The 561,114-nt window shown below is 46.5% G+C and overlaps 26 protein-coding genes, 2 long non-coding RNA genes, 1 other non-coding gene and 5 pseudogenes across 64 annotated transcripts; 19 read left to right on the top strand and 15 right to left on the bottom strand.

Moving 5' to 3' along the window:
• The first annotated feature begins 254 nt into the window (after positions 1-254).
• On the top strand, positions 255-1,030 carry LOC129145209 (uncharacterized). Its single transcript, XR_008550423.1, has 3 exons — positions 255-572; positions 648-742; positions 960-1,030. It is a non-coding gene; the product is annotated as an uncharacterized LOC129145209 (long non-coding RNA).
• A 2,112-nt stretch (positions 1,031-3,142) lies between these two features.
• On the top strand, positions 3,143-31,223 carry TPM3 (tropomyosin 3). 12 transcript variants are annotated; one of them, XM_037501032.2, is made up of 10 exons: positions 3,173-3,326; positions 3,904-4,029; positions 14,998-15,131; positions 16,933-17,050; positions 17,155-17,225; positions 17,877-17,952; positions 19,264-19,326; positions 19,508-19,577; positions 20,589-20,667; positions 29,789-29,829. In XM_037501032.2, exons 1-10 carry the CDS (start codon positions 3,210-3,212, stop codon positions 29,790-29,792), a joined length of 858 nt encoding a protein of 285 aa, XP_037356929.2. In that variant the 5' UTR covers positions 3,173-3,209; the 3' UTR covers positions 29,793-29,829. The 12 variants fall into 12 exon arrangements, with proteins under 12 accessions (XP_037356936.1, XP_037356932.1, XP_037356935.1 ...); XM_054691737.1 differs by lacking the exon at positions 29,789-29,829 and adding an exon at positions 21,358-23,156; XM_037501039.2 differs by lacking the exons at positions 17,877-17,952; positions 20,589-20,667; positions 29,789-29,829 and adding exons at positions 18,507-18,582; positions 28,584-28,736 and having other exon boundaries at positions 3,143-3,326.
• Positions 31,224-32,135: 912 nt separating this feature from the next.
• On the top strand, positions 32,136-129,459 carry NUP210L (nucleoporin 210 like). Of its 3 annotated transcripts, XM_037501042.2 has the most exons (40): positions 32,136-32,437; positions 34,981-35,117; positions 41,241-41,372; positions 42,804-42,897; positions 43,415-43,565; positions 44,841-44,973; positions 45,946-46,104; positions 52,246-52,314; positions 53,239-53,345; positions 54,022-54,162; positions 60,715-60,852; positions 61,354-61,509; positions 67,665-67,863; positions 70,812-70,957; positions 76,599-76,820; positions 78,440-78,613; positions 80,710-80,902; positions 89,312-89,400; positions 89,596-89,700; positions 90,292-90,393; positions 91,663-91,791; positions 92,742-92,869; positions 93,819-93,951; positions 95,441-95,503; positions 95,869-96,048; positions 96,383-96,463; positions 96,551-96,682; positions 102,098-102,256; positions 103,036-103,127; positions 104,718-104,892; positions 105,323-105,498; positions 105,767-105,984; positions 108,306-108,442; positions 112,989-113,115; positions 115,981-116,130; positions 119,675-119,925; positions 121,316-121,520; positions 128,447-128,551; positions 129,072-129,146; positions 129,228-129,459. In XM_037501042.2, exons 1-40 carry the CDS (start codon positions 32,238-32,240, stop codon positions 129,326-129,328), a joined length of 5,664 nt encoding a protein of 1,887 aa, XP_037356939.1. In that variant the 5' UTR covers positions 32,136-32,237; the 3' UTR covers positions 129,329-129,459. The 3 variants fall into 3 exon arrangements, with proteins under 3 accessions (XP_037356939.1, XP_054547710.1, XP_054547711.1); XM_054691735.1 differs by lacking the exon at positions 89,596-89,700 and having other exon boundaries at positions 32,137-32,437; XM_054691736.1 differs by lacking the exons at positions 45,946-46,104; positions 52,246-52,314 and having other exon boundaries at positions 32,138-32,437.
• LOC119237392 (U4 spliceosomal RNA) lies at positions 84,768-84,835 on the bottom strand (annotated as a pseudogene).
• RPS27 (ribosomal protein S27) lies at positions 128,345-131,260 on the bottom strand. 2 transcript variants are annotated; one of them, XM_054691740.1, is made up of 6 exons: positions 131,220-131,242; positions 131,092-131,106; positions 130,796-130,904; positions 130,143-130,253; positions 129,644-129,828; positions 128,345-128,619 (listed from the first exon to the last, which is right to left on the bottom strand). In XM_054691740.1, exons 1-5 carry the CDS (start codon positions 131,223-131,225, stop codon positions 129,800-129,802), a joined length of 270 nt encoding a protein of 89 aa, XP_054547715.1. In that variant the 5' UTR covers positions 131,226-131,242; the 3' UTR covers positions 128,345-128,619; positions 129,644-129,799. The 2 variants fall into 2 exon arrangements, with proteins under 2 accessions (XP_054547715.1, XP_037356938.1); XM_037501041.2 differs by lacking the exon at positions 131,092-131,106 and having other exon boundaries at positions 131,220-131,260.
• A 5,127-nt stretch (positions 131,261-136,387) lies between these two features.
• On the top strand, positions 136,388-142,726 carry RAB13 (RAB13, member RAS oncogene family). The gene is made up of 8 exons (XM_037500287.2): positions 136,388-136,626; positions 138,185-138,245; positions 139,664-139,724; positions 139,946-140,023; positions 140,133-140,222; positions 140,345-140,410; positions 140,514-140,567; positions 140,759-142,726. The coding sequence occupies exons 1-8, from the start codon at positions 136,503-136,505 to the stop codon at positions 140,834-140,836; spliced, it is 612 nt and encodes a 203-aa protein (XP_037356184.1). The 5' UTR covers positions 136,388-136,502; the 3' UTR covers positions 140,837-142,726.
• Positions 142,727-145,365: 2,639 nt separating this feature from the next.
• JTB (jumping translocation breakpoint) lies at positions 145,366-147,677 on the top strand. The gene is made up of 6 exons (XM_037499052.2): positions 145,366-145,420; positions 145,683-145,784; positions 145,958-145,995; positions 146,197-146,279; positions 146,697-146,776; positions 147,170-147,677. The coding sequence occupies exons 2-6, from the start codon at positions 145,702-145,704 to the stop codon at positions 147,324-147,326; spliced, it is 441 nt and encodes a 146-aa protein (XP_037354949.1). The 5' UTR covers positions 145,366-145,420; positions 145,683-145,701; the 3' UTR covers positions 147,327-147,677.
• Positions 147,378-153,642, bottom strand: CREB3L4 (cAMP responsive element binding protein 3 like 4). Of its 4 annotated transcripts, none has more exons than XM_037499045.1 (10): positions 153,286-153,641; positions 152,788-152,962; positions 152,297-152,543; positions 152,040-152,161; positions 149,063-149,155; positions 148,827-148,933; positions 148,648-148,716; positions 148,463-148,547; positions 148,192-148,288; positions 147,378-148,040 (listed from the first exon to the last, which is right to left on the bottom strand). In XM_037499045.1, exons 1-10 carry the CDS (start codon positions 153,390-153,392, stop codon positions 147,847-147,849), a joined length of 1,296 nt encoding a protein of 431 aa, XP_037354942.1. In that variant the 5' UTR covers positions 153,393-153,641; the 3' UTR covers positions 147,378-147,846. The 4 variants fall into 4 exon arrangements, with proteins under 4 accessions (XP_037354942.1, XP_037354944.1, XP_037354943.1 ...); XM_037499047.2 differs by lacking the exon at positions 153,286-153,641 and adding an exon at positions 153,133-153,273; XM_037499046.2 differs by lacking the exon at positions 153,286-153,641 and adding an exon at positions 153,102-153,121.
• Positions 153,643-159,739: 6,097 nt separating this feature from the next.
• Positions 159,740-163,808, top strand: SLC39A1 (solute carrier family 39 member 1). Of its 3 annotated transcripts, none has more exons than XM_037499049.2 (4): positions 159,740-159,801; positions 160,548-160,766; positions 160,940-161,070; positions 162,150-163,808. In XM_037499049.2, the coding sequence occupies exons 2-4, from the start codon at positions 160,580-160,582 to the stop codon at positions 162,804-162,806; spliced, it is 975 nt and encodes a 324-aa protein (XP_037354946.1). In that variant the 5' UTR covers positions 159,740-159,801; positions 160,548-160,579; the 3' UTR covers positions 162,807-163,808. The 3 variants fall into 3 exon arrangements, with proteins under 3 accessions (XP_037354946.1, XP_037354947.1, XP_037354948.1); XM_037499050.2 differs by lacking the exon at positions 159,740-159,801 and adding an exon at positions 159,880-159,997; XM_037499051.2 differs by lacking the exon at positions 159,740-159,801 and adding an exon at positions 160,011-160,094.
• A 564-nt stretch (positions 163,809-164,372) lies between these two features.
• Positions 164,373-173,914, top strand: CRTC2 (CREB regulated transcription coactivator 2). Of its 2 annotated transcripts, XM_054690970.1 has the most exons (15): positions 164,373-164,544; positions 167,166-167,267; positions 167,344-167,457; positions 167,991-168,055; positions 168,600-168,668; positions 168,788-168,891; positions 168,992-169,021; positions 169,191-169,255; positions 169,345-169,394; positions 169,533-169,777; positions 170,135-170,535; positions 172,036-172,305; positions 172,474-172,554; positions 172,773-172,959; positions 173,088-173,914. In XM_054690970.1, exons 1-15 carry the CDS (start codon positions 164,392-164,394, stop codon positions 173,300-173,302), a joined length of 2,151 nt encoding a protein of 716 aa, XP_054546945.1. In that variant the 5' UTR covers positions 164,373-164,391; the 3' UTR covers positions 173,303-173,914. The 2 variants fall into 2 exon arrangements, with proteins under 2 accessions (XP_054546945.1, XP_054546946.1); XM_054690971.1 differs by lacking the exon at positions 172,474-172,554.
• Positions 173,915-175,211: 1,297 nt separating this feature from the next.
• DENND4B (DENN domain containing 4B) lies at positions 175,212-190,074 on the top strand. 3 transcript variants are annotated; one of them, XM_037500407.2, is made up of 28 exons: positions 175,212-175,264; positions 177,109-177,448; positions 178,041-178,293; positions 178,549-178,618; positions 178,809-178,978; positions 179,051-179,295; positions 179,699-179,765; positions 179,854-179,912; positions 180,070-180,214; positions 180,492-180,667; positions 180,800-180,900; positions 181,269-181,484; positions 181,993-182,138; positions 182,439-182,578; positions 182,668-182,794; positions 183,530-183,736; positions 184,057-184,185; positions 185,632-185,833; positions 186,094-186,261; positions 186,505-186,905; positions 187,042-187,164; positions 187,309-187,478; positions 187,562-187,703; positions 187,866-188,102; positions 188,537-188,654; positions 188,750-188,915; positions 188,999-189,063; positions 189,145-190,074. In XM_037500407.2, the coding sequence occupies exons 2-28, from the start codon at positions 177,132-177,134 to the stop codon at positions 189,288-189,290; spliced, it is 4,506 nt and encodes a 1,501-aa protein (XP_037356304.1). In that variant the 5' UTR covers positions 175,212-175,264; positions 177,109-177,131; the 3' UTR covers positions 189,291-190,074. The 3 variants fall into 3 exon arrangements, with proteins under 3 accessions (XP_037356304.1, XP_037356303.1, XP_037356305.1); XM_037500406.1 differs by lacking the exon at positions 175,212-175,264 and adding an exon at positions 175,762-176,356; XM_037500408.2 differs by lacking the exons at positions 175,212-175,264; positions 187,866-188,102 and adding an exon at positions 175,762-176,356.
• On the bottom strand, positions 186,827-194,939 carry LOC119236524 (uncharacterized). Of its 2 annotated transcripts, none has more exons than XR_005123081.2 (3): positions 194,766-194,939; positions 187,905-188,042; positions 186,827-187,158 (listed from the first exon to the last, which is right to left on the bottom strand). It is a non-coding gene; the product is annotated as an uncharacterized LOC119236524 (long non-coding RNA). The 2 variants fall into 2 exon arrangements; XR_005123080.1 differs by lacking the exon at positions 194,766-194,939 and adding an exon at positions 187,283-187,350 and having other exon boundaries at positions 187,905-188,043.
• GATAD2B (GATA zinc finger domain containing 2B) lies at positions 194,912-308,615 on the top strand. Its single transcript, XM_037500409.2, has 11 exons — positions 194,912-195,155; positions 287,628-287,963; positions 294,984-295,113; positions 297,341-297,472; positions 297,772-297,903; positions 298,344-298,514; positions 298,985-299,300; positions 300,399-300,601; positions 301,452-301,562; positions 301,710-301,827; positions 303,413-308,615. The coding sequence occupies exons 2-11, from the start codon at positions 287,629-287,631 to the stop codon at positions 303,544-303,546; spliced, it is 1,782 nt and encodes a 593-aa protein (XP_037356306.1). The 5' UTR covers positions 194,912-195,155; position 287,628; the 3' UTR covers positions 303,547-308,615.
• Positions 254,615-256,348, bottom strand: LOC119236844 (glyceraldehyde-3-phosphate dehydrogenase-like; annotated as a pseudogene).
• A 314-nt stretch (positions 308,616-308,929) lies between the features above and the next one.
• On the bottom strand, positions 308,930-319,934 carry LOC119236845 (immunoglobulin superfamily DCC subclass member 3-like). Of its 2 annotated transcripts, XM_037500797.2 has the most exons (14): positions 319,650-319,934; positions 318,191-318,493; positions 317,579-317,723; positions 317,369-317,499; positions 313,631-313,768; positions 313,367-313,525; positions 313,077-313,242; positions 312,575-312,819; positions 312,127-312,291; positions 311,862-312,050; positions 311,637-311,744; positions 311,378-311,507; positions 310,864-310,993; positions 308,930-310,777 (listed from the first exon to the last, which is right to left on the bottom strand). In XM_037500797.2, exons 1-14 carry the CDS (start codon positions 319,687-319,689, stop codon positions 310,748-310,750), a joined length of 2,079 nt encoding a protein of 692 aa, XP_037356694.1. In that variant the 5' UTR covers positions 319,690-319,934; the 3' UTR covers positions 308,930-310,747. The 2 variants fall into 2 exon arrangements, with proteins under 2 accessions (XP_037356694.1, XP_054547438.1); XM_054691463.1 differs by lacking the exons at positions 308,930-310,777; positions 310,864-310,993 and having other exon boundaries at positions 311,374-311,507.
• Positions 319,935-331,107: 11,173 nt separating this feature from the next.
• On the bottom strand, positions 331,108-336,282 carry SLC27A3 (solute carrier family 27 member 3). Its single transcript, XM_037500221.2, has 10 exons — positions 335,567-336,282; positions 335,034-335,243; positions 334,570-334,728; positions 334,177-334,301; positions 333,725-333,919; positions 333,530-333,620; positions 333,230-333,428; positions 332,960-333,057; positions 332,707-332,837; positions 331,108-332,453 (listed from the first exon to the last, which is right to left on the bottom strand). Exons 1-10 carry the CDS (start codon positions 336,228-336,230, stop codon positions 332,277-332,279), a joined length of 2,049 nt encoding a protein of 682 aa, XP_037356118.1. The 5' UTR covers positions 336,231-336,282; the 3' UTR covers positions 331,108-332,276.
• Positions 336,283-336,829: 547 nt separating this feature from the next.
• On the bottom strand, positions 336,830-374,636 carry INTS3 (integrator complex subunit 3). Its single transcript, XM_037501422.2, has 30 exons — positions 373,873-374,636; positions 365,008-365,091; positions 364,017-364,100; positions 359,260-359,373; positions 358,980-359,064; positions 357,590-357,656; positions 355,240-355,384; positions 353,863-353,992; positions 352,476-352,573; positions 350,902-351,093; positions 349,866-349,953; positions 349,295-349,374; positions 348,792-348,883; positions 348,347-348,453; positions 347,557-347,676; positions 347,067-347,196; positions 346,573-346,627; positions 346,287-346,390; positions 345,738-345,782; positions 345,410-345,529; positions 343,624-343,777; positions 342,570-342,638; positions 341,661-341,736; positions 341,123-341,236; positions 340,724-340,772; positions 339,533-339,700; positions 339,156-339,256; positions 338,880-338,952; positions 338,515-338,671; positions 336,830-338,411 (listed from the first exon to the last, which is right to left on the bottom strand). The coding sequence occupies exons 1-30, from the start codon at positions 374,014-374,016 to the stop codon at positions 338,334-338,336; spliced, it is 3,123 nt and encodes a 1,040-aa protein (XP_037357319.1). The 5' UTR covers positions 374,017-374,636; the 3' UTR covers positions 336,830-338,333.
• Positions 374,637-377,708: 3,072 nt separating this feature from the next.
• Positions 377,709-378,127, top strand: LOC119236592 (NADH dehydrogenase [ubiquinone] 1 beta subcomplex subunit 2, mitochondrial-like; annotated as a pseudogene).
• Positions 378,128-389,252: 11,125 nt separating this feature from the next.
• NPR1 (natriuretic peptide receptor 1) lies at positions 389,253-403,509 on the bottom strand. 2 transcript variants are annotated; one of them, XM_037499435.2, is made up of 23 exons: positions 403,071-403,509; positions 401,730-401,852; positions 400,906-401,105; positions 400,363-400,476; positions 399,863-399,998; positions 399,403-399,494; positions 398,594-398,729; positions 398,312-398,396; positions 397,053-397,173; positions 396,600-396,674; positions 396,365-396,442; positions 395,888-395,992; positions 395,560-395,631; positions 395,289-395,445; positions 394,895-395,050; positions 394,510-394,678; positions 393,649-393,795; positions 393,434-393,557; positions 393,247-393,315; positions 392,818-392,992; positions 392,631-392,729; positions 389,999-390,090; positions 389,253-389,853 (listed from the first exon to the last, which is right to left on the bottom strand). In XM_037499435.2, exons 2-23 carry the CDS (start codon positions 401,836-401,838, stop codon positions 389,791-389,793), a joined length of 2,574 nt encoding a protein of 857 aa, XP_037355332.1. In that variant the 5' UTR covers positions 401,839-401,852; positions 403,071-403,509; the 3' UTR covers positions 389,253-389,790. The 2 variants fall into 2 exon arrangements, with proteins under 2 accessions (XP_037355332.1, XP_037355331.1); XM_037499434.1 differs by lacking the exon at positions 403,071-403,509 and having other exon boundaries at positions 401,730-402,928.
• Positions 403,510-414,215: 10,706 nt separating this feature from the next.
• Positions 414,216-414,287, bottom strand: TRNAM-CAU (transfer RNA methionine (anticodon CAU)). Its single transcript has one exon. It is a non-coding gene; the product is annotated as a tRNA-Met (tRNA).
• Positions 414,288-414,526: 239 nt separating this feature from the next.
• On the top strand, positions 414,527-426,101 carry ILF2 (interleukin enhancer binding factor 2). Its single transcript, XM_037499291.2, has 14 exons — positions 414,527-414,618; positions 415,295-415,354; positions 415,585-415,627; positions 416,569-416,673; positions 417,045-417,122; positions 417,462-417,564; positions 418,283-418,348; positions 419,956-420,072; positions 420,866-420,944; positions 422,681-422,768; positions 423,671-423,732; positions 424,794-424,908; positions 425,104-425,194; positions 425,609-426,101. Exons 1-14 carry the CDS (start codon positions 414,614-414,616, stop codon positions 425,767-425,769), a joined length of 1,173 nt encoding a protein of 390 aa, XP_037355188.1. The 5' UTR covers positions 414,527-414,613; the 3' UTR covers positions 425,770-426,101.
• SNAPIN (SNAP associated protein) lies at positions 424,526-428,397 on the bottom strand. Its single transcript, XM_037499292.2, has 4 exons — positions 428,189-428,397; positions 427,894-427,940; positions 427,205-427,323; positions 424,526-426,900 (listed from the first exon to the last, which is right to left on the bottom strand). Exons 1-4 carry the CDS (start codon positions 428,329-428,331, stop codon positions 426,799-426,801), a joined length of 411 nt encoding a protein of 136 aa, XP_037355189.1. The 5' UTR covers positions 428,332-428,397; the 3' UTR covers positions 424,526-426,798.
• A 10,991-nt stretch (positions 428,398-439,388) lies between these two features.
• On the bottom strand, positions 439,389-447,638 carry CHTOP (chromatin target of PRMT1). Of its 4 annotated transcripts, none has more exons than XM_037499216.2 (6): positions 447,345-447,638; positions 446,361-446,442; positions 444,885-445,038; positions 442,206-442,389; positions 441,257-441,394; positions 439,389-439,800 (listed from the first exon to the last, which is right to left on the bottom strand). In XM_037499216.2, the coding sequence occupies exons 2-6, from the start codon at positions 446,423-446,425 to the stop codon at positions 439,595-439,597; spliced, it is 747 nt and encodes a 248-aa protein (XP_037355113.1). In that variant the 5' UTR covers positions 446,426-446,442; positions 447,345-447,638; the 3' UTR covers positions 439,389-439,594. The 4 variants fall into 4 exon arrangements, with proteins under 4 accessions (XP_037355113.1, XP_037355112.1, XP_037355116.1 ...); XM_037499215.2 differs by having other exon boundaries at positions 442,206-442,392; XM_037499219.2 differs by lacking the exon at positions 441,257-441,394.
• Positions 447,639-449,111: 1,473 nt separating this feature from the next.
• On the bottom strand, positions 449,112-452,445 carry S100A1 (S100 calcium binding protein A1). The gene is made up of 3 exons (XM_037500015.2): positions 452,368-452,445; positions 450,321-450,473; positions 449,112-449,424 (listed from the first exon to the last, which is right to left on the bottom strand). The coding sequence occupies exons 2-3, from the start codon at positions 450,459-450,461 to the stop codon at positions 449,284-449,286; spliced, it is 282 nt and encodes a 93-aa protein (XP_037355912.1). The 5' UTR covers positions 450,462-450,473; positions 452,368-452,445; the 3' UTR covers positions 449,112-449,283.
• A 1,172-nt stretch (positions 452,446-453,617) lies between these two features.
• On the top strand, positions 453,618-465,966 carry S100A13 (S100 calcium binding protein A13). The gene is made up of 3 exons (XM_037500471.2): positions 453,618-453,731; positions 454,675-454,862; positions 465,724-465,966. The coding sequence occupies exons 2-3, from the start codon at positions 454,710-454,712 to the stop codon at positions 465,865-465,867; spliced, it is 297 nt and encodes a 98-aa protein (XP_037356368.1). The 5' UTR covers positions 453,618-453,731; positions 454,675-454,709; the 3' UTR covers positions 465,868-465,966.
• A 6,022-nt stretch (positions 465,967-471,988) lies between these two features.
• S100A14 (S100 calcium binding protein A14) lies at positions 471,989-474,099 on the top strand. The gene is made up of 4 exons (XM_037499312.2): positions 471,989-472,095; positions 472,440-472,545; positions 472,982-473,128; positions 473,364-474,099. Exons 2-4 carry the CDS (start codon positions 472,516-472,518, stop codon positions 473,499-473,501), a joined length of 315 nt encoding a protein of 104 aa, XP_037355209.1. The 5' UTR covers positions 471,989-472,095; positions 472,440-472,515; the 3' UTR covers positions 473,502-474,099.
• Positions 474,100-475,198: 1,099 nt separating this feature from the next.
• On the top strand, positions 475,199-481,874 carry S100A16 (S100 calcium binding protein A16). Of its 2 annotated transcripts, none has more exons than XM_037498647.2 (3): positions 475,199-475,350; positions 479,906-480,083; positions 480,310-481,874. In XM_037498647.2, exons 2-3 carry the CDS (start codon positions 479,931-479,933, stop codon positions 480,466-480,468), a joined length of 312 nt encoding a protein of 103 aa, XP_037354544.1. In that variant the 5' UTR covers positions 475,199-475,350; positions 479,906-479,930; the 3' UTR covers positions 480,469-481,874. The 2 variants fall into 2 exon arrangements, with proteins under 2 accessions (XP_037354544.1, XP_037354543.1); XM_037498646.2 differs by lacking the exon at positions 475,199-475,350 and adding an exon at positions 479,086-479,200.
• A 28,831-nt stretch (positions 481,875-510,705) lies between these two features.
• LOC119236846 (transcription elongation factor A protein-like 8) lies at positions 510,706-514,674 on the bottom strand (annotated as a pseudogene).
• A 4,461-nt stretch (positions 514,675-519,135) lies between these two features.
• S100A2 (S100 calcium binding protein A2) lies at positions 519,136-524,846 on the top strand. Of its 5 annotated transcripts, XM_054691258.1 has the most exons (4): positions 519,283-519,310; positions 521,028-521,161; positions 523,076-523,229; positions 524,411-524,846. In XM_054691258.1, exons 3-4 carry the CDS (start codon positions 523,089-523,091, stop codon positions 524,561-524,563), a joined length of 294 nt encoding a protein of 97 aa, XP_054547233.1. In that variant the 5' UTR covers positions 519,283-519,310; positions 521,028-521,161; positions 523,076-523,088; the 3' UTR covers positions 524,564-524,846. The 5 variants fall into 5 exon arrangements, with proteins under 5 accessions (XP_037355791.1, XP_054547233.1, XP_037355792.1 ...); XM_037499894.1 differs by lacking the exon at positions 521,028-521,161 and having other exon boundaries at positions 519,136-519,310; XM_037499895.1 differs by lacking the exons at positions 519,283-519,310; positions 521,028-521,161 and adding an exon at positions 520,663-520,723.
• Positions 524,847-525,991: 1,145 nt separating this feature from the next.
• On the bottom strand, positions 525,992-528,479 carry LOC119236847 (NADH-cytochrome b5 reductase 3-like; annotated as a pseudogene).
• An 11,521-nt stretch (positions 528,480-540,000) lies between these two features.
• S100A3 (S100 calcium binding protein A3) lies at positions 540,001-542,675 on the top strand. 2 transcript variants are annotated; one of them, XM_037500573.2, is made up of 3 exons: positions 540,001-540,042; positions 541,676-541,821; positions 542,362-542,675. In XM_037500573.2, the coding sequence occupies exons 2-3, from the start codon at positions 541,681-541,683 to the stop codon at positions 542,524-542,526; spliced, it is 306 nt and encodes a 101-aa protein (XP_037356470.1). In that variant the 5' UTR covers positions 540,001-540,042; positions 541,676-541,680; the 3' UTR covers positions 542,527-542,675. The 2 variants fall into 2 exon arrangements, with proteins under 2 accessions (XP_037356470.1, XP_037356471.1); XM_037500574.2 differs by lacking the exon at positions 540,001-540,042 and having other exon boundaries at positions 541,666-541,821.
• Positions 542,676-544,659: 1,984 nt separating this feature from the next.
• Positions 544,660-547,010, top strand: S100A4 (S100 calcium binding protein A4). The gene is made up of 3 exons (XM_037499727.2): positions 544,660-544,685; positions 545,566-545,721; positions 546,440-547,010. The coding sequence occupies exons 2-3, from the start codon at positions 545,581-545,583 to the stop codon at positions 546,602-546,604; spliced, it is 306 nt and encodes a 101-aa protein (XP_037355624.1). The 5' UTR covers positions 544,660-544,685; positions 545,566-545,580; the 3' UTR covers positions 546,605-547,010.
• Positions 547,011-550,933: 3,923 nt separating this feature from the next.
• On the top strand, positions 550,934-552,915 carry S100A5 (S100 calcium binding protein A5). Of its 2 annotated transcripts, none has more exons than XM_037501044.2 (2): positions 550,934-551,078; positions 552,741-552,915. In XM_037501044.2, the coding sequence occupies exons 1-2, from the start codon at positions 550,941-550,943 to the stop codon at positions 552,879-552,881; spliced, it is 279 nt and encodes a 92-aa protein (XP_037356941.1). In that variant the 5' UTR covers positions 550,934-550,940; the 3' UTR covers positions 552,882-552,915. The 2 variants fall into 2 exon arrangements, with proteins under 2 accessions (XP_037356941.1, XP_054547555.1); XM_054691580.1 differs by having other exon boundaries at positions 550,941-551,078; positions 552,738-552,915.
• Positions 552,916-554,127: 1,212 nt separating this feature from the next.
• On the top strand, positions 554,128-555,532 carry S100A6 (S100 calcium binding protein A6). Its single transcript, XM_037499347.2, has 3 exons — positions 554,128-554,241; positions 554,816-554,974; positions 555,319-555,532. Exons 2-3 carry the CDS (start codon positions 554,837-554,839, stop codon positions 555,451-555,453), a joined length of 273 nt encoding a protein of 90 aa, XP_037355244.1. The 5' UTR covers positions 554,128-554,241; positions 554,816-554,836; the 3' UTR covers positions 555,454-555,532.
• Positions 555,533-561,114: the final 5,582 nt, after the last annotated feature.

Genomic DNA, 561,114 nt, shown 5'->3' on the forward strand with positions numbered 1-561,114 from the left:
TCTTCCCCTGGAAGGCAAGAGCCACACAAAGGAATTGATTGGAACTTGGGACAAGCTATCGATCGAAATCAAGGGCACCCATGGTATATGTTTTGGGGGAGGGGAAGAGAAGTCCAGACTAATGGGAACAAAGACAAATGGAACAGGCCTAGGGGCTGAAACTAAGCTTTCTCCTCCCTCCTCCACACTTCCCCCCAAGCCCCCCACCCTCCAGTGCAGCTATAACCTGGGATCCTCTCTGTCACAGTAGTGAAGCATCTGCCTGCCTCATGACATTCAACAGACCTGATTCCCTTCAGAACAAAACTCCCCCAGAAAAGAACCAAGCCGGATCCCTGTGAGGGAAGAACCTGAGAGAAGCTAGCCTAGAAGAGGAGAGTCCTAAGGACTGCAGGCTGCTTCCTGGCAGAGGGCGTTTCTTCCTTCACCCTTGATCTCTCTCCTAAGGTCTCCAGTCAGGGGAGATCATAAGACTTCTCTAGAGGCCAGGCTGGAGCCTGCCAGTGAGACATGTTGCTCTTCTCTTCTGGAGCTCCAAGGGTGACTTTAAGAAGAATGCCTGGAGGACTCAGGTTCGTGAGAAGATAGTGGGTGGTGGGAAGAAGGGGCCAAGATTTTGGAAATTTCTCATGGCTACTTATCTGTAGTACTACAAGCAGCACGGGTCCAGAATGGTGTCCACTGAAAGGCCCTCACCAGTCCTGTAGGGTGATCTGGAAATGTCAGGAGTTCTGCTGGAAAGGTAAAGCAGCACGTACAAGCCCCCCAGCCCCACACCCAGAAACCCTTGGGGCCCCGTGGAAGGGCATTGGAAAACAGGTGGCAGAGCTACAGAGGAGCCGCTGACACTGCTGATCCCCTAGATGCTGTGGCCGTGACATCAGGGGCACAAGCTTGGGGTGGGAGCTTTGTGAAGGTGCCCGGATATGGAATCCTACCAGATATTCTTCCTGATTTAGGTCAACGTGATCCGGCAAAGGCCAGGCACTGGTAGGAAAGTTGCCCTCTAAGGAGACGGCACGAAGGGCAGATGAGCGAGAGCCAGCTGCCTAGAGAAGGTGAAGAACAGGGATCAGTGCCCTTCTCCAGGGAGGCGACCCTCCATCTAGCCATGCTCTATGCTTGGTGTCTCTATCCTATCCTTTCTTTGCAGTGAGGAGGAAGGCTCCACCACCAAGCTCTCCTGCTTGCTTCTGTGTGATATGTTTGATATTGGGTTGTTTAATTAGGAACCAACTAAATGTCAAACATATTCTCATGGCAGCAAGCAATTTGGCATCACAATCTCCTTCCTCGACCTCTGCGGTTCCTGTCTTTTTCAATGAACCTCTTCTCATCAGGACCCCAGGGGAAGAACAGTGACAGCAACCTCATGGAATTCCGTCTTAAATTGGAGGGCTAGCCAGAGAGCTGAAATTTGAATATCAAATCTTCCTATATCTTCTCCTCATACTAGAAGGGGTCTATCTCTGGCCTCTGTCCTTATATTTTCTCCTCTTTATTCAATTCACCCCCACTCACCTCCCCCCTCCTCCTCCTTCCCCCCACTCCATTATCAACTGTTTCCTATTCCTGGGATTCTCTTGTTCCCTAGTCCCACAGTAGGGAATCTTTGTTTTCTCTACTTTCCTTCAGGAATCAGCTGATGGTCTGTCTGCTCTGACTGATTGGACAGTCTCAAAAGTAGACTCCACTTTTGCCCTCCACCCTGGCTGGTGTCTTGGCATTCCATTAACACTACCCATCTATCCTTGACATAATGCCTAACTAGAACCATTTATATTATTCTTTGATATCTCTGGTCACCTTGAACAGTGCCTATCTCTCCTCTGGCATATTTTCAGATCATGTGGTGCCAGTGTACTGGGATCAGTTGCCACCTGTCAGTAACAAAGTTCCAAATAGAAGAATGAACACAGCCTGGAACAAGTCAGGGAGAATAGAGCCAGTGATGATGATGATGATGATGAGTGTGTGAAGAGAACATGGGGTGCAGGTCAGGGGTAAGAAGGGAACAGAGGGTGAGGAGAAGAGCAAAGAGCAGCACAGACCTTAGTCTGTGTGGGTATAAAAATTTTATTTAGGGGCCTCCCCGGTGGCGCAGCGGTTGAGCGCTGGGTTGCGAAGCTGCCCGCGGCCTCTGCCGGCTGCTCCCCGGCCACTGGAGGAGGGTCCCACATGGCGCGCAGACCCCTCCTGCCGCCCGCTGCTCCCCTCAGCAGTGTACTTCGGTCCTTCTGCCTGCTCTGCTCCCCGCTCTGGCTCTGGTGAATTCTCTCACCCTCCCGTGCTTCTGACTGTACCCAGTGCATGTATAAACAAAACAAAACGAACAAATAAATAAATAAATAAATAAATAAATAAAAAACATGCCTCTATAAAAAAAAAAAATAGCCTTAGTTTAAAAAAAAAAAATTTATTTAAAGATCATGCTGGGGAAAGAGAGGGCACGATCCCATGTGGATTATTTCAACATTCCCCTGCTTTAATCCCCCATCCTACTTGAAACTATGGGATGGCTTTCCAAATCCCAACCTTAATCTCTGAGTGCATCCTTGTGGGCTCTTGAGGGGTGAGGGAATGATATCTCCCTGCCAATTAAAGACTCTCAAAATAGCACAGTAATTTGATCTGGGGATTGGGGGAATTGTCGGGGATCATGAGTGACCTCCCCTCTTCACTGTTGCTCAGGTTAGGAATCTAAAAGTAAAACTCAACCAGTGGAGTTGATCAGAATCCAACACAGTCTGGGTGGGAGTAAGGAAGAAGTTTAAGGGCAACTAGGATCCTCTGGGTGAAAGCGACTATTCTAGAAATGCCAAAGTAGCCTTCTCTGTTACAGTTTGCCCCCCTCCCCTCTTTTAAAACACCCATAGAGAGCTGCCCAGAGCAAGTGGAAAGTTTCAGGGTCAGAGAGAGCAAGTCCCATCCTCCACTTTCCATTGTCTAAAATCAGCCTCAGCTGTTCCCAAACTTTTCTTTGCTAGTGATGTCAGTCCATCAAAGTGTCTCATCCTGTGATACCCAGGAGAACAACGATGGGGTGGAAGGAGCTGGAAAGACCATATTAGGAACAAGAGGTGGAGCCACGATCAGCAATAAAGGGTCAAGTCTGGAGAACCCCTGGCCACCCAGTCAGCCCCTCTTTTTTGTGCCCTAGTCTCCAATTCTCCATTGCTCACAGGTGAGTTCACCAACAGCCACTGCTGATGATGGAGGCCATTAAGAAAAAGATGCAGATGCTGAAGTTGGACAAGGAGAATGCTCTGGATCGGGCAGAGCAAGCAGAAGCTGAGCAGAAGCAGGCAGAAGAAAGAAGTAAACAGGTAAGGACTGGCATTGATCTCCCTCACTTGCTGGTGAACAAGAGATGGCAGAGAGTTTTCATGGGAAAGGCAGTAACCCCTGGTGCCAGCCTGTTCTTTTGAGTAGGAGGGACTCCTCTTCTTTCCCAGCTTCACTGGATTGTCTAGGATATCTGGTCAAACTTGGGAAAGTCAGCGGCTCCCTCTGAACCACAGTGTGTCTGTTGGATTTAAGTAGGAGTAGATGATATTTTGGAAGAATCCCCTGATTCCCAAAGGAAAAGGTGGGAGGTTAGCGTGGAACATCTCTTTTCCCATAAGTGGAGTCACGGGCATCTAAATCTTAAAATATTTACCATCACAGCATCTTGGAAGAAAACCTAAAATGACTTGGTCATGATCTGGTCAGAGATCACAGGATTACAAGCCAAGGCCATAGCACAACTCCTGGGGCAGTTGCTGAAGTGTGTCTCAGTGAGAGTTGGTAACACAGAGGCTGGGCTCAGGGGTCTGTCAGAGCTCAAGAGCCCAGGGCCAGGGTCTGAGTCTGCACTGTTGTGTATGTATGCCATGTATATGACTCTTGCGGCTCCTGTAGCTGGAGGATGAGCTGGCAGCCATGCAGAAGAAACTGAAAGGGACGGAGGATGAACTGGACAAGTATTCTGAAGCTTTGAAGGATGCCCAGGAGAAGCTGGAACTGGCTGAGAAGAAGGCAGCTGATGTGAGTACTAGAAATGGGGTATGGAGTGGGCTTAATTGAAACATATAAATCTTCATGTTAATATAATTAAATTTTAAATGCATTTGGACTTATGTATGCTTGTGGGTTCACAGACCAACGTACATGGATAATTGCATACATATTCTTTCCTAAAGTATGTAGAAGTCTCATTTTTATCCCACTCGCAGCATAGGAACTTAATTATCTTTCCCAGGAGCTAGACAAAGGGAAGGGACTCCTAGTCCAGTCTGCTATCACTTATCCCACCTCCTCCCCCATGCCACATTCCTAGTTTGACATGCAAATATGTGTATTAGTAGGGAATCTCTCATCTCTCATCTGCTCTGCAAAGCCACTCAGATTTCACAATGGAACAAAACACATCACATTGATCCTGTCCTGTGTGGGATTATCTATTTCGGCCAATGTGGGTACAGCCCTTATGCCAGGGAGATGCCACAGGAAGCACTGCTCATAGGGTAGCAAAGAGGACCTTAGAGTGATGTAATGTAACAGAAATAAGAAGGACTCTTAGGAGGTAAAGTTATTACCACTGGACCTTACTCTGTGACCTTGATTAAATTACTCAGAAAATTCAGGGCCTGAATTTTCTCATACAAGAATTAAATAAATTCTCTTTTCCATTTCATGTTATTCTGTAAACAACTACTTGCCTTCATCTTCAACCTTGAAGTTTACTGCAAAGATTAATGAAAGACAAAGGAAAGGCTTCTGGAAGAAAAAGTACCATAGAACTCCTACAGTAATAAAAGAATGTCCCAGTATTGATGAAAATGCAGTCAATTCTCAGTACTGAGTTAGCAGGAAAATATGAACATGTGTTTTTTTAAATCACATTTCGTTTTGCAAAATAGCTAGAGAGCAGGGTGGACCATTCACAAATGTTTTTGGATCCTCACGTTTGGTCTTTCCTCTCTCCTCTTTGGCTTCCTGTCACTTTCAGTGGCCCCAGGAAGAGATGAGAACTGTTGAATACATCATCAAGCTAGAGGTTCAAGGCTCATAAACATTATGTATATTCATAGTTTCCAAAAGTTTAGGCCACTGTAAATTATTCATTCTCTCTTCCTGGAAAACTGCAAAAACAAATCAAAACCCACAGATGACCTCCCTCTGTCCCCCACGGGGCTTTGGAAAAGTGCTTGATGATCTGCTGGAGTTGCCTAACCTAGTCTCCCAGTATAGATAGATAAATCTCTATGGTTCCTACAAACATGCAAGGGGGTAGAAGTTTTCACAAACTGGCACAAGGTCAGCTTAATAACTCTCTGGGAAAACGTCCCTAGGCTGAAACAGCTAGTGTGTGGGCTAGAGGAAGCGTTTCCAGGAGCAACAAAAGAACAAACAAGTCTAACCTGAGATCTCAGGAGGCAGAGGGTGACATTGAGGCTCTAAGGCAATATACCAATATCATCAGAAAGACAAAGGGATTTCCTGGGGATGAATTCTGTGTGCTATAATCACACACACACACACACACACACACACACACACACACACACACACACACACCATCCCCAACCTAGACATAGTCATTTATATATGAATCCAGCAAAACCAATTTAAATATGTAAAGTGTAGGTAAGATAAACTAACTCAACTTATCATCGCCTTGTAAGTTTCTGATCAAGGCAGTAAATAAGTACCCACAGAAACATGTAGGAAAACAAGCTATGGGCAGGAAGCCTGCTAGCACGGGTTAATATGGAAGCAGGAAGACAGGTTTCTTTTCTCAAATCAGCAAACTACCACCTATGGGGTAAATCCTGCCACAGCCTGGTTTTGTACAAAGCTTTACTGGAACATTGCCATGCCCATTCATTTACATATTGTCTACTTGCTCTCTCTACCACCCTAATGGCCGGAAAAGCCAGAAGTACTTATTATGTGGCACTTTACAGAAAATGATTGCTGGCTCCCTATCTCAAATGGTCAAAAAAGGAAAGTGAGGCATTTATTGGAATTGGGGGGAATGCCCAGAATAGGGAAGGAGGCAGCAACAAGGTTTAAAGCAGAGAGCAAGGGTCAGGGTCATCAGCCATATTACATCTTTGAGGGGGAGGGTGCTCCGTTCCAATACAAAGGAAGCTCATGACTATCCTTCTGCCCTTGGGATTCATAAGCAAGTAAAAGGGAGCATATTGCTTTTATGTAGATTTGAGGGGAAGAGAGGAAGGAGGTAGTCAGTAACTGTGTGTTTACACAGGGAGTTCAGGTTATCTGAGATGGCTTTCTGGAAAGCATAGGATTTGCTAGGAAGGCTTAAACAAAGAAAGGACAAGGGTGTGGCAAGATCAGTCCAAACTTTTTTTTCCTGCCTTGTGTTTCTCTAAGCTTCCCCCTCCCCTTTTTTCAATTGTGGCAAAATATACATAACATAAATTTTGCCTTTTTAATCACTTTTAAGTATATAGTTCAGTGACAGCAAGGGCATTCATACTGCTATAAAACCATGTTGAAGGTCCTTTCAATTAGAGATGAAATCAGAAGCTGTTTAGGGAAAAACAAGGGTAAGAGGACTGCAGTGGTTAGGACATCATCATAACACCCCCCCCTTTTTTTTTTAAAGATTTATTTATGCATACAAGAGCTGGGCTACAGGTCAGAGGTGTTGGGGGTGGTGAGAGGATTCACCAGAGACAGAGTGGGGAACAGAACAGGCAGACTGACTGCAGTACACTGCTGAGGGAAGCAGCAGGCAAAACAGGAGAGGTCTGCTGCGCCATGTGGGTTGCTCCCTGGCTGGCTGGGGATGGAAATCGTGCTGCAGAGGCTGCAGCCAGCTTCATAGGTTGCGTCTTAACCACTTGCGCCACCAGGGAGGCCCATAACACCCCTTTTTTTAAATGACAGGAGGTGGGAGGGATGGGAAAGGAGGCAGGAATAGACATATACATACACCTGTTGATATGTTGTATTTTTTGGTCACCAGGAATATAGCACCCCTTGGTGCCCATCCACCATGCTTTTAGAGACTACCAGGAGTCAATCCACCTATTTCTCTGGATCAAGGGAAGATTATCTGTTCAACTCTACTAGCCTCAGGAATGCAGTGGTGCTCTCAACACCCCTTTGGTTTGTTTAAGATGAGATCTTCTGGCCTTTGCTAGGCAAAAGGCAGATGCCATAGTGCCCCCTACTGATCAGCACCTGAAGAAAAAAGCCTCATTTCTGCTTCCACATTCTCTGATCAGACTTCTCTAAAGAGCTGGGAAAATTCTTAGGCCATCTTGATAGAGTTTACTGATAGATTTTTTTTTTAAGATTTATTTTTACTTATTTATGCATACACGAACTGGAGTGTAGGCCAGAGGTGTGGGAAGTGAGAGGATTACCGGGGGGTGGGGGTGGAGGCAGAACAGGTGGATCTACTGAAATACACTGCTGAGGGGAGCAGTGGGCGAGACCGGAGAGGTCTGCTGCACCATGTGGGTTAGCTCCCTGGCCAGGGATCAACCTTGTGGTAGTGATAGCTTGATAGTGCTGCTACTTTAACCCCTGCACCACCAGGGAGGCCTCTACTGATAGATTTTACTGAGGTTCAGAACCTGGGGTGGAGAGGAGGAGGGAAATCAAAGTGTATAGGTAACTCTACCAAGAAAATTACTTAGTCTGCCTGAGCTGTTTGTTTGTTTGTTTGTTTTGTCTATATAGTCTTATTGTTCAGTATTTCCAAAAGGAGATAGGAAGGCAGAGCCTCTGAAGGAGTGTCCTCAAAACCAGGAAATGAAAGTGGGCCTCCCTGGTGGTGCAGTATGAAACTTCCAGCAGCCACTGCAGCATGAGTTTGATCCCCAGCCAGGAAGATGACCCACATCTCCTGTCTGTCCAGCTGCCCGCTTCAGCAGTGTATTTCAGTAGATCTGCCTGTTCTGCTCCCCACTCTGCCTCTGTTGAATCCTCTCAACCCCCCCGCCCCCACACTTCTGGCCTACACCCAAGGTCTTGTATGCATAAGTAAGTAAATCTAAAAAAAAAGAAAAAGAAAAAAACAGAAAATGAGAGCTGCACCTAGCTTATCCACCAATACTTTCAGGGACTAGGAGTATCAATTCTAAGCTCTGTTTTACAAACTGCACGGGAGGAGAGGTTTATTACTATTACTTATGGGAAGGTGGGAGGAATACAAAAAAATAAGAGGGGAAATAATAAAATTCTCATCTCTTTACGGTTCGTGCTTCTAAAATTTCCATATGGCAATGCTTGCCTGTGTAGTTTCTAACTTTTAAATAGTTTTATGGGGTTATCTGGAAGAAGAGGCAGTGAAATTTGTGAAAGTTGTAACACAGAATGGAAGCTCAATTCTTCGGTACAGCTTTCCAGGCAGTGGTATCTTGCCATTGGATAAAGGACTTGGTAACGGTGGTCTATAAGAGGATTTCTTCCTGATAAAATAGGGGCATAAGACACGCTCCTCACCTATCAAAGGAATTGTAAGTGGTGATCAATCCAGAATCATTCAAAGCTTGGTGGGACTACAGGTTGGTAAGTAGCCTACTTACTCAAAAGCTAACAGGGGAAAAGACCAGTATTCTAAATAGAACACTTAAGTTCACAAATGATTCCAAACAGAATGAGAACTTTGCCAACCGGTCTCTTACACTCCCATAATCCCTTTTATTTGCTTTCAAGAGACCTGAGAGAGCCTACCTGAGCCATCTTTGAAAGGAGACTGCAGGGGGTGGCGGAGTCTTGAAAATATGAGACCCAGAAAATCTAGAATTTTCTTAGCACCTAGTTTTAGAGCCTATGTGGGGTGGGTGGCGATAAAGGCGGGAGAGGTTTGTAGAATGTTTTATATTGTGGAGAGGCTACAGAGTGCCTAGCCGCCAAGTTGCGGTTCAGTATTGGGGTGGGGGGCGGTGGGGAGGCAACTCTGGGGGTGTAAGAGCAGCAAAGCGCTGCCCTTGGTTGTAGGCCAACCATTGTGGGCAGCGCGCTTGGTAGGAGTGGCTAGACTACCACGTGCCTTCCGGTTGCCATGGTAGCTCTCCTTCCCAACCCCGCCCCCCTTTGCTGGCCCCAGGGAAAGGCCGGGAGCGGTGGCCCTGGGTGACCGGCAGGTGCGCCCTTCGCTCCCGCCGCGGGTTTCCCTCCGGTACGCTGCCTTCCCGCCTGCCAGACTGGGAGCGCACTGGGGTAGCGTCACATCCGGGCGAGTGGGAGGCTAAGTTCCGGTATTTCAGGGCGTAGTAGGCGGAAGTAGGGGCGAGAAGCGGCTGCTCCGCCGAGCGAAGGAGGCAGGCACCGAAGTGCAAGCAGGAGCTGGGTGGGAACCATGGCCGGGATCACCACCATCGAGGCGGTGAAACGCAAGATCCAGGTTCTGCAGCAGCAGGCTGACGATGCAGAGGAGAGGGCCGAGCGCCTCCAGCGGGAAGTGGAGGGAGAAAGGCGGGCTCGGGAACAGGTACTGAGGCGTGTGAGGGAGGGGCAGGCGCTGAAGCAGCTGGCATTGCGGTCTGAGTCCACCCCCCCCTTTTTATTTTTTTTTTTTTTTGCGGTAGAGCACAGTCCTCCAGGACCCGCATCTCGGAGATTAAGTTGAAAACCAGAGCATGCGTGGGATTTAGCTTCAGTCGGACTTTCAGCCGGCGAGGGGGAGACTGAGTGCTAGGGCGATCGGAGCAACTGGGTGGGCGGGCGAGCAGGTTTGACCTTTGAAGGAATTGAGCCTCACGGGCCCTGGGTGTGGTTTTCCTGCTCTTTTTTTTTTTTTTCCCAGCTCATTCATTCAGTCCCTCCGAGCCGGGCGCGGCCAGAGGAGGGGCTCAGCGGCCTCCCTCCCCCACTTCCCCCTGAAAGGGGGAGGGGGGCTTTGCCCCAGTTTGAGGTTTCCGGTCCTAGTGTGAGAGTAGGTGGGTGCTTCTCTGGTCTGAGAAGTGCCTTGCCGAACTTAACTGTGAAAGGGTGGGGTTGGGGGGGTGGGAACCGCCGGAAAGCCCCCGGCTGGCCTGCTGGCAGCTTTTCCGTTCACTCCTCCTGCTCAGGAAATGAGGCAGCAGTCTGCTGAGAGGAAGCGTGGTGCCCTCCCTGGAGGAGGTTGAGGCCACAGCAGCCCCTCCCATCCTCCGGCCTGGGGCCCTTTCCTCTTACCCGGAGACCGTGCAACTGCTAAACCTGCTCACTCCATCTAGGAGCAGCGGGAAGGGAGGAGATTGTACCTCACTTCCTTTGTTAGTGCAAATGTTGGAGCCAACACAACTTGCCTGACCCTACGTGTGAGGATCTCGAACTTCTGCCAGAATCACGCCATATTACTGAAGAATGTTCAATGCAAATCGAACCAGTCATCAATTCTTACTCCAGGTGGAACCGATAAGCGAGTGCATGTGGTTGACCTAGGCAACTTGGTGGTTGATGGACATAATAATGCGTTCCCAGTACAGCACTAGTGATGTTTGTTACTGTGCTACTTTCTCAGTTATCCACCAGTGTCTTTTTTTTAAAAGTTAAATAAATATTCGTTCAGCTGAAAGCTGGAACATAAATGTTGAAGAGATGAATGGTGACTCTGGAAACCACGTACTGTTCAGAAGTGGGGGACTAGTTTTAGTAAGCCCTAATATTTTCCAAGCCTAGGGTGCAGCCTAGTGGGTGGAGCTGATCTACTGAGTTGAGGCTTTGGTTTTGGAGGATCTTGAGGCTGGAGAGGAAAGTAACTTGCTAAAATTTGAAGAGCTAATGAAAGAACTCTTGTGGTTCATTGGTATTCCTTCTTTCCCTTAGTAATTTCTTCCCTTCATATTGGCTGCTTCTCAGGGGAGTGACTATGAATGAATATTGGGGAGAGACGACAAGGAAGGGGTAGCAACCTGAAGGTCTACTTCAGGTTAATACTTAAGATTGCTAGGATACTGTTTTTATAACTGGGCATGGAAATACTGGAGTTGTCTTCCTCAGTCACCTTTCTCTGGTTTTTTCCCTCTGTTCATTATGCCACTAACTTCTAATTATCAATTATAGTGAGGTTGATCTGCTGGGTGATTGCTTATGACTGGTGACACTTTCTCATTTCCTTTGTTCTGAAGACAAGATCCCCTTAAAGGGGAAGACAGAGTGGATGAAGAAACTAACCTTGTATTAAACTGCAGTCTTAGGCTTAACATTTAAATAATGGCACCCTAGGAGTAGTTCTAGGGTAAATGATGGCCCATTCTCCACCTCCACCCCCTGCCCAAATTCCTCAGGATTTGGTCATTTTCCTGGTGGGAAAATTTGGCTCCTTTCCTCCCACCCCACCCTTAATGATTCTTCAGTGGTAAGTAGCATTGTGAACAAACTTAAGATGTTTAAGCTGCTCGCTCTCTCAGAGCCTACCAATTTGCTTACTGAACTGAGGTCTAGTGAGGAAGTGCTCTGGGGGAAGTAGAGTGATAGTTAAATATTGATGAAACCACTATCTTTCTACTCCTAAGCTTGAGGAAGCCTGATCTTTTGACTTTCTGCTCTGCTCTAATGAACTTTGAACCGGTCCAGAGAAGATACCGTGGGAAAGGGGGAGGGGGTGATTAGGCCACCTGCTATCCTCTTTGGGCTTTCAGGAATGTGAGTTTTGCAGGCGCCTCCCTCTGGAGCCGGAAGCACTGCACTCCCTGACGGTATCTCACTTTGTGGGGTTGTCACTTCTTTATTTTTCTGTTTGCTTAGTGTGAACATCCATCCCTTGTGAACCTGGATGAGTCCAAAGTTTTAAACATCGGGTTCTGGGGCCCCTTTATTTTTCTCTCTTCAGCCGTTGGCAGTGTAGCACCTTGTTGAAACCACTTTCGATTTTGAGTTCCCTTTGCATTTCTTGCTAGACTTAAGGAGACTGACATTTAAATGCAGTCTTTCTCAGTTGTTGATGGTGGCGGTAAAAATACATAAAGTCTGTCATTTTGACCATTTTTAAGTGTACAGTTCACCCAACCTATTTAGGGAGTGGGCTTTGAGCAGCACTTTCGATTCTGGCACTTTCCCAAAATCCTACTCTCTGGAGGGGATTAAAAATGTTTGACTAGTGTGTGTGGCTCTCTCCTATTTTGGGGGGTCTGGTGGGCCCATTTTTCTCTTATTTTTTCAAGAAAAATCTCACTGTGTGATCTTCCATGTAACCCTTTCTTTGGTTTAGAATTGCTTTCTGGTTGATTACCTTTTTCTTCCCCTCATACTAGAGCTTGCACCCGCAGGGGAGAGGCACTTAGCACTTTGCTCTGAGTGCCTCCTTTGGGCTCCACCTTTGTTTACTCTGGGGCTGATATTTCTACTCCCTTTCTTCCCCTTGTGAAAATTTAAAGTCCCCAAGGACACCAGTATCTCTTTGAGTAGATACATTTGTGAACACAGTGACTGGGGAAGTCCTTTACTAGCAGGGCTCAAGATGAACTTTTCTAATACTCTTTTCCTTTGAGTTTCATCTGTGGCTTTTGTCTAAAAAGAGAAACCCAGAGTGGCAGAATGCCAGGTTTAGGCTAATACCCTTCTGCCTTTGTCGGTGAATTGCCTGTGTCTGAGCACCCGGTCCCTGTCAGTTTCTTGCCTTAAAGGGTCTAGTAGGCTTGTGGGGAACATCCTCCTATGTGGAGGATGGTAGCTTTTAAACCACACATTTCCTAGCTGAAGCAGTTGTCGGCCATCTTCTAATGTGATGGAATTGCTGCTGCATTCCTTCCCTCCTGTCTTGGGAATCTTTGCTTCCTGGTCAGTGAAGGAAGGACCTTAGAGAGTGTCCTCCAAGCTGCTCAGAGGTAGGTAGACTGAAAGATCAGAACCACATGCTAAACCTCAGATGATTAGAAAAACATAAAGCATAATGTTTCCCATTATTTCCCCTATTTCTTTCTTTTTCTGCTTTGCAGAAGTTAGTCGCACTCTAAGGCTTGATATGATTTAATTGACCCAAAGGCCAGGCATTGTGGTTCTGGCATATGTTCTGGCTAGAGGCAAAAGTCAGGTGTCTTCCCTTATTCCTTTAAACCAGTACTAACATCTTGATTCTGCAGACTTTTGTTTAATTGTAAAGAGAACTAACCCTCTGTGTGAGTTGAAAAAAGAGAACAGCAACTGACCTCCTCCCCACCCCCACCTTCACCCCAGTCTCCTAAGCTCTTGCTGGGACTCCCATCATTGGGTTCTGCTTTTGATACAGACCTGCTGGCTGTGCGCATGCCCTTGTGAGGGCACGAAGATGTGTGTTCTCCTCCCTTTTCAGTCTTGCTAGGAATTCTATTGTAAATGCCGACTTAACTGCCCGAGCCAGCTGGTTGTCATGGAAACTGCACACCCTCGCCCCCATAGCTTGTTATCTTCTACTTCATTTGGGTAACTACTGGTGAGCTGGATGGGGACTTAGATTTCATGAGCTTCCTCCAGTCTGGTTCCATTCTTTTTTTTTTTTTTAGTTCTAGGCATCTGGGGTGAGGGATGTAAATCTTTGTACTGGCAGTGTGTCACAGTTCTTGTCTGACAGCCTAACTTGTTCTCATAATCTTGACCCATCAGCCTTTTTGAGCTGGAGGCAAAATGTGTGTTGTCCTGTGAACGCCTGCTTTTCCAGAAAAGACACAATGAGAAAATACTTGCCTTTATAGTGTTTGAGTAGTGTAGTTAGAAACACAAATGGCTTCTTAGCTTAAGGTAGACTTCTCGATTTTCTTTTGCTGTGGTTTAGTGGTTACATAGCTCTAGTCCCTTGAACCTCCCTTGTTTGTATTTGGGAGTTTTGTGCTGATAACCTGATTCTTAAAAGGAGCTTTTTGGACTGTAGCCCTCCCTGTAGGGGCTGGTGGCCCAGATTATTTCTATAGCTGCCCCCACCCTTGACTGCCAGGAGGAAATCAGGGTAATAGAATTCAGGTACAATCTGAATCTGGGCTGGAGAAGAAAGATCATGTTTACCAAGCGCTTGGATAAGCATCTGAACTGGGTGGTGTGTAGGGCAGATTAAATTCTTGTATGCTGTGGCAGTCAGTGGAACTGCCACCAGTAAAGGTGTGGGGGAAGGTAGGCTTTGCTGCCATTAGAATTCACCCATTTGTGGGCTGCCTCTGTCTTTCATTTTTTCCTATTCCATGCCTAGGAGGAGGCATGGGTTTGCTTGGACTGTAGCCTGTGCTCATTGTGCGGAGGAGGCCAGGGAGAGGATTGTCATAAGCTGTCCTGCAGGGTGAAGTTAAGGGGATGACTAGAGGAAAAGAAAGGACTCACAATTCAGAAAGTTGGAGGGATGGTGGAAGGCATGAAAGAAACATTCCCTTCTGATCCTTGCTTTTCTGTAATGTCATCAAAGCAGATAATTTTAGCTAGAAGCTCCTTGTTGTCAACTTTTAAAAGGTAGGGGTGGGGGAGAAGTTGAAGGAATGGGATCGGGCAGGCACCCCAGTGTTCTGTTCTTTTTTTTTCTGGTCTGGAAAATACGATTCCCTTGGCTAGTCTTCATGGTGAATTAGGAGAAGGTGAACAGAGGGTTATCCGTTTAAGTCCAACACCAAAGTAATAACGAGTTCAGTATTCTCTCTTTGAGAAACCTTGCTTATTTTTCCATTTTATGAGACACGTATAAGAAGGTTGCTGAAGATTGAGACACCTTTAAGTTAGAGCTCAAGCAGAAGAAACCCTTCACTGGCTGCCTTTTTTTGATCCCAGTGTGTTCAGGAATTTGAACTGAGTCCAGAATGTGGGTGGTACTAACTGACACTGGACTGGGCAAGGAACGGAGTTTTAAAACACTCTTCCTGTGGAACATATGGGAGTTCGTTGATGGGAAAGGGAGGAGATATATATAGACATAAATTTAAATATAACTTGTCTGTTAGATCTTATGTGCATCTTTGCTAAGACAGCTTCTTCCCTGCTAGAAATTTTTTTCCTTTGTAGTCATAAACCCTTCATGGTAGTCAACCCCAGTGTTGGAGTTCTCTTCACTATGCCTCTACTTCTTTTTTCCATTCTTTCATTCAAATGCAGGCTGAAGCTGAGGTGGCCTCTTTGAACCGTAGGATCCAGCTGGTTGAAGAGGAGCTGGACCGTGCTCAGGAGCGCCTGGCCACTGCCCTGCAAAAGTTGGAGGAAGCTGAAAAAGCTGCTGATGAGAGTGAGAGGTGTGTAGAGGGGCCTGATAGAGTGTGAATTTCGAAAGTTCATACTGGTTCTAATCTAGATTTCCTTTTATAGATCTGTTTTTGTTGTTTTTTTTTTTTAAATAGTAACCTATATTCTAGAATACCTATTTTCTCTCCTGCTCTGTGTAGTTTCTCCCCTTGAAGATAGTGTAAGGGTAACTTGGACCCTGTGACTCTTTCGTAATTGGTGTTTTTCTATAAAGAGATCTGTTGATCTTTAAATGGGATCATAGTATAACCTCCACTTTGTGGATCATAAGCTCATAGGCTGTTTTTTATTCCTTTATTTATTTTTTTTTTTAAGATTTATTTATTTATGTATACAGGAACTGGGGTATAGGCCAGAGGTGCGGGGGGTGAGAAGATTCATCAGGGACAGAGTGGGGAAAAGAACAGGCAGACTGACTGAAGCACACTGCTGAGGGGAGCAGCGGGCGAGACAGGAAAGGTCTGCTGCGCCATGTGGGCAGCTCCCTGGCCGGCCAGGGATCAAACTTGTGCTGCAAAGGCTGTGGGTTGCTTCATAGTGCTGTGCTTGACCCCTTGTGCCACCAAGGAAGCCCAAGATCATAAGCTATTTTGTGAGATTAGTTCTTCTAAAGTAATGATTCTCAAAATCATGTCTCAGTCCATCAGGACCAGGGAACTTGATAGAAATTCAAATTCTCAGTTCTTACCCTGATCTGTGAGTCAGAAGCTCTGGAGGTGGAGCTCAGCTGTCAGTATTTTTAATAAGCTCTTTCAACCCTGGCTGCTCTATCAGAATCATAGGAGCGATATATGTAGGGTCATAGGGGAGTTTCAAAATATCAGAATGCTTAGCTCCCTTCCCCATTTCAATCAGAATCCATCGTAGAGGGACCTGGTTTCTCTGATAATTTTAATGTGTGGCCAGGGTTTAGAGCTGCGGTCCTTGAGCCAAATTACAACTCATCTTTGAAAAGAGCTGATTGGTTTTCTGTCACATGTGAGTTAAGCTAGAGCAGAGGCATGGGATGACATGCATGGGATCAAATGAAGGCTTTTCAGAATTGAAAAATGCCCTGCCAAAAGTACTTGAACATAGTGCAGCTATAGAGATGACTAAGACAGCTAGTATACACTAAAGTGAGGAGAACTAGTTGCAGAATGGTATAATGGTCCTTTGGGGCAGGGATGAGTATATTTGCATTTTATCTTTATAAAACATTTCTGGAAGGATTATGAAGTCAGAAAATCTCTGAACAGGACTAGAAGTAGGAAGACTTTAATTTAGGCCCATAGACTGTACATGTAAAAACTTCATTTTTTAATAAATGCATATTAATTTTTTTAAAAGATTTATTTATGCATACAAGAACTGGGGTGTAAGCCAGAAGTGCGAGGGGGTTAAGAGGATTCACCAGAAAGAATGGGGAGCAGAACAGGTAGATTTACTGAAACACATTGCTGAGAGGAACAGTGGATGAGACAGGAGAGGTCTGCTGCACCATGTGGGTCAGCTCCCTGGCCGGCCAGCGATCGAACTCATGCTGTAGTGGCTAGCGATAGCCTGATAGTGCTATCTTTAACCCCTGTGCCACCAGAGAGGCCCCAATGTGAGTGTTAATTTTTATGAGAAAAACTTATTTTTGAGAAAGAAATTTAAACAAAATAAACTAAAGGAGATGGTGTTGGGGAAATTGTTTTTGAGCAGCAAGTTGAGAGGAATGAATTTTAAAATCTTCAATTTTGGGTCCCTTTGAATGTAGCTGATGACAAACCAGGGTGTCGGGGCTACATTTGTCCTTGTTTCTAACAGAGGTATGAAGGTTATTGAAAACCGAGCCTTAAAAGATGAAGAAAAGATGGAACTCCAGGAAATCCAACTCAAAGAAGCTAAACACATCGCAGAAGAGGCAGATAGGAAGTACGAAGAGGTAAGGCACTTTTTATCCATCCCTCTTCAGTGACTTCTGAAGACACTCATGAGTGGGAATGGCTTCTCCTCTGCCTCACCGAGCTATACCTGGGTCTTCTGTAGGTGGCTCGTAAGTTGGTGATTATTGAGGGAGACTTGGAACGCACAGAGGAACGAGCTGAGCTGGCAGAGTCGTGAGTATCTTGCTCCCCAACTCTTATCATACCATTTTGTCCCTTCCCCTTTGGCTTGGGCACGAATGTGAGTAAACTAGCAAATCGCTTCAACCTTGTTACACAAGGCCTAGAGAGTAGGAGTCACCTGTTGCACTTTTCTAGGACTTAAGAATGGTTTTGGGCTTTTTTTTACTGTCTGGACTGATGATGGGGATACATAAGACTTATTTCTTGTTTGGGAAGGTTTACAAATTGAGGGGAAGCAGAGATTAACTGAAGGTGGGCAGTCAGCTCGACAGCCCTGTGGCATGCTTCTATGTGGGTTTGTGGCTCCTTGAGGCACTCAAGTGGCTGTCCTGACTTAAGATCTGTCTCTTTTTCTTACTTTGCTAATTTACTGGGATATTAGGGTGAGGCTAGACACGAACTGCTCCCCTGTTGGCACCTTCTGGGCCTTGTATAACAAAGTCAGTGCTGATGCATAGTTATTTGTACTCCCCTGGTGTTCCCTTTTCCCAGACATGACATACCATGATCATAGTGGTGTTTTCTTCCCATTTTTTGAATTTTTTTTTCCATTTTGCTGCTTGTTTTCTTGCTGTGTTCCTTTTTGACCTTTCTCCCTCCCCACAACCTGGCTTGTGCCATCCCCGTGACTATCACTAACAGCCGTTGCCGAGAGATGGATGAGCAGATCAGACTGATGGACCAGAACCTGAAGTGTCTGAGTGCTGCTGAAGAAAAGGTACTAACCATTGAACCCACAGAGAGGTTATATGTATGGTGTGGTGTGGTTTGGTTTGGTTTTTGTTTTGCAGCTGCCTCCCCTCCACTGGTTGATGTGTTGAGTGCTTTCTCATCTCCTCATGGAATGCTCCATTTCTTTTCCACTTACTTGGCATCTTTCATCTCTTTTTTTCTAGTTGCCTCACTGCTTCTCCACAGGCTCTCCTCCCCTTGGGTGATTTGGGGGACTATTTGGGTTGGGCATCTGTTCCCACCTCCACTCCAGGTAGCAGTTATAACTTGTTCCTGGTAGTGATTTCTCTCAAGCATTTTCTTAGTACTATCCAAACATGCTTAGTCCTAGCCCAGCAGGGCCCAGCTCCTGATATGTCCTAAGGTAGCGGGAGGAGGGTTGATGCTTGCTCAGATGACCTGGGAACTTCTCTTTTCCCCAGTATACCTTTCAACTCTTTCTACATATAGGTTCAATTCATGTCTGTGTGTCTCTCTCCCTTTTTTTTTTATTCTCCTCTTCTACCCTTTCCTCTTCTGCGGTATTTAAAATGTTCACAGTAAGTGTTCTGAGCTGGAGGAGGAGCTGAAGAATGTCACCAACAACCTCAAGTCTCTTGAGGCTCAGGCGGAGAAGGTAGGGGGCTGGTTAGTGAAAGTGACAGGCTTTGGGGCCTGGGCCCAGCCCTGCCCCTGATGAGAGACTGGAGGCACCCATTCTTTACATAATCCAGTGAGAACGGTGCACTTCCTACCCATCTACCCTCTATCTAGATTCTGGGGCTAATGCTAATTCCTGTGCACTTTGATTGCTTTAGTTAAAATAATTTCATGGTCTCAGATGCCTGTTCTGCTCTCTTTAGGCTGATAATGCTGTACTGCACAACAATAATCATGGGACCTTTTGGGTTTTCTAGCAGACAGATAGTGTCAAATCTGAGACCTAATTGGCAATCAAGACATAGTTTCTCTTACCGCTATGTGGGAATCTGCACCATGTGACCTTGGGATGTCACCACATCTACACATTGAGCTAGAAAAAGGAGCAAAACCTCCCTGGGTTGAACTAAATATGACCAAAACAAAGGTCCATTTTAAAAATTAAAAGGCCTGGAGGGTTCTAATTTGAGGGTATCATGGCTCTGAGGACATTGCTTTGTAGATTTGATGCATCTTTTGTCCAGAAATGGGCCTTGTTTTTTCTCATGGACCGTTCAGCACATTAAATCCAAGAGAATATTCAGTGTAATATAGGGAGGGGGGTACTGTCTGTGTGGGTAATTTCTGTTCTGAAACTTTTATTCTACCTCTCTTACAGTACTCTCAAAAAGAAGACAAATATGAGGAAGAAATAAAGATTCTTACTGATAAACTGAAGGAGGTAAGCTGAGGGATTATAGGAAAGGATACAAAACATTCAGAGTTAGGTATAAGGAACTAATAAGAATTGAGTTGGCTAGCTTTGGTTTTGAAAGATGTAGAATTAGACGGTAGAAGCAGTTACATACTTCTCTACGGGTTTTGTTCTTCCTTGGGGCTAACTGATTTCATATCTCTCCCAGGCAGAGACCCGTGCTGAGTTTGCTGAGAGATCGGTAGCTAAGCTGGAAAAGACAATTGATGATTTGGAAGGTATGGATCCTGGGGTGGGGATTAAAATAAAGAATATAGAGGAAGTCCTTGCCCATTGGATGCTAACCTCTCTCCCTGTATATGAAAGGGGTTTGGTAGTGACTTGGCATGCAGCCTGTGCCCTGTCCTATGCCATAGCTATGTAAAGTGGGTTAAACTCTAGATTTAGATTTACTTTACATTTGATTTTTTCCTTTAATAAGGCTTTGCCTAATGTTCTGGAATTTGCGCCCTTTCCTTGGAGGATACTGATAGTGGTTGCATTTACTTCCAGTTTAGTAGTCTTAAGTTCTTAGTCTCTGGGTAGAAATGGTAGCCATACTATCAGAAGGCGACAGAATACGTCATCATCCCACGGCTACTTTTGGCAACCCTGTTTACCCTTCTGTTAGTGGAGCCCCTCTCAAGAGATGCAGCTGTAGAATAACCATGTCTCAGAGTTACTCAACTCATGCTTTCTAAATACTTCCTGTCCCCACAGTTTGGCAATTGCATTCACCCTAAAAAGGGAAAGTGCACTTGCTGTGAGAACTCTGAGATGTGCTTCTTTGGTATTCTCTGGGTAGCAGGAAATTCTTAATGTGGGAGAGGTTGGGGAGACAACTTGAAGAGCAAAAGGGTCAAGAATCCTGGTCTTGCTTGCTAGATAGAAAAGAAGTGCTTGAATATTTATGTGTACTTTTCTCATTTTTCTATTTTTATTAAATTAAGTGTTGTCATCGCTAGAAATTGGGTTAACTGGGTGGAAGCGGTATCTTCTTGAATGTCTTGATACTAGGAATTTCTGTCCAGAGTCTCAACCCTTGCTATGATCGATTAGCGGTATCAAGAAGTTATGGGAAACAGTGGACCTGAAAATGACCAGGCATGACAGTATAGATGTTCTCCTATCTGGTTATTAGACCCACGATCACACTTTTCTTAATTTTTAATGATTCCCTCTCTTCATCTGCTTCTGATACCTTTCACTCTACCCCCTCATTCCTCCCCGTGGTTCCTGTTCCTGTCCAGATGAGCTCTATGCCCAGAAACTGAAGTACAAGGCCATTAGCGAGGAGCTGGACCACGCCCTCAATGACATGACCTCTATGTAACTATCTGACAGCAGAGCGGGGCTGGGACCTTGGCTTGTGGGTGGGTGGGGATACAGGCTGTGCATAGTGTGCTTTGGTTTTGTCCTCTGGAAACTAGACTCTGCGCCCTTATCTTTAAAGCATTGGTGCTGGTTACTTGTTGGCAAAAGCTGAGTTTTAAATTTTTTTTATTCACAGTCCCTTCATTACAACACCATGATTTTTCTATTTATTTCTCAAATTGAGCTCAGAAGGGACAGTGCTGAAGATAGAATCGTGTCATAATATAGCTAAGGAAATAAAGCCCAGAGAGCCAGTGACTTGGGCCTTGACTTTGATAACAAAACTCAGGCATGCTGAGTGTGGTTTGTGCCCTGATACAGAAGTTCAGGGCAGACACCCATGATTGGAAATACCAAATTCACCTTGAAATTGAGTTGAGTCCCAGAGCAAGCCAGGTTGTAAAAAGCACCAAAGAGTCTTTGGGGATTTCATCTGTTTGCTGTGGCCTGATCCTTGAAGCTAATCTGCCATTGTTTCTTTTCCACTAACCCTGAAAAGAAGCCAAATGACTCAGGCTGTAGTGTCTGGCTCTCTTATATCATTTCTACTGCCACTCTTCCCTTTTTCTCTTCCCCGTCTCTCAAAATACTCTCTAGATTGATGCTAGTTCTTCTCACCTAGCGTCTCCTTACTTTTTCATACAGATAACTGTCACCGTTTCAGCTCTGTTCTGGATCAGCTCCCTTTCCTTGGGGAACCCAACGTCCCACTTGCTCTGGATTCCATTTGGGTCGCCTTGGCTGGTCCCCAATACATTACGATGGGGGGGGACACAAAGCAACTTATGTATTCTCTTCCACCCCCACTCCCCTAATTAAAATGAAGCTACTGGAAGCCTCATGCCACCCTGCATTTGTGTCATTGGCAAAGCTGCTGTTGCTAAGCAGGAGCCTTGGGGGTGTGATGTAGCTATGGTAAGACTTTCCTCTGATTTATATAATCAAAGCCACTTTTGTGTGTGTCCATTTTTTCTTGACATTTATACTATTTGAGTCCATTAATATGGACTAGTGGGGTGGCAGCTCTAGTTTTACCACTCAAGCTGAACAAGATCATCTAAGTCCTTTACTTCCAGGTTCTTAAACCATCTCAGCTGGAATGTTGCCATCTCTTCATCAAACTCACCTCCTTTGATATAGTGTGGTTGAGAGACCAGTGAAGTGCCACTCAATGCATATTTTCTACCCTCCTACCAGTGGTTCAAGTGGTGTATCCTCAGAACACCTGGCGGACCCACTAAAATCAACTAATTACATCATCCCAAGTCACAGGAAAACTATATTCAGTAGTTGTGTGTTTTCTTCTTTAAGCCTCTCTTACATATTTGAGGGTTATTACTATTTTATTTGTCTGCTGTTATTTGCTAGTGGAATATAAGACAAGTGATAAATGATTATGGGAAAGCTGAAACAACCAGTCATGCATATTTCAAATATGTGTGTAAGGTCGTGATAATGTATTACATACATGAATATGGTAAATTTCTGCTGGTGAAATTGTTCCCAGTTTGTGTTATGGAATTAAGTATCAATGTTTTGGAAAGTACTATTACAATTTACACAGCAGACAGGGTTCAGACTGCATAGTGTACCTATCAGTTGTACTTATCTAAGCATCTGTGTGTTACAGTACTTATTACTCTAGTTTCTCAGCAGAATATGTATTTGAAACTGGTTTTTCTTTTAAACAGATACAAATAAGTAAAATTTTTTCCTAATTTAAACTTTAGGTCTCATTGAGTTCAGATTTTTTTTCAGTTCATACTATTTCTTCCTGATATATAGCCTTTGAGATTAAGATAAGGTGTCCTTTATTTAGCTGACACTTACTGGTGTCTTGTAGGCACAGGGTAATTAGGTGGGGGCAGAAATAAAGATGGAGGCACCATCCCTACTCTGGGGTTGCTCAATTAGTAGAAGAGAGGCATGTATAGAAAACTAAAAATGATGTGTGGTAAGTGTAACAAATAATAAAGTGTGGGATTTAGAGGGGGCAGGAGACTGATTCCACCAGGGATGATTAAGAGTCTCATGGCAGGAGGCACATAATAGATACTTAATAAACATGTTAAAGCTTGCCTCTTTGTTTTTACTGTGTTCTAAAAGATTGAATTCTCAACAGAGTTCTCTTGGGGAGTAGTGGATATTAAACATTTCAGTCAAAGAGAAATGAAAAGCAGCAGCAGAGATAGAGTTGGGAAGGGTGTGGTAAAAGTGGTTTTTAGATAGAATAGGTGTTGTAGGTAATGAGGATGCCACTGGAGATTTTGGACAAGGATATGTTTCTGGTCTGAGTAGCATATAGGAAGAGTTAATTTGGCAGCTAAGTTAAGAATATATTGGTACAGGAGCGTTTTGTGCAAGTGATCCATTAAGATGATGATTAGTCCAAATTTCAATCACTGACATCACTTGTAATGATTTTTGCCCATGTTCATATACTGCCTACACCATTGTTTTCAAATTTATTCTTGTTTTCAAATTTGTTTTATTACTTTACCAATTCTAATCTGAAAGCAAAGATTGATAATGCAGTGTTTTTGTTTCTTTTTTTTTTTTTAAGATTTATTTATGCATACAAGAACTGGGGTACAGGCCAGAGGTGCAGGGGGTGAGAGGATTCACCAGAGACAGAGTGGGGAACAGAACAGGCAGATGGACTGAAATACATTGCTGAGGGGAGCAGTGGGTGAGTCAGGAAAGGTCTGCTGCGCCATGTGGGTAACTCACTGGCCGGGGATCAAACTCATGCTGCAGTGGCTGCGGATAGCTTTGTAGGTTGTGTCTTAAATCCTTGCACCACCAGGGAGGCCCTAATGCAGTGTTTTATTCGACCGTACATTAAAATACAGTTAATAAAATTTTTTTTAAAGCATTTGCAGTTTTACTTTTTTTTTTTAATTTAATCTTATTTATACAAGCACTGGGTACAGTCAGAAGTGCAGGAGGGTGAGAGAATTCACCAGATACAGAGCAGGGAGCAGAACAGACAGAAGGACCGAAGTACACTGCTGGGGGGAGCAGCGGATGGCAGAGGAGAGGTCTGTGCGCCATGTGGGACCCTTGCCCGGTGGCTGGGGATAGAACTGGCACTGCAGGGGCTGCGGACAGCTTCGCAACCCAGCACTCAACCGCTGCACCACTGGGGAGGCCCAATAAAATTTTTAACGTTCACAAATATATGCTACCTTAAGTAAAACATAGCACTGGTAGTGACTATACCATATTTTAAAAACACTGGGTTAGGCTATTTCAATATCCCAGAAAATAATTTAAACTAGAGTACTAGTTGTGTTTGCAAAAATGGGCATTTTGAAGCGCCTGGTCACTAAAAGTGAGGAGAAAAAATCAAGGGTGACTGGTTTTGAAAAAATCAAAATGGTTGTGTTAAAGATGTGGGAAAGTCATGTTGTCCTGGTTTGGGAAGACAGAGGAAGGTAGAGAAGAATAGAAGTTTCAACAACTGGCAAGTATCCCAGTGAAAATAAAATTATAGGACTTAATGGGGAGAAAGGATATAAGAGGAATTTGGGAGCCTATAAGGTGGCAGGTCTGGTGGCGCAGCGGGTTGAGCGCCGTGCTGTGAAGCTACCCGCGGCCTCCGCAGCGCGAGTTCAATTCCCAGCTGGACAGGGAGAAACCCACATGGCACAGCAGACCTCTCCTGCCTCGCCTGCTGCTCCCCTCATCAATGTCTTTGGTCCCTCTGCCTGTTCTGCTCCCCACTCTGTCTCTGGTGAATTCTCTCACCCTCCTGTTCCTCTGACCTGTATCCGAGTTATTGTATAAATAAATCTTTAAAAAAAAAAAAAAAAAGGGTGGCAGGTAGTTTAGGCGGTGGAAGTGAATTAGAACCCTCAGAGACAACTGCAAATGTAAAAAGACAGGAAATCTGTGTAGAGGAGGAAGCCAAATGGGAAATGAGCTGATTGGAGGGATGGAGGACAAAGAGTAGCTTCCATACTTTGAAAAGGTTAGGACTAGATGATTTCCGGTGGTTCTCAACTTTGGTAGACAGACTGGGAAGGAAGACAACTGCAGATGGAGTGATGTTGCTGATACCATAGGCATTTCAAGGAGAGGAGCTATATTTTAAGAAGGAGCATAAGAGTTAATTGACAGAAAAAGTAAACACAGTCTAGATCAGTAATGAAAAATTGAACTTTTGACAGTGATGTCTAATACGGTAAATATAGTAGCCTCTTCACCACATACGGCTACTGAACACTCAAAAATCATGGCTAGTGTGACAGAGGAGCTAATGTTTTATTACTTTTATGTCCTTTTTTTATGTAACATTGGTTTATAATTTAGGTTTCAGGTATTTAGCCTTGTAAATCAACATCGTGTTTATCACCAGTTAGTTGAACTCCTTTACCTAATTTGCCACACTCTCCCCCCACTGTATCTAAATTCAGTTAGCCAAATGTGGCAACCACATTGATATTGATAGTACATTGATAGTACAGCCAAATGTGGCAACTACATTGGATAGTACAGCTCAAGATTTTTAACATTTGAACAGAAGGAGTTGACTTTGGCATAGAGATTAGCTCTTGGAAAGGAATGAAGTGAGAGAGAATGGGAAGAAATTAGGAGACAAGTGAGGTGTTATATGTTTCTGGTGGCTCCGGTTGAACCTCATGGGCATGACTTGTCAGTCCATAGAGAAACCAGCAAAACAGGATAGCTGATCCAGAAATGCGAAATGCTCTGTTTGCTCTATTTTACTCTTTGATTTAATGTTTTATATCTTGGTAGCCATCCTATGTTACCTCAGCCTAGACCAGCTCTGAGAATGGGATCGAGCGTAGATGCTATTTTCAGTGCAAAGTGCTTGACCTCCTAACTCTCCTCTTAATTTCTAAGAAAGAACCACAGGCTGATGTGTTAGTCAGTTCTTCCCTTCCTTGTTGTTACTATTGGGGTGAGGAACAAAATGTGACTGGGCCCAAGTTAACTGATAGACCCCTAGTTAACTGACCATTTCTGTTGGACAGCCTTATCTTACTTTTAGTCCCACCCAGTCTCTTTATGTGATATTGGTTGAATACTCCCCATTGTTTTTATAAGGCGGGGGCGGAGGGGGGGAGTTATGAAAACAAGCAAAAATCTGTTCTCCATATTTCTTGAACTTTGCTCCTTTAAGGTTGATTAACTAACTTCTCTCTATGCCAGGTACTCCCTCCACTCCCCCTTTCCTGTTTAAAGAATGAAATTGACCTAATTCAAACCAGTGAAGCCTAAGGATGTCTAGCATCCATGGAATTGTTCCCTAGTTGGACACAAGCTAGAGGAACATCAGACCTACTGGATTCCTGGCTTATCTTTTTTCTTTTGCTGTTAGAGAACTGAGAAGTTCAGTAAGCTGCTATCTGTTCCTGAATTTTTAGTCACCAGAGATAATAGAGGGAGAAAGCTTACTAAGTTCAAGGTCAGGGAACAAACTGGTATTTATCTTTGTGACATCATAGAATTCTTAGGGAACTTGTATGTTCGGTGTTTAACCAGACAATAAAAATGCTCTCACTTCTTTTCCATCCCTCATTTTTTCCCTAAATGGAATAAAACTCTCATTGACTAGTATGTTTTGAGGGATAAGATCTTAAGATAGGGGTGGAAGTCACACTAACTTGGCTATGGATGCTACAGAAGAGTCAGGCTGCATATGTAATCTTTTTTTAAAAAGATTTATTTATTCATTCATACAAGAACTGGGGTACAAGCCAGAGGTGTGGGGAGATGAGAGGATTCACCAGAGACAGAGTGGGAAGCAGAACAGGCAGATCTACTGAAATACACTGAGGGGAGCAGTGGGCGAGACAGGAAAGGTCTGCTGCGCCATGTGGGTAGCTCCCTGGCCAGGGATTGAACTGGTGCTGCAGAGCCGCGGATAGCTTTATAGGTTGCATCTTAACCCCTTGTGCTACAAGGGAGGCCCTGCATATGTAATCTTTATGTAATATAACAACATGGAAAGTTTAATAAATTTAAACCTCTGCTGTTTGTTGTGTGCCTCAATGAATAAAACAGACCCAACTAGAGGCCTTGTGGAGCTTATCACAGTTAAAAAAGTATTTCCAAATAGTGGATTTTTATCGTTTAGGCTAGGTTAATTCTGAGATGTTTTCTACCCAATAAATGTCTGTAGGACCCATTACTGTCACAATTAAAACCTGCCCCATACATCCAAATATCTCTTGAGGGGAGTGGAAGGACAATATCACTCTTACTGAAATGGGCAGTGCAATTTTTAAAGTTCACAAATTCTGCCCCTTAAATGCAATTTTTTTTATAGATTTGTTTATGCATACAAGAGCTGGGGTAGAGGCCAGAGGTGTGGGGCATGAGAGGATTCACCAGAGACAGTGGGGAACAGAACAGGCAGATCTACTGAACTATATTTCTGAGGGGAGCAGTTGGCAAGACAGGAAAGGTCTGCTGTGCCATGTGGTTTGCTCCCTGGCCAGCCGGGGATCGAACCTGTGTGGCAGAGGCTGCGTCTTAACCCCTTGCGCCACCAGGGAGGCCCGCAATTATTTTTTATTCCCTCCCAAGGTCTTTTTATTCATATGTTTTGTTTTGATAGTATACATAAAGTAGCAAGTTTTAAGACCATACTGATCCCTAGCTTCAACGCGGAACTGGGGAACCTTAGCCCAGAAGGCAAGGTACCTGAGCAATGCTCACAGTTAGCCCACAAGTGAACGTGATTTTAAGGCAAAAACAAAACATACATTGAGATCCTAGGGCCATTTTGAAACAGACTATAAAACAGGAAGAAACTTGTAAACTTTAGAGGCTGAGACTTGGAAGAAGTTTGACCTCCCTATCTCCAAATTTTCATTATCCTTTTGCTGGTCACATGATTTGTGTTCTCCATACCCTTTTTTAAGGTGTCCTTCAAATAGAAAATCCAGATAAGACCAGGGGATTTAGGCACTTAACTGCTATCTGGAATGCTTTTGGTTATAATAAAGAACAGTAGCTTAAGTAAGTATGAGATTAATTTTTCTCACATAATAAAAGTCTAGATGAGCAAGGCCTGGTATAGCTAGGGGTTCTGTGGTTTCCTTGGCCTTTTCTCTTAAGGTTGAAACATGCAGCCTTAGTCATCACATCTGTGTTCAGGAAGTCCCCTGCAGACTGGCCCCTACATCTCATTGGCCAGAAGTGGATCACATGGTCACACCTAGTTGTAAGGGAGGCTGGAAAAGCAGATCATCTTGATGGACTTATACCAATAATTTACCTTCTCTGGAGCTGGACACACTATTGGTTCTAAGGGGGTTTGGGGTTCTTTTAGAAAAGGGGAAGTTGGGTTTTGCTTGGATAGACCACTATGATGGGTTACTCAACACTTAACAAGAAGAAACATTGGAAAGTATAGAAGAATTGATTAGGTTAGACATATTTAGCACACTCTACCATTCATGATACTGTTGGTGGATGCTTTTACAGAAGAATGTTGACCTGTTTACTTTGTTTCCTTTCAAGCCCAGATTTTGTAAATGTATTTCTTTTGCACCTACTGTATTCCTTCCTTTGCTCTGTTTACTTATCTGAGTTTCTCAACCCAGGGAATCAACACTGTGGAGATGTTTTTTTTCTCTCAAAATGTTGTCTTACCAATTTGTCAGTCTAAGTTTTTTATTTTACTCCTCTATTGGTCTTTCCACCAACTGACTGACTCAATGCGCTCTGTCCAAATCCTCCTCCCACCCATCCTGCCTTACAGATGCATGTTATGTATACCAGCTAGTTGAAAGTCTCAAAATTTACTTCTGGTATTCTACTAACCTTCCCTTTTTCTCTTTCTCCTCCTCTTTTTCCTTTCCTTTTTTTCCCCCTCCTGTCCGTTGCTGCTGCAGAGCGTCTCTACAGCCAACTTGAGCGAAACCGCCTGCTTTCTAATGAGCTGAAGCTAACGCTGCATGATCTATGTGACTGATGGGCAGGGCTCACTGATGCCCATTAAACCGAGCTTACTGCTCACACCACTGACCTGGACCCCAGCAAAAAGCTGATTTTTTAAAATAATGTTATTATTTTGCCCAAAGCAGACTGCTTTTTAATCAGGGCAATTAGTATATTACTGACTTCCTACTGGTGCTGTGAAGTTGGAATAGTTAATACTTCATTTCTCTCCCTTTTTAAGAGATTATCAGTGATCAAGGGAGGGGCCTGAGATTATGATGAGAAAACTTGGGAGTTATCTATTTCTACCCTTTTTCCCTTTTTTTGCTTGTGCACTGACTCTAGGATATGTTCCCTTGCATGAGTGTTTTCTAACAATAAAAGGACTGACTGGACAAGATGTTGTAACTGCTTCATCTGCAGGCCCAGGGATGGGGGCTTCTGATGGGTGGTAAAAACGGAAGAGAAAGAACCGGGTGTGGGATTTAAATAGATCTGTTGCCATTATCCTCTTGTCTGAGTTGAAGATTTTTCCCACCTCTCTGGAGCAGTCAAAGTGGTTTGCTTGCTGGCAGATTAGATTCTCCTTAATGGTCAGCCACTGGTTTTCTTCCTGACATTTTCCCTCCTGCTGCTTTTTCTTGGTTTTATATGTTTAATTACAACTAATTGTGTCATAGGCTCCATGGGGACAATAGCCCTGCAACAATCTCAGTGAAGGTTATATTTGCAAGTTTCTCTTTGGTGTTGTATTCTTGGCTCTTGGCTTTGTTTTCTTCAGAGAGTCTTTGACTTAGCTATGGGGGTTCTTTTACTTATCCCACCAGTTATTCCTTTCCCTTTTAATTTTTGGGGCATGCCTATGGCTCCTGGGATTCTCTGTTACTCTTTTCAAATTGAGAAATTTGAAAGCTTTGATTGGGGGTGGGAAGGAGAAAAAATGACTGCTAAAAGTCTCCAGCTTCCTCCCCCAGAAGTACCTGCAACTTCAGTAGGCAAGCCAGAGGCCCTGCGAAACTGAGCGATGCAATAGCTCACTTCTGTGGCTTGACAAGGCAGCTGCTCTGTTAGTCTGCAGCTTCCCTGCAATGGGAACAGATTGGGTAGACCTTGACATTTACTTCTAGCTTTTGTAACTTTTCTCCTTTACCCCCATTAGATAAACTGAAATGCACCAAAGAGGAGCACCTCTGTACACAAAGGATGCTGGACCAGACTCTGCTTGACCTGAATGAGATGTAGAGCACCCCACTCCTGCCCTGCCGCTGCTCCTCCCTCTGACCCCGACTCCGCCTGAGGCCAGCCTGCCCGAAGCTGACCTTTGAAACTGAGGGCTGATTTTTAACTGGAAGGCTGCTTTCTCCCCTACCACTTTTGCCGCCCCTACCACTCCCACCCCTGTATTTTTTCCACCAAACTGTCTCTGCCTCTCTCCAGAGATTCCAGTTGGGCTAGAGGCTAAGCACCTTTGGGAACAACATTTAAGGGAATGTGAGCACAATGCAAAAGTATCTTTAAACAGCAGTGGTGTGATATACGCATTTTGTAATTAACTTTTTTTTGTTGTTATTGATGTAGCAACCATTTGTAGAACATTCCAAATAATTCCACAGTTCTGAAACAGCATCTAATTCCTTTCTTACTTTTTGGAAGATAAATTTTCAGCTTACTGCATATTGTCCTCTACATAGAGGAGGGAAAGAGTTATGGGCCTGTCTTACTGAGAGCCAAACAGAGCCCAGAGAAAGACTCCACTATGGGAAACCTTGTTTTGTACAAAGTACTGATCAAACCAAATGGTCATTCCAGTAGGAGTTAGCCAAAAAAAAAAATTCTGTTCAGGTTTTCAGCTTTAAGATATCTTTGGCCAACTTCATTTTGGTTTTTTGATTTTGTAAGTTGGTTTTTTTTTTGTTTGTTTGTTTGTTTTTCGGGGTGGGGGCGGAGTTTTCTTTAGAAGTGACCAAACAACTTAAGATGGTGAGACTTCTGAGACCAAATCCTTGTCCCTTCTCTTTACCCCTTCCCAGTTGCTCACAGGACAGATCATGTGCTCCTTATGTTAAAGTGACCACTTACATGCTTCCCTGCTGCCTTGAGAGAAAGAAAATAAAATTATGTTTTTGCCATGATTTAGCCATATGAAACTCATCTCATACCCTTATTTGGGGTCTGAAGCTGCTGTCTCTTAAAGTGCCACCTCATTGTGCTTCATATATTAGTGTTGGAGAAACCTTAAATAGCTTATGTACAAAACTTTTTATATTATTTTGAAACTTTGCTTCTTGGGGTTGGGGCACATTGGCCACCCTATCTGGCTGTGAGAATGACCTACAGTCAGTGGACTGGCTTTGTGCTGATTTAAAATTTTCTTTCCTTACCTGTTTAGTGAGGTTTCTGTGAGGTCTGTTAGGTGTGCATCCTGCAGCTTATTGGCTTCAATTGTACTTTCCTTTGGTGTGGTCTCTTTGGGAGCCGATTGATTGGGAGAAAAAGAAAGCAGTTGTGCAACAGTTTTGATACTGAAAATTGACATGTGTCTTTTTGAAATAAAGAACCAGTTCCTCCAACCCTCAGACCTATTTGAATTCATTTACTAATCCAAATGTGATTTCTCCACAGGCACTGTGAGGTTGGGTTAAAAACCAGAAGTTTCTGGTGGCAGCAAACAGGACTTAAGTAGAGCACATGCTTTGGAAGCAAATCAAAACTGGGTTCAAAATCAGCTCTGAAATTTCCAGTTGTATGTCTTGATACGTCATTTAATTTCATTGCTATAAGATAAAACTAGTATTTATTGTCACGGTAAATGAAAATTAGAAATAATACTTATGTCCCAGGCCTTTTATAGGTAACATTAGCATTTTTAGTATGAGCTACACGTTTTCCTTTACAGCTGTGTCAATTCTTTCTTATAAGTCATGGATTTTTATTTGGGTCTATGCTCCTTAAATAATTTTAACAATATGTAATACTGATCACATATATCTATACTGTGTGGGTCAGTAAGCTCTCCTGAGAACCTTTCAGCTGATAACCTGTTGGCTATTTGGAGAAAATTAATTTGACAAGAGGCACATGCTCTTGAGTATTTTCATACAGACTGTGTAGATCGCTTTCAAAGCTGCCTTTGAGACACCAGTGCCTGGCATTTTCTGCACTCTGGCCTTGAGAGTGGACCATGAATCTGACTTCCTAGAAAAATGGCACAACTCTTGACAAAGTACGCCTGTATATATTAGAGACTGAAAATCTTCCATTTATAGACAGACCAATACTGACTGGAAATTGGAAAATTTTTTTCTCTTTTGGCTAGGAATCAAGCAAGGTAGGTAACAGGAGAAATTAGCTGGGAGAAATGTTTTCAGACTTCCTGCTTGTCCCTTAGTAGTAAAAAGATATGCCATCCAAAATTTAATTTAATAAAGTAGCCCTTTAAGTGGGCAACTGGCTTTGTGCATAAAGTTTCCATAATGCTGGCTTGCTGGCGCACTTCATTAGAAGAGTTCCCACAATTCCCCGTCAGCAGGCTGCCCACGTGTCTGCGTCACGCGTGTGGATTGGCTGCTGTTGGAGGCTGAGGGCGCCGCTACAAGCCCTTGGTCGCCATGACTGGCCTCGGGGCACCAGGACCCCGAGGCTTTGCGCTGATATTCGGCCCACTTCTACACGGCCTCCTGTTTCTGCTTCTCGTTTTGCTTGGGACGTGGGCCAACAAACTTAATGTGCCGCAGGTGTTGCTGCCCTTCAGCCGCGAGCCAGGCCGGGTGCCCTTCCTCCTAGAGGCACAGCGGGGCTGCTACACTTGGTGAGGGGTGTGGGGGTCACGAGGATGTGCATCCCCCACCACCCAGTAATGATGGAAGGTGTTCACTCAGTGCTGTTTGGTCCCTGGGGCGCAAAGGGGTTCTTCCTCCTGAAGTGGGCAGACCTTCCCGGTATGGTCTGCCTTTCTCTTGGGGGATAGCATCAGGTTGTGTGAGGGGTTTTATATGCTAAATTCTCAGGATAGGATACTTACCATTTCATGGGGGGAGGGGGCAGTTTAGTCACTGAGACGGTCAGGGCACAGGGAAGAGTTGTGTGGCAGACCTCTGGTATTAATGGCTGCCTCATATGCGGGACTTTGGCTGTAAACAACTAGAGGGGAGGGAGTTCTCAAGGCCTGAGGAGATTTTGTTATGAGCAGAGAGGCTTGGGATCCCCACTAAGGTGAGATCTTCACAGTGGGGAGATCCCAAAATGCAACTGATGTGTACTTAACTAAGCACTTTGTGTGTATTAATTCATTCAGTTTTTATAGTCTTGTGAAGTAAGTACTATTAGTCTAGTTTTACAGATGAGGGAACTGACAGACTCAGAGACCATGAAGTATAAACTATAAGAAGATCCCTTTTGGGTGGAAGTGTGGCCTGCCTGTAATACGTTTCGCCTTTTAATATAAAGGCACACTCTTGAAGTGTGAGGATAAGTAGTACTCAACTCTGAGGGAGAGACTTTCTTTTTTTTAAAGATTTATTTATTGGGCCTCCCCTAGTGGCGCAGTGGTTGAGCGCTGGGCTGTTTGATCTACGGCCGCCTGCGAGGGTCCCACATGGTAGGACAGACCTCTCCTGTGTCGCCTGCAACTCCCCTCAGCAGTGTATTTCATCAGTCTGCCTGTTCTGTTCCCCGCTCTGGCTCTGGTGAGTTTTCTCACGTCCCACGCTTCTGACTGTACCCAGTGCTTATATAAATAAATAAATCTTTTAAAAAAGAAAGATTTATTTATTTATACAAGAACCAGGGTAGAGGCCAGATGTGCGGGGGGTGAGAGGATTCACCAGAGACAGAGTTGGGAACGGAACAGCAGACTGAAATACACTGCTGAGGGGAGCAGCTGGCGAGACAGGAGAGGTCTGCCTTGCCATGTGGGTATCTCTGCAGCCAGCCGGGATGGAACCTACAGCTTCACAGCGCTGCGGAGGCTGCAGACGACTTCACAGCGCTGTGCTTAACTGCCTGCGCCACCAGGGAGCCCCCCCCTTTTTTAACATTTATGCATACAAGAACTGGGGTACAGACCAGAGGTGTGTGGGTGAGAGGATTCACCACAGACAGAGTGGGGTACAGAACAGGCAGACAACTGAACTATACTGCTGAGAGGAGCAGCAGGCAAGACAGGAGAGGTCTGCTGTGCCATGTGGGTCAGCTCCCTGGTGGGCTGGGGATCAAACTCGTGCTGCAAAGGCTGTGGATAGCTTCACAGTGCTGTGCTTAACCCCTTGAGCCACCAGGGAGGTCTCGAATGACTTTTTTCCCCAAAGATTTCTTTATTTATGTATGCAAGAACTGGGGTACAGGCCAGAGGTGTGGGGGGCTGGTGAGAGAGTCACCAGAGATAGAGTGGGGAATAGAACAGGCATATTGACTGAAATACACTGCTGAGGGGAGCAGCGGGTGAGACAGGAGAGGTCTGCTGCGCCATGTGGGTCACCTCCCTAGCTGGGAATTGAACTCATGTTGCAGTGGCTGCTGTTAGCTTCCTAGGTTGCATCTTAACCCCTTGCCCCATCAGGGAGGCCCCCAAATGACTTTCTAACCAAGGTTAAAAATATCATTTCCTGGTGCAAGAGAATCTCACATAGGTTGTATGGTTACCTAAGGTGTGAGAGCACCTAAGTAAAGTAGGCTTAAGGGTATGAGAGGGTTCATCCTAAATACAATAGATTTCCCTTTACCGTCGTCTCAGAGAGAAGCACTGAGATTTGTTCAGAGGGTAAGAAGTTCATCTCCGGTTTATGAACAGGGAATCCAGCTCATAAGATGATCCCATATGTTTCCTGACTGAGAGACGTATGCAAGGTTTCTTTGTAACATAAAAGCCATTTCTTCTACCCACCAAAATATATTAATTATAAAAATCATTTAGAATTTTACAAATTAATGATTTTTTGGGGGGGAGTATATTTGAGTTGGATTCACATCTCATAATTTAGACAATTTTTTCCATCTGAGATATCAGCAACCCAGTTTCTAGGCTTGGAAGGACTTCCTCAAAATATGAGAAAATCAGAACTCTACTTGGAAATACATTAGTCCTATTTTTACAAACTGCAGGAGGAATGTAACAATTTTAAATACTGAGAAATGTAATATTTCTGTAATTGCACAAAGGATCACTGGGAAAAGGTTTTCGGCTAAGTCTCTTCCACTTAAATCTTGTGCCCCTAAGCAAGGTTTCTATTTTCAAGTGTCATTTAAATATACCTGGTGTATTAACATGGAAAAACTGTAAGAATCTGTACTCCACCACAAGTTAATTTTAACTCATGTTCTTATTTCACGCTCTTAAGTATTTTATTCTGGCAGGCATACCACCCATCATGATGCAGTAACTGTTGAGCCTTTATATGAAAACGGCACCTTATGTTCCCAAAAAGCTGTACTTATTGCTAAATCTACCCAACCGATACGCCTCAGCAGTATTATTCTTGCTCGAGAAATAGGTATGTTGAAAGAAAACACACCGTGTTCCTCTAAAGTAGAATAATCTGATATCTTGCATGGGTGGTTAACACAGTGTTGGCTTCAGATAATAAGCAGGGATTCCTGTGATGTAAACCGTAATTGTCACGTCCAGAATGACTTAGATATATATACACACACACACACACACACATATATATATCCATCCAACATGTAGATAACACAGGAGCGAAAGAAAACTTTAGTTGTTTGATCCAGTGAACAAAGGAAGGGGCCATTTACTGTAACACCTAAGCACTAGCTTAGGTGTTAAGGTCCGAGGTTGGTCTTAAGTGAGGCAAAAAAGCAGTATAAAGACTAGTACTTCTCAAAATGTGGTCTGTGAACCTCTATCATCAGCATCACCTGGGAGCTTGTTAGAAAATGTAAATTCTCAGGCTCCCCTCTTAGATCTTCTGTATCAGAATGTTTGGGGTGGGCCTAGGGATCTTTGTTTTAACAAGATCTTGTGTGATTCTCATTCATACTGACATATGAGTAGCTTTACACTAGTCTATTTTATTTATTTTATTATTATTTTTTAAACAATATTTGCTTCCCCCCACCCCCTCAGGTTGAGTCCCCATAGAATTTCTTTCCCCAAGGCACCCGTGCACCATTTCCACAGTCCCCTGTACTCCTCCCTCCATCCCTCTGATCCCTCTCTCTCCTCCTCCCCTGCAGTATGTCTCTGATTTATAATTGTCTGTTTTTGCTTTGTTTACACTAGTCTATTTTAAAACGAAGCAGCTCAAGAAAAGCTGTTTCTATCCAGCATCAGACTAGGGCTCTCTTCATATCTTGAGTTTCTGGCTCTTTTTTTTTTAAGCTTTATTTTTTATTTATACAATAGCTGGGGTACAGGCCAGAGGCGCAGGAGGGTGAGAAGATTCACCAGAGACAGGTTGCAGAACCGGCAGAAGCACTGCTCAGGGGAGCAGCAGGCGACACAGGAGAGGTTTGCTTCGCCATGTGGGAATCTCCCTGGCTGGCCGGGAATCGAACCCTTGATGCAGAGGCTGCAGACAGCTTCACAGCGCTGTGCTCAACCCACTGCACCACTGGGGAGGCCCAAGTTCTGGCTCTTCATTGCCAAACTGATAGGCCAGCGATATCTGTATGGCTTTTCAATAATTTAATAAATGATATATCTGTAATATGTTATTAAAGAGAAGTCCAAGATGTTTGATATACCATATATCATATAATTGAAAATGACATCTATTGTATAGCTATTTTTTATGTACCACTACTATTTTACGTATCACTAAGAAAGAAAACCATTGCCAGTTAAATTAAACTATGCTTTCTTCACTTAGAATTTTTACTGTATACCTACTGAAAGAACTGACTTAGATGGTTGGTTATTTTTATTTTTTATTATTTTATTTATTTATTCATTCATTCATTATTTATTTATTTATTAAGATTTATTTATTTTTATACAACAGCTGGGGTACAGGCCAGAGGCGCGGGAGGGTGAGAGGATTCACCAGAGACAGGGTGGGGAGCAGAACAGGCAGACTGACGAAATACGCTGCTGAGGGGAGCAGCAGGCGCAACAGGAGAGATTTGCTGCGCCATGTGGGACTCTCCCTGGCTGGCCAGGAATCGAACCTGCACTGCAGAGGCTGTGGACAGCTTCACAGCACTGCGCTCAATGCTCTGTGCCACCGGGGAGGCCCTGGTTATTTTTATTATATATTATTCTCTTGCATAATAAAAATGAAAATATAAGTAAAACAAATGGGTGAAGATATTCCTAAATCAACCTTACCATTTCTGCCTCATCCGAATTACTTTTTGACTGGAAATCACCAATGTCTGTTTATGCTGCAACATCTTCTGCCATGGAGATGGTTAGTGGTGCAGTGTTTCTTAAATGAATTAATTAAAAACAAAACATCTAGGGCCTCCCTGGTGGCGCAGCGGTTGAGCGCTGGGTTGCGAAGCTGCCCGCAGCCTCTGCAGCGCCGGTTCGATCCCCGGCTGCTCCCCGGCCACCGGAGGAGGGTCCCACATGGCGCGCAGACCTCTCCTGCCGCCCGCTGCTCCCCTCAGCAGTGTACTTCGGTCCTTCTGCTGCTCTGCTCCCCGCTCTGGCTCTGGTGAATTCTCTCACCCTCCTGCGTTTCTGACTGTACCCAGTGCTTGTATAAATAAAACATAAATAAATAAATAAATCTTTAAAAAAAAAAATCTAAAAGCTACCTGAATTGGGCTCTTAGGTTGGCATTGCAGTTGTATAGAGTTGATCTAAAAAAAGTATATATATATATATATATATATATATATAGAGAGAGAGAGAGAGAGAGAGAGAGAGAGAGAGAGAGAGAGTTGATCTGTTTAACAACTTTCCCACCTCCTCTCCTTAAGCATTTGGCTCATAGGGGATAAGAGAATGCTTCATTAGTGTTCACCAGATTTTTTCCCAACTATGAATACCCATTCTACAAATTTTGATGCTGGCCCTTTTAATGTTCTCCTATATAAAGCCAATGACAACTCTGTCATGACTGTTGCCTAACTAACAGCAATTGAAAGGTATCATCAGGGCCTCCCCGGTGGCGGTGGCGCAGCGGTTGAGCGCTGGGTTGCAAAGCTGCCCGCGGCCTCTGTGGCGCCGGTTCAATTCCACGGCTGCTCCCCGGCCACCGGAGGAGAGTCCCGCATGGCGCGCAGACCTCTCCTGCCGCCCGCTGCTCCCCTCAGCAGTGTACTTTGGTCCTTCTGCCTGCTCTGCTCCCCGCTCTGGCTCTGGTGAATTCTCTCACCCTCCTGCGCTTCTCACTGTACCCAGTGCTTGTATAAATAAATAAATAAATAAATAAAATCTTAAAAAAATATATATAAAAAAAAGAAAGGTATCATCAGTTATTATCATCATTTATAAGAGAAAATCCCAATTTCAGCAATTTTAAAATGTCAAAGAATGAGCATGTGAGAATCAATGAAATATGTAGGAATTTTCAAAAGGGAGAATCTTTTTTTTTTTTTTAAGGGGGACTCTTTAAGGACCATGTCTTGCAGGGTAGTTATAATGGATAGAGAGAATAGTAAGGTTACAAGTGACACATTGCCTTAGTCACATAGGCTATTTTCAATATGCGTACAATTCATTCTGATATCAAAAAATCATTCACACAAGTGCTAGGAAAAAAATGTTAAATCTGGCTCTCAGCTTAATTTCATCTGACTTGTAAATATTTCAAAATTAAGTATGTTTTAAATTCCCAATTTTGCTGTTGATACAGTTCTGTGTATAGATGATAGAGATTCCCAATGATAAATGCCTGTCTTGGTGTCCTACCAGGTGCGTGCTCATCTGTGTGGGAACAGGCACTCTAAAAATCAGAGGGGAGGAGACATTTTGAAAACAAAGTGTATGCCGAAGGAGAATTGTTTGTCTGAAAAATATTTATTTGTCTGACAAATATTTGTTGAATTGCCTACTCACTATAAGGCATCTGTAAAAGTAAAAAGATTTAAGCATTCCATGATGTTAAAGTGCATACTTTTGCTTATGATGTTTTTTGTGATAGTATAGTGGCTATGAAAGCGATGATAGATAAAGGTGAGAGATGAGGTGGGGCATGTTTTGTTTGCTAAGAGCACTACCTTTTGATTTTTGTTTTGACTAGATATTGCCTCCATTTGGTAAAATATTGAAAGAACATAAAATGTTATATAATGAAAAATTAATCTTTCTCTAATTTAATCTCTCCAAGAGGCAACTACTTTTCTGTATCCTTCCAGAGGTAGTCTATGAATATACCTTTAAAAAAAAAAAGTATTTTTTTATTTTATGTACAAAAAACTAGCTTTGTTTCTGCTCTAGGTAGGTGTCTTGGATGACCAATTCAAGGAAGTTCACTTAGTTCAACTTAATGAAGCCTCTGTCCTTCTCACACTGGTGGAACTTATTCAGACTGTGCCAGTTTGAGCAGAGATGGCAAGTGGCAAACCTGGCAGATTTTTTAAAGGTTTATTTTTATTTATTTATGCATAGAAAAACTGGGGTGTAGGCCAGAGGTGCTGGGGGTGAGAGGATTCACCAGAGACAGAGTGGGCAGCAGAACAGGCACATCTACTAAAATACACTGCTGAGGGGAGCAGTGGGCAAGACAGGAGAGGCCTGCTGCACCATGTGGGTTGCTCCCTGGCCTGGATCAAACTCATGCCTGCAGTGGCTGGCGATTGCTTGATGGCACAGAGACTTTAACCCCTATGCCACCAGGGAGGCTTTATTTGTTCCCTGACATTTTAAACAAGACATTGGTCAGGTATTTTAGAATATTTATATATTTAGAATATTGCTCAGTTTGAGTTTGGTATTTTCAAATGATTATACTGGTTTACAGATTTTCGTTTTTGTCTCTGGCTCTGCATCTCTTGGTTCTTTCAATCCTAGCTTCATCCTTTCCCGCTTCTGCCCCCTTCCTTTCTTTATCTTCATGAGCCAATTTTCCTCCTCTCTATCTCATTCATTTTACTTTTCCTTATTGCTTTGCTCCTGTATGGGCCGGAAGTACACCCGAGGTAATATGGACCTGTAAATTAAGATATTCATTACATTATTAAATAAAATTACTTGTTTTTATTTTTAAAAGGAGGTACATTAAATATTTGCTACTATTCCGAATCACTGTAAATTTACTTATGAATCCTCCAAGGGAATTTTTTTTTTTGGTCAGTAGTCCAGTACTGAATATCTTTGTACTATGAAAGTAGTCAGATGGGTAGAATTGTGTTCACAAGGCTTTTCGTGTTTTTTATGTGAGATTACAGTTGCTTCTGTTTTGCCATTGCCCTGCACATTTCTCCACAGAAGAAAGAGATTTAATTTCCTATTTTTTACTGCTAGATTGTTCAGTGCCTAATTATCGAGTCTATTATCTAAGCTCACCCTTATTTCCTTTGACATCTTTGTAACACTTCCTTAATGATATATTCTACCAGCAAATCTTGTGAGATTTGCTCGTGCTCTTCAATTCTTTTATTTTTTTAAAGATTTATTTATTTATGCATACAAGAACTGGGGTACAGGCCAGAGGTGTGGGGGGTGAAAGGATTCACCAAAGACACAGTGGGGAACAGAACAGCAGACTGACTGAAATACACTGCTGAGGGGAGCAGCGGGCGAGACAGGAGAGGTCTGCCACGCCATGTGGCTAGCTCCCTGGCTGGCCATTGAACTCATGCTGCAGATTCTGCGGATAGCTTCACAGTGCTGTCCTTAACCCCTTGTGCCACTAGGGAGGCCCTGTGATGTTCAATTCTTTTAACTTTAGACTCTGTTCTCCAGTTAAATATTAATCAAGTAGAAGATTAATTGGATTTTTGAACATTTATTTTTAGGTAATTTTAGATTTACAGAAGAGATTAAAAAGTTTAGAGTTCTCATATATCCTTCACCCATTTCCCCCTAATGTTCCATTGTTGTCCTTTTTCTGCTCTAAGATTTAATCCAAGACTCAACATTACTAAACAAAGTTGTCGTGTTTCCTTCGTCTCCCCTAATCTGTCTCAATTCTTCAATTTTTCTTTGTTTTTCACGAACCTGACATTTTAAACAAGAGATTGGCCAGGTATTTTGTAGACTATCGGTCAGTTTGAGTTTGGTGTTTTCTAATGATTATGCTGGTTTCAGATATTTCAGAAAGAAAACCACATTAGTTAAGAGCCCTTCTCACTGCTTAATGTCATGGAGTATGTGATAGCAACATGATTTATCTCTCATGATATATATCTTGGTCACTTGATTAAGGTAGTGTCTGTCAGATTTTTCCAATGTAAAGTTACAAATTTTCTCTTTCCATATACCATTAACTAAAAATGTTCAGCCCATATTCAAAAGAAAATAAATTAAGCTTCACCTCCTGGAGGAAGGAGTGTCAAAATATTAAAATAAATATTTGGGAGAGATATTTTGATATGTTTAGTGTCACTTAATATAAAGAGAAGCTCTTTTGTTTTTCTACTGTTTTCTTCGACAAATTGAAAGCAACTGTTACATTTTTCCCCATATGAAGTTTATGAATGTTTGTGATCTAATAGATTTTTGACCTGTTGAATTAAATTCTCAGTTTCTGGGTTCATTGTAGTGACTGACCATGAACTGCGCTGTGATGTTAAGGTTGATGTGATAGACAGCATTGAAATTGTATCTCGAACCCGGGAACTCTATGTAGATGATTCACCATTGGAGCTGATGGTGAGGGCATTGGATGCTGAAGGTAAAGAACTTCAGAGGACTTAACAAAATTAACTAAAATAAAGTGATGCTCCTTTGTGGTTAGCACTTGGAAAAACAACTTGAGAGATAAAATAGATTGTCAATAATACTTATTTTCTTATATGAAGACTGTACTTGAGAAATTAATAATTCTGAATATGGTTCAGTGTATTAACTACATAGCTTAATAAAATTTTCTTGCTGTATTTTTTTTTAAAGATTTATTTATTTATGCATACAAGAGCTGGGGTACAGGCCATAGATGTGGGGGTGAGAGAATTCACCAGAGACAGAGTGGGGAACAGAACAGGCAGACTGACTGAAATACACTGCTGAGGGGAGCAGCAGGCAAGACAGGAGAGGTCTGCTGTGCCATGTGGGTTTCTCCTTGGCCAGCTGGGGATCGAACTCGTGCTGCAGAGGCTGCAGATAGCTCCATAGCTCAGTGCTTAACCCCTTGTGCCACCAGGGAGGCCCTCTTGCTGTATTTTATTGTTGGTTATCTCAGAAATTTTTTTAACTATCTTAAATTCTCCAGCTTTTCTGATGGTACCTAGATGAACAATTAATAACTTTTTTTGGAATTTGCTACTAGTTTTATTTCAATCAACCCGCTTTCTGTAGGCCAGGAGAGTAAAATGTTAAGCCTGTGGAAGTTTTGTTTTTTTTTTTAAAGATCTATTTTTTTTTTTAATTTTTTTTTTTTAAGAGGCATTTTTTTTTTTTAATTTATTTGTTTGTTTGTTTTGTTTATACATGCACTGGGTACAGTCAGAAGTGCGGGAGGGTGAGAGAACTCACCAGAGCCAGAGCGGGGAGCAGAGCAGGCAGAAGGACCAAAGTACACTGCTGAGGGGAGCAGCGGGCGGCAGGAGAGGTCTGCGCGCCATGTGGGACCCTCCTCCTGTGGCCAGGGAGCAGCCGGGGATCGAACTGGCGCCGCAGAGGCCGCGGGCAGCTTCGCAACCCAGCGCTCAACCACTGCGCCACTGGGGAGGCCCTAAAGATCTATTTTTTAAAATTTATTTATGCATACAAGAACTGGAGTGTAGGCCAGGGTGGGGGGAGGGGTGAAAGGATTCCTAGAGACAGAGTGGGGAGCAGAACAGGCGGATTGACTGAAATACGCTGCTGAGGGGAGTAGGGGCAAGACAAGAGAGGTCTGCCGTGCCATGTGGGTTATCTCCCTGGCTGGGGATCAAATTCATGCTACAGTGGCTGCTGATAGCTTCATAGTGCTGAGACTTAACCCCTTGTGCCACCAGGAAGGCCCCTGCTTTTTTTATTTTAATTCATTAATGATAGTGCTTATATTTGTTAGTGAAAGAGGCCTAAAAATAATTTTCTAATTAAGTTTCCCTTTCTTGTTAAAGATATCTGAATATTTTCAAATATGTGATTCTGTCTTGTCTGCTTTTGGTTTGTTCTACAGGAAATACTTTTAGTAGTTTGGCAGGTATGATATTTGAATGGAGAATTGCCCAAGATAACGAGTCAGCAAGAGAAGAACTCTCTAACAAAATTAGGTAATCTTGAAATCAAACATTAACCATCTGATATTTGAATGAGACATCTGCCACTGGACAGCCACTATTTGTGTGGGTTTTGGTAATGCTGCTATCTAAACTGTTTTGGAACAGATAAGTTTACCAATGATGTAGATGACATATGATAAAATGATATATGATACAGATGTAGGTACCTTTATGATAACTTAATTTGCGTCACTTCAGAAGAATTCATGAACACAGGACTGTATAATTATTTGAACCAGGCAGTTTCATTTTTCAGGTTACCTGCATATATTGAAATAGTGTGATAATTGTATGAAATTTCATCTTCAGTACCAAGAAATATCTCTAGTTAAATCCAAGTCTTAGTTCCATAACTGTTTTAACCAGAGGTACATTCCTTTATCTCTATCTATTTCTTGTGGAAAACAAATTTTAAAACATTGAATATAGTATGTCTAAAGTCTCTCAGGCCTTTTTAGAAGAAGATGAATTTTTTCTAGTAGAAAAAAATCTTATTTTATATCTTTAGGATTCTGAAATACTCTGAAGCAGAGTATTCTCCTCCAGTGTATATAGCTGAGATGGAAAAAAAAGAGAAACAAGGAGATATGATTTTGGTGTCTGGGATTAGAACCGGTGCTGCTGTTGTTAAAGTTCGAATTTATGAACCATTCTATAAGGTAAAAGGTTTGTGTTATAAACTTTCATTTAATAGTGTTGCCTGCAAAAAAATGCATTTTCTCATGTTCACCTATAGAAGTCCTCCAATCTGATATGATTTGTGCTAATAGTTGATCATTTAATTGAAAAAGTCATCTGAAGTAGGTCAATTAAAAAAATGTCTTCCTTAAACATGTTATTACTTAATTACAATTACAGATACAACTGACATTTTCTTTGAAAACAATTGTATTTTATTCCCCAGTCTTTTGATGTAGGTCCAAGATCTTTTTTTAACAATGAACATACTCATTAGAAATATACATGCTCTTCCTTGCATAAATTACATTTCTACTCTTTTTTTTGACTCTCATTTTAAATTTACTTTACAGTTATGTGAAAAATTCAACGTATTTCAACCAATTTGAATACAGAATTCTACCTTTTGCAAGGGCTTTTCCCCCAGTCCTTTACATTTCTCACCTACACTTAATTTGACAGCACATTTTAGCAGCTTGTCTAACTTCTTCTCCAATAAAAAAAAAGTTTAGAAACAGCTCTTTTCACATTAATTTTTTTAATATTTTATTTTATATAATTCTTATATCATTTTTCATTTTTGCACAATGTATGCATTTTCATTTTAGTTATATTCCCCATACAATTGCACCCCCCTTATTATGACCCTAATCCTTCCTCTCCCCGCCCTACCCCCTCATAGTGTGTTTCTGGCTTATAGTTGCTTGTTGATTTTGATTTTTTCTTTATTATAGTTAGTCTTTTTCTTGGTCCCTTTTTTTAGGTTTTCTAAATTCCTGCTATGAGTGTCTTTTCACATTAATTTTTAAAGTAATTATGATTACAAGTGGGGCTGGCATAGTAGGTCTTTTGGTAAGCATTTAATTCGTGACAGTAGCACAAATGTGTGGATATCAAACTACTGACCTTTTATTGGGTAAGAATATATTCACAGGAGATAGAGAATAACTGCATTGGAGGTTAAAATAATTTCTGTGGCATAAAATCTTTTCTCATTTCATACTTGCTTTTTTTATTTATCTACCTCATAAAAATTTGTTATTTTTTATTCTTAGAGTGACTTAGAAAGTTACTTACTGTCTTAGAATGTTAATATCATAAGATTAATGATCACTTTTTAAGGCAAACTGAAAGCAATTTTTTTTATCTTTATGAAATATCTCAAAAGGAACTTAAAAGAAGTAACCTTTTATTAAGGGAGATGGCCTTGAGAAATTTACCTATTGAAATTTTGGTTTTTTTCTTTCCTTTTTTAGAAAGTGGCAGCAGCATTGATACGTTTGCTTGTTTTGGAAAATATATTTCTTATACCATCCCATGATATTTATCTCTTAGTAGGAGCATATATTAAGTATCGAGTTGCAAAAATGGTTCAGGGAAGAATGACAGGTAAGACAATTTATCTTTTCCTAAAATTCACGTTTCTAAAATCCTTTCTGCCGACCATGTGGAGAAGCAACTCCATATTATATCTGTAGAATACTTATGTTTTTAGATTTTGAGATAAACTATTCCTTAATTGCTATATTTGAGCTAATAATGAATAGAGATAGTCCCCATATCTTGAACATGCTAATGCATAGTTCACTGCCCATAGAAATCTGAATCCTCTGTTAAAACAACAACCAAAAATTTACTAGTTTTTGTTGGGCAAGTGAAGAAATTTTACCAGAAGGGAGTTGAAGGATATTGCAGTTATCTTTGCAAAGTCATTTCTTGAGAAACTCAATTCATTAACTGAAAACTTAATACTCTGTTGACCCCTGAAGTCCCATTGCGTTTATAAAGTGTGCATTGGCTCTGTTAACATTGGTCTTTTCCTTACCCAGTGAAGATCCCTGCTGCTCTTCTCAGTTTACTACTTTTTAAGAATATAAATGATAGGAGCCTCCCTGGTGGCGCAAGGGGTTAAGCCGCAACCTATGAAGCTATCTCAGCCACTGCAGCATGAGTTCGATCCCTGGGCAGGGAGCTACCCACATGGTGCAGAAGACCTCTTCTATCTCGCCTGCTGGTCCCCTCAGCAGTGTATTTTAGTCAATCTGCCTGTTCTGTTCCCCACTCTGTCTCTGGTGAATTCTCTAACTCCCCTCACACCCCTGGCCTGTACCCCAGTTCTTATAGGCATAAATAAATAAATCTTAAAAAAAAAGAATATAAGTGATATCAGCAACAAACTTATGTAGTATTTCTCCCCCACCAAATGCCTACATGTAGAAATTCATCATAGTGGGAAAGACATTAGAAACAGATCATACTCTTATTTAGGTCTCCTGATTATCCTCTTAAAATCCAACAATACACCATTGTTTGTTGGAATGTTTACTCTCATTTTATTTATGTATCTTTCCTGTCTTACAGAGGCGGAATTTCCCCTGAAACATTATACACTGGAATTACAAGACCATAGAGTTATACATAATGTGTCTTTTTCTGGGAAAGTGGCTTTACTAGATGAGAAAACAGCCGTGGTGACTGCTGTTCAACTGGGCCAAACTAATCTTGTCTTTGTCCATAAAAGTATCCTTTGCTCAAGTTTTAGCTGCTAGTCTCTGTTTCCCTGAACATACTAGACGAACCTTGGTAAAATAATTTGTTAAGAGTGATTATAATACAACTATACTCATTTTTTGTAGGTTTTTATTTTTTACAAGGCTCTATAAACTATTATTTTCATAATTCCTAACATAGGATAGGTAAAATGTAGTTGAAACTTGGAATCTGTTGACTTCGGTGCTCATTTACAACCTCAGTGAAATTATAATTAGGAGATGGGAAAATAGAGTTTGAGCAAACTGTGAATTTTGTTTTTTTTAATTAATGAAGTACCATTGTTTTACATCTTTGTTAATATTTTAACAGTATAGGATTTCTTCCCTTAGGTGTGGTCTTTGTAACTCTGCCATTACCAATACACCCATAGCCTCTGCCATCATCCATCAGATGTTCTCATTCCTCCCCTTCTATCTCTCTCTCCTTTTCCCATCCTGGATGTTTCTGGTCTATGATCAGTTTTCAAGGATTGGTTTCATAGTCTGTCTTTGACCCTTTGATTGGTTTCTCTATACTCCACATATAAGTGACACCATGCGGTATTTGTCTTTCTTCTTATGTGTGAATTTTATTAAATTTGTTCTTTCCTTTTTAAAAAAAAAAAAGATTTATTTATTTATTGATACAAGCACTGGGTACAGTCAGAAGCGTGGGAGGTGAGAGAATTCACCAGAGCCAGAGCGGGAACAGAACAGGCAGACCGATGAAATACACTGCTGAGGGGAGCAGCGGGCGTGGCAGGAGAGGTCTGTCGTGCCATGTGGGACCCTTGCCTGCGGCCAGGGATCAAACCGACGCAGCAGAGACTGTGGGCAGCTTTGCAGTGCAGCGCTCAACTGCTGCGCCACCAGGAGAGGCCCTGTTCTTTCCTATTTTGACATGAATAACTGAGAAAGGATGGTATTACCTACAGTAGATGATTAATATTTGTTAACTTGAGTTTTAAGACTTATTAAACCTGCTCTGTAAAGATTGAACAGAGATGCAAAGGACTACATTATAGTTTATGAAAGCAAAGTGGAATGGAGTTTTTAATTCTCAAAATTGAAATATGTGGATTCCATTTCTGTGTTTGATTTAGCAGTATTTTCTATGTTTAACTATTTGAATCTGAAACAAATTAACTAATTCAGCAAATATTATATTCTTACTATATGCTGACATTGTTTTAAGCACTGGGGATAGAGACTGCTATTTTACTGAGAGTAGTTAGGGACTTCTCTCTGATAAGGAAATGTTGGAGCAATGAGGCATGCAGATATTTATTCTTTCCAGGAAGAGGAAATAGCAGTTGCAAAGGTTCTATAGCAGGAGCATGTTTGCTATTTTTAAGACAAGCAAGGAAGACACTAAGGCTGAAGTGTAGAAAGTTGGGGAAATAGGAGAGGTAGTAGTAGAGTAGGGTAGGGAATAAATTATATAGGACCTAGTTGGCTTACTCTGAGTAAGAAACTACTAGGCTTAAAAGGTACAGTATTTCAGGGCCTCCCTGGTGGTGCAGGTGGTTGAGAACAGCGCTGTGAAGCTGTCCGTGGCCTCTGCAGTGCTGGTTCTATCCCCCCTGGCTGCGGAGCAACCCACATGGCGCGGCATACCTCTCCTGTCTCGTCTGCTGCTCCCCTCAGCAGTGTGTTTCAGTCACGCCCCGAAACTGTTCCCCGCTCTGTTTTTGGTGAATCCTTTCACCCTCCTGCATATCTGGCCTGTACCCTGGTTCTTGAATAAATAAATCTTAAAAAAAAAAAAAAAAGTAGTAGTAAAACTAAGAGAGTAGTTTCATGGTAACCAAGTTAGGAATTTATAAAGAGAATCTTGAGGTGAAATAGGCATAGATGAAGACTATGATAAAGATAAAACTTGAAAGGTTATAGTAACTAGGAATATTTTTTATAATGTTATTAGAGGATAAAGATTCAGTATGAAGATAGGCAATTAGAAGTTATCAGTTTACTGCTAGGCGATAGTTGAAGCTGCTATTGTAGATAAAAGCACCTAGGGAGAGTATATAAAATAAGAGGAGAAGAAAACGAAAGTGTAATACCAGATTCTAAGGTATATATGGAAGATGAGGAACTCTACGGGAGTCCCAGAAAGAAGGTTTAAAAAATAATAATGAAGCCAGGAGGAAGGAATTTCTTGGTAACCAAGTGAGGAATTTGCAAAGAGAATGTTTCTCAGTTGAAATGGGCAGAGATAAAGACCAAAAGCCTGTAGTAACTGGAAGTCCTGGATCCTTTAATCAATAAAAACAAGTTGGTTTTGAAAACAGGTAGAAGTCTGAGAAAGATGTAAGGAAGACTCTTTTTAACATAGGAGAAACTTGAACATGTCTATAAGTTAAACAGAGAGAGATGACAGAGATAAGGGGAAAAAGAAGGCCCTTTGGTGGAGCAAGTTATTTGGAGGGCAAGAGAAAATGAGATTCTGAACAGGTGGAAGGATTAGATAGAAGAAGATACTTATTCTGATAATGGAGGAATGAATTGTTTTAGAGACCTTTTGAGATCTGTTTTCCCATCTGTAAAATGAAGGGAATGTTGTATTTCTGAATTTCCTTCTCTTTTATTTTATGAATGTTATATTAGAGTATATGTCAGATCCAAATCTATATTGGCACAGAGTTGCCTATACAGTCTTTTAAAAATAGATAAAAATACCATCACTCACATTTTATGGGCAAAAGAGTGAAGCATCTAGAGATATCAGAAAATAGAGTATAAATTATTAATTTAATGAATTGCAATAGAGTGTGGTTGATGACCTAAAAGAGAATTTCAATTTCTAAGAATCATGTCCACATTGTCTGTAGAGGACACCTCAGAATAAGACACTGTAGCGGTGAACTGAAGTTTAGTTAGAAATGAAGATTCTCTCAATGTGGGTGATGATAAAATAAAATGCAATTTATTACAAGATGGTGTTGGATGATATCAGAAATTTCTTGTGAAATAGCTAACTACAAATAAATGTTTTATTAAATTACTGAATAAGACAGGAGACTATTAGGGAGATACTTAGAACTACAACTTAAGCTAAGAAACTTTGATACTGAGATAAATATTACTTGTCTATAAGGACAAGTACTTCCTGTACATGAGAAATGAATACAGTTCTACTGGTCAGTCAGTGCCAACACACCCAGGACATTAAATTCAGCAGACAAAATATGCCACACTTCTGGTATTTTTTTTCTTCGTTGTGTCAGTGAAAAACTTTTCTGAAAGTTCAACGCACTGCTCAGAAAAGACTACAAAAAGCCTTCATTAATTATGATGTCACTTGCTCATGGATTTCTTTCTTTTTTTTTTTTTTTTTTAATAGAGGCATGCTTTATTTATTTGTTTGCTGGTTTGTTTGTTTGTTTGTTTTTGTTTATACATGCACTGGGTACAGTCAGAAGCACGGGAGGGTGAGAGAATTCACCAGAGCCAGAGCGGGGAGCAGAGCAGGCAGAAGGACCGAAGTACACTGCTGAGGGGAGCAGCGGGCGGCAGGAGAGGCCTGCGCGCCATGTGGGACTCTCCTCCGGTGGCCGGGGAGCAGCCGGGGATTGAACCGGCGCCGCAGAGGCCGCGCGCAGTTTCGCAACCCAGCGCTCAACCGCTGCGCCACCGGGGAGGCCCTCATGGATTTCTTTCTGTGTGAAGAAAACTAAACTGTTGATGTATCATTTATGTTCACCAATGAGCTAGGTTTAGTTTTCATAACTAAACAATGAAAATTTACTAGACTGTTAACTAAACTGTTAAAAATTCATGGGCTAACTAAAAAATAATAATAAAAAGATGTTTTTTACAGATAATTTCTGACAGGTGCTTATAGGTAATGGAATAAAAAAAGTCTTTCATATTTCTCAAAAAAAAATAGATAAAAATAACCTTAAATTATATGTCAATTGATTATATATATGCAATGTTTTATATATATACATACAAATATATATAAAATAAATGTCTCATTTAGAGGAGTCTGTAGCAGCTTTAATCCCTTAAGATTTAATATTATTTTACTTCCAATATCTCTAGAGATAACATAGTGATAAATTGTAGCCTAGACCATGGCTTCTAATTAGTATATTTTGAAATAATGAGTGTTTTCTGTTTGGTCATGTCAGTTAAATATTTCTCAGAGCAGGAATTATTTATTCTTAGCTTTTGGATGTGGTATGTTTTTCAGAGGGAAATGTATTCCTAATTAGATTCTATGTAGATCAATAGCAGACTGAATTTGTATTTCTATTAAAATTTAACTGAAGGGAGAGAAAAAGAAATGACAAAAAGGCAGAAAAAAACAAAAAGCAAAGAAAAGACAATAAACAACAAAATAACTGAAGGGGATAGTGGGTTGTGTGATGAATAAGTGACCTCGATGCATCTTTGTGGCAAAAAGTTTAGTATTAGGGCCTCCCTGGTAGCACAGGGGGTTAAGACGCAACCTATGAAGCTGTCCGCAGACCGTACAGCACAAGTTCAATCCCCCGCCGGAGAGGGAGCAAACCAAATGGCGCAAAGATCTCTCCTAACTCACCCACTGCCCCCCCCAGCAGTGTACTTTGGTCAATCTACCTGTTCTGCTCCCTACTCTGTCTCTGGTGGATCCACTTACCCCCTACACCTCTGGCCTGTACCCCAGCTCTTTTGTAAATAAATAAATCTTAAAAAAAATTTAGTATTAAGGATGTACTGAAGATCATAGACGATCAACTAGTGATTTTTAGAATTGTCTGCAGAGCCCATAGCAGGTTGCTGTGCTGGATGGCAAGTTTTACCCCTGCCTGTCTCTCCATTACCACTGTTCATTCCTTCAGCCAGAGAGATGCCATTTTGCCCTGCTTTCCTTTTTGGGGTCCTATGTAAGGATTTATTTGGAGAACACGAAATGAATACAGCTATATCTTATTTTGTTGTCCTTTGCTTTATTGCACTTTTCAGGTAATGTTTTTTTACAAAGCTCTCTACCAGCAAAAAGACTGTAATTCCCTGAAAGCTTAGATTGTGGTTAGCATTTTTTAGCAATAAAGTATTTCTTAATTAAGGTATGTGCATTGTTTTTAATTGTTTTGTTTTGTTTTGTTTTTGCTTAGCCACAATGCTATTGTACACTTAATGAACTACAGACTAGTGTGAACATAACTTTTTTTTGTCTTTGCTTCTCTTTTTTTTAATTTAAATTTTATTTTTTATATTCCCTATACAATTACAATCCCCTTATTCTGACCCCAAGCCCTCCTTTCCCCGCCCCCCACCCGCCATAGAGTGTCTCTGGTTCATAGTTGTTTGTTGATTTTGATGTTTTCTTTCTTATAGTTATTCTTTTTCCTGGTCCCTTAAAGTTTTCTAGATTCCTGCTATGAGTGAGACCATCCGGTATTTTTCTTTTTCTTTCTGGCTTATTTTGCTGAGCATGATCCCTTCCAGCTCCATCCATGTTGCTGCAAATTGCATGTGTTTATCTTTTTTGAATGCTGAGTAATATTCCATGGTGTATATGTACCACATCTTCTTGATCCAGTCATCTATTTTTGGGCATTTGGGTTGTTTCCAAAGCTTAGCTATTGTAAATAGTGCTGCTATAAACATAGGGGTGCAGGTGCTCTTTGGAATTGATGTTTCTGTGTCCTTTGGGTAAATACCTAGGAGTGGAATTGCTGGATCATATGGAAGGCCTATGTTTAGTAGGTCCAGAAATCTCCACACAGCTCTCCATAGTGGTTGGACCAGTTTGCACTCCCACCAACAATGCAGGAGAGTTCCTTTTTCTCGAACATAACTTTTATATGCATGTGACTCGTTTTATTGCGGTACTCTCTTTATTGAAATGGTCTAGAGCTGAAAAAACAATATCTCTGAGGTGTGCTTACATTAAAATCACAGAGCATGATCTTTTTTCTCTCTTCCATTGTCCTCAAATTTGAAGTTCAAGAATACCCAAGTATAATGACTGAGTCCCTCAGACTTTTCTCAGAAGTATACATGGTTAAATTTTTGCTTTCCAAATGATAATAAAAAATAGAACTTTTGTTGTGGATTTTTTTTTTATCCTTTGGCAGTTCATATTTCTATTTTCATCCAACTTTAGCTCATATGATTTCCTTAAGCAAAAATTAAGATGTTCATATGCGATTTGTGTCTGGACTACCCAATTGCACCATATATGTCGTAGAACCTGGATATTTAGGTATTTTCAGATACTAACTTTCAGAAAGCTGAATAGCTGAAAATCCACATCAGTAAAATGAGAGCATTAAAAACTGGAACACTTCTTTAATCATTTTGTGACTTAGCTAACTTACTTACTCTAATATATTTTAACATAACTCTTACGCCAACATATTTTCTCCCACTGTTCTGGTTAAATGCTCTCTTCAAGAGTGAAGTATCTTGAAACAGATTATGAAAAAATTTGGAAGATCCATAATACAATTTTGGATTTGGAAAAGAGATTTTATGCAAGAAAAAAAGAACCCTAATGTTCTTAGGCCATATAGAGATGATCCCTGATTCTTTCTTAGTGTGTATAAAACAAGAAGTCTGGGCCTCCCTGGTGGTGCAGGGGTTAAAGTCTCAGCACCATCAAGCTATCACCAGCCACTGCAGCATGAGTTCAATCCCCAGCCAGGGAGCTAACCCACATGGCACAGCAGACCTCTCCTGTCTCTCCCACTACTCCCCTCAGCAGTGTATTTCAGTAGATGCACCTGTTCTGCTCCCTACTCTGTCTCTGGTGAATCCTCTCACCCCCTGCACCTCTGGCCTACATCCCAGTTCTTGTATGCATCAATAAATAGAAATAAATATTAAAAAAAAATGAGTCTGACTGACAGAAGCAAATATATTGCCTGAAACATTAGAAATTAGCAAAAATTGTGGTTTGTTTTTGTATCTAGATATATATCAGAGAATTTCTTTATACCCATGATAAGTAAATGAAGCTAGGATCTTGGAAACCCAAATTCTTATACAACTAAAGAATCTACTTTGGAAACCTCTCTATTAGCATTTTTTGCTCCTTGAATAGTTTCATTAAAGTTTATATTTTTAAATTCATTATAGAAAAATGTTGGCCTATTTATTGTATTTTTATTTCTTGATTTGTGTATAGGATTCACAGTCCAACCTGGAGACCGATGGAGTCTGGAAGTCGGACAGGTATATAGCTCTACAGTGGAAGTGTTTGATAAAAGTGGCACAAAGGTCTATATTTCAGATGTGAGTCTTTCTTTTGTATTTTTCTAGCCCCTTGTATGAATAACTCCTTGAGTGGGTCATCTTTCTAGCTGGGAAGCCTTCTTTATTTTGCTTCCAAATTTTATCTTTGGAAATACAAGTCACTATTTTTTTAATTTTAAATAGTTATCCTTGAGGAATGCTAAACCAGATATAGAAGATATAATTCGGTCAGAATTATAGAATTGAGTTGAAGAGAGCACCAGTGTTAACACTTTGGAAGGGATCCTCATTCTCCAGCTTTACTTAAGAGATGGTTACCACAGTTTTGTAGTGGTGAGAGTAGTTGCATGAATATCAGGCATGAAGTGTACTGCTTTCCAACATCCATCCCCCCCACCAGAGATGTTAATGTATGGAATGATACAAATTACACTAAAATTTGCATAAGTTATTTCTGATTACTTGTCACTAATGGAACTTTCGAAAACTAGTACCATGTAAAAACACATCTTTCCAACTTAGAATTTTCATGCAGGAGAGCAAAGATTTTGTTTTTAGTTTTTAATTCTTTATCCTCAGGAGACATAGCTGTTTTTGTTTTTTTGTTTTTTTGTTTTTTTTTGCTTTGTTTTGTTTTTATGCTTTGGGATTAAGATGTCTTTTGCGGGGAAAAAACATCTCTTCAGAATTGTGTTGCTGTTGGACTGATTTTCAGAACCTCAGGATTATGTGCCAGTTTCCACAGGAGTACTTCGAAGAGCAACAAACTACTCTGAATGGATCTTACCATATAGTAAAAACTCTAAAAGATGGTGTTATGGTGATAAATGCATCCCTGATTTCCATCATTTCCCAGGTAGGAATTAAATCTTTTGAATCTTTTTTATATTATTTTTTTATTTTTAAACAATATTTGCTTCCTCCCACCCCCTCAGATTGAGTCCCCATAGAATTTCCTTCCCCAAGGCACCCGTGCACCATCACTACAGTCCCCTGTACTCCTCTCTCCCTCCCTCTGATCCCTCTCCCTCCTCCTCCCCTGAAGTGTGTCTCTGATTTATAATTATCTGTTTTTGCTTTGTTGTGTTATATACTGTTATTATTTTTTTTTTGCACTGATGTCTTATTTGGTTCCCCTATATTCCAGCTATAAGTGAAACCATCCGATATATTTTTTTTTTCATTCTGGCTTGTTTCACTGAGCATAATTCCTTCTAGTTCCATCCACGTTGCTGCGAATGGCATGAGTTTATCTTTTTTGATTGCTGAATAATATTCCATTGTGTATATGTACCACATCTTCTTGATCCAGTCATCTATTTTTGGGCATTTGTGTTGTTTCCAGATTTTACCTATTGTAAATAGTGCTACAATAAACAGAGGTGTACAGGTGTTCTTTTGAATCAATGTTTTTGTGTCCTTTGGGTAGATCCCTAGTAGTGGAACTGAAAATCTTTTGAATATTAAGAATAGTAATGAAGGAGCCTCCCTGGTGGCGCAGCGGTTGAGCGCTGGGTTGTGAAGCTGCCTGCAGCTTCTGCAACGCCGGTTCGATCCCGGGCCACCAGGTGAGGGTCCCACGTGGCGCACAGACCTCTCCTGCCACCCGCTGCTCTCCTCAGCAGTGTATTTCTTCTCTGCCTGTTCTGTTCCCCGCTCTGGCTCTGGTGAGTTCTCTCACCCTCCCGTGCTTCTGACTGTACCCAGTGCTTGTATAAATAAATAAAATAAAAACTTAGAAAAAAAGAATAGTAATGAGGGTTGACTAATTTGTTGATTTGTATCTAGATCTATGGCATATCCCACATTTATCTTTTTTTTAAAGATTTATTTATTTATGCGTACAAGAACTGGGATATAGGCCAGAGATGTGGGGGGTGAGAGGACTCACCAGAGACAGAGTGGGGAGCAGAACAGTTGGATTGACTGAAATACACTGCTGAGGGGAGCAGCGGGCAAGTCAGGAGAGGTCTGCTGCACCATGTGGTTATCTCCCTGGCCAGGGATCAAACTCGTGCTTGCAGTGTCTGTGGACAGCTTCATAGGTTGTGTCTTAACCCCTTGTGCCACCAGGGAGGCCTGCCCACACTTATCTTTCACCAGAAAAAAATTGTACACTCAGTAGTTCATACCTATCCACATTTTCTACTCTAATCTTTGTTATTACACATACTGCATTTATGGTCATTGTGGAATTCCTTTAAATAATTATTTTATTTGCACACTTCCAAAAGGTTAGTAACTACTTTTGTAAAAAGCCATGCTCCAACATTGGCCTTCTGCATTATTTCCAGTACTTTACTATTGTAAATGGCATAGTTAAATATCTTTATACAATTTTTTTCCTTTGGTTAATTTCCATATGATATAGTACCAGAAATGGAGTTACTAGTTATAGGAATAAGGAATGAATCTGTTTCTAATGCCTCTAAAATATCTGATTCTAAATTATCTGATTTTTTTTTTAAAGATTTATTTATTTATACAAGAGCTGGGGTACAGGCCAGAGGTGCAGGAGGGTGAGAGGATTCACCAGAGACAGAGCAGGGAATACAACAGGCAGAATAGAGTGGAGCAGCGGGCACAACAGGAAAGGTCTGCTACGCCATGTGGGTATCTCCCTGGCCTGCCGGGAATTGAACCCGTGCTGCAGAGGCTGTGGACAGCTTCACAGTGCTGTGCTCAACCACTGCGCCACCGGGGAGTACCAATTATCTGATTTTTAATGGTCTGTCGAATGTGTTCCCTTTTCCCAAACCTCCTTTTTCTCCAGTGGTCCTTTTATGCAGTTTCTTCCTCCCTCCCTCCCTCCTTCCCTCCCTCTCTCCCTCCCTTCCTTCTTTTCTCATACAAGAACTGGGATGTAGGCCAGAGTTGCGGGGGTGGGGGGGGTGGAGGGGGTGGGGGTGTGACGGGGGAGAGGATTCACCAGAGACAGAACAGGCAGACTGAAATACACTGCTGAGGGGAGCAGCGGACGAGACAGGAGAGGTCTGCCTCACCATGTGTGTTGCTCCCTGGCCGGCCAGGGATCGAACTCATGCTGCTGAGGCTGTGGATTGCTTCATAGAGCAGTGCTTTAAACCCTTGTGCCACCAGAGAGGCCTTCTTTTTTTTTTTTTTTTTTAAGATTTATTTATTTATGCATACAAGTCAGAGATGCCGGGGTTGAGAGGATTCACCAGAGTCAGAGTAGGGAACAGAACAGGCAGACTGACTGAAATACACTGCTGAGGGGAGCAGTGGATGAAACAGGAAAGGTCTGCCTCACCATGTGGGTTCCTCCGTGGCCGGCCAGGGATCGAACTCATGCTGCAGAGGCTGTGGATTGCTTCACAGTGCGTTGCCTAACCCCTTGCGCCACCAGGGAGGCCCCCTTTTATGCAGTTTCTTAAGACAAAATTCTGGGCCTCCCTAATGGCACAGGGGTTAAAGGAACAGCTGTATGAAGCTATCTGCAGCCACTGTAGCACCTCAGTTCTTTTTTTTTTTAAGATTTATTTATGCATACGAGAACTGGGGTACAGGCCAAAGTTGTGGAGGGTGAGAAGATTCAGCAGAGACAGAGTGGGAAGCATAATAGGCAGACTAACTGAAACACACTGCTGAGGGGAGCAGCGGACGATTCAGGAGAGGTCTGCTGCACCATGTGTGTCACCTCCCTGGCTGGGGATTGAACTTGTGCTGCAGTGGCTGCAGTTAGCTTCATAGTGCTATGTCTTAACCTCTTGTGCCACCAGGGAGATGCCTGTACCCCAGTTCTTGTATGCATAAATAAATAAATCTTTAAAAAAATTAACGTAGAATCTACTCTATTAGCAAAATTTTAAGTATACAGTATTGTTAACTATGGTCTTTATGCTATACAGTAAAACTCCAGAAGTTATTCATCTTGCCTAACTGAAACTTTGTACCCTTTGCTTGACTTCTCATACCTGCTACCCCTAACTCCTGATAATCACTGTTCTACTCTCTGGTTCGATGAAATTAATTATTTTTGATTCCTCATAAAGTGAGATCATTCAGTATTTGTCCTGTGTACCCATACTCCATTACCTCTGCCTAGTTCCAAAACATTTTCATCATCCCCCAAAGACACTTGATACCCATCAAGTACTCACTCTCACTGTTCCCTCTGCCCAGCCTTTAGTAACCATTAATCTGGTTTCCATCTCTATAGATTTACCTAGTCTGGATATTTTATAAAATAATACAGTATGTGGTTTCCTGTGTCTGGCTGTTTCCTCTTAGCATAATGTTTTCAATGTTCATGCATATTGTAGCACCATCGGAAATTCATTTTTTATAGCTGAATAATATTTCATTGTATACGTATACAATGCATTTGTTTATCTTTTTATCTGCTGATATACATTTAGTTTTTTTCCATTGTTTAGCAAATGTGAATCGTGCTACTATGAATATTCATATATAAGTTTTTGTATGAACCTATGTTTTTAATTCTCTTATGAATTGAAATATGTAAACATGGAATTGCTGAGTTATATGATGATTATGTTTGACATTTTGAAGACCTACCAAACTGTGTTCAAAGTGGCTGAACATTTCTTCACATCCTTGCCAATACTGGTTCTTTCCTGTTTTCTTTAATTTTTTTTTTTTTTTTTTTTTTTGCTGTGGACAATCTAATGGGTAGAAAGTATATCTCACTGGAATTTTCACTTGCCTTTCCCTAATGAATAATGATAATGACCATTTTTTTTATGTGCCTGTTAAGCATTTATGTATTTTCCTTGGGGAAATGTCTGTTCAAATTTTTTTGTCTGTTTTTTAGTTGGGTTGATTGTCTTTTTGTTGTTGAGTTGTAAGCGTTCTTTATATAATCTGGATACTAGACTCATAGATGATTTGAAAATGTTTTCTTTCATACTGTAGGCTGTCTTTTCACTCTCTTGATATAGTCCTTTCATCAACAACTGTTTTAATGTTGCTACAGTTCAATTTATCTATTTTGCCTTTGATGTTGATTTTGTTTTTTGTGTCTTATCTAAGAATTCACTACCAAATCCATGCCCATGAAAATTTATTCCTATGTTTATGTCTGGAAGTTTTATAGCTTTACCTCTTACATTTAGATCTTTGATCCACTTTGAATTAATGTTTGTATATGATGTGAGCTAAGAATCCAACTATTTTTTTGCAAGTAAATATCCAGTTATTCCAGCCATTTGTTGAAGAGACTTTTCAACCATTGAATAGTATTGGCACTCTTGTGAAAATCAATTGACCATAGATATAGGTCTGTTTCTGGACTCTCAATTCTATTCCATTGGTCTGTATGCCTGTCCTTTTGCCAATATTACACTTTTTTGGTCATGTAGCTTTATATAATGTTTCGAAATTAGGAAAGGTGAGTCCTCTAACTTTTTTTTTTTTTTTGTGGGACCCTCGCCTGCGGCTGGGGAACGAACTGGCGCTGCAGAGGCTGCAGGCAGCCTCGCAGCCCAGCGCTCAACCGCTGCACCACCAGGAGAGGCCCTAATTTTTTTTTAAGATTTCTTTTATTTATTTATGCATACAAGAGCTGAGGTGTAGGCCAGAGGTGTGGGGAGTGAGAAGATTCACCAGAGACAGGGTAGGGAACAGAACAGGCAGGCTAACTAAAATACACTGCTGAGGGGAGCAGCAGACGAGACAGGAGAGGTCTGCTGCACCATGTGGGTAGTTCCCAGGCTGGCCGGGGATCGAACTTGTGCTGCAGTGTCTGCGGACAGCTTCATAGGTTGTGTCTTAACCCCTTGTGCCACCAGGGAGGTCCACCTTTCATTCCTATTTTTATGATTTCTAGTTCTTTTTATTTTGCACTGCTTAGATTGAAGTTTTTTTTATATTCCTAGTTTGTTGAGAATTGTTATCATGAAACGGTGCTAAATTTGGTCAATGCCATTCTACTTCTATTGATATGAATACATATTTGCTTTTTTAGTCTCTTAATATTCTTGGAATAAGCTTCACTTCCTTCTCATGATTTGTTGTCTTCTGGTACATTGCTGGATTTAATTTGCTGAAATTTATTTATTTAGAAATTTATTTATAAATGTATAATGCTGGATATTGTTTGCTAAAACAAAAACACACAAAAAGAAAAAAAGAGAATTGTGTTAATGCTTTTTACATATGTTCTTTTTTTTTAAAGATTTATTTATTTATGCATATAATAACTGGGATACAGGCAAGAGGTGCAGGGGGTGAGAGGACTCACCAGAGACAGAGTGGGGAACAGAACAGGCAGACCGACTGAAATACACTGTTGAGGGGAGTAGTGGGTGAGACAGGGGAGGTCTGCTGCGACATGTGGGTAGCTCCCTGGCCAGCCGGGATTGAACTCTGCTGCAAAGGCTGCAGATAGCTTCACAGTGCTTTGCTTAACCCCTTGCACCACCAGGGAGGCCCTTTTACATATGTTCTTGAAGGCATGTAGCTTTTATCCCCATCTACTTTTTTTTTTTTTTAAAGAGGCATCTATGTTTATTTGTTTGTTTGTTTGTTTGTTTATACATGCACTGGGTACAGTCAGAAGCATGGGAGGGTGAGAGAATTCACCAGAGCCAGAGCGGGGAGCAGAGCAGGCAGAAGGACCGAAGTACACTGCTGAGGGGAGCAGCGGGCGGCAGGAGAGGTCTGCGCGCCATGTGGGACCCTCCTCCGGTAGCCCGGGAGCAGCCGGGGATTGAACCGGCGCAGCAGAGGCCGCGGGCAGCTTCGCAACCCAGCGCTCAACCGCTGCGCCACCGGGGAGGCCCCCCATCTACTTTTTAAAAAAGATTTTTAGGGGCCTATCCCCGGCCAGGGAGGTGACCCGAATGGCGCAGCAGATCTCTCCTGTCTTGCCTGCTGCTCCCCTTAGTAGTGTATTTCAGTCAGTCCACCTGTTCTCCCCACTCTGTCTCTGGTGAATCCTCTCAACCACGCTCCCCTTCCCCCCACCCGCCCCACACCTCTGGCCTATTTATTATCTTTTAAAAAAGGATTTTTTAATTTTTATTTATTTATATATGCAAGATCTAGTGTGTAGGCCAGAAGTGCTGGGAAAGAGACAGAGTGGGGAGCAAAACAGGTGGATCTACTGTAATACACAACTGAGGGGAGCGGCAGGCAAGACAGGAGATGTCTGCTGTGCCATATGTGGGTTAGCAACCTGGCGGGGGATCAAACTCAGGCCTTCTTAGTGGGCCATCATGGTGGTAGCACTGAGACTTAACCTCTAGGCCACCAGGGAGGACCCTTCTATTTTTTTATAATACTGTTTTTGTTGGGCTTTGATCTTAGGATAATAGTGGCTGAGTAATTCATTAGCACACGGTTCTGTTCATGCTTTGAATATGAATGTGTATGGTAAGAACAGTTCTTACAAAATCTGTTTTGTTCCTTTTCCCCTGCTTAATAGGATAAAAGTATTAAGCCTATAAAATGTCCAATCATACATCAGCAAGAAGTGAAGATTTATTTTCCCATCAAGCTTACCCCCAACTTTCTGGCATTTCCTCATCATTCTATTGGAATGTTATATCGTTACAAAGTACAGGTATAGTACCCTATAATATAGTACCCTATAATATAGTACCCTATAATATAATATAAAGAATTCAGAGATAAGCCAGATTCTCTGGTTGCTTAATTTATTGAAATTTGGTTAATGTTAAATTTTATTTCCCCATAATGTTAACAGTATAACAGTTTTTCATGACAGCCAGATCATGTTATTGAATATCATTATCTATAACAAAACTTGATGTATTCTTTTCCCTATATGCTGTCTCTTGTGAGTTTTATAAAATTTTGTCAAGTTCCCTTGTGCTGTTTTTTGACATTTTATGATACTACCATTATATAACCTCCCCTTAGTATCTCTCTTGCCCATATAGCTACTTTATTAAAACATCAGTTTCTTAATGTGCACAGAAAGAACTAATTGTATAGTTTTATTATTTCCTAAACTTTATTTCAGCTGTCAGAGTTTACATTTTCACTTAAATTTCATTTTTCCTCCCAGAGCAATTAAATATAAGGTTGTATTTTTTCACAGGTAGAAGGTGGCAGTGGCAACTTTACCTGGACCTCTTCTAATGAAACAGTGGCCATGGTAACTATTAAAGGAGTGGTGACTGCAGGTCATATCTGGGGGAACAGTACTGTTTTGGCCCGAGATGTACAAAATCCCTTTCGATTTGGAGAAATTAAGGTAAACAACTTTCAAATAACCTTCTGAATTATTCTCTCCCCCTACCCACACTGAAATACTGCTATCTAAATTCAAGTATAGTAGCACGTCAAATATTTTTTCAGGGCCTCCCCGGTGGCGCAGTGCTCGGTTGCGAAGCTGCCCGCAGCCTCTGCAGCTCCGGTTCGATCCCCGGCTGCTCCCCGGCCACCGGAGGAGGGTCCCACATGGCACACAGACCTCTCCTGCCGCCCGCTGCTCCCCTCAGCAGTGTACTTCGGTCCTTCTGCCTGGTCTGCTCCCCGCTCTAGCTCTGGTGAATTCTCTCACCCTCCCGCGCTTCTGACTGTACCCAGTGCTTGTATGTATAAATCAATCAATCAATCTTAAAACACACACACACACACACACACACACACACACAAAATATTTTTTCAGGGCCTCCCCTGGTGGTGCAGCAGTTGAGCGCTAGGCTGCAAAGCTGCCAGGTTCAATCCCCGGCCGCCAGCGAGGGTCCCACATGGCACTACAGACCTCTCCTGCCATGCCTGCTGCTCCCCTCAGCAGTGTATTTCCTTGGTCTGTCTGTTCTGTTCCCCGCTCTGGCTCTGGTGAATCCTCTCACCCTCCCGCACTTCTGATTGTACCCAGTGCTTGTATAAATAAATAAACAAATCTTTTAAAAAAAAATCACTTAAAAAAAAAAAAGCATTTTTTTCAGGTCTCCCTGGTGGCCTACGGGTTAAATCTCAGTGCTATGACCTCTGCAGCCTGAGTTCAATCCCTGGTCAGGGAGCTAACCCACTTATGGCACAGCAGACCTCTCCTGTCTTACCCACTGCTCCCCTTAGCAGTGTATTTCAGTAAATCCATCTGTACTGCTCCCCACTCTGTATCTGATGAATCATCTGACCACCTCCACCTCTGGCCTACACCATAGTTCTATGCAAAAATCAATCAATCAAATTAAATGTGTGTGTGTGTGTGTGTGTATAAAGAATTTTTTCATACTTCTAGTTGGCTATTTAAAAATGATGTTCTGGGCCTCCCCTGGTGGCACAGGCGGTTGAGCACCGTGCTGTGAAGATGTCCGCAGTCTCTGCAGCGCTGGTTTGATCCCGGCCGGCTGGCTAGGGTCCCACATGGCGTGGCAGACCTCTCCTGTCTCGCCTGCTGCTCCCCTCAGCAGTGTATTTTGTCAGTCTGCCTGTTCTGTTCCCCTTTCTGTCTATGGTGAATCCTCTCACTCTCCCACGCATCTGGCCTGTACCCCGGTTCTTGTATAAATGAATAAATAAATCTTTAAAAAATACATAAAAATTAAAATTATGTTCGGGCGACCTCCCTGGTGTCGCAAGGGGTTAAGTCACAACCTATGAAGCTGTCCGCAGCCACTGCAGCACAAGTTCAATCCCCCGGCCAGCCAGGGAGCAACCCACATGGCGCAGCAGACCTCTCCTGACTCGCCTGCTGCTCTCCTCAGCAGTGTATTTCAGTCAGTCTACCTGTTCTGTTCCCCACTCTGTCTCTGGTGAATCCTCTCACACATACCCCCCACACCTCTAGCCTGTACTCCAGCTCTTGTGCACATAAATAAATAAATCTTAAAAAATAAAAAATAAAAATGATGTGCAAATTAAATCTGGAAGTATATATTTCTTAAATATTCCAGAACCTAGGTTGACTATTGCTTCACTTTATAGAGAATAACTTAATGTCTATGTTTGTTTCATTGTTTCTAACATGGGATAACGATAGTATTTACCTCAAAGGTTATTGTCAGGATTAAATGAAATATTTAATGCATTGCTTAGAATATAATGAATACTTAATGTTATCTATTTTTTTTTTTAATTTTTTTTTTTTTTTTTTAATAGAGGCATGTTTATTTATTTATTTGTTTGTTTGTTTGTTCTGTTTACACATACACTGGGTACAGTCAGAAGCACGGGAGGGTGAGAGAATTCACCAGAGCCAGAGCGGGAAGCAGAGCAGGCAGAAGGACCGAAGGACACTGCTGAGGGGAGCAGCGGGCGGCAGGGGAGGTCTGCGCGCCATGTGGGACCCTCCTCCGGTGGCCGGGGAGCAGCCGGGGATCGAACTGGCGCCGCAGAGGCCGCGGGCAGCTTCGCAACCCAGCGCTCAACCGCTGCGCCACCGGGGAGGCCAATGTTATCTATTTTTATTATTCACTTTGTTATATCATATGTGTGACCTTCATAGTAATGTTCTTTCTGGTTTCATATTTTATCAATCTTGTTTGTAAAGGATTGAAGACATTTTTTACTGTTTTAAAAATCATTTTCCTATTTGTTCCCACTTGTAATATGCTAGTGCATATTATATTCTAGGACATTCAAAGAAAGATAGCATATCACCCCTACTTTAGAGATTCTAAAGTCTACATAAATACTTTATATATCTAGTCTATTTAGATATATTCATTTGAAAAATTAAATAACATTTTAAGGAAATGGTATGTGAGGTAATTAAAAGTGATAAATAATTGAGAGCTACTTGAATTGTATAGTAAAATTTCTGTTAGTTTATAAAAGGAAAATCCTTGAGACTATCATAAAGAGGTGGGAACTTGAACATGACTTTGAAACATAGTATCAAACTAAGGTCTAAGGGTCAAAATCACAGCCTGTTGCCTTTTTGGAAAATAAAGTTTTATCTGAATACAGCCATTCTAATTTATTTGCATATTATCTATAGCTGTTTTATTTATTTATTTTTTTAATTTTCTAGAGGCATGTCTTATTTATTTATTTATTTATTATTTGTTTGTTTGTTTGGTTACATGCACTGGGTACAGTCAGAAGCGTGGGAGGGCGAGAGAATTCACCAGAGCCAGAGCGGGGAGCAGAGCAGGCAGAGGACTGAAGCACACTGCTGAGGGGAGCAGCGGGCGGCAGGAGAGGTCTGCTCACCATGTGGGACCCTCCCCCGGTGGCCGGGGAGCAGCCGGGGATCGAACCCCCTGCTCACCATGTGGGACCCTCCCCCGGTGGCCGGGGAGCAGCCGGGGATCGAACCGGCTGCAGAGGCTGCGGGCAGCTTCGCAACCCAGCGCTCAACCGCTGCACCACCGGGGAGGCCCTATCTATAGCTGTTTTAAAGTCACAACTAGAATTGGCTAGCTGCCACAGAAACATATGAACTCCTGATGCCTAAAATATTTGCTATATGACTCTTTACATAAAACATTTGCTGACCCTTTCTGTAGACAATGATGAGCCAACACAGGGTTATGATGACATCAGTAATATGGTGAAGTCTGTGTTTGGAAAGATATCTAATTTTATAGTCAGAGAATAACAACTATAATACTTATAAAAACAGGAATGAAAGATAGTGGTAATATATACTAGTAGATTAGACTAGATTGAAGGGAGAAAGTGAAGACATAGTGGTCACCTTAACCTGAATTAGTGAAATCAGTGAAAGAGAAGGGGACAAATTCAGGGTTATTTTAGATGTAGTCTTAACAACAGTCAATGCCCAGTGGAGTGGGGAAAAGTAAAAGGTTTAAAAATACAGATGTTCCTAACTCTTGTAGCTGGGTGAATAGAAAACCCAAAAAGAAAAAAAAAAAGAGGAAGATGATGAGTTCGGTTTTTGATACATTTAATGTGTTCACCCGTAGAGCATCTAGAGGACTGTGTATAGAAATAGGGGTCTGAAGTTCAAGTAAAAGATTAGGACTGAAGTTAAAAAATTGGAGTTGGGCCTCCCCTGGTGGCGCAGCAGTTGAGCGCTGGGTTGCGAGGCTGCCTGCAGCCTCTGCAGCGCCAGTTCAATCTCCGGCCGCCAGCGAGGGTCGCACAAAAAAAAAAAAAAAAAAAAATGGAGTTATCAGCATATGTTGGTCTGTTGGTCATTGAAGCTTGGAAAGTGAGTAAGATTTCCCAGGGAAAGTGTATAAAGTCCAAAGAGAAGATGGACCTTGTGGGATATGTGTTCTTTAAGGGACATAGGCAGGGGAAGTGGAACTAGCAAAAGAAACAGAAAATGACAAGAAAAACTCTCTTAGTCCTGTAGAGCTACTACTATAAATGCCATAGACTAGGTGGCTTATTAATAGCAGAAATATGTTTCTCACAGTTTTGGAGGCTGAGAGGTCCAAAATTAAGGCACCAACAGTTTCAGTGTCAGGTGAAGGAATCTTCCTGATTCGTAGAAATCTGTGTTTTTGCTGTAACCTTACATGGCAGAAAGGGTGGGGAACTCTGTAGTGTCTCTTTTATACGGACACTATTCAAAAAAAAAAAAGAAGAAAATATAGAAGGGAACTATTCGTATTTATGAGAGTTCTATTCTTATGATCTAATTACCTCTCAAAATCCTCACCTCCTAATGCCATCACTTTGGGGATTAGGATTTCAACACATGACTTGAAATATCACTCTTAGGGCCTCCCGAGTGGCGCAACGGGTTAAGCACCGCACCATGAAGAAACAGCAGCCTCTGCAGCAGAAGTTCGATCCCTGGCCGACCAGGGAGCAACCCACATGGCAAAGCAAAACTCTCCTATCTCTCCCACTGCTCCCCTCAGCAGTGTATTTCAGTAGATGCACCTGTTCTGCCCCCTACTCTGTCTCTGGTGAATCCTCTCATTCCCACCCCTCATCTCTGGCCTGTACCCCTCCCCCCGCTCTTGTATGCATAAATAAATAAATCTTTAAAAAAAATTTTTTTAAAGAAATATCACTCTTAGCTTACAAAAATAGCTTTCAAAAATATCATATCAGGGCCTCCCTGGTGGTGCAGGGGTTAAGACAGCGCTATCAAGGTATCGCCAGCCACTGCAGCACCAGTTCAATCCCTGGCCGGCCAGGGAGCAACCCACATGGCGCAGTGGACCTCTCCTGCCTCGTCCACTGCACCCCTCAGCAGTGTATTTCAATAGGTCTGTCTGTTCTGCTCCCTACTCTCTCTGGTGAATCCTCTCACCCCCTGCACCTCTTGTCTACACCCCAGTTTTTGTATGCATAAATAAATAAATCTTTAAAAAATATATCATTCTTACCTTAACAAAAATAGGTTGTAGTTTGCCAGATATCTGCTATATTGGGGTTTTTTTTGGTTTTTTTTTTTATCTAAAGATTTATTTATTTATACAAGCACTGGGTACAGTCAGAAGTGCAGGAGGGTGAGAGAATTCACCAGAGCCAGAAACAGAATAGCCAGAGTGACGAAATACACTGCTAAGGGGAGCAGCGGGCGTGGCAGGAGAGGTCTGTCACGCCATGTGGGACCCTCGCCGGTGGCAGGGGATCGAACCGGCGCTGCAGAGGCTGTGGGCAGCTTCGCAGCCCAGCACTCAACCGCTGCACCACCAGGCGAGGCCCTGCTATATTGTTTTAGATGCTTTAGTGAAATCAATTAAGGGATGAACTGAGTGACTTATTTAACACCTGTCATACACACACACACACACACAGTATAGGGTATATGTTTTTGTATAAAAAGCGACAAGTAGGGCCTCCCTCATGGCACAGCGGTTGAGCGCTGGGTTGCGAAGCTGCCCGCAGCCTCTGCAGCACTGGTTCGATCCCCGGCCACCGGTGAGGGTCCCACATGGCGTGCAGACCTCTCTGCCTGTTCTACTCTCTGCTCTGGCTCTGGTGAAAGTTCTCTCATCCTCCCTCACCTCTGACTGTACCTAGTGCTTGTATAAATAAATGAATGAATGAATGAATGAATGAATGAATGAATAAATCTTAAAAAAAAAGTGACAAGTATGTTCATGTATATATATGCCTTTAAATATTTAAGGAATGTATTCTTTTATTTTTTTAAAGATTTATTTATTTATTTATTTATTTATTTATTTATTTATTTATTTATACAAGCACTGGGTACAGTCAGAAGCGCGGAGGGTGAGAGAATTCACCAGAGCCAGAGCGGGGTGGGAGTGGGGTGGGGGTGCAGAACAGGCAGAAGGACCGAAGTACACTGCTGAGGGGAGCAGCAGGCGGTAGGAGAGGTCTGTGGGACCCTCCTCCGGTGGCCGGGAAGCAGCCGGAAATCGAACCAGCGCTGCAGAGGCTGTGGGCAGCTTCGCAGCCCAGCGCTCAACCGCTGCGCCACCAGGGGAGGCCCAAGGAATGTATTCTTCCAAGACTTACCAAACATAACTTCTTGAAAGGTGATTTTTTCTCCCCTTCCAGATATATGTCCTGAAACTGAACAAAATGGAACTGTTACCATTTCATGCTGATGTGGAGATTGGCCAGATTATAGAAGTCCCCATTGCAATGTATCACATAAGTAAGGAGACCAAAGAGTCTGTACAATTCACAGACTGTTCTCATTTATCTTTGGCTCTGAATATGGATAAGCAAGGAGTCTTTACTCGTTTCAAAGAAGGTAACAGTATGTTGTTAATTTTGTCCTTTCTTTGCCTTTGAATTAAATGTACAATCTTTGATTCAGAAACTACAAATTTTGGTCTAAATTAACATATTTCTTTTTTTTAAATTGAGGAATGATTAACATATAACATTGTTAGTTTCAAGTGTACAACATAATGATCCAACATTTGTATATATTGCAAAATGATTACCTTTCTTTAAAATTCTTTTCTTTATTCTGTGCTCTTGTAGTCAACTTGCCTTGTAGTAGGTGTTGTGAAATAGAAACAAAGGCAAAGAAATTGAATAATATGTACAGGGTTAATTTTGGGCAGACAGTATCAGTTTTCAACTCCTAAGAAGGTCTTCTGTTTCCAGTTCTAAGTTCTTCCTCTCTTTAATATATGTATCCCATACCTCTTTCTAAGAGGACTATAATTCTGTTTAACATACATATTCGGTATATTCATTCAAAAAGAGAAAACGTATTTTTCTAATAAAAATAATATGAATAAGTTCTCCATAAAGACCAATATAACTTTCTGTGTTGAACTTCATATTATCCTGATCACCATTGTTTTTTCATCAGTAATAATGGCAGTAGTAGTATCTCACATTTACATAGTATTTAGTATTTAGATTCTGTTACTTAGTATTTACTATTTAGATTCTGTTCTGAATACTTTTTGGATAATAACTCATTTAGTTTTCATAGTTGCCATCAACTTGGACATCTCCCTTGTTCTTGCTAATTGTATTATATAGTATCACTCACATCTCTCTTCTCTGTTCTCAGAGTGACTCTCCTAATTCTTAGATTCTCATTATCTCTCACCTAGAATAGAAGAGTGGCCTCCTGCCTGTTCTTGTCTTTAAATCATCACTACCAGATGGATCTTCATAAAGTTCAACTTTGGTATTTCTTTTCCTGCTCAAAAAATTAATGAGGCTTCTCATTGCCAGTGTAGTAGTCCAAATTATGCATACTAGAGAGGGCATTCCAGGCCCTCTATGATATAACCCAACCTACATTTTATAACTTCTTTGTTTTCATATTTGACTCTATCTAAATCAACTGCACTGCCTCCCTGGTGGCACAAGGGATTAATTCTCAGCACTATGAAGCTATTGGCAGCCACTGCAGCACGAGTTCAATCCCTGGCCAGGGAGCTGACCCACACGGCACAGCAGACCTCTCCTGTCTCACCCCATGTTCCCCTCAGCAGTGTATTTCAGTCAATCTGCCTGTTCTGCTCCCCACTCTGTCTCTAGTGAACCCTCTGACCCCCTGTACCTCTGTCCTACATCCCAGCTTTTGTACACATAAATAAATAAAATAAATCTTAAAAAAAAAAACACCACCAAATTCTATAGTTTAAATTTGAGGCCACGGGGCCTCCCTGGTGGTGCAGGCAGTTGAGTGCAGCGCTGTGAAGCTGTCCGCTGCTTCTGCAGTGCCAGTTTGATCCCTGCCAACCTCGGAGCAACTCACATGGTGAGCAGTCCTTTCCAGTTTCGCCCGCTGCTCCCCTCAGGAGTGTATTTCAGTCAGTCTGCCTGTTCTGTTCCCTACTCTGTCTCTGGTGAATCCTCCTACCCTCCCACGCACTGTCCTGCCCACCTGTGACTATGCAGGTGCCTCTCTTTTTCTTTCTCCTTGTCTAATAAATGGGCACTTTTAAAATGTAAAAAAATAGGACTTCCCTGGTGGCGCAAGGGGTTAAGCACTGCACAATGAAGCAATCTGCAGCCACTGCAGCACAAGTTCGATCCCTGGCTGGCCAGGGAGCAACCCACATGATGCAGCAGACCTCTCCTGTCTCGCCTGAAACCTCTGGCCTACACCCCAGCTCTTGTATGCATAGATAAATAAATCTTTTTTAAATATGTAAAAAAATTAAAATTTAAAAATTTCCCATATATTGGGCCTCACTGGTGGCACATGGGGTTAGGCACAGCACTGTGAAGCTATCTGCAGCCTCTGCAGCATGAGTTCGATCCCCAACCAGGGAGCTACCCACATGGTGCAGCAGACCTCTCTTGTCTTGCCCACTGCTCCCCTCAGCAATGTATTTCAGTCAGTCTGCCTGTTCAGTTCCCCACTAGGTCTCTTGTGAATCCTCTCACCCCGCACCTCTGGCCTGTACCCCAGTTCTTGTATGCATAAATAAATAAATCTTTTAAAAATTTCCCATATATCTCCTCCTTATATTCATTTGTGTCTCATTTATATTTCTACTCTGTGCATTCAGCTTGAGATACTCTCCTCTACATATCTAAACCTGTGATCTTTTCAGCTAGAGGTAATTTTTCTGTTTTCTAAGCTTATATGTTGCTTATTGTTTTCTTTTTTTTCTTTCTTTCTTGCTTTGTTTATTTATTTACACAAGCACCGGGTACAGTCAGAAGTGCGGGAGGGTGAGAGAATTCACCAGAGCAGGGAGCAGAACAGGCAGACTGATAAAGTATACTGCTGAGGGGAGCAGCGGGTGTGGCAGGAGAGATCTGCATGCCATGTGGGACCCCCACCGGCGGCCGGGGATCGAACTGGCACTGCAGAAGCTACAGGCAGCTTCGCAGCCCAGTGCTCAACCGCTGCACCACCGGGGAGGCCCCGATGCTTATTGTTTTCTACCAATATTTAAATTTATGTAAATGTTCACTTGTACCTTTAAACTGTTTATGTCCTGAAGTCAGGATCTATGCTTATATTTGTAGCCTCACAGTATATGTCTTACATGTTATTAGAAAGAACATGTTTTCATATCAACTTGATATAAACTGTTATTGGGGCCTAATAGTAGTATGTGAGATCAAAGTAGTTTTTATAATATACTGATATTCTTATATTTTTATAGATTGATGTTATTGAGAACTAACTGCTTGTTTATTGAGAACTAACTGCTTGTTATTGAGAACTAACTGCTTGTTTTCCCTATTAAAAGCATGTTTTTTGATTTACAGGTATTCAAAGACCTGGACCAATGCACTGTTCTAGTGCACATATAGCAGCCAAATCTCTGGGCCATACTCTGGTAACAGTGAGTGTGATTGAATATGAAGAGTACTTGGAGAGCAGTGCCACGTTTGCTGCCTACGAACCCCTAAAGGTGAAATATTTCATGGAAAGGAACTGGCATAACTTTTTTTTAAAGATTCATCTATTTATGCATACAAGAACTGGGGTACAGGCCAAGGTGTGAGAAGATTCACGAGAGACAGAGCAGGGAACAGAACAGGCAGATTGACTGAAATACACTGCTGAGGGGAGCAGTGGGTGAGACAAAAAAGGTCAGCGCCGTGTGGTTAGATCTCCAGCTGGCCAGGGATCAAACCTGTGCTGCAGTGGCTGTGGACAGCTTCATAGGCTGCATCCCAACCCCCTGCGCCACCAGGGAGACCCAGAACTGGCATAACTTTTCATGAACTCCACTTAGCTCCACTTAAGGGCTTCCTAAATATTTATGGTCACTATTAAATATTAGTGATATTTGTGTTCTCTTTACTTATCACTCTTTCATTTTTAGATCTATAATTGTCTTGTCAAACCTGAACATCAGGGAATTTATCCCCTCATGCTTCTGCCACAGGAATGTCTTTGAGTTTTTATTAGCAAATTTTACATATCCCCCTTTCTTCTTTTTTAATTAGGTATAAACTATATATAAGGTACATAAATCTTAAGGTACACTAACCTTTTTTAAAGATTTATTTATGCATACTGGAACTGGTTTACAGGCTGGAGGTGCGGGGGGTGAGAGGATTCACCAGAGACAGAGTGGGGAACAGAAGAGGCAGACTGACCGAAATACACTGCTGAGTGGAGCAGCAGGCGAGACAGGAGAGGTCTGCTGCGCCATATGGGTTGCTCCCTGGTTGGCGGGGGACCGAACTTGTGCTACAGAGGCTGCCGATAGCTTTACAGCGCTGTACTTAAACCTTGCGCCACCAGGGAGGCCCTTAAGGTACACTAATCTTAAGATACTATTTGAATTTTTATATATGCCTATATCTGTAAACATTGCCTTGTGAAAAGAATATAAAATATTGGTATTGGTAAACTCTTTTTTGAAAAACTCTGAATGAAAAATTTCTATTTTAGAGAAGGCACACAATCATCTTTTACCCTTTATACCCATGGATTTTCAGTACAGCAGTCATTTTTTTGTGGTGTAGAGGGGCACTAAGGATTGATCTATTATGGTTGGGACATTATGAAGGTGATGGTTAAAAATAAAAGTAAAGAACCTGGGGGCACTGCTACTGCCTGCCTCTCAGTTCACCTTCAGCCCAGACCCCACTCTCTAATCTATCTCTGTGCTGAGTTTGCTGCTGAGGGACACTAGAACCAGTTCTACCAGCCCCGGAACCTACTCCTGGCCTCCATGGGGGAAGTGAGGAGGCTAACAGAACTCTTACAGTGAAACCCTAGGAGAAGTTTGGCCCCCAACCTGGCCCCCCAGGGTGCAATCAGCCTTCAAGAAGAACTAGTGATATCATCATCACCTACCTGGTAATATTAGCAGCCTGCTGCCAAGTGGATCTGCCCCAAGCAGTCCTCATTGAGATGGACATCAACCGGCAATGCTGCCCAGAGTGTCTACCATATGACTCCACCCACAAGTATACAGACTTGCCCTAGGAGATCTTACCTCCAAGACAAGGCTGTGGGATCTACAGACCTTTCCTGTGAATCCACGGCCAAGCTTCAACCTAGAATACGGGCACAGAACCTGAACTCAGCATGGTATCTGAGACACAAAGGGTGGCCCAACTATGAAAGCTCTTTCTAGTCCTTTCCTAACAGATCATGAGTCTGGGAGCCCCATTTCTGAGGTCTGAGACCCAAGGGTCTCCAGAAAATAGCCTCCTGGTATTTTTTTCTCTCGATAAAATGGTTTTGGTTAGCCAGAAAGAGAGAATACACATGTATGCCCGGTACGCTTTCTACATACTTGTTTCTTTCGGGAACTAAAACTGATGTCTACAAACTCTTGATGACAGAGTCTGACAAATCTTGACTCCATGCCTCTTGGGATAAGGAGGCACCCATTGGGGTCTCCCTGGTGGCGCAAGGGGATAAGCACAGCACTGTGAAGTTATCCGCAGCATCTACAGCATGAGTTCGATCCCCTGGCTGGCCAAGGAGCTAACCCACATGGCCAGATGTCTCCTGTCTCTTCCGCTGCTCCCCTCCACAGTGTATTTCAGTCAGTCTGCCTGTTCTGCTCCCCATGCTGTCTCTGGTGAATCCTCTCACCTCCCACACCCCAGTTCTTGTATGCATAAATAAATACATCTTAAAAAAAAAAATAAAGAGGGGCCTCCCTGGTGGCGCAGTGGTTGAGCGCTGGGTTGTGAAGCTGCCCAGAGCCTCTGCAGCACCGATTTGATCCCCAGCTGCTCTCTGGCCACCTGAGGAGGGTCCCGCATGGCGCACAGACCTCTCCTGCCGCCTGCTGCTCCCCTCAGCAGTGTACTTCGGTCCTTCTGTCTGCTCTGCTCCCCGCTCTGACTCTGGTGAATTCTCTCACCCTCCCGTGCTTCTGACTGTACCCAGTGCTTGTATAAATTAATTAATTAATTAATTAATTAAATCTTTAAAAAAATAAAATAAAATAAAGAGGCACCCATAGTGAAAAAGTTAACACTAATGAAGAAAGAAAACTATGTTTTTAAATTTTAAAATATTAAATATTCATTAAAATTTGCATTTTAAATTGGCTTCCTTGTACATTGTGTAGCATAAGTATTCAATATATCTGATTAGAGCATATTTCATTAATTCTTGAAGTGGGTGAATCATCATATTTGCCTAATTAAGTGAAAGTTACTTAACTGTGGTTGTCATTTCATTGGACTTTTTCTCCTGTTGTTATCCTTGGCCTTATCTTTGGCGTTTTCATATTTATTGAGTATCCACAAATTAGAACTTCCTGAATAAAACTGTCCTGAAAAGTAGTTAGATGATGATCTTTTTCTGCCAATTACTTTGGTAATACAGCTTTGCATTTATCTGCTGAGAAAAAAGGTGTTCTACCTTTGTTAGCGATATTATATTTCAATAAATGATACAGTTCTCACTTTGACTTTTATGTATTAGTCCACTTCTGATTATTCGACTAGTTTTGGATTGTATATCTAGTAAAAAGGAGTGATTTTTTTTTAATTCTTTTTTTTTTTTTAACGATTTATTCATTTATTTATACAAGCGCTGGGTACAGTCAGAAGCGCGGGAGGGTGAGAGAATTCACCAGAGCCAGAGCAGGGAGCAGAGCAGGCAGAAGGACCGAAGCACACTGCTGAGGGGAGCAGCGGGCGGCAGGAGAGGTCTGCGCGCCATGTGGGACCCTCCTCCAGTGGCCGGGGAGCAGCCCGGGATCGAACCGGCGCTGCAGAGGCTGCGGGCAGCTTCGCAGCCCAGCGCTCAACCGCTGCGCCACTGGGGAGGCCAAAAAAAAAAAAAAGGAGTGATTTTTTGTTTGCTTTCTAAGGAAAAATTCTGAGTAGTTTCATTTCTTCTCCTAGAGGCTTGTATGGTAGTCTGTGTTCTGCCTTTTGATAACATTCATTATATCCTTTACCTGCTTTATTTTTTTTTTTATTTTTAAGATTGATTTATGCATTCAAGAGCTCGGGTGTAGGCCAGAGGTGCTGGGGGTAAGAGGATTCACCAGAGACAGAGTGGGGAGCAGAACAGGCAAATCTACTGAAATACACTGCTGAGGGGAGCAATAGATGACACAGGAAAGGTCTGCTGCGGCTTGTGGTTCAGCTCCCTGGCCAGGGATAGAACTCATGCTGCAATGGCTGCAGATTGCTTCATAGTGCTGAGACTTAACCCCTGCACCACCAGGGAGACCATCTTTACCTACTTTAAATCTTCCTTTCCCGACTCTGAAGCAAGATCCTATTTAACTTTCTGTTACTATAACATCAGTGGTCCATCAATAAATATTTGTTGAATTGAACTCTGTGTATATTACTTAAAAGAATACTGCCTTTAGACAAAGGAATGTTTCATTTAATTTTTTAAATTTTTAAATTTTTTTAAAGATTTATTTATTTATGCATACAAGAACTGGGGTACAGGCCAGAGGTGTGGAGGGTAAGAGGATTCACCAGACACAGGGTGGGGAACAGAGCAGGCAAATTGACTGAATTACACTGCTGAGGGGAGCAGTTGGCAAGACAGGAGAGGTCTGCTGCGACATGTGGGTTGCTCCCTGGCCAGGGATCAAACTCGTACTGCAGTGGTTGCGGATAGCTTCATAGGTTGCGTCTTAACCCCTTGTGCCACCAGAGAGGCCTGGAATGTTTGATTTTAATAGAACTAAACAATAAAAATGATTGGCTAGTTCAAGAAAGAAATTCTAAAGCTTAGTATTCTTACATTTTGGAATGATTTCTTCAACTCTGTACTTCCTTTGGTGACTTATGCAGATACTGTGTATCATACACAAATAACCTACACCCTAAGAATAGTTCATACCCCTAAAACCAGTTTCCTCATCTATAAATGGGATACAATTCCTCTGTATATTGGAGTAAATAATACCTGTCTCGACTACCGTTTAGGCGAGAGTTCTTTGAGAAAGAGGATGAAGTGTATAGCTGTACTATTTTTATATAGTAAGGGCAGATGTTCTCTGATACTTTAGTAAAATATCCTGTAAAATATTTATGTTGGGCCTTCCTGGTGGCACAAGGGGTTAAGACGCAACATATGAAACTGTCCACAACCACTGCAGCGCGAGTTCAATCCCTGGCCAAGGACCAACCTACATGGTATAGCAGACCTTCCCTGACTCACTCACTGCTCCCCTCAGCAGTGTATGTCAGTCAATCCACCTGTTCTGTTCCCCACTCTGTCTCTGGTGAATCCTCTCATCCTCCCACCTCTGGCCTGTACCCCAGTTCTTGTATGCATAAATACATAAATAAATCTTTTTTAAAAATAAAATATTTATGCGTGGGGCCTCCCTGGTGGCGCAGGGGTTAAAGATAGCGCTATCAAGCTATCACCAGCCACAGCAGCACGATTTCAATCCCAGGCCAGCCAGGGAGCAACCCACATGGCACAGCAGACCTCTCTGGCCTCTCCAGCTGCTCCCCTCAGCAGTGTATTTAAGAGAGCTGCCTGTTCTGCTCCCCACTCTGTCTCTGGTGAATTCTCTCATCCTCCCCTGCACGTCTGGCCTACACCCCAGTTCTTGTATGTATAAATAAATAAAAGTAAACCTTTAAAAATATATTTGTGCCATCATTTATTTGATACCTTTTATGTGAACATGACACTAAATCATACTGAGAAAAATAAATTGTTCTTTCAAAATTTGATCATAAGATACACTCCACAGAAGTTTTCATAAATAAGAGCATAACAAGAATTATTTGATTTGTACATCTGAAGAATTTGACATATTTAAATGGCATTAGGAAATGTACAAGCATACAAATGAGTGGTAGAGATAAATACTATGAGAACTTAGAGGACACAGACGTGTTTGTGGTCTGGAATGATTAATCATAAATTAATTAGGTATAGCATGCTTTAGTTTGAATGATAGGTGGGATCTAAAATATTGATAGTACAGAGGTTGAGAAGCATTTGAAGTGAGAGATATGATGCACATGTCTCTTAGTGTGGGAATTAAGTCTAATGTCATTTTCAGCACAGATAATCAATTTTTCATTTTGGAAAATGTTTTCATTCCCTAACTAATCAGGGATTTATTTATGTGTCATCAGGCACTGAACCCTGTGGAAGTGGCATTGGTGACCTGGAAGTCTGTGAAGGAAATGGTATTTGAAGGGGGGCCTCGTCCATGGATCTTGGAGCCCTCACGATTCTTTTTGGAATTGAGCATGGAGAAGACAGAGAAAATTGAAATAACACAAGTTCGGCTGCCAGCAAAGAGAAAACAGAACCAGTACATTTACAGGGTCCTGTGCCTGGATTTAGGGGAACAAGTAGGAAAATAATATTTTATGAACATTTCTCTGGCAATAATACTCAAAATCTTTTGTAGTTCCAGCTGTTTCTTCTTTGATTCTAGTTGATTTAACTTAGGGACAAGATAGGAAAATTCTACTTATTGATTAAAGTATTTTTTAAAACTTACTGTCCTTTAAATGTACTCAAAAGTTTCAGTTTACTCCTCTGAGAATTCTAACAGTTCACTAACTGGTTCAACATGTTTTTGTAGTAATGAACTTATTTTACACTATTTTCAATTACTTTATCACAATAATTCATTTTCTTTTTGCTTAAACTAGAGGATATCTGGTTTCTCAACTCCAGATAACTCAAGGAAGGGAAATTTATTTATTTATTTATTTTAAAGATTTATTTATTTATGCATACAAGAGCTGGGATACAGGTCAGAGATGCAAGGGAGTGAGAAGATTCACCAGAGACAGAGTGGGGAACAGAACAGGCAGGCAGACTGAAATACACTGCTCAGGCAAGTCAGGAGAGGTCTGCCGTGCCATGTGGGTTGCTCCCTGGCTGGCCAGGGATCAAACTCGTGCTGCAGAGGCTGCGGATAGGTTCATAGTGTGTTGCTTAACCCCTTGCACCACCAGGGAGGCCCAAGGAAGGGAAGTTTAAAGCATCATCCATGGTTTGCAGTTTTGAAGAACCAGCTAGATCTGTTCTGATAAGAGTAAGTATATTACTCTTTATCAGTTGAATTACTTTTGACTATTTTTAGAGGTAGTGATGGACCTATCACTAGCAATGCACTGCTTCTATCAAAACCAGAACAAAGGTTAGCATTTTGACTAGGATTGAGAATTTAATACATGGTCATAAGCAGAGATCAGCCAACTAGCCTACAAGGAATCAATGTACACTTTAAACTTCACATGAACTGTGCTACAATCAATTGAGCTTTTTAAAAAATCTCTAGTGACCTTTATTGTCTTATGACTAAATAGTGGAAATTTCAGGCCTGATTATCTCCTTTTAAAACTCCCTAACTTCTTTTTATTTCCAGTCTGTTATTCATTAGTACTTCCACCAGTCATGAATTGATCTGACTAAATTTTTCACTTTTTATCAACATATAACAAAATATTTGGTGGAGAAAAAGACTGAAGTAATGTTCCCTTTGTTTTCAAATTTCCATTGTTTCCCTTGTTTCTCCTAGAACACGTAATTAAGAACATAATGCTTTTAAGGGATTTGTCTGATAATGTTCGTGGATACGCTATATCAAAATTTGAATAATAGTCGCACATTTCTTTTTTCTTTCTTTTTTTTTTTTTAATTTATACAAGCACTGGGTACAGTCAGAAGTGCAGGAGGGTGAGAGAATTCACCAGAGCCAGAGCGGGGAGCAGAACAGGCAGACCGACAAAGTACACTGCTGAGGGGAGCAGCAGGCAGGGCAGGAAAGGTCTGCTTGCCATGTGGGACCCTCCCCAGTGGCCAGGGATGGAACTGGCACTGCAGAGGCTGCGGGCAGCTTCGCAGCCCAGCGCTTAACCGCTGTGCCACCAGGGAGGCACAATAGTCACACATTTAGATTGATAAACTGACATCAAGTGTTGGCCCATAATTACCCTGCTTTGATGTTTCCTTAAAGGTCCTGACATTCCGAATTGGAAATCACCCAGGTGTTCTGAACCCTAGTCCAGCTGTAGAGGTTATGCAGGTACACTTCATATGTGCTCACCCTGCCAGCATATCGGTAACTCCAGTATACAAGGTGCCAACCGATGCCCACCCATGTCCCCTGCCACAGCACAACAAACAACTAGTAAGTACAGTATTTGCAACTAACTTGACATTTGTCTTCTGTGCTTTAGAGATAAATAGTCTGAAGTATAGTTTTTGTTTTGTTAAAATTAAGGAAGCTGTTTTGTTGTTTCTCCAATAAGGACTCAGAAGAGGTGATTAAACTAACTTATAATTGAATACATTTGATGGCTTAGTGACTTTACTTACTGTGCTTAGGTACATAGTCAGCTTGTAATTATGGCAGTAGACAATTGAGATCTCTCTAAATAACTTCCAAATGGTTTTGCTAATCTACGCCACCAAATCTTTTATTACCTTTATCATTAAGTAATAAAATGTACCTCTTCTCTAAAACCACAAAGAATAATAAGCAACTCAGTTACAATTATAAGGATACAAATCAGGGCTATTATTTTTATTGAAAACTTGACATTTTACATAACAATATAGCAACTCTAAAATCAGGCCCTTCCCTTAGATTTTGTAGTTGTTACTATTTTTCTGTTATTAAAGTGGTAGCTGTTTGTTTAGTGAATTCTGAACTAGTCCTGTAATGTCTGTGTTCCTCTGTGGTCAGTAACATCTCTGTTTGTGTGTCTTTGTGATCAGTTAATGATTGGGTATAGAGTTCCTTAAACTCATATTATTTTTAATGGGATAAAGTAAAATTGTACATAAATTCATCACAACTGAAATTTTTATGATGTTCAGTCATCCTGGTCAACCTGTCCAAGAACATACATGTAATCAAGATCAAATCTAGATCAGAAATTAAAAAATAAACATAAAAGATATTTTGGGGAAATTAAAATATTAACTGTATCTTAGATGACATAGATTAATATTATATTCATACATATGATAATATTGTTTTTGTTAAAATGTTTTCATTCTTTTTTTTAAAAGATTTATTTCTGGGAGGGCCTCCCCGGTGGCGCAGCGGTTGAGCGCTGGGTTGCGAAGCTGCACGCGGCCTCTGCGGCGCCGGTTCGATCCCCGGCTGCTCCCCGGCCACCGGAGGAGGGTCCCACATGGCGTGCAGACCTCTCCTGCCGCCCGCTGCTCCCCTCAGCAGTGTACTTCGGTCCTTCTGCCTGCTCTGCTCCCTGCTCTGGCTCTGGTGAATTCTCTCACCCTCCCGCGCTTCTGACTGTACCCAGTGCATGTACAAACAAAAACAAACAAACAAACCAGCAAACAAATAAATAAAGCATGCCTCTATAAAAAAAAAAAAAAAAAAAAAAAAAAATTTATTTCTGTTTATTTATGCATATAAGAACTGGGGTATAGGCCAGAGGTGCAGGGGATGAGAGGATACACCAGAGGCAGAGTGGGGAGAAGAACAGGCTTATCTACTGAAATACACTGTGGAGGGGAGTAGCGGTTGAGACAGGAGAGGTCTGCTGAGCCATGTGGGTTAGCTTCCTGGCAGGGAATCCAACTCATGCTGCAGTGGCTGCTGATAGCTTGATAGTGCCCCTTGCACCACCAGTGAGCCCCAAAATGCTTTCCTTTTTTTTTTAAAGGATTTTTTAAAAGATTTATTTATGAGTATAAGAACAGGGTTGCAGGCCAGAGGTGTGGCAGAGGCGGGTGGTTTGAGAGGATTCACCAGAGACAGAGTGGGGAGCAGAGCAGGCAGATTTACTGAAATACACTGTTGAGGGAAGCAACAGGCAAGGCAGGAGAGGTCTGCTATGCCATGTGGGTCACCTCTGTGGCCAGGAATCAAACTCGTGCTGCAGTAGCTACGGGTAGCTTCATAGTGCTGACACTTAACCCCTTGCACCACCAGGGAGGCCCCCAGAATGTTTTCATTTTTAGTCAATGCATGCTGAAATATTTAGGGATAATGTGCCATGATAGCTACATCATATGGGGGAAAAAATGACACATGCATGCACATGCACACACACGTCAAGGGTAGAAAAGTATAGGGAGAAATAGAAAAAGCAAATGGCAAATCCAGAGGAAGTGTGCATAGGTAGTCACTGTACTAATCTTGCAGTATATCTGTAGACTGGGAAAAAATCATGATCCCTAACTTCAGGAATATCCCTTAAAATATTGAGTTTTTTTTTCCTTTTCCTTCCTTTTCTTTTTACTTTAATGCAGATTCCTGTATCAAGCCTAAGGGACACAGTCCTGGAACTGGCAGTGTTTGATCAACACAGAAGAAAGTTTGATAATTTCAGTTCACTAATGCTGGAATGGAAATCTTCAAATGAAACACTAGCTTATTTTGAAGATTGTAATTCAGTGGAGATGGTAGCAAAGGAAGATGGAGGCGGGCAGACCCGGCTACATGGTAATATGAATATTTATGAATCCTTTCTGCTAAATGGCTCTGTACTAAGTATTTCATTATGGGTGAGAGTTAATCTTAGGTTTTATCATAAAATCTAGATTTATATCACATTTCATCTTTGCCCTATGTGTTTTTTAACTTTTTAAAAAGATATATTTTTATTTATTTATGCATACAAGAACTGGGGTGTAGATTACGGGCCTCCCTGGTGGTACAAAGGGGTGAGTCTCAGCACTATGAAGCTATCTGCAGCCACTGTGGCATGAGTTCAATCCCCAGCCAGGGAGCTAATCCATATGGCACAGCACACCTCTCCTGTCTTGCCCACTGTTCCCCTCAGCAGTTTATTTCAGTCAGTCTGCCTGTTCTGCTCCCGGCTCTGGCTCTGGTGAATCCTCTCACCCTCCCGTGCTTCTGACTGTACCCAATGCTTGTATAAATAAGTACATCTTAAAAAAAAAAAAAAAGGGAAATAAATAAATAAATAATTCTTTTTTTAAAAAAAAGTAAAATAAATCTTTTTTTTGAGATTTATTTATTTACACATAGAAGAACTGGGGTATAGGCCAGAGGTGTGGGGATGAGAGGATTCACCAGAGACAGACTGGGGAACAGAACAGGCAAATTGACTGAAATACACTGCTGAGGGGAGCAATGGGTGAGATAGGAGAGGTCTGCCGCGCCATGTGGGTATCCCCTTGGCTGGGGATCCAACTCCTGCCACAGTGACTGGTGATAGCTTGATAGCACTGAGACTTTAACCCCTGTGCCACCAGGGAGGCCCCTTTGTGTTTTCTAGAAATATTAATGTACATGTCTTTGTTTACAAAGCTAGGGTCTGGGCCAAATATTTCTCTAAGAAATAAATTAATTTTAAAATGTAGTGATTGCCTTTTATTTACCTAGTATGGAAGTAATATTAGCAATTTTTAAGATTTATTTTTATTTATTTATGTATACAAGAACAGGGGTGTAAGATAGAGGTGTGGCAGGTGAAAGGATTCACCAGAGGTGCAGGTGTAAGAGGATTCACCAGAGACAGCGTGGGGACCAAAACAAGCAAATTAACTGAAATACACTGCTGAGGGGAGCAGTGGGCAAGGCAGGAGAGGTCTGCCGCGCCATGTGGGTTGCTTCCTGGATGGCCAGAGATCAAATTCGTGCTTCAGAAGGTGCGGATTGCTTTGTAGTGCAGTGCTTAACCCCTTGCACCACCAGGGAGGCCCTAAATAAAATAATACTTAATGCAGGGCCTCTCTGGTGGTCTAGGGGTGAAGTCTCAGCGCTATCACTGCTAAGGTCTGAGTTCGATCCCCAAGCAGGGACTTAACTCACATATGGCACAATACTTCTATGCAAAAATTAAAAACACCTAATGCAATTGTAATGTTTAAAGTCGGGCTTCCCCAAATATACTGTAAGTCTATGAGGATAAAGGCTATGACTGTCCCATTCATGCTATATATTCAAGTACATAGCAGAGGACATTACATGAAGCAGACACTCAAAAAATATTTGCTAATGGGCCTCTCTGATGGTGCAGGGGTTAAAGTCTCAGTGGGTTAAAGTCTCTCAGGGTTTAAAGTCTCTGCCTGTTTTGTGCCCCACTCTGTCTCTGGTGAATCCTCTCACCACCCCTGCATCTCTGGCCTGTACCCCAGCTCTTGTATGCATAAATAAATCTTTAAAAAAAAAGATTTATTTTATTTATTTATACATACTAGAGCTGGGGTATAGACCAGAGGTGAGGGGTGGAGGTGGGGGAGAGGATTCACCAGAGACAGAGTGGGGAGCAGAACAGGAGTATCTCTTGAAATACACTGCTGAGGGCCTTCCTGGTAGCCCAAGGAGTTAAGCACAGCACTATGAAGCTATCCACAGCCTCTGCAGCACAAAAAGCCCTCACGTCTAATTGCTTACCAGCCCTCTGCTTTTATCACATTTACTTATGTACCGTTCAGTAAAGTAAGTCACCTGTTCTAAACCAGAGTCAAGGTAAACAAGGACTAATGAAGGACATGTATACCAGCAAGAATGATGGTCATTTTTATAACTTTTTTTTAAAGATTTATTTATTTATTTATGCAAGCACTGGGTACAGTCAGAAGCGCGGGAGGGTGAGAGAATTCACCAGAGCCAGAGTGGGGAGCAGAGCAGGCAGAAGGACCGAAGTACACTGCTGAGGGGAGCAGCGGGCGGCAGGAGAGGTCTGCGCGCCATGTGGGACCCTCCTCCCGTGGCCGGGGAGCAGCGGGGATCAAACCGGCACTGCAGAGGCTGCGGGCAGCTTCGCAACCCAGCGCTCAACTGCTGTGCCACCGGGAGGCCCCATTTTTATAACTTTGTACCACAAGTCAATCCCACAGATGAAGAAAAAGTGGTACAAAGTTTAACTTTTAGCTTTCTGGTGTGAACATTTGGGTTGAGGGTATAACCATTCAGTGCAATAAGAAACATTAGAGCAGAAGAAATAGGATTTAACCTCTTCTTTACCTATAAGGAGCTCACATTCAGAACACATTTAAGAGCTTAAAGAACATGATACCATAATACTAATGTTTATAATATTGTAATAGTATGATATAGTTAGTGTAAAAAGTAGTAGAAGAGAAACACATGCTCCTGTAACCTGAAACAAACAATAACAAATGCCATCCATGTTACTGTCTATTTTGGGGTTTCATCCCTCTCTCACTAACTCCATCATCTTTATCCTGAATGACCACAGCAACCTCCAAGCTAATCTCACTAATCTAAAGATTTATTTGTTTATGCATGCAAGAACTGGGGTGTAAGCCAGAGGTGTGGGGGTGGGGTGGTGAGAGAATTCACCAGAGACAGAGTTGGGAGCAGAACAGGCAGATGCACTGAAATACACTGCTGAGGGGAGTAGTAGGTGAGGCAGGAAAGGTCTACTGAACCATGTGGGAAGCTCCCTGGCCTATCCGCAGGGGATTGAACTCCTGCTGCAGTGGTTGGCCATAGCTTGATCGCACTGTCTTTAACCCCTGCGCCACCTGAATCACTCTTAAAATTCTTTTTAGGGCTATGATTTGCAATAAACATAGGGGTGCAGGTATCCTTTTGAATTAATGTTTTTGTGTCCTTTGGGCAGATTCCTAGGAGTGGAATTGCGGGGTCATTTTTAATAGTTTGAGGAACCTCCACACAGCTTTCCATAGTGGTTGGACCAGTTTGCATTCCCACCAGCAGTGCAGGAGAGTTCCTTTCTCTCCACAACCTCACCAACATTTGTTGTTTCCTGTTTTTCTAAAATGTGCCATTCTCAGTGGTGTAAGGTAGTTTGTCATTGTGGTTTTGATTTGCATTTCCCTGATTCAAGTGATGGTGAACATTTTTTCATATACCTGTTGGCCATTTGCATTTCCTCTTTGGAGAAGTGACTTTTTAGCTCTTCTGCCCAATTTTTGGACTGAATTGTTTACTTTGTTTTTGTTGAGTCTCTTCAGCTCTTTGTAGATCTTTGTGATAAGGGGTGTGCAAAAATTTTCTCCTAAGCAGTAGAATTTTCTCTTGTAATCCTCATAGCAAACATGAGACTGATATTTTCCCCATTTTGTAAGTTTACTAATTAATCAAACACTTAATGAGTTCTTACTGTATTCTGGGAACACTTTTAGGCCCTGAACAGTAAATAGATACAGCAGCAAACTCTCTGATATCAAAGCCTATACTCTTTTTCTTTCTTTTTTTTATTTTTTGCATCATTGTTAATTTTTTATTATTTAAATATTTTATTTTATATAATTCTTACATCTTTTTTCATCTTTGCACAATGTATATATTTTCATTTTGGTTATATTCCCCATACAATTGCACCCCTCCCCTTATTTTGACTCTAGTCCTTCCAATTAGCAATAATCGCGCCTCGGATAAACCTCATTGGCTACGATACTGCCACTGCGCAAAGCTGACTCTAGTCCTTCCATTCACCACTTCTCCCTCCCCTCCACCCTGTAGTGTCTCTGGTTTATAGTTGCTTGTTGATTTTGATTTTTACTTTGCATTGATTAGTCTTTTTCCTGGTCTCTTATTTAGGTTTTCTAAATTCCTGCTATGAGTGAGACCATCGGTATTTTTCTTTTTCTTTCTGACTTATTTCGCTGAGCATGATCCCTTCTAGCTCCATCCATGTTTCTGCAAACTGCATGTGTTTATCTTTTTTGATTGCTGAGTAATATTCCATGGTGTATATGAACCACATCTTCTTGATCCAGTCATCTATTTTGGGGCATTTGGGTTGCTTCCATAGCTTAACTATTGTAAATAGTGCTGCTATAAACATAGGGGTACAGGTGCCCTTTGGAATTACTATTTTTGTGTCATTTGGGTAAATACCTAGGAGTGGAATTGCTGGATCATATGGAAGCTCTATGTTTAGTAGGTCCAGAAATCTCCACACAGCTCTCCATAGTGGTTGGACCAGTTTGCACTCCCACCAGCAGTGCAGGAGAGTTCCTTTTTCTCCACAAACTCGCCAACATTTGTTGTTGCTAGTTTTTTTAATATGTGCCATTCTCACTGGTGTAAGATGGTATCTCATTGTAGTTTTGATTTGCATTTCCCTGATTACAAGTGATGTTGAACATTTTTCATATGCCTGTTGGCCATTTGCATTTCTTCTTCAGAGAAGTTTCTTTTTAGCTCTTCTGCCCATTATTTTTTTTTTATTTAAAGATTTATTTATTGGGCCTCCCCGGTGGCACAGCGGTTGAGCGCTGGGTTGTGAAGCTGCCCGCAGCCTCCATGGAGCCGGTTTGATCCCTGGCTGCTCCCTGGCCACCTGAGGAAGGCCCCACATGACGCGCAGACCTCTCCTGCCACCCGCTGCACCCCTCAGCAGTGTACTTAGGTCCTTCTGCCTGCTGTGCTCCCCGCTCTGGCTCTGGTGAATTCTCTCACCCTCCCGTGCTTCTGATTGTACCCAGGGCTTGCATAAATAAATAAATAATTTTTTAAAAGAATTATTTATTTATTTATGCAAGCCCTGGGTACAGTCAGAAGCACGGGAGGGTGAGAGAATTCACCAGAGCCAGAGCGGGGAGTAGAGTAGGCAGAAGGACCGAAGTACACTGCTGAGGGGAGCAGCGGGCGGCAGGAGAGGTCTGCGCACCATGTGGGACCCTCCTCCAGTGGCTGGGGAGTAGCCGGGGATTGAACCAGTGCTGCAGAGGCTGCGGGCAGCTTTGCAACCCAGTGCTCAACCGCTGCGCTACCGGGGAGGCCCTTCTGCCCATTTTTTGACTGGATTATTTTCTTTGTTTTTGTTGAGTCTCATCAGCTCTTTGTAGATTTTTGTGATCAGTCCTTTATCGTTAGTGTTGTGTGCAAAAATTTTCTCCCAGTCAGTGGGGTTTCTCTTTGTTTTGGTTATTGTCTCTTTTGCTGTGCAGAAGCTCTTTAATTTGATGTAGTCCCAGCTCTTTATCTTTGCCTTCACTGTCACTGCTTTGGGTGATGTGTCTGTAAAGATGTCTTTGAGGTCCATGTCATGTAGTGTTTCGCCTATATTTTCTTCTGTGTATTTTATGGTTTCAGGTCTTATGTCTAGTTCTTTAATCCATTTTGAGTTGTTTTTTGTGCATGGTGTGAGGTAGTGGTCAAGCTTCATTCTTTTGCATGTAGCGACCCAGTTTTCCCAGCACCATTTATTGAGCAAACTTTCTTTGCTCCAGTGCATATTCTTTGCTCCTTTGTCAAAGATTAGTTGACCATAAATCTGTGAGTTTATTTCTGGATTTTCTATTCGATTCCATTGGTCTGTGTGTCTGTTCTTGTTCCAATACCATGCAGTTTTGATGATTATGGCTTTGTAGTATAGTTTGAAGTCTGGGAGTGTGATGCCTCCATTTCCTTCTTTTTTTTTTCAGAAGAGCTTTGGCTATTTGGGGTTTTTGGTGATTCCATATGAATTTCATTAATGATTGTTCTATTTCTTGGAAGAATGTCATTGAAATTTTTATTGGAATAGCATTGAATCTGTATATTGCTTTTGGTAGGATGGCCATTTTGATTATGTTAATTCTTCCAATCCATGAGCAGGGGATGTCTTTCCATTTCTCAAAGCCTATACTCTTAATCACCATCTATACTTCACTATATTGTCTACAGAGACTCCCTGTGTCTTTCAGGATAAACTCATATGTTGCAGGGCCTCCCTGGTGGCTCAGAGGTTACAGTCTCAGTGCTATCAAGCTATCACCAGCCACTGCAGTATGAGTTTGATCCCAGGCCAGGGACCTAACCCACATATGGCATAGCACACCTCTCCTGTCTTACCCACTGCTCCTCTCAACAGTGTATTTCAGTAGATCTGCCTGTTCTGCTCCCCACTCTGTCTCTGGTGAAACTTCTCACACATACTCCCCTTCCTGGCACCTCTCACCTACACCCCAGTTCTTGTATGCATAAATAAATTTTAAAAAATATCTGCCCACTTCTTTGATTTCATCCTTTATTACTACTTTTACATACCCTGCATTTTTTCTCACAGTCAACAACTTTAAATCCTAGACTACAGATTGTCATACCTTTTTCCATTGCATGCTCTGTTTTCTTGCATCTTCCCTCTACTTTACTGTTGTAGGAGTGATCTGTCCCTCTTTATTTCCAATCTCTAAGCTTTTAAATACTTTCTGCTCCTAAATACTCTGCATTGCATATATGTGCTCTGTATATACATCTATAATAGCACTTACCACACTATGTTGAAGTGGATGGATTATCTATTAAACCATATTTTCTTTGAAGGCAAGAATTTTGTTGTTTTCTTCGTCATCTCTGTATCCTAATTACCTGACATAGTCCCTAGCATATAGTTGGCCCTCAATAAATCTTTGTTGAATGAGTCAGTTAATGAATGGATATAGATTCATGAGAAAATGCTTCACAGATTTAGGTATGATCATCAAATAATAAGGATAAAATAAGAATTGATCTAAAGTGGCAGATTCATGTTAGTTAAAGAAAAGAAAGAACAAGTTAGTGAAAGCAGGGTCAGACTTCAGATACTGGTTTAGAAGTTCAAATTGCTCTAATAAGGGATAGTTAACCATTTAAAATTTTTGAGAGGCCTCCCTGGTGGCCTAGGTGTTAAGTCTCAGTGCTGGAACTGCTGTGGCCTGATTTCAATCCCCAGGCAGGGAGCTAACCCACCTATGAGTTATCAGCAGACCTTTCCTATCTCACCTGCTGCTCCCCTCAGCAGTGTATTTCAATAAATCTGCCTGTTCTGCTCCCTACTCTGTCTTTAGTGAATCCTCTCACCCCCCACACACACCTCTGGCCTACACTCCAGCTCTTCTATGCAAAAATAAAATAAAATCTTTTAAATAAATAAAATGGGAGCCTCCCTGGTGGCACAGGCGGTTGAGCGCAGTGATGTGAAGCTGTCCGCAGCCTCTGCAGTGACAGTTCGATCCCCGCCGGCCTCGGAGCAACCCACAGGGCGAGCAGACCTCTCCTGTCTCACCTGCTGCTCCCTTCAGCAGTGTATTTCGTCAGTCTGCCTGTTCTGTTCCCCACTCTGTCTCTGGTGAATCCTCTTACCCTCCGGCGCATCTGGCCTGTATCGTAGTTCTTGTAAAAATAAATAAATCTTTAAAATGAATGAATGAATGAATAAATAAATAAATAAATTAATTAATTAATTAAATGTTTGAGTAAGGGACTGACATGACATTTACATATACAGAACACTTTAGAAAAAGTGAAATGTCCCAAAGGGCTATCTGTTACTTCTCACTCCCATTTAAGATCAAACAAAAATTTCCCTGTGCACTCTTGCCATTCTAGTTTTGGATTCAGGGTCTCCTTGGTGGCTCAAGGGGTTAAGACACAACCTATGAAGTTGTTCGCAGCCTCTGCAGCACGAGTTCAATTCCCGGCCCCCGCAGGCCAGGGAGCAACACACAAGGTGCAGCAGACCTCTTCTGACTCGCCTGCCACTCTCCTTAGTAGTGTACTTCAGTCAGTCTGCCTGTTCTGTTCCCAATTCTGTCTCTGGTGAATCCTCCCAACACCCCCCGCCCCAACACACACACACCTCTGGCCTATACTCCAGCTGTATATGCATAAATAAATAAATCTTTAAAAAAATAATTTTGGATTTACTGACCAATAGAACCAAAAAATAATTAGATTTTGTCTGGCACAATTCTTCATTTAATAAGGGAACTGAAAAATAAAGTGGTTACCCATTTTATTTCTGCATATAGTGGCAGAATCAGCACAAAAACCCAGTTTTCTGTTTCTTGTGTATTTTCCCATTCAGTGTTTTTTTCCTCCATAATTACACATCATAAGGAAAAAATGAGGACAAAATCTGGTTTTCTGGAGACATTTTTGTATTCTGTGTTTCTCACAGAGTATTTTTGTACCTGTCTCTAGGTCATCAAACCCTTAAAGTACATCAGATAAAAGGGACTGTACTTATTGGAGTCAATTTTGTGGGCTATTCTGAGAAGAAAAGTCCAAAGGTAAGTGTAGATTGTTACATAAGAAATTAAACTAACTGAAATTTCTTTAAAAATCACTCATATCTGATTTAAATATGACTATACACCTCTATGATTCTGCTGTTTCTGCCACTTGAAGGGTAGTGGAATTTTTCTCTCACTAAGTTGAAAAATTAAAATTTATAGTCACCTTTGTGGTTCTTTCCATATTTCTAGGAACTTTCTAACTTACCCAGATCTGCAGCTGTGGAGCTGCTCCTGGTAGATGATGTAACTATAATACCTGAGAATGCCACCATTTATAACCACCCTGATGTGAAGGTAGAGGCTGTATGGGTCTGCTTAAATAGAATCATATCAAAGGGGGAGAATATTGGGTCATTAGAATTAATAGTATAACAGTTTAAAAGCTTCACTTATGTGTTGAAAATTACTGCTGTACATATATAATGCATATATAATAATTATCTACAGTGACCTTAGTAGTTATGCTTTAATAATCATATTTTATCACTGGTCTATTGACCTAAGTCTTTTTTTTTAAGATTTATTTTATTTATTTATATATAGAAGAGCTGGGGTGTAGGCCAGAGGTGTGTGTGGGGTGGGGGGGAAGGGTGAGAGGATTTACCAGAGACAGTGGGGAGCAGAACAGGCAGATTGACTGAAATACATTGCTGAGGGGAGCAGCAGGCAAGACAGGAGAGGTCTGCTGTACGATGTGGGTCAGCTCCCTGGCCAGGGATCAAATTCACACTGCAGTGACAGCTGATAACTTCATAGTGCTGCAACTTACCCCCTTGCACCACCAGGGTAGGTCAGTTATTTGTTCTTAGGTAGGTCAAAGTTATTTTCTTTGAATTATTTATAAACCAAAGGGAATGAAACATTCTTTGTTCAATTTTTATATAGGAAATATTTCACCTTGTGGAAGGATCTGGTTATTTTTTAGTCAACAGTAGTGAGCAGGATATTGTCATCATCACTTACATGGAAGCAGAGAGCTCTGTCCAGGTGAGTTCTAGAGATATTCTCAGATTGATGTCTCAAGTCAAAGGTCATTCTTTTTTTTTTTTTAAGATTTATTTATTTGTGCATACAAGAACTGGGGTTCAGACCACAGGTGAGGGGTGGCGGTAAGAGGATTCACCAGAGACAGAGTGGGGAACAGAACAGGCAGATTGAATGAAATACACTGCTGAGGGGAGCAATGGGTGAGCCAGGAGAGTTCTGCTGCGCCAAGTGGGTATCTCCCTGGCCAGGGATCGAACTCATGCTACAGTGACTGCAGATTGCTTAATAGGTTGCATCTTAACCCCTTCCACCAGGGAGGCCCTCAAAGGTTATTCTTAGGAGAATAATGGGAAATATTCCATTATGTGTCTCAAACTTATTACAAAAATAATATTTGCTTCTTTTAATTAATTTAACATAAATACATTATTTAATCAAAAATGAGAGTTTTTTCCTGCAACTAGTTATAATACTGAGCAATTTTTGCTTCTGGCCAAACTGAAATAGCTCAGGAGATATCCATTTATAACATTTCCATTAGTAAAAGTCCCTGTTCTGTAAATCTCAAAGCATAGAGCTGTGTGGATAGGTAGATGTACTACTGACTTTATAACACCAGTATAAGGTATGTTCAGCTGGGAGATAACAGGTCAAAATATTAAGTTGGCTCCATAATCAGTATGTCAAGGGATTTGCTTTTGTTTGACTTCTAGTAATAAAGATAATACCTTACATTAAAATATGTATATATTCCTTTCTAAGAGCTCAAAGGAATGTAGCTAACATTCATCATAATTTTTGTTTTAAAAAGGAGAGACCAAGGTACCATGTGCAGGCAAAAGATAGATATATTAAAAAAAAATGCTGCTGTACAGGAATTGTAATACAGTAAGAAAAAATAAAGTATCATGCTCCCAGTGCTTTCTCCTCCTGCTGAATGCAGAATAAATAACTTGATTTTCTTTATGAAAGATTTTTTTTCAATGATTTTCTTCCATTGTTTATGATTAAGAAGCTGGATATGCATCTTGGATTCTGCTTGAATTCATCAGCTTAAACTCTGCTCTTTATCAGTTAATCTTTGTTAAGTGTACATATTTTATCATTAACTGAAACATCATGTTAAATGTATATATTGAACTATGCCTGAAGCATATAGTGTGATCTCTTAGAGTTCCAATTACAAAGGAAGTAAGTTGTATTTTCTGCTTCAGGTGAAAATAGTTGCTTGTTTACTCCTTTACCCAATAACCATTGTCTTCCTTCTAGTTAGTTCCAGTACATCCTGGATTCATCACCTTGGAGGTCTATGATCTATGCTTGGCCTTCTTGGGTCCAGCAGTGGCCTATCTCAGGGTATCAGACATACAAGAACTGGAGCTTGATCTGATTGATAAGGTGAGAGATGTTTGCTTTTTTTTTAAAAAAAGATTTGTTTATTTATGCATACAAGAAATGGGGTACAGGCCAGGCTAGAGGTGTGGGGGGTTAGAGGAATCACCACAGACAGAGAGGGGGACCGTACAGGCAGATTGACTGAAATACACTGCTGAAGGGAGAAGCAGGCAAGTCAGGAGAGGTCTGCTGCACCATGTGGGTATCTCCCTGGCCGGGGATCAAACTCGTGCTGCAGTGGCTGCAAATAGCTTCATAGGTTGTGTCTTAACCCCTTGCGCTACCAGGGAGGCCCCATAGATGTTTGCTTTATCTCATAAATGAAGCAGGCTTAATTCTCACTCTCTAATATAGTCTAATATAGCCTCATTCTCACTCTCTAATATCTCTGCTCACCTACTGTGCGTATATTCCAGAAACTTTAGTAATGTTAATGGAAATACCTGCCCTTCAAGAGAAGCTTTCCAACATTAAAGTTGATGAAGATAAAGAGTATTACAGAACAGGGCCTCCCCGGTGGCGCAGTGGTTGAGCGCTGGGTTGCGAAGCTGCCCGCGGCCTCTGCAGCGCCGGTTCAATCCCGGCTGCTCCCCGGCCACCGGAGAAGGGTCCCACATGGCGCACAGACCTCTCCTGCCTCCCACTGCTCCCCTCATCCGTGTACTTCGGTCTTTCTGCCTGCTCTGCTCCCTGCTCTGGCTCTGGTGAATTCTCTCACCCTCCTGGCTTCTGACTGTACCCAGTGCTTGTATAAATAAACAAATAAAAAAAAGAGTATTAAAGAACAACTTAAAATACATACACCTAGATTAGGTTTATTTGATCAAAGACTGCTTGGGAACATTTAGCATGAACAAAAAAATTTGTCACCCTTGAAGAGCTAACCTGTCCTTGATGAATGCGACACCCCTACTAAATTACCTTTGTTTGTTTTTTTTTTTTCAAACTGCTAGGTTGAAATAGGTAAAAGTGTATTAGTAACTGTGAGGGTTCTTGGCTCTTCCAAACGTCCATTCCAAAATAAATACTTCAGAAACATGGAGCTTGAACTGCAGTTGGCTTCTCCCATTGTCACCCTGACGTGAGTACTATTTTGATTCTTCTTTCTCCCTGTGTATGCTTAATATCATGAGAATCTCCCTCCTGGTAGCCTGATCAGTTCTACCTCAGATTATTTCAGATTTTCTTCTTTCCTTTTTTGTCATGGTAGCTTTCAGTATACTCTTTTCCCATACTTAGCTCTCTGTAAAATAACCCGCAAAATATCCTTAGCTGTCTTGTTTGGGGGCTAGCCTCATGTGTCTAACTAATATTTCTATTTATGAAGCTTCTCCTTGAATAATATACTATGGGCATGCTGCAGATTAGAGGACCTCCAAAGTCTTTTTTAGATACAAAAAGGAAAATACAGGAATTCCAAGGCAGTTTATTTAGTATTTGCAATTTATCCGGTCTTATGTTTATATCACCCTACTCCTTTGGAGCCTTAAAACAAATTTTTGCTCTTCAGAAGTTTCCTACCATTGCTATGAACTTTGTTTGTATTGAGTCTGGAAATTTATTTTCCGTTCCCTCTAAATAAAGTTAAAATGAGTTGAAAATGTCAAGCATCTTAAAAATATGCATAACTGGTCACTCTTAAAACTAAATCACCCTGGGCCTCCCCGGTGGCGCAGCGGTTGAGCGCTGGGTTGCAAGGCTGCCCGCAGCCTCTGCAGCGCCGGTTCGATCCCTGGCTGCTCCCCCTGGCTGCTCCCCGGCTCCCCAGCCACCGGAGGAGGGTCCCCCATGGTGCACAGACCTCTTCCTACCACCCGCTGCTCCCCTCAGCAGTGTACTTCGGTCCTTCTGCCTGCTCTGCTCCCCACTCTGGCTCTGGTGAATTCTCTCACCCTCCCGTGCTTCTGACTGTACCCAGTGCTTGTATGTATGTATGTATGTATGTATGTATATATAAATAAATAAATAAATAAATCTTTAAAAAAAAAAAAGCTAAATTACCCTAACCTAAAAACACATGGATCTTGCAGGCTCATGGAGGAACAGGATGAGTACTCTGAAAATTATATCCTTCGAGGTGTGACTATTGGACAAACCACACTTGTGGCCATCGCCAGGGACAAAATGGGGAGAAAATTCACATCAGCTCCTCGGCAAATTGAAGTAAGGAAATAATCTCATGCAAAATTCATACTTCATCATATTACTTAGCATTATTTATCTCTTCTGCTGAGTTTGCACAAGTTGAAAATCATATGATTGAAAAAATGATAGCTGTTTCTTAAAACAATATGTAATTTAGGGCCTCCCCGGTGGCGCAGCGGTTGAGCGCTGGGTTGCGAAGCTGCCCACGACCTCTGCGGCGCCGGTTCGATCCCCGGCTGCTCCCCGGCCACTGGCGGAGGGTCCCACATGGCGCACAGACCTCTCCTGCCGCCCGCTGCTCCCCTCAGCAGTGTACTTCGGTCCTTCTGCCTGCTCTGCTTCCCGCTCTGGCTCTGGTGAATTCTCTCACCCTCCCGCGCTTCTGACTATACCCAGTGCTTGTATAAACAAAACAAAACAAACAAATAATAGATAAAAATAAATTAAAAAAAAAAACAAAAAACAATATGTAATTTATTCTTAGGTTTTGTTTTTCTGCATAAAAGTAATATACTTATTACAGAAAATTTGGAAAGCACACATACAGAAAAGAAAATTGCAGAATGGAAATCAACAATGATTCCACTCCTTCGAGGCAACCATTGTTAAGATTTCAGTGTACAAGGAGGGAAGGGCAGGGAAAGGACGGACTAGAGTCAAAATAAGGGGGGGTACAATTGTATGGGGAATATAACCAAAATGAAAATGCATACATTGTGTAAAGATGAAAAAAAGACTTAAGAATTATATAAAATAAAAATATTTAAATAAATTTGAAAAAAAGAGTTCAGTGTACAGTTAACCATTAAACAACACAGGAGTTAAGGGTGCTGATTCTCACATAGTTGAAAATCCTCATATAACTTCTGACTCCCCCTAAATTTAGGCCTTCTCTTGACCAAAATCCTTAATGATAACATAAACAAACTGTTGGGACTCCCTGGTGGCTTTGGGGTTTGAATTCAATCCCTGGCCAGGGAGCTAACCCACATTTGGGGCAATAGACCTCTCCTGTCTTGCCTGATGCTCCCCTCAGCAGTGTATTTCTCTGGATCCGCCTGTTCTACTCCCCACTCTGTCTCTGGTGAATCCTTTCATTCCCCTGTACCTCCTGCCTTCACTCCAGTCCTTGTATGCATAAATAAATAAATAATTTTTTTAAAAAGATTTACTTATTGGGCTTCCCTGGTAGCGCGGGGGGAAAGACGCAACCTATGAAGCTATCTGCAGCCACTGCAGCACGAGTTCGATCCCCAGCCAGGGAGCAAACCCACGTGGTGCAGCAGACATCTCCTGACTCCCCACTGCTCCCCTCAGCAGTGTATTTCTGTCGATCTGCCTGTTCTGTTCCCCACTCTGTCTCTGGTGAATCTTCTCAACCACCGCACCTCTGGCCTGTACCCCATTTCTTGTATGCATAAATAAATAAATCTTTAAAAATAAAGATTTACTTATTATAAAATTGACTCTAGTTAGTCACCATTATCCTTTTGTTTTTTTCCTTCAGGTGTTTCCTCCATTCAGACTTATTCCAGAGAAAATGACACTGATTCCTGCTAACATGATGCAGGTGATCTTAAAAATAGAAAATAAGATTTATCATTTCACCTCATCTCACCTCTGCCCCATGCCACCTCCACACTCCTATCCCTTCCTGTTTGCCTCTTCTTTTCTACTCCTGACCAACTACAACAGGATTTGATTAAGAAGAAAATCAGTATTTTCCCTGTTCCATGATAAACATGGTACAAACTATGTTTGAGATCTCTAGGATCATTTGTAGTACTTCCATTTCTCCTGCACTGAGTGATATGAGACATGCTGTTTGGGAAGTGGGAGGAAATGAAGAAGTCAAGTTACTTGGACAAAGTGTTGGGAAAAGAAATGTGACTTCTCCCCATGCTCCAGGCATTCAATGGTGCATTTAAATTTCAGGTGATGTCTGAAGGTGGCCCTCAGCCCCAATCTATTATTCACTTCTCCATAAGTAACCAGACCGTGGCTGTTATTAATAGAAGGGGTCAAGTTACAGGGAAGGTGGTTGGTACAGCTGTGATCCATGGCACTATCCAGACAGTAAATGAAGATACTGGCAAAGTCATTGTGTTTTCCCAGGTATTCATTCTTTCTTATGCTCTGCATATACTCTTCCATCTGGGAATCATGTTGGTGAGGGTAGTAGTGGTGAGGAGGTTGTCAGCAGCCTCACCTGGCATTCCCTTAACCAATGTGGGAAATATGTAATCTTTAATGAAAAACTCACAGGGCATTTGGCATTGTTATGACTTACACTCTCTATTCTATAAAATTGTTTAAGGAACAAAAACAAATGTATGGGTGGCATGCTTTTTTTAATTCCCCAAACAACAAACTAGTTATCATAAGCATCTGTGTCCACCCTACAGACACTCCCTCTTAGCCTAAGTTTGTTCTCCACTCTGTTGAGCAGGATGAAGTACACATTGAAGTTGTCCAGCTACGGGCTGTTAGGATCCTGGCAGCTGCTACTCGACTCATCACAGCTACTGAGGTGAGTATGATGGCTCTGTTCCAAACCAATTATTCTGTAATGCCAGCTGGGCCAGATCTATAGAACAAAACCACTTTTTCTTTTCAGATGCCAATTTATGTCATGGGAGTAACCAGTACACAGACCCCTTTCTCCTTTAGCAATGCCAACCCTGGGCTCACATTCCATTGGTCCATAAGTAAAAGGGATGTATTGGATGTAGTGCCCAGGCATTCAGAGGTATGAATTTTATGTTTATCATATTATCTTTGGGATCTTGATGTTATATTTATTTTATTTTGTCGTAAGTTTTAGACTGACTTTTCTAAACTATACAATATTGCTTATCTCCTTTTCCTATTGATCTGTGAAAGCTGGAAACCTCAAATCATATGAAGAATCCAAATTTGAGTACTCAGATAATGCTATATAATTTTGCTGGATAGAGCTCTTAAAAGCAGTATTTCCCTTAATACTGTATTTGTTGTTGTGTAATGTTGTATTTGTGATCACATGACTATGTTCCATGAGTAACACATTATGAATATAAAGTACACAGGTTATAACGAACTATAGAAATGATCCCTGAAAGTATAGTCTTTAAAGTACACAGGTTAAATGTGTAATCTAGGGGGCCTCCCTGGTGGCACAGGGGGTTAAGTCTCAGCGCTATAAAGCTATCAGCAACTACCGCAGCACAAGTTGGATCCCTAGCCAGGGAGTTGGCCCACATGGCAAGCAGACCTCTCCTGTCTCATCCACTGCTCCTCTCAGCAGTGTATTTCAGTAAATCAGCCTATTCTGCTCCCCACTCTGTCTCTGGTAAACCCTCTCACACACACAAACACACACACACACACACACACACCCGCACTTCTGGCCTATACCTCAGCTCTTGCATGCATTAAAAAAATAAAATAAATCTAAAAAATATTAAATATGTAATAAAATCTTTCAACATGTTCAGACACAATTATATTAATAGTGATGTTTGTGCTGCATGGCATGTAGTTGATATTAACAGTAAGAAAGATGGATGCTTAACAGATTTCTGAGTCCATGCTACTGGTAGCTGGAAAAGAACTGGAATCCCACTGGAGACATTTGGGGTGTCATGGGGCTGGTGTGAGCCACTACTGGCAGCTGATTCTGGACTACATGCCTTTATCAATGGCAAATTTAAGGACAGTTAATTAAACCACTTTTACATGGTTCCTCTTGATGGTACCACTCCTCCCAATTCAGTGCCTGCTGCATGAGGCTAAAGTCCTCAGGATAGATGTTGAGGAAACATTTATTCTTATTTATTTATACATACAAGAACTGGGATATAGGCCAGAGGTGCGGGGGAAGGAGGGGCGGTGAGAGGATTCACCACAGACGGAGTGGGGAGCAGAACAGGCAGATGTAATGAAATGTAATGCTGAGGGGAGCGACGGGTAAGTTCAGTAAGTTACAATTTAGTGCCTGCAAGAACAAACAATTAGAGGGGCCTCCCTGGTGGTGTAAGTAAAGCACAGCGCTGTGAAGCTATCCCAACCTGCAGCACAAGTTTGATCCCAGGCCGGCCAGGGAGCTACCCACATGGTGCAGCAGACCTCTCCTGACTCGCCTGCTGCTCCCCTCAGCAGTGTGTTTCAGTCAATCCACCTGTTCTGTTCCCCACTCTGTCTCTTTTAAATCCTCTCTGGACTTTACCCCAGTTCTTGTATGCATAAATAAATCTTTTTTTTTTTTTTTTAAGATTTATTTATTTATTTTATACAAGCACTGGGTACAGTCAGAAGTGCGGGAGGGTAAGAGAATTCACCAGAGCCAGAGCGGGAGCAGAACAGGCAGAACGACGAAACACACTACTGAGGGGAGCAGCGGGCGGCAGGAGAGGTCTGCGCGCCATGTGGGACCCTCGCCGGTGGCTAGGGATCAAACCGGTGCTGCAGAGGCTGCTGGCAGCTTCACAGCCCAGCGCTCAACCTCTGCGCCACCAGGGGAGGCCCAGCATAAATACATCTTTAAAAAAAAAAAAAGAACAATTAGAGTTAGACTGTTGGAAAGAACAGAGGGATTATAGGAACTAGAATTAGTAGAAGAGAAGTCAAATTAAAGTCTAGAAGAGAAGTCAAATTAAAAAAGGAAAGTATGTATTTGTAGTCTTTGTAAAAAAAAAAATGCTAGCCTGTAATCTAGGGAAACGGTAGTGATTGTCTCTTCTATCAATCCTGGGTTACCCAGAGCCAGGAGTTGAGGAGAGTGGAACTGTACTTAGTTTGGTAGAATTCTACACAGGGATTTGCTTTTTTTTTTTTTTCTTTTTCTCAAATCACAAATGGGGATTGTGTGAAAGGAAGGACGGCCAATGCCTCAGCATCTATTCTGCTCTACCTTCTAACAATTTCTTCTCTAAACCTCATTCATCTCTCTAGCAGAAGAAATGATTGAGGGCCACACTAAGATTTTTGCTGCCTGAAACCCCACAAAGGCAAAAGGTATGATAAAATAGGCAATAGAGGGCCTCCCTGGTGGCACAAGGGGTTAAGACGCAATCGTATGAAGCTATATACAGCCACTGCAGCATGAGTTTGATCCTCGACTAGGGAGCAACCCACATGGTGCAGCAGACCTCTCCTGTCTAGCCTGCTGCTCCCCTCAGCAGTGTATTTCAGTAGGTCTGCCTGTTTTGCTCCCCACTCTTTCTGGTGAATCCTCTCACCCCCCACACCTCTGTCCTGTACCCCAGTTCTTATATGAATATATAAATAAATATTTTTTTAAAAATGGGCAATAGATTGTCTTCAATGCCCCACAAAGTAGATTTCCTGCCCTGTAGTGTCATCATTTAAAGATTCATTTGTATCAAACAACTATGAACCACACTTTTTTTGGTATAGACTTTCTTCCAGACAACTGATTGAGACCTACACAAAGAATATGGGAATTTTTATGTAGGGAATGAAGAAAAGGTGACTTGGAACGTGGGCTTCTGTGAGTCAAGAGATCTGAAGGAAAGTCTTGCAGGCCTTGGACAACAAGGAGGCAGGGTTAATAGGACATAAAATGAGTACCAAAAATATAGGCAGATACCTGCTTCAATATTTGCTTAGTTTAGTCCTGCCTTCTCTATCACCAGAAATCTATCAAGGTCTAATCATCCTTATCCAGTCAAGACTAGAATGGTAAGTGAAGCAAGTGGGACAGGCACTAGTTTTAGCATAGTACTAAAATAGAAGTTTCTTTTTTGTCCTCTGCCTTCCTGGTTACCACTGTGAACTCCAGGAGTAGGTTGTCTCACCTCTCTCACAGTTCAGCTTCTATTGTCTGAATCCATTTTATTTTATTTTATTTATTTATTTATTTTTAATAATAAATTTTATTTTTATATTCCCCATACAATTGCAACCCCCTTATTTTGACCCCAATCCCTCCCCTCCCCACGTCCCACCCCCCATAGAGTGTCTCTGGTTCATAGTTGTTTGTTGATTTTGATTTTCACTTCTTATAGTTATTCATTTTCCTGGTCCTTATTTAAGTTTTCTAGATTCCTGCTATGAGTGAGACCATCCGGTATTTTTCTTTTTCTTTCTGGCTTATTTCGCTGAGCATGATCCCTTCCAGCGCCATCCATGTTGCTGCAAATTGCATGTGTTTATCTTTTTTGAATGCTGAGTAATATTCCATGGTGTATATGTACCACATCTTCTTGATCCAGTCATCTATTTTTGGGCATTTGGGTTGTTTCCAAAGCTTAGCTATTGTAAATAGTGCTGCTATAAACATAGGGGTGCAGGTGCTCTTTGGAATTGATGTTTCTGTGTCCTTTGGGTAAATCCCTAGGAGTGGAATTGCTGGATCATATGGAAGCTCTATGTTTAGTAGGTCCAGAAATCTCCACACAGCTCTCCATAGTGGTTGGACCAGTTTGTACTCCCACCAGCAGTGCAGGAGAGTTCCTTTCTCTCCACATCCTCGCCAACATTTGTTGTTGCTAGTTTTTTTAATATGTGCCATTCTCACTGGTGTAAGATGGTATCTCATGGTAGTTTTGATTTGCATTTCCCTGATTACAAGTGATGTTGAACATTTTTTCATATGCCTGTTGGCCATTTGCATTTCCTCTTCAGAGAAGTTTCTTTTTAGCAATTCTGCCCATTTTTTGACTGGATTCTTTTCTTTGTTGTTGTTGAGTTTCATCAGCTCTTTGCAGATTTTTGTGATCTGTCTGAATCCATTTTAAATAACTGTTCCTTCATTTCCGTTTTTCTCCTATCAATGAATTCACTTCAATATAACATGAGAATTCTACACATGCTTTCCAAAAGTAGTTGATTGCTCTTAACAGAGTTTTATTTATTTTGCTGGGAAAAAAAGAAATAACTATGAAAATAAACTCTGGTACTCTAGTTCTTTTAGATAGCTATTTCCAAAATGCCTTTTCCTTATTGTTACAACAAAGAAGGGGGGGTATGTTTATTCATGAATATTTCATTCTTTTTTGCATCCTCTTTAATTAATTGAGGTAACATAGGTTTACAACACTGTTTATGATTTAAGGGAATAGGCTCACACCTCATTAGATGTATGTTACCAACCCAGCCCCACCATCCGGGCACCCAGTAGTCATTCACCATAGAGAATTGTACCCCCTCCCCCCTTTCTTTTTTTTAAGATTTATTTTATTTATTTATGCATACAAGAGCTAGGGTGCACACCAGAGGTTCAGGGGGTGAGCGGATTCACCAGAGACAGAGTGGGGAGACAATGCTGAGGGAAGGAGTGGGCGAGACAGGAGAGGTCTGCTGTACCATATGGGTTATCTCCCGGCTGGGGATTGAATTCATGCCACAGTGGCTGGCACTATAGCTTGATAGCTTGATACCACTAAGACTTTAACCCCTGTGCCACCAGGGAGGCCCCTCTCCCATCTTTTTCCTGACACCTACCCTCCTCCCCATCTAGTAGCCTCAATTCTGCAGTTATATTTCTAAGAGATTTTTTATTTATATTGTCAGTTGCTTTGGATCTTTTGGGGTTTGTTTTTCTACATTCTACATGAGTGAAATCATTCAGTATTTTTCTTTCTCCTGATTTATTTCACTTAGCAGTCCTACCCATGTTGTTGCAAATAGCAAGAGTTCATCTTTTTTTTTTTTACAGCTGAGTAGTATTCCATTGTGTGTGTATACCGCATCTTCTTAATCCACTGCTCTGTTGATGGGCATTTTGGTTGTATCAATATCTTGGCTATTGTAAATACCGCTGCAATCAAAGTAGAAGTGTATGTATCCCTTCCAATTGGTGATTTGTATTCTTTGGGTAGATACCAAAGGAGTGGCATTGTTGAATCATCATGAATATTTCTTTTTTTTTTTTTTAAAGATTTATTTATTTATTTATACAAGCACTGGGAACAGTGAGAAGCGCAGGAGGGTGAGAGAATTAACCAGAGCCAGAGCAGAGAGTAGAACAAGCAGACTGACGAAGTACATTACCGAGGGGAGCAGCGGGTGGCAGGAGAGGTCTGCACGCCATGTGGGACGCTCCCGGCATCCGGGGATCGAACCCGTGCTACAGAGGCTGCGGGCAGTTTTGCAACCCAGCGCTCAACTGCTGCGCCACCGGGGAGGCCCATCTTGAATATTTCTTAATCTCATTGTCTAGGTTTTTCTACAGCTTCCAGCGGAAAATAACTTTGCCATGGTTGTCCACACAAAAGCAGCTGGTCGAACTAGTATCAGAGTCACTGTTTGCTGTATGAACAGTTCCTCTGGGCAGTTTGAGGAGAATGTTTTAGAACTGTCTGATGAAGTTCAGATCCTGGTAAGTCCCAAATCTTAATTTTACTTTCTTGTATCAAGGAGAAAAGTTACATTCTCTTATCATCACTGAAGAGCTTAGTTTGGATAGAGATAGAGAAATTACTAGAGATACTTGGAACAGGTTTATAATTTCTAGATCTTTTTTCATTGCTGCTAATTGCCGTAGAAGCATTCATTTAGAAACTCTAGAACTTGCACTCCCTCAACTCTCCACACAGTAGACACAGGATGTGAACCCCACAATAACTAAAGAGAGAATAATTTCTGAGCCATTCTAACAGCCGTCTTAGTTATGAATGAATGTATTAGAATGAAATCTAATCTTAACTTTTGGTAATATATAAAAGTGTGAATAGACTTTACAGATGTTCTCAGGCTAAAAGATAAAAAGCCCTTTCATTTTTAGAACTGAAAAGATAAATGACCAGTTGTGTAGGGCATCACTGAATTTGTGACTGATTTTTGTTTTTCTCTTTTTCTCCTTTATTTTTGCTTTGATTCTCTGATTCAGTGCAGGGTTCAGGAAAGAAGACCTTACCGAGAGATGGAAGACCTAAATAGTGTCCCTTGTTAATTGTCCCTTATAGACAGAGCAGGACTAATACTAGGTTATATATTATAAATACATTTAAGTGCTTGGTTCATTTTGGAAAGAAATACTGTAGAGCATCGGACCAAATTGAAATTAGGCAGACTATTGATTTGTAGTTGTCCAGGTATGAACAAGGCCATCATTTGTCTTTTCAAAAAAAATGAGAAAACATTATTTTCTCATAATAGGTATTTGAAAAACTCCAACTTTTCTATCCAGAGTGCCAACCTGAGCAAATTTTGATGCCTATGAATTCTCAGCTCAAACTCCATACCAACAGGTAAGGAGAATGGAGAAAGGCAAGTAAGGTTCTAACTTTATCTCAATAAAACATTGCACATGGAAAGAACTATTGCCTTTTTCTAGCCCACAAATAATTTTTTTTTTAGTTGAGGTGAAATTCACATAACACAAAGTTAACCATTTTAAAGTGTACAATTCAGGGCCTCCCTGATGGCTCAGGGGTTAAAGTCTCAGCACTATCAAGCTATTGCCAGGTCACTGTGGCATGAATTTGATACCTGGCCAGGGAGCTAACCCACATGGTGCAACAAACCTCTCTTGCCATGCCCTCTGCTCCCCTCAGCAGTGTATTTCAGTCAATCTGCCTGTTCTGCTCCCCACTCTGTCTCTGGTGAATCCTCTCACCACCACCCCTGCCCCTCTTGGCTACACCCCAATTCTTGTATGCATAAATAAATAAAAAATAAAAATCTTTTTTTATTATTTTTAATGCTAATATTTGGTATTTTATTTCTAATTTTAATGGAAAATTTTTTAAATAATAAATTTTATTTTTATATTCCCTATACAATTGCAACCCCCCCATTCTGACCCCAATCCCTCCCTTCCCGCCCCCCACCCCCCAAAAAGTGTCTCTGGTTCATAGTTTTTTGTTGATTTTGATTTTCACTTTCTTATAGTTATTCATTTTCCTGGTCTCTTATTTAAGTTGTCTAGATTCCTGCTATGAGTGAGACCATCCGATATTTTTCTTTTTCTTTTTGGCTTATTTCACTGAGCATGATCCCTTCCAGCGCCATCCATGTTGCTGCAAATTGCATGTGTTTATCTTTTTTGAATGCTGAGTAATATTCCATGGTATATATGTACCACAACTTCTTGATCCAGTCATCTATTTTTGGGCATTTGGGTTGTTTCCAAAGCTTAGCTATTGTAAACAGTGCTGCTATAAACATAGGGGTGCAGGTGCTCTTTGGAATTGATGTTTCTGTGTCCTTTGGGTAAATCCCTAGGAGTGGAATTGCTGGATCCTATGGAAGCTCTATGTTTAGTAGGTCCAGAAATCTCCACACAGCTCTCCACAGTGGTTGGACCAGTCTGCACTCCCACCAACAGTGCAGAAGAGTTCCTTTTTCTCCACAACCTCACCAACATTTGTTGTTGCTAGTTTTTTTAATATGTGCCATTCTCACTGGTGTAAGATGGTATCTCATGGTAGTTTTGATTTGCATTTCCCTGATTGCAAGTGATGTTGAACAAAAAATCTTTTTAAAATAAAGTGTACAGGGCCTCCCCGGTGGCGCAGCGGTTGAGCGCTGGGTTGCGAAGCTGCCCGCGGCCTCTGCAACGCCGGTTCGATCCCCGGCTGCTCCCCGGCCACCAGAGGAGGGTCCCATATGGCGCACAGACCTCTCCTGCCGCCCGCTGCTCCCCTCAGCAGTGTACTTCGGTCCTTCTGCCCACTCTGCTCCCCGCTCTGGCTCTGGTGAATTCTCTCACCCTCCCGCACTTCTGACTGTACCCAGTGCTTGTATAAATAAATAAATAAATCTTTAAAAATAAATCTAAAAAATTAAAAAAAAGAAAGAGCCTTCAAGAGATACCACTTGCTCCATTTGTTCCCTAGGGAAGGGACCGCCTTTGTGAGTTCCCGAGTTCTCAAGTGTTTCCCTAATTCATCCGTCATTGAGGAGGATGGCGAAGGGCTCCTGAAAGCTGGTTCCATTGCAGGTACTGCTGTGTTGGAAGTCACTTCTGTTGAACCTTTTGGAGTCAACCAAACAACCATAACTGGGGTTCAGGTGAGTTTAGACACTCAAAAAAGTAAAAGTAATACCATTTTTATATCATTGATTAAAAATCTCAGGATACAGGGCCTCCCCGGTGGCCCAGCGGTTGAGCGCTGGGTTGCGAAGCTGCCCGCAGCCTCTGCAGCGCCGGTTCGATCCCCGGCTGCTCCCCAGCCACGGGAGGAGGGTCCCGCATGGCGCGCAGACCTCTCCTGCCGCCCGCTGCTCCCCTCAGCAGTGTACTTCAGTCCTTCTGCCTGCTGTGCTCCCCGCTCTGGCTCTGATGAATTCTCTCACACTTCGGCGCTTCTGACTGTACCCAGTGCTTGTATAAATAAATAAACAAATAAATCTTTAAAAATAAATAAATAAATCTCAGGATACAGTCTTAACTTCTTGCCAACATCTCCTTCTCTGTACCAGTAGGTTTTGTCTCCCACAGGTGGCGCCAGTGACTTACCTGCGAGTGAGCAGCCAACCCAAGCTATACACAGCCCAAGGAAGGACTCTGTCTGCCTTTCCCTTGGGCATGGCTCTCACCTTCACTGTTCAGTTTTATAATAACATCGGAGAGAAGTTTCATACACACAATACGCAGCTTTATTTGGCTCTGAACAGGTATGGAAGTGAAAGGAGTAGTGTTGACACTGTGGTACTTTTGCAGATTAGGCTATAGTCACTCCAATAAATTCCTCACATGTTCTGTACTTGGAATCTGATCTTTATGAGGGTAACAGACCCTTACCCCTACTTTCTTACTTTCTATTGTTCAACTTCTGAAATTTTGAGCTGTAGAATATAAAATACTGTGGCGGGGTCTATCCCAGACTTGTTTCCTAATTATTGTCTCTTTTCAGAGATTTCTTTCTTTCATGTCTACTTTCAGAGATGACCTGCTGCTAATTGGACCAGGGAGTAGAAACTGTACTTACTTGGCCCAAGCTGTGAACATAGGGGTGACACTTGTGGGGCTCTGGGATCGGAGACATCCAGGCATGGCAGATTATATTCCTGTTGCTGTAGAGCATGCCATTGAGCCAGATACCAAGCTTACATTTGTTGGAGATGTCATCTGCTTCAGTACTCACCTCCTCAACCAAAATGGTCTGGATACCTTCTTTCTTAACCTCACAACTAACAGAATTAAAGATTTATTTATTTATGCATATAAGAGCTGGGGTGCAGGCCAGACATGCAGGGGGGTGAGAGGATTCACCAGAGGCAGATTGGGGAACAGAACAGGCAGATGGACTGAAATACACTGCTGAGGGAAGCAGCAGGCAAGACAGGAGAGGTCTGCTGCGCCATGTGGGTTGCTTCTTGGCTGGGGATCTAACTCATGCTGCAGAGGCTGCAGATTGCTTCATAGTGCGGTGCTTAACCCCCTGCGCCACCAGGAAGGCCCACAACTAACAGAATTAGAATGCAACTCACCCTTACAGGACTTTTTCCCAAATTCTACAAAATCTGAGGGAAAAAAACCTTTGGTTTTATTAATTTTGTTAACTGATAATTCTATTTGATGCCCATCCTCTCAATAGTAGCAAATTAGGAGTCAGTAATATTCATCAAGTATCTATTGGATAAAGAGTTCTCTGTAGGGCCTCCCCGGTGGCGCAGCGGTTGAGCGCTGGGTTGCGAAGCTGCCCGCGGCCTCTGCGGCGCTGGTTCGATCCCCGGCTGCTCCCCGGCCACCAGAGGAGGATCCCACATGGCGCGCAGGCCTCCCCTCCTGCCCGCTGCTCCCCTCAGCAGTGTACTTCGGTCCTTCTGCCTGCTCTGCTCCCGCTCTGGCTCTGGTGAATTCTCTCACCCTCCTGGCTTCTGACTGTGCCCAGTGCATGTATAAACAAAACAAACAAATAAAATAAATAAATAAAAAACATGCCTCTATTAAAAAAAAAAAAGAGTTCTCTGTATTGTATTGTGTGCAGTATAGGGTACTATGCCTTGTCCTCCGTTATTCCCAGCTTCTGAAGGATAGTAAATGCTAAGATGAAGAACAGTGGCCCTCCCTGGTGGCACAGGGGTTAAAGTCTCAGTGCTATTGAGCTATCACCAGCCACTGCATCATGAGTTCAATCCCCAACCAGGTAGCTAACCCACATGGTGCAGCGGACCTCTCCTGACTCCCCCACTGCTCCCCTCAGCAGTGTATTTCAGTAGATCTGCCTTTTCTGCTCCCTACTCTGCCTCTGGTGAATCCTCTCACCACTACCCCACACCTCTATTCTTGCATGTATAAATAAATAAAAAATAAAGAACAGTAAAGGTTGAAATAAAAGGAAGGAAAGTGCATTAAGGCTTTTGTTTAAAAACTGTGTGTGTACACTGTTTCATGAGACACATTTGAAGCCCTAACTCCTAAATATATCATTGATACTGGTTTGGCTTTGTACTGGGCTAACCTATCCTCTTGATCAGCAAAGAATTTCTGTTGTAAGAAATATTACTGAGGTAAAGAAAACCAATCTAGAGACTGCGTGTTCTTTGAGCTTAAAGATAGCAAATTCCATAGTGGTATATATGGCCTAGGTATGTGCATCTAAATAATCCATCTAATACCAACCAGGGTGGTATGTGACCTTTGTTTTGAAGCCTTTTCTGGAAATTATGGATAAATGTGTTTGATTAAAGTAATGTAACATTAGACCTGGCTTTATGTATTTTTGAACTTGATACAAAGAGAGCTCTATTCAGCGAATGTCACATCCTCCAAACTTTAACAACTGAATTGCAAGCATTTACTACTCACTAGATAATCCAGTACCAATGAGTTAACCCTGCTTTAAAGTTGACAATCAGAGTTACAATCCCATGTTGTCACTCTCATCAATGAAGCAAAGGCTTTTTATTGTCTTTTGTTAGATTTTGTTAGATACTACCCCTCCGTTTTCCATTCTGGAATTTTTTGGACATCCTGAACCCATATCCTGTGGATAAAAATGCAAAAGGGCCACATGCCAAGATCAGTAATCTAACCTAACCATAGCATTACTCTGCCACTTTGAGACTGAAACCAAAGTAAATAAATCCACTCTCCCACCAGTTGTCACTTTCTTGCTGTCTTCCTACTAGTATCACTCAGTAGCTCAAAGCAGACCCATCCTTAGGAAGGTCTAAGTTTAATCATTATCTCTATGTGTATTTTTTTTCTTTTTCCTTTGGAGAACAGTTATTATTTCTTCAAATAAGTATCTCCTTTTACGATTCTGAAGGTCAGTAGTTCTTATTTTATTTTGCTGGCATGATAAATGAAGGGGAACCTGACATTCAGAAAACGTTATCCTCAAAACTGGGAGTTCCTCCTAGGAAGAGATACCTGTATGGCTGAAAGGTCTACAAATTTGGATTCTGAATAAGGTTAGAGACCATCAACTTAAATCACAGCTTGCAGCCAAGTGCTTTCTTTTGCCTTTCTATAGGTGAACCTGGGCTATGGATGATTTCCTCTGACAATATTCTACAAATAGACACTGCCACTGGGGTAGGAGTGGCCAGGAGTCCAGGAATAGCAACAATCTTTCACGACATCCCAGGAGTGGTGAAAACATATCGAGAGGTAAATCTAATGATAATCAGGGCTGAAGAGACTAGGGTGACAATTCCCATATACGGGTATCTCCATATAGAAAACTCATCCTAGGAAAAGAAAGATACTCATCTTAGATACAAAGCCAGCCAATAAATTTCATCAGAACATAAAGGTAAACAGTCATTAGGATTCATAACTAGAAATGTAGTCTGATTTATGTTTAAAATATCACTGTGGGACCTCCCTGGTGGTGCAGGCGTTAAAGGCACTGCACTATCAAGCTATCACCAGGGACTGCAACATGAGTTCAATACCCTGCCAGGGAGCTACCCACATGGTGCAGCAGACCTCTCCTGTCTTGCCCACTGCTCCCCTCAGCAGTGTATTTCAGTAGATCTGCCTGTTTTGCACCCTACTCTGTCTCTGGTGAATCCTCTCAGCCCCACACACACTTCCTGCCTATACCCCAGTTCTTGTATGCATAAATAAGTAAATATTTTAAAAAATAAATAGGGCCTCCCCTGGTGGCACAGGTGGTTGAGCTCAGCGCTGTGAAGCTGTCTGCAGCCTCTGTAGCACCAGTTCGATCCTGGCCAGCCGGCGAGGGTCCCACATGGAGCGGCAGACCTCTCCTGTCTCGCCCGCTGCTCCCCTCAGCAGTGTATTTCATCAGTCTGCCTGTTCTGTTCCCTGCTCTGTCTCTGGTGAATCCTCTCACCCTCCCATGCATCTGGCCTGTACCCCAGTTCTTGTGTAAATAAATAAATCTTAAAAAAATAATAATAAATAATAAATAAATAAATAAATATCACTGTGGTTACTGACTGGTACTAAACCATAGGGACAAGGGTAAAAGCTGAGAGTCCAGTTGGAAAGCTATTATTTGTTGTTATTGTTTTTTAATAATAGTGATAGTTTATTCTTTTTTTTAGATTTATTTTATTTATTTATGCATATAAGAACTGGGGTATAGGCCAGAGGTGCAGGAGATGAAAGGATTCACCAGAGACAGAGTAGGGAGCAGAAGAGGCAGATCTACTGAAATACACTGCTGACGGGAACAACGGGTGAGAAGAAGAGGTCTGCTGTGCCATGGGGGTAGAGCTCCCTGGCCGGGGATCAAATCGTGCTGTAGTGGCTGGTGATAGCTTGATAGTGCTGAGACTTTAATGTCTGCACCTTCCAGAAGGCCCCCTGGAAGGCTATTATTGCAATAATCCAGATGAGATATGAGTAGCCTACCTTGTTAGATAGAAGGCAAAGAAAAGTTAATGAGATGCTAAATATATTTTATAAGTAATAGAATTCCCTGACAAATATTATGTGCATATGAGAGAATTAAGAATGAATTGAGGGGGCCTTCCTGGTGGCGCAGGGGTTAAAGACAGCACTATCAAGCTATCACCAGCTACTGCAGCATGAGTTCGATCCCCAGCCGGCCTGGAAGAACCCATATGGTGCAGCAGACCTCTCCTGTCTCACCCGCTGCTCCCCTCAGCAGTGTATTTCAGTCAATCTGCCTGTTCTGCTCCCCAGTCTGTCTCTAGTGTCCTCTCACCCTTCCCCAGAACCTCTGGCCTGTACCTCAGTTCTTGTATGCATAAATCAATAAATCTTAAAAAAATGAATTGAGGTTTTTGATTGAATAACTAAAAGGACAGAGCTGTCACCAGCTGAAATGGGGAAGACTATAGGTCGAACAGTTTTGGAGAGAAGATAAATGTCTAGTTGATACACTGAGGTAGCTTGATATAAAAGTCTAGGATTTATTGGATAGAGGTGATATTTATAGACATTGGATTACCAAGAGAATGAGCGTAAATTGAGAAAAGGCGTAAAGACTGAGCTCTAGGGCACTCCCATATTAAGAACTCTGAGAAAGGGGAACCAACAAGATAAACAACCAGTGAAAGGGGAGGAGAATCTAGAAATGCTGTTGTCTTAGAAATCAAGTGAAAACAGTATTTCAAGGAAGGGGTGATCGACCATGTCAAATGCTACTGATAGATTAGGTAAATTGAAAATTGTAAAATGGGCTACCCTGGTGGTGCAAGGGGTTAAGTCTCAGCACTATGAAGCAAACCACAGTCACTGTAGCACAAGTTCAATCCCTGGCCAGAGAGGTGACCCACACGGCTCAGCAGACCTCTCCTGTGTCGCCTGCTGCTCCCCTCAGCAGTGTATTTCAGTCTATCCTCCTGTTCTGTTCCCCACTCTCTCTCCGGTGAATCCTCTGGCCTGTACCCCAGTTCTTGTATGCATAAATAAATAAATCTTCTGAAAAAAATAAATTAAAATAAATTAAAGATATTTGGGGGAAGAAGTTCATCATCTCTCATTGTAATATTAAGCACTTACCTTATATACAAAGGCATGGTGCAGAATGTACAGATAAATTTGGGTTCTAAGCTGAAGAAGTTGGAGTCTAGATGAGGGATTTTAGTAAGTATAAAAATACCTACAGGGCCTCCCTGGTGGTGCAAGGGGTTAAGCATAGCACTGTGAAGCTATCCGTAGCCTCTGCAGCACCAGTTCAGCCAGGGAGCTACCCACATGGCAGCAGACCTCTCCTGTCTTGCCAGCTGCTCCCTTCAGCAGTGTATTTCTGTCAGTCTGCCTGTTCTGTTCCCCACTATGTCTCTGGTGAATCCTCTCACATACACCCCCATGCCTCTGGCCTGTACCTCAGTGCTTGTATGCATAAATAAATAAATCTTTTAAGGGCCTCCCCTGGTGGCGCAGCGGTTGAGCGCTGGGCTGCGAAGCTGCCCGCAGCCTCTGCAGTGCTGGTTCAATCCCCGGCCGCAGGCGAGAGATCCACGTGGCACACAGACCTCTCCTGCCGTGCCTGCTGCTCCCCTCAGCAGTGTATTCCGTCAGCCTGCCTGTTCTGTCCCCTGCTCTGGCTCTGGTGAATTCTCTCACCTTCCCACCCTTCTGACTGTACCCAGCGCTTGTATAAATAAAAAATGAATCTTTAAAAAAAATGCCAACAACATAAAGAACATTACAAGTTGGGGGCCTCCCTGGTGGTGCAAAGGGTCGAAACGCAGCACTATGAAGCTATCCGCAGCCACTGCAGCATAAGTTCGATCCCCGGCCAGGGAGGTGACCCACATGGCGCTGCAGGCCTCTCCTGTTTAGCCCACTGTTCCTCTCAGCAGTGTATTTCAGTCAATCTGCTTGTTCTGCTCCCCATTCTGTCTCTGGTGAATCCTCTTGCCCATCCCCTCCATCTCTGGCTTGCACCCTAGCTCTTATATACATAAATAAATAAATCTGGGGCCTCCCTGGTGGCACAAGGGGTTAAGATGCAGCCTATGAAGCTATCCGCAGCCACTGAAGCACAAGTTCGATCCCCGGCCAGGGAGCAACCCACATGGCACAGCCGACCTCTCCTGACACGCCCACTGCTCCCGTCATTTGTGTCTTTCAGTCAATCTGCCTGTTCTGTTCCCCAATCTGCCTCTGGTGAATCCTCTCACACACACCCCACACACACCTCTGGCCTGTACCCCAGTTCTTGTATGCATAAATAATAAACCTTTTTTTTAAAAAAAGAACATTACAAGTATATTAAAAGAAACAAAGTACTTTGAAGTTTTAGAAAAGGCTGGGATTATATGCAACTAAAGAGAGAGAACTTTTCTAGAGAAAGTTGGAATTGTCTTCAAAGGCGTTTTAATAGGGAGTCACACAAAAGGAAGATATGTCAGAAGAACAGATATGTCAGATATGTCAGAAGAACTATGGACAGGGCCTCCCTGGTGGCGCAGCGGTTGAGCGCTGAGTTGCGAAGCTGCAGGCGACCTCTGCGGCGCAGCGGTTCGATCCCCGGCTGCTCCCCGGCCACCGGAGGAGGGTCCCACATGGCGTGCAGACCTCTCCTGCCGCCCACTGCTCCCCTCAGCAGTGTCCTTCGGTCCTTCTGCCTGCTCTGCTCCCCGCTCTGGCACTGGTGAATTCTCTCACCCTCCTGCGCTTCTGACTGTACCCAGTGCATGTATAAACAAAACAAACAAACAAACAAATAAATAAATAAATAAAACATGCCTCTATAAAAAAAAAAAAAAAGAACTATGGACAAAAGACCTCCATTTAGAAAAAATGTTACTTTCTTCTCAAAGGTGAACAAACATTGTGATTTTCTTTTTTTCTTTCTTTAAAGATTTATTTATTTATTTATTTACACAAGCACTGGGTACAGTCAGAAGCGCAGGAGGGTGAGAGAATTCACCAGAGCCAGAGTGGGGAACAGAACAGGCAGACTGACGAAATACACTGCTGAGGGGAGCAGCGGGAGCAGCAGGAGAGGTCTGTCATGCCATGTGGGACTCTCGCTGGTGGCTAGGGATCAAACCGGCGCTGCAGAGGCTGTGGGCAGCTTCACAGCCCAGTGCTCAACCGCTGCACCACCAGGCGAGGCCCAACATTGTGATTTTCAAATGTGATCATTAGAAGGGCAATTTGCAACATTTGTATGAAACAGATGTTTAAGTTCTGAAGGCTATAAGGGGAGGTAACCAGATTCTCCATAAATTTAGGTACAGATTTTCCTTTGGTTTGCTGACAGGTGGCAGTCAATGCATCATCAAGATTAAAGCTTAGTTATGACCTCAAGACTCATCTCACCAATACCCTAAATTCAACTGTGTTCAAGCTCTTCATCACCACTGGCAGAAATGGTGCCAATCTTAAAGGTCAGAAATCTCTGCATAGATTTAGGCGATTTTTCCCTTATTTCACATCTCCCTCAATTCATTTATTTCTTTGGGCTATTAGTCCAAGTTTCCTTTTATTTTGAAAGTGACCTCACCTAAAAAATAATTTGTTGAATTTCAGAACTTCACAACTTTTGTATTTTCAGACTTCAGAAATTATGCCTGGGTTAAACTTCTGGTTTTTTGTTTTTGTTTTTGTTTTTGTTTTTTAAAGATTTATTTATTTATTTATACAAGCACTGGGTACAGTCAGAAGTGCGGAAGGGTAAGAGAATTCACCAGAGCCAGAGCGGAGAGCAGAACAGGCAGAAGGACCAAAGTACACTGCTGAGGGGAGCAGTGGGCGACAGGAGAGGTCTGCGCGCCATGTGGGACCCTCGCTGGTGGCCGGGGATCGAACCGCCACTGTAGAGACTGCGGGCAGCTTCGCAGCCCATGCCTCAACGGCTGTGCCACCAGGGAAGGCTCTGGGTTAAACTTCTGAAATAGGCTCAATCTGATCAACCAATAGGTTCAGTAGGTACAGCCTATTAATAATAAACTCATTATTGTCTTTCTAATTATAACTGAGAACAGGAGGTACCCAAGACCAGGGATTTTAAACATGGATGTTTTTCAAGGTTACTTCAGGTAATTTTTTTTTTTTTAATACAGATTCATAGGCTTCATCCACCGGTTTAAACGAGGCCTAGGTGACACCTAATATGTTATTTGCTTTGGGAGTTATTTGTTTTGTATTGGGCTATGATTTACTGTGAAAAGGAGGAGAGGGGAAAGAAAACTAAAATACAGGGCCTCCCTGGTGGCATAGGGGTTAAAGTCTCAGTACTATCAAGCTATCACAGCCATTGCAGTATGAGTTCAATCCCCAGCCAGGGAGCTAACCCACATGGTGCAGCAGACCTCTCCTGTCTTGCCTACTGCTCCTCTCTGCAGTGTATTTCAGTCGATCTGCCTATTCTGTTCCCCACTCTGTTTCTTTATTTTTATTTATAAAAATAAATCTTTAAAAAAAATAATATACATGAAGCCACTAAGAGATTCCAAGTGTTTTGTTAGCAAATTTTATATTGTTTAACAATCTATATAGTAATCTTATGTGGTAATTATCACTTAAAGAGGAGAATACTGGGCCTCTCCGGTGGCGCAGCAGTTGAGCGCTGGATTGCGAAGCTGCCTGAAGCCTCTGCGGCGCCGGTTCGATCCCCGACTGCTCCCCGGGCCACTGGAGGAGGGTCCCACATGGCGCGCAGACCTCACCTGCCGCCCGCTGCTCCCCTCAGCAGTGTACTTCGGTCCTTCTGCCTGTTCTGCTCCCCGCTCTGCTCTGGCTGAATTCTCTCACCCCTCCTGCGCTTCTGACTGTACCCAGTGCTTGTATAAATAAATAAATAAATAAATCTTTAAAAAAAAAAAAAAAAGAGAATACTGAGTCTAAGAGCAAATAAGTTATTTTATGGGCCTCCCCGGTGGCGCAGCGGTTGAGCGCTGGGTTGCGAAGCTGCGCGCGGCCTCTGCGGCGCCGGTTCGATCCCCGGCTGCTCCCCGGCCACCAGAGGAGGGTCCCACATGGCGCGCAGACCTCTCCTGCCGCCCGCTGCTCCCCTCAGCAGTGTACTTCGGTCCTTCTGCCTGCTCTGCTCCCCGCTCTGGCTCTGGTGAATTCTCTCGCCCTCCCGCGCTTCTGACTGTACCCAGTGCATGTATAAACAAAACAAACAAACAAACCAGCAAACAAATAAATAAAGCATGCCTCTATAAAAAAAAAAAAAAAAAAAAAGAGCAAATAAGTTATTTTATAAGCTAACAGTGGCAGAGGTGGTAGATATCCTCCCACCCCCGCCCCGCCAAAGTCCATTTATATTCTTTCATTCCTTTTTTCTTTAAAGAACGTGTTCCCAATGTTTTTTCTTGACCAAGAGAATACTGAAAACCAAGCAGAGTAATACAGAATACAATTATTGTCTATAAAACTTAAAATAATTTTAACTCTAGTCTTTGCTTTTAAATTTTTAAATAGTTAATTTTCTTTTCCCAGTATTTAATCTTCTAAATACAACATCAGTATGTATAAGTAAGAATATTTGAGCTTTAAATTTTTCCAGGTTCTTTTATAAAGTACTAAATTTTTCTTCAAAACATACTCATTGTCTATCTTTTTTTTTTTTAAAAAAGCCTGCAAATTCCCCCCCCCCAGAATCTTTCTAAAATTCCAACTTGTGAGATCTCATGGAACAGTTCCTTTTATATTGTTGATAATGTCCAAAAGAGAATGGTTACTGGACTTCTTGCAACTGAGAAAGAGCTCCAGCAAATTGAGACCACTGAGAAACTGTGCAGGGGGAAATCTTGTTAACAGTACAGAGGTTCCTGTTTTTTCTAGAATGCTATCCACTTTCAGCTGATCCTGCTATGGCGCCAGTCCATTTCTTGCTGGCTATGTGGCTCCTGTTTTATTGCCTCACTTCTAATGAAGTTCTAGAGATCTTTGGCTTGAATCATACTGCAATCAGAAAAGGAATCTTTCTAGATTACCTACTATCCATAGTGATGTCCGATATCCCTGTAATCTATCCTAGTTACACTAATGAATTGCAAAACCTTTGAACAGGACACCATTTACATTGATAATGGAAGTCCTACTGTAAGTATTCACAGACTATCAAAGGCAAGGGTGTTATACTATTCTTTTACCTTATAGTAGCAGAAGCCATCAGAGCTGGACAAAATCAAGCAGGACTGATTCTCTCCCTGCCCCCCAATACTAAACTGCCTCAATGTAGGTCTTCCCTTTTATAAATTCTTGCTAATAACAAAGTTATTTACTTCTTTTCTGCTTATTAGGATCTTGCACCCCAAGTCAGGCCTCAGCCATTACAACAATACTACTTCCGGAGACCCTCGTGCTGTGCCATGTACAGTTCAGCAACACTCTGCTAGATATTCCAGCAAGTAAAGTTTTTCATGTCCGTTCAAATTTCAGTACAGAGAAAGGTGGGTTCCATCAGTTGAATCTGGTGTCCCCATTTTTTTTTCATATTTGTACAATTGTCACTTTCTTATTGGATTATATTTATACTTTCCAATTTCATCTGTTATGTAACTATGGAATCATTCTCAACATTTTTTAAAAAATTGGGCTTCCCCTGGTGGCGCAGCGGTTGAGCGCTGGGCTGCGAAGCTGCCCGCAGCCTCTGCAGCGCTGGCTCAATCCCCGGCTGCCCCACTGGCTTGATCCCCCCCTGGCTGATCCCCCGCTGCCCCGCTGGCTTGGGTCCCACATGGCGCACAGACCTCTCCTGCCACGCCCACTGCTCCCCTCAGCACTGTACTTCGGTCCTTCTGCCTGTTTTGCTCCTGGCTCTGGCTCTGGTGAATCCTCTCACCCTCCTGCCCTTCTGACTGTACCCAGTGCTTGTATAAATAAATAAATAAATCTTTTTAAATAATTTATTTATTTATGCATACAAGAACTGTTGTATAGGCCAGAGGTGCGGGAGGTGAGAGGATCCACAAGACAGAGTGGGAAGCAGAACAGGCAGATCTACTGAAATACACTGCTGAGGGGAGCAGCAGGTGAGACAGGAGAGGTCTGCTGCGCCATGTGGGATAGCTCCCGGGCCAGCCGGCCGTGGTAGGTGGTTGATGTGCTGTGGTAGGTGGCTGACGATAGCTTGATAGCACTGTCTTTAACCCCTGTACCACCAGGGAGGCCCCTCATTCTCAACATTTTTATGTAAGTCCATTCAATAAACTTTTAAAACCTCTTTAATGCCATAATTCATTTATGATTTACTACTTTCTTCATTAGTTTCTGTTATTTCTATGAGGGCATGGATTATGTCTCACTCATCTTTTTTTTTTTTTTTTCCCCACCACCAGCAAGCAGTAACATTTAAATATTTGTTGTTGATTAAAGGATGTTCCAAGCAAAATAGTATTAACAAGCCAGAAATTGAAATAGGCATGATGTTGGTATAACTATATATATTAACTGATCTAAATCAAGTAGATTCACATCAAATGTAAGACATAAATAGAATAGTATGACATCATGGGAGATCTTCTACCCCAAGGCCAAGTAGTTTCAGTGGTAATGATAATGAACATCCACTAAAGGAAGGTTTATTTTGCAAACTACAGAACACCAAAATGAAAGCCTGGTACCAGGACAGGCACTGGAGGTATGAAGAGGAGTAAGAAAGGGCTTTTAACTCTTACTAGTACGGCACACAAGGTGGGTTAGTTTCAGAAAAAGATAGACAAGGGACACTGGGGCACTAGGAAAAAAGGAGTATCTACACAGACCTAGGGATTTTAACAGGGGAAATGGCCTTTAGTTGTGTACAGATGAGCTAGGTGTAGAGAGAATAGGACATTCCAGGCAACACAGAGTCATGAAGTTTTCAAAAATAATATAAAAGCAGGGCCCTCCCTGGTGGTGCAGGGGTTAAAGTCTCAGCACTATCAAGCTATCTCCAGCCAAAGGGGCATAAGTTCAATCCCCAGCCAGGAGCTATCCCACATGGTGCAGTAGACCTCTTCTGTCTCCCCTGCTGCTCCTCTCAGCAGTGTATTTCGGTAGATCTACCTGTTCTGCTCCCAACTCTGTTTCTGGTGAATTCTCGTAACCTCCCCACCCCCCACACCACTGGCCTACACCCTAGTTCATGTATGCATAAATAAATAAAATCTTTTAAAAAATACTAACAATTAAAAAAATAAGATGAAAGCAGTTTTTTTTTTAAAAGATTTATTTATGCATACAAGAACTGGGGTACAGGCCAGAGGTGCAGGGGGTGAGAGGATTCGCCAGAGTCAGAATGAGGAACAGAACAGGCAGATCTACTGAAATGCACTGCTGAGGGGAGCAGCAGGCAAGACAGGAGAGGTCTGCTGTGCCATGTGGGTTTCTCCAAGGCCGGGGATCGAACTCATGCTGTAGTGGATGGTGATAGCTTGATAGCGCTGTCTTTAACCCCTGCACCACCAGGGAGGCCCATAAGATGGAAGCAGTTTTAAAGTATCTACTATCAGTACATAGATTGGATAAGGAAGAAAAATGGGAGGCATGAACACTAATGAAGGAGCCATTGAAATAATCCAAGCATGAATAAATAACAATCTAGGGCCTCCCTAGTGGCGCAGGCAGGTGAGCACAGTGCTGTTAAGCTGTCTGCAGCTTCTGCAGTACAGGTTCGATCCCAGCTGGCCGCGGAGATACCCACAGGGCGCAGCAGACCTCTCCTGCCTTGCCTACTGCTCCCCTGGGCATTGTATTTCAGTCAGTCTGCCTGTTCTTTTCCCTGCTCTGTCTCTGGTGAATCCTCTCTCTCACCCTTCCGCACATCTGTTCTTGTATGCATGAATAAATAAATCTTTTAAAAAATGACAATCTAGACCTGAGTAAGAAAGAAATATTAACAAAAATAGGCAGATATTAGGCCTCCCTGGTGGTGCAAGGGGTGAAGCACCACACTATGAAGCAATCCGCAGCCTCTGCATCATGAGTTCGATCCCTGGCCGGCGAGGGAGAAACGAGGTAGACCTCTCCTGTCTCACCCGCTGCTCCCCTCAAGCAGTGTATTTCAGTCAGTCTGCCTGTTCTGTTCCCCAGAACAGGTGAATCCTCTCAACCACTCCTCCACCCCGCATCTCTGGACTGTACCACAGCTCTTGTATGCATAAATAAATAAATCTTTAAAAAAAAAAAAAAAAGAGAGAGAGATCAAGAGATAGCAGGATTTGGGAAATGATTGGCTATAAAAATGAAGGAAAGGATGTGAAAAGACACATGAGGTTTGAAGGTGGATGACTAGAAAAGCAATACATTCAACAGAAATAAAGCCAGTAAGAGGTGGTTTGAGGGCCTCCCCTGGTGGTGCAGCGGTTAAGCTCTGGGCTGCGAGGCTGCCCGCAGCCTCTGCAGCGCCGGTTCAGTTCAATCCCCAGCTGCTTTCCGGCCACCGGAGGAGGGTCCCACATGGCGCAGACCTCTCCTGCCGCCCGCTGCTCCCCTCAGCAGTGTACTTCGGCCCTTCTGCCTGCTTTGCTCCCCGCTCTGGCTCTGGTGAATTCTCTCACCCTCCCGCGCTTCTGACTATACCCAGTGCTTGTATAAATAAATAAATAAATGATAATAATAAAAAAAAAAAAAGAAAACATTTAAAAAAAAAAAAAGAGGTGGTTTGAGAAGTGATTAAACCATGTACAAAGCTTGCATTTCACCCTTTCCTGATCAACTCGATTTCATTCTCATTCTGTATTCCCTTAATTCGTTTGTATTCTATTAAAAGTCCCTACCATGTTGACTTACCAGTAACAGTATTCTTAAAGCAACAAGTAGTTGTGGGTTCACTGAGGCTGTTGTTGCTTTAGCGTCCTCCCCACCTTGTGGCCAAGTATGCTACTTAAGAATATTCAGAACTGAGTTCACATTCTCCTTAATTTGAACGTCACCGTTTTCCTTCCTGTCCTAATTCAACAGGCTCAATCGAGCCTCTCAACCTTTCTCCTCAGTTTTTCCTCTTTTCTTCAGGGGTTTATGTCTGCCTAATCAAGGTTCGACCCCAGTCGGAGGAGCTGCTGCAAGCCCTAAGCATGGCTGACACCTCAGTGTATGGGTGGGCTACACTCATCAGTGAACGTAGCAAGAATGGAATGCAAAGAATCCTCATTCCTTTCATCCCGGCCTTTTACATCAACCAGTCAGAATTGGTTCTCAGCCACAAACAAGACTTGGGAGAGATAAGAATACTGGGAGTGGACAGAGTTCTTGAGAAGCTAGAGGTATGTTAAGAACTGAACCAAAACACAGAACCAGAGATCAGAGTGTTGAAAAGATTTTTTATTCCCAGTCTAAGGGTAAAGACAACAGTTATTAAATGGCCTGATAAAATTCATATAACAGAATGAAGATAATCTGCCCCCTTCACAATACCATTGCGGGGGTGCCCCCCACCCCCCCCACCCCCCCACCCCCGAAGAGTGCAAGGAATCCATAATGGAGTTTTATCTAGTGGATAAGACCAAGCTATCTTAAAACAATTTTTAGAAGTGTAGTTTAAAACTATTTTGAAGGGCCTCCCCGGTGGCGCAGCGGTTGAGCGCTGGGTTGCGAAGCTGCCCGCAGCCTCTGCGGCGCCGGTTCGATCCCCGGCTGCTCCCTGGCCACGGGAGGAGGGTCCCACATGGCGCGCAGACCTCTCCTGCCGCCCGCTGCTCCCCTCAGCAGTGTACTTCGGTCCTTCTGCCTGCTCTGCTCCCCGCTCTGGCTCTGGTGAATTCTCTCACCCTCCCGCGCTTCTGACTGTACCCAGTGCTTGCATGCATGCATGCATGCATGCATAAATAAATAAATAAATAAACAAACAAACAAATAAAAATCTTAAATAAATAAATAAATCATTAAAAAAATAAAACTATTTTGAAGACTATTTTATTCTCACAGATCATTTTGTTCCCTCATCCTTCAGCACATCCAGGAGTGAACAAGTAAATGATCTGTCAAGATAGCAAGAACTATAAATCCAGGTGTCACTGTATGTTTAAGAAGGAATTTTTTTTTCTAAAGATTTGGGCCTCCCTGGTGGCGCAGTGAGTAGCGCACAGTGCTGTGAAGCTGTCCAGAATCTCTGCAGCACCAGTTCGATTCCCGGCCTGCTGGGAAGTATACCCACATGGCGGAGCAGATCTCTCCTGTCTCGCTTACTGCTCCGGAGCACCTCAGCTTACTGCTCCCCTCGGTCCGTCTGCCTGTTCTTTTCCCCACTCTGTCTCTGGTGAATCCTCTCACCCTCCCGCATCTCTGCCTGTATCCCAGTTCTTATATAAAAATAAATAAATCTTTAAAAAATTATTTATTTATGCATACAAGAACTGGGGCACAGGCCACAGGTGTGAGGGGGTGGGGTGAGAAGATTCACCAGAGACAGAGTGGGGAACAGAACAGGCAGATTGACCAAAGTACACTGCTGAGGGGAGCAGCAGGCGAGTCAGGAGAGGTCTGCTGTGCCATGTGGGTAGCTCCCTGGGCGGGGATCGAACTCGTGCCACAGTGGCTGCCGATAGCTTTGTAGGTTGTGTCTCAAACCTTGCGCACAAGGGAGGCCCTAAGATGGAATCTTTTGATACAAAACTGACTTCTTTCAAACAAGTGCCATTTTATCTTTCTTCCAAGGTATTTCCCAGTTCTCCAGTTGTAGTGGTTTTTGGCCAAAGACACTCTTCCATCACACCTGGCCTAGTCATCTACCCTGTAAAAGTAGTCAACTTCACTTCCCTCCAGCAGATGACATCACCTGTTTTCATCAATATTTCCTGTGTGCTGACCAGCCAAAATGAAGCTGTGCAAGTGAGAGCTATGATGGTTAAATCTGATGCAGGTGAGCATTGGGAGCATATTTTAATGTAGGAGGAAAAAAGACAGTGTATTGCTCACGAATTAATAGGAAGCATTCAACCACTTTATCAAAATGCTGAAACTAGCTAGGCACAGGTCTTTATTTTTCAAACCCACCCAAAAACAATCTTTAAATAGTTTTCTCATCACTTGTTAGATTATACTTAGTTGCATCAGTTTAACATGTTTTGTCAGCCTCCTAAGTGTACTACATACCCTTATTTTAAGCCTCTTATAAAAAATGTTCCATATCCTGGGCCTCCCCGGTGGCGCAGTGGGTTGAGTGCAGCGCTGTGAAGCTGTCTGCAGCCTCTGCAGCACAGGTTTGATTCCCAGCCGGCCAGGTTGATACCCACATGGCGCAGCAGACCTCTCCTGTTGTGCCTGCTGCTCTCCTCAGCAGTATTTTCGGTCATTCTGCCTGTTCTGCTCCCTGCTCTATCTCTGGTGAATTCTCTCACCCTTCCGTGCCTCTGGCCTCTGCCCTAGTTCTTGTATAAACAAATATTAAAGAAAAAAAAAAAAAGTTCCGTATCCTATTTAGCAGATCTCTTTGTGTCAGGCAATAAGCAAATGGTAATAGCCCTAGCACCAAGATTTAGCATCCAAAAATCCTAATTCTAGCCATTACCCAGTTTAGAAATTATACCTAGTTGGAATGGGAAGTTATGCAAAGAGTGGGAAGTAGAACAGGCAGATCTACTGAAATACACTGCTGAGGGGAGCAGCGGCAAAACAGGAGAGGTCTGCTGTGCCTTGTGGGCTAGCTCCCTGGTCAGGAACCAAACTCACACCTCAGGCCCTGCAGCAGGCCTTCGGATATGATAGCACCGAGACTTAACCCCTAGGCCACCAGGGAAACCCATTCACCTTTCTTTCCTTTCCTTTTCTTGCTGAGGGGAGCAACAGGTGAGACAGGAGAGGTCTGCTGCGCCATGTGGATTGCTCCCTGGCCAGCCAGGAATCGAATTCATGCTGCAGAGGCTGCGGATTGCTTTATAGTGCGGTGCTTAACCCCTTGCACCACCAGGGAGGCCCTTTAAAGATTTATTTATTTATGCATACAAGAATGGGGGTACAGGGCCTCCCCTGGTGGTGCAGTGGTTGAGTGCTGGGCTGCGAAGCTGCCCGCAGCCTCTGCGGCACCGGTTTGATCCCCCGCCGCCGGCTAGGGTCCCACATGGCTCGCAGACCTCTCCTGCCACGCCTGCTGCTCCCCTCAGCAGTGTATTTTGTTGGTCTGCCTGCTCTGCTCCCCGCTCTGGCTCTGGTGAATTCTCTCACCCTCCCGCGCTTCTGACTGTACCCAGTGCTTGTATAAATAAATAAATCTTTAAAAAAAAAAAAAATAACTGGGGTACAGGCCAGAGATGTGGGGGGTAAGAGGATTCACCAGAGACAGAGCAGGGAGCAGAACAGGCAGAACTGCTGAAATACACTGCTGAGGGGAGCAGCAGGCAAGACAGGAGAGGTCTGCTGCACCATGTGGGTTAGCTCCCTCTCCGGCCAGCCGGGGATCAAACTCTGCAGTGCTGCAGAGGCTGCAAATAGCTTCATAGTGCTGTGACTTAATCCCTTGTGCCACCAGGGAGGCCCGCATCTTTATTTTTAACTTACCTCTAACTGAAGTTGTATTTCCACTACTTATATTTCCACTAAATTGTATTTCCACCAAGTATAAATGTAAGCAACAGCATCAGCAACATGTGACTGTTTCCAACAGAATTCAGGTATCTTCATTTTTCTTTTATTTAAAGATTTATTTATTTATTTATTTATGCAAGCACCGGGTACAGTCAAAAGCTCGGGAGGGTGAGAGAATTCACCAGAGCCAGAGCAGGGAACAGAACAGGTAGACTGACGAAATACACTGCTGAGGGGAGCAGTGGGCAGCAGGAGAGATCTGCACACCATGTGGGACCCTTGCCCGGCGGCCAGGGATTGAACCTGCGCTTCAGAGGATGCGGGCAGCTTCACATCCCAGCGCTCAACTCCTGCACCACTGGGGAGGCCCTCTTTTTTCTTTTTTTAAACATTTATTTATTTATTTGTTTGTTTGTTTGTTTATTTATTTATACAAGCACTGGGTACAGTCAGAAGCACGGGAAGGGGAGAGAATTCACCAGAGCCAGAGCAGGGAGCAGAACAGGCAGACGGACGAAGTATACTGCTGAAGGGAGCAGCGGGCGGCAGGAGAGGTCTGCATGCCATGTGGGACCCTCGCCTGGTGGCCGGGGATCCAACCAGCGCTGCAGAGGCTGCGGGTAACTTCGCAACCCAGCGCTCAACCGCTGTGCCACTGGGGAGGCCCTATCTTCATTTTTCAATTGTCAGATCTCAAACATTTTTTTTTAAGATTTATTTTATTTATTTATGCATACAAGAGCTGGAGCATAGGCCAGAGGTGTGGGGGGTGAAAGGATTTACCAGAGACAGAGTAGGGAGCAGAACAGGTGGATTGACTGAACTACACTGCTGAGGGTAGCAGCAGGCAAGACAGGAGAGGTCTGCTGAGCCATGTGGGCCAGCTCCCTGGCCGGAAATCAAATTCCTGCTGCAATGGCTGTTGATAGCTCCCTAGTGCTGAGACTCAACTCCCTGTGCCCCTGGGAGGCCCAGATCTCAAAACATTTCACTCCCAAAATTAGTTACCAGACCTCAGGCTGAATATTTTGTTACTTAAGCACAAATTACTGTATTATGAATAAGGCTTTTTAACATTTTGTTAACTATGTAACTGTCAAAAATTAATCTTATTTTGGCTTTGATATAACTGGCTTCCTTCATTCCTTTTTGCATTTAAAAACATTGAGGGGACCTCCGCTAGTGGCGCAGGCCATTGAGCACAGTGCTGTGAAGCTGTCCGCAGCAGCCTCTGCAGCACCGGTTGGATCCCGGTCGGGGAGAATCCCACATGGCACAACAGACCTCTCCTGTTGCACCCACTGCTCCCCTCAGCAGTGTATTTCAGTCAGTCTGCCTGTTCTGTTCCCCACTGTCTCCTGTGAATCCTCTCACCCTCCCACGCATCTGGCCTGTACCCTGGTTCTTATATAAATAAATCTTTCTAAAAACATTGAAAGCTCCCTGGTGGCGCAGCACTATCAAGTTATCGCCAACCATTGCGCCAGGATGCCAGTTCAATGCCTGGCCAGCGAGCTAACCCACACAGCGCAGCAGACCTCTCTTGTCTTACTCGCTGCTCTCCTCAGCAGTGTATTTTGGTAGATCCACCTGTTCTGTTCCCGACTGTCTCTGGTGTATCCTCTCACTCTGGCCTACACCCCAGTTCTTGTATGCATAAATAAAAATATTCTGCTGAGATTGAGGAGGGAGGAAACGCTGAGGTGAAATCAATAGGCACTACCAGATTGCCAAAAGCACAAAAGATAGTTAAAAACCCCTGCATTTCAGCATTTTTTTAAATAGAGGCATGTTTTATTTATTTATTTGTTTCTTTGTTTGTTTATACATGCACTGGGTACAGTCAGAAGCGCGGGAGGGCGAGAGAATTCACCAGAGCCAGAGCTGGGAGCAGAGCAGGCAGAAGGACCGAAGTACACTGCTGAGGGGAGCAGCGGGCGGCAGGAGAGGTCTGCGCGCCATGTGGGACCCTCCTCCGGTGGCCGGGGAGCAGCCGGGGATCGAACCGGCGCCGCAGAGGCCGCGGTCAGCTTTGCAACCCAGCGCTCAACCGCTGTGCCACCGGGGAGGCCCCATTTCAGCATTTCATGAAGCTAAGGAGGACCAATGTGAATATTAAATATGGGTAGGTGGGCCTCCCTGGTGGCATAAGGGGTTAAGTCTCAGCACTAAGATGCAGTCCACAGCTACTGCAGCATGAGTTCAATCCCCAGCCAGGGAGGGAGCTGACCCACATGGCACTGCAGACATCTCCTGTCCTAGCGGTTGCTCCCCTCAGCATTGTATTTTAGTTGATCTGCCTGTTCTGTTCCCTATTCTGTCTCTGGTGAATCCTGTCCCTCGCCCTGCCCCCACCTCCCACACCGCACCTCAGCCTTGTATGTACCTCATACCTTTTCTTGTGTGCATAAATAAATCTTTAAAAAATAAACATGGGGGCCTCCCCTGGTGGCACAGGTGGTTGAGCGCCGTGCTGTGAAGCTGTCCACAGCTTCTATAGCACCGGTTTGATCCCGGCCAGCTGGCGAGTGCCCCACATGGCTCAGCAGACCTCTCCTGTCGCGCCCACTGCTCCCCTCAGCAGTGTATTTCGTCAGTCTGCCTGTTCTGTTCCCCGCTCCGTCTCTGGTGAATCCTCTCACCCTCCCGCATATCTGGCCTGTACACCAGTTCTTGTATTAAAAAAAAAAAAAATCTAAAAAAAAAAAACCTAAAAAACATGGGTAGGAGTGGTTAAATATATCCAAAACCAATGTCCAATTCACACAAGAGAATGCGTACCTACTGCAGAAGGCACTTCTTTAAAAAAAAAAAAAAAGATTTATTTATGCATACAGGAACTGAGTATTGGCCAGAGGTGCAGGGAGGTGAGAGGGTTCACCAGAGACAGAGTGGGAAACAGAACAGATAGATTGACTGAAAGACACTGCTGAGGGGAGCAGTGGATGACACAGGAGAGGTCTGCTGCACCATGTGGGTTAGCATCCAGGGCAGGGATCAAACTCTGCTGCAGTGGCTGAGGACAGCTTTACAGTGCTGAGACTAAACCCCTTGTGCCATCAGGGAGGCCCAGAAAGCAGACTTTTGAAATGGGGCCCAACTGCAAAGACAGGAATTAGTTCTGTATTGCCAGAACAAAGGGCTGCTAACCTGAATACTGTCCCCAAGTTTTACTTAGACTCTTATGAACAATTAAAAGCCAAACACTGTCAACAATGTATCTTGATCAAGACTTGATCAGGGATTAGTGTATCTTGTGTTTAGTCTATTCACTGCAAGTAACCTCAGATTCTTCTTTAGAGGGAAGCAGTTTGTAAAGAGTATGAAGTTGTGGGGACAATGTATGGTAAAAGTAAAGACCAGTTTGCTCAAAGATAGAGGGTCTATACCAGGCAGGCAGATAAAAACAAGGTATGAGGGCCAGGTGACAATATATGGGGAAAGCCTGTAAGTGCAGACATTTTGATGGGGCAGGGAATTCATGTCTACACACTGAACAATTTGAAATAAGCGAAGTCTGAAATTAGTTACAAATGAGAATACTCCCTTGAAATGAGCTCTTGAGTAAAAAGACAATCAGGTGGGGCCTTCCCGGTAGCACAGGGGTTAAGCCTCAATGCTATCAAGCAATGGCCAGCCACCAAGGCATGAGTTCAATCCCCAGCCAGGGAGCAGCAGACCTCTTCTCTCACCCTCTGCTTCCCTCAGCAGTGTATTTCAGTAGATCCACCTGTTCTGCTTCCTAGTCTGTCTCCGGTGAATCCTGCCACACACACCCCCACCTCTGGGCTAATTTTTTTTTTTTAAAGATTCATATGCATAAAAGAACTGAGGTACAGGACAGAGGTGTGGAGGGTGAAAGGATTCACCAGAGACAGTGGGGAGCAGAACAGGCAGATTGACTGAAATACACTGCTGAAGGGAGCAGCGGGCGAGAAAGGAAAGGTCTGCTGCGCCATGTGGGTTAGCTCCCTGGCTAGGGATCAAACTTGTGCTGCAGTAGCTGCAGACTGCTTCACAGTGCTGACACTTAACCTCTTGCTTCACCAGGGAGGCCCCTACACCCCAGTTCTTGTATGCACAAATGAAAAGACAATAAGGTATTTCTGGATTTAAAGTCATTGAGGATGCGAAGAAATGTTTCAGAAGTTTAATCACCATAGTATCACGTGGTGACACAATGTCATATGGTGATGGAAGCGTGTCACCTGGAGTACACAAGAAAGGTTAACAGACATCTTAAATTAAATAGCCTTTTATAAGTTGAGGGAGAGAAATAAGAGATTCAAGGGCCTCCCTGGTGGCACAAGGGGGGTAAGCACCGTACTATGAAGCAATCCATAGCCTCTGCAGTGGCTACATGGGGAGGCAGACTTCTCCTGACTCACCCGCTGCTCCCCTCAACAGTGTATTTCAGTCTGCCTGTTCTGTTCCCCGCTATCTCTGGCCTATACCCCAGCTCTTGTATGCATAAATAAATCTTTAAAAAAAAAAAAAAGAGTGCCTCCCCAGTGGCGCAGCAGTTGAGCGCTGGGTTGCAAAGCTGCCTGCAGCCTCTGCAGCGCTGGTTTGATCCCAGGCCACCGGAGGAGGGTCCCACATGGCGCGCAGACCTCTCCTGCCGCCCGCTGCTCCCCTCAGCAGTGTACTTCAGTCTGCCAGCTCTGCTCCCCGCTCTGGCTCTGGTGAATTCTCTCACCCTCCCACACTTCTGACTGTACCTAGTGCTTGTATAAATAAATAAATCTTTAAAAAAAAAAAAAAAAAAACTTGGGGCCTCCCCGGTGGCGCAGCGGTTGAGCGCTGGGTTGTGAAGCTGCCTGCGACCTCCACGGCGCTGGTTCGATCCCCAGCTGCTCCCCGGCCACTGGAGGAGGATCCCACATGGCGCGCAGACCTCTCCTGCCGCCCGCTGCTCCCCTCAGCAGTGTGCTTCGGTCCTTCTGCCTGCTCTGCTCCCTGTTCTGGCTCTGGTGAATTCTCTCACCCTCCCGTGCTTCTGACTGTACCCAGTGCATGTATAAACAAAACAAAACAAACAAACAAACAAATAAACATGCCTCTATAAAAAAAAAAGTGTTAAAAAAATAAATAAAATAAATAAAAAATAAATAAAAAAAAAACTTTAAATGAAAAAGAAAAGAAAAAGAAATAAATAAGAGGCTCAAGAACTGGAGATAATTTATTACTTTGGCAATAGGATGTAGCATCTGCCCTGGAAGTGTTACCAAGCAATCATCTTGTTATGTTCTGGCCAATGCATAGATCAGTGTGAAGATTCAGGTGTCTTCCAGAAGTTCATGGGTTCTTACCAGGTCCTCCTCTTTACCCTCTTTGCGATGTTGGCATCAACAGCTTTCATCTTTCTAGGTAAGGAGTCTTTATATTCAGCACCGTAGACTTTTGACTTGCAAACTGCCTTCATTTTATTTCACAAACTAAATGAGGATGAAAATTAGCCATTTATCACATCTAATTTATAACAGTTTATAAACTGATACAGCCTCCTTAAACCTAGTGGATTAAAATTCCTGCCCAATTTAACTACCAAGAATAAACCAATGTGGAAAAATATCCCACAGAAATGGGAATCAGTTCTAACCCTTGAGATAATGGCTAATTTTGCTCAAATATAGAACTATATATGACTCAATAATATACTAGCACCACTGTTGTCTCCATCTCCATTTCCTCATCTTTTACCCAGAAGTTACTGAAACAAAATTTCCTGTAATCGTTTAACTATGAAGGTTTTTAAAAACTTGAACCACTACTATTTTTCTACAGCAATACTGAGATCTTATCCTGAAGTTAACTTTGTCCCTCATGGCCCACCTCCAATGAAAACATAACTGCCTTTCTAGTGATAACTTCCTTGTTTTCCCTGCAGCATACAATGCCTTCCTCAACAAGATACAGACAGTTCCAGTTATTTATGTACCAACTCCAGTAACACCACAACCAGGTAAAAATCAGTATCCTTATCTTTGACAAGCTCAGATATGCATGCTTTATTTACTTGTCACATCCACCTTCCCTCTTCTAGGTTCATATTATACCTCCAAACGATATCCTCCTCTCATGAGTCCACAACCCCCACCAGCTCAGAGTCGGCTACAACACTGGCTATGGAGTATAAGGCACTAATCTCTTGGACAAGTCCCCTTAACTAAAAGGAATTGAAAATTCCTAGCCCTAGACCAGTGCCTAGAAGCATTTTCTACACTCATAACCTCCAAATAAGGTTTCTTAGAAGTACAAATAAAAGATCCCAAACTTCTGTGTATTAAAGTGTTGTGTTGGATTGTGTTTCTTTAAAAGACCAATTAATTCTCAGAAAGCATAAAAGTAAAAATCTCATTTATGTAGTGTCCCAGGCTTTTTAAAAAAAAAATCCCAAAGATCAATCAATGAGTCTAAATGGATATAATGCCCCAAATGGACAAGTACTTGGCCACTTACTTGCCCTCATCAAATGACTCTAGTAGTCCACTCCTTCTGGCTGCACCTGAACACTTGAGGTAGGAACTTCCTAGCAGTAAAACAAGACAATAAACAGGATGTATCCAAAACTTGTTTATTAGGATGGTTTCTCATTCATCTTGATTCAGGGTGCTTTTAGTGCTGCTTCCGTCTGAAGGAGCATCCTGGAAGAAAAAAGTTGAGGTTAACTGACAGCACCCTATTTACTCACTCCCACTAAACGAGATGCTTCATTGATGAAACATCCATCCCAAAGCTATACCTTCACTGTACTCAACCCCTTTAGCTACTTAAGAGTCTTATCACCTTCAGCTATCATATGAAGCCCCCTTATCAGCCACCCATCCCTGCATTAGAACATAGTGCTTTAAGAGAAGTGCTTTCAAGTAATACTTTGAGAAGACAGGAGGATGTGAAACAGGATCCCCTTCTTTGTAAAACTCAAAGCCCAAAATCACACCTTGAAACAATTATTCACCTTCTGTAAGCCTTGCTTTTCCTCCTGTAGGCTGACAGAGGACAGTGGAGCAGCCAACACACAATACTACCGTTTGTGCATGGCTAAAGACGGTGGTGATTTTATAGCATCCTGGGAAAAAAAAAAAAATCAAAAAACAAGATGTTGTTATTTTCCATGCCTTTTTTCAACTGTATGCTAACGTGTACTAACTGTTAACACATTCACATTCGATGTAAACTCTCGAAATTTACAGTCCTGAATTTAATTACCTGGTTCTTGGTGTACATTAAAGTCACTGAGAAACAATCGGACTATCTGCCCCCCCCCACCCCCAAAGGGTTTCTCGGTAACCAGTGACCACAATCCTAGAGCTCCTAAGGGGAGTGGCGTGTAACCAATAATTAAAGATCAAAAAATAGAAACTGGGAAAAGGCCAGTTTTCAAGTGCATAAACGACCAAAACAGATGCCCGACTTATCATTTTAAGTGTTTCCTAAAACAAATGAATGTTCAAGTTATTACTGCGTTTTGATGGGCAATCACCCTGGGTCATTCCTAGAATGCAAATTTTGTCCATCTCACACATTCGAATTCTAAAATACACATCACAGAACAACTTTTTCAATTCTTGGGTCCAGCGCTTTCCCCACTATTGCAAGCCATGTCCTCACCTGGGCATTTCACATCCATGAAATAGGAATTGGGGCTCTGCACCAGGCGCTTCTTCTTGTGTTTCCTCTTCTCCTCTTCTGGAGAGGGATGAAGGAGATCCTTTGCGAGCTAAGCGAGGCAGAAATGCAGATTTAGAAACCAAAGGCGAAAATGAGTCAATCTAAAACAAGACCCCATTGCCACACACCGGGGAGAGCTCGCCCCTCGCCGCCCCTGGTGTCTGCGCAGCTGGGCCGCCATCTTATCTCCGCTCCGCTCCCGTCTATGCAGGGGGGCCCCGCGGGCCTCAGCGCACCCTGTAGTTAATGTCCTAGGAAGTGCGGAGGGAAAATGAAGACCCTCTGCGATCCGAGACCAGCCTGTGAGGGGGGCGTGCGGGCAGAAGAGCGAGATCTCCGCCGAAACCTGGACCAAGGAACTCACAGGCATGTTCTCGTGGGGAGGTCGTCACCGCCGGAAAGGAGCGAAAGCGGAAATCCTGCTCCATATATACATCATGCAACAGGAAGTGACGTCTGGGACTTCTGCCGCCATCTTGAGAAGGTCCACTAAGGCTATATGGATGGTGGGGCTGCCATTTTTAGAAGGTCCCTAAATGTTAGTGATGCTGATGTGTCGCCATGTTGGGAACTTGCTGTATTAGCAAAGTCTGTGTTTGGTGTCTACCAACGGATAAATGGACACTTAAAATTTTGGGCTACGCGTTGACAACTGAAGCCTAATAAGCAGAAAGTTCTGAGGGAAACACCAGTGAGCCCAAGTCCCATGTTCAGGACTTTTAAATTTATTTACTATTTTTCACTTGGTTTAATTTGCCCTTTTGTAACAAATCAGAAATGTAAACATAAAAAAAAGAAAGTCCTGAGCCTCCCCTGGTGGCGCAGCGGTTGAACGCTGGGCTGCGAAGGTGCCCGCAGCCTCTGCAGTGTCGGTTTGATCCCGGCGGTTCGGTCCCGGGCGCCGGGGAAGGGGCCCACATGGCGCGCAGACCTCTCCTGCCGCCCGCTGCTCCCCTCAGCAGTGTATTGTCGGTCTGCCTGTTCTGTTCCCTGCTCTGGCTCTGGTGAATCCTCTCACCCTCCTGCGCTTCTGACTGTACCCAGTGCTTGTATAAATAAATAAACCTTAAAAAAAAAAAAAAAAGAAAGAAAGAAAGCCCTATTTCCTCCACCCCCACGCTTCCCTAGGGCTAACCATTTGTAAACGCTTTTGCAGCTACCCTTCTGCCCACCTGTGCCTGTGCAGGTACCTCTCTTCACTGACCTCCTTTGCAAAGCAGCAGAGGCAGCGCTCCTCCTAAGGCTGCCCTCCTGTAACTGAGTAGGTCTCAACTTTAGCAAACCTGTCCTGTTCAGGGACAGCTCTTTCTGGCCATTTGGGTCCATGCAAATGTTCTTTACTCTTCTCTCTCTTTTTATAACGAATGTGCCCTATTGGATATTACAATCAACCACTGTTATAGTTCCTACTATGTGAACTTTCCTGACTGCTTTACAACTCTATAAGGTTATATTGTTATTATACACATTTTTGTTACAGACAGGAAAGTGATTGTTACATGGCAGAAGGGAGACTTAGACAACAGATTCTTGTTAGCCCCCGTGTCTAATTAAGTTTCCCTTCTGCCAATGCAACAGGGTGGTCCCTAGGAAAGGGGGAGGTTCCCTGCCCCACCCAAGGGAGGGTGGAGCTGAGCAGCAAGAGGAGAAGCAGAAGAAGAGACTGAGGAAGGAAGGAAGCAGGATGGAGCCAGGAGACCTGGAGGAGGCGCGTGGAGCCTAGAGACACGTAAAGAAACTGCGCTTGTCTTTTGGTTGTGGACTGGGTGACACAGATGTGGGTGAGAGACCCGTGGGGAGGTGACAATGGCAGCTTTTATCTGGATGTTGATTTTGGTCTTTTCCTTCCGGGCTTGTCCGGTTGTTTGTGACCCTTTTCTGTGGGTCCCCACTGGAAGATGTTTTAGACTTGTGGCAGGCTTTGGGGCCTTGCTCTGGGCCGACCCCATATGGATGGAGTTTTACCCACGAGGGGATGGGTAACTTTGGGTGCTTCATTTAGAAACTAGACTCTTTGCCTTACCTGTATTGTTTCCTAGTTTTTATTAAAGTTCCTTCCCATTAAAGTGTCATATGTTTTGTGTTAATGCGGCGGATGGCAGAACCCATGTAGAATAGGCAGGTTTGCGGGGTTTGGGCTGCCCCTCTCCTTGTCCTATAACACCAATAACTTGATGAACAGAGAACTTAAATGAATTGTCCCAAGTACTACTAAGGTTTTTTGTTTGTTTGTTTGTCTTTTTAAAGAGGCATGTATTTTTATTTATTTGTTTGTTTGTTTTGTTTATTTGTTTATACATGCACTGGGTACAGTCTGAAGCGCTGGAGGGTAAGAGAATTCACCAGAGCCAGAGCAGCGATCAGAGCAGGCAGAAGGACCGAAGTACACTGCTGAGGGGAGCAGTGGGCTGCAGGAGAGGTCTGCGCCATGTGGGACCCTCCTCTGGGACGGGGGAGCAGCCTGGGTTCGAAGCAGTGCTGCAGAGGCTGCGGACAGCTTCGTAACCCAGTGCTCAACCACTGCGCCACCGGGGAGGCCCACTACTAAGGTGTTTTCCAAAAAAGACTGCCAATTGTTGGGGCCTCCCTGGTGGCTCACGGGGTTAAGACGCAGCACTATGAAGCTATATCTGCAACCACTGCAGCATGGGGTCAACCCCCAGCCAGGGAGATACCCACATGGCGCAGCAGACCTCTCCTGTCTCACCTGCTACTCCCCTCAGCAGTGTATTTCAATCAATCTGCCTGTTCTGTTCCCCACTCTGTCTCTGGTGGATCCTCTCACACACCACCACCCCCGGCATCTCTGGCCTGTACCCCAGTTTTTGTATGCATAAATAAATAAATCTTAAAAAAAAAAAAGACTGCCCATTTACATTCCCATATTGTTTCCCCACATTTTCAGCAGGACTGCCTATCCAAGATTCTAATCTTGGCAGCATTAATAATGTTGACAGGTAACGAGGGAAAATGAAGATGAAAGCATCATCTACAATAATGACCAAAGGCTTAGAATGTCCATTCTTTATGAAGGAGGAATGAGGATAGCCCAAATAGCATCTGGAGATCTGGCTAACTGCAAAGGAAAGGGGTGGGGCAAGACATGTGAGTCCAGTAAGGAATGTGCTGGCAGAAGTTTAACAACTGACTCTCTGGAGAAAGCCCTGACTTGTCTGTGCTGATGTCCAGGGGGTAAATGCTCTCACGATGGCAGATTTCAAACTACCAAAGTGATATCTTTTGTCATGGAGTTCTTTTTTTTTTTTTTTTGGAAGATTTATTTATTTATGCTTACAAGAACTGGGGTACAGGCCAGAGGTGTGGGGGGTGAGAGGATTCACCAGAGAGAGTGGGGAGCAGAACAGGCAGAACTGAAATACACTGCTGAGGGGAGCAGAAGGTAAGACAGGAGAGGTCTGCTGTTCCATGTGGGTAGCTCCCTGGCTGACCGGAGATTGAACTCGCCTCTGTGGATAGCTTCACAGTGCTGTGCTCAACCCCTGTGTCACCAGGAAGGCCCCATGGAGTTCTCATGAGATGTGTATAATCTGTTCTCATAGTCAATAAAAACTGGTTCCAGCACACCACTGATAGACCAGAAAAATCTGAGGAGGTGAGTCTGGGGAGAAAGCATCCTAGGCTGATAGGAGAGCTCTGGAATACAAAATCCAAGGCCAAAAGGAGCCTTCCATAATTGTTGCCAAAGCTCTCAGAGCTTAGGAGAGACTTCTATGGAGATGAGGTTCCAGATACAGCAGGCATACAATTGCATAAGTACTGTTTAGAAAAGTGAGCAAGAGTAATATATTGTGGGGCATGAAAAGTCCAGATTCAGGCAAAATAAGATGAAAAAGTAACTGATGAATTTTTATCAGTACGATCCATGAAAATTGAAGAATAAAGGACTGGTGAGAAAGAGTGAAAGGAAAATAGAGAAAACTCAGTTCACAATACACCATAAAGACATAATGGGGGCCTCCCTGGTGGTGCAAGGGGTTAAGTCTCAGCACTGTGAAGCTATCACCAGCTACTGCAGCACTGAGTTCTTTCCCTGGCCAGGGAGCTACCCACATGGCGCAGCAGACCTCTCCTATCTTACCTGCTACTCCCCTCAGCAGTGTATTTCAGTAAATCCTGTTCTGCTCCCCATTCTGTCTCTGGTGAATCCTCTCACCCCCCACCACACACACACACACTTCTGGCCTACACTGGAGCTCTTGTATGCATAAATAAGTAAATCTTAAAAAAAAAAAAAAAGACATAAGGGAGGGTGAGACAATGAACAAAAGGAGATTACCGAGTTATGTTTGAGATGAGACAAACGTGGGCATAGAGGGTGATAGAGATAAGAGGAAAAATAGCTGCTGCCTTCTCACAACCAGTATACTATCTTTGTACAAGGATCATGTTGACCTACTGTTAGAAAAGCAGGTGTTTTGAATAACTTTTCCAAAGGCAAAGATAAATTTGTTTCTTTATAGCTTATGTTCTCCATACTTCAGCTTCCTGGTTGCTAAGGCTACACATTCACAGCAGGTTCAGTGGCAGGAGTCTCCCGGCAAAGTAGTTTATTAGAGATGTCACACACAGGGTCCTGGAAGGAAAGTTGTTCCAACAGAATCTCCAGCAGCTAGCTAGGAAAAGGCAGGTTGGGTCCTCCCTGGTGGCACAAGGGGTTTAGTCTCAGCACTATGAAGCTATTGGCAGCCACTGTAGAAAGAGTTCCATCCCCAGCCAGGGAGCTGACCTACAAGGCGCAGCAGACCTCTCCTGTCTGGCAGCTACTCCCCTCTCCCCTCAGCAGTATATTTCAGTAGATCCTCCTGTTCTGCTCCCCACTCTGGTGAGTCTTCTCAACCCCCCACCCCACCCTCTGGCCTACACCCCAGCTCTTGTGTGCATGAATAAATTAAAAAAAATCTTAAAAAAAAGAAAAAGGGAGTGGGTGAGAGTGAGAACTGGGTAGGGTGGGGCTAATTGGCTAGTATAATTAACTTCCCCTCGGGTCCACCAGAGGGCAGACTGACTCAAAAAAATAATTTCCTATTCCAGGGCATCCCGCTTTTTTCAAAAGTTGAGATTCTAAAACTAAGGACTCGGAATACTAACACCAGAATTCTAAGACCGCCTCCAAAGGGCTCTGTCTTCTTTGAATAAACCCTCCAAAAATCAGCTGTTAATTTTTGTCAACTCCTAGTGCCATCCCCGCCGTCACCTGTATTCCCTGGAACCTTCCCCTTCCCCTAATTCCCTACCACTCCTTCCCCCCGGTCCTGCTGGTTAAACCTCTGTTTCTTTCGCTCCAGCCTCTCCGGTCTCGGACTGCAAGAGGGAGGTCAAGAGAGGCGAACGAGAGTAAGCAAAACGTTGTGGGAATTGGCGAGGGAGACAGGCCAGCCTCGGCTGGGAAGGGAAAACCCGGAGCAGCGAAGCCTGGGCTGGCTGCTCGCCGGGCCCCAGCGGTGGGCGGGCGGGGGGTGGGGCCCGGGGCAGTGCCGCCTCCGCTCATTCCCGGAGCTTGGGCGGAGAGGGAGGAAAAGTTCTTCCTGGCCTAGGCTCCGGGCCGCGCTCATCTGCCAACCCTCCAATCCCGCCTGCCGGTGTCCGGCGCCTCCCCACCCCTCCCCCGGCTCCCCCAGTGTCCGCCATGGCCAAAGCCTACGACCACCTCTTCAAGTTGCTGCTGATCGGGGACTCGGGGGTGGGCAAGACTTGTCTGATCATTCGCTTTGCAGAGGACAACTTCAACAGCACTTACATCTCCACCATCGGTGAGCCCACTGGCCATATCCCAGACCCGACTCCCCCATGCTCTCAACCTCAGGTTTATGGTTTACTAATGACCCCACTTTTCAGTCCCCCTAGAGTGAGACTTCTAAACTCCAGCCTCCACCTCTGTCTCAGACCCATCCCCCACCCATGTCTCTGGATGGTACCCAAACTAACCTCTCGGAGGCCGCCAGGTGACTGGTTTTGCCAGCCCCTCATTTTTTTGTTACCAACCATCTCCTCTCCAAATGCACATGAACCCTTCTCTAGTTCCCTCTCTGCTCCTGTTCCCCCACCCCCAATCACCTAGAACTTTAGATCCACTCTCCACATTTCCTGTGTTCCTTGATCCCAAACAGCTCTCTTGCACTTCTGCTAACCTCTTTCTGTCCAAGTGAGTTCCAGACTCCCCCATTGCATCTTCTCCTTAGCATCTACTTCCCAGTCTCCCTGCTCAGTCAACTTAATAGGAATTTGGGGAGGGTGGAACAGAGTGCCTGGATGTGCTGGAATGTAGCCCAAGGACTGTGATCATGATTATGCAGTCAGCCTGGTGCGGAAGATGGGAGTGAGGGGACTTTTGGGGTCTCTGAGTCAGCCTGGTGACTCAGCCTTCTCTCTGGGGTTCTCAAGAGGCTTGGGGGAGGTGCCCAAGTTTCCTCTAAGAACTTTCCCCCCTCCCCCCCCATCTTTCTAATCTTGTCTGGCCTGGGGAATAAGACAAGAAAAGCCTCAAGACAATTCTGATAGGGAAGGGGAAGGAAAAATGACCCTCTTTCCTAGTGCAGTCTCAGGAGGACACTTGTTTAGCTTTAGATTTTCTTGGTTCCAAGCCTGGCTCTCTAATTCACATAGGCATCAGCTATGTTTTTCTTCATTCTTTACCCTATGGGGTCAGGAGGGTGGGTGGGGTACTGAGTAAAGAGGGTGCTAAAGAAACGGAAGGGAAAAGGAACCTGAAGGTAATATTTAGGGAGAGACAAGCTAACTTGAGCTGTTAACTGGCATGGTGAGTGAACCCAAGAGTTGCCTTTTAGGCCTTAAGCCTTCCTATAGAATTTTCAGCACCTTCTCTTCCCCCAAATCTATAAAATCTAAGTAAAAACAAAGTGCTGGCTATACAAATACGGCTTTGGGAAATTTCTCCTAGGTTTTTGTTGTTTTTTTCCCCAAAGATTTCTTTATTTATGCATACCAGAGCTGAGGTACAGGCCAGAGGTGAAGGGGTGAGTGGATTCACTGGAGACAGAGTGGGAAACAGAACAGGCAGACTGAAATATACTGCAGAGCGGAGCAGCGGGTGAGTCAGGAGAGGTCTGCTGCACCATGTGGGTAGCTCCCTGGCCCGGGATCAAACTCATGTTGCAGTGACTGCGGGTAGCTTCATAGTGCTGTGTCTTAACCCTTGGCGCCACCAGGGAGGCCCCAATTTCTCCTAGTTTCATACTTCCAACAAGATTACTTCCCCAGTGCCTTTCTACCACACACTTTTACACACATACACACACGCACCCACACACACACAGGTTTCAACCTCAATATGTACCTTTCCACCCCTAGGAATTGATTTCAAGATCCGCACTGTGGATATAGAGGGGAAAAAGATCAAACTGCAAGTCTGGTGAGTGAATCCTTCAGGCCTCGTAATAGGACTTCCTCGTTAACTTTCCATAACCCTCTTCCTTCTATTTTGCTTCATTTCTCTCCATTTCCCCATTGCTCCTTCCAGCACTGAATTAATTTTTTTTTTAAGATTTATTTATGCATACAAGAACTGCGGTACTGGCCAGAGGTGAGGGGCATGAGAGGATTCACCAGAGACATAGTGGGGAACAGAACAGGCAGATTGACCTGAGTACACTGCTGAGGGGAGCAGCAGGCAAAACAGGAGAGGTCTGCTGTGCCATGTGGGTAGCTCCCTGGCTGGAGATGGAACTCATGCTGCCGTGCCTGTGGATAGCTTTATGGTACTACATCTTAACCCCTTGCACCACCAGGGAGGCCTTGAATTCATTTCTCACTTCACTCAGATGTCCTTCCATCTCTTCCTGCTCTCTCAACTATTTTTAGCTCTTTTGTAACTGCCTCTCCTAGTTCCAAAGCAGTCTTTGAACTTGATTAAAAATGCCTTTTGAGCTATTGTGTAATGTAAAAACAGGCTCTGAGAACTTACATGGCAATAGCTGAATTCACACTTGACTCTAAGATTAGTGTTCTCTCTAAATTATGGGGAGCCCAGAAAACCAAGTGGAAAGATTTGACCTGTAATAGGAAGCTGGAAACTGATTTAAGTGGTCCAAGACTCAGCAGAGGCATTATGATGCCATCAGTAAGAGCAGACCATGGTTCAAATTCTGGTTCTGTTATCTGCCACGTGAATTTCACTAGTTATTAGATCTATTTCTTCATTGGTAAAATAGTGATAACAAAACATATCTCACAAGAATAGAGTGAAAATTAGATAAAATAACACACATATAAAATGATACATGGTGCTTGGCATGAAGGACCATTAAATTAGTAAACAAGGGCCTCCCCGGTGGCGCAGCCGTTGAACACTGGGTTGCGAAGCTGCCCGCAGCCTCTGCGGCGGCGGTTCGATCCCTGGCTGCTCCCCGGCCACTGGAGGAGGGTCCCATATGGCGCGCAGACCTCTCCTGCCGCCCGCTGCCCCCCTCAGCAGTGTACTTCGGTCCCTCTGCCTGCTCTGCTCCCTGCTCTGGCTCTGGTGAATTCTCTCACCCTCCCGCGCTTCTGACTGTACCCAGTGCATGTATAAAAACAAAAACAAACAAACAAATAAATAAATAAAACATGCCTCTATTAAAAAAAGAAAATTAGTAAACAAGAGAGGTTTCTACCTTATTTCAATATCAGCCCCAGGATCTGTCACCCCTTCCCCCCTTTACTGTTCCCTGATTCTATTCCTTAGAGCCCCACCCTGTTGCAAAAGCTAAATTCTTGGGGGTGGGGGAAGGGATTCTCTCTTTGGAGAAACCTCCCCGCTATCCCACCCCATGAAATATTCCACATCTTCAGGGACACTGCTGGCCAAGAGCGATTCAAGACGATAACTACCGCCTATTACCGCGGAGCCATGGTATGAGGTGTGGGTCTGGGCAAGGGATGAGGGCATGAGGTAATGGAATGTATGAGTACAGAGGCGCAGGGTTGGGGGTGTGCACTGAGTAGGTTCCAGAGGCCTCACGTGGCCTACTGATTAGACCTGGGATAGAACTTGCAGGAGTGCTGAGAGAGCAGTGGGAAGCCTAAACAGGGAATGGGGTCCAAGACTTCATTGTGAGCTCTGCCACCTTCCAGGGCATTATCCTAGTATATGACATCACAGACGAGAAATCCTTCGAAAATATTCAGAACTGGATGAAGAGCATCAAAGAGGTGAGGGCTCCTACACAGAGATGGGGGACTGGGCATAACCTGGAAGTTGAAGGGGGTTGTGAGTATGAGCAGCACCCAACTTTTACTTGTCTTACCCTTTTGCTCCCAGAATGCCTCGGCTGGGGTGGAGCGCCTCTTGCTGGGGAACAAGTGTGACATGGAGGCCAAAAGGAAGGTACAGAAGGAGCAGGCTGATAAGGTAAGGGCCAGGCTGGGCAATATTCTAGAACTGGGCTGGGAGGGCCAAGATGGGGTCATATTGGGAAGGACATGGCTATTATTGTCCTTTGTGCAACTCTCTTCCCACATCACCCCCTACAGTTGGCTCGGGAACATGGAATCCGGTTTTTTGAGACAAGTGCCAAATCCAGTATGAATGTGGATGAGGTGAGACAAACCTCACCCACCCCACTGTCCAAAGAGGTGAAGTAGTGAAAGATAGACTCGTCTTCCCCTGCATCTGTCCTGACCATTCCCCTTACTCTGGTAGGCCTTTAGTTCCCTGGCCCGGGACATCTTGCTCAAGTCAGGAGGCCGGAGATCGGTGAGTCAGTTCTGTTGGGGAGAGAGAGAGAGAGAGAGAGAGAGAGAGAGAGAGAGAGAGTGTGTGTGTTGGGACTGAGGAGGGAAGCAGTGCTGAGACTTCCCCAGAGGGTAAGTCCCCTTCAACCAGTTCATAGGCTTATTCTCCAGCCAGTCATTCCCATCCTGACCTCTGTGCCCTTCTCTCTCTAGGGAAACAGCAACAAGCTCCCCAGCACTGAGTTGAAAACTTGTGACAAGAAGAACACCAGCAAGTGCTCCCTGGTCTGAGGACTTCTTTCTGCCTCCCTATCCATGGAGGTTAAACCTGAGGGAGGCAGGGCTGAGGGCCTGGGCAGGTAGTCTTGGAGAGATAAAGATGGACACATGATGGAAGAACGGGGAGAAAATAGAGAAGAAAAAGGGAAGGCACGGAAAGGAGGTATAAGAGAGGAAAGGAGAGGCAAGAAGGGCAAGAACTGAGGAAGTGAAAGAAGGTGAGAGGGAGGTAGGAAGAGAGGGAGGAAAAGGGGGAAGAGATGGCCCTGGACCTCAGGCCTTCCCTGGGTTTCCAGGACAAGCAAAATGTAAATAAATAATTGACTTATTCTGTTACTGGATCAAGTTTTAGGGTCCTGTGAGAGGCTGGCTCAGCACCACCCTCTGAATGTGTGGTCCTGTACTGTTACTCTGCATGGTCTTTCCTGGTATTAAAGACCACCATTTGCACAACTGTCCCTGGTTTGGGTAATTTTCATCATTGTTAGAATTGCTCTCTACTCAAAAACCTAACTCCTGCCTGAGGCAATTGGCCTGCCTGAATTGAAATGGATTCCTCTGACACCAAGACTAGTTCTGCAAGTATCCCTTCCCCTCTGTTTGAGGAGGAAAACAGCAAGGAGCAGAGGTGGGGCAACCTGAGGGTCTGGACATTATGGGGCTTCAAAGACCTTCCTAGGCAAAGCCTTCTCACAAGAGGAGGAGGACTGAGAGGAGGAGGACTCATTCTTGGGCTTCCCCAGGGGACTGACTGACCTAGCCTTAAGGAAATAAAGCGCAGGTGTTGTTTATCTAGTGATTTCTACAAGCTTCTTTGATTCTGCCAGCAATTCCTTTAGGTGGGCATTGTTATCTGCTTTTATATATCAGGAAAATGGGACACAAAAGAGGTTCATGTATTCATAAATATATATTGAGCACCTACTATATGCCATGCAAAATGATAAGTTAACAAATCTTGTAAGTAGTACAAGTAGTACTTACAAGAAGGACATCAAATTTTTTATAAAACAGCTCCTAGCTGAGCTTCCCTGGTTGCGCAAGGGGTTAAGCACTGCACTATGAAGCAATCCGCAGCCTCTGTAGCACGAGTTCGATCCCCGGCCAGCCAGAGAGCAACCCACATGGCAAAGCAGACCTCTCCTGACTTGCCCGCTGCTCAGTCTGCCTGTTCTGCTCCCTACTGTCTCTGGTGAATTCTCTCACCCCAACCCGCACCTCTGGCCTATACCCCAGTTCTTGTATGCATAAATAAATAAGCCTTTTTTTAAAAAAAAAAGAAATTATATTCATGGGGGCTTCCCTGATGGTGCAGGGGTAAAAGTCTTGGCACTATCAAGCTGTGGCCAGCCACTGCAGTGAGTTCCATCCTGGGCTAGAGAGCTGACCCACATGGCGCAGCAGACGTCTGTCTCGCCTGCTCCCCTCAGCGGTGTATTTCAGTAGGCCACCTTTTCTTTTCTCCACTCTCTCTGGTGAATCCTCTTACTCTCCCGCACCTCTGGCCTATGCCCCAGTTCTTGTATGCATAAATAAATAAAAATAAATCCTTAAAAAAAGAAAGTGTATTCATGGACATCAAGTCCAAGACATTTAAGGAGTCCTCAAGTCTGCAGTGTGAAGGTGGATGGCACATTCTTGGAGTCAGCAGTAAAATCTTTTTCGTGCTACTTCTGGGTAAAAAGATAAACACGGGGGAAAAGTCTGTGTGCTGAGAGAACTTGCAAAATAATTTGATAAATGTATAAAGTATGAAAGCTTCCAGAGGGCAATGATCCTTATCTCTGACTTATATTTGAGCTTCATAGTCAACTGCCCAGTTGGTTTAATTTGTTCAAGAGACAAGGGATGACTTGCGTTTTGTGAATCCCAGGAAAAAAGACTGACTGACAGCAGCATATTCCAGATATTTTATTTTATTTTATTTTTTTATTATTATTTTTTAAAGATTTATTTCTTTATTTATACAAGAACCGGGATACAGGCCTGATGCGTGGGATGGGGAGAGGATTCACCAGAGACAGAGTGGGGAACAGAACAGGCAGACTGACTGAAATACACTGCTGAGGGGAGCAGCGGGCATGACAGGAGAGGTCTGCTGCGCCATGTGGGACCCTCACCGGATGGCCGGGATTGAACCAGCACTGCAGAGGCTGTGGACAGCTTCACAGCGTGGTGCTCAACTGTGCCACCAGGGGAGGCCCTATTTTATTTTATTTTTAAAAAAGATTTATTTATTTTTAATATTATTTATGCATACAAGAACTGGGGTACAGGCCAGAGGTTTGGGGGTTAAGAGGATTCACCTGAGACAGAGTGGGGAACGGAACGGGCAGACTGAAATACACTGCTGAGGGGAGCAGCGGGCGAGACAGGAGAGGTCTGCTGTGCCATATGGTTATCTCCCTGGCCAGCTGGGATTCAAATCTGCACTGCAGAGGCTGCAGACAGCTTTATAGCGCTGTGCTCAACCTGCTGCACCACTGAGAGGCCCCATATTCCAGGTATATTAAAATCTAGTTTCAGCATAGAGATCTGGTTCAGTTGCTTGGTATGGCTAGTGGAAGTGAGATGTTACAAGATCTGACAGCTTGTCATGGCACATGATAGGATTTGGAAAGAATTATTGAATACCAGATTTCAGCCAAATGTTATAAACTATTGGAGCATACAACTATTGACACATACATAAAACTATTGACACACACAAATGATAACTTAAAGGAATAAAAAGTCAAAAACAAAATTAAAGTTCAGCCCTCACTGGGTTTTCTTTTTTAGATCTTCCATTTTGATCTTCATCTTTCTGAATGCTGATGCTTTCTACTCTTGAGAAGTCAGCTTTAAGTCTGATGGGACAGAATTTATGTGACATAGGATCAGATGGATTGTTAGTCACAAAATAGTGCTCTAACCCTTGGGGCTATGGGGAAGTTGGGGGAGAAATTGTGGTCTCTAGGCTAGAAAGACTTGTTGGGTGAGGAAAATATGGAGCAGAGTTAAGGAAAAAGTACAGAGACAAGCCTTTTTTTTTTGAGATGTGGGGCCCATTATATTTACATGTAGTTTATTTTAAGGACCACCTATCTGCTGAATGTTTGAGAAACTTAGCTCAAATGGTTCAGTTGTCAGTTGGGTTGCATACATACACAGAGTTAGGAAAGCAAATTCCAGCAGAATTAGGATAATGGCTAACACATTACCAGACAGCTAAAAGATGAACCTAGAGAGGAGATCGTCACTGCAATTCTGGATATAGATCAAGGTTTAACTCCACAGGGAGGGAAGGCAGGCATAAATCTTTGCCCTGAGAGTTGAAAATCTCAGTTCTCCCACTCACTAGCTGGGTGATCTTGGACAAGTCACTTACACACTGAGCTTACTCATAAACGGTTATAATACCAATCCTGATTCCTCAGGGTTAATGAGGAGAGCAAAATGAGCAGATAGAGAGAAACATGAAGTCATATTAGGAGAGAATAAAGTATTTTCATACACATTTACATATCACCAAAAAAAAAAAAAACCAAATGAACCTAGAAGACGCACATTAGCATTTATCTTTTTAAAGATTTATTTATTTTTGCATAGAAGAACTGGGGTGTAGGCCAGAGGTGCGTGCATGTTTGAGAGTGAGAGAGAGGATTCACCAGAGACAGAGCGGGGAGCAGAACAGGCAGATGTACTGGAATACACTGCTGGGGGGAGCAGCGGATGAGACAGGAGAGGTCTGCTGTTCTATACATGGGTTCCCTCCCTGGCGGGGGGATCCGGGATCGAACCCAAACCATAGTGGTGATAGCACTGAGACTTAACCCCCAGGTCACCAGAGAGGACTTAACTCAGCATTTCCATTTTACATAGAACACTAAGAGCCAAATACTGTCCTAAAGTCACGTAGCTAATAAAACACCTGCACCTAGTCTAAAATTTCTTGGGACAACAAACCTCATGCTCTTCTCATTGTGCTAATATACGTGAGCTGAGAACTGTTCTGAGGATTACTTCAGTAATTAACACGAATGGTGGCATTCATCTGTGTAGAGCAGAGCGGGAGGCCAGAAACTGTGAGGATTTCACATTCACAGCGGGCCCGGGTATCGCTCCTGGACAGCGAACCCTGCCTCCCGCCCAGCCCATCCCAGCAGGAAGGACGGGGATTGTGTCAGAAAGGCTGAAGCTTAAAGGTAAAACCCAGGGTTTTAAGAAGGGAGCAAAGTCCTGGGAGGGTGACGTGTTGTTCCTTTCTACGTCTCGCAAGTCTTCTGGCCCACAAGGGGCCAAAGGCGGCAGCCCAGGGAGAAACGAAGCGAAAGTCAAAGCGCCTTGCTGGCGCCATTTCCTCCGCTCCACCAGAAGACTGCGAAGACCACGACGCAACGCTGCGCAGAGCCAATGGGCCGCCTCTCTCCGCACAGGCGCGCTGAGGGGCAGCTCCCAGCGGGCTGGGCGAGGCGCGCAACCCAGGAAGACTACAAGACCCAGCAGGCGGCCTTTCGCCGCCAGCCCCGCGCCGACCGGCCAGCACTGGGAAGGCCGGCCCGCGCCCAGAATCCTCCGCGGGGCAAGATGGCCGCGCCGGGAGCGGAAGCCGAGGTGAGGGGCTGGGCCCTACGCCCCCTAGGCTTTTCCCAAGCACCCTGCGGGGCCGAAAGAGGGAACTCACGGCCCTATCTAGCAAATGCGTTTTGACTTTTTCTCGCCGAGGCCATGGGCTGACCCAGCAGAGCCCTTCCATGACAGGCAGCCCCAGCATTTCGCAGCTCTGACTTCGAACTTCCTGGAGGGCTGCGGAGTAAGCGCAGCCTCTGCGCTCCGTCGGGGGCACGAGGCCAAACAGGTCCCTCTGTCCCGACAGGTGCGACACTGAACACTCCATGCCTGCGGGCGCGGGGAGGCGTGGCCTCCCCCCGGGCCGCCACCTCTGCTGGTTGCTCTGCGCTTTCACCTTAAAGCTCTGGTAAGGAGGGGATAAGCGAAGGAGAAAAGAGGGGAAGGGTGGAGCGGGTGGTCCCGCCCTCCCGGGTTGAGGGAAACCCAGTCCCTGGACCGCGGAGGTGGGTGAGTTACTTCCAATTTTCTGGCTTCTGACTTTTGCCACTTTCCCTCCCCTCCGCCCCTCACCTGCTGCAGCCAGGCAGAGGCTCCCGTGCGGGAGGAGAAGCTGTCAGGTGGGTGATGATCTGGGAACCCGATGCCCCCATAGTTTTCTTTTGCTTTTACTTCTTCCCACATACCAATAATACAGGTGAAAAAGGGCGGCACCTTGTGGAATGAGGGCATTCTGCTGTGCTGGGAAGTTGGATGGCAGAACCTTTGGGAGAAATATTTTCTGAATGATATCTGGGACTAACGTTTCTTTCTCCTTTTAGTGAGCACCTCAAATTTGCCATGTTGGCTGGCAGAGGAGTTTGTGGTAGCAGAAGAATGTGCTCCGTGTTCTAGTTTTCAGGCTGTGAGTATCTGTTTTCTCCCATCTAATCAGTCCTTAAGTCTTATTAAGTGCCCGTGCAGTCTTTTCCTCTTTTCCCTTGAAATCTCAGTATTTGTCCAAATGTGAACTTGTCTTCCAGCTGAAAATGTACCCTTTCCTTTCCAGCATCAGCTAATAACCATATTCTTTTCATTTTTAATCCAGTAGGCTCCGGAATTTATCCCTGCCTTTCAGAAATTACTGCCTCTTAAGAGTTCTATTGTATTCCTAATCATGCAACCACTACCTCCACCATCTGCATCAGAGAACTCTTCATTAATTTTCTGTTGACTACCAGCTTCTGATCCAAAGCTCTTGGACACCTGCCCCTTTTGAGTGGCAGCCTTTCTGCTTCTCCTGCTACCCCTAACATGCGCTTTGGTCCTTTTCTTCTGGCAGAAAACTACCCCTGAGTGTGGACCTACAGGGTATGTGGAGAAAATCACATGCAGTTCATCTAAGAGGAATGAGTTCAAAAGGCAAGTGCAATTTCTATTCTTGAAGCCTAGATGCCCCCTTTGCTCTTAGGACTTTCGGTAGATAGTTCTACATCTTCTTGGTCTGGAGTTAAATAGCAGTTTGGAAAGAGTAGAGGATTTATAACCAAATCCTAGTAGAACCCTTTAGTACTGTATTATTGATCATATTTTCTTATTAGAACTGGTCAATACCAGCTCTGCTTATCTCACCAGAAAATAAGTGATGTATGTGAGTGGGATTTATGTAGTATAAGCATACTATACTGCATAATGGGCTGTATAATGAGGGTTGACATGTTTCCTCTTTTCCCTTCAATATATCTTGGTTAGGCTGAAACAGAGGGAGAAGCTGTCTGGCTTCCCTGGAAAATAACTGTTTATTTCTGTCTTCAGCTGCCGCTCAGCTCTGATGGAACAACATTTATTCTGGAAATTTGAAGGGGCTGTCGTGAGTGTGGCCTTGGTTTTTGCTTGCCTTGTCATCATTCGTCAGCGACAGCTGGACAGAAAGGCTCTGGAAAAGGTCCGGAAGCAAATCGAATCCATATAGCTGCCTTCTGCCTTTTTATATGGATCTTAAGAGACTGTACCTCAGATAAAGTAGAATGGACTAACTTATGCCTCTGGTTCTTTGGGACCTTGTAGAGGCACTCCCTCTCTCCCATCATCCTCACTGAGATCATTGATGAGCAGAATAAAAGGAGTAAAATAACTGCCTTCCCTACTGTAATTTACAGGATATCAGTTTACCAAGTGTCTTCTCCCTCATCTACTTATTTAAAACTTCTGAGATATAATAATGCCAGTAAAGAAGTTTATTTCTCGGCCCAAACTTCTGTTTCCCCTCAACCCTATTACTAAAGAAGAAATAAAATCACAGAGACATAACAAAAATATCTGAGGTGCCCCCTAACATAAGCAGACTTGCCTCTTGGTACATCTAGGGCATCCTAAAGTGATTTCAGACCCCGGAGGCCTAAGAACCCTGAGTAGGAGTCCCGGGGGAAGCAGAACCATGCGGGAGCCCTGGATTCTTTGTTAGTGGGAAGTGGGCCAGGAAGTATTCCAGTTCACATCTCATCTGCATGCAGCACCGTTCTGACATACCCATTAGGCGCTGTGCTGCCATCCATCTTCTCAAGCAGTGTCCTTGTTGAACCATTTGTACCCCTAGCCCCAGAGCCCCCCCCTAATCTGGACTCTATGATTGGAGTTTCCAGATTTTCTGTCATGTCCTTGTGAGTCAGAATATTTCTGGAAATCACTGTGGGGTAAAGAAAAAAGGGTAGTAGTAAAGTGCTTTCCTGGGTCAGGGATCTTAGGACAGGACCTTCCACCCACCTCCTGGCTACCTGGGGAATACACCCCCCAATTTGCTCGTTCGGGTGGAGACCCCCTCTGCCCTTGCCTCTCACCTCCATGAGGCTGGTAATCCTCAGGCCCAACATCTGGTAGACCTTGAAAAGGGCTAAAACTGGGCAAGACAATGAGAACCAAGGAAAAAAGAAGGATCTAGGACAAAACAAGACATTTGGGCTGTGAGACAGTAAAGACATGGAGCAAAGGGTACAATGACTAGAGGGCAGCTGGGGTCATCAGGGATGGAAAGATAGGTATGATGGGAGTGGGGATAACAGGATAGAAGTGTGACACAAAGTGGGGGAAACAGGGAGTAGACTGATGTACCAGAACACAAGTGCTGGTCTGGGCAGCCTTGTTGGAGGTGTGAGCAATAAGCATCTGTAGCTGTCGGAGCTGAGTCACCAGGGAGCTGGGAATGAAAAGTGACATCTCCTGGGAATCAGGACCCAAGAAAGGTGCCCACTTGCGCTGCACCCTTCTTCCACTGTACACACCGTACTTTCACTCACATGTTGTGCCTCTCCAGCTCCTGGACTTTTTTCTGTAGTTCCTGGTTCTGTGCAGAACAGGCAGCCACCCTAGTAAGTGTGGAAAAGTCCATTCTTGTGAGTCCCTGAGCTGACCTGCCTGGGTAAAGTAGGGAGCGAGACTTGGACCATGGGAAGGCAGAAATATGATTCCAACAGACCTGCTCTCCAGTCCATCAATGTACTCTTTCTTCCGCCGCCGACTGTCCTGAGCAGATTGTTTGTTGCGGATTTTCCTCCTGACCTTCTTGAGCACCTTCTCCTCTGCCTGGAAGCCCAGCATTTGTCAGTCTTGGGCTTAACCTTCCCCAACACCACTGCCCCCTGCCCCATCCTGGCTCCTCAGATGCCATGGTGGGGTTGCTGGGTTGGGATACCCTTTGGAGAAGCATGTTACCTTGGTGAGGGGCAGGTGAGAGGGCAGGGAAACCCCTTCCTGCCCCAGCAGACGCTTCTCCTCCTCTGTCAGGAACAAGGTTTGATATGGCAGCTGGTGAGGGGCAGGAGATGAGATGAAAGTGGGGAGGAGTCATCCCATTCCCAGCACTCAGGCCACTCCCCCTACATGCCTTCTAGAGAATGTTTCCCATCTGCACTGAATAACTAACCAAGAGATGAGATGAGGACAGGGACCTTAATTCAGGCAGGCTCAGGATCAAGCTAAAATTACCTCTAGGGGCTGAGAAGGGAGAGGGTAGATAGTTTTGTCATTTGCTTTGCCCACAGATTTTCGACCTATGCACTCTGAGCAAGGTAGGAAGACAGAATCTAGTCCACATCTCCCCAAACTTACGGGAATTTGAAAAGGACATGGAGGAACTAAAGCAGGCTTTGCTTAATCATACAGCAAGCAAATGACTCACTTTTAGCCATTAACCTCTATTGTAAGAATGCGTTACTCCGTCACCTGTCAACCATGGGGGGGCTCTGATGTAGCAACCCAGTCTTCCCTGGAGTCGGAGCCCCATTTTTTAAAAAATATTTTTATAGAAGAACTGGGGTACAGGTCAGAGATGCAGGGGGTGAGAGGATTCACCAGAGACAGAGCAGGGAACAGAACAGGCAGACTGACAGGTACACTGCTGAGGGGAGCTGCAGGCGAGACAGGAGAGGTCTGTCCCACCATGTGGGTTTCTCCCTGGCTGGCTGGGAATCGAACTCATGCTTCAGAGACTGAGGATTGCTTCATAGGTTGCATCTTAACCCCTGCGCCACCAGGGAGGCCCTGGAGCCCCATTTTTTAGACCTTAGCTCTGTCCTCTCACAAAGAATTCCCCATGGACAACTAGACTGAACACTTTTTTTTTTTTTAAAAGATTTATCTATTTATGTATACAAGAACTGGGGCACATGCCAGAGGTATAGGGAGGTGGGGGAGAGGATTCACCAGAGACAGAGTGGGGAGCAGAATAGGCAGACTGACTGAAATACACTGCTGAGGGGAGCAGTGGGCGAGCCAGGAGAAGTCTGCTGTGCCATGTGGGTAGCTCCCTGGCCAGGGATCGAACTCGTGCTGCAATGGCTGCAGATAGCCTCATAGGCTGCGTCCTAACCTCTTGCGCCACCAGGGAGGCCCAAGACTGAACACTTTTCATAACAAAGCATGAAGGGAGAGTGTAGATGGCTTTTGGTTAACGTGAACCCATCAACTGAGTAACTTAACCTTTCTTCTTTTTTTTTTTTTGGATTTTATTTTTGCGTAGAAGAAAGAACTGAGGTGTAAACCAGAGGTGCAGAGGGGGGTGTGGGGATTCGCCAGAGACACAGTGGGGAGCAGAACAAACGGATATACTGAAATCCACTGCTGAGTGGAACAGTGGGCCTCATTCTCAAAGAGTTTGATTCGGTGGATTAGTGGCACATATCTCTAATAGTCCATCAATTACAGGAGCAATAAGGGAACATCAGGAAAATTCAGAAATAGAGGAAGTGGAAATGGTTCAGCTAAAAGCCACAGATCACCAAGAGACAAAAGCAAATTTCTCTTAGGTCAGAGTAAAGCAGAAATCTTTCAAAAAGGATTAGTTAGAAAGGTTAAGTTGGGGGCCTCCCCGGTGGCGCAGCGGTAGAGTGCTGGGTTGCGAAGCTGCCCGCGGCCTCTGCAGCGCCGGTTCAATCCCCGGCTGCTCCCCGGCCACCAGTGGAGGGTCCCACATGGCGCGCGGACCTCTCCTGCCGCCCGCTGCTTCCCTCAGCAGTGTACTTCGGTCCTTCTGCCTGCTCTGCTCCCCGCTCTGGCTCTGGTGAATTCTCTCACCCTCCCGCGCTTCTGACTGTACCCAGTGCATGTATAAACAAAACAAACAAACAAGCAAACAAATAAATAAAGAAAAACATGCCTCTATTAAAAAAAAAAAAAAGAAAGGTTAAGTTGGGCCTACCTGGGGCCTAGGGGTTAAGTCTCAGTGCTACCACTGTGATGGCCTGAGTTGGATCCCTGGCCAGGGAGCTAACCCACATGGTGCAGCAGACCTCTCCTGTCTCACCCACTGCTCCCCTTAGCAGAGTATTTCAGTCAATCTGCCTGCTTTGCTCCCCACTCTGTCTCTGATGAATCCTCTTACCCCCTGCACCTCTGGCCTATACCCCAGTTCTTCTATGCAGAAATAAATAAATGTTAAACACACACACACACACACACACACTCCCCAGAACTTCGGATGCATACCAAATTTAAAGCATCAGACTCTTTAAGGTCTCTCAGCCCAAATTCTCAGGTGTTTGGCTTGGCTTCTGGTCTCAGCTTTGATGACAGATTTGCAGGGAGGCTAGAACCTGCTCCCTACCTTTAATACCCAGGAGTTCCAGGATAAAGGTGGTAACCTGAACAACCCCACAGACACACTCTCCTTCCCCCCCGCCCCCCTTTTGCCATCCTGCAGGAACTAGCCTAGCCATGGGAATGGCTCTGATGCAGTACTCCCCTACACTCTCTAACCTTGGGTTGTGGATGCCTGATGGACAGTTGTATCAGTGGAAACACAGTTGCAGTTGCTTGTCCTCTTACACCCTGTACCCAGTAACCAGTGGACTCCCAGTTGCCTATCTCACCCCCATGTGAGATGAGAATAGCACTGGCTGAACAAATAAGGCTCACAAGTTTCTGGCTTCCTCAAGAGCCTTATCTCTGGAATCCTTCACCCCACCTTCTCCTTAATGAGTCATCACCACCTTACCCCACATGGACTTCTGCCTCCCTTATCCTTTCCTGTCTTAAAGTTGCCCATGTCTCCCTGGTCTTCAGGCCTTATGCCACCAAAATTGGGGCAAAGAAAGTTTAGCATCAAATTCCCCTTCCCTCATCCCCTCTCCCCCATCTCTGTAGATACATGTGTGTATTAGGAAATACAGGATGGACTGACCCCAAAACTCACCAGGGTTGCAGGAGGCACTGGGGCTACAGTGCTTGCTCTGGGCAGGATATGGGCATGAGCATCAAGGGGCAGCTCGCTGATCATGCAGGCATCAGGGACCATAAATGGTGGACGCCACTGATCTGAGGGAGATAGAAGGTGGGGGTACTCCCTGATGGCAGCAGGTCCTGGGTATTGATGTAAGCGGAAACCCCAATATCCCAGGACAAGGACTGGAATGGAAAAGCCATTGTCCCCTTCCCACAAAGAACACTGACCTAGCTGGATGGAGATGAGCCCTACAGTTGGTCCAGCTTCCCCCTGTATCCTCTCCAGGGCACCTGCCTCATAGACAACCTCATAGAGGGCAGGAGGACTAGGTGCCTTGGGGGGAAGAGGACTATCTGGATGGCCAGGCTCCTCAGAGATTCCACTTTCTCTGTCAGGAGATGCTTCTAAGCAGTACACTTCATTGGGATCAATGAAAATCTTCGGAAAATCTTCAGGCTCACTCTCTTGAAGGCCCTACAGAAAAAAGTGTGTGTGTGCGGGGAGAATTTTGGAGGTCCTACCTAACCTCAAACCTAGATCATTTGTGCTTCAGTTTGGGTCTCTTTTGTCTTAGGTGTAGAGATAGTTGAGCTTATGTCTATTTGGGGGGCTCAGTCTCTAGAACCTTTCTCCAAGTGGAGGCTGAAGCGTTCTGGGGCTTCCTGTCATAAGAGTTCTGAGTCTCAATCCACCCCGCACTTCCATTCATCACACTCACATGGCCCCCATTGGATTCCCAGCCTTGTAGCCCCTGTTCTTGTAGTATAGACCCTGTGGCCTCTGGAGGTGCACAGTGGAGTCCGAGTTCCAGGGAGGGCCCTGTTGAGAAGTCTTCTTCTGCGGGCTCCAGCCACACGTCCAGCAGGTCAGGGGCTCCAAAATCCATCCTTCTTCTGGGGGGGCAATGTGGGGAGAAGGGGATGGGCAGTTGCTGATATCCCTTCCCACCCCCCTGCCTCCACATAAACAGCTTCTGGTTTCCTCTTACTCCCCCTTTCATTATCCCCCTCCTCACCTATGCAGCCCCCTCACCTGTCGCCAGGTATTTCGCCTCCGTTCTTACCTCTGGTTCAGATAAACGGACCCCCTTGGGTACCTGTTCCGAAAAGCCCAGTCCTGCCAAGCCACTCTGGTCCTATGACCCACTGCACCTTTTTTTTTCCTCCAGGATCTAGCATCCTGGACCTGCCCAGCCAAGCCCCGCCCCCAGTCTTACGCAAGAAAAGTAGTTGCGCCCCGCGGGAGGCCTCCCCGCGGGGGACGCTGTCTCTGGGAGCACGAGGCACATGGGCTGTGTCCACAAAGCGGACTTAATGAAAACATAGGTAGCCTCGCCCTTTCTGCCTCAGTTTCTTCTAACAGCAGTAAATCTTCCTGAAGGTTTGGTAAACTCCTCAGGAAAAGACATAGCTGTGACGGCAGCACAAGACACTCGAGCGCCGGCCATGAGCCTTACAAGACAGGGACCAGGGCAGAATTGAAAACAAAGGAATTCAGTCAACAGGATTGCCCAAGATTTACGGCAAATCCCCTCCCCCACCCAATGGCGTTAAGCGCTCGAGGCAGGCTTCTCTATAACTGGCCAAAGTAGGTCGTCCGTACGGGAGCTAGACCAATGGGACTGGAGTACTCATTGGTCGGGCAGGGATTGGTTTCCGCTGGATCAAAGGGAGGGCAAGAGCCAGAAAATAAATTGTAGAGAGGTTGGAGAAAAGTTTTGAGAATGGAGGTAGGGGCCGTCTGGATTGTTTTTGATTGCACGTGGCTCCTAAACCCGGGTTATTGACTAGGTAGGGAGTAAATAACTGTTGACCTCAGTGACAAGAGTTTTGACTCAGTGAGCGGAAAGTCCTGTCATCGCAGGTTACAAATTCCGTCTTAGGCTGCTGATAAATAACAGCAGTTATACGCACACAATGCAGGACTCTGTCGCGGTGGAATGAGGTACAAAGGTCTGGGAATCTACAAAAGGATAAATCATTATGGTTTGTTTTGGGTCTCATGTTTGCATATAATTACCAACAACAGTATGTATCCTTTATTTGTTTGTGTGTGTTTAAGATTTATTTATTTATGCATTCAAGAACTGGGGTACAGGCCAGAGGTGCGTGGGAGTGGGGGTGGGGGAAGAGAGGGCTGGTGGTGGTGGTGAGCAGATTCACCAGAGACAGAGTGGGGAGCAGAACAGGACTGAAATACACTGCTGAGGGGAGCAGGGGGCGAGACAGGAGAGGTCTGCTGTGCCATGTGGGTCACTTCCCTGGCAGGGGATAGAACTCATGCTACGGTGGCCTGGAACAGCTTCATAGTGCTGCATCTTAACCCCTTGCACTACCAGGGAGGCCCCTATGTGTCCTTTATTTGTCTGGCTTGTTAAGAGTTTTCATAAACACTTCTCATATATATGTAAAAGATTTATGTTATTTATTTATACATAGAAGATCTGGGGTGCAGACCAGAGGTGTGGGGTGGAGGGGTGTGGGGCTGTGGCGAGAGGATTCGCCAGAGAGAGAGAGTGCGGGGAGCAAAGCAGGCAGACAGGGGAGGTGTGCTGAGCCTTGTGAGTTAGCTCCCTGGCCTGGCATCTAACTTATTTTTTTTTTTTCCTGGCATCTAACTTATAATGCAGTGACTGGGGATAGCTTGATAGGGCTGAGATTTTAACCCCCGGACCACCAGGGAGGCCCTGTTTTCTCATTTAATCCACAACAGCTCTAAGGTTGATAGGGCAAATAATATCCTAATTTAACCTATGAGGAGACAGAAATCCTTGACTAGAAGGCAGTGATAATAAAACCCAGGAGTTTTTGCTTTGGTCTGGTGACTGATGGCTCTGGAATTCATTTCAAGTAAAATAATAGAACTCAGTTGATAGACTTACTGGTTTTGTTTGCCTGCCTCCCCCAGCAGTACTTCAGGTAAAGGATAGTTGAGAAAATTTGGGGGGAGAGGGAGTAGATCCAGAATTCAAAATATTCTTGCAAAAGCATGAATGGGCTGAGAGTAAAGACAGGAACAGGATCCAGTATTTATTTATTATTACATGGTCAGGTGTCAGGCATTTCCATGTACTGATGTAATTCTTGTTGCAACCCATAGCTGTCAGAAAGAAGTAACTTTTCAAGATTAGTCTTAAGTAGCTGAACCAAGATTTGGATGGCTAAACCCATATTCCTCAGGGTATACTAAACTGTCTTGCTTGGGATTTCTCAAATTTCCCGTGTCTTTCCTGCTAATCTCCTCCATTGGCTCAAATAGTGAAGACCAAGCAGCCTTCTTAGATTGATGCAGAATCTATGGAAAGAGCTTTCCTTGCTTAGAGCTTTCCTAGAGCAGTAACAGTTCCAAAGGGCTTCCTGTAGACTGCATGTACAGAAATGATTAAGTGGAAACTACAGTCAGCTTCCGTTAATGTTAAAAGTGGAAGAACCTCTGGCACTATCTGCTGGTCTAACTTCCCTCTTTTCCCTGACTTACCTAGTGCCTGAGAAAATGACATGTCTAAGATCACATCAAATTAAGGTAGAACAGGGACTAGAACCCAGGTGTCTTCACACCCAGTTCATGATTGCTTTTTTTTTTTTTAAGATTTATTTATTGGGGCCTCCCTGGTGGCGCAGGGGTTAAAGACCCGCGCTATTGAGCTATTGTCAGGGAGTGAAATCCCAGCCCGCCAGGGAGCTGACCTGCCAGGGACTACCCACATGGCACAGCACAGCTCTCCTGTCTCATCTGCTGCTCCCCTCAGCAGTGTATTTCAGTAGATCTGCCAGTTCTGTTCCCCACTCTCTCTGGTGAATCCTCTCACCCCCTCCATCTCTGGCCTGTACGCCAGCTCTTGTATGCATAAATAAATCTTTATAGGCCAGAGGCGCAGGAGGGTGAGGGGATTCACCAGAGAGAGTGGGGAGCAGAACAGGCAGACTTACTGAAATACACTCTGAGGGGAGCAGCAGGCGAGACAAGAGAGGTCTGTTGTACTATGTAGGTGGCTCCCTGGCTGGTGGGTGATTGCACTCGCTGCCAATAGCTTGATAGTGCTGCAGTGGCTGCCAATATCTTGATAGTGCTGTGTCTTAACCCCTTGTGCCACCAGGGAGACCCCCCTCATAATTGCTTTTTTTTTCCTTAAAGATTTATTTTTTAATCTATACAATAGCTGGGGTACAGGCCAGAGGTGTGGGAGGGTGAGAGGATTCACCAGAGACAGAATAGGGAGCAGAACAGGCAGACGGACCAAAAGCACTGCTGAGGGGAGCAGCGAGCAAGAAAGGAGAGGTCTGCCGTGCCATGTGGGAATCTCCCTGGCCAGCCAGGAATCGAACCCGCACTGCAGAGGCTGCGGACAGCTTCGCAGAGTTGTGCTCAACCTGCTGCGTCACTGGGGAGGCCCTCATGATTGCTTTTTAATGTAACTAATTATCAATCATCTTAAAAGTGTAATTTACCACAGAAAAACTATACCATGTATGCCCTCTTTGAGTAACCTGAAGTTGCCTCATAAATAATTTTTATCTTTTAAGTAAGAACTTGGGACAGCAATAAATATTATTTTTTAAATTTTATATATTTATGCATACAAGAACTAGGCTCCAGGCCAGAGGTGTGGAGGGTGAGAGAATTCACCAGAGACATAGTGAGGAGCAGAACAGGCAGATTGACTGAAAACACTGCTGAGGGGAGCAGCAGGCGAGGCAGGAGGTGTCTCCCTCACCATGTGGGTATCCTCCTGGCTGGGGATCGAACTCGTGCTGCAGTGGCTGCGGGTAGCTTCATAGGTTGCATCTTAACCCCTTGTGCCACCAGGGAGGCTCTGTTTTTTTTTTTTTTTTTTTTTATTAATTTCGTTTTTACATCATTGTTCATTTTTAAACAATGATTGCTTCCCCCCACCCCCTCAGGTGTAGTCCCCATAGAGTTTCCTTCACCAATGCTCCCATGCACCATCACCTCAGTCCCTGTGCTCCTCCCTCCCCCATCCTCTCCTGCCTCCTCCCCTGCAGGATGTCTCTGATTTATAATTGTCTGTTTTTGTTTTGTTGTGTTTTGTACTGTTATTTTTTTTTTACACTGATGTCTTATTTGGTTCCCCTATATTCCTGCTGTAAGTGAAACCATCTGATATTTTTCTTTTTCCTTCTAGCTTATTTCACTGAGCATAATTCCTTCTAGCTCTATCCATGTTGCTGCGAATGGCATGATTTTATCTTTTTTGATTGCTGAATAATAATCCCTTGTGTATATATGCCACATCTCCTTGATCCAGTCATCTATTTTTGGGCATCTGAGTTGTTTCCAGGTTTTACCTATTGTAAATAGTGCTGCAATAAACACAGGGGTACAGGTGGTCTTTTTTTTTAAGATTTATTTATTGATTTATACAAGCACTGGGTACAGTCAGAAGCGCGGGAGGGTGAGAGAATTCACCAGAGCCTGAGCAGGGAGCAGAGAAGGACTGAAGTACATGCTGAGGGGTGCAGCGGGCGGGAGGAGAGGTCTGCGTGCCATGCGGGACCCTCCTCCAGTGATCGGGGAGCAGCGGGGGATCGAACCGGCGCTGCAGAGGCTGCGGGCAGCTTCGCAACCCAGTGCTCAACCACTGCGCCACCAGGGAGGCCCACAGGTGGTCTTTTGAATCAATGTTTTTGTGTCCTTTGTGTAGATACCTAGGAGTGGAATTGCTGGGTCATATGGTAGCTCCATTTTTAGTAGACTGAGGAATCTCCAGATAGCTTTCAACAGTGGTTGGACCAGTTTGCACTCCCACCAGCAATGTAGGAGTGTCCCTTTTTCATCCTTTCACATCCTCGCCAACATTGCCAACATTTGTTGTTGCTTGGTTTTTTGATATGTGTCATTCTTACTGGTGTAAGGTGGTATCTCAATGTGGCAATAACTATTATGAAATGATGGGATACCAATACTGTATTCACTGATATCCTACCTTAGAGTCCTGATTCCGTTTTCCTATTTCCCCTCCCTCAAGAAGTCCTCACATTCCCTTAAAGAAGTTGCTGGCCTCCATTTCCAGAGTCTTATCAGAATTATCACTCTGCTGCCTTTAGGCAATGAGGTCTTTTCACTTTTGCTAAAAAGAAAAGGCCAAACCCCCTTCATTACTTTCCTCTTTTGTACCCTCTCCTCCCATGAAGCTAGAAGATTCTGGTAGCAGGCTAAGCAACAGTGAAGGTCTGTATTGAAAATACCTTGGTGCATTCAAGGAACAGAATGCACTAGCATTCTGGTCACAAGCGTTGAGGGAGTTAGGGAGTTGGAGAGTTGGAAAGGAGCCTTTTTTTTTTTTTAAGATTTATTTACACATACAAGAACTGGGGTACAGGCCAGAGGGGTGTGTGTGTGTGTGTGTGTGTGTGTCTGTGTGTGTGTGTGTGTGTGAGACAGAGAGACAGAGACAGAGAGAGAGAGAGAGAGAGAGAGAGAAAGGATTCACCAGAGACAGAGTGAGGAGCAGAACAGGCAGATGTACTGAAATATACTGCAGATAGGAGCAGTGGGAGAGACAGGAGATCTGGTACGCCATGTGGGCAGCTCCTTGGTCAGCCTGCAGAGGCTGCAGATAGCTTCACAATGCTGTGCTTAACCCCTTGCGCCACCAGGGAGGGCCTGGAAATGAGTTTGGAAGGGACCTTGATCAGAATCCTTGGGGCATGGTAAGGAGGGTCAGTTGGAGAGTGTTGAGAGAACTGTTCACTGAGTGGGCTTTCAGTACCCCCTGAGTTGGGTCCCATCTTTCCTGTACCCACTGTGAGTGGGCAGAGAGTTGCACAACAATTCAGGGCATTGGGGATCATGGGATAATTTTTTTTTTAAAAAAAGATTTATTTATTTATGCATACATGAGCTGGGGTGGAGGCCAGAGGTGGGGGGAGGAGAAATGTGAGAGGATTCACCAGAGGCAGTGGGGCGCAGAACAGGCGGAATGACTGAAATACACTGCTGAGGGGAGCAGCAGGCCAGAGCGGGCTGTGCCATGTGGGTAAGCTGGGTGTGTGTAGTGGGGGGTGTCCAACTCGTGCTGCAGTGACTGCCCATAGCTTTGTAGTGCCAAGACTTAACCCCTCATGCACCAGGGAGGCCCAAGAAGGGATGATTTTCAACAGTTGCCCTCTCTTTGCTACTCCTTTTCAATTCTGCCAGATCTTTTTCTTTCTCTTGTCTCAGTGCTGGTGAGGGAAGTCAAGCAAGTCAGTCCTAACAAGGGAATGCCTTACCTTTGGCTCCAAGATGCACGGATTGGTCTTAAGATTTCTGGTTAGAGAAGTATGTTCCCTCCCCCCACCCCACTGCCCCAGGGATGTGGGGCGGACTATTTGGGAATGCAGGGGTGAGGGGGCTGTACAGGGAAACACGAGCCTCACCCAGAGCATTTCTAGCTTCCTCTTTAAAAAAATCTCCACATGATCAAAACCTTTGCTGTTCGGCCACCTGCAGGCCATCAGGCTTTCACAGCAGCGCCCGGAGCCCGCACCCGCTACGCTCTTCCCCGGCTCTCGAAGCTCTTCCCCGGCTCTCCGCGAGCCCCGCCTCCACCAGTCTCCTATTGCTCCAGGTTTACGTCACTCTTAATGGGGCCCCCCCCCCGGCGCTGTCATTGGCTGTCGGGAGCCTGTACGCGGCGGCGGCAGGGAAGGGAGGGAGGCTGGGGAGGGGGCGGGAATTCCCGCCTGGCGGCCGGAACCGAGCGGATGCCATGTAGTAAGACCCGGGCGAGGTGAGTGCGGGTCCCCGGGAGCGGGATCCGGCTTGGCCGCCCGGCCTCCTGGGGCCTAGGGGGGCGGGGCCCTGGCTCGCACTTTTCCCTTCCGCTTCCCTGCTGCCGGCGGCCTCGGACCCCGCCTCCGTAGCCTGGACTGCCAGACGCCGCCTCGGTTGTTGTGTCTGCGTGTCCCCGGACCCCAGACCCTTAGGTCTCTGCCTTTTGGGCCCTCGGCCTCGAAGTTCCAGCCGGGGGCCGGAAGCGGCTCTCTGCTTTGGGGGGATGGTTCTAGGGAAACGGAGCGGAGGGTAATCCAGCATCCAAACTCGCCTTGTTCAGGGTGGTCCCGAAGCGGCCCGGGACGCCTCTCCACTACTCCAAATCGCCCTTCCCTTCATCCATACTTTCCCGGGGGCGGCCTCTGTTTTCGTTAGATTACCTCTAATTGGCCTCTGTTTTCTTTAGATTACCTCCACTCCCTAGTTCTCTGGGAGCTCCAGGTGAAAGGGTAATGGGATCCACACAGTCCTCATTACTCTTTCACTTTGCCGAGTAACTGAAGAAGTAACTTAATGTGGAAGGGATCAGGACTGAGGGGAAAGAGGACTGTTCTTAGTACCGGAGCAGATGAGTCACCCTGGGTTGGGGAAGGTCGGAAAGTGTCCGGAGTGAGGGAATTGCACTTCTGCTGATCGCTCTTCTCCTTTCTTTGGCCCCATCTTTGCTCACATGACTATTCCCACACTTCTCTGTCTCCTTAGGTCTGAGAACCATTGGAACTACCACAGCCACCATGGGGCCCTGGGGAGAGGCAGAGCTCCTAGTGTGGCACCCAGAGGCAGTAGCCTCAGAGCCCCCGGTGCCTGTGGGACTGGAGGTGAAATTGGGCGCTCTGGTGCTGCTGCTGGTGCTCACTCTTGTTTGCAGTCTAGTGCCCATCTGTGTGCTGCGTCGGCCTGGGGCCAACCCTGAGACCTCAGGTAAGCCTTTTCTTTTCCCTCCAGCCTTGGACATAAGGGATAGGGAAGGCTCTGGGTCTGAGGAGCGTGTGATCAAAGGAGGGAAGGCAAGAGTCACTGTTGCTTGGGTTGGGAAAATGGATCCTGCAGGGTGTTAATTTGCTCTTTCTCACCTGTGCTCCACTCCTGCCCAGCCTCCCGCCAAAAAGCCCTGAGCCTAGTAAGCTGCTTCGCAGGGGGTGTCTTTCTGGCTACCTGTCTCTTGGACCTGCTGCCTGACTACCTGGCTGCCATAGATGAGGCCCTGGCAGCCCTGCATGTGACGGTGAGCACTGGCTGGCTGCAGGTGACCTTGTGATTGTGGGTGTGTTTAGTCACAATCCTTTAAAAGAGGTGGTTTGTATGGATCTGTTCCTGTGTCACTCCATATTGTGTGGAAGTTTCTTGGCATAGTTACCTATGCATTGTGAATTTTATTTATAGGGAATATCTCTCTTTTTGGGCTCCCTTCCATTCACTGCATTCCCTATGTAAACCTGATACCCTTTGAGGCAGTGTAAGGAACATTATTACCATGTATGTAAGTTATTCCATGGGTTTCAAAGTTCCAGCCTCCAGAAAGCTAACAGTACCTCCCAAATCATCCTCTCACCACTTTCCTGAAGGGTTGGAGACAGTGGTCTGGTGTTAACAGCCCAAGGAGTAGCTAAGGAAGATCAAGGAATAGGAAAGTCACATAGGAAAAACTGAGAGAATTGGGTGGTAGTTTGAGGAAGGCCCCCTGGGTTCCTCCTCTATTTTCCTAAGACTGAGAAAGTAACTGGATGCAACCATTTGTGTCTCTGTGACTGAATGACCTGTGTGACTGTGTAAGCCTGAATGTCACTGCGATAGTATGTGGCTCTGTGTGTAAGCATTTGGGGAGGTGAGTGAATGTGTGGCCCTTTGTTTATGTGTTTATGCTTTGTGTATGTCTACATCATCAACTCTCAACTGGGGCAGCTTTACTTCCTCTCTCCAGGAAACATTTGGTAATGTTTTGAGGCATTTTTGTTGTTATAGCTCAGGGATGGAAAGCGTTGTGCTTTCTAACTAGCATCTAATGGGCAGAGGCTAGGAATGCTGCTAAATGTTCTACAGTGTACAAGACAGCCCCACAACAAGGAATCACGTAGCCAAAAATGTTAATAATGCTACAGTTGAGAAGCCTTGGTTTACATGTAACACTGTGGGTGACACCATAATCTGTGTGATTGTGTATCTTTCTGTGTCACCAAGTGACTGTATCTTTGTGTGACTGAGAGTGGCCATGTGTTTGTGTGGGGCCCCAAATTTGTGTATCTGGGACATCACTAGACTTTGCATTTGACTCTTCTCCCCCATTCTTGGCCTCTTTGCCCACAGCTCCAGTTCCCCTTACAAGAGTTCATCCTGGCCATGGGCTTCTTCCTAGTCCTGGTGATGGAGCAGATCACACTGGCTTACAAGGAGCAGTCGGGGCCACCACCTCGCGAGGAGACAAGGGCTCTGCTGGGAACATCGAATGGTGGGCCGCAGCACTGGCATGATGGGCCAGGGGTCCCACAGGCAAGCGGAGCCCCAGCAACGCCCTCAGCCTTGCGTGCCTGTGTACTAGTCTTCTCCCTTGCCCTTCACTCGGTTTTTGAGGGGCTGGCAGTGGGACTACAGCGAGACCGGGCCCGGGCCATGGAGCTGTGCCTGGCTTTGCTGCTCCACAAGGGTATCCTGGCAGTCAGCTTGTCCCTGCGGCTGTTACAAAGCCGCCTGCGAGTACAGGTGGTGGCTGGCTGTGGGATTCTCTTCTCATGTATGACACCTCTGGGCATTGGGTTGGGTGCAGCTCTGGCAGAGTCGGCTGGGCCACTGCATCAGCTGGCCCAGTCTGTGCTGGAAGGCATGGCGGCTGGCACCTTTCTCTATATCACCTTCCTGGAAATTCTGCCCCAGGAGTTGGCCACTTCCGAGCAGAGGATACTCAAGGTCATTCTGCTCTTAGCAGGCTTTGCCCTACTCACTGGCCTGCTCTTCATCCAAATCTAGGGAACCTCAAAAAGGGAGGGGAAGGTTGGGTAACCTTGACCTTCCACCCCTCTCCCAGTGTGAGGGGAATAGGAAGGAGTGGGGTAGGGCAATATTGAGGACCAAAGAGCTCTCTGGGAGGTAGGGATGGAACCTTTGGGATTATCTGACCAATGAAAGGGAAGTGAGCAGACAAGAACCTGACCCTCAGGCCCAAGGGTCAAGGGATGATCAAGTCAGTAGACATGTTCAAGGCATATTAATATGGGACACTGACTACTAGAATTAGGGGTCAGACACTACATATAGGCACAAGGTTGTCACTTTGGGAGGCTGGAGGTGGGCACAAAGCTGCTGTGGGATACTGGTGTAGAGAGGGCATAGGCCTGGTGGCAGCAGTCCATTTGGTTCTAGCCTGCTTCAGCCATCTGCCACTTGGAGTGGCCCCCTCCTGTTTTTCTTGGCTCCTATTCTCATATGTATCGCCCTCTTCCATTCTCCCAGGGGACTAGTGCCAAATGGGCTCTTCTTGCCAGTTTTGGTACTTTCTCTGGTTTCTTTGGTCCTGCTCACTTCTCGATTTTAAGTGCCAAATAAATCTCCCTCTTTTTCAAAGCACAGTGATGGCACTGAGCCCTGCCCTGCCCTGCCCTTCAGTGGAAGACGCCTGCTTGCTCTCTGTTTGGGTCCCACATCCTAGGGTGGGGCAAAGGCAAACATGTTTGCTGGGGTGGGACGGGGGAGAATTGGCATAGGCAAAGTCCCCTTCCACTGCTGCATCCTAGAAATAGGGAAAATGGACATGGTGCCCCATGTCCAAGTGATAAACACTGAGCTGCCAAAACTTTTTATACCAGAAGAGCCCAAGGGGGAAGGGGAAGGTTCACGCCCCCAGGGTTATTTTTGGGGAGGGAGGGCTGTATATAGGGCCATATTCTCTAGAATCTATTTTACTAACTGACCTGTTTTAGGATATGTTATCCAAATAAAAGATGTTTCTACACATCTGTACCTTCTCTGATTTGTCTGTCTTGGGGAAGGGGTGGGCATGTGGCCAGCCTGAGAGAGCCTGAGTCCCACATGTTCACAGCTGTTTTAATATCCCTGGTCTCCCTGTTTTCATTCGGGCCCTTCAGGTCCCCTACTTCCCTGAGGATGACCACATTTTTCCTCTTTTGTCTCTTCCTTCTTCCCTCCCGGTCTCCTCCCCTTCCTTTTCCTCCCCGTTTCCTTTCTTTTCTCCTAATCCCTCTCCCCTTCCCGTTCGTAGGCTTGGGCTCAATTTAGAACTACTTCTCCCAGCATGCCCCGCGGAGGGAGGCTCCCGGAGGGAGGAGAAAAGTTCTCAGTTCCCGGAGTCAACAGGGCTCCTGGGAAATGGTGTCCGTTTCCTCCCCGTGTTGCTTGAGTGGGGGTGTGGAGGAGTTACGTAAACAAACTACAATTCCCGGCGGTCCCCGCGCGCAACAGGTCAGGGCTAGGCTGGGGCCGGGCTCCCGGTGCTCGCTGAGGCGGCGGCGGCTACGGCTGGGAGAGCCGGGCCGGAGCCCGCGGCAGAGGCCGTGGCTAGTACTGGGAGGGCGGCGGGGAGGGACGCGGGAGGAAGATGGCGACGTCGGGGGCGAACGGGCCCGGCTCGGCCACAGCCTCAGCTTCCAATCCGCGCAAGTTCAGTGAGAAGATCGCGCTGCAGAAGCAGCGTCAGGCCGAGGAGACGGCGGCCTTCGAGGAGGTGATGATGGACATCGGCTCCACCCGGGTGAGGGGCCGCGCCGGGTGCGGGAGAGTAACCGAGCAGTTACGGAGCGGGAACGGAGAGGCGGGGCGGGGGCGGGAGCCGCAATGAGGGAGGCGGAACGCGGCTGGGGCTGCGGGCGCCGCCGTCTGGGAGGCGCGCGGATTGAGGGCCGAGGGGCAGGAAGGCGGATTTGCTGGGGGGTGGGGGTGGGGGCGGAATAATCCACAAGATTGGGAGTTTGGGGACGGCTGGGAGCCTGGGGAAGCGGGAGTGTGTGAAGAGAGGGGCCCCTGAAGCCCCGCGGAGGTGGGAGGTGGGTGGCCCTTGGGCATCCGTGATTGGGTCCTCTCGGCGTCTACTAAAGCATCCCCGGTGTTGGGTGTAGGTTGCGGGGCTTGAGCTGCTGGCTCTTATCCGACTCCTCTGAGTTGGTGGTCTCCAGCGTGTTCCCTCTGCCCGGTTGTGCCACTCTCGGTATTTTAGTACCTCCGGGAAAGGGCCCCTTGAGTGGTTTAAGCAGCCGCGCTGGGTATAGTGGGGCAGGAAGTCCCCTCCTGCGTCCCGTCCCTTTGCTTCCTTTTTCAAATACTTCTTGTGGTTTCCTGACGTGAATGAAGGTGAGGTCCATTGCTCACAGACTCCTGCTTGATGTTCTGCCCCGGTTAGTTTGGAGGAGAGGTAGGGCTTTGACACTGGAAAGCGGGTAACCAGTTGGCTATAGCTTATGTGGAACTCCGTGGTTTGCTGAGATTTCTAAAGAGATGGCTGCTGCCTGGGCCAGTTATGGAGTTCCTTGGAGAGTTTCATGTGTAGGTATGCGCAGGGAATAGTCATTCCTAGGACGTTTCAGAAAGACGACTCCCTGGCAGAGTTGCCTCTGAAGAAAGACCTCTTAGGGCTTGGTTTCTTACTTCCCAGGGCAAGATGTCAGACTGAGCAAAGGGTGGGCGTTTGCCTAGCTGGAATGCAGTCCTAATTTAGGGACACATTATTCTCAAAACAGCAGGTGAGGCAACGACAGTGAGCCCTCATGGCAGGGAGCTAGAAGGAATTTAAGGGATGATGGTGGAACATAAATACCACACTTCAAAGCTCTTACAACTGGTGTGTGATTGCATCTATCTGTGGCTGTGACTCTGGTTGTATTTTTGTGTCTTTCTCTGTCAAAGACTCTGTTAGTCGTTTTTGTGTGGTGGTTGTTTTTTTTTTTTTCCCTTTTGAGTCTCTAGAGATCATGTGCCCTAGTTTGTAGGAGTCAGGAAAGAAAGGTAGGGAAGCAAATCGTGTGTGTGTTCACACATATACACACACACCCACACATATAATCATAATCCATTGTAACTGCATTGAGGATCATGGTGTAACAGTTGATTCCTTCCCTTTAGGAGGTTTTGATCATGGTAGAGGCAGAGGCAGGAAGGTGGGTGAGAGACTGATCTCTAGCAGACAGCTTGAGGCCCTGCCCTTGGACTCTGACTCCAGATCAAGCAAGGTGGCATCTTAGAACTTGTATGTGCAAACAAAAAAAGACTGTGAGAAAGTCAAAGCTGGGGTGTCTATCTTTGTGGTGCCTTGATTTGTCAAAAAGCCCCTTCTAGCCTCTTCTACCTCACAGTCAGCATAGTATACCCACTAAACTCACGGGATTGACTGCCTGGAACAAAATGTCAATTCTAATGTTGTCTGCGCACAATAGTGTGACCCCAGTAGCTTTCAGAATTTACCCGCATTAGCTGCTCTGCGTGTTTATTTGAATGGAGGCACTGACTGGACTTCAGAAATCTTCACTCACCTCTCACAATAGGGACATGAGAGCCGTATGTATACAGACTGGAAGGTGTGTCTCACGCCAGTGCCAGCTATCCCCAAAGTGTAGGGATGAGGCCAGGGAGATGGCTCTAGCCTGGGCTAGGGTAAACTACTGTTTCCATCCCCGTTCTCCCGGCTTCCCTGCCATGTCAGGGGCCTTAGGTCCGAAAAGATCCTTTAGTAGAAGAGTGTTTCTTGGTTTTGACACTGTTTGCCAGCTAGGAGAGCCATCATGCCTTAGATGTTCTAGGTTGAGAGGCACAGGCTCTGTGCAGCCTTCCTGGAGCTGGGCTAATGGCAGAGCCCAGAAGCCTGTGCCCTTTAGAAAGGCAAGGAAAGAGACTGGCAGCCATGGCTTTATGACATCCACCTGTGACCCTCCCTTCCAATTAGTTCTGGACACATCTGGAAGGGAAAGCAGAGGTGCCTAATAGACACTCTTCCCCAGGAGTTAACCCATGTGACTAGCCTGGGGGCTCCTGGCAGCCCTTCAGGGACTGTTTAGATTGATGCCAACTGGGACAGGCCCTGAGCAGACTGTCAGGCTCTGCCTGGCAGAGTATGCCAGGCATTAATACTATCATTGATGAGGTTAGCCTGCAGAAAAGCTAGGCAGATTGTTTGCACCAGGTCTCAGTGGACCTTTCCCCTAACACTGGCTTTTTCCTGACAGATCTGGCTTGCTTGCTCTCTTTCTTTTCTTCTGGCAGGTATCTCAAAAAAGAGCAGCAGTTGGAGCATTTCTTAGAGACAGGAATGGCAAGGGTGGTCAAAGAAACAGGAATAGAGCTCAGGGTCCTTCCTGACTTTTCCACTTGTGCTCCTTGTCTCAGTTACAGGCCCAAAAACTGCGACTGGCATATACACGGAGCTCCCACTACGGTGGCTCTCTGCCCAACGTTAACCAGATTGGCTGCGGCCTGGCTGAGTTCCAGGTGAGTGGACACTGGCTTAGGGAGTACAGGCTCTCGGGCAGCTTCCCCTGTTGACACCCCCTGTCTCCTTTGGCAGAACCCTCTCCATTCACCTTTGGATTCATCTCGGAGCACTCGGCACCACGGGCTGGTAGAACGGGTGCAGCGAGACCCCCGGAGAATGGTGTCCCCACTCCGACGCTACCCCCGCCACATATCCTTCACAGGGGTTTGGGGAGTCTCAAGGTGGACTGGAACTCATCTTTCTCCAGGAGCTGTCCTTCCCTGCTTCCCTGACCATTTGGTCCACATTTCAGCACTGGTGCCTTTGACAAGGCGCTGCTGCTTCTGAGGCTGTGCCCTCCATTTCTGATTGGCTCTGATAGTCCTTACTTCAGCTTGCTTTCTTCTGCCATGGGTAGAGCTTCCCTAATATGTCTCCTACTCTTGGGAGTTTGGTTCCTTCCTCCTCACTTTTCTCCTCACACTTCTGTTCTTAGCTTTCAATCTCAGATGCCTCCACAGACCTGTCTTCCAAAGCCTTGCCTAGATGTTGTCTTATATTTTTCTAACTCCACTAGGCCTAATTCCCTTCTTCTTTTCCACTCCCTAACCCTATTGTTGCCCTGGTAGAGGAGGAAAAAGGGGTTTGTTTCGCAAAACAACTCATCTGCTATCTCTGTACTTCTCTCCTCCAGTCTCTATCCCATCCATCCCCTCCTATTATCCTTAACTGGTGCTGTTCACATTGACAGCTCTCCCTACAGCCCTGCCTACTTATCTCCTCCTCCGGAGTCCAGCTGGCGGAGGTCAGTGTACAGGGCTGGCAAGCTCTCCTGCTCGCTGTCTGCTGTGTCTCTAGAGTAGCTTGGGTTGGGGCTCAGCTGTCATTCAACATAACAGCAGGCCTGGAAGGGGTGGGGGCAGGTGGAATAAATAGGTGGGTCAGAGTCCAGTTCTGGCCATGTTGACACGGTGACCAAGCTTCCCAGTCCCGACAAGATAGGACCAATGGTAACCGTGGCTAGCTAGGGTGTGTGTGTCAAGGGGAGGGGAAGAGGGCAGCGTGGCGGGTGAGAATGACTGCCTTCTGTCAAAAGTGGGTGCCAGGTGGAGAATTCTGGCATCTTAGAGTTCAGAATCTTTCCCCTTGTCCATCTCATACCCAGTATAGTTGCTGGGCTCCAAGATGCCCATTTAGCTTCTCTTGGTAGAGAGTACCAGAATGAAAGAGGCATGTTGCTGGGTGCCCATGCGCTCTGTCTCCACTTTGGCTGTCCTGAATTTGCTAACCCCTGCACTTCTTGTTTATTTTCTTGCCTTCCTCTTCATGACTTTGTTTCTCCCTCCCAGGACGATGCCCTGGGGCAATTTCCCTGCAGAGAAGGGGCAGTTGTTCAGACTACCATCTGCACTTAACAGGTGATGACCCTTGCCTTCTTTTAGCTTTATCTTCTATCTGTAGTTCCTGGGGCTTTGCTCCCTGCTTGGGGGCCTAGAAAGATAGTCACTGGTGTCAGCTCATCTCTTCCCCTCCATAGGACAAGCTCTGACTCTGCCCTTCATACAAGTGTGATGAACCCCAGCCCCCAGGACACTTACCCAGGCCCTGCACCTCCCAGTGTCCTGCCAGGCCGTCGTGGAGGTAAGTGCCCATGTCCCAGGGTTGGGAGTAGACAAGGGTGCTTTTGTTTGACGCGCTTAGGAAAGTGGCACCGCAACCAACTCCACCACATCCTTTGCAGGTTTTCTGGATGGCGAAATGGACTCCAAAGGTAGGTGCTCTTCACCATGTGTGGGTACAGAATGCCAAAGAATTTCTGGACTGGTGTTGAAGTTGTATGTAGGACTAGGAGCAAGACTCCATCTCACCTGCTTCTGTTTACTGTCCTACTTCACTGGCTCCTTCTCCAGCCCTCTCATCACCATTCTTTCTCTTTCAAGTCCCCCCTATTAAGCAGAACTTGCTAGATGACAAGCACTTGCTGAAACCATGGGATGCTAAGAAGGTAGGCCTGGCCCACTATCCCTCTTCTTTATGTGGGGTAGGTCTTCCAGGGTCCTCACTAAGGACTGTCCTTCATTTTTTTTCTCTTAGCTGTCCTCATCCTCTTCCCGGCCACGGTCTTGTGAAGTCCCTGGAATTAAGTAAGTAATTAAGTAACCTTTGGGAAGCTGAGAAGGTGGGGAGGGAATAAAGAGAAATGTGGTGCACTGATTTCTGCTCTTCCCTGACCACACCTCCCTCCTCCCATTTACATCTTTCGTTTCCTTTCCATCCTCCAGCATCTTTCCATCTCCTGACCAGCCTGCCAATGTGCCTGTCCTCCCACCTGCCATGAATACTGGAGGCTCCCTACCTGACCTTACCAACCTGCACTTTCCCCCACCGCTGCCCACCCCCCTGGATCCTGAGGAGACAGCCTACCCCAGCCTGAGTGGGGGTAACAGTACCTCCAATTTGACCCACACCATGACCCACCTGGGCATCAGCGGGGGCCTGGGCCTGGGCCCGGGCTATGATGCACCAGGTGAGTGGCTCTCCTGGTCAGGCATCCATGGGGTGCTGCCTGTATGAACGGATAAAGGGGTGGGTGGCTTGAGCACCTGGGATCCTCCTGTGACTGCCCACTCCAACCCATCACCTGTCCCCTGCAAGGTCCCCTTACATTAGTTTTATGTCAGTAAGAACCGGTAGGTGTAGCTTTTTCTAAAAAGATAACAGAGCAGCTACAGGTGGGCAGTGTCAACCTCACTGTCAGAGATAGAGTAAGGAGGACATTGTGTTGCCACTTCCATAGTCCAGTCACTGCTACCCTTCTGGGCAGAACGGGGCCCAATTCCCATCAGTAATGTTGGCATCTCTGGTTTTTTGTCTGTGCCTGCAGGACTTCATTCACCTCTCAGCCACCCATCCTTGCAGTCCTCCCTAAGCAATCCCAACCTCCAGGCTTCCCTGAGCAGTCCTCAGCCGCAGCTCCAGGGCTCCCACAGTCACCCTTCACTGCCCTCCTCCTCCTTGGCCCGCCATGCACTGCCTGCCACCTCCCTGGGTCACCCCTCACTCAGTGCCCCAGCCCTCTCTTCCTCCTCCTCCTCCGCTTCATCTCCTGTGCTGGGTGCACCCCCTTACCCAGCTTCAACCCCTGGGGCCTCCCCCCGCCACCGCCGTGTGCCCCTCAGCCCCCTGAGTTTGCCCGCGGGCCCAGCCGACGCCAGAAGGTCCCAACAGCAGCTGCCCAAACAGTTTTCGCCAACAATGTCACCCACCTTGTCTTCCATCACTCAGGTATGCATGGCTGGCCTCCCTACAGGTCTGTCTCCCCCTCCCCTTCTCTTCTCCTGCCACGGTCTCGCTCTTCCACCCTTTCTCCCTCAAATCCTCTTATTTCCTGTACCCCTTGTCTCATCCATCTCTCCCACCCACGCCTCTGTCCTCTACGTGCCCTACCTTTTACCCGTCTTGTTTACTCTTTGCTTAAGAGAGCAAATCCTGGGGTTAAGCCTTCTAGGTTCCAATCCTGGCTCCACCTCTCACAAGCAGTCTCCTTGGACGAGCTAGTTAGCTTCTTTGGGGCTTAGCATCTGTGAAATAAGGGTGATACGGTGGGGATCAAAGGAAACCCCACACATGAAGTGCTTAGCCCCATGTGTAGTTTAGACACATACTCCACAAGTGGGAACTTGCTCTTTCCCCTTTCTTTAGTATTTTTTTCCTCAGGTTTCCATTCTGTCATATTCCCTCTTTCTTCCATAGATTTCATAGTCTCAGTGACTCAGATTATGGAACCCTCATTGTTTTTTTTAAGATTTCATTTATTTTTACATGGAAGAACTGGGGTACAGGGCAGAGGTGTGGGAGGTTGAGGGGATTCACCAGAGACAGACAGAGTGGGGAGCAGAATAGGTGGACTGACTGAAATACACTGCTTGAGGGGAACAGGGGGCGAGACAGGAGAGGTCTGCTGTGCATGTGGGTAGCTCCCTGACTGGGGATGGAACTCGAGCTGCAGTGTCTGCCAATAGCTTCATAGTGCTGAGACTTAACCCCTTGCACCACCAGGGAGACTGATGGAGCCTTCATTTTAAGGATGAGGCAACAGGTCCTGAGGAGGAGTGATTTTCCCAAGTTTACACAGTTAGGAAGAGTTGGGAACAGAACTTTCTCCTGAAGCCTGAAGGTCTTAGCTCCCTCCCTCCCTGTCCTCTCCATTTTTGTTCTCCCTGCTCACCTTCTTTTTTCAACCTCATGTTCTTTTTTAACCTTTCCTTCTCCATTGCTGCTCCCTGGAATGTGTGGTCTATGTTCCATCTCTATCCAGGCCCCTTTTTCTGTAGTGAAGAGTAAGGCCAGACCAGCAAGGTTTCACTCTTAGGACTTAGAGCAAACCTAACTTCCCCCTCTCCTTTCTTCCTTTTCCCTTCCTTCCTCTCCCTCTTCCTCTGGCCGCTTCAAGACTTTGGAGCAGCAGTTTTCAAGTTTACTGTTGTACTGTCACTCATTTGTGAGATGTGCCACAAGTGCTTAATTATTAATAAAAGCTATAGTATCAAGGATTCGGAATAGCTGTCTTCTGGAATGGATTAAAAAGTATCTCTACTTGGTCATTTTCATTCTGATATGCAATTTTGAGCAATAGCACCTAATCCCACGGATGACCATGGGAACCTTGTCAAGTTTGTGTGGAGGATGGTTGTAGCCTAAGAGAATGGGAAGCCCTGATAAAGAGTTCCTCTTAGGTGGCACACTGAGGGGTAAGCTTCCCCCTTTTTCCTTGCTTTTCTTCAGGGCGTCCCCCTGGACACCAGTAAATTGTCCACTGACCAGCGATTGCCTCCGTACCCATACAGCCCCCCAAGTCTGGTTCTACCCACCCAGCCACCAACCCCAAAGCCTCTCCAGCAGCCAGGGCTGCCCTCTCAGGCCTGCTTAGTGCAGCCCTCAGGTGGGCAGCCCCCGGGCAGGCAGCCGCACTATGGAGCATTGTACCCACCCAGCTCCAGTGGACACGGGCAACAGTCTTACCACCGGCCAATGAATGACTTCAGCCTGGGGAATGTGAGTACCTGGGTTCCTAGCTCAGAAGCAGGGGAGGAACTGGGGGTTGGTAAGAGGGCCTGACAGATACTGCTGAAGTGGGAGGAAAGATCTTCTTTCCACACAGGTAACAGCACTGGGGCTTCTCTGTTCCGCGTTCGACCCCCAACTCCTGCCCCTTTCCCTCAGCTATCTCCGTGCAGCTTGTACTTTGATGACTACTGCTTTGACCTGTTCTCTTCCTGGCACGCACATGCTCTGTCCCAGCAGGTACGGTGCCCACACCTACTTAGGGCCCCGTGCTTGCTTCTGTCGCTCTGCTTCCAGCCATCTCCCTTGTCTGCTTTTGTTTCTGGGGGGGGGGGGGCGTGTGAGAAGGGAGTGAAGATTGGTGGGCAGAGGGTATGAGTCAATAGGTCTTGGCAGGGCCAGGCAGGAAAAGCCTGTTCTGAAGCCCCCTTCCTCAGGGTCTGTCTGTGTGTCCGTAGTTGGAGCAGTTCAGCATGGAGAGCCCATCAACCAGCCTGGTGCTGGATCCCCCTGGCTTTTCTGAAGGACCTGGATTTTTAGGGGGTGAGGGGCCAGTGAGTGGCCCCCAGGACCCCCATGTCCTCAACCATCAGAACTTGACCCACTGTTCCCGCCATGGCTCAGGGCCAAATGTCATTCTCACAGGTGAGGTGATGGTGATGGGTGGGAGTAGAATGAGGGAAGGACACATTTGTTGGTGCAGCAGAAGTTTGAGGGGTTTTAGAAGAGTGTTCAGGACATGGAGACCTTACCCATCTCTTCTACCCACACAGGAGACTCCTCCCCAGGTTTCTCTAAGGAGATTGCAGCAGCCCTGGCAGGAGTGCCTGGTTTTGAGTTGTCAACAACTGGGTTGGGGCTGGGGCTGGAAGATGATCTGCGCATGGAGCCACTGGGCCTGGAAGGGCTCAACATGCTGAGCGACCCCTGTGCCCTGCTGCCTGACCCTGCTGTGGAGGATTCGTTCCGCAGTGACCGGCTACAGTGAGGGGACTTCATCACCATCCTTCTTGGCCCTGTCTCCCATCACTGTCCCTTTCCTCCCTTCTCCCTGGCCAGTAGAGACTCCAGACTCTGCCCCCAGATCCTCTTTCTAACTTGAATGAGGGATCCCAAGAATGAGAAAAGACCAAGGGGTTTGTCCAGGTGACCTCTGAATTCTGCACAAGGGATGGGCCTGGGGGAGCTCAAGGGAGGGTCTAAAGCACTTGTAACTTTGAACCGTCTGTCTGGAGGTCAGAGCCTGTTGGAAAGCAGGGGGTAGAGGGGAGCCCCGGAGGCAGGGCTTGTCCGGATGCCTTGGGGTGGGCAGTGCCAGCCCCTCCTCACCACTCTTCCCCTTGCAATGGAAGAGAGAGCCAGAGTGGATATTATTTTTTATTAAATATATTATATGTTAATAAAAAAATCATCAAACTTGCGTGGTTGGCTACTGTTTGGGCAGCAAATGGGGATCTAGGGAGTTCTTGGGCATAGGTTCTTTCATCTCTTATGCTTTTAGTACCTTTTCAGCACCACTGATTTGTGGAGCGGACCCCCCAGGATTGGTACTTAGCATTGGACATGGAGGTCTGGGTTGAATGTAGGCTCCCATGGCAGAAGGGAGACCCCTTATATATCCTCCCATCTGTCCAGGCCCTGCTGCAGCATCAGGGACAGGGCCTCTGACTGGCCAGGCAAGTTACTGCTTTTCCTCAATCCTGAGTCCTGGCAGAGAGTCAGGACTTGAAAGAGGCAGCAGCTGGCTGACCTCATAGGTCTGATGTTTCCTGTAGAATGACCCCAGGTTCTCTGGGAGTAGCTGGCCTCAGTGCTAAGGCTCCCAAAGAGAGTGGATTTAACAACTGCTGATGCCCTGTAGGTCTCAGGTTGGTTCTTTTTCCTTGTCCTTTAAGCCTAGAGGAACTAGAAGTTAGGCAAATGATACACAATCAGATTCCCCGTGTATCTAGGTCTCAGCAAAGTGCCGACGTCCCATTTCTGTCTTCTCACTAAGCATGAGTTCACCTCCCCCCTGCCTGTCTTCCCTAACCATGTTTTGAAGGTTTCCTCTTTCTGGTTTGGGGTGCTAGCCCTCTGATCATCTGAGCCTCTGCCATCTTCTGTCTTCCCCACCCAGAAGTCAAGAGTAACAGCCCTCCTCAGTTGCCCCCACCTCTACCATGCTTCCACACCCTACAATCCCGGCCTGCTCTGTTCCTCTTTCCAAATCTCTTCTCATTTTCAAAAATGAGAACTGAGAGCTTCTAGCATAGGCCCAAAGGGAATGAGTTTGCCCTAAACCTGGAAGTGGGACAGCCACTGGGTCTCCTAGGACTTAAGGTTCTTCACCCAGGAACGCGAGCCACATATGACTGTAGGAACTGGGCCAGAAGGGAGCCAGCCTAGGACTGCAGGGACCGCCTGGGGTGGGTGTCTTGTGGCATCTGTTGGATGGGGTTGGTGGGGTGGGGGTAAGCTGTCTGGGTGCAGGGGGCCCTCCCAGCCGCCAGGGGTCGCGCTGCAGGCGGCCGGGCGCTAGGCAGGCGCTGCTCGGGTCACGGCCGCCGGCCGGGGAAGGGGGGTGGGGGTAGCGCGGCGCCCGCGGCCCCGAGAGGGGTGGGGGGAGCAGAGAAAGCGGGGCGCGCGGAGAAGCACCCAGCCCCTAGAGCGGCGGGAGCCGGGAGGATCGCCGGGCCAGAGCCAGCGGGGCGGCAGCACAGTACCCGCGTGGCGCAGCGCGGCGGCCACGCCGGGATCGCCCATCTCCCTCCACCGCGCCCGGGTGCCCTAGGCCGCCTCTTCTTCCTTCACTCGCTGCTCGGTCGGGAGCGGCGCCCCAAGTCCCGGAGCGGCGCCTCAGCCCGGAGCTCCATGTCCGGGGCTGGGTAGCTCTGCCGCCAGCCGGCCCGCCCGCCCTCCGAGCCACCCGCCAGCGGGCCGGCCGGCCGGAGAGTCGCAGGGCCGGCAGGTAGGGGCTGGACCGGGCGGGGCGGCGGGCGGGGAAGGACAGCGCCGGCGGGGCTCGGGGATGTCCCCCCAGCTGTTCCCCGGTGCTGCACATCTGGTTCCGGTTCCTCTCTCCTGGGGAAGTGAAAGTGGAGGGGAGGGCACAGCCGGGAGTTAGTTCGCTATACCCCGCACCCTGCACCCCTCTTGCTCCCCTGGGTCCGGAGCCCCAGCACCCCTCCCTCCCGCCCGGATCACGCGACGGCTGGCACTGCTGCCGTCACGTCCCCGGCCGCCGGCGCCCCTCTCTGTTTTCCTGCTGCTTTCTCAGCCGCTTCCCTCTTGGCCCTTCCTTTGCCCGAACTTCCTGCCCCCTGGCTTGTGGGCATCGCGACCCGGAGTGGTGCCCTTGCCCTTGCCTTCCATCGGGAGAAAGGGCTGCTTACTGCAGGACTCTTCCCTAGCTCGTTAAGAGGAGACCGGTCTGCGCAGATCCTGCAGACTTGGGCCACCCACCCACCCACCCCTCAGCTCATCCCATCTAAAGACTCCTGCCTGCCGCCTGGGGCTTAGGGCTCCCATTCCCCTGCAGTGCACGAGGGACGGGGCTGTGTCCCAGAGCCAAATCAGGAGGCTGACGCTGACTCCTGGCATCACCTCCCAGACGTGGTGGCTATAATTAGGCGTAGTGGGGTGTGAGTGTGGCCAGAGGCCAGGTTACAGGAAGAGCCAGCCTTGCTGCCTGTCTCTAGGGAAGGGTGGAAGGTTAAGTAGGTCTACATCCTAGAGCTATAGAGCACCCCCTGCCTTGCACAAGGTCCTTTAGTCTAAAGTTCTTAGCAAGGTGCTGTTTGACACCTTCAGCTGTACACCCTTCCACTCCCCCTCCCCATACACACCGCATCACCAGACACACACCCATAAGCTGACTTCCGCTGAGCCACAGCTTCCCCTCCACTGTTTCAGGAAGTCACCTCCCTTCCCTTTAGAAGCACCCCCACGCCTTCGGTCGTGTGCTGAAAGCCACCCACCAAGCTCCTTCCCAGCTTCTGCACCCTGGGGTTCCCCAGGACCCTTGGGGCTCCAAGTCTCTGGGTTTGGGCCATGGAGGCAGGTGAGAAGTTACTGAAAGTTCGTGGTGGGCCTGTTTCTCTCTTGGGGCTCCGTGGAGGAGGGCATGAGCTGGCCGGCTGTCTCCCCCAGCACTTTGGAAACCTAACCGGGGCCACTTAAGGATCCTAGAGGTGGAAGGGCACTTTTTTGGGCCAGGTTAGTGGCGTTTGATTAGGAAAAAAGACATTTAAGTCTTGTGAGAAGACTCTAAACCTGGGTTTTCCTGGAAAAATTTTGGGTCCTCACGAAAACTTAGAAGTGGGCTCTTTAAGAACATTAGCGGGCTTGTGAAGGTTATATGATGTCATAATTGGAATAGGAAGGTCAAAAACCCTTAGACTGTAAGATTGGCATGATGTCATGACCAGCATGAATGATGTCATTACAGAAAAATTTGTGATCTTATCTATTATAGTACATGCAGGGAGCGAGGAGTGGGGTCTTTAAAAGGGATACAGCAACAATATGACATCGGAGCCCAGCTTCACTGTATGTAGTGAAGCAGAGTTTCGGTTCTTCGGGGGAAAGGGCTGAGACCACTAAGTGGGAGGGACCTGGTCTCTTTAAGGAGCTGTGTTGGGTTATGAGGGCCTGGTGATGTCACTGGCGGGAGAGTTTAGGATTGGCTGATAGCTTATCCTGCCTTTCCTTGGGAGTACTAGGAAGAGGAGAGGAGGAGGGTGGGCTTGCTCCCTGGTTGCCATGGCAACACCAGCTTCCATGCTTCACCTCTCCCCCTTTTGACTATTCCAGATGCAGTGAGTGAAGGGGGGGCCATGGCAGAGGAGCGGCCCCCCCGACTGGTGGATTACTTTGTGATAGCTGGACTTGCAGGGAATGGAGCACCTGTCCCTGAAGACACGTGGGTTCCTGAGCCCAGCGGGCCCCTGCGCCCTCCCCGGCCAGCGGAACCCATTACAGATGTGGCAGTCATCGCGAGGGCACTGGGCGAGGAGGTTCCCCATGGCTACACGTGCATCCAAGCTTCCACTGGGGGCCACCCCTTGGAACTCAGTGCTGGGCTCCTGGGTGGAACTCAGCCTGTCATCTGCTACCGTAGGGGTCGTGATAAGCCCCCACTTGTGGAGCTGGGGTGTGTACCTCTACCCGTGGTGGCACCAAGGGAGGTTGGGTGGGGTCTGGGGTGAGGGAGAGATGTATGGGATGAGGAGTGGGCAATGGGAAAGGGGAGGTAATAGGCTAGAGTCAGGGAGAAGCTATTGGGGTCGTATGTCCTTAATTGTCACGCAGATTCGGGTTCGTGCTAGTGCTGCTACTTGCTAGCTATGAGATCTTGGCAGCTCATTGAGCCCCACGGGCCTATTTCTTCCTCTGGAAAATGGGGGTAATAATACCTCCTTGCAGTGTGGTTGAGAAAATTCAATGAGCTGATTCATATTGGAGACTTGGCACAGAGTCAATACATGGTAGTTTTTATTCTTAGAATTTATTGATGAGTACGAGAGCCATGAAAGGCTTGAGGGGGTGTTACTGATCAAGATGTAGAGCTGAGGACAGAAGAAAAGGCACAGGACTCTGGAAGGCACAGTTTAGCAGGGAGAAGTGGGCCATGCTCTCAGGCTGATGAGGGTGAGGGTGTATGGTGGATAGGAAGCTCTGGCAGGGCTGGCGGCTTTCTCCTCTGTCCTCAACCCAACATCTCTCTCTCTGCTTTCTGTGCCAAGGGTGTTATATGAGGGGAAAGAACGCCCCAAGCCTGGCTTCCAAGTGGTAGACACAACACCCTACAGTCATTCAGCCAACTTGGCCCCTCCAGGCCCTGGGCATCCCCGCACCTACCTCACTTACCGGCGGGCAGCAGAAGGGGCAGGACTACATGCCCTGGGCATCACTGACCTCTGCCTGGTGCTGCCCAGCAAGGGCGAGGGCACTCCTCATACTTACTGCCGATTGCCCCGCAATCTCAACCCTGGCATGGTAAGTGGGGCCCTGGGGCCAAGAGCTAAGCTTTCACTGTCTGGGTATAAAGGTATGAACACCGAGCACAAAGGATATCCTAGGACTAAGGCCTTCAATGGCAGGAGGAGTGGGCCCAGATGGGTGACTCTGGTCATGAGGGGCCAGGGTTAGTGGGAGTTCTAAAGATGAAAGACTCCTTCGGGGTGGTAAATAAAATTGACCCCCAGAAACGTTAGCTGTGTATTTGCTTGTCTTTTGCCATCCCTGGGGCAGTGGGGCCCAGCAGTGTACCTGTGCTACAAGGTGGGCCTGGCCAAGGCCAACACGCTGGTGTATGAAGCAGGTGAGTAGTTCCTCTGTCCTTCCAACTCCTTGACCCTCTGTGTCCCTCTGCCCTGGTGCCTCTTGGCTGGCATCTCCAGTGTCCTGAGGACTCACTTCCCACTTGGCCCTTCTGGGATCCCTTGGTTTCTTCCCCTGAAATCTGATGAACCCTCCTCCTTTTGGGTACCCCCACTCTGCTGGGGGTACAGAGCTGCTGGGCCGCTACCCAGAGGAGGACAATGAGGCGTTCCCGCTGCCTGAGTCAGTGCCCGTCTTCTGCCTGCCCATGGGGGCCACTATCGAGTGCTGGCCTGCCCAGACCAAGTACCCCGTGCCCGTCTTCTCCACCTTTGTGCTCACGGGTGCAGCTGGTGATAAGGTGGGTTTGTGGAGTGTGGTAAGGGGTCCGGGCTATGCAGGGCCTGCCTGACTGCCCCTCTGCCCCTGGCAGGTGTATGGTGCCGCGCTGCAATTCTACGAGGCCTTCTCGAGGGCCAGGCTGTCAGAGCGGCAAGCTCGGGCACTGGGCCTGCTGAGTGCCGTGGAGCGCGGCCGGGCGCTGGAAGGCCGGGCAGTGCGCAGCCGACGCGCCATTGCTGTGCTGTCCCGCTGGCCTGCGTTCCAGGCCTTCCGCGCCTTCCTTACCTTCCTGTACCGCTACTCTGTCTCGGGCCCCCACCGCCTGCCCTTGGAAGCGTGAGCATGACTCCCCTGGCACTGGAAAAGGGTTCTGAGGGGATCGGGAAGCCCGGGGTGATGGACGAGATCAAGATGGAGCTGGGGAGAGGTGTGGGGAACAGAGCTGTGGTTGTAGTTTGTTCATTGTGAAAATACCATTGACTGAAGGGTGAGGGGCATGAAATGCAGCTACACTAGCGAACCAAATCCTGGCAGGGCCAGGCCGTGTCCAGAGTGCTCTTTTTTGATTTGTTCTAAATGATAATAGAGGCTCCAATGACTGGAGCCATCTACTAGTCTGGAGATGGAGTTCAGAAAGGATAAAGTCCATGTGGACGGGTGAAGGAGAGGAGAAAATGTGGCTGTAGGACAGGGGTAGACTGGGGAAGTCTACCTTTGACGGTATCCCTTTCTCCCCCAGGCACATCTCCCACTTCATTCACAACGTCCCTTTCCCTTCCCCACAGAGACCCCGCATCCTAGTGCAGGTGAGAGCTGCGGCTAGGGCCTGATGGGAGGGGCGAGTTGGCAGGATTTAGCCTTCATTGTCCTGACTGGGGCTCTTTTGTTTCCTAGATGTCTCCCTATGATAACCTGCTCCTCTGCCAGCCTGTATCCTCACCCCTGCCCCTCAGGTATGTGCCTAAGTTGAGGGGGACATGGTACTAGCCAGCTGGGCACAGCTGTTGAGGTCTGTGCAGTCTGGGTCCAGGTGGTGTCTATGTCCAATGACTAGGGAAGGGTCTCCAGGGCCTCCTGGTGACTGTTCTCCTACCTTGGCATTGCCGACAGTGGTGCCAGCTTCCTGCAGCTGCTGCAGAGCCTGGGTCCTGAGTTGGCGATCACGCTATTGCTGGCTGTGCTCACAGAACATAAACTACTCGTCCACTCGCTGCGGCCAGACCTCCTCACCAGCGTGTGCGAGGCCCTTGTGTCTGTGAGTGCCAACCCGCCCAGCCCCCTTACCTAGAGGGCCCTGTCTGGTGTGCCTAACCCTGCCTGGACCCTTTTCCATATTTCCTTCCTTGGGGACTCCTCAGCCTTCTTGGGCACAGCCTACAGGGACATGTAGCTTCCACTGGGGACTCTTTTGGAGCCCACCTCCACGGCTTCTCTCAACAGACATCCTCCCAGGCCAATGCCCCTTTTCTAGCATCCCCCCTTTGCTCCCTGCCTCCCCTCTGCTCACTGCTTCTCACTCCCTGGTGCTTCAGATGATCTTCCCGCTGCACTGGCAGTGCCCCTACATTCCGCTGTGCCCGCTGGTACTGGCAGACGTGCTGAGCGCCCCTGTGCCCTTCATTGTGGGTATCCACTCTAGCTACTTCGATCTGCACGACCCACCTGCTGACGTCATCTGTGTTGATCTTGATACCAACACACTCTTCCAGTAAGAGGGCCAGGTCTCATTCAGGGGGCTGTGTGGAGGGCTACCTGTGCAAAAGCAGCCTCAGGTAAAAAGTAGGGGAGGCTGGCAAGGCGCCCCATTGCCCTTTCTTCCTTCTGCCTCTCTTCTTCATAGGACTGAGGAGAAGAAGCTCCTCTCCCCTCGGACCCTGCCCCGAAGACCCTACAAGGTTCTGCTGGCCACACTGACAAACCTGTACCAGCAGTTGGATCAGAGTGAGTAGCCTGGATGGGCAGGATCACTGCCCTTAAACCTCCAGTTTGGGGAGGCCTGTGGAGAACTCTCACTTGAGGAATTAGAGGAGTCAGGATTTCATTTGATGGAAGTGAGAGAAATTCCAGTTCCAATTTAGGCAACAGGAAGGGGCATACAATATTAATATTTCTCAACACATTGGGATGGTCAGGCTGACCATTGGGGAGACTTGAAACTGTTACCTCAACTGTTACCTTTAAATCAGTACTAGTGCAAGGTCCGCTTGAAGCAGGAGGTGGTGAGGCAGCAGCAGCGACTTCTGTGTGAAGAGCAGGGTTGAGTTAAGCCTAGGTGCCGGCCCTGACTCACAGGCTGTCCTGGTCCCCAGCATATACTGGACCCGAGGAGGAGGCATCCCTGGAATTCTTGCTGACAGACTACGAGGCAGTGTGTGGCCGACGTGCCCGGCTGGAGCGTGAAGTTCAGGGAGCTTTCCTCCGCTTCATGGCCTGTCTACTCAAGGGTTACCGGGTCTTCCTGCGCCCACTCACCCAGGCACCCTCTGAGGGGGCTCGTGATGTAGACAACCTCTTCTTCCTGCAGGGTAAGGGGGCTTGTTTTTGCTCGGGAGGGGTGTCAAGAAAGGAGTGATCAGGCCTGACTTCTGTGAGACAAACAGAGGGGGCTGGGTTACTCTTGACTTCCCTTAGCAATGTTGTCATGGGCACTGGCTTTGAGCCATACACTTTTCTGGGTCTGGAGAGAGGAAGGGTACAAAGGTGAACTGCCCTGACCTGCCCTCTTGGTGGCCTGGCCTTGGGGTGGCCTGTGGTGAGCCACCCCCACGGGAAAAGCTTCTTCAGGGACCTTGCCCTTGAAGGATCCCCTGACAAAAGAGATAAAAGAGACAAAAGAGAGGGTGTGCCACGGGCCTGTGGTGCTGGGGGAGCTTGAGCTGGTTGGTTGGTGTTTGAGGTAATAGTACCCAAGGAGCCAAGAGCTGATAGCTCTGATGCCCTTGGATACCAAGTAAGCAGGGGGTTTGGAAAAGGTGTGGCTTGGGTGGAGAACCCTGGTAACATTTCTCCCTGCCCCATTCTCATCCCTCTCAGACTTCCTTAAATCCCGGGAACGCTCCAGCCACAAGCTGTATTCTCAGCTGCTCCACACACAGATGTTCTCACAGTTCATTGAGGAGTGCTCTTTTGGCTCTGCTCGGCATGCTGCCCTTGAATTCTTTGACTCTTGTGTTGACAAGGTATTGGATATGGTATTCCACATGCCCATTGCCTCTGCTATCCTCCTAGCAAGTGTCTCTCTTACCCCAGGCCGCTAGAAACACAATTCTCTATCTCCTCTGTGAGGGGGTGGTGTTCCTAGAGTTGCCCAGTGCACAGCATGGCCACATATACATTCAGTTCCTTCATTCCTGACTCCATCCCTCCAGCTCTATATCCAGGGCCCTGGTAGGGTCTGAGCACACTTGCTCCTTCCCTATGGCTGTGTTCTGGGGAGATGCCATTTTCTGGATGCCTGCTCTCTTGCCTTTCTGCCTCAGGTCCACCCAGAACAGGAGAAGCCAGAGCCGACCCCCTTAGTGGAGCTGGAGGAGCTGTCAGGAAGTGAGCTCACTGTTTTTATCACACCTCCCGAAGAGCCTGTGGTGCCAGAGGGCAGTGAATCCACTCCCCAGTATTGGTGAGAACCTCTCAGCCCCTCACTTGTTCCAGGCCCCACAGGCTGGCTCGGGGTTCACTACTCCTGATGTGGCCTCTCTCTGCCTGTAGCTATGATGGGTTCCCAGAGCTACGGGCTGAGCTGTTTGAGTCGCCTCAGGAGCAAGCCGGGGCTTTGCCTGTGCCAGGCCCATCCCGCAGTGCTCCCAGCAGTCCTGCCCCCCGCCGTACCAAACAGGTAACCAGCAGGTGGGCCTCACAAAGGCACCTGTTTGCTCAGAGCTATTGCTTCAGTTTTTTTCATCATAGGTAGAATAATGCCTTTTTTTAAAAAAAGATTTATTTGTTTATATATACAAGAACGGGGGTATAGGCCAAAGGTGTGGGAGGGTGAGAGGATTCATCAGAGACAGTGGGATGTAGAACAGGCAGATCTACTGAAACACACTGCCGAGGGGAGCAGCAGTCGAGGCAGGAGAAGTATGCTCTGACATGTGGGTCACCTCCCAGGTTGGGGATTGATCTTGTGCTGCAGTGGCTGCAGGTAGCTTCATAGTGCTGCAACTTAACCCCTTGCGCCACCACGGAAGCCCAGAATAATGGCTTTTTAAGAAATTATTGCAGGTAGAATAGTAATTGCCCCGTAGGGTTGTTAGGAGGCCTAAATTGCCTGGAATATAAAAAGTACTATAAATTATAGCTATGGTTACCACTGTGATCATCATCATCATCTTTATCTTTTGAGAATTCTGGGAATCCAGAAGCTTGCTGCCTTTTCTGGGGCACCTGCCCATGTTTAAGGGCTAGGCATCGCTGCCCGTGGTTCCAGGGCTGAAGCTATGTGTGCAGCACCCCTCCTCCCTCCTCAGAGCACAGGCCATTCTTCAGGGAAAGTGCTACATCTCCCACACCATTTTAAGACCTACCCTGCCTTGGTGTTGTTCTCACATCCGTGTGTTCCCTGCCCATGTAGGAGATGAAGGTCGCACAGCGGATGGCACAGAAATCAGCAGCTGTGCCTGAGCTGTGGGCCCGGTGTCTGCTGGGGCACTGCTACGGGCTGTGGTTCCTGTGTCTGCCTGCCTATGTGCGGTCGGCGCCCTCCCGGGTGCGGGCCCTGCACACGGCCTACCACGTGCTGCGCCAGATGGAGAGCCGCAAGGTGGTGCTGCCCGACGAGGTGGGCACCCATGCCAGTCCCAGGAGGCTTGTGCAGGCCTGGGGGCTGTGAGAGGGAACCTAGGTGGAGACCAGCGAAAGCAGGTGGGGAGCATGGGCACAAGCCCCACAGCCAGGCAGATGCTCCATCACACCACCTCGTGAGCATGAGCCTGGGACAGCAGTGAAGACTGCAGGGAGGGTGGCGGCTCTAAGGCAGCCCTAAGAGCTACCAGGGCAGGTGAAGTCTATGAAAACTGGGGAGGCTGGAAGAGGATGCTTGCTGCAATGAGGATGTGGGTTGGGAGCAGGTCCCCTCTCACCCGGCGCCTTTCCTCCTAGGTATGTTACCGGGTGCTGATGCAGCTCTGTTCGCACTATGGGCAGCCTGTGCTGTCCGTGAGGGTCATGCTGGAGATGCGACAGGCAGGCATTGTGCCCAACACCATCACCTACGGCTACTACAATAAGGTACCTAATCTGGGATCAGGAGCAGGGCGGTAGCTCGGGTGTGTGTAAGTGGAGGATGCTACTCCGCAACACCTGTGCTATTCCCGCTCCTGGAGATTGGGCCTATACAATCTAAGTAGGACCTGTAGCCACTGTCATGGATGTACTTGGCTGCTTCAGTTCTTAAAAGAAACCTGACAAGGGGGTTGGGCAAAGATTACGACCTATCAGTAATTGGTAAGAGTAACAGCCACCGTGCCTGGCCCTGTTCCAAATATGTTATACATTTTATCTTTTTTCTATTAGTTTATTTATTCATATATACAAGAGCTGGGGTGTATGCCAGAGTGTGTCGGGAGTGGGGGGACGGAGAGGACAGTGAGAGGATTCGCCAGAGACAGAGTGGGGAACAGAACAGGCAGACTGACTGAAATACACTGCTGAGGGGAGCAGTGAGTGAGACAGGAGAGGTCTGCTGTGCCATGTGGGTAGCTCCCTGATTGGGGATCGATCTTGTGCTGCAGTGGATTCCGATAGCTTTGTAGTGCTGTGACTTAACTCCTTGCGCCACCAGGGAGGCCCCATTACACATTTTAAATCATTTTTCACCACAGTCCCATGGGGGTAAATGATTATCATCCCCATTTACAGATGAGGTAGTGAGGTAACAGAGTTAATAATGTGTCTAAATCCCACAGAGAGTAAATCTGGGAGTTAGGATATGAGCACAGGCAGATTGACATCTCCTGAATTCAAGCCTTTAACCATGAGATTAAATGGTCTCCTGTTTTTTATTTACTTATTTGGATGGAAACCATATATTTTTTTCCTCCTGTTTTTTATTTTTTTTAAAGACTTCATTTACTTATTTTTGCATAGAAGAATTGGGGTGTAGGCCAGAGGTACAGGGGATGAGAGGATTCACCAGAGACAGAGCGGGGAACAGAACAGGCAGACTGACTGAAATACACTGCTGAGAGGAGCAGCGGGCGAGACAGGAGAGGTCTGCTGCGCGATGTGGGTTAACTTCCTAGCCGGGGATTGAACTCATGCCATGTGAGTTAGCTCCCTGGCCAGGGATTAACTCAGGCCCTGATGGTGGGCCATTGAGGTGGTTGTGCTAAGACTTTACCCCTAGGTCACCAGGGAGATCCCCCTCCTGTATTTTAGATGGGGGAACTAGTAACCAAAAAAATGAAATAATTTTTTTAAAGCCATATAATTTATAAGTAGCAGAGTCTGTATACAAATGTTTCTGTTGCTTCTGGCTTCCAGACCCCTCCAAGATGGTTGCTACCACCTCCCTATTCTGGACTCTTGTTTCTGGCTGAGCCACTGGCAGGACAGTTCTGGGCAGGATGTCTGGAGCGGGCAAGATGGTCTCCTGGGGCTCCCAGGCAGGCGTGGGTGTCCGGCTAGTGTCAGGGTGTAGAAGTAGGCCATCTTGAAGGATACTCTGCTTGGTAGGCTGTGCTGGAAAGCAAGTGGCCGTCTGGTACACCGGGTGGACGCCTGCACTGGGCCAAGCTCCGGAATGTCGTCATGGGCGCTGCCCAGTTCCGCCAGCCCTTGAGAGAACGGAGGCGGCAGCAGCAGCAGCAGCGGCGGCGGCAGCAGCAGCAGCAGCAACAGGAGGTGGCAGCACAAGAGGCAGGCAGTTCCCAGACAGGTGGGAAGGGACTGGCGACGGGCTTGGGGATGGAGTAGCCAGGATCAGGCAGGGAGACGCATGGAGGGCTGGGGATGGCCTCGTGGTTGGTATTAAGTGTTCCAGGGACTGATAATCTATACTTGGCTGGTAACGAAAGAGCTGAAGCTGTGCCTGGGAGGATGCCTCCAAACCTAGGTCCATGCAAGGAGCTCTGTTTTGGAACAGGGGGCTAGGTTTCCAGCTGGCTGTCATTGAACCCCCGTCCCTGTCTTTTACAGACCCCTACCTGGAGCGCCCCTCGCCTACCCGCCCTCTTCAGCGACAGACGACGTGGGCTGGGCGAAGCCTCCGGGACCCAGCCTCACCCACAGGGCGCCTGGTGAAGAGTGGTAGCCTGGGGAGTGCCCGAGGTGCCCAGTCCACTGTGGAGGCTGGTGTGGCCCACAGTGAGTGCCCTTGTCCAACCCATTGCCTGTCAGCTCTCCTAACCTTTGCCGAGAGAAAGAGGGGAAGACTGGAGGCAGGATGGAGCAGTGGCCCTCTGGGGTGGGCTCTGTAGATTTTGAGGGACTCTTGCCCAGTATACCATCACGATGGGGTTTGGGGTGGCAAAGTTTGTGCTGCCCAGAATTTTGTTCACTCAATTCCTAGACTGGACTCTACCCTTCCTGATTCTTTTCTGCTTGCAGTGATAGAGGCCTTGGGAGTACTGGAACCTCGGGGATCACCTGTGCCCTGGCACGATGGAAGCCTCTCAGACTTGAGCCTGACTGGGGAGGAGCCAGCACCTGAAGGCAGCCCAGGGGGCTCAGGCTCAACCCTGAGTACCCAGTCCACTGAGGCCCTGGAAGGGCTCAGTGGGAGGGTGCCCAAGTCTGGTGGGCGTCAGGATGAGACCAGTACCCCCCGACGAGGGCTGGGTGCCCGCCTCCAACAGCTGCTCACTCCTTCTCGCCGCTCCCCTGCCTCTCGTGCTCGTGCTCGTGCTCCCGCACCTGAGCTGCCCCCTGACCTGCCTCCCCCAGCCCGCCGCAGCCCCATGGACAGTCTTCTGCGCCCCCGGGAGCGCCCTGGATCCACTGCCTCTGAGGTAGCCAGTGAAGCCTGGGGAGAGGCTGATAGCTGGGAGAGTGCCCAGAGAGGCGTTTCTGAGGGGTGGTTGAAGCCAGCATCCTGGGTGAAGAACAGATGGAGTTGGCTGACCATGCTTTCTCATGTAATGGCAGAGCTCGGCTTCTCTGGGTAGTGAGTGGGACCTCTCAGAATCTTCTCTCAGCAGCCTGAGCCTTCGCCGTTCCTCAGAGCGCCTCAGTGACGCCCCTGGATCCTTTCAGCCGCCTTCCCTGGAAGTGAGGATAACCCCTCCCAGGCACACTTGAAGGCAGGGGCTGGGAGGAGGTGGGGGGAGGCTAGGCTGGAATTTGGAGGAAGAAGAGGCAAGGGAAGGAACCTGGAGATCAAGCAGACCTGCCTCCTGGGTATTCTGCCTGCAGATTCTGCTGTCCAGCTGCTCCTTGTGCCGTGCTTGTGACTCGCTGGTATATGATGAAGAAATCATGGCTGGCTGGGCACCTGATGACTCCAACCTCAACACAACCTGCCCCTTCTGCTCCTGCCCCTTTGTGCCCCTGCTCAGCGTCCAGACCCTTGATTCCCGACCCAGGTGCCCAAAGCAGGGCAAATGTTGCGGGTAGGTTGGGGAAGGGGAGTTCCAAGGGCTGACACTCCTACTGTGTTCCTCTGCAGTGTTCCCAGCCCCAAGCCTGCCCCTGCTGGCACCAGTGACAGCAAAGACGCTCCTGTCCCTGGGGGCCCAGGCCCAGTGCTCAGTGACCGCAGACTCTGCCTGGCCCTGGATGAGCCCCAGCTCTGCAATGGGCACATGGGGGTAAGGGCAAGGTCGAATAGGCACAAGGAATGGGGGTGTGTGTGGACCAATGGTACTGGGTATTGAGGGCAAGGGGCATTGCAGAACCTGGCGGGTGAGGCTGAGAAGCATGGCTCCGGGAACAGGATCCTGGTAAATGCCCTCCCCCTTTGTGTCTGACAGGGTGCCCCCCGGAGGGTCGAGGGTGGGGCATGGGCATACCTGAGCCCCCTGGTGCTGCGTAAGGAGCTGGAGTCACTGGTAGAGAACGAGGGCAGTGAGGTGCTGGCGTTGCCTGAGCTGCCTGCTGCCCACCCCATCATCTTCTGGAACCTTCTGTGGTACTTCCAGAGGCTGCGCCTGCCAAGTATTTTGCCATGCCTGGTGCTGGCCTCCTGCGATGGGCCCCCGGGCCCCCAGGTCAGTGCCCCTTTTGGCCCCTGCATCCTGAGTGCCTCCCTCCTCATCTGTCAGCTTGTTGCCCATGTCCTTAGTGCTGCAGGAGGAGTGCAGGCTTGGGAGTCACTTGTACCTGATTTTACTCCCTGCCCCTTCACTTCACAACTTTGAGCCTTACAGAATTTTTATGTAGTGCTGGTACCTAGAAAATGATTAATATTCACCTATTCATTCCACCCCTATTTATTGAGTAACTTCTAGGTTCCAGGCAGTTTTGAGGCACTAGGAATGTATCAGATTACACAACAAAATCCTTGCTCGGAGAGCTTGCATTCTCATGGGTGCAAGTACTTCTCTTTGGCAATGTCCTATAATGTCCCTCTGTCTCTTGGAACATCAGCTGTCCATTTTCTGTCCTCTGTCTTCCATTTCTCCTTTGTCTTGTCTCTCTGCAGGCCCCATCACCTTGGCTAACCCCTGATCCAGCCTCTGTGCAGGTGCGGCTGCTGTGGGATGTCCTGACCCCTGACCCCAATAGCTGCCCACCTCTCTATGTGCTCTGGAGGGTCCACAGTGAGTGTGGTATTTGGTCTAGGGGGGAGGGGGCTGGTCCCATGCCTAGTCTAGAGAGCTCAATAATCTGGACTCCCTTCCTTGCTTTTACCCAGGCCAGATCCCTCAGCGGGTGGTGTGGCCAGGCCCAGTACCTGCATCCCTCAGCCTCGCGTTGCTAGAGTCTGTGCTGCGCCATGTTGGTCTCAATGAGGTGCACAAGGCTGTTGGGCTCCTGCTGGAAACTCTAGGGGCCCCCCCTACTGGCCTGCACCTACAGAGGTATGGTACTCCACCTAGGAGACCCCTGGTCTGTTCTGGGCTCCACACCCCCTTTTTCTCATATTCTTCTGTCTCCATTCCAGGGGTATCTACCGTGAGATCTTATTCCTGACAATGGCTGCTATGGGCAAGGACCATGTGGACATAGGTGAGGAGCAGATGGGGGTGCTGAGAGTTTAGGGATCTGGGGTAGAAATCCTAATGTATTGACCACTACCTTTTTCCCTAGTGGCCTTTGACAAGAAGTACAAGTCTGCCTTTAACAAGCTGGCCAGCAGCATGGGCAAGGAGGAGCTGAGGCAGCGGCGGGCACAGATGCCCACCCCGAAGGCCATTGATTGCCGAAAATGTTTTGGAGCACCTCTGGAATGCTAGGGACCCTTAAGCTTCCTTCTCCAGCCTGGGGTGGGGAGATGAGGGAGAATGGATTCAAAAGATAACCTGCTTCCCTATTCCTTTCCTAAGGAGCCGGGAACAGGCTGGGAAGCATGCCCTGCTCTGGCTTCCAAGTGGGGGCAGGAGGAAGAGGGGCCCTCTGTTACCAAAAGTCACAATTCCCCTATCTCCAGCCTGCCCAACTTGCTCATGCTGAGGTTGGAGGCGGCCTGGGGGAGTTGGCAAAGCTCTGTTCCTCCCCTTCCTATACCAGGAACTCCCCTCCAGGGTACTCAGAGAGCTGCACTGCCCTGGTCATTTTATAAGTTTTTGTTTTAAAAAACAATTGGAAAGATACAGAGCTACTGAGCCTTTGCCCTGTAGGGGTCGGAGAGACGTCATTCCCCACCAATGACGGCCCCCTTCCCTGGATTGCTGAAGGAGCCCGAGGCTCTCCACGTCTTCCTACCTTAGGATTTGTATTTTAAGTTATTTATTTTGAGCCATAGCCCCCTTGCTTATGAGATTGTTATGGACAGTAAAGAAAAGGGAGATGGGGCACCATGGTCCAGTGGTCTGTAGCTCCTTGAAGTCAGGATGTGGAAGCTAGAGGAATCCCAAGCTCCCCTGAGGAAGAATTGGAGCCTCCTCTAGCTCTACTCCTGTCCACTCCACCAGTTTGGGGAACACCTCATCGACCCAGGACCCTGATTTGTGCAATAAGGATTGCTCCTTGCAAAGTTTTGTTGGATGTAAATATAGTAAATAATGCTTCGGTCTTTTTCCTTCTGCCTCCTTTTCCCTGGGTCTGGGACAATGGTGGGGGATGCCTCTCCCTAACCCTGCCTGTGTATCCTCCTCTTCACCTCTCCATCCCTTGCAGCCTTCAGGCACACCCTGCTTTCCCTGACCAGGTCTGGTACCGGTCCCTTGGGGCATAGGGAGTTGTCAGAGCAGAAGAGGGGTGAATCGGTGCTGGCCATGGTGGTGCCAGTCTGTGTGGCACTTCCGGCCCTCCCACACAATTATCCCCTTGTCCCTCATCCATACCCCACACAAAGGCTCCATTCTCTGGGGGCCCTGAGCTCATCTCTGCCTTTTTTCCTCTCCCCTAACTTCCCCCTCCTAATTTCTCCAATACCTCCACAGGATGACGACCCTCTCCCCAGTAGTTGGTGTTGGCAGGCCTCACACATCCCAGGAGCCCTGGCAGTCATCCTAGGCCTCCTTGGTTGCTCTAGTTGCAGGCAATACTCTTCCAGAGGACAGAGCCAGGAAGATAGGGGCAAGAATTCAGGGACTTGCTGCATAGGGGCATTGGGAAGACAGACATAATTTTTCTAATCTTTTTGGCCCACTTGGAGTTCTTCCTTTCTTTCCTGTATAATGAAATAAACACAGGAAACAACTCCTAACAGAGCTGTAAAACCAATTACCAAAGGGAATTAGCCAACAAAACAGAAATGCCTTGGGGAAGGAGAGCAAGAGTGTCAATGGAGGAAATAACTTGCATGAGCCTTTACTGCAAATTTCTGGGGGTGGAGATCAGTGGATGAAAAGAGGTACTGCTGAATTCTGGCGCCTTCAAGCAGTAGGACCCTTCTCCATCCTGTCTTGAGCACAGAAGGATGCTTTTCCAGTAGCCTAAAGGGGCTACATAGGAAGGAAGCAGGGCTATCGTCCCCAAAAACATTCTACAAGGGACCACCTGTCTTCCTGAATTCGTAAGTTTCTATTTAGCACTGAACCCCCTGGAACTGAGGAAGAATTTTAGTGCTCAGCCCCTACCTCAATAGAGAATTGCATCTTAATGGTCTAGAGTGCCCCTTGGCTCACAAATAATTATAATCAACTCTATCTCCACCTTCCACTTCTCATTTTGGGGCATCCTGCTAGAGGCCCACTCTTTGATGAATGGTACTACAGGATTCTTTCACTCCAAGAATATCTGGAATTCTAAAAGCAAAATGCCATGGCATCTGATATTTCTGTCCTGTGGCCTAGGGAGCAGATGAGGGGAGAGAAGAATATGTCCAAATTACAGACCCCCGATTTGTCTTCTCACAGTACATAGATTTGAGTATGACAATTTTTAGTTAAATCTTGTCTCTGACACTTGCTAACTTTATTACATCAGACAAATCATCTAACTGGTGAGCCTCTGTTTTTCCCTCATTTGCAAATTGTGGAGGTTTGTTTATTTATTTTTTTAAATTTTTTTTTAAAGAGGCATGTATTTTTATTTATTTATGATTTATTTATTTGTTTTGTTTTGTTTTTTTTGTTTATACATGCACTGGGTATAGTCAGAAGCGCGGGAGGGTGAGAGAATTCAGCAGAGCCAGGGCGGGGAGCAGAACAGGCAGAAGGACCAAAGTACACTGCTGAGGGGAGCAGTGGGCGGCAGGAGAGGTCTGCGCGCCATGTGGGACCCTCCTCCGGTGGCCGGGGAGCAGCCGGGGATCGAACCGGCGCAGGCAGCTTCGCAACCCAGCGCTCAACCACTGTGCCACCGGGGAGGCCCTGTGGAGGTTTGTTTAAAGCTTAATTATATAACCCATACAAAGTGCTAAACATAATAAATGTTAGCTTTGAAAAAAAAAAGGGAACAAACTGGTAGAGCCTGCAGAGGGCAAAGGTCATGTCCACTACATTAGTGGCCTCACTCACTTGTCTTCCCTGGAGTTTGAGCCTCCAGACTAAAAGTTTCCCTTTACAGCCTGAGTTTAAACTTGTGAAAAGCAGTTTCTCAGGCTTCACTTTTATCTTCTGCCATAGTGTTTCTCATGTCTTTTCACAGCTTTTGAAGAATGGCCCTTTATTTTTATTTTTTTAAAGATTCATTTATTTATTTATACAAGCACTGGGTACAGTCAGAAGCGCGGGAGGGCGAGAGAATTCACCAGAGCCAGAGCGGGGAGCAGAGCAGGCAGAAGGACTGAAGTACACTGCTGAGGGGAGCAGCGGGCGGCAGGAGAGGTCTGCACGCCATGTGGGACCCTCCTCCGGTGGCCGGGGAGCAGCCGGGGATCGAACCGGCGCTGCAGAGGCTGAGGGCAGCTTTGCAACCCAGCGCTCAACCGCTGCGCCACCGGGGAGGCCCCGAAGAATGGCCCTTTAGACAGCAGAGAATGATGGACAAAGCAGCAAATTAGAGAAAGAAAATTGTACCTTCCACAAGGGCAGTGACTTTACCTCGTTTATGGCAATATCCCCAGAATATAGATGAATGCCTGATAATGCAAAAGGTGCTCTATCATCTGTGACTGAGTGAAAACATTAAAATGAGGGGATTAGGGCCTCCCCAGTGGTGCAGCAGTTGAGTGCTGGGTTGTGAAGCTGCCCGCGGCCTCTGCGGCGCCAGTTCGATCCCCGGCTGCTCCCAGCCACTGGAGGAGGGTCCCACATGGCGTGCAGACCTCTCCTGCCGCCCGCTGCTCCCCTCAACAGTGTACTTCGGTCCTTCTGCCTGCTCTGCTCCCCTCTCTGGCTCTGGTGAATTCTCTCACCCTCCCGCGCTTCTGACTGTACCCAGTGCAAGTATAAACAAAAAACAAACAAACAAACAAATAAATAAAACATGCCGCTATTTAAAAAAAAAACTCTTAAAAAAATGAGGGGATTAGTAGAGAAAGTTTTTTCAGTACAGGACTATACCAACAGAAGCTGAATTGAGAATTAAGAGGATGAAATTGTTGGAAAAGTGAGGAAAACTCACAGTAGTTACTAATGATTATCAAGTACTCACTGTATCCTTGACACCATCCTGAGCATTTAAAATGTGCTATTTTATAATTTTCAAATTACACTATGAGGGCAAGTCCCATTTTGCAGATAGTAAAACTCGGGCACAGGAAACAAAGGTTAAGTAATTTGCATCCAATTCACACAACTTTAAGAGTTAGAGCCAAGATCCAAACCTTGGTAGTCTGACTTCTGAGACCATTTTCTTAGAAACCGAGACCATTTCCTACTAGAAGAAAACATTTTTTCTCTACCTTCTTAAAATATAGAAAGGTTGGGGTATGCTTGTGAGTGTGTGTGTGTGTAGGGTCTATGTCTTTATATGGCCATGTCCTTTATTAGTTTCATTTCCATTGTACAGTATGATGTCTAAGTTCTTTGAAAATGTGTTCTAGTGCCTGTGGAACCATTATTCCTGTGTTCAAAGCACCTCTTAGTCATTAATTAGCTGTGTGATGTTTGGCGAGTAACTTAACCTCTCTGACCCTATTTCTTGATTTACCTTGGCTCAAAATTCAGCTCTTCCACTTACGTGTAACTTTGGCCAAATCATTTTTTTAAAGATTTATTTATTTATGCATACAAGAGCTGAAGTACAGGCCAGAGATGTGGGGGGCGAGAGGATTCACCAGAGACAGAGTGGGGAACAGAACAGGCAGACTGACGGAAACACACTGCTGAGGGGAGCAGTGGGCAAGACAGGAGAGGTCTGCCGCGCCATGTGGGTTGCTCCCTGGCCTGCCGGGGATCGAACTCGTACTGCAGAGGCTGTGGATTGCTTCAAAGTGCGGTGCCCAACCCCTTGCGCCACCAGGGAGGCCCCCTAGCCAAATCATTTGATCTGCACTTTCCTGATCTGTAAAATGGGCGTAACAGTACCTCGCTGAGTTATGAGGAATGAGACAATCCATGTAAAAGTTGTTAAAAGAATGCACGTATACATAGCACAGGGCCATTAGCTATTATTATTCCCTCAACACACTGATCCTGTGATACTTGGCCCCTATCCTCAAGGTACTCAGAAGGATACTGATACTTATGATATGCAACTGCTAAGAGTTTATGGGGGCCTAACTGCTTTGGGGAAGTAGGGAGGCTACTAAGAGCAGTCGGGCCTTGAGTTAATTAGGTGTTGTCGGGTGGGGTAAGAAGCTGTTTCCCTCACTGTGAACCTAACCAGACCAGAAGATTCCAAGGGAAGGAGCAGCGAGGGCTGTGCACACCGTAATTCCCCAGCAATTTGACTAGCTTTTTCCCCCCTGCTGTCGCGGTTTAGTCACGACAGTACCGTGCCGAGAGACGATGAAAACCAGGAAGCTCAAGGCCTTTGGCAGACGGAGATAGGCCACGCCCCAAACAGACAACAAGGCCCAAGAGCCTAAAGCTAGTTACATCTTGAAATTCCTGGATTCTGTCGCGATGAAACACCACCCAGAGCACAGCCGTTTGCTAGGCTCCATCTTTAGAACTGAAAGAATGAGAGAGGGCCAAAGGGGAATCCCGGCTTTGGGATACTGGGGTACGGCGGCTGCCTGGGGACCAAAACGTCTCTAAGGTAAAGTTGCAGCCCGAAGCGGTTTTTTGACCCCCGACACTTAATGGGCTGCTGAAGACCCGGATGTGTCTGGGGCTGGCCGAGGTACCCATTAACGCGCCCCCGCTAGACCATCCCCCTCTACCGTGTAGAATTGGGTCCTAAGTATGCCAATCATCACTTTTCCAACCACTCACTCTTCAAGGGTGGGGTGTAGTCCCGGCATCCCGTCTCCTATTGGTATCGCTGAGAAGAAGAGGGCGGGGAGACCGGCTTAGGTTGCCCAATGGGCGTCGTGGCGTGTGGGAAAGGCGGTGCCGAGGCGCTTGGCAGCTGCCCAATCAGCGTCCTTGTTTGTGTGGTGCCGCCGCCGCCGGTGCAGCCGCCGCCGCCGCCGCTGCCCCCGTCTGTACCGCAGTGTCTGCTCCGCCCGCCCGTCCGGGTCCGGCCCGCCCCCCTCCCCCACCCCCGCCCCCGGTCCCGTCAGTGGGGTCCGGAGCCCACTGTGCCGTCGCCTCTTCCTTTTTCGACGCCTCCGCCGCCGCCTGAGGAGGCGAGCTAGCCGGGAGTTACACCGCCACCGCCAGGTGAGGAGCTTTGGCCTAGGCCAGCCTGGCCGCCCGCCCGCCCGGGGGCGGTGAGGAGCGAGGAAGGGAGGAAGGCTGGGAGGAGGCGGTGGTAGCGGAGGTGGGGGAAGGGAAAGGTGGAGGGGCGGGGGGGGGGAAGCGCCCGCGAGCCGACGCCCGCCCGCGCGCCCCCGCCTTGCGTCCCCCTCCCCCCACCCGGCACCGCGCGCCCCCGCCTCGCGCTCCCCCTTCACCTCATCCCCTCCCCCCGCTCCGCGCGCGCGCCCCGGTCTTTCACTTCGGCCTCGCGCGCCCCTAGCTCATGTCCCTTCATTTCTTGTGCTTTTACTCTTTCTCCCCACCCTCGCGCCCCGTTTCCCCCGCCATCCCCGCTTTCACTCACTGCCTCCTGCCCGCCATGCTCCCCTCCTGTCCTCCCTAGCGCGCCCCCCCTCAACTCTCTCCACCCCCAGTGGTGCCCTCAGGGTGCGGGGGCCGCTCCCTTCACTCAGTCTTGTGTTCGCCGGCGGTTGGGACAAACGGGAAATCCTTAAGGTGAAGGGAGCACGGGGTAATTATCTTTATTTAGGCTAAGGGCTCAGCAGCGCAGAACCTTATCCCTTTATTCGTCTGCCGTTCCCTCGCTCTCCCGTAGAAGGGAATTGCCTCAGCCTATGTGGTACTCACCGTTTATAGCGACTCAATCACCCCTTTCCTCAGCTGAGTTTCTGGGACACGCTGCATCTGTATCCCAGTTCAGTGCCGGAGGATCGATGGAACTAGAACATACCCTTCCCTCACCAGACCCGCACTTAGAGTACTTTTCGCCTCCCTGCTCTCGACACCACGGAGCTAGCCACTCCTGCGAGTGCAGAGGTTTTGGTGCCCTGCGCCGGCCCCCTCCCTTAAGGTATGGTGGGGGTCTTTGGACTTTCCCCCAGCCCCCGCTTCCCTCCAAACACGAGGTGTTAGCCCATAAGACCGGCGCCGAGTTGCAGGAGATAGTGGGCGGGTGGACTCGCTATCAGCCTCTCATCTGCTGTCATCCGGAGAATCAGGTAGCCTCTGGAGAACCAGTTTTCTCATTCCTGATAAATGATTGTTGGGAGGGGTTTTTGTGTGCCTGTGAGAGACCCGGGGATACTTAATATATTTTAATAAAGTGAAAGAGCAGTGCTTTCAGGTCACTGCAGTAGAGTAGGTTTGGACTTGCAGTACCTGGCTAAAGGTTTAACAGATCTGTGTTGGATGAGAGCTGAATTTAAATTCAGCTGCTTTTGAATTTCTGAAACATTTTTCTTTCTAAAAACTTACTTTTTTTGAGTAAATAGTGCATGCATGTGCTACAAAGTGAAAAGAAGCCTTTTCTCTCACCTCTGACATCGAACCATCCAGTACCCTTCCCAGTACAAATAACTTACGATTGTTTTCTGACAGTAGCATGGTGTCTTTATGTTGGAGATGAACCTTGTTTGGGAGTTTAGTGCTAACTTGAACCTTTCTTGCATGGCCACTTGGATTTATATTTTTGGTGCTGGAGCAGTCCTGGCGGAGTATTGTCTTAGAGTAACTCACCTGTCAGTACTTAATTGGGAAGGAGGCTACTTCTGGAGCTGCTAATGGTAATACTATGGAGGCGCTCAGTATTTATTGAGGGAAGGCTTACTTACACCTGTTGGAAATGGTGCTGCTTTTTTGGTGATATCCAGTCTCTGGGGGTGGACTGAGTCAAGGATAGGCTTTCCCTTAGGCTTTTTTTTAAGTAGTTAGGTTGTAGGAATAATTAATTAATGGAAGTACTGATCTGATAGGGTTATTTTCTGTTGTTGAGGTGTATAGTTTTTAGGCTGGTGGTCATGATAAAGAATGAAGTAGATAAATATTAAAGCATCAATCAGAAAGCTGGAACTGTAGAATAGGTAGGACTTATGGACTTTTGTCCTACCAGTTCTTTATTTGAGAATACTTTCTCGATGAGGTGAGAGTGATTTGTAGTTGACAGCAGCATCCATCTTTATGACACTGTGGTTTGCCTCCCCTGACTGTGTGATGTCTGTTAACTTCCTGTTTAGAGGCTTCTAAGTAGAAGCTGCATTCAAACACTTGTCTAGGAATTTTACCCAGGTTCTCTGATCCGCCCTTTAAATCTAAGTTGTTTCAGTAACTTTTACTGTGTATTTAGCATAAGGCCACAGGATAGTGGGGGAGGGAGAAGTGAGCAATTTTTGCTGAACCTCATAATCTTAGCATACATTCAAAAGCCTGTGTGCTGCCCTCTTCACTGGGGGGCGGGGGGGGGGGTAATGTCAGATGCTCCTCCACCCCTTTTTTTTGACTGGCTGGATTAGACCAGATCTCTTAAATTGGAGAACAGCAGTGTGGAAAAAGATTCAGTGTGTCAATAATAGTATCTTTAATCATATGTTGGGATCCCTGGATTCTTTCTAGCTTTAAGCAGTATCTTGAATGTGAACTAAACTTGTTTGGACTTACTGATTCTTCTTTTATCTCCCCCACACATCAAGTGTGTAGGTGCATGCTCAGAGGTACAACAGCTGTGTTTTCCTGATTTTCTAGACTCTTGGAGCATATTCCATGTTAGCTACCCCATTGGGAATCATGCTGACAAGTAGCCCTCTGCACTCAGGATGCTCATGTTGTTTGGCTCATTGAGAAAAGCCAAACCAGCTTTTGTTGATTAAAACGACAGCTAGAGAATACGTAAGATTTGAGCCATAACTGGGAATGAGGGACTTTCTTTTCCAGACCCTTTGCAGTTCTTGAAGCCTTGCATCATTGTGGGCACAATAGGTAGGCATTTTCTGAGGCAGTTGGAGGAGAAGCAAAAAAAAAAAAAGGGCACATCCACATTGACTATAAATCTAGTCCTAGTGTAAAGTTGTCCACTTCTTGGTGGGGGTGAGGGAGAGCCAGCTATGAGACAATGCTGTACAAAGTTGTAGTTTCTCTGCATTGGCTAAACCTGGGGAAAGATACATAAGGAAGTTCAATTTCTGTTGAAAAGAACTGGCTTTTGGGGGGAAAGCTTCTATTAGCCAGCTTCTATTAGCCACAGTAATCCCTGTGACATATTTGATACAGGTGCTAGTTGGGGATTTTGGTGACTCCAGAATCTATGAAACAAGGAGCCTCCTAGCTTTGCGTAGTAATGATGAAAGCCTTTGAAAAGTAGATCTAATTTGAAATGTTCCTTCCTCATCTTTCATATTCTTTTTCTTCATGGGTATATGAAATATGCCTATATTATTTTAGTTCATCCAGTAGAAAAGAAGTGATCCAGGGTCGTTAAAGGTTTAACCTCTCTGAAACACTTCTTAGATGGTGGCTTGGTAATGTTTGGTATCTCTCTCAAAATCCTTTATTGTTTTGTCAATACCTTAAGTTTCCATTAACGAGCAAGAAACTATGAGGAGTTATGGCTTATGGTACCAATACCAAAAGCAACAGATGAATAAGAATTCATATTTTGTTACTTTTTAGATATGAAATGGTTGAATCCCAGATCTCAGTCATAGTAATCACAGAAACTGCTTTTGGCAACATGTGAACTGAATTGTTATTAATTCTAACCAGTAAACTGTTAGAAAGAGGACTGTTCTTCAGTATTCCTGAGCCAATCTCTTGTTGGTTTTCAAATCTATCTGGTGTATATTTTAAAAATAATTCAGGTTACTGGTACCTGAACCTGAAAGTCCTGTTTTAAACTTCTTGATCAAAGTTTTTTTGATCTTGTCTCATGGAGGGGTTAGGGATGGAATTTATAATCTCCCCCAGATATAAGCTAGAATGTTAGTAGGATTTAGATGAGATATCAGCATTAATAAATTCCCATTATGGTCATAGGGATTAGAAATGTTACCTGGAGAGGGGCTCCTTGGTGGAGCAGGGGTTAAGACACAGCGCTATGAAGCTGTCTGCAGCCACTGCAGCACGTTCAATCCCCTGGCCAGGCAGGGGACCCACATGGCACAGCAGATTTCTCCTGTCTCCCCTGCAGCTCCCCTCAGCAGTGTATTCAGTTAATATGCCTGTTCTGTTCCTCACTCTGTCTCTGGTGAGTCCTCTTGCCCCCCACACCTCTGGCCTGTACCGCAGTTCTTATATGCATAAATAAATAAATCTTTAAAAAAAGAGAGAGAGATGCTACCTGGAGAAATTGTGTACCTCTTATCTTGTAAGGTATTTATAAAATAAAGTTTTTGAGAATATTTAAATTCTGGGAAGGAAGGGAACAGGAAAGTTGGAAATAGAACATAGGTGTAGAGGGTCTAGAAATATTGGGTCAGATCTTAGTCTTGCTATTTATTAACCATATGATTTTGGGTGAGGCTCCTGATACTTGCATTCCCATTTCCTTTAGAGTAAAAACCAGTCCTTACATTGACCGACAAGGTCTTACACCATCTGCCCTTCTCCACGACCCTTTTCCATCTGTCGTCATTCTCCCTCTTGCTTGCTCCATCCAGTTACCATTGACTTGTTCCTTAAATACACGTCACACTCTATTTTAGTACTCTTTGCACTAGTTGTTCCCCATAGTGGGAAATAGCTAGTTTTTTTTTTTTCCTCATAGAGATAATACAAATGACTAATTTCCTCACCTCTTTCAAATTTGTTTAAATGTTACCTTTTCAGTGTGACCTTATATCCCTGTTTAAAATTGCACCTTCAGGGCCTCCCCGGTGGCGCAGCGGTTGAGCGCTGGGTTGCAAAGCTGCCCGCAGCCTCTGCAGCGCCAGTACGGTCCCCGGCAGCTGGGCGAGGGTCCCCCATGGCACGCAGACCTCTCCTGCCGCCCGCTGCTCCCCTCAGCAGCGTATTCGTCACTCTGCCTGTTCTACTCTCCGCTCTGGCTCTGGTGAATTCTCTCATCCTCCTGCGCCTCTGACCGTACCCAGTGCTTGTATAAATAAATAAATAAATCTAAAAAACAAAAAATAAATGAAATGGCACCTTCAGCTACCATCCCTCACTCCTAATCCTTCCTGCTCTATTTTCTTTTCCATAATGCAACTTTATTACATACTTGTTATATTTATTGCTATTGGTTCTCCTCTTGCAATAAAAGACCCATGAAGGCATTTTGGAGTGCTGTTTAATATCTGGTACAGTGCCTGGCTTCTAGATAATACTCAGTAAATACTTGTTGGTCAAATAGGAGTAATAGCTGTTTTCTTAAACTTGTTTGTTTATAAGAAAAATATGAAATGTGATACCCCTAATGTGGGAATCTTAAAATGTTTTGTGAGCTTTGAAACATTTTACAAAAAATGACTATAAAGTGATTGCCTTCCCATTGAAATAGAAAATGAGTTGATTGTTGAAAGTCTTCTTATATATTTGCATATATTATCACATTTCTCTTGACTGCAGACCCTTAGTATTCCATTAGTACCTCAAACTCAACATTTTCATCATCTGTTCCCTTATAAGCCAGAAAGGTGAGCATTATTATCAAGTCTTTATCAAGTCATTACTTTCTAAATATTTCTGACTATCTACCATAATTCTCCGCTGTTGGTCTCCTAATTCAAGCTCACAACAGCTCTTATTTGGAATATTGCCATGATCTCTACTCTTTGCTCTGTTTTCTGTCTTGTTCCCTTTTAAACTCTATCATATTGTCTTCAAAATTGTCTAACAGGGATCTGATTATTCTACTTCCCCTTCTCAAAACTATTTAATAGTTTCCAGTAATTTAATGGTAACATTTTCATTTTGCATAATATTCAAGGCCCTTTATAATTTTTTTAAAAGACAGGTTTATTTATTTAAAGATTTATTTATTTATGTATACAAGCACTGGATACAGTCAGAAGCATGTGAGGGTGAGAGAATTCACCAGAGCCAGAGTGAGGAGCAGAACAGACAGACTGACAAAATACACTGCTGAGGGGAGCAGCAGACACGGCAGGAGAGGTCTGCGTGCCATGTGGGACCCTTGCTGGCTGGCCGGGGATCAAACTGGTGCTGCAGAGGCCGCAGGCAGCTTTGCAGCCCAGTGCTCAACTGCTGTGCCACCAGGAAGGCCCCCAGGTTTATTATTTATTTATTTATTTTAAGATTTTATTTATTTATACAAGCACTGGGTACAGTCAGAAGCACAGGAAGGTGAGAGAATTCACCAGAGCCAGAGCGGGGAGCAGAGCAGGCAAAAGGACCGAGGTACACTGCTGAGAGGAGCAGCGGGCGGCAGGAGAGGGCCGCGCGCCATGTGGGACTCTCCTCCGGTGGCCGGGGAGCAGCCGGGGATTGAACCGGTGCTGTAGAGGCTGCGGGCAGCTTCGCAACCCAGCGCTCAAGCGCTGCGCCACCGGGGAGGCCCCAGGTTTGTTTTTTAAAATATTTTATTTTTTGTGTAGAAGACCTGGGGTGCAGGCCAGAGGTGCGGGGGATGAGAGGATTCACCAGAGACAGAGTAGGGTGCAGAACAGGTGGATCTACTGAAATCCACTGGTGAGGGGAGCAGTGGGCAAGACAGGAGAGGTCTTCTGCGCCATATGTGGGTTAGCTCCCTGGCAGTGGATTAAACTCAGGCCCTCGAGGTGATAGTGCTGAGACTTAACCCCTAGGCCACCAGGGAGGTCCATTAAAGGGCAGGTTTGTTAGCAAAAGCAGAAAAAGAGAGGCACCAGCACAGTTACAGGTGGACAGGAGAGCTGACCATGAAAGGGACAGGTTTGTTAAAAGCGACGCCTACATAGGCACCGGCGGGCAGTCTTGGGATGAGAACTATCCCTTTATATTTTTTTAAAGATTTATCTATCTATCTATTTATCTATTTATTTATACAAGCACTGGGTAGAGTCAGAAGCATGGGAGGGTGAGAGAATTCACCAGAGCCAGAGCAGGGAGCAGAACAGGCAGACTGACGAAATACACTGCTGAGGGGAGCAGCGGGCATGGCAGGAGAGGTCTGTGCGCCAAGTGGGACCCTCGCCGGTGGCCAGGAATTGAACCGGCGCTGCAGAGGCTGTGGGCAGCTTCGCAGCCCAGTGCTCAATCGCTGCGCCACCAGGGGAGGCCCCCAAATTACATTTTATTTTATTTGAAGATTTATTTATTTATTTATACAAATACTGGGTACAGTTAGAAGCGCGGGAGGGTGAGAGAATTCACCAGAGCCAGAGCGGGGAACAAAACAGGCAGAGTGATGAAATACACTGCTGAGGGGAGCAGCGGGTGGCAGGAGAGGTCTGTCGCACCATGTGGGACCCTCGCTGGTGGCTGGGGATTGAACCGGCGCTGCAGAGGCTGTGGGCAGCTTCTCAGCCCAGCGCTCAACCACTACGCCACCAGGGGAGGCCCCCAAATTGCATTTTAAATGCTACTTACTCTGGCAAGCCTTCTCCAACTTGCCCAGAAACTTAGATATACTTTTCTTCTTTGATTTTACTCTGCTTTATATTTCTTGTCTGGGCCTCCCCGGTGGCGCAGCGGTTGAGCACTGGGTTGCGAAGCTGCCCATGGCCTCTGTGGCGCCGGTTCGATCGCTGGCTGCTCCCCGGCCACCGGAGGAGGGTCCCACATGGCGCGCAGACCTCTCCTGCCGCCCGCTGCTCCCCTCAGCAGTGTACTTCGGTCCTTCTGCCTGCTCTGCTCCCTGCTCTGGCTCTGGTGAATTCTCTCATCCTCCCGTGCTTCTAACTGTACCCAGTGCATGTATAAAAAACAAAACAAACAGACAAATAAATAAATAAAACATGCCTCTATTAAAAAAAAAATATATATATATTTCTTGTCCCCCCCCCCCAAAAAAAAAATGGACACTTTTTCCTCAAAGATTTATTTTTGCATAGAAAAACTGGGGTACAGGCCAGAGGTGTGGGCGGGGGGGTGAGAGGATTCACCAGAGACAGAGTGGGGAACAGAACAGGCAGACTGAGTGAAATACACTGCTGAGGGGAGAAGCGGGCAAGGCAGGAGAGGTCTGCTGCGCCATGTGGGTAGCTCCCTGGCCAGGGATGGAACTCGTACTGCGTTGCTGTGGAACCTGTAAAAGTTGCGTCTTAACCCCTCGTGCCACCAGGGAGGCCCAAAAATGGACACTTTTTTACTGTTGTATTTCTGCTTTCTAGCATGGTTCCTGTCACCTAAAAAATATTAAAAGTATGAATCGTGTGAGTTGAGAAAATGCTCCATAAATACAAAAGTTTGCCTCCTCTGTTCTGGGGGCAAAACAAAGTTAGAGTCTTGGTTTTACCATATGTCAGCTGTATGTCCTTGGCAGAGTCACTTGAAGTCTCTAAGCCTTAGTTTCCTCAGTTTAGCAATGAAGATCAGGACCTCCCTGGATAGCTATAGCCAGCTACTGTAGCATGAGTTCGATTCCCAGCCGCCCAGGGAGCAACCCACATGTCACAGCAGACCTCTCCTGTCTCGCTTGCTGTTCCCCACAGCAGTGTATTTCAGTCAGTGTGCCTGTTCTCCTCCCCACTCTCTCTGGTGAATCCTCTCACCAGCCCTCACCTCTGGCTTACACCCAAGTTCTTGTATGCATAAATAAATACAAATTTTTTTTTTTAATTTAAAAATTTTTTTTTTTAAATGATCACTAACTATTTTCTGTGTTTCTCTGACAGTCAGAAGATATTATGCAGGTAAAAAAAGGTAGCTTTAAAAACTGAAAACTGGGCCTCCCCGGTGGCGCAGTGGTTGAGCGCTGGGTTGCGAAGCTGCCCGCAGCCTCTGCAGTGCCGGTTCGATCCCGGGCTGCTCCCCGGCCGCCCGTTGCTCCCCTCAGCAGTGTACTTCGGTCCTTCTGCCTGCTCTGCTCCCCGCTCTGGCTCTGGCGAATTCTCTTATCCTCCCGCGCTTCTGACTGTACCCAGTGCGTGTATAAATAAATAAATAAATCTTTAAAAAAAAACCAAAAAGAAAAACTGAAAACTGAGAAGCATGTACAATTGTTAATTGTTAAGTGCTCACACAAGCTGAACTTTTTTCCCAGGTAATTTTTTTTTTTCTTTGATCTGTTCGTACCCATTTTCCTTAGTAACTGCAGTGTACTCCTGTATATTATCTTTTTGGATATTATCTTAAATTCGATGAAATTCAAGACTTTTCCAATACTCTAGTGGATATAAAAGGTTGCAGGTCCTGGGAGGTTAACATTTCTGAAGGTGTTTCTCAGTCTTGAATTCTGTGATTTTTTTCCCTCACATTTAAAAAAAAAATTGCGTCTCCCTTCTGTGATTTCATTGACTTGCCAAAGCCAGAAATGTGAGCATCTTTGTCAGTTTTCTCTCTCTTATCTATTGCTTTCTCAACATTTCTGAATCTATACGGTCTTGTATTCTCCATTGTTCAGGCTCATAACAGGGGGGTGTGTGTGTGTGTGTAAAAGAACTGGAGTGTGGCCAACAAGGGTGTGTGTGTGTGTGTGTGTGTGTGTGTGTGTGTGTATGTATGTGTAAAAGAACTGGAGTGTAGCCCAGAGGTGGGGGGTGAGAGGATTCATCAGAAACAGAGTAGGGAGCAGAACAGGTAGATTTGCTGAAATCCAGTGCTGAGGGGAGCAGCACATGAGACTGCAGAGGTCTGCTGTGCCATGTGGGTTTGCTCCCTGATGGGCTACCACTGAAGTCCTCATGGTGATAGCACTGAGATTTAATCCCTAGGCAACCAGAGAGACTCTTGTACTATTTTAATTCTTAGATTAACTCCATAAGGGAGATTTGATAATCTTTTTACATGAGACAACTTAATTCCCAAGGAGGTTGTCATTTTGTTAGAATCTCACGGGTTAATAAACATGGTGAATCCACCGTTGAACAACTGTGCTTGAGTCCAAAAGTTATCTTACTATTTTCCTAAAGCTTCTTATAGTTTTGTTTTGCATTTAAAAAAAAAACAACAAAGCAGTATCTCTCAGTATTACTAAGTCTTATATGGGAAAAAGTAGAGTTTTGAAAAATCTGGAATTAAATTAAGGCAGATTTCTCTATAACAGGACTTCCAGAATATGTCTAAACACACCTTATATGTTGGGAGTGGTAACAGAATGGCTTAAAGATGGAGAGCTTCTCAAAACTCTGACTATGAAAGAGCATCTTAGGACTCTTATTGAATGTTTTGCGAACACAACTTACTATTCTGCTTCCCTGCAATTTCTTCTATAGATGGAATTTTTCATTTTATTATTTATTTATTAAGATTTATTTTATTTATGTATGCATTAATAATTGGGGTGTAGACCAGAGGTGCAGGGGTGAGAGGATTCACCAGAGACAGAGTGGGGAAGCAGAACAGGTGGATTGACTGAAATACACTGCTGAGGGGAGCAGCGGGCGAGACTGGATAGGTCTGCTGTGCCATGTGGCTTAACTCCCTGCCTGGGATCCAGCTAATGCTGAAGTGGCTGCGGATAGCTTGATAGTGCTGAGACTTAACCCCTATGCCACCAGGGAGGCCCTGATATTGAATTTTTTTAAGGGTTGTCACTGCAGTGAGGAAACTGACTGCTTTTGTGTGCTGGTTTTCCAGAGAACTAGTATGGTGGCATTAAGCCCCACCGTATATTTGTATTTTATTTTAGATACTTCCCTGTTTTGAAGGCTGCCATCCCCTCCCCCCCATCCCCAAGCCATGACTCTTCCAAGGTGTGGCACAGCTCAACCAAATTTTGGTCATTACCTTCAATAAGTTCCCAGGAGGATACTATTACTGAGCTTCTGCTCCCACCTTCTTTCATCTTGCATGCTAGAAGCAGGAGAGTAAGGTTTCAGCTTTGTGAGTGAACAGTAAACCTTGAGCCAGGAGTAAAAAATTTTTCTTTCTATAAAGATGATAGTATCATGGTAAGAAAGCTGCAAAGCCTATCTTCTGTAAGGCATACAGACAGACCCATGAATTGAGGAAAGGAACAATACCTTTGATTTTTCAGTCCTTTAAAGGTGGTAGATTGATCTTAAAATTTGAACAAAACCTTTTTTTTGTTGTTGTTGTTGGGACCCTCACTGGTGGCCGGGGATCGAACTGGCGCTGCAGAGGCTGTGGGCAGCCTGGCAACCCAGTGCTCAGCTGCTGCACCATCAGGGGAGGCCCACAAACAAAATCTTGAGAGACTTGGCATGTGTCATTTTAAAGGCATAAAGGTTACCTGAATGGGGGTCACCCCAAATTCCAAACTTTTATTTCCCAGTTTGAACTTCCAGTGAAGAACATTGAACAAATTTCCCCAGTAGGATTTTTTGGAGGGAGATAGTTTTCTAATTACTCTAACATTTAAGATGGCTAGATTGATAATTTGCTGTCAGAGTTTGAAGCAGTTGGTCATGAGTGTATTTATTTCTATTTACCTGACTAGAAGACCCTATATTAAGTTCTGTGGAAGTTTGATGTGAATAATAGAATGATACTCTTTCCATATACTAGAGTTTCACCTTTAGTAAGTGTCTGTGAATAAATCAGTGTTCTCTGATGCCATTCTTTTCTCATTTTTTAAAATTCAAGTAGTAAAGACTGCCCATTGCCTCAATTGAATGCATTGTAAATTTGAAAAGCTTTGCTTGTTTAGAGCACTATAAGTATAGATTATTTTCTACCATATGAATGGAAAGTAGAGTATGCTACTCTTAATGCACTGTGATTGAATCCTGTTTTCATTAACATGCATTTTTAACTCTTTGCCTTCTGCTTGGAGAGCTATTGCCCAGTTGAATTCTGTATAATGCATTAATATTGAGCTAAAGGCTTTCAAGGAATACGGATGACTGGAAAAGGATCTTTTATAGTTGTGTTTTGCTGTGGACAGAAACATCTTAAAAATAGAAAATGGATCTTTGAAAAACCTTGAGGATTCAGGAAATATGACCTCTCAAGACTAGTGGTATATGGGCCTCCCCCGGTGGCGCAGCGGTTGAGCGCTGGGTTGCGAGGCTGCCCGCTGCCTCTGCGATGCCGGTTCGATTCCCGGCTGCTCCCCGGCCACCAGAGGAGGGTCCCACATGGCGTGCAGACCTCTCCTGCCGCCCGCTGCTCCCCTCAGCAGTGTACTTCGGTCCTTCTGCCTGCTCTGCTCCCCGCTCTGGCTCTGGTGAATTCTCTCACCCTCCCGCGCTTTTGACTGTACCCAGTGCATGTACAAACAAAACAAACGAACAAATAAATAAATAAATAAATAAAAAAACATGCCTCTATAAAAAAAAAAAAGAAAAAAGAAAAAAAAAAGACTAGTGGTATATAAACTTTTTTTTGAGAACTAATGAATTGCTATAGATAAGTACCACCTGTTATGAATTGTTTTGATTGCTGTGTAACTTTGTACTACCAAAGGCTTCATATCTACCTGGTGTTAAGTTGTAGGTTCTCAATTTTGTAAAATTTAGAGCTGTTAATGTCATACACGAGTATAGTCAAAGTTAGAATATGGGTAGTTTTCATTTCCAAATTTAACCTTTATTCTGACTGGCTGAATACTTAATGATACTTGTAGGAGGGAATAAAATGCATATGTAAAGTTTTATCAAAAAGTAAAACTTGGGCCTCCTGGTGGCGCAAGGTGTGAAGTCTCAGTGCTATCAAGCTATCAGCAGCCACTACAGCATGAGTGCCATCCCTGCCCAGAGAGCTGACCCACATTGCACAGCAGACTTCTCCCATCTCACCCGCTGCTCCCCTCAGCAGTGTATTTCAGTAGACCCACCTGTTCTGCTCCCCACTCTGTCTCTGGTGAGTCCTCTCACCCCCCCCCACACCTGTGGCCTACACCCCAGTTCTTGTATGCATAAATAAAAATAAATCTTTTTTTAAAGATTTACTCATTTTTATACAAGAACTGGGGTACAGGCCAGAGGTGCGGGAGGGTGAGAGGATTCACCAGAGACAGAGCGGGAAGCAGAACAGGTAGACGGACTGAAGTACACTGCTGGGGGAGCAGTGGGTGAGACAGGAGAGGTCTGCCCTGCCATGTGGGTATCTCCCTGGCTGGCTGGGAATCAAATTGGCACTGCAGAAGCTGCAGACAGCTTCACAGCTCTGCATTCAACCCACTGCGCCACCGGAGAGGCCCAATAAAAATAAATCTTACCAAAAAAGTAAAACTTTCATGTGTCTATAGTTATGTGTGCCTTTTGTGTTGTCTTCTGGGTTCAGTTGGTTGAGTATGCAGACTGTATAAGGGGAACTGTTAAAGTATCGAGCAGTATTAGAGGATAGTAGTGAGATTTTTACTGTATTTTGTAGCTTTTTTTTTTTTAAACTTCATGTTTTTTTTTCTTTTAAGATTTATTTATTTATTTATACAAGCGCTGGGTACAGTCAGAAGCACGGGAGGGTGAGAGAATTCACCCAGAGCCAGAGCAGGGAGCAGAGCAGGCAGAAGGACCGAAGTACACTGCTGAGGGGAGCAGTGGGCGGCAGGAGAGGTCTGCGCGCCATGTGGGACCCTCCTCCAGTGGCCGGGGAGCAGCCGGGGATCGAACAGGCGCTGCAGAGGCTGCGGGCAGCTTAGCAACCCAGCACTCAACCGCTGCGCCACTGGGGAGGCCCTGTAGCTTTTTTTTTTTAAGATTTATTTATTTATGCATACAAGAGCTAGGGTACAGGCCAGAGATGTAGGGGGTGAGAGGATTCACCAGAGACAGAGCAGGGAACAGAACAGGTAGATTGACTGAAGTACACTGCTGAGGGGAGCAGCGGGGTGAGTCAAGAATGGTCTGTTGTGCCATGTGGGTAGCTCCCTGGCTGGGGATAGCTTCATAGTGCTAAGCTTATTAACCCCTTGCTTCACCAAGGAGACCCTGTTTTATAGCTTTATAAGTTAACTGAAAAAACATTTGGAAGTTGGCATTTTAATTTTGTTATCATTGGGGCTGCTTAGCACATCTTCCATGTGCTGCCTAGATGGTGCCACATTAGCTTTTGCTGGTTATTCTGAAAACCTCAGTTTTATGCATAAGTTGAATTCTTGTGTCTGGGTATGAGAAAATAATCTCATATTGGTACTACTCTCAGTGGATATTTTTCACTTAATTACTTGAAAGCTTTCCTTCTTTGATTCATAACTTTTGGTCACTGTACTGATTATAAAAGTATAGTTCTGCAATGAGAGAAAGTCCAGAGTTCAAATTTTACTCGATCATTTAGTTGTAAGACCCTTTACTTAACTTTTTTGTGCCTGACAATACTGTTTAGTAAATATTAGACATTTTAAAAAAATACTTATTTATGCACACAAGAACTGGGGTATAGGCCAAGGTGTGATGGGTGAGAGGATTCACCAGAGACAGAGAAGGGAACAGAACAGGCAGACTGACTGAGATACTCTGCTGAGGGGAGTAGCAGGTGAGATAGGAGAGGTCTGCTGTGCCATGTGAGTAGCTCCCTGCCTGGCCAAGGATCGAACTCACGCTGCAGAGAGCTTCACAGTGCTGTGCTTAACCCCTTGCACCACCAGGGAGACCCAATATTAGACATTCTTATGAAAGATAATGATAAACCCAGCACTTAGGTTGTGTGTGGGAAGGAAGAGGGTACATAAATTTACCATTTGAACTATTTAACAGTTAGTGTTTTTTGCTTTTTTTTTTTTTTTAAGATTCATTTATTTTTATACAAGAGCTGGGGTACAAGTCAGAGGTGCGGGAGGGTGAGAAGATTCACCAGAGACAGAGCGGGCAACAAAACAGGCAGACTGATGAAATACACTGCTGAGGGGAGCAGCGGGTGCGACAGGAGAGGTCTTCTGCGCCATGTGGGATTCTCGCTGGCTAGCTGGGATTGAACCCGCACTGCAGAGGCTGTGGACATCTTCACAGCATGGCGCTCAACCTGCTGTGCCACCAGGGAGGCCCAGTTTGTTTTTTTTTAAAGATTTATGTATGGGGCCTCCCCTGGTGGCGCAGTGGTTGAGCGCTGGGCTGCGAAGCTGCCCTCAGCCTCTGCAATGCCTGTTTGATCCCCGGCCGCCTGAGCCCTGGCCACAGCCTGATCCCTGGCCACCAGCGAGGGTCCCACATGGCAGGACAGACCTCTCTGGCAGACCTGATCCCTGGCCACCAGCGAGGGTCCCACATGGCAGGACAGACCTCTCTGTCAGACAAGGGATGGAACTCTTGCTGCAGAGTATGCAGATTGCTTCACAGTGCAGTGCTTAACCCCTTGCGCCACCAGGGAGGGCCCAACAGTTAGTGTTATTAAATAAAATAACATTGTTGTACAGCTATCACTGATACTCAGCTTCAGAACTTTTCATCTTCCCAAACTTTAATTAAACTCTGTACCCATTAAAAAAATAACTCCTGCTTTCCCCCCTTGCAGCACCTGGAAAACACCATTATGCCACTTTTTGTTTCTAAGCATTTGGTGATTTTAAGGCTCCTCATCTAAGTGGAATCAAACAATATTTCTCTTTTTCTGTCTGGCCTATTTCATGTAGCATAATGTCGTCAAGGATCTTTCATCCATGTTGTAGCATGTGTCAGAATAATGCTGCTAGGAACTTGAGTATACCAGTATCAGTTTGATTCCCCACTTTCATCTCTTTTGGGCATATACTCAGTAGGAATTGCTGGATCATAGCAGTACTAGGTATAATTTTTTTTTTTAAGATTTATTTATTTATACAAGCACTGGGTACAGTCAGAAGCATGGGAGGGTGAGAGAATTCACCAGAGCCAGAGCGGGGAGCAGAACAGGCAGAGTGACGAAGTACACTGCAGAGGGGAGCAGCGGGCGGCAGGAGAGGTCTGCGCGCCATGTGGGACCCTTGCCGGTGGCCGGGGATGGATCGAACTGGCGCTGCAGGGGCTGCGGGCAGCTTCGCAGCCCAGCGCTCAACCGCTGCGCCACCAGGGGAGGCCCTAGGTATAATTGTTTGAGAAACTGCCATACTGTTTTCCACAGTGACTATACCATTTACATTTCTACCAGCACTGCACAAGTATTCTGATTTCTCTACATCCTAACAAGCACTTGTTACTTTCTGTGTGTGATCCTAATTGATGTGAAGTGGTGTTTCATTGTGACTTTGACTTGTATTTCTCTAACAATTAGTGATGTTGAGCATCTTTTCATGTGATTATTGATCATTTATATGTCTTTTGGAGTATACTTCTCAAGTCCTTGTGCATTTTTTATTTTATTTTATTTTTTTAAAAAAAAGATTTATTTATTTATTTATACAAGCACTGGGTACAGTCAGAAGTGCAGGAGGGTGAGAGAATTCACCAGAGCCAGAGGGGAGAGCAGAGCAGGCAGACCGACAAAACACACTGCTGAGGGGAGCAGCGGGCGGCAGGAGAGGTCTGCGCACCATGTGGGACCTTTACCCGGTGGCTGGGGATCGAACTGGCGCTGCAGGGGCTGCGGGCAGCTTCGCAGCCCAGCGCTCAACCGCTGCGCCACCCGGGGAGGCCCCTTGTGCATTTTTTAATTGTTTCTTTTTTTCAGATATGATTTGGAAGTATTTCCCTTTGTGGGTTGCATTTTTTAATCTGTTAATAGTGCTCTTTTTTTTTTTTTAAAGATTTATTTATTTATGCATACAAGAGCCGGGGTACAGGCCAGAGGCGTGGGGGGTGAGAAGATTCACCAGAGACAGAATGGGGAACAGAACAGGCAGATTGACCGAAGTACACTGCTGAGGGGAGCAGCGGGTGAGTCAGGAGAGGTCTGCTGCACCATGTGGGTTGCTCCCTGGCTGGCCGGGAATCGAACTTGTGGAGAGCTTCATAGGTTGCATCTTAACCCTTGCGCCACCAGGGAGGCCCAGTAGTGCTCTTTGATACACAAAAGTCTTTAATTTTTTATGAGATCCAGTTTATTTTTTTACTTCGTTGTCTGTTTTTTGTGTCATACTCAAGAAATAGTTGCCATATCCAGTGTCCTGAGGTTTTTCACTCCTGTATTTTCTTTATTTTTAAAGATTTATTTATTTATTTATTTATGCATATGTACATACATACAAGCACTGGGTACAGTCAGAAGTGTGGGAGGGTGAGAGAATTCACCAGAGTGGGGAACAAAACAGGCAGACTGACGAAATACACTGCTGAGGGGAGCAGCGGGCGTGGCAGGAGAGGTCAGCGTGCCATGTGGGACCCTCACTGGCAGCCGGGGATTGAACCTGTGCTGCAGAGGCTGCGGGTAGCTTCACAGCCCAGCGCTCAACCGCCGTGCCACCAGGGGAGGCCCCCTCATGTATTTTCTTCAGTTTGTTTTAGTTCATGAACCATTTTGGATTTTTTTGAAAAGATTTATTTATTTATGCATTCAAGAATTGGGGTATAAGCCAGAGGTGAGGGGGTGAGAGGATTCACCAGACAGAGTGGGGAGCAGAACGGGAGGGGAGCAGCGGGCGAGTTAGGAGAGGTCTGCTGCTCCATGTGGGTTAGCTCCCTGGTTGCTGGGGATCGGACTCCTGTTGCAGTGGTTGGCAGTAGCTTGATAGCGCTGTTTTTAACCCCTGCACCACCAGGGAGGCCCCATTTTGGATTTTTTAAAAAGATTTATTTATGCATACAAGAATTCGGGTGCAGGCCTGGGGTACAGGCCAGAGGTGCAGACCAGAGGTATGGGGAGTGAGAGGATTCATCAGAGACAGAGCGGGGAGCAGAACAGGCGAATCTACTGAAATACACTGCTGAGGGGAGTATCAGCGAGGCAGGACAGGTCTGCTATTCCTTGTGGTCACCTCCCTGGCTGGGAATGGAACTCTTGCTGCAATGGCTGTAGATAGCTTCATAGTGATGAGACTTTAACCCCTTGAGCCACCAGTGAGGGCCCTCATTTTGGATTTGTATAGGTGTTGTGAGGAAGGGTCCAAGTTGATTTCTTCCACATGCGGATACCCAGTATTTTCAGCTCCTTTTGTTGAAAGTACAGTTCTTTCTTCACTGACTAGTTTTGGCATTGGCACCTGTGTTGAAAATCATTTGACCATATATGCAAAGGTTTATTTCTGGACTCTGTTCCGTTTCATAAGTGTATCTGTCTTTATGTTATTACCACAATGTTTTTGATTACTGTAGATTTGTAGTAAGTTTTACAATCAGGAATTATAGTTTTCTGACTTTGTTCTTTTTAAGGTTGTTTTGGTTATATGGGATCCTATGAGATGTTATATGAATTTTAGTTTGGGTTTTTCTGTTCACATACTATTTATTTTCACATACTTTTAAAAATTTCTATATATATTTTACATCATTTTTTATTTTCGTACAGTTTGCTTTCTCCTCTCTGGTGTAGTCCTCGTAAAATTCCCACTAAGTCACCATAGTCTGTGAACCATCACCATAGTCTCTTGTATTTTCATGTACTTTTTAATATTAGGCCAAACAATATTAAACTAAACTGAATGGAATCCTATTTTTAAAATATAGGAGCTGATTCCTGTTAGAGCATTTCTATTTTACCTAGCTCCTTGGTATTAGAAACAAGATTACTCCCTATATATATATATTTTTATTAAACAAGAAACATTTCTCACAGCTCTGGAGGCTGGAAAGTACAAGAGCAACGTACTGGAAAAGAGTATCTACTGAGGACTTTCTTTTGGCTTGCAGATGATAGCCTTTTTGTAATATCTTCACATCTTACAGAGCAGGTGTATGAGGGGGAGAGTGCCCCAAACATCTTTGCTATTATAAATTATTTTGTGGAAAAACTATTTTTTTTAAATAATAAATTTTTATATTCCCTATACAATTGCTACCCCCCCATTCTGACCCCAATCCCTCCCTTCTCGCCCCCCACCCGCCAAAAAGTGTCTCTGGTACATAGTTGTTTGTTGATTTTGATTTTCACTTTCTTACAGTTATTCATTTTCCTGGTCCCTTATTTAAGTTGTCTAGATTCCTGCTATGAGTGAGACCATCCGGTATTTTTCTTTTTCTTTCTGGCTTATTTCGCTGAGCATGATCCCTTCCAGCGCCATCCATGTTGCTGTAAATTGCATGTGTTTATCTTTTTTGAATGCTGAGTAATATTCCATGGTGTATATGTACCACATCTTCTTGATCCAGTCATCTATTTTTGGGCATTTGGGCTGTTCCAAAGCTTAGCTATTGTAAACAGTGCTGCTATAAACATGGGGGTGCAGGTGTTCTTTGGAATTGATGTTTCTGTGTCCTTTGGGTAAATACCTAGGAGTGGAATTGCTGAATCATATGGAAGCTCTATGTTTAGTAGGTCCAGAAATCTCCACACAGCTCTCCATAGTGGTTGGACCAGTTTGCACTCCCACCAACAGTGCAGAAGAGTTCCTTTTTCTCCACAACCTCACCAACATTTGTTGTTGCTAGTTTTTTTAATATGTGCCATTCTCACTGGTGTAAGATGGTATCTCATGGTAGTTTTGATTTGCATTTCCCTGATTGCAAGTGATGTTGAACATTTTTTCATATGCCTGTTGGCCATTTGCATTTCCTCTTCAGAGAAGTTTCTTTTTAGCTCTTCTGCCCATTTTTTGACTGGATTGTTTTCTTTGTTGTTGTTGAGTCTCATCATTTCTTTTTTTTTTTTTTAAAGATTTATTTATTATTTATACAAGCACTGGGTACAGTCAGAAGCATGGGAGGGTGAGAGAATTCACCAGAGCCAGAGTGGAGAGCAGAGCAGGCAGAATGAAGAAGTACACTGCTGAGGGGAGCAGCGGGCAGCAGGAGAGGTCTGCGCGCCATGTGGGACCCTCCTCCGTGGCCGGGGAGCAGCCGGGGATCGAACCGGCGCTGCAGAGGCTGCGGGCAGCTTTGCAACCCAGCGCTCAACCACTGCGCCACCGGGGAGGCCCCGAGTCTCATCATTTCTTTGCAGATTTTTGTGATCAGACCTTTATCATTAGTGTTGTGTGCAAAAATGTTCTCTCAGTTGGTGGGGTTTCTCTTTGTTTTTGTTATTGTCTCTTTTGCTGTGCAGAAGCTCTTTAATTTGATGTAGTCCCAGCTGTTTATCTTTGCCTTCACTATCACTGCTTTGGGTGATGTGTCTGTAAAGATGTCTTTGATGTGCATATCACGTAGTGTTTCGCCTATATTCCTTCTGTGTATTTTATGGTTTCAGGTCTTATGTCTAGTTCTTAATCCATTTTGAGTTTTTATTTTGTTTGTATGGTGTGAGGTAGTGGTCAAGCTTCATTCTTTTGCATGTAGCGACCCAGTGGAAAAACCATTTTTTAAAAAATGTTTGGTTCAAATTGAAATCAAGATCTTAGGTTTCTCACCTGCGTAGTTTTAAACATCTTATTTCTTTTCTGTCATTTCAGAGTCCTATATGAAGTTATTCTTTTTTTGCACAAAAAGTATAATTTCTCATATCTTGCTTTTTTTTTGCTTGTTTAATATTATAGAGGATATTTTTAAAATCTGTACATTGAGAATTTACTTATTCTTTATTTTTTTTTTTTTTTTTTTTTTTTTTTTTTTTTTTTTTTTATAGAGCTGTTTTCTTTCTTTCTTTCTTTATTTGTTTGTTTGTTTATACAGCACTGGGTACAGTCAGAAGTGCGGGAGGGTGAGAAATTCACCAGACCAGAGGGGAGCAGAGCAGGCAGAAGGACGAAGTACACTGCTGAGGGAGCAGCGGGGCGGCAGGAGAGTCGCGCGCCTGCGGGACCCTCCTGTGTGGCCGGGAAGCAGCCGGATCGAACCGGCGCTGCAGAGGCCGCGGGCAGCTTCGCAACCCAGCGCTCAACCGCTGCGCCACCGGGGAGGCCCGAGAATTTACTTATTCTTTAAATGGAAAAAATTTACTTTCTATTTTACCTTGTGTTTCTCATTATAAATTATTTAGAAGTATGTAATTTAGTGAAAAATTTAAGGGGTGAGACTCTTCATGGATTTTAGAACTTGTTTGGGAAAGAATATTTGGGTTTTGGCCTCCCTGGTGGCGCAAGGGGTTAAGCACTGCACTGTGAAGCAATCTGCAGACTGCAGCACGAGTTTGATCCCCAGACGGCCAGGGAGAAGCCCATATGGCGAGGCAGACCTCTCCTGTCTTGCCCACTGCTCCCCTCAGCAGTGTATTTCAGTCAATCTGCCTGTTCTGTTCCCTGCTCTTGTTCCCCGCTCTGTCTCTGGTGGATCCTTTCACCCCGCTCATCTCTGACCTATACCCCAGCTCTTGCATGCATAAATAAATCTTTAAAAAAAAAAAAAATAGGGCCTCCCCGGTGGCGCAGCGTGTTGAGTGCAGTGCTGTGAAACTGTCACAGCTACTGCAGTGTGAGTTTGATCCTGGCCGGCCCGCCAGCAAGAATCCCACATGGTGCAACAGAACTCTCCTGTCACGCCGCTGCTCCCCTCAGCAGTGTATTTAGGTCCTTCTGCCTGTTCTGCTCCCCGCTCTGTCTCTGGTGAATCCTCTCACCCTCCTGCACCTCTGGCCTGTACCCCAGCTCTTGTATAAAAATAAGTAAATCTTTTTTTTTTAAAAAAAAAAGAGTATTTGGGTTGGTGGTAATATAATCTGTTATGGAAATTGGCTGTGTATGTATCTTTCCTCTTGCCTACAAATTTTGCTGTTTAATGACTTTTGATTGCTGATATTCTCTTAGTTACCATTGACTAAACAATTGGAATAGTACTAGTTTATTAATTTATGAATGCTGATTACCTAGTAACCACTTAAATCCACTTTTTTTTTTTAAGATTTATTTTTATACAAGAGCTGGGGTACAGGCCAGAAGCGCGGGAGGGTGAGAGGATTCACCAGAGACAGAGTGGGGAACAGAAGAGGCAGACTGACCGAAATACACTGCTGAGTGGAGCAGCAGGCGAGACAGGAGAGGTCTGCTGCGCCATATGGGTTGCTCCCTGGCTGGCGGGGGACCGAACTTGTGCTACAGAGGCTGCGGTTTGCTTCATAGTGCGGTGCTTAACCCCTTGTGCCACCAGGGAGGCCCAAATCCACTGGTTCTATGGAACATGTACTCATGACGTGTTGTATATCTACTCCTTAAGAGACACATACATAGGCCTTGTAGAATATATGAAGATAAATGACACAACTTCAGTCTTCAAGAATAGGCAAGTTCAGGATGTTACAGGACAGGAGAGGTGCACCCCAGAACTTGCAAACCCGCCTACTCTAAATAGATTCTTCCACCTACCACATCAAGACAAAACATACGGGACCTCTAATGGAAAGGAACTTTAATACAATCAGTGTGCAATACAGAAAAGACAAAGGATATAGTTTCCAAATCAAGCACCTGAAGTTACTCATCCCCTCGTGGGTAAATGTCCAGCCAGCGTTTTCCCAAAGTAAGGCCCGAAAGCCTGCCACAAGTCTGAAGCACCTTCCCGCGGGGACCCATAGAACAGGGTCAGAAACAGCCAGACAAGTCTGGGAGGAAAACAGCAAAATCAAAATCAAGATAAAAACTGCCATTGTTAACCTCCCCACCGATCTCTCACCCACATCTGTTTCAACCAGTCCAGGACCAAGAAGTAAGCAGTTTTTTCACTTGTCTCTCTGCTCCATGTGCCTCTTTTGGGGCTTTTGGCTCCCCATCTGTTTTTCTTCCTTCCCCAGTCTCCTCTCTAGCTTCTTCCTGCTTAGCTCTACCTTCCCTTGGTGGGACAGGCAACCTGGATCCAACCCTTTCCCTGGGGACCACCCTGTTACAAGAAGACATAATAAAATAATTATAATGCTAGCTACAATATATCTTATAGATTGAGTAACCAGCATATGAGGGACATGTGCCTTTTTAGTACCTTCAGAACTTTTTACAACTTGGGTCTGTGCGATATGCTTATCAAATTCTGATAATTCAACTTTCAAAATCTTTCCCTGTTCCATCTAATTGTGTCTATTCCTACTTAAGTTGCTTTAGATTTAGCCATTGCGATTGATTTCCTTTATCTGTTTAATACCTTGGATGTTTGTTTTTGGATTTTTTTTTTTTTTTTAAAGATTCATTTATCCATCCATACAAGCACTGGGCACAGTCAGAAGTGCGGGAGGGTGAGAGAATTCACCAGAGCCAGAGCGGGGAGCAGAGCAGGCAGAAGGACCGAAGTACACTGCTGAGGGGAGCAGCGGGCGGCAGGAGAGGTCTGCGCACCGTATGGGACCCTCCTCCAGTGGCCAGGGAGCAGCCGGGGATTGAACCGGTGCCACAGAGGCCGCAGGCAGCTTCGCAACCCAGCGCTCAACCACTGCGCCACCGGGGAGGCCCTTTTGGATATATTTTTAATAAAAACTTACTGAATTTTTTTTTATGTATCAAGACTATTCTAACCTTTTCCATATTGTTTAGTCCTCACAATACACCAAAGACAGATACTGTTTTTGTTCCTGTTTTACAAATGAAAAAACTGGGGCACAGAGAGGTTAAGTAATTTTGTGTAATGTCACATTTTTAGTTAAGTACAAGTGCTGGTGTATAGAATCATGAAGTCTTTTTTTTTAAAGATTTATTTATACATACAAGAACTGGGGTATAGGCTAGAGTTGTGGGGGGGATGTGAGAGGATTCGCCAGAGACAGCGGGAAACAGAACAGGCAGATTTACTGAAATACACTGTTGAGGGGAGCAGCTGGCCAGTAAGAAGAGGTCTGCCGCACCATGTGGGTAGTGCTCTGGCTGGGGCTTGAACTCGTGCTGCAGTGGCTGCGGCAAGCTTCATAGGTTGCTTTTTAACCCCTTGCGCCACCAGGGAGGCCCAGGAAGTCTGACTTTTAAGTTCAAATTCTTAAGCATTATGCTCTGTGTGTGTGTGTGTGTGTGTGTGTGTGTGTGTGTTACATGTATGTCATTGTTTTAGTGCATGTATAATATTTCACTGTGTGGTTATACTTTAATTTTCTGAATCTGTCCCTTCTGGGGGCCATTTAGAATTTTCCTGTGTGTGTATAACCAGGGTACCAGTGAAACATCGTACATGCATCTTTCTACATTTTAGGTTAAATTCCCAGAAATATAATTCCTGGACCAAAGGAAATGCATATTTAAAATTTTGTTAGATATTATTAAATTACCATCCAAAAATTTGTACCGAATTGTATTTACATCAACAAACTATGAACATTTCTAAAACAATTCAAGTTAAATCTAAATTTGAGGGAAGTAAGGTGACTGGATAGTAGTGAAGACTGTCTCTGAGTACCTTTTTAAGCAGTATTTACCTTACTAGCATTTCCTTTTTTAAAAGCTAATATTTGGGGATTTTGATTACTGGCCATGTCATTAGCCAATTATGGGAAAGTGGAGTAAACATTTTGTTTTAAAGATTTATTTTTGTATAGAAGAGCTGGGGTGTGGGCCAGAGATGTGATGGGTGAGAGATTCACCAGAGACAGAGTGTGGAGCAGAACAGGCAGATTGAAATACACTGCTAAGGAGAGCAGTGAGTAAGACGGGAGAGGTCTGCACCATATGTGGGGTAACTCCCTGGCTGGGAATTGATGGAACTCAGGGCATAGCAGTGATAGTGCTGAGACTTAACACTTAGGCCACCAAGGAGTCTCTGGGAGTAAACTTTTTAAAAAATTTATTTATTTATGCATACAAGAACTGGGGTGTAGGCCACGGGTGCAGGGGCAGGGGAAGGTGTGTGAGAGGATTCACCAGAGACAGAGTGGGGAGCAGAACAGGTAAGGTAAATCTACTGAAATACACTGCTGAGGGGAATAGCTGGTAAGAGAGAAGAGGTCTGCTGCGCCATGTGGGTTAGTTCCCTGGCTGGGGATTGAACTCATGCTGCAGTGGCTGCCAATAGCTTGATAGTGCTGAGACTTTAACCCCTGTGCCACCAGGGAGGCCCCGAGTAAACATTTTAAAAACAAATTTTTTTGAAAGATTTATTTATTTATGCATACAAGAGCTGGGGTACAGCCAGAAGTGGGGGGTGGGGGGTGAGAGGATTCACGAGAGACAGAGTGGGAAACATCACAGGTACACTGACCAAAGTACACTGCTGAGGGGAGCAGCGGGCGAGAGGAGAGGTCTGCTGCGCCATATGGGTTGCTCCCTGGCTGGCCCGGGATCGAACTTGTGCTGCAGAGGCTGCGGATTGCTTCATAATGCGGTGCTTAACCAGGGAGGCCCTAAAAACAAATTTTTCTTCTTTAAAATGTTCTTTAAACCTCTCAGTTGTCGATCTAAATGCAAAAGTTTTGATAAATTGATTTCTTGTCACCGTAATCTTTTAAAATCAGGACTTCTATAGTAAAGAGCATGTACCTTTCCCAGTTGACTGCTCACATGGAAACTCTTTTTAGAAGAGTTCTTGTTGAACTCCCAATAGGCAGAGGCAAAGAGCCAAACTGTTTTCTGGGAATGGGGATATTGAGGTGGAAATGATCAAATGTCTTATACAACTTAGATTTCCTTTCTGACTAGTTTTCTTGCTCAGTGGGTCATTTCTTTGTCTTTCTCTTCATCACCTTTATTTGCTTTTAGGGTGAAGGTGATTTTTTTTTCATTTAGTAGATTTAAATTTTATCGAATTTAGAACTTACTAGTAGGTCTTTACCTGCCCAGAGTAGGGTTGAAGTAGAGTGCTTAAATTTTAGTGTTATCACAACCCTATAACATACATAATTCTTTCTTTTATCCCATTCTCAGGGCCTACTGTTGAGAATAAAGTGAAATAAACTTAGTTTTTGTAGACATCATTAAGGAGTTACAAGAAATTTGACTTATTTGAGGGTATGAGATGGGTTCAGTGTTACTATCTTCTTTTTTTTTTTTTTTTCCCCAGTGTTACTATCTTCTCTGGTCATTAATTTCATTTGATTTGTTGTTGGTGGTGTCTTGCTTAATTCCTTTCCAGGAAGTCTTATTTTATTTCCAAAGGGCAAAGTTTGTCTTCTGGGCCTGTTAATATCAGTTCTAAGTTTTGGATTACTAAAATATTTCCTTCTCTTGATTGATCAAAAGATTTAGATTGACAGGCAGTTCTCCCTGCCTGCCTGCATGTGACTATACATGTGTCTCTCTCCTTTTCCTAATAAATATATCCTTTTAAAATGTTAAAAAAAGAAATCCTCTGCTGCTCTTTTTGTTTATTACTGTTTGACACTGGTTTTTGGAAATGAAGAGGAAAAGAAACTAGAAGCTTCAGTTTTCTTGATCATCACTAGTGACCTGATTGTAGTATAATCCTGAATGAATGAAGGCAGCTGTGAAGGGGATTCTGAGTTAAAATGTTGAAAGTTAAAGATAATGTAAAGAAAGTGCTAATGTCCATCAGAGTAAAAACGCTATGGAGGAAGAATTTTGCCTTATTCACACTTGTAGACTCTGCAACTGGAACAGTGCCTGCCATATATTATGTGATTAATCTCTTGAGTGAATAGGAAATAGAAAACTAACTTGGGGTATACTCATAGTTATCATTCTTTATACCATTTAAAACTAAATAACTAGTTACATGTATCAACTTGGATAAATATCAAAGGTGATGTTAAAGAAAAAAGTATATATGATATAATGCCATGAAAAATTTTAACTTGCAAATGATACACTGTTTTTATACCTGTACTCATTAAGTGAAAGTACTAGAAACATGACAGTGATAAACACCAAGTTCAGTATAGAGGTTACCTTTGGAGAAAAGAGGGAAGGAACTAGGTTTAGAGTATTTACACACAGAGAGCTTCAGTTTTATTTATGATACTATATACTTTACTTTTTAAAGTTGGTGTAGAAGACCTCTCCTGTCTCGCCTGCTGCTCCCCTCAGCAGTGTATTTCTGTAGATCCGCCTGTTCCCCACTCTGTCTCTGGTGAATCCTCTCACATGCTGCACCTCTGGCCTACACCCCAGTTCTAAGCAAAAATAAATCTTTTTAAAAAAGTAAACTTGGGGCCTCCTCTGGTGGTGCAGCAGTTGAGCGCTGGGCTGCAAGGTTGCTCGCAGCCTCTGTAGCGCTGGTTCGTTCCCCGGCCGCTGGCGAGGGTCCCACCAAAGAAAAAAAAAAAAGTAAACTTGGTGATAAGCAAGTGCTTGATCACTGTATTTATTCTCTCAACTTTAAAAAAAAAAAAAGATTTATGTATACAAGAACTGGGGTACAGGCCTGAGGTGTGTGTGTGGGGGTGGTGGTGAGAGGATTCACCAGACAGAGTGGGGAGCAGAACATGTGGATTGACTGAAATACACTGCTGAGGGGAGCAGTGGGAGAGTCAGGAGAGGTCTGCTGTGCCTTGTTGGTAGCTCCCTGACTGGGGATTGAACTCGTGCTGCAGTGGCTGCAGATAGCTTTATAAGTTGTGTCTTAACCCCTTGTTCCACCAGGGAGGCCCTCTCTCAACATTTTTGTAAATATGAAATGTTTACTAAAAATAAATGAGAGACTATATATAGATCAGGGGTCAGCAAACTAAGGGCTGGTAGACCAGATTTTGCTTGCTGCCTATTTGTATCTAGTCTCTGAGCTAAGAAATGCGAATGGTATTTTTATACTTTTATTATTTATTTTTAAAAAAAGATTTATTTATACAAGCACTGGGTACAGTCAGAAACGCGGGAGGGTGAGAGAATTCACCAGAGACAGAGTGGGGAACAGAACAGGCAGATTGACGAAGTACACTGCTGAGGAGAGCAGCGGGCGGCAGGAGAGATCTGCACTCCATGTGGGACACTCACCCGGCGGCTGGGGATCGAACTGGCACTGCAGAGGCTGTGGGCAGCTTCATAACCCAGCGCTCAGTCGCTCCGCCACCGGGGAGGCCCCCTATTTTTACACTTTTAAGTAGTTTAAAAAATCAAAATAAAAACATTCATGATACGTGAAAACTATACAAAATCCTGATTTTGGTCCCCATAAACAAAATTATATTGAAATAACCATAGTCATTTTTTACATATTGTCTGTAGTTTCTTTTACACTGCTACAATGTCAGAGTTAATCACAGCAAAGATAAGGACCCCCAAAGCCTAAAATATTTACTACCTGGCTTTTTTTCCCTTCAACTTTCACATACTTATTAATCAGTATAAACCCCAAACCCTAGTAAGTGGAAAATTGTGCAAATAGCTCCTGGAAGACTTTCTTTCTTTCTTTCTCTTTCTTTCTTTCTTTCTTTCTTTCTTTCTTTCTTTCTTTCTTTCTTTCTTTCTTTTCTTTCTTTTCTTTCTTTTCTTTCTTTTCTTTTTTTCTTTCTTTCTTTCTTTTCTTTCTTTTCTTTCTTTTCTTTCTTTTCTTTCTTTTCTTTCTTTTCTTTCTTTTCTTTCTTTTCTTTCTTTTCTTTCTTTTCTTTCTTTCATACAAGAGCTGGAGATATTGGGGGGTAGGGGGCTGAGAGGATTCACCAGAGAGAGAGTGGGGAGCAGAACAGGCAGATTGACTGAAGTACACTGCTGAGGGGAGCAGCGGGCGAGTCAGGAGAGGTGAGTCTGCTGTGCCATATGAATTGCTCCCTGGCTGGCTGGGGATTAAACTCGTGCTGCAGAGGCTGCGGATAGCTTCATAGGTTGTGTCTTAACCCCTTTCACCATCAGGGAGGCCCTGGAAGACTTTCATTTTAAGCAGCTTTGTATTGAAATCTTTTATTTAGATGTCTCCACCTACTTTCTTCAGTTTGCTGTTCACTGAGTAGAACTTGTATTGCTCATTGGTACCCAGTTTTTTCCAGGGTTCTGGGTTATTCTTTCTGTCCTAGTTTACATCTGGATTGAACAGAGCCAGAGACATGGTAAATAGTGCTCCAGTACCTCTCACTTCAGTAAATATGAAGGGGGGATTAAGTTAGGATGCTTCTTGGCCTGACTAGTGGAGGATAGTTGCAGGAGAGGCCTTGGGGTGGGAAGGAGATGAGAACAAACCTGCAATGCCCTGAATGAAGTCACTGCCCTAGCTGGCTCTTTACAGAAAAATTTGCTAATCCAATGTGTAGATGAATTCTAGTCCTAGACTAGTGGTGCTATAACTGGGCAAAAGAGCTTTTTGGTAAATATTTGTAATAAGTTGAAGATAGTTCTTACCCAATTTTTGTTATTTTAATAAATTTTTTTTTAAAGACTTATTTGTGTATACACGAGCTGGGGTACAGGCCAAAGGGGTGTGTGTGTGGTGGGATGAGAGGATTCACCAGAGATAAAATGGGAAACAGAACAGGCAGATTGACTGAAATACACTGCTGAGGGGAGCAGTGGGTGAGACAGGAGAGGTCTGCTGTGCTATGTGGGTAGCTTCCTGGCCAGGGATTGAACATGTGGTGCGGTGGTGGATAGTTTCCTAGTGCTGAGACTTAACCCCTTGTGCATGCTCCTCATCAGTTTTTATAGTAGTCACAGGTTCTTGCATATCTTCCAATATCATATTTGTATGTTAATCATGAGTGTGTAATCTGCTGTGAAGCTCTCTTATTTCTTATTTTCACATAAATTCACTCATTCCAGTTGAGACTGTTGAGATCCAGAGGTTCTTCTACTGTGTTGGTAGTTTATTGTTGGTCCACATCAGCCATGTTTCAGACAGTGGCCTAATTGTGTTTTTTGAAGGACATTTTTAATCAAAGGAAAATTTGTCAGCCAGATACTTTCATTAAGTTTGAAAATGGTTGCCCAGTAGTAGTCTCATCTTGTTGACTGTCTTAATCTAGTACGTTTTATCTTTTATGAATTCTTGTTATTAAAGTCCCTGATTCTAATTAAATCATGGAGATAGAACAATTTTTAAGTACCTATTTGGGTATGCGATTAGGGATTGGTATTTTGGTAGCTTGTTGTCCCCCTCAGTCTCCCACTTCCCCAGCCCCAAACTCTTTTTCAGCAAACCAGTAGCATTTTAGAGGAATGTAACTGAATATGCATACGTAGTCACTGAAGTAAAGGCATCTTTTTCAGTAATCCTTTTTTAGCTTTAACATGTATTAAACTTTGGGCCTCCCCGATGGCACAGCGGTTGAGCGCTGGGTTGCGAAGCTGCCTGCAGCCTCTGCAGCGCTGATTCAATCCCTGGCCGCCGGGTGAGGGTCCCACATGGAGCACAGAACTCTCTTACTGCCCGCTGCTCTCCTCAGCAGTGTACTTTGTCCATCTGCCTGTTCTGCTCCCTGCTCTGGCTCTGGTGAATTCTCTCACCCTCCCGCGCTTCTGACTGTACCCAGTGCTTATATAAATAAATAAATAAATCTTTTTAAAAAAAAAAAAAAATGTATTAAACTTTGGCCAAGTGTTTAACTTTGGGAACTTGCTGTATGTAACAGGAGTGGGGATTTACAGTCCTTTACAGTGTAGTTGGTATTTTTTAAAGACATAATGACGAGTCCCTATGGAAGAAATTTTTCTTAAGCAGGAACTTCATTTCAGAGCAACATGATGTAATTTTGATTATTTGTAGGAAAATATTGACTGACTTAGCCATCAGTTATTTTCCTGAGAAGTACTAATCTTTCACTTACACTCCTCTGGATAGTCTGAGATACCTTAGCACCAAAAGTCAAGTAATCCTATCAGAGGTAACTGTCTTGGTCAATTCACATTGTCTTCAGGTTACATAAGATTATTATTTTCTGGTCATAGTACAAGAAACAGAAAAACCAGATGATTTAAGTGCTCTTCATCTTTTCTTCCTTTTGAGAAGTGTTTTAAGAGATACTGTTTTAGTTTTCAAATTCACAGTATTTTTTAATTAACCGAAAGTTTGCTTAACCTATTTCTTTTTAAAAGACCCATTCAATGGGGCCTCCCTGGTGGCGCAGCGGTTGAGCGCTGGGTTGCGAAGCTGCCCACAGCCTCTGCAGCTCCGGTTCGATCCCCGGCTGCTCCCCGACCACCGGAGGAGGGTCCCACATGGCGCGTAGACCTCTCCTGCCGCCTGCTGCTCCCCTCGGCAGTGTATTTCGTCAGTCTGCCTGTTCTGCTCCCCTCTCTGGCTCTGGTGAATTCTCTCACCCTCCCGCACTTCTGAATATACCCAGTGCTTGTATAAAAAAATAAATCTTAAAAAAAAAAAAAAAAAAAGTTAAAAAAATAAAAGACCCATTCAATGAATAACTATAAGAAAGTGAAAATCAAAATCAACAAAAAACTATGAACCAGAGACACTTTTTGGGGGGTGGGGGGCGGGAGGGAAGGGATTGGGGTCAGAATGGGGGGGGTTGTAGTTGTATGGGGAATATAAAAATAAAATTTATTATTTAAAAAAAATAAATAAAATTAAAAAAAAAAAGAATTCATGTGAAAAAAAAATAAAGACCCTTTCAAAAGGGTTCTTAATAAAACTGCCCTGAATATAAGAAACTGTGAACATAGGGCCTTCCCTGTGGTGCAGCGGGTTGAGTGCTGTGCTGTGAAGCGGTCTGTAGCCTTTGCAGCGTGGGTTCGATTCCCCAGCAGGCCAGGGAGCTACCCACATGGTGCAGCAGATCTCTCCTGCCTTGCCCGCTGCTCCCCTCAGCAGTGTCTTTGGTCCTTGTACCTGTTCTGCTCCCTGCTCTGTCTCTGGTGAATTCTCCCACCCTCCCGCGCCACTGACCTCTACCCCAGTTCTTGTATAAATAAATAAATCTTTAAAATATATATATAGGAAGATGTTCTAAATTCCTATGTAGTTAATATGTTAATCAATATAGGCAGTTGCTTTCTTGGCCTTGCAAAATTTCTACGCCCCCTCATACCCCACCCCCCCAATCCACTCTTAAAGACCCACATGCTGTTCAATTTTTATGGTCCTGTCTACTTTACTTTCTGGTTTCAGATTATTTCCTTGTTGGAGTAGAGAATTCAGTCCTTGTTGGAGTGGGTTTTTTCTTGGGGATAGCAACTCTCTTGATACTGGAAACCAATATTTTGTATAGCTGATCTCATATAGACCTCTTTAATGCTATTTGAAACTTTTCCTTTTAGTCTTGTTGAACAGGATATATGATCCTGACCTTGGATATGATTATCAATCTTGGAAAATTTTATAGGTAAAAAGGGATGGGTAACTGGAGCGCTGTGGCCAAAGGAAGGATTGAATACTGTCAAGTATCTCAAATGTAAGGGTTAAATAATTGTATGATGAAGAAATGATTAGAGACTGGTCTCCCTACCCCTGAGATGTCTTGGTTCTATACCTCGTCCACCTGATTTCTAGCAGCATTGAGGTCAGAAATACTACCAGTCTTACCAGTATTTGTTTGGTCGTGTTTTTCCATAAACTTTTTTTTTTTTTTTAAACAGAGAACGTTTTACAATGATAGCATAGATATATAGATGATTACCTCCACCCAGAGATCTTTTTTCATGTTGTTCTTGAGTTTCTCTTTCCCCACACCCAAAGGCAACCACTATTCTGACTTCTCTGGTAGCCGCAGAATTGAAAACTGTTGGTAATAATAACCACAGACCTTCTTGAGGATAAAATTGTGTTGATGGTATTTAATACAGTAGTTCTCAACTAGGAGTAGTTAGCCCACTGCCCACATTCCCCAGGATGTTTCGCTGTGTATGGAGACATTTTGGGTTATCAAAACTTGGAGTGATGGTACTACCAGCACCTAGTGTGTAGAAGCCAAATATGTGAATAAGCATCCTGCAATGTAGTGGACAGCTCCCCACAGCAAAGAGTTATCTGGCCCAAGAGTCAGTAGAACTGAAGTTGAATGGCCATATTCTAATAGCTAGTAATTACAGCAATATGTGGTACATTAAATTGTTGAAAACCTGTTTTGCTTTTGAAACTTCTATGGGAAATCATCAGAAAATCTGTTTGCAGGGAACTCTTAAGGGTAAATTTCTTTTGTGTGTTTTTTTTTTTAAGGTTTATATTTATTTATGCATACAGAAATGGGTATAGGTCAGAGGAATGGGGAACAAGACAGGTGGATCTACTGAAATACACTGCTGAAGGGAGCAGCAGGTGGGCAAGACAGGAGAGGTCTGCTGAGCCATATGTGGGTTAGTTCCCTGGCCTGGGATCAAATTTATGCAGCAGTGGCTGGATAGTGGCTACGGAGTGACTGGCTCAGTGGCTGGCAATAGCTTAATAGTGCTAAGACTTTAACCCCTGCACCACCACGGAGGCCCAAAGGTAACCTTTTTTTTTTTAAAGATTTATTTTATTTTTGCATACAACAGCTGGGGTGCAGGCAGAGGTGCAGGGTGGAGGGGGGATGAGAGGATTCACCAGAGACGAGAAGGTGGGGGGCGCAGAACAGGCAGATCCACTGAAATACACTACTGAGGGGAATGACAGGAGAAGTCCATTGTGCCATGTGGGCTAGCTCCTTGGGCAGGCCGGGGAATGAGCCCTCACTGCAGAACCCTCACTGTGGTGGCTGCCAATAACTTCACAGTGCTGAGATTTAACCCCTTGCATCATCTGGGAGACCCCAAAGGTAAATTTTTTTTTTGAAAGATTTATTTATTTAAAAAAGATTTATTTATTTATACAAGCACTGGGTACAGTCAGAAGTGCGGGAGGGTGAGAGAATTCACCAAAGCCAGAGAGGGGAGCAGAACAGGCAGACCGACGAAATACACTGCTGAGGGGAGCAGCGGGCGGCAGGGAGGTCTATGCGCCATGTGGGACCCTTGCCGGCGGCCGGGGAGTGAACCGGCACTACAGAGGCTGTGGGCAGCTTCGCAGCCCAGTGCTCAACTGCTGTGCCACCAGGGGCAGCCCAAGATTTATTTATGTATACGAGAACTGGCCAGAGGTGCAAGAGGGTGAGAGGATTCACCAGAGACAGAGTGGGGAGCAGAATAGGCAGATGGACTGAAAACACTGCTGAGGGAATCAGTGGGCGAGATAGGAGAGGTCTGCCGCGCCATGTGGGTATCTCCCTGGCCGGCCAGGAAGTGAACCCGTGCTGCAGAGGCTGCAGGCAGCTTCATAGCCCTGCGCTCAACCCATTGTGTCACCAGGGAGGCCCAAAAGTAAACTTACTGTGAATATTTACTGCTTGGTAAAATGATAAACCCTCTGCCCAGTATATCATATCCTAATAGTCATAGGTGTTTGTCCCTGAATTGAAGAAAAGTGATTCCTTTTGTCCACTAGGCTCCATGTGCTTATTAATGCTGATTAGCAAACCTCACCTATTACTGCCTAAAGTTCTCTAGGTGAAATCTAGAACAAGCATGTGTTCCTCTTGGGCTGTATTTATGTGCACCTTAAGAGCAGTTGATTCATTCCTGCATGAATGTATTCTTCCGTCATTTCAACAACAAAGGGTCTTAGCAAGTGTCTGGATAAAATGTAGTTATATTTGTTGACACATTTTGTTGTCCCAGATTCTTATTCATACAATATCGCTAGACAGGAGGTGTGAATGTTCAAAATGCTCCATTGCAATATTTCTTCTTTTTTTCTTACAGATTTGTTTTTTTATGCATACAAGAACTGGGGTACAGGCCAGAGGTGTGGGGGGGGGGGTTGAGAGGATTCACCAGAGACAGAGTGGGGGGCAGAACAGGAGGATTGACTGAAATACACTGCTGAGAGGAGCAGTGGGCAAGTTGGGAGAGGTCTGCTGTGCCATGGGGGTAGCTCCCTGGCAGGGGATGGAACTTGTGCTGCAGTGGCTGCGAATAGCTTCATAGTGCTGCATCTTAATCCTTTGCACCCTCAGAGAGGCCCCTCCATTGCAATATTTCATCCATCAGTTCTGATTTCAAACTTTTTTTTTTTAAAGATTTATTTATTTATTTATTTATACAAGCACTGGGTACAGTCAGAAGCGCGGGAGGGTGAGTGAATTCACCAGAGCCAGAGCGGGGAGCAGAGCAGGCAGAAGGACGGAAGTACACTGCTGAGGGGAGCAGCGGGCGGCAGGAGAGGCCTGCGCGCCATGTGGGACCCTCCTCCGGTGGCCGGGGAGCAGCCGGGGATCGAACCTGCGCAGCAGAGGCTGCGGGCAGCTTCGCAACCCAGCGCTCAACCACTGCGCCACCAGGGAGGTCCCGGAATAATTTATTTTAAAGATTTATTTATACATACAAGAACTGCGGTGTAGGCCAGAGATGTGTGGGTTAAGAGGATTCACTAGAGACAGAGTGGGGAGCAGAACAGGCAGATGTACTGAAATACACTGCTGAGGGGGAAGCCTGTGATACAGGAAGAGTCTCCTGTTGAAGTGACTGGTGATAGCTTGATAACGCTGAGACTTTAACCCCTGTGCCACCAGGGAGACCCTGTGTTCAGAATAATTTAAAATGCACAACCAAATAGAGAGTAATTGGCTTAAATGTTATAACTACTTTCAAAGAATCAACAAAATCGTAGCATTTTACCAGTTTACAGTTAATTTAATGCTGAAAATGTAGAGAACATATTTTGAAGGTATGTAAAATTTTAATAACATGAAAGTTTATGGTCACACATGTACTACTTTTTTTCTGTTTAAATCTTTCCATTTATCTTGGCCTCCATTTTTCTCAGTAGTATATAATGAGATATTTCTGTTGTCCTGAAATTCTGGTAACTGGATGCCTCTTGAATCTGCCAAGATTGTCACAGTAGTCTGAGTGAAGTAAATTCTGAACTTGCTTAGTTATGCTAGTAGCCTAGGATTTAGAGAGATTTCTCCATCTCTGATCATCACTAGATAGTAAGATGTAGTTCTAGTGTAGCTTGTTCAACATAGGAATACAGTGTGGTAATTATTAAAGTGAAGGGATAGATTAAAAGATTTCTGAATGTCATTGTCTACATAGCTGTGATAACATATTTTCTTTTTAGATTCCCTTTATTTTGCTTACTGGGCAAAGATGGTTTAAAGCCACACTGAGTGGAACACCAGTTTGTAGAGAGCTGTTTGTTCTTTGTTTATTTCTTCCCATTTTTATAACTTCAGAGAGTAAAAAAAAATAAGAACAACCTTAACAACAGAGGTGGCAGATGAGAAATTTGATGTAGACCAAAGTATCTGTGTTAACACTGTTTATAGAATTGGAATTATACCTTACTCACGGATATTCGGTAATAGAAAAAAGCCAGATAAAAACATAGGTTCCAAGTACTTAGAAAATCTGTGGCAAAACATTAAATGACTGTTAGGGGCCTCCCCGGTGGCGCAGCGGTTGAGCGCTGGGTTGCAAAGCTGACCGCGGCCTCTGCAGCGCTGGTTCGATCCCCGGCTGCTCCCCGGCCACTGGAGGAGGGTCCCGCATGGCGTGCAGACCTCTCCTGCCGCCCGCTGCTCCCCTCAGCAGTGTACTTCCGTCCTTCTGCCTGTTCTGCTCCCCGCTCTGGCTCTGGTGGATTCTCTCACCCTCCCGTGCTTCTGACTGTACCCAGTGCTGGTATAAATAAATAAACAAACAAATAAATCTTTAAAAAAAAAAATAAATGACTGTTAGGCACTACTTGTCTTTATTTTCTGTCTGGTACCTTGTTGATAACAGGTGTTAGCACTTTGAAATGTTTTGGTTGAATTTTTATTGTCAGATATGTAGGAACATCTGTAACTTACCTAAAACGAACTTAATGCCCCTACAAAGATACAGGGAAGGTACAAATAGGCAGGAATGAAAATACTACCAGTTAAGAATGAAGTGTTAAGAAATGAGATGTTTTTAGGCCTGGTCACTCAAGTAGTATACTGCTGAAACAAAGATGAAAATAAGGTAGGTATTCAAGGCCATCCTATTTAGGTACTTTGTGGACCCTGCTGAAATTGCTTTGTCTTTTGGAAGAGAAGAATTATAATTACTATAAATTAAAATTATAATTAGTATAAATTAAATTAGTATAAATACCAATTTAATGCTTTAGATGATTTTGTTTCTTTTTCCTAGGGTAGACAGAATTCCCCACTGCCCTTGAGGAAAGTGTAAAAATACCCTCATAGAAAAGACTGGTCTAGAAACATGTGCCTATGGGAGATGAAGTAGTTGATGTAATTTTTACTTCTATTTCTGTATAGTAAGTCATTGAGTGTAGGGTATGACAATATTTTTTCATGCTTATTTGCAATAATTGAGTCAATAAGAATTTTTATGGTCTCTACAACAATCTTATTTCCTGTAAGCCCAGCAGTGAACAACTTAAGGGGGACTGCTTTTAAGAAATACAGTACTTCCTAATTAAAATGCTGTTTCATGACAGTCTTATTCTTGTTTGTCTGTGTAAAACCTGTGCATTTTGTACCTGTGTAAAATCCAGATTGTATCCTGCTTTATAAGGCAATGAACTTAGTTTTTCCTTGACTTTAACCAAAATTTTAATAAATGCATCCTCCCAATTAGTGGAAGACACTTCAGTTATCAGTCCATCAGCTATTCATTTGTAATGCCCAAGTAGTTAAAGACTGATATCCTCTCCCCATTTTTATAGAAATACTCCATTTTAGCTAATGAGCATAAATTCTAGAGACTAAATTGGTGGATTCTTTTGGAACTACTTCCCTATTAGTGTGTCAAGCATTGGAAAGCAAAATGATTTTCTTTGTAGACCTGCTTGATGCATGGTATACCATTTCTAAATATGTGAAGAGGAATTTCCATCTCCTAAAAATCACCTTCTCCTTTGACTACTTGAGTTTTTCTACACATAATGGAACAAACTGTAGCTTATTGATCATGTGAATGATGTTACACTGCCATATGATATCTGACTTGTTGTAATATTAATTTGAAATACCATGAACCGATTTCTCCAAGTAGACTAGGTCCACTGAAAACAGCTATAGGGAATTTGCAGGATAGCATTAACAGCTAGATAAACTTTAGTTTGACCTTTTTTTGACATCAGTAAATAACCGGTGAATTATACAAACAAATTTGTCAAAAATTATCCATATTTCAAATATTTTTTATCCACATTTAAAAGTTTATTTCTGAATTAATAGATAGGAAAAAATAGAAATAAAAGAAGTATTTTATTTCTAAAGACTTACTTTTATTTGTGTATGTATACAATGGGGTATAGGCCAGAGGTGGGGGTGGTGAGAGGATTCACCATAGACAGAGTGGGGAGCAGAACAGGTGGATTGATTGAGGGGAACAGCAGGCAAAACAGGAGAGGTCTGCTGCACCACGTGAGTTAGCTCCCTGGCCAGGGACTGAACTGGTGCTGCAGTCGCTGCAGATAGCTTCATAGTGCTGAGACTTAACCCCTTGCGCCACCAGGGAGGCCCAACCTATTTTTTTTTTTTTTTAAGATTTATTTATTCATACAAGCACTGGTACAGTCAGAAGCGCGGGAGGGTGAGAGAATTCACCAGAGCCAGAGCAGGGAACAGAACAGGCAGAAGGACCGAAGTACGCTGCTGAGGGGAGCAGCAGGCGGCAGGAGAGGTCTGTGGGCCATGTAGGACCCTTGCCGGTGGCTGGGATCGAACCGTCGCTGCAGAGGCTGCAGGCAGCTTCGCAACCCAGCGCTCAACCACTGCACCACCAGGGGAGGCCCCTTAACCTATTTTTAAATTAATATATAATGAACATACCTTGGGCACATCTCGTTTTCAAATTCAGCACATACATAAAAAATCTCTGTAATGAATTTGATAGGCTCCCATTTCCCTCTGGCCAACTGTTTGCTCCAGGAACATTAATACCCTCATAAGGGCCTCCCTAGTGGCATAGGGGTTAAGTCTCAGTGCTATCATGCTATCACCACTGCCCTGTCACCACTGTGGCCTCAGTTGGATCTCAAGCCAGGGAGCTGACCCACATACATGGCGCAGCAGACTTATCCTGTCTTGCCTGCTGCTCCCCTCAGCAGTGTATTTCAATAGATCCACCTGTTCTGCTCCCCACTCTGTCTCTGGTGAATCCTCTTACCCCCTGCACCTGTGGTCTGTACCCCAGTTCTTCTATGCATAAATAAATACATAAATAAATCTTTTTAAAAAGTGTTAAAAAAAAACCCTCATAAAAAGTAAGAATATGGGCCTCCCTGGTGGTGCAAAGGGTTAAGCACCGCACTGTGAAACAATCCACAGCCTCTGCAGCACAAGTTCCATCCCCAGCCGGCCAGGAAGCAACCCTCTTGGCGCAGTAGACCTCTCCTGTCTCGCCTGCTGCTCCCCTTAGCAGTGTCTTTCAGTCAGTCTGCCTGTTCTGCTCCCCACTGTGTCTCTGGAGAATCCTCTCACCCCTCACATCTCTGGTCTGTCCCCAGTTCTTGTATGTATAAATAAACAAATCTTTAAACAAACAAAAAAGAATGAATATATGTAGTATAATAAAAAATCCCTGAGATTTTATTACCCAGATATAAATGTAAACATTTATGTATGAATTTATTTTTTCATTTAATATAATAATATAATGTAGAAGTGTTTGCATGTCTAAATCCTCTCCCACACAGCATTTTCTAGTAGCTTTGTAGCAGGTTACACTATGTCTGGTTCATAGAAATGTAATAATCATTGACCATTTAAATTAATTCCATGTATTTGCTAATAAAGCAGTGTTATGAATATTCTAGAATCATATTCATTACATATGTTATTAACTTTTCAAGTTTTCTTTTTAAATATTTACTTTTAAAGGTGGCCTTTTAAAGATAGTCTTTTTTTTTTTTTTAAGATTTATTTTATTTATTTATGCATACAAGAGCTGAGGTGCAGGCCAGAGGTTCAGGGGTAGTGAGAGGATTCACCAGAGACAGAGTGGGAAGCAGAACATGCGGATCTATTGAAATACACTGATGAGGGGAGCAGCAGAGGTCTTCTGAGCCATGTATGTGGGTCAGCTCCCTGGCTGGGGTTGAATTCTTGCTGCAGTGGCTGCTGATAGCTTCATAGTGCTGAGACTTAACCGTCACCAGGGAGACCCTAGATTTTATTTTTCACCTTTAGCATTGATTCTAATTTTGATCCACTTGTTTTCTGGGCCTAAGGATATATGGCAAAATTGGCACCAAAAACTTAGTAAATTATTTGTGAAGAGCAAATACGGATAACTGTATAGTTTTTATGCAAATTTGTTCTTGTTATTCCTGAGGTGTTTCTTCCCCCCTTTTTTTAAGTTCTCTGATTCTTTGAAGTTCATGTTTTGTTAGGAGTACCTTCAGGTTTTAGTTGTAATTAGCTTAAACTCTATTTCTTGGGTTCAAATTGATATTGATCTTTTTCCTCCTGGTTGTTGTCCTTTATGATTTGATTCTTCTAGACATCTTAGTTATCAGATCTCTTTTGTACATACTGGATTTTGTACATACTTAGCCTTTCTCAGAAGTAGTCCTGAATGAAATCTATGAGCAGAAATCTTATCTGTCAAAAGGGTTTGTATTTTTTTCTTCAATTGTATTTGACCGATATTTTCTAGATTAGAGTGGAGTTTGGCAAAGCAACCATAGCTGAACTGGGGCTTTTTAGTTTGGGCCAAGAAATGACAAGGCATAATGGTATAATGGAAGGAGGATGGGCTTTTGAGTCAGCATCTGCAATTGTTAACTGAGTGACTTCATTCCAATTCCTTAATTTAATCAGTGACTTCATTCATATTTCATAATTTCATCAAATTAATTTCCATATCTATAAAATGAGAACAGAACCCTATCTCCTTGGTTTGTTGTGTGAATTGAATAAATACTTGGTAGATATTAGAGCTTTTCTTAAAAGCATTGCAACTACGGTAACATTTACCAAGAAGTATTTTAAAATGTACAGTTTTGGAGCATCTGGTGATCATAGAGCTGGGGATGATCTCTTGAAGTTCTGTATCTATTGTTCTCCAGTTACCAATGAGTGAGTATTAGGAGTAAATGACATACTCCTAACATTCAGCAAAAAGAAAATTTACCATTTTTTGCTCATACATTAAGTGTGTTTGGTTTTGATAATTATGATTTAGCTGGAAAAAGCAAGGTTACTGACATGGATTTTTCTAGGATCCTGACAAAGAATGCCTTTTGGTTTGAGAATGTCTTTGATATCTCTAGACTACTAATCAATTCTTTTTACAGAGACAGATATTTTAGTAAACATAAGGTACTACCTTATAAAACACAGCAAAAATAGCTCTTAGACTGTGGTTACCAGAGGGGAAGGGGGAGGGAGAAGGGAGGAAGAGAGGGTAATGTCATAGTGTATTTGCATTGGAGCATTTGGTGCAGAGCAAGTAAAGCATATGTACATGTTGAAGTGTGAATTTGTACTCCCCAGATTATATAGTTTGTAAATGAATGGCAAATAAATAAAATTTGATTAAAAAATAAAAGAAGGGGGAGAATTGGTCAGCTGTATCATGTAATCTAGCAACTAGGATATTACCTAACCCTCCCCCCCCAATAATACAGAGTACTTCTTAACTTGTATAATGTTAGAGAATTAACTCAGTAACAACAATTAAATAATGGTACTTACTACCAATAGCTTAATTGTATCTAAATGTTTTATGTAATCCTGAAGACTGATAAAAATCGGACTAGTGTTATGTGTAGTCATGTGTATTCAGTGAACTAAAATGGGCATGATCTTTGAACAATTGTTAAAAGAGATAATCCTTCCCTCCCCCCCTCAAAAAAAAGAGATAATCCTTCCTATCCTATTGAATGTGGAACTACTAGTGAACTTCAGTTTGGAATTCATAGTTGGTCTCTTGTGATTATATATTGAGTAAGGTGAGAATGGATTTTCTTTGCCCTGTTTTTCACAGACATCAAGTTTTTATCTCCTAAAATGAGACCTCTAAGGCACTCCTGTTTAAAGTACTTTTTGCAACTCAAATGATACAGCATCAGTTACTTGAAACTTATTTTGCTTGATGTAAATGTAAGGTTTTCCTTTGTTGTTTGTGAATTATTGAATGCCTTATGCCAATGGACAATATTACCTATTTCAGATTTAGCTCAGTATTTGTTTTTTGAAAATTGAATTTAAAATTAGATTGCTCACAAAAACTTTTATTTCCAAACTAATGTCTTTGGATTGAGTATAGTGTATTTTTCTCTGCATTCTCTGGCCTCTAAAAGTTTTAATATTTGGAAAAAGCAAGGGTTTTGTGAGAGATTCTGATTGTACAATTATGATTTCAGTTTCAGAAACCCAAATGAGGAATGTATTTGAGGTGGTTTATTGGTGGAAGATATCAATTGGAAAGTAAGGAAATCTCCCTTTGCTCTTTGTTATTTCTTGGCACTGTTTTATTAAAAAACTTACTACCTCAGATAGACAAAAGAACCCAGAGGAAAGGTCTGTAGAGCTCCAAAACAATTAACACTACCTTACCTCCTTTTTGGTTTGCTTGGATTTTTTTCACCAGTTTCTGACTCCTTATCAGTACTTTTGGGGAAATGAAAACTCTATGAAATGAATGGAAACAGTTGCTCAAAAACAGAGAAAGGAATGCTAATCAGGAGATGAAGTTCAGATATGTCTAGAATCTAGATCTGTCTACAGAACAACATAGAATGTGTGTGGTATAGGTACATGATGGGTGAGAACTTTGCTCAGTGCAAGGTGAGGGTTCAGCTGAAACACAGGACTGGCTTATTAAAAAGTATCATTTTTTAAAATTGTAACATACACAATTTAAAGGCCTCTGTTTTTATAGTGTACATATACTGTGATAATTGCTTTGCTGTGACACATTGATTTGTGTTATATGGGGATTCAACTGCACTGAGTGGTGTGAATTGATAGGGCCAAATCAGATACCTACCTGTGGGACAACTTCAAGGAAAAAAATCTTTAACAAACACATCTGCTGTCTTATTGGTGTCTGTTTGCTAGCACTGGTGGTAAGGTGTAAAGAAGAGGAACTTGGCTGGCAATATGTCTGGTTTTTTGTAATTTGGGTTATGTTTTGTTTTTGATGCTGTGATTTCCTGTTTTGGATGTTGGCTTTGGAAACTAAACAGTTAAAGCATCCTGATTGAGAGGAAACTAGCTCTCATGAATGAATGCAAAGTTTGGCACTAGGCCAGAATAACTGGGGGGAGCATATTTAGGGTAGGGAGACTGACTGACTTTTGTACCACAAATGACTTTAAAAAATTAAGAGATAATTCCATGTCCTGAGGTTATAAACCGGCTACAACTGGTTTTTTCTCCCCTCACCCTCCTGCCCCCGCTAGGCATCATGGGTAAAAGTAAGCATCCCCCTGTTTCTTTTGTTTAATATAACAGTACGCCATGTGATTGGCAGGGCAGTGCCCGCTTGGAGACAGGGTTTGTGCAGGTCTCTCAAGGGGGCTGGCACGTATGGGGCCGCCCCTGTGCTATAGAAGGAGCTTCTCTTACAATAGAAAAGAGAAAGGGAACCTCCCACCCCTCACCTCCCCCAAGAAATAAAAACAAAAACCTAAGCCCATCTCATATTCCTTCTTTTCCTTCTTTTTCTGTCCACCCCCCCACTTTTGTCTCCAGCTTTCCTGGCAGCTAGAGGAGGGAGCAGAAAAATGTATACCTGTAAGTACTTCTGTCTTGCTCCCCCTCCCCCCCTTTTTTCTTTTTCTAACAGCAGAAACTCAAAATTGCTCTGACTTCTTCCGAGCCTTTCCATCTCTGTAGAAGGTGATATGCTGAGGCTTCTGGTGGTATTGAAGTAATAGATACAGTTGCTTTTAAAATTTTGTTGCGGAATAATTGCTTCTCATACAAAGCTTTCGTTTTGGATTCTCAACCCTGCTTCATCCATTTGCTGAATGCTCTCTGGTTTCTAGTTTTCTTCCATCTGAAGCTGTAAGAAGAGTATTATACTGAGGTTTTCTTTTTCTTTTTTTTTTTTTTTTTTTTTTTGGTTTTAATTTCTTTTGTCTGTAGCAATGATGGTTCTAGCTCCCCCTTACCCTCACTACTCCCCCCCCCTTCCATGTCAGCTCCAACCCTGCTCTGTGAATGGAGTCAACCAGCTGACTGAGTGCTGGCATCATGCCAGGGGCGGCAAAGCAATGAGAATGTGCGCGCTCTCGTGTGTGTAAGTGTATACAGAACACAAAGGGAAAGGTCTGCAGTCTAGGAAATCACAGGCTATTATATAAGGAAGTCTGCGTCATCTCTGCTTTACTTGGGCTGATGGACAAGGAGAAAGGGGAAGGCTTAGAGCAAGAGAAACACCCTTTGACACATACACACAAATATTTTTTCTTGCTGTCTTTTAAAAACAAAAACAAAATAGACATTTGTGTTGACAAAAATGAGAGCTTCTCTGTCCAAATTGTAGTGACCATTTTCTAATGGAAGTAGTAACTCTTAGAAGGTGAGGCAGTTTGTTTTGGGTCTCTTCTTCCTGTTTCCCCCACCCCCATTTAGAGGTGTGTGTGCTTGAGGAAGAGGACGATGGATGATTAGAATTGTCTCCTGAATTTAATGGCTATAATTGATTTAAGATAATTTTTTCCTCAAACTGTTTATGGTCATTCAGGATTTCCAAGGGTATAGGGGTGAATGGTCAAAAGGTTCTCTTAAGGCAAAGCAAAATGCCAGATAAAAGAGCAGGTAATATTTATTAGCTACTTCCTTGAGTCCCCTCCCCTTTTCTCTTTATTTCTTGTTGTTCTATTTAGTATATTATAAAAATTCAGTGTTCTCCCCCTGCCATCTGCTGTAGAGTTAGAATTGTACAAAAGGAAAGTCAGCACATGGAAGGAAAAATTAGAGATCTAAGCTTCCTTGACACTGCAATTGTTAAAATTTTTTGATTCATTTGGAGTTACTGTATCTTTCATTGGTCATTAGGATTTCAATATTCAATTAGAAATTATATTTCAGTTTATTACCAGTTTACTGTGGTATCTCTTCTTTTTAAATTTCTCTTCATGTGCTTCCTAGGTATGATATGTATATGAAGTAGCTCTTGTGTTAGGTGGAAATGAGAAAGTATATTAATAAAGAAGGGTCTGTTACAGTTTTTTATGTGAGTTTATTTTTGCTACTCTCTGACCATTCAGAGTAATATTTCTGTTAGGGAATAATTGGATGAGGAGACTTTGGAGTAGGAGATATCTTTTGAACTAGTTTATCTTATAGTAGGGTTTATTAGGTTGTAGTATAGAGAAGCGCCTTAATTCCTTCTTGTGTTTTTCTGTTATAGCCTATGAAATTGTTTTCCTGCCACATTTTCACAATCAGCAACCTCTCTATATATCTCTCCATCTTTCCTTCATCTTTGGTATGTAAATGTGAATTTTGGTGAAAGTGTTAGTAGGTGCATATAATGTTATATATTCTTTAAGGGTTACAGGCATGATTGGCCTGTTTATTCTCTAAAGTGTCCTCTGTTATTTTCCCACCTTAATTAAGTAGCTGGAGGCCATTCTTCCCTTTAAAGTTTTCTTTATCAATGAATTTAGGGATATTGTTTCCCAGTCAGGTGATCACTGCAAAACAAAACAGCAACAGAGACCAGTCTAGCTCAGACTTTGAAGCTTAAAGATTCATTCACAATTTTGAGATTTTCTAGTTCTTAGAAGTAGTTGTGACCTTTTTCAGTTGCTGTTATCTGCTTATGGTATTATTTGGTGATGCTGTCCATGGGAACCAGCCATTTTATATGTGTATATGTGTGGTATTGTGTTTTACTTCTTACAGTGGTTTATGTGAAATACAAAGGAGAGGGAAGATAAGGTTTCTTTAACCCCTTACTATCCTCTCTAATTTAAGATTCTATCTATATGATGATCACTTGTTGGACTGAGGGGTTTTAAAGATCTTCAGCAGCCTTTTCCTTTTTTTTTCCTTTTTTAAAAAAGATTTATTTATTTATGCATATAAGAGCTGGGGTACAGGCCAGAAATGCGGGGGGTGACAGGATTCATCAGAGACAGAGTGGAGAACAGAACAGGCAGAGCGACTGAAATACACTGCTGAGAAGAGCAGCGGGTGAGACAGGAGGGGTCTGCTACACCATGTAGGTTCTCCATGGCAGGCCGGGGATCGAACTCATGCTGCAGAGGCTGTGGATTACTTCATAGTGCTGTGCTTAACCCCTTGCGCCACCAGGGAGGCCCCAGCCTTTCACTTTTAACTTTTCTGATGGTACCTGGAAGATGTAGGAATAATCTCATGGTTAGCTAATAATCAGTGAGGCATAAGCTAGCACATTCTATTAAGGACAGGTTTTTTTGTGGATGAGGGTGCTTAATTTTCACAGGCCCAGGCTATTATTTAGGAATAGTGACTAAAGTATAGTTTTGAAGTGTAGTTTTGACCACCTCTATCCCCTTCACTCTAATATCTGTTTTATTATTATTATTTTTTAAAGATTGATTTATTTATACAAGAACTGGCGTACAGGCCAGATGTGCGGGAGGGTGAGAGGATTCACTAGAGACAGAGCGGGAAACAGAACAGGCAGACCAACTGAAACACACTGCTGAGGGGAGCAGCAGGCGAGACAGGAGAGGTGTGCCACGCCATGTGGGTTGCTCCACAGCTGGCGGGGATCAAACCGGTATTGCAGAGGCTGTGGACCGCTTCACAGCGCTGCACTTAACTGCCTGCGCCACCAGGGAGGCCCAGTATTTTTTTTTTTAAGTTTATTTATTTGTTTGTTTGTTTATTTATTTAAACTTTGTGTTGTTTTTTTTTTTTTTTTTAAAGATTTATTTATTTATTTATACAAGCACTGGGTACAGTCAGAAGCACGGGAGGGTAAGAGAACTCACCAGAGCCAGAGGGGAGAGCAGAGTAGGCAGACTGACGAAGTACACTGCTGAGGGGAGCAGAGGGCGGCAGGAGAGGTCTGCGTGCCATGTGGGACCCTCGCCTGGTGGCCAGGAATCGAACTGGTACTGCAGAGGCTGCGGGCAGCTTCGCAACCCAGCACTCAACCGCTGCGCCACCAGGGAGGCCCTAAGTTTATTTTTTTAAAGATTTATTTATGCATACAAAGGCTCGGGTACAGGCTGGAGATGGGGGGGGGTGAGAGGACTCACCAGAGACAGAGTGGGGAACAGAACAGGCAGACTGACGGAAGCACACTGCTGAGGGGAGCAGCCGGCGAGTTAGGAGAGGTCTGCTGCGCCATGTGGGTTGCTCCCTGGCCGGCTGGGGATGGAACTCATGCCGCAGAGGCTGTGAATTGCTTCATAGTGCTGTACTTAACCCCTTGTGTCACCAGGGAGGCCCCCCAATATCTGTTTTAAATGATCTCTGCTAGATTTCCTTTTCTGTATGTCAGAATTTTTATGATGATTTATATTATTGTTATATTTGTGTTGTATTATAAGGTAGTGGTGGGAGAGAACATTAAACTTTTTGGGGACTACATCCTAGCTTCTCACATTAAAGTATAGGAGACTTTTGATCCTTTGGTGCATGTGAATTACTAAATAATAATATAGTAATATTAATAGTAAATAGTATGCCATTTAAAAAAATATTTATTTATGCATATAAGAACTGGGATGTCAGCCATAAGTGCAGGGGATGAGAGGATTCACCAGAAAGAATGGGGAGCAAAACAGGTAGATCTACTAAAATACACTGCTGAGGGAAGCAACGGGTAAGACAGGAGACTGCTGTGCTATGTGGGTTAGTTCCCTGGCCTGGATCTATCTCATGCTGCAGTGGTTAGCGATAGCTTGATAGCGCTGTGTCTAACTCCTGCACTACTAGGGAGGCCCCCAATAGTATACCATTAAAACAAGTTCATCTAGGGCCTCCCCGGTGGCGCCGCGGTTGAGCGCTGGGTTGCCAAGCTGCCCGAAGCCTCCAAGGCGCTGGTTCGATCCCTGGCTGCTTCCCGGTCACCGGAGGAGGGTCCCACATGGCGCGCAGACCTCTCCTGCCGCCCGCTGCTCCCCTCAGCAGTGTACTTCGGTCCTTCTGCCTGCTCTGCTCCCCGCTCTGGCTCTGGTGAATTCTCTCACCCTCCCGTGCTTCTGACTGTACCCAGTGCTTGTATAAATAAATAAATCTTTTTTAAAAAAAAGAGATTGATAAACTTTAAAAAAAAAAAAGTTCATCTAGGCTCTTCTAATTGAGGATGTGAGTCAAAGATTTGTATAGTAAACTCAGTGATATGGAGAAGACTGTTAAGAGCAAATGAATAACAATGGTTTGTCTGTTTTTATTTAGAATTACTGTTCTACAATTTGAATCAAAAAATCAAATGCAATTTTGATAGCATAGCTTGATGATTTAAGAACATGGACCTTGCAGCTCATTCAGGTGTAATCATTTGCAGACTAAAATCTTGGTAAATTAACTAGTTTATCTGTTTCTGTTTTCTCCCCTGTAAAAGGAGAATTAAAAAAATTTTTTTAAAGTTATTTATTTATGTATACAAGCACTGGGTACAGTCAGAAGCGCGGGAGGGTGAGAGAATTCACCAGAGCCAGAGCAGAGAGCAGAACAGGCAGAGTGACGAAGTACACTGCTGAGGGGAGCAGTGGGCGTGGCAGGAGAGGTCTGCGCACCATGTGGGACCCTCGCCGGCAGCCGGGCATCGAACCAGTGCTGCAGAGGCTGCCGGCAGCTTCGCACCACAGCGCTCATCCGCTGCGCCATCAGGGGAGGCCCTTTAAAAATATTAAAATCTTGAGCCTCCCCGGTGGCGCAGCGGTTGAGCGCTGGGTTGCGAGGCTGCCCGCAGCCTCTGCAGCGCCGGTTCGATCCCCGGCTGCTCCCCGGCCACCGGAGGAGGGTCCCACATGGCGCGCAGACCTCTCCTGCCGCCCGCTGCTCCCCTCAGCAGTGTACTTCGGTCCTTCTGCCTGCTCTGCTCCCCACTCTGGCTCTGGTGAACTCTCTCACCCTCCCGCGCTTCTGACTGTACCCAGTGCTTGTATAAATAAATAAATAAATATTTAAAAAAAAAAAAATTAAAATCTTGCCTTTAAAAGAAGTTAAATGAGATAATGCCTTATAAAGCACTTTAGCACAGTGTCCAGCAAACAATAAGAGCTCAGTGAATATAGTGACTATTACTAATATTCCTGTTGGGTTTATTTACTGCTGTTTCCAGTGTTCTTAGTAGTTTCTTTTAGCCCTGTGCCTACCTTCTTTTTATAATTTTGGCAGTTCCATTTGAGTTAGACTAGGTTGATTGACCTGTAGGTTGAAAAGGTCTAAACCAGGAATCAGCAAACTACAGTGGCTGCCAGTTTTTATAAAGAAATTTTCATTGGAACACATCCAAACCCATTTGCTTACAATTGCAGATGAATAGTTAGCCCACAAAATTTAAGATATTTACTATCTGGCTCTTTACAGAAAAATTTACAGACCCCTGGTCTTGATTGTCTTTTTTTTTCCTGGAAAAGTGAGCCAGGAAGCAAGTTCTCAAAATCAAAAGGGAAGTAATTAGACTAGATTTAAATGGGCCAGAAGGAATTAATCATTTCAGGTTTTTAGGAATGGGATTTTGTAGCCTGGGGAATAGTAGGAAGAGGGTCCGTTGACATAGCTAATGAGTTAAGGGAAGAAAAGTTCCATTTGGAATTGGTTAGGCAGTAACAGTACTTATGAAGTGTAAGTGGGGGCATTTCATAGTAGTGGGTATTAAAGGAAAGTAAGGTTTTCTTCCAGGTAGTTTGCATTAAACCTGGAAAACAATATGGACTGATAGGTTGCCTACTAAGCAAGTATATTAGAATAGATTATCGATTTTATTTTTTGGAGTGGTAGCAATTTTCAATGTGTGACATGTGGACTACTGAGGGTCCCCAAGACTCTTCAGAGAGTCTTCAGATAAAAAAGTTTCATTATGATACAAAATAACAAGCCATTTTCACTGTGTTAGCATTTTTACTATGATAAAAAGCTGTGGTAACTGCTGGTACCTTAGTATGAATCAGAGTAGTAATACCAAATTATACTAGTAGGCATATTCTTACAGCCATACAGCTCAAACTTGAAGTTAAAAACAAAAATGGGGCCTCCCAGTGGCGTGGTGGTTGAGTGCTGGGTTGCGAAGCTGCCTGCAGCCTCTGCAGTGCCAGTTCGATCCCCGGCCACCGGCGAGGGTCCCACAGGGCGCAGCAGACCTCTCCTGCTGCTCACTGCTCCCCTCAGCAGTGTACTTAGTCACTCTGCCTGTTCTCTCCGCTCTGGCTCTGGTGAATTTTTCACCCTCCCGTGCCTCTGACTGTACCCAGTGCTTGTATAAATAAATCAATAAACCTTAAAAAAAAAAAAAAAGACCAAAATGATTGGGCGAAGGCCCACCATGATGCATGAGTTCAATCCCTGGACAGGGAGTTAACCCACATGGTGCTGCAGGCCTCTCCTGTTTTGCCCATTGCTCCCCTCAGCAGTGTATTTCAGTATGTCTGCTTGTTCTGCTCCCCACTCTGGTGAATTCTCTCACCACCCTACCTCTGGCCTGTACCCCAGTTCTTATATCCAAAAATAAAGCATTTATTTATTTATTTATTTTTAAGATTTATTTATTTTTTTTTTAGAGAGACATTTTATTTATTTGTTTGTTTGTTTGTTTATACATGCACTGGGTACAGTCAGAAGCGCGGGAGGGTGAGAGAATTCACCAGAGCCAGAGCAGGGAGCAGAGCAGGCAGAAGGACCGAGGTACACTGCTGAGGGGAGCAGCAGGTGGCAGGAGAGGTCTGCGTGCCATGTGAGACCCTCCTCCTGTGGCCGGGGAGCAGCTGGGGATCGAACCGGCGCAGCAGAGGCTGTGGGCAGCTTTGCAACCCAGCACTCAACCACTGCGCCACCAGGGAGGCCCAAGATTTATTTATTTTTATACAAGAACCAGGGTACATACAGGCCAGATGTGTGGAAGGGTGAGAGGATTCACCGGAGACAGAGTGGGAACAGAACAGGCAAACTGAAAAAAATACACTGCTGAGGGGAGCAGCGGGCGACACAAGAGAGGTCTGCTTCGTCTTGTGGGATTCTCGCTGGCTGGCTGGCTGGCTGGCCGGGATTGAACCTGTGCTGCTGAGGCTGCGGACAACTTCCCAGTGTGGCACTCAACCGCCTGTGCCACCGGGGAGGCCCCAATAAAGTATTTTAAATAAACAAACACTACATCTCTTAAAAATAGTTTTACTTAAGAATTTTTTTAGGGCCTCCCCTGTGGTGCAGCGGTTGAGCTCTGGGTTGCAAAGCTGCCCACAGCCTCGCAGCGCCGGTTCAATCCCCAGCTGCTCCGCGGCCACCAGAGGAGGGTCCCACATGGCGCGCAGACCTCTCCTGCCGCCCGCTGCTCCCCTCAGCAGTGTACTTCGGTCCTTCTGCCTGCTCTGCTCCCCGCTCTGCCTCTGGTGAATTCTCTCACCCTCCCGCGCTTCTGACTGTACTCAGTGCTTGTATAAACAAACAAACAAATAAATAAATAAATAAAATCTTTTTAAAAAAAAGAATTTTTTTAAAAGATTATATTTTTGCATAGAAGAACTGGGGTGCAGCCCAGAGGAGGGGGTGTGTGTGAGAGAATTCACCTGAGACAGAATGGGGCATGGAACAGGCAGATCTATTAAAATACACTGCTTAAGGGGAGCAGTGGGCAAAATAGGAGAGGTCTGCTGCGCCATGTGGATTAGCTCCCTGGCCAGGAATCGAACTCATGCATCGCATCAAGGTGGTAGCTCTGAGACTTACCCGCTAGGCTGCCAGGGAGACCCCCAAGAATGTTCTTAATGAAGCAGTAAAATCAGTTGTATTTAATCTTGATCTTTCCATATGACTTCTTAGTATTTTGTATGATAAAATGGGAAATACTTACAAAACTACATAGTGAAGTATTGGTTGTCTCAAAGAAAAGTATGGTTGAATTGCAAGCTAACTGCTTTCTTTATAGAATAATACCATTTAAAATTTTAATTTTAATGAAGTACTCTTATTTCACATCCTTGTTAATTTTTTGATAGTATAGAATTCTTCCTTCAGGCATACAATGCCATTTTTACTTGATGAACAATCAGCAAACTGGTCTTTCGATTTGGGTATTTGGCAGATAGCCTCTTGAAATTTTTTAGTGATAAAATTCAATGAAAATTAAATTTTGAAAAGTTTTTATACACCTCAATGAGTTTGACAGCTTCCCAGAACTTGAGTGCTTTTATGATGAAATGAATGGCAATACTAACAAATGTAATTTTTTTGTTTTTTGGACATTGTATAATGAAACATATCACCATTGGAAATCTGTGTAGATTTCATGTGACTTAGTGGATCACAGTTTTCCAGCTGACCCAATGCATGATGTAACAAAATAGTGTTTGGGGAAAGATTCATTCAAAGTACAAAATAGACCTGAGTATTTAAATGTAATAGTATGAAAGGTTCATTGATAAGGTTTCAGATTTCACATTGCAACTAGCCTTTAGAAAACTGTTCATTTTTAAAATTGAGCTAAAATTCCTGTAACATAGAATTAACCAATTTAAGTTGGACAGTTTGGTGGCATGTAGTACATTCAATGTGTGTAACCACTCCCTAAATCAGTTCCAAAACATTTTCATCACCCTTTAAGGAAATCTGTGCCCGTTAAGCAGTCACTTCCATTTCTCCTTTCTCTAAAACCTGTCAAGGCAACCAATGGATTTATCTGTTACGGATATTTCATATAAAAGGAGTCATACAATATATGATCATTTTATGTTTAGCTTCTTTTACTTAGCATAATGTTTTTGTATGTATCAGTTATGTATCCATGTTTTATTTTAGTATGTATCAATGTTTTAGTATGTATCAGCACTTTATTAATTTTTACAGTAGAATAATCTTCTGCTTTTTGCTTTTCCATTCATCGGTTGATGGATATTTGGGCTGTTCTCAGCCTTTTGGCTGTCATTACTAGTACTGACATGAACATTTGTATACAAGTTTTTGTTTGAATACCTGTTTAGTTCTTTTGGATACTTACTAATAAATGGAATCACTCAGTCATTTGATAATACTGACTTTTTGAGGAACCACCAAACTATTTTCTAAAGAGAACTGTACTGCTTTACATTCCCACCAGCAATATACTAGGATTCCGCTTTCTCTAACTTTCTCCTACTTTGTCACCAACACTTGACATTTTTTGTCCTTTCTGTATAACCATCCTAGTGGGTATGAATTGGTATCTCCTAGTGGTTTAGATTTGCATTTCTTTTTTTTTTTTTAAGATTGATTGATTGATTTATACAAGAACCGGGGTACAGGCCAGATGTGTGGGAGGGGGAGAGGATTCACCAGAGACAGAGCGGGGAACAGAACAGGCAGACTGATGAAATACACTGCTGAGGGGAGCAGCAGGCAAGACAGGAGAGGTCTGCCATGCTATGTGGGACCCTCACCGGCCGGGATCAAACCAGCCTGGCCGGGATCAAACCAGCTCTGCAGAGGCTGCGGACAGCTTCACAGTGTGGTGCTCAACTGCTGCTCCACCAGGGGAGGCCCAGATTTGCATTTCTTTAATGACTAAAGATATTGAGCATCTTTTCACGTGCTTTTGATTACCATTTTATCTTCTTTGGGTAATGTTTCAGATTTCATACAGAAACATTTTGATTATTAGTTTATCTTCTTTGGATATATTAAATGTCTATTCAAGTCCTTTGCCAACAGGTACTGAATTTCGAGTATATCAGAATGAAGATACCCATAGTTCTGATCACTTGAAAAGTCCGTTAGGCTACCCCTATTTAGTATAAGTATGAACTCGTGAATTTTAATATATACACATATTTTTGCACACAAACACCCATATGGATAGATACAGAAATGCATAAGGGTGTTTGTGTGTGTATGTAATCATGTATTTCCTTGTGAGAGTGCTTGGAAGCAATGACCGTGTCATAGCAATGAGCATAGTTGGCACTAGATTTTGGTTACCATTCTATTGGAAAAATAATGAGAGTAGAGAAATAAAATATAAAACACCCTAAAACATGGTGTACCAGAAAGCAATGAAATATTTTTAAAAATAATTATGGCACTTGAAGGAACTTCCAGTGACCAGTGCTAGGACAATTTGAAGAACAAAATAAGTAATGACTGTAATGGATTATAACCTGTGGGATTAAATATCCATAAGTCCATACTGCTACAAGTAAACATTTGAATAAATTTTTAAAAGTGATATGTGGGCTTCCCCTAGTGGTGCAGCGGTTGAACCCTGGGCTGCAAAGTTGCCCACAGCCTCTGCAGTGCCAGTTTGATCCCTGGCCACCGACGAGGGTCCCACATTGCGCACAGACCTCTCCTGCCGCACCCGTTGCTCCCCTCAGCAGTGTATTTCGTCGGTCTGCCTGTTCTGTGCCCCGCTCTGGCTCTGGTGAATTCTCTTACCCTCCCGCGCTTCTGACTGTACCCAGTGCTTGTATAAATAAATAAATCTTTTTTTTTTTTTTTTTTTAAAGTGATATGTAACAGGGGCCTCCCTGGTGGCTCAAGAGGTTAAGCATCAGTACTATAAAGCAATCTGCAGCTACTGCAGCATGAGTTCCATCCCCGGCCAGGGAGATACCCACATGGTGCAGCAGACCTCTCCTGTCTCGCCTGCTATTCCCCTCAGCGGGGCATTTCAGTCAATCCACCTGTTCTGCTTCCCACTCTGTCTCTGGTAAATTCTCTCACCCCCCCCCACCTCTGGCCTGTACCCCAATTCTTGTATGCATAAATAAATCTTTTTTAAAAAAGGTGATATGTGACAGCTGTCAAATACAGTAAAATTCAAAATTTTAAATAAAGGAGAAACATTAGGCAAATACTGCAGTAATAATTATTGCAGACAGTTGTTGTCTATGGATGCTAAAATTAGTGAGTTAGAAGTTTGTTACTGAGTGGGATTTACATAGCCTTAAAGTATTTCCTTGTAATAACTTTTCAGTGGGGCAGCTTGGCAGATACCACCCCAGTTGAGTGATTAAAGTTAACTTGTAGTACAACTTGTTGACATTATAAACTTCCTGATGGGATACATTGAGATGGACACAACATCACTTTTGTGATATTCTTGCCAAAAAAATACAGCCTCAATCTGATAATGAGGCAACTGATAATCAGGTAAATCCAAATTGAGGGGCAGTTTACTAAATTACCAGCCAACTCCTCAAAAATGTGAAGGTGAAGAAAGACTAAAACTGGGCCTCCCCTGGTGGCGCAGTGGTTGAGCACTGGGCTGCGAAGCTGCCCGCAGCCTCTGCAGTGCCAGTTTGATCCCCGGCCACTGGTGAGGATCCCACATGGTGTGACAGACCCCTCCTGCCGTGCCCGCTGCTCCCCTCAGCACTGTATTTCGTCAGTCTGCCTGTTCTGATCCCCGCTCTGGCTCTGGTGAATTCTCTCACCCTCCCACGATTCTGACTGTACCCTGTGCTTATATAAATAAATAAATCTTTAAAAAAAAAAAAAAAAAAGACTAAAACTGTCACAAGTTGGAAGAGACCAAGGAGACATGACAACTAAATGCAGTGTGGGGTGTGTCCTGGATCTGAAAAGGACCTTAATGAGAAAACATGAAATTTGAAAAGGGCCTGTAGAGTAGTTAACAGTATTACATCAGTTTATTCATTTCCTGGTTTCAATTGTGTAACTATAACAATTTTATATAACTATAGTTGTATAAGATGTTAACATTTGGGGGAGCAGGATAAAGAATATGTGGGACATTACTGAGTTTTTCTGTAAGTCTAAAATTATTTCAAATCTGAACAAAATTTTTTTATGATGAATTCATTAAATACTTAAATCTAAATTTAAAAACATACTCCACCTTTTCTAATTACATTATATATGTAAGACCAGATTTTTTTCCGTACTTCAGCTCAAACAACCTCTCACAGCAGATTGAATACAGAAGTAGCTATGATAATTTAGCTGTTTTCTATCAAACCAGACATTTAAGAGATTTATAAAATAATGCCACTTTTTGTGAAATTTTAAAGATTTATTTATTTTACGCATACAAGAGCTGGGGTGTAGGCCAGAGGTGGGGGTGGGGAGTGAGAGGATTCACCAGAGACAGAGTGGGGAGCAGAACAGGTGGATTGAGGGCCTCCCCTGGTGGCGTAGCGGTTGAGTGCCGCGCTGTGAAGCTGCCCGCAGCCTCTGCGGTGTTGGTTGGATCCTGGCCAGCCGGCGAGGGTACCACATGGCACGACAGACCTCTCCTGTTGCGCCCACTGCTCCTCTCAGCAGTGTATTTCGTCAGTCTGCCTGTTCTGTCGTCCCCCCCACCCCCCCTTCCTCCCCCGCCCCCCCTCTCCCCCTCTGGTGAATCCGCTCCCCCTCCCATGCATCTGGCCTGTACCCCAGTTCTTGTATAAATAAATAAATCTTAAAAAAAAAAAGAACAGGTGGATTGACTGAAATCTCTGCTGAGGGGAGCAGCAGCAGAGTCAGGAGCTGTCTGCTGCGCCATGTTGTAGCTCGCTGGCTGGGCATGGAACTCCTGTTTCAGTGGCTGGTGATGGCTTGGTAGTGCTGTGTCTTTAACCCTGTGCCACCAGGAAGGCCCAGAAAGTTTTGTTTTATTTATTTATTTATTTATTTATTTATTCTTTATAGAGGCATGCTTTATTTATTTATTTGTTTGTTTGTTTGTTTTGTTTATACATGCACTGGGTACAGTCAGAAGCGCGGGAGGGTGAGAGAATTCACCAGAGCCAGAGCAGGGAGCAGAGCAGGCAGAGGGACCGAAGTACACTGCTGAGGGGAGCAGCGGGCAGCAGGAGAGGTCTGCGCGCCATGTGGGACCCTCCTGTGGTGGCTGGGGAGCAGCCGGGGAACGAACCGGCGCTGCAGAGGCTGCAGGCAGCTTCGCAACCCAGTGCTCAACCGCTGCGCCACCGGGGAGGCCCTTGTTTTATTTTTTTAATGAAGAATTTGTTTTACATTACATAGAATGTGGGCTGCTTATTTTTAATTGTTTTTGATTTCTGTTTTGATTTTAATATTATTGTTGTTATTTCCCACAAGCAAAATTTCTTTTAAGTCCTTGATTTTTAGAAGTGTCCTCTTACAGAGATCCTAAGACCAAAAAGTTTTGAGAACCATGAGGGTGCCTAATCACTGAAACAGATCCCCAAATTCAGTGTCTTAAATAAGACAAAGTATTTCTTTCATGTAATTGCCTGACTTGGGTGATTCCTGTTGCTCTGTTGTTCCATGTGGTAATTTGAGGACTTGTTCTTTTATACCGATTTTTCTGCTGATCCCTAGGAAATGGGTCTCACACTTTTTACACATGAGAGTCACTTGGAGGGTTTGTTAAAACACAGTTCTTAGTCCCCATCCCTAGAATTTCTGATTCATGCTTCTTTGAGATTCAAGAGTTTATACACCCTCCAAATTCCCAAGAGATGCTAATGCCATTAACTGGGGGATCAACTTCTAAGATAGATTTCTTCCTCCAGGGTTGAAACAGGGTTGTAGCCATTAGGAAGGGAAAGGAGGAGAGCATGGAAAAGTTTGGCTTCCTTTTACAATTCTTAGGCAGGAAATGGCACATATCATTTCCTACTTCATGGTAAAAATTTAGCCTAATAATCATCAGGAATGTCTAGGAAATGTAGTGTAGCTCAACACCTATGTGGCCAGTATTTCCATTACTGTGGAAGAAGTGGAAAGTAATTTTGATGGACAATTAGCAGTATTATCAAGACATTGAAAGAATAAATGCTTGGGGAGGATTAATTAACTAGGCAATATATTTTATCAGATAAGGAACAGGAATTTACTTAGAAGTGACAAGGAAAGTTCTAGGAGGGTGATAAATGCATACATGGAAGTGAGACTATGTCTTTGAAGATTGATCTTGGACAGCGTAACTTGGTTAGAGTAGCTTAGATCAGGGTAGAGGAGGCCAGGCAGTTACGGAAGTAACCACAGAAACTGTTACAACATATCACATATCACAACATATATCAGATTGTGTTTATCAGATTTATGTGATAAATTGAAATAGCAGGAAGTCCTCTGAGAAACTATTCTTTCCCACTGTAAGGATCTTGAGGTTCTTTTCTGTTACCTATACTGTTACTTCGCTATAAAAGCCATTTTAGGTGTTTTTAGTGCCATGTTACTCAAATATGTGTATCTGATCCATAACCTTTCCTAATGTGAGTGGCATGTGTATCTTCTCACCTCCTTGGCCCACAAACCCAAATGAAAAATGGAAAGCAAAAACTTATCCAACTACTTGAAATAGGGTGGATTTATTCTATATGGGAATTGAGATTTCTTGCTTCAGAAATGGAAAGATGTGTACATGCAGAATAACTATCAGAAAATCTCCATCTAGGGCCTCGTTGGTGGTGCAGGGGGTTAAGTCTCAGCACTGTGAAGCTATCTGCAGCCACTGCAGCATGAGTTTGATCCCCAGGCAGGGAGCTACCCACATGGCACAGCAGACCTCTCCTGTCTCACAGTGTATTTTAGTCAGTTCGCCTGTTCTGTTCCCCACTCTCTCTGGTGAATCCTTTCACCCCTGCACCTCTGGCCTGTACCCCACTTCTTGTATACATAAATAAAAAAAAAAATCTCCATCTAGTGAGAAGACTGAATAGTCCTGAAATAACAGAAAAGAATCAGTTCTGCCCTTGAAATTAGAATCCGCATTTCCTCAATCTTGTATCTCTCCTCCACCCCCTACCAAAACAGCATGCAAATGAAGGGCCCCAGTAGTGTTTATAGTAATCTGCCAGTGCCTTCCTTATTTATTTCAGCTTATTTTCTCTGTCCTTTTTTGGGTGGGCGGGGTTAGGGGAACCTGGGTACAGTTACTTTATTGATGGTACATGATAGGGCTGGGCTCCCTAAGCCCCTCCCCTTCTCAAAGGGGTCTGGGATGGAATTGTAACAGGTCAGGAGATTTTTAGTATGTTGGGATGAGTGGGGAAAGGACTCCCCAGCAACTGAGGGTGCCTGTTATCCCCTTGTGCCCTGCTCTTACTCCTTGGAGGATCAGGTCTACCACCCTGTTGCTGTAGCCATATTCATAGTCATACCCGGAAATGAGCTTGACAAAGTGATTATTAAGGGCAGTGCCAGCCCTAGCATCAAAAGTGCTAGAGGAGCGCTTATCACTGTTAAAATCACAGGAAGTAGTCTGGTCTCCAGTATAACTAAGGATTCCTTGGGAAGGGGGGTGTCCTGTGATGTTTGCTCCACCATTTTCTTGATGTCATTGAAGCTGGTTTTGGAGAGGTGTTCGGTTGGAGAGCAGTGGAGTCCTTGGGTTACTACTGTGGGAAAAATTTCACCAGAGATCCCCTTTCAGCAGCACTAGTGAGTTTCCCAAACAAGTTTCTCCATGAGGTGGAGATATTTCTTATATCCAAAAGGGCAGGTTTATTATAAAAAGGGGGAAAATAATAAAGGACACTTGTACAGACACAAGGGCAGAAAAAGCTGTCCCTGAAAGGGACAGGTTTTTGAAGAGACACACCTGCATAGTCACAGGTGGGCAGAAGGGTTGATGCCCCTTGCCAGTGCACAAATTGTACTAATAATAGTCTTCTCCTTTTTTCTTTCTTTTTATTTTAAGATTTTTTTATTTTACATACAATAACTGGAGTATTGGTCAGAGGTGTGGATGTATAGGGCAGGGAGAGGAGCACCCCAGAACCCCCAAACTTGTCTGCTTTAAATATATTCTGTCATCCACTGCATCAAGACAAAACATGTAAGACCTTTAATGGAAAGGAATTTTAATACAATTAGTGTGCAGTACAGAAAAGACAAAGAATATAGTGTTTGAATCAAGTACCCATCCCCATGTGGGTAAATGTCCAGCCGAATGGGATTGGCCCAGAGCAAGGTCTGAACGCCTGCCAAAAGTCTCAAGTACCTCCTAGTAGGGCCCAAAGAAAAGGGTCAGAAACAGTCAGACAAGTCTGGGAGGGAAAAAAAGCAAAATCAAAATCAAGATGAAAACTGCCATTGTTAACTTCCCCCTGGGTCTCTCACCCACATCTCTTTCAACCAGTCCAGGACCAAAAGGCAAGTGCAGTTTCTTCACACGTCTCTCTGCTCCACGAGCCTCCTCCAGGTCTCCTGGCTCCCATCCTGTTTCTTTCCTTCTTTCAATCTCCTCTCCAGCTGCTTCTCCTCCCTGCTCAGCTCCACCCTCCTTTGGGTGGGGCAGGGAAACTGGAACCTCCCCTTTTTTCTGGGCACCACCCTGTTATAGGGGGAGTGAGAGGATTCAACAGAGACAGAGTGGGGAACAGAACAGGCAGATCTACTGAGATAACACTGCTGAGGGGAGCAGTGGGCAAGACTGGAGAGGTCTATTGAACCTTGTGGGTTAGCTTCCTGACCAGGTATCCAAGGCAGGCCAGTGGTAGTGTTGAGACTTAACCCCTAGGCAACCAGTGAGGCCCGGCTGCTTTTTTTTGGGAGGGGCTCATTCCTTTGTGCAGTTGACTTTTGTTAACCTAACTACTTCTAGGGTGTGACTAGGTTGATTTGTAAGGACTAGTGATTCTCTACAATGGCTCTCAATCTCCATATCCCACTGGTCTAGTATGTGCTTCGTGATACTTTCTATAGCATCTGATAATAGCAGTTGGTGCCTAAGGCTTTTTCATTTTTATAGCTGGTTTAATAACTGTTAATCACTTCTATTTCCACCTCCAGCTTTTGGCCTTGTATGAGCCAGGTTGCTAATCTTGTGGTGCCTCCTTTCCAAATTTTCTACTGTTAACCTCCATCATCATCACATTTGTTTGTGGGTATTTTTTTTAAAGGATTTATTTATGCATACAAGAACTGGGGTACAGACCAGAGGTATAGGGAGTGAGAGGATTCACCAGAGACAGAGTGGGGACCATAACTGGCAGACTGACTGAAATACACTGCTGAGGGGAACAGTAGGCTAGACAGGAGAGGTCTGCTGTGCCATGTGAGTAGCTACCTGGCCGGTTGGGCCGGTCAGGGATCGAAATCGTGCTGCAGTAACTGTAGATAGCTTCATAGTGCTGAACTTAGCCCCTTGCACCACAAGGGAGGCCCCAGTCATATTTGGCACATTTCTCCTGGCAGCATATTAGATCCACAACTGACACATGGAGGGATACACAGAAGGTCATGTCAGTCCTGGTCATCTCAGGGATCACCTTGCCCACAGTGCTGGAGAATCCAGTTGAGGAGGGGATGGTGTTCTGAGCAGCCTCTCAGCCATCAGCAGTGATGGCATAGACGATGGTCATGAGTCCCTCCATGATGCCATGGATGACCTTAGCCAGAGGAGCCAAGCAGGTACTGGTGTAGGAGGCATTGATGACAACCTTGAGGGAATTGTACTTCTCATGTTTCATGCCCATCACAGATTGGGGGTGGGGGGGCATTGGCAGAGAAGGCAGAGACGATGGCCCTTTTGTTTCCACCCTTCAAGTGAACCCTTGCCTCCTCCAAGGTAGTGAAGACACCAGTAGACTCCACAAGAAATTCAGCACCCGAATCATTCCATTTAATGTTGGTGGGATCTTGCTCTTGAAATGGACTTGATGTAATGACAAGCTTTCCTTCTCAGCCTTGACTGTGCCGGTGAACTTACCAGGGGTGGTGATTATCCATATTATTTTTTAACCTTCTGGTTGATTATTTTGCCAGGAATATCGTAGTATAATAAACACTTAAGAGTCTGATGTGTCTTATATGCTTCTGCCCTATACAGATATCATGGTAGTCTCTTCTGATTCCATGTTACCTAAATCTCTTTGGAGAAATAGTTAATAAAGCTCACGTCCACTTTGATGCATACATAAGTCCTTGTACACATACTTTCTATTCCACTAATTGCTGAATTCCAGAGATTGCTACCTCTAGGGCTGTATAGAAGTAACTTCTAAGATGATCTATAATTGTTGGAGATAATTTCACTTTTGAAGCTATGGAAAGTGTTCTATATAGCATTTTGCTTTCCTTTAGGGACTTGTGCCTCTATTTCAGGAATTTGTTTTGCAGTTTGGGAACTGTAAGTTTCTTTAGGGAACTGAAACCAGAGTAGGTACATCCTTGGAAAGTGCAAAGTTAATTGCTGGGAATGATTGACAGTAGGAAGCATTAGGTAGCATGAAAGCAACTCAGCTGTCTGGTTTGTATTAGGGTAAGTTGGAGATGTGCAAAACAGGACTTACTGCTTTGTTACTGAAACCATGCAAAGCCAAGGGGATGTCATAGTTCATGGGTCCTCACCCATGTACTTACAACTGCAGGACACAGCTCAAGCTCAAGGTACAACAATGGGGTTTATTAACAAAAGGGAAACTGGAAGAAAGGAGAGTTTCTAAGGTCATAAAAGGCCTACCCCAGATACTTTCTGCGGTGACCTGTAGTCCAAATCAATAGCTTCTTATGTAAAATGTCATTGTCCCTTCGACAAGAGCCTAGAGCTGGTGGCACACTGGTAAACGGTGGATCAGGATCCAGCTCACAGTGGCAGCTAGAAGTGATTACAGGTGGTGCTGCTGAGGTGGCACTGCAGCAACCAGCAACACCTACCTGGAGGCCAGGCTGGATAGCACTGGGCACCAAACTGGACAATACCAGAAAGTGATGCTGGAGGATCAGAAGTGCCACCACTTCTGAAACATGTTGTGCATAGGCCAGTCAGCAGGCAATGTTGGAGGCAGGGTTAGGTCTCAAAGGTCTGCAAAGATCTCTCCAGGACCTCTCCATACAAATCTCTGAGCCATCTGAAACCTCAGCATATAGGCTCTCCAGGGTAGCTGCCTTTCAAGCCAGATTGGTCCATTTACAATTCCAGTTCTATTTCCAAGGCTTGACTGGTCCCGGTCAAGCTCGAACCTCATTGGTCTGTTTCAATTTCAGTGCAGTATTTAAAACTGAAACCCCAGCCTGTGTGTCCAAGCTTGACCTACACTGAAGTAGGGTGGTCTAACATCAGGGGTGAGCTCTGCAGCAGAGCCAGGCATGCAGTACACCCAGCTGCTGAGGCAAGCTTTATAGCAGGGAAGTGTCCCAAACAGCCAGAGCACAGGTTGCCCTGGTGTGGGCACTGCTGCTGTCATAGCCCCAGAGGTTGACCTGCAGGCTATGCACTGAACTCTGGTTTCTGGCATGCCATGGTTCTCTCCCTGAGGCTTGAACTGGCCGTGTGTGGGAGTGGGGTGTGGGGGGAGGCAGAGGAACACTTGACTGTAATAACAACTCCCTAACCAGGAGCCATAGGGGTGTTCCTCTTATATTATCTTTGACAGGACCTGGAAGTGCTGTTTACTTCCAATTTGGTGGGAGACAAAAAGTATTACTTTTAGCTGTATAGTGGCAAGTAGATGGCACAATCTCTGAGGACCATTGAGATAGAATTTATTTGTATTGTTATGTTTGTCCCTTTAAAGTACTTGTCAAGGGCCTCCCCTGGTGGTGCAGCGGTTGAGCACTGGGCTGCGAAGCTGCCCGCAGCCTCTACAGCACAGGTTCGATCCCTGGCTGCTGGGCGAGGGTCCCACGTGGCGAGACAGACCTCTCCTGCCACGCCCACTGCTCCCCTCAGCAGTGTATTTCATCAGTCTGCCTGTTCTGTTCCCCACTCTGGCTCTGGTGAATTCTCTCACCCTCCTGCGCTTCTGACTGTACCTGGTGCTTTTATAAATAAATAAATCTTAAAAAAAAAAAAGAAAATTTACTAAAAAAATAAAAAAATAAAGTACTTGTCAAGGGCCTCCCTGGTGGCGCAAGGAGTTAAGCACAGCACCATGAAGCAATCTGCAGCCTCAGCAGCCTCTGCAGCATGAGTTCAGTCCCTGGCCAGCCAGGGAGCTACCCACATGGTGCAGCAGACCTCTCCTGTCTCGCTCCCTGCTTCCCTCAGCAGTGTATTTCATAACAATGGGGACCTGTTATGGTCCCCACTCTGTCTCTGGTGAATCCTTTTGCCCTCTGCACCTCTGGTCTGTACCCCAGTTCTTGTATGCATAAGTAAATCTTTAAAAAATAATAAAGCACATGTCAAAACCTTATTACTAGGCTTACTCTTTGTGGAATACATTTCTAGCTAGGCTGTTACTTCTGACTTTCTCCCTTCTCTCTTGACTAATTTCGTATATAGAACTATATGGATGTTCTTGCGGAATAGTCTAGAGAATTTTTTTTGAGGCCAAAAAATGTTCTGAGACTGAGATTTGTAGATCACTGCTGTTTCCATGTTATCACCATCTCCCAACCCCTGTTTCTTCTAAGAAATATGGTTAACTTTATAGGCCACTGAATTCAAATGTCTGTGTCTTTATTAGATTGTGAGTGTGTGGATATTGTAAATACTAGGGTTATATGTGTGTTGTTTATATACATATATTGTACCAGTGGCAGGCAATATTTGATTGTCTGATAGAACAAAATTTTAGTTGTTGACTATTAATAAAATGATGTTGGCATGAGAAACCCACTAACCGTCCTTGGTGTGGTCGGTGAGTGTCCTGGGCATTGAAATGAGTTCTAAGTTTTAATAATGATTCTCCTATTTATTTATTTATTAAGATTTATTTTTTATTTATACAATAGCTGGGGTACAGGCCAGAGGTGCAGGAGGGTGAGAGGACCTACCAGAGACAGAGTGGGGAGCAGAACAGGCAGACAGACTGAAAGCACTGCTGAGGGGACCAGCGGGCGCCAACAGGAGAGGTCTGGCGCGCCATGTGGGAATCTCCCTGACCCACGGGGAATCGAACTGGCACTGCAGAGGCTGTGGACAGCTTCACAGCTTGGCCCTCAACCCGCTGGGCCACCGGGGAGGCCCGATTCTCCTATTTGTTGTATGCTCTTGGATAGACTTAGTCTTTTTGAGTCTGTTATTTCTTTCATAGAGTGGGAATAATAAGGGTTTCATAGGAATGTTCTAACACTTAAATGAAATATTGTTTCTGTTCTTTACAGTTTCGGTATTTAGCCATCACTCAAATGTTGTCATTTCCTTATTTCCCATGTCCGCAATACACACCTTGTTACTTCTTCCTGTTGAAGTACACTTTCCGTCATCTGTTCTCAGATTTGTGTGATGAATGAATCATAAGAAAATTGGTTTATCTGAAAAGAGGCTCTCCTGAGTATGTTTGAATATGTGAAATGTACCTTAGGAAAGTATGTTTTCCAGAGCCATGTGAAAGATCACAATCTTCCAAACTCTTCTGCTGCCCATTGTTACTAATGCCCTGTTATAAGACATGAAAAGGAATTTTTTTGTTTTCTTCAAATATTATTTTAAAAAGACTTCAAAGGAAAGCCTGTATTTGTTCTACTTTGCACAAAGAAAAATGTAGTTTTATAATTCTGATGGAGGTTGGGGAAATGGCCTAGCTCATATTTTTTTAATTATATACTACATAAATTGCTTACTTGCCTGTTTACGTAAGTTTTAGGGCAATTATTCTTAAACTTATAGGGTGTCCAATAATCACAAGGAAAACATCAGATGTGGAGTCCCTTGACTGCATCCTAAGAAATTTCAGTTTATTGTTTGAAATGGGCCTGGGAAGCTGCTTTTAAACACGCACCTGAAATACTTATGATGTAGATGGCCCCGAATGATGCTTAGAGAAGCAATGATAAGAGTAAAGGAAAAATGACAAAACTAAATTTATTGGGTTCTGTCTATGGGAGGGGGTCACATGTTGATCTGCATTATTTTTTGCAGCCATGCTTTCCTCGTTTTCCATGGTGAAGGACCAGTTACTTTGCTTTCTGCTACATGCTGTAGCAGTAGTTTTGTGAATAAAGCGAAATTAATTACTAGAAAAAGGGGATCAAAAAGATATCAAATACAAGCCTGTTGTTTTGGGTTAGATTCAGAAGGCATAAAATTACTGTTAAATTAAAAATGTCTTAAATTCTTGATTTCAACTTCTGTGCTTATTTTGTTGCCGAGTGGTAGCAAATAGTTTACTGACCAGCACTAGTCTTAGAGCATTGCTCTTCAGAAAACAATTTTTTAAACTGGCACACCAGAAACTTAGTCACTTCTACAAATTCCTGGAAGCCTGATTTCTTCATCTATAAAAGTAAAACAGGTTTACTACTTTGCCTGTCTTGTAGGGATGTTAAGAGGATCATGTAAAGTACATTGCAACTGAAAAAGTAATGTAAGTTATATTAATAACTTTTATTGAGCATTTATTGAACATATTACTGTTGAGCAGGTACTTTGTTAGCAACTAGGGAGCTTACTGTTCAGATAAATATTTGCTACATAAAGTTGACAATATGCAGAGCCAGTTAAATTCAGCTTCACAAAAATTTTCCTAGACTTGTGCATTCTTTCTCTGAACTCCAGTAGCATGCTTATGTTTTTAAAATATATAACTGTGATTTTTTTGGTAATGCCTGAAATAAGGACTTTCTGAAGGTGTATAACATTTCTCTAATATTGGAAACATTTTGGAAGAAGACACTCTTGAGTTGAAGCTTCTGGTATTCCTTGTCTAGGGGTCCATTCCTATTAATCCTGAAACAGAGTTTTCCTTCTCCCAAATGATTCATGTTGCCCACTTGATACCCAGCTCCTTACCTTTTTCTCCTCTGCCTAACTCCTTTTTCAGAGTGCTTGCAGCAGAGATTTTTGAAGCCAGGAGTTCATTCAACAACAACAAAAAAAAAAACTTTTTATTTTAATGTGGAGGGGCTTGGGCAAATAGGTTTTCATAAATTTAATTATCAACAAGGGCCTCCCCGGTGGCGCAGTGGTTGAGTGCTGGGTTGCGAAGCTGCCCACGGCCTCTGCGGCGCCAGTTCGATCCCCGGCTGTTCTCCGGCCACGAGAGGAGGGTCCCACATGGCGCGCAGACCTCTCCTGCCGCCCGCTGCTCCCCTCAGCAGTGTACTTCGGTCCTTCTGCCTGCTCTGCTCCCCGCTCTGGCTCTGGTGAATTCTCTCACCCTCCCGCGATTCTGACTGTACCCAGTGCATGTATAAACCAACCAAACAAACAAATAAACATGCCTCTGTTAAAAAAAAAATAATAATTATCAACAAAAATTTTTTTAAGTGCCTGTTATGTACAGGTTAGGTCCAGGAGATAAGAGAATGAATAATACATGTAACCACTTCCTGGAAACTCCTCATTCTTTAAGAGAAATGGACAAACTAGATAGGTGCTAACTCAAAATATTTTGAGAACACACAGGGAGGAAAATCTGTCTAAGGGAACAGGGAAGGTTTTATAGACAGGGTGACCATCTAATTTATCCTCCAAACTGAGAAACTATTTAAAAGGAACACTGTTAATCATCCTGAGGAGGCAGCGGAGTGTATAAACTGGGACTGTCCCAGGCAAACTTGGATGTATTGTCTGTTATCCGAGTCAAAAGGTTTTTTCATAGTCTTTTCTTTCTTTTTTTTTTTTTTTAATAAGAGTTGGAGGACTTACTAGCTAAAGAAGATAGCACATAGAAAAACTTAGAAACATGAAAGAATGTGTTGGAGTGCCAAGCTCATAAAATACCTAGGGGTAGGAATAGCAGAAGATAAGGTTGCAAAGGTAAATTGGGATCAGATGTTGTAGGGACCTGTATGCTGTTATGGGTAATGGAAGTCTTTGATATTAAGGAAAGGATGGTAAGAATAGATATTTTTAAGATCACTTTACTGGCTACATGCAAGATAAATGTGGGGGTGGCCTTCAGTATTGTTCCTAAGATCATTTAAAGTATTTGTTATAGATTAGAAGATAAAAGATGATATTCTTTCTTTTTTTAAGATTTATTTATTTATACAAGAACCGGGATACAGGCCAGATGCATGGGAGGGTGAGAGGATTCACCAGAGACAGAGCGGGGAACAGAACAGGCAGACTGACGAAATACACTGCTGAGGGGAGCAGCAGGCATGACAGGAGAGGTCTGCCACACCATGTGGGACTAGTTCGCGGGATGGAACTGGTGCTGCAGAGGCTGCGGACAGCTTCACAGTGCGGCGCTCAACCGCCTGCGCCACCAGGGGAGGCCCAAAAGATGATATTCTTAACTGGGGAAGCAGTAATGCTGAAAAAAAAAAAATGGAGACATTTCAGAGATATATAGAGTTTTCAAGATATGAATTATTGGGGGAAAGGCACTTGGTTTCAAGGACACCATGCTTCTCTGGTTTACTTCTTCCTTCACAGACCATTCCTGGGTCTTCTTTGCTAGGTGTTCGCTTCAGCGGGTTTTTTTTTTTTTTTTTTTAAGATTTATTTATTTATGCATACAAGAATGGGATATAGGCCAGAGGTGTGGGGGGAGGGGTTTGAGAGGACTCACCAGAGACAGAGTGGGAAACAGAACAGGCAGATTGACTGAAATACATTGCTGAGGGGAGCAGCGGGGGGGAGGGGGGGTATGTCAGGAGAGGTCTGCTGTGCCATGTGGGTTGCTCCCTGGCCGGAGATCGAACTCGTGCTGCGGTGGCTGTGGACAGCTTCATAGGTTGTGTCTTAACCCCTTGCGCCACCAGGGAGGCCCCTTCTTCTTCAGTTTTTAAATACTCAGGTTCAGATCTCTGTTGGCATTCACCATTTTTAAAAATTTTTATTTTTTTAAACATTTTTTAAAAATATTTCATTTATACATAGAAGAGCAGGGGTGTAGTCCAAAGGTGCGGGAGTGGGGTTGGTGAGAGTATTCACCAGAGAGAGAGTGGGGTGCAGAACAGGTGGACCTACTGAAATACACTGCTGAGAGGAGTAGCAGGTGAGAGAGGAGAGGTCTGATGTGCCATGTGGGTCAGCTCCCTGGCTGGGGATTGAACTCATGCCGCAGAGGCTGGCCATGCAATAGCTTGATAGCACTGAGACTTTTTTTTTTTTTTTTTTGTGGGACCCTCTCCGGTGGCCCGGGAATGAACCTGCGCTACAGAGGCTGCCCAGCGCTCAACCGCTGCACCACCAGGGGAGGCCCTTAATAGCATTGAGACTTTAACCCCTGTGCCACCAGGGAGGACTGTCATTCACCATTTCAAATAATTTTGTGTACACTCCCCCATGTTTTAAAATTCCATTTTATATATTTGAATTCGTATCTACAACCCAAACATCTCAGTGCTAGACTTAATGTCTGATACACATTTCAAACTTACCATATTAAAACTATACTTTTCATACTTCACTCCATATTTCATATTTCACTTCAAATGTTCTATTATTTTTGACCAAGGCATCATCATTTATTCAGTTGTAGTGATAAAAGCCCTTGTGTCATCCTAAGCTATTCTTTTTCTCATATTTCACATACATCAACGTTTTTATTGACCCTTCTTTCAAAGGCTATCCTCACTGAGCCTCATGATTCAGGGCCATATTTGTTTTGCCCCTAGATTACCTTTCTTACCTCATTTTCTGTCACACTCCCTCTTGAATTTGGCACTTCCTCTTTACCTTTACTGTTCCTTATACATAGTAAGTACCATTTTGTTCCAAGCAGTATTCTTGCTATTTCCTCTACCTGTGTTATTCCCTCCCAGATACATGCATAGTTCACTTCGTCACTTAATTCAGAACTCAGCTCAAATGTTCTCTCTTTACTCAGGACTTTCCTAACTGTGCTTTTAAGAAAAGGCTCTTCTAGCTTTCTCCATCCCCTTTTCATGCTTAATTTTTTTCATGGTACTTAGATGGGTGAGTAGTACTGACTGCTTTATACATGTGTGTATGTGTGATTCGTTTGTTGTTTCTTTTCCCTAAGTCCATGAGGATAGAGACTTCAGTATTGTATCTCCAATGCCCAGAGTAACACTAATAAGTGATAGGCTTTTTATAAATACTCTATGAAATATAATAGGATTATATTTTATGAATGATGCCTTCAATTTTAAGATGTATCACTATTTTATGAACCAACATGAAAGAAAAAAATGCTGGGCCTCCCTGGTGGCACAAGGGGTTAAGCACAGCACTGTGAAGCTATCCGAAGCCTCTGCAACAGAGTTCAATCCCCAGCCAGCCAGGGAGCTGACCCACATGGCACAGCAGACCTTTCCTGTCTCGCCCACTGCTCCCCTCAGCAGTGTATTTCAGTCAGTCTGCCTGTTCTGCTCCCCACTCTGTCTCTGGTGAATCCTCTCACCACCCCGCACCTCTGGCCTACACCCCAGTTCTTGTTTGCATAAATAAATAAATCTTTTTTTTAAAAAAAGAAAAAATGCTGTCAAATGTGGGATACCACTGATTATGATACACCCTGATATCAGAGGTTAAAGTCAAGGAAAACATGAGCAGAGTAGAAAGGACTTTCAAAGTTTTTAACTTAATCAAAGGAATGATGCTATATTAACAAGTATGGAAAGAATACCTTCCCACTTTCCTATTACTCACTAGGTAGAAGCAAGAAGAACCTTATAGGAATGAGAAAGAAATAGAAATCAAACTATGTTCTCAGAGACTGCCATTCTGTTCTTAAAGTCATCTACATTTTAGCATTCTTACTGTTAGGTCTCTTCTCTGTTGGAGGGTAAATGCATCTCTGTTTTTCTCAATTATATCAGCCTTTTTCATCCTCAGATTACTTGTATTAAAATAATGTGTACATACTAGGTGCTGCAAAACTGTTGGTATTAAAAAAAACTGTTGGGATGATTCAGGAGAATCTTCACTTGACCTCTTCAAGTATATGAAATTTCTCATTTCTGCCAGCCTTTCTTTGTTGTTTGGCTGTGTATTCAAACATGACAGACATTACAAAAATGTCTGGAGTTACTTCAGACATTCCTTAGGAGTAAACAGGTCTTAGACCTCTGACTGACTGATAGCTCCCATTTGCAGAAAGCAAACCAAGAATTGCCTCTTGTTAAATATTAGAAAGGGTGATAATTTCAGTACTTCCTATTTATAAATGGCAGTAGGATTTAAATGTACCGGGACTATCTCATTCTAAATGCCAGGGACTTTTGTAGTGTGAATTCTTCTGGTCTCTCTTCCTTTTTACCACTGTTTCTGACTTGAGAGATGACTATGGTAAAATTGGTGACTAATCTTTATAAATTTTATCAACATGCAGATTTTATCAGTTGTATCTAGTACCTTGAAAAGGTCATTTTTTTCATATAAGAGAACACTAGCAAAGTCAAGCCAGAGATAAGTTTTTATGTTACATTGATTTAAAAAATTATAGGGGGCCTCCCTGGTGGCGCAGTGGTTGAGCGCTGGGTTGCGAAGCTGCCCCCAGCCTCTACAGCACTGGTTTGATCCCCGGCTGCTGGGTGAGGGTCCCACATGACACGACAGACCTCTCCTGCACTGCCGTGCCCACTGCTCCTCTCAGCAGTGTACTTCAGTTCTTCTACCTGTTCTGCTCCCCGCTCTGGCTCTGGTGAATTCTTTCACCCTCCTGTGCTTCTGACTGTACCCAGTGCTTGTATAAATAAATAAATAAATAAATAAATAAATAAATAAATAAATAAATCTTTTAAAAAATAAAAAAAAAATAAAAAATTATAGGGCCTCCCCTGGTGGCGCAGCAGTTGAGCACTAGGCTGCGAGGCTGCCTGCAGCCTCTGCAGTGCTGGTTAGTTCCCCTGCCGCTGGTGAGGGTCCCACAAAAAAAAAAAAAAAATATATATATATATATATGTGTATATATATATATATATATATATAAAAGATAAGACATAAGGAGTTTGGATTTCTTATCTGATGTATTTTTCCCCAAGGCAATTAGTAGGACAGTGATAACTAACCTAGAGAATTTCATTTGCAATCAGTCATCTTCACGTAAAGAGCAACTTAATCCTTTACAAGACCCTCTGGAATCTACTATAACCATAGTATCAGAAGGGAACGGCTACATTAACTTTATATTTTTTTTTAAAGATTTATTTATTTATGCATACAAGAACTGGGGTGCAGGCCAGAGGTGTGGGGGGGTGAGAGGATTCACCAGAGACAGAGTGGGAAACAACAGTTGGATTGACTGATATACACTGCTGAGGAGAGATCTGCTGCGCCATGTGGGTCACCTCCCTTGCCGGGGATTGAACTTGTGCTGCAGTAACTGTGGATAGCTTCATGGGTTGCGTCTTACACAACCAAGGAGGCCCCCATGTACTTTACCTTAATATTGCTATTCAGTTAACTGTCACTCACCTCCATAGTCTTCTCTCAAGTTACTTTTCAGTTCTCAAGTTAACAGGCCACCTTTTTAAAAAGGAATCTGTTCTTTTTATTACTGAATGTGTTTAAATATATAGAAAAATATAAAGGATAGCACAAAGAACAACTTGTGTTACTACTATCTTGAGTCAGCAATGAATGTTTTGCCATCTTTCTTCACTAATATGTAATACATTCTATTATGGTAGGCAGAATAATGCCCCTTCCCCCAAGATGTCCACAACTTAATCCCCAGAATCTATGAATATGTTCAGTTTCTTAGCTGAGGGGAAGATAGAAGATTGAATTAAAGTTGCTCATCAGCAGACCTTAAAATAACTATTATTCTGGGCCTCCCTGGTGCACAAGGGGTTAAAGCACTGCACTAAGAAGCAATCTGCAGCCTCTGCGGCATGAGTTTGATCCCCAGCCAGCCAGGGAGCAACCCACTGCTCCCCTCAGCAGTGTACTTTGGTCAGTCTACCTGTTCTGTTCCCCACTCTGTCTATGGTGGGTCCACTCACCCCCCACATCTCTGGCCTGTACCCCAGCTCTTGTGTGCATAAATAAATTAATCTTTTAAAAAAATAAACTCTTATTCTGGATTATCCAGTTGCCCTTAGTGTAATCACAAAGGTCCTTAAGATGAAAAAATGCAAATGAAAGTCAAAAATACCATAGCCTGCAAAGAGTGGGCCCAACATTAATGTCATTAAAGGTAGAGGAAATGACCATGAGTGAAAAAAGGCAGGCGGTCTCTAGCTCGAAAAGACAAGAAAATGGATTTTCTTCTAGAAACTCAAGAAGGAATCTGGAAGCCCTGCCAGTACCCTGAATTTAGTTCAGAGACTTCTGACTTCCAGATTATAGATGAATTTTTATGGGAGTGAAAACAGGAGTTAATCCAGTGAGTTTGTGGTAATTTGTTACATTAACCATAGAAAACCAATACAGTTGCTTCTCTCAAAAGTAAGGACAGGGCCTTCCCGGTGGCGCAGTGGTTGAGCGCTGGGTTGCGAAGCTGCCCACAGCCTCTGCAGTGCCAGTTCGATCCCCGGCTGCTCCCTGGCCACGGGAGGAGGGTCCCACATGGCGCGTAGACCTCTCCTGCCGCCCGCTGCTCCCCTCAGCAGTGTACTTCGGTCCTTCTGCCTGCTCTGCTCCCCGCTCTGGCTCTGGTGAATTCTCTCACCCTCCCGTGCTTCTGACTGTACCCAGTGCTTGTATAAATAAAGAAAGAAATCTTTAAAAAAAAAAAAAAAGTAAGGACAATTTCCTATTCAACAATATCTTTATCACATGCAACAATAAGAGCAGGAATTCCCTATTATGTAGTATCTAGTCCATTTGAAAATTTCCCCAGTTCTCCATAGTATTTTCTATAGCTTTTCGTTTTATTTATTTATTTTTTTAATTAATTAGTTTGTTTATTTATTTATTTATACAAGCACCGGGTACAGTCAGAAGCGCGCGAAGGTGAGAGAATTCACCAGAGCCAGAGCAGGGAGCAGAGCAGGCAGAAGGACCGAAGTACACTGCTGAGGGGAGCAGCGGGCGGCAGGAGAGGTCTGCGCGCCATGTGGGACCCTCCTCCGGTGGCCGGGGAGCAGCCGGGGATTGAACCAGTGCTGCAGAGGCTGCGGGCAGCTTCGCAACCCAGTGCTCAACCACTGCGCCACCGGGGAGGCCCTATAGCTTTTCTTTTTAAACGAAGATCCAAAGATTATACATAGTATTTTGTTATGTCTATAAGCATCTCTTAATCTAGAAAAGTCTGTATATCTCCCCCCCCCCTTTTTTCCTATCAACTTTTAAAGAGATCAGACTCCTCAATTTGCAATATGTTTTACATTATAGATTTATCAGATTGTTTCCATATGGTATCATTTAACTTGTTTTTTTATTCTCTGCATTTCCTGGACTTCACTGTAAAAATTATGTTTTTTAGCAAAAATACTTAATGGGATATTCTGTGTACTTCATACTGTATTACATCAGAAGACATGTAATATCCAGTTGTCTTACCATTAGCAGTGCCAATTTTTTTTTAAGATTTATTTATGCACACAAGAACATGGTACAGGCCAGAGGTGTGGGGAATGAGAGGATTCACCAGAGACAGAGTGGGGAACTGAACAGTTGGATTGACTGAAATACACTGCTGAGGGGAGCAGTGGATGAGTCAGGAGAGGTCTGCTGCCATGTGGGTAGCTCCCTGGCAGGGGGATCAAACTTGAGCTGCAGTGGCTGCGAATAGCTTCATAGGTTGCATCTTAACCCCTGCGCCACCAGGGAAGCCCAGCAGTGCCAAATTTAATCCCTGGTTAAAGGTAACAGCAGGATCTTTATTTTTTTATTTTTAAAAGATTTATTTATTTATACATACAAGAACTGGGGTATGGGCTAGAGGTGCAGGGGGAGGAGGTGAGACAGAGTAGGGAACAGAACAGGCAGACTGACTGAAATACAGTGCTGAGGGGAGCAGCGGACACAACAGGAGAGGTCTGCTGCACTAGGTTGGTAGCTCCCTGGCTGGGATTGAACTCGTGCTGCAGTGGCTGCAGATAGCTTCACAGTGCTATTATGCTTAAGGATACTAAACTAATTACTATAAAAATAAATTTTAAACTTCAAGGCTATTATTTTTTACTCTGGAGTATGGCAAACCATATAACCTTAAAATCATTTTCATTTCATTGTAAAGCACCTAGTAATGCTGCATAAAACATAGCAAACTTTTTTTTAAAACAAACTTCCTTTTAAATGTATAGTTGAGCCTGAAAGAAACAAGAATAATCCTCAGGGGCCACAAATGAAAGGGGAACTGAAAATGAGCAGTATGCATGTGACTTAATGTTATTGCATTTCTGGGGGCTTTTCTAGTTATACTGACTGAAAGGTTTGGTTTTACTTGCTCATGAATGGGTTGGGGGGAGGGGAGATAGGGGACCAAAGACGAAGCCTTAGGCCTGTAAGGAGCAGAGTTACAGATGAGAATCTCTGTATAAAGCTGTGAGTCTTAAAGGCTCCACTCAGGGAAAGGAGGCTATTATATTAAAAAAAAAAAAAAGTCCCAACGCCACTATGTCAAGGAAACTTCTGTTTCAGCCTATATTCTGATTGGTAGTGGGTGGGAAAGTTTAAATATGGGCCAGTTCTTGTATAGGTTTAAATTATCGTCTACAGGGCCTCCCCGGTGGCGCAGCGGTTGAGCGCTGGGTTGCGAAGCTGCCCACAGCCTCTGCGGCGCCGGTTCGATCCCCGGCTGCTCCCCGGCCACCGGAGGAGGATCCCACATGGCGCGCAGACCTCTCCTGCCGCCCGCTGCTCCCCTCAGCAGTGTACTTCGGTCCTTCTGCCTGCTCTGCTCCCTGCCCTGGCTCTGGTGAATTCTCTCACCCTCCCGCGCTTCTGACTGTACCCAGTGCATGTATAAACAAACAAACAAACAAATAAAACAAATAAATAATAAAAAAAAATGCCTCTATAAAAAAAAAAATTATCGTCTACATGTCCAATATCCTCAAGTTAACATAAGAAGTAAATATTAAAAACTATTAAGGGCCTCCCTGGTGGCGTAAGAAGTTAAGACGCAACCTATGAAGCTATTCACAGTCACTCCCTGGCCAGGGACTACCCACGTGGCACAGCAGACCTCTCCTTACTCTTCTGCTGCTCCCCTCAGCAGTGTACTTCAGTGAGTCTGCCTGTTCTGTTCCCAACTCTGTCTCTGTTGAGTCCTCTCACCCTCTGCACCTCTGGCCTGTACCCCAGCTCTTATATGCATAAATAAATAAATCTTTAAAAAAAAAAAAAAGCAAAAGCATTAAGGAAGGAATAAATGAAAGTAAAATATAGCCTTTAAAAAATAAATAAAAATAAAAACTATTCAGAACCCTTTATACCCTTTGGGTGTCTGGCAGAAGCATATCAAAAAAGGCTCTGGAGGAACACATATATAATCTAAGCCACATAGTATTCCTACAGATAAAGTTCCAATGAAGACTCAAATCAAAAATGATGTAATGCTCAATAAAATACTTCATTTACCATGAACAATAATCACAGATGTAATAAGCGGCAGATGCTGAAATACTCATAATAAATTCATTGATTACAGTCCATAAAGTATTTAAAATTATTAAATATAGATGGTTCCTGACCTATAGTGGTTCAACTTTGTGATGGTATGAAAGCAGTAAGCATTCTATAGACACTGGTACAATATTCTCTCCTTAGGCAGAGATGGCGAAATTAAGCCACAATTCCCAGTCAATATTTTCACCTTACTGATATTTTCAACTTTCAGTGAAGTTACCAGGATGTAATGACATTGTAAATTGAGGAAGAGCTACACAAAGATTAGAAAATATACTTTGGGGGAGATAAATTTGAATAAGGAGCCAAGTAGATTTTCTAGAAATGCGGAATATGGTCTTTAAATTCAGCAGCTATTTATCTGATACATAGGATGCGAAGGCACTGAATTCCTTCTCCCTTCTACTCCTCCTCCCCCAAAAAATAAAGAAACCACAAATCTGTCCCAAGGAGGTTTGAGATGGGAAGGAGGTTTTAATGGATGGGGAACAGTCTAGCAAATTAAACACAGTATGCCAGGTGGTAATGGTTACAGTGAAGAGTAAAGCATAATAAGGGGTAACAGTAATGATGGAAAGTGCATAGATGCATTAGGTAAGGGCTCCCTGAGATATGGAGGAAGGGAAGCAAACCACTTGGCTATCAGGGGAGAACAGGGCAGCTAAACTGATTGAAAAGTGAGCAATTAGAGGGCAGGTTATGTAGGACTTTGTAGACCATGTGTGAAGACTTGGAATGCTGTTCTGGTTGCTATTGCCGAGTAACAGATTACCACAACTGTAGTAGCTTAAAGCAACTATTTGATTACACTCTTGCATCTGTGGATCAAGAATTCTTTCAAATTGGGCATTGCAATAAAGACTTGTTTTTGCTCAGTAATGTCTGGGACTTGTTGCTGAGAGGATGCAAGTAGTAGGAAGACTGGCTGAACTCATCTGAGGGCCTATTCACTTGCAAGTCTGATGCCTGCCCTGAAATAACTAAGATAGAAGTGTCTGCATATGACCTCTCCTGAGGCTTTGTTTCTTCACATGGCAGCCTGGGGTAGAAACCTAAGTGTCCATCAGTGGATAATTTTTGTAAATGTGGGGTGTGAGAGAAACCTTGAGAGCATTATGCTAAGTGAAATAAGTTATACAGGGCTTCCCCCGTGGCACAGCGGTTAAGCGCTGGGTTGCGAAGCTGCCCACAGCCTCTGCAGTGCCAGTTCGATCCCTGGCTGCCAGGTGAGGGTCCCACTTGGCGCGCAGACCTCCTGCCGCCCGCTGCTCCCCTCAGCAGTGTACTTCGTCATTCTGCCTGTTCTGTTCTCCGCTCTGGCTCTCATGAATTCTCTCACCCTCCCGTGCTTCTGACTGTACCCAGTGCTTATATAAATAAATAAAATCTTTTAAAAAAAAAAGTTATACAAAGACCAACACCATATATCTTGTTTACATGTGGAATTGCATACAAACAAGGAACTCTAGATACAGAGATGGTGGTTGTAGGTCAGGGGGCAAAATTGATGAAGGTAGTAAAAGGTACAAACTCCCCAGTTATACAATAAACAAGTCATGGCGATGTAATATACAGCACAGTAACTAACTATAATAATACATAATATTGCAAGTTCCAAGAGAATAGATCTTAAATGTTCTCATCAAAGAAAAAATTTGACTCTGTATGATGATGTTAACTACACTAGGCAATAGTTATTTTACAATATACACAGATATCAGATTATGTTGGACACCTGAAATTGAGAAAATGTTTTAAATACCTGTTTTTAAAAAATGGTCATAAATGTAGGGTGAGAACCCAGATGTAGAAGTCCTGAAAGCCAAGTAGAAAATGCATTTCAAGAAGGAATATTGGTTTGGTTAAATGCTGCTAAAAGCTCAATAAGATGACAATGAATTAAAAAAAAAAAACAACGGCTTTGGCAGCATGAATTTAATTAGTGACTTTAAAAAGATGATCCCTTTATATCAATGGGAACAAAACCTGTACTGACTTATTTTGAAGAGGAAATTTGGAGGGGAGAATGTGGAAACAGTGAATGTAGATAACACTTTTGAGGAATTTTGCTGTAGCGTATACAGGGAAATGGGACAAAATGTAGAAAAGGACAAAAGGGTCTTGGGAAGATTTTCCTAAAGTGAGAAATTCAGCAACAAATTGGTAGGGAAATGGGATGATTTTCAACACTGACGTAATAATGGAACCAGCTCAGGAGTTTATTAAAAAGTATAGATGCTTGAGTTCTGTGGCAGATCAGTTAAATCAGAATCTTTCAGTGGGACCTATGGTATCAAAATTTTTTTTCACTGTTCACTGGATGGTTCTCATGCATTCAGTGTTGATCTGTTTTGTAATAGATACATGAATTAAAAACCCAGCAGATGTGTTTGTTAAACAGCATATTCAATACACCTGAAGAGAAAATTAGAAACAATATGAGGAAATTGAAGTATGGAGAGTAGAGATACACAGGATGGAAAATATGAAAAAAAAAAGATGGACACTTGGAGACCAGACAAAGGTCCAAGATACATCTCAGAGTTTTCTAGGAGAGCATAGAAATTTTTTTTTAATTTATTTATGCATACAAGAGCTGGGGTACCAGGCCAGAGATGCAGGGGGGGTGAGAGGATTCACCAGAGACAGTTGGGGAACAGAACAGGCAGACTAACTGAAACACACTGCTGAGGGGAGCAGACCTCTCCTGCTTCGCCATGTGGGTTGCTCCCTAACCGGCCAGGATCAAATTCCGGGATCGAACTCATGCTGCAGAAGCTGCGGATTGCTTCATAGTGCAGTGCTTAACCCCTTGTGCCACCTGGGAGGCTCCAAAGAGCATAGAAATTTTCGAAGAGATTATGACTGAGAATTTTCTAGAATTGTTAAATGTATGAATCTTCAACTTCAGGAAAAATCTGAGAATCCTGAAAGAATAGATAAAACTAAACACATTAGTGATACTATACTTTTATAGAACATGAAAGACAAAGAACTTAGGAAAGCAACCAGAGAGGAAAGAACAGACTGTATATAGCAAAGGAATGAGCATTAGACTTAAGGGCTTCCCTAGTTGCACAGGGGTTAAAGTCACAGTGCTACCAAGCAGTCACCAGCCACTGAGGCATGAGTTCGGTCCTCAGCCAGGACACTAACCCACATGGCATAGCAGACCTCTTGTTCCCCTCAGCATTGTATTTTAGTACATCTGCCTGTTCTGCTCCCCACTGTGTCTCTGGTGAATCATCTCAACCCCTATCCCCGCACCTCTGCCCTATACCCCAGTTCTTGTTTGCATAAATATATAAAAGTAAATCTTTAAAAAAAGAAGAGGGCCTCCTGGTGGTGCAGCGAGTTGAGCTCTGCGTAGTGAAGCTGTCCACAGCCTCTGCAGTGCGGGTTCAATCCCGGCCAGCCAGGGAGATTCCCACAATGGCATGGCAGACCTCTCCTGTTGCGCCCGCTGCTCCCCTCAGCAATGTCTTTGGTCAGTTTGCCTGTTCTGCTCCCCGCTCTGTCTCTGGTGAATTCTCTCACCCTCCCGTGCCTCTGAACTGTACTCCAGTTCTTGTATAAATAAATAAATCTTAAAAAAAGAAAAGAAAAGGGCCTCCCAGGTGGCTCAGCGGTTAAGCGCTGAGTTGCAAAGCTGCCCACAGCCTCTGCAGCACCGGTTCAATCCCCGGCCACCGGGTGAGGGTCCCACGTGGCGTGCAGACCTCTCCTGCCGCCCGCTGCTCCCCTCAGCAGTGTATCATCAGTCTGCCTGTTCTGTTTCCCGCTCCGGCTCTGGTGAATTCTCTCACCCTCCCGTACTTCTGACTGTACCCAGTGCTTGTATAAATAAATAAATCTTTTTTAAAAAGAAAAGAAAAGAAAATTAGACTGCACAAGAAGATGCCAGGAAATATTTTCATAGTAGAGATAAAGTAAGTCGATTAGAACTCCATTGTCATTCTAGAGTGAGGATAAGATGAAAATTTCAGGCAAAGTTGAGTGTTTACCACTTAGGTTTTCTAAAAGAATGGATAAGGAATGCGTCAAGAAAAAGGAATTTGAGTCCAGTATGAATGGCAAACAAAAAGAAAACTTGTGGGAAAATCTAAATTATCTTACTGTGTGTACACACTAATGATGACTCATTTGATAGGAGCTAAGAAAACAAGATAGGACTGAAGTTAAAGAGAAAAGTGAATAAAGAAAGCGTAAGTCAGTCTAAGCATAAATAAACCCAGGTAATAGAATGAACAGAACTTGGTAGAAATGAAACCAAATATATGTAATGATGATAAATGTAAATGAACTAGCTAACTAAAGAAACAAATTAACAGTTTGAATGGAAAAGTAAATTATAGTGAATATTGCCAAAAGTCAAGTTAAAATTAAAAATGGAAAAAGTTGTTCCAAACACCCGAAAGTTGATGCCTCCATATTAATTACAAGCAAAATAAGCACTGAGGCCATAATTTGGGGAACTTTTAAGATACAAATAAATACATGTTGAAAGAAGAAAGAATTTTAAAGGAAATTTAAAATGACTGAAAATATCTTTTTTTCACTTTGTTTTTGAAAGATTTTCTGGCAGGTATGGTATTCTAGGTTGTCTGGTTTTACTTTCAGCATTTTAAAGATACAACTGTCTTCTCCTTTGCATAGTTTTTAACAAGAAATTTGATGTTGTCTTTATATAACATCTCTCCTTCCACCATTGACTGTTTTTGATTATGTACTAATTTTGAGCAATTTAATATATTTTTTAAAGATTTATTTGTTTATGCATACAAGAGCTGGGGTACATACAGGCCAGAGATGCCGGGGGTGGGTTGGGGGAGTGAAAGGATTCACCAGAGACAGAGTGGGGAACAGAACAGGCTGACTAACTGAAATACACTGCTGAGGGGAGTAGCAGGCTAGACAGGAGAAGCTTCGCCATGTGGGTTTCTCCCTGGCCAAGCAGGGATTGAACTCGTGCTGTAGAGGCTGCAGATTGCTTCACAGTGTGGTGCTTAACCCCGTGTGCCACCAGGGCGGCCCCAATTTAATGTTTTTTGATGTAGTTTTCTTCATGTTTATTGAGCTTTAGGGGTTTGTTGAGTTCTTGGATTTGTAGATATATTATTTTTATCAAATTTGTCATTTTTGACCATTACTACTTTGTGTATTATTTGTCTACTCCATCTCTTTCCACTCTTTGAAGGACTCCAGATGAGTCATGCACTACATCCTGCATGTATGACAGTGGTTCCTATATTTAGGTTCATATACCCTGGGACATTTGCACAAGGACAAAATCGTTAATGATGCATTTCTCAGCTGGATGGTTTCACTTAGAGAAGGAATGTAGGGGATCCAAATAAGGGATGTGGGGGGGGGAGTAATTATAATAAAGTAAAAATCAAAATCAACTGGCAACTATAAACCAGAGACATTCTGCAGGAGGGGTTGGAAGGAGTTGGATCAGAACAGGGTGGGAAGAGCACAAGGGACTATGGTGATGGTACACAAGTGACTGGGTGGTGGGAATTCCATGGGGACTATACTCAAGATGATAAAGCATACATTGTATGAAAATGAAGAAGAATATAAAAAAAATATATAAAATAATAAAACTAAAATTAAAAAGAAAAGACATGAAGAGGTATAGAATGAAAGCATCTTGGAACTAGGAACATGTCTCGAATACACAATCCCAGTGAAAATTCTCTACCTTCAGAAAACTGTGAAAGCCTATAGTTTTCACAGATTAGTGATAAATTGGTGCGGTCTAAAACTCTCATTAAAATAGCTGAAGGCCTTTGTCATGCCCTCGTGCTTACATCTCTATTGGCTAACCATCCCAAATTTTTCTGTACAATATCTGATTTTGATAGAATTTATCAATGTGGTCCATTTTCTCTGCTTAATCAAATGTCTATGTCATGCTCAAAAATGAATGTAACCCCTTTGATATAGTCTAGCAAAGGCAGTACACAGCAGGACTGTATTTTTGCTAATTCTACATAATAAATATTTTGACTCTCAAAAAAAAAAAGGAAAGATACTTGGTTTGTTTCCATTTTTTGGCTGTTATGACTAATGCTGCTGTGAATGTTCATGTACAGGTTTTTGTGTTGACACAGTGTTTCCAGTTATTTTTGGTATATACCTAGCAGAATTGCTGTATCATATGGTAAATTTTGTTTAACTTAGTGAATAACTGCCAAAGAACTAACATAGTGAGTGACTGAAGATTGGTTTCTTCTACATGCTCCCCAAAACTTACTTTTTTTTAATGATAGCAGTCTTTTTGCAGTTCCCACTTGTATGGTACTTCATTCTTTTTAAAATCTGGCCTTCTTTGTCTTACTATACCCTTGACTCCATCCTTTGAGTTTAGGAATCTGGCTCTACCTTACTTCCCCCTCTTCACACCAAATCCTGGATCTCTTATGTAATAAAATGAGGGCAATTGTAGAACTCACCTTGTTTGTTTCTTGCTCCTGTAGGATCACTGTCCTTTGTTGCCTATTGTCTAGTGTCTTGAAAACCCTCATGTGTTGTGTTTTGTCTGTTTTCTTTTTCCTTATTGCAGAGGGCAAATCTGGCCTATACCAGACCATCTTGGCCAGAAGTGGAAATTGTAGCATTGGTTTTTTTGTTTGTTTGTTTGTTTTTTGTGGGACCCTTGCCGGTGGCCAGGGATCGAAGTGGCCAGGGATCGAACTGGCGCTGCAGAGGCTGCGGGCAGCCTTGCAACCCAGCGCTCAACCGCTGCGCTATCAGGGGAGGCCCCTGTAGCGTTGGTTTTAACATCAGCAAATTGATGCCTAACGTTGAGTTGGAGAATAGGGAACTATATTGTATGTTTTTGCTGTGGAGTTTTACACAGCAATTCAAACAGATGAACTAGAACTTCATGTATTCACTTGGATAAAACTATTTTTTTTTTAAGATTTATTTATTTATGCAAGAACTGGGGTGTAAGCCAGAGGTGCAGGGAATGAGAAGATTCACCAGAGAGTGGGGAGCAGAACAGGCAGATGTACTAAAGTACTCTGCTGAGGGGAGCAGCAGGCAAGATAGGAGAGGTCTGCTGTGCCATGAGGGTTAGCTCCCTGGCCAGCCAGGGATCAAATGCATGTCGTAGTGGCTGGCAGTAGCTTGATAGTGCTGTCTTTAACAACTGCGCCACCATGGAGGCCCTTCAGTAAACTTTAAATACTAAAAAGTTGAACATTGAAATGCAAAATAAGAATATGTACAAGGATTATTTTTAAAACATAATTTCTAAAAATTATAAACTAGTACATATTTATGGATACATTATAAGGAATAAACTTATAAAATATTCATGTGAATGATAACAAATCCATTAATACCTTTTAGAGGGTAGGGTAGGAGGGAAGGTAGAGAATTGGAGGTGAAGTTACTTATTCTGCAATTATATAATTTATTTCACTAAAAATAAATTAGGAAGCCACTTATGACAAATGACCATCTCGAACATGTAGAGAAGGCTCAAAACTCAACAGAAGCAGGGGAAAAAAAAAAACTCCAGGTAGTTATTAGAAAATGTGCAAAAGATATGAACAGAAGTTTCACTAAAGAACATTTACAGGGGCCTCCCTGGTGGTGCAAGGGGTTAAGACTCAACCTATGAAGCTCACCACAGCCACTACAGCGCAAGTTCAATCCCCCGCCAGGGAGGTGACCCACATGGCGCAGCAGACCTCTCCTGTCTTGCCCGCTGTTCCCCTCAGCAGTGTATTTCTGCCAGTCTGCCTGTTCTGTTCCCCACTCTGTCTCTGGTGAATCCTCTCACCCCCCCCAAAAAATTCTGGCCTGTATCCCGGTTCTTTTACGCATAAATAAGTAAATCATTTAAAAAAAGAAAAAAACATTTACAGATGACAGACACATTGAAAAATGTTCAACATCATTATACCATAGGGAAATGCAAATTAAAACCATCAGGAAATATCATTATGCACCTATCAGGATGGTTTAAATAAAAAAATAGTAACACCAAATGCTAGTTGAGGATATGAAGAAACAATTTCTCAGACATTATTTGTGGGAATATATGATGTTATAACTACTCTGGAAAACTTACTGGCAGTTTCTTACATAGCTAGACATTCATTTGCTATATGACTCAGCAGTAGCACTCTAAGGCATTTATCCGACATAAGTGAAAACTTAGGTTCCTACAAAAACCTGTATATGAGCATTCATGAAGCTTTATTTGTTAACAGCAAAACACTAGAAACAACTCAGTTGTCCTCCAGCAGGTGAATAAATTGTGGTACATCCATACCTTGGACTACTAATTAGCAATAAAAAGGAAAAAACTATTGCTACGTGCAACAACTTAGGTAAATCTCAAAAGGATTATGCTCAATGAAAAAAAATCCCAAAATTTATATCCTCTGTGATTTCCAGTTAATTTTTTTGAAAGACAAAATTTTAGAAATGGAAAACGTTAGTGATTACCAGGGATGTGATGGGAGAATGGGAGGAAAAGGGTGGATGTGATTATGAAAGATCACCAGGAGGGATCCTTGAGGTGCTGGAACTATTCCTGATTTTGACTGTGGTGAATCTCTATAAATGTGATAAAACTGAATAGAATTAAATACACAAGTGAAAACAAATAAAACTGGGGAAATCCGAGTGTGATGTCAGTTATATCAATGTTGATATCCTGGTTGCAGTAGCATATAATAGTTTTACAAAATGTAACTGTGGTGAGGAAATGGAATCTTTATGTATTACTTTTTATAGCTTTTGTGAATCTCCAGTTATCTCAAAATTTAAAATTGAATTTAAATATTAGACAATATTAAAACTTGACCTTTGTCCTCTACACTTTCCTCCAATTTGAAATATTTCATTGTAAGTAGAACTTGCCATCTCTTCATTGTGTACAACAATAAAATTCTAGTGAATTGTATTCACTATATAGTGAATGCAGAGAATTGGAGGTGGTGTTATTCAGGCTACAACTATATCTTTGATATGAAAGATGTGTCCGAAAAAAAGAAATCATTATGAAATAATTGTGGAAACATAAAATATTTTTGTTCATGGGCTTCCCCTGGTGGTGCAGTGGTTGAGCGCTGGGCTGCGAAGCTGCCCACAGCCTCTGCAGCACCGGTTCCATCCCTGGCCACTGGCAAGGGTCCCACATGGTGCACAGACCTCTCCTGCCGCCCGCTGCTCCCCTCAGCAGTGTATTTTCGTCCGTCTGCCTGTTCTGTTCCCCACTCTGGCTCTGGTGAATTCTCTCACCCTCCCGCGCTTCTGACTGTACCCAGTGCTTGTATAAATAAATAAACAAATCTTTTAAAAAATATATTTTTGTTCATATATTAATATTTAAAGATCTGTAGATTTAAGATTTTTTTAAAGATTTATTTATTTATGCATACAAGAACTGGGGTACAGGCCAGATGTGCAGGGGGGTGAGAGGATTCACCAGAGACAGAGTGGGGAGCAGAACAGGCAGATGAAAACACTGCTGAGGGGAGTGGCGGTTGAGACAGGAGAGGTCTGCTGCTCCATATTGGTCCTTCCCTGGCCGGCCAGGAATCGAACCAGTGCTGCAGAGGCTGCAGACAGCTTCACAGCGCTGCGCTCAACCCCTGCGCCACCTGGGAGGCCCTCCTACCTAGAATTTTTTAACCAAATTACTTTTTAAAATTTATTTTTTATGTGTTAACAAAATACTGTTTTGCTTTGTAAAATATGTTTATATTGGGGTCAGTTTAAATACTGGGAAGGGACCTCCCTGGTGGTGCATCCTCCTAACACTTAGGATCCTCTTAGTCTTTGCTGCAGGCCTGGATTTTGACTTGGGTGTCACAGTGAATCAAAATCTTGACTGATCGAGATATAGAGCTATATTACTACCTGGCCATTCTTGTTTTTCACAATAGTCAACAGTAAATTTAAAGCTGGGCATTTTTCTGCTTCAGTTGTTGGAGAGTTTTCTTAAAGCTCTCTTAATTTGTTGAGTTGTTATTCTTTCCTAGTTTTCCCTTAGCTTTCTAATCATTTCTTCATTTCCTCCAACCAACCCATAAATGTTAATTATTGTCTGAGATTCTATCCTTGGCCCTTTTCCTTCTAACTATATATTCATTTTTTTTCTTGTCATTTTCACTCATCCCTCTACTTTGCTTCAATTACCTCCTTTAACTGTTCAAGTATGTATTCTCAGCGCTTGCCTAATGCTGACTCTTTTGTTTGTGTGCCATGTATCAACCTGTTTACTCGCTGTCTCCCTCCACCTTTATTTCACATGAACACTTCTGACATCTTTCCATTGAGATATTTTCAGTTTAGGTAACAGAAAACTCAGCTTATGCTGACTTTAACATTAAGGGAATTTATTAACTTGTATAGCAGGAATCCAGAGACCAGCTTCAGGTAGTTTGATGTGGTAACACAGCTATGTAATTAGCTCCCACCTCAGTACCCTACTGAGTGTCTGATTTATCTGCAGCTTGTGTTCCCTCATGATCACAAGATGGCTGCCTGTAGTGGCATGCCAGGGCTACATGTTTTTTTATTTAGAAAAAAAGAATAGGGTCTCCCTGGTGGCACATGGGTTTAAGACGCAACCTATGAAACTATTCGAGCCACTGCAGCATGAGTTTGATCCCTGGCTGGCCAGGGAGCTACCCACATGGCACAGCAGACCTCTCCTGACTTGCCCGCTCCTCCCCTCAGCAGTGTACTTCAGTCAATCCATCTGTTCTGTTCCCCAGTCTTTGTCTGGTGAGTCCTCTCACACACACACCCCACTTCTAGCCTGTAACCCAGTTCTTGTATGCATAAATTAAAAAAAGAGAGATAGAGAATAGAACTGATAGTATTCAGGACATCCGACTCAGTAACTTAGATTTAAGAGTCAGGAAAAGTGAAAGATAATTTTCAGGCCTCTAGCTTTTGCTTCTGGATGAATTGAATTCTCTCCACTGAAATATTAGGGGGTGGGGGGAGAGCAGGATATAGGACAGCAGAGAAAATGAGGTCATGTGAACTTCAAGTACTTATTTTAGTTATGCAAGCATCTGTCTCCTATTAGAATGGAATTCTTAAATACCCATTTTTTTTTTTTTACCTTATTCCTAGTGCCTAACCCTGAACTTGACACTTAGTGTATATTTAATATTTTGGGGGAGTATATGAATGGATAGACAAATATATAAACACACCATACTGCCACCTCAGGTTTTTGGGGTTTTTTTTTTTTTTAAAGATTTATTTATACATACAAGAACTGGGGTACAAGCCACAGGTGCGCGGGTGAAAGGATTCACCAGAGACAGAGTGTGGAACAGAACAGGCAGACTGACTGAAATTCACTGCTAAAGGGAGCAGTGGGCAAAACAGGAGAGTTCTGCAGCACCATGTGGGTCAGCACCCTGGCTTGGGATTGAACTCGTGCTGTAGAGGCTGCAGATAGCTTCACAAGTGCTGTGTTTAACTCCTTGTGCCACCAGGGAGACCCCACCTCAGGTTATTTAGCTCTGAGCTTGGAGATGTGCTGTATAATAGACATTTGAAGTCAGCTAGACCTGGATTGTAATTGCAGAGTCACTATCTAAGTTTTGTAGTCTCTGGATAACTTAATTTGATTATTTTTCCCATCTGTAAAATAAGGGTAATACCACTTAGTAAATTGTTGGAGAAATTTAAGAACACATGATAAAGTGCCTAGTGGCATGTTTGTCTTTTAAGTAGGTGCTTAAGACATATTAGTTGCCATTATTAGCAACTCAGAGGAAACAAAAAAGCTTCGGCATTAAAAGACAACATACAACATTAATTTTATAGCATTTGTATTTTGGGAAGGAATTTTTGTTTGCAGTGTTTACATTGCATATTTTTACAGCTTTATTGGAATATAATTCAAGTGTAAAATTCAGTGATTTTTGAAAGGAAACTTAAAATTGTACAACTGGCAAAACAATCCTATTTTATAACATTTTCATCTCTCCATAAAGAGTACTTATGCCCTTTTTCAATTGGTCTGTTATTGATTGGATTTTTTTTATTGTGGCAAAATATACATAACATAAAACTTGCCTTTTAACTCTTTTCTCTATGTACAATTCAGTGGCTTTAAGTACCTTCACAGTATTGTACTGCCATTACCAGTCTCCATTTTAAGAACTTTTTCTCTAACTCCGGAGACTCTGTTCTCATTAAATAACTCCTCACTCTGCTGCTGCTCCACCACCAGCCATTGGGAGCCTTTATTCTACTTTCTATCTGTGAATTTGCCTTTTCTAGGTAACTCATGTAAGTGGAGCCATAAAGTATTTGTCCTTCTGTGTCTTTACTGATGTTTTCGGTATTCATCGTATTTTCGTTGGATTTTTTTTAAAGATTTATTTATGCATACAAGAGTTGGGGCACAGGCCAGAGATGCGGGGGTGAGAGGATTCACCAGAGACAGACTGAGGAACAAAACAGGCAGACTAACTGAAATACACTGCTGAGGGGAGCAGCGGGAGAGTCAGGAGAGGTCTGCTTCGCCATGTGGGTTGCTCCCTGGCTGGCTAGGGATCGAACTCATGCTGCAGAGGCTTCGGATTGCTTCATTGGATCTTGAAGCAAACATGACTGTGAGCACAAAGTTGGGGCATATAGACCAGTAAAGTTAGGGTAGACCAGGAAATTTTGACCAGTGTTCTCAAGCCCGCTACTGGTAAAGATGACTTAACCTTATTCAGATAATCGGGTTCTGATTTATTCCCACTTCCAACATACCTGTTTGTGTCGTTGGTATATAATAAGAGAATTAATTGAATTGCTTTTAGCTATTGAGTTGAATGTTCAGAAAGTCAGGATCATGGCATCCCAACTCAATTCACTTCTAGGTCATTAAGTTTTGTCATATGCTTTTTTTTTATTTTTTATTTTTTAAGATTTATTTTTATTTATTTATACAAGCACTGGGTACAGTCAGAAGCGTGGGAGGGTGAGAGAATTCACCAGAGACAGAACGGGGAGCAGAGCAGGCAGACTGAAGTACACGACTGAGGGTAGCAGCGGGCGGCAGGAGAGGTCTGCGCACCATGTGGGACCCTCCTCCTGTGGCCGGGGATTGAACCGGCGCTGCAGAGGCTGCGGGCAGCTTTGCAACCCAGCACTCAACCACTGCGCCACCAGGGAGTCCCTGTCATATGCTTTTATTGCCCTTGACTATAATTTTCTCAATACTTAGAAACTGTACTGTATTAATTTATATTTGTATGTCCTGCTGTGTACTTTTCTGAAGTACTTTTACACTTAGATTTATAATCAGTTGATTGATATACTTTCCTCACCCTCCTCAACTCCCCATGACATTCTCATTTATACTCTCAGTATGAGGTGTTGATCTGTTATCCACAGTATTGTTATTGTGGACTTAGGGCTTAACTTTTTTTTTTTAAGATTTATTTATGCATACAAGAACTGAGGTACAGGCCAGAGGTGTGGGGGGTGAGAGGATTCACCAGAGACAGAGTGGGGAACAGAGCAGGAAGACTGACTGAAATACATTGCTGAGGGGAGCAGCGGGCGAGTCAGGAGAGGTCTGCTTCGCCATGTGGGTTGCTCCCTGGCTGGCTAGGGATCGAATTCGTATCACAGAGGTTGCAGAGAGCTTCATAGGTTGCATCTTAACTCCCTTTGCCACCAGGGAGACCCAGGGCTTAACTTTTGATGTTCTGTAGGATTCAGCTTTCCAATTACTCTGTTAAGGATATTTTTTAGAGATAAACCACTCTAGAAGTAACACATGTCAAAATAACAAATTTTGGAGGGGAGGACCTCTAGGTAAGAAGTGTATTTATTATATATGCTATAATATGTCTCATATCTGAAGCTGTTAAAAGAAAACTAAGAGGGCATCCCTGGTGGCGCAAGGGGTTAAGACGCGACCTATGAAGCTCACCACAGCCACTGCAGCATGAAGTTCGATCCCCAGCCAGGGAGCAACCCACATGGCACAACAGACCTCTCCTGATTCACCCACTGCTCCCCTCAGCAGTGTATTTCCATCGATCTGCCTGTTCTATTCCCCACTTTGTCTCTGGTGAACCCTTACCCCCCACATTTCTGGCCTGTACCCCAGCTCTTGTGTGTATAAATAAATAAAATCTTTTTTGAAAGAGAGCGAGAACTAAGATAGGAGGAATTAGAGCCCTCATATGCTACTGGTGGTGATGAAAATGGTACAACTGTTTTGGAAAACAGCCTAACAGTTCTTCACAAAACAGAGTGTTAACATAGGACCTAGCAATTCTACTCCTAAGTATATACCCACTAGAATTGAGAACATAGACAAAATTATGCACAAAAGTTCACAGTAGCGTTATTGGTAGTGGTGGGGGTGGGGGGAGAATATCCATCAACTGATAAATGGATAAACAAAGTATGAGGGCCTCCCCGGTGGCGCAGCGGTAGAGCGCTGGGTTGCGAAGCTGCCCGGGGCCTCTGCGGCGCCGGTTCAATCCCCGGCTGCTCCCCGGCCACCGGAGGAGGGTCCCACATGGCGCGCAGACCTCTCCTGCCGCCCGCTGCTCCCCTCAGCAGTGTACTTCGGTCCTTCTGCCTGCTCTGCTCCCCGCTCTGGCTCTGGTGAATTCTCTCACCCTCCCGCGCTTCTGACTGTACCCAGTGCATGTATAAAAAAAAAAAAAACAAAACAAACAAACAAGCAAACAAATAAATAAAGAAAAACATGCCTCTATTAAAAAAAAAAAAAAAAAAAACAAAGTATGAGATGCCATAAAAAGAAATGAAGTAGTAATGTGTGCTATAGCAAGAATGAACCTTAAAACTAATACTAAAAGAAGTCAGTCACAAAAGACCATATACTGTATAATTCACTTTATATTTAAAAAGGCAAATTCAGAGACAGAAAATAGTGGGGGACAGGTAGAGGGAGGGGAAGAGGCATGGGAGAATGACTACTGATTGGTATGGGTTTTTTAGAGGATAGATGATAAAAGTTGATTATGGTGATGGTTGCACGACTCTGAATATACTAAAAAAAACTTAAATTAAGTAGGTGAATTGTATGCTGTGTGAATTTGATCTCAATAAAACAGTTCTTTTAAGAGAGAAAAAAAAATGTTAAGAAACATTACCCAGGGCCTCCCTGATAGCGCAAGGGGTTAAGTCTCAGCGCTATGAATCTATCAGCTGCCACTGCAGCAAGGCCAGGGAGCCAACCCACATGACGCAGCAGACCTGCCCTGTCTCACCTGCTGCTCCCCTCGGCTATGTATTTCAGTCAGTCCACCTGTTCTCCCCATTCTGTCTCTGATGAATCCTCTTCTCCTCCCTCCCCCAGCACCTCTGGCCTACACTCCAGTTCTTGTATGCATAAATAAATATTTTTTTAAAAAAAGAAAAGAAATATTACCCCAAAATTCAGAGACCTGGGTTTTGACTTTTCTCTGATCTCCAAAAGATCTGTTTTCTTTCATTGGAAATTCTTTTGTTGATTACTGTCTTTCTTCATTATAAACAGAAAAGTCAACTAGTCCTTATTTTACTCTGTAATACAGAAAGGATGATACCTCAAGCACATACATACTTTTCTTTGTAAGAGCACCAGTTAACATTGGTAGTCATCTTTGTCCTATTACTTGAGTCTATAAATTGTCAGACTGATCTCCATATCTTAAGTATGGAAGTCATAACCTAAAGTACAGAAATTAAGTTTTATTGAGCACCTTCTGAGCACCCTCACTTTTACAGATGAAGTTGAGACTTAGGTCAGTAAAGTAACTTATTAAATATTTGACATTGTGAAAGTAACAGTTGGGGCCTCCCTGGTATGGCGCAATGTAGGTTAAGTCTCTGCACTATCAAGTTGCCAGCCACTGCAACATGAGTTCCCCGGCTAGGGAGCTAACTCACATTGTGAAGCAGACCTCTCCTCAGCAGTGTATTTCAATAGATCTGCCTCTTCTGCTCCCCACTCTATCTCTGGTAAATCTTCTCACCCCCAGCACCTCTGGCCTACACTCCAGTTCTTATATGCATAAATAAGTGCAAAGAAATCTTTTGTTTTTTTAAAAAGTAAGTAACAGTTTGTACCTGTATTTCTATGATTCAAAAAATTTTCTTCCCAGAGCCACATTGCCTTTTCCTACCAAGAATACAACCTTGGATTTAAAGGTGTTGGGAAAATTCTGTATTTAGAGTTTGTTAGTGTAAATTAAAGTGATAATTAGTTTGCCTTTAATAACTTTTTCTTTTTTTTTTTAAGATTTATTTATTTATGCATACAAGAACTGGGGTACAGGCCAGAGGTGTGGGGGGTAAGAGGATTCACCAGATATGGAGCGGGGAACAGAACAGGCAGATACTGATGTACACTGCTGGGGGAGTAGAGGGTGAGACAGGAGAGGTCTGCTGTGCCATGTGGGCTAGCTCCCTGGCCGGGGATCAAACTTGTGTTACAGTGGCTGCCGATAGCTTCATAGTGCTTAGACTTAACCCTTTGTGGCACCGAGGAGGTCCTAATACAGAAATTCTGTTAAGGTGTTAAGGTAGAAAGTTAGTTCAGCTAACTTTCAACTTCTATGTATAAATATGTGATTCTTTTTTATACCTTTACCACTCACCCTCTTTCTCATGAATTACTTAAGGGACTTGATTCTGATGTCGTATTTTCCTTTCTATAGGATGGATAGAATGACAGAAGATGCTCTTCGCTTGAATCTGTTAAAGCGGAGCTTGGACCCAGCAGATGAACGAGATGATGTCCTGGCCAAACGACTCAAAATGGAGGGGCACGAGGCCATGGAGCGTCTAAAAATGTTGGCACTGCTCAAACGGAAGGATTTGGCAAATCTTGAGGTGTCACATGAGTTACCCACTAAACAGGACAGCAGTGGTGTCAAAGGATATGAGGAGAAACTCAATGGGAATCTCAGGCCTCATGGAGACAACAGGACTGCTGGGAGGCCAGGCAAAGAAAACATCAATGATGAGCCTGTGGATATGAGTGCTAGACGGAGGTAGGGCTTGGTGCAGCGACCTCAGGGAATAAGGTCTTTTCATAATCTAAGCCTATGAAAATGGAATGAGTTCCAATGATAGGATGCTTTTTATCCTAAACCACCTTGGAAAAGACATATCCAAGCCATTTGACTTGACCGTGAATTCCCTCATTTCTACTTTTTTTAAAAATTTATTTATGTATACAAGAGCTGGGGTGCAGGCCAGAGATGCGGGGAGTGTGAGGATTCACCAGAGAGTGAGGAGTAGAACAGGCAGACTGACTGAAATACACTGCTGAGGGGAGCAGTGGATGAAACAGGAGAGGTCTGCCTCAGCATGTGGGTTGCACCCTTGCTGGCCGGGGATCGAACTCATATTGCCAAGGCTGCGGATTGCTTCATAGTGCAGTGCTTTAACCTCTTGCACCACCAGGGAGCCCCTCCCTCATTTCTAAATGAGACTATGCCTCAAAAACTTTAGCATACAGAGGAAACTCATAGTCCTTACCCTTAAGATAAATTGGATGTTTCTGGATAAAGGAGGCACTGTAAAGCTGATACTATAGTTAGAAGTCAGTATACAGGGCCTCCCCGGTGGCGCAGCGGTTGAGCGCTGGGTTGCGAAGCTGCCCGCAGTGTCTGCAGCGCCGGTTCGATCCCCAGCTGCTCCCCGGCCACCGGAGGAGGGTCCCACATGGCGCGCAGACCTCTCCTGCTGCCCACTGCTCCCCTCAGCAGTGTACTTCGGTCCTTCTGCCTGCTCTGCTCCCCGCTCTGTCTCTGGTGAATTCTCTCACCCTCCCGCGCTTCTGACTGTACCCAGTGCTTGTATTAATTAATTAATTAATTAATTAATTTTTTAAAAAGTATTAAAAAAAAGAAGTCAGTATACACTTTAACGCTAATCTTATAACCACTTTAGGAGGTAAAAACTTTTCAAATCATTCCAGTAATTTTAGGATCTGTAGTTATGACATCACACACAAGTACACATTTTACAGGTGTTTATAGTGGTGTATGTCAAGGTTGAATACTTGAAAAGTGGAGCACACACTAAGAGGAGTTATAGAACTGACTGAGGATAGAACCTACCTGAGTGGTGAATTACATCAAGTAGTACTGACTAGGTGCAGACAACTCTAGTTTTAAGAACATTTAGATTATTAATGGTTCTCATGATAGACATGAGAATTACTCTGCAGTGTTCAGATATCCTCCAACTGACCTTACTGATTTTGTCCTGGAACTGATCCAAAGCAGGATCTCTAAGAAACTGAACAGTAGGAGAAGGAAAGAATGGTTATAACCTTACCTGCATTTTTCTGCCTTTTAAAACGTTTATTTGCTAGTATTAATCCAGGATAATTTTTTTTTAACCACACCCAAGGAGGGGACTTTTTTCTTGCTGATAACGTTAAACACCCTTAGGATATTTCAGACAAATCCCCTAGTGGTCCTAAATGAGGAGGAAAATCCTTAAAAGATGTAGGTAGGTCAGCAAAATATTATGTAAGTAGGTTAATACTTAGATCCTTTGGAGGGGGAAAAAGGAAGTGGGTGAATGACTTCTTGTACCTGAGTAACCCACTTGCTTCAGAATCACCCTTACTGTAAATTAAGGAGCAACTATTTTATTGAGTAGAAAGAAGAGGAGAGATACTAGGTGGATTCTCTCATCCCAAACTGGAACTGAAAGTACATTTTTGACAAATATTATTGATCATTTTGGTAAGATCTTACTATTGGAAGTCTACTGTACCACAAAGCCTGGGTTAAAAAGTCAGACTAGGACCTCCCTGGTGGCAAGAGAGGGGTAAAGACTCAACCTCTGAAGCTATCCATAGCCACTGCAGCATGAGTTCGATCCCCAGCCAGGGAGGTGACCCACATGACACAGCAGACCTCCCCTGACTCGCCCGCTGCTCTTCTCAGCAGTGTATTTCAGTAGATCTGCCTGTTCTGTTCCCCACTCTGTCTCTGGTGAATCCTCTCACCCTCCCATCTCTGGCCTGTACCCCAGTTCTTGTATACATAAATAAATAAATCTTCAAAAAAAATTAAAATAAAAAGTCAGACTAGCCTGAAAACCCTTTAACTTTTTTGCATTTAAGTTTATTTTAGAAGGGTAAACTTTTGGAACTTGACCCTCTGAAAAATGGAGAAGTGTTTTTAATGGTCTTCAGGGAAATAGACCTCATTGATGTAAACCATCTAAATCTTCATTCAACATGGGAAAATAGGCATTGTTGGCCCCTGTCATTCTTCTCTTTCACCAGATATACTAACAGCTATTTCCACTTAGCTCCAAGCTTTTTATAAGAATGCGTACGGTTAATAGGGTCTTCATCTTAGGCAACAGTAGTGTCTTTGGTATGGATAAAAGGAGAGAATTTAGGGCCTCCCCTGGTGGCGCAGGCAGTTGAACACAGCAGCTGTCCGCAGCCTCTGCAGTGCCTATTCGATCCTGGCCGACCGGTGAGGGTCCTACATGGTGCGCCAGACCTCTCCTGTCTCGCCTGCTGCTCCCCTCAGCAGTGTATTTCAGTCAGTCTACCTGTTCTGTTCCCCGCTCTGCCTCCGGTGAATCCGCTCATCCTCCCGCGCATCTGGCCTGTACCCCCGTTCTTGTATATATAAATAAATAAATCTTTAAAAAAAAAAAGGAGAGAATTTAATAACACAAGGGAATGTGGTGATGGTTCAGAGTTGATGTGGTGGGAGAACTATGGGGAATACAACAATGTAAGGAAAAAAATTAATAAATGAAAAATTTTAAAAAAGAAAAGGTACAAAGATGGAAAGAAAACTCATAGATCATGTGATTGAGAAAACAAGGAGATAATTTAAAAGCATGAAGAAGGAAGTAGTTCTTTTTTTTTTTTTTTTTAAAGACTGATTTATTTATGCATACAAGAACTAGGTTACAGGCCAGAGGCGTGAAGGGTGGGAGGATCCACCAGAGACAATGGGGAACAGAATAGGCACATTGACTGAATTATACTGCTGAGGGGAGCAGTGGGCCAGTCAGGAGAGGTCTGCTATGCCATGTGGGTTGCTCCCTGGCCAGGGATCGAACTCTAGCTGCAGTGGCTGCGGATTGCTTTGTAGGTTGTCTTGCGTCTTAACCCCTTGTGCCACCAAGGAGACCTGAAGCAGTTCTTGACATTTATCATAATTCCTTAAATATCTTTTTCTTTTTGGCCATCAATTGAACATGTGATATCTAGGAAATAAGGTGTACACGAACCCAGTGATGCTTGTATTTTGGAACGCTAGACATGTTGGTTTGCTTTTTACTACTAAGATAAGGATTAGGAATTTTATAGCTTCTGGTAATCTGCCAATGTAAGTCACAAGTGATACTAGCAGCAAGTCAGGCTTTTATTTATTTATTTATTTTTGAAGATTGATTTATTCATACAAGAGCTGGGGTATAGGCTAGTAGTATGGGGCAGAGGTGGGGGAGGGGGGAGTGAGAGGATTCATCAGAGAGAGAGTGGGGACCAGAACAGTTAGGTTTACTAAAATACACTGGTGTGGGCCTCCCCAGTGGCGCAGCGGTTGAGCGCTGGGTTGCGAACCTGCCCGCAGCCTCTGAGGTGCCGGTTCGATCCCCGGGTGCTCCCAGGTCACCGGAGGAGGGTCCCACATGGCGCACAGACCTCTCCTGACGCCTGCTGCGCCCCTCAGCTGTGTACTTCGGTCCTTCTGCCTGCTCTGCTCCCCGCTCTGGCTCTGGTGAATTCTCTCACCCTCCTGCGCTTCTGACTGTACCCAGTGCATGTATAAACAAAACAAACAAACAAATAAATAAATAAAACATGCCTCTATTAAAAATAAATAAATAAATAAATAAATAAATAAATAAATAAAATACACTGGTGAGGAGAGCAGTAGGTAAGACAGGAGAGGTTTGCTGGGTCATGTTGATTAGCTCCCTGGCTGGGATTGAACTCCTGCTGCAGAGGCTGCTGATAGCTTCATTGTGCTGAGGCTTAACCCCTTGTGCCACCACGAGGCCCACGTCAGGCTTTTAGTATCTTTCTAGTAGATAAGGTTTCATACTTAAGAACCAATACAGTAAAGCATATGTTTGGAAAATAATTTGTCTCTAGAATATTTAATAAATGAGGGCAGAATCCAGGTCAAGAGTGAAAAAGAAAAAAAATGATGAATGAAAGTTGACTTGGACTTTTGCCTTTAGCTATGCTAGCTGTGGATCTGATTATATCTGAAACTAAAATACTGTTTAGCATTGTTCTCAGATACAACTTCCTAATGAGTGCCCCTCAATTCTAAAATCTTGTCCTGAAATGTCTTGGTACTGGGCAGTTCCTATCCAGTGGATGGCACCCACTGACACTAGGAAGAATTACTTAGTTCAGAAGTAATCTGTGATTTATGTATTTAACCAGGACTAGAATGGAAAGTGCGTCTGACTGTTGATCTAAACATTGAGGGATCAAATAGAAGGGATACATACCAGATCTCAAGATTTTTCACTCATGTTAGTTTACAAAAGGAATGGTGGGGGTGAAGGAATATAGAAGAAATGATAAAAACACCAAAAAATTGGGCCGCCCTGGTGGCACAGTGGTTAAAAACAGTGCTATCAAGCTATCACCAGCCACTGCAGCATGAGTTCATCCCCAGCTGGCCAGGAGCAACCCACATGGCGCAGCAGACCTCTCTTGTCTTGCCCTCTGCTCCCCTCACCAGTGTATTTCAGTAGGTCTGCCTGTTCTGCTCCCTGCTTTCTTTGGTGAATCCTCCCCCTCCCCATATTTATGTATGCATAAATAAATAAATCTTAAAAAACAAAAACACCAAAAAGTGAATTTAAGCACTTTATTTAAACTTGGCCATTATTCTAAAAACTTGGGGTTGGTAAATGAAAGTTCTTTTCTCCCTCAAATGGCTTCTTTTTCTATAACCCCACATTCTCAGTTCACTATGTCTATGATCTGTAATTATATAGCAACCCAAACAAACTTAATAATTTCCACAATAGTAATTCTCATCACTCTTCCCCTATTTTGTTTTCTCAGTTAAATTTGGGTAATTTTAGGGCTTCCCTAAAATTATACCCTCGTGGTGAGCAGGTTGAGTGCTGCGCTGTGAAGCTGTCTGCAGTCTCTGCAGTGCAGGTTTGATTCCCTGCTGACCAAGGGGGATACCCACATGGCGTGGCAGACCTTTCTTGTCTCGCCCGCTGCTCCCCTCAACAGTGTATTTCAGTGGATCTTACTATTCTGTTCCCCGCTCTGTCTCTGGTGAATCCTCTCACCCTCCACCCCCCATGCGTCTAGCCTGTACCCCAGTTCTTGTATAAATAAATAATTCTTTTTAAAAAAATTGGATAATTTTAGTAACTCCCTGTTGAGAAATTGAAGGTCTATCCCAACCATCGGGGTGGGATTATTCAAAAACCACACGTGTCCCAACAAGATGTCCAAAGAAATGGTAGAGAGACTTTCAGAACTAAAGATCTATGAATTACATGTTTAAATAAGACCTGAACACACAATGCCCTTGTGCTGTATACTCCTACTCCCCTGAAGTCCTCAAGGGAACAGAACCTGGGAAGTTATCTTTAAGAGATCAGAGGAGAGTGGAAGATAATGGTCAGAATTTCTGTTCTTAAGCAGTAAGTGTCACTTTTTATCATCTTGGAGAAGCAAATGTGATACTTTTAAGGGTAGCCCCAGAAAGACAGACAAGAGTTGTCCAATAAATAGGATTGGGAACAAGGGGAGCCAATGTAGAAGATTCAGGTTTCAAAGTTTTTGTTAAGCTATTTCCCCCTCATCCGCCTGGGAGATGCTGAGTAGAAGCGTGGCAAGTAGATGCAAGTTCCATATATTTAGTTCTAGAGTTTCAGTCTTCCAGAAGGCAGCAGACATTATACCTAGCACTATCTATTCCTTTAAGCCACTGACAACAGTACCTTCTTTTGCCTGAACTTTTTTTTTAAAAGATTTATTGTTTTTATTTATTTGTGCATATAAGAACTGGAGTGTAGGCCAGAGGTGCAGGGGGTGAGAGGATTCACCAGAGTCAGAGTGGGGAAGAGAACAGGCAGACTGACTGAAATACACTACTGAGGGCAGCAGTGGGTGAGACAGGAGAGATCTGATGTACCATGTGGGTCACCTCCCTGGCTGGGGATCAAATTCATTCTGTAGTGGCTGGTGATAGCTTGATGGTGCTGAGACTTTAACCCCTGCACCGCCAGGGAGGCTCCTTTTGCCTTAACTCTGGACAGGATAGTCAGTTACTGGAGTTGTCACTAACTACTTTTCTTATATATCCTCAGATAACCAGCACTGTGTTGTTATCAGTATAATCAGCTGCCTATTTAGCAGTTTATCATCTATATACCTGAGGTAGACAATGAGGGTCTACTGCTTTTGCTCTTCTTCCTCTGTCTTCTTAAGCCTCTGTATGACACAACCCAAAGGAAAGTTATATATAGGAAAAACATTGAGAATTTTATTAAACTCAGTGTAAGAAGATAACGTCTCATATTCCCATTCCTTTTTTTTTAAAGATTTATTTATTTATGCATACAAGAACTGGGGTGTAAGCCAGAGGTATGTGGGGGTGAGAGGATTCACCAGAGAGTGGGGAGCAGAACAGGCAGATCTACTGAAGTACAATGCTGAGGGGTTCTGTGGGTGGACGAGGCAGGATAGGTCTGCTGCACCATGTGGGTTGCTCCCTGGCAGGCTGGCAATAGCTTGATAGCAGTGTGTTTAACCCCTGCGCCACCAGGGAGGCCCATATTCCCATTCTAAAGCCAGTTAGTGTCTTTGTCTTTTTGCATCCTCTGTAAGAAATTTAAATGGGAAAAGTACTTTTGTTTTCACTGATGTCATTATTTACATATTGGTGTCTTCTTTATCCTAGGACTTAAATGTCTCTTCTGGGTGAATTAGAATAGACCAAAGTTCCCTGAGGTTTCTTCATTCTAAAGAAGTTTTGACTTTGTATGAATCATCACTATTAGAAACACCTTAATTTTTCCTTTCCTTGCAGTGAGCCAGACCGAGGAAGACTGACACCCTCCCCAGACATCATCGTTTTGTCAGACAATGAGGCTTCCAGTCCCCGGTCCAGCTCCAGAATGGAAGAAAGACTCAAAGCAGCCAACCTGGAGATGTTTAAGGTGGAAAAAAAAGAACCAGAAACAAAAAGAATTTATTTTTTTGTCTTAAATTCCTAGGTGTCTCACTTGTGTTACTTTACAGTTATTTTTTGGGTCTAAATAACTGCCCATTGGTGAAATTCTTTATAAGTGATTCTCAACATTAAGGCCATGCCTTTTTTTTTTTTTTAAATAAATTTTATTTTTATATTCCCCATACAATTGCAACCCCCTTATTTTGACCCCAATCCCTCCCCTCCCCCTACCCCCCATAGAGTGTCTCTGGTTCATAGTTTTTTGTTGATTTTGATTTTCACTTTCTTATAGTTATTCATTTTCCTGGTCCCTTATTTAAGTTTTCTAGATTCCTGCTATGAGTGAGACCATCCAGTATTTTTATTTTTCTTTCTGGCTTATTTCACTGAGCATGATCCCTTCCAGCGCCATCCATGTTGCTGCAAATTGCATGTGTTTATCTTTTTTGAATGCTGAGTAATATTCCATGGTGTATATGTACCACATTTTCTTGATCCAGTCATCTATTTTTGGGCATTTGGGTTGTTTCCAAAGCTTAGCTATTGTAAATAGTGCTGCTATAAACATAGGGGTGCAGGTGCTCTTTGGAATTGCTATTTCTGTGTCCTTTGGGTAAATACCTAGGAGTGGAATTGCTGGATCATATGGAAGCTCTATGTTTAGTAGGTCCAGAAATCTCCACACAGCTCTCCATAGTGGTTGGACCAGTTTGCACCCCCACCAACAGTGCAGGGGAGTTCCTTTTTCTCCACATCCTCGCCAACATTGTTGTTGCTAGTTTTTTTAATATGTGCCATTCTCACTGGTATAAGATGGTATCTCATGGTAGTTTTGATTTGCATTTCCCTGATTGCAAGTGATGTTGAACATTTTCTCATATGCCTGTTGGCCATTTGCATTTCTTTTTCAGAGAAGTTTCTTTTCAGCTCTTCTGCCCATTTTATGACAGGATTATTTTCTTTGTTGTTGTTGAGTCTCATCATTTCTTTGCAGATTTTTGTGATCAGTCCTTTATCATTAGTGTTGTGTGCAAAAATGTTCTCCCAATCGGTGGGATTTCTCTTTGTTTTTGTCTCTTTTGCTGTGCAGAAGCTCTTTAATTTGATGTAGTCCCAGCTGTTTATCTTTGCCTTCACTATCACTGCTTTGGGTGATGTGTTTGTAAAGATGTCTTTGATGTGCAAATCACGTAGTGTTTCGCCTATATTTCCTTCTATGTATTTTATGGTTTCAGGTCTTATGTCTAGTTCTTTAATCCATTTTGAGTTGATTTTTGTGTATGGTGTGAGGTAGTGGTCAAGCTTCATTCTTTTGCATGTAGCGACCCAGTTTTCCCAGCACCATTTATTGAACAAACTTTCTTTGCTCCAATGCATAGTCTTTGCTCCTTTGTCAAAGATTAGTTGACCATAAATCTGTGGGTTTATTTCTGGATTTTCTATTTGATTCCATTGGTCTGTGTGTCTGTTCTTGTTCCAATACCGTGCAGTTTTGATGATTATGGCTTTGTAGTATAGTTTGAAGTCTGGGAGTGTGATGCCTCCATTCCCTTCTTTTTTTTTTTCAGGAGAGCTTTGGCTATTCAGGGTTTTTGGTGATTCCATATGAATTTCATCAATAATTGTTCTATTTCTTTGAAGAATGAAATTGAAATTTTTATTGGAATAGCATTGAATCTGTATATTGCTTTTGGTAGGATGAAGGCCATGCCTTTTTTGAGGGATCTATTGGAATCAAATGGAGAAGATAGCTTGGAAAAGAATTTTCAATATAATTTTTCTTAGGAAAATAAAAACAAAACCTCACAATTCAGGTCATATGAAGTAAACTCTTAGTTGGAAGGCTGTCTTCTGCATTCTATCCTGGGTCCCAGAAAATGGAGGAATTTCTAAGTTTTACATATGTATTGGAGAATATACGGTTTAAAAAGATTTAGAAGCATGTTTTTAACGGAAAGCATGTAGTTACTTTTTGGCCATTCTTCTATGTTTCCAGGCATGTGATTGATTAACATTTGTGTACGATCTCTCCTTTTATCCTATAATTTTTTGAGTACCTACTACATGCCAGGCCCTGGGACACAAAAATAGTAGTTCCCTAGCTACTTCTGCTACTTGTGGAAGTTGAAGGTTTCATACCTCAAAGAAATCAACTTGCAGGAAGGAACTCTGAGTACCTGCTGCTGTAACTGACAGTTTCCATGTTTCCTTAGGGGAAAGGCATTGAGGAACGGCAGCAGCTTATCAAGCAGCTGAGGGATGAGCTGCGATTGGAAGAAGCCCGACTGGTGTTGTTAAAGAAACTGAGACAAAGTCAGCTACAGAAAGAGAATGTGGTCCAGAAGGTAATGTGCCCTGAAATAAGAAACATGGGGAAAGGAAAGAAAAACTCTTATGACAATAGGCGACCCAGGTAGGTGCAACTGGGTGGTTCATCTGGCTCCATGGATTTTTACTCTCTAAGAATAGTGATTTTTTTTTTTAATCTTATGCCTTACTGAAGAAAATCTTGATTCCATATTCTTCATTACCGGAGCTTTATAAGAGCTCCACTAATAAGAAATTTGAAAGTCTAGAAGTGTGCCAGATTTCTACCCCCTAATCATTGCCTTTTCATAGTCTCATTTTCTCTTCTTTTCCTCAGACTCCAGTTGTACAGAATGCAGCATCTATTGTTCAGCCATCTCCTGCCCATGTGGGCCAGCAGGGCCTATCCAAGCTTCCCTCCAGGCCTGGGGCTCAAGGAGTTGAACCTCAGAATTTGAGAACATTACAGGTATGTGACCCATGGTAGGATCTTACTATTGAAGTACTCTGTTTATCCTATCTCTGTTTTGGGACTTTTGTGACAATATTAGAAGACTTAGCTATCATAGAGGTGTTATTACTACAGGTAGTTCTGTTGGTCCTTTATAGCATAAGTCAGTCTGCAATAAAAAGATGAATAACCCTCATCTTTTCAGTGTAGTTACTCTCTAAAGATTTCTAACTTAGCCCCTTTCCATATAGTGTTAAAGAGCTTAGACTAGAAAAGCAGGGAATCTCTAGCCATTCATCAGGGTTTACAGTGATGGTAGATCTAGCCCATAGATTACTAGACAAAACTACCAAATCTGACTATGTTTCTATGTTTTTATTTAGCTATGTATGAGAGAGAATGTTTTCTCTTTAGCATTTACCGCCTACAACTAGTTTTTGTCCTCCTCTTCTCCTCAGGGTCACAGTGTCATCCGTTCAGCAACCAATACCACCCTCCCACACATGTTGATGTCTCAACGTGTTATTGCACCAAACCCTGCCCAGCTACAGGGTCAGAGGGGCCCACCTAAGCCTGGCCTTGTACGTACCACAACTCCCAATATGAATCCCGCCATCAATTACCAACCGGTAAGAAAGAGGCCTAATGTGGAGACAGGGAAATTTTCTTTATTTGCTTTCCCTGTTGAAAGGGATTTTAAGCTTTGGAACATGGAGAAATTCTAGGACAGCAAGGGTAATTTAGGTGAAACTTGGATTGACAGCAGTTCCAAAAATGGAGGCAACAATACAACAATAATGGTGGGAAAGAGAGGTTATACAGCCAAGCAGCAATAAACTAAAACCTACCTAGAAGAGGTAGAAGGAATCTAAGGAATAAGCATAAGGATGTCAAACAGGAAGTATCTGCAATTTTAGCTCATAGCCATTGTAACTCTCCTTTTGCCAGAATTGGTTTTCAGTGAAGACATTGGTTTTTTCCTAAGGTTTGGGGGAAACTGAGTAGCCCACATTAGGTCACAGTGTTCCCTGCCACAAATGCAAAAGTTGGCCTTATCTCCCACATATCATCACTGACCCCTATTCTAAATCTATTTCAGCAATCAAGTTCTTCTGTTCCCTGTCAGCGCACAACATCCTCTGCTATCTACATGAACCTTGCCTCCCATATGCAGCCAGGGACCGTGAACAGAGTGTCCTCACCACTTCCTAGCCCCAGCTCCATGACTGATGCTGCCAACTCACAGGCTGCAGCTAAATTGGCACTTCGCAAACAGCTGGAAAAGACACTCCTGGAGATTCCACCCCCTAAACCTCCTGCTCCCTTGCTTCACTTTCTGCCTAGTGCAGCCAATAGCGAGTTCATCTACATGGTAGGCTTGGAAGAAGTCGTACAGAGTGTCATCGACAGCCAAGGTAAGGTTCATTCTTATGGTCAGTCTTTGTATTTAAGGAAGAGATTACCAAGCCTAATTAACATGGGCAAAATATCACAGTATATTGTGTAATATTTAATAGCCTCTTCTTATTATTGCCAAACAACCTCCCATTCCTTGTTCAGAGGCTGTTTGGGAGCTGCATATCAGAAACTTTTTAATCATTCTGTATATCTTAGTTAGGCTTAATATTTTTATTGTCTATTTTGTGTATCTTGTATATTTGTTTTTCTAGATATCATTTTGTTCTTTTAAACAAACACCTGCCATAGTGCATGCATTATTTGATGACTGAAACTCTTCTTTTTAATGTCACTGTGTGTGTGGCATTACAGTGCCTTATTACATTCATTCCCTACCTTTTCAGTGCTTGTAGTTGAGAAAATAGATATACTGATGTAGATAATTAAGTATGATCACATAAAGACTGTAAACGAATACTGCCCCAGACTATAAAATGTTAATGCCATGCTATAAGAGAATTCTGCATATCCAAACCTGTGGACTTTGGGGAACACCTGACAATAGAGGAAAATACATAAAGGGGCCCAGTTTTGGCTATAAATATCACAAAGTGAATAATTAAAGACACTGATGACTAAAAATTATAAATGTATATGAAAGAAATAAACGCAGTCTCAAGGTGAAGAGATGTGAAGCAAAAGCGTGAACTGAATTAGATGGAGTCCTTTGACTCTGAATTAACACATGTTCTTTTTTTCTTTTTGTTATTTTTGTTTTGACACACTTCTCAAGGTAGTATAATAGGAAATCAGAGAACTTGCATTCCTATCCCAGCTTTGTCATTTAGGAACTGTATTTCTTAGACTTAGTTTTCTCATTTGTAAAGAGAAACGATACCATCGAATTTATGATAAACAATACCATCGAATTTTCTGATATTGTTATAAAATCAAATAAAATAAAAGTATTTTATAAACTGTAACATACTCTTTTTGTATAGTCTCTTTCTTAATTCAGCAGAATAAACACCTGGATAAAGATTCATTTGCTGAAGAGAAGTAGGAGATAGGTAGGAAATGTAAAACCACTGATTTTTCTTTTTGTTGGCATCTAGGCAAAAGCTGTGCCTCACTTCTGCGGGTCGAACCTTTTGTTTGTGCCCAGTGCCGCACAGATTTCACCCCTCACTGGAAGCAAGAGAAGAATGGTAAGATTCTATGTGAACAGTGTATGACCTCCAACCAGAAGAAGGCTCTAAAGGCTGAACACACCAACCGACTGAAAAACGCTTTTGTTAAAGCCCTACAGCAGGAACAGGTAAGAATTCTGATTTCTCAGCAGCTGCCTCCCCAGTTTTGGTTTTCCTAGATGGTATTTCTTGTAGCATAGAGGAGTTGTCTATGTGATTCCCACAGTCCTGGTGATCCAGGTGTCTGGATCTAAGTTTTTCCCTCCTTAGCATTCTGTTTTTCTCATTTCTATTTGTTTCTGACTGGGTAAGAGCTAGTGACATATAATGGCTGAGGTTAAGGGAAAGGGACAGAAGATTTGAGGCTCTTGGTTTTCCATAATACAGTAAATAAATCCTTCTGTTCTCAGCTTCTTTTCCTCCTCAAACATGTGGATTTCAATGGAGGGAGTTACATTTATACTAGAAATGTCTCTGAGAGAAGTGATAGTCTAAGAAGTAACAAATGAAAGGAAAGATTGTAGTAGCCTAGTAAAGATTAGTGAAGTTTAAACATCTCCTATAGTATTAATAGAATGAGACTATCTTACAGAGGGGGATGCTCAAATTCTTTTTCATTATCTCATTTCCCACCCACTCCCACCCATATCAGACCCCTGTAGTTAATGTCATGGACCATTTAGAAAATGTGTAAGAAAGAGTCAAAAGTAAAATCACAGTAATTCAACTGTAATTACTTCAGTCAGCTCATCTCCAGAACCCAGATCTCTCCAGCCAACTCATGAGAAGCAGCTTTCCTGGAGAAAAGGGGATCCCTTAATTCAGTGAAGCAGGTTGGCTACCTGTACCTACCAGATTCTTTGCCTTTTCCATGTCCCTCCAACTAGCTGCCAGCTTTAGAGATAAGAAGACCTCTAGGTTTTATGGTGAGGAGATTGGGTGCTCTGCTGCCTAACTTGACCTGGTGACTCCCAACAGGAAATTGAACAGCGATTACAGCAGCAGGCAGCCCTCTCCCCCACCACAGCACCAGCTGTGTCCAGTGTCAGTAAACAGGAGACCATAATGAGACATCATACGCTTCGGCAGGTGAGGATTTCTCTTGAGCATTTGCCAACCATTTATCCCAATTCACTTTTCTATGGGAAATCATACCTCTCTTCTGTATGCCCATATCCTACTTCCCGCTTATATCTTATGGAAAAGTTATGATCAACTATCTCCTCATCATTGCAGGCTCCACAGCCTCAAAGCAGCCTCCAGCGTGGCATACCCACATCTGCCCGTTCTATGCTTTCCAACTTTGCACAGGCGCCCCAGCTGTCTGTGCCAGGTGGCCTCCTTGGTATGCCAGGTAAGAAAAGTTGATCTAAGAACTTTTTTCAGGGATCAGTTAGCTAGTATGCAATTTTTTAGCAGCCCCTTTAGGAGAATTGTTCCTTCTTTTGTTTTCTGCTCTTTCTTTAGGCTCTACTGCCTTCACTCTTGTTACTCAGCAAATGTTTACTAACTTCATATTCTGTGCCAGACACAGTGAGTGCATTAGAGTTTTGGTCGTAAGAATGGCACATTTTCCTTGCCATTATAAATTTAATATCTAAATGAGGCTATTCATCTCTCTTGGCCAAATAGGGCCACCTGTCCTTACTGTTTAAAATGCAGGTATGGGGCCTCCCCAGTGGCACAGCAGTTGAGCGCTGGGTTGCAAAGCTGCCCGCAGCCTCTGCAGCGCTGGTTCAATCCTTGGCTGCTCCCTGGCCACCGGAGGAGCATGGCGCGCAGACCTCTCCTGCCGCCCTCTGCTCCCCTCAGCAGTGTACTTCAGTCCTTTTGCCTGCTCTGTCTCTGGTGAATTCTCTCACCCTCCCATGCTTCTGACTGTACCCAGTGCTTGTATGTATGTATGTGTGTATGTATGTATGTATGTATGTATAAATGAATGAATGAATGAATGAATGAATGAATGAACAAACAAGTAAATAAATAAATAAAAAATAATAATAAAATGCAGGTGTGGAGCCTCCCTGGTGAGGCAAGGGATTAAGCACAGCACTGTGAAGCTATCCACAGCCTCTGCAGCACGAGTTTGATCTCCCAGCCAGGGAGCTACCCACATAGCACAGCAGACCTCTCCTGACTCGCCCCTGCTCCCCTCAGAAGTGTCTTTCAGTCAGTCAGCCTGTTCTGTTCCCCACTCTGTTTCTGGTGAATCCTCTCACACACACACACACACACCCCCCACCCCACCCCACCCCTCCCCTCCCACACCCCCGCACCTCTGGCCTGTACCTAGTTCTTGTATGTATAAATAAATAAGTCTTTAAAAAATAATAAATAAAATGCAGGTATGGGGGCCTCCCTGGTGGTACAAGGGTTAAAGTCTCAGTGCTATCAGGGGCCACTGCAGCAAGAGTTCAATCCATGACCAGGAAACTGACCCACATGGTGCAGCGGACCTCTCCTGTCTTGTCCACTGCTCCTCTTAGCAGTGTATTTCAGTAGACCACCTGTTCTGCTCCTCACTCTGTCTCTGGTTAATCCTCTCATCCCCCCTCCCACCTCTGGCCTACACTTCAGTTCTTGGTGTGCATAAACAAACAAATCTTTAAAAAAAAAAAAAAAATACAGGTATGCTTCTCCATAGTCAGTAGCCCTAAAGCCAAAGGAGATTCAGTGATGCTATCTCTTTTAATTCTTCTCTTCTCACCAGTATTCTCTGTCTCTCCTATATTGTCAGGACCATGTTCATTATTCCTGGTAGGTTCGAAGTTTCAGGAAGATCTCATTGCCTATCACTTGGGAGCAGAATGAGTCTGGACAGATGCAGGCAACTTACAATGTTTGCTCCCTGTCTCCAGTTCTGCAGTCCAGCAAAGTGCAGAAGAAGGTGTCATTTCCTCTACTGATACATGCCCTGTACTTTTGTCTCCTGGGTCTAGGTGTCAACATTGCATACTTGAACACCGGCATCGGAGGACACAAAGCCCCCAGTTTGGCAGACCGACAGCGGGAATATCTTTTAGACATGATCCCTCCCCGGTCTATATCGCAGTCTATCAGTGGACAGAAATAACGCCTGTTCACTTGTACTGCCCCAACTGAATCCTTTATCCCTTTCCTCTCCCATTGCCCCCAACTCCGTCGCATGCAGTGCCTGTACTGGTGCCTACCATACACGGGAAACAAAACAGAAGACAAAAACTAGAAATCAACGAGAAAACACACGCCCTGCCCCGCCACCTCCCCTTTATTTACACTGCTGCGATCTGTTCTTCTGCCGCTCTGTCTTCTCTCTTCGGTTTTCTTTTAACAGTGAGGTGGATCTTCGCCTCGGACAGAGGTCAGAAAGAGGTCCTGGGGAGAAATCTTGAAGTCCTCTGACGTGTGTTTCTAAAGTTTGTTTTTATGCTATATAATTATTATCATTTTTAATGATGTTGTGTGTCCTCCCTTTGTTCAGTAGACGGTTTAATCTTTTTTCATCCCTCCCCCCAATATTTTTCTTTGTCCTTTTCCTTTGACATAAATGACATTCAGTTAAATGATAGGATCACTGCAGTAGGGTCCCCAACTGCCAAGTAGAACATGACCTGGAGTGTTAGGGGCAGAAGTTTTTAATGCACTTAACCTGGGTGGGAGGGAGGTGGCGGCATCTAACAAGGAGGAATAGCGCACCAACTATGGGTGTTTCTGGGCTGGACAGTTTGGGGGGCAATGTTTAGTATTAAAGTTAGGCTCTAAAAACGAGGGGAAAGAGCCTGGAGAGAGAAGCTTTAAGACTTAATCACCCTGGAATTGACTCATTAGAGAAGGGGGAGAAAGGAGTATGATGAATAACATAATGTTGAACCAAGGACTGAGACCACATCCTGGCCTTCTGGATGCTGGGGGAATTAGATTGATCTCCTGACCCCAGAGGAGACACAGAAGTCTGTTCCAGGCCAACTAGCCCAAAATTATTTTGTCATATTTTCTTTGTAAAATTCTCCCGTTCCCCCATTCGTGGTTGTATTCTTCCCCCATCCTAATCTGTCCCCTGTAACCAAGCCCCATCTGTAATATAGAGAAATTACTATTCCCAGCCTGAGTTTGTTGGGTGTCCTAAAAGTTGGGATGGTCATGAGTGAGTGAAAGAACAAAGGGAAGAAATAGAGGAAGGAAGAAGGGCTTTCTCCCATCAATTTATCCTCTCCCTCTGTTGTCTGAGTGCCAGGAAGTGAAGATGAGGGCCCCTAATCAGGTTGGAGTCCTGCGCTGACCCTGCTGCACTAACTGCTCTAAGCCAAACAACTCATGTCAAAACCCACTTTGGACTTCAGCTATAAAAATAGTTGTATTTTTTCCCCCAGAATTCTTTTTTTTTTTTTTTTTTTTTTTTTTTAAAGCGCTACTAATGTAGAAAATGAATTGAATTGTGCAATGTTGCTGTTTGGGGGGTTGGGAGGATTGTGTCCCATTTGCCCACATTGTAGGGGAAGGGAACCAGGCTGTTTTTGAGGTAAGGAAAACCCTGAGAGGTGAGGGTTTCTGCTCTCCTCATAGTGTATACCCACCTGCCTCTTGAGCTCCAGAAGCTGCCAGAGTGCACTGAAGGATACCCTCAGCAGAGAGGTGTGAGGAAGAGTTTAGCATTTTTCCCTTGAAAGTCACCTGGGAAAGTTCCCCCACTTTTATTTTTAAAAATAATTTTTTAAAGTAAGGCACTTTTAAATTTAATACACACACACACACACACACACACACATAAACTGCACATCTTCCCTGTAAACTTTGGGGATGGGATGGAAGAAGGAGCTGGAATCAGGCTCATTCCCCCCACTCTGGCCACTATTCCCTGTACCCCAGCGCCACTGTGGGTGATTATACTGGCCCTACGGGCCTTCCTGGCTTTTTGTGTCTCCTCCCTTCCCCCAAATTCATTGAGCACTTAATAAAGGAGCAGAGATGCAGCCTGTGTCTGGGCTCCCCCAGTGGTGAAATGATCTGGAAGCTAGACGCTAGTAACAGGTAGTGATGGGGTCGTTTGGAGTATTTTTCTGGGGAGTGTGGTACCCCTGACTGTAAGTGGTGGGAGAGGGAGGGACGGGTAATGGAACTGGGTCTAGGGTTATTTTAAAATTATATATATATATATAAAGATATATTCTTACATCTTTTCTTTGCCCTTTGTGCTTTGAAAGCACTGGATGAATCGTTTGTTTTGCTTATCTCTTCCACGAAATTGGAAGCTTTTTTTTATTTTAATACTATTTTCCCTACAAATCATCTTGCCTTGTGGCAAATCTGTCTAGCCTCTTCCTCCCCCCATGATGAAGTGCCATTTCTGTTATGTCTCCCTCTCCCCCAGCTCAGAGGTGCTCAGAGGTACAAGGTGCCCAAGTTTGTCAGTTGAGATTAAAAGTAAGGAACAGAAAATGTGCAATACCGTCTGGCTGGGGGCCATCCCTGCCCTGAGCTGAGTCCCTTCCCTGGGAGCCAGGCCACCTTTGAATGGGGTTTTGAAAGTAAGATGTGTAGTGATGGGGAATGATGGGGAAGGAAAGCCTATATATATAGTCAGTGCCTGCTAAGGTGCTGAGGCGTTAGGGGAGAGGGTGGAGTCTTCCCTGTTTTTATCCCCTCAGGGTCAATTACATAGAAGCTGCTTGTTGACTAGTATAGCTCCGTGACCCTTTGCTCAATCGCTGAGATTTGATTTCTTACCCTCTCTCCTTACCATTTTCATACCCTTCCCATGGGTTGGTTATGGGGGTGAGGTTTCCCTAATCATGGTCAAGTATTAACCTTCCACCCCCTTCCTTTCCCCCATCCCTCTGTCTTCCTCATTTCTCTGCTTTTTCATCACGAATTGCCTCGTGTCCCTCCAAGTCTCTTGTTGCTGTCCATCCCCAGGCTTTGGCCCCATAGACACTAAACCTCATGCCCTAAAGATAGAGGATAGACCCTTTGTTCAGAGTTATCCTCTATCCCTGGAGCCCTGAAGCCCAGGGTACTGCTAGAGTAAGGATGCCACCAGTTCTGCCTGGCTTCTTTTATCCCCAGAGACTTCAAAAGTAGTAGTTTGTGGACAGCAGCTTACCTAGAAGCCTGAAACGGGTGGCTTAGCATTAAGGCTTGGGTAAAACTAGGGGACAGAGGTCCTTATTTGTCAACTTTTTAATTTTTTTCTTTTTTGTCATTTGACCACAGCATCTGGACTTCCTCCATCCCTGGAATGAGTATTTTTCCACATTTTTGGATGTATGTATGGTAGACGATTTTTTTTAAGACACAGATAAATGTTTTCCTGCTTTGGTTACCTTTCCTTTCCTGTTTAAAAGGAATTAGCTATAGAACTGCTTTGTAAAGATGCTTCTTGATATTTTACTTTTGTTCCTTTTTCCCAACCACTCCCTTTTCTCCCCACTCCTCCAGAAGGCATAACCCTTCTCTCCACAGTCCCCACCCCCACCCCAACCCCTGTCCTAGGCTCCTTTCCCCTCCAGCAAGACCTTCATTAGCTTATGATATTTGCTGCCGAGATGTTACAACAAGGACTCATTCGTGTATATAAGCTATTTCTTGATCCATTTAAAAGGAATTGTACATTGTGTAGAAAAAAAAAAAATGAAAAAGAGAAAAAAAAAAAAAGCCCTAGCCATGGATATTGTGAAACTGTGTTATGTCATTTTGTAATGTGCCCGTTTGTGTATGATCCGTGCAAAAGGGTTTCTGGGGAAGGGGAGGAGGTAGGGAGGCAGGGCTGTGGAGGGTGGGTAGGGGAGTGGGCCGGGCCCAGCACACTGAGACTGGCAGCTGCTCCAACCCCATCCCTCCTTAGAGATGCCACCTCCCCCACCACCCACCCCTAATTTGTGCCTTGCCTCCCCACCCTGGAGTAGTCCCTCCGGGTCACCAGCACTGCCTTGGCAGAGCCCACTCCCTACCCTAACCTGCCCACCCTCCCTACCCCCCAGCATTAGGTTGATACTGTGGGGAAGTGCTGGGGGTTGGGAGGTAGCCGAGGAATGGGGCAGTTCCCGGGGGCATTGAAACCAAGTATTATTATGAATTGTAATTGTATTTGCACTGTTTTTTTCCTCTGATTGCATCAGCATATATACAATATACCTATATAACGAAATTCAGTGTCAAGCTTTCTTATGCAAGGGATTTCCCCCCACCCCACCCCCTAAAATAGAACCTAATGTCATGGGTCATTGAGGGTGGATTGTCAGGGGATGATAGAAAGTAAGGATTTTAGCAAGTCATCCTAAGAAAGGCTCAACCTAGGATGAGCCACATCATCTGCACACAATTTTAGGCTTCATACACTGAGGTTAAGACTGGGCTGCTGTGAAAGCTGAGGCTCCTAGTCTGGGTGGTGGAAAGCAGAGAACCACAGACAAAGGGGCAGGGTGGTGGCACAGCCTGGAGGCTTTGGGGTCTAGTCCCAGGCTTTCCTGCTAACTTGCTATGTGATCTTTGGTACAGTTAATTTTCCAGATCTGTTTTCTTTTGTATGAGGGGGGAGATAATCTGGCCATCAAGGTGAAAGTTCAGATCCATTCTTGCTTCCCCCACCTACAAAACAGTAACTTGAGGTGAGAAGTGTTGGGCTGAAAAACTAGGGAGGAAACCAAAGTGACGGGTGTCGAAGTGGTGTTGCGGTGTCCCTATGTGACGGTGCCCTCGCAGAGCTGCCAGGCCCCTGCTGTTATTTTTGGCTTGGGAAAGGCAGCGGAGTCCTGTCTAGGCTATCAGTTAGACCTGTGACATCCTTGCCCCGTGCCTCTAGTCATCCCAGGACAGGGGCCAGGCCCCAACAAGCCCCACCCCACAAACAGCCACAGGGCCCTTTGGAATGGTTGATGGGTTAATGCCCCAGGTTGGTGGTCTAGTGACACCTTTCGTGAGCTAGAGATGTGGACTTGCCATCTTACCATGTTGGAGAGCTGAGCTGTATTCCACATCTTGTCTCCTTTCCCTCAGATCTCATCTGAACCCCTAAAAGCAGCTGTCTTACAGTCTGCCTGCTTCAGTGGTCCCGTTTCCCCATGACCTGGGCTGTTACTCCCACACTCTGGGTTCTTGGCTGGCAAAGCCTGGAGAGGATACAGGATGATGGGTGTGGCCCTGGTGAAGGCGGAAGGATAGATTGGGGGTGGGGGGTGGGCGCAGGGAGGTGGGATGGGGAATGGCCTTCTCTGAATGGGGTGGGTGGGAGGGGAACAAGACCCTTTTGCACAACTCTCTTTAAGTTTCCTTTTTTTTTTTTTCCTTTAACTCATTCTAATTTTCTGCATTGTGTTTGGGAAATAAAATGAAAAAACTTAGACCAACAGAAACTGGTTTTCAAAAAGGCAAATACACTCCCATCTGTTTCAGATGCTGCTGAGCATTTCAGCAGTGACAGATTCAAATAATAAGCTAATTTTTGGAGAAAGGATTAAAAGAAAAAAAAACTTTGTAATATTTATCACTTGCAAGCTATGTTTAATAAAGAAAGGAATGGTTTCTAAACTTGCCTGTGGTTTGTGCTTTAGTCATGGGGGGTGTGGGGAGGCAGTTTGGTGGGGGAATTTTAGGGGTAATTGGGAGATGAGCTGTGACTTGTGCTCTCCACCCACAGGGTGCCTTCCGTCTGTGCCTTCTGCTTTTGTGATAATTAAAAGCCCTTACCTACTTGTGTGTTCTCATTCCCCGCCACCTTTATGTGGAGCCAGTGTCTGTGTCCTGAAGCCACTGACTCCACTTTAGTTAGTGTAGATGAGCAAGGAAGGAGGCGGGGGAACCCAGAGGCGGGCTCCATTCTGTCCCAGGCAGAGGGGACCCTAGCTGTCTTGGACCCTCCCCATTACCTTGTCCTAGTCTGCAGAGACTGAGTTCTTGGAAATGTGCTGGTTTCTCCCGGCGGGAGCCTTCTAACAGCAGTGCACGCTGCTTTTTTTCTTTGCAAACTGCAGAATACAGTTCCTTAGTCCAAACTCCACATCATGTAAAGAACTGGAGCTACAGCTGCTGTACCTTAACACCTCATCACCCTATTCCCCCAAGTTTTCCTTTCAACATTAAGCAGATCCTAATTAATTTTTTTTCCATTTTGGTTTTTTATTTCCAACAAAGCGAGGATGTCATTTCCTCAAGGATATGGAGTTGGGGGCTGCCCTTAACCCCATGATCTCCTGCTGCATTTCATTAAAGCTGCCCATGCCCCTTCTGCGGAAGGAGCAATTGTAGAGGGGTCAGGGCCCAGCCTTGTTGGAGTCATTGGTACTAGCATCATTCTACAAGAGGACAGAAGGGACAGTGTCTGGGGTCCCCTAAGCCCTGGGTTTTAGGCTAGCCAAGACCCCGCTCCTTTTTTGGCACCAAGCTGGACAGCCCTGGAGGGAGAGATTGATTGAGGGAGAGACTGGGGCTTTGGCTTTAGGATATGGTAGAGGTAGGTGAGGAGGGACTTGGGCGACCCTGGATGCCAGAGGCCGGCAGGGGAGGATTGGGACAGAGGCATTCTTTGGATACCTAGAATTGAGGGAAACATGGGTGGGGTGCCCCACAACCTCTGTGCTCATTCTAAGAGGGATTCAAGACCACAAAAACCCCAACTCAAACTAATAATGTCCTGTCAAAAATAGAAATCAAATAGGGAGTTGTGCCCCCTGAATGGTGGGGGGTGGGGGGGGGCAAAGCTTTGGATCCAGAAAGGGGAAGATGGGTATTTGGTTGCTCAGAGGAGCAGCTTCTATGAGCTGAGATGTTCAGGACCTCTATGGCCCTGGGCAAGGAACTCAGCATCTCTGTTCCCACCTGCGCACTCAGACCACAAGAAATTCCGATTTTCCCTGGGTCAGACCTCAGCTTGGACATGAAAGCAGAAAGATTCCAGAGTGGTTGTGAGATGGAGGTGATGTCAAAGGCCTTCGCCCTGCCTCCCTGCTTTGTGGGGAACGCTTAAAGCTCTATATCTTTGGGTAAGTTCATATTTGGATCAAAAGGACATACTGGGTAGGGCTAAGAGACAAGAGTAATGGGGTTGGGGCATCTAGCTGAGCCTGGTTTAGTTTGAAGTTATTTGGTGTGTTGGGGAGCACACAGATTGCTCCATTTCTTGAGGAGGGAGAAACAGAGAAACCCCACCCTCTTCTCTTGCCCTGTGGTCAGATCTGCCCCTCCCCAGAGAGGGGCTGAGGGAACTTTGGTTCTTCCTGACTAGGATGACAGGGGCAGGTGAGGTAGATTCTTTGGTGGGAGCAGACATAATGGCCTCTGGGAGGGAGCTGACTTGCAGGGCCCTAGGCTGAGGGCGGCTGTTCCAGGGTCACCTGAGAGAGAAGGAGGTGATCAGGCCTGAGCCCCAAGACCTCTGCCTCCTCCCTACACCCTCCCATCCCTCACTGAATCCCCTCACCTGAGTGATCAGTTCAATCTTCTCCCCTGGCTTCCTTCCACTGGGAGCCTGGCCTTGGCGGCCTGCAGCTCTGTCTGAGTCAGTCTGAGGCGCTGCCCAGCACACTTGAGCCCCCTGTCTGCAGAGGAAGCTGTCAGAGAGGAAGGGTCAGCACTGTGATGTGTCCCCATCCTCCACGTAGCCACACGGGCCCAGTCCTGCATCCTGCTCCATGCTCCTGGAGACGGGGAGCCAGACCCCTCCCTTGTGTGCAGGATGACAGGGACTATCACCCACATCTGCCACCTCTGCTCTCTGCCTTGGAGCCCCAGTGCTCTCTACCCTGCTCTTCCTGCCCTCCAGGCCTCCTCCCATTCCCCCCCCTCCTCTGAGAATTGGCTCTTCCTCTCCGCCTCAGTCTCCTCTTTTGTCAAATGCGTAGCCGTGGATAGGGACTCTTTCCTGCGCTTTGGCCTAGGCCACGGGATGCAGACTGTCTTCCTAGCAGGTTCACATTCACCATACTGGCCCTTACCTATGTCTCCAGCCCAGGAGGAGACAGAGGAGGCAAACGATGAGGGCAGCCAGGCCCACGTGGATGCCCACCACCACCCCAGGCAGTGGGCTCCTCTCATCCTGGCTGCAAGGGCATCCAGCCTTGGACTCTGTGGACACAGTGCCATCTGTCAGGGGAGCTGGACAGAGCAAAGCCAGCCCCTCCTCCTGGCAGCCATGAGTCCTATGAGAGGCTGCTTGGATCCCAGGCCTGCCGCCTCCTACTAGTTCCCACTCACCAGGGGTGACCAGGGGCACATCACGCAAAGAGACGAAGCGGGCACTGCTGCTACCATCCCCATTGCCATTGAATGCCTGGAGCTTGATCTCATAGAGGGCGGCTGGCTCTGCAGGGAGCGGGAGACTGTGACAGGGAACAGACTTTCTGGGCCAGTAGGCTAAGTGTCTGGGGCGAGACTATTGAGAAAGGAGTCCGGGGGGCATGAGAATATGCAGGCCCTCACCCAGGTCTGTGTAGAGGAAGGAGCTGACACTGCTAGCCAGGAGCAGGGGTCCTTCAAAATGGGCAGCGGGCAGCTTGCGGTGAAAGAGTTTGAAGCCCTGGATGGGCCCCAGCTGGGGTGGCAGCTCCCAGGACGCCTGCACAGAGGTAGCGTTGAGCACTTTGGTGGAGAAGCCTAGGGCGGCAGGGGCTGCAGAGGAAATGGGGTGAGTTGGCAACGGCCTGGTCCACCGGAGCTCTGCAGGACTGGCAAGGCCATCACTCACTGCTGCCCATGGTGGAGGCATGGATGGATGCAGAGTCCCGGCTGGCACCCTCTGCTGAGTAGGCCCGCAAGTGGATGGTGTAGGCTGTGGCAGGCTCCAGGTCAGAGAAGACATGCTCAAAGGTGCCTTTGTCCACCGCCTCTTGGAGCTCTGGGCCGCCTGGCTCTGAGGAGCAGAGCAGTGAAGCGACTCAGCCTCCGCTCCCTCACTGGCCGCATCCCACCCCAGTGTGGACATGGAGCCCTCCTGGTGCCTGGCTGGCCCAGCAAGGCCTCCGAGGAGAGTGGGAGGGGACTGCAGAAGTTGGAGCTAGGACAAGAGGCGCACAGGGATGCACCAGAGCCCCACATGTGTCCACACGGTCTGGACATCACTGAGAGTGAAAGGAACTCGACCAGTGGACCACCAGCCGGGGCCAGACAGCTCCTGTCTACCTTCCCGCACCCACCTCCCGCAGGCCGGAGGTGCAGCACGTAGCCCACGATGTCCCTGTTGGAGGGGGGTGGTTCCCAGGACACGTGAATGGCAGAGGTGGAGAGAGCCATGGCACGCAGGCCTCTGGGGGCGGGGGGTGGCTCTGGATCCCCTCTCACCGCCAGGCGGGCACTGGCCTGGTTGGAACCGGCGCTGTTCTCTGCCACGCACTGGTAGATGGCCTCGTCCTCAGCTGAGACCCCCGCCAGCATCAGGGTGCTAGGGAGAGAGAAGGCACAGCTGCTGGGTGGAGGAAGGATGTCCTGCCCAGTGGGCCGGCCGAAAGGGCGGAGGCTGCCTATCTCAGAGCCACACAGACCCCCAGGGGCAGGGCACAGCCCTGTGTGGGCATCGCCTCTCATGGGGCAGCACCTCCTCGGGAAGGGTACTCACGGAGGGTTGTGTGGGCTTAGCATAGAGCTGGACAGGTGTTCTGGTTGTTCGGAACCTACCTTCAGCTTTTGGGCCATGGGTACCTGTTGTTGTGAGTCAGCCGAATGTTCTCCCCAGGACTCAGCACCTTCCCGTTCTTCAACCAGACCAGACGGGGCTCAGGGACACCCTGGGCCACGCAGGTGAAGATGGCACTGCTGCCGGGAGGCTTGGACAGGGACTGCGGCCACTGGACAAACTCCGGGGGAGCTGGGAGGGCGAGGGCAGGGTGGAAGCCTCCTCACGTCCTGCTGGAGCGCCCCTCCTGGCGCTGCCCCTCCCCATCCAAGTTCCCATCAGAGCACCCCCGGAGCCGCCTGGCCCTTGGGCTCACCTTGCACGAGCAGGATGCCCTGGGCCGTGCGCCGCACACGGGTCCCGGGCCGGTTGGCGGCGCAGACATACACGCCCGAGTGCTGCACCGACACGTCAGAGATCATAAGGTTCCCCGTGCCCAGGACCTGGATGCCCTCCACGCCGATGGAGCGGCCATCTGCGGGGAGGGAGGGGTCAGCGCGGGGCGGCCGAGGGTGGGGGGCAGCGGGGGGTGCGGGGGGGGGTGCGGAAGGGCTGGGGGCTGGGGCGGGACTCAGCTCACCGAGGCGGCTCCAGGAGACCAGCGGCCGCGGGTGGCCCGTGGCTATGCACTCCAGCACCGCGGTCTGGTGAACCGTGAGCGTCAGGTTCTGGGGCCCAGACAGGATCTCAGGTTCCTGCAGCAGCCGTGGGGATCCCACTGCGAGGTGGAAACAGCAGGTTGAGAGATCTGGAAACAGAATCTTGCCCCATTCCCGGTTTGCTCCCCGCACAGCCCCTTTCAAGTCCGCAGGTGACTCTTCTGGGAGCTGAGGCTGAGCAGTTGCTATTTTATTGCTGATCTATAGATAAAGAAAATGACTTTCCCAAGGTTCATGGGTAAACAACAGAGTTTAGAAGATTTGGGGTACTCAGCAGCCCCAAGTTAAACTAGTGAGGAGACAGTAAGCATGCCCCCCACCACATCTGTCTCACCCAATGGCCTGCAGCCACATCTGAGTGCGAACTGGTCCCCCAGAGCCTCCCTGCCAGGGGTAGGGCTACTGCCCTAGTTCCCTTCCCAGAATCACCCACAAAGCTGTAAGGAGATGCAGGAGGAAATCCAGGCCTGCTAAGAACTCAGCAAGCATGTCAGCTGTTGGGAGGGCTCTAAACATTTTTGACATATACTAATATTTGGATCTAAACTGCATCTTCATTTTTTAAAAACGATTAATTTATTTATACAAGAACTGGGGTACAGGCCAGAGGCACAGGAGGGTGAGAGGATTCACCAAAGATAGAGCGGGGAGCAGAAGAGGCAGACAGACCGAAAACACCGCTGAGGGGAGCAGCGGGTAAGACAGGAGAGGTCTGCTGCGCCATGTGGAATCAAACTAGTGCTGCAGAGGCTGCGGACAGCTTCACAGAGCTGTGCTCAACCTGCTGCGCCTCCAGGGAGGCTCTGCATCTTCATTTTATGCCCTCCCTCCATTTTATTAGGTTATTCAATAAACCTAACCCATCAGGTCACTCATTACTGGGGGATGCCGTGCCAGGCACTGTTCTCACACAGGGGTGACAGTGAGACATATAGAGTAAAAAGACTTTTGTTTGTCCTTTGTCTTGTCACCCCCATTTTTGTTTTGCCACTTCGCATTTTGCAAGACTTTGTTCATCAGTAACCCTTTCATAAATAATCTTTATTAAGAACTTGTGCAGGGTCTCCCTGGTGCTCAGGGGTTAAGACACAACCTATGAAGCTATCCACAGCCACTGCAGCACGAGTTCGATCCCTGGCCAGGGAGAAACCCAAATGATGCAGCAGACTCTCCTGTCTCATCCACTGCTCCCCTCAGCAGTGTATTTCGGTAAATCTGCCTGGTCTGCTCCCCACTCTGACTCTGGTGAATCCCCTCACCCCCCACACCTCTGGCCTGTACCCCAGTTTTTGCATTCATAAATAAATAAATCTTAAAAAAAAAAAGAACTTGTGCAAAATGTTATGTCTCTAAAATAAAAGTTCCTCGAGGACTGGTATAAAGTCCTACACATCCATAATTTTCCCCCTATTTAGAATATTTCATTCATTCATCCATTCATCAGCAACCAGTTGGCTTCTAACGAGCTCTAGTTCAGGCTGTGAACTGCTCTGGAATGTCCCCACCCTGGCCAAGAAGGCCGTGTTCCATCTGGTCAGATTGTTGAGTGGGGGAGGGCCTGGGCTGTGGAACCACGGTCAGCCAGCCTTCAGGGAGGCTCACTTAATCCTTACCACGACCTGTGAGGTGAGTGCTGTTCCTTCTCCCGTCCACAGATGAGCACACCAGGTGACAGAGGTTAAGAGGAAGTGGCAGAAATGGACCTCAGACCCAGATCCTGGCAGCACTGGCCAGCTGACAGAGCACACCCCTCCTGCCACTGTGCATTCCCTGAAAGTCTGGGATCCCATAGGCCGGGTGCCTCCCAGGTAGGGCCTGCTTGCCTAGTGCATGGTTTGGGGCCTCAGTTCCCAACTCCTGACTCTGGAGAAGAGCCTGCTGACCCTAGCTCCTTTTCTGGGGGGCCCTCAGTTACTGCCCGATCCTCTGCCCCAACGGGAGCTGCTCCTCTTGAAGCCCTCTGGCCACGAAGCCGTGGATGCGTTCCACCTCCGCGGCCAACAGGATGACCCATAGCTCGGCATCTGGCCAGGAGCATGGAGCTTCATGGAAGCCTGGCGTCCTGCCCTCCTGCCCCAGATGGCTGCTGGGAACTGGAAGAGGGAGGGAGGTTGGAGCACAGCCCCCCTCTTTCCAGGGCTCCCCTCCTTCCCTCTGCTCCTGGGAGGAGCCCCATCCCCACCCTGTGCTGCCAGATTCTACGTCAGTTCGCGATCAGGGACAAAACCGCCCCCCTCTTCCCCTTTCAGTCCTCATTTGAAAGATTATATATTCTTTATGACATGTCAGATGTTTTGAAAGTATTTGCGGAGGCGCCTGCGTGCTGCCCCACGGCTGGCTTGCTTGTTTGTACTGTGGGGCCCCCTTGTGGCTGGTTCGGGCCTGACGCCTGCAGACCCCTGTGGCTCTTGGCCTGCTGGGGGCCGGGGCTCCCACGCAGTCCGCTGGGCACCGGTCACAGGTTCTGCTGCGACCCTCCTCTCGCTCTGGGCGCAAATCCCCACCACCCGACTCGGGCTGCATTTGGGGGCGTCCTAGGTGTTTCAACTTCAAAGCGACTGATTCAAGGAGGGAACACTGAAGTGGGCGCACATGCACACCCGTCCTTGGGGGGCGCTGAGGTGGGCTGGCTCTGAGAATCCCACTCTAAACCCATCAAGGCTCTCACAGCCGGCCGCAGCAAGACTCTTCTCATGATGCGTTGTGCCTACCTCTCCAACAATTCCTTCTTACCCTGAGTCCTGCCCATTTTAGGGTTCGGCGACATGGAATTTCCAGCATGAACCACAATTCTCACCCTAGCGCTTCTGCCTAAGGAGATGCTACGAATGCCGGCCTGACCTGGCCTGCTTCTCTCCACGCACCTCCAACATGCAGCTCAGTACAGCTTACTCCTGAGGCCCCTGACCATCCCTTGCCCGCAGCCCAAGCCTGGGTTAGAGGTCCTGCCCTGGGTTGCACAGCACCCCTCTCCACCAGGAGCCAAGACAGAGCTGGCTCCTGCTCTCCTACCACACCCTCGCAGGCCCCCTCCCGCACCCAGGATATCCCGTGCAGTAGGGGCTCTAAATGGCTGTTTATACAAAATGTCTGTACACCCTGGGGCCTCCCTGGTGCCACAGGGACTAAGACACAGCGCTATCAAGCTGTCTCCAACCACTGCAGCATGGGTTCGAACTCCGGCCAGGGAGCTACCCACATGGTGCAGCAGACCTCTCCTCTCTCACCTGCTGCTCCCCTCAGCAGTGTATTTCAGTCAGTCTGCCTGTTCTGTTCCCCGCTCTGTCTCTGGTGAATCCTCTCACCCCCCACACCTCTGGCCTACACCCCAGCTCTTGTGTGCTCCCAGAGACAAAGTAGGGAGCAGAACAGGCAGACTGACTGAAATACACTGCTGAGGGGAGCAGCGGGTGAGTCAGGAGAGGTCTGCTGCGCCATATTGGTAGATCCCCGGCTGGGGATGGAACTCATCTTGCAGTGGCTGGCGATAGCTTGGTAGTGCTGACACTTAACCCGTTGCGGCACTAGGGAGGCCCTAAAAAATAAATCTTTTAAAAAAAGCGTCTGTACTCCCACATCAGCCACACCCACTCCAGCAGCATCCTTTCCCACACCCTCCTTAGCCAGGCACACACTCTGCTTCTCCCACTCTTGCTTACCACTCAGGGTCAGCTGGGCGTCCTGGCTGTGGCGTGTGTTGGCCACATTGCAAGCCACACAGCGGTAGGTGCCCACGTCGGCCTGGCTCACGCTGGTGATGTGGAGAATGCCACCAGGCAGCAGAGTGACCCTGAGGATGCAAGTCAGGCGTCCGTGGCTATGCCTGGCCCCTCGCCCACATCCTGCCACACTCCTGGCCAGGGGCTCACCGGTGGTTGGCAGTATTCAGGGCCGTGCCGTTGTGCTCCCAGGAAATGGAGGGCTCAGGCACCCCCCGGATCAGGCACTGGAAGCGAGCGACTCCACCTGGCTCCACCTCAACAGACTCCGGATGCTGGTGGAAGCGGGAAAGACCTAGAATACCAGGATCGCCTGAGCATCACAGAGCCAGCTCTTCGGCCCTAGCAAAGGTGTCACAGAGCCGGAGCTCCCTTCCCAGTGCCCACAGCTGCCCGTCCCACGGGTCTCCTAACTGTGCAGCCCGGTGTCTGGTGTTTCTGGGTCGGAGCACTTTGCTTCCCTCCATACATGCAAAATTATATTTATAATGGCAGTGCTATAAGGACAAATAAAATCCAGGCTGGACTCATGATTATGTAGTCATTATTATATTCTTTTCTTTCCTCTGGTTTTAAAGAATTTAGCATAAAAATATTTTCATGGTCCCTGAAAGTGCCAGAGTGCGTGCCCGGGTGTGCTGTGTCCATGGCTAGGCCGGCACTGCCAGGTGCTCTGGGGACAGATGCCTGCTTCTCTCCGTGGTGCCCACTGTGGGCGCCCTATACACAATCCCCGGCCCCGGGAGCAGCTGGGTCACTTACTTGCCAGCTGGACCCGGGCCCGTCGGCTCACCAGCCGCCCATAGCGGTTCTGGGCCACGCAGTGGTACTCGTGGGTGTGGAACGGGAGGCTCCGGCGGGAGGGCAGGGCAGCCAGATGCAGGGAGCCATCGGGCATCAGGGTGGCCCCGCTGTCATTGGTTAGCGCCAGCCCATCCCGCTGCCAGGAGATGGACACGGGCGGCTCCCCCTCCACCTGGCAGGGCAGAACCAGCGGGTGCTCCCGCACGGCCACAACGTCCCCCGGCTCCTGCACGAAGGCCAGCTCGGAGCTGGCAGCCAAGCCTGTGGGGACAGCAATGTGGCTTGGATATGGCAGCCTCGTGTGGCCCACCAGTGCCCCTTAGTTTTAACTCCCTGTCCAGGCTGGGCAAGGTACAGGAGAGAGGACTTGACTTTAAGGGGAACTTGGGATCTCAAGGGAGGAAGGACCAGGGAGGGGAGACTGTGGTCTGAGGAGCAGGCCCCGAGCTGGACGCTGTCCGGCTGGCGATGGAGACCAGGCCTGGTGGGCTGAGGGCTGTGGTGATTGATGGCCCCTTTCAGCCCGGCCCTGGCAACGGGGAGGGGGCGGGACAGGCACAATGACGAGGTCAGGGGCCTAGGCATGGGCATTGTGCTCCCCCCCACCCCAGCCCATCTGCCTGTCTGCCCGCAGGGTCAGCTTCCCAGGACTCCTGGCTCTCCCCTCCCCCTCCCATTGCAGGACGCCAGCCCCTGAAGAGGGAAGGAGCATGCTCACACGCATACACACATGCACTTGGACTGAGCATCCAACAGACCCTTCCAGACTCGGGCTCCATCCTGCACACAGGCAGGTGGTCTACAGAGGGGCCTGCAGGCTCACAGTCGCAGGTGCACAGTGCAGGGCAGCCATGCAGGGGCCCAGCGCAGCGCTGTGACCTCACCTGCATGTCCCCGACCGTCTCACCTTAAATAGGGTTACTCAGCCCCCTAAGGTCAGCCGGATGCTGCCCAGCAGATGGGGTGGATGGATGGGCAGAGTGGCCTTTGGCGGGGCGTGGGTGGGTGGACTCCAGAGCCAGCTGTGGGGGAGCTCTTGGTCCCTACCTCCCTAAGACCCTCTGCTGGCCCAGCCTGTCCTTACCACTCACTGGTGTGACCCCAGCTCCCCTTCTGCTGGCGGGGCCCCAGGACTATAGCCAAAGTCTTTGCACCCCCAGAACCTCCCTCCACACAACTCCATGCCAAACCCAAAGGCTCGCGCTTCCCGTCCCCCACCCCAGCCTGGTCCCGCAGGGTTTCTCCGCCTCTGCTCCCGTCTCAGTCTCTCTGCCCTTCCCTCCTCCATTTCCTCTCCAGATCTCCATTCCTATAGATCTTCCCCGTTTTTTTCCCATCTACCTCTTGCTCCTGGCCTCCCCCTTGCCCCCCCCCCCCCCCCGCCACCCCCCGACCCCCTGCAGCCTCATCCACTCACCCCAGTCTTGGAGCAGCAGCAGCAGCAGCAGCAGCCCCATTTCCTGGCCAGGCTGGGCCCCCTCAGCCCCAGTTACTTTCTGAGCAGCCCCGTCCCTTGCCTTCAGCCTGGGGGCTCGTGGGCGGTGGACATTCCCCACTCCACACCTGAGGGGCTCAATGTGGGGGCTCTGGCGTTGCTTTGGGGAGCCCGGAGACTGGGGGTCCAAGATCTGGGGTTGAGCCTGGAGGCTGCTGTCCTTTGCTCTGTCCTCCCTGGGCTGGGTCTCTCTCTGCTTTCAGACTGAGCCCCCTCCCCCCCATCCTCACTGTCCCCTCCTCCCAGGGCCAGGACCAGACACCGAGACAATTGGGGCGGGGAAAGAGTAGGGGGCGGAGGCCAATGAAAGCAGGGCAAAGTTGGGGGGTCAAGCCCGCCCCTTTCCCAGCCTCCAGAATCCTCTCCCAGCCCATTAGACCCACCCCTTACTCTCTCCCAAACTTTGATTGAATGAGAGTGTTCTGGGGAGTGAGGGGACATCTGCTCCCCTAAACCCATCTCTGAGATCCAGGGCCTGGACAGGGATGGTTTGGAGTCTGATTTGGGGGTCCCAGGAAGGTGTAAAGGGCCCCCACCCACCTTGTAGAGTCGCTGTCCCAGGTGCTGAGCCAGGGCCCAGCGTGGGGAGATCATCCCATTAGTTTGGCCAGGCCCCAGCAGCCCTCGCCATTCATAGTGTCACTTTCCAAAGCTGTTCTCTCTATTCTTGCTGGGACAATGGGTTGGGGCCATCAGGGGCCGGGAGGCAGCCTGCCGGCGGGAGGTGGGGATCCAGCCTGCACTGCCCCATCCTGAAAAGAAGAAAGAAGCCTAGACCCCTCCCCTAGCTGGGCTGACCATGTAAAATGTGCAAAAATGGGGGCACCCTTTGCCAAAGGAATCTGGGACTTAGAAGACTTTGAGACTTGCTATCTGCAAGACCTTCTTCCCCTACACTACAACCTCCCCACAATAAACATCTTCTAGAAAGATGAGAGAGGAAGTGTGGGGTGGGAGGTGGCTCTGCTAGGGGGACAGAGATAAAAAGCAGGAGTGGGGGATCTGGTCAGAGCACAGTGTGAGGCAACAGGCACTAGGTTTCTGCCCCCAGAAGCTCCAGCCTTGCACCTGACTCAGTCTCTCCCTGAATCCCCGTAATTTCCCCCTCGCCGCCTTTTTTTTTTTTTTTCTTTTTAAGATTTGTTTAGGGCCTCCCTGGTGGCACAGCAGGTTGAGCGCAGTGCTGTGAAGCTGTCCTCAGCCTCTGCAGCACAAGTTCAATCCCTGGCTGGCCAGGAAGATACCCACATGTCACAGCAGACCTCTCCTGTCTCGCCCGCTGCTCCTCTGGAGCAGTGTTTTCAGTCTGTTTGCCTGTTCTGCTCTCCACTCAGTTTCTGGTGAATCCTCTCACTGCCCCCCTTACACCTCTGGCCTGTACCCCACCTCTTTTATGCACCCCAAGCCTGGGCTACCCCTAAGAGAGGCTGCACTTGGGAAGAGGACCTGAAGCCTCCCCATGGGCCTTCTCTCCCAGCCCTGCACCTGTGCTGGAGCCCCGAGGAGGGTTCCCATCCCTGCCCCAGTGGCCCTCCTGAGTCAGAGCAGCCTGGATGGAAAAAGGACCACAGGCTCTGAGGCCGGGGGATATGAGCCAAATCACATATGGGCTGTGTGTCTTTGGGTGAGAAAATTTACCTCCCTGGGCCTGCATCTTCTTTAGAATGGGGGCGTCTGGGCCTCCCTAGTGGTGCAAGGGGTTAAGCACTGCACTATGAAGCAATCTGCAGCCACTGTAGCACGAGTTCGATCCCCAGCCTGCCAGGGAGCTACCCACATGGTGCAGCAAACCTCTCCTGTCTCCCCTGCTGCTCCCCTCAGCAGTGTATTTCAGTCAGCCTGCCTGTTCTGTTCCCCACTCTGTCTCTGGTGAATCCTCTCACCCTCCCTCACCTCTGGCCTGTACCCCAGTTCTTGTATAAATAAATAAATCTTAAAAAAAAAAAAAAGGTTTATTTATTTATTTATGGGTAGAAGAACCAAGGTATGCGGGGTGAGAGGATTCACCAGAGACAGAGGGGAGCAGAACGGGGGATCTACTGAAATACACTGCTGAGGGGAGCAGACAGGAGAGGTCTGCTGCTGTGGGTTAGCTCCCTTCCCAGGGATTGAAATCAGGCCTTGAAGATGCTAAGACTTAACTCCTAGGCCATCAGGGAGGCCCTGAAGCTACCAGTTTTAGGCACTATTGACTAGTTTTTTCAAGCTCTGAATAGCCATAGGAATCTCAGCAGGGGTTGGAGGAACCAGTTCAACTTTGGCATCTTTCCAAAACGTGGCCTCTTAATTGAGGCTTCCAGTAAGTCACAGAAGCGTTTACCAGGTTATGGACAAATTGGGCCATGGTTCTAGAATTGAAAGTCCTTTTTTAAAAGTCAGGAATAAGGTCTATAAGCTACATTTGGTTGTTATATCTCTCAAGGATTTAATTGAGAACAATCCCCCCACCCCAAGTTAAAATATCATTGAGATGTTGAAAAGACTGAATACATTTTCTGGCAGAATCTCCTATTTTCCAGATTTGATTTTATTAAATCAAATCTATTTTCCTGTTTGATTTCATTAAAACTATTCCTCTACAAAAGAATGCTGGTCTGGAAACTTGGTTAAGGTTAAGTTCCACTTACAGGAAAGTAAACGTATAGCTGGGTCACGCTGCATGTCTTCAAGAGGGACCCATGTCTCCTTGTCCCACTCAGTTATTCCGAGGTTGATTTGGGGCTTCAGCTGCTGAGACCTGATCCTTCCGTTGCAAAATTCCCCGACAGCCTTTCACTAATAGTTTTATGCAGAGATAATTGTTTGACTCTAGTGTTTCCTTAGGGGTTACAAAATGGTGATTTTCTAACTCTATCATTACTTTCTCATTTATTAATTGGAAGTCCTCTATCAAGAAGAATTTTTCCTCATTAACTAGGAAAATTTGGTAACCCTGAAATACAGCTGACACAGGAAAGAAGGGACACATGCTTAGGTCTTTCTTTAATTGCCAGTTTTCAGAGCAGGGAGTTCAACGTATTTCTTTCAATGTATTTCTATCTTGCTCCTTATCCTCCTGGCCCCTTTGGTATCCCTCTGAACTGCTATCCTTTTTATATTCAATGTATTAAATGCATTCATTAATCTTGCGGACATTCAGCTTGCCTTATCTCAGGGAGGGGGGACTCTGCGTATTTTTGCTGTAACCCCATTCTTTGGTATCTGTTTCCTGGCACAAGAAGCCCCAAGGCTGAGTATTTCCTGACTTAGACCTGGAATCAACCTTTCCTCCAAGGAGCCTGTGCCAGGACATCTCAATGCTGTCCTATTGTTCTTTGTTTCTCAGCTTTTCCAGAGCGTCTACAGTAGATACACAAGTGGCCAGTAAGCACATAACAAGATGTTCCACATATGAGCCATCAGGGAAACGCGAATCAAAACCACAATGAGATATCACCTCACACCAGTAAGAATGAAACACATTTAAAAAAAAACTAACAATAGGGGCCTCCCTGGTGGCACAGGGGTAAAAGTCTCAGCACTGTCAGACTATAACCAGCCACTGCAGCAGGAGTTCTATCCCCAGCCAGGCAGCTAACCCATAAGGCACAGCAGACCTCTCTCCTGTCTTGCCCTCTGCTCCCTCAGCAGTGTATTTCAGTCAATCCACCTGTTCTGCTCTCCACTCTGGCTCTGGTGAATCCTTTCAACTCCTCACCCCTGGTCTGCACCCCAGTTCTTGTATGCAAAAATTAAAACAACAACAACAAATGCTGGCAAGATTGTGGAGAGAAAGGAACCCTCTTACGCTGGTGGTGGGAATGGTCCGACAACTATGGTAAGCTGTGTGGAGGACCTTCAAATTGTTAAAAATGAATCTACCATATGACCCTGCAAATCCACTCCTAGGAATCTACCCAAAGGACACAAAAACATTAATTTGAAAGGCAACCTGCACTCCTATGTTTATTGCAGCACTATTTACAATAGCTAAGATAGGAAACAACTTAAATGCCCAAGAACAGATGACTGGATGAAGAAGATGTGGTATATATATCTAGTGGAAACCTACTCAGCAATCAAAAAAGATAAATTCATGCCATTTGCAGCAACATGGATGGAGCTGGAAGGGATTATGCTCAGTGAAATAAGTCAGAAGAAGGGTCTCCCTGGTGGCACAGGGGTTAAAATCTCAGTGCTATCAAGTTATCACCAGCCACTGCAGCACAAGTTCTATCCCTGACCAGGGAGCTGACCCACAAGTCACAGCAGACCTCTCCTGTGTCGCCTGATGCTCCCCTCAGCAGTGTATTTCAGTAGATCCACCTGTTCTGCTCCCCACTCCGTCTCTGGTGACTCCTTTCTCTCTCTCTCTCTCTCTCTCTCTCTCTCTCTCTCTCTCTCTCTCTCACACACACACACACACACACACACACAACATCTGCACCTCTGGCCTACACCCCAGTTCTTGTATGCATAAATAAATAAAAACAGATCTTTAAAAAAGAGAAAGAAAGAAGTCAGAAGGAAAAAGAAAAATATCAGATGGTTTCACTTCTAGGAGAAATATAGGGAAACCATACAAGGGGTCACACAAAAAAGTTAAACCTAGCAGGCAAACAATAAGTCTGAGACTTACAGCAGGGGAGGGAGGGAGATTGGTTAAACCCAGGAAGAAAAGATCACAAAAACCATGATGATGGTTCACGGGTGATTTGGTGGTGGGAATTTTATGGGGATAACATCTGAGGGGAGAAATCAAACATTACACAAAAATGACCAATGCTGTAAAAGAAATAAATAAAAGAGGGGTCTCTCTGGTGGCGCAAGGTGTTATGCACAGCACTATGAAGTTATCCATACGCCTCTGCAGCACAAGTTCGAGTTCGATCCCCGGCTGCCCAGGGAGCAACCCACATGGTGCAGCAGACCTCTCCTGACTCATCTGCTGCTCCCCTCAGCAGTGATTTTCAGTCAATCTGCCTGTTCTGCTCCCCACTCTGTCTCTGGTGAATCCTCTCACTTTCCCACACCTCTGGCATGTAGCCCAGTTCTTGTATGCATAAATAAATCTTTCAAAAAAGAAAAATGAAATAAATAAAAGAAAGTACTGCTACATGTCATAACATGGACGAATGTTTAAAATCTTATGCTGAGGGGCCTCCCCGGTGGCGCAGCGGTTGAGCGCTGGGTTGTGAAGCTGCCGGCGACCTCTGCGGCGCCGGTTCGATCCCCGGCTGCTCCCCGGCCACCTGAGGAGGGTCCCACATGGCGCGCGGACCTCTCCTGCCGCCCGCTGCTCCCCTCAGCAGTGTACTTCGGTCCTTCTGCCTGCTCTGCTCCCTGCTCTGGCTCTGGTGAGTTCTCTCACCCTCCCGCGCTTCTGACTGTACCCAGTGCATGTATAAAAAAAAAAACAAACAAACAAACAAATAAATAAATAAAATATGCCTCTATTAAAAAAAAAAAATAAAATAAAATCTTATGCTGAGTGAAAGTTATCAGATACAAGAGGGTCACATATCATGTGATTCCATTTATTGGAAATTTCCAGCATAGCTCGATCCAGAGACAGAATGAAGATTGATGGTTGCCAGGGGCTGGGGTTATGAGAAGCTACTTATGAATAAGGGCTTTTATTTTAATTTTTTTAAAGATTTATTATTTATGCATGCAAGAACTGGGGTGCAAGCCAGAGATGCAGGGGGTGAGAGGAATCACCAGAGACAGAGTTGGGAACAGAACAGGCAGATCCACTAAAATACACTGTTGAGGGGAGCAGCTGGTGAGACAGAGGAGGTCTGCTGTGCCCTGAGGGTTGCCACTCTGGCCGTATTAGAGGGAAAGGATGTCCTGAGCTAATCCCATACAGGCTTTGTGGACCCCACCCCCACTCCAGACCAAAGCCATAAGGACATTGGGAAAGACAAATCCTGTCACCACCAAAGGGAAGGTGGCTGGGACCTGAGGGTGGAGTTAAGCAGCCAGGGTTGGTATAAAAAACCAAACACGTGGGCCTTGGGGTCTCTCGCTCTGTCACTCGCCTCCTGGCTCCATGGCTCCTGGCTGGCGGCCAGCTCTCAGAGCGCCATCCAGATCGGCGGATCGGGTAGGAGTCATTTAAAACTTTGTCTCCCACTTTTCTCCCTGAGCTGTACATTTCCTCATTTCCCCTTCCCTTGTAAATAAACCTTTTATTAACCTTTCGCGTGTGCCTGCAGTGGAGTATTGATAAGTCCTTTTAAGCGCGCGGGTGAGGACCCACAGTCAGGCACCCCGTTTTGTATGGGGGCTACCCTATAACAGTTGGGGTACAAATTCATGCTGCAGTGGCTTCAAATTGCTTCACAGTGCTGTGACTTAACCCCTTGCACCACCAGGGAGGCCCAAATAGGGGCTTTTACTTGAAATGTTTTGGAACTAGGGGTAATAGTTGCGTTATGGTGAATGTACTGAATGTCGCTACTGTTCACCTTAAAGTGGTTTAGTTTATGTTATGTGAATTCTACCTCAACAAAATTTTAAAATAAAAAAAGAATAAAGTGTCAATAAGTTACAATACGAATGAAAATTAAAAACCTCACTAAGTAAAAGTTAGACTGCAAAGACCACAAATTCTATGACTCCACTGATACGTCCAGAATAGACAGATCCATAAAACACAGAAAGCAAATTAGTGGTTGCCAGGGATTGGGATGAGAAGGGAATTGACAGTGACTACTAATGAAAAGGAATTTATATGGTGGCGATGAAGAAAATGTTCTAAATTATATAGTACGTATGGGTGCAAAACTATAAATACACTAAAAAAAAAAAAAACAACCACTGAACTTTACACTTAAAGTGGGTGAATTTTATGACGTGTGAATTACATCTCACTTAATGATTTTCTGCTCTGTGCTTGACCCCCCCCCACCCCCGAAGTCCAAAGGAGAGAAGCTCAAGAAGTCTGGCCTCGCCCCTCCCTCAGGGATCCTGGGGCCGGGGCTGGCCTTTCTGGGACCACATTGATGATGGTGTGCGCTGTTAATTTAACTCTTGAACCACCACAGGTTCTTGTCCCAAGAAGCTGTAAAAAGGAATTCGCAGACTTTTTAGATAAGTAAGCGGAGAGAAGCAACTTTTATTCAAGAAAGTAAGAAAAAGGGCCTCCCTGGGGGCACAAGGGATTAAACACAGCACTATGATGCAATCCACAGCCTCTGCAGCACAAGTTCCATGCCTGGCCAGCCAGGGAGCTACCCACATGGCGCAGTAGACCGCTCCTGGCTTGTCTGCTTCTCCCCTCAGCAGTGTGTTTTGGTCGGTGGGGCTGCCTGTTCTGCTCCCTGCTCTGTCTCTGGTGAATCCTCTCTCCCTCTCTCTCTCACACGCGCGCGCGCGCACACACACACACACACACACCCCTCTGGCCTGTACCCCAGTTCTTGTATGCGTAAATAAATAAATGTTTTTTTTAAAAAAAGTAAGAAAAAGTTTACTTAGAGGACAACGAACAAAAGCAAAGACTCCAAAGCAGCATTGCCAAGGAGGGGCAAAAAACTCTGTTATGGGCCTGTGTCTAGGGGATACCTGAACCCTTTTTTTCTCTATTCTGAAATCTCATCACCCTATTTTGTGATTGGCTCTTCCTTCTAGCGGCTGTACTCCTCCGGGCAGATGTGCCCATTTCCCCAGCCCTTATCTTAGAGTGTCTTTTTTTACCTCCCCTGTCCAAGATCTCGTAAAATTTACGGTCCCAATTAGCCTCAGATTTTAGCCTTAAAATTTACTGCCCTCATTAGCCCTCCTGAATTTCTCTGCTGTTATCTCAGAGGCCTCTTTTAACTCTCCCGAAGCCCCTGCCCGCGCTGTCCCCGAAGCTGCCTCATTAACCCCACCGTGCCCCGGGGCTCCGCGGGCGAGGGCCTGGCCCCCCCCTGCAGGCTGCAACGCCCCGCGCGGGTTGGTCCCGCCTGCATGGGCGCCCCGGCCCTGCCCCCGGGGGCCGGACCTTCGCGAAGGCGCCGCGCCCCGCCCGGCCCCCGCCGGGGGTGTGTGGGGGGGGGCGCGGGTGTGCGGCCCCCGCTGCGCCGCCCCTCGTCACCCCGTGGGCTCCCGCGGTGCCCGCGGCCCGCTGCTTTCTGCCCCACTGCACCAGGCACCCCCCGGGGGGCGCTCGACCCCCCCAAAGGAGCCTCTCCCAGAGGAGCCTCTCCCCTGCGCCTCTCTCCCTCCCCCAGACACACAAACAGCCTCAAATAACATCTATTGAAGGAATGTGCGTGGAGTGCTCCCATAAAACGACTTGTGGACACCGAAATTTGCGTGTCCACAGTCATGAGATGTTCTTCTGGGTTTTTTCAACCACGTGAAGATATGAAAACCATTCTTAGCCAGCTTGCTATAAAAACAAACACCCAGACCGCGTGGAGGGACTGCTGCCCCAAGGCCACCCTACTTCATGGTTCCTGTATTTGCCAAGGACAGGGGACCTGAATACCGGGGGAATCCACAGACCAAGCCGTGATTTGAGGTCCGGCTGAGACAATTCTCTGGTTCCACCACCTCCTGCTCCAAGGCCAAACCACCCAAGTGGCTTTCTTCCAGTCTCTGAGAAGGAATTCAGCTCCTGGGTGCCAACCCATCACATCTTTGCAAATTCTCTCTCAGTTCCTCTGAATTTTATTTAAGTGGATTTTAAATTTTATTTATTGATTTATTGATTTTGCATGAAGAACTGGGATGTAGGCCAGAGGTAGGGGGGTGGGAGTGGGGTGTGTGTGTGAGAGGATTCACCAGAGACAGAGTGGGGAGCAGAACGGGCAGATCTACTGAAATACACTGCTGAGGGGAGCAGCAGGTGAGACAGGAGAGGTCTGCTGCACCATGTGGGTATCTCCCTGGACAGCCGGGAATTGATCTGGCGCTTCAGAGGCTTCGGACAGCTTCACAGTGCTGCACTCAGACCGCTGCGCCACTGGGGAGGCCCCTAGGTGGATTTTTTAAAAGCTGAATTTTGAAAACTAAATTCTTTGAAGATGTATTTTCTTTCTTCTTAATTGTAGTAAATGGAAGCAATTCTTTTCCATCAAAAAGTCTTAATTTCTACCACTGGCAAGAGCCTCTGTGTCAAAGCTGCTTCATGGAACAGAGGCTCCCCTGGAGGACGCACCTCCCCTGCCACCTGTTGAACAGAATCCCACCTCCTGGCTGTCCTTGCTAACGTGCACTCAAGCACAGGTATAGCGATGCTCTGTAGACAGTATGTGGCTCACATGTAATGCTAAACCTCCTAGCCGCCACATATACAAAAGTAAAAATGGGGCTTCCCTGGTGGTGCAAGGGGTTAAGACGCAACCTATGAAGCTGTCCTCAGCCTCTGCAGCACAAGTTTGATCCCCCAGCCGGCCAGCAAGCTACCCATGTGGCGCAGCAGACCTCTCCTGGCTCACCCGCTGCGCTGCTCAGCTGTATGCTTCGGTCAATCTGCCTGTTCTGCTCCCCATTCTGTCTCTGGTGAATCCTCTTACCACCACCACCCCCACCTGTGGCCTGTGCCCCAGTTCTTGTATGCATAAATAAATAAATCTTTTTTAAAAAAGGAAAAGTGAACAAGTGAAAAGTAAAGTGTATTTTAACATATTTTATTTAACCCAATATACCCAAAATGGTTTTATATTGCTTACATGTTGAAATGCTAACAAGGGGATATTTAAACTTTGGGCAGGGGGTACTAAGTCTTTGCAACTTGGTGTGGATTTATATTTACAGTGCCTCTTGCTTCAGACTAGCCAGCGTGGCTCGAGGCTGCTCTAATGGACAGTGCAGATTTGGATCAAATGAAACAGCCAGACTGTAGGGGCGGGAACTTGGTCTGGTTACATTGTGAAATGGCTTGGCCTGACTGTGGGTGCTCACCTGCGCTTACAAGGGACTTATAATGAGACTCAACTGCAGGCACACACAAAAATGCTAATAAAAGGTTTATTTATGAAAAAGGGGAAAATGAAGAAAGGAATAACTCAGCAAGAAAGAGAGAGAGAGAAATTGGTGAATGTGTCCTACCAGTTCCACTGAGCTGGACCCCTAACAGCACGCTGAAAGATGGCGAAAAACCCTACATGTTCTGTACCAAGCCTGGCTGCTTAGCTCCACAATCCTCGCTTCTGTGGGATGACATTATGGGTTCTGTAGTCCTTGGTGTCTTGGCTCTCCTTGGTCTGGGGTGGGGGTCGCGTCCATAAAACCCATTTGCAGAGTTTGTTCAGGACATCCTTTCCCCCCAACAGTCTGTGAGTCCGAAAGGGGGAGGTGGCTGTTCAGCTCACAGTTCTGGGAAATCAGGGCAAGTTTAGGTTGTAAGAAGGCAGTGGCAGGAGGTGCCCCCTCCAGCCAGGTGAGGCACCCATGCCCTTGATGGAGGATAAGGATTGAAAAGTTGGAAAGGAGGTGCCACAAGACCAGAAACCTGGCTCACACAATGCCAGGAGCTGGAGGTGGGGATAGAAGGGATTAACATAACAACATATAGGAACTGAAACATAACATATAGGAACTGAAAATTGCAGGCACCAAGGCACAGACTCAAGCATAGCATCAGGGTGCAGTTAGAGAGTCATGGGGTGCAGACCAGGGAGGTAGAGATATGGAGAGGGAGGGCCACTGTAGAATCTCTGGTCTCTTTCAAATTGTACAGTTATCCAAAATCAACAACCAATAAGCCACTCCACAAAGGAATGAGCCTCTCCCAAAGAGAAAACTGTATCTGCAGTCTCTGCAGTGGCATGGGCAGCAGTCTGCCTGTACAGGCCAGAGGTGTGCCTGTGCAGAAGCTCCTCACCACCAACTCTCTCCCTCCGCAGGGCAGCAGCCTCCTGCCTGCCGGTGACCAGGGCCTGCAGGGGCTTCTCTGCACTGACTTCCCTCAGCGGAGGCAGCTCTCCTCAAGGCGGCCTGCCGTGACCATGCAGGCCTCTCTCAGCAAACCTGTTCCTTTCAGGGCAGCTCTTTCTGCCCGCTTGTGTCTGTGCAAGTGTCCCTTTCCTTCTCTCCCTTTTCGTAATCAATCTGCCCTTCTGGATAACTAACATCTCTGTCTCATGGAGAAACTTGCCTGGGAAACTCGCCAGTGCTGCTGAAAGGGAAACTGGTGAAGCTTTTCCCAGAGTGAACCCAAGGACCCCACTCTTCCAACCCAACATCTCCAAAATGACTTCACCCCCACCCATACTGCACCTGTGGCCTCTTCCCCAGCTGGATCAGAGAAGAGCAGAACAGGCCAATTTCCTCACTGTTGGGGGGTGGGGTGGGGGGTGGGGGGGGAGGGGAGGTGTGCCTCCACCAGCCTGTGGTGCTGCTGCAGTGGGTTTGCTGCAGGAGGGTTGCCCATGGGTGTGTCCCTGACCTCTCATGGAGGTCAAGGCCTTGGAAGATGGGGGGAAAATCCTTGGCAAAGTAGAAAATGTTTGGACCTACAGCTTAAAACAAGAGAGGCCTCGTTCTGGGAGAAGCAGTCTCATCATTTCAAGCTTTTAGATGATACACTTTTATTTCTTTTTTAAAGATTCATTTATTTATGCATAGAAGAACTGGGGTACAGGCCAGAGGTGTGGGAGGGTGAGAGGATTCACTAGAGACAGACAGTGGAGAACAGAACAGGTGGATCCACTGAAATACACTGCTGAGGGGAGCAGCGGGCGAGACAGGAGAGGTCTGCTGTGCCATGTGGGTAGCTCCCTGGCCGGGGATCAAACTCATGCTGCAGAGGCCGCCAATAGCTTCATAGTGTTGAAACTTAACCCCATGTGCTACCACGGAGGCCCGAGATGATGTTTTTTGAGGCCTGATCCAGGGCTAAGAGGGGGCCTTTTTCCCTTCGGTTCCCCTCCCTCCTGCCACCATGAAACACATACACTCTGAGAGGCTTCTATGAAACTCTCCCAGAACCTGAGAGGCCCTGACCTGGGTTGTACTTTTGGGAAGCTATAAGATCTGGGTGATCTGAGTTAGGGGGGCTGAGAGGCCCTGCCCTTCCCTCACTGACTGGCTCACAGAGAAAACTACGAGGGAAGAGGGAAGTTGAGAGCACCCTTTTCCCCAAAATCAAACCTTGCTTATTGCCTGGCTGAGACGCTATCCACACCTGAGTCTGTGGAGACGCTTGGCTGGCCATGGGGCCGCGTCCTGTGCCTCGGCTACCCAGACAGAGAGGTGGGGGCCAAGCCCTCGGGGGTGAGACAGGGGTGGACGCACAGGTACCCGCCAGTCACCAGGGTCGCTTCAAGGACCCTCTGGGTCACCTGAGTGGAAAGACACTGAGACCCAGACAGCAGAGACCCACTGGGTCAGGCAGGAGTGAGTGCCAGCAGCTCTATGCCAGGAAAAAATGTCAGCAGGCAAAGCAGTTCCACAGACAGGGAAGACCAGCACTGCAGGTCAGAAGACAGAGCCACACCAGCTCTGGACCCATTTATTTACAAAATAATGATTACAATCTGGTATAGAAAAGACCCCGACTTCTGCTGTACCCCTGTAAATAACCCCACCCCACGGAGTCCCTCCCACTAATGCCTTGGCTGCGGAAGACTCTCAGATGCGCAGGTCCCCGGCCAGGAGGGCGCCGTATCGGGCAGGGGTGAGGGGCAGGTAGGCAGCGCCCGCCTGGTCCAGAACGTAGAGCGGGTCCGACAGTGCGCCTGGGTCAAAGCCCTCCTTTGCCATCCGAACCTTCTGCTGCTTGAAAGTCTCTGTGGTGGCCAGAGACTCCTGGGGAGAAGGGCAGGAGTGGGTGGAAAAGGAAATTTTGCTAAGGGGCAGGTCTGGGGACAGGGGTTTTGGTCAGGGTTGAGGGGCGGGGGCGACAGGGAAGAGAAGGAGCCAGGAGGAGGGGTGCAGCAACGACTGGGTGACCAGCGGTCTGGGCAGGAACTGCTTTCTTTCTTTTCACATGCATGATGTGGGGGTCCCCTTTGTGGGAGCCAGGAACTGCTGAGATATCGGGGGGCGAGGGGCGGATTACCTGGAGCCTCAGGAATCGAGGCCGGGCATAAGGCGGCAAGTTCTCACAGACGTGGGCGAAGAGCTGCACGAGGTCCAGGGAGTGGGGGGGCCGCAGAACCAGGGCTGCCATTCCAGCCCGACCTTCATGCCCTGATGGGTGTGGGGGGCAGGGTCAACCCGGGCAGACCACTGCTGGGCCTTGTGTCCCCCGAGCCCAAGTATTAAGCTCAGGGTGGCGGGCTGGTGCCTCCCCACCTCCCGTGCCCGGGCACCTGGCACAGCGACTCCGTAGACGTTCACCTCCTGGAGGAAATCCAGGGCCTCCAAGACCTCCGCCACCTCCGTGGTGGCCACGTTCTCCCCCTTCCACCTGCCAGAGAGCAGGGACGGGAAACTAGGGGGCAGGGGCCAGAGCCTTTTGAACTTGGTGGGGAGAGGGGTCAGGGAGCCCGGGGCGGGTCCCAGGGAAGCGGTGTTAGGTGGCAGGAGAACCAGCCAGCGCGGACGGGGCGCGCGGAAGGCGAGATGTCTGGGGTGGGCACCTGAAGGTGTCTCCGGTCCGGTCATGGAAGCGAAGGAAGCCGTGGGTGTCGCAGACCAGCAGGTCCCCCGTGTTGAAGAACAGGTCCCCGGGCCGGAACACGTCCTTCAGCAGCTTCCCGCGGGCCAGCTCTGCGCCCCCCGCGTAGCCCAGGAACGGGGACTGCGGGCTCACTGGGGCCACCATCAACCCGGGCTCACCTGACAGAGTCGCCGGGTCAGGCTCCTGCCCACCCCGAGCCCCCATCCTCCCTGGGGCTTTGCCATTCCAGCCCCCCCACCACCCTGGCCTAAGCACGGACCTGCAGGCGCGGCCACACAGTGCCCCTGGGTGTCCCGAATCGGCTCCCCTGTGGTGACATCATAGCGAATCAAAGAGAAGGGGAAGACATGCTGGGGGAAGGGAGACCCGGCCCTGGGTCATTTCAGTTGCACAAGGTCCTGCCCCACCAGCCCCCTGTTTTTCCAGGGGGTCTCCTTCCCGCCCACCGCCTCACCTTGTAAAGCCAGGAAGCCCGGCCCACGGCACCCCGCTGTCCTGTGTAGTTGAAAGTGGCCACGTTGCCCTCCGTCAGCCCATACGTCTCCAGCACCTGCAGCGGCCCAAAGCGCTGCACGAACCGCTCCCAGGTGTCGGGGCGCAGCCCACTGCCCACGGCCAGGCGGACCTTATGTGCCCGTTCTGCCTTGTTCTGGTGGGGGGTGGGCAGAGCTTCAACACCAAGAAGTCCACTCCCAAGGCCAAATCCTTTTCCCCTCTCCCCAGAAGCCCCTTCCACGGCCACTTCCTTTGGCGGCATGGGGGGGGGCGCCCCGCCATCCCAGGCTCCTCCCCTACCCTGACCTTTTCTCTTCTCTGCTTCCTCTCCCTCCAACGCCCAGACAAGCATCCCCGCCTGGTCTCCCACCCACGGCCCATCTCCGCGCCCCAGGACCTGCGCCCGCGCACCGGAGGCTGGTTGACGAGGTATCGGCATAGCTCCCCGATGTACTGGAACACCGTCACCTCGTGCTGCTGGCAGTCCTCCCAGAACTGACCAGCTGAGAACTTGGACTTCAGCACCACTGTGGCCCCTGCCAGAGCAGGGAGGGGAGGAAGGAGGTGAGGTCCTTCCGCGACACTAGCCCTCACAGCAGTGCCGTCCCTGGGACTGCCCCACACCGTGAGCAGGCCAAGGTGGCCCCTCATTTTCCCACCCAGGGCTGGGAAAAGCTAATGGCCCTGGCCCCCTTCCTCTGCAGTCTCTGCCCAAAGGACTCCGGAAGCACCCCCAGCTAAGCACACCACCTAGTAAATGCTTGTGGGAATGACATTGCTGGGGGCCTGAATGGAGGTACTGACCAATACCCAGGCAGCCCACAATGCCCAACAGGGAGCCAGACATGTGGTAGAGAGGAAGGGCCAGGTAGATGACATCCTCTTGGTGGGCACCACACAGCTGGTAGAATGCTTGGCACTGCAGGATCTTTAGGTGACTGATCCTCGCAGCCTTGGGGAGGCCTGTGGGGTTGTAGGGGGGACAGCAGGGAAGGGTGTGAGCTCCCAGCCCTGCCTCCCTTGCCCCTGCTGGGCTTCCCACAAAAAGATGCAGAAGCAAGACTGAAGCTGAGCAGGGAGCGAGGTTGCCAGGAAACGCGGGAAGTTTGGGAAAGATGGAGAAATGGAGAAGTTAGGAGGGCTGGTGAGCGGTGCCTGCTGGGACCAGCAGTCTTTCTGGGGTGGTCCGGGAGCCGAGGTCACAGCTCCTGTTCCCTGGTCCCTGCCTTACGCTGCCTCAGTTTCTGGCTGCTGCGTCCAGCCCTCACCTGTGGTGCCAGAAGTGAAGATGTACAGACACGTGTCCGTCATGCTCTGCGGGGCGGACAGGTACCCTGGTACGGGCCCATCCTCTTCCGCCAAAGCTTCCGCCAGCAAATCGCCGATTCCAGCAGGATGGGTTCCAGGGCCTGCAGCCCACAGGTGAAGCCCCATGGCTCTCAGAGCCGGCAGGTCAGGCTCCAGAGACTCCAGAAACTCTGGATGGGGTGGGAAAGCACAGCTCGGCGGCTCTACCGCTACCCGGACGCCGTCCTCGCCCCTCAGCCCGTCAGTGCACTCCGCCCTCCACCCGCGCTGCTCCGGGCGAGGGGAGAGGGCTTGGGCGTCCCATCACTGCTGGGGGCCTGGAGCCCAACTCTGAGAATCCCCAGGGGAACCAAACACCCCCGATCTAGCTCTTCGCAAGCCCAGAGACTCACGTCCCCTCCGGGCTCGGAACCGGCGAGGGTCAGTCCGCCCTCGGCGCCCGGCCCCTTCTCGCCCCCGCAGACACGCCCCTTTCCGTGCGCCCCGGCCTTACCTGGCGCGAGCACGAGCGCGCGCGCGCCGCAGCTGCGGAGGCAGTGCAGCAGGGGCCCCCGGCGCAGGGCGGTGGGCACGAAGGCCGTGCGCAGCCCGGCCTTGGCCAGCCCGAACCAGAGCCACAGGAACTCGGGGCTGGCGGGGAGGAGCAGTGCCACGGTGGCCCCCGGTGCCAGAGGGGCCGCGGCTTCTCCAGCTCCGGCCGCACCATGTCCTTCCCGCTCGGCCCGCGCCTCGCCGCCTCCGGCCGCCGGGCGCCCATCGCGGCGCGCCGCCCGCTCGCCCTCCTCGCCGCTCGCCTCGACGCCGCGGGGCCCCGCGTCCCAGCCCCGCGCGCGCAGGAAGGCGCGCGCCGCCCGGTTGCTCTGGCGCTCCGCCTCCGCGTAGCTGAAGCGCCGCGCGCCGTGGACGAGGAAGGTGTGCGCCGGCCGCTGCTGCGCCAACTGCGCGAGGCGCCAGGCCAGGCTGCAGCCCCCCTCGGGACCTTCCGGGTCGGCGGCGGCCGCGGCCAGGGCGCGCGCCCGAAGGGCCTGTTTGCAGCGTAGTGCGCGCACGGCGAAGGCCAAGTCCGCGGCGAGCCAGCGCAGCTGCGGCCAGAGGGGCAGCCTGAGCAGCAGCAGCGGGAGCAGCAGCAGCAGGGGCAGCAGCAGGAGGGCGGCCATGGTGCCCTCTTTCTTGCCTCGGTCCCGTCTGGCCCCAGCCGCTCACAGCCAGCCCCGATACTTCCGAAAAAGTGGGGCCGCTCGCTCTTGCTCTTAGACCTCTCCTTTCCGGGAACGCGCGTGCGCCGGCACACGCCCCTTCCCACCCAGCCGGCCCCCCCCCCCCCCGCCCCGTTCCCCACGGGCGGAGAGAAGCGGCCCTGGAGGAGTGCGTGAGGGGGGCGGCCTCGCACTCCCGGCCCTTCCCAAAGCTATGCTCCGCCCTAGGCGCGCTCCCTCCTGGTCTCCTCGCTGCCAGCACCCTACCAGGGGCAATCCCCAATCCCGAGGTTAAGTCCCCTATTAGGTCCTTTCTCCTCAAGGGCTGTTCAGACATGTGGCTGGACTTTAGAGTCCCAGAGCCAGGGCGCCTGGATCAGCCCATCTTTTCCTCCTATGTCCCATTTTCACCGTGATGGAAAGCTGCCACTGCTCTCGCCCAAGACTGAAGAATTGGCCCCTTGCCTATAAGGGTGCCGGTGCTGCAAGTCCCGGCAGGAGACTCAGACCCGTGTCCTCTCCAGTTGCCAGCTGCAGCAGCAACCCCCAGGGCATGGGTGGGGACCCGCGTTAAGTAGGGGAAAGGTGGAGGCCACATTTCTGGAGGGGCCAAGGCGGATGCCCCTCCCTTTGGGCAAGGGTACAATAACTGGCCAGCCAGCAAATGCTTTCCATTCTGGTTTTAATTGGGGCAGAGGAAACTGGGGAAGGAGAAAGGAAGGAAAAAGAAGAGCCTCTGGTGGTTTAGACTTTGAAAATGAGGGGCAGCAGCTTTGATGGAGGGGAAGACCTTGAGTTGATCAAAGACAAATTTGCAGGCTGAATAGGAGCTGTCTGCAGTCAACCCAAGTGTCTCCTCTCAGCAGGCCGCCAGTTGCCCTGGACAGCGGGGAACAAAAGCAGAGCCAAGGAGCTCTCCTGCTGGGACACCGATGGGCAGGTGGCAGGCTGTGGAAGGAAGAATTTCCTTTTCCTGGTGTTTGAACACCCCACCAGGCACATTTCTGTCCACAATCTGGCCAGGTGGCCCTCTCGTAGTTGCTAAGCATGCAGACTTGGCATAGACAAATGTTAGCTTTTGGAAGCCTCTAGCTTCCAGAGGAGAGACGGGTGAAGACTGACCCCAACCTATAGCAGATGGCACAGGCATCATTTCTGCTCGGAAAGGTCAGCGCCTGCCTGCACCCCAGCAGTGGCATGAAGGGGCACGGCACAGCCAAGCCTCTCCTATACTAGGCAAGAAATGGGGCAGAAAAGGGAAGTTGTTCAAGTCACGAGGAGGGGTGCCAATTCAATTGCGACTACCTGGGCATGCATAGGGTAAGTAGGGGCAGCAACTCTGGCATAAGAGAGGTTGTGGCTTCTTTTATTCTCATTTAAAAACAACTTTTAAAATTCCATTATCTCTGCCAAAAAAAGCGCAACAAAACCAAGGAAATGGAAACATTTGACAGTTCTGTGGCACATGTGACCTGGACTCCCCGGGGCTCTAGCCCAGCTTGAGGTGCCAACATCAGGCCAACACAAGCCTCCAGGGCACAGCAGTTTCCTTCCTGAACACTTGCGGCAGCCGGACCACGCACGCAACAGATGAAATACCCACTTTGTGGTGGTGTGTGGAGAGCGCCTGTAAAATGTCTGGAGTAAATCAAGGCCTGGAGGGGGTGGGGCGGGTGGCACACTGTCTTTACTTTCACCCTCATCTCTGGCCAGCTGCCCTTCTCTGTGGAAAGAGCTCTTTGGGTGGCTGGGGGAGTGGCGGGGCCGGTGGGCTCCCAGCAGTCCTGGCACCCGGGTTGGGCCCTACGCAGCCCTCATGGAGCCCTCGGCCCCAGCGGGAAGCCGGAGCCGGCAGGAGCAGCAGTGTGACGGCTGGAGTCCCCAGAGCCAGGGAGGAGGGCTGGCCGCACGGCAGCTTTTCAGGCTGGCTGGAGAAGGCAGCTCATCCTTCCCACAGGCTTTGGGAAGGGGAGAGGATGCTTCCTCTATCTCCCAGCCCATCAACCTTTCATTCACCAAGGAGGGGGGCAGTCCAACTGGGAATAGGGTGGGGAACATGGGGCCTCAGTCACTGTCAGATCCCACGGCAGAGGATCCCTTCCGTTTCCGCTTGGTGGGCTTCGGTTTTGTGTCTTCCTCCTCCTAGAAGAGATTGAGGGGCTCGCTCACTTGCGCAGCTACCGGGCCCACCTCCACCTGCCCCTGCACCCCCACTCCTCCTCCTGTACACTGGCTGGGGGCTGACCGAGGCACTGCTGGAGCCGGACTCTTCCTCGGCATTGGGGGGCTGAGTGGCGTTCTTTCGACTCCGGGGGCTGGACAGAGCTGCTTTTCGACGGCTCTTGGGTGGCTTCGTGGAAGAGTCCTCATATTCCTCGGCCAGGGAGAAGAGGTCGCTGAACCTTGGGGACAGGAGAGTGCGATGAGCTCTCAGATGGCACCTCCCTGCCCCACGGTCACCCACCCGTCCTCTTCTCTGCCCTCACGCCTAGGTCGCCACTTCTCCACATCCGCAGTCTTGTTGGTCACTGAATTTGTGTCCCCAGCACGCCCCTCCCCCCTAGGTCTTCCCCTGCTACTTCCCGAGGCCAAAAGTACAAGGAGTCTCACTTCATCTTATGGGCTTCGTCACAGCTTGCCTGGACGTGCTGCAGAGCCTGGAGGATTGGGGTCTGGCTGAAAACTAGAGGGAGAAGCGGAGAACAGGGAAGGAGACCAGTGAGGTGTCTGGACCTTATTCCTTGGAACCCAAGGGCTGTTTCTGCAGTGGCTTCTGCAGTGGGTCTGGCCTGGTGTCTGGCCCCACCCCCATGGGCTCCACCACGGGCCAGTGGTGGATGGATGGGCCAGTACCACACAGGCCAGACTCAGAGGGTGGGAGCCTACAGTTCTGTTTGGTGTTGGTCAGGTTGAGACGCAGGTTGTCCAAGTGCTCCAGGATCTGCTCCAGGGTCAGCTGGGCCAGCTTGCTGCTAGAGCTCCTCAGGCTGCAGAGAAGTCACAAGAAAGAGTCTGAGACTGCGGCAAAATGCCCTCCCCTCCTAAGGACAGGGGTAGCCTGGACAGGAGTGGAGGAGTAAGGGGTAAGAGAGGGGACCCAAGAACTGGAAAAGGGGGAGGGTCCACAGTGGTCCCGCATGTCATGTACCCACAGACCACTAGATGTCGCCCACAGACTAGGCAGGGACAGTGCAGGCCCTGGTATTGGCCTGTGGGTAGCTGGTGGCCCTGGGCCCAGAAGGTCTCCACAAGGCCCATCCTACCTCTGTCTCTTTCGAGGGAGGCTGTTGTTCTTGATGAGCAGGGACTTGATGTGCTCTGCCAGCAGCTCGTCGTGCTTCATGCACCAGTGCCGCAGGATGCTGGTGGTGAACTGGTCATCGGGGTGGCAGGGCCGGCTCAGCACCATCTTCACCATCTCCTCACTGGGCCTGGGCATGAGGGCACATGGGAGTATGCTCACACCCTGGCCTCAGGGGTGGCTCAATTTCTCCCACTTATTTCCTAGTCCCAGCTGTGCCAACACTGTCCCTGCCCCACCCAAGTCTCTCTAGCTTCCCACTCTAATATTCCTCTCCCTCTTCTCTGTGAGCCGAGGAATGCCTGCCTGGTTTCATTCTCTGCAGTGCCAGGAGACAAGAAGTGAGAATCTTCAGTTACTATGATAGCAAAGGCACGTGCATGCATCTATGGGGGAAGGGGGGAGGGAGAGAGAGATAGAGAGAGAGAGAGTGTGGTGTGTGTGTGTGTGTGTGTGTGTGTGTGTGTGTAAAGGGACCCACCAAATCTCCTTCACTTCAATGAGAACAGTCAGCAAACGGCTGGGAGGCAAAAGGACAAGCACGTGGAACGTGAACGCTGCCCACCTGCCCCACTAGAGCACTGGGCTACCGTGTATCCAGCCAAGGAAGACACAGGGCGGGGGACTGGGAAGTCACAGCCCCCACATGGTCCTCACTTCCTTTAGAAGGCTCTGTACCATTTCTCACCCTCAGGCAAGAGAAGAGGGGGAAGGAAGGTAAGAAGGTGGGAAGGAAAAGACACATAGCTGCGCAGCTGCTGCCCTTTTGTCTGGGGCTGCTGGGAAAGTGCCTGTGAGGGGGATGGCGAGTGACCCCTCTCCTCTGACCCTCCTCTTAGATGGGCCATGTGGTAGCCTCAGGGGTGTGGGGAGGGCCCGGTCTCCAGGGACTAGAATTGCTGTGGCAGCAGGAAACAGAGATGTCCGGTCCCCACCTCTGAGGGCAGCTCCTGGTGGGCAGGGGGTAATGGCCAGAGGAAGTCTAGATCCCAGGGGAGCTGCTTATTTGTAAATCACTTGGGGGGAAGGGCAAAATGAGTAGATGTCGACATTAGGAAAAAACATGGCCAAAGCGGCAGAACAGAAGCTTTTATACCACAGCAGCTCTTGCTAAGCCAGGACTGAGAGCTAAAGAGCTGCAGGGGGAACTCACTTCTCTCTTCGGAGCTGAAGCAGCAGGCAGGACAGAGCCTCCGGGTGCTCTGTGGAAAAGGGTAGAAGTTGTTCAGAGGAATGCATAATTCCAGGAAAAACCCTGGCACCTCTCCCATCCCCCAACCAAGAGACTCAGGAAGGAGCAAGGACAATCTTGGACCAGGAGCCAGGAAGAACAATCTCCTATCTCATTCCTATGAAACCCTGAGACTATAGCTTGGCGCACAGTGGGCCTGTAATATTCATCTAAAGACCAGAGGTGACTGACAGGGAACCTAATCCTGGGCACCTGGGTGGGGACTGGAGTGATGAGTCCAGGCTCACCCTAGAAGCCTAGAGACCTCAGCCAGAATGGGATTGTCCTCTCCTCACACTCCCAACCTACCACCCCCCTCACCCTTGTATTTGAGGTGCTGCAGGATGGGGATTATGGTCTCCAGGGGGATGTTGTGGGCCAGGAAGAGCTGCCAGGCACAGTACTGTTCAAAGGTTTCCCAATCCAGGCTCTGGACTGCAAAAGAGAAAAGAACATATTCTCTCTCTGTCTCTCTGTCTCTCTGTCTCTCTCTCTCTCTCACTCTCTCTCTCTCTCTCTCTCTCTCACACACACACACACACACACACACACAGACAGCTATTCAGGTGGGGAAAGTGATCCTAAGACCACAGTCACTTCCTTCAAACAAAGCTTATTTCCAGTCTTTACACAGCTTCTCTATTCCTGTCGGCCCTGAGGCTGGAGAGGCAAGTGCAAATCTTTCCGCTTTACAAAGCAAAGCAAGAGGCAGACCCAGAGAGACACTGCCCACGACCAAACAGCGGGGTGGACTGACTTTCTAAACCCTTCTTAGTTCCAGAAGTAGCTTTCCTGTTACTAGAAAATACATGGGGTGGGAGACCCCCAACCCTACCTGCCGCCCCATTCGCTCACTTACTGAGGATGTTGAGGACAGAATCTTTTCGAAACATGACCAGGTTCCCCATCATCACATGGCAGACCAGCTCCTGGAGCTAAGGAGGAGGAGGAGGAGGAGGAAGGCAGAACCCATTAGTTCTAACAGAGGCCAGGAAGCTAGAATGGAAAGAGAAGCAGGAGGCTCATGTGGGCAAATATCACAGGACGTGAAAGTTCAGTTTACAGAGATGGGGAGGAAAGGGCACACGGGAATGCTGGGGTCTCTGAAGGATACAGGGGGCTAGTAAAGGAGCAACACTTCTGAGAGGGAGCCACAGGCCTATCTGGAACAAAAATACTCATGGAAAACCTGCCCTCATACTCAGATGGCAGAGGGAGAGGGGGCAGCTGCTGTCCCAGCCATAGGCTGGGTCTCTGACCGGTCCCTTTTGTGCCTGAGGTGGAGGGAAGGGCTGAGGAGGCCGGGCTCTGAGTTAGAGATGTGGACAGGAGGAGGCAAAGAGAGAAGGACCCTCTCTCCTCTATGGACAGGGCAACAGCATGGAATGCAAGGGCAAAAATGGGACCCCAGTTCAGGCCTGAGAATAGACACAGCAAAGCTACAGAGTCATGGAGACCAATGTGTGGTGGGAAGGTCAAACAGAAATGGTTTGACCATCTTCATTCCGAGTCAAGAGGGAAGGCCAGCTGAGTTTAAAAAAAAACCCCACAAAAACAGCCCCCTGGGCTTTCCCAGTGGGAAAGACTGCCCAAAGAACATGGAGAATCAGGGGAACTCCAGGTGGCCTGGTCTGTCCCACCCCACCTCCCTTGGGCTCCACCCTCCTTCCACAGCCTCAAGTGCACACACTGCTGCCTGGGCATGAAGTGGAGGCTGATTCCCAGTCCTGCCTCCCAGGCCTCTCCAGGGCCCAAGCTCTCTGTTCACCTGCGCAGAGTCAATAACAGCCACAATCATGTTCAGCAGTTCCCCGCTCCGCAAGGTCTCATCTGGAAACTGAAAAGAAAAAGGGAAATAAGGGCAGGAGTCCATGGCTCTCACCTCATAATCTACGACGTGCTCAGGGGAAGGCTGGGTTAGCCAGACATGGAGTCCTAGCATAGATTTTTAAACAAAGACCGAATGCTAGAAAACCAGGCATCTAATCCTTGAAGAACCCAAGTTTTGTTATTTGTATATGCACACCTTGAGGAGTGTAAAGAATGAGTAGGGAGTTATTCAGACACAAAGCTACAGCCAACAGGGACTGGACATGATGTGGAGTGGGTGCAGAATAAGCACCCACACCCTTGGCAGCAAAGAAATCCAATCCATACTGAGCCTTGGCCACAGAACAGGTGTACAGTGCGTGAGAGTTACCTGACGGTGGGGTGGGTAGAGGAAGGCAAGATCCCCCTAGAGAGGCCAATCCACCAGGGAGGGAACTGCCTGCCATCTGCCAGGCACCTGCTCCCCTCCCCGCTCCAGTCGTGAGCTGTCATGCCCACACCCGTGCCCTGGTTTCCCTGTTCCTGGGAACTTCCACCAAAAGGAGGAGGAACCGATACTTCCTCCTATATTCCAGTTCCTAGAGAAGACTCTAAGTGAACCAGGGAAATGAAAGTCGAGTTTCCATTGCAGAGGCCCCGGTCTCTGGGAGTCATTAAAAAGAATCTGAGGCTGAGCTGTCAGAAGACAGAAGGCTGGGGCACATGAAAATGGCCTGCTGGGGGGCGGGGGGTCCTGTGCTGGGTACAGAGGATGGGACAAAAGCCGAGAAGCCAAGTATTTAAACCTAGACCCCAAGTCACACCACATCAAAGAGGACTTCCTGGGGTTCAGACATTGTTCAACCTTTAAAAAAGAAGGTGGAAGGAGGGGACAGCTGTGGTGTGGGAAGTGGCCTACTGAGGCGAGAGGTGTACAGGAGGGTCAGGGCTGTGTGCGATGAGAAGCCCCCTCCTTGGCCACCCCACTTCACAGCTACAGCGGAGGCACCGACCTCTGTGTAGATGGAGGGTGTGAGGTGACACAGCAGCCGCACGTCGTCCTCCTGACAGGCCTTCATGTCCATCATCAGGCAGGTGTGCAGATCGCCCAGCTGGGTGGCCTGGGCAAAGGACTCGTACAGGTTCATCTTCCCTGCGGCGGCTTTGCTGCAAGACCAGTTGGGCCTAAGCCAGCAGCCTGACCCCCAGCACCCAGTACCCGCCTCGGGCAGGGCACTAGGGGGTTAGTTAGTACCTAAGGGGTACTAGGGGGTCCTGCTCTAGAATTCCTTTGCTGCCCGACATGCCCTGGAACCAGGAGACACTGCTCTTTCTCTGAATCCCTTCCCAGAGTGCCAGCCAGGGCTGTGAACACCATCAGTGAAGCCACTAGTTGGTGAGTCAAAAACAGAAGGAGGCTCAGGTCAGACCCTCTGGGCTCTGAGCAATCAGGGCAATAATTCAGGGAACCTCCCACACTACACCACATATAAAACGTAATTCAAAATGGGTTAAAGGGCTAAATGGAGAAGTAAAACTATACTACTGTTAGAAGAACACAAAGGAGTAAATCTTCATGACACCACAAACACCAGTGATGAAGAAAAAATAAATCAAACTTCAGCAAAGCTGAAAAGTTTTATGTTTCAAAGGATGCCAAAAAAAGGACAGCCCACGGAATGGGAAAAAATATTTGAAAACAACATATTTAATAAGGGATTTATGTTCAGAATATATAAAGAACCCCTAAAAATCAACAAAATGATAAACAATTTGGTTAAAAATTAGAAGAGGATTTGAACAGACGCTTCTCCAAAGAAAATACCAAAGAAAATATGCAAATAAGTACGTAAAAGGATGCTCAACATCCTGAGTCATCAGGGAAATGCAAATGAAAGCTACAGTAAGACACCACTTCACACCCTGTAGGATGGCTAGAATCCAAGAGCTGGACATAAAAAGTGCTGGAGGGCTCAAAATATTTCAAATTAATGATAGTTGCACAACTTTGTATACAGAGCAAAAACCTCTGAACACTTTATTTATTTATTTATTTATTTTAAAGGATTTATTTATACAAGCACTGGGTACAGTCAGAAGCGCGGGAGGGTGAGAGAATCCATCAGAGCCAGAGCGGGGAACAGGACAGGCAGAATGACGAAGTACACTGCTGAGGGGAGCAGCGGGCGGCAGGAGAGGTCTGTGCGCCATGTGGGACCCTTGCTGGTAGCCGGGGATCAAACCTGTGCTGCACAGGCTGTGGGCAGCTTCGCAGCCCAGTGCTCAACCGCTACGCCACCAGGGGAGGCCCTAAACTGAACACTTTAAAAGGGTGTATCTAATGGTATGTAAATTATATCATAATAAAGCTGTTACTTAAAAAAAAAAAACAGGGCCTCCCTGGTTGTGCAAGGAGTTAAGTCTCAGCAATATGAAGCTATCCGCAGCCACTACAGCACCAGTTCAGTCCCCAGCCAGGGGGCTACCCACATGGCATAGCAGACCTCGCCTGTCTCGCCCACTACTCCCCTCAGCAGTGTGTTTCGTCAGTCTGCCTGTTCTGTTCCCTACTATGTCTCTGGTGAATCCTCTCGCCCTCCCGCGCATCTGGCCTGTACCCTGGTTCTTGCATAAGTAAATAAATAAATCTTCAAAAAAATTAAAAAATAAAAAAAACAAAACCAAAAAACAACTCCGGTGATGACAGGATCCCCCACAGATACGGACTGAGTGGGTGGTAGGAGAGAGACTCTCCGGGATGCTTCCTGACACCCACTTACATGTGGGGACCATACTTACCTGGCCCTTAGGTAGTAGAGGAGGTGGTAGCCAATCTTGGGCTGCTTCTGATATAGCTCAGAGAGGAGGTCCAGGAGTAGAGAGAAGCTGCTATTGTCTTCCTGCATCTGGCAGAGATTCCTGGAGGCGAAAGGTAGGAGGAAAGGCACAGAGCTCACCTAGGGTGGACAACCGGGTGGCACCTCTGGGGTGGCCTTGCTGCAGAGCTCTCCTTCTTGCAGAGGGAGCTCTCCTTCTTGCAGCTCTCTTCTTGCAGAGGGAGTCCCATTTCCCCAGGACAGAAGTGAATGTGTGCTGAGAGAAGGGTGGATGGCAGCTCCACACTTACCTAAATATCAGGTAGAGAGGCTTCCCCACAGACTCCTCCAGGGACCTACAAGAGGAGGGTGATATATGAGAGTCCACATGAAGGGAGGGAGGGTAGACAGGCAGATACTATGGAGGATGGGCTTGAGGTGAGATGCCAGGCTGCTCTTTTCCTAACCAAGTCAAACTTCCTACTGTCCCAGAGAAAACATTCCTATATTAACAGCCACAATCTGGGCTGTTAATGCCATTCATGAAGATTCCTGCCCTTCAAGAGGGTCCACACAAGAGTCAATCCCATTTGAAGCAGCAAATACTGGGGCTACTGGGCACAGCAACCAGGCGGGGACCTAGGGAGGAGAGCAAGTCCACTGCCCCCATGTGCTTGGCCTTCAGTAGGCAAAAATAAATCCTTGTTTAAATGAATCAGTAAATGTGAGAATAAAAACAAGTGAACATTATTTTTCTCAAGTCCATGGCAAGGTGTTTCTTAGACTCAGGCTGTAAGAACATACTTTTGGCTCCCTGAACCTGGGGTGGGTGGGGGGCTGTCAGGAAAGATGAGCCTTACTCCTCGGTGATCTCCTCTGGCAGCACCTCCCCTCGGAAGTGGGCTTTAAAGAGCTCCTGTAGGCAGGAAGCAAGGACAGACAGCTGCTCCGAGTCAAAGTCTTCCTGGGTGGTGAGACAAGGAAGGGCGTGTCACCCTTCAGACCCAGCCTAATTGCTCCCACTCCCCAGTCATCTCTGAACTCATCTGCTTCCATCCCCAGATGCACCCATGGTGGGGAGAGGGCAGCTCTCTAAGCTGGGCCGGCTAGGCCACTTCCTCCCTAACGGGGTGGGTTCCTCCTCACCTCTAGGACCTGGTCCACGATTTCCTGCATGACCTCACACTGGGCCTCTGTATCGCTGCAGTACACAAGTGAGAGGAAATTTCAGGGACATGAATGATAGCAGAGGGCAGGACATACACCCAGAACAGTGTGCACAAACACTCTCTCGTGCAGACAAAACAATGGAGCTCTGTGAATCCAGCTGGCTCTGGGAGACTTTAGGACAGAATCTGCTGCTCTCTGGGCAGAAGCCTAAAGAGGAGGGAAATCCCCACCCTCCTGCTCCAGTTCTTAGGCTCTTCACCCAGAACCTAGGGAGTGAGAATCTGGAGTGCTGGGGAACTGACTTGCCCCCTCTCAGCCCATAATCCCAAACTAGATTGCAGATGTCTCTCACGCAGCTTCAACTGGTTCTCCGCATGCCCCATTGTGTCCCACCGCTCTGCCAATTCTCTAAGCACCAGGGGTGAGTCCAGAGCTGGACCTTCCAAGGTGGAGAAGAGATCTGCACCCACCTGCCCTTCTGCAGCTGGAGTACTTTGTCCCTTAAGGACTCATCCAGCTGGTCAAGGTAAGGGGTGATGTCAACCGGTTCTTCCACCACAGTCTCCTTGATAGGGTGGAAGCGGAACTCTCTCTTCTTTCCTGAAAGCAGACATTTAGGAAAGAAGTCACTTTGCCCAGTCACCAGCACCAGACAGTGCCCCCAGCATGGACCCTCGCCTGTGCTTGGTACTGCGCACTGTGCACTCAGTACTGGGTGAGGGCTGACGCACTGCCCAGTGTGCACATGCCCTGGCCCTTAGAAGCAAGCAGGGCAGAGGCCACCTCTCTCCCTCCTGCTCCAGGGTCACGTGCAGGGTTCTGCACCTCAGAGTCTCATCCAGTAATCCTGTTGACAAAACTGATGGGGCAAAGGGGACTGACAGACCAGAGAGGCTACTTCCGTCAACAAGTGCTCTTGGGGTTGACACCACCCTGAGCTGTCTCTGCTGCTTGCCTCACCTTTGCTGTTGAGATCTTCCTCATCGTCACTGAAGGCTGCCTCTGCATTGTCATAGCAACTCTCATCCTTATCTGACATATGGTTGTCCATCTCCATGGAAACTGGCTCCTCAATTTTGACTTGGGAGTAAAGAGAGACAAGGCATTTAATGACCCCCTGTGTCCTCTACTATACTTCATGCCTTTGGGAAGGGGAGACTGGGGGACCAACGGGAGAACAGGGACTTCACGACCTAAATAGAACACTGACCCTGGAAGGCCAAATGTCTTGTCCTCATAACACTTCAGATCCTGGAGCGGGAGTTTTTCCAGGAATAAAAAGAGGACAGGACATTAACTCCTTTATGTTCATTTCAGGATAAGTGGGCAGACTGGACCAGGAACAGTCCCCCAGGCTTTTAATTTAAAACCAAGTTGGGAAGTTCTCCTTGGCTTAAATCCTTACCTCAAAGCAAGAGAGAGAGAGAGAGAGAGAGAGAGAGAGAGAGAGAGAGACTCTCTCTCTCTCTCTCTCAAATTGGGAGTAAGATCTTAGACCCCAACATGATAACCTCTCATGAGGGCCCAGGGCCTAAAGCTTAGAAGAGAAAAGACTGGCAAAGTTCAAGTGAGATAAACACATGTTCCATGAAAGCCTTTTACCTACTGAGGAGAGGCTAGTAAGAGAAAAAATAAGAGTTATGAGAACAAACGAGATCAGTGAAAATAAGATAAGATTAGATGGAGAGGGAGAACCAAGGAAGATGACATAAAAAGGTGAAACAGATGCTGGAATGGGAAGATTCTGTACCTTCCACAGGTGGGGATGGCGAACTGCAGAACTCAGGAAACTTCTCCCTCAGCATTGCCCGCAGTTCCTTATCCAATTTAGGGTTGTCAAACAGTGGAGCCAGATGCCTGTAGGGGAACATGAAAGAAGGTCAACATCAAAGCTTCTCCCTTCTAACTCCACACAGAGTCAGAGATAGGGCTAAGCCAGCCAGGATAACTGGCCCACACTCGGAGTCTTGGAGTCATGAGGGAACAGGGGAGGCCCCTGAAGCCCCTTGTAAAATGATGGCAGGACAGAAATTCCTATAAGAGTCATGAGGACATGGGCCAGGCAGTCTAAGGGGAGCCAGCACTTTTTATACCTTGAGAGGGAAAGGGTCAAGCAGCAGCACGCCACACTGGGATGTGCCTGACGTAGTGAGAGATGAGAACCCTTCCCCCACTCCAACACATCAAGTCCTTACGCCAAGACTCGTTTCTCCACAATGTGATTGAGGGAAGAGAAGACGCCCTGTCGCACATGGCCCTCCAATGGTGGATAGAAGTTGGGAATAATCTGGAGGGGAAGAATGGGAGGAGAGAATGAGCACAAAACCTTCCTTTCAGTGTTCTGCCGAACTGCTTAGGTTTTATTCCGGGGAGATTGGGGAGTATGGCTGCAGAAAGGACTAGGTTGTTCCTGGCCATTTCAGGCTGCTAAAATGGGAAATTCTTATTGGGCCTGGCTCAAGGAGATGGATCCAACTTGAGTCATCATCCTTGGGGCTAAGCGAGCCCAAGGCACATGGAAAGATGCAACTGAAGGCAGCAGGACTATGGAAGGGAAATAAATGTTCACTAACTTGGGGCATGGGATGCAGGACCACCTCTGTGTCTGCCCCTGAGGGGCACTGGGAGATCAGGTCAGAGGGGATGTACAGTGAGCTCTGTTTGGCCAGGCATGAGAGCAGCACGCTGTGGTACTTACACGGCACATGAAGTCCAGGAGTGTGGCAGTGATGGCTGGGTGAGGCTTCATGGAGTGGTGCATAACCAGGATGGCTGGTTCTGGAGAATGTGGAATTAAAGGGTCCCCCCCCCCCCACATCAGACCATTTGTCCTCAACTCCACCAAATGGGGTATCAATATATATGAATGGCTGTGGAATGAGCTGTGTCTATGTCTACCCCATACCCCAATTCCCAATGAGCAGACACCCCCCCAGAACAGCTGGTAGCTCTAGTCTCCTTTTTGTCCTTTAAGCATTCAGCTTGAAGGAGAGGAAAAGCAGGACTCAGTACAGCCTTTTGCTCTGCTAGGCCCTCCCCACCCAAAGCCCAGCATAAGGCCTCGGGGCAAGGGGGTGGAGCCATCGCTTGGCCTCATCAAAGCAATTTTCCTTCTAGGTCAAGGGAGCGCTGATGAGGCACAACGGAACTGCTCCCAGATAAGCTGCCTCCACTCCCAGCTGCCTTGAGATTTATGACTGCTATCACTGGAGACAAGGCGGTGGGGCTTGGGGGATGGAGAGTGGCGCTGCCTGGTCTGGGTCACATACCTATGTTCATAATGCTATCCTTGTCTGGGCTGAAGAACAGCCAGTCATAAAACAAAGCCAGCTTGGCATTTGAGGCGGCAACATTAGACTGGAAAAGAGAAAAAAAAAAGTGGGTTAGTTTCATCAACTGGCTCCCTCTGAGATTCAGATGTCCAAGGCAGATTCTAGGACCCAAGTGACTGTTTCATCTATGAAATTCAGGTCCTAGTGAGACATGGGGGAAACCCACAGAGCTCGGGGCCAGCTGAATCTGTGCTGTATTGGAGTCCACCCTGAGGTCTTCCCAGCCAAGGAACTAGGGATGGGCTTGGCTTCTCACATACAGTACAAAATGCCCCTGATCCCAAGCCTACAGGCCTGGGAGTCCCCTGACCATGCCTGAGCCCAGACTGCACCTGGACTAGCCCCTGGGTTGCCCTTGCTAGGCTCTAAGGCACATTTCTAAAGGACAGACCCCTAAGAACAGCCTGTTATTACATCTAAATCAGCACATTCCAAGGACTCAATCAGATGGGGGAGGGAACCCTGTCAGAAGAAGTGAAAGGGCAGCTAGATGCCAGAGAATGGAGTATCTGCCACCCAGGACATAAGGAGGAAAATGCTGGAAAGGAAACAGCTTCACTGTGGATTCATGACATTTGGGGAAAGGAAGGGTCCAAAGCTAATGCCAAAAGGCTTAAAAGTGTGGGTCTCAGGAACACAACAATTGAATTTGAAAAAGGAACAATTCAGCTGAGTAATGATATGTGGCTTCTGGAAGCTAAAAGGAAATTCAAGGATGCTGGGCTTCAGGGATTCAGGGATATTCAGGGATGCAGTAAAGACACAGATGAACCTGCTTAACTTCAAACCGAGATGGGAAATAATGAGCATAAGTACATTTCTAGACATAAAGATTGAGACATTTAGGAGGAAGAGGGTGAAAGGATGTTCTTAGGAATCAGGTAGCCTAGAAAATCAGGTTGGAAATATGGGGAACACAGAGATGATGTACCCTTCACCAGTCACAGCCTCTATCCCATGGCCCATTCCTTACCGTGCACGTTGTCAGGAGCCAGCCAATGATGGCCCATCGGGGTAAGATATCTGAACTCAGAACCTCATTAGAAGGGTGGACAACCCCACAGATGTAGCGAATGAGGTCACAGCGCAGAGACTGACTGTCTGGAGTTGACAGGTACTGGCGCTGGAACCAATCCTGATATCGCTTTTGTTGGCCAAACCGTACCTGGGAAGGGGACATTGAAAAGAGAGACTTAGAAGAGAGCGTGGGGTCTCTGGGCAGAAGATAATGAGCACCATTCAACTCTAGGCTGGATCTAGACGTCCATTCATTCATTCATTCATTCTCTCATGCCTCTCCTCCTTTGGGAGGATTTCCTGATTTAAATCTCCCTGGATTTTAAAAGATGCTGAACAAGGTCTTCCCAGCTTACCTAGAATACCAGTGTGCATTCATTCTTGCCACGGACCTGATGTCACACTTACCCCTCAACTGCCATCGCAATTCAATTTTGGCCCCTTATTCATTACTGATCGCTGATTCCCCCAGTCCGAAACATAATCTTATTTCGTTGAGTCGCTGGTGGACAGCATGGAACTTCTTTGAGAACAAGAGCTGAGCCTGTTCACGGCTCAGCAACAACTGAAAGCTTCCTCATGCTGAATAAACGAACAGGCCCAGACTCAACAAATCTTCCTTCAGCAAGTCCTTACCCAAAACAGAGTAAGTGGTTACAGATATCAAGACCAAGTAAGGGGAAAGACCTGTTTTTCTTCTCCTTTCCCCCCCAATTAAACCAAAATAGAAAGCAGAGAGAACAGAAAGGTTAAAAATAAAAATAAACAACAAGATACATGTATGGAACATTCTGCAACGATGGTGGCAATCGAGCACTTAAAATGTTGCCTTAGTGACCAAGGTACTGAGTTTTAGTTTTATTTAATTGAAATAGCCACTAGCCTTGTGGCTACCACATGGGAAGGGACACATCTGACATTTCTCTTGGATGATTAGGGAAAGGGAAAGTTGGCTAGAGCAGTAACTCCCTAACACCAGACTGACTGCAGAGGAGCTGTTGCCTGGCGTGGGTTAAACATACAGATCCCTCAATCAGATTCTCTGGAAGACTGAGATCCAGGGAGATTCATTTTTTTACATGCTCCATTAACAATTCTGCCATAACTCGATCATGTTTGGAAACCAAAGGGCATTTCTCAGATGAACATCCTCACTTTAGCCTATCTATATGCACACGCACACGCACGCTTACACGTTCTTTGTTTTACGGTAAGGACTTCAGCCAAGCAGAACTTCCTGACTTGGTTTTAAATTAAACGAGCCTGGAAGGCTGTTCCTGTTCCAATCTGCTATCCTTTCATAGCACATTTCACGCCTGTAAATGACTTTATTTGTACACAGTTATTGGTTTAATAACTGCTTTAGATAGACTGAGATGCACCCCAAATTCTTAGCCCTCTGCCTAATGTCAGGTAGATGGCCTGACCACGACACTAATGGTCAGCACTCAATGGTAGCAGCCGCAGGCTGAAGGAAGAAGCCCAGCTAGTGTCCACAACAGCTCTTCCTGCTCTAACAGCTTAGCTTACCCGGGACGTCATGAAAAGGAGCTTAGTCTCCATGTCTGGGGTTAGCCGACATGCTAGAAATTTTCGGGACGTTCTTGACTGAAGAAGTTGCAGGATACCTGAACCAAGTGTGGGAAGGGAAGAGAAGAGAGAAATCTGAGGATCAAAAGGAAGGGAAAGCAGGTGGGGAACCTGGGTCAGATACTGATGGCCATGGTCTTACTCATGGGGAAATTCTAAGACAAGACCAAGAGAGGTCAAAAATAGGTACAACTGAGGGTTCCGACCAGCATCTATATGTTCTGCTCCAACCAACCCACCCCCAGGACCCAGATATATTAATTCTCTTCTGCTGGCCTTCCAGAGCCCTCTCACATTATTCCAGTTGGGAACAAGTGGGAAAGTTAGGGGGGAAATATGGGAAACCCTAGCCTCTCTTTCTGCTCCTGATGTCCCCTCACTGGGTCCTGGGATCAGTGTGGTGGTGTGGCATAAGCACGAGCTCTGGAGACAGACCTGGATCCAAATCCTGCCTCTGACACTTACTAGCTGTGTGGCCTTGGGAAAATTACTTAATCTCCTTGAACCTCATTTTCTTTATCTGTAAACATGGAAAGTAAAATATCCATCTTACAGGAGTGTCCTGAGGATTAAATGAGTTAACATACATGTGTCTAGCACAAACTAGGCACGAAAAACAAATCAATACATGTTCAATATAAGACTGGTACAACATAAGTATAGCTAGGACTTTCCTGACTTCCCAGCTCCTAGACTATTGCTTTCGTGTTGTGTGCATGCACCCAAGCATACACATGCATGCTGGAGTGGGGCAAGAAGCAAAGCAAGATACTGTTCAGGCCATAGTTAGGACCCTGAGAAGGGGAAAGGGATACGAAGAGAACCTGGTAAAGGGAGGCACGCAGAGACTTTTTCCTTCCCTCGAAGAGGATTTTGGCCAAGCAGATCCTCGGAATTCAGAGGTGAGACTGCTCCCAGGGAAGGGACTTGTCTTACAGGACTAATTCCGGTCCTTCTGCTGCTGACTCAATCACAGCTCACCTCTGACTCCCCTGCCCAACTCAGTGAAGCTGGAAACTGGTCATCAGCTCACCTCATGCGGCAAAGAGCTGCCTGGAGGGGAGCAGGGGATCCCAGTTCTGTCTCACCTTTCAAGGGAGTAATGACAAGTGGAGTCTGCCATACAGGCTGTCTGGGACCCAAATGGATTGTTCTGTACTTCTCGCAACCCACACCCAGTTGTACGTGGCAGAGCCTGCTCTGTCCAAGCTGCCTACATCTGACTGCCAAAGCCTCTCCCACCGACTACCTCTGCCTCTTGGTTCAAGCAGTATATATATACTGATGTCCCACCTCTCGAGAACAGGATGTCCTAGCCCTTACTTACCTGTGAACTGAGGGCTCAGGGCCTGAGGGTTATGGATAATATCTTTCCAAAGTAGTTCAAATTCTGGTATCCTGGCAACATTCTGAAGTAGTCTTACAAGATCCCGGCCAATCATCAAACATTCCATGAACTTGATGGGGTGGGGGTGGATGACATGAAAAAGAATAAAAACATGGATTGTTTGCCTGCTACAAGGAGGATGAAGGAAAAACGTGTCTGTTCCAGGGAGGGAAGGAAAGAGGGTCAAAGAGACTATGAAATTTCTTCTGGAAGCAAGGGATTGTCTCCTAGTTGCTTAGAGGAAGAGAGCTGGAAGCTGGGGTCTGATATCAAGGATGAGAGATTACTAGAAAATGCTGCAGCCCTGCTGGCTTTCACATTAATCTGTTCCCTTCTCCTCCCAGAACTGTTTTCATCTGGGTCTTAGGAAAGTAAGATTCCAAAAGAATAGGATTGGTAAGTTGAGCCCTCCTCAAAACTGGACTGGTCCAGCAGAGCATTCATTCTGTGATAATGGCAATGCTTTACATCTGTGCTGTCCAAAAGGAGAGCTACTAGCCACATGTGGCGAATGACCACCTGAAATGTGGTTAATTCAACCAAAAAAACTGAATTTTTAGATTTTTATCTAATTTTAATTAACATTTCCACAAGTGGGGCCTCCCTGGTGGCACAAGGGGTTAAGCACATCATTGTGAAGCTATTCACAGCCTCTGCAGCATTAGTTCATCCCCAGCTGGCCAGGGAGCTACCCCACATGGCACAGCAAACCTCTCCTGTCTCACCCACTGCTCCTCTCAGCAGTGTATCAGTCTGCCTGTTCTGCTCCCCACTGTCTCTGGTGAATCCTCTTACCCCGCCCCCTGAACCTCTGGCCTGTACCCAAGTTCTTATATGCATAAATAAATAAATCTTTAAAAAAATTTAAAAAACAAAAAACCATTTCCACAATTGGCTAGTGCATTAGCTGCAGGACCTCTCTCTCAGGAGGTCTAAGAGCGGACAATTCATAATCCCACTTGACCATGCAAATACCCATGGTCTATGTGTATGTTTGTGTGTGTATGCTAAATACACATGCACACCCATGCAATACCTAACAGTGGGACAGGCTGTGTCTGAGATGTACATCAGTATCCATGAAGCTGACCAGGAAAACCCCTAGGGTGCAAGCATAACAAGCAGCATTTCTAGGAACTAGAGTTAGTCCACAGCGATTCCCCTGATCTTCTACCCTCATCTTAGAAAGATGAAAAACTCCAGACCTCGAAGTATCTCCACCTCTCCAGCAAATCATTTCTGGCCTAGGACACCTTATAGAGCTTTTAGAGGTATCCCATCCTGGGTTTCATGTCCTTATACTGTTTTTGTCCTCACCCGTTCCCGAAGCAGTGAGATGCAGAAGTCCACTTCCTTCTGCCGCAGGGCCTGGAGCTGAGCAGTCCCGTGATGGTCGACGATGAGGCGGAGGTATGTGTAAACAGCCATGGCAATGAGGATGCTGCTCTTCAATACCCACTCCCTGTTGGGATGGAAGACAATGGCACCCATACCTGCCTGGGCCTGTTCACCCTCCCAATGCACCCCACACTTAGTTCCAGGGCCTCGGCAAGGTCTGATGAGCAGTACTGGGAGTAGGTTCCTTGATGATGGCTCGCTCCTGCTGTCTTTATCTACAGTGGAGTATCAACTGCCTAATGGGGAACAAGTTCTTACCACTCTTGCAGGTGCCCAAAAAAGGTAAGTGCTGAATGAAAGCAACTCCTTACCACAGAACCACTTGGCTCCCAACAAAATAATTTTGTTCGTTGGCTTTGCTCCTTTGAACATGTACTAAGGGCCTAATGTTCGCCAAGTTCTGCATGACATACTAGGGACAAAGTCAAATTGTAGTTTCTACCGGTCCAGATTATGAGGAAAAAGGTTTTGTAGATCCCAGAGGTTTTGGAAGACACAAGTCAGCCCACCATGCCACAAACATTTCCCCGGTTCTCTCTGGTTCTCTCTAGCAACCGATCCCACTCCCAGACGATGAGTCACCTGCCCTAAATCAGAATCTGAAAAGAATGTGATTTTGGATAACAAAGTATTTTCCCAGGAGTTTTAGAACCTCCCTGGGGAAAGGGGGTAATGAAAGAGGGGGGGAGGAAGACAGTGGAAAGACTCCACAGCCATCTCAAAGTACCCAAAATTGGGGAGCTGTCTCCCCGCCAAGCAAGTAATTTATAAGGACTTTGGTGTCTCTGCTGGAAGGCAGAGAACCAGAGGAAGAAGACAGGGAATTTAATTAATCCAACTAGGCAACATACTGATTCCGGAAAAGTGCTCAAGCCACTTAATTAAAAGACTCTGGCCTTTTCCTTTCACATAATGAAAGCAGTAGCCAAGGACACCGGGGAGGGGAGGATCCCCTCCCCCACCAGCTACCTTTGAATGACACAATCCTAGAGATACTTGGAAGGGAGTGAGGGAGTAGAAAGAAGATAATTTTATATTTCTAGGGACATACCTGCAGGAAAGGATGTCAACTTTTTGAAGGGTAGGAGAGGGTGCAGCTATCATACACTTATACACCGAGACTATGTTTGAATTGCCCAACTGAGGGAAATTCAGGTTTAATGTATGAGAACAGGAGGCATCTGGCACCAGGAACAATATGAGAAAATTTATTTTTTAGGAAGAATGCTAGCACAGGTGAGAACATATCTGAATCCAGGAGTGGGGTAAGGAAAAGAAAGATACTAGTGAGACCTTCTGACCCAGGGCACTAGGAAGACACAGGTCCTGCAAGCATAGACCTGGTGAGAAACTGCTAGAACCTCCTCAACTATGGGATTGGACTAACAGAGAACCCCATCTGCAGCTGCACTGCCATGTCCAAGGCACTAGGTGGCACTGCACAGCAGACTGGGCACAGCTCTGGGGCTTGGGCATCGCAGAAAACAGTAATCTCTTTCACAAGTGTGAATTAAGAGGTGAGGGTTAGTCTTCTAAATTGTAGGAAATAGGGATATGATTAGCTCTATCAATCCTCTAATTACTATGGTGTCCTCCCCTCAGAAACAGACTCTGAAGTCAAATAACAAGAAAACTGAGACCATAGCACAAAGAGGAAGGCCTTGCTCTCAAATAAGTTTGAATATGGAAAAGTCCTCATAAAATTTCTGCTCCTTTACTTTGATGGAGAAGAAAAAGAAAGAGCCAGAAAGTCCAATATGCCCTGCTTTATGTCCTTTCTACCACTGCAGCCTCTCTACCAAGCTGCAGGATTCAGTGGTCTTGATGACCTACTCACTCCCACAGCCCCCCATGCCATTTCAAAAGGAGAGCATGCTTGATGGAGAGTCCTGGGGAAAAAGGGGCCTGGGTAGTTGGCTGGCCCCACTCTGCTGAGCTCACTCTCCCTTACCTCCCCCCCCAAAAAAATAAACATTCCAAGGAGGTCTGGGTCAAAAATAAACCTTTATCAGATGAAACCAGTTTTTCCTGGGCTTGGAGACATTTTAGCAAAGACCTTCTTTCCCACTCCTTTAGCCTCTGGGCCATACCATGGCCTTAATTCCTTCACTTGCCACAACACACTTGCCTCTCCCTTCCCTGCCCCTCTAACCTGAGGTACTCTTGGGCCACCTCCGGGTCTTCACACAGTCCTTCATCCCCATCACCCACATATACATCCATCACCACCACATGCAACTCTTGCCCCACCCTTTGCAGTAGACTCTACCTCTGCTCTGTCAGGATATCCAGAACACTCTCTGCCAACCAGATATTTTTTGCTGTAACATCCCCACCTGATTTCAAAGGGGGAGAAAACAAAGAATCAGAATGGCTCTGATTAGCAACTCAGCTAATCCAATACATTTCTTCACCCATCCCGCTGTTCCACCCCTGTATCCCATTCACTGATGTTTAGTACTGGAAAAATAGATTCTTCTGTGTCAGCCTTTAAAGTTTCCCCCTTTATACTGGGAAAGAAGAGAGGGAAGGTTCTAGATTTTTCCAGTAACCAGAGATGCTACTTTTCCATAGACTAGGGGTTAGAGTGGGAGTACTTTGACTCTTTAATGTCTGGGAAGGAGACATGAAAAGTCCACGGTTGAGAAGAAAGGATGATATCTCAGGCATGGCCTGAGGTTCAGGTGGCTAGTTGTAACAGCCAGGGATGTAGACGTTCCAAATCCTGTGTCAGGCTGTAGACAGGCCAAGGGTTTCTAGTTGCCAGAGATCATAGTCCTCAGTGCTTACTATGGAACTTCCTGGGCCTAAATTAACATGCCAGACCACAGTCTCAGGATGAGAAGTGGGGACTAGGAGTGCCAAACAGGAAAGAAAGTGCCAGGCGAGTGCATAAAAATAGCCAGCACAACACTATGCCTTGCCCCAGCTTCTAATTTAAAAATTAAATGTTTACAGTCACATATCACATAGATTAATATTTACATCCACCAAAAACAGAGGCATCACTGTTATATAAAATCCTAAGGAAGAAGCAAAGACCCAATGGACAACGGTGAGATAAGAGAGGCAGGGTCATTTTTAATCGAACACGTGTGATCCTGGGAGTAGAAGAGGTAACACAGGCAGTCTCTTGGATATTCAAAGGCGGACAGATGTCACTGATGCCAAGGAGATAATAAAACCTAAATGTCAGGGTCTGTTCTGTGACATAGTTTGTCCCTCAAACTGGCCCTAATCAAATGTCATAATTATTAAGTAGCAAGTGTTTAGAACACAGGGGTGGAGCCAGGGACGATGTCTGGGTTTCTGAGAGCATAATGTGACAGGAACAAATTATTTGCCTTTACTTCTTTCCCTATCCTTCCCAGATCCTTCCTGATCCAATATGCCATGAAAGCTCAGAGTGAGGACTGGGTAAAACAGGCCAACTATTGTGTCAGGCCCTGAGTTTGCAGGAAGGAAAATGAGGCAAGATTTATTTATTTATTTATTTATTAAAAAGGCCTCCTGTGATTTTCCAATTTCTTTCTGCAACATATGTGACCACAAACAAGCATTTAAACAACTCAGGAATCAAGTCCTTCAGAACCCAATCATTCTTCACTGTCTGGATTTACTCTCTGGACACCTGTCCTTTATTCTTTTGCCAAACTCACCAGCAATCTGCTTCATGAATGTCATGCAAACACCATCGGCTCCTAGAACCCCACTCTTCACTAGCTCCCGTACCAACCACACCAGCTAGAGGAGAAAAAAAGACAAATGAAGAGATGAGCCTTTGAATTTGAGAAGGGCTAATTCAGTCAATACTATAATTCAGGTACACAATGAGAGGGCTGTGTTACCCCCGCCCCCCCATTCTGCCTTCCCTTCCCTTTGAGAGGATCCAGTCTGTGATGCCATTGGGCTGGATCTCTCTTCTCTTTCAGGTCTTACCTGAGTACGACAGGTATCCTGCAACTTCAGGTACTTCTCCATAAGTATCTGGTTGATTTTATTCAGGACAATATTCATGCCGTCACGACTCACCAGAGCCAAGTCCCGGTAACACTGTGAGAAGCGAGGTTTGTGAGCAGCCAGCAAGCTGAGGATAGGCTCCTGACCCCACCCATAATGGGTCCCCTACCCCCCACCTCTTCAGCTTCAACACCAATGGGATACTGAGGGGCCATGAAAGCCTGTTCACTCCTGACATGATCTTTCCACAGGACTCTTCCATCCCACACCTATCCCTTGCTCTGTCACACAGGGTGGAGAAAAGGAACCGAGCTTCTCTAATAAGGCAGAAAAGCCTGCTAAGAAAGGCTCCCTCCTAGTCCTATCCCTGTCCCTCTACTTCCCTGCTTAGGAAGTGTCACACTGTTTGAAGTCAAAAGCTGAGCAAAACCAGGTGGAGGCCATCTGTTTTTCATCTGCCAGGAAAAGGTAACTGTAGAACAGGTTTGGTAGAACATGCCAGAAAGGATCCCACAGAGGATTTTAGACCTGGACTGACCCATCCAGATGAAGCAAAGGAGTACCAAGAAAAGAGGACCTAGGATGAGGGCCCCTGAAAAAAGGGGCAGAACTGAACAACTTCTGTTACCAAATATTTTTACTCTTTTCTCTGGGTTGTCCCTTGCTTTGGCCAAGTATTGGGGAAAAAAGGGTCTTTAGGTTTAACCAACTCTGTGGAGGTGAGGGAGGGCATGCCAGTCTCCTGTCTGAGAGTTGCTGCTTCCCTTCCCCTACAGCTTTTCTTACCCCATCTCTCTAGAGACCAGCCTCCTGGAGAAATACCTTAGGGGAACCTCAATAATGATCTCCTTAGCCTGCTGAGTTCTATCCAGTCAGGGTCTCAGCACAAAGGGTAAAAAAACAGAGCAGTAGTATCGTACAACCTCGAAGGCCAGTAGCAAGGATGGCAACAAGAGTAATAGTGATTGTAACAGCTAACATGCATCAGCCTTGTGCACAGACCTTTTACTACATATATTAGTGCACTTGATTCAAATAACAGCCTTTTGAGATAGGTACTGCTTATTATATGTCTGTTTTTACAGATAAGGAAATAGGCATGGAGAGGCTCAAGTGATTCCCTCCAGGTCACATATGAGATAAAAGGGAGAATGAGGACTCAGAAACAGGCAGACCAATTTGAGATGCCACGCTCTTTATCAACCCCTTACACCAACTTTAGGAATAATTAAAAGTGAGTGCTGGGGGTTGGAGGTAACAGCTTATGGTGGTGGGGCTTTGATGGTGTTCATGGTGTGATAACATACATTTGTCGGGTTGTTAACCTATACCCCTAAAACATCTATAGGGTTGTAAATCAATGTCACATCAATAAGCATAATGGAAAAAAACGCTTAACAGTAGTTTTGATATTACTACATTCATTCCTAAACTTTCATGCTAAGTGTTCAAAAAAGGACTCCTCAGAGTCAGCTGCCCACTGGTCTGGCTGTGACTTGGGACACCTCAGAAATTAGTTCCTGTCACTCCTCTGCCTCCACTGTCCTGGAGTCAAACCAACTGACCAGATGAAAAAGCCAACACTCAGACATTCCCATGTGCTACAAACTTTCATACCCAAAGGAGAATTTCATTATCCTGACTTCATTTGGGGGTGGGGGCGCACTGGGTGAACAAAAGTATAATCAAGAGAATAAGGAAGAGTTCGGGGACCCAGCGAACAATATGCTGGTCAGTAAATGTTGGTAGCTGGAGCCTCCCTGGAGGTGTGAGTCACAGAGATTGAAGGAGTCTGAGGAAGAAGGAAAATCTATGTCAGCCCAAGTATAGAGATCCTACTAACGAGAGAGGAGTCTGTTGTTTCAAACAGCAACAGAAGTCCCAGAAATACCAAATACACCCAGGACAGGGAAAGAGGAAAGTGTCTCAGGAGACAAAGGATCAGATGAAGAAAACAGATTCTGTCTGCCTAACCCCATGCTCCATCTGGGACCATATCAACCACAACTGCTGATAACACATGGCAGCTGGGTACCAGGAGTATCATATCCCTGATGCTGCCAGTTGTCTCACCAACCTAGGTGCCAGTGTGCTCACTGGCTCGGGAGTAAGTGGAGGGGGAAAAAAAACCAAAACCTTAATGGGGAACAGAGAAGAGAAGCAAACAGTCTCAAAAGAAAGCAAAGGCGACAGGATGGCACTGAGCGGGCACATCTGTCCTGACTGTGGGAAGTCCTGTTTGGGCCTTCCTGGCCCCTACCTTTGTTTCTCAAACTGTCTGCTGAGAGACGGATCCAGAACTACAACTGCCAGGGTCTGGCTTGTTGGCTCTTGATGAAGAGAAACATTGGCACTGATGTTAGACCCCTTTTTATTACCTTTATCTACTGACTGCTAGAGCCTGTGCAGAAGCTAAGGCAAGGCCTCCAGCTTAGCCTCCCTTCTCACTAGTTTCCCAGATGGGTCTGCTAGCACTATTCAGTTCAGACATCAAACAGGAAATAAATAAACCCAAAGATATAAAGATTGCTAAAGGCTAATAAGAGGGCAGATGCAAATCAAGAAGGCACAACTGGAACAAAATCCACCACATGCATATTCTACTCTCCCCCAACACCTCACCTGCCTCCCCTTAATTGAATTCTCTTGTTCACCTCATTCCAATCATCATGTCCAAAGGCTCACCATGGCTCTAACCCTGCCTAGCATCACTGAGAGAAACCTCGGCTCATGCTTGCCGAAAGCTGGTTTCTAGTGTGTTTAAGACAGTTTCTACTCCCACCTTCTCCACTGTCCCCACTTCCATCTCCACGCCCATGAAAATGCAGGCACAAGTGTATCTCCATTCATCCTGAGGTTTCTGCTCCAGAGATAGAATTAACTCCAATTAAACTCAGAAAATATTCCCCTTGGGGCCTCCGTGGTGGCACAAAGGATTAAGCGTCAGCACTATGAAGCTATTGGCAGGCACTACAGCACGAGTTCAATCCCTGGCCACGGAGCTACCCACATGGCGCAGCAGACCTCTCCTGTCTTGCCCACTGTTTGCCTCAGCAGTGTATTTCAGTCAATCCCCCTGTTCTGTTCCCCACTCTGTCTCTGATGAATCCTCTCATGCCCCACACCTCTGGCCTGCCCACTCACCCTCAATCCTACTCCGGCTAGTTTCAGATCAGTGCAAACACATAGGGTTGCCATGCCCATAAATCCTTCCTTGAGGTTAATACAAGCAGTTATACTAGGGGACCACAGACATTCTGTCCTAGTCCCTGGGAATGATTTTCCTTTGGATATCCTTGAACAAACAACATCACTGACCCCCAGTTATCTTATAGGTCAACTGGGAGAGGTTTTTGGTGGGGTGAGGACAAAGTCACTTTTTTCAGAGGATTAAATGAGATTCTGTCTGGATAAAGTTTAACACAAATGCTGAGCATAGACCATGTTTGCTTTCTTCCACACTTTCCGTCTTCAGGTAACAGTCAGGTAATAGTCACCCAAGTTCTTCTCCGTTACTGTCACACAGTTATGCCAAATACGATACATGAACTTCTAAACCATTATGCCAACACGAAGGCTTAAAGGACAAAGAATTGCTAGAAAGGGAAATCTGGAGTAGTAAAAGGCAAAACTTTGCTCCTTTATTATACAATGGAGCATCTTGCCTAGTCCTTCACCTGGAAGAAGAAACCCATTTTGCAGGGGGTTGAGCGCAGCAATGGGGCTGTCCACGTGCGAGTTCGATCCCCAGCTGCCTAGGGAGCAACCCACATGGCGCAGCAGACCTCTCCTGTCTCGCCCGCTGCTCCCCTCAGCAGTGTATTTCAGTACATCTGCCTGATTTGCTCCCCGCTCCCCACAACCATGACTCTGACCTGTACCCCACTTCTTAAAATAAATAAACCATTATACACACACAAGACTCTTCTATCTGTGAAGGAGCCCACACTAGTTTTCATAAGGAATTCCCGTGAAGTGACTCCAGTGTACTCCAGTATTCTGAATCATGATGTTATCCTGCATCAATCATCTAACAATAAGTTGTCTAAATTAAATCCCACTATTGGGCCTCCCTGGTGGTGCAAGGGGTTAAGTAAGCACTGCACCATGAAGCAATCCACAGCCTTTGCAGCACAAGTTTGATCCCCAGCCCGCCAGGGAGAAACCCACATGGAGAAGCAGACCTCTCCTGTCTCGCCAGCTGCTCCCCTCAGCAGTGTATTTCATCAGTCTGCCTGTTCTGTTCCACACTCTGTCTCTGGTGGATCCTCTCACTCCCCGCATCTCTGGCCTGTACCCCAGCTCTTGTATGGATAAATAAATAAATCTTTAAAAAAAAAATCCCACTATTATTTCAATTCACCTTCAGTGACAGCACCTGCAAACTCCAAGTCTTTTGGCTAAGAACTCTCAAGCACTTGGTTATAGTTGAGTTCTTCTCTTTCCTGGATTAAATCCCAACTCTTTTAGCCTTGACTTATAAATCTAAAATTTAAAATTCTTTTAATGCACTTTCACTCTCATAACGGACCTGCCTTTTCTTGCCAACTGGCTTCACAATCTAAAGATAGACAAAGAATTTTACTCAGAGAATGACCAATTCACTGAGAGTAAAAAGGGAGCTGTCGCTATATTTGTAGAACAAGGGAATCCAGCACTGGTCAGAGTCTGATATCCCAGTTAAATCCCAGTTCCACCAGACTCCAGGGTTTGTAGGTCCAGGGCAGGTGTCTTACCTTCTGGGCTTGGGCAGGGTCAGTGAGGACAAGGGTGAAGAGACCAAGGCAAATTTCCTCATGCTGAGGGGGACCTTTGCATACCTAGGATATGAGGAAGGAAAAAACTAGTCACTCACAGAAGGAAATTGCTTGAGAACAGTTTCTCCCAAATAACCTGGGACTCCTGACTCTTAAATCTGTTGATTTCCTTTGCCTGCAAGTGATGGGGCATCAGTTTTCAGAGAAAGATGGAGGGAAAGGACAGAGTTCTACTACTGCATTCTCTATCGCTGGATGAAGGCCAGGGCAGAAAATAAAATGTACTAAAAATGGGGAAAAAATCCTACTCCACCACCTTCATCAGACCTTAAAAACTTTCAGCTGAGAGGGAGCTGCAACTAGTCAGCCATGTAGTAACAAGCACACCTACCAAGCAGAAACCTTGAGCAAATCACTGACTCGCTGACATCTGTAAGGTGAAGACATAATATACGTATACTAAATAGTCAATACTTACTGAAGATTCACTGAGCATCATGTACCAGGAAAGGTAAGACATATTTAAAGTCCTTTCAACCTCACAGATTGATTAGAAAAAGGAAAGATCAAGAAGAGATCTTTCTTCTTCTCTTTGAGAAGAATTTTTAAAAGAAAAAGTCACTATGAATTATTTATAAGAAATAGTTATTTGAAGGGGAGAGGGGAAGAGGGATTAGGGTCAAAATAAGGGGGGGTGGGAACTGTATGAGGAATAGAACCAAAATTAAAATGCATACATTGTGCAAAAATGAAAAATGATATAAAAAATATATAAAATAAAATAAAGTCATTTAAAAACATTCTAAGAGATGGTCTTCCACACTAACAGAGGAGCCAGGAAGCCTGGTTCAGGGCAAAAAGACATCAACTTCAGTCTCCTAATTGCGTCACTTAAGCATTTTACCTTTTTGATGACATCTCAGAGCTTTCAAAGAAGCAGAAATGGATATGGGAAAAGCATTATACTCACGTAGGCATTGAGGGCATCATTGGCCTCTCTCTCAGAGACCCCAGAAGTCATGGCTGTCACAATGCTCATGCATCTTTCCAACCTCTGTAAAGGGGTGAGGAAAAAAAAAATAATCAAGAGTGTGGCACACCACCACTCATGTAGTACTCCTGGCCCCCAAAAGTTTTTTAAAAATTTTAAATCTCATCATATCTCTAGAACTAATTTCCAGTTTACAAGTCAAGTCATGATGGGGATATAGTTAGTGAAATACAGAATACAGGGCCTCCCTGGTGACGTAGAGGTGAACTCAGTGATATAAGCCCATGACTTGAGTTGGCTCCCTAGCCAGGGAGCTAACCCACAGCAGACCTCTCCTGTCTCACCAGCTGCTCCCCTCAGCAGTGTATTTCAGTAGAGCCGCCTGTCCTACTCCCCACTCTGTCCCTGGTGAATCCTCTTACTCTTGCACCTCTGGCCTATACCCTGGTAGTTCTATGCATAAATAAATAAATCTTAAAAAAATAATACAGAAACCATGAGAAGTAACCTGTTTTAACACATAAATTATAAGGAAAAAAATGTACGGTGAGACTTCATATTACAACTCATTGAATAAAATAAGAATCCGTGAGTTCATGCTTATAGATAGGCAAATAATAAGTAAAGCTCTTCCTTATAGTGAATTCAGAAGGCATAACAGAATAACTGATGCAGGCAAATATCAACAGATGCTGAAACCACAGGTGAAACTTTCAAAGGAAAGAGGGTATTTATATAGATCAAAATACTTACTAATTACCAAAAAAAAAAAACCCACAAAAAAACCCCACCATATTATAGTAGGAAACCCTGGAGTATACCACGTTAACCAAGTGATCAAAGTTAATATCCCTGATGAGACAAACTGACACCTAACACTATGTGTATGTGATATGATGCACTGATAAGGCTGTATCACTTGGGCCTCCCTGGTGGTGCGAGGGGTTAAGCACTGCACTATGAAGCAATCCGCAGCCTCTGCAGCGTGAGTTTGATCCCTGGCCAGCAGACCTCTCCTGACTCGCCCACTGTTCCCCTCAGCAGTGTACTTTAGTCAGTCTGCCTGTTCCGTTCCCCACTCTGTCTCTGGTGAATCCTCTCACACACCCCCCCATCTCTGGTCTGTACCCCAGCTCTTGTATGCATAAATAAATAAATCTTTTTTAAAAAAAAGAGAGAGAAAGACTAAGAATCTCTTTCAGTTGAAGAATTAAAGAGACAGTACAGCTAAAGGCAATGTGTGATCCTGGACTGCTGGTAAAATTGGGACTGCTGGTAAAATCTGAATATGTACTACACATTGGATAACAGTAACATATAATGTTAAGTGTCCCAATCTTGATAACAGGACAGTGGTTATGTAGTAACAGAAGATCCTTATTCTTATGAAATACACACTGAATTATTTAAATAGTATTTAAGTGGTGTCTTGGTTACAACTTATTCTCACAAGGTTACAAAAAGATATGTAGTGATAATGATAATATAAATGCTGTAATTGGTGAATCTGGCTGAAGAATATATGAGAATTCTATGTATTATAATTTTTCTATTATTTTTAAAATAAAATGTTATAATCAAGAGAAATTTGGATACTTAATATTTTATTATATTAAGAAATTGTTGTGCCTCCCTGGCAGTGCCAGGGATTAAGACGCAACCTATGAAGCTGTCCACAGCCATTTCAGCACGAGTTCGATCCCTGGCCAAGAAGCTACCCACATGGCACAGCAGACCTCTTCTAACTCGCCCGCTGCTCCCCTCAGCAGTTTTTTTCAGTCAATCTGCCTATTCTGTTCCCCACTCTGTCTCTGGTGAATCCTCTCACCCCCAGCACCTCTGGCCTGTACCCCAGTTTTTGTATGCATAAATAGATAAATCTTTAAAAAAAAACTGTTGTTAGTATTTTTAGGAATGGTATTGTGGCTACGTTAAAAAAAAAAGTCCTCTCATGGACATACATATGAAGTATCTACAAATGAAATGGCATTTCTTGGATTTGTTTCAAAATAATCCAGTCTAGAGAAAGAGAAAATAAGACTGACATGTACTAATAAATACTGAGGCAGAGTGATTGCTGCCTGGGAATGATACTATTCTGTCTACTTTTTTTGTTGAAATATCTTCATTTCAACAAAGAAATTGAAAGCCATCTTTGAAAAATGAGAGTGAGGGCCTCCCTGGTGGCGCAGCGGTTGAGGGCTGGGTTGCAAAGCTGCCTGCAGCCTCTGCAGTGCTGGTTCGATCCCCGGCCCCCAAGCAAGGGTCCCATATGGCACGCAGACCTCTCCTGCCGCCCGCTGCTCCCCTGTGTATTTCGTCGGTCTGCCTGCTCTGCTCTCCCCTCTGGCTCTGGTGAATTCTCTCACCCTCCCGCGCTTCTGACTGTACCCAGTGCTTGTATAAATAAATAAATCTAAATTTAAAAAAATAAATTATTAAGAAAATAAAAATTAAAAAAAAAAAAGAAAAATGAGAGTGAAAGGAACAGACTAATGGAGAACAAAAGGCCAAATTTAAACCTGTCAGGGTCTCTAGGTCAAACAACGGTGGAAGCAGTTCCATGCCCTGTCCAAAGCCACGGCTAGTTTCAAAGGCCTGCTCTAGCACAACATGTGCTCAACATTGCAAGGTGAGCTTGATCACTGACTCCTGTTCTAAAGCATTTAATGCTAAATATTCAGAAAACATTTATAAAATGTATCTCATATTAAGTAGGTGAGCCTCTCCATTACTACCACCCAAATTCCTTCCTGAACCTTTTGAAACTTTATCTTGAGGATTGGATTAACACAAAAACCGTTTTAAGGCCTCCCAGGTGGCGCACAGGTTGAGTGCAGCACTGTGAAGCTGTCTGCAGCCTCTGCAGAGCCGGTTCAATCCCTGGCCGGCCAGAGAGATACCCACATGGCACGGCAGTCCTCTCCTGTCTCTCCTGCCACTCCCCTCAGCAGTGTTTTCCATCTGTCTGCCTATTCTGCGCCTGGTCTCCCTGTTCTGCTCCCTGCTCTGTCTCTGGTAAATCCTCTTACCCTCCCATACCTCCGGCCTGTACCCCAGTTCTTGTATAAATAAATAAATCTTTAAAAAAAAAAAGTTTTAGGAACACTACTTCCCAATTCTCAGGGATGAGGAAGCTGGCAAACGAGGGACAAAGGCAGGCAATTTACTTCCAATTGATCCTTGACGCCTTCCTAAAATACCTTTCTGAGAATAAGTTCTTCTGCAGGAATTTTGAGAAAGTGACAAATAATACCTAAGGATGGTGGGAAAGAGGTCTAGGAGTGAAAGACTATCATGTCTCCTCTGGCCCTCACCCGAGGCTGCCTTTATCCATCCTTATCTAAGAGCAAAAGGTAGAACTGAGTGTTAAGGCAAGGCGCTCCCATAGCCACATTTCAAGCTAAAATAGGCCCAAACCCCTTGTGTTTGAAGATTTTACAACTTCGCCACCCAACATGAGGTCTGACTACCCCCCAAATCAGGTCAGATCAGCCCGCTCAGCCTTAATTAACAGCACCTTCATACTTGTGAAACGGAGCTGTGAGATCACATGAAAGCTGAGCTGAGACTCTCATGACCCACTTCTCCCACAAGCTCTGGGATCCTTCATTACCCAGCCCAGCTCCTATGAGACAGAGGAAAGAAGGAAAACCTCAGGTTGGATTTTCTCTTTATAAATGTATCCCTCTCCACCTGAGATAGTTATCAATTACTGGAGGATCTGTTCCTAGCAGCAGCTAGGTCCAGAATATTCTGGGAGCTCTGGGGGTACCTGTTTACCTGGCCTAAGTTACCAAGCAGTGTCAGTGGAGGAAGATGGTGAATAAGCAGCAGCACTGCATCCTAAAATTCTGTCTATTGTTTTCTATTGAAAGGAAGTATGACTTTGCTAAATCAACAGAGTTGCAAGAGAAGTCAAACAGCAGTTAGCTAATGAGCAACTGACAAGCACAGCAGAGAAGGAACCTACTACCTCAGGCTAATCTTGGGCAAGTTACCTAGTCTCTCTAAAAGTGGATTTTCTTTTGTGAAAAAGAGATAAAGTCTACATGACAAGATTGCTCTGAGGATTAAAGATAACATAATGTGAAAGCACCAGGTATACAGCCTCAGTTGAATTAGAATCTATCCCATCTGTGAGGAAGCTCAGCACCTGCACAACTAAATCTATGAAGACCCCACCCTCAACAAACCCACCCTCCCACTATAGGACAAGGAGAAGTCCCAGACCAGCTGAAAAGCTTCCTCTACTACTTATCCTCTATAAACTTTTGCATTCTGAGAGAAGGGGAAGCGGTGGGGTGAGGCTTAACTGAGGGTCCCTGCACCAAGATCCTCTGCACAGTCCTATGGATACCCACCCGACAGACTGCCCCATCTCTGCTGCAATGTAACACCTTCGCTGGCAGTGGGTTTTCGAGGTCCCTCCTTGATATTCTAAGCCCCACTCAGAGGGCTGAGTCAATTCTATGGGTAACTGCCTATTCAAAAAGTGGCCTCCTTGAATAGAGAGGCCCAGCTAAGGATGTAAAAAAAATGGGAATGCCCAGAATTTGGATATGTTAATAAAAGTGATTAAGAAAGGTGAGGGCCAGGACTTTCCCGACAACATAAATATAAAAGATGCTGCTCTTTCTGAACTATAGAATTAGTTTTCCAAAGAGAGATGGGAGAACTAGTTACAAATGACTCAGAGTGGCAGAAGCACTACTTCCCCTCAGAGAGGGCCACAGGAGGCGAGATCCCTACAATCATGTAGCAGTACCCCCTTCTCCTAAACTCCAGAGGCCCTTAGTAAACACTGCAGTTGTCAACAATTGCTGGCAGAATGGTTTGTGTTCAGAGTAAGCCCTCCATAAGAACACCTCAGAGAGCTGAGTAAATATTTACCATCTCTGGGAGCTCCTGAATTCATTTTCCTAGTACTAAGACTACCTGACCATGGTTTCTATGACAGCAGCAGCAGTGGAGGAGTAGGAGGATGTGGGGGGCCTTCCAGTTGGGCAGTGTATATGCCTGAAGCGGAAGACTGAAGTCAGAGGGCTCCCTCTAACTCTAGGAAAATGGGATGGGGAGGTCCAAGGTAAAAAGTATCTACCACATACACACTGCTGCTTTATGGGAAGTGTCCCAGTTCTGGGTCTCCTGTGCCTCAGGTGTGGCAGTGGAAAGGATATATCACCAACTCTGGGTTGTAGTGACAGGGCAAGAGGAACGAGTGGGGGCAGTGAGAGCCAGCTCTCCCGTGTCTAAAGTCCCCATTCAGGTCCAGTTTGGATTGGCATCCAAACTGGTAGATTTCAAGGACTAAATGACAGTCTTCAGAAAAGACCTACAAAATCCCCAAGGACCCACATTACTGAGGAGTTAATGAACAAGGTGGGCTGAAAGTATTCTACAACCAAAAGTCACTTGTAAGGCCTTCCTCAGCGCTATCAAACTATCACCAGTCATTGATGCATTAGTTCCATCCCCAGACAGGAGGTGACCCACATGGCGCAGCAGACCTCTCCAATCTCACCTGCTGATCCTCTCAGCAGTATATTTCAGTAGATCTGCCTGTTCTACTCCCCACTCTGTCTCTGGTGAATCCTTTTGCCACTGCCCCTCACCCCCACACCTCTGGCCTACACCCCAGTTCTTGTATGCATAAATAAAATCTTTTGGGGGGCCTCCCCAGTGGCATAGCGGGTTGAATGCAGTGCTGTGGAGCTGTCTGCAGCCTCTGCAGCACCGGTTCAATTCCCAGCCAGCCAGGGAGAGTCCCACATGGAGTGGTAGACCTCTCCTGTCTCATCCGCTGCTACCCTCAACAGTGCTTTCAGTCCGTTTTCCTGTTCTGCTCCCGGCTGTCTCTGGTGAGTCCTCTCCCCTCCTGCACCTCTGGCCTGTACCCCACCTCTTATATAAATCTTTAAAAAATAATTTTTTTTTTTTAAAGTCACTTGTGTATGAAATGAGGATTTAAGTGGGCTGGCAGGGGAGGGAATGAAAGATGGTTCTATTCCAATCTCTGGAGATTCCACACAGACAGGATGTGAATTATTCCTGGGAGAATATGTACCTTTAACCAAATACAACCCTGAGACCTGTGCATAGCTTAAGAGGAAGTTCTGACATTTGGGTCAAAGGCACCAGCTTTCAGTCTAACTTCAAAGTGGACGAGGTCCTGCTCAGCAGGGGAATGACCAGGAGCTGTGAGACTAGGATCTACATGTTTTAAACGCCTCCCAGCTGGTACTATTTTTATCTCATTCCCCAAATGGGGACCAGGATGGGCAAGAAGAATTCCCTCTTCAAAGAGAGGAACAGGGCCAAGGAGAACAAATGCTGAGTCACAGTCTCTGCTGGGGATGCTCTTCACTGGGGTTTCTGAAGGACCTTTCCTCAGCAGGCCCAGCTGTAATGACCCCAGTGTCTTCACTGCCCTACCCAGTTTTTTTGTTTGTTTGTGAACTTTCCTTATGGGTGTATTAACTTAGTCTTTAGATGATAAGCTCTAGAAAGCAGGCCTTGAATCTCCCCCATCCTATTTTACTATCAGATTCAGCACACAGTTAAAGTCTATACGGTCAGGAAGCTATCTCTGTGTTCTTGAGCAACAGGTAGGTCTGTGTTGGAAAATAACCAAACCAGAGAAAGCAGAGATCAGTTAGTCAACACCAGGTTTCGATAACTTCTGTGTACAGAGATGTGTGGGGAGAGCCACACCGTGAAGCAGCCATTAAGTCTGGCCCTTAGAGACACTCTGGTCTAGTGGGGATAACAGAAGCACACACATGGGGTTAAAAACAGAATGACAAGGCTTGCTGGAAAATTCAAATGCAAAGGACAAAGGGCAGAGAGGACAGAGGAGAGCCAGAGACATGCTGGGAAACATCCACCCCATGAAGGATGTCAGGGGGGAGAAAAAGACCCTCCTCCCCCTTCTCCCTGGAAAAAGTTGAAAGTTCATTCTCAGTCCAAAAAGAAAAAAAGTGCTTCCTCTCTTTTGTGGTCCCTCCTGCCATATCATTTCGTTGACTAGCAAGAACGTCACTTGCTCAGAGGAACAGGATGCTATGCTACTCTGTGGTACAAATAAGAGCGGAGGCAGGATGACCCCTCAAGCAATCAGAGCAGGAAATAAACATTTTTTTCATCCAACCCTTGGGGTCTTTTCCCTTCCACCCAAATGGCATCTAAGGCAGTCAACTACCTTCTATAATTCTAGAGCTCCAGTGTCAGAACACAGAACTTGGCAAAGACTTTGATGACTGTGGCTATTTCTTAAAAAACTGTATGATTCAGGGCCTCTCTGGTGGCACAAGGGGTTAAGCAATGCACTATGAAGCAATCCACAGCCTTTGCAGCATGAGTTCGATTCCCGGCCCCCGGCCAGCCAGGGAGCTACCCACATGGCGCCGCAGACCTCTCCTGTCTTGCCCGCACTCCCCTCAGCAGTGTTTTCCATCTGTCTGCCTGTTCTGTTGCCCACTCTGTCTTCTGGTGAATCCCCTCACCACCACCACCACCACCACCACCCCACCCCAGGCCCCTCCCCCGCATCTCTGGCCTGTACCCCAGCTGTTGTATGCACAAATAAATCTTTAAAAAAAATTGTATGATTCAAAATACAAGGTAATCCTACAGTCATTTTGGTTTGGGGAATTATTTTTAGAAGCATTGTTTATGGTCCTAATTATATCTAGCTTAATAGATAAAAAACGGTAGCAGAAAAAAACTTTACTAAATGCACATAGAATTATGGGGAAGAGAAGCATGAAGCCAATCTATGAGTGGACATTTGATGAAAAAAAATCCATAAAGTTGCTATCCAGCCATCTCTTGATTCACAAAGTTCATTTTGCATGTGTTCTGCCATGTTTTGTCTGATTCAACTTTTTTTCCCCCAAATTTAACATGACTATCATCTATTTGCCTGCCTCTCTCTAGAATCTAGTATCAAGTTAGAAGGAGAAAAATGGCCAGTGAAGAGCCAGAACCTGCTCATTTACTCATCCGGTCCCTGGAATAACCACCAAGTTGAATTTATTAGGTCTTGCAAACATTATCAATCACGTCCCAGTTCTGGGTCTCCTGTGCCTCGGTGTGGCAGTGGAAAGGATATATGACCAACTCTGGGTTGTAGTGACAGGGCAAGAGGTACGAGTGGGGGCAGCGAGAGCCAACTCTCCCGTGTCTAAAGTCCCCATTCAGGTCCACCACATGGCCTCATGCATTCCACTCTGTGTATTCACTCTCATGTGTATGCTTTCTGGTTCTAAAGGAGAACCTCCTGGGCCCCATGTACCCCCTTACACCACTGCTATAGTTGGTGTTAACTATACACTTAAGACTTCAGTCATTTTTCTTTAAGTTTTCTGTAGTCTTCACTCATTCTAAACGCCCAATTAGCATCAAGGATGGCTGGGTCCACAAAAAGGCAACATTATTTAACAGGAGAGTCCAGGTCTGCTATGAATTTCCGAGGTTCCTATGAATTTCAGACACTTACATACACATACATTACTTCTATATGACCTAAAGTTTGAAAAAGTAAATATTAGTAACCACAGCCTGTGCGTGGGAAGTCAAAAATAAATTCGTCAGACCTGGATGCTGAATCCCTTTCTAGTCAACACCCCCCACCCGCTTTCATTCTAGAGACTGCAGTTGCTATGGCAACCTGTCCAGGAAGTTGTCCACACTTCTTCCTTCAGGAGCAGGAAGTCTGGAGCAGTGTTTGTGTGGCCTTAGAAAAAACTTGAAGGCCTCCTTCCCCGCCCCCACCCCGTATCCGTTCCAGTAGCCCTCCTCAACCCAGTTTCTTAACTCCCTTCCCCACCCCCCCACACCTACCTCCTCTAACTCATCCTTGGCATCCAAACTGGTTGAAAGTAGCAGCCTCCCCCCTCCTGGGGCTCCTGCTCCCGCTCCTCCTCCACCTCCCGCTGCTCCCGAAGCAGCTGCTGCTGCTGCCCCCTTTCCCTTCTGTAACTCCATAGCTGCAGCCAGGAGACGGGAAAAGGCCAGGGAGTGGATGGGTGGGAAGTCTTAGAAATGGGGAGCTCCGGGCTGCCACGGATGGGGGCAAGCGGGGTAAGAGGGGAAGGCAGGGAAGGGGGGAAGGGTTCCAGTCCTCTCCTCCACCCTCTAGAGAGGCCGCTCCCGTGCAGGAAGCGAAGGCGGAGGGCCCTGTGGGTCCTGCCTCTGGAGTGGCAGTGCTGAGAGAAAGCCGTTAGCTCCTAAGTCTGCTGGGGGTGAGGGTCTGTGCCCCTATGGGACAGGCAGAAGAGGCTTCCGCCCCTGAGGAAGTGGAAGGGGAGCCCTTTCTGCTTCTGACCCCAAGAGAAGCAGGGAAAACCCTAAGTTTCAGGCTCAGGAGCTGGGGGAAAGAGGAGCCCTGCCCCTGAAGTGGGAGGTGGAAGCCTTCCTGGCTGGTGCCCCAGGGCTGAGGAGCGAAGTTCCTTTGGATCCCGGCCCCAGGGGGTGAGGGTGAGGCAGTAAGCGCTATAGGAGGACAAGGAGGACCAGCTTCTCCCTACACCACACAGAGGCGGCCATGGTGGAAGGGCGGGGGGTGGGAAGGCTGAGGGCGATGGCGGGGGAGGGGGAGGAATCGTGGAGGCCCGCGCCGGAAGTGAGCAGTCGCGGTCCCCGGCCTCCGCCAATAGCGGCTTCCGCGGTGGCGCTGAGTCTCGGAGGAGTTGGCGGCCGACTGGCGACTGGCCTTTTTCCCGGCTGCCAATGGAATGGAGAGGTAGACAGACTCGTCTGATGGACAGGCAGAGCAGCCAATAGCAGCCCTCCTTTGCCTTCGGGGGTGGGACGGGACAACTTTCCCGGAGGTGGAAAGGGAGTGCGAGGTGATCAGGAAGAAGGGCGGCTGCGCCTGCGCCTGCGTGCACTGACGCGCATGCGCGGCGCCGGCCTCCGCCCTCTCCTCGCTCCCGGTGGAGCTGGGACGGCTGCAGGAATCGGCTATTATCCCGGCTAGATTTAGGAGACTTGAAGCCTATCCGCGAATTGACAGTGCAGACCGAGGGAGTGGAACCCTAATCCTTAAGCACTCCTAGAGCAAACTATGGTATGGAGCCATGTCCCAGAGCTGAGAGGGCATCACACAAGCAAGAATACCCTTTGGAGGGGAAAAAGTGCACAGGCCCACTTGTGCAAACCAAGTCATTAGAATCCTACTAGTGGCCGCAAAGATTTGCTAAAGGACGGGACCCTGAGACTCACTGTCACTAAAGTCCAACTCTCACCCATAATCCAGTGGGGCATACGCTGATCAGTTCTGCGAGGGCAGGGTGTCCCCAGTTGTATGTGAATCTACTTTTGCCGCCTGGTTCCACAACTGCCTCTCTATAGCATGTTCCATTTTTTCACGAGGACTTCAGGTTTGCCTTACACAGTCCCAAAGACATAAAACTTTTGCTGTACTTAATGCTTATTTTTTAAAAAATATTTATTTATGCATACAAGAGCTGGGATACAGGCCAGAGGTGGGGGGGGGCGGTGAGAGGATTCACCAGAGTGGGGAGCAGAACAGGCAGATTGACCCAGGTACACTGCTGAGGGGAGCAGCGGGCGAATCAGGAAGGTCTGCTGCGCCAGGTGGGTTGCTCCCTGGCTGGCCAGGAATCGAACTTGTGCTGCAGTGGCTGTGGATAGCTTCATAGGTTGCGTCTTAACCCTTGCGCCACCAGGGAGGCTCCTTAATACCTATTTTTAAAAGTCCATGTCCCAGCTTGTATTTCCAAAAAAATGGAGTGACAAGGGCTACCTGTTAGCTTTGAGAGAATTATGTGAAATAATGGGTGTGAAATCATGTTGTAGGGCCTCCTTGGTGGGCAGGAGTTAAAGACATAGCGCTATCAAGCTACCACCGGCCACTGGCCATTGCAGCACCAGTTTGAGTCCCCAGTTGAGTTCGATCCCCAGCAGGCCAGGGAGCAACTCACACGTGGTACAGCAGACCTCTCCTGTCTCACAAGCTGTTCCTCTCAGCGGTGTAAATCGTTGATCTGCCTGTTCTGTTTCCCACTCTCTTTCTGGTTAATCCTCTCACCTCTGCACCTCTGGCCTGTACCCCACTTCTTGCATGTATAAATAAATAAAAAAGAAATCATGTTGTAAAGTGGAAAATAATAAAGACCCTAGTTATTGTCATTCTACACATGATCCTATTTATGTCTACACTTGCAGTGGCTTAACATTTAACTATATATAAACTTTTTTTAATGCTGAGGTATGCTTTTGAGCATAGTTTGGAATCCCTCCAGGTGAAAAGCACTGCATTAGCCACTGAATAGAAACTCATTACAATAACATTATTTTGTGTCAGTAGAAACATGAAGATACATTAGATGGAAAAAGAAAAGTAAGGAGTAGAACACTATATATTTATACTTCTATTTGTGTGTTGAGCCTTTGAAAGTAGGTCATAGGGGAATACATAAATATATTTATATATATGGAGGCTGTCAGAAGCATAGCCAAAACTCCTGTAATTTGGTTGCTTCTGGGTAGGAGACTGGATGGCTGGGAGATGGGGTGGGAGAGAGATTCATATTTTACTATATATCCTTTGATGATTTTTTTAAATTAAGTACCTTGTTTTTATTTGGTTGTTTTAAAGATTTTATTTATTTACTTTTGCAGAGAAGAGCTGGGGTGTAGGCCAGAGGTGGGGGGCAGGAGAGAATTCACCAGAGACAGAGTGGGGAGCAGAACAGGCAGATTTCCTGAAATACACTGCCAAGGGGAGCAGCCGACAAGAAAGGAGAGGTCTGCTGCGCAATGTGGGTTGCTCCCGGGCCAGGATGGAACTCAACTGGTGGCGGTAGGCCATCCCTGTGATAGTGCTGAGACTTAATCCCTAGGCCACCAGGGACTCCCCTAAATTAAGTATCTTGTGTATGTAATGTTTCTTTAAAAATAACTGATTTGAGCCTCCCTGGTGGCACAAGGGGTTAACACACAACCTATGACACAACCTATGAAGCTATCCGCAACCACTGCAGCATGAGTTCCATCCCTGGGCAGGGAACTACCCACATGGTGCAGCAGACCTCTCCTGACTCACCCGCTGCTCCCCTCAGCAGTGTATTTCAGTCAGTCTGCCTGCTCTGCTCCCCACTGCGTCTCTGGAGAATCCTCTCACCCCACACTTCTGGCCTATACCCCAGTTCTTGTATGCATAAATAAATAAATCTTAAAAAAAAAAGGAAGAAGAGACACCTCCAGGGCCTCCCAAGTAACCTAAGGGTTGAATCTCAGTGCTATCACCTCTATGTAAGGCACAGCAGACCTCTCCTGTGTAGGCCGCTGCTCTCCTCAGCAGTATATTTCTGTTCTACTCCCTACTCTGTCTCTGGTGAATCCTCTCACCCCCGCACCTCTGGCCTACACCCCAGCTCTTATATGCATAAATAAATTAGGATTGAATTTATGCTGGTGATAGCTTGAGAGCACTGAGACTTTAACCCCTGCACTGCCAGGGAGCCACTAAATAAAATAAATCTTAAGAAAAAATGCTCAACATCATTAGTAATTAGAGAAATATAAATCAAATACATACTACAACATCAATGAACCTTGAAAACAATATACTAGGTAAAAGAACCCAGACACAAAAAAACAAATATTGGTCAAGGCGCGGCCTGGGGGAGGCTGTCGCGGTGAGCGCTGGCATGTCGGCTCTGACGCGGTAAACGCCCTTCGTTTGCGTTGGAGGCAGCCTCTTCAGAGGCCTCCACGCGCGAGAGGCTGGAGGCGGCGGAGTTCGTCATGCTGGCGGCGGTGTGCACCACGAGCCCAGGTACAGACAGTTTCCCCAGCTGACCAGGTTTCAGGTGATCCAGGCCGAATTCTTCAGTGCAACCATGTGGTTCTGGATTCTCTGGCGCTTTTGGCACGACTCAGATGCTGTGCTGGGTCATTTTTCCTATCCAGATCCTTCTCAATGGACAGATGAAGAATTAGGTATCCTTCCTGATGAAGAAGACTAAAGGTGTCGATTCAGCTCTTTACAAGAGCCAGGTGAGAAACTGAAGAAATATGGACTTCATATTGTACATTAAAGATGCAAATTAAAGTGGTTTGGTCAAGAATGAAAAAACAAAACAAAACAAATATTGTATGATCCATTAATGTGAAGTATAGAAAATAGACAAATTCATAGAAATAGAAAGTTAGAGATTACCCTGGGCTAAGGGAGGTTGGGATGTTTAAAAGTCATAGAGTTTCGGGCCTCCCCGGTGGCGCAGTGGTTGAGCGCTGGGTTGCAAAGCTGCCCGCGGCCTCTGCGGCGCCAGTTCCATCCCCGGCTGCTCCCCGGCCACCAGAGGAGGGTCCCACATGGCGCGCAGACCTCTCCTGCCGCCCGCTGCTCCCCTCAGCAGTGTACTTCGGTCCTTCTGCCTGCTCTGCTCCCCGCTCTGGCTCTGGTGAATTCTCTCACCCTCCCGCGCTTCTGACTGTACCCAGTGCATGTATAAACAAAACAAACAAACAAACAAATAAATAAAACATGCCTCTATTTAAAAAAAAAAAAAGTCATGGAGTTTCTATTTGAGGTGATGAAATAATGGTGATGGTTGCACAACATTGTGAATGTAATTAATGCAACTGACTTATATACTTAAAAATGGTTAAAATATAAATTTTGTGTTTGTATGTATGTTATTGTGGTAAAAAAATAATTTAAAAAATTACAGTGATTGAACATAATAATATTGTACTGTAAGTATGCAATGTCATAAACATTATAGTGGCAACCACCTTACAATGTACATAACTAAGTAACATGCTGTAACCCTTAAATTTACCCACTATGACATTTTATTTATTTATTTATTTTTTAAGATTTTGTTTATTTATGCATACAAGCTCTGGGATACAGGCCAGAGGTGCAGGGGATGAGAGTATCACTAGAGACAGAGTGGGGAGCAGAACAGGCAGATGTACTGAAATACACTGCTGAGGGGAGCAGCAGGTGAGACAGGAGAGGTCTGCTGTGCCATGTGGGTTGCTCCCTGGCCGGCCAGGGATCAAACTCACGCTGCAGAGGCTGTGGATTGCTTCATAGTGCTATGCTTAACCCCTTGTGCCACCAAGGAAGCCTTACCTACTATGACATTTTAAATTTATACAATGAAAAATCACCATTTAAAAAAAAAAAGATGTATTTATTTATTATTACAAGAACTGGGACACAGGCCAGAGGAGTGAGGGGGTGAGAGGATTCACCAGAGACAGAGTGGGGAACAGAACAGGCAGATTGACTGAAATACACTGCTGAGGGGAGCAGCAAGCGAGTCAGGAGAGTCTGCTGCGCCATGTGGGCAGCTCCCTGGCCAGGGATCAAACTTGCACTCTAGTGGCTGCAGATAGCTTCATAGGTTACGTCTTAACTCTTGTGCCACGAGGGACGCCCGAAAAATCACCAGTTGACAAAGATTAGAGTAAAAGTGACTCAAGCAAGAATCAAATAAACCCATATTGGGCCTCCCTGGTGGCGGAAGCTGTTAATTCTCAGCACTATGAAGTTATCAGCATCTACTACAACACAAGTTCCATCCCCAGCCTGTGAGGTGACCCATTTGGCACAGCAGACCTCTCGTGTCTTGCCCTTTGCTCCCCTCAGCCGTGTATTTCAGTCAATCTGCCTGTTCTGCTCCCCACTCTGTCTCTCGTTAATCCTCTCACCCCCTACCACTGCATCTCTGGCCGACATCCCAGCTATTTATTCACCCCAGCTATTTATTTATGTATGCATAAATAAATAAATATTTTGAAAAAAACAACAAAAAACCCATAGTGAGGGACATTCTATGAAATTACTGGCTTGTCCAAGATATTAAGGTTATTTAGGTCTTAAGAGGGAAGAAGTCCTATATTAAAACGCCAAAGATATTACATCTAAATGCAGTGGATCTTATACTGAAAAAAAAAGTTTGTTATAATGTATATTATTGGGACACTTGAAATTGAAAAAGTTTGAATATGTACTATAGATAAGGTAGCAAACTTCCTTATTTTTGACAAATGGACAGTGGTTATGTAAGAGAACATCCTTATTCTTTGGAATTTTAGAAAGATATAGTATGTATGCAATATATACTTCATACATATATAAAACAATATATATTGTATTACATATTTATGTTACCCTTCATATTACACATTAGACACATACATGCTTATATATATACACACACACATTAGAGACTGATAAAGAATATGTGAAAAATTTGTTAATTGTTAAATCTGTTTGAAGAATGCACAGAAGTTATTTGTACTCTTTTTGCAATACTTCTATAAATTTGAAATACATCAAGAAATCTATATTTTAAAAAGAAACCCATGCAATTCCAACAAACCTGTACTAGAATAACTACAGTTTAGGGCCTCCCTGGTGGTGCAGGTGGTTGAACACAGCACTGTGAAGCTGTCCGCAGCCTCTGCAGTGCCGGTTCAATTCCCGCTGGCCACGGAGCAACCCACATGGTGCGGCAGACCTTTCCTATCTCGCCTACTGCTCCCCTCAGCAGCATGTTTCAGTCAGTCTTCCTGTTCTGTTCCCCACTCTGTCTCTGGTGAATCCTCTCACCCTCCTGCATATCTGGCCTCTACCCCGGTTCTTGTATAAAGAAATAAATCTTAAAAAAAAAAAAAAAAAAAAACTGTAGTTTAAAAACCTGGCAATACCAAGGGCTGGTGAGGGTATGTGTGCTGACCACGGCTCTCTTACGTTGCTGGAGAGGTGGAAACTGGACTGACCAGTTTCCTACTGAGCAGGAGCTAACAAAGCCAGACACTTGCCTATCCCATGACACAGCAGAAGAATGAGAGCATGTGTCCACTAAAATACATGCATAAAAATGTTCATAGTAACATTATTATTGAAAAAAACTAAAAACAACTGTGAAGCTAAAACTGCTCTAGAAGCAAAGTTTTTGTTCTATTCAAAGATTTACTTTTATTTATTTATGCATATAAGAACTGGGGTGTAGGCCAGAGGTATGAGGGGTGAAAGACTCACCAGAGACAGAATGGGGGTACAACAGTTGGATCTACTGAAATACACTGCTGAGGGGAGCAGCAGGCAAGACCGGAGAGGTCTGCTGCTCCACATGTGGGTTAGCTCCCTGGCCAGGGATCAAACTCAGGCCATAGGCAATAGCACTGAGATTTAACCCCTATACAACCAGGGAGGCCCCTCTAGAAGTAAAAACAAGAAATGATTCAAAAGTTCATCAACAGTAGAAAGGGTAAATAAATATAAATATAGTGTTCACAGAATGAAATCGTTTATAGAAGTAAAAAAGAGGGCCTCCCCGATGGCACAGGGGTTAAAGAGCGCTATCAAGCTATCACCAGCCACTGCGGAATGAGTTTCAGCCCTGGCCAGGGAGCAACCCATATGACACAGCAGACCTCTCCTGCCTCACCTGCTGCTCCCCTCAGCAGTGTATTTCAGTAGATCCTCCCGTTCTGCTCCCCCCTCTCTCTGGTGAATCCTCTCAGCCCCCACACCTCTGGCTTACACCCCAGTTCTTATATGCATAAATAAATAAATCTTTAAAAAAGAAGTAAAAAAGAATAAACTCCGTTGCTTTTACAATATTGGATTCATGGCATACATATGATATTGGCCAAAAGAATACAGATATAGGGGCCACTCTGGTAGCGCAAGGGGTTAAGATGCAACCTATGAAGCTATCTGTAGCCGCTGTAGCACGAGTTCGATCTCCGGCCAGGGAGCTACCCACATGGTGCAGCAGACCTCTCCTGCCTCTCCTGCTGCTCCCCTCAGCAGTATATTTCAGTAGATCTTCCTGTTCTGTTCCTCACTCTGTCTCTGGTGAATCCTTTCACTCCCTGCATCTCTGGCCTGTACCCCAGCTCTTGTATGCATAAATAAATAAATCTTTTTAAAAAATAAATAAATGAGCTATCAAGCTATGAAAAACCATGCAGGAAACTCATGTGCATATTGTCAAGTGAAAGAAACCAATCTGAAAAGGATACATACTGAATCCAACTTCGTGAATTTCTGGAAAATGCAAAATTGGCGACAATAAGAAGCTCAGCGGTTGCCAGGGGCTGGAGGGTGGGGTGGAGGGATGCATAGACAGAGCACTGACGGTAATTAGGGCAGTGAAAATTCTTTGTATGGTATGATAATGATAGACACATATCATTGTCCATTTGTCCAGACCCATAGAATGTACAACACCAAGAGTGAATCATCGTGTGACTCATGTACTCTGGATGATAATGATGTATCAGTGTAGGTTTATCAGTTACAAATGTATCACACTGGTGGAGGATATTGAAAACTAGGTCTATATTGTGTGACCTCATGTATATGAAATTCAAAAACACAAGAATCTGGGCATCCCTGGTGGCCTAGAGTTTGAGTTTCAGCGCTATCACCACTGCAGCCTGAATTCCATCCCTGGCCAGGGAATTACCCCACATATGGCAGAGCAGACCTCTCCTTCCTCACCTGCTGCTCCCCTTTGCAGTGTATTTCAGTAAATCTGCCTGTTCTGTTCCCCACTCTGTCTCTGTTGAATCCTCTCACCCCGCCCACCCACCCCCCATCTCTGGCCTATGCCTCAGTTCTATGCAAAAATGAATAAAATCTTTAAAAAAATACAAGATAAGGGCCTCCCCTGGTGGCGCAGGTGGTTGAGCGCAGAGCTGTGAAGCTGCCCGCAGCCTCTGCAGCGCCGGTTCATTCCCGGCCAGCGGGAGAGGGTCCCACATGACGCAGCAGACCTCTCCTGTCATGCCCGCTGCTTCCCTTAGCAGTGTATTTCGTCAGTCTGCCTGTTCTGTTCCCCGCTCTGTCTCTGGTGAAGCCTCTTACCCTCCCACGCATCTGGCCTGTACCCCCATTCTTGTATAAATAAATAAATAAATCTTAAAAAAAAATACAAGGTAAGACGCAACCTATGAAGCTATCCGCAGCCACTGCAGCATGAGTTCGATCCCTGGACAGGGAGATACCCACATGGTGCAGCAGACCTCTCCTGTCTCCCCCCCTACTCCCCTCAGCAGTGTGTTTCAGTCAATCTGTCTGTTCTGTTCCCTACTCTGTCTCTGGCGAATCCTCTCGCCCTCCCCCCACACCTCTGGCCTGTACCCCAATTCTTGTATGCATGAATAAATAAATCTTTTTTAAAAAATGCAAGAATCTATCTGTGGCAATAGAAATAATAATATTAGCTCTGAGGGATGAGAATTGGGGAGGTATTGATGGGGAAGGGGCATGAAGAAGACTTCAGAAGTGCTGGGGAAAACCGTATCTTCATTTGGGTGATGGTATATGACTCATTTGGGTGATGGCATACACACATGAAAAATTGTTGAGCTGTACAGTTTGCTATAGTAGGTTTTACCTCAATATTTAAAAATGGAGCAAATGAAACTAAACTGAGATACCTCTTTTCATCTGACAAGTTTGAAAATACTTATCAAAATCATAGGGAATTAGTCACACTCATGAATTCTTGGTGGGTGTGCAGATAGGTAAACCCTGTATGAGAAAAGTTTGGCATAGATACAAAAAACCAGGAACTCATATACCCTTTGATATAGTTTGTCACTTGTAGGAGCTTATGCATGAAACATGACATAGATAAGAGATTATACTTTAGGTAAAGATATGAGAATAAACATTAGCACATTGTATATAATAGCAAGAAATTGAAATTTTCTTGGTTAATAAATTATGATATGTCCACAAAATTAATACTATACAAATGAAAGAAGAATAAGGAATCTCTTTCTAAAACAATATGGAATAAATTCCAAGAAATATGAGTTAATCAAAATGACATCTTTTGTGTAAGAAAGGGGAAAATGTAACATATTTGTATATGTCTATGTTCTCATAAAGAAACCTAGGAAGGGGGGGCCTCCTTGATGGTGCAGGGGTTAAATCTCAGCGCTGGGGCCTCCCTGTTGGCCCAAGGGGTTAAGATGCAGCACTATGAAGCTATCTGCAGCCACTGCAGCCACTGTAGCACGAGTTCGATCCCTAGCCAGGGAGCTGACGCACATGGCACAGCAGACCTCTCCTGTCTTGCCTGCTGCTCCCCTCAGCAGTGTATTTCAGTCATTCCTCCTGTTTGCTTCCCACTCTGTCTTTGGTGAATCCTCTCACCCCCCCACCTCTAGCCTCTACCCCAGTTCTTATATACATAAATAAATAAATTTTAAAAAAATAAAGGAATTCTGTTGATTGAAATAGCTCCACCTTCTTCTATCAGAAAGAATAGTCTAGGGGCCTCCCTGGTGTTGCAAGGAGTTAAGCACCGCACTATGAAGAAATCCAGGGCCTCCCCTGGTGGCGCAGTGGTTGAGCGCTGGGCTGCGAAGCTGCCCACAGTCTCTGCAGCACTGGTTTGATCCCTGGCCACCGGTGAGGGTCCTGCATGGCGCGACAGACCTCTCTTGCCGCTCCTGCTGCTCCCTTCAGCAGTGTATTTTGGTCCTTCTGCCTGTTCTGTTCTCCATTCTGGCTCTGGTGAATTCTCTCACCCTCCCGTGCTTCTGACTGTGCCCAGTGCTTGTATAAATAAATCTTAAAAAAAAAAGAAAGAAATCCACAGCCTCTGCAGCAAGAGTTAGATCCCTGGTCGGCCAGGGAGCAACCCACATGGTGCAGCAGACCTCTCCTGAGTCACCCGCTGCTCCCTCAGCAGTGTACTTCAGTCACTCTGCCTATTCTGCTCCCAACTCTGTCTCTGGTAAATCCTCTCACCCCCTGCATCTCTGGTCTGTACCCCCCAGCTCTTGTATGCATAAATAAATAAATCTGTAAAAAAAAAAAAAAGAATAGTCTAATCACAGCCATTCAAAAATAGAATGGTCTTGGTTCCAAGTCCCTGAAAATTTTCCAATTGAACATAGAAGAATGCACAGATATTTAAAAAAAGATTTTGGCCCTGGATAGGCAGTTGGACTACATAACTTCTAAGATATTCAGATCTTACAAAAACCTGTCACTGAGAGGGTTTAATCAAGTCCTGCATTTCACTTCCAACTATTCTGAGGACATCAGGAGCTTCTTGAATCAAGCGTTAAGTCTGCATAATGTAGACTCTTAATAGCACTAGCGGATACCTAGCTAGTTCTGATTACCTGCCAGTTAGAGTTCTAAGCACATATAGGATGAATTAACTCCTGTAATCCTCAAAACAACCCTGTGAGGTAGGTGTTGATATGATCATTCCCAGGTTAACTGAGGCTTAGAGGAAGTGAGGAATTTGCTCAAGGTGAATGGATTATAAGTGGCAGGGCTGGGATTTGAATCCAGGCAGTCTGTCTCCAGAGTTAGCCTTAACTAACATCATCCTGCCTCTCACTTGATAGAGATTTGAAACTGCTCTAGTTCTGAACATAGATCTATGCAGTATTTTGGCCTAGTTCTGGCCTGCTGGGAGTTTGATGGGCTAATACATGCCAAGCCAATTTAATCACAGGACTTATCAACAGCCAAGGTACGTCTCTGTAGCCCACATTTGGAAGTCAAAGCAGAGAGTAAGAGTGGGATAGCCAAGTGAAGTTCAGACAGGGTGTTAAGTGATTAACAGATGTACTTAATTAGTTTTTGTTGTTGTTGTTGTTGGCCATGAACCGGTCCTTAAAAGACAACCAGGGCCTCCCTGGTGGCACAAGGGGTTAAACACGACACTATGAAGCAATCCTCAGAGTTTGATCCCCGGCCAGCCAGAGGGAAACCCATATGGCAAAGCGGACCTCTCCTGTCTCACCCCCTGCTCCCCTCAGCAGTGTATTTCAGTCAGTCTGCCTGTTCTGTTCCCCACTCTGTCTCTGGAGAGTCCTCTCTCAGCCCCCCCCCCCAACTCTGGTGTGAATCCCAGCTCTTCTACGCGTAAATAAATAAAACTTAAAAAAAAAAAAAGACAACCAGGGCCTCCCTGGTGGTGCAAGGGATTAAGCACAGCACTGTGAAGCCATCCACAGCCTCCGCCGTGGGAGGAGTTTGATCCCCCGGCCTGCCCAGGAGCTACCCATGGCATAGCACACCTGTCCTGTCTCACCAGCTGCTCCCCTCAGCAGTGTATTTCAATCTTCCTGTTCTGTTCCCCACTATGTTTCTGGTGAATCCTCCCACCACCTGCACCTCTGGCCTGTACCCCAGTTCTTTATGCATAAATAAATACTGAAAAAAATAAAAAGTAAAAGACAACCAGTCCAACCACTCTCCGGTGCCAGGCATGTCATAGGGAGGCTGGGTGGGAGGTTTTTCCTATTTGGACCGCCTCTCTAAACTACAGCCAAGAGGGTCTCTGCCCCCCACCTCTCCTTTTCCTATGTCCTCATCCTCCACACCGGCATCCCCACCTCTGCTTTGTGCAACACCAAATTCATCAGCATCCCTAACCTTCATTTGGTGGTAAACACCTCGCCTGGAATTTTACTTTCGTTCCAACTCAATGAGATTAAATCTCCCTGAACAGCATTAGGGTTTATTTTTTTAACAATTTATTTTTATAGCTCCTGTAATTGAACTAAAAAATGATTTTCAGGCGAAACAACAGGCCTCTGCTGCTAATTAGTCCATGGATCTGTCCTGAGAGATATACATCATTCAAAAATGTTATTACTAAAGGTACTGCTATGACAAATAAATTACCCAAGCTCCTTGACATGGAGAAAAGAGTGGGTGGTGGAAGGATATTTGTCTTCAGTCAATTCTATTTTTTTCGAGGCCGGGCCCTTCTGTAGGGCTGGTTGGGTTGGGGTTCCCACAGCTGGATTTCAGCTGGGCTCTCCTATCCCAGCTGGGCTGCTGCCTTCCTTCCAAGCCTGCCTCCTCTTCCAAGGGTGTCACATGGGCTGATGAGATAATGTATGTGAAAGCCTTTGTCAAGGGCAAGGCAGGATTGAATGCCAATGATTACTGTTGTTATTATTCTTATCATACTCCAGGGAAACCCTATTGCCCCCCACCCCCCCCAGGCCTACTCAGCAGGACAACCCAGGAAACAGCGAGACTAGACTGCCCCTCCCATGTGGGCGGGGGTTCCTGTCACAAATCCCTCTACCCTGCTAGAAGAGGCCTTACTGCTACCCTCTGCCCGCCCCCTACCCTCAGTAATGACTTTCCCAGTTCTTCCTGGCTGCAGGGGTCTTCCTCCGGAAGGAAATCTCCTCAGTTCAGTGAAAGTTCTCGAGCTGCTGAAATCACTGACTCCTGGGGCCTCACCTCACACCCACCCCTCAGCCCCTCCCCTACTAGTGCCCGAGATGGAGCCAGGCTGCCCCGGAAGGATCTGACCGGCAATTTCCTAGAATTGTCTTACTGGAGCTCCTCAGTCCTTCAGCTCCCCGCCACCCCCCCCCCAACCTCATCTCTGACAATCTCCCCTCCCCAAAGGCCCAGTCTCTCTAGATATCCCAGCTTCCACCCTGATCTAGCTTCTAAGTCTCCACAGTTCTTTTTAGCATATTATCCACTCTGGTCTGAAGCTGTGTCTCTGATATTAGGAATTGGGGCCTGGAAGGCAACAGGGCCACCAGGGCCCACCAGGAAGTTGAGTATGCTGTGGTTACCAGGGCAACCACCCTTCTGTTAGGCCTTCCCAGAGCTATCATCCCTTATACCAGAGGGTGAGGACTTGAAGTGTCAAGCGCCCACTTTCAATAAATCAGATCTGACTGAGGCCAAAACAGGTGGGTAGGGAGACAGAAAGAGCCACTGGACAGGAGAACAATTTATCCTCTCTTCACCCCTAGACCACCAGCCTGTGTATCAGGGAACAGCATCCTGAAGGCACACCTCCAAGCTCCCCACAGCCCACCCCTACCTCCAGGTCCCACTGGGTGTGGACTCCAGGAAGAGGCTGGGAGGAGGGAGGAGAGCCTTCTGCATTTGATGGATGGCACTGAAGAAATGTCTGGCACTTTCTTTCCCCAGCGGGGAGGTGAAACTGCAGCCACCTCTCCCACGCATTTGCATTCCTGCCTGCCTGCTCAGGCAGGGGGTGGTGTGGGTAAATGAGCAGGGGAAGGAAAGCCCTCAGCCCAGCTGAGAGTCATTTTACATATTATCACTCTCATTTGTCCACATTGGCATGGGAATGGAGGGGCAAATGGGCAATCCCCTCAACTGAGCTAAAATGGGATCTATATGTTCCCCATCCTTCCTTCCTAACTCCCAGGCATCAAGTGCAGGAGATGCCAGGACTCTGGCTATTCAATTCACTCATTATGTTCCTACTGTATGCCAGGCATTGGGTAAGAGAGCAGTTCTCCAAGTGAGGTCCACAGACCATGGGGCCCACGACCCTTTCAGGGGATGGATGAGGTCAAAATGATTTTTCTGATCACACTAATACACTATTTGCCTTACTGACTGGTTGACATTTGCACTAATGATGCCAAAGCCACGTGGGAGGGAGGGTGGTGGTAGAGATGGTGGTTAAACTGCTGGCATCTCAGCATAAATGAAGGCAGTAGTACCAAAGTAGCCATTGTATCCTTCATTATTAATCACTGGCAGCAAAAAAAAAAGGAAAAGCCAGTTTCTCAGGATAAATCAGTAAAAACGTATCCACGTGGGATGGCTTTATTATAGACACTTTAAATGTATTAATAAGGATTTGTTTTCATTTCTAATATGGCATATATCAGTAGGTGTAACCCACATAAACAAAGCTCTTTGGGCCTTAAATCATTCTTTAAGGGTGTAAACTGGTCCTTAGATCAAAAGTGTCAGGGAGGATGAAGTAATTCACAGGCTGTTACCTAGGCACCCCAAAATTGAGGGGGAACTGCAGCCCTCTTCAGATATTGCTTTCTGTCTTCTTTGAAGTAGAAGTTGGAGAACATGGCTGTTTCCCAGGAACCCTCTCCCTCAAGAGGAGACACTGTTGGGCCTCCCTAGTGGTGGAAGGGGTTAAGCACAGCACGGTGCAGCTGTCTGCAGCATCTTCTGCAGCAGCATGAGTTCGATCCCCCAGCCTGAGTTTGATCCTGCCAAGGAACCACCCACCTGGTGCAACAGACCTTTCCTGTCTCACCTGCTGCTCCCCTCAGCAGTGTGTTTCAGTCAGTCTGCCTGTTCTGTTCCCCACTCTGTCTCTGGTGAATCCTCTCACCTCCCCTCCACACCTCTGGCGTGTACCCCAGTTCTTGTATGCATAAATCAATAAATCTTTTTAAAAAAAAAAAAGGAGACACTGTCATTGGAATAAAGACTTTAATGGTCTCTGCTCACAGGAGAAGCAAGGCACACAGGCCCGAACCCTTCTGTGTCGCTCCTCTTCTCCCTGTGCACTGTATCCAACATTGGGCAGTAGAGGACAGAGGTCTGTTTGTGGCCTATGTGGACTCCCCCACCCCCTATATTCATCCTCGAGTCCCTTTTCCTATTTCCCCAAAGGTGGCTCTTTCCCCTCCCCAGAGAAGTCACAGTGTAGGGGGCTGAGGGCACTGGGAGGGGCAGGGACAGGGCAGGAGGATCCAGGAATCTATACCCCAACCTGGCCAGAGCCAGGGTAGAGAGGGCACCTATGCCCAGGTGTGTGGCACTGGGCGCTGTGGTCCAGTCCTGTGAACTCCAAGTTTATCCCCCACACAGTCCTCTTTCAGAGGTAATATCTGGGGTTAGCACAGCTGAACTGCTCAAACCACTTCTCCGATCCGTTGGCAAAGGTGGGGCTGCTGTGGGCGAGGCTAAGGTGTAGCACAGGGAAGGACATGTAGAAGGCCAGGACTGGAGGCAGGTCAACCTCGAGTGCTACTGCCTCGCTCCCCCAGGAGCCAATAGGTTCGAATTTTGCCTTTGCCCTGGAGGGAAAAGAAGAGGAAAATGAGGAGGAGGCTGGGGTGGGGAGTGGCACACATGCTTTCCCAAATCAGACGGGAAGCCTAGGACGGAAATGGAGGTGGTGGCTTGAGAAGGGACCCAGAGGGTAGGGGATTCCTACTCCACCTTCATTTCAACATCCCCTCGAAGCTCCAGGTCAAAACCACCAAACTCCTCCAGGACAGCCTTGGTCTCAGAAGATAAGTGGATCTTCAGGGCTGGGCGGGATAAAGGAGAAGAAATGAGGGTGATGGAAGCCAGAGATGGGAGCAAGAGAAATCAGGGACTGTGGGGGTTGAAAGATGCTCTCCTGCCTTCCTTATGGACCATGAAGCTTCCTAATTCAGAGTCCTACCCCTCCTTGTGAGGCCTGGAGGCCACTCCCCGAACTCTGCAGCAGTGTCATTCAAGGGGTAGGTCTGCAAGATGCCATGGTTGGTCACATGTGACTTTTTTTTAAGATTTATGTATTTATGCATACAAGAACTGGGGTACAGGCCAAAGATGGGGGGGGGAGTGAGAGGATTCACCAGAGGCAGAGCAGGAAACAGAACAGGCAGATTGACTGAAATCCACTGGTGAGGGGACCAGTGGGCAAGGCAGGAGAGGAGAGGTCTGCTTCGCCATGTGGTCTCTCCCTGGCCGGCTGGGGATCGAACTCCTGCTGCAGAGGCTGCTGATTGCTTCACAGTATGGTGCTTAATCCCTTGAGCCACCAAGGAGGCCACAAGTGACTGTTTAAATGTAAATGATTATTGGGCTTCCCTGGTGGTGCAAGGGGTTAAGTGGCAGCAGCATGAAGCAATCCATGAAGCAATCCGAAGCCACTGCAGTATGAGTGCCATCTCTGTTCAGGGAGGTGATGCACATGGTGCAGCGGACCTCTCCTGTCTTGCCTGCTGCTCCCCTCAGCAGTGTATTTCAGTCAGTCTGCCTGTTCTGTTCCCCACTCTGTCTCTGGTGAATCCTCCCACCACCTGCACCTCTGGCCTGTACCCCAGTTCTTGTATACATAAATAAATAAATCTTTAAAATATTTAAATGATTATCAACTAAATACAGTTAAATGTCTCAGCTGCACAGTCACATTGCAAGTGATCAATAGCTCCCTGTGATAGAAGCTACCATGTTGGGCCTGCAGATTATAGAATGTTTTCATCATTTCAGCAGTAAGTTTGTCTGGACAGTCCTTCAAGAGCATCGCCAAACTCCAAAATATCATAGAGGTTAGGTGCTCTGTCTTAAAGAATCCTAGCATGAATGGAGAAGTAATCTAAGCTCTCTATGCTTCACTTCCTTAGTTTGTAAAATGCAGATAGCAACAGCACCCATCTCAAGCCTTTTTGTGAGGATTAAATTTAACATTCATAAAGTATTACAGCAGAACCTGGCACTTCGGAAGCACTGATACACTTATTGTTCTCACTGTTCTTTATCCCAATACCCTCATTTTATGGCTGAGGGAGCTGAGGCCTAGGAGACATCGCCCCAAGCTGCTGAGGTCAGACCCAGACCTCCCTACCCCTGGACTCAGCATTCCCCACCCATAGTTGGCCTCCCTCTGAGCTGAACCCTACGTTTCTGGGTCTGCATCAAGCAGCCTTGTTCTAAACCATTTCTGAGGATGTGCTCCTTGAGGAATGGGCCCCGGTGAGGAGCTTTCTCCTACCCAGACAGCCCTAAATACAGAAACCTGGGAGCATCTGCTGAGCCAGGATCCCTTTGGGCTCCCAAGTAGCTCTCCCCCCATGAGGCTTGAATGGGGTCCACATGGGGCCTGTTTATCTGGATGGTCTTAGTATCCCAGGGCTTGGTGCTCAGGCAGTGACTCATTGTTTATTGAATTGAATTGTTTTGAATACAGCAGGAGGGTAGAAGATCAATGGGAAGTAAGACCAAGGAATAGGTGGGAGCAGGCCTTTGTTAGGTATCACCAGCTTGCTGGAGGCTAGGTTGGTTTTTTCCACAATTCAGGGACAGGCACTATTTTACAGATAAAGAGCTGAAGCTCAGGGACTCCCTGGTGGTGCAAGGGGTTAAGTGTCAGCACTGTAAGCTGTTGGCAGCCACTGAAGCATGAGTTTGATCCCCTGAGGCTAGGGAGCTACCCACATGGCACAGCAGACCTCTCCTGTCTCACCCGCTGCTCCCCTCGGCAGTGTATTTCAGTCAGCCTGCCTGTTCTGCTCCCCACAACTTCTCTGGGGTAGCTTCTCACTCCCTGCATCTCTGGCCTGTACCCCAACTCTTGTATGCAAAAATAAATAAATCTTAAAAGGAAAAAAAAAAGAGCTGAAGCTCAGGAAAGTTGAATGATAGTTCCATCAGTCAGATTATATGGCTTTTTCATATAACTCTTATGAGGAAGATCTTTTATCCTCATTTTACAGGTGGGGGAAATTGAGGCTCAGGGAGCATACCAAATTGACACAACTGTGTTGGCAGTGGAGCTGAGATTCACAGCCCTGGGATACTCTGAAGTCCTTTTCCCACACCAAAGAGGGAGTAGGGGGCCACCAAAGGGTTTCCTGCTGGGAAATACTGAACACTGGTGCAGAAAGACTTGTCAATCATTTGCAAGGTGGCACAGCTAGGATCCCAGTCTGATTAGATTTGAAGGGATCTGCCCACGGGAGCCTTTAGAAGGAAGCCTGGGAGCAGCTGGAACCGGGTGGGAAGGGCACAAGTGGGTTACCTAGAGGGCTCCCCCACTACAGCTCCTCTGCTCTGCCCACCCCGTCCAGGAGAGACACTCTACCTTCTCCGTTAGACTCCATTCTCGAGGCCGTGTTGACCGTGTCCCCAAAGAGACAGTAACGCGGCATCTTCAGCCCCACCACACCAGCACACACCGGCCCTGCAGGGAGGGGCAGCCCTTTAGCCGGGGGAGTGGGGGTTCGGGCGCGCTCAGGAGAGGCCCCGCCCCGCCCCGTCGGCGGCCTCACCGGTGTGGATGCCGATGCGTAAGCGCAGCTGCTCCCCGGGCCGGTGGCGGATGCGGAAGGAGCGCACGGCCTCCAGCAGCGCCAGGGCCATGCGGGCCACCTCGCGGGCGTGCAGCCTCCCGTTCCGCACCGGGAGTCCTGACACCACCATGTAGGCGTCGCCGATCGTCTCCACCTGGGAGGACCGCGAAAGGGTGGGGGGGCGGGGGACGCGCGAGGGCGCGAGGGCCGGCACTTTCTCTGGTCTCCAGCCTCGGTCTCTGCTCCTCCCCGCCCCCCGCCCCCCACCCCGCGCTGTTTCTGCTCCAGGTCCCAGGGTCTCTCTGTGACAGTGTCAGCCCGTGACCTTTGGACACCTTCCTCACGACTCTGCCACTTTACCCTTCATTTATTTCTGATGTCCAGCTGTGTGTACTTTGCCATTCTCACCTTGTACACGTCAAAGTTGTCTATAACAGCGTCAAAGCAAGTGTACAGGTCATTGAGCAGGGTCACCACCTGGAAGGAAAAGGACTCGGTGGGGGGGAACGCAGAGCCAGAAGACAGGCTGATTAATGGAGATGGTAAACCTAGCACACTTGCCTGCTCCCGCCCCTGTGGCTGGGCCCCAATTTACCTGCATGGGGGTGCTCTCTGCTGACAGTGCTGTGAAACCCACAATGTCACTGAAGTAGATGGTAACGCTGTCAAAGGCTTCTGCTTGGACGGTCTCCCCACGTTTCAGCTGCTCAGCCACTGAGCTGTGGGGTCAGGGACAGTGGGGGGGGGGGGTCGGGTGAGGTGGGGCTGGGACAGGGGTGGGGTGAGCAGACCTGGGGCAGGGGCACTTACTGAGGCAGGATCTGGTAGAGCAGGGCCTCGGCCTTGCGCTTCTCCTCCAGGTAGGCCTGGGTGCGTTCCTCCACCAGCTCCTCCAGGTTGTTGGCGTACTGCTCCATGCGTGACAGCAGGTTGTCCAGGATGTTGCTGCTGTTCTCTCTGGGGGAGAAGGGGTGGTTAGGGTAGGGGTGGTGAGAAGGGAACAGCACCCTGGCTTGGAAGTGTCCACCCCACCCAGGCTTCAAGTCATCCTACCCCCTATCTCCACTGGGCTCCCAGAGAGGGTCAGGGTTTGGGTCACAGCAGGATGGGGATGGCAGGGGAAAAGGGTGGGAAGAAAATTCCGTTCATCAGGGAGATCCCAGGATCAGGTATGAAGCTTCAGGTGTATTGGACATTTTGTTCATCTGTGTCTCACATGAGTGAGTTGGAAGGAGCGAGAGGAAGTGGGAGGACTGGGAGGCAGTGAGAACAGAGCGAGGGCACACAGCCAGCAGAAGGATCTGGGGGAACTGGGCTCAGGGTCCCCACTGGGAAAGGGAGATAAAAGGGCTGTGGTGGAAACCCCTGTGGAGGGCACAGATACTATAGAGGGGCCAAGTAGGAGCTCCCTTTACTCTGCATACCACTGAAGACTAGGGAACTGCACAGGAAGGATCAGGGGAGGTGACGGTAGAAGAGAGGAGTATGAGAGGTAGGGGCCTATGAGGACAGCTGGGTCAATTTTCATAAAGGTGGATGTGGGGCTAGGGTGGGCTGGGGTGGATTATATATGGCCCTGTGAGGGGGCTCCCTCCCCTCCGCCACTAGAGGATAAGAGTTAATAATGAGGTACAGAGTGGCTGTGGGGAGCGGGGAGGCTGGGCTAGTGACCTGTTGAACTTGCGCAGCATCAAGCGGATCTGCTGGAAGGGGGGCCGCTCCTGTGGGTCCTCAGCCCAGCAGCGCTGCATCAAATGCCCCAGCTCCTCCAGGTGACTCTGCAGGGCCAGGGAGGGCCGGAAGGGGGGCTGCTCTCCCCGAGTCACACGCTCAATGATCTCTGTGGGGTGGGGGGACAGGGACTGAAGGCTGGAGTTGACCAAGGAAATTCAGGGCATGGGCAGGGGAGCCTGAGAGTGCTAGACCACTCCTGCATCAGGGTCCCTGGCAGCAGGGACCACGGGGTGGTGGCTGAGCCACATTCCAGTGGGAAGATTTGGCCTTTCCAGGGTGTTTCCTGGGCTGGGGCTAGTTGGGATTCTGGTGGGGTACTCACCTTTAGGGCTAAGGTCCAGACCTTCCACATGGAAGACACCACTCCTCAGGGCAATCTCCTGAAGGATGATCCCAAAGCTGTAGATGTCACCTGCCTGGGAGCCCTGGGCAGGAGGTGAGGCCATCCGCAGGAGTTCAGGGGCGGTCCACAGCTTTTCTGTGAATCAGAAAAGTCACAGGATGAAGGGCTCCAAATCTCAGGAGTGAGGGGAATGAAGTCCTAGAGGATGCAGCTGGCACCATTCTGGGACCTTCACCTCCAGTGCTGGAGCTGGAAGAGGACTGGAGACTGCTCGGGGCAACTTCCCTTTCTACTGAGGGCCTGGCAGAGGCCAGGCAGCAGTCTCCAGTCTGGGCTGTGCTGGATGGTGTTAGGGGTCAGAGTGGGGGCTCACTGGCATAGAGGTTGTGTCCTTCCTCAGACTCCGGATCTCTGAAGCTCTCCAGCCCATAGTCAGTGATCTTGAGCACAAAGCGCCCGTCTACCACGCAGTTGGATGACTTGAGGTTCCCGTGGGAGCAAATGGCTCCATTGTGCAAGAACAGCATGCCCTGGGAAATTTGGGGATGCAGGGGTCTGGGTATGAGTGGGACCTACAACCACAGCCAGAGGAGAAGCATGCCTGACCCCTCCCCCACACAGCCAGTAGGCCTTCTGGGCCTTACCTTGACAATGTCATTAGTGAGAGAGTACCGGAACATCCAGTCCAGTGTGATGCTCTCGTTTTCCAGAATGTCCTGCTGGCACACTGACAGTCAGACCTGTACCCTGCAGACTCCCCCAGGAGGAGGGGTGCAAGGGTCCTACCAACGTAAACTGGCAGAACAGGACAAAGTTTTGGATTTATTCTGATGCCACCCCCCCACACACACACACTTTTAATAATGGGGCAAATAAAGGTCAGAAAGTGGGCAAGGCTGGCTGGGGTCATGTAGCTAGTTAGGGGCAGAGCCACAGCTAGACCCTGGCTTCCTGACCCCTTTGTCCCCTCACCTGCAGGCTCCCGCGGGGACAGTATTCCGTGAGGATACAGATGTTGGGGGGGTCAGTGCAGGCACCCACAAACCTGGTCAGGTGTTCATTCTGCACATCTCGCATCTGCAGATAGGAGCCATCACCAGGAGACCTCACATCTCACAAAGATGCACCCCCCCCAAGGACCTTCACTTCTTAACTCCCCACTCATTCTCTGCAGATATTGTAGGACCTTCCTTGGTGATTCCTACCATGTTCTTTATCCCCCTCACCCCCAGAATCTGCTCCCCATTCCCTCTGTGTCCTAAGCCCTCCAGCCCCCAGGGACATCAAGGATGACCCCTTGGGGACCTTCCTTCAGGATTTGTCCAGTGTCTGTTCTCCCATCCACAAATCCTACCCACAGGAGTCCACAGTGCCTCCCCTTTCCTAGGATACCTGGAGGCCCCCACCCTGGTACCCTTCCTCTGGCCCCTGCCTCATGCCCCACATTACATGCTTCAGTTCAAACAGGACTTTTCGTGTCAGTTCAATGCGCTTTCGGTTCACATGTTTCACAGCCACGAGGTTGCCCTGGGCAAGGCATGGAGACTGTCACTGTGAGGAGATGGCCGGTGTCCCTGGAACCCGCCAGCCACCCCCGCCAGCCCCACCTCTTAGGACCCACTCAGTCCTCTGCCAGAGCACACCCCTGCCCAGTGCAGAAGGCCAGCGGTCTCCCCAGGCCCACCTTATAATACGCTGTCTTGGCAAAGACTTGGAATTGGCCTTCTGTGGTGAGCAGGGAACCATAGTTGGATCCTCTCTGAAGGGAGGGAGAACAGAGTGGGGATCAGCCCTGGGCATAGCTCTCCAGCAGGCCTGCTTGAGCTCCGCGGCCTTCATGAGCCTGCCTCACCTTTGTCACTTTATTTCTCATTCCACATTCATTTAAAAAAAGAAATCCTCTCCTTGATACTGAAAAACATATTTTCATATATACTTTCTTTGAAAGAGCCCTGTGAGGGAGGCTCTGTGGACGTAATCTCTATCTGAGGTAGTCTCAGAGAGGGAATCTGACCCACGTAAGGCCACACAGCAAGTGAAGGCAGAGCTGGGACTAGAACCCTGCTCATACCCTACCGGTTGGGCACTGTCAGCCCCCACCCCATGACCAGCTGTGCCCCAACCCCCATCTTCTTACCCCACTCAGGGTCAGCCGACTGCCTGCACTCCGGAGGTGCCTCTCCAGGCTGCTGGGCTGCACGTCCTCCCAGCGCACCCGCCACAGCTCTGAGGCCAGTTCCTTCTCTAGCTGCATCTTCCTGGGCATGAAACCTGCATCTGAGCCCATGTCTTAGCCCCTGACCCAGGGCCCTGGGGCCACTGCATGTGCTAAGGACACCCACTGCTAATGCCAAGAGAGGGTGGGAGAATTATGTCCTCTGGGTTTGGTGAGATTCCGCCTCACTGGGGACCTTGGGTTGGTCACCTCACTGAGTCTCATGTCTTCGTGTTCAAATGTCCTCATTTGGACATTGGGGACCTTAGTATTTATTTCAAATTCTTGTTATAAGGATGAAAAGAGGGGCCTTCCTGGGGGTGCAAGGGGTTACGTCTCAGCACTATGAAGCCACTGGCAGTCACTGCCGCATGAGTTTAATCCCCCGCCAGGGAGCTACCCATATGGCGCAGCAGACCTCTTCTGCCTCACCTTCTGCTCCCCTCAGCAGTGTGTTTCAGTGGATCTGCCTGTTCTGCTCCCCACTCTGTCTCTGGTGAATCCTCTCACCCCTCCATACCTCTGGCCTATACCCCAGCTCTTGTATGTATAAAAAAATAAATCTTAAAAAAAGAATGAAAAGCACTAGCCACTTTATTTCTATTCCTTTTCTCCTCAGCAAACTTTTTCTTACTCTAAACCAAAAAACAAACAAACAAAACCTAAAGTGTGTGGAAATGCCTGGAATATACTATGTGCTCAACCAGTATTGATTTCCTTCCTTTCCTCCTTGCTTCCCTCTGCAGTAAACTGCACTTTTATTCCAACCTCCACCAGAAGGCAGGAAGGGGGTTCCTTTGTGTCTCTCCTTTGCTCAGGTTCTACCTGAGACACACAGGGTCAGCTGAAACACAGACCCAAAACCAAAGATTTTGAACCATTGCTTCCTACCCGGTCCTGGAGTAGGAAGAGAGGATAACCCAGTCCGCAGGCTTGAACCCACATCCCTGATACCACTCCCCAGCTGCTCTGCTCTTTCTGGCCCACCTTAGACCCTTCCCAGCCACCCCTATTCTGTTCCCTCCTCCTCCTCTCTTCCCTGTCTTTAACGCTTCTTAGTCACTCTTTCCCCTGCTGTCCCTTTACCGGTTCCTCCTTCCCTCTGGGTCCCTGCCACCTCCTCTGCTGTTGGTTCTCTGGATCTCCCCAGCCTTGCTCACCACCCTTAGCCCAAAGCTCACCTGTATATAAAGAAGGAGACGATCAGAAAGCTGAGCAGAGAGAGGCTGCCCACCAAAGCCAGCACTTCTAGGGTGGAAAAGTGGTCTGCAGGAGAGAGTCCAAGTTGCAACAAGAGAGATTTTGGTTAGATAACAGGAGGAAGAACTTTCTAGTAGTCAATCAATGAACAAGTATGATGGATGAAGAGAAGAAAAAGTCAGAATTTCTTGCAAAAACCCTCATTTCGGGGGAGGAAGACACAGTGTCTCCAGAATGGAGCCCAGGAAGGTCAGGGCAGTCACCTTGGTTGCAGGCGGGGTCCTCATTATCAAAGCCGCATTTGGGGACGTCAGGAGGTGGGTATCCCAGGGGCCAGTTCAGTTCGTGTCCTGACATGGCCACCAACTCTTGGGAAGTCCCGTTGTAGTTCAGAACAACCTATGGGAGGCAGATGGGTGGGCGGGTAAGGTCCTGGGGGTGGCCTCCTGTCCAGTGGAGCAATCCTGTCTCCCATCACCACTTTCAGGGTCTGTATCTGGGCTGTCAAGTATTTCCCAATGCAACTGGATACAGAGAACCCTCACAGCCATGCCCCATGTTATTAAAGTGGGAAAAACTTACAACTGCTCAAGAGTTTTATATATTGGGTTGAAGAAAATGGACAGCAGGAAAAGGCAGTGTTCTCAGTTCACATTCCTGGGCCTAATCACGTACCCCCTCCTCTAGGAAGCCTTCCCTGAATGATCTGCTTAGCCTCAATCCCTTCCTGTTCCTGATGCACTTTGGAATGCATGATGTGCATTTATGTTGACTCTGAGTTGGCCTGTCTCTGCTCGGACAGGAGTCCTGCCTACCTCAGGAGACATGGGGCTTCTTCAGGACAGGGCAGTGCTCCTCCCTCCAAAATGGAGTTCCCCAAAGGTAATGCCTATGAGTCCCTGTCATTCTGATTGCCCCATCAGACCACAGCTGGGTCTCTTATCAGGGCTTTTCATGAGTGACCATGGTAGGGGTGACTACAGACTAACAGATGCCCTGGCATGGCTGTGGGGGGAGATAGGAGGGTGAGATGTCATTCCCAGTTGGCGCTGTCTTCTCCACTCAATCTTACCCTGAAGGCACCAGTCTCAGGGTCCATATCCCAGAGAGAGAAGTCAGTCTCCCTATCTCCATTGCTGTCCATCATCAAGTGTCCTGTCACTCCTGTGGACATGGAAGAAGATGGCTGTGTTCTGAGCTCCCAACCTCATGTCTATCCTTTGATCTTTTCCTCCAAACATATATAATGTATGTAATATTTTATATATGTGTATATTTTATACATAATAATATAACATTAATATATAAAAGGGACAAGATTTCAGCAGCAGAAATGATTGGGGGTTAGGATTGGACACTTAGGAGGTCTTCTTGATGGAACTTGGGAGACAGGGGAAGGAGGGCCTACGGGAAATTGTGAAGGCTTTTTGTGAGGACAGGGGTGTGGGCAAGCGACCTCTATGCTGCAGGAGCAGAGGCCTTCTACTTGGGGCACCCCACGGCATTCCATTCCGGCCTTTCTGGGTACTTACCTTGGAAGCTTCGGTTCCACATCCGCTGAGTGATGCCCTCCCCATCGGTAACAGTGCCCCCATGTGCCAGGGTCTCTGCCACTGCCTGGACATAGAGCAGGAGCCCATCGTGAAAGGATGCTGGAATGGTGTTCACCTGCAGGGCAAGCAGAACGTGGCTGGGCAGTGGAGGAAGAGCGCAGAGCAGGCACTAGGGAATGGGAAACAGTGGGAGCTTGGAGGAGGATGGGAGAAGACGCCCCACACGACAAAGAGATTTTACTACGTATAAGATGACACCGTTTCTGACTCCTCCTTGGCAAATAGGACAGGACTTATCATCCCCATGAGGGGATGAGGACCCGATGAGAGTCCTGATGTGAATAATGCATCAGGAGAGGGAGGGGCACAATGGGGAGGGAACAAAGGGGAGGCCTGGCAATACTGGCACAGAAGAGGACAGAGGGCCATGGAATGGGGACTGGAGGTCCAGGCTGGGGAGTCCCCCACCCCCTTCCTACCAGGCCATCCTCCACGGTGAAGTTGAACTGTTCTTGGGCCAAACGTTTTAGCTGCTTCAGGAATTCCAAGTACTCAGGATTTTCCGGCTCTTTATAAGTAATAATTTTGGCTGCCTGAGGAAGGGGTAGGTGGAGAGGGGAGAGCTGTTTGCTGACTCTTTGTCCTCCCAGTGTCCTGGGGTCCACTTCCCAGAGTGGCATTTCTGCTTAGCTCAAGGTCAAAGTGGATCCTGGATCGTGTGTGTGGTGGTGCCTGCTTCATGCCAGGGGAGTCAGAGTGGTGACTTTCCAAGTCTGTTAGTTTGTAAGAGGGCGGTCCTGCCGCCAGTCCATTCTCTTATCTTTTTCGTTTCCTGGCTTTAAAGTCCCCTGGCCCTCTCTACACCCCCCACTCCAGAACCCTGCCCTTTATCATCTAACTCCCTGTGAGCATCCAGAACCTCTTTTCTGGAATCCTTTCAGATACAGAGGGACCCGGTGCTCAGAAACTATATTCCACCAGCTCAGAGTCCCACAACCTGGACATCCAAGCTGGACACTCACCCGAAAGGCCTGATGGGCACTGACATCCTGCCCATCCCCTCTCTCCCAGGGTCTGCGGGGAGCAAGGCCGTGTGCACCTTGCAGGCTTTGCCCAAAGAGGTCCAGGTGGAAGAACACATACTCTGCCCCACTCAGGCCAACTTCCTGGGCCACCAGCATCAGGGTTCTGAAGACATCTGGGGAGCTGCAGATGTAGATAACTGGAACAAAAGGGGGTCAGAGAGAGAGAAGACTAAATTGGGGGGGTGGGAGTGGGTAGTGGGAAGGAGGGTGGGAAGCTGCGCATCTGGGGAAGGTAGATCAGGGACCCGGCGGTGGTTTAAGTGGAGCTGGCTTGGTCTAGGCTGTGGCAGAGGAAGAGAAGGGTGGGAAGAGGTGGGAGGCACAGGAGGGAGGAGCAGAGATAGGGAGAGTGGGGATGGCAGAGTGGCAGGTGGGGTCCACGGGGGAGGGAGAATAGGGGCCAGCTGGAGAGGCCCTGAAGAGGCGAGAAGTGCAGCGGAGGGGAGGAGGTTGTTGGAAAGAGAGAGAAAATGGGTGGAGAAGAAAAAGGCTGGGATCCAAGCCAGAGACCTACTAAGTGTCAGGGTGGCAGCGGGCATTGTCTCCCTCCTGCTAACACCCGGGGGTCCAGTGGGGAAGAGGTAGAACTGAAGGGGGGGAAGGAGTAGAGAAAGAAAGGGAAGCGCAAACTCAGGTAGAAGAAGGCTAAGGCAGGATGGAGGAACCAGAGCACTCAGACCGCGAGGAGGGAGACGTCCCGGGTCTGGGACTGGTGGGGAAGGCTTTGGGGCCCAGCGGCGGGGCCGGGGGCCGCCTCTCACCTCGGCCTTTGCGCCGCACGGTCAGCAGCAGCTTGGCGTAGTGGTCGTGGTCTCCCTCGGCGAACTCCAGGTGGTCCACGGTGATGTTGAGGCGGTCGCTGACCCGCATGTACAAGCCCTCCACTACGAAGAAGCAAGGCTGGTCGTCGCCGGGGCGGTAGGCGTAAAGCACCAGCGCCTGGCGCTCCCAGCCCAGCCGTCGGTGCAGCGCCGCCACGAAGTCGCCGAGCTTGGCGTGGCTGGGCCCCGCGCGGGTGGTCAGCGCGTACTCGCCCTTGGCTCCGAAGCCCAGCGCCGGGGCGCCGGCGGTCAGCAGCGGCACCCGCCAGTGCGCGGTGAAGCGTCCCACCGGGGCGGCGGCGTACACGCACCCCGGGCCCAGGAACACCGCCGGGTTGTGCTCCCACTTGAGGTCCACCGCGGCCAGGGGTGCGGCGGTGTCCGAGCAGACGCCCAACGCGTTCTCGCTGCTGCCCAGCACGGTGCGGACTGTCCAGCCAGGCAGCAGGTCGGGCCGTGCCCTCATCGCGGCCAGGGCCAGCTCCACCGCCGGTCCCACGCGCGCCCATGACCAGGGGTACGAGGTGTTGGCCAAAGGCAGCACCACGGCCACCGTCAGGTTGTCCGCGCGGCTGCCCGGGAGCAGCAGCAGCAGCGGCGGCAGGAGCAGGAGGCGGAGGTGGCGGGCGCCGGCGGGGCGCCCCGGGAGCGGCATGGCCTCAGCGGGCACCGCGGCGGGCGAGCGCGCGTACCATGGACACTCGGGCCCCTAGGGCTGGGCGGCGGGTCCCGGCAGCGGGCGCACCCCAGTGGGAGGCGGGAGGAGCAGGGCAGGGGCGATTCCCGGGGTGGGGGGAGGATGCAGTCCCCTCTAGCTGCGACGGTCGGAGCCAGGAGCGCGAGCGGTGCGCGAGGGAGGGGTGCGCCTAGGGCGCGGGGTGCAGGTGGGCGCGAGAAAGAGGAAAAAGAGATCGCCGGTGCCAAGAGGCCCCGACGTGTGTGTGTGTGTGTGTGTGTGTGTGTGTGTGTGTGTGTGTGTGAGAGAGGGGGGGGGTCCTGATCTTGCGCGGGGAGAGTAGGATGCGAGAGGGCGCCGGGAGGGAAGCGCAGAGTGAGCGCTGGCGTGCGTGCGCGCCCGCCCCAGGGAGTGTGCCAGAAGGGGCGTCCGGCCGGCCCTAGCCTTCGGACTCTCCGGGGGGTGGGGCGGGGGTGGGGGCTGGGGAGGACCGGAGTCGAGCTCCGAACCCTCCCTCCCGGCCTCTTCCCCTCCCAGACTCGGTGACCGAGAGCCAATCCTGGAACTTTAACTCCTACCTCCCCGCCCCGAAGTCTCGGGCTCACCTCGCCGCCTTCCCCTTCGATCTTCTACTCGCTTTTCCCCCTTGCAGAAGCAGCACCCGCCGAGGGGGCTTCCCCGCAGGGGTGAGGGGGAGAACTGAAGAGGCCTGTATGGGCTAGCCACGAGGCGGGGGCATCTTGTCCCTCACCTCCAACCTGGTTACAGCCTGTGTGTGTGTGTGTGTGTGTGTGTGTGTGTGTGTGAGAGAGAGAGAGAGAGAGAGAGAGAGAGAGAGAGAGAGAGACAGAGAAGAGCTGGGATCTTGACAGGAAAAGGTGTGAGAGTGTGGGTGTGGACGTGTGTGTCTGGGGTTGGGGCTGGAGGGTGATGGGTTTCTGGAAAAAGCGTCAAAGTAGGTGAGCTCAGGGTCCCCAAGGCCGAGTCCACCTAGGATCCCTCTCCCTGTGACTTTCCGACGGCGCGGCTCCGCGGAGGAAGCGGACCTAGTGGAAGGGAGGGGTTAACTCTTTAGTTCCCAAAAGACTGTAGGAAGTAGGAGGAAAAGCGTGTGGGTGGTTGGAGAGGGGAAGAGGAGTGACGTCATGGCCGCCCCTGGAATGTGAGTGTTTGTTTGGCGTTGAGGAGGATTGTTCAAATGAGGTTTACAGCGGCGGTGGGAAACGTTGGTGTTGGAAATGGCCCCTGGAAGTGAACACCCGGGAGAGGGCGCTGGGAGCACTTGACGGCTGGGAGGCCGTCCAAGCGCGGTGGAGCCAGTCTGCCCTCTACTGGTCGGAAGGCGTCACCGACCGTTTGGCTCCGGCGCCTCTCCCACCCTGAGGGTGGGCAAACTTCTCCCACTCCGCAAATACCGCCAGAGGACTCCTGAACAGACTAGATGCCGAGGGCGTAAAGAAGAATACATTGGAGGAGTCCCATGGGAGACAAACAGCCATAATAATAACAACTGCAACAGAAAAGTGCCAGATTCTGCCTGCGTTGAGGCCAGGAAATTCAAAGAGAGATAACTCAAAAAGAGTAGAAGCATGAAAAAGGTATTCTGGGAGGAGAGCGCAGAACACAAAGTGTGTCTCCTCTGTGGGAAATTTTAGGAGAATTTTGAATATTCTTGTGGTCTTGAGCACGGTAGTCATGGTCCAACTTCAGAGGGCAGCCATGTTTTGTTTGACTTGCATTATTTCTCTATATATTTGATTTAATTGCCCACACTTAAAAATATCAGCAGATGGCACATAAATATTTAGATTTCTGAATTGTCTTGAAATATTGGAGAGATGGCAATGTAGATCCTGCCCCTCTTCAAGAACAGTGTGCTGTGACCTAATATTCTTTACCTCCTTGAAATGAATCTAGTTCATATGGTTCCAACACACCCTGTTCACTCATTTGCATTACCTGCCTGACTGTAGTAAGATTTTGTGTTTTCGTTCTTTTCTATTTTTAAAGTTTTTTTTTAAAAGATTTATTTTATTTGTTTATGCATATGAGCTGGGGTGTAGTCCAGAGGTAAGGGGGTAGGAAGATTCACCAGAGACAGAGTGGGGAGCAGAACAGGCAGATCTACTGAAATACACTGCTGAGGGGAGCAGCAAGTGAGACAGGAGAGGTCTCCTGTGCCATGTGTGTCAGCTCCCTGGCCAGGGATCAAACTAGTGTTGCAGCAGCTGGTGATAGCTTGATAGTGCCTAGACTTAACCCCTTGTGCCACCAGGGAGGCTTCTTAGAGATTTATTTTATTTATGCATCCAAGAACTGGTGTATAGGCCAGAGGTGTGTTGGGGGGGATGAGAATCTGGTGGTCAGGAGCACACCAGCGTGTGTGGGGGGGGGGGGCACGCTTGAGAGATGAGTCATGGAGCAGGCATGCAAGGCAAGATTCTGCTGTCCAGTGAGCAGTGCTCTTGCTATTTATTAAGTAATAGTGAACAAGCATGATTGATTATGTGACAGTGGCAGGAGAAGCAGGGTCCAGGGGAAACAAAGGGTATTCATCATATGGGGAACAGGACTTCAAAGGCATCAAAGGGTAATCAATTTTATGGGGAACGGAGGAGGACATGTCAGCCACGTATATCGGGAGAACTTCCTGTGCAGGTGCATGATATAATTTTCGAGCTACTCCCAGACCGTCTCAGACCCTGACCATACAATTAGTCAACAGTACCTTGGTGTCCCTGGCCACCTCTTGATATGGGTCATTGTCTCGAGGCAGTCATGCAGGAGTGCCTTATCCAAATCTTTTACACATATGCAGGTGCACAGAGAGGCCATGTGCACACAGGTGCAGAGGCCCTAGGTGGAAAAGAGGCCACATGAGAGGATTCACCAATGACAGAGTGGGGAACAGAACAGGCAGATTGACTGAAATATACTACTGAGGGAGCAGCGGGCCAGACATGTGGGTCTGCTCCCTAGCTGGGGATTGAACTCCTCTGCTGTGGCTGCCAATAGCTTCATTGTGCAGAAACCTAATCACTTATGCCACCAGGGAGGCCCCAGATTTTGTGTTTTCAACACTGATCTAGGATGTAAAATGTGTGTATGAAGAAATGATTGAGGAGGGGAGGCAAACAAGGCAGCCGAGGGCAGATCATGCAAGCTTTTGTGTAACAGCCTTAATGTCTTTGTCCTGTAAAGGTGGCTCCAAAGATTATAGTGGTGGATAACAGATCGGCAGACTTTTAAAAGCAGTTTTTTTTTTTAAATTTTATTTTTATATTCCCCATACAATTGCAACCCCCTTATTTTGAAACCCAATCCCTCCTTTCCCCGCCCCTCCCCATAGTGTGTCTCTGGTTCATACTTGCTTGTTGATTTTGATTTTTTCTTTCTTATAGTTATTCTTTTTCCTGGTCCCTTATTTAGGCTTTCTAGATTCCTGCTATGAGTGAGACCATCCGTTATTTTTCTTTTTCTTTCTGGCTTATTTCGCTGAGCGTGATCCCTTCCAACTCCATCCATGTTGCTGCAAATTGCATGTGTTTATCTTTTTTGAATGCTGAGTAATATTCCATGGTGTATATGTACCACATCTTCTTGATCCAGTCATCTACTTTTGGGCATTTGGGTTGTTTCCAAAGCTTAGCTATTGTAAATAGTGCTGCTATAAACATAGGGGTGCAGGTGCTCTTTGGAATTAATGTTTCTGTGTCCTTTGGGTAAATACCTAGGAGTGGAATTGCTGGATCATATGGAAGCTCTATGTTTAGTAGGTCCAGAAATCTCCACACAGCTCTCCATAGTGGTTGGACCAGTTTGCACTCCCACCAACAGTGTAGGAGAGTTCTTTTTCTCCACACCCTCGCCAACATTTGTTGTTGCTAGTTTTTTTAATATGTGCCATTCTCACTGGTGTAAGATGGTATCTCATGGTAGTTTTGATTTGCATTTCCCTGATTGCAAGTGATGTTGAACATTTTTTCATATGCCTGTTGGCCATTTGTATTTCCTCTTTGGAGAAGTTTCTTTTTAGCTCTTCTGCCCATTTTAAAAAACAGGTTTTTTTTTTTTTTAAATAATACATTTTATTTTTATATTCCCCATACATTTGCAGCCCCCCCATTCTGACCCCAATCCCTCCCCTCCCGCCCCCACTCCCCAAAAACTGTCTCTGGTTCATAGTTTTTTGTTGATTTTGATTTTCACTTTCTTATAGTTATTCATTTTCCTGGTCCCTTATTTAAGTTCTCTAGATTCCTGCTACGAGTGAGACCATCCGGTATTTTTCTTTTTCTTTCTGGCTTATTTCGCTGAGCATGATCCCTTCCAGCGCCATCCATGTTGCTGCAAATTGCGTGTTTATCTTTTTTTGAATGCTGAGTAATATTCCATGGTGTATATGTACCACATCTTCTTGATCCAGTCATCTATTTTTGGGCATTTGGGCTGTTTCCAAAGCTTAGCTATTGTAAATAGAGCTGCTATAAACATAGGGGTGCAGGTGTTCTTTGGAATTGACGTTTCTGTGTCCTTTGGGTAAATACCTAGGAGTGGAATTGCTGGATCATATGGAAGCTCTATGTTTAGTAGGTCCAGAAATCTCCACACAGCTCTCCATAGTGGTTGGACCAGTTTGCACTTCCACCAACAGTGCAGAAGAGTTCCTTTTTCCACACCCTCGCCAACATTTGTTGTTGCTAGTTTTTAAAAAACAGTTTTATTGTGTTCTAACTGATATACCATAAACTGATGAGTTTGGACCTATGTATACACCTATGAAATCATTCCTATAGTAATAAGATAATAGACATACCCATTGCCTCCAAATGTTCCCTTGTGTCCTGGAGTGTATGTGTGTATTTGATAAGAACACTTAACATAAGATCTATCCTCTCAACAAATCTTTAAGTGCATAACACAAAATTATTGACTATAGAGAGATTTTTTTTAAAAAAAGATTTATTTATTTATGCATACAAGAGCTAGGGTGCAGGCCAGAGATGTGGGGGGTGAGAGGATTCACCAGAGACAGAGTGGGGAATAGAACAGGCAGACTGACTTAAATACACTGCTGAGGGGAGCAGTAGGGGAGACAGGAGAGGTCTGCCGCACCATACAGGATCAAACCGGTGCTGCAGAAGCTGTGGACAGCTTCCAACACCATTGCAGAGGCTGTGGACAGCTTCATGGCACTGCGCTCAACCGCCTGCGCCACCAGGGAGGCCCTATAGAGATATAGAGAAATGTTTTATAAGTAGAATAAATTGGACTTCAGGAAGAGAAAACACTATACAAAGAACTGAGGTCTAGGTGACATTGACCCCTTAGTTTAGATGCTGAAGAAGCAGGTTTTTTGGGGAATGATAGCAATTTTAGTTAATTGGGTTTGCCTGTAGATACTAAAGTGCAGTTTCCAACAGGCCACTGGATTAGTGGAACTGGAACATAGGAGAAATGACTGGCCTAGAAATGTAAATTGGTAATTGAGATTCTCTTTCAACAATGGTGGACAAAATAATTTCTTCGGGCCTCCCTGGTGGCGCAGGGGTTAAAGACAGTGCTATCAAGCTATTGCCAGCTACTCCAGCACAAGTTCCATCCCCAGCCGGCCAGGGAACAACCCACATGGCACAGCAGACCTCTCCTGTCATGCTGCTCCTCACCTCAGCAGTGTATTTCAGTAGATCAGCCCGTTCTGCTCCCTACACTGTCTGGTGAATCCTCTCACCCTTTGCATCTCTGGCCTATACCCCAGTTCTTGCATGCATAAATAAAAAAAAAATTTTTAAAGTAATTTCTTCAATCCCTGTGATGAAGGCAAACAGAACTGTTGAATGAAATATTTTAAAAAATCAAAGAAATAACAAGACAGTAAGAAATTATTGATGTGAGAGCTTGAAAGGACAGGAAAGCAGAGAGGTGACACCACCAGAAGTAGAACTCTTTCCCTCTGGGGTCATGTGCCAGTATAGAATTTGTGGCAGAAAATAGGCTTTGCAGCAAGTGAAGCAAAAATTGGAACTCAAATGCTCCCAAAGATAAGAACTCTGGTAAACCACCTTCCTGTTTGGGATTAGGGTCTTGAAAGATTGCACTCCTAATGGACATCTTGGCGTAGGGTAAATCAGAAGTAAATAGAAGTGCAGACACAAAATATTGAAAAACTAAAATTAAGAACTAATAGGTTTAATGGCAAATTAGACTTGACCAAGGAGGGAATAATGAATTGGAAGAAAAATTACCCAGACTTAAGCATGGATAAAAAGAAATGAAAAACATAGAAAAGAGAGTTAGAGACACAGAGGACAACATGAGAAAGTCTGACATTATTGTCTGGAGCCCAGGAAAGGGGACGTAATAAGGTAAAAGTAATGTTTGAAGAAATAATGGCTGAGAATGGGCATCCCTGGTTGCACAAGGAGTTAAACACCACACTATGAAGCAATCCACAGCCTCTGCAGCATGAGTTCGATTCCCAGCCAGTGAAATACCCACATGATGCAGCAGACCTCCCCTGAATCTCCCACTGCTTCCCCTCAGCAGTGTATTTCTGTCAATCTGCCTGTTCTGTTTCCCGCTCTGTCTCTGGTGAATTCTGTCACCCACCTGTGCTTCTGGTCTGTACCCCAGCTCTTGTATGCATAAATAAATAAATCTTTAAAAAAAATGGCTCAGAAACTTTAAATAATGGATGAAATACATTTAACCACAGATATAAGAAGTTCAGCAAATATGAAGTAAGCTTAAGAAAATCTCTATCTGGGCCTCCCTGGTGGTGCAAGGGGTTAAGACGCAACCTGTGAAGCTTCTGCAGCCATTGCAGCACAAGTTTTATCCCCGGGCAGGGAGCTACCCACATGGCACAGCAGACCTCTCCTGTCTTGCCTGCTGCTCCCTTCAGCAATGTATTTCTGTGGATCCACCTGTTCTGTTCCCCACTCTGTCTCTGGTGAATCCTCTCACCCTCCCCCACACCTCTGGCCTATACCCCAGTTCTTGTATACATAAATAAAATAAATCTTTATAAAAAAAAAAAAAAGAAAGAAAATCTGTATCTGGACCCATCAGAATAAAATTTTGGGAAATTATATCAAAGACAGAACCTAAACATAAAAGACTAAACTTCAAAAATGGGAAAAAAAGGGGCCTCCCTTGTGGCGCATGGGGTTAAGATTCAACCTCTGAAGCTATCTGTAGCCTCTGGGTACGAGTTTGATCCCCCGCCAGGGAGCTGACCCACATGGTGCAGCAGACCTCTCCTGTCTCGTCCGCTGCTCCCCTCAGCAGTGTATTTCAGTAGATTTGCCTGTTCTGTTCCCCACTCTGTCTCTGGTGAATCCTTTCACCCCCCACATCTTTTACCTACACACACCCCAGTTCTTGTATGCATAAATAAATAAATCTTTTTTAAAAAATGGAATAAAAAGAGGACTTACTATCCTTAAAGGAGCAATAATTAGACAGACAACTGTTTCTATCGTAGGCAAAAAAAAAAAGAAGCCGCAGACAGTAAAATAATAATGTAATTATAGTGAGAGAAAATAACTTCCAACCTAGAATTCCATAGCCAATGAAAATGTCCTTCAAAAACAAAGCTGAGAGGGCCTCCCCTGGTGGCGCAGTGGTTGAGCACTGGGCTGTGAGGCTGTCTGCAGCCTCTGAAGCGCCGGTTCATTCCCTGACCACTGGTGAGGGTCCCACCAAAAAAAAAAAAAAAAAAAGCTGAGAGGGGCTTTCCTGGTGGCACAGGGGTTAAAGACAGTGCTATCAAGCTATCACCAGCTGCTGCAGCACAAGTTCGATTCCTGGCTGACCAGGGAGATACCCACATGGTGCAGCAGACCTCTCCTGTTGACCCACTGCTCCCCTCAGCAGAGTATCTCAGTCAGTCTGCCTGTTCTGCTCCCCACTCTGTCTCTGATGAATTCTCTCATCCTCTTGTGCCCCTGGCCTATACCCCAGTTCTTGTATGCATAAATAAATCTTAAAAAAAAATAAAAAAAGCTGAGGGGCTGCCCTCTGCCCACCTGTGACTATGCAGATGTTTCTCTTCACCAACCTGTCTCTTTCAAGGGCAGCTTTTTCTGCCTGCTTTTGTCTGTGCAAGTGTCCTTTATTCTTCTCCTCCTTTTTATAATAAACCTGCCCTTTTGGATATAAAAACAAACAAACAAACAAAAACAAAGGTGAAATAAAGGCATTTTAAATAAACTCAAACCAAGAAAGCTAGTCTCTAACAGGAAGGCACTAATTCTTAAGCAGGAGTATTAATGCAAATTAAATAAGTATTAATGTCTGTGGGATTGAAAATATATGGAGACTTTAAATTCGACACATATGTTCACCCACACCTAGTCAAGAGAAATGGATGCATCTGCCTACAAGATATCTTGAACAAAAATGCTCATAGAAGCTTTACTCATTATGGCCCCAAACTGTAATCAGTTCAGATGTGTTTGCATGTATCTCAGTGAGTTTTTGGTCGTGAATTCATCGACAGGAAATTGGATAGACAAACTATGCTATATTTTTATGAAGGAATATTACTGATAAATTAAAAAAAGGACAAATTGGGGTCTCCCTGTTGGCGCAGGTGCAGGGGTTAAAGACAGCTCTATCAAGCTATCACCAGCCAATCTCCTCCTCCCTCCCACCTCCCTCCCCACAGGGAGCTGACCCACTGGGCTCAGCAGACCTCTCCTGTCATGCCCACTGCTCTCCTCAGCAGTGTTTTCAGTAAATCTGCCTGTTCTATTCCCCACTCTCTCTGGTGAATACTCTCACCTCCCACACCTTTGGCTTACACCCCTGTTCTTGTGTGCATAAATAAAGAAATCTTTAAAAAAAATTAAAAATATAAAAAGGACAAATTGCTGGTAAGTGCAAAAACAAGGATAAATCTTGAAATGTGTCAAGCAAAAGAGTACATTCAGTGTGAGCTCATGTATGTGAAATTCAAGAACAGATAAAACTAATTATGATAGACATTTGAACAGTCGAAAAAATCAAATAGTACTCCATAAAACTAAAAACTTCTGCACAGAGAAAGAAACAATCTTCAAAATGAAAAGACATTCTATTGAAGAGGAGAAATGTTTGCACATTGTATATCTAACAAGCGTTAATACAATATCTGAGATAATAAAAAAATTATACAACTCAGCAAAAACAACATAGTTCCCCTCCAAAATGAATATCTGCACAGACACTTCTCTGAAAAAGATATTCAATCAAAAAAGATATTCAGTAGGTCAACAGGCACATAAAATACTGTTCATCATCACTTGTCAATCAAAACCACATGAGGTACCACCTTACACCTGTGAGAATGTCCCACATCAAAAAGACTACAAACAACAACAAATGTTGGTGAGGTGTGGAGAAAAGGGAACCCTCTTACACTATTGGTGGGAATGTAAATTGGTGGGATCTCTGTGGAAAACATTTGAAGGTTCTGTAAAAAAAGTAAAAATAGATCTACCATATGATGCAGCAATAAATTTCTAGATATCTACACAACGAATATAAAAACACATATAGGGGCCTCCCTGGTGGCACAAGGGGTTAATGTCAGCACTATGAAACTATAGGCAGCCACTGCAGTACAAGTTCCATTGCAGGCGGTGGAGCTAACCCGCATGGCACAGCAGACCTGTCCTGTCCCTGCTGCTCCCCTCAGCAGTGTATTTCAGTCAATCCTCCTGTTCTGCTCCCCACTCTGTCTCTGGTGTATCCTCTCACCTCCCTGTACCTCTGGCCTACACCCCAGTTCTTGTATGCATAAATAAATCTTAAAAAAATACACATATAATAAAACACACGTGTATTGGAAAAGAGACAAGTATACCTATGTTCTTTGTAGCACTATTTAAAACAGTCAAGATACCAAAACAGCCTAAGTGCCCATTGATGAATGAGTAAATAAAGAAAATGTGGTATAAGTTTTCAATGGTATGCTATTCAGCTATATGGGGGGAAAAAAATCCATCTTAACCACTTTCAACAATATGGATGAAACTGGAGAGGATTAGGATCAGACAAATCAGAACGAGAAAGACAAATATGACTTCACTCATGTGGAGTAAAAGATAAAAGAAAAAAACCAAGGAAAGGAGCAGACAAAATTGATTCTGACAACCCAGGTCACCAGAGTGGGGGCAAAAGGTAGAGGAGGGGTGGGGGTGGGGGGGTCCAGTAGACTGTGGTGGAGGATTATTGGCTGTTGGTGGTGAGGTGGTGTAATAACACATTTGAGAGGGGTGAACCTGTACTCCTAAAACTTACACAGTGTTGTAAGTGTTACCTCAATAAACAAGTATATAAAAGTTCTGAACAAGAACAACCAAAAAAGTAAGAGAAATCAGAATAGTGATTTCCTCTAGGGGTGGGGCAAAGAGTAAACTTTCTGAGGTAATGTAATGTTCTTTTATTTGGGCAGTGGTTACACGGGCAGCATATAGTCCTCAACATGAATGGAGCTGTACTTTTAAGATTTGTGAATTTCACTTTAGCAAATTATACATCATTTAAGCACTGGGAAGTACTGTGCAACAGCAACACTATATAATTCTGTAGGGTGTGATGATGGTAAATGAAATTATTGCTTCATTTTTCACAAGGAGAGTAAAAAACAGCACACAAATTAGATTTCACTGAGTCAAGGACGCGTACTGTAATTTTTAAGGTAGGTAACCATTAAAAGAATAGAAAGAGTGCATAACTTCCAGATAACAGAGGTAGGGAAGGAATAAAAACCTTAATTTTAAAGAAGGCAAGAAGAGAGAGAAAAAAGATTACAGGAAGGACAAAAAGCACAGTGATATGCTTGATTTACATGAAAATACATTAAGTGTATCTGTATAATGTGGCCTCATATAAAGTTGAAATCCACCAGAGAATTTGTAGAGTGAGTGTAAGGGCAGGACTGGGCACAGTGCAGGTTTTCTGATCCCATGCAGACCGCGTAAAGGAGGAGTCAGAGTCCTCAGTAGTTTTGCAGGTTTTTTATTTGGGGTTCACCAGGCATATGGCAGGCAGGGGTGCTGGCTGGGGGGCTGGGAGGCCTCCCAGCCCCCAGCAAGTCTTCACTCTATCTGGGCTCTCTAGCTTTTGTTCTGCTGCTTCTCGGCTGCTTCTCGGCTGCTTCTCGGCTTCTGCTTCGACTTCTGCTGCTGCTGCTGCTGCTGCTGCTGCTGCTGCTGCTGCTGCTGCTGCTGCTGCTGCTGCTGGCGCCCCCCGTGACGCCGCCCTTAAAAGCACAGTCTTAGCTCAGCTGAATCCCATCTACCTATGCCCACACCCTATTCCAGGTGCCCGCCATCAGGCATGCATTCAGGACAAGGATCCATCATCTATCCTGATGGCGGAAGAGCAGAAAAGCCTGACATTTTCTTTATCCTACAGTGAGGAACAGAAATGTGAGGAAACTGAGCAACAGCGAGCGGATCTTTTCTTCTTGTCAAATCCCTTGCTCATTTCCTGAGCTCTCGTTCTGAAGGCTGCCTCGGTTTTCCTTCTACTCACTTACCTTCTTTAGTTTTCTACTCTGATTCAATCAACCATACCCTTTCTCAAAACCGCTTCTACCCTCTCTAGCCTTTGGTGAAATACACTCAAGCGCGTCGTGTTCATTGTTACCTGAGGTCCATTCCTATTCCCTCGTTTCACTTGCTGATGGCAAGAGTTTCGTACTGTCCTAGGAAAAGAAAATATGATTTGTCCTAAGTAGAAATAAAAAAATGCCACGATAGCAGAGGATGGTTTCGATCCATCGACCTCTGGGTTATGGGCCCAGCACGCTTCCGCTGCGCCACTCTGCTATCTGGAAAATAGTTCTCTCAATTCCTATAGAAAGTTTCCAGTATGCTCTGCCCTTGCTGCTATACAGCGCCACCTAGTGTCTGATAAAAAGGTCATCACAGTCTAAGCTGTCCTTATTGGTCACTTCCTGACACCGCAGTCGTTTTTTATTGGTTTATAAAGCGGACTTGCCAAAATAAACCAATAGGAATTAAGATCGGAATTAGGAGGGAGCCAATCGCGCCGGATTTTGTTGAGACACGCGGGCTAGCAGCCTTTCCAGTTGTCGCTCTTCTGAGGAAAGGGGCGGTTGGTGTGGCCTCCATTGTTCGGGATTTAGGGCGCCATGAGGTAAAGGCCTTAGGGTACTCTGGAAAGGTTTCGGGTATTCGAAGCCTTTGGTATGGTGTGCCGAAGCGCCACGTATCTGGGGGCCGCCCTAAAGCTCGGGAACTCGAGTCTGGGAGAGGGGGAGGTCGAGGCCGCGGGGGTGGGGAACCTGGGCCTGGATGGGGGTGGGGCCCGGGAGGCGGGAGGCGGGCTGGACACCTTCGTTTCTGAGGGGTTTAGTGGGGGTGTCGTCCTGTCCCAGGCGGTGCTCCCCCATCTAGACTGAGAAAGCGGGAACGTGCCGCACGCATCCCCAGTGCCAAGTGCTTGGCATATAGGATGTGCCCCGAAAATGTTTTTACTCCCTTAAAACCCCCACTACCTTAATGAGTAAACGAAGTATTTAGTCAGTGAAGTATTAGGGTTGAGGTGACCCACGGGCTAAGGGATCTTTCTTGTAGGGACTGGTGTTGTAAGTCCCCTCGTTTCGCTGTGGGGTCGTGATAATCCACACTGAGGCGAAGGGGTGAGGCTGGGCATGTGGGATGGGGAGAAGTGTTTGCGGGAACAGGGTCTCGGAATCCTGAGGGAAATTCGGAGCGTTGGCAGGTTAACTTGAAATGATGTGGCCTGCATGGTGGAAATTCAGATTTTCAATTTAGTTTGTCAAAACAAGCTAAAATCTGTGTATTTCTAGGGGAGACAGAGGCCGCGGCCGTGGTGGGCGTTTTGGCTCCAGAGGAGGCCCAGGAGGAGGGTGAGTCCCAGTTTTTAGCGTCTCTCTCTGGTTTCCGTTTCAGTTCATCTAAGTAGGAGTTTCCACTAGGTTAATGTTAACTTACTTTTGTGACATTCAACTGTAATATGGAACCATTTCTTTTCATGGTCTCTTGTTAATTGGGTCTGGCCTTATTCTATTCAGTCACTTGATTTCTGGGGTGAATAATTAGGATTTTTTTTTTTTTTCCGTTTGTTTGTTTGCTTTAGGTTCAGGCCCTTTGTGCCACATATCCCATTTGATTTCTACTTGGTGAGTACTATGGCCACTGTTTACCTTTGGATATAGAAATAGAGCCCTGTGTATCTCCCTGTAATGAAATCAGTGATGGAGTAAGAGAAGGATTTGGGGAGTGGAATTGGGGTTTTGAGTCAGATGTATGTTGCTTACATACAAAAACAATGTAAATAGTGTGGGGAAGATAATCCCTTGGCTGTCTTGACAGTGACAGGATTATAATCCTTGATCTGAATAATTAATTGTACCTCTGGCTTAACTGATACTATAAAGTTAGTAGGAGAGTTTAAAATTACAGCTGTTCACTAGTTCAGTCCCCGGCCAGGGAGCTGCCCACATGGCGCAGCAGACCTCTCCTGACTCACTTGGCTGCTCTGCTTAGCAGTATGTTTCGGTCAGTCTGCCCGTTCTGCTCCCTGCTCTGTGTCTGGTGAATCCTCTCACTCCCCCACACCTCTGGCCTGTACGCCAGTTCTTGTATACATAAATAAATGAATCTTTTTTAAAAAAAACTGCTTTTCAAAAACATTTATAAAATAAAATAAAATTACAGCTGTTCCTTCTAGTTTGTATCCTTGTTTGAACATTCTAAGGAATTAGAAATAAGTTGTAGGGCCTCCTCGGTGGCGCAGTGGTTGAGCGCTGGGTTGCGAAGCTGCCCGCAGCCTCTGCAGCGCTGGTTCAATCCCTGGCTGCTCCCCAGCCACCATAGGAGGGTCCCACATGGCGCGCAGACCTGTCCTGCCGCCCGCTGCTCCCCTCAGCAGTGTACTTCGGTCCTTCTACCTGCGCTTCTGACTGTACCCAGTGCTTGTATAAATAAATAAATCTTTAAAAAAAAAAAAAAGGTTGTAGGTTTTTCTATTTTCAATTTTTCCTATTGTAACAACAGAAAGAACAATTTCTCCTGTGTATTATTTTTGGTGAATAGTATATAGTTGTGTGTTTTGGTTTAGTGTGAGATGGCCTTCCCCCGGGTCAAGCCAGCGCCTGATGAAACTTCCTTCAGTGAGGCCTTACTGAAGAGGAATCAGGACCTTGCTCCTAATTCTGCTGAACAGGTATATTTTGGCTTCCTTCCTGAGGTTTCTTAAGAAAGCTTGAGAAGTGAATAACTACCAGTGAAGTTACCGTTATCTGAGCTTATACTCCACATAGAGTTTCATTCTTTTCCTTATTTCATTGGGGCTGGAGAAAGACAGTATGTAAACATACATTATATACGTGTATTTATATTATCATTGAGGAACTATCTTTGGCAACAAAAGGTTCTTTTTTGGCATAGTCAAGTCCGGAAAGATCAGAATGTTTTCAAGGCCCTGTTTTGTTATTGATACAGCTTGTATGGAAGGGATTAGGGGGAAGTATTCAAACTGAGAAGTTGCTTGTAATTTTTCACCTTTTGTTAATTTTCTTTACTGCTGTTTTTCAGGCCTCTATCCTTTCTCTGGTGACAAAAATAAACAATGTTATTGACAATTTGATTGTGGCTCCAGGAACATTTGAAGTGGTGAGTTTTTGATGATATAGTCTAGGAAAGGTTCCACAAAATCGCAGCCTTGGTTCTGTGGAAGTTGTCTTTGCTCCCGTCTCTTAGTTCTGCAGTTGCCTATTCTCTGAAGCCAAATCTTAAATGGGAAATTACAGTGAAATTCCTTTATAGTACTGATCTTAGGGACAAGGCTTGTATCATCATTTGCTAGCCATGATGTATTAGGCTATGTGATATGATTTGACCAAAGCTTTTTCCAAATCTTGGTATTAGGTTGTGTTGCAATAGAGTTCTGAGAGGAATTAGGCAGTTTTTTGACTTCTAATTTTTTTTTTTTCTTTTCTGAAACCTTAACAGCAAATTGAAGAAGTCCGACAGGTAGGATCTTACAAAAAGGGAACCATGACTACAGGACACAATGTGGCTGACCTGGTGGTGATCCTAAAGATTCTACCAACATGTGAGTGTACCTCGGTGCACAGAGGTCCGCTTTTAGAATAGGAATCTCTACAGCCCACATTTTTTGTGAGAAAGGCTGTTTGGAATACAAATGGGAAATTTACTTTTTATTTTATTTTTTTTCCTTAAGCATCCTACAGTGCACAGGACTGACCCTATCCCCATCCCCAAAAATGAATAATCCAGTCCCAAAATGGCATTATTGCCACTGGAGAGACTATAGAAGAGTGTGGGTATAGGAGGAGGGGTCCAGTTCTTGAACCTTCCAGTTTCTTTGTCCAGACATTAACTTCCCCTTGGTAAAGGGTATATTCTATTACTTCTTTTTTTTTTAAAGATTTATTTATGCATACAAGAACTGGGGTACAGGCCAGAGGTGTAGGGAGTGAGAGGATTCACCAGAGACAGGGTAGGGAACAGAACAGGCAGACTGACTGAAATATGCTGCTGAGGGGAGCAGTAGGCAAGCTAGGAGAGGTCTGCTGTGCCATGTGGGTAGCTCCCTGGCCGGGGATCGAACTCATGCTGCAGTGGCTGCGGATAGTTTCATAGGTTGCAGATATCTTAACCCCCTGTGCCACCAGGGAGGCCCTCTATTACTAGCTTTTGTTCCAGCTTTCAACATGGGATAGCAATCAGATTGCAAAAATGATAAGAAATATGTAAAAAGTTGACATAAATAATTATAATATTCATCATCTCCTTTTCCTCCAATCTAGTGGAAGCTGTTGCTGCCCTGGGGAACAAAGTCGTGGAAAGCCTAAGAGCACAGGATCCTTCTGAAGGTTTGAGTTCATTGCTAAGCATGTATTTAGTGATCGTAGGAGCCAGGTCTGATAATTATAACTACACTTTTAACAAACTCAGGTCAGGCAAGAAGGAAAGGTGAATATTTAGTTTTATATTAGTGAAGTTTTTGGCAGATCCTTATTCAGAATCCAGTTGATCACTCCTATGTCTAAAACTCTGTACTCGTTATGTACTCGTTTTTGTTTTTTAATAGAAGTAACAATGTTCTGCAGCACAGCATAAATTTTACATATATCTTATTACCTCAATATTTATATATCACACCATGCCTGCCACCAAAGTTTCCATCCATTACCATATACTTGATTGACCCTGTATACACATTCCATCTTCCCCACTTGTTAGAATCCAAGGGTTTGTTTTGTTTGTTCATTTGCTTTATCTTCTTCATCTCACTTATTTTCCCTTAGCATAATTCCCTTTATTTTTTTTTTTAAGATTTATATATTTATGCATACAAGAGCTGGGGCATAGGCCAGAGATCCAGGGGGTGAGAAGATTCACCAGAGACAGTGTGGGGAACAGAACAGGCAGATTAACCGGAATACACTGCTGAGGGGAGCAGTGGGAGAGTCAGGAGAGGTCTGCTGCGCCATGTGGGTTGCTCCCTGACGGGCCGGGGATTAAACTCCTGCTGCAGAGGCTTTGGATTGCTTCATAGTGTGGTGCTTAACCCCTTGCGCCACCAGGGAGGGCCACATAATTCCCTTCGAATCCTTCCATATTTTCATAAAGGGTGAGATATTGTTGTTTCATTATTTTTTTTTAAGATTTATTTATTTACGCATATAAGAACTGGGGTACAGGCCAGAGGTATGGGGGCTGAGAGGATTCACCAGAATCAGAGTAGGGAACAGAACAGGTAGATTGAAATACACTGCTGAGGAGAGCAGCAGGCAAGACAGAAGAGGTCTCCTGCACCATGTGGGTCACTTCCCTGCCTGGCTGGGGATCAAACTCATGCTGCACAGGCTACGTATGGCTGTGGATAGCTGCACAGTGCTATGCTTAACCCCTTACACCACCAGGAAAGTTGAACTAGTGTTTCATATTAAGGTAAATACCCCAAAGTAGAATTGCTAGATCATATGATAGTTTTATGTTTTAAATTTCTTTTTTTTTTTAATGATTTATTTATTTTATTTATATAAGCACTGGGTACAGACAGAAACACGGGAGGGTGAGAGAATTCACCAGAGCCAGAGCAGGGAACAGAACAGGCAGACTGACAAAATACACTGGTGAGGGGAGCAGCGAGCGCAGCAGGAAAGATCTGTATGCTATGTGGGACCCTCACCGGCGGCTGGAGATCGAACCGGCGCTGCATAGGCTGTGGGCAGCTTTGCAGCCCAGTGCTCAACTGCTATGCCACCAGGGGAGGGCCTGTTTTAAATTTCTTGAGGAATCTCCATGCTGTTTTCCATAGTGACTGTGCTAATTCATATTACCATGTAAAGGTTCTCTTGTCTTTATTTATGTCCTTGTCGAGGACTCTTGCTATTTTTTAAAATAACCCCTACTTGGATTTAAGTTTGGTCATCTATGGGAATGCGGAAGTTTCAGCCTTTTTCTTTTCTTTTAGTTTTGACCATGCTGACCAATGAAACTGGCTTTGAGATTAGCTCTTCTGATGCTACAGTGAAGATTCTTATTACAACAGTGCCACCCAATCTGCGGAAACTGGACCCAGAACTCCACTGTTAGTCTTTTTTTCCATTGCTGGGAAATTGGGGTAAATTCAAAGCATGGAGTAAAGTTGCTGTTGAGTTTTCTTAAGCTTGTTGCTGTTCTTCTGCAATCTTTCTCTGGGGCTTACTTAGGTTTACCACAAAGTTTGTTTTCTCTATAATTTGAGGATACTTTTACCAGCTTGGTAGTGAACTTGTCAAAGACAGAATGGCTCAGAAAATACTTTGAGAACTTAAGAAAGGGACTGAGAAAATGCGTAAGAAGAGGTAGATTTTTTTTTGTTTAAAGATTGATTGATTGATTGATTTATATATACATACATACATACATACATACATACATACAAGCACTGGGTACAGTCAGAAGCGCGGGAGGGTGAGAGAATTCACCAGAGCCAGAGCGGGGAGCAGAGCAGGCAGAAGGACCGAAGTACACTGCTGAGGGGAGCAGTGGGCGGTAGGAGAGGGCTGCGCGCCATGTGGGACCCTCCTTCGGTGGCCAGGGAGCAGCCGGGGATCAAACCGGCGTTGCAGAGGCTGCGGGCAGCTTCGCAACCCAGTGCTCAGCTGCTGTGCCACTGGGGAGGCCCAAGAAGAGGTAGATTTTTGGAGATCTTGCATGTTTCTAGATTTGGTTTGAGGTAGGAAGGAATTAGTGATTTTTTGAACAAGTGACTCGCTGATCTGAGGACATAGGGTGATTTAAGGAATTCCTAAGTTTATCCTGTATTTGCTCAAGACTAAGGTGGTAGAATTGAATTGTTTAGTAATGTTTTATTTTGGTTTGTCATGCTTGACTTCAAGTGGATATCAAGGTGCTACAGAGTGCTTTAGCAGCCATCCGACATGCCCGCTGGTTTGAGGAAAATGCTTCTCAGTCCACGTGAGTCCCCTCCCTTTCTATTTTGAGTTAATTTAGCCATTCTCACGACAGTGAATAATAGCAGGATACCTCCATATTTCCTTTTTTTTTTTTTTAAAGATTTATTTACTTTTCAAATGTCCTGGACTTTATTTTTATTTTATTTTATTTTTTTAAGAGCTGGGGTACAGGCCAGAGATGGGGTGAGGGGAGAGGATTCACCAGAGACAGAGTGGGGAACAGAAGGGGCAGATGAACCGAAATACACTGCTGAGGGGAGCAACGGGCAAGTCCGGAGAGGTCTGCCTTGCCATGTGGGTTTCTCCCTGGCTGGCCAGGGATCAAACTCATGCTGCAGAGGCTGCAGATTGCTTCATAGTGCAGTGCTTAACCCCTTGCACTACCAGGGAGGCCCAAGATTTGTTTTTAAATCCACCCCAAGAATTGGCATGCAAGGGCCTCCCTGGTGGTGCAAGGGGTTAAGCACCATACAATGAAGCAATCCGCAGCCTCTGTAGCATGAGTTGGATCCCTGGCCAGCCAGGGTGCAACCCCCATGGCACAGCAGACCTCTCCTGTCTCACCCACCGCTCCCCTCAGCAGTGTATTTCAGTCAGTCTGCCTGTTCTGTTCCCCACTCTGTCTCTGGTGAATCCTCTCAACCACCCGCATCTCTGGCCTGTACCCCAGCTCTTGTATGCATAAATAAATACATTTAAAAAAAAAAACTGGTGTGCAAGCTAGAGGTGCTAGGGGTGGGGGGATGGGTGAAAGGACTCACCAGAGACAGCGTGGGGAGCACAACAGGCAGACTGACTGAAATACACTGCTAAGGGGAGCAGCAGGTGAGACAGAAGAGGCCTGCTGCACCATATGGGTTAGCTCCCTGGCTAGGGATCGAACTCATACTGCAGTGGCTGGGCAGTAGCTTCATAGTGCTGAGACTTGAACCCGTGCACCACCAGGGACACCCTCTATATTTCCTTTGAAAGAACTTTATGCTGTGCTCTTTCGTGTGGATTATTTTTTATTTTTTTAAAGATTTATTTATTTATACACGCACTGGGTACAGTCAGAAAGCGCGGGAGGGTGAGAGAATTGACCAGAGCAGGGAGCAGAGCAGGCAGAAGGACTGAGGTATGCTGCTGAAGGGAGCAGTGGGCGGCAGGAGAGGGCTGCGCGCCATGTGGGACCTTCCTCTGGTGGGCGGGGAGCAGCTGGGGATTGAACCGGCGCTGCAGAGGCTGCGGGCAGCTTCGCAACCCAGCCCTCAACCGCTGCGCCACCGGGGAGGCCCCCTGGGTTTTGATTTTTTTTTTGGTATCTTAAGTAAGCATTTTTTTTTTTTTTTAAATATATTATTGGAAGATATTTTTTTACCTTTTTATTTTTTTAAATTTATTTATGATTACAAGAGCTGGGGTACAGGGCAGAGGTGTGGAAGGTGAGAGGATTCACCACAGACAGAGCAGGGAACAGAATAGACCAAAGTACACAGCTGATGGGAGCAGCGGGCAAGTCAGGAGAGGTCTGCTACACCATGTGGGTAGCTCCTTGGCTGTGGATCGAACTCATGCTGCAGAGGCTGCAGACAGCTTCACAGACCAGCGCTCAACCTGTTGAGCCACCAGGGAAGCCCTTAAGTAAGCAATTTTGAGAAAAAGAGAACTTACAGTCTTGAAAATAACATCAGCTTTCTAAGTTAGTTGTGGATGTATGTGATCTTAGTTTAATCCCTGGTTCCCTCTTACCCTCAGAGTCAAAGTTCTTATCAGACTGCTGAAGGACCTGCGGATTCGTTTTCCTGGCTTTGAGCCTCTCACACCCTGGATTCTTGACCTACTAGTAAGTAAAGAAGGAAAGTTGGGGTTCCTAAGTCAAAAGTTACTCTGAAGGTAGAACCTAAAATTTGGTGAAGCTCAGAAGAAATCTTACCAGTGGACAAATAATCCAGTAAAGACTCAACATTTCTTTTTCTTTTTTTTTTTTTAAGATTTATTTATTTATGCATACAAGAACTGGGATGTAGGTCAGAGGTGTGGGGGGTAAGAGGATTCACCAGAGACAGAGTGGGGAATGACAGAAATACACTGCTGGAGAGCAGTGGGCAAGTCAGAAGTGTGCTGTGCCATGTGGGTCACCTTCCTGGCTAGGGATTGAACTTGTGCTGCAGTGGCTGCAGACAGCTTCATAGTGCTGCATTTTATTTTATCATTTATTTATTTATTCATTCATTCATTCAAGCACTGGGTACAGTCAGAAGTGCAGGAGGGTGAGAGAATTCACCAGAGCCAGAGCTGGGAGCAGAGCAGGCAGAAGGACCGAAGTACACTGCTGAGGGGAGCAGCGGGCGGCAGGAGAGGTCTATGCGCCATGTGGGTGGGACCCTTCTCTGGTGGCCGGGGAGCAGCCGGGGATCGAACTGGCGCTGCAGAGGCTGCGAGGACAGCTTCACAACCCAGCACTCAACCACTGCACCACCAGGGAAGCCCATTCTGCCTATTCTGTTCCCCATGCTGTCACTGGTGAATCCTCTCACCCCCTGCATCTCTGGACTGTACTCCAGCTCTTGTATGCATAAATAAATCTTTTTTTTAAAAAAGAAATTATTGAATGAGTAGTTGCAGAATTATATCTGAATATGAAAATTTTGGTTAAAGCCTGTTTTTTCATGAGGGTTTAATATGTTTGTTTGAAGCTAGAATTGCCACTTGGATGATATACCTATCAGATTTATCACTTTTCAGGGTCACTATGCTGTGATGAACAATCCCACGAGACAGCCTCTGGCCCTAAATGTGGCTTACAGGTATAGCAGATGTCTTTGGATTTGGGGCTGGGTGTTAGTTGTCTTGTGTTTGGTTTTGTTGTTGTTGACTTATTTATTTTTAAAGATTGGTGTTTTTTGAATACAAGAACTACAGTACAGGCCAGAGGTGCAGGGGGTGAGAGGATTCACCAGAGACAGAGTGGGGTACAGAACAGGCAGATCTACTGAAACACTGCTGAGGGGAGCAGTGGACGAGACAGGAGAGGTCTGCCTTGCCATGTGGGTTATCTCCCTGGCTGGGGATTGAACTCATGCTGCAGTGACTGCTGATAGCTTCATAGTGCAGAGACTTACCCCTTTCACCAACAGGGAAGTCCTGTTGATTTAATTTTAATACAGGCACATCTTGGAAATACTGCAGGGCTGGTTATAGACCACCACACTAAAGTGAATAATCACATTAAAGCAGGTTATATGAACTTCTTGGTTCCCTAGTTCATATAAAAGATATTTACTCTAGGGCTTCCCCGGTGGCGCAGCGGTTGAGCACTGGGTTGTGAAGCTGCCCGCAGCCTCTGCAGCGCCGGTTCAATCCCCGGCTGCTCCCCGGCCACCTGAGGAGGGTCCCACATGGCGCGCAGACCTCTCCTGCCGCCCGCTGCTCCCCTCAGCAGTGTACTTCGGTCCTTCTGCCTGCTCTGCTCCCCGCTCTGGCTCTGGTGAATTCTCTCACCCTCCCGGGCTTCTGACTGTACCCAGTGCATGTATAAACAAAACAAACAAACAAACAAATAAATAAATAAAACATGCCTCTATAAAAAAAAAAAAATCTTTAAAAAAAAAAAAGATATTTACTCTATACTGTGGTTGGTTAAATGTGCAACAGCATTATGTCTTTAAAAAAAAATAAATAAGGCACAGAAAACGTACATACTTTAATTAAATGTATTAGCACTGGTAGACATCCTCTATTTGGTGTTACCACAAACCTTCAGTTTGTTAAAAAAATAATAATAATAAAAAACAAGGTATGGCTGTATTTATTTAAAGTAGTATGTTTGCATTAACACATAATCTGTGTGTTAACACTTTGTTTTTAGGCGTTGCTTGCAGATTCTGGCTGCAGGATTGTTCCTGCCAGGGTCAGTGGGTATCACAGATCCCTGTGAGAGTGGTAACTTCAGAGTACACACAGTCATGACTTTGGAACAGCAGGTATGAAATGGCCTATTGTGCCCCAGTCTTGAGTACTCTTGGTCAGAAGGCAAAGAGAATGTGGTCTTTAGGGTTGAGGGATTTGGGGGTTCTTAAAAACTTTGGTCTTGAAATTAAAAATTACGTCTATTTGTATGAGAATGTTAGACAAATAAGGTACTTCCTCTTTGCTAATCTACCCTCTCTCTCCTTCAGGACATGGTCTGCTATACAGCTCAGACTCTGGTCCGAATCCTCTCTCATGGTGGTTTTAGGAAGATCCTTGGCCAGGAGGGTGATGCCAGCTGTGAGTAAATTTTGTGGTTTGGGGTTCTTATGGTATCCTGAGGCTCTACATTATTCTTTTTCCACTGTATAGGTTATGACTATGTGCTAGGTTGTCTGAAATCACTTTTTTAAAATAAAATATTTATTTTTATTTATGCATACAAGAACTAGGGTGGAGGCCAGAGGTATGGGGGGTGAGAAGATTACCAGAGACAGAGTGGGGAGCACAGCAGGCAGATCTATTGAAAAACACTGCTGAGGGGAGCAGCGGGCAAGACAGGACAGGTCTGCTGCACCATGTGGGTTAGCTCCCTGGCCAGGGATTGAATTCATGCCTCATGCAGCAGTAGCTGGCAATATGATAGCGCTGAGACTTTAACCCCTTCACTGCCAGGGAGGCCCTGAATGAAATCATCTTTTTTTCCTCTTCTAGACCTTGCTTCTGAAATATCTACCTGGGATGGGGTAATAGTGACACCTTCAGAAAAGGCTTATGAGAAGCCACCAGAGAAGAAGGAAGGAGAGGAAGAGGAGGAGAATACAGAAGAACCACCTCAAGGAGAGGAAGAAGAAAGCATGGAGACACAGGAGTGACCCAAGAGGAAGAATGGAGCATAAGCTAACTCCTACTGAGCTTTATGTGGTGGCATTTTTGCGGACAAGGGAGATAGAAGGAAAGTGAACTTCAGAAGAAAATGTCATTCCAGTGGGTTCTGACATTGGCTTAGTAGCCAGAAGTCTCCATTGCCCTATGCCGTCCATCTGTAGTGAAGCACGATACCAACTTCTAATACTTTAGAATTCCCATCTCTTGGAAACCTCTCAACCATTAGTTTGTTGTTGAAATGTTATGAATTTATAGTGTCTGGACTTTTTTTTTTTTTTTTTTTCTAAGAAAAATGATTAAAATACTTCCTAGTAGGGCTTTTGGTCTTGATTTTCCTTGGCATCTGGCAACCTTTTTGGCTGCCTTTTGCCTTCTATACTCTTTCTTCATTGAAAATGATAGTCTTCATTGTAAATACTGGATCACAATTTGAAGATATAAGTGAGTTAAAGTACAAAGACTCTTGGAACCTTCCCATATACCAGAGTAAACTACTGTTTAAGCATTTATTGAATTTAATGGTTCCAGCAATACTGCTGCTCCACTCAAGCCAGTGCAATCAGTAAGAGGGTGGATAGGTCATTCACCTGTCTGCTTTTCCAAACTCTCAGTGTAAATAATGGAAAATGAGAAGTCATGGGGAGAGGACATGCTGCTAAGGCCTCAACCACCTGGCAGGTAGCAAAGGAAGCTCTTTCCTGGTTAACTAGACACGAAGGTAGAGAAAGTAGTGGGCTTTAAGTACGTAGCTTTAAAAGAAATGGTAGAGGTCTCATCTCATTCTTGGAAGCAAGAGTCAGAGTGTCTCAAGATCCCGAATCCTGCAGCACACAGCCTTCTTTGGGCCCCAACATAAATAGGTAAAATTTAAGTGCTTCAAACACAAACCATAGGGCTGCCTTTTTGATGTCCAAGGTCAACAGAGTCCTGGAGTCTTCTCTGTGGAAGCAAGGGAGCTGGGGATTAGTACTTGTGCTATATATATTTGTGAGGTGATAGGCCCATCTTCTGGCCTATTACTTGCTTGGGGATCCAGGGGGGTAAACTCCTGAGTCCAGCATTGCCCTCCTGCGGGCTGTTTCCTTGGCAACACTGTGGTTTAGCCTCCTCAGCCGTTCCTACAAGACAAGGAAAATTTGGAATCTTAATAGCTGTGAAAGGCTTTAGAGCTCATTTGTCAACAAGGCCTTGGGGAAAAAACAGGCCTGGTCCACCTCAAAGTCTTCTAAGTTCTATAAAAATGTAAATGACAGTAACTGGGTATACAGAATAGGAATAAAAAGTTCTACCACTTCCTCAAAGCCTTCAAAAATTTCAGTGACTTTCATTGTGTTAGGGACTTTGTGACATTCCTTGAAAAGAGGAGGCTACCCTGAGGATTACAAAGCAGGGCAAAGAATCACTGTTGGTAAATTCTTTTACCTGGGCATTCTGTAGAATGTTGTTGACCAAGACAACTCGTCTCCGGGCGTTAAGAAGCTTCTTCACGTAGGGGTCAAGATCCAGGGCCACCTTCTGATCCTCATTGATTCGGCACAGCTCTGGGGGATGGATGTAAGGTGCAATTAACACCTAATGGTTTTTGGGCCTCCCCGGTGGCGCAGCGGTTGAGTGCTGGGTTGCGAAGCTGCCCGCAGCCTCTGCGGCGCCGGTTCGATCCCCGGCTGCTCCCCGGCCACCAGAGGAGGGTCCCACATGGCGCGCAGACCTCTCCTGCCGCCTGCTGCTCCCCTCAGCAGTGTCCTTCGGTCCTTCTGCCTGCTCTGCTCCCCGCTCTGGCTCTAGTGAATTCTCTCACCCTCCTGTGCTTCTGACTGTACCCAGTGCATGTATAAACGAAACAAACAAACAAATAAATAAATAAAACATGCCTCTATTAAAAAAAAAAAAAAAAACAACTAATGGTTTATCTCTAGTTTTTAATACAGGTAAATGAGGTGGAAAACATTTTTGTACCTACATGGGGCACAGTCATCAGAAACTTAAGTGGGAGTCCACTGGCAACCCTAATGTCCTGGAAGCAAGGGATAGAAACCCAGCCCAGAGTTTGGCAAAACATAAGATACTGAAAGTGAGTTGGAGGATTCCAGGTACACGGGATGCCCACTCACCGGTAGCTAGGTTGTCAATTTGTTCCCGTAGCTCCACCTGGCTCTCTCTGCAAAGATGCACAAGGTCTACAGGGTCAGACAGTTAATGCGACTCATGACACTAATTCCCAATTGCTGAGAGAAGACGGTCTCAGCCCTTTAAGGCTTTCCGCCCCTCTTGCGAGGCCCCAGTTTCCCAAATTTTTCTTAGTCCCACCTGAAAGCGGCCGGAACCCATCTTGGCTCCGCCCTTCCTCGGGCCCGCCCCTACAAAGCCAAATCGAGAGGCCCCGCCTCAATCTTCCCTCTCAGGCACCTGACGGCGTGGACGTGAGAGTCGAGCTGCTGCACAGCCGGTCGCAGGAATTCGAGGAGACCCTCAGCGAACAGGTCGCGGCCTGCGGGCCCCGCCACCGGGGTCCCCGCACCAGACACGGCGGCGGAACCAGCCCCCGCCATCACGCACTGTCCTTACGCCCGGAACCGGCCGCGAGGGCCGCCGGGTACTGAAGCACCGCTGAAGTGTGTCGGGAGGGGGCGCTCCCGACCTGGACGCTGGGATTCCTGGGAAATGGAGTCTCTGCCGCTGCAGGGCGGGGAGAAAGGCCGCCCGGAGCCCGCTGGGAGTTGTAGTTCTTTTTAGGACTTCAAGAAGTGGATTTTGTAACTCTGCATCTTGAGGGCTAGGATGCAACCATTTTGGAGGTTGGGAACTTTTTTGTTTTCTGCAAAGATGAAAAATAAATGTTTATATTCCCAGTTGTCCATAACCTTCCTGTGTTAACTTTATGAGAAAATCAGATTATATTCATAGCATAGTTTTTTTTTTTTTTTATAGCATAGTTTTTTTATTGTTTTTGCGTAGAAGATCTGGGGTGTAGATCAGAAGTGGGGAGGAGGCACTGGAAGTGTTATAGGACAGGGAGAGGGGCAGCCCAAACCCCACAAACCTGCCTATTCTAAATGGGTTCTGCCATCCGCCGCATCAACACAAAACATAGGAGACTTTAATGGGAAGGAACTTTAATAAAACTAGGAAACAATACAGGTAAGGCAAAGAGTCTAGTTTCTAAATGAAGCACCCAAAGTTACCCATCCCCTCGTGGGTAAAAGTCCATCCATATGGGAATGGCGCAGAGCAAGGCCCCAAAGCCTGCCACAAGTCTAAAGCATCTTCCAGTGGGGACCCACAGAAAAGGGTCAGAAACAACCAGACAAGCCCGGAAGGAAAAGAGCAAAAATCAACATCAAGATAAAAGCTGCCATTGTCACCTCCCCATGGGTCTCACCCACATCTGTGTCACCCAGTCCATGACCAAAAGACAAGTGCAGTTTCTTCACGTGTCTCTAGGCTCCATGCGCCTCCTCCAGGTCTCCTGGCTCCATCCTGCTTCCTTCCTCAGTCTCCTCTCCAGCTTCTCCTCTTCCTGCTCAGCTCCACCCTCCCTTGGGTGGGGCAGGGAACCTCCCCCTTTCCTGGGGACCACCCTGTTACAGAAGGATTCACTGAAAGGATTCAGTGAAATACACTGCTGAAGGGAGAAGTGGGTGAGAGAGGAGAGGTCTGCTGTGCCATATGTGGGTTAGCTCCCTGGCCAGGGATTGAACTCAGGCTGTAATGGTGATAGTGATGCAGGATAAGAATAGAAAAACTGGGGGCCTCCCCGGTGGCGCAGCGGTTGAGCGCTGGGTTACAAAGCTGCCCGCGGCCTCTGTGGCGCTGGTTTGATCCCCGGCTGCTCCCCGGCCACCAGAGGAGGGTCCCACATGGCGCGCAGACCTCTCCTGCCGCCTGCTGCTCCCCTCAGCAGTGTACTTCGGTCCTTCTGCCTGCTCTGCTCCCCGCTCTGGCTCTGGTGAATTCTTTCACCCTCCCGCGCTTCTGACTGTACCCAGTGCATGTATAAACAAAAGAAAGAAAGAAAGAAAGAAAAAACATGCCTCTATAAAAAAAAAAAAAGAATAGAAAAACTGGAAAGGAGATACAAGGTCAAGAACCTAACTCACATAAGAGAGTAGGGGTAGAAGGGATTAGCATAATCCATTAACCCACTTATAGAAATCAAGACCCTTAGGCATCAACACCCAGATCAGGACGTGCAACACCCAGAAACTATCAGACTGCTATAGGGAGTGTCAAAGGCACAAACCATCCACCCACAAAGATGAGCCCCTCCCTGAAGATGATAAAACCTAACTCAGCCCTCACAATGGGGCAGCACTCTGTCTGCCCACCTGTGTCTATGCAGGTGCTTCCTTTCACCAACTCTCCCCCTCTGCAGGGCAGCAGCCTTCCTGCCTGCCCATGACCTGTACCATGCCTGGACTTCTCACTGACCTCCCTCATCGGAGGCAGTTCTCAAGGCCGCCTGCCTGCAACCATGCAGGCCTCTCAGCAAAACCTGTCCCTTTCCCCAATAAACCTGCTCTTTAAATATAACTAACATCTCTGTTTGATGGAGAAACTCGCCTGGGGAAACTCGCTGTGTGCCGCTGAAAAGGGAGCTCTGGAAACCTTTCCCAAAGTGAACCCAAGGACCCTGCACTCTACAGAACTCCAATAGTGCTAAGACTTAACCCCTAGGCCACCAGGGCGGCCCCATAGCATAATTTTATACTTAAACCAGATTATATTTGTAGCATAGTTTTATATTTCTAAATTTAGGAGTGTATTCTTATATTGTTCTAAAGTATGTACAAAACTGCATGTGATAGTTAGCCTGTCAAATCACAAAAACCCAAAATAGTTGATTTTTAAAACTAGCTCTAGCTGACTTTACTAAATCATTGGGGCAGCATTCCATCTAGAAAGTAGAATGGCACGGCAGGAAATTGTGTAAAATGGAATATTTTTATAGTCAGAAAAAGGGTGTGGGGTCCTTGCTGGTGGCGCAAGAGTTTAAATTTTAGCAGTGTGAAGCTATCAACAGCCGCTGCAGCATGAGTTCCATTCCTGGCCAGGGAGGTGACCCACATGGCTCAACAGACCTCTCCTGTCTTTCCTGCTGCTCCCCTCAGCAGTGTATTTCAGTCAATCTGCCTCTTCTGATCCCCACTCTGGCTCTGATGAATCTTCTTACTACCCCCACCCCCAACCTCTGGCCTATACCCCAGCCCTTATATGCATAAATAAATAAAATAAATATTAAAAAAAAGAGGGTGTGATCAGGTCATTAGCAAAAGAAAAAGATTACTTCAGGCAAAAGCACCTTCCTTTATTCACCCTAAGCAAGGGTGTTTTATTATGCAAGTGACTTCACCTGTGTTAATTTGATTAAATTTCTGCTTTTGGGAGAGGCTGAGACAGCAATTAAGTATGGGACTTGAATTCCCATTTTTTGGGTCTTTTTTTGTTTTTCTTTTTTATAAGTCTTAAAAAGGAATGAAATTCTGATACATGTTCATTTATGGATTAACCTTAAGACATCTTGTAAAGCAAAATAGGCCAAATACAAAAGGACAGATGCTGCATGATTCTACTTTATTTGATGCACCTAGAGTAAATTCAGAGGTAAAATGTGATTTTATCTTGTTATCAGAAAGTGGTTACTTGGGGAAAGGAGATTGGGGAGTTATTGTTTAATGGTTATGAGTTTCAGTATGGGATAAGAAAGTTCTGGAGATGGTTAGTGTTCCTCCCAGTAAAGAGTTAATCGGCTTTATCAAAAGATTTATGGGGTAACAGCCCATCTAACAAATAGAAAGGACTGTACAAACTGGAAGGCCTTTACAGATTTGAGGGGGAGAAATAAGGAAGAGAGTGAATTGTTTTCTACTGGGATCACCTTCCCTGGAGGATGAGGGATCTCTCTGGCAGATCACCTAGCTAATGTTGGCTAATGTTGAGGTTGAGTAATGTCAGAAATTTCAGACTGACTGACTGATTCAAGATTACATTCATGAGAAGGCAGAAGTCTCTGAGTTAGTTCAGGTTCCTTTTGGAAGTAGGGTAGCCACATTCAGAAAACCAAACAAAAGTCCAGGGACACTAGGCAAATTTGAATTTCAGATAGACAAGTAATTTTTAAAGTATTTTATCTAGTAATCCTACTTCAAAGGCTGGTTCTCTGAGGAAAATCACTCTGCTGTGTAGTCATACTTTCCACTCCTTTTATCAGCTCACCTCTGCCACTTCACCTGGAGTTAGCCCTTATCTCTCCTGACAGCATTGCAACAGCCTCCAGTCTGTCTTGCCTCCTCTATTCTCTCTGCTCCAGGTCAATCTGCACTCTAAATACTAGTCTGATTACATAATAGCCCTGCCTAGAGAAAATTAGGGGCCTCTTGGTTTCTTAGGTATTTGCTTGGGCAAGTTTTCTTACAGAAACCCTGAACTTCTGTAAGAGGTTGAAGGCCAGTGATCGTTCAATTATTCTTTCTTTTTTTTTTTTTTAAGATTTATTTATGTGTACAAGAACTGGGGTACAGGCCAGAGGTGCAGGGGATGAAAGAACTCACCAGAGACAGATTGGAGAACAGAACAGGCAGACTGACTGAAATACAATGCTGAGGGGAGCAGTGGGTGAGAGGTCTGCTGCGCCATGTGGGTAGCTCCCTGACTGGGGATCAAACTTGTGCAGCAGAGGCTGGGGACAGGACAGCTCCATAGTGCTGTGTCTTAACCCCTACGCCACCAGGGAGACCCTCAATTATTCTTTCAACATCAGTTTCAGGCATCATGGCACAGATATAAACCCCTCCTTCGCGCTTGCACCCATATCACATAGCAGTGGCACTCCAGTCCTTGGCTTTTCCATGGGGGCTGAGGGAGATGTAGGTCATTAGTACCCCCACCCCCTCTTCCAGAGGTGCTTAGGTTGACCCTTCTGACTGACTTCCTGCACTTGGGTCTGCGTAGGTTCACAAGGAAGCTCTGCAGAAACATGGTGTCTCTGCCTGGAAGCCAGCTGCATACCTACACCCAATGTGGAGCCTTCGTGGGGTGGGGTCAGGTTTTATTAGAGGGTGCTTCTTGTGTATGTGAGCGTGTGTGTGTGAGGGAACAGAATATTGTCTGGTGATGGCTCTAACTGGGGAGGAGTATCTGAGAATTAGTTTCTATAGGCCTCTGTCAGGGCCAGGTAGGGCCAGGGATGTTCTGGAGCCCTACACTGCTTTCATGGAGTTGCTGATGTGGGCAGCAGTACCAATAGGAGCAGGGAAGCGTAAGACAGGCAGTTGGGAGACCTGAGATGGCAGCCCCCCCATAGCTGTTGTCCTCATGGTAGGTTCTCTGGCCAGACCTGGGGCAGGTCAGATTCCAGGACTCCTGATCATAACAAAGGGGTCAGAAATTGAAAGTGGGGTCCTGGCAGCTTGAGTTTTTTTTTTTTTTAAATAATTGGCATTTTTTAAAAAAGATTTATTTATTTATTTATATAAGCATTGGGTACAGTCAGAAGCGTGGGAGGGTGAGAGAATTCACCAGAGCCAGAATGGGGAGCAGAGCAGGCAGAAGGACCGAAGTACACTGCTGAGGGGAGTAGGGGGCGGCAGGAGAGGTCTGCGCGCCATGTGGGACCCTTGCCTAGGGGCCGGGGATCGAACCGGTCTGCAGAAGCTGCTGGCAGCTTTGCAACCCAGCGCTCAACCGCTGCGCCACCGGGGAGGCCCAGTTAGGTTTTTTTTGTTTTTTTTTTAAGATTTATTTAGGGGCCTCCCTGGTGGCACAAGGGCTTAAGCACTGCACTATGAAGCAATCCGCAGCCTCTGCACCATGAGTTCAATCCCCGGCTGGCCAGGGAGCAACACACATGGTGCAGCAGACCCCTCCTATCTCACCTGCTGTATTTCAGTAGATCTGCCTGTTTTGCTCCCCACTCTGGTGAATCCTCTGACCCCCCCCCCCCGCATCTCTGCCCTGCACGCCAGCTCTTGTATGCAAAATGTAAAAACATTAAAAAAATTAAATAAGACTTATTTATTTATGCATACAAGAACTGGGGTACAGGCTAGAGTTGCAAGGGGTGAGAGGATTCACCAGAGACAGAGTGGGGAGCAAAACAGGCAGATCTACTGAAATACACTGCTGAGGGGAGCAGCAGGTGAGATAGGAGGGGTCTGCTGCACCATGTGGGTTTCTCCCTGGCCGGCCAGGGGATTGAACTCGTGCTGCAGAGGCTGCAGATAACTTCATAGCCCAGCGCTCAACCCCTTTTGCCACCAGGGAGGCCTGGCAGCTTGAGTTTTGGGAGGTCTAGGAGGCCTGGTCTCTTCTCTTCCTCATTTATTATTCCCTCACCTCTTCTATTTGCTCACCTGCTTTGCCCTCTGAATGAAATTCCTTTGGAGAATGTGCTCAAGGGGAAAGACTTTATGATAATTTTGGGAACTCAGTTCACTTAAGACTCTTCCAGATAGCATTTTATCATGTCTTCTATCCAACGGATGAATGTGTTTAAATCTTAAGCCCATAATGAAGGATAAAGAAATCAAATCAAGCCTAAGTGGATAATCAATGAATTTTTTAGAGAGGACTCATGAAGTCTCAGTTGCCCCAGGCCTCCTGGCATGCCTGTCCCCACAAAAAAATGTCATGACTGGAGACACCTGCCACCCTCATGGGTCTTGAAGGCATTCTGGGCCTCAGTCTCCAGCTTCAGGGGTGATGCTGACCTATTTCACAATATTCCTCTGTTCTGCCCGCCTTGCCCTGGGCCATGGGGTCAGCGAGTAAGTCTGCAGCATGCCTGGTCAGATCACAGTTTCAAAATTGGAGATAGAATGCCAGGAACCTGGAGATTTGGAGATTATTAAGAGGTTGGAGTGTCTAGGGAAGGTCTGGGGTGGGAAACCAGACAATATGTCCCCTTGCGGCAGCTGTGTCTGTATGTTTTGGGGAGAGAGAACAGGTAAGTCCTAAGGGGCCCCCCAGAGCCCAGGGAAATGCAGACTTGGGCACTGTTGTCCTCACACATTGCCTGGAGAATCAGTGGGAGAGGGAGTGAGGGGGCTGGGGCTGCAGTGGGTTGGGACAGGCTCAGGTACAGGAAAGGGGACACAGGCCAGGCCGGATTGGGCCCTCTCCTCAGATCCCAGTCTCCCAGCCCAGCTTCTTTCCCAGGGCTGCCCCACTTATAGTGCTGGTATAGATGCTGCTCAGCTGCTGTGGGTGGGTATTAGCTGCAACTACTGACAAGGCCCAGGGAGCCTGGAGGAGTGAGAAGGCACTGCACTTGGACGTAAGGGGGCAGGAGCCTTGTCTTTAGTCAGCCCTTCTTGCTTGGAGGTCTGGCTCTGTCTAGGGCATGAAGTCACAGGGAGTGGGTAGCTGCTGGGTTGGACAGTAAGTTAACAGTTCAAGAATCATGGAACCACACAGAGCACCAGGGAGAAAGAGCAAGAGCAAACCAGGAAGCAGCACATGACTACTTTCTCTTGTGTGGTTGCTCAAGATCTGACAGACTCTTCTGACAGACATCTCAGATATGGGATAACTGTTAACTAGGAGAATGCTGAGGGTGCGGCCATCTCCCCATCCACACTGTCACTACCAGGTTCAGGCCCCTTTAAAAAAAAAAAAAAAAAAGATTATTTTATTTATTTATGCATACAAGAACTGGGGTGTAGGCCAAAGGTGTGTGTGTGTGGGGATGGTGAGAGGATTCACCAGAGAGAGTGGGGAGCAGAACTGGCAGATTGACTGAAATACACTGCTGAGGGGAGCAGCGGGCAAACAACCTGGCTGGGGATGGAACTCATACTGCAGTGGCTGCTGATGGCTTCATAGTGTTGAGACCTAACTAGGGAGGCCCTCAGGGCTTTTTTTTTTTTTTTTTTTTTAAGATTTTATTTATTTATGCATACAAGAGCTGGGGTACAGGCCAGGGGTGTGGGGGTGATAGTGAGAGGATTCACCAGAGACAGAGTGGGGAACAGAACAGGAAGACTGACCTAAGTACACTGCTGAGGGGAACAACAGGCGAGACAGGAGAGGTCTGCTGCACCATGTGGGTAGCTCCCTGGCCAGCCAGGGGATTGAACTCGTGCTGCAGAGGCTGCGGACAGCTTCATAGGTTGTATCTTAACCCCTTGGGCCACCAGGGAGGCCCCCCTCAGGCCTTTTTAACTAACCCATAGCCCTCATGTTTCCTACCTTCATGGTCTCTCGCAATAGTCCATCTTCACCTCTCAGAGTATTCTGGGTAAGCCACCCCACAGCACTGTGTAAAATCCTCAATGATTCCCCCTGCCCAAAGTGTTGTCCTAGCTCCTTAGCAAACTTCAGGCTACCTACTAGTATCTTATCAGCTTTGTCTGCCATCCCACATTGGAGGCCCCTGAACACTCAATTGCCCTGGCACACATGCTCTTTTAGGTCTCTACCTTTGCACTCAATGCTCACTCTCCTCAGAATATTATCCCCCCTTCTCTGTAAAACTTTCCCTTGAATTTCAAGATCCAGATTGTCGAACTATGTGCTCCCAGCATCCTTCTAACAAGCAATATTCTCTTGTTCATGTATGCATGGCAAGTCCGTGGCAAATGGTGGCTGATACCCGAAAGGCTGACCCAGAAGCTGGCCTAACTTTCCTTGTCCTACCTGTGACGTTCACCAAGCACTGTGGGCACAAGGCCTCAGGGGACACTGGAAACTGATGAACAGCAGGTGGGTCCACAGGGCCTGTGATGATGGGGATGGACTTGTGACCCCTGCTGGGAATGAATTCTTTCAAGATGGGGAAGGGACATAGAGGAGACAGAAAGGGAAGGGGCTTTAGGCTCTTGTGCCCATCTTTACTGGGACCTTCTAAATTCCTGCCCAAGTTCACATTATTTTTTTTAAAGATTTATGTATGTATACAAGAAACTGGGGTACAGGCCAGAGGTGTGGGGGTGTGTGTGTGAGAGAGGATTCACCAGAGACAGGGTGGGGAACAGAACAGGCAGACTGACTGGAATACTGTTGAGGGGAGAGGTGGCCAAGTCAGGAGAGGTCTGCTGCGCCATGTGGGTAGCTCCCTGGCCAGGGATCAAACTTGTGCTGCAGTGGGCTGCAGATAGCTTCGTAAGGTTGCTTCTTAACACGGGTGCCACGAGGGAGGCCTCCAGTCCCACTTCTGCCAGGTTGCCTCAAGGTCTCCTGACCACCAGGTACGGCCTTGGCATTTTCAAAGTAGTGAAGACTAACCCAGATGCTAGAAAGAGCAGTCACTGCACTGCAAGGTGGGCCAGTGTGAAATGGATGTACAGGCTGTGGGACAGCTGCCTGCGGGCACTCAGAGCACTGAGGTGGTGGGGAGGGATGGGAAGCAACCTGAGTAGGGGAAGACTGAGCTGGAGGCTGACCTAGAAGAGGGTGCGGCTGACACACCAAACACCCTGGGAAGCCCCCCCTTTTCAAAGGACCCAGTTATTATGGTCCCAGCTCCACTTTCTTTGGCCTTCTAAAATGGACCCGGCAAAGTAATCCCATTGGGGGAGTTCAGATATACTGCCATTGTAGGCCTCCCCCACTGTCCCCCCGCCCCCCCATTTTAACCACCTCAACACTGGTTTTACCCAGGTACCTTATCAAAAGCTTCTGGGGTGATCTATGAACCAGAGAGACATGGGCTGTGAGGACTTGGATGTTACATAGGACAACTACTACTAGAGGGCCCGCTGTGGCTCCTGCCCCGTTGCAGCCCTTTCCTGACCAGTACTCCAAAAGCCTTGCCCCTTTCATGTACATAGAGGATGTCAGCGAACTGTGAGGTAGTGCTACAGCAGGGTGGCTCAAAAGCTACCAAGTGTAAAAATCACCCAAGAGGAAGGACTGGGTGAAAGGGGCTTTGGGGGGCGCTTGCCAACTAGCCATCTTGGGGAATGAGCTAAGCATCTGGGAAGGTAAGGACTGGGGACTGTGTCAACCAGGATGGCGCATCCCAGGCAGCATGGTTGCAGGGTTACGATTTCATTCACTCGATTGCTTTCCTCCCAGATGCCCTGGAGTACCTGTTGCACAGCAACCAGCAGGTTAAGAGGTTTGCCAGGAGAACCTGCCCACTGCCAATCAGCATCTCCTTCTAAAGAATCCTTGGAGGCAGACCTGAGTCTGGGATGTGCCTAAGAAGGAACCCTTAAAACTTGTGGCCTTGCCCCTTCCTTAAAAAAACCAAAACCAATTCCTCTTCTTACTCCCTCCAATTAAAAGGTTATAAACACCCATTTGGGCTAAAAAAACCTCTAACCTCACATTCCATTCTTGATGAGGAAGTACAGGACAAACTTAGAAATCCTATCAGCAAGATTCTGTTTGGTGTTTTCAAGTATTCCCGTCTGCAGGATGAACTAAGACATTTGTTTCACAAATCAAAGATTAAGTTGCCCGGGATTCAAATGCTCCTAAAATTTCCTTCCCAACCCCAGCACAATCTCCCTGTTGGTTAGGGTGCTAAGTAGCTCAAGGGCAACTGGTTTGGTTGAAGTAATGAGGTGCCACTCTGCCCTTACAGAGAACAGGGAAGCACACCAGTACCGGGATCCAGGTGTCTAAGACCATCATGCTTGGGCTTATGGGCCAAAGCAAGTCTGCCCATTACATTGCGTGGTTACTCATCGTTCTACAACGCTTGCTCAAAGGCAGACTCTTCACTTTCTGCCCCAAAGCAACATCTTCTCCCAACCCCCAAATTTCAGTATCATTACAAAGACAGGTACTTTCAACTCTACAAAGAGTTATGTTAAGATAAAGTTGCCATAGCATTTCAAAGAGCCCAACAAATAAAGAGAAAGTCCTGGCTGGATTTGAGAGAACAAGTTCTTGTTATAATGAACCAGAAATACAAGATTCCACTGAAACTGAACAGTTGACAGAAGATGGTTGAACTTAAACCTTTAAGGGAAAAATGAGCATCAAACAAAGCCAATGACTGCAGAAGCCCAAGAGGGGTTTGGGATAAACATAGGATAACAACATTTTAGCTTGGTTATCTTTTGAGTGCCACCCCCGTTAAGTCTGCCACCATTCTCCCATGCCATTCTCTTCTGAAGCATCTGACAAGCCAAATGGCTTTTTGCTTTCTTACTGTAGGTGTAAACGAACCCAGCACTACCCCTTTGGACATGACGCAAAACCAAGAAAGCGTATGTATCTTATTTCGGCTTAGAAAGTACACAACCCAACCCAGCCACTGTTAGGTGGTTATCAGTGTACATGGTAGTAACTTAATCAAATCAGTTCAGATCTGCTACCATGTGTAACTCGTTATGGGGCCCAGTAGTTGCATCAAGGTCCCCAATTCACTACAATGTCAATGTGGCAGAACACATGTTTGAGCTCCAGGTTTTCCAAACACTTCTACGAAGATGTTAAAGAGGATGCAGAACAGAACTGTATCTCAGAGGCCTAGCCATCAGGGAGGAACACTGATGGGCTCTTTCTGCGCCACTTTCAGGGGGTGCAGAGATGAAGAGAGTGACAGGTGGGGGGGGGGGAGGTTGAAAGTGGGGATACTAAGCCACAAGGTCAACATATTCATGTTCAAAGAGAAATCTGGGCAAAGGAAAACAAAATTTCAAACAACAAAACCAAGTCAGAAGAAAAAAGGGTTTCATACAACACAGTATCAAAAAAGTAAAACAAACACACTAAATGCGCAAACTGGTGGCAAGTCAGTCCATAGCCTATTGTGACAAGTCCTTCCAGCATCAATCAGGTTGTTCCTCCTCTGTTATCTCAAGGCTATTTACATATGTGGTGACTTTTAACATGAGTCTCTCACAGGAGGCTGGTCAGGCTTCAATCATTGGTCTCGGGATCTGTCTGTGCCATGTAGGCATCCAACTCGGCATCCAGATGTCCTTTCGTTTTTGACATGTACGCATCCAACTGGTTGTCCAGCTGCTCCTTGGTTAGTACGGGGCGAGTAAGGGCACCTCTTCCTCGTCCACGACCTCGGCCTCGGCCTCCAAAGCCCCCTCTTCCCCGACCTATCATACCCCGACCTGGCCCAAGGGAAAAAGAAAAAAAGACAGTTACAAGTAAGTTTAACGGGTGCTAAGGTAAATGCCCCATGCCCTTTAAAGCAGTGAGGACTAGCTGAGAAAGGCTGAAGGGCAGGGCAGAGAGGAGAAATCTGGAAAAACAAACACACCGGGTAGAAAGCAACACATGGAAAGCACACACAATGAATCCCTTAATAACATGCTCATCTCTAAATGCTATTTAATTTTATTTTATCAACAAAGGGAAATTAACTGACAAAAAAAAAATCTTAATCTCTCCTATAGCAAAGAAATTAAAGTTTAAGAACCACTGTAAGTTCATAATTAAAATATAATACAGATAACCCAATTTAGTGAGGGTGGAAGTAATAAGGGCACAGGAAAATGGGGGTGCCAAGCTAGACCATTTTCAAACTATGCTTTATGGGCGATCCTTATGGAAAATTAGCTCATCTCTCCTCAAATTTATCAAGCCTAATGAGCTGACCGAATGTCAAGGAGACTGAGGAATTATTTTGACACAGGAACAAAATATGGGAGATGGGGAAAAAAATTTTAAGTCCCTAGCCATTTCTATCTTTGATTCTAGTCACCTTCTGACAACTATGGTTATCTGAGAGGTGGTTTCAAATCACTTTACAAAACATGCCCAGTTTTCTGAAAAGCTATTTTAGACTGCCCTATCCCTTTCTCTTTCAGAAACCAAGTCAAGATAATTTGGAAACATGCTATTTCATCCTGAAACCCAAACTAGCTTGCACTTCACTCAAACCAAATAGTATATAATGGGAGAGAAGAAAACAAGCCCTCAGTGATCAGATTTTCCTTTCCTGTTTTATCCCTTGGTAATTTTACAGTCATAAATTATGGAAGACTCACCATATACTTTAAAAAGACAAAAGCAAATATACACAGGAGTTATAAAACTAGAACCTCCCACCCTCAACAGGTGTTGCTGGGCGTTTTCCAGTGAGTTCTAACTCAGAAAACTCCCATGAGATTTGGCATTAATAATAGCAACACCGTTAATCCTTTTTCAACCTGGGTCATGAGATCCTAAGACAAATATTACCAAGTTTAAAGGTGAGATTAAAAACAAGAGTCAGTTAGTTAACTGACATGACACCCTCTTACTTTCTACCCTCATCAAAAAAGTCATGTTTTCCCAAAGACACAAACTTTACCCTGAATTTACTTGGTTTCAGAGTCAATATCCAGCTTCAGTCTCACCATCCTCTCTGGCTCTGTAACATACACCTGATAGGCTCGTGGAAAACCCAAGTACAGACTTTTATACTATTAGCATGTGAAATTAGAAAATAAGCCAGTTTCAAGAAACAAAACAAGACAAACAAATAAGCCTGCCTGACTTGAAGCTGTGCAGAAAGGTGGCTCTGAGTTTTGAAGGGAGAGAAGTAAGGGGGAGCGCTATTCTCTGAAGTTGGAGCTGACTAACCTCTACCACCGATTCCGCCACGACCCATAGCTCCACGCCCTAGGCCCCCTCTCCCAGGACCTCCACGACCTCGAACACCACCTCTTCTTAAGCCCATTCGGGGAGCTACGGCTCGTCCACCTCGGAGCAGGTTTTGACCTTGGAGAGGAGGCATACAATGTATATGCAGGTAAATCCAAGAGAGACAAAATAGATTCTAACCAAAGGAAGGCGGTGAGAGTTAAATGAGAGTTAGTTCAGTTAATTTTTAGGTTGGGTGGGGCAAGCTGCACACCAGAGTGTGAACAGATTATATTGCTCCTTATTCAATCAATTCAACAAGTCTGAGCACAAATCCATTTTGTGAAGAAGCTGGGAGTTAATTAGCAAGTACATAAATATAAGATATACCTACTAAATAATCAGATAGGTGCCTAGCATTATGGTAAATTTAAAAATTAACAATGATTCCTGCTCTCAATACATTCTTGCAGGGGACAGAAACTATACAGCCAACAGGTAAACAGTGCCCAAAATGTAACATGTAAGCTAGGTGCTATGGGTCAACTTGTCCTCTCATTTTTCCAGATGTAGCAAAATGTTTCACTAGCACCAGAACAGAAATGATTAATATCTAGGCCAACAGACCCATGAATTTCTTAGATTTGACTTATTTCTAGAACTTGAATGTGCTTTGATTCAAGCAGCAGCAGGGTGTTTTAAAATGGAATGGAGATGACATGAATTACCTGTTGTTATGCAGATCATAAGCCTCTCACCATTGCACATTATCAGAAAAGGAATGGTATCGGTAAAAGACATGCAGCACTATTAAAAATGTGATTTCAAAGTTATTAATTATATTAATACAAATTCAGGCTTAAAGATGTTAAACAAATGTGTCCATAAGCAGCCCAAGAGAAAAGGGAAGGGGGTAGGGCTCAACAACTATGAGGTACACAGCACTGACCTCGGAGCGACATCCCGCCCCTAAGCAGGGTTCTCGTGGCACGTCCCCCACGTAGTCCTCCTCTGGGCAAGCCTCTCTGGATTATGGGCAGGCCTCGTCCTCCGATTGCTCCCCGCGCCAGGGTCCCTATGGGTCGGCCTAACCGTGCCTGTATGTTACTTTTACCCAGGCGCTGCTTTAAGCTCTTCTGGAAGAAAAGGTGTTGGGGAATTGAGATCAAAAAAGCAATCCAGTGGAAATTTGGCAACTCAAAGTGCAGAGAAAAAGCAGCAAGTGAGATGTCTGTGTAGAGGGAGATAAATCTGCTGTGGGGGTCCATAAAGGATCTAAAACCAGAAGCAAGCCTTTGCCTCAAAACATGGCATAAAAGACACAGAATTCTGACCAGAAGCTCGAGTATCCTCCTATGAAATTGGCATCACCACAAATGACCTCACTAGTTTGTTGACACGTGTGATAAAGTTACTACTTGGCAGTTAACTTTTAGTAAGGACATGGTATAGTTCAAATTCTGGATTCTGCTGTTTTCGAACAACAGGTTGACAATGATAGGACTTAATTCATACCTGCCCAAGGACTACCACTGTCTTCAAAGTCTTACTCAAACACCATAGGAAGTTCATCACACTCTGAGCAAAATTTAAATTACAAGTTCATTTGTGTTCTTGTGACTTTAAGAATAAGATTTGATTTCTCAAAGAAGTCAGTGTTTTCCATTTTTCCTCTGAGTATCTATCTCCAGACGGTCCACTTTTTACCTTTAGAGGTAAATAAACACAAAAAAGTCAAAACTTCCTTTTCTTACATTTCTTAAATACCCATCATTCTGTCTATCCTTGCAAACAAATCAATATAATAATGACCCTTAACTCAAAGTAAACATATATCTCACAAAATGTATCTCCAGAGAAAGCCCACCAAATTTACATTAGGATTAAGACAAGTGAGCTATAATCACAAAAGTAGGGCCACACTTGAGGACAAGAACATACCAGAGAGAAGAGATTGTTCTATAATCTGGCCCTCAAAGAGAAACTATAATGATGACACTGTAAATTCCTTCATGGGAAAAGGTGACCATGTGCTGGCCAACACACAAGCACAGCTGTTTTCCTATAAAGTCAACTACTGACACGAGTGAAAATAAATTCTACTCATCCTTGGGATTCAACGATTTGCCCCCCCTTTGGGCAGTCATCTGATGCCAGTTATTAATATTAGCTTTCTAGAACATGATCACAAGTTGCTTCTAACCAGATGGCCAGGCTCTGAACATTATGCACCTAACGTGAACAGGTATAACCAACCATAAAAGCTTGTTGTATCACTTCCTAATTGAGAGCACACAATTATGAGGCCAAGACCTCACTTTAAGTTCCTTGTGTTCAGTTATGCCAAGTATATTCTCTGTGCTTTGAGGGGAGAATGAACAGTGCACAGTTCATTTTCCTTCTCAATCCTTACCTGCAGTCAATATTGGTAACTGACAGGAAGCTTAAGGATGTCAATTATAGCATCCAGTTCCCAATCTAGAGCTGTGCTGTATGTTAAAATAGCCACTAAACACATGTGACTATTTAAATTAAAAGCAAAATTAAGCTTCTCAATTGTACTATCCACATTCTGAGTGCTCAATAGTCACATATGACTAGTGTCTAGGGTACAGACACTATTTGGAGAGCGGTTACAGAGCACTTCCATCACTGTGTAAAATTGTACTGGACAGTGCTTCTCTAGAGGCTACTTTTGGCACAGCTTATATTTAAAGCTTCTTGTGAAAAGAAAAAAAGATATCCTTAGTTTTTTTTTAATTCACTCTTTGAAAATGGTGCTTTTACTGCTTTCTTGAGCCAGGGACAAATCCAGTCACTCCAAGGTTTAAGGTAGCTGAAGCAGAAGGTCCTGTTTATTTTTGGTCAGTGAGCCCAATGGTTCAGGGTGGGGGTGGGAGGGTGTTATATTTAACTGCTGAATTTATGCACAGCCATGCAGTGCTATCAGTTAAAGTCCTTACAGTCGCATGGGACCGCCCTCCAGACGCCCAGCCACAGCTTGGACATATCCTTCCACAGCCATTGTCCGGACTTGCATATAAAGTCTATGAATAATAAAGAGCAGGTTTTATTTCAGGTCTGAATAGGATTATCTCTTGCTGGACATTTGAAAGAAAACCCACTAACTTCTAACTAAAGCTCTTGCTATACTGACAAAACTTTAGGTGCTGTGGAGATGAGGGTCACCCTACTCTTTCTACATTTTAGCAGGGAACTGTTGAACAAAAGTATGACTAAAACTATTCAGACTCTTAGAGGAGACAGAATAAAATTATCTCCCTAATTTGTAAGCCATTTAGCAGGGAATAAAGGGTTTTTGGGTGAATCCTCTAAAAGAGAAACCAAAAATTCTTGGGTGGAAAGTCAATGAGTCTACTTTAAGGGCAAGGGATCAGAAAATAAAAGAGGTTAATACTCATTGATAACACAGAACCAGACCACATGGATGGCAAACTCCCTAAAAGAGAAAGACAACAAAATTACTTATTGGTACCCTTTCTTCCAGAAAAGTTTCAGCTTTTGCCCTGAATCACCTTGTAATCATCCATCACGTCCCGAAAGCCTCAGTGGATTGCCTGACAGAGATCACCAGCTGCTTCTGGAGCATTAACACCCATTCTCTCACCTGCTTAAGTTTTAATGCTGCCTGGACAGAGGGTCTATTCTCCATCTGCTGGGCCAGTCTTCTGTTTCTGGCACTGGCTAGCTGCTGTTGTTGCTGCATCGAAGCCCGAATATTCACTGGCATCGGCTGTTTGTTCTTCAGCATATTAGTAAAGCTTCAAGGTCGAACAAAATGGATGTTTAAATAAAAGCTTTATTACAAAACATTTATTGGCATTTTCATGGCTTGCTAGACCAGGAGCTCCAGATCCCACGAACTTTAAGTAAAGTGGTACACTTAGATCAAGGTTGATGTGGGTTAAAGACTCCTCTGCTTCCACAAATTTGCAAGAATCAGAAACTGAGAAATGCAGCTAAGTGCAGCACATTCAATCAAAAGTGATAACAAGGGCTCAGGTAACGCCTTTAAGAGAGGTGAAAGGCATGAAAAACACGCAATAAGCAGATACGATGACAGCAAGAGACAGAAGATGTAGTTTCAAAGACAGACGAAGAAAGCTGAAACCTTGGGGAAACCTGTGAGTGCAGTGTAAGGGCAGATACAAGGAAGACAAAGAGCACCTTCAAAGACCATGGAAAGAATACATCCACATAAATTATAGCAGTATATTACATTTTACCCAGTAACATGTAACTATGAATAATTAGTACATCATACCCTAAGAGACATGGAGAAGCACACTGCTTCAAAAAGGCAATAAACAGTACATAAATCTCTTAGTGGTCTAATGACAATAAACTAGGTCCAAGGCACTCAGTGAATAATAAAGATTAGAGACAGAAACTGCCTTTAAGTGGCTTAACTTTTCTTAGTGTCATAGTCTCACATGATTATTTCTGACTCCAAGTGATTACTTCTGAAAAAAGTTAGTTTTACCATTAAAGAGCTTGGGAAGTGCCAGTTCTATAATTCCTGTCAAGCTAAGTTTATTAGATGGAATAGAGCAACATTTAACGGTAAAAGAATTTCAAAACAGAAACAAACTAGAAGCAGAATGGAAAGAAAGTGAAATGGAGCAAAGCAAGTGCCTCTTACAAGGCCCAAGAACGACGTTCAAGGGCCTTTGGACATAATCATAGCTTGCTACCTGCCTCTTACAGGCCAGACACAACACTGCTGGTCTTGGACTAGGCAGCAAGCCTACTGCAGCCAGGGTAACATGCTACTGAGCTGCACCACCCCTGTATCAATATAAAAAAAAAAAAATGAGGAAAAAGGGAGGGTGTGAGGAGTCTTTTTAAAATACATCCCACCAGATAAACATTTCAGACAGTTTAACATAAAAATCTACTGTTAAGGGGTTTTGAAACAACCGCCCAATTTGTTTTGTGTACCACATAAGATGCAACTAAGAACAGAGGTCTGTAGCCTTCTGTTGGTACTTAGCTTAAAACTGGTTTTTGTGCATTGGACCCCAGGGCCAATTTAAGTAATGTTTTCTTATGAATGAGCTGAAGTTGCTGTTGGCTGCCTCACCGCTCATTTAGAGACATCTTGGTGGTGCTCTTTAGCACAACTTTCGGTGCTGACTGTGCAGCCATCTTCAAATCCCGAGAATCTACAAAGGACAATAGGCAGAATGAATACATCAGAACAACTACCACCTCACTTCTACAAGGGTCAAAGGCCTAAGTCAACAACAAATTAAAAGGCTTGCTTCACTGACCAGTGAAGATTCCATTATTTTCAGGACTTAAATTTAAGAGTTACCTCAAACTTACAAACTTCAAGGCCACAGATCAGAAAATACTTGCCAAATCCTCCAACATGGCAGACCTAGATCTCGTTAAGGAAGTCTAAGAGCTTGACTTTTAATCTAGAGGAGTCCTAAATCTGCATGACTTACCCAAAGTATTTTTCAAAAAACACCGAAGCATGGTCCAGACCAATTAAGCCACAATCTCTGGTGTAACGTCTGATAGTCAGTAATTGGAACAAAACAAGGGTTTCTAATATGCAGCCGGAATCGAGAACCCTTTTGACCTGGTGTTGATTGAGGCATACCTAGTTTCAAAATTGGCTGTGGACTGCAAAAATCAAGGAGGGACACTAGCAAGGGACTGGGCACTTGGGGGGAGAAAGCTGGAAATGTTTTCCTAAGAGGTATTCACCTGGGAACGAGCTCTCAGAAAGCACGCCACACAATTTAACCCTCCAGTCGCCATTACTTTCCAACGCTTCCCAAAGTTCTGCGGTCCATCTTTCATCTCCCTCCCGCCTCAGAGCCCCGCCGAGAGCGCAGTTTAGTTCAAGCCGCCCAACAATTTACCATTTCACCCCTATCAACCTTTTCCATCGCTCCCTCCCCCAACCCGCTTTCCTCAGGGGCTCCGCCCCCTCCCCGGGGCCTCCACACTCAACACCCCATCTGCCTCCACAACCCAGACCTTCCGTTCGGCGTCCGTCGACCCCTTCCACTCCCCCAATGCTCTCCCCATCCTTCTCGTCACAGAAACGTACCGAAGGAAACGGACGCCAGTGCTCCTCCCGGGGCTGCCACCACGGCTGCGGCTGGCGGGCCGGGGGCCGGCCGAACCTGAATCGACGGTGGAGGGCCTCGGGTTAACTTGGTGGGCGGTTGGTTAGAAGTGTAAGCGGTAGAATGCCTGCTTAGTTCGTAGTCGCTCGGCTAGCTCTCTGGTCAGTCGGCCCGCCCGCTCGCCCGGCCTGCCCTTTCCTGCCTGCCGTCCGTGCCTCCACAGCCGCTGCCGCCAACTCCCGCTCGGCGTCCAAAACAAAATGGCCGCCACGCCCAGTGAGGAGTGGGACCGGCTAAAATGGCGTCGACGTGATATACGTCAGACGTCAGATACGCATATTAGATTTTTGAAGATTTGAGCTGCGCCCGCGCAGGGACGGGGCGGAGCCTTAGGGAGGAGGCGGGGCTTCAGCCAAGGCCCTATCTGAATTGCGCTGCGGGGCGAAGGGGTGTGGCCAGTGGCCGCGCGTTTGGAACTCGTGGGAGCTGCACGTTCTGGGCGCGTTTGTTTGTCGTCTGGACTGCTCAGCCGGTTCGGTACCAATGAAAAAGATGTCCGTATTTCCTCGCGCCGTCACCTCCCCGCCCGGTCTCTCTTGCGGACACCGGGCCTGGGGTGATTTGCACTGGCTCTCCCCTGACAATCGTTCGTCCTGTTCAGTTGTGGAGTGCGATAAACGCCCCGCCAAGACTTGGGGACCGGAGCTGGGAGCACACCTGGACTCGCTCCTGCGCCGGTCACCCTCTGCCCGTTCGTATTTTCCTCTTCGCTTGCCCTCCTCCCCACCTTGCCCCGAATATTGTTAAATCCTAATTTGGGGGACCTTTTGCGCCCTGCTCCCCATCTGCCGTTTATATGGATTTAGACAGTTCAACAGGAGAGCTCGCTGGGTTCACAATGAAGTGCTCACATATTTGAGGAACTGATGCAATAAAACTGAGCAGGTCTCTCTTCCTGCCCCATCAGATGAGCATTCCTATCTGATGCATTCCACAGGTTTGCCTCCGTGCATTCCAAGGAAAAGGGAGATAAACAGCAGTTGTTGACAAAGCAAGATTTCCCCCACCTGAAATCTCAGATATCTCCTTTTCCCGCGTCAAAAGGACTTGCTGACCCTTCCCCGCCCCGCCTTTGCAGACCCTTGCCCATCTTCCTTTTTTTCCCTCTTTGTATAAATAACCTTGCACTCTGCCAAAGAGCAGGACGGTTGCACGAATCTGCTGCCCTCCTCAGTTTGTCAACAAATTAAATTACTTTCCGTCTCCTCAAACTCTTGTTTCTCTTTATTGGCTGAGGGAAACTGAGGCGGGCCTTGGAGATCAGAACAAGTGATTAAATACACCTGCAGCCCTTCCCCCCAACTCCCACCCATACCCACCAGGCTCCTTTTATTTCACCCCTAGCATTTGTATGTATGTGGGGTGTATTTAGTGGTCTGACATCCTTACCAGATTTTACCTATGTGAGGAAAAGGGTCGTGTTTGTTTTGTTCACTGCTGTAGCCCCAGTCTAGCCCATGGTAGGCCCTCAGTAAATATTCCTTAAAGGTTGAAGGGAAATTCCTCTGGCTTTAGAGCTGAGAACTGTTCTCCTCCACTTCAAGCTGGCCCATCTAACCCCTTCCTGAAGATATTATGGTCTCTTCACTTATGACCAAATAAGATTTCTCCTCAAATAAGGCAAGTTGGGAGTGAACAGCCTTCACCACCACTGCCAGACCCAAAGGAAACAGCCAGCTACTGGCGAGAGAAGAGCCTTTAATGAAAGTGGAGTAGCAGGCCTTCATATTTTTGCGCCCTTGCTAGCGGATGGGCAAGGCTGGGAGTGTGGAAAGTAAAAGTAGCGTGGGGGGGAAGCAGGGCAAACAGGTAGGTCTGATGGGATGGAGGGGAAGGGCGCTGCCCATTGGAGTTGTCTGTTCAACTCTCCCAGAAGAAGCTGTTACAGGCCACCGTGAGGGCAGCTATCAGCACCACATACTCCTGGAAGTCCACTTCCCCGTCTCCATTCTCATCTAGCTCCTTCATCAGCTTTTCCACAGTTTCGGAATCCTTTTGACCCTGTAGAGGGAGAGAGATTGATTGCAGGGAGACATGTAGCACTGAGCTGGTCAAGAAGGATGGTTGATTAGGGAGAAGGAGGCAAAGACGTGCAAGAGAGAGAAAAATATCTAATTACCAGCCTCATCTGGCTGCCCTCCTCAAAATTAACAAATACTTGTCGCCTCCTATTACCTGCAGAGTGAACTCCTTAACAAGCAGAGTACTAATAACAAATCCTCAATGTGACATGCACTACTCTAGAAATTTTACAAGGATTTCTAATTTAATTCTAACAAATGGTATAAGGTAGGTTTCATTATTGTCATTCCAAAGAAGAAATAGATTGGCAACTAGTGGTTAAATAACAGACTCAAAAGTCACACTGCTAGAAAGTGGCAGAGTCAGAATTTGAACCCAGGTCCAATAAAACCCCAAAGCTGGTATCCTTTCTACTGGCTTCTATAGCCTACTTTTTTGCATCCTTGGCTCCAATAAAAACTACTGAGCATGTTTCATTGTTGTTTTTCTCCCATGCTTTTGTTCATGTAGAGATCTTAAGAGATCTCTGTATCTTAATAATCTTCCAGTGGAAATCCATGGTTCTTTGGAGAAGCCAAAGACCACTTCAGTCAGGTTAATAGTCTCATTATTCTTTTTGTCACTTCTGTTAGGTTCTGAGTACTTCCTGGTGTTCTTGCTTTGCGTTCAGTGTCAGTTTTTCCCTTCTAGACTGTGAGCCTTGTTATTGATGCTTCTGTACAGGACCTATTACTGACAGGCAGTCGGGACATTTTGACTTGAACCAGGAGGAGTAGGAAGCTTAGAAAAACTCAGAGGAGGGAGATGACAGGGAGGCGCCTACTCTGTTTCCCTGCCCCTCTCCCAAGGCACCCTATTACTCCCACTGTACTCACATCCAGGAAGCCAGCAAGTTCAGTCTGCAGCAGCTCTTTGAGCTCCTTCTTGCTCAGCTTGTATTTGTCTCCCTCCTTGCCCGAGTGGGTATGGAACACATTGATGAGAGTCTCCATCGCTGTCTCCAGTTCAGAGCTCATTGTGCAGCTCACCTACCCACCCCACGAGAGGAGTGAGCTGGGAACCATGCTCAGGGTATCCGGGGTTGGGGTGAGGGGAACCCTCAAACCTAATCCTGATTCCATAGCCTGAATAGCTATGAGATCAGAGTTTTATTGTAACTTATCTGTCCCTACGATTTTACATTCCGGGGTGCTCAAACAGACGTAAATCTAGATCTGTTCCTGTGTTCCTTAATCCATACCCCAGCCAGAGGGAGTCAGAGTTGGGCACGTGGAGATGAGGTAGCTGCAGCTGGGTTGGCTCTGGAGGCCCACAGTGGACTCTGCAGTGACTCTTGGCTGCTTGGGCAGACACTGAGGAGTGTGAGGCCCACAGGTGGAGTGGTCACAAGACCTGAGCAGATTTCTTCTCTCCATTTTTATCCTGGACCTTGCCCGTCTAGCACAGCCAACCTCTGCTCTGGAGATGGTGGGCTGGGTTCCCCTCTATGGTCTTGACCCTGTTCCAGCAAGGAGCTGTCCTTGTTCTTTGGCAGTCTAAGGACAAGGTGGCTTCATGGGGAGGGGGATTTTTCACTGCCTCCGAACTTCCTATCAACAGACTGGGGTCTCTTTTGGTCTTTTAACTGTTCTTTCCTGAACATGTCACTTTGGTTTCTCTGGGGGTGTGTCTCTAATTTGGTTCCTCTTACTATGCATAATCAGACCTTCCATGGTGGGGGTGGGAAGGGAGAGGAATGTTTCCACCTTTTCCCTGGATCCAGGACTCCTATGGAGGGCAAGGGCCCTGTGAGTACTTGTCTCCACTGCTGTGCACTCCTGTCCCCAGGCTCTACCTGACTGATGCGTGGATGGTCACGGTATATGTTCGGGAAGATAAAGGGATGAACACATAAGGCCATCTGAATTCAGGGGGCTGGGGGAGAGGGGAAAAATAGAGGGGTCTGTTGAGAGAGGTATGTCAAGCCAGGGGACTGTTTCCTTCAGCCCTGGGACAGTCAACTCCGTAGCATCGGGGGCAGCTCAGGTGTCTCAGATCAGGTGTCCCCATCTTTCCCCAGGCCTGAGAGCTGGACAATGGGCGCTGATCGAATGACACCCCACTCTTCAATGGGCCCTTGTGAGTGTCACCTGAACTCCGGACATGAGAAGCACTTGTCACAGAGACATGGAGGAGCTGGAACCCAAGCTGGGGCTGATGGAGGGGATAAGAGGGTATGTGAGGGAGGGGTGCTGGTGGATGGGTTATGGGCCTCACCCATCAGGGGCACCTGGAGGTAGTCTGGAATTTTATGTAGGGGGCAGTTCTGAAAGGATCTTGGCAGGGAGGGAGCAGATGGAAAAACAAAAAGAAAATAATTGGGGGGAAGAGGGATCTGGAGGTCTGTACCAAGAAAGAGGAGAGGAGAAAGCATAAGTCATGTTAAGGGAGAGTTGGAATTAGGTTGAGTACCCCAGTGCCCCTTCCTGATAGCTCATGGTCCATGCTCTGCTACTCCCTGGGTAGCAGACTTCCCTGGGACCTGAGCTCTTGGCAAGACTTCATGGGGCTGGCAGAAAGTAGGCTGGAAGGGGCCAGGGAGAAGCAGCTGTTCTACTTGCTTTCTTATTCTTACCCCATGGAAAGCAAGCAAGAGCTGGATTCCCTCCTTGGCACCTGGGGTATTGAGGGAGACTTGGGGGGCACTTGACCGTCTGTGGTGGGGGCTGGTATCCTGGAAGCTTGCTGGTTGGGTTCCCTACTGGTTTCCTCATCCACTGACTCCAGCTCTCTCAGACCTTCACTGGCTTCTCCTTATCACCTTCCAAACCCTGTCTTCTTCAACTCTTCCCAGACCCTTAATGAATTATAATGCTATCATCTCCAGACTCTCGGAGCCCCTCTGAAGTTCTCCCAAGCTGACTGGGTCAGCGGAATACTCACTGTTAGCTTCAGCTTGAAGATGGAGAGGTTTCCGGACAGACCGACAGGCTGCAAATGTGGCTACCAGCTGTGTAGGGAGACCTGTCTTTAGTGTCTTTTCCCTGCAACCCCACCTCCGCACCGGCTCCACCCCTTCACAGACATACAGCCAGTGGGGCAAGGGGCCAGGAGTGGACAGAGGCGCCCTCTGTCTCCTGGGCTAGAACAGGCCGCCCTGTGTCCTCCAGCCTCAGTTGGCTCCCTCCCCCACGACTGCCCCCCACGCCCAGCAAGGAAGGTGGGAAAGGTCCTGGGAGAAATGCTGAGAGCCTCCTGCCCTTCTGCCCTGCACTGTCCAGCAGCCAGCCAAGGAAGGGGAAAGATGCTACTGAGGGGCTCAGCCCAGGCTCCTTTACTTGGCCTCAATGGGGGGAACCCTCAGTGAATAATTTAGTCTTGGATCTCCCCTGAGGGGGTTCAGCCTGACACTTCACTAAAAGCTTTCACCTCTATGGGGGTCTCAGTGTGCATTCCTTTCCTGTGGATCTTTCCTTCTCTCTCTCTCTCTCTCTCTCTCTCTCTCTCTCTCTCTCTCTCTCTCTCTGTCAGTATTTATTTATTTATGCATACAAGAGCTGGGGTATAGGCCAGAGATTGGGGGGCGTGAGGGGATTCACCAGAGACAGAGTGGGGAGCAGAACAGGCAGATCTACTGAAATACACTGCTGAGGGGAGCAGCGGGCAAGACAGGAGAGGTCTGCTGTGCCATGTGGGCACCTCCCTGGCTGGGGATCTAGCTCGTGCAGCAGTGGCTGTGAATAGCCTAGTAGTGCTGCATTTTAACCCCTTGCGCCACCAGGGAGACCCCCCCAGGGAGGGCCCACCCCCCAGGAGGGCCCCCCTCACCCCCCCAACCCTGTGCGGAGGTTTCAGTCCTGAATCCTCTGAGGGGATGGTGGTCTACAAGGTCTTTTCCAGAATTTCACAGAGGGGCACTCTGGTGTTTCTTAGAGCCATCCTCAGGGCTGAACTGCCTCAGTTCTTTCAATCTGCTGTACTGGGGGTGTGGTGGGCAGCAGACCTGAATTGGGAGGGGTGATGTTCTAGGACCCCGTGAGAGATCTGTCCAAGCAACTTCGGAAAATTTATGCCCCCCACCAAGTGGGGGCGCCAGTGGGCTGGGTTGGGGAGCAGGGTTCCTGGCCCGCTTGCTGGAGGGGAGGGAGAAAAGGGAGGGGGCGAAAGATGTGATTGGGCGGGGTTCTCCGGAATCTACGGGAAACTTGACTCCTCCGGGTAAGGGAGGGCTCTTTCCTACCTCCTGGGGCGCTTATAAACCTCAGCCCCTGAGGCGCCTGCAGGCTGCAGCCCACCTCCTAGCCCCGGTGAGTCGCAACCCCCCAACCCGGGAGGGAGTCTGGCAGCCTTTATCCTGCCGGGGCTCCCGGGTCCCTCCCCCGAGCCTGCTCACTCTGGGATCCAGGAAGTGACTTTGGGAAACGGAGCAGCAGCCCCCGGGACACGGGGGCGGGGGAGAGGGGATGGCGAAAGGGCGCAGAGGGCCGGTCCCAGCCTCCAGCTGCTCCCCGCCCCTTCTCCCCCCGGGCCGGCTGTGCTGGTACCAAAGCCCTTCCTTGGTGCCAAAGCCCTTCCTTGGTGCCGGACTTGCACAGTCCCATTCAGCACCCGGTGGCCGGCAGGAGGGGTGGGGAAGGCCCGCGGGGCGCAGCCCACTGACCAGCTGCCCCTGAGGAGTGGTGGGAGTGGGTGACAGCGAAGCCGAGTCTGTCCAGACGGAGACAGCCCTGACCGCAGCTGGGCTTTTGCCAGAGCCCTGGCTTATTGCTGGGAAGAGCGGTCAGTGAGTGTAGGCCTAGTGCCACAGGGTGGAGACCCAAGTCCAAACAAAAACAAAACTTTGGAGATAAACAACCTCATGACCCTTTGGACTGGGTTAGACTCCAGGAAAGGGCCCTGGAGGCTGACACCCTACAGAGGGTCCCCTAGACTGAGGACTCCAAAGAACTCAGGCTGAAAGCTACCTCCCAGAGAGAGGGGACTCTGGGATTGAAGGACCACCAGAGAGGGATCCCCAAGATGCAGACACTTTATAAGGAGCCCTGTACTGTGAGACCTCCAGAAGAAGAGGTTTGGAACTGAACACCCTTTTTCCTACCTTCACAGACTTGGGACTTGGGTCCCCTGCCCCAAGCTCCATCCAGCTCTCCTCTCTCTTTTTCCATAATGCCTCTCCAGGCAGGTGGCAAAGCCCAGGCAGAGTTGCTCTGCCCAGTCCTGATGCTCCCTCTCAACTTCTCCCTCCCTCAGGTCAGCTCTGTGAGGACTTCTGCTCCAGGGTCCCAATGGCTGCTGAGCCACTGACTGAGCTGGAGGCAGCCATCGAGACTGTGGTGACCACCTTCTTCACCTTTGCAGGGCGGGAGGGCCGCAAGGGCAGCCTCAGCATCAATGAGTTTAAGGAACTGGTCACTCAGCAGCTGCCTCACCTGCTCAAGGTAGGTGGGCATCTGTCAATTGAGGTTTTTAAGGCACCGGCTGTAGGACACTGTAGATGTGAGATGTATTAAATAACAAAAATCTAACAAAGTTAATTTAATTAATCACTCTCCCACCCCCAACCAAGTTTATTTATATTTTTTTCTCTATTTATGCATATAAGAGCTGAGGTGTAGGCCAGAGGTGTGGGAGGTGAGAGGATTCACCAGAGACAGAGTGGAGAGCAGAACAGGCAGATTGACTGAAATACACTGCTGAGGGGAGCAGCGGGTGAGACACGTCTGCTGTGCCATGTGACTCCCTGGCCTGGATGGAACTCACTGGCTGGTAGCTTGATAGCGCTGAGACTTTAACCCCTGTGCAGCCAGGGAGCCCCCCCCCCCCCCCCCCCCCGCCACCAACCGAGTAAATTTAAAGATCTAATTGGGCAGTACCCCAACTAGCAAACAGCAAACAGAAGGGTGTGGCAAGTTGTATGAATGAAGGTTTTTTTTTAAAAAAAGATTTATTTATTTATGCGTATAAGAGCTGGGGTACAGGCCAGAAACAGGGGAGGGGTGGGATGTGAGAGGATTCACCAGAGATGTAGTGGAGAACAGAACAGGCAGACTGACTGAAATACACTGCTGAAGGGAGCAGGGGAGACAGGAGAGGTCTGCTGCGCCAGACCTCTGTGGGTTGCTCCCTGGCCGGCGGGGGATCCAACTTGTGCTGCAGAGGCTGTGACTTGCTCCCCTTGCACCACCGGGAGGCCCCAAATTAAGGTTTTATAGTTAGAAGAGGCCAGGACATTTTGCAAAAGAAAAGGTTTACTTCAGACAAGGCCACCTCCCATTAGGGGAAGGTGGGGCCCTTTATGCGGATTACCTGAGTAGTGCTGACCTGGAAACCCCAGATAGATGGATTTAAATTTCCACTTTTGGGAGAGACTAAAATGGCAGCTAGGTTAGGTATTAAGTCTTAGCATGAATGACTCCATTTTGAGCCTGTTGTTTCTTTTTTTTTAAACAGGTGAGATTGCTGAACGTGCTAATGCTAATGTGACCTTAGGGGTGTTGTGGAGAAGCTATAGGTGACTGCATGTAAATGGTCCTCATGTTCTAGCCTGCAGGCGGGGTGGAGGGGAGGGGGTCAAAGAGAAAGAGAGAGAGAGAGAGAGAGAGAGAGAGAGAGAGAGAGAGAGAGAGAGAGAGAGAGAGAGAGAGAGAGAGAGATTGTGGGTGTGCATGTTACTACATAAGAAAAACCCTACAGCATTGTGAATTATTGGGCTTTGTGCTCTCATCAAATGATGCTATTGGGTTCTTTTGTCTATTCCGGTGCTTCTCTGGCCTTATTTCCCTAATACAGGGGGCTGGACCCAGATCTGACTTGCTGGAGGTTCATAGACTCTCAGAACTAGAAGGAGGGCAAGAAAAAACACAGTCCAAACTTCTCACTTCACATGTATGGAAACTGAGGCCCATCTATGAGAAGGGGTTTGTCAAAAATTAGACACTGACGAATTCATGAGTCCTAGAATCTCAGTGTAGAGGGGCATCCCCCTTTGGGAATCATCTCAATAAAGCACCTGACAAGGTCATTCCTTCTCTCCTGGTAAAAATTAAATTTCACCCACTCTTGGGTTGGAATGTCATCCTAGGCTAACTGCTTTTTTTCATCCTTTCTGAAAATTTACAGGCACATAAAAGCAAGTGAATATGGATGTTTTTGGTAAAAAAAAAAACATAAATGATTCTTTGAAACTAATAGTCTGTCATCTGTGAAATCTGTGAAATCCTCAGATCCTCCTTTCCTCTTCTCGAGGAATCTCAGGCTCTTCCCTGAAAATAAACTTCCCTGTAGCTTTGTCGAGTGACTGGTGTCCAGTGCAGGAGAAAATTCCCTGTCCCTCCAGATTCTTCTTGGGCATCGGGCAGGTCAGCAAAGGAAAAATCAACTTAATGGCGTGTGTACGGGGGAGTGACAGTAAGCATACAGATCTCTTTCAGTTGGAATGAAAAGGATTTGAATCCTAAACCATGGATGAGATGGGGGCCTGGGACTCGGAGCAGAGTCAGGGACTTCATGTGACAAGGAGGGAATGACTTCGTTTTTTCTCTAAAAGGAAATATGTGTTTTTTAGAAAGGACATGTTTACTGATAAACCTCCATCTGGCTGATAGCTTCCAAACTGCATTCTTCTGAGTGATTAGAGCTGTGATCTATTCTTTGATTAGGGCTGGGGAAAAGGTTTAGTTAGGAAACAGTGATCCCTTCTTCGATTAAGGGTAGGGCAAAGGGACTAGGGCAAAGGCAAGAGCTTCTCCTTAGCTTCCAGAGTCTTCCTTGTTCTCTACTCAAAATAAACTGCTTGCCAGGGCAGGGTCCTGAGGAGACCAACTCTGGGAATCTTGGGGTGGTCTGATTTGACCTCTTTGCTTTTCATGACTGCTTCCAGATCTGAGTTGTTTCTTCTTCTTAGGATGCTAAGCTCCTTGAAAGCTCATGTAGCCCTGGTCACCCATCTTACTCCATTTCTTATGGTTCTTCATTCAGCTCCTGTCTTACTGATTTTCTTCTCATCCCCACCACTTCTGTCATATCCTTAGTTTCTGCATGGACAACTCATCCAACACCTGGTCCTTTTAGTTTATTCAGCTCCTCCCTTCCAAACATTCTGTCCTCGTGTATCAGCACCCCATTCCTCTGTTCATGCGTCACACCTTGTCATAACCAAAATATGCACCACTTCTAAAAACCTCAATGTTAAGCTTCCCTCTCCCTGTCTGCCACCTCCTGGCATTCCAGGTCTGTTCCTTTACCTAGTCCTCTGCTCCAGCATTTCCTTGACTCCAGTGGCTGTGGCCTCTGAACCACCTGGGGCCTCTGCACCTGTGTGTGTACGGCCTCTCTTAAGTACCTGTGTGTGCATAAAAGAATTGGATAAGGCCTTCCTGCATTACTGCCTAAAGACAATGGCCCACATCACAAGGCAGCTGGGGATGCCCAGGTAGCTGTTGACTGATTGTGTGGCCATAGTCTGAGGTCTGGGAGTAGCTCAGAAATTACACCAAGTACCTGCATGGGAAGTCCTCCCTGTATACGTGGCCGGCATGTCCCCTCCAGTTCCCCATAAAGTTGATTACCCTTTGTCTCCCCTGGGCCTTGCTTCTCCTGTTATTGTCACATAATTAATCATGCTTGTTTGTTACTACTAATAAATAGCAAGAGGGAGGCCTCCCTGGTGGCACAAGGGGTTAAGTCTCAGCACTATGAAGCTATGGCCAGCCACTGCAGCACGAGTTCGATTCCTGGCCACATGGCACAGCAAACCTCTCCTCTCTTGCCCGCTGCTCCCCTCAGCAGTGTATTTCAGTAGATCTGCCAGTTCTGCTTCCCACTCTGTCTCTGGTGAATCCTCTCACCCCTTGCACCTCTGGTCTGCACCCAACTCTTATGTGAGTAAGTAAATCTTTAAAAAAAAAATAAAAAAGCAAGAGGGCTGCTCACTGAGCAGCAGAGTCTTGCCTTGCAAACCTGCTCCATGACTCGTGAAAGAGAAGCTCTTCACTTACCGTTCCGTTGCAGACTTAGAGGTCTGTGGGTCTACTGTGTAGCTGATTCGGACGTCCTATCCCCTTCACTGGGCTTGAGGAATGGCTGACGTGTCCCTGGTGTCTATTTTAAGTCCTTGTTTCCTGTTTCATGTCCCTGTTCAGGTGCCAACTCTGTTGGGTCGCGAATGCGCCAGCACTTCCCTGGGGATATGCTGAGGGACCAGTAATGGGGCAGGTTTGCAAGGCAAGACTCTGCTGCTCAATAAGAAGCTCTCTTGCTTTTTATTAGCAGTAATAAACAAGCATGATTGAAATTATGTGACAATGGCAGGAGGAGCAAGGCCCAGTAAAATTGATTACAAAGGGTAATCAATTTTATGGGGAACTGGAGGGAACATCTTGTCTTCACATACAGAAAGGACTTCCTGTGCAGCTGCTTGGTGTAATTTCTGAGCTATTCCAGACCACGTCAGACTATGGCCATACAATCAACTGCTACCGGAGCATCCCCAGCTGCCTTGTGATGTGGGCCATTGTCTTAAGGCAGCCATGCAGGAGGGCCTTATCCGATTCTTTCACACACACTCAGGTACACAGAGAAGCCATACATATACAGGTGCAGAGGCCCCAAGTGGTAGAGAGGCCACAACTGGCCTTAAATCTCTTGATCCAATCACTTTTCATTTCCCATCATCATTCCTTGTGTCGTTATTTCCTTTCTTACTGAGTTGGGGTATAAGTCTCCTCATTATAATGATTCTCTCAATTCCCTTGCTTATGTTTCTTTCCCAAGCCATGTTAAACCTCACATTTCACCTCCATTAACCCGAATCCACCATTCTGTACTTGCATAATAGACTCTAACTGAAGAAAACTGCATTGTCATGTAGACTTGTCTTGCTTTAAATCTATAACCTCAAGTCCCAGGGAACCCTTGGCAATGCCCTGCCATTCTGCCACATTTCCCTGGTCGATTTATTTGTTAGATCCTTCAGATGATTTTTTCACAACTTTTCCTCTCTTCTTGAACTCCATTTCCTCTTTTCACTTTCTCACTCTTGCTGAGAAATTTTCTAATTGAAAAAATAAGAGCAATCGGGAAACTTCTAGGTGCCCCTTCACCAAACCTACCAACTGGCCTTCCTTTCTCTTCCCTTGAATGATCTGTCTCTGCTCCTGTGGTGAACCCAACACTAGTGCCCTGGGTCCCATTCCCTCTCTTATACATAAGGACTTTCTCTTCCAAAGAGTCCCTCTCTCTTTCTTGCAGTCACAGTATTCCCTTCTCTGCTGGTTTACAAATATGCTGTAGTATCTTCCATCTTAAAAACAAAACAAAACCCTTGGCTCTGTAATTCCCTCCAGCTCTGCCTTATATCTCTGCTCCCCATTAAAGCAAAACCCCTTAAAGGCTGCGAGAGGTGTTTATACTTACTCCTGTCATTTTTCCTTTCTTGTCGTTGAAGCCTCATCCACTAGTGATTGAGGAAGTTAGGAAACAGGTACAGGTAGTTAGTTAGTTTTATAGACAAGCCCATTTATTAAACTGAATACAAAACAGTGCCCCAAGCCCAGGTGCCCCAGGCCCATTTATCATTCTGAATAAGGAACAATTAGTTGGAGTCTGGGTGCCCCCAAGCCAGTAAAAATTGAATTCAGAATACCAACACAATAACACAATGCTAAAGCAATGGACAAAAGCTCACTCCGAGAAAGCAGGCCAGGTAACCTAGGAGACCCCATGGGCCCCAACCAATAAGGAAGAGACACAAGGATGACACCCCCCAAAGGCTGAACTCTTACTCCTTGTCCACTATAACCATATAAACATTTGATTCTTGCCCCAGCAGCAACCTACTGGGGAACCCTCTCTGTGCAGAGAGCTTTCCTGTCCTTCTTGCTTTCCTGCTGAACTCTGGTTTTGAGGTTGAATTCTTTCCTCAGGAGACAAGAAGCAAGAGCCCCCAGGGCCCCCAGACCTCAGGCCTGATTCACCAGGTGTTTGCTAGGCCCATTCCTCCTTTAATTCAGATTTCTGCTCAGATGGCAAATCCTCAGCTTGACCTTCTTTCACCACTGGGTAGAAAAGATCACTGCTCTTTCCTTCCTTTATTCTGCTTTATTTTCTTTCAGAACACATTCATTATGACTTGACCTCCATTACACAAGTGTGCGTTGCCAAGAATGTAAGTCCCATGACGAAAGGAATTTGTTTACTCTTTTATCTCCAGCACTCAATATTGTCTGACTCCTACTATGTGTTCAGTAAAATATTGAGCAAAATTGTAAAATCGTTCAAAAAAAAAGGTCAAAATTGTTGAGTGAGTGAATGTTGAAACACATTTTACTGTGGTCAGTCCTTTGTTGATGGAAGTCTCTTCTGTGATAATTTTTTCCCTGTTTACAAACTTCCTTGTGTATACATTTTTATGGGAAAATATTTACATAGGGTAAATATGTGGTAGTAGAAATATTAGATCAAAAAGCAAGTTTTTCTTAATTTTTATAGACATCACTAATCTGGTTCCTAACAAAGTTGTTCCAGAATACATACCCCAACAGTGTATGTGAATGCCTGTTTTCCATGTCTTTGCCAACCTAATATGGGAAAATGCTATTTTGTTCTGATTTACACTTCCTTAATTCTAGGTAAATAGAGCACTGAAACAATATTTTTTGGTGGACTTGTTTATTGCTTTTTTGCTGAATGCTTGTTTATTTCTTTTTGTTTGATTTCGTATAGCTCCTTTTAGGATGGTGTTGCAAGTAGTTTCCCCTAATTTCCTCTTTGTCCTTTGACTTTGTGGTAGTTTTCCCTATACAAGATATGAGAAATGTTTGTTATTAAATCTGTGAAACTTTTTCTGAATGACATCTGTGTTTTATGCCAGGCTTTGGAGTCTTTCCCAGTTGGAGATGGAAACTCCTATTGATATGAAATACCACTTTTAAGCCTATTCATCAGCACATGGCAAGCTTATCAAACAAAAGAGAAAAAGGAAAGAGATGTCTGCATAAACACAGGCAGGCAGGAGAGCTGCTGAAATACCATTTTTATTATTTATAAAATTCCCTTGTGTGTTTCCAGTCTATTATGTTTCATTCATCTGTTTATTATTTATTTAGCAACAATCTCATTTAGTGACTACAGTTTTATAATATGTTTTAGTAACCAACAAGGTTGGTTCTCATTCTTATATTTTAGAATTTTACTTAGTGGATCTCACAGTTTACTTTTCAAGAATTTTAGTAACTGGGCCACCTTGTTGATGCAGGGGTTAAGTCTCAGCGTTATCACCATGATAGCCCACCACGGTGGCCTGAGTTTGATCCCTGGTCAGGGAGTTAACCCACATGGCACAGCAGACCTCTCCTGTCTCACTCACTCCTCCCTTCAGCAGTATATTTCAGTGGATCTGCCTGTTCTGCTCCCCACTCTGTCTCTGGTGAATCCTCTCACCCCTGCACCTCTGGCTTACACCTCAGTTATTGTATGCATAAGTAAATAAAAATAAATCCTTAAAAATGAATTTTAGTAATATTTAATCATGTTAAAAAGAATCCTATCGATATTTTAATTGGAATCACTTCAAAATATATCCTAGGGAAAATAGACATTGTTATACTATGAGTCTTTTGCTCAAAAAATAAGTATGTTTTTCTGTATATTCAAGTTTTCTTCCCTCATTTCAGATTACTTCACCGAAGCTCAATAGATTTCTGCATTTATGCCTAAATGCTTGCTTTTATTTTATTTTTTATTTTTTTAACTATTATTATTTTAAAAGATTTATTTATTTTTATGCAAGAGCTGGAGTACAGGCCAGAGGCATGGGATGGTGAGAGGATTCACCAGAGGCAGAGCAGGGAGCAGAACAGGCAGACGACCAAAATACACTGCTGAGGGGAGCTGCGGGCGAGACAGGAGAGGTCTGCCACGCCATGTGGGACTCTCCCTGGCTGGCTGGGAATTGAACTGGCTCTGCAAAGGCTGCGAACAGCTTCACAGCGCTGTGCTCAACCCGCTACGCCACCAGGGAGGCCCCATTTTATTTTTTAAACTGTTTTATTTTATTTTTTTAAAAGATTTATTTATTTGTGCATACAAGAACTGGGGTATAGGCCAGAGGTGCAGGTGGTGAAAGGATTCACCAGAGACAGAGTGGGGAGCAGAACAGGCCGACTGACTGAAATACACTGCTGAGGGGAGCAGCGGGTGAGACAGGAGAGGTCTGCTGCACCATGTAGGTGGCTCCCTGGCCAGGGATCAAACTTGTGTTGCAGTGGCTGTGGATAGCTTCATAGGTTGTGTCTTAACCCCTTGCACCACCAGGGAAGCCCTTTTTTAAATTGTTTTTTTTTTTTTTTTTTTAAAGATTTAATTTTTATTTTTATTTATTTATTTTATTTATTTATACAAGCACTGGGTACAGTCAGAAGCGCGGGAGGGTGAGAGAATTCACCAGAGCCAGAGCGGGGAGCAGAGCAGGCAGAAGGACCGAAGTACACTGCTGAGGGGAGCAGCGGGCGGCAGGAGAGGTCTGCGCGCCATGTGGGACCCTCCTCTGGTGGCCGGGGAGCTGCCGGGGATTGAACCGGCGCTGCAGAAGCTGCGGGCAGCTTCGCAACCCAGCGCTCAACCGCTGCGCCACTGGGGAGGCCCTTTAAATTGTTTTAAATAGAATCTTTCTTACTATATTTTCCAACTAGTTAGCATTCATATAGCTAAAAGGTTATTATTGTTATTTTTTGAATAAACACTTTATTTGTTCTTGAATAGAAGAACTGTGGTGTAGGCCAGAGGTACTGAAGGTGAGAGTATTCACCAGAGACAGAGTGGGGAGCAGAACAGGTGGATCTACTGAAATACACTGCCAAGGGGAGCAGTGGGCAATACAGGAGAGGTCTGCTGTGCCATGTGGGTTAGTTCACTGGCTGAGATTGGACTCAGGCCACAGTAGTTATAGGCTGAGACTTAACCCCTAGGCCACCAGGGAGGCCCTAAAACGTATTGGTTTTATGTATTAATATTGTTTTTTTTTTAAAGATTTATTTGTATATGCATACAAGAGCTGGGGTACAGGCCAGAGATGCGGGGGGTGAGAGGATTCACCAGAGACAGAGTGGGGAACAGAACAGGTAGACTGACTGAAATACACTGCTGAGGGGAGCAGTGGGCAAGACAGGAGAGGTCTGCTTCGCTATATGGGTTGCTCCCTGGCCGGCTGGGGATCGAACTTGTGCTGCAGAGGCTGCGGATTGCTTCATAGGCGGTGCTTAACCCCTTGCACCACCAGGGAGGCCCTATGTATTAATATTGTAATCAGAAACGTTAGCATTTCTATTTTTGTTTTAGGTTTTATTTATATATTTTTGCATAGAAGAACTGGGGTGTAGGGCAGAGGTGCAGGGGTGGGATGTGTGTGTGAGAGGATTCACCAGAGACAGAGTGGGGATCAGAACAGGCAGATGTGCTGAAATACACTGCTGAGGGGAGCAGTGGGCAAGAAAGGAGAGGTCTGCTATGCCCTATGTGGGTGAGTTCCCTGGCTAGAGATCAAACACAGGCCACCGTGGTGGACCATCATGGTGATAGCTCTGAGACTAACCCCTAGGCCACCAAGGAGGCTCACTTTATCATTGTTTCTTTTTTTTTTTTTTAAAGATTTATTTATTTATGCATACATGCCAGAGATGCAGGGGTTGAGAGGATTCACCAGAGACAGGCAGGGAATAGAACTGGCAGACTGACTGAAATGCTGAGGGGAGCGGGCGAGACAGGAGAGGTCTGCCTCGCCATGTGGGTTGCTCCCTGGCCAGCAGGGCATGGAACTCGTGCTGCAGAGATTGCGGATAGCTTCACAGTGCTGTGCTTAAGCACTTGAGCCACCAGGGAGGCCCACTTTATCATTTCTAATAGTGTTTTTTTTTTATTTATATGATAACATTTATTATGGCTTTTTGTACATTGTCTTCCTTTAACCTCAATCTAATAGTGTTTGGGGGAAGGAACAGAGAGTAGAGGATAAGAGCATAAGCTCTGAGTCTGAAAATCTAGGTTCTTGCTTTTTCTTCCTCATTTTATTTAATCTCTGAACCTTAATTTCTCATCTGTGACATGGACTCAAAATAATACCTTCCTTGTTGCATGGGTCATGCATTTATTCAATCAATTTTTTTTGGCACCTACTATGTCCTGTCATGACACTGTCCTCAACTTTGGGCTACAGTGGTGAACAAGTAGACACAGTCCCCATGCTTGTGGAGCCTTTAATTTTAGCAGATTGTGAAGATTAAATGAAGTAAAGCATGTAATGTGTGTAGCATAATGCTTGAACAGTCAGCACTAATAAATGCTTACACTTGTTGAAATGTTGCCCATATCACTCTCGGTTTTTTCCTAGGTATGCAATTACATAGTTGCTAATATAATATGAGGTGTCCTTGATTCTTCTTTCCTAATACTTATACTTTTTATTCTTCTTTTTACTGATTGTATGTTTTTCCCCTAACCCAATATAATGTTACACCGGGCAGGTTTGCCTGGCAATGCTTATAGGACTTTACAACTAAGCATGATTATGCCTTTTAAAAAAGTCTTGCTTAGTTCTTCTGTGAATTACCTTTGTGCTATTTACAGATTTGGGAAGTCTTGTCTACCTTCATCCAAATGTTGAACATGGAGCTCTGCACCCTTATTTGGTTGTGATTTGTCATCTGTCAATAACTGTTTTGATCCCTTTGGTCCAGCTTGTAGCATGCTTTGATTTCACAGGCCTAATTGTGAGAGACTTTGCCAAGGGCCTTCTAGAAAACCAGATACCCTGCCATTTCCCTGATCTAGTGGCTAGTGGCCTGCTGGGGAAATGCAAATGAACAGCTAAGTGTCGTGAAGGTCTCCAGTTTTGTGGGTGGGGAGGTGGCCTGAGAAGGATGAGGGGGGTTGGAGAATCCATGCCTCCAAGGGTTTCCCGAGTATCTTTGGGCAAATCCATAGGTGGTGTGGTGGTGGGCTGGAGCCCCCCATGCAGGTGAGGGCCCAGCATGTGCATCTCTTCCTAGCCACATGGTCGGTGGCATCATGTTTGCGATTCATGATTGGCCATGGTGGGAGGTATTTACACCACAGCAAACACTAAAAGTCATGTTCTCCATGTCCCTCTGCTGCCCCCTGGGAGTGGATACCATGGCAGTCTGTCCTGAAGGTGTGGGGGCGGTGCTGAGGGAAAGGAATGTTGATTGGAAATTCTTCTTTTCCTCCTTATCTGAATAACTCTTCCTTCTAATTCCATCCCCACCCCGCCTTTTGGTGTCTCCTCAGGATGTGGGCTCCTTAGATGAGAAGATGAAGAGCTTGGATGTGAATCAGGACTCAGAGCTCAAGTTCAACGAGTACTGGAGACTGATTGGGGAGCTGGCCAAGGAGATCAGGAAGGAGAAATCCCAGGAGATTCGGAAGAAGTAAAGTCAGCTCAATGGGATGGGAGGCAGGGCAGGGCTGGGCAGGACCAGGCAGAACCCCACTCCTCCCAAATAAAACTTCTTCCTTGAAACACAGATGTTTCTTATTCATACTTCACACTGATTTCTTCTGAGACTAGGGGTTCAGAAAGCTCTGCCCTCACCTGAGGGTGGATACAAAAATTATGAGCAGGGGGCCTCCCTGGTGGCGCAGCGGTTGAGCGCTGGGTTGCGAAACTGCGCGGCCTCTGCGGCGCCGGTTCGATCCCCGGCTGCTCCCTGGCCACCGGAGGAGGGTCCCACATGGCGCGCAGACCTCTCCTGCCGCCCGCTGCTCCCCTCAGCAGTGTACTTCGGTCCTTCTGCCTGCTCTGCTCCCCGCTCTGGCTCTGGTGAATTCTCTCACCCTCCCGCGCTTCTGACTGTGCCCAGTGCATGTATAAACAAAACAAACAAACCAACCAGCAAACAAATAAATAAAGCATGCCTCTATAAAAAAAAAAAAAAAAAAAAAAAAAAAAAAAATAAATAAACAAAAATTATGAGCAGGGCCTCCCCGGTGGCGCAGCGGTTGAGCGCTGGGTTGCGAAGCTGCCCGCGGCCTCTGCGGCACCAGTTCGATCCCCGGCTGCTCCCCGGCCACCAGAGGAGGGTCCCACATGGCGCGCAGACCTCTCCTGCCGCCCGCTGCTCCCCTCAGCAGTGTACTTCGTCATTCTGCCTGCTCTGCTCCCCGCTCTGGCTCTGGTGAATTCTCTCACCCTCCCGTGCTTCTGACTGTACCCAGTGCATGTATAAAGAAAACAAGCAAACAAACAAACAAATAAATAAATAAAACATGCCTCTATTTAAAAAAAAAAAAAAAAAAAAATTATGAGCAACTAAAAATTAGGACCAGGAATGTTATTCATCTTCCAATATTCAGTATCTGGCATCTAGCACCAGGTCTTTACAGAATAAATAAATGGTTGCTGGATGTCTGTGTGAAAGGTAGAGACAGACCTCTGGCACAGGTGAGGTGACTCCTGTCCCCCAGGTGCCTCCTGGTGTTCCTGGCTACCAGTTTTGTTCTTCCCAGGGTGTGTGCCATTGGTAGTAGTGAACAGTGTTGAAGGTTTGCTGTGCAGCACACAGAGGGCTAAACATTTTTTTTTTCCCAAAGCTCTATTCTGAGCTCTTTAAGCATATCTTTTATTTTTTAAGATTTATTCATTTATTTATTTATACAAGAACTGGGGTACAGGCCAGAGGCGCAAGAGGGTGAGAGGATTCACTAGAGACAGAGCGGAGAACAGAACAGGCAGACTGATGAAATACACTGCTGAGGGGAGCAGTGGGCGAGGCAGGAGAGGTCTGCCGCAACATGTGGGACCCTCGCTGGCTGGCCTGGATCCGAACTGGTGCTGCAGAGGCTGTGGACAGCTTCATAGCGCTGCATTCAACCACCTGCGCCACCGGGGGAGGTCCCAGAGGGCTAAACATTTTATCTGCATTATCTTAGTTTATTCTTACAGTCCATTGAGGTAGGTACTATTTTTTTTTAAATTTTTTAAATTTTTTTTGGTGGGACCCTCGCCGGTGGCCAGGGATTGAACTGGTGCTGCAGAGGCTGTGGGCAGCCTCGCAACCCAGTGCTCAACTGCTGCACCACCAGGGGAGGCCCAGGTACTATTTTTTTTTTAATTAAAAAAATTATTATTATTTTTTATTTTCTGGGTCTTTTCAGTTTACGTCATGAAGGAGTTACACACTATTTTCCAAGTTAAAAGCAGACCTACAGTCGTTACATTGTACAAGATATGAGATTTTTAAACTTGTGACAGGAAACTGAAGGGAAAGTCTCCTCATAGCAAAGAAATCCTTACTTAAGCTTCAGCGAGCCAGAAGTACTTAAAACCCATGGACCTTCAGCTGATTGCCCTCAGTCATTTCAGTCTCTCGGAGGAACTGGCATGTGTTCTTGTCTGACTACCTTGTAACTGAATTACTTCTCCATATTTGAGATGCTCAGTTACAGTACCATTGCAGGCAAATTTCTTTCTTTCTTTCTTTTTTTAAAAAACATTTATTTATTTACGCACACAAGAACTGGAGTCCAGGCCAGAGGTGGGGGGGGGGGGTGAGAGGATTCACTGATGACAGAGTGGGGAGCAGAACAGGAAGAGCTACTGAAATAAACTGATGAGGGGAGCGGCAGCAGGTGAGACAGGAGAGGTCTGCTCTGCCATGTAACTGGCCAGGGATCGAATTTGGGTTGCAGCAGCTGCAGTTGGCTTCATATTGGGTTGCAGCAGCTGCAGTTGGCTTCACATTTTGCGCCTTAACCCTTTGTGCCACCAGGGAGGCCCCAGGCAAATTTCTTAATCACCTCCACTAGTTTCTTTTTATCACAAAAATCTGTGATTGGGGCCTCCCTGCAGGAGCAAGGTGTTAAGATGCAACCTAGGACGGCCTCCACGGTGGTGCAGCGGTTGAGCGCTGGGTTGCGAAGCTGCCCGCAGCCTCTGCAGCACTGGTTCGATTCCCGGCTGCTCCCCGGCCACCGGAGGAGGGTCCCACATGGCGCGCAGACCTCTCCTGCCGCCCGCTGCTCCCCTCAGCAGTGTACTTCAGTCCTTCTCTGCCTGCTCTGCTCCCCGCTCAGGCTCTGGTGAATTCTCTCACCCTCCCGCGCTTCTGACTGTACCCAGTGCTTGTATAAAAAAATAAAAAAAAAATATGCAACCTATGAAGCTATCTGCAGTTCACTGCAGCATGAGTTTGATCCCTGGGCAAGAAGCTACCCACATGGAGCAGCAGGCCTCTCCTGCCTTGCCCGCTGCTCCCCTCAGCAGTGTATTTCAGTCAATTTGCCTGTTCTGTTCCCCACTCTGTCTCTGGTAAATCCTCTCACCCCCCCACACCTCTGGCCTGTACCCCAGTTCTTGTATGCATAAATGAATACATCTTTAAAAAAAAAATCTGTGATCCCTTGGAGTATTGTCTTACTACCTTCTCTTCTGTTGAATTCTCTTTTTTTTTTTAAATTTTGGGATTTATTTTTAGGGCCTCCCTGGTGGTCCAGGGGTTAAAGACATAGCGCTATTAAACTATTGGCCTGCCACTGCGGCACCCCCAGATGGCCAGGGAGCTATCCACATGGCGCAGCAGACCTCTCCTGTCTGGCTTGCTGCTTCCCTCAGCAGTATATTTTCAGCTGATATTTCAGTAGATGTGCCTGTTCTGCTCCCCACTGTCTCTGGTGAATCCTCTTACCTGCCGCACCTCTGGCCTATACTCCAGTTCTTCTTTTTTTTTTTTTAAAGATTTGTTTATTTATTATTTATACAAGCACTGGGTACAGTCAGAAGCGCGGGAGGGTGAGAGAATTCACCAGAGCCAGAGCGGGGAGCAGAGCAGGCAGAAGGACCGAAGTACACTGCTGAGGGGAGCAGCGGGCGTCAGAAGAGCTCTGCGTGCCATGTGGGACCCTCCTTCGGTGGCCGGGGAGCAGCCAAGGATTGAACCGGCACTGCAGAGGCTGCGGGCAGCTTCGCAACCCAGCGCTCAACCGCTGCGCCACCGGGGAGGCCCCAGTTCTTTTATTTTTTTAAAGATTTATTTTTATTTCTATAAGAACCGGGGTACAGGCCCCGGTGTGTAGACGTGCAGGAGGGTGAGAGGATTCACCAGAGACAGAGAGGGGAACAGAACAGGCAGACTGATGAAATACACTGAGAGGTCTGTTCACCAGGTGGGTTAGCTCCCTGGCTGAGGATCAAACTCAGGCCGCAGTGGCTGGTGATAACTTGAAAGCGCTGAGACTTTAACCCCTATGCCACCAGGGATGCCCTGTATAATACTATTCTTTTTCCTTGGAAACAGGCAGGATTGGGGGGACATGGAACATCAGGAAGCAACGGGGCTTCAGGGGGAGCTGCTGGTAGACTGCAGTGGTGACTGCGTGGCAACTCATTGAGTAGGGTCTGTACTTTTTTTTTTTTTAAGATTTATTTATTTATGCATACAAGAACTGGGGTACAGGCCAGAGGTGTGGGGGGGGCGTGAGAGGATTTACCAGAGACAGAGTGGGGAACAGAACAGGCAGACTGACGAAATACACTGCTGAGGGGAGCAGCGGGTATGGCAGGAGAGGTCTGCGCGCCATGTGGGACCCTCATTGGTGGCCGGGGATTGAACTGGTGCTGCGGAGGCTGTGGGCAGCTTCTCAACCCAGCGCTCAATCCCTGCGCCACGAGGGAGGCCCTGTACTTTTTAAAAAAAGATTTATTTATGCATACAAGAGTTGGGGTGTAGGCCAGAGGTGTGTGTGTGTGTTGGGGAAAGGCGATGAGAGGACTCACCAGAGACAGAACAGGTGGATCTGCTGAAATACACTGCTGAGGGGAGCAGCTGCATGACAGGAGAAGTCTGCTATGCTCCCTGGCTGGGGATCGAACTCGTGTTGTAGTGACTGCTGATGAATTCATAGTGCTGAGACTTAACCCCTTGCCACCAGGGAGGCCCGGGTCTGTACTATTTTTAAGACTTATGTTAAAGATGAGGGAACAGATTTTTAGAGAAGTGAAGATATAAACACAAGAATAGATGCACCAGGGCTGAAATTCTAGAGTCTCTGGGGTTAACTGGGATCCTCCCTGAATGACCTCAGAGTTCTAATTGAAGACTATGCTGCGGGAAGCAGAACTTCGGGGTACTGTTCTGTGCTCTTCTGTCCTTGACTTGAGAGGCATGCAGTTCCCACTGCCCACCACCAGAGGGAGCAAGATTTGGGCAGCCGAGGGGCGGGGTCGGGGCGGGGTCGGGGCGGGGGCGAGGAAGGGTGGGGGGAGGGAGCGCTACCTTGCAGATGAAGTCACTGCCTTAAATCAGGTGTCCACTGTGGGCAGCTATTAGTCCAGAGAAACATTTAGGCCAAGCGGAGCTCCCCAACACACTCCGTGTTCCTAGATGGTGACCTTCCAGCTAAATGCCCCCAGACCCTCAGAGGGGTCCCCCAGGATGAGACCCTTTGAGGGGCACTTTGACTGAGACATTCATACCAGAGGGCTCCCCATCCCAGATTGAGACCCATTAGAGAAACTCTGAAAATGAAACACTCTTGGAAGGGTCCCCTTCCAAGATTGATTCATTGATACACTTGCAGACATGCCCTATGGGGGCCAAAAGTATAAGGGAGTCCTAGAAGGAGATTCGGGGCGTGGCATCTGGAGGGACACACTCTGATCCCAGAGTTTAAGAAAGGGACCCAGAAAGTGTGGCTCGGGGCTCACCCGCTGCTTGGCCTAACCCACACAGACTCCCCTGCCCTTCTCTCTTTTCCCCTCAGGTAGGGTGGTTTGGGGTGGGTACCTACAGTCAGGTCTTCCCTGGTAGTGAATGGGGTTGGGCTGTTTTCCGTGCAGTTGATGGTAAGGAAAGGAATGGGGCTCCAAGGAAGGGAGGAGAAGGCAGTTCAACCAGTTTGGAGAGGTGGGGCCTTGTATGTGAGGCTGGCCTAGGGGAGCTGCTGGACTCGGGGAGCTGCAGGGAAGTCTAGACAACACTCAGTCCACTTCCTCCAGCAGGGGTCCAGCTCTTCCCTCCTGATTGAGTCCTCATTCATCTGCAGGCCACTGGGAAAGCTGTGGGCTGGATCTGAGTGTCACTATCCAAATGGGCCCTTGTAGGGAGGGAGGGGAGAGAAACGGGAGGAGGAAGGGAGAGACGGAGAGGGAAGGAGATAGACAGAGAAATCAAAAGAGAGAGAGATCAAAGTACATCTGGGAGAACTTTCTCAACCCACAGATGCCTCATTCCCTCTGTACCACAGATCCTGCCTTGATCAGCCTCTCTTCTTTTTGGTGGTTAGGACAGTCCCTCCATTCCACTGCCCTGCAAATGCTCCAGACCCTCCCACCTCTCAGGCTTGACCCCATAGTATTTTCAGATTCACCCTTTCTGCCTCACCAGCCTCTCCTCTCTCCCCACGACTCAGCCTGCTGCTCTGGGGCCTGGGGCATCCCAGCCCAGCCCTCCCCAGTTCTCTCCCAGTGGCAGGGGAGAGGGCGGGATCTCGGCTCTAGCCAAAGGAGGGTGGGGCCACACTACTGGCTCACAGCCCGGGCTGCCGCTAGAGCTGGGGTGGTTTGGGGGTGAGGCACAGCCCCTGCCTCCCCTCCCTTCCCCCAGGTATAAGAGCTGAGCTCTGGTGAGCTGGCTCCTCCTGTCCTGTCTCAGCGGCTGCCAGCAGGTAAGGAGAATCAGGGCTTTTCACCCAAATGGACTGCCCCCTGTTCAGAGGGCACACTTGGCCATCCTACCCTAGTTTGGCCGGGGAAGGGCAGGGGGACCAGGTCTGGAGTGTGTGTTTTGGGGGTGGAGGTGAGCGGTAGGAGGAGGTGGGAGGGTTGAGGCTAAGGTGAGGTCTAAGATATTCTCTACATGAAGCTGTGACCTTAATTTCTGGAGCCTCCACAGGGGCTGGGCCTTCTGTAGGGCTGGCTCTGGCCCCTGGATAAGGTGCAGCATATCTGGGCTGGTGCTGAAGAGGGTAGTTGAGAAACGCTTTACCAACTCTCTACACCCCCACCACAGATCATGAGCCATCGGCTCCTCCAGGGCGGGCTATAGGACAACAAAATTCACAAAAGGACCAAGCACAGCAGACACCATGGGACAGTGCCGGTCAGCCAATGCCGAGGTGGGCCATTCTTTTCTGGCTTGTCCTCCTCCTTTTTCCTTTCCTCCAGGCTGAGGGTCTCTGCTCTTTACTCACGTCTCCCCCTTCACTATGGCCTTGCCCTGTACTCTAGACCCTGCTGGGGAGACCTGACTCCTCTCCCTGGTGCCCACACAGGTGATGCACATGGAGGCCTCCTGGGAAGAGATGCCCAGGCCTCATGCTGGGACCTGCCCTGCCTATGGGCTGGGGGTGGCTGGAGGAAGACTTGCTCAACCTGTGGTGGAGGGCAGAGGCCAGTGGGGGTGAGGGGAGCTGGGTACTGGGTTCTGGAGTGGGTGGGAGTCTGTGTGCCTTCCAGCTATCTTCTGACTTGGCTTTGCCAGGCTCCTGGGGGAGGTAGAGTGTCATATGGCAGGTGGAGCCTCTCTGATGTGGGTGCTGTCCCTGCCTGCAGGATGCCCAGGAATTCAGCGATGTGGAGAGGGCCATTGAAACCCTCATCAAGAACTTCCATCAGTACTCCGGGGAGGGTGGGAAAGAAACACTGACTGCTGCTGAGCTCCGAAACCTGGTCACCCAACAGCTGCCCCACCTCATGCCGGTACTGAGGGAGTGGACCCTGCCCCAGACAGTGCCCTGACTTCCCAAGCAAGTGCTCCACAGCCTGACAAGCCCCGGCCACACTGTCTGGCATCACCATCCTAGTCCCGCCCCCTTGGCAGAGGCCACAGTGCCGGGCTGGCTCTGGCCCTGCTTCCTGCCCCTGGGCAGGGCGGTGTGGGAAGATTGGGAGCTTCTGCCTCACTCACGGAACTGCCATGTCTTTCCTCCCTTAGAGCAACTGTGGACTGGAAGAGAAAATTGCTGACTTGGGCAACTGTAACGATTCTAAGTTGGAGTTTGGGAGTTTCTGGGAGCTGATTGGAGAAGCAGCCAAGAGTGTGAAGATGGAGAGCCCCGTTCCAGGGAGTTGAGAACCTTCCCCTGGAATTCTTGAGGGGATGTTGGGGAAAGGGATTCTTAGAGAAGATGGGCCCAGAAATATAACTCCTCTCTCCACCAACACCACCCCATTCCTCAGTCTGCACTGCCTTACCTCTGCAAGGGGCAGGCTCTTAATAGCCCTGGTGGTGGGGATGGTTTCTCAGTTCACTTCATCCATGGGAGCGCATGCAGCTAATGGGTCCGGAAGTGCCCACCAGAGAGAGGCTCAAGGACTGGTTGGGGCTAGGATGGATAGGAATGGTCTAAGGGCCAAGTCATTGGGGTATGGGTCAGGGTAGAGAGGAGCAGGGCTATGGGCCTGGGAATAGGGCTGGATATTTGGTACTAAAAAGGGTCTCTAAGAACCTTCCCCTCCTAACCTCTTCCCCAACCACACCATAGTCTCTGTCCAGTGCTATTTCTTCCTGTTTCCAGCTCTGCCCCAACCCTTCCTAAGACTGTCCCTGGGCTAGGGCAGGGGAAGAGAGAACAGGGTGGGGGAGGCCTTGGGAGCAAGAGGACCACCTGGGTGCTTGGGCATTTATAGAATGATGGTTGTTTTGTATCATTTGATTTAATAAAAAAATAGAAAAGTAAACGATGTTGTCTTGATTGGAAACTACCCCCCAGGGTCTGTGGATCAGGGAAAGTGGAGGTGAATGGCAGAGGCATTGGGTGGGGTGGGACATGGGAGGTTTGGGGGTGTTGGCATTGAGAGTGACTAGAGGTTCTCCTTTGTTCATTGATTTGGGTTGAGGTTGGTACCAGATCCCAAAGTGGGGAGATGTGGCACTTTATGAGGGATGGGTTCCTCTCTGTCAGTGGCCTGGCCCTCAGATGAGAGAGCAGGCATGTGTGCACATGATGGTAAAGGACAGGAACACATGTGTGTTGGAACCTGGCCAATTAGTAGCAAGGCAAATGGGCTGACTAACATGGGTTTGAATCCTAGCTCCACGATTCACTATCTTTGGAACTTTGGGAATGCTCTGAGCTTATCTGTAAAATGGGAATATTAATAATATTTCCCATGAGATTTGCTAGATGATAATGCAGGCATCATGTAAAGCGCTTAGCAGAGAGCCTGCCAGGTAGGGAGTGCGCAGAGAGCAGAAACCACTCCAGTGGAGTAAGGAAGGAGTCCCCTCTGATTTCACCACTGCCTCTATGGAGAGATGTCAAACTGGCCAGTTTCCTTGGATATCTTGGGGAATAGTGAAGGGTATATTTAGAGGAATCCCCCACTGCGCAAGAGGGATGGAGGGATAAGTCTAGAATGCTCCTGGTGGACTGAATTGGAGATGGGAGACCAGGGGGCCATTTCTGTCCCAGGTGCCCCTGATTTGCACCCATTGAAATTAGCTATTATTTCTGAAATCCTGACAGCAAGGAAGTTTCTGGAGCCAGTCAGGCTGGCCTGGAAATGCTACCTGAACCTGTCTTTTGGGGACTCTGAAACTAGGCTCCCAGTGATCCAGGTGAGAAGGGTAGGTGACTGCCCTTCCCTTCCTTTCTCCACCTGTAGGTTCTGCTGGGTGGGTGGGGTTGGGGGAGTGCCAGCTTCTACCACACCCTCTGGGGTGGGGGGCGGAAGGGTGTTAAAAAAGGTGTGTATCCCTTTAACCAGGGCCCAACCCCAGGGCCAAGTCAAGAAAGAGCTCAGTTGCTAACTACCTCCCCACCGAGCCAGCTCAGCCAGGCAGGCCTGGGAGGGAGTGGGACAGATTCTGGGAGTGCAGCGGGGAGGAGTCCTGGCTGGGCTGAGCTGGGGAGCTGCTTGGCAGTGCCAGAGCCCAGGCCCCAGAGCCCTGCTGGAGAGGAGGTGGACCGAGGAGGCAGGTGAGCGCCCCAGGCTTGACTTGGGAGGTCTGGGGTTGCCGAGAAGCCCCACAGGCAGGGGAGGCCAGGAGAGGGGGCAGTGAAGGGGCCTGGGAAGGGGAGCCTGTCAGAGACTAGGCAGGAAGATTTCGTTAATTGTTAACTTTCCTCAAGGGACTGCTTGCGATTTGGAGAGTTCAGGTGGGGTAGGGGACTGGAGAGGCCTTCTGAGGGGTGGATGGGCTGGCGAGACCCCTTCCCTGGCCCAGCAGCTGACTGGGCTTCTCTCCAGGGGCTGGGTCACTGGTTTGGGAGATTTGCCCGCAGCTGTTCAGATCCTCCCTTAACACAAAAAGGGCAAATGGGGGTTGGTGGGGGTTGAGAGGGGTGATCAGACCTGGACACAGGCCTCACTGGGTGCTGGGTGCTGGGTCCTTGGAGAAGTGTGGGGATCCTGGAGGAGCCAGAGAGAGCCCAGGTTGCCTGAGGGCCCCAGGAGAGGAGGCCGCACTGCGATGGCTTCTCTTCACCTCAAGACTCATGCAGTTCTCTGGATGCAGGGCCCTCTGCTGTGTTCTGGGAGCTGTTCCCTGGGAGGGACTTTGGGGCCCAGAGGGACCTGGGTGAGGCCTAGGGAGCCTGGAGCTCTGGGAGAGGGGCCAGTGGAAACCCCCACAGCTTCTCATCAACCTTAGGACCCAGGCAGGTTCTGGCTTGACTTGCTTTGCTTGGTGGAGCCACCTGCACTAAAGGAGGGTTCCCCTGCCCTGCCCTGTGGGGTGGGGGGTGAAGGCAGGGGTGCTGGGAATGGAGCCCTGGAGGTTCTGGTGAGCAGTTCAGCCTTTCCTTGCCAGCTAGTAAAGCACTCTCTGGGTGTTGATGAGGCCAGGGTAGCCGCAGTGTGGGGTGTGTGTGTGTGTGTGTGTGTGTGTGTGTGTGTGTGTGTGTGTGTCTTCTGACCAAACTTCAAATTTCACTTTGGGAAAAATTTCAGAAGAGGAGGCTTCTTCCTTTAGCTATTTGCATCAAAAGCACAAGTGAACGGAAGGTGAATGGTCACCCAAACAGAGGGAATTAAGAGTGGCAGAACTCCTTGCTGTATGCTTTTGAGTGAATTGGATACATCCTGTGAGGAGGGGGGCAGCCAGGGGAGAACACTTATGGGAGAGATCAGCCTCTGGTTCTGAAAGAGCATGAGAAGAGGGAGCAGACAGCAGAGAGAGGGGGTCTGAGACAGCTTTCCAAGGGAACAAAGCATTCCCAGCTCAGGGCAGATTGTACCTTTTCTGCATATTGAAGGCAGTTGGGGTGAATGAGTGAATGAAGAAGAAAATGAATGAGTGAGAAGATGAGCAAGTGAATGAATGAGAGTGAATAAATGAGTCAATGAATGAATGAATGAACAAATGAGTGAACCACGGGTGAACCAGTGAGTGGAGGAATTCAGGATATGTGTAAAGGACACAGAGAATGGCTGATCTGGACTTGAGAGGGCCTGGCTCTCAAGTGTGTGGAGACTAGGAGGGAGAGGAGTACAGCGACTTATTCTACTTGGAAACAATTTAAGACTCCAGAAGTATGTGGAGGTGAGAAGAGAAGGTGAAATTTGGAGGGTGTGGTGCCCCTCAGGTTTCCAGACTGAAAGGAGTTGAAGAGATGGGGGGTGGGGCCTGGGAACCTGAGGGCTTAGGGTGGGGCTGGAGCAGCTGAGACCCAGGGGCATGGTGCTGGGCAATTTGGGCTTTGGGGGAAGTCAGCGAGCTGGCCTGAGGTGGGTGGGGTGGTTTGCTCAATGATGAATCAGCCCAGGAGAAGACAATGAAACATGAGGGGTGGGGGGAAGGCTGGGGCCCCAGTTGAGGGGGCCCTTTGGAAAACAAGTAATTCTCCCATTCCTACTTTTTTGGAAAGGCTCCAGTGTACATGTCCACCTTCTCCCCTGTCACACACCCCTTGCCCCCCACTAAGTCCTCAGGCCAGGATGTGCCAATGCAGGACTGACCTCCTGCCAGACCTTTCCCAAAAAGGGGCTGCAACTCCAACCCATGCCTGGGAGGAAGGGGCAGGCAGGAGGAGCAGGAGGCTGTGGGCTGGGTGTGGTGGCAGAGCCTCTCTCCTGGCCTCCAGGGAAGGGAGGGAAGGAGGTAATGATACTGGCTATCCGACCTGATATCCTTCTTCAGAAAAAACTTCAGGAAAGCATTTATCCAGACGGTTATCTCCAGCATTGTCCATTTGACTAGAAGCCGGTGTCTGTGCGCGCATGTCTGGAGGCCTGGGAACTGAAGCTCAGAGCCACCAAGCTAGCCCTCGACAGCCGGACAGCAGGCTGCTAACTATCTCCCAGGAGGTCTCCTGTATCTTGCCTGCCTGGTCACCTTGGGCCAGGTAGGGGCCGGGGCACCATATGGAGAAAAGGCAAGAGGAGGCTACCCAGGTCAGGGAGAGAAAACACCCAGCAGAGAAGTGGTGAGAGGGGTGAGCCTGCCAAGGGGGAGGGGGACAGAGTCACACCACCTCCAAAACTGATTTCTTTCCCTTTCTTCTGGATGGCCACTTCCCACTGGATTCCTCAGTTAGGGGACAAATGGGGTCTGGGATGGTAGCGGTCGGGGGTATTCTCTGAACTCTCTTCCTATCCCCAAGACTTAATGGGGAGTAGGCCCGGCACAGCCCTTGCTGAATTGGGTCCCACTTTCAGAATCTGAGGGTCAAGGGCCTGGGACATTCCTCCCACAAGGGCAGCAAACAGTCATGGATTGAAACATTTTTCTCCCTCTTCAGTGGTGAATGTTTAATGTTCTTACCAAAGTCTTACAAAGATACAAACACTGAACCACATGGTTACATGTTTATTGAAGACTATGGAGAGCAAGCATGGTCTCCTGCTGTCTTCCGGCCATGCATCATCCTTCTGACCACAGGCCAAAGTATTCCGGTGGATGGGGCAGGGAAAGGAGGCTGGGCAGATGTGCCTAGCCTGACCCCTGTTCCTCCCACCTCCCCTTCCTTCCTGCTTCCTGGCCTGGTTCCACTCGGTCTCATTCTTCCATTAGAAAAGTTTGTAGGAAGAAAAAGCTTAAGGGTGGCCTGGGATCTGGATGCCTGGCATCAGAGCTGGAAGGAGGTGGAATATTTATACATCGTCTACCTGGAGTGAGGTGCTGGGCAACATGAGCAAGGGTAGACTCAGATTAAAAACTGGGAGGTTGATTATCCAGGATAAAAAAAAAAAGGGCCCCAAAGGCTTTTTGGTTTGAAAAACACAGTGGCTGCATGTTAGAAACACAATCCACATCGGAAGAAACTACAGCCTTAGTAATTAGTGGGCCCAGCCAATGCCAGCTGGGCAGTCAAGGGGAGGAGGGTGCTGAGGACAGGGGTCAGGGCAGGCTTCCCTGGGGAGATGCCATTTGGGCAGGCTTCAGCTAGGTGAGAGGGCAGGGCACTGGGCCTGGGAGGAAGCCTGGCCACGAGGGGGATTAGAAGGCAGGTGTCCGGAACCACAGTGTGGCCTGGTGAGATGGACCTCCCTTTTGTGGGTTGCTCCGGCATGGATGGTGGCTTTCCCTGCCCTGGCAAGGGATACTTTCCCTTGCCAGGACCCAGTGGGCAGGGCCATTGCAACTCATTCCTGGGCTTGGGGGCGGGAGGGGTGTCTCATTTGCCCAGTTTACTTGGGGGGGCTCTGGGCATGGGCGGGACTCAGAGCAGATCCGCCTGCTCCCCTCATATCCTGTTATTCAGTAGGCTGTGTCCGCTTGGAATGTGAATGTCTTTTGTCCTGGGGTGAGGGGGTGACGTGTGTGGCCTTGGGCCAGCTGCTGCACTGTCTCCAACTGGGGTAGGACCAGGCCTCGCTCCTCCTTAGGTAATGGGGGGGCCCTTTGGATCATGCTATATATTTTGGGGGTAGATATGAGGGAGGATAGGCTATTGGGGTGTGACTGGGGTTCTGCATAAATCTCTCTTGATGGATCAGGGCCTTGTCCTTTCCCAGAGAGAGGCAGCTGTGGTCTGAGACCTTGTACTCACTGCCCTGGAGTCTGGCTGAAGGGATTGGGGAGGTGGGGGGTGGGGACAGATCCCTACTTTCTGCTTTTTTGCTTGGAGCTGGGGTCTCGCTAGTCCTGGGGCTGGGGAATGATGGTTCTTGCCTCCAGCTCCCTGGCTCATCCTAGCACTTCTAGCTGTGCCTGTCACCAGGGCAGGGGCTCCGGTTGCGCCAGGGGTGGGGCAGGGTGGAGGCCCAGGCCCTTACTCTCCTGCTCTTCCCACAGGAGCCTCTTGCTCTCATTGGGACTTGGACAAGCCCAGCGCCTGGGGCTGGGGAAGGTCCTGGAGAACCTGTTGAGGCGGTTGAGCTGGGGAGCACCTGGATTAGAGGAACCACATAGTTCTCATTCCAGGCCCACCCCCGCGCCCACCGTGTGTCCCCCTTACCATGCCTCCTCCCAAGGACTGGCCAGTCTGCAGGGGCCAGGGCTCAGGGTGTGTTTGTGAAGGAGGATGAAGGCAGGGAGATAAGAGGAGATTTGGCCTGTGGGTTCTCATCTCCCCTCCTCATGGTGCCCAGGCCCCGGGAGGAGTGAGGCAGTGAGATGGCGGACAGCTACACAGAGCTGGAGAAGGCGGTCGTGGTCTTGGTGGAAAACTTCTACAAATACGTGTCTAAGCACAGCCTGGTCAAGAACAAGATCAGCAAGAGCAGCTTCCGGAAGATGCTTCAGAAAGAACTCAATCATATGCTGACGGTAAGGTTCTCTTACCCCAAGACCTTGCTACCCCCAACCCCCAAGCCCTTCTCCCTCAGGGCTTCCTTCCCTACTGCGGCCTCTGTTCTCTCAGGGTGCTCAGGCTTGAGCCAGCAAGGGCTCTACTCCCATTTCCCAGGTCAGGTGCTAGGATTCTGTTTGGAGTTGTGCTTGGGGGCTGAGGGGCTGCCACTCTCAGCACTGCTGACACCCGGTTCCCCTTCAGGACACCGGGAACAGAAATGCTGCTGACAAGCTCATCCAGAAACTGGATGCCAACCACGATGGGCGCATCAGCTTCGATGAGTACTGGACCTTGATAGGCGGCATCACGAGCCCCATTGCCAACCTCATCCGCCAGCAGGAGCAGCAGAACAGCAGCTAGAGGACCCTTCCCACCATCCCTGCAGGCACTGCCCCAAGTCTGCCCCAGATGTCCTTCCCGGCCTTCCTCCTCAGCCTCTTCGGCCACCCAGCCCTCTGCACTGGCTTCCCCCTCCAGAGCTTCTGACCCCTGTTGAGCTGGAGGCAGGGGGATCTTAGAGCTCCTTTTAGAGTGTCTCAGTCTGGGGGTCCCTCCCCAAGGGTCTCAGTCCCTGGAGCCAGCAGACCCTAGGGGTCCTGTGAGATTTCCATGCTGTTTGGGGTCCCCAAGAGTTCCCTCACCTGTTCAGTCAATGCATCCGATGCTCCTGCCTGCTGTTGCCCGATGCTGGAGGTCAGTTTGCTGCTTCAGGTCTTTCTGCCCCTGGCAGCAGCAGCGACCGCTCTTCTCTCCCTCAGCCCCTCCGCTGGGTGGAGAAGACTTCCAGGGACTCCCTACCAACTGCCTCTGGGTCTGGGAATGAGCTAAGGGGGGTTGAGCCCCTCCCTCCTGCTCAATCAAAGGATGGCAATAAAGGTTGGATTTAGAGTTTGCATTCTCCTTACCCAGTCCCTTTGTGATATTCATTAAAACCTTTCCATCCCTTGGAACCTCCTCATGCCTTGGTAGTCTCTGCTCTGGGCCCCTAGAGAAATCCTCCAGAGAAATCCCAGGGGCAGAGCAAGAAAGCAGCCAGAACTGTGGGTCCCAGCAGGTGCTGTCAGCCCTGGGTTAGCAGCCTTCCTTCCTGTGCCACCTGTCACTGTCTCTGGGCCTCTTAGCCCAGACTTTGGTTCATTTTCATCTTCAGGCACACAGGGTATCCAGTAAGTTCTCCTGTTATAGTGCAGGGGAGCGGCACCCCAGAGCCTCCAAACCTGCCTGCTCTAAATAGGTTCTGCTATCCGCCACATCAACACAAAACATGTAAGACTTTAATGGGAAGGAACTTTAATACAATGAGTAAACAATACAGAAAAGACAAAGAATATAGTTTCAAATCAAACACCGAAAGTTACCCGTCCCCTCGTGGGTAAAAGTCCATCCAAACGGGATTGGCTCAGAGCAAGGCCCGAAAGCCTGCCACAAGTCTAAAGCAATTTCCAGTGGGGACCCACAGAAAAGGATCAGAAACAACCAGGCAAGTTTAGGAGAAAAAAAGAGCAACATCAAATTCAAGATAAAAGCTGCCATTGTTGGGCCTCCCCAGTGGCACAGCAGTTGAGCGCTGGGTTGTGAAGCTGCCCACTGCCGCGGCTGGTTCGATCCCCGGCCAACGGGCGAGGGTCCCACATGGCGCCAGACCTCTCCTGCCGCCCGCTGCTCCCCTCAGCAGTGTACTTCTTCAGTCTGCTTGTTCTGCTCCCCACTCTGGCTCTGGTGAATTCTCTCACCCTCCTGCGCTTCTGACTGTACCCAGTGCTTGTATAAATAAATAAATTAATTAAAAAAAAAAAAGCTGCCATTGTTGTCCTCCCCATGGGTCTCTCACCCACATGTGTTTCAGGACCAAAAGGCCAGTTTCATCACATGTCTCTCTGCTCCATGTGCCTCCTCCAAGTCTCCTTCTGGCTCCATCCTGCTTCCTTCCTTCTCAGTCTCCTCTGCAGCTTCTTCTCTTCTCTTTAGTTCCACCCTCCTCTGGGTGGGACAGGGAAACTGGAATTCCCCTTTTCCTGGGGAACACCCTGTTACACTCCCTGCAATTCCACCAGAGAGGAGCCATGATCCTCAGGCTCAAGCCAAGAGTAGCAGTGAAGCCTCAAGTCCTCATATACAGAGAACTTTGTGGGATGGGAAATTAGGGGTGCAAGGAACTCAGGGTGTGGAGGCCAGGGTTGGAACTGGGGAGGGATGAAGGAAATGACCTTTTAGCTGCTGTAGGGGACCATGCCTGCTTCCCTGGTCTGCCCTGCTCCTGCACTGAGAACCCCTACCATGGGGAGATGCCCGCCCATGGGGGCAGAGGGACAGGGCAGGAAGACCAGCCTGCAGGGTTCTGCGGAGTGGTTCAACCTGGGCCAGCTTAACGTTTTTGAAAAGATACTTGGGCACAGACTGTTTTATTGGATTCCAGTTATAGATCCTTCCCCTACTAAAACTGATCTGCCTCAGAAAGGGCCTACAGTCTTGATTGCATGCTGGTCCCCTTCCCCACCATGCCTTCACACCATGCCTTCTTGTGCAGATGCAAACAGAAAGCACTCCCTTTACCTGTCCTGGGTCACAGTGCTGCCTTGACTGAATGGTGAATTTGCTCAATTTTTCTACAGATATATAGAACCCCAATGGTCCCCAAATAATACATTTTTAAATAATAATAAATTACTCTAAAATTTTGCATACAAGAGCCTCCCTGGTAGTGCAGGGGTTAAAGTCTCAGTGCTATCAAGTTATCACCAACCACTGAGGCCTGAGTTTGATCACCAGCCAGGGAGCTAACCCACATGGTGCAGCAGACCTCTCCTCTCTCACCCACTGCTCCCCTCCACAGTGTATTTCAGTCAATCTGTCTATTCTGTTTCCCACTCTGTCTCTGGTGAATCCTCTCACCCCTTGCACCTCTGGTCTACACCCCAGTTCTTATATGCAAATACAAGATTCCAATAAATAAAAAATCTTTATTTTTATTTTTAAAAAATATTTATTTATTTATTTATATAAGCACTGGGTAAGTCAGAAGTGCAGGAGGGTGAGAGAATTCACCAGAGCCAGAGCTGGGAGCAGAGCAGGCAGAAGGACCGAAGTACACTGCTGAGGGGAGCAGCGGGCGGCAGGAGAGGTCTGCGCGCCATGTGGGACCCTCCTCCGGTGGCCGGGGAGCAGCCGGGGATCGAACAGGCGCTGCAGAGGCCGCGGGCAGCTTCGCAACCCAGTGCTCAACTGCTGCGCCACCGGGGAGGCCCAATAAAAAATCTTTTAAAAAAACAAAACACATAAAAAATTTATCCTTTTAACAAATTTTAAGTGTATGTATAGTATTGTTAGCTATACACACATTGTACAGCACACTTCTAGAACTAATTTTTGTTTTACAAGATTGAAACTCTATATCCACTGAACAATAATTCCCCATTCCCTCTCCTGTCAGGCCCTGGAAATCACCGTTCTCTGTTTTTATGAGTTCAATTTCTCCCTTCCTTCCTTCCTTCCTTCCTTCCTTCTTCCTTCCTTCTTCCTTCCTTCCTTCCTTCCTTCCTTCCTTCTTCCTTCCTTCTTCCTTCCTTCCTTCCTTCCTTCCTTCCTTCCTTCCTTCCTCCTTCCTTCCTTCCTTCCCTTCTTCCTTCCTTCCTTCCTTCTTCCTTCTTCCTTCCTTCCTTCCTTCCTCCTTTCTTTTCTTTCTTTCTTTCTTTCTTTCTTTCTTTCTTTCTTTCTTTCTTTCTTTCTTTCTTCTTTATTTATTTACTTATTTATTTATACAAGCACTGGGGTACAGGCCAGAGGTGCAGGAGGGCAAGAGAATTCACCTGAGACAGAGCAGGGAGCAGAAACAGGCAGAAGGACCGACACACTGCTGAGTGGAGCAGCGGGAGCGGCAGGAGAGGTCTGCTGCACCATGTGGGAATCTCCCTGGTCGGCTGGCAATCCAACTAGCACTGCAGAGGCTGTGGACATCTCCAAAGCACCGCGCTCATCCGGCTGCGCCACCAGGGAGGCCCCGAGTTCAATTACTTTAGATAGCTCATAGAAGAAGAATCAGGCAGTATCTGTTTTTGGGGACTGGCTTATTTCATTTAGCATAATGTCTCGAAGGTTCATCCTTGTGGCCACATGGCAGATTTCCTTCTTTTTAAAGGCTGAATAATACTCCACTATACATCACATGTTCTTTATATATTCATGTATTGATGACATTTAGGGTGCTTCTACATCTTGGTGCTTGTGAATAATGCGACACCAAATATGGGAATGATAGTATCTTTTTGAGATCCTGTTTTCAATTCATTTGGATACATACTCCGAAGTGAGATTGCAGGATCATATGGGAATTTCATTAAAAAAAAGTTTTTTTGAGGGGGCCTCCCTCGTGGCGCAAGGGGTTAAGCATTGCACTATGAAGCAATCTGCAGCCTCTGCAGCACAAGTTCGATCCCTGGCCAGCCAGGGAGCAACCCATATGGAGAAGCAGACCTCTCCTGTCTCTCCCGCTGCTCCCCTCAGCAGTGTAATTCAGTCAGTCTGTACTGTTCCCCACTCTGTCTCTGGTGAATCCTCTCACCTCCTGCATCTCTGGCCTGTACCCCAGCTCTTGTATGCATAAATAAATCTTTTAAAAAAAATTTTGAGGAATCTCCAAATTGTTTTCCATAATGCCTGGGTCATTTTACATTCCTACCAATAGTACCCAGGGCCCAGGGTTTCATTTTTTCCATATTCTCACCAAACACTTCCTATTTTCTGTTTTTGTTTTTTTAATTTTTGCATAGAAGAACTGGGATACAGGCCAGAGGTGTGGGGGTGAGAGATTTCACTAGAGACAGAGTGGGGAGCAGAACAGGCAGATTTCCTGAAAAACACTGCTGAGGGAAACAGCAGGCGAGGCAGGAGAGGTCTGCTGCACCATGTAGGTTAGCTCCCTGGCCAGGGATTGAACTTAGGCCATAGAGGTGATAGCGCTGAGACTTAACTTCTAGCCAACCAGGGAGGCCCCTTATTTTCTGGGGATTTTTTTGATAGTGGTCATCCTGATGAATGTGCGATGATACTTTGTGCTTGTTTTAATTTGAGTTCCCTGATGATTAGTGATGTTGAACTTCTATGTTTGTTGGCCATTTGTCTATCTCGATGGGAGAAACGTCTATTCATGTCCTTTGTCCATTTCAAAATTGGATGACTTCTGTTTTTGTTCTTGGTACTGAGTTGTAGGAGTTCTTCATATATTCTTTTTTTTTTTTTCTAAATTTTCTTTTTGAAAATAGTTTTTTTTTAAAAAAGATTTATTTATACAAGCCCTGGGTACAGTCAGAAGCACGGGAAGGTGAGCGAATTCACCAGAGCCAGAGTGGAGAGCAGAGCAGGCAGAATGACGAAGTACTCTGCTGAGGAGAGCAGCGGGCGGCAGGAGAGGTCTGCGCACCATGTGGGACCCTCGCCCAGTGGCCGGGGATCGAACCGGCGCTGCAGAGGCTGCAGGCAGCTTTGCAACCCAGCGCTCAACCGCTGCGCCACCGGGGAGGCCCTCTTTATGTATTCTTGATCTCCTTATCTGATGTATTATTTGAAGTGTTTTCTCCCATTTGTAGGTTGCCTTTTACTTCTGTTGATTGCTTCTTTAGCTTTGAGAAGATTTTAAATTTACTATAGTCCTACTTGTCTATTTTTGTTTTTGTTACCTGCTTTTGGCATCAAATCCAAGAAATCATTGCTCATTACAATGTAATAAAGATTTCCCCCTATTTTTTTTTTTTTTAGTTTTATGGCTAAGGTCTTAGTTTTAAGTTTTAATTAATTTTAGAGTTAAATTTTGTATATGGTATAAAGCAAGCATTTGATTTCATCCTTTTTCAAATGAGTATCCAGGTTTTCCCAGTATCATTTGTTGAAGAGACTATCCAATCTCTTCTATATACGCTTGGAACGATTGTTGAATATCATCTGGCCGTACTTGTGAGGTTTATTTCCGTGTTCTTCATTTTGTTCCATTGGTCTGTATGTCTGTCTTTATGCCAATTTCCTATTATTTTGATTAATATATAACTTTATATAATATGTTTTGAAATTAGAAAATGCGAGGCCTCCAACTTTGTTCTTTTTTTTTTTAAGATTTATTTTATTTATTTATGCATATACGAGCTGGTTTATAGGCAAGAGGTGTATATGGGGGGCATGTGAGAGCATTCACCAGAGACAGAGTGGGGAGCAGAATAGGCGTATCCACTGAAATACACTGCTGAGGGGAGCAGTGGGTGAGACAGAGGAGGTCTGCTGCAGTATGTGGGTTAGCTCCCTGGCCCGGGGATTGAACTCCTATTACAGTGGCTGGCAGTGGCTTCATAGTGCTGAGACTTAACCCCTTGCACCACTAAGGAGGACCCAAATTTGTTCTTCTGCCTCAAAATTATTTGGATTATTTTTTTGGGGGGGGGTTATTATTATTATTTTTAGATTTATTTTATTTATTTATACAAGCACTGGGTACAGCAGAAGTGTGTGAGGGTGAGAGAATTCATCAGAGCCAGAGCGGGGAACAGGTCAGGCAGACTGATGAAGTACACTGCTGAGGGGAGTAGCGGGCGGCAGGAGAGGTCTGCGCGCCATATGGGACCCTCACCCAGTGGCCGGGGATCGAACCGATGTGTTGCAGAGGCTGCAGGCAGCTTTGCAACCCAGCGCTCAACTGCTGTGCCACCGGGGAGGCCCTGTTTGGGTTATTGATCCTTTGAGGTTCCATATGAATTTCAGGATAGTTATTTTTCTATTTCTGCACAAAGAATCATTGGGATTTTGATGGGGATTGCACTTTTTTTTTCTGGCTCCATGAAGACACCTTTATTTCTCTACCTGGTACAGGAACAATGTGAACACAGAGGGCCCTTAATCATGGAGGGGGCGAGGATGGTAATTCCAGACCAGCACCCACAAAGGCTTGTGGTGCAAGTTGGCAACCAGATGGTGCTCTGGGCAGGACCATGCATGAGGAGGGACAAGAAGGACCAGTTACAACAGGGACTGTGGTGGAGGATGAGTTTAATGGCTTCTGACCTCACACTCTTGCTTGATGAAGTTGATCAGCCCTTTGGTGGAGGAAGCATGAGAGGTCATAGGCTGCTGCCATCAAGCTCAGGCTCAAATTTCTTAGCCAGCTGCTTTTCTACCTCCATTCCCCATTAGTCAAAGTGGTTGATGCCCCAGATGTCACCTTGAACTGAGATCTTGTGCTTGTATATGGCAATCAAGGCTTCTAGAAGGTAATGGTGTGAGCTTGGTGAACACAATTAAGTCAGTTGGGCAATTCCTTCAAAGACTTGGTATAGCCGCAGCTTCTCATAGTTGGTGGGATTCTTTTTCATGGCCTGCATCTCCTTTCTTATCAGGGCCTCCCTGGTGGTGCAGCAGGTTGAGCGCAGCTCTGTGAAGCTGTCCACAGCCTCTTGCAGTGCCTGTTCAATCCCGGCCTGCCGGTAAGGGTCCCACATAGCAGGGCAGATCTCTTCTGTCTCAACCGCTGCTCCCCTCAGAAGTATATTTCGTCAGTCTGCCTGTTCTGTTCCCCACTTTGTCTCTGGTGAATCCTCTCACCTTCCTGTGCGTCTGGCCCGTACCCTGGTTCTTGTATAAATAAATAAATAAATAAATAAATAAATAAACAAACAAACAAACAAATAAATCCTTAAAAAAAATAAATGTGTCTTATCAGAGACCAGAGAGGGAGTCTCTCAGGAGGGATCGGGGGAAGCTGGAGGTTGGCAGGCCAATTCTAATCCTGTCTCCTGGACCTTGTTGCTGCTTCCTTGAAAGAAGAGACTGCTCGCTTTCGGGTACAGGACTGGATGCCAGTACTTCCACCCCACCAAGAATTTAGAACATCTGGTGTGAGTTGACCAAAGTAATATGTAACCTAAGTTAAAGGCCTGCCCCTATGGGGTCCTAGCTCAAGCCTAGAAGGAAGGGAGGATGTTGAGCTGCAATGGAGGACAGAGAACCTTAAAAGTGGTCAGGGATTAGGCTTCAGGGCCCGAAGCCAGAGGCCTCAGAAGGATCAAAGCAGCCACTGCAGCGTGAGGAAGCTCAGCCTGAGGTCTCCTTGGGGAATGCAGGGGCCAGAGAAAAGCAGGCTTTCTTTAAACCTCACCCAGGGGAACAAGGGCCAAACAACCTGAGCAGAATAGGGGAAAAAGGAGCAAGAGGCATGTTCCTGCTGGGGTCCTACATTAGGGCTAAAAAGGATCTCTCTATTAGGACCTCACACAGGCCTAATCTAGGTAGTCTGACCCACTTGAAAGTGAGATGCTGAGTGCCTAGTGAATTGTGCTCAACAGACCCATTCATAGCTGGACTTGTCATTCTATAGGGTGAGAACCTGGCTTATCTAGTCACACCAGAGTAAGGAGCCTAAAGCCGCCTACCTAAATACCTAAGTGTTAGTTATTATATTTCTTGTCAATTTGGTTTTGCTTTCCATTTAGATTCTTAGTAAAACTGTTTTTGAACACTGCTTGTCCACTGTTAAAAGTTTAAAAAATCACCCTCACATCCAAGACCTATTTGGTACCCCCCCACCCCCCGACAATTCTGTGGGTAGAAACAATGTTCCACATTTAAAAAAAAGATTTATTTATTTATGCATACAAGAGCTGGGGTACAGGCCAGAGGGGTGTGTGTGTGTGTGTGTGCACGGTGAGGTGGTGGTGGTGGTGAGAGGATTCACCAGAGACAGAGTGGGGAACAGAACAGGCAGACTGACCGAAGTACACTGCTGAGGGGAGCAGGGGGCGAGTCAGGAGAGGTGGTCTGCTGCGCCATGTGGGTTGCTCCTTGGCTGGTGGGGGATCAAACTCGTGCTACAGAGGCTGGCAATAGCCTGATAGCACTGTCTTTAACCCCTGTGCCACCAGGAAGTCCCCATATTTGTAGGAATTAAAAAAAATTAAATTATTTATTTTATTTTTAGTAGTTTTTTTCTAGATGCTCTCTCTTTCTTTTTAATTGAGATAACGGAGGTTTACAATTAGTGTAGAAGTTGCAGCAGTACAACTTCACGCCACCACAAAAGTATATACCACATCACTATACCACCAAAGTTCTAATTTCTGGCCACTACCATCCAATTGACCTCTGCTCCCCTTTCTACCATCACTGCCCCCTTCCTCTCTGGTAATAACATTCTATTGTCAGAATCTAAGGTTTTGTTTTTGCTTTGTTTCTTTATATTCCATATATGAGTTATTCCACTTAGCATGATCCCTTCAAGGTGTATCCATATTGTTGCAAATGGCAAGATTTCATTGCAGTACTCTTCATTATAGCCAAGATATAGAAGCAACCTAAATGTCCACTGCTGGATGAATGGATAAAGATATCACTCACACACACACATACACACACACACACACACAACTACTACACAGTCATAGAAAAGATGGCAAGAAACCTTGCCATTTATGACACTTGTAGTAATCTTTGTAATAGAGAAGGAGCCAATGCAATGGTTTGTCTTTATTGGAAAGAAGAAACTTCTGGCACATTTTGGCTGAATTAGTGCAGGGGCTCAGTGAATTTTAACTGGTGGTGTACCAGCTAGCAATGGGTTCCAGAGCCAGGGCATTGATGGACTTCAACTTTTTGCAACCCAAACCAGATGACAGCACTGTTGTCCTCTTCACAGATGCAATCCACTATTTGCTGGTTGGAGATGGAGGGCACAGATAAGGTTCTTGGTCCCTGAAACTGCCTTTGGGGCTGGCAGATTGTGTGGCTCTAGTTCCTTTTGTGTGGCCATCATGATCTCCTTTTCCATTCCAGTAGCCCCACTCCTCATCAGTGGCAACACCACCTGCAAATGCCATGGAGCACAGCATGGGGTCTCCACTGGGAATGCTCCACTCCAACCAGTGCTCCATCTCCAACCATGCTTGCTATCAATGGCAACACTTCCTTCTGGGAACAGACTCCATTTTTCATAATTTTTAGAAAAGAAATCTGACTTAGCCCAGAGTGGATCATATCCTTGTGGAAGTGACAGTGAGCTGTAAACTGCAAGATAAGCAGAAATTCTCCAGGCAAAAGGAAGAGAGATGAGTAGAAATGAGTGGTGGAAGGGCTTCCCAGATAGAGGCATTGTCTTATGCAAAGGCTTCCTGGTTAGAGGGAGAATCTGTGAGTTTGTTTCTGAGGGAGGGTATGGCTGAAGGGCAAGGTGGGAGAGACACAAAAGAAGGCAGGAGAAGTGGTCAGGGACTTGGGGGACAAATTAAGGGTTGATAGCCTGCAGAGTGTGTGTGTGTGTGTGTGTGTGAGCGCACGCGCGCCTGTGACCTGCACAGACAAAACCTAAGTGAGGTTTTGAACAACCTCACTTAGTTTGTAATATACAAAAGATTAAGAAAGGGTGGCAGTGTAGATGACACTGAGGAGGTACCTGTAACCAAATAATAGCAAATAATAGTTAGGTTTTACTAATTCTATCCCATGTTCTGACTATTTTGCATGTATTAACTCCTTAATCTCCACACCTCTCCTGTGTTAAGTACTTCTGTTATCTGCATTTTACATGTGTGGAAATCAAGGCACAGAGGAGTTACATAACATGCTGGAGGTCATGGACTTGATAAGTGGTCCTATTCAGAGCTGCTGAGCTTAACTCCACGGTTTCCTCACAGGGTGGTGAGAGGGGAGGCTCATTCCTTCAGCTACTGTGTGTGTTTAATGCTTATTCTGAGCAGGCACTGATTTTGCCTCTGCCCTCAGGATGTTAGTCTCCTTGGGTGGAGAGAGACCACCAGCAACCAACCCAGGAAAGCGTATGGTGTGTAAACAAAAGTAAAGTAGGGAAGGACAGTGAGCTCTGGGGGGATGTAAGAAGAGGATGGATTTGTGAGAGTCTTCAGGGTAAAATCATCAGATCTTGATAGGCTGGGTGTGAAGGAACATAAGAGGAAGGTGTCCAGGCCACTCCCATATTCATGGCTTGCACAAACAGATGGATGGTGATGCCATTTATTGACACAGGGAAAATTCGAATAGGTCCAGATTATTTTTTTTTGGGGGGGGAGGTGGATATTGGATAGTGCAAGACTATTGTTACCCCTTTCAGACAGGCATGTGGTAATCTCATAAAGGTGGTTAGAGATACAAAACCAAAAGTTCAGAAGGAAGGGATGGACTGGCAATTTGGGAATCAGAAATATTTGATGGTAGCCTAAGTGTTGGGTGAGCTTATCAAAGAGTAGTGCACAGAATGGCAGAAATAGAGGTTCTGTCAAAAATCATCTCCAAGAGTCCTCCCTGGTGGTGTGAAGTGTTAAGTCTCAGCACTGTGAAGCTATCTGCAGCCACTGCAGCTCAAGTTTGATCCCCAGCCAGGGAGCTACCCACATGGCACAGCAGACCTCTCCTGCCTAGCCAGCTGCTTCCCTCAGCAGTGTATTTCAGTAGATCCACCTGTTTTGCTCCCCACTCTGTCTCTGGTGAATCCTCTCACCACCACCTCCCCCACACACCTCAGGTCTACACCCCAATTATTGTATGCATGAATAAATAAAGATAAATCTCTCTAAAAAAGAAAAGATATCTTCAAGCTCTTATAGGAGCTTCCTTAGCACCAAAGGGTTTTAGAAGCTCCATGCCAGGAAAGAGGACAGAGACCAAGTATCTATTTCTTAATATAAATCACAATATCACAGCTTAATATCTCAAGCTTAGCATGTCCAAATGCAATCTCTCTCAGCCCTCAACTCCTCCACACCCTTCCCCATCTACTTCATTGGCATATCCATTCTCCTGCTTCTGAGGATGGAAACCTAGAGTCATCTAGAGTCATCCTGGGTCCTCTCTCTATCTCACATCCCACATCTAGTCTGTCTTCAAATCCTGCTAATTTCACTTTCAAAATGCCTCCAGAATAAGTTGCTTCTCTCCCCACCCACTGCTGCCATATTCATCAGAATCATGGTCCTCTCTGGCAGTAATTTTGTAATCATTTCCCGGCTTCTCCCCATACCCCTTTATAGGAACTATATACTATATTCTCATCTTACATGATCATGCAGCAACCAGAGTGATTCTTTAAAAATGTAAATCAGATCACATTTCTCCTTTGCTCAAAATCTCCCAGTGTCTCTCCATGGCCCCAAGGGGAAAGTGGCAGCCTTCTATGGCTCCCAGGCCCTGTTAGTGCCCTGGCTTCCCCACTCACCCTCATTCACTGTTTCCCAGCCATTCCAGCCACTTCGAATGGCAATTCCACAAGTTCTTTCTCCTGCACTCTGTTCCCCAGATATTCACATGGCACCTCCCTCATCTACGTCTGGTTTTTGCTGCACTGTCACTCTCTGGCATCTTCCTTGTTTGAATGGACCCTCTCCCAAGGCTGGTGCACTTATCCTTCCTGCTTATTTTTCTGCATAGCACTTATAACCTCAAATTTCTATGGCTATACTTATTGTTCATGGTTTTTCCTCGCTACAACACAAGCTCCCTGAGGGAAGATCACATTGTTGTCCAGGTAGTGTACCCAGCGCCTTGTGGAGAGCAAGTGTGAGGTATTTTTGAGTAAATGAACTTCCACATAAGTGTCTCACAGTATCTAAAACTTAACCACGCCCAAAAACTAATTCCTGGTGTTATCTCCAAATCCATTTCCTGCTGCACCTCCCCCTGCAGTGACCTTTAGGGTTAATGGCTTTCGCCATGGGCCATGGTCCCTAGGTCTGGCTGGGCAAGGAACCAGCGTGCAGGGGAGTACAGCAAAGTTCCCTGAAGACATAGATAAGACAGACGCTTATCAAAAGATAACGACCACCAGGAACCACTACAAGAATGCTACTACAAAAAACCTTATCTCGTCTTTCTAGAACTACAAACTTTATTCCCTTATTGTCTTTCTAAACTTCCTTCTTTCTTCTATAAAGGTCATTGGTTGTTAATTAAAAAATCATATGAAATCCTTAAACAAGGCTGACTCAAATGAAACATTACTAAACCCTGTGTAATAATAATAATTAAAATATAGTTTAGGTGAAAAAGTAGTTAGTAAAACAAAAGATGCGGTTATATAGTTTAAAAACAAAACTAATGGTCTATCTACTTAGAAATGCGGCTAGGTCCAGATGTAAATCACTGTCCTGTCAATGATAAGCTAAACCCATGAGCAAGCTGATTTCGTTGATATTCACTGTTCCTATGCTTTTAGAAAACATATATATATATACTGGTCACAAACTCAAAGAGAATTACACTCAGATTTTCACTCTCTTGAAGTGTGTCTGTCATTTCTTTCGCCGAATTCCTGACCACCCTGCGCAGTCTCTCAACCCTGAGACGGCCTCATCATTCACTGCTGTGCTGGTCCGCGGCAATTTCCCTACTCCCCATATTCTCTGTGCTCTCGTTAATGATACTACTCAGTTATTCAAGTCAAATCCAGAAATCTTCCTGCGTTCCTCCTTATGCTTCACAACCTAAGAATTCAGGAGGGAAAACATGTTTATTTGGGATTAAAGGATTACAATTTAGGGACACAGATTTGGTCAGAAAGCACAATTAGTGTGCCAGAGAAGGAAAAAAAAAAGAGAGTTTTTTATGGGAAGAAAAGGAGGTAATCAAAACTGCATGGTATTGGAACAAGAACAGACATACAGACCAATGGAATCGAATAGAAAATCCAGAAATAAACCCACAGATTTATGGTCAACTAATCTTTGACAAAGGAGCAAAGACTATGCATTGGAGCAAAGAAAGTTTGTTCAATAAATGGTGCTGGGGGGCCTCCCCGGTGGCGAAGCGGTTGAGCGCTGGGTTGCGAAGCTGCCCGTGGCCTCTGCAGCGCTGGTTCGATCCCCGGCTGCTCCCCGGCCACCAGAGGAGGGTCCCGCATGGCGCGCAGACCTCTCCTGCCGCCCGCTGCTCCCCTCAGCAGTGTACTTCGGTCCTTCTGCCTGCTCTGCTCCCCGCTCTGGCTCTGGTGAATTCTCTCACCCTCCCGCGCTTCTGACTGTACCCAGTGCATGTATAAACAAAAACAAACAAACAAATAAAATAAATAAATAAAAAAAAATGCCTCTATTAAAAAAAAAAAAAGTCTTTAAAAAAAAAATAAATAAATGGTGCTGGGAAAACTGGGTTGCTACATGCAAAAGAATGAAGCTTGACCACTACCTCACACCATACACAAAAATCAACTCAAAATGGATTAAAGAACTAGACATAAGACCTGAAACCATAAAATACATAGAAGGAAATATAGGTGAAACACTACGTGATTTGCATATCAAAGACATCTTTACAGACACATCACCCAAAGCAGTGATAGTGAAGGCAAAGATCAACAGCTGGGACTACATCAAATTAAAGAGCTTCTGCACAGCAAAAGAGACAATAACAAAAACAAAGAGAAACCCCACCGACTGGGAGAACATTTTTGCACCCAACACAATGATAAAGGACTGATCACAAAAATCTGCAAAGAGCTGATGAGACTCAACAACAACAAAGGATATAACCCAGTCAAAAAATGGGCAGAAGAGCTAAAAAGAAACTTCTCTGAAAAGGAAATGCAAATGGCCAACAGACATATGAAAAAATGTTCAACATCACTTGTCATCAGGGAAATGCAAATCAAAACTACCATGAGATACCATCTTACACCAGTGAGAATGGCACATATTAAAAAAACTAGCAACAACAAATGTTGGCGAGGGTGTGGAGAAAAAGGAACTCTCCTGCACTGTTGGTGGGAGTGCAAACTGGTCCAACCACTATGGAGAGCTGTGTGGAGATTTCTGGACCTACTAAACATAGAGCTTCCATATGATCCAGCAATTCCACTCCTAGGTATTTACCCAAAGGACACAGAAACATCAGTTCCAAAGAACACCTGCACCCCTATGTTTATAGCAGCACTATTTACAATAGCTAAGCTTTGGAAACAGCCCAAATGCCCAAAAATAGATGACTGGATCAAGAAGATGTGGTACATATATACCATGGAATATTACTCAGCCTTCAAAAAAGATAAACACATGCAATTTGCAGCAACATGGATGGCGCTGGAAGGGATCATGCTCAGCGAAATAAGCCAAAAAGAAAAAGAAAAATACCGGATGGTCTCACTCATAGCAGGAATCTAGAAAACTTAAATAAGGGACCAGGAAAATGAATAACTATAGAAAGTGAAAATCAAAATCAACAAAAAACTATGAACCAGAGACACTTTTTGGGGGTGGGGGCCGGGAGGGGAGGGATTGGGGTCAGAATGGGGCATGTGCAGTTGTATGGGGGAATATAAAAATAAAATTTAAAAAAAAAAAAAGAAAAGGAGGTAAGTGGTCAAAGAAAGGAGTTGATTTGTTAAACTATTCTACTACTTATAATTGGTTACTGCTTCTATCCTCTAGCAAAAGTGCATAATCTTCTGTCCTCATGACCTGGATGACTTTTCAAGCAATAGTTTACTTGATGGTTTCTTGGAACAGTTACTTGGCCCAGTTCAAACCAGAGAGGTAATGCAGTTTTCTATAATGACCACTCAGATGACAACTTTTCACACCTGTCACACCCTACATCTAAGTTCTGTTGGTCAATCTGTTATAGGACAGGGAGAGGGGCAGCCCAAACCCCGCAAACCTGCCTATTCTAAATGGGTTCTGCCATCCGCCACATCAACACAAAACATAGGAGACTTTAATGGGAAGGAACTTTAATAAAACTAGGAAACAATACAGGTAAGGCAAAGAATCTAGTTTCTAAATGAAGCACCCAAAGTTACCCGTCCCCTCGTGGGTAAAAGTTCATCCAAATGGGATTGGCCCAGAGCAAGACCCCAAAGCCTGCCACAAGTCTAAAGCATCTTCCAGTGGGGACCCACAGAAAAGGGCCAAAAACAACCAGACAAGCCTGGAAGGAAAAGTGCAAAATCAACATCAAGATAAAAGCTGCCATTGTCACCTCCCCACGGGTCTCACCCACATCTGTGTCACCCAGTCCACGACCAAAAGACAAGCGCAGTTTCTTCACGTGTTTCTAGGCTCCATGCGCCTCCTCCAGGTCTCCTGGCTCCATCCTGCTTCCTTCCTTCCTCAGTCTCTTCTGCAGCTTCTCCTCTCCCTGCTCAGCTCCACCCTCCCTTGGGTGGGGCAGGGAATCTCCCCCTTTCCTGGGGACCACCCTGTTACACTACCTCAAAAATAAATCCCAAATCTGTCTATTTCTTCCCCTTCCCAATGCCCCTCCCATAATTTCAAAACCACCACTATCTCCCTTCCCTACTGAAACTGTTGTAGAGCAACCCCGATAAAAAACGGGGTGCCTGACTGTGGGTCCTCACCCGTGCGCTTAAAAGGACTTATCAATGCTCTACTGCAGGCACGCGCAAAAGGTTAATAAAAGGTTTATTTACAAGGGAAGGGGAAATGAGGAAATGTACAGCTCTGGGAGAAAAGTGGGAGACAAAGTTTTAAATGAGTCCTACCCGATCCGCCGATCAGGAATCCCAAAATGGCGCTCTGAGAGCTGGCCGCCAGCCAGGAGCCGTGAAGCCAGGAAGCCAGCGATAGCGAGCGCCCCGAGGCCCACGTGTTTGGTTTTTATATCCAACCTGGCTGCCCAACTCCACCCTCAGATTCCAGCCACCTTCCCTTTGGGTGGTGATGGGATTTGTCTTTCCCAATGTCTTGATGGCTTTAGTCTGGAGTGGGGGTGGGGTCCACAAAGCCTGTATGGGATTATCTCAGGACATCCTTTCCCCCTAACAAAACCACTCTTTGCTTTCCCAAGGCTTGTGTCAGTCTATTCTTAGAAATAATGCAAGGTCTTCTTTTCTGCTTCATTAAAAAAAAAACCCACTGCTCAAATTCATCAACTGCAACAGCAGCAGCAGCAACAACAACAATGACAAATTAAACAATGTAGCAGAATATAGAAGAGAAAAAAAATCAATCACTAGCACGCCACCCTGGAAGAAGCATTAACATCTAATGACCACCATTTAGATCTCTCATTGTACACAGCTGGAAGGACTGAGAGATAGACTTACAGAAAAAGTCTCAAAAAAGGGATCAAGGGCCTCCCTGGTGGCACAAGGGGTTAAGTCGCAGCATTATGAAGCTATCCCCAGCCACTGCAGCATGAATTGGATTCCCTGGCCAGGGAGGTGACCCACATGGCGCGGCAGACCTCTCCTGACTCACCTGCTGCTCCCCTCAGCAGTCAATCTGCCTGTTTCAATCTGCCTGTCCTGCTCTGCACTCTGTCTCTGGTAAATACTCTCACCCATACCCCTCCTGCACTTCTGGCCTGTACCCCAGTTCTTGTATGCATAAATAAATAAATCTTTAAAAAGAAAGGGATCAAAATATATATTATCTAGAATAAAAATTACTATTGTGATCAAAATATATATTATCTAGAATAAAAATTACTATTGTTAGAGGGGGAGAAGCATTGCCTTGGCCACTGGAATGTGAGTTATTTTTCCTAGCCTCTACTTCCAGGCTGCCAACAACTCAGCTGTCTTGAATCACAACTCACCCATTCCAGAATGGGTGGGGGCAGCTGGGAAGGAGGAAGGAGCAAGGCAGGCATGTGTGTGGCTGGAGAAACACTTGGAGTGGCTTTGGCAGGTGACTCTTTTATGATGATGGCAGCTGCCATTTGATCTCCTGCTAGATTATACTGTGAATTTCAGGTGTCTCCTGTCCCAGCTCTCTGGGACCTGCTTAACCCCTTGTTTTTGGTTCCACATTGGGAGGTGCCATGGACTCTTGGCAAGCTTTTTGGGCCTCAGCTCCCCCTTGGGCTCAGACTGTTTGGCTGAGCATTTGCCCACGAGGGGATGGGTTATTTCAGAGTTTGATTGAGAGTCTGTTATTTGAAACCCTTTCTTCTCTTTCTCTTTCAACATCTCACCAATTAAAGATCTTTGAGCATGCTGAGTCTGCTTATTTGCTTTTATGTGTGTGGGTGGCCAAACCCTTAGAATGGACCCCTTAACTGTTTGGGGTCCCTGGACACCCCTTGCTTTTACCTGGTTTCACTATTTAAGTTTATTTGCAGACAACATAAGGAGAATTATCAAGGGGAAATGCATAAATTACTGAACTTCGGGGTTTTTTTAATAATGAAAAATACTAATTTGCAAAATATTCTTGTGATAAAAAACAACTCACCATGTTTTCATTTTATTTTTTGTGTGATTTTGTGTGTGTGTATTTATTACAAAAGTAATACATGTTTATCACAGAAATTTTGGGAAAAAATGAGAAGAGCAAGAGATAGAAAAAAATCACTCATAACCTCACTAAAAAGAGGAAACTGTGCCATGTTTTCATTTTAAACAGTATCTCTGGACTCTGCCAGGAGAATGAGGGGAAGAACACATATACACTTACTCCCATGTTTATTACCCTGATCTATCAACTTTTGATAGTTACATTAGTTAATTTAAAAATGTTGACCCACATAGTATTTATATTCTGTTCTGCAACAATGATTTCCAACGCCAGCTTAATCTTGGCTGTTTTGAATTCAGTACTCACAAACAGACTTGCTAGCCTAGTTTCTTCACTCCTGCATCCTTTCATTTGATTCATCATCTGGTTGAATGGATTTCAAAGGGCTCTTGGCTTATGTATCCCCTGAATTCTTTCAGCTTGGGACTTGCTGCTTGGCATTCTTTTTCTGAGCCCAGTGGCCATTGCTTCACTGTTTGCTGCCATTTTGAGTTCCGTGGGAAAATTCCAGGCAACAGGATTTTCCTACCTTCTGCTGCTTGCTTTCTCTTTATGGAAGTTCTTGCTTTTTTTCTATTTTAATGGTGAAATAGTTCAACTGCCCAGAAAAGTATAGAAAATAGCTCAGTATCCAACCATAAGCTTTGTTGAATTTGGGCATTTTAAAATATTTTCTTTAGATTACTTACAATAAATAAAAAAACCTGACGGAATTGGTGAAAAGTCTCCTTGTATAACCCTACACTCTACTCACCCTCTCCACAGCCACAAACTTAAGTTGCCTGTTAATGATTAGCTTGATTTTTTCTTTTTTTAAAAATAAATCCTTTTTTTTTTTTTAAAAAAAAAAGGATTTATTTATGCATACAAGAGCTGGGGTACAGGCCAGAGGTGTGGGGGGTGAGAGGATCACCAGAGACAGAGTGGGGAACAGAACAAGCAGAAGGACCAAAATACACTGCTGAGGGGAGCAGCAGGTGAGACAGGAGAGGTCTGCTGCCCCATGTTGGTCACCTCCCTGACTGGGGATGGAACTCATGCTGCAGTGGCTGTGGATCCCTTCATAGCGTTGCCTCTTTAACCCCTTACACCACCAGGGAGGCCCTTAACTTTTTTCTTTTCTTTTTTTTTTTTTTTTATTTTTTATTTTATTTTATTTATTTATTTTTATAGAGGCATGTTCATTTATTTATTTGTTTGTTTATACATGCACTGGGTACAGTCAGAAGCGCGGGAGGGTGAGAGAATTCACCAGAGCCAGAGCGGGGAGCAGAACAGGCAGAAGGACCAAAGTACACTGCTGAGGGGAGCAGCGGGCGGCAGGAGAGGTCTGCGCGCCATGTGGGACCCTCCTCCGGTGGCCGGGGAGCAGCCAGGAATCGAACCGGCGCTGCAGAGGCTGCAGGCAGCTTCGCAACCCAGCGCTCAACCGCTGCGCCACCAGGGAGGCCCAACTTTTTTCTTATATGTTAAAATTACGTCTTTGATAGTTTAAAAACGTTGTGGTTACTTTTATTTACTTTATTTATTTATTTAAAAATTTATTTATGCATACAAGAGCTGGGATACAGGCCAGAGATGCAGGAGGTGAGAGGATTCATCAGAGACAGAGTGGGGAACAGAACAGGCAGACTGGCTGAAATACACTGCTGAGGGGAGCAGCGGGCCAGACAGGAGAGGTCTGCTTCACCATGTGGGTTGCTCCCTGGTGGGCTGGGGATCTAACTCGTGCTGCAGAGGCTGTGGACTGCTTCACAGTGCGGTGCTTAACACCCTGTGCCACCAGGGGGTTTTATTTACTTTAAAAATTAACTTAGGGCCTCCCTGGTGGCGCAGTGGTTGAGCGCTGGGTTGCAAAGCTGCCCGAAGCCTCTGCGGCGCCGGTTCCATCCCCAGCTGCTCCCCGGCCACCGGAGGAGGGCCCCACATGGCGCGCAGACCTCTCATGCTGCCCGCTGCTCCTCTCAGCAGTGTACTTCGGTCCTTCTGCCTGCTCTGCTCCCCGCTCTGGCTCTGGTGAATTCTCTCACCCTCCCGCGCTTCTGACTGTACCTAGTGCCTGTATAAAAAAATAAATAAATCTTTTTTTTAAAAAAAATTAACTTACTTTAACATTACTCCTTTAACTGATTTCTAAGTGTATCACTGTTTTTTATATTCCTAAACAAGAAAAGTACTTTTTGATTTCGTCATAGCCCTGTCTTGTTCTTGACAGTTTGTAAAATTCAGGTTGATTCTTCTTTTTGTGTAAGTCCCCAACCAAAGACTAGCTGTCTTGTTCTTCAAATACTTTTTTTCAGGCTGATAATAAAGTTCTGTGCCAAGATACTTTTGTTATCTGCTCATCTACTGACAGAGTCCAGATGCAAATTCATTCTGTAGCAAATGGAGACTCTGTTCTGTAACCAATCTTTCAATTCTCCTCTCTCTTTCTCCCTTGACCTTTAAAAATAATCAGCTTTATTATATAATTTAGCCATTATACTGCCCACATTTCAGGCATCATCTTGATTTATTTTTCTTGGATTTATTTCTCTTCTTATTTGAGTATTTTCTCTAAGAGTGCTTTCTAAGATATGTGTGTATATATATATATATATATATATATATATGTATACACACACATGTATATATATATATATATGTATGTATGTATACACACACAGTAGACTTTTATGAAAAATAGGTTCCATTTTTCAAAGACATTTCCCTGTTTTCCTGTCATTTCTACCTTCTTCAGAGCAATAAACAGTATTACTACTCTCATAGATTAATTCCTTCATTGTGTTGGACAATAAAATCTTTATGCTTCAAGTCCTTGTCACCTCCAAATACTCCCTTTCAATTCACTGAGTCTCAGTGCACTGCTTCACAGTAAAACTGCACTATACTCAAATCAGAAGAATCCAGAGAAATTAGAGCAAACAGTAGTCAAAATCATGTGAATGAAAGCTAGAAGCCCAAGGATTTTAAGTAGATTTAGTAACAGTGTCTACTGGCACAACCTTCTATTTATTCACATTAATAAAACTGCAACAATGGAAGTAAAAGCTAATTCAATGAAAAAGGTACTCAGAAATGAGGTCATTAAGTATTAACTGAACACATATCAAATACAAATACCAATACTGATATATAAACACTAAATACTGATTAGTTATCAGGTAAATACCTAATCTATCCCAAATTCTGGTCTCAGAGAAAAAGATCTGAAACAGTTACAAAGGTGATTAACATTATCAGGTCCATTTAAAAAAAAAAAATTAATTTTTATACAAGAACTGGGGTACAGGCCAGATGTTCGGGAGGGTGAGAGGATTCACCTGAGACAGAGCGGGGAACAGAACAGGTAGACTGAAATACACTGCTGGGGGGAGCAGCGGGCGAGACAGGAGAGGTCTGCCCTGCCATGGGGGTCTCTCCACAGCTGGTGGGGTTCGAACCGGCGCTACAGAGGCTGAGGACAGCTTTACAGAGCTCCGCTCTACTGCCTGTGCCACCAGGGAGGCCCTATCCAGTCCATTTTTAAAACAGTGAGATGGCTTGGGGAAGTCCCTTTGTGTTTCTTTTATATCAGAGATTTCTGTTGGTCCTTTTGTTTGTAATCCATTTATGTCTCCTTGCCTTTGTTTTTATTTTATTTATTTTTTTAAAGATTTATTTATTTATTTATTATTTATTTATTTATTTTTAAATAATAAATTTTATTTTTATATTCCCCATACAATTGCAGCCCCCCATTCTGACCCCAATCCCTCCCCTCCCGCCCCCGCCCCCCAAAAAGTGTCTCTGGTTCATAGTTTTTTGTTGATTTTGATTTTCACTTTCTTATAGTTATTCATTTTCCTGGTCCCTTATTTAAGTTTTCTAGATTCCTGCTATGAGTGAGACCATCTGGTATTTTTCTTTTTCTTTTTGGCTTATTTCACTGAGCATGATCCCTTCCAGCGCCATCCATGTTGCTGCAAATTGCATGTGTTTATCTTTTTTGAAGGCTGAGTAATATTCCATGGTATATATGTACCACATCTTCTTGATCCAGTCATCTATTTTTGGGCATTTGGGTTGTTTCCAAAGCTTAGCTATTGTAAACAGTGCTGCTATAAACATAGGGGTGCAGGTGTTCTTTGGAATTGATGTTTCTGTGTCCTTTGGGTAAATACCTAGGAGTGGAATTGCTGGATCATATGGAAGCTCTATGTTTAGTAGGTCCAGAAATCTCCACACAGCTCTCCATAGTGGTTGGACCAGTTTGCACTCCCACCAACAGTGCAGAAGAGTTCCTTTTTCTCCACACCCTTGCCAACATTTGTTGTTGCTAGTTTTTTTAATATGTGCCATTCTCACTGGTGTAAGATGGTATCTCATGGTAGTTTTGATTTGCATTTCCCTGATGACAAGTGATGTTGAACATTTTTTCATATGCCTGTTGGCCATTTGCATTTCCTCTTCAGAGAAGTTTCTTTTTAGCTCTTCCGTCCATTTTTTGACTGGATTATTTTCTTTGTTGTTGTTGAGTCTCATCAGCTCTTTGCAGATTTTTGTGATCAGTCCTTTATCATTAGTGTTGGGTGCAAAAATGTTCTCCCAGTTGGTGGGGTTTCTCTTTGTTTTTGTTATTGTCTCTTTTGCTGTCTTGCCTTTGTTTTTTCCTTGCACTCTTGTAGAGCTTTTCTAGGCCACATATGACTAACAAAAGGGGAATTAAGAGGGTATATGTGTGGCTCCAGGAATTTTCTGTGGATCCAGAGCAGAACTAGAATGAAGATACAAGGTTGAGCTCCTTAACGGACACCACCAAGCCCAGGTGGAGATGTCTGAGCTTCTTCTGTGTGTTTTAATGTAGGTCTTTCTGTGATGTAATGTAGGCAAACCTTCTGATGCCTCTGTGTCTGAGAATTTTTTTTTAAAGATTTATTTATTTATGCATACAAGAACCGGGGTACAGGCCAGAGGTGCTGGGTGGGGGTAGTGGTGAGAGGATTCACCAGAGGCAGAGTGGGGAACAGAACAGGCAGATTGAAATACACTGTTGAGGGGAGCAGTGGGCGAGACAGGAGAGGTCTGCTGCACCATGTGGGTTATCTCCCTGGCCAGGGATCAAACTCGTGTTGCAGAGGCTGCAGTGGCTGCGGTGACTGTGGATAGCTTCACAGTGCTGTGCTTAACTCCTTGTGCTACCAAGAATTTTTATTTTATTATTATACCTTCAAACTTGAATGATTTCTTTGGCTACATGCAAGATTTCTTTTAAAACTTAAAAACATTGCCATTTTGTCTTCTTGCATCTATTGTTTCTGTTGAGAAGACTAACATCACTTTGATACTTGACCCTTTGGTGATTTTGGAGGTGCTTAGAATTTTATCTGAGTATGAAGTTCCTAAATGTCGATACAATGAATCTGGATGTGTTTTCCACCATTCTCCCCCTCCACCTCCCACCCGCACCCCCCACCCCTGTAGTCCCCGCCATAGTTACCTCATAGTTATTTAGCACTCCAGGAACCCTTTCCCTTATTCTCAGAAATTTGTCACCACTATTTCTTCAACTATTTTCTCTTCTCTCTTTTGGAAATCCTATAAACCAGCTATGGTACTTCTATTCTTAAAAAATAAAACAACAAACTTTTTTATTGGTTCCTTGGTGATTAGTGGGGGTTGAAAATCCTGGGTCACCAGTAGGCAGAACATTTTTGCGCAGACTTCAAGTCTATGCAGATGACTTTGCTCGCTTGCTTCTAGACCAGGGAGGAGGTTGTTCTCAGAACATTTTTTAATATGTTCACTAGGACATAAATCTAACTTAGTCATGATGTGTTTTTAAGAGTATAATGTTAGATTCTATTTGCTAATAGTTTACTTAGGATTCTGAGCCTGTAATCATAATTGAGATTAGATTCCAATTTTCCTCTCATATGGTTTGTTTCTGATGTTTGTTTCCGGGGTAATCTAATTAGAACATAGACTTGGCTATGTGTAAGTTACCAAAAATAGCAGCAGGTTGAGAATGAAGGAGTTTATCTCTTTGTCATGTGCTCCCTGGAGTTGGTGATTGAGGGTTGGTTGGGTGGTTTTGCTGAACCATCCTGTCTCATATGGTTCAGAGGGCTAGTCTGTTTTCCAAGCAGCAAGGTGAGGAATGTTCCTTGCTATTGAGGGCATGTTCCTTGCTATTGAGGGCATGAATCAAAGGTTGCATATATCACTTTTTTCTGCCTCTGGGCCAGACTTTAGTTATGGGCTGCACCTATACCTAGAGGGAAGGAGGGCTGGAGAGCATGGCCTTTTTTTGAACTTCTTTTGCTAAGAGAGACAAAGGGAGAACAGGTAATGGGGGCAAATAGCAGTCTTTACCACAAGTTTATTTTATACCTGTCACATAAATTAAGTGGAGCAGTATTTCCTCTTTTATTTTCTAGAAATAAAAGTTTATGAGGGCCTCCCGTGGTAGCACAACGGTTGAGCGTTGGGCTGCGCAGCTGCCCGAGCCTCTGCAGCGCCGGTTTGATCCCCGGCTGCCAGGTGAGGGTCCCACATGGCGCACAGACCTCTCCTGCCGCCCGCTGCTCCCCTCAGCAGTGTACTTCATTCCTCCTGCCTGTTCTGTCCCCGCTCTGGCTCTGGTGAATTCTTGCACCCTCCCGCGCTTCTGACTACCCAGTGCTTGTATAAATAAATAAATAAATCTTTAAAAAAAAAAAAGTTTATAAAAATAGATTTTTTTGTAGATGTAAAATATATATAAACTAATTAATTAAATTTATTTTGTAGATTATTTGATAAAATCACCCATCTGAGTCAGTTTCATTGGGAAATTTTATCTTTGGTGTATAGATTTAAACTATTAATCATTATCTTTATTGGTGCTAGCTCTTCAGATTTTCTCAGTGTTGGAAAGTCACGTATATATTTTTGCAAAGATGCTTATTTTATGTAATTTTTTAATTTTCAAATTTCTCAGCTTTATCTAGGGTAATGCTGGTTAATCTGGGTTAAGGGTATGGGCCTTCAAAGTCATTTTGCTTTTCCCAGGTGCCCCAAGGCTATTGCCAATGTAGCAACACTTTTTTTTTTTTTTAATTTATTTATGCAAGCGCTGGGTACAGTCAGAAGCGGGAGAGGATGAGAGAATTCACCAGAGCCAGAGCGGGGAGCAGAGCAGGCAGAAGGACCGAAGTACACTGCTGAGGGGAGCAGCGGGCGGCAGGAGAGTCTGCGCGCCAGGTGGGACCCTTCTACGGTGGCAGGGGAGCAGCCCGGGATCAAAGCGGTGCTGCAGAGGCTGCGGGCAGCTTGGCAAGCCAGCGCTCAACCGTTGCACCACCAGGGGAGGCCCCACAACACTTTTTTTTTAACAAAGATTTTGAATTTCCTTTTTTTTTTTTTAAGATTTATTTATTTATGCATACAAGAACTGGGGTACAAGCCAGAGATGTGGGGGGTGAAAGGATTCACCAGAGACAGAGTGGGGAACAGAATAGGCAGATTGACTGAAATACACTGCTGAGGGGAGCAGCAGGTGAGACACAGGACAGGCCTGCTGCGCCATGTGTGTAGCTCCCTGGCTGGGGATCGAACTTGTCCTTCAGTGGCTGCGGCTCGCTCCATAGGTTGCATCTTAACCCCTTGTGCTACCAGGTAGGCCCTGTAACAACACTTTTTATGTTTTGGGGTGCTCTGATTTCTGCCAGGGTCATGTAAACTAAAACCCAAATGAGCATAATGGCAGTTCTGGGGTTAAAATTTCTCTAGGAAACAATTTTCTCCCATTCAGAACCCAGAACAAGATACATATATAAGCTTCCTTGTAATCTCGTTTTGCTGGTGGGAGATTTTTCTTTTAGCCTATTTTTCACTAAAGGAGCAGTGCTTTGAGAGGCTTTGCTTCATGTGGGGGGCTTGCCAATTCCCAGTGACTTGCAGATATAAAGACTCATCTCTTCTCAATTGGCCCTTAAAACTGTAGCTCCTTGTCTTCTGAGACCAGAAACCACCCCTCCCTAAGGACAGCTGTAGCTTTAACTCCTGCTTTCTTGGATTTTAGTTCCTTCTTTGCTTTGGGTCTCTGAGGGTTTTCATTATTTTCTTTTGAACATTATTTTCTTTCTATGAGTTAAAGAAAGTATGATTGCCATATTTTAACCAGATAGAAATAGAATTCTCATTTTTAAAAAATATTTATTTATACATTCAAGAGCTGGGTTGTAAACCAGAGGTGTGGGAGGTGAGAGGATTCACCAGAAACAGAGTGGGGAGCAGAACAGGCAGATCTACTGAAATATACTGCTGAGGGAAGTAGCAGGCAAGACAGGAGAGATGTGCTGTGCCATGTGGATTAGCTCCTTGGCAGGGGATCAAACTTGTGCCGGAGTGGCTGGTGATAGCTTGATAGTGCTAAGACTTTAACTCCTGTGCCACCAAGGAGGCTCCCTCAAAAATTATTATTATTATTATTATTATTTTTTAAAGATTTATTTTTTATTTATTTATACAAGCACTGGGTACAGTCAGTTGCGCGGGAGGGTGAGAGAATTCACCAGAGCCAGAGCGGGGAGCAGAGCAGGCAGAAGGACCGAGGTACACTGCTGAGGGGAGCAGCGGGCGGCAGGAGAGGTCTGTGCGCCATGTGGGACCCTCCTCTGGTGGCCGGGGAGCAGCTGGGATCAAACTGGCGCTGCAGAGGCCACGGGCAGCCCCGCAACCCAGCGCTCAACCGCTGCACCACCGGGGAGGCCCCTCAAAAATTATTTTTAAGAAAGAGGTCATGTCTTATAATTTTTTTTTTTTTTTTTTTAAAGAGGAGGTCCCTTCTGGGGCCTCCCTGGTGGCGCAAGGGGTTAAGCACAGCACTGTGAAGCTACTGCAGCCTCTGCAGCACGAGTTTGATCTCTGGCCAGGGAGCTACCCACATGGTGCAGCAGACCTCTCCTGTCTTACCCGCTGCTCCACTCAGCAGTGTATATCAGTAGATCTGCCTATACTGTTCCACACTCTGTCTCTGGTGAATCCTCTCACCCCCCATGCCTCTGGCCTGTACCCCAGTTCTTGTATGCATAAATAAATAAATCTTAAAAAGAAAAAAGGATTTCCCTTCTGATTGTTACTTATTTCCTGAGTGGAGTTAGTTATCTTCTGAAGGACAGTGTGTTGTGGGGTGGGGTGGGGTCTAGTGGACTGGGGCGGTGGGGGGTACTGGACGTGGTGGGGTGTGTGAGGAAGGAATGTGTTTCCTTTCAATTTTTGCCTTTTGGGAGATAAGGAGGTGTTATAGGACAGGGAGAGGGGCAGCCCAAACCCCGCAAACCTGCCTATTCTAAATGGGTTCTGCCATCCACCGCATCAACACAAAACATATGAGACTTTAATGGGAAGGAACTTTAATAAAACTAGGAAACAATACAGGTAAGGCAAAGAGTCTAGTTTCTAAATGAAGCACCCAAAGTTACCCATCCCCTCGTGGGTAAAAGTCCATCCATATGGGAATGGCGCAGAGCAAGGCCCCAAAGCCTGCCACAAGTCTAAAGCATCTTCCAGTGGGGACCCACAGAAAAGGGTCAGAAACAACCAGACAAGCCCGGAAGGAAAAGAGCAAAGTCAACATCAAGATAATAGCTGCCATTGTCACCTCCCCATGGGTCTCACCCACATCTGTGTCACCCAGTCCACGACCAAAAGACAAGCGCAGTTTCTTCACGTGTCTCTAGGCTCCACGCGCCTCCTCCAGGTCTCCTGGCTCCATCCTGCTTCTTCCTTCCTCAGTCTCTTCTGCAGCTTCTCCTCTCCCTGCTCAGCTCCACCCTCCCTTGGGTGGGGCAGGGAACCTCCCCCTTTCCTGGGGACCACCCTGTTACAGAGGGAGCACAGAAAAACCTGGTGTTAGGGCCTCCCTGGTGGCGCAGTTGGTTGAGCGCAGCCTCTGCAGCACGGGTTTGATTCTGGCTGGTGGGGAGATAGACACATGGCATGGCAGACCTCTCCTGTCATGCCCACTGCTCCCCTCAGCAGTGTATTTCAGTCAGTCTGCCTGTTCTGTTCCCTGCTCTGTTTCTGGTGAATCCTCTCACCCTCCCTCACATCTCGCCTGTACCCTGGTTCTTGCATGCATGAATATATAAATCTTTAAAAAAAACCCAAAACCTGGTGTTATGTGCTATTGTTATAGAGCAGCCCCGATATTGAACGGGTTCCTGGCTGTGGGTCCTCACCCGAGCGCTTTAAAGGGACTTATGAATACTCTACTACAGACACACACAAAAGGTTAATAAAAGGTTTATTTACAAGAGAAAAGGAAATAAGGAAAATGAACAACTCAGGGAGAAAATAGGGAAATAAAGTCTTTAATGCGTCCTACCCGATCCAACGACCTGGAAACCCAAAGTCACTCTCAGAGCTGGCTGGACGCTGCAAGCTGGCGGAGAGCCAAAATGGGGGCCCCCAAAGCCCACGTGTCTGCCTTTTGTATCCACCTGGCTGCTTAACCCCACCCTCAGTTCCCAGCCACCTTCCCTTTGGTGGTGATGGGATTTGGAGTTCCCAGTGTCTTTGGCTTTGGCCTGGGGTGGGGGTGGAGTCCACAAAGCCTGTATGGAATTAGCTTTAGGACATTCCTTTTCCCCCCTAACACTATGACATTCTCTGCCTCCTTTTGTGCTTCACCAAGATTACTTCCGGTGGCATCTTTGAGTAGGAGATCACATCACGAAGCAATATGATTGTCACACCACATTGTCTCTTCCTATCTCCCTTCCCTGCTGTCGGTAGGTATCCAGCTAGGTTTCCACATGGAGACCTCTCCCCAGCCTGTTCTCAAATATTATTGCTTCAAAGGGTCACTAGACATTCCTTTCAGGGGCTGTTTTCCTTAGGGTTGGAGCAATGTGTTTCTGTTCTCTTTCAGTGCCCTTGCTTAGATCCACACATAACTAGATTTGGCAGGTGCCTTCACTGTTTGTGGCTTGAGATATACCAGTTTCCTTAAACATGGTTTTCTCCCCTCCCCTCATCCCCATGTCATGTTTTGTTTAATTACCCTTAGTGAGATTGCAAAGAAGAAATAAGCCTCTACTCTGCCTTCTTTCAGAGGCTTCTCGAGAGGCATCTTTAAGACTTAAATTAGATGTATGTATCCATTATGTAAAACAGATTCCGTTATGTAAAATCCTGTAATCCCTGTACTTAGAATAAAATCCAAACTCCTTACATTGGCTACAAGGCTCTATGTGATTTGAGCCCTTCTGACCTCTCTGATTCCATCCTGGCGCATTCTCTCCCTCCCCATCGTGCCCACCCACACTAGTCTTTTGCTTCTCTCACATCGGAAACACCTTCCTATCTTGGGGGCCCCTACCTGGAATGCCCACCCTGTATTCCCAGCAGGTGGCCCCTCATTCTTTAGCCCTCCTGTGAGAGGTCTCCTTAGCAAGTCCAGGCAGATATTAGCATTGCACCCATTGTTTTTTTTTTTAAGGATTTATTTATTTATGCATACAATAACTGGGATGCAAGGCCAGAGATGGGGGGCGGGGTGAGAGGATTCACCAGAGAGTGGGGAACAGAACAGGCAGATCTACAGAAATACACTGCTGAGGGGAGCAGTGGGTGAGACAGGAGAGGTCTGCTGCACCATGTGGTCAGCTCCCTGGCCAGGGATTGAACTCGTGCTGCAGTGGCTGTGGATAGCTTCATAGTACTGTGTCTTAACCCCTTGCGCCACCAGGGAGGCCCCCTGCGCCCACTGTTTTTATTTTATTTGTAATTATAGATGTATTCCCTGTCTTCTCCACTTGATTACATGCTCCACCAGCACAATGAATATATGTTTTATTCCCCAATGTATCCCCAGGGCCTAGAGTGGTATTACTACCTAATAAACATTTGTTGAGAGCATGAATGAGGAACGGATTGGAGAGCTGTAGCCTTGGGAGCCCTGTTGGAGAGTTTATTCATTTATTTAGTTTTACTTATTAAAAAAGCTTTAACTCCTGTGTGTGTGACATGTGTTCAATAAAAAATACATATCAGTGTGATGTATGTGTGTAGTGCGTATACACACCTGCATCTCACACACACACAAAACATAGGGATTTTATCCTGTGTGTATGAACTACCATAAATATGCTATTTTGTAACTTGTTGTGCTTTACTTTACAAAATGGAATAAACATATCTTCATGCCTATGTGTGAAACTTCCCAATTGGAAAATAGTCCTAGAAAATGGGCCAAAATTCAAAATCTAATGAGATGCTGGTAACAGGGAACTACCTAAAAATACTCCACCAGATGATTAAAAGTAGAACAAAGGTCAAAGATACATCAGAGAATGCTAACAGAAAGAAAACAAGGGCCAGATTTTAATATCAGACAAAAAGGAATTCAAGGCCTAAAGCACAAAGAATAAGGACAATTGTGTCAATGTTTTTGCTTCCAAGGCTTCCTCACAAACTTGTCTCTAACTCTTCTTATCTCTTCCCCAAGCCTTTCCAACTCATCTCATCATTTCTTTAGGGTCTAAATGCCTAACATTAACCAAAACAAAGAGACACCCTACTGATTGGGGGAAAATTTTTGCACACAATACTACTGATAATGGACTGATCACAAAGATCTACAAAGAGCTCACACAACTCAACAAAAATAAACCAGTCAAAAATCAGCAGAAGAGCTAAAAAGACACTTCTCCAAAGAGGAAATGTAAATGGCCAACAGGTATATGAAACAATGTTCAGCATCACTGGTAATCAGGGAAATGCAAATCAAAACCACAATGAGATACCATCATACACCAGTAAGAATGGCACATATTAAAAAAACAGGAAACAACAAATATTGGCGAGGATGTGGAGAAAAAGGAACTTTCCTACACTGCTTGTGAGAGTGCAAACTGGTCCAACCACTATGGAAAGCTGTGTGGAGTTTCCTCAAAAACTGCTAAAAATGGAGCTACCACATGACCCAGCAATTCTACTCCTAGGAATCTGCCCAAAGGACACAAAAACATTAATTCAAAAAGATACCTGCACCCCTATGTTTACTGCAGCACTATTTACAATAGGTGAGATATGGAAACAACCCAAATGTCCAAAAATAGACCACTGGATCAAGAAGCTGTGGTATATATACACAATGGGATACTATTCAGCAATCAAAAAAGATAGACTCATGCCATTAGCAGCAACATGGATGGAGCTGGAAAGGATTATGCTCAGTGAAATAAGCCAGAAGGAAAAAGGAAAATATCGGATGGGTTTCACTTATAGGAAAAATGCAGGGGAACCAAATAAGGGATGAGGAAAATAAAATAATTATAATAAATTAAAAAACAAAATTAACAGGCAACAACTAATCGAAGACACTATGCAGGGGAGCAGGAGGGAGAAGGATCAAAACAGGGGAGGAAATGTGTCCTTACACAAGGGACTATGGTGATGGTGCACAGGTGATTTGGTGATGGGAATTTTGCGGGAACTACATCCAAAAGGAGAAAGCATGCCTTGTACAAAAAGGAAGAATATGGGGCTTCCCTGGTGGTGCAAGGGGTTAAGCACAGCACTGTGAAGTTATCTGCAGCCTCTGCAGCACAGAGTAAACCCGGCTGGCCAGGGAGCTACCCACATGGCACAGCAGACCTCTCTTGTCTCGCCTGATGCTCCCCTCAGCAGTGTATTTCAGTCAATCTGCTTGTTCTGTTCCCTGCTCTGTCTTTGGTGAATCCTCTCATCCCCATACCTCTGGCCTGTACCCCAGCCCTAGTGTACATAAATAAGTAAATCCTTAAAAAAAATACTGAAAAGGAAGAATGATGTAAAATTTATATAAAATTAAATTAAATTATATAAAAAAATAAATGCCTAACAGGTGTGTGTCCTTTTTAATCCCTGGCCAGGCTGAGTCAACCCTCCTTGAACCCTCTACTTCTTGGTTTTCACCCTCTTTGGAAGTCTGAGGATTTCCTTCTGCCTCCTGTGGTACATCTTCTCAAGGACCAGCTCCCTTTTTCTTCGGCATGTTCTGTAGTTTTTCCTTCATTTTCTTCACAAGAATTTTGTGTATTGACTGTTTTCCTCTTTGAATAAATTAATTCTGCAAAGAGTAGGGGTGATTTTCCTCCCTCTTCCCTCACTCTATTTGTTGTGTGACTCCCAAAAGACCAAGAGTCCATTTCTGAGTGGATCTAAGGCTCTTTTCTCCTTCTCCAGCAACAGGGAGCTGCTGCAGGGAACCAGGCTCCAAGCCCCATGCTGGAGGGTTTAAATAATGTGCTAGTCCAGCAAGAGACCTTAGAAGGTTTCTGAGCAGAGGAGTGGCAGAATGCATAGTCTGGTCAGAAAGGATGAAGAAGGGAGACAGTGGGGTCCAGGAGGAGACCAGTCTGAAGGTTGCTGTCCCAGCACAGCTGGGCGAAGGCAGTTGCTTCAGGCATAGAGAGAAAGGGTCTGTAAGGTAAGGTTCCCAGCAAGACCCAGCAACACTTGGTGTGTGCTCTGGTGAGGACTGCTGAGCCTCCCTGGTAGATCTGGGGTTCTGTAGAGCAAGGTAGAGCTGATGCCCATGTTAGGACTTGGACGACAGAGGGAGCAGGGAGTGACTGGGGCTGGGAGGATAGAGTGGCTCAGTGCACTGTCCCTCCTTTGATTTTTTCTCCCTTCTTCACTGAGGGGGTGATGATGCTGTGAGAAGGAGGGCAGTGGAGAGAGAAAGCGAGAGAGAGAGCGACCCACAGACAGAGAGAAGAGACAGAGAGAAACTGGCAGAAGACTAATGAGAGCCCCATCATCAGGCTGGAGAAGGAAGAAGAACCAAGGAGATGACCAGAGAAGGAACTTTGGGTGAAAGAGTGGTGTGAGGGTGACGGGCAAGTAGTGTTCTGCAGCTGTCAACCTGAATTCAAATCCTAGCTCTACAATTAATCCCTGTGCCCCTGTTTCCTGATCTGTTAATCACAGACATTGCTGACATCATAGCGTGGTAGGGAGGATTAAATTCGACAATGTATGTACTTTACTTAGAACAATGTCTACAAGAACAGGGATTTGGCAAAGTTCAGTTTCTTCCCTGAACTGTGTTTGCCCTCTTTCCTTCTCAGGAGCAGATATTTATCTGACCAAAAGCTGGGTAGGTTTAGAAAGTCATCACTTCACTTTGGGAAGATTTTCTTCTGACAGACTAATCCTTATTTATTCTTATGATTGCATGGAAAGCCCAAACAATCCAGAAAGAAATTGCTGGAAATTTTCTTCTCAGAAAATCCCTCTGAGAATCCAAACGCAAACCAGAGACTGTTTGGGGAATAGAGAGCCAGGTAACTGGAGCTGGGATGATGATGTGTGAATCACCCCCTTGGAGGGAATCAATTTCCTTACCTATGAAACAGGGTAGAGGCATTGAACTAGATCAGATAGGTTGTCACCAAATTGCTATTTTTGAAGTTGGACCTTGATGGTTTGCCAACTAAAATGGATAACTATGGCCACACTTCAAGCTAGCAGAAAGAATGAGCAAAATAAACAGACTTTTCTGAATTTTAAGTTTTTTCTTTATTGCTTTTTCTTAAACCGTTAACACCTGATACTAGCAGATAACAAAATGAGGGTTCAAAGGACAAATAAATATTGACAAGGTAACCAGGAGAGATTAGTGTCCTTGTACTTCAGTGGACGTGTGGGGTTTGATGGTGGTTTTATGTTATGAACACGCCAGACAAAGCCCTCTTGGCGATGATGTTGGTTCAAACTGTCATGGCTTCTTTTTCCACTGCTGTATCTAGTGACGCTAATTGAGTGCTCACCATGTACTTTACATGCATTATCTCATTCGATCTGGGAGGTGATTGATAGTATCCTCATGTTACAGAAGAAGAAACTGATGCTTAGAGGAGGTTAAATGTTTGTAAGGTCACAGGGCTCACATGGCTCTTGCAGTAATTTGTTTTCGTCTTTTGGGAAGAGACCTTTGACCGTAGTGCTGGGGATCTGAACCATATCAGCCAGTCACAACACCCTGACCCTCTGGAAACAGGGTTTAGACATGGCTGAGTCCATGAACTAGGCACAGCCAATCAGGGCTCTTTCCTGGATTGTTGTGTGGGCACTGGGCTTACAAAGGTGGCCGGGTTCCTCTTTAGAAGAGAAGCTCTGCTACCGTGAGAGTGAAACCAACATGAAAAGTGAAACAAATAGTGATGAGAGAAGGAAGAATGAATGCATGGATGTATGGAAGGATGGCTGGAAGGATGGACAGACAGGAGGATGGTTGGTGTTGAGTTCTCTGTTGTAGCCCCCAATGCTGTGGCTTATTGATCCCATGAATGATCACAATCACCTTACCAGGTATGTCATACCCCATTTTTGCTTCAGTGAACTTGAGTTGAACTTCTGTCTCTGATAGCTGAAAAATCTCGATTAACTAGAACATGGTGGAGTCAAGACTCAAACCCAGAATCCAACGTCTTAACTTCTCTGCTATGATCATCCCTAGCATTGCACATTGATCTCTTAAAACATCTCTTTAAACCACTTCCTCTTGAGCAACACCCTATAATTTTTAAAATCACTGCTCACCTTCCTGAGTCACCTTTCTTTTTCTGAAGTTGCCCTTAGTCCCTTCCTAAGGTTTGGGAAATTCCTCTCGTTTATCAGAACACATCAGTGCACTTCTCTCAAGCTGGGTGTTTCTGGGAAGCTTGTTAATTGCTCTACTTTCTGTTGAGTCCTGTTAGCACCAGTTTCATAAAGCAGCATTGTCCACCCTGGCAGTTCATGCTGGCAAATGGCAGAGCCCAGCTTCAGAACCGAGATGACCTGTCACCAAGGCTGCTGTGCTTGCTGGGACAGCAGCCCCCTCCAGCCTGTGGGAGGTGTGGGGGGCAGGGTCTGCAGACAGGTGCAGGTGGCCGGGCTCCCACTCAGGCATCAGGTCTCAGGAGCCACAAGCCACTGTACATGCTCTCTGTAAGTAGCTGAGGGTCAGAGAGGTGAGAACCCAAACCTGAGGCTCAGCAGTGCTGGGAGATCAAGATTGGTAGCCTGCTTTCAAAAGGATACTGATGGTGGTGGGGATGGCAGAGAGTTGGGGGCACAAGGAGTGTTTGTTCCTGGCCAGGTGCCATGTGGAATGACCCAGGTGAGTGGTATGGATGGCAACACCTGATCAAGAAGCAGGAGGATTATGTACTGGGGTTTCTGGCCACATACCTCTTCCTTTTGAGCTCTGGGAAAAACTCAAAATTGCAGCTATGGAGGAGAGAATGTAATTTGGAACTGTTTAGGAAAAAACTCCAATTTTCCCTCCTGAGTAGGGAAAAACCTAGTTGTTCCCTGCAGTGTGTTTCCCCTTGCACATCTCTTACCATCACAGGGACGCCTCACTTCTGACACTACTTAGCAGAGGCAGCATCAGACTGCACAGGGTCATGTGTCAGATGTGAGTTCAGGTTAACCTCTGGGCTTCTGACACAGGGGCTAGAGCCTGGAGACCCCAAAGATGCCTTCCTCAGGTCTGATTAATTTGCTAGAGGGGCTCACAGGACTCAGGGAAAGACTTATGTATATTAGCCGGTTTATTAAAGGATGTGATAAAGGATACAGATGAACGCCAGAAGAAGATCTACACAAGTGAGGTCTGGGAGGATCCTGGGCACAGGAACTTCTGTCCCCAAGGAGCTGGGGCATGTCACCTTTCTGGTGTGGCTGTATTTCCAACCTGGAAACTTTCCCAACCCCACACTCTTGGGATTTCATAAAGGCTTTCTCACCGAGGCACAATCAATAATTAACTTGGTTTTTTAGTCCCTTTCTCTTCTCTCCGCCAGATAAGGTTGAACATTCCAAACTTCTAATCCTGACTTGGTCTCTCTGGTGACTAACAGCCATCTTGGAGCCCCACCCAGAGTCAACTTAATAGAACAAAGATGCTCTTATCACTTAGGAATTTACAGGGTTTCAGGGGCCCTTGGTATCAGGGGTCAAAGACAAATATTAGAACAAGAGTTACTCCTAGTGCTTTTATCACCTAGGACATGATAAGAGTTTTAACAGCTCTGTGCCAGGAAAGGAATGGATGAGGGCGGAGACTAATTTATATTTTCTATTACTGTTATAGAGGAGTTGAGGCCAAAAAGATTTTAAAATTTCTCTTCTGTTGCTTCCTGAACTGACCTTTCTTCTTTCTCCTGACAACACAGACAGCAGCTGTCCGTCTTCAGCCTGCCCAGTGGAGTGGGTGGGGTCACAGGTGGGCGGGGAGGGTGGGGCTGCCGGGTGGGAAAGATGGAGCCCCAGCCTAGAAGGTGGCAGCATTCACGGCCTTCTTTCTTCTTCAGAGGAGGGAGGGAGGGTGGAGAAAACAGTGCAACGGCTCCTCCCTCTGAAGAGCCCTTCTGAGTGCCTCCCCAAACTGACACTGGCGAGAAGGAAGTTTCTGGTGATAGTGGTCAGAGCTGGGTGTTTAGAATGGTAGCAAGTCAGCTTCTAGGTTTGGGGGTGGGCATGGCGGATTTAGAGCTTTGTCTACAGCTGTGGTATTGACGGATGGAGAGAGGATGCTGGTGGTGAGGGACTAGTACCTCCATCTGCCATTCATCATGCACCTGCTCTGTGTCAGGCACCAGGAATGCCCAGAATGAATGATGCTCAGTGTCTACTTCCCAGGAGCCCAGTCTGGGGAAAGACATATAAATAGTCACAATTAGGGCCTCCCCGGTGGCGCAGCGGTTGAGCGCGGGGTTGCGAAGCTGCCAGCAACCTCTGCAGTGCCAGTTCGATCCCCGGCTGCTCCCCGGCCACCAGAGGAGGGTCCCACATGGCGCACAGGCCTCTCCTGCCGCCCGCTGCTCCCCTCAGCAGTGTACTTCGGTCCTTCTGCCTGCTCTGCTCCCCGCTCTGGCTCTGGTGAATTCTCTCACCCTCCCGCACTTCTGACTTACCCAGTGCTTGTATAAATAAGTAAATAATAAATAAATCTTTAAAAAAAATAGTCACAATTAAACATACATGGTGCTGTATATGGTGGTGGGCAAGGATCTGCAGGAGTTCATGGGAGGAAACCCACCTTTGTCTAACACTTGATCTTGTGTGTGTCTACATGCATGTGTGTATGTGCATGCGTGCGCGCATACATGAGCATGCTGTGGGAGGCTGGGAGGAAGATTCAGGGATGCTGCACAGAGATGGTCTTTGAGCTGAATTTAAATGGTGATTAGGAGATTGACAGGCAGACAAACTGAGGCAGGACTTTTCAAGAGAATGAATGGCATAGGCAAGGGCTCAGAGGCACACAGGGGGGGACATGCTTAGATTTGAATTTTGAGATCCCTTTGGTGGCAGAATGAGAAGGAGTGAGAGTGTGGGGGGCAAGGTTAGAGGGAAGAGAAGAGACCAGATGTGTTTGTACAATTTTAGGGACAAGGTGATAGGGTGGGGTCTCAGGCCCAGTGGACGGAGCCAGGCAGTCTTTCGAAGGCAGAAAGGATAGATTGACTTTCTGGGCAGCTGGAGGGCAGTGAGGGGAAGCCAGAGTGTGGAGGGCGGCTGAATTTCTGGTTTGGCTCATTGGCTGGATGGTGATGTTATTTGTGGCATAGAGGAGGTGGGAGATCTGAGCAAGTTTCAGATAGGCTTGTTTTAAATCCAGGCCAGAGTGCATCTGAAGACAAAAGGACAGGAATTCACTGAAGATGCCAGATCAGAGCAGGAGAAGGTGGGTTTCGGGGCATGGGGTGAAGTCCAGAAATGACACCAAGGGCTGGGCGTGGGTATGGGGAGAGGATGGGCAGAGACTGATGCTGGTCTGAGTAAGACTCAGAATGTTAGGGCTCTTGGGGATCCTCATGGTTGGTGCTGATAGAATGGGTTTAATACTGTTACCACCTGTGTGCAAGACATGCCACCTCCTCATGCTAATTGTATGAACTTGAGAGCAAACCTCCCTGAGCCTCAGTCTTCTCTTCTGTTAAGTGGGATATGATTGTACCAACTTCCTGAGGTTGTTGCATAAATTAAATGAGATAATACATGGATATCTCCTAGCTCACAGTAGGTGCTCCATAACACCAGTCTGCACCCCTCCAGCAGCAGAAAATGCATGACCCTGCAGGCAGGGCAAATCCAGGAAGACCCAAAATGGGTTCTCTTGTGCTGATCATGCTACACTTGACTAGATTATCTAATGCTGTTTGTTAAGATAAAAGATTTCATAGCATATTTTGGGGGCAGGGGAATAATAAAAGGGATCCTTGCAGGGAACAAGTTAAGGCTCAGAGGTATGGTGCAATTACCCATGGTTGCCAGTGAGTCAGAGGTGACGCCAGGGCTTAAAACTGGGGCCCCAGCAGTGAGGCCATTTCTCTTTCCACTGAACTGCCTGGGGGGAAGGGGTAAGTGGGCAGGGTCTTGCAATGTTCAGCCACTCATTTAGTGACCAAGTTCCCTTCTGCCCCTGGATCTAAGACTGTTAAAATAACCTTTGGGTACCTGGCTTCCATCTCAGAAGTCCACCTGGGCTTCTCAGCAAAGACTGTCCAGGAAACACCTTAGATGTGAGGCACCTTAGATGTGCGAGGGGTGTGGGTGTGGGAAGACTCCTTGGAGATGAATCAGCACTGCCTCCTCCTGTGTGAGTCAAGAGCAGGCCAAGCAGGGCCAAGTGGAAGGTTCAGGAGGGAGGGATGGAACAGGAGGGAGGCACTGGCCTGTAATGACACTTTTCAACCACTAGGGGGCACGCATCAAGCGGGTAAAATCCCACCGCGGATGCTGGGAACCGCAGCGAGCCCAAGAGAGGGCGTGGCAGTAAAGCCAGCACCCAGCTTCTCGAGCTGCGCTTGGGCAGAGGCCCCGCTAGGCATGTGCCCACTGCCTGCCCGTGTTCTGGCTTCTCTGCCTTCCTAGAGAAGTGGAGAATGTAGAGTGGGATCGAACTCTAGGAGTCTTTCTACCCAGTCCCTCCCTTCTGCAAGGAGAAGCTGCTCAAGATCACACAGCAAGTTAGTGGCAAATTAAATGTGATTTTCACAGACTCAGGAATATGGCCCCTTGTTCTGGTTAGGGGCAGACCGGCAGGTAGCGAGCTTAGTAATTAGCGACTCTGGCGCAGGCTCTCTCACTCACACCTCTAATTCCCTTTGTTTCTGCGACTGTCTTGCTCCCCCTCCCCCAACCCCCCCCCCCCTTTCTGTCTGACTGCCTCCTTGTCTCTGCCTCTGCCTGCATCTCTATCTGCTGGGCCCCTGGAACGAGTTTTTTCCTGCTTTTAACCCCCAGGGATTTGTAGCTCTCTGAGGCTGTTTTTCAAACTGTGTGTCAGTTCCACTCTTGGGATCTAGAGAAATTATGATGTGGTTGTAAACTCAGTGATTTTTGGAGGTGAGAAGGCCCTCCTGGTTCCTAAATTCTACCACCCCAGCCCTTAGCACTCAGTAACCACAAGCCCTGCTTGGTACCTAGTGTGGGCAAGATCTTATGCTCAAGCAGAAATGAATGAGGCCCAGCCCCGCACTGAGCTCACCGTTCTGGGTGAGGGCAAGAGAAGAAAAGTGTGCAGGTGATTCAGTCTGGCGTGGAGTGCCCTAAGTACACAAGAACAGGAGAGCTTTGTGTGGGACAGAGCAGGTAGGCCTGGCATCTGGTTGGGCCTGGGAAAGGTTCCTTGAAGTAGGTGGCACTGGGCTGGCCTTTGAAGAGTAAGTGGGATTTCTGCAGGAGGAAAGGTGGTGAGCGACCACTTTCTGAGCAGAGGAGTCAGTATGAGCCCCAGGTCCTGGCCCTACCAGGTGTGTGTCCCCTTATGCTCACGGCACTGTCAACCAGGAAGTCAGGTACATGTGTGGGAGGTTAGAAAGAAGAGGTATCCAGAGTCAGACACCTCACTGCCAGGCTTTGGGGCTACGTCTGTGGGGACACCTGTGGGGTTTTGGAGCAGAGGAGCCTCTGCTAAAGTCCCCTGTTAAATGGAGGCAGTGCTGTGAAAAGCAATGTGTTGCTCCCCATTGGTCCTTTCTGGGGTGGAGGGGGAGTTGTGAAGGATTTTTATTCCAAATTCTACCTGAAATAGGTTTTGATGGCAAGGGGCAGAAACATGAGGGGTTCAAGTGCCTTGGGAGGGTGGGGACCCTGGGTGGCTATGTGAAGCTGTTAAAGAGGATGGATGCTGGGACCCCAAGGTTTAACTTCATCTTCTCCCAGGCCCAGGGTGACCCTCAGGAAGAGAGCCGTCTGGCTTCTGGTCTGATCCTCTGTCAGTTCTCAGCCTAATGCTCCCTGGGGTGGCCCCATGAAACATCTCGTGCTAGTTCTCTCTCTTTGGGGCTGGGTTGGTGTTTCCGCAGCTGCTCTGGTCCTGGGGGAGGAGGGCGGTGCCCGCTGAGTCACTGCCTGGGCATTTGGGCCTGGAACCACTGGTGAGTCACCGAAGACTGGGGTTGGGGGGGGGGGGGCCTGGGAAGGGGAAGCCAACTGCTGTACATCTGGAGGGGGGAGGAGAGCTGAGCAGCTGAAGGGCGGTGCCCATTTGGTCTGGAGACAAAGAGCAGTAGGCAAGAGAGGTGGGGAGGGGAAGCGGGGAACTACTGTCCCCTATGCTGGATCCTAAATGGCCTCAGTGTCTGCTTTCTCTTCTGGTCTTGGGAAGAGCCCGCGGGGCTGGGGTGAGGGAGACTGTAGCTGTGGAGAAGAGGAGGCCTGAGTTTCTGTTTTCCCTTGCAGACCTCCTTGGGGCTTCCTGACGCCACACAGAAAGTTTCTCACCCACTGTGATTGTGAGATTGTAGACATAGCGGTCTCCATCTGCCCCCTATCTCCTCCCTGGCTCTCTTCCTTCCCAAAGGGGGCCTTTCAAGGTATTTTCAAGCACAACCACTTTCCTCATTATGTCATTAAGAAGTATTCTGGTGCCAGCTCTTAAGAGTAACTTGGTTTCCCCTACTCCCTGAGGCCCACCTGCCTGGCTCTCTTCCTCAAGCCCCCCATCTGCCTTCTCTGCCACCCTGCTTTCTAAGGGTGGCCCCAGACTGTTACACACTCATGCACACACACACACAAACACACACAGTGGGGTTTGGCATGTCCTGCAGCCTCTGACACATGAATGAGTTGGGACTTGCAGGCATGTCATGAGAACAAGGCCTGGCATGTGTCCCCAGGCCTCACCAGCTGGGCTGCCTCCCTCAGCTGGGGCAGGCTGCCCCTTCCCCACATTACCACTCCCCCCTTCCCATGACCTGGGTGACCACAGACTGCCCTGATCCGGTCTGGGGCTCTCCTGGAGCTGGTGGCCAAGCTCAGAGGGAGGAGGGGGCCAGGCTGGAGTTGTGCAATGGCTGGCGGCCAGGCTTTGGTGGGATCAGGTTAGGACAGGTTTGGTTTCTTGGAATGCCAGGTTGGGGGCCAGTGGGCCTGGCATATAAACCCCACCCTGGGCACCTGCCACTTTGCTCGGCTTCCTGAGTCTCTGCGCCATCTGGCTTGGTGAGTGCCTCTGTCCTTAGCTGGCTGGTGGGGAACCCTGTGGTCTCTGCCTTTGTGCCTTTGTCTTGATCTCCTAGTTTTCTTTCTGGCTGACCTGGGGCCTCTCTGGGTGTCTTCCATTTGGGCCTTCTGTAAAGTGTTGAGTTGGGGTAGTTCCCAGTTCCTCTGTGAGATCTCACTTTAGGGTTACTGAGGTCTTCGCTAGAGTCCCTCCATCTGGGGTGCCTCTCTGTGGGCTTCAGTCTGGGCATCTTTATGCAGAGGGCCTTCTTGGGGTCTGGATCTAGAAGAATGGAGCACGTAGGTGAATGGAGGTGTTTTAATGAGAATTCTGAACTTGTTTAATTTCAGTTTTAGTTTTTTATAAAGTCTTGAATTCTAACAGAACTAAGGAGCAAGAGCCTGGAATGTGAAGGGTGGGGGCCCTGCCCAGAGTAGTTACATGGACCCCCCTGCAGTTTCCTGACTTCTCCCATCTCCCCTCCCCTTTCCATGGCAGGGCTGGCAGGATGGGCTGAGGTTTCCCTGCCTCGGGCACCAACTCCCCTGGCCTCAACCTCCTGAGCTGGTGTGGACTTTCTCAGAGACAAGGCTCTGGGCAAAGTGGCTCTGTGGTGTGTCCTTGTGTCCCCAGGTTGTGTCCTCATCCTGGGGCACTGGACATTTCATTTCTTTATTCTAATCCCAATAGGATCCTTCCTGAAGGGGAAGGTACTCATTTGCCCCACCACGCCCCATGTCTTATGGTCTCCAGTTTGGAGGGACACATAGTCCCTACCCTGTGAGTGTCCCTAGTCTGAGGGAGGAAACATCGCTGCCAGGGGACTTCCAGTTATATGTGGAAAATGACTTGCACCCTTAGGTTGCAGCCATGACTACCACCAGTGACTAGTGGGCCTCTCCATTTAAGCCACAGAGATGCCATCTTGTGCTTACATAGAGCCCACGGGCCTGGGAGGGAGCTGTACAGAGAGGATTCCCAAATGGGATTCCCACTGCCCTGTCATTTCCCTGCCCACAGACACTCAAAAGGGGGAGCCCTGCCCTTATGGGTGTGCTCCAGGTATGATCAGAGGAGACATGAGGCCGTCTTTGGTGACTTCCATGCATGGGGGAAGGTTTTATATTTTCTGTCAGTGTCTGGTGGAGGGTGGCCCCTGCCCAGGGGGCCACAGCCAGGGGGCGATGCAGCCCCTGCTTCCCATTCAGAGGAGGATTTGGGGCTCCGGGGCTAGTGGGTCCTGCAGGCTGGGCTGAGGTGTCTTTATCAACTGCCGTCTCTGTAGCTCCAAATCCAAGATGTCCAGCCCCCTGGAACAGGCACTGGCTGTGATGGTCACCACCTTCCACAAGTACTCTGGTCAAGAGGGTGACAAGTTCAAGCTGAGCAAAGGGGAGATGAAGGAACTTCTGCACAAGGAGCTACCCAGCTTTGTGGGGGTGAGTGGGGTCAGCCTGGGACAGGGAGGGTCCTGGTCTGTGAACGTGGGGGTGAGGGCTAGGTCTCTTCTCCCCCATTCCGGCGTGCCTGCTGATGCAGATCCAGGGCGGGGTAGAGCCCTTTATGGCCCGAGAAATGTTGCAGTGAGCCCAGCTGTGAAGGCTGTTCCTGGCTGTTTCCTGCAGCTTCCCTGAGAAGGATGTGCTGTGAGGGCCGTCAGAGTCCTGTTCTAACCCCTCATTGGAGAGTCAAGCAAATCAGAGAGGGGAAGTAACTAGTCCAGGATCACACAGCTGTTTCTCACACCCTCATTTTTCATATTTACTTGCCCAACAAAGAAGGTATGTGCAGGAAGAAAAAAGCCAATCAAGATAGGCACCCAGGAACATTTTGCAGAGAAATGTAGTCAACTCTTGCCCTCCCCATACCCTCCTGGATTAATCCCCAAATCAGTTCTTAAGTTTTGAACTTGTCAGGTGTGTCCTTTCCTATAACAAATTCTGGGGTCAGATTTTCTAATTTGGTTTCGTTTTGGCTGTTTTTTGTTTAATTCTTTAAAAAAGGTATTTATTTATGCATGCAAGAGCTGGGGTACAGGCCAGAGATGTGGGGGTAAGAAGATTCACCAGAGACAGAGTGGGGAACAGAACAGGCAGACTGACTGAAAGACACTGCTGAGGGGAGCAGCAGGCGAGACAGGAGAGGTCTGCCACACCACGTGGGTTGCTCCCTGGCCGGCCAGGGATCGAACTCGTGCTGCTGAGGTTGCGGATTGCTTCATAGTGCGGTGCTTAACCCCTTGCGCCACCAGGGAGGCCTTTGGCTGGTATTTAAAAATATTTGCCTTTTCTGAATTCAACTTGCTGCAATAGGGAGTGAGGTGGTGGCCCCCAGAAAGACTTGGTTTCCTTGCCAGCAAAATGGGGGCAGTGAGCCCCACTTTGCTGTGCTCCTATGGGGAACAGAGCAGATTCCCTGCTTCAGGGGGGCCTGGCTCCTCACTCCCAGCAGGGAGAGCTGGATACTCACCAATGAGGGGCTCTCAGTTGCTTCTGGGGCTCCTGCCTACCACTTACTGGTTTCCCAGCACCAGGGGAGAGCTGGGCTGTCCCAGGGGTGTGCTCCGTGTGAGGTGGGGGTACACAGCAGGCTGGTGATGACCCCCCTCTCTCGGTTTCAGGAGAAGGTGGATGAGGAGGGCCTGCAGAAGCTGATGGGCAACCTGGATGAGAACAGTGACCAGCAGGTGGACTTCCAGGAGTATGCTGTCTTTCTGGCTCTGGTCACTGTCATGTGCAACGACTTCTTCGAGGGATATGCAGATCGGGTCTGAAGCAGAGCTCTCAGCCCCTGCCATGAGTTTCAGGCTCAGGAGGACTCTCTTTCCCTTTTAGTTTTGTACTCAATAAACTTTTTAACTTGTTGATAGTAGTTTAATTGCTCAGTTATGCCCCGTAACCTGACTGGTGCAGCTGGGTGCTGGGCTCTGGGGGTCTCCTAGATCCCACCTGGACCCTGACCTCCAGAAATCTTCCCAAGGCCAGAGCTGTGCCTTAGGTCCCAGATTGCAGGATTTCAAATTAGAAATTTGGAAATTGAGATAATTTGCTACAACATACATGTGTATTTGCCAAATAAAGATATTTTAAAAGGCAAATACCATCTGCTGTCACTATTATTTTATTAAAAAAGAAAATACCCACCAGGAAGGAAGGATGTAATCTCCGCAGTAAGGCCTGCCCTTCAATGCCATGAGCAGCCAATCATGCAAGGAGCTGCTCAGCGACTTTGTGCAGGCCGCAGGCCATAGGCAGTGTCCTGTGTGCAAATCTGTATTTCTGGCTTTTTAAATTATTTATTTATTTATTTAAAAGATTATTTATTTATACAAGCACTGGGTACAGTTAGAAGCGTGAGAGGATGAGAGAATTCGCCAGAGCCAGAGCGGGGAGCAGAGCAGGCAGAAGGACCGAAGTACACTGCTGAGGGGAGCAGCGGGTGGCAGGAGAGGTCTGCGCGCCATGTGGGATCCTCGCCCAGTGGCCGGGGATCGAACTGACGCTACAGAGGCTGTGGGAAGCTTTGCAACTCAGCACTCAACCACTGTGCTACCTGGGAGGTCCCATTTCTGGCTTTTTTTAATCAGCAAAGTTTTACTCCAGTGTTGTTTCTGCTCCTAAGTGACTCTGAAATGCAAGAAGCTAACACACTTGTGTAAAGGCAACATGGAGGCAGGCCACTGAGACCATCTCTCAGACAGGAGGCCCTGCTCAAAATCTCCCCCAATGGGAGGGCAGTGGGAGTTTGGGATGAAGAATAAATGAACCTGCGCTTAGCTCTGCCCTCGGGGCGGCCGGGGGTGGGGTGCCTACCTGGTCCATCAGACCATCCAGCTGACAGCCCAGAACTCCTGCCGTGGGAAAGCTTGGATATGTTGTACCTTCATCAGCCCCCTCCTCCCTCTCCAACTAATTGGCTGCAGCTGTGCTAGGCTCCAGTCTCTGGTCTCCAGCAGTCTCCGTCTAGAGGACTTTCTGCTGTTACCCATCATGTGGTATAAAGCCATGGCTATGAACTGCAGAAGGGGTGGCAAATGGGGGTCCTGGTGGTGGCCAGGGGTCCCTGGGAATGGCAACTCTGGACTGCTGGTGCATTTCTGTTATTTCCAGACTATGGTTCACTCTGGAGGGGAGTAGAATGTGGTGCTGGTGGCCTGGGCCAGCAGAGTGTGGAGTTAGGGGTGGGGAGGGCCCAGGCGGGGTCAAAGGATCTGGACAAGAATGGTGAGGGCCAGACAGGAACCTGCCCTGAAGGTGGTGGGCAATGTGGCCCCCCACAACAGAACCAGCTCCCAAAGTGGCCCCGTAGGGAATAGCCCAGTGGGGTGACCACTCAGGGCACCAGGCCTGGGCAGGCTTAGCTGAGCCCAGGGCCACAGTGCAAGATGTTGGGGGAAGATGGTAAAGGAGGGTGACAGACACTGGGGTGTGGACGCTCCTTGGGGTGGCCATCTGGTCCAGGTTGGGCAGGCAGGTGCTGGATCATGGCCGATGGGTGGGCCACACATTAGTACCAGTTTAGCTCATTCAGTGCGGGAAGGTGGCCCTGGTTCATCTCCACAGTCATGATGCCCTGGCTGCAGTCCCAGGCTTCAGGGACTTTGTCCACTGTGTACTAGAGCTTGAAGCATCCCAAATGCTGGTTCCTCAGCTCCTCCAGCTCAGGCCACAGCTGGATGTCTTTCTTGGCCTTGTTGGCAAAGAGCAGGTGGCTCACCTTGTGGTTGTGTGGGTCGTTCATGATGGCGCGGATTCCTTGCAACATTGGGGTGATGCCTGTTCCTCCCATGATCATGCCGTGTTCGTCACTGTCCTGACTTCGGGGGCGGATTTCTCATCTGGATGGATAGCTAACTTTGCTCTCCCCCGTAGCTTAGCAGCCTACTGGGGCCCCAGGACTCAATGGTGTCTCCAGTGTTCATGCTCGCCAGGCACTGGGACATCTTCCCTCCAGCAGGAAACTTGGAATGGTGTCTTTGAAGTAAACCTTGACAACCAGGTCCATGGAGCCCTTGTTGTCATCACTGAAAACAGGCCGAGTGACCAGATTCCCATCTATTCAAGCAGGGAGGTCAAGGTAGAGGCTGAAGGAGAGGCCCAGGATATGTTGGGGTGATGGTGGGGTGAAGCGGACTCCCTGTGTGTTACAGCTGATGATCACCCTGTTGATGAGCCACAGTGGGTACTTGATGTCGGGCTCTCCAGGGTGATGGGGGAGGGGGTGATTCAGGGGCGCTGAAAGGGCTTTATGAGCAGGCTGTACAGGAACCAGACTGGGGAAGGGATCACCTGGCCCAACGTGCTCAATTGGGCCCCCAAATCTGTATTTCTTGTTATATTTGCTTCAGATTGACTTGCTGTAGTTTGGGTTTGTTCTTCTCTTTTGGTTTCTGCTGAAGGCTGTGAGGAACCAGTTCACATCCATGTTTTGATTTTTTTTTCTTTATTTTTTCCTCCAATGATAGCCAATGTTGCCACATATTCTCTACTCTATGGCACATCAGATGACAATTTGACCAAATGCTTTGCCATCTTATACCAAAGGTCCCCAATTTTCCAGTCTGCAAAGGTTAAAAGATTCTGTTTTAGTTACCGAATTCTCTACCAGTTAAGAATGCAATTCAATTGTAAGTTGCAGAACACCTGACCAGAAGTGGTTTTAAAAAATTAATCTTTAAATACCCTACACAATAAGAAGTCTGGGGTATGCAATTCTTGTTTTGCTCAGTGACTAGGGCCAATGAACTAGTTGCTACACAACAATCTGGCCACACTTGGTGAATTAAATTTAACTTATTACTTGCAAGATTCTGAGATCAGGTAATAGTATTCTCACTTGGCATTTCCTATTTGGTTATAGAGGATATTTGGCTACAATTTTTTTTTTTGAGGACTTCCTACTATATTTTGTTTGGGTTCCATTTCCGTGGTCTTTTTTTTTTTTTTTTTTAAAGATTGATTTATTTATGCATACAAGAGCTGGGGTACAGGTAAGATGGGTGGGGGGGGTGAGAGGATTCACCAGAGACAGTGGGAAACAGACTAGGCAGACTAACTGAAATACCCTACTGAGAGGAGTAGCGGGCGAGACAGGAGAGGTCTGCTGCGCCATGTGGGTTGCTCCCTGGCCAGCTGGGGATTGAACTCATGCTGCAGTGGCTGCGATTGCTTCACAGTGTGGTGCTTAACCCCTTGTGTCACCAGGGAGGCCACATTTCCATGGTCTTATGTGTTACTTTTTTTTTTTTTTTAAAGAGGCATGTATTTTTATTTATTTATTTGTTTGTTTGTTTGTTTATTTGTGCATGCACTGGGTACAGTCAGGAGCGCGGGACGGTGAGAGAATTCACCAGAGCCAGAGCGGGGAGCAGAGCAGGCAGAAGGACCGAAGCACACTGTCGAGGGGAGCAGCGGGCAGCAGGAGAGGTCTGCGCGCCATGTGGGACCCTCCTCCGGTGGCCGGGGAGCAGCTGGGGATCGAACCGGCGCTGCAGAGGCCGCGGTCAGCTTCGCAACCCAGCGCTCAACCGCTGCGCCACCGGGGAGGCCCTTATGTGTTACTTTTAATATTTTTTGCTTGAGGTTTTATTAAGATTAGAAAATGATGAACTATTTGCATGATCCATTGGACAGTCTGGTTTCTGCCTGGTTCTAAAGGGACACATTGCTACTTTCCTCCTCCTCTTCCATGTTACATAATTTAGATGTTTTTTGCCTTGATATTCATTGTTCTGTTGCTATATAATGACCTTTCATAGTGGATTTGGTGTTGATAAATTCTTTTAGTTTTTGCTTTTCAGTGAAGTGCTTATTTTACCTTCTATCTTTTTTTTTAAGATTTATTTATTTTTATTTTTTTTTTTTTTAGAGGCATGTTTTCTTTCTTTCTTTCTTTCTTTCTTTCTTTCTTTCTTTGTTTTGTTTATACAAGCACTGGGTACAGTCAGAAGCGCGGGAGGGTGAGAGAATTCACCAGAGCCAGAGCGGGGAGCAGAGCAGGCAGAAGGACCGAAGTACACTGCTGAGGAGAGCAGCGGGCGGCAGGAGAGGTCTGCGCGCCATGTGGGACCCTCCTCCAGTGGCCGGGGAGCAGCCGGGGATCGAACCGGGGCCGCAGAGGCCGCAGGCAGCTTCGCAACCCAGCGCTCAACCGCTGCGCCACCGGGGAGGCCCAAGATTTATTTTTTACTTATACAATAGCTGGGGTACAAGCTAGAGGTGCAGGAGGGTGAGAGGATTCACCAGAGACAGAGTGGGGAGCAGAGCAGGCAGACAGACTGAAAGCACTGCTGAGGGGGGCAGCAGGTGCGATAGGAGAGGTCTGCCGCGCCATGTGGGAATCTCCCTAGCCAGCTGGGAATTGAACCCGTGCTGCAGAGGCTGCGGATAGCTTCACAGTGCTGTACTCAACCCGCTGTGCCACCAGGGAGGCCCTTACCTTCTATTTTGGTGTTAATCTTGTTGGGTAGGTGGCTCTGGGCTGGGAGTCTTTTTCTTTAAGTACCTTCAATATCTCTTTCCAGTCCTTTCATGTTTGTAATGTTTCTGTTGAAAAATCTTTTTTTTTTTAAAAAGATTCATTCATTTATGCATACAAGAACTGGGGTATAGGACAGAGGTGTGAGGGGGTGAGAGGATTCACCAGAGACAGAGTGGGGAACAGAATAGGCAGATCTACTGAAATACACTGCTGAGGGGAGCAGTGGGCGAGTCAGGAGAGGTCTGCTGCGCCATGTGGGTAGCTCCATCTCCTGAGCCATGTGGGTCAGCTTCCTGGCCGGGGATCAAAATCATGCTGCAGTGGCTGTGGGTAGCTTCATAGGTTGTGCCTTAACCTCTTGCGCCACCAGGGAGGCCCTCTGTTGAAAAATCTATCTGCTGATAGTCTGATTGATGTTCCTGTATAGGTTACACTTTTTTTCTTTTGACAGTGTTAGGATTTTGTTTTTTTTTCATTGATTCTCAACAACTATATTACTATGTGTCTTGGTGGCTATGCAGTAGTTTTGTTTTGTTTTGCATAGAACTGGGGTGTAGGCCAGAGGTGTGGGGGATGAAAAGATTCGCCAGAGACAGAGTGAGGAGCAGAACAGGTATTCCTGTTCTGCCTAACAGTTGACTGAAATACACTGCTGAGGGGAGCAGCAAGTGAGACAGGAGAGGTCTGCTGTACCATATGTGAATTAGCTCCCTGGCTGGGGATTGAACTCAGGCTACAGTGGTGATAGTGTTGAGCTTTAACCCATAGACCACCAGGGAGATATAGTAGTATTATTTTTCTTGGAACTCTTTAGGTCTCTTGTCTCACAACTTCTGGTTCATTTCCAGGGTGAGATTGTGTCAGTGATTATTTCTTTATTTTTATTTTTTTTAATAGAGGCATGTTTTATTTATTTATTTGTTTGTTTGTTTGTTTTGTTTATACAAGCACTGGGTATAGTCAGAAGCACGGGAGGATGAGAGAATTCACCAGAGCCAGAGCGGGGAGCAGAGCAGGCAGAAGGACCGAGGTACTCTGCTGAGGGGAGCAACGGGCAGCAGGAGAGGTCTGCGCGCCATGTGAGACCCTCCTCTGGTGGCCGGGGAGCAGCCGGGGAGCAGCCGGGGATTGAACCGGCGCTGCAGAGGCTGCGGGCAGCTTCGCAAATCAGCGCTCAACTGCTGCGCCACCAGGGAGGCCCCTGTGATTATTTCTTTAAATAGGGTTTCTATGCCTTTCTTTTTTTCTTCACCTCTGGGATCCCCCGTGATATAAATATTTTTTTTTTCTTTAAGTTGTCCTAAGGAGTTCTTATACTGTTTTAGTTTTTTAATTCTTTTTTTCTCTACCTTGGTCTATTCTTGTGTTCTCTAGGATTGTGTTTTCAAGTTCACTAATTTTCTCCATTGCTTCCATTTGTCTGATATTAAGGCCTTTGTATTTTTAAAATTAGCTATAGTTTTTTCACTCTGTTATTTCCAATGTGGCTGCCTCATATTTTCATTATATTTATTCTGTTGCTGTTTTGTAGCCTTCATTTTTTTTTTTAAAGCATTGCTAAGGCTGTTGCTCTGAATTCCCTTTCTGTCATGCTGCGCAACTCCACTGAGTCAGAGCTCATTTCATTTTTCTTTTTTTTTTCTTATTTTTTGCTCTGACATTTCTACTGTGTCCTTCTTTCTCCTCATTTTTGAGTGTGTGTGTTTTAGTAAGGATATATTTTCAACTGTTGTTTTTGCAGTTATTGAATGGTTGGGGGCCCAGTAGTGGGTTTAAAAGAGGACCGGGGCAATAGGTGTCAAAGGATCACCTCCTAAAGATCTAGGAAGCTGAAACTCCTGTTGTAAAGCATTTCTTTGTAGGGGGTGGCAAGTGGGTTAGATATCTTTTTTTTTTTTTTTCAAGATTTATTTTTATTTATTTATACAAGCACTGGGTACAGTCAGAAGCGCGGGAGGGTGAGAGAATTCACCAGAGCTAAAGTGGGGAGCAAAGCAGGCAGACTGAAGTACACTGCTAAGGGGAGCAGCGGGTGGCCAGAGAGGTCTGCACGCCATGTGGGACCCTCCTCTGGTGGCCGGGGAGCAGCTGGGGATTGAACCGGTGCTGCCGAGGCTGCGGGCAGCTTCGCAATCCAGCGCTCAACCGCTGCGCCACCGCGGAGGCCCTGGGTTAGATATCTTAACCTGGGGTGTGGTGTGGCAGGTATTTCAGCTATCTCAGCCTGGATTTCTGTAATTGTCTTTTCTATAAGGAAGTCCAGGTATTCTGACCCTATTCAGGCTAAAACTGTTCTGTGTTGTAAGCCTCAGATTCAAGTCAGTAGTCCTTGCTCTGTGCCCTCTCCTCTGCAGCTCTCCTGCAGTGCACTCTCCATCCCAGATGCCTGCTCATGTACCCCCTTATCTAGTGCAATGCTGAATCATAGGACACCCAATGTTGGCATGTGCCCAATTCAATAGCAGTAGGGGGCTCTATACCACAGCCACTCCTCTTTCTTTTGGGTTGTACTGATTCATTATTACTCTAAACAAAGTTCATTTAGCATTTTCCCTACCTCTTTCAGTCAAGCTGATGCTCCTGTTGTATACTCTGATAATCAGTTTTTCCTGTAGGAGTTTTGCATTTTGTTTTGTATCAGCTTTGTTGTGAGTGTCTGGAGGAGGCAAGGAGCCCAGTGTATTCACTCTGCTGCCATCTTGCCAGATTCCCAGATGAAAGTTGGAGTTGGAGTCATTGCAAATTTCAAATTAACTCAACACCCAAGGTAGCTCACTCAATATACCTGGCATTTGATGTTGGTTGTCAGCAATGAGCTCAGCTGGGGCTGTGATCTGGAACACCTAGCCATGACCTCTTTGTGTGGCTTGGGAGTCTCAGAGCAGCTGGGTTCTGAGGAGTGTCTTCAAAGTGAGTATCCCCAGTGACCAAACGAGAGTTGTGTGGCTTCTTAAGATTAATCTCAGGAATCTCAGGACATTGTTTCTGCTGCCTTCTATTGATCAAGCAAATAATTCTGACTGGCCCAATTTCAAGGGGAAGAAAATTAGGCTCCATCTCTTAATGTGAGGAGCAGCACGCACAAAACTAACAGCAACCACTTTTGGAGACTGGATACCACATTCTGCCATCTAATGACCACAGTTCACATCCCATTCACAGGCAAAATGCACTGGTTTCCTTCCCAAGACACACAAAGTCTCATCCTATTTTGGCATCAAGCCCAGGAACTTGTTAGGTAAGTCAGGTTCAGATATGGATGAAATTTCCCAGGTGTAATCCCTCCATTATAGCTTCTCAAGAATAAGTTCTCTGGATTTGAAGATCTGTGAACAACACATTCAATGTAGAATGGCAAGCCAGGGATAGATAACTGCAACAAACACTCCAATTCCAAAGGCAGAGGTGTTAGATTAGAGGCACAAAGTGATTGTGGATCCATTACAATTATGAAATTGGCTCAAATACATGCCACCAGATTCCTGATTAGGGTCTGGGTCTGTTCTCTATAAATGGTTCTTCTTTGCTTTAGCCTCTTGATTTCATTTGCTGAGTTAAATCTTTCTTTACCACAAGAAATGACTGTGCTTGAACTGAAATGACTTTCTCGCCTGCTTCCTGCTCATAGGAAGTCAAAGATCCAAAGCTTCTTTTTGTTTTGAACTGTATCCCTCTCAGTTCAAGGTGATAAAATTCCTTTAAAATGTGTGGCATTCCTGTTTCAATTTATTGTTCACTTAATTAGACAAAGCCACGCCTATAAATCTCTTTGAGAAGGGCTCCCCTCCACCTTGGACTGAGTATCTGGGTGCTGTGAGAAAACGACCTTGAGTTTTTCAAAGGCCCATGTGTTTCAAAGGGTCTAAAGGCACACTTGTAAATTATCAGAAGGCTCATTGTTTATCTGAGAAGATCTATAAGATCTAAGAAGACTTGTTCTGAAGTCTTTTTGAGGTCTCCATGAAGGGTCTCACTTTGACTTCATCTTCCCTTTTCATTGGCAGGACCCTGGATCTGATCTTTGAAGTCATTTGTTACTCTGAGAGCCATTTGTTAGCTGGAAGATGGTCCTGGGCCCTCTGTTTCCTCTAAGTTCTGCTAACAGATGGAATCATCCCTTTCACAGTTCACTTCTTTCTTCACATATTTTATCAGAGGCAGCCAGACAACGTCAATCAGCACTTTCTGTATTCTAAGAGTCTCCTTAGCCAGAAAATACTTTTCTATTTTTTATTAGGTGCTCTTTCTATTTTCCACATTATCACAGACAATAGTTTTTTCAGACATTTCGCCACTGTAGAGAAGGAATTTCCTTTTCTTCGGCCTTCATAACAATTTTCTCACTGTCCCTAAATGATTACTAACAACTTCGTTGAGATCCTTCTAGCAGGTGCTTCTGGCATTGCCTGGTCTCAGAGCCAGTGGCACCAGCATTTTGCTCTTGCTGGTCTCTGATGAAAGATGCATGGAGGCAGCACATACCAACTTTCAAAACTTTTTCTACTCCTTCTTCTGTCATCACACCTAGGCTTCCGTTTGGTTTGCATCCAAGGTCCATCAGGAGACAGTTTGACCAAATATTTTACCCTTTCACAACAGGATCCCCAACTTTCCAGCCTGTATGTATTGGGTCCTCATGTCTCACTCCTTTCTTTCTCAACTTTGACAATTCCACATTTTAAATTCTTTTACATCAGGACTCCACTTTCAGATACAAAGTTCTCCACCAGTTAGGAATTAATTCAGCCACGAGGCACAGAAAACCCAACTAAAACAACTGCTTTAATTGTCTTATATAACAGGAAGCCTCTGGAAGGAAGTTTAGGATTGGTTCAGGGGCCCAGAGTTGCCATTTGTCTCCGTGTCTCTTCATTTTTCGGCTCTGTAATCTGTACAATAGCTGCCTCCCACATGCTTGCTGCTGCACCATCACAAAATGGCTCTAAACCTCCAGGTCTCACCGCTCACACTCCAGGCTGGAAGACTGAGGAAGGACAAGGTGCAAAAAGCTTTTTCCTTAGGAGACTTTATACAAAAAGCACCTTCCGGGCCTCCCCTGGTGGTGTAGCGCTTGAGCGCTGGGTTGCAAAGCTACCTGCAGCCTCTGCAGGGCCAGTTTGATCCCCAGCCACTAGTGAGGGTCCCACATGGCGCAACAGACCTCTCCTGATGCACCTGCTGCTCCCCTCAGCAGTGTACTTCATCAGTCTGCCTGTTCTGTTCCCCGCTCTGGCTCTGGTGAATTCTCTCACCCTCCCGTGCTTCTGACTATACCCAGTGCTTGTGTAAATAAATAAATAAATCTTAAAAAAAAAAAAAAAAAAAAACCACCTTCCCTTCCCAGAGATTTCCACCTATATGTCTTTGGCCTCTACTGTAATATAGCTAGTCTTAACTGTAACTATTTTTAGTTGGGTATGTTTGAAAGAAAAAAAAGAGTTTAATAACAAGGAAAGAGGGGATGGATAGTAAACAAGTAATAGACTGTATTTTCCTGAATTGTTTTCTTAATTCCCTGAAAAATTCTGATACTTGGGAGCTACTTATAGAGTTGCTCGGACTAGAATTTGCCAGAGTGGAAAAGGGCTGAGTAAGAAGGTACTGAAATAGCCTGCTTGTTCTCACTTACTGTCCTGCCTCAACTCCTGTCTGGGGTTGTGAGGCAAGGCTGGGCAAGCCCTGGCAGGAAGAGAGAGAAGCCCACCTTCCTATTATCCTCCAGGAAAGGGCGCCAGTGAATATAGGTCAAGAAATCACGATAGGGGTAATTAATATTTCCGCAGCATTTCTCAAAACTCCTTCCTCTACACTGTCATTTCAGCCTCAGGTAACTCTGAAAGGAGTATCATTAGGGCCTTTTTACAGATGAGGAAACCGAGAGGGAGCCCCATCTCCCATTAATGGAGTACCCCACCCCCACCCCCATCAGGCTCTCCGTGGGGCCTGTGCAAGCATCTTCCCATTAAATCCTCACAGCAATTAGATGAGCGATGTGCTATCAGTTTCTGCACTTCACAGACGAGGAGCTAGAGACTGGGGGAGGTTAAATAAGGAGCAGTGCTAGTACTTGACCCATGGCTGCAAGAAGAGGCCACACTTCTATGGGCCCTGAGGTTGGCAATCTGGGTGTCCCTCCCCTTTCCCCCTCATCTCAAAGCCCATGCTTTGTGGGGCATGAAGGGGACTTGGGTGAGCAGAGTCGGATGCTCTGGTCTCCCAACCCTGGATCAGCGGGGAGCGGCCCATGCTGGTGGTGGGCTGTTGTAGTCTGACTGCTCATGATGGGCCCTGGCTTCTGCTGGGGCTCAGTTCTGGGTAATGGAAATGATCTGGCGGGGGGACACTTGCCTCATCTGGCTAAGCACCGATCCAGGCTGATTTCTTTTCCTTCTGTGTATTTGACAAACTAATAAATACCAGCCTTTCCTAGCTGGTCCCAGCTATCTTCCTATCTCACCCCTGCCCCCAAATCTTTGTGTGAAAGCAGAGCAGGAGGGTCCAGAAAATGCACCCTTCAGAGAACTGCTGGCCAGGGGCTCTCATTCACTCCTGGGATTGCCCCCAGGAGGGCCTCAGGAACACAGCTCTACCTCCCAACATGTCCCACTGTCACTTTGGTCTTTGTTCTTTTGGGTCAACCTCTGGCAGCCTGTTGACATTCCAAGCAAGAGAATGAAGGGAAAGGTGGGAAATGAGATGGGCTCAGTGATTGGGTAGGGCTCCCCATTTTCTCAGTGGAAGGTCACTTGATCTCCTCTTGATTCACTGCTCCCACCTCAGAAAAGGGCAAATGGGGAAATGCCTTAGCTGTCAAAGGAGGTGGGAGGTCTAAGGCCTACTTGGTCCTAGTTCAGATGCTCTTCCCACCTCCAAGCCCCCAGTTCTGTAGCAAAGGCCTTCCTGGCTCTAGCTTCAGCCCTAGACCCAGAAATCAAACTTTCTTCCCACACTTTCCCCACACCTGGCTCAGATGCTGAGAAAAGAGGGGAATCCCTCTGTGCGACTAGGTTCGTGGTCCCACTGAGCTACAGGGTTGGTTGGGAATGGGGTTATCAGTCTCTCATACCCAGGCCTTTCAGCACAAGCACATGACACATCCAGGTGTTCTAGGAATTTCATATGATTCCTCCCTGAGGAACTGAGTCAGACTCTAAGACTTGACTTTTGGGCACTTGCCTTTGTAAGGCACTGGTGCTGACAGTGGCAGGGAGTGGGGGGTGGGGGAAGGTCAGCGCTGTGGCAAGTCCTGTCAGACCCAATAGCATCTGCACTTACCTCTCACGCTGCTCCTCTTGGGAGGGGGCTCCTCACCCTCCAGACAGGGTGCACTCCTCAGCAGTCAGCACACATCTGCAGGGAGCTCTGGGGAGGGGCCAAGTAGCAAGTGGAGTGTGAGCACAGCAGAGGTGGAAAGGGAGGAAGATGGTGGGGCCTTGGGGGCTCTGAGCATATGGAATCACTGCAGAAAGGGGGATCCGGGTTATTGCTTCCAGCAGGGCAGGAAGAGTCCAATCAATCTCAAAACTTGGGAGAGCAAAGGAAGGGAGGTTGCAGCTTTTCACCTGGGTAAACTGACCTGGAGAGGAGGGCCTGGTTCTCTCCCAGCTGTCTCCAGGGAGGGGAAGGAGTGCCAATCATTGAGTTGTTCTCAGAGACCTCTGCCCTCACATCTCCACAGTCCTGCTAGGTGGTGCCAAGCACAGCTGGGGTCTCTGGTAGGCCTCTCCCCAAACCCATCTTGGAAGTAAGGCCATGAAGCCCCAAATGAGATAAAGGACATGTGGGAGGTCAGGAGGCGAGAACATGGTGGGGTTTGGAGTGAGGGTCCATTCAGTGAAGGGTTCGCCTCATGATGACGATCCTCCAACCCCCAGTGTGCCTACACCCGGACCTCTCCGCCCTCCACCCTCAGCTATTGTCTCTGAGTGAACTCCTGTGCCTTCATGGTGGCAGCCCCTCCCTATGGGTTCACAAAGGTGCTGCTTTCCTGGAGGTACAGTTAGGATGAGCTACAAGAAAGCCTGGCAGGTGAGACTCTTCTCTGGGGAGCTGCGTGGCCCCACTCTTTCCTGGCCACTATCTAAATTTCTCGGGTCCCCTACCAACATCTTTCCTTTGTCCTGCATTATTGTTCTTTCTAGCACTGACCTTACTAGCTCAGCCCCCCTTTGTTTATTGTCTGTTTACCCCCCCAAAACCGTCATCTCCACAGAGAGGTCTATTTTGTTTATGGCTCTCCCCCCAATGCCTAGGACAAGGGTCCCTAAATATTATCTTCATCTTGAATGGCTCTTAGACCTGTCACTTATTGATGATGTGACTTTGAGCAAGTCTCAGTTACATTTATCAAGCTCTGGCATGTGCCAGGTACTTTACTTTGTGAGCTTTGGTTACTGGAGCAGGGCCTCGAGTAATGCCATTTTGTTGCCATGTTGATGAGAAAAAAAATTGGCCAGGCCACTGCTGGGTGGGGTCTGCACCACCTTCTTGGGCTTCCAAGGATTTTCTGTGGGGACTCTGGTTTCCTTCCACATCCCAAGATGCACTTATGATGTTCATTGTCACATCTCCATCAGGGTGAGTATGGGTGCATGTGACATGCCTGCCCTGCATGGAAGGGTATACAGTGCAGGCTTGGCTCTGTCTTCCTGAGCCGCAGGGCTAGGCTCAGCACCCTTGACTCCAAGCTGGAATAAGAAGGTTGGGAAATGAATAAATGGATGAATACAAGAAATTGTTTAATGTTAGAAATGTTAGAAGGGATCTTTATTCAGAAATTTGGTGATGACTTTGTGACCAGAAATATGTTGTAGGAAATGAACTCCTGTTTATATCAATTAGCCTCTGGTCAAATGGGTTTTGTTAGATGCCTTTTTGCTCAGAGTTGCTGTTTCCAAGACAGCAACTGACAGTGATGACATTAAATGAGCACTGTATCCACTCATTTAAGCCCTACAGCGATCCTATGAAGTAGTTACCATATTATCCTTGACCACTGACTGAGAAAATGGTGAGGAAATGGGGCCAAAGCGATTGGGGTGACCTGCCTGAGGGAGGTGGCTGGTGGAGGAACTGGCATATCATAGGTGGGAATACCTGCTTGACCTAGAACTGAATTAGTTGCTGGTCAACTCTGACCCCCACTTATGTCTCCTACTCCCCATAACTCTTTGCATATAAAACAGGGCTAATCACAGCTCTCCTTCCCCACTGTTTGTTTCCCTGGCCCATAGGATCCGAGTATGCGGGGAGATGAGGACATGGTCAGAGGTTGGGTGGTGGGGCCCAGGGTGAGGTCATTATGCTCTGGCTGCCTCCAAGAGCACTGGGGCCTCCTCAGTGGCTTGGGAACCAGAGCTGCTCTCCCCGCCCACACTCTGAGTAGCAGCTTTTCTGTCCGTGAAATGGGGAGGGGTCTTTTATTTTTTAATTTTTTTAAAGATTTATTTTTTTATGCATACAAGAACTGCGGTACAGGCCAGAGGTGTGGGGGTGAGAGGAATCACCAGAGACAGAGTGGGGAGCAGAACAGGCAGACTGACTGAAATACACTGCTGAGGGGAGCAGCAGGCAAGACAGGAGAGGTCTTTTGCACCATGTGGGTAGCTCCCTGGCCGGGGATCGAACTCATGCTGCAGTGGCTGCAGATAACTTCATAGGTTGCGTCTTAACCCCTTGCGCCACCAGGGAGGCCCCAGGGGAGGGGTCTTTTAGACTAAGGAACAAGAAAAGGAGTGGAGAAGAGATGAGGAGGGATTTTAATTCTGGCAATATGGCAATCTGTGCTGCTCCACCTGAAAACAACAGAAAATGCAGGCTAGATCAGAAAAATCTTTTCCATAGCATTGGAGGACCAATAAGGAATGAGACCAAAATCTCAGTGAAAGCAGGCACTAGGAGGTGAGCAGGGCGTAGGCACGGGCCACAGCAGCCCATGAGCAAAGCAGAAGCTGTAGCGCAAGGCTCACTGGCGGATGGGAATCAAGGGGACAACCCCCCACAATTTGGGACCCAATAGGGTACATATTTAAGCTCAAAGCCAGAGGAAACCCACTCCCTCTCTACAGACTGCAAGGACAGTGGCCTAGGTGCAGAGCAGAGTGGAACCAGCACCCCAGGAGACAACCCTGGGGAGCTCTGGCCACAGCCCTTATGGTCCGTTGTCCAAATTCCTTCGCAGTGCTGGGGAGCAGAAGAGAGCCCAGCAGCTGGATGGGACCCTAGGGGGATCACACCTTCCTGAACCTCAAAAGCCTCCACAGACCATCAACCCAAAACCACCAAGAACCAGATGATCTGGAGATGAGGCAGGGAGGGGTCTCAGGGCCTCAGTGTCCTTACCCTTAATGAGGGGACTTAACCAGATGCTCTCCAACCCCTTCTGGCACAGGGGTTTTTTGGGAGTACAATCACAAGAAAGGCTAAAGTGTGACCCTATTTTGTATTCTGGGGTGCTTTTTCAGGGGAAAGAGATAAGAGAGTGAAGTCCAGCCCGCTTCCTCCAATCATGCAGAAGGAGATGTCTTCAGTTTCCCCACTCTGGGGGAGGGAGTGAAGGGGGTGGTGTCAGAGTCCAGATTGGGCCTTTGATGTGCAAGAAGAGGTGGGTGGGTGGGGCCTGTAATAGGGGCCAACGAGGACAGGGGAGCCCCTAAGGGCTTCCTCAGCTTGACCTACTTGGGCTCTCCATAATTGCTCCCTTCCCTTTTTGGGAGGCTACAAATAGGGATGTCCTGTCTCCCAGCTCCTATAGCTGAGCTGCCGACACCAGAGGTGAGTGCCTGCTGCTGGGATCCTGCCCTGGGTAGGGTGTTGGGGCAGCTCAGGGGCTCCACCAACCAGCCTAACTCCTGGGTGTTCGGGGCATGGGGTAGAGGGATGAGCACAGCAGGCACTGATGAGTGAGGTCAGATGTGGTGACCCAGAGGATCCCTTGTAGGGTGTTTGGATCAGGGAGTATGGGTTGCTGAGGTCCTGGCATGTGGGGACTCTGGGTTATAGAATTGGTGTTCCCTCCATTTAGCTTCCCCTTCCTTCCCCTGCCTCTTGCTTCATTCCTGCAGAGGGGTTGAGAAGGGCCAGGGTTGCATGGGAAGACAGGATTCCCTCTAGTCATCAGGCACCAGCCTTCTAAAAAAGCAACAGTGGAGGCGCCAGGCTGGCTGGCAGGAGCCCAGAAGGGCCTGCTGAGCACCTCTGGGGTTCCTTAGTCTCTCTTTCTTCTCCTGGGAATCCAGAACCTGCTCCTATTCTGGGCTGTCGCAGAGACCCCAGGCAGTGCTTGGCCCATTCCCCACATTCACTCAGCCACAGCCTTTGTGGCCACTTGCTCTACAGGGCCGAGATGAGAGGGAATCACCAGGGAGAGAGCCTTGCTCATGGCTGTCTTGCCTTGTAGGACTCCCATCCCCTGGAGGGACCAGGAGTGAGTCACTGAACACGCATGGAAAAAATGTTGCCTTCCTGGCAGCCTTAGGATTTCCCCAGGCTGGAGCCATCCTCCCAGAAGGATGGTTGGAGGGGACAGTGTAATTGGGAGGAGGTGGACAGTTCTGGGAAAAGCCTCTCTCCCTAACAGAAGAGGCTACCCTTATGCAGAACCTTCTATCCCAAGACCTTCAGGAGTCAGGGGGATGTCCTCAGGTGGGCCAGTCAGACTGGTAAATGTCTGAGCTGGCCACTCTAGAGACTGGTTCTGGTTCCTAACTAGGCTTGTGAGCTAGATGAACCCCACTGTACTGATGAGGCACCAGAGACCCAGACAGGGCCCAAGGCTCATGACACAGTGAGGTGGAGAGGGTCCTGGATTTTCCTTTTCATGCAGTTTCCTTGAGTTTGGGGGAGCATGGAATGTGGAGGGGTGATGTGGCAGTGGGGATTCCTCTTAGACCTGATCCTCCTTCCTCAAAAGTCCAGCTCTCCAAGGGCCTGGGCTCAGGGAACTAGGGCAAAATCCCTCTCTGCAAGTTACTATTGAGGAAACCTGGGGTCCAAAAAGGGGGTGGTTTCTAGGGCCAGGGTGTTGTGTCTCATGGGGGGTGCAGAGTGGAGCCAAATGCTTCCTGCTGTCAGAAATGACAAAAGGTGGATAGAATTGGGGAGTCCTTGGAGGAACCCCAGTGTTGGGGTGCAGGTGGGTGGTGGGGCACTCTCTTCCCAAGGATCTGTAGTGATGTTGGGGAAATGAGAACTTTGTCCAGAAAAATAACCATGGGAGGCAATAGGGAAATAAATTAGGAGCAGCTGGTTTGGTCAGGGAAGGCAGCTTGAAGGAGGGGACGTGTGGGGTGGGAAGGACGTTGAGATTCAGGCTGGTCTGGGAGTAGCCCTGGGAAACTCTGGGGCAGAAGTGAGTGGGGAACTGACCTGGGTTTCTGCTGGGAGTCACACCTTTGTTCTGTGACAGTGAGGATGGTCAGGCCCTTGGAGCAGGCGGTGGCCGCCATTGTGACTACCTTCCAGGAATATGCCATGCGCGGCGGGGATGAGCACAAGCTCTGCCAGGCGGAGCTCAAGGAGCTGCTACAGAAGGAGCTGCCTACCTTCACCCCGGTGAGCACCTGGGCACCTTCCCCTCCCACCCCTGTCCTTGGGGAGGCATGGCTTGGATTCTGCAAGGGGAGACCTGGAGACACAAGAGCAGGGGACAGCAAGAGGGGTGGTAGCTAGGCTGTGGGGAGGGAAAGCCAGGGAGTGGCCAATGTGGCAGGAGTCTCGGTTCTCTCAGTTGTAAGGTGGAATGACCACCATGGCACCTGCTGCTTTGCAGGGCCGGTGGGAGGACTGAATGGGAGACTGTGAAGAATGCCTGCACAGAGTAGGCACTCAGTAGCAAACAGCAGATCCTCAGAAAGGGTCTCAGGACTTGGGAGGGATTGACAGGGCTGAGTTGCTGGAAGAGGTAACTGAGGTTGACCCCCAGACAGATGTGTGTTGGGATGGTGGGGCCATCGAGGAGGGCTCGAGGCTGCACACATGTGCATGCATGTAGAGGTGTGGTGTGTGCTTGTGTGAGCACAAGCATGTATGTGTGCGCATGTGTGTGCACTCCAGGCTGTTCTACCTCCTCAATCTGTTTCCCTCCCCGCACAGACGGAATTTCGAGAGTGTGACTACAATAAATTCATGAGTGTCCTGGACACCAACAAGGATTGCCAGGTGGACTTTATGGAGTACGTGCGCTCACTGGCCTGCCTGTGCACCTATTGCCACGAGTACTTCAAGAACTGCCCCCGGGAGCCCCCCTGCTCCGAGTAGCCTCTTCCAGAGCTCTGTCAGGGGCCTGCTGGGGACCTGCTCCAGCTTGGCCCTGAGGTGGGCTGTCACCCTCTCCTCCCTCCCCTCTCTCCTGCCCCTCTCCACCTGGAACCTCCCAGGTTTGCCCCTGATAGAGTAACCCGTTTGACCCGTGAGACTAGCGATGTGCCGGGACTGTGCCCGGGATCACGGCTGGTGTGGCGCAGCCCGCTGTTGCCTCTGGTGCGGCCTGTGGCCGTGTGGGCAGAGGCGGGATCTGCTCTGAAGCTGTCAAGGTGGTGCTTGTGCAAGAAGACTGATGGAAAGGGTCGACTTAACATCTAATAAAGAGCTGCTGTCACTCTTGTCTGGTTCTTCTGAGAGGACACGTGGGCCCTGGGGCAGAGGCTGAGGGCTCTTTCTTCTCTGGTCTTTTCTGCTAGAGGACAAGAGGTGAGGGGTGGGGGGGCAGTTTCAGACTCTGCTGAGATGAGATGTTTTCAAGAGTCCAGAGGGACGCAATGGAATTACTCAGCCATCAAGAAAGATAAACTCATGCCATTTGCAGCAACATGGATGGTGCTGGAAGGGTCATGCTCAGTGAAATAAGCCAGAAAGAAAAAGAAAAATACTGGATGGTTTCACTTACAGGAGGAATGTAGAGGATCCAAATAAGGCATCAAGCAAAAAAAAAGCAATTATAGTAAAGTAAAAATCAAAATCAACAGGCAACTATAAACCAGAGACCTTCTGCAGTGGGGGCAGACGGGAGTAGGATCAAAACAGGGGTGGGAAGAGCACAAGGGACTATGGTGATGGTACACGGGTGAATTGGTGGTGGGAATTTCACATAGCCAAGATGAGAAAGCATAATGGTACAAAAATGAAGAATGAAGTAAAACAAATAAATTAATTAAAAAATTTAAAAAAAAGAAATTAGAAAATTAAGAGTCCAGAGGGAGGGGGTGGGCAACACAAGGACAAGGTGCAGGGGGCTGGGGAGTTCTCCCTCTTTCTTTCTCTCTCTGGGGTCTGTTAGGGAGAAGCTCTTCTGGGCTGTCAAGGAGGGGGAGAGGGCAGCTTGAGGTTCCCTAGGGAGGGAGCTCAAACCTCCGATAGGGTGTTCTGAGGAGGGTGGCGCTGTGGGGGCCTGGTGGCCTTATTCCCTGCCCAGGGCTGTGGGCGCCCAGAGAGCAGCACTAACAGGATTAGGGTGTCTTAGCTGTTTTCTCCCTGCCAGGGAAAGTTCCCCTGTATAGGAAGGGCAAGAGGATCCCTTGAGGCAGACCCCAGCCCTGGAACCACAACCACCTGTGGGCCTTAGGCCCTCTCCCGCGCCCCCCCACCCCCCAACCCCCACCTCTGACCCTCACCAAATCCCTGGGTTCACACCCTACCCTGAGAGGTGAACTCTGACCCCTGCATGCCCCATTTTGGGTTATTTCACCTCTAGTCTTCATCCCCACCTGCATTCTACATTCCCAATCATCACTCTAAGCCCCTCTCCTGACCCCCCAACTCTAAACCCCTTTCCTCCCCATGCCCTCTCCATCCATTACAGAGCACCCTCCCTTGCCTGACTCCACACCCCACTGCATCATTATTGCACCCAGGACTCCTCTCCACTGACACGTTGGATGGTCCCAGCATCCTCCTTTGGGCATCAGCCTGTTCTTCCCCCCAGACACCAGCTCATGCCGTGGGCCTCATTCAGCATGGCAGAGAGCTCTTTGGGGAGGAGAGAAGGACATCTTGAGCTTGGGGTTCACTTCCTTTTGTTCCGGTAGTCAGGGTAATTTCCCAGCCCTCACCCACCACCTCAGGATTCCCTTTCTCAGGTGCCAGGTGGGACCACTTCTTTCCTGACCTCCAGTCCCAGACCTCTTCCTCCAGTCCTATAACACTAAACGATGCCCACTGGGGTTGCCATCCCACTGAGGTCACTGCCTTTGTCCCCCGGGGTTCTGCTCTGTGCCTGTTGGGTGCCAGAGGCTGGGTTAGTGGGCTGGCCTGGTGGAGGGGGCTGTGGCGCTTAGCACGTTGGTCTGCACGGGAGGGCTGTCTGTACTCCCCCGTCCCCTGCCATGGGCAGGGCCCGGCTAGGGTATAAATAGGTCAGACAGCAGGCTTTCCCCATTCTTTCTCGCAGTCCTGTGCTCAGCGCTTCCTCTCTTGGCGTGGTGAGTTGTGGCCGCCTGACTAGCATATAAGGGGTGTCAGGCTCCATCGGGAGAAAGGGAGGTTGGCGGGTGTCAGATGTGCTAAATGGGTCCAGATGTGAGATTTGAATGCGGAGGCTTTGGGGTGGGATGTGTGTTCATGAATGTATGTGCATGTGTGTGCAAGAAAGAAAAAAAGAAAGATGTGGGCAGCTGGCTGTGCATATGTCTGGGCGGTGTGGGGCTTGTGTGTGCTGTGGCTGTAGTATGTGCTGGTGTGCACGTGACCGTGGGCATGCATGTTGCCTTGTGTTTGCAAACCTGTTGCACACTCAGGTGTAGGAAGCAAAGTGAAGGTAGAGACCTTGGGCTTTTGCCTGGGCCTATGAGCCTCTGTCCTGCTCCCAACAGTTTCTTGCCCCAGGGAGCTTGGCCTCCCTGCACAGCCCTGCCCCGCCCCCTGCATCTCTGCCACCTCATCCTGCCCCTCCCTATGCTAGGCATTAGGCCTCTGTTTTTTTCCGCTGCAGGCCCCTGGCAGGCCTCCAGCAACCTCGCCCAGTGCTGGGAGGGAGAAGAATGGGCCAGGGCGGGGCTGGCGTGGGCAGAGTTTGCGGGGTGAATGGACTCAGTGAGGGATGGAAAAGCACTGCTGTAGAGTATGGGCCAGAAGGAGGCCCCCAGATGGTGCAGCCTGAAATCCAGAGCCCTGCAAAGTTAGCTGCTTAAAGCACCATTTCCTGCCGTGCACATTCTCCTGCCAGAAGCTGGGCCCCTCTCTCCAGGTCCTTCTACGGTGGCGGGGCAGTCTCACCAAGTGCTCCCTGGGGGATGGGAGGGCATTCTGAATGCATAGCTGGGGCTGAGGAAGATAAGGATGGCTCTGTGACCCTGCCCCCAGAACCACAGCACCACCATGACGTGTCCCTTGGAGAAGGCTCTGGATGTGATGGTGTCCACCTTTCACAAGTACTCGGGCAAGGAGGGTGACAAGTTCAAGCTCAACAAATCAGAGCTAAAGGAGCTGCTGACCCGGGAGCTGCCCAGCTTCTTGGGGGTGAGTGGCTGCTGCCTATTGGCATTCCCCATGGAGGAGCGCAAGGCCTGGGAGGCACCGTCTTTTTGTAGAGCACAGCTCCAGCTGGCATCTATCCCTGAGTGAGCCAGTGGGGTAGAGAACTTGTTTTGGTGCCTGGGTGGAAACAGTGAGCAGCTGCCACTCCCCTCCTGCAGCCCAGCGGAAAGAAGGCTGAGCATGAACAGGTAGGATCCGGCCTAGATACCGCCAGGTGCTTCGCACTACCTAACGGAAGGGAGATAGGCTAAGTATTCTCCAGGTGGTGACCCTACAAAGCTGAGATCTGCGAGCCATGATGGGCCTACCTTTTGCTCTCCCTTCACCAATACATGAATTTTTGAGTTTCCATTTGGTTTGTGGATGTGAAGACACTTGCCCGCCTGTAGACTTCCCCTGAATAATCACACGCAGCTTCCATACATATCAAACTTTACGCAGTTTAGATAGTGCTCTCATGATCACAGGCTAATAGGATTTTTAAACCACCCTGGAGGGAGAAGCAGAAGTCCCCTTTTCCAGTTGCACCAGTTTTTCAGACCTCATTCGAGGGGTAACCCTCTTGTCCTGGTTTAGCACTGAGGGTTGGCGTTGTGAGCCTGGGCCCCTGAGGTGTGGCTGCCCCTTCCTGCACTCCAACCTGTTGAGTCTTGCTCTGCCCACTCCCTTTCTGTTTCTACCTGTAGTCTCTTCCTTCCAGAAAAGGACTGATGAAGCTGCATTCCAGAAGCTGATGAGCAACCTGGACAGCAATAAGGACAATGAGGTGGACTTCCAGGAGTACACTGTTTTCCTGTCCTGCATCGCCATGATGTGCAATGAGTTCTTTGAAGGCTGCCCGGATAAGCAACCCCGGAAAAAATGAAGGGTCCTCAGGGGCCTCCCTGGTAGTGCAAGGGTTAAGACACAGCACTATGAAGCTATCTGCAGCTACTGCAGCATGAGTTTGATCCCCAGCCAGGGAGGTGACCCACATGGTGCAGCAGACCTCTCCTGTCTTGCCCGCTGAGACCTTTAACAGTGTGTTTCAGTAGATCTGCCTGTTCTGCTCCCCACTCTGTCCCTGTTGAATCCTCTCACCCCCCACACCTCTGGCCTGCACCCCAGTTCTTATATGCATAAATAAATAAACCTTATAAAAAAATGAAGTCTCCTCAGATGTGGGTGGGGGGCCTGCCAGCTGGTGTTTCCCCTGTTAGGGGTGGACACAGTGCCTCATCCTGCCTCCTCCAGACATGTACATGATGCTGAGGAAGTTCAATAAAGATTTTTAAAAGCTATGAGACTGGAGTGAGGGGCGGGGGCAGAGGGATATGTTGGGGGTTGGGGTGGGGAGTGCTGGGAGTTGAGCAGCAGTTTTGGGGTGGGCAGATTAGTGAAGGTGGGGGAGGGGTATGGGTGCTGAGAGAGTGTGTGCACACACATGCATGTGTGTCTGTGTGTGATAGAGTAGTCGTCGGATGGAGCCAAAGATTGAGAAAAGGACCCCCAGAAGCTTGGAATGCCCCAGCAGTGGGCACTCGGCCAGCACCCTCACCCCTCCCACCTCTCCCACCTTGCCCCTGGTGGGATCTCTCACTGAGGCTGGGATGGGACTGAAGGTCACATCTGCTCCTTGTTGGGGTCTGGAATGGAGTTTGGCACCCTGGCGAGGGGAAGAGCTGAGTCACGGGAGGCAATAGAGAGGCCAGAGTAGGATGGGGAGAGGGCTCAGTCCCAAACTCACAGCCCAGTCCCTATTCTGCTACCGCATCCCAGCCCATAGGCTTCAGACTCTTGGGAACAGGAATCCTTCCCAGCCATGTGCCGATAAGTAGGATGAGTAGGAGACCAGGCTATTGGCAACAACATCAGAATATTGTCCTGGGTCTCCCCGGTGGCCTACAGGTTAATCTCAGCACTATCACCTCTATGACCTGAGTTCGATCCTGACCAGGGACCCATGTGGCGCAGCAGACCTCTCCTGTCTCACCCGCAGCTCCCCTCAGCAGTGTAGTTCAGTCAGTCTGCTTGTTCTGCTCCCCACTCTGTCTCTGGTGAATCCTCTCACCCCCCTCATCTATGGCCTACACCCCAGTTCTTCTACTAAAAAAAATAAAGAATATTGTCCTTCTCTGTCCCAGAATATTGCCTGGTCTCTGATCTCAGTCAGGAATCGTGCTCAGAAGGGATAGGAGGACAATGAGGGGTGGGGAGGCTGGGAGTGAAGGAGATGGTGGAAGGAAAATTGCAAACACAGAATATGAGAAATGGTTGAGTTCTCCTACCCCCCAGTGTATGTATGTATATATGTATCTATCTATCTTTCTTTAAAGATTTATTTATTTATGCATATAAGAACTGAGGTTTGGCCAGAGGTGCAGGAAGGTGAGAGGATTCACTAGAGAGTGAGGAATAGAACAGGCAGATCCACTGAAATACACTGCTGAGGGGAGCAGTGGGCGAGACAGGAGAGGTCTGGTGTGCCATGTGGGTAGCTCCCTGGCCAGCCAGGGATCTAATTCATGCTGCAGTGGCCGCAGATAGCTTCATAGTGCTAAGACTCAACCCCTTGTGCCACCAGGGAGGGCCTCCAGCATGACTTTCAGGTGGAATTGAGGCTGCACCTCCAGGCCATATCGAATGTATGGAGACCTGTAAGGAGGAGGTGAGCACAGATGAGATCCAGAGGCAGGAAGACACTTTGACTTTTCACGTGGCCCCTTTCCTTCTCGTCTCAGTGTTTTTCCTCCCAAGTTACAGGGGATGGGGTAGGTGACTCAGATGTTCCCTCAGATGTGACTATAGAGACTTGGGTTGAATTTTGGTTCAGGAAAAAGTTTGCCAACCCCCCCATCCCCCATCTTCCTTGGGAGAGCCTTCCCCTGAGCCTCCACCTGCATCACTACCGCATCACTCTCCACTTCGAAAACTCCCGTTGCTTAGTGACCAGTCCCTGCTGCCTCTCCAGTCTTGCCAGTTGGGGGTGAGTAGAGTTGGGGTGGAGGGGAGCAGGGAGCACCCAGGCAGGGCTCGTGGGTTCTGCAGCCATAGGTGCTAAGCCCCTCACTCGGGTCTGTTTTCACACTTGGACTGGTTGGTGGGAGAACAAGATCGTAGTCTCTGGGATAGAGGCTGCTCTTGCTAACTCTTACCCCATTCATTGCCACACCCCAAACCTGCACCTCCCAATCCACAATCTGTACCCCATCACTCAGCCTTACCCTTCCTTGGATTCCCTCTCCAACCCTTGATTCTCAGCCCTCCATTCTAGGAGTCTGACAATTCTTTCCCATGAAGATGAGAGAGGTTTAGAAGAAAGCATTTATGTAAAGGCCCTTTAAAAACTTTGGGGAGGCTTGGGGAAAGTGATACCTTCCAGAGGGCATGGAAGTTCCATACCCTTTCCCCATATTTTCCTTATCTGGCTGTTTCTGAATTATATCCTTTTATAATAAATTGATTGCCTGGTGAGTAAACAAAAACCAAACCCTTATATTAGCTGGTGACCTTGGCCCTGTCCTTGGCGGGGAACATCTTCCCCCACTGACTCCCATCCCAATGTATGTGTGGGTGGGAGACCCCACTGTGGAGAATGGTCTAGAGTGTGGAGAGAGACTGTGTTAGGTCCACACCTCCTGGGTCTTCCTCCCAGGGCAGCTAGACTTCTCCCACACCCCCCAGTCTGTTGTCCATTATTATTGTGAGTTCTGATTTTTGGTGGAGAAAAGAAAGCTTTCAGGACTGATAGTGTGTGTACCATGGTTGACTCTGCATATCCCTACTCCCTCCACTTGGAAGCAAGGAAGGTGAGATGCAGAGGGGTTTCCTCCCCGGCTAGTCCCAGGGGGCTCTGACCTAGGCCTCCTGGAGTCCCTGGCCCCTTCTCATTGGCCGTTTCTCTCCCCTGGTTTCCTGGGGACTGGAGCGAGGGAATAAAGGCACAGAGCAGTGGGAGGGAGACTGTTTCTGCTGTGTAGCTTCTTTAGCTTGCTTCTTCCTCGGTGAGTCCTTCCTCAGACCTCCCTGCTCATCTGTATGGTGGGACAAGCTGGACAACGAGGCCAGAGGGTGATGTGTTGTGGTGACTTCCACTAAAGAGGAAGGAAGGCTGGGCTTGACGAGTGGGCAGGTGCTCAGAAGGAGAGGGCACGGTATTTGGAAGTGTGGCCATCGGAGTTTCCCCAAAAGTGGTGCTAGGGTTGGAAGAGGGTATCAGAAGCAGGCAGGATACTCCTGCCTGGACCCTTTGCCTTCCACTGTGTCCTGGATGAGTCCCCTGGAGGGCGAGAGGCTGAGGTTTTGGGTGGTGGGAGATGAATGATAGGAGTGGGGTTTGGGCTGCTGGTGAAAGGCAACAGCTTTGTCCTCAATCAGGCCTACGTAGATTTATTTGCAGCCCCCAAGTTCCTTGGGTGTTGCGTCTTTCCTTCCTAAGGGGGAAGTGGCTTTTGAGACTGAGTCATAGGAGCTCCAGCTCCCTCTTTCCTTGGGGGGTGGGGAGGGAGGTGCACTGTGCTGATGGACTCGAGGCTCTCGTTCAAACACAACCTCTGGGCCCAGGTCTCAGAAAGATCCTAGTGATGTAAAAAGCCCACCTCCTTGCTGCCTTGTGGCCAGTCTGCATGTGTTGATCTCTGCTCTGAACACTGCAGACCAGCTGGACAAGTCCAATCACCTCTCCCCAGTTTCCTGTTGAGATCTTATCTCCCAGTTTCAGCCCCAGTCCTTTCTAACCCCTGGACTCTCTTTGCCCTGTCCTCCATGTCTCTAATGGGACACTCCCCGATTATAGGTGATTTGATTCGGGCTCCTGGGCAAAGGAGAGCGAAAAGGTTAAGGACAGCTTGTGAAAATCCAGGGCTCAAGCTGGATGGGGCAGAGAGAAAGTCCTGACCTTTTATCAGCTTCACCAACTGCCAAAATAATTGCAGGAGGTCATGTTGCCCCCTTTTCAATAACCAAGCAGGGCAAAGCAATCTCCTCCTTTGGAGACTGTCAGTCTCATGCTTGGCTCTTCCAAGATTTCCTTGAGTCTCATTGCTGCCTGTCCTGACACACTTGGGTCCACCAGTTGGTAGGTTTTGATCTCATCATGGATTCTGTTCTCTAATCTCTTCGGGGGGGAGGGGGGAACTTGGAGGTGGGCTCATGATGGGGGGAAGCAGACCTGGCTTCCCCAGGAATGTGGCCTTACCTCTCCCTCCAGGCTGCACATCTCCATGGAGACTCCTCTGGAGAAGGCCCTGACCACCATGGTCACTACTTTCCACAAATACTCTGGGAGAGAGGGCAGCAAACTGACCCTGAGTAGGAAGGAACTAAAGGAGCTGATCAAGAATGAGCTGTGTCTTGCTGAAGTAGGTGCCTGTTCCCTCCCTGAATCCCAAAGTCGCTCCTTGTGTACACCAAGCTGGGGGTGGGGAGTGAAAAAAGAGGAAACACGGGAACCAAGATACCACAGTCTGGAGCAGTTCCAGCTTCCACAGAGTCCCAGGCTGGGGGGACACTCACCTGCTCTCTGGTAATGGAGTCTCAGCCAGAAGCAGGACAGCCCATGGGTACAGAGAGAGACGCAAGGTGGACATCTTGGGCCGGCAAAAGTCTAGGCCTCTGTGCTAGGGGATGGGTTTGGTTTCACTGGGAAGGAGGGAGGGCGGGTCAGGAGGGTGGAGTACAGCCCAAAGGGTTTACAGAACCCTTGGTAGAGAAAGGGCTCTGCTCAAGCAACAGTGGCAGAGCCTGTATGAGGATCATAGGGGATGCGGGGAGCCAGGGGGACCAGGTCACGCCTCCCTCCCCATCCTCCTCTGTGCCTGGCACCTCCAGGGCTTTCAGCTGGTGCTGACCCAGGAACCAAAAGGATGTTTCTGTTAGTTTGTGACCACAGAGTTGGAAGGAGACAGAACTGATTCTTACCAGATGGAGGTGGTGGGAGGGGGGAGGCCGACAGAGAGGGCCTAAGAGGTAGTCATTGCATTATTTTTACAGTTAAAAAAAAGTCAAGTCATATGTTACATAACTTGTCCAAGGACACCCAGCTAGGGAGTGGGTGTATTGAGAGCCAGTGAATTGCTCTTCCCTTTTCCTGGGGGCTTTCCTGTCACATCCTAAATCCTGGTGAGATTCCCCAAGGAGAAGCCCTGAGTGGGCCCCTGTGGGCAGGGACCACAACAGCTGTTACCAAGCCCATCCTCTGGCCTTCCTGCTGGCCTCACCCTCACTGTATCCTCCATTAATGAGGGTGGAGGGAGGGGCCTTGGTTCTGGCAGGGGTTAGCTACAGGAGGGCCAAGGCCCTGAGGAGGGCTTGGCTATAACAGGAGCTCAGACTGGGCACAAAGAGCATGCACAGAGGCTGTTTCCTTCTCTGTATGTCCTGATGTCCTGTCTCCTGTGGAAAACCTGGGGCTGAATGCAGTGATGAGGGGAAGGTGGGATCTGTCTAGATTTTCTTCTTGTTCCTCCTCGGGCCTTTCTCCATCTTCTTGGTGGAGCGGGGGTGGGATAGTAGAGGTTCAGAAAGTACCACTGGGTGCCAGGCACACAGTTGTCTTGTGAGTGTCCCAGCAGGGACGGGGGCAGTTGAATGTGCTCCTGGAGAGTGGCGGTGTGACGGTCAGTACTCATCTCCCCCTAGGGAGACAGAATAAGCCAGAGACTTGGTCACACCAGTGCCATGCATTGAATAAGCCCTTTGTTTCTAATAGGTGCAGTGAAGATCTAGATATTATTTCTTTGGATGGTGGAGAGTGTTGAGGGGAAGGAAGGCTGGACCAGCCTTTCTACTGCAATTTTTTTAGACTGTGGAGTTGGGTCACTGGGCCCCTGCTAGGTGCCAGGTCTTTGTCTGGGGGAGGGAGGGGAGAGTGGAGAAGCTCAGAATGTTGCTGACTCAGCAAGGGATCTCCCTGAGGCTCCCTTCCCAGGAATGGGGGGTGGGGGTGGGGCACTGTGCACTGGGGGGGTGGGGGCAGGGGCTGAGGGTCACTGAGCTGTCCCTCCACTTGGCCTGGGCAGAAGGTGAAAGAGAGCAACATCGATGACCTGATGAAAAGCCTGGACAAAAACAGCGACCAGGAGATTGACTTCAAGGAGTACTCGATATTCCTGACCACACTGTGCATGGCCTACAACGACTTCTTCCTGGAGGACAACAAATGACCTGGTCTCCTCTGCTGGCCCGCCAGCCCCTGTCAACCCCATCACCCCCACCTCAGCAACTTCTCTTACAAGCCCTCCTGGGTCCCCTGCCTGCCTCTCCCGCCTATATGGCCCCTGCTTCAGCCTTCCCTTCCTGTGGAGGAAATAAAGATTTTCCACTCCAGGTGTGGGGAGGCTGGTTGTGATTGTGTCTTGCCCACCTTAGCTGGGGGTGGAGGTGCAGTGGGCCATGGTAGAGCTCTCCTTGAGTGGGTGTTAGGATCTTGGGCTCTCAACCCACCTATTGTCCTTCAGCGTGACTGTCAGTGTGTTTAACTTGATTTAGTTTTGCCCTTCTGGAAAAAGGGAAGTTGGACCAGCTTTTTGCTTGTCTCCCAGGAAGCTGCAAAGCTGCAGAGAAAGCTAATGGGGAAAGTGGTTTGAGCATGAGGACACTAGGGGCTGCTGGGTGTGGTTCCCAAGGGCCGTGGTAAGCAAGCCAATCTGACTTGTCACGGGATCCCGGGAGGGCACCCTGGTAACACTGGGGAGAAAGGAAAGCCTGCCCTCCACACAGCCCTCTCCTCTCCATTTCGCCTCAGCTGCAAGCCCTAACCCATCTCAGCCATCTCTGGGGCCCAGTGCTTTCTTCTCTCCCCACCTCCTCTCAGGAGAGGAGCTGAAAAATCTTCCCACCAGCGCGCAGAGAGCGAAGAGCTTGCTTGCAGGGCCTGGCGCAGGCTCTGTGCTCCGTAATGGGCACGAGGCTCAGAGGCTGGAATTCCAGGCGAGGGGGAGGAGAAGGGGCGAGGCCGGAACTCTTTATTCCGGAGAAGGGGTGTTCCACAGGTCCCGTCAATAATATCCTGTAGACCTTTCAGCCTCTCCCCTCCCCCCACGTAGGGCTGACCCTGAACACCCTCTGGGGGGAGGGGGGACACTCTTCTAGACACATACAAACACGTACTCACACCCTGATGCTGCCCTGGCACTCAGATGACTACGGAAAAAACCAGCGAGCGACCGTGCCCGTCCTGCACCTCCTCCGGCCGAGTCACGAGCCGCGACGGTGGGCGCACTGAGCTCTGGGCATCAGGGGGCGCTCGCCATCACTGGCTTGCAGTGGCCTCCGCTAGGTGCCCCCACCCCACCCGCTGGAACTTGGAACAACCCCCGGGCTGGAGGCGTGGAAAGTTGAGGGGGGCGCGGGGTGTAAGTTGTGTAAAGCAGGGGCCCAGGGTGGGGCTCTGGGCGGGCCGTGGGCGGGAGGGCCGGGTGCTCCGCTAGCCGCCTCCTGGACCTTGGCAGCTATAAGGGCGGCCCGTTGGCAACAGAGCCCAACCCTTCGACCGCTTCCTCGGCTCCTCGCTGCTGCTTCGCGGTGAGTGCTGCTCAGGTAGCTCCGGCTCCCTTGGGTTAGCTCAGGGGCAGCCCGCCCCGCCGCCCTAGTGTGCCTGGTGGGCGGTGCCGGTCGCCTGGTTCCGGACCCGGGCAGTGTCTGTGGCGCTCCAGGGCCGGCAGGGAGTCGGTAGCCGTCGGGTTGCGCCAGGCTGGCTCCGGGCTAAGGCATCTGATCTGGGTGACTCCCCAGAGTGTGCTCTTCTGGGGTGCAGGAGGGTGTGTCCTGGGTGTGTCAGTGCTGCAGTGTGTGGCTCTGTGAGGCCGTGTGTGTAGGACTGGGTGAGCAGCCTCCATCTCATCACCTCTCTACTCCCTAACTTCTCCCGAACCCCTGGGGGACAGTTCTCAGGTGTGGCTCTATTTGCTCCTTGAATCACCTTCCTCCTTACCTCTGGTACCCCTAAGGCTGCTGATCTCTTGGCTGCAGTCTGCCTTCTCCTTCCCCTCCAAGGCCCAGGCTGCCTGTCTATGCCCAGGGCTCAGGCAGGTACTCATAGGGAGTCTGGGTGAGTGGGCAGGACAAGCTGTCCACTGACCGGCCTCTCTGCCCCCAGCTCCTAGCCCAGCCCTCAGCTATGGCAAGCCCCCTGGACCAGGCCATCGGCCTCTTGGTGGCCATCTTTCACAAATATTCTGGCAAGGAGGGTGACAAGAATACCCTGAACAAGAAGGAGCTGAAGGAGCTCATCCAGAAGGAGCTCACCATTGGTGCGGTGAGTGAGCTGCCCCCCACCCCCCATATTCCCATTTCTTGCAGGATTGGGGAGGAACCAGGTGCATCCGACTCACATTTATCCACATACTGGGGCTCTGGTCCACAGGCCCCTCTGAGCCCACAGTCCCCTCTCCTGTGGGGCTGGGGACACTCTCAGCCTTGAGGTCACTCCCCCTGGGTGAAGGAGCAGGAGTAGAGAAGTAGAGCAGAGTGAGCCCCCAGTGGCCTTGTGAGCACACAAGTGACAAGTGAGCACACAGCCAAGTGTCTAGGTGAGAGGGCTGCCTGGCAGGGGCCAGGAGTCTCTCTCCTCTGAGTCAGGATTCCCATGCTACTCCTTAGAAGCTGCAAGACGCTGAAATTGCAAAGCTGATGGATGACCTGGACCGGAACAAGGACCAGGTGGTGAATTTCCAGGAATACGTCACCTTCCTGGGGGCCTTGGCTATGATCTACAATGACGTCCTCAAGGGCTGAAAATACATTGGGAAAGTTGGCCTGTCTGAGTCAAATCCAGTGGTGGATAAATGTACAATAAAATTTTTTTTTTTTTGGTTAAACCTACTTCTGTGTCCTGGCTTCCTAGTGATTTCTGTTTCCTCCTCTGCTTGGAGCTGAACCCATGTCAGAAGCTTTGCTTATGGTCACCTTGGAGGGTAAATAAGGGGCTCCTACAGTGCTTGGATGTTAATTGCAAAAGATGTCCCTCAGGACTATGCCACCTTAAGGGAAGGCTCAAGGGGTCCCCTGTAGAGAAGACTCTGGGAAGGGCTTAGAGAAGGAAATGACGCAGAGTCAGGCTGTGGAGGGTCTGCAACAGAGCAGAGATAGTTCCAGCAGAATCCCCAAAGGCATGCTTTGTTATGGGTACAGTGAGAGGGGATAGGCCAGAAGGGGTCTGGGGTGGGGCCAGTCCACTTTCTCACCAGAGGGCAAACCTGAGGTGCCCAAACAGGGAACACCTCTGGTGAGTGCACTGCATGCCCCAGTGGGAGGTAGGAAGCACATTTTAGGGGTCTGTCCCCACATTCAGGGACTGGGTCCTTCTCACCGGGAGTGGTGACAGCCACACAAATGTGATGTGATCATGGGGTGCTTACAAATTGGGCAAGGCAGGGGTCCCTGGGGTGGGGCCAAATGCAGCTTTGAGAATTTTAGTCAATATTGAATCAGCCCATCCCTGCAGCCTCAGCAGAATGAATCATTCCATTTATTCTATGGGGCCAAGCTTGATTTGCAGCCCTTAACAGGGAAGATGACTAATTTCTGAACTATTGTCTGAGCCCATTGTTTGCATGAATGTTTTTAGGAGCATGAGGGGAGGGAGCGGGGTGTGTGTGAGGGGGTAAATTGTGCCTCAGGGCAATGAGGCATTTGCCACAGTTCTCTCTCCTCCAGGTCTTGTCTTGTTTAAGTTCCTCTGAAATTTCCAGGGAGCCCTCTCCTCTCTCGGGAGGGAGGCCATATGCTCCTTTCCCTCTTACTCACCTCTCCACTTCCCTGGGGGCCTAGCTTTGTGGAATTTAGTAGTTTTCTTCCTAAGAGGGGTGGGGATGGGGAGAAACCCCAAGGGTTCTGGGAAACGTACCTTCCTGGAGTTGCTACACCCTCTCTCCCCACAGGCCCTTCCCTATAAGGAATAGGAATTCTCATGGGGGAGGGGGGCAGCAGGAATGGACGCAGTACCAGAGCTCTCAGACTGCACAGCCACATCCGAGTCTTGGATCTAATTTGACTCCCTGTAGAGGCGTTCCTTCCCAGTCAGCCACGGCTTGAAATTTGGGACATGGAGTGAGTGCCCCCCGTGGTCAGAAAGCAGGATATTGGGGGTGTGGTGAGTCAGGGTTGGTTTTTTGGGGAGGGGACGTAATGGTAACACAACTCTGATCATCAGAGAACCCTGCCTATGACCTTGACCCACAGGGCCCCTCAGCGCAGGGGAATCGCTAGGCTCTGGGCAATCAACCCAAAATAAAGCAACTCAGCTTCATCTAAGACACACAGAGCAAACCAATGAAGAGAGGAGGTTTGCACAGAGTTCTGCCCCTCTCTGCCCGCCTCTGCTTTTTCGGCCCAACAAGGCATCCATACAAAGCCAGGAGGAGCTGTTTTAGTGGGCAAAGACTCACTGCCTCTGGGAGAGGCTGCTCAGGTAGGGTCATCAGCTCAACGATTCCTGAGAACTCTGGGCGGTGGGCAGGCCAAGAGGCGGTGGGGAACCCCAGACCTCCATTTCCACCTGCTAAATAAATAGGTATGTCCTCTGACTTCACTTCTTCACAGTAGTGAAGGGGAATGGAAATGTGGACTCAACAAATAATGCAAAAGTCAAAACAAGAAGCAAATCTTTTGTTTAGAGGGTATGAGTTTTCACTTTTTTATTGGGGGAAGCATTAGCAGTGAAATCTGGTGGTTGGGGCAGTCAAATGGTGGAACTGGGTGTGGTGTTTTCATTGCATCGGTCTCCAGCCTTTCTAAAGATGGAAGGGCATCCTTGGAGCTGTGGGGTCAGTCTCTCTGAAAGGGTCAGAGGGGGGGCCTCCCTGGTGGCTCAAGGGCTTAAGCACCACACTGTGAAGCAGCCTCTGCAACACGAGTTCGATCCCCTGCTGGCCAGGGAGAAACCCACATGGTGAGGCAGACCTCTTGACTCGCCCGCTGCTCCTCTCAGCAGTGTGTTTCGGTCTGTCTGCCTGTTCTGCTCCCTACTCTCTCTGGTGAATCCTCTCACCACCCCCACCCCACATCTCTGGCCTGTACCCCAGCTCTTGTATGCATATACAAATAAATCTTAAAAAAAAAAATAAAAGGGTCAGAGGGACTTTCTCAATATGCCCAGAGGAAGCTTGTTGTCACCTTGGAAAGGGAACTAGAGGTCAATCAAGGTCCTGTAAGCCTCTGGAGTTCTGCTACCATAACTGAAAAAAAAAGCAGATTATTTTAGGCTGAGAGCAGTGAGGGTCCCGAAGGCTAGGAGAAGCTTCTGTCCTAAGTCCTTCACCTCTCCCTAATTGAAGAACAGATACCTAGAAGCATGTAGTTTGGGGGTCTTATTTAATTCTAGGTCACAGTAAACATGTCCTCTTTAAGAATCTTGTCTTTCCTCCTGGAGTGAGGACGAGGTCACCCCTTTTGTGTGAAGTCTTCCTCTCTCTGTCCCTGATGCCTCAGGTCCCAAATTGTGGGATAAATATTTCAGGTTGGCTCCATTGTCCTTCAGAATTTACAATCATGCAAATTCTCTATGCGTGCTACTAAATGGATGGCTTCCCCTTTGCTAACCCATCCGGTGCTGTTTTGATTACTCACCCAACCTGAGAAGAACCTTGCGGGCCAGGCTGATTTCCTTCCGCTCTGACAGCTCACTCTAGGGAGTGGGGGTTGGGCTTAGAGGAGAGGTAAAGGTTTAGTTCCCACCTGGGTGCTTGGTACTCTGTCCCTTTGCAGAGGCTGAGGGTGTCCCCAAAGTCCCATCACTGAGGTCCCTTTTTCCCTCCAGAAGCATGATTGATGTCAGTCCTGCAAGCTTGTTGCCCTGAGACCCTGAAGCCGAAACAGCATCACCAATGCCCATTTCTGTAAGCTGAGGCAGGCCCCAGTGACAGGGGCTTGGAACTGACTCATAGAATGTAGCTCTTTGTTCTCTGCCAAGCAAATTTGAAATTGTCAGAAGAATGCCATTTTGTGTTTGTGTAGCACTTTTATTTTTACAAGACATTTTCCTATCCATTGTCTTGCAATCCAAATAAGAGATATACCAGTAATGTATTATTAGCCTCACGAAACAAGTAAAGAGATGATGTAGAGGGAATAGTCTCTACTCAGGTGAAACTGAGCTGAGAAGGAGCTTTGATCTGAATTGTCCACCTTCCACCCCCTTTCTTCTGCATTACTGATTACTGATCATGGCATCTTTTGGCGACTTCCCCTTTATGTTTTTCTTTTAAATGTTTTAATTACATTTTGAGATTGTACAAAATGATTTATAGATAGTGAAAGAGAACTGCTAAGAAAAAGAAATCTTTCCCTGTTTAAGAGTCATAGACCTGGAAATGTAAAGTAAATAATAAGTTTGCTTTCTTAATAAGCATATCTGAAGAAGGTCTGGCAGCCTGCTAGGCTGATTGATCTCCCAGGCCATCCTGGAAGATCTGTATCCTTCCCCTTTTCATGTGCCAAGAATTTGTATGTGGGGCCTCCCGGTGGCGCAGCGGCTGAGTGCTGGTTTGCGAAGCTGCCCGTAGCCTCTGCACATCGCCAGTTCGATCCCCGGCCGCCTGTCGCGGGTCCCACATGGCGCGCAGACATCTCCTGCCATCCCGCTGCTCCCCTCAGCAGTGTACTTCGTCAGTCTGTTACAGGGTAGGGAGAGGGGCAGCCTAAACCCCGCAAACTTGCCTATTCTAAATGGGTTCTGCCATCCGCCACATCAACACAAAACTATGAGACTTTCATGGGAAGGAACTTTAATACAATAAGGAAACAATACAGGAAAGGCAAAGAATCTAGTTTCTCAATCAAGCACCCGAAGTTACCCGTCCCCTTGTGGGTAAAAGTCCACCCAAGCAGGATTGGCCCAGAGAAAGGCCTCGAAGCCTGCCACATGTCTAAATTATCTTCCAGTGGAGACCCACAGAAAAGCATCAGAAACAACCACACAAGTCTGGAGGGAGAAGAGCAAAATCAAAATCAAGACAAAAACTGCCATTGTCACCTCCCCACGGGTCTCACCCACATCTGTGTCACCCAGTCCATGACCAAAAGACAAGCGTAATTTCTTCACGTGTCTCTAGGCTCCATGCACCTCCTCCAGGTCTCCTTCTGGCTCCATCCTGCTTCCTTCCTCAGTCTCCTCTGCAGCCTCTTCTCTTCCTGCTCAGCTCCACCCTCCCTTGGGTGGGGCAGGGAACCTGGAACCTCCCCCTTTCCTGGGGACCACCCTGTTACAAGTCTGCCTGTTTTGCTCTCCACTCTGGCTCTGGTGAATTCTCTCACCCTCCCCCGCTTCTGACTGTACCCCAGTGCTTGTATAAATAAATAAATAAATCTTAAAAAAAAAGAATTTTTATGCTAACTAACCAACTTTATCAATGTAAAGTGGTTGTGTATAAAAGAAACTCTTTGTCTCTAGACCAGTGCTTAGACCTTATGGGACTACCCAGGTCTGAGACCTCATGCATGAGTAATAAAGCTTTCCTGGCCTCACCATTCCTAAAGTACCGCTTGTTCTTCCCCTGTCTGGGTTAAAGGCTAGAACTTATTTCTGCAACAATAGATATAATCAGGGTCCCCTTGGCCCACGTCCTATTCAATGACCAGATATTCAAAGGTGAAAAACAAGGTAAAATGATTTCTTCCTACTTATAAAGGGGACAGAGGTACCTGTTCTCTGCTCCTTCTGAAATCTGAATGATGGAAATGAAGAGTAAAAAAGTTGGAAAGGAGTCACCACCGCAAGACCTGAAACCTGGATCACACAATACCTGGAGCTAGAGGTGAGGGTGGAAATGATTTAACAAAGTTGCTAAACCAGCTGTTGAAATGAAACACTCTTAGGCGCAGAGGGCAGACTAGTGTCAGACTGCTGTTAGAGAGTGCCCCTGGCCACAGACCTGAGGTGAGGATATGGAGATTAGATGGAGATTAGGGCCACTGTAAAATCTCCGGTCCTTTTCAAATTCTAGGTATTCAAAATGAACAAAAACAAACCACTCCACAAAGGATGAACCCCTCCCAAAGAGAAGAAGACTATATCTGTAATTTCCGCAGTGGCACAGGGCAGCAGTCTGTTTGCCCACCTGTGTGACCTGTGGCCCTGCGGTGCTTCTCTGCATTGACTTCTCTTTGCAAGGGGGCAGAGGCAGCTCTCCTCCAAGGTGGCCTGCTGTGACCATGCAGACCTCTCTCTTAGCAAACCTGTCCCTTTCAGGGCAGACCTTTCTGCCCACTTGTGTCTGTGCAAGTGACCTTTTCCTTCACTCCCTTTTCATAATAAACCTGCCCTTCTGGATAACTCACCGGTGCTGCTGAAAGGCAAACTGGTGAAACTTCCCAGAGTGAATCTGATGGAGGATAGGAATAGAACAAACTGCAGAGGCCACAAGACCAGAAACCCGGCTGACACAAGGAGGTGGGGTT

Source organism: Talpa occidentalis, unplaced genomic scaffold (genome assembly GCF_014898055.3).
Source record: "Talpa occidentalis isolate TD23 unplaced genomic scaffold, MPIMG_talOcc4v2.1 talOcc4.9, whole genome shotgun sequence".
Taxonomy (NCBI): domain Eukaryota; kingdom Metazoa; phylum Chordata; class Mammalia; order Eulipotyphla; family Talpidae; genus Talpa; species Talpa occidentalis.

Bases quoted from the DNA above. Each gene is read 5' to 3' on its own strand.
- NUP210L (XM_037501042.2), top strand. From the start codon at position 32,238: ATGACTGGCCTCGGGGCACCAGGACCCCGAGGCTTTGCGCTGATATTC. The intron at 104,893-105,322 runs GTGAGTTTAGAC...TGTCTCCCACAG, and splicing joins CAACCATAACTGGGGTTCAG to GTGGCGCCAGTGACTTACCT. The intron at 105,499-105,766 runs GTATGGAAGTGA...GTCTACTTTCAG, and splicing joins CTTTATTTGGCTCTGAACAG to AGATGACCTGCTGCTAATTG.
- CREB3L4 (XM_037499045.1), bottom strand. From the start codon at position 153,392: ATGTTTTCATTAAGTCCGCTTTGTGGACACAGCCCATGTGCCTCGTGC. The intron at 148,289-148,462 runs GTACATCAGTCT...GTTTTGTCCTAG, and splicing joins AGACCAGCACTTGTGTTCTG to ATCCTTCTTTTTTCCTTGGT. The intron at 148,041-148,191 runs GTGAGAGGCAAG...TTTACCCCACAG, and splicing joins GGATTACCAGCCTCATGGAG to TGATTTCCAGAAATATTCTG.
- TPM3 (XM_037501035.2), top strand. From the start codon at position 3,210: ATGATGGAGGCCATTAAGAAAAAGATGCAGATGCTGAAGTTGGACAAG. The intron at 3,327-3,903 runs GTAAGGACTGGC...CGGCTCCTGTAG, and splicing joins CAGAAGAAAGAAGTAAACAG to CTGGAGGATGAGCTGGCAGC. The intron at 18,583-19,263 runs GTAGGGGGCTGG...CCTCTCTTACAG, and splicing joins TTGAGGCTCAGGCGGAGAAG to TACTCTCAAAAAGAAGACAA.
- S100A13 (XM_037500471.2), top strand. From the start codon at position 454,710: ATGGCTGCTGAGCCACTGACTGAGCTGGAGGCAGCCATCGAGACTGTG. The intron at 454,863-465,723 runs GTAGGTGGGCAT...GTGTCTCCTCAG, and splicing joins AGCTGCCTCACCTGCTCAAG to GATGTGGGCTCCTTAGATGA.
- ILF2 (XM_037499291.2), top strand. The intron at 415,355-415,584 runs GTGAGTCCCAGT...TGTTTGCTTTAG, and splicing joins AGAGGAGGCCCAGGAGGAGG to GTTCAGGCCCTTTGTGCCAC. The intron at 422,769-423,670 runs GTAAGTAAAGAA...ATCACTTTTCAG, and splicing joins CCTGGATTCTTGACCTACTA to GGTCACTATGCTGTGATGAA.
- S100A16 (XM_037498647.2), top strand. From the start codon at position 479,931: ATGGCGGACAGCTACACAGAGCTGGAGAAGGCGGTCGTGGTCTTGGTG. The intron at 480,084-480,309 runs GTAAGGTTCTCT...GTTCCCCTTCAG, and splicing joins AACTCAATCATATGCTGACG to GACACCGGGAACAGAAATGC.
- S100A14 (XM_037499312.2), top strand. From the start codon at position 472,516: ATGGGACAGTGCCGGTCAGCCAATGCCGAG. The intron at 472,546-472,981 runs GTGGGCCATTCT...CCCTGCCTGCAG, and splicing joins GCCGGTCAGCCAATGCCGAG to GATGCCCAGGAATTCAGCGA. The intron at 473,129-473,363 runs GTACTGAGGGAG...TTCCTCCCTTAG, and splicing joins AGCTGCCCCACCTCATGCCG to AGCAACTGTGGACTGGAAGA.
- S100A1 (XM_037500015.2), bottom strand. From the start codon at position 450,461: ATGAGCTCTGAACTGGAGACAGCGATGGAGACTCTCATCAATGTGTTC. The intron at 449,425-450,320 runs GTGAGTACAGTG...CTCCCTCTACAG, and splicing joins AACTTGCTGGCTTCCTGGAT to GGTCAAAAGGATTCCGAAAC.
- S100A6 (XM_037499347.2), top strand. From the start codon at position 554,837: ATGGCAAGCCCCCTGGACCAGGCCATCGGCCTCTTGGTGGCCATCTTT. The intron at 554,975-555,318 runs GTGAGTGAGCTG...GCTACTCCTTAG, and splicing joins AGGAGCTCACCATTGGTGCG to AAGCTGCAAGACGCTGAAAT.
- JTB (XM_037499052.2), top strand. From the start codon at position 145,702: ATGCCTGCGGGCGCGGGGAGGCGTGGCCTCCCCCCGGGCCGCCACCTC. The intron at 146,280-146,696 runs GTGAGTATCTGT...TTCTTCTGGCAG, and splicing joins CGTGTTCTAGTTTTCAGGCT to AAAACTACCCCTGAGTGTGG. The intron at 146,777-147,169 runs GCAAGTGCAATT...TTCTGTCTTCAG, and splicing joins AAGAGGAATGAGTTCAAAAG to CTGCCGCTCAGCTCTGATGG.
- GATAD2B (XM_037500409.2), top strand. From the start codon at position 287,629: ATGGATAGAATGACAGAAGATGCTCTTCGCTTGAATCTGTTAAAGCGG. The intron at 300,602-301,451 runs GTAAGAATTCTG...GACTCCCAACAG, and splicing joins AAGCCCTACAGCAGGAACAG to GAAATTGAACAGCGATTACA. The intron at 301,828-303,412 runs GTAAGAAAAGTT...TCCTGGGTCTAG, and splicing joins TGGCCTCCTTGGTATGCCAG to GTGTCAACATTGCATACTTG.
- S100A3 (XM_037500573.2), top strand. From the start codon at position 541,681: ATGGTCAGGCCCTTGGAGCAGGCGGTGGCCGCCATTGTGACTACCTTC. The intron at 541,822-542,361 runs GTGAGCACCTGG...CTCCCCGCACAG, and splicing joins AGCTGCCTACCTTCACCCCG to ACGGAATTTCGAGAGTGTGA.
- CRTC2 (XM_054690970.1), top strand. From the start codon at position 164,392: ATGGCGACGTCGGGGGCGAACGGGCCCGGCTCGGCCACAGCCTCAGCT. The intron at 168,056-168,599 runs GTCAGTGTACAG...TCTCCCTCCCAG, and splicing joins CCGGAGTCCAGCTGGCGGAG to GACGATGCCCTGGGGCAATT. The intron at 169,256-169,344 runs GTAGGCCTGGCC...TTTTTCTCTTAG, and splicing joins AACCATGGGATGCTAAGAAG to CTGTCCTCATCCTCTTCCCG.
- SLC39A1 (XM_037499049.2), top strand. From the start codon at position 160,580: ATGGGGCCCTGGGGAGAGGCAGAGCTCCTAGTGTGGCACCCAGAGGCA. The intron at 160,767-160,939 runs GTAAGCCTTTTC...ACTCCTGCCCAG, and splicing joins GGCCAACCCTGAGACCTCAG to CCTCCCGCCAAAAAGCCCTG. The intron at 161,071-162,149 runs GTGAGCACTGGC...CTTTGCCCACAG, and splicing joins TGGCAGCCCTGCATGTGACG to CTCCAGTTCCCCTTACAAGA.
- S100A2 (XM_037499894.1), top strand. From the start codon at position 523,089: ATGTCCAGCCCCCTGGAACAGGCACTGGCTGTGATGGTCACCACCTTC. The intron at 523,230-524,410 runs GTGAGTGGGGTC...TCTCGGTTTCAG, and splicing joins AGCTACCCAGCTTTGTGGGG to GAGAAGGTGGATGAGGAGGG.
- LOC119236845 (XM_037500797.2), bottom strand. From the start codon at position 319,689: ATGGGGCTGCTGCTGCTGCTGCTGCTGCTCCAAGACTGGG. The intron at 317,500-317,578 runs GTGAGCCCCTGG...TTGCATCCTCAG, and splicing joins CTGAATACTGCCAACCACCG to GGTCACTCTGCTGCCTGGTG. The intron at 310,994-311,377 runs GTAAGGGCCAGT...CCTCTCTGACAG, and splicing joins CTCCTGGGCTGGAGACATAG to CTTCCTCTGCAGACAGGGGG.
- INTS3 (XM_037501422.2), bottom strand. From the start codon at position 374,016: ATGGAGTTACAGAAGGGAAAGGGGGCAGCAGCAGCAGCTGCTTCGGGA. The intron at 353,993-355,239 runs GTGAGGACAAAA...CACCCCATCAAG, and splicing joins TCTCACTGCTTCGGGAACGG to TTCATGGAATGTTTGATGAT. The intron at 347,677-348,346 runs GTACAGAATCTT...TTTACTCCCAAG, and splicing joins GCCATCCCCACCTGTGGAAG to TCAAAATTGAGGAGCCAGTT.
- S100A4 (XM_037499727.2), top strand. From the start codon at position 545,581: ATGACGTGTCCCTTGGAGAAGGCTCTGGATGTGATGGTGTCCACCTTT. The intron at 545,722-546,439 runs GTGAGTGGCTGC...TCTTCCTTCCAG, and splicing joins AGCTGCCCAGCTTCTTGGGG to AAAAGGACTGATGAAGCTGC.
- CHTOP (XM_037499215.2), bottom strand. From the start codon at position 446,425: ATGGCTGCACAGTCAGCACCGAAAGTTGTGCTAAAGAGCACCACCAAG. The intron at 442,393-444,884 runs GTGAGAGAATGG...CTTTTCTTCCAG, and splicing joins CAGCATTAAAACTTAAGCAG to AAGAGCTTAAAGCAGCGCCT. The intron at 441,395-442,205 runs GTCAGTGCTGTG...CTCCTCTCCAAG, and splicing joins GGGCGGGATGTCGCTCCGAG to GTCAAAACCTGCTCCGAGGT.
- RAB13 (XM_037500287.2), top strand. From the start codon at position 136,503: ATGGCCAAAGCCTACGACCACCTCTTCAAGTTGCTGCTGATCGGGGAC. The intron at 140,223-140,344 runs GTAAGGGCCAGG...CACCCCCTACAG, and splicing joins AGAAGGAGCAGGCTGATAAG to TTGGCTCGGGAACATGGAAT. The intron at 140,568-140,758 runs GTGAGTCAGTTC...TTCTCTCTCTAG, and splicing joins AGTCAGGAGGCCGGAGATCG to GGAAACAGCAACAAGCTCCC.
- S100A5 (XM_054691580.1), top strand. From the start codon at position 550,941: ATGGAGACTCCTCTGGAGAAGGCCCTGACCACCATGGTCACTACTTTC. The intron at 551,079-552,737 runs GTAGGTGCCTGT...TGGCCTGGGCAG, and splicing joins ATGAGCTGTGTCTTGCTGAA to AAGGTGAAAGAGAGCAACAT.
- DENND4B (XM_037500406.1), top strand. The intron at 180,215-180,491 runs GTGAGTGCCAAC...CTGGTGCTTCAG, and splicing joins TGTGCGAGGCCCTTGTGTCT to ATGATCTTCCCGCTGCACTG. The intron at 182,579-182,667 runs GTGAGAACCTCT...CTCTGCCTGTAG, and splicing joins GAATCCACTCCCCAGTATTG to CTATGATGGGTTCCCAGAGC.
- NPR1 (XM_037499434.1), bottom strand. From the start codon at position 402,444: ATGCCGCTCCCGGGGCGCCCCGCCGGCGCCCGCCACCTCCGCCTCCTG. The intron at 396,675-397,052 runs GTAAGAAGATGG...CCCTCCCTTCAG, and splicing joins GTCGGCTGACCCTGAGTGGG to AGAGGATCCAACTATGGTTC. The intron at 393,316-393,433 runs GTAAATTGGGGC...TTTTCCTTCCAG, and splicing joins CAGAGAGCACCCCCATGCAG to GTGGTGACCCTGCTCAATGA.
- RPS27 (XM_054691740.1), bottom strand. The intron at 130,254-130,795 runs GTGAGGACATGG...TTTTTTTCCCAG, and splicing joins CATGGATGTGAAATGCCCAG to GATGCTATAAAATCACCACC. The intron at 129,829-130,142 runs GTGAATAATTGT...TTTTTCTTCCAG, and splicing joins AAAAGCAAGGCTTACAGAAG to GATGCTCCTTCAGACGGAAG.
- SLC27A3 (XM_037500221.2), bottom strand. From the start codon at position 336,230: ATGGCCGCCCTCCTGCTGCTGCCCCTGCTGCTGCTGCTCCCGCTGCTG. The intron at 335,244-335,566 runs GTAAGGCCGGGG...CACCCCATCCAG, and splicing joins CGCGCTCGTGCTCGCGCCAG to AGTTTCTGGAGTCTCTGGAG. The intron at 334,729-335,033 runs GTGAGGGCTGGA...ACAACCCCACAG, and splicing joins CTTCACTTCTGGCACCACAG to GCCTCCCCAAGGCTGCGAGG.
- SNAPIN (XM_037499292.2), bottom strand. From the start codon at position 428,331: ATGGCGGGGGCTGGTTCCGCCGCCGTGTCTGGTGCGGGGACCCCGGTG. The intron at 427,324-427,893 runs GTGAGTGGGCAT...TCCATCCCCCAG, and splicing joins AATTGACAACCTAGCTACCG to AGCTGTGCCGAATCAATGAG. The intron at 426,901-427,204 runs GTAAAAGAATTT...CTTGTCTTGTAG, and splicing joins ACATTCTACAGAATGCCCAG to GAACGGCTGAGGAGGCTAAA.